Source organism: Eptesicus fuscus, chromosome 11 (genome assembly GCF_027574615.1).
Source record: "Eptesicus fuscus isolate TK198812 chromosome 11, DD_ASM_mEF_20220401, whole genome shotgun sequence".
Taxonomy (NCBI): Eukaryota; Metazoa; Chordata; class Mammalia; order Chiroptera; family Vespertilionidae; genus Eptesicus; species Eptesicus fuscus.
The window spans coordinates 17,460,144-17,946,026 of NC_072483.1; the positions used below are offsets into that span (position 1 = coordinate 17,460,144).

At 40.6% G+C, this 485,883-nt stretch overlaps 3 protein-coding genes, 1 non-coding gene and 3 pseudogenes across 7 annotated transcripts; 6 read left to right on the plus strand and 1 right to left on the minus strand.

The window, feature by feature from the left end:
* Positions 1-276: 276 nt before the first annotated feature.
* On the plus strand, positions 277-608 carry LOC103287762 (MICOS complex subunit Mic10-like; annotated as a pseudogene).
* A 304-nt stretch (positions 609-912) lies between these two features.
* ZRANB3 (zinc finger RANBP2-type containing 3) lies at positions 913-214,077 on the minus strand. The gene is made up of 21 exons (XM_054723478.1): positions 214,068-214,077; positions 196,658-196,825; positions 136,921-136,939; positions 98,878-99,056; positions 96,728-96,959; positions 94,837-94,922; positions 78,946-79,117; positions 76,577-76,693; positions 48,413-48,532; positions 45,874-45,993; positions 42,876-43,055; positions 41,955-42,107; positions 23,648-24,035; positions 20,224-20,433; positions 18,637-18,728; positions 16,071-16,172; positions 14,786-14,928; positions 8,378-8,488; positions 6,978-7,380; positions 3,509-3,640; positions 913-1,635 (listed from the first exon to the last, which is right to left on the minus strand). The coding sequence occupies exons 2-21, from the start codon at positions 196,816-196,818 to the stop codon at positions 1,537-1,539; spliced, it is 3,219 nt and encodes a 1,072-aa protein (XP_054579453.1). The 5' UTR covers positions 196,819-196,825; positions 214,068-214,077; the 3' UTR covers positions 913-1,536.
* A 241-nt stretch (positions 214,078-214,318) lies between these two features.
* Positions 214,319-410,907, plus strand: R3HDM1 (R3H domain containing 1). 4 transcript variants are annotated; one of them, XM_054722824.1, is made up of 26 exons: positions 214,319-214,474; positions 286,524-286,732; positions 288,282-288,492; positions 302,850-302,891; positions 303,354-303,443; positions 308,106-308,220; positions 310,297-310,375; positions 320,757-320,816; positions 320,905-321,045; positions 324,710-324,818; positions 324,910-325,005; positions 330,918-330,955; positions 331,040-331,090; positions 331,192-331,418; positions 333,449-333,703; positions 336,359-336,510; positions 342,968-343,276; positions 352,874-352,997; positions 374,700-374,854; positions 380,409-380,560; positions 390,886-390,989; positions 395,852-396,024; positions 402,262-402,406; positions 408,262-408,344; positions 408,753-408,837; positions 409,588-410,907. In XM_054722824.1, exons 3-26 carry the CDS (start codon positions 288,322-288,324, stop codon positions 409,947-409,949), a joined length of 3,318 nt encoding a protein of 1,105 aa, XP_054578799.1. In that variant the 5' UTR covers positions 214,319-214,474; positions 286,524-286,732; positions 288,282-288,321; the 3' UTR covers positions 409,950-410,907. The 4 variants fall into 4 exon arrangements, with proteins under 4 accessions (XP_054578799.1, XP_054578796.1, XP_054578797.1 ...); XM_054722821.1 differs by lacking the exons at positions 302,850-302,891; positions 303,354-303,443; XM_054722822.1 differs by lacking the exons at positions 302,850-302,891; positions 303,354-303,443; positions 333,449-333,703.
* Positions 249,897-250,065, plus strand: LOC114232202 (U2 spliceosomal RNA; annotated as a pseudogene).
* On the plus strand, positions 356,909-356,988 carry MIR128B (microRNA mir-128b). The gene has a single exon (NR_129075.2). It is a non-coding gene; the product is annotated as a microRNA mir-128b (primary transcript).
* A 26,080-nt stretch (positions 410,908-436,987) lies between the features above and the next one.
* UBXN4 (UBX domain protein 4) lies at positions 436,988-474,343 on the plus strand. Its single transcript, XM_008143479.3, has 13 exons — positions 436,988-437,151; positions 445,875-445,977; positions 448,454-448,482; positions 449,140-449,258; positions 449,885-450,059; positions 456,199-456,292; positions 462,830-462,884; positions 463,629-463,793; positions 465,892-466,019; positions 467,931-468,033; positions 469,769-469,900; positions 472,112-472,311; positions 474,075-474,343. Exons 1-13 carry the CDS (start codon positions 437,070-437,072, stop codon positions 474,211-474,213), a joined length of 1,524 nt encoding a protein of 507 aa, XP_008141701.2. The 5' UTR covers positions 436,988-437,069; the 3' UTR covers positions 474,214-474,343.
* On the plus strand, positions 471,183-471,661 carry LOC103287764 (40S ribosomal protein S23-like; annotated as a pseudogene).
* Positions 474,344-485,883: the final 11,540 nt, after the last annotated feature.

Below are 485,883 nucleotides of genomic sequence, written 5' to 3' on the forward strand. Positions count from 1 at the left end.
GACTATGCTCTGCTTTTGTTTCATTACCACCCTTTTACTTTTTTATATCAATTACATTTTATTTTTTAACACATATCTCAATCAGATCATGCTTTAATATAAGGTGTTTTATCATCACCACTCCTTTTAAAATAGTTGCCTTTTAATAAGACAGGATTTTAAAAACAAGAAGTGGTAACTGGGGGACTAAGGTGCTTTGACAGTAAGCCTAGCTTTAATGCCTGGAGGCAAACCAGCCTCGCCTGGAGTCGGAGCGCGGGGCCAGGCTGGGGAGAGCCGAGCTCCGGTGGGAAACATGTCGGATTCAGAGCTCGGCAGGAAGTGGGACAGGTGTGTGGCCGATACGGTCGTCAAGACAGGTACTGGTTTGGATTAAGACTTGTTTTCTCACTTACCTTCTTTAAAGGGAGAATGTGGCCACTAGCCTTTGGTTCTGGCATGGGATTGGGAATGGCCTACTCAACTGCCCGCATGATGTCCAGGCTCCATGTCTTCTACATGGAAAATATGTCTAAGAGCAGAGCAGTGACTCACACCTGAGAACATCTCAGTGGGCGGAGAAGAGAAGTCATGTTTATTCCTCAGGAACACTCAAGTGCCCGGAGTAAGCTGACATTCTTCTGTGTCAATGTTACCAGCAGTGCTTTAAATGCCAGCACACTGGTTATGTATTTGAAGCCAAGTCTGTTTACTGTTTTGTAGTTTCTATCTGGAAATTGCAAGGAGGTGGTCTTAAAAGAAATAAATTAAACAAAAATAGGCAAAAAAAACAAAACAAAACAAAACAAAACACACCAAACACAAACAAACCCCCAAAACAAAAAACGGCTAACTGAAAATTGAAGTTTAAGTGGCATTTTATATTTTATTTTTTCAGTTTTTTAATATATTTAACAATTACTTTACCCAGAACCCCTGATTTGTCCACAAACACTATAGGTCCAATTAGTTTTTTTAAAACATCATTTTAATAAAGACAATTGGCTAAGAAATAAAAAAGAAAACACTCAAAATGTGTACCCCAAGCCATTTTGGAGGCATTTAGTGAACACGAGTCTCTCTTACATACTAAGCAGGCTGGTCACGCTTTGCCCAGGATTCCTGAATAATGAGGATTTGCTCCCAAAACTTCCCTTATGGTCTTGCCATACCCCATTCTATACGCTCAGCAGTCCTGAAACAATCCCAATCCAGCAGCATTTTGCAAGTAATTGAGAATATATTTTTTAAGTACAACCCATGCCTAACACCATGATTAAGGTAGTAGTAGGAAATTAGAGCTTAACAAAACCTTACTGAAACACAATTGAGAGTCTGCATGAAATCAAGGTCACAGAAATAGTACTGCATCTCAGGATTTCTGTTAGGTACTTTAAAAAGGTATTGAACGCTAAAAGCATTTAATATGAAAAGGGAAGTTGAATTCTTGACTTTCTGAAAAATTTCACTCTTAATATATTAGACAAACATGAAAAAAAATGAGTTAAATTCCTCTACATGTAAGCCATCTGTCATCCATTCCAAGTTTGTTAAACTTCATTTCTTCACCAAGAACCGCGTGATGTCGGATCCATGCTTTGCCGCCAGAGACTGTCTCCTCGCCTGGCTTCTTTCCTTGGCTTGCCTGGCAGTTCTCTAAAAGTTAAAGACATGAATGTGTTCACATGTGGGGAGAAAAGTACTGGCTACAGAAACTCAAAAACTCTTCGTATTCTGTTAGTCTGGAAACACCTACATGACCGCCACACCCACTCCCAGTGTTCAGCCGTTAGGGGCATCACCAAACTACAAGCAGCGAACCCGAGCAGCTCTGCTGAGGGCCAAGGTCCGAGGTTCACTTAGGACCAGGTGCTGAGGAGAAAACACAGAGTTTGGGGGGATGCTACCCAGTGAGATCCGGGCATCCCTCCTTTAAGTCTTGGGGAGGAGCCATGATTCTCCTTGTCCAAGTGGGAGTTTTAGGCCATCTCGGGATTTCCCAGAGTGCAGTGTGCACAAGGCCTGCCCCTTCGTCATTCCCAACCCAGCAGCCAAACCAATGCAGAAAACAAAATGGGACAGACAAGAAATGGGTTCTTTTGCCAGTCCCGCAAATAAGACTTTTCATGAGAACCCGAAAAAGTGACCACAGAAGGGGCAGCATTTTGCTTTGCTGTGTCTTAATTCTCTTATTAGTCTTAAGTATGCTACTAATGTGCATGTTGGAGAAATCGGATGACTTCCCCCCATCTCCATTGGAGTCCATGCACGTGTGAAGTGACCCAGGTGGAAGGGTGTGGAAAGCAAAGAGGGTTCAAATGAAGAACAAATAGAACAATCCCCATTTATGTAAAGTTATGTTTCTGAAGAGAGGACTCTAAAACATTAAAAGGCTAAGAAAATGCTCATATAATAGGAACATTGTCAAAGGATCGGAACAGATCTCAAAGCTGTAAATACAATTGATTAGCATTTTAAAAACCATTAGGGTTTTTAGCAAACAAACTGGGGCAGGCCACTTCCCCCACCGCCCGGGCACAATCCATGCAGTCAGATGGGCACTCTCTTCCCTGACGGGCTGGGAGGGGCCTAACAGTATAACCTTTGGGAAAACAGCTTGGAGATAAAAACAGCAGCCTCAAAAATATCCAAACACATGACTCAGTGATATTTTAGATCTGAGAATCTATCTTAAGGAATGACCTCAAAACATAAAACAATAAAGTGCGTGGCAACAATATGTATAAGAACAAAAAAGAATGTAAATAACTTCAATGTGCATTAGAATAGGAATGCTAAATGCACTAAGGTAGAGATCTATTCAACAGAATCACGTGTAGCCATTTTAGACAATAACATTGTGAATGCTTATGGGAATGTGAGAAAATGCTTAAATCTGCCAAAGGGAAAAAATAAGTCAGATGCAAAGTTTCATACTGAATAAATGTGTCTTTCTAAGTTTATCTCAACAGGTAGGCCTGACTTCCTTTTGCTGACGGCCTGTTAAAAATTCATCCTAGCTGATAAACAAATACTGTGTCATTTTCCCCCTCTCGTTTTAAGCAACAAGTAATTAATTGTGCCAAGGTTAACAGGTTTTACACTTTGGCCAAGAGTGCAATGTTTGCACATTGAACTGAGTTGGTCCTAGAGATAATTTACTAAAGTTCTTAGACATTTCAGGACATCCTTAGCTGCACATGCAAACATGTGTCACTGCCCCAATTCACCAAACTTCTAGTTTGAAGGTCTGGGTCTCTTCAAGACTAGGCAAACTACATTGTGTTTCTTTTCTGCTAGGCGGTGGGGAAATTTCCGGGTCCTGGGATGAATCAGAAGGCAAGCAGCTTCTCTCCCATCTGTGACTGAGACCTAGGCCTCGAGAGGAAACACAAGTGTTAGGTGATGAAAGAAATAAAATGTATCTTGGATCCCAGCCCAGGACGTAGATGCACCAGTCCTCTTCCACGCCTGCATGCACGATGTCACTGATGCCTGGGACGGGTGGGATGAGCGGGAGCGCACTGACCTCTCTGTGACAGACGGTGCAGAGAGTCTGCAGGTTGTCCAGGGAGCACTGTCCTCCTCCTCCGAACACCGGCCGGATGTGGTCCACCTGCCAGAAGTGCCCTTCCCCGGGGGCTCTGACCATCTCGTTAAGCTGCAACCAGAACCCAGGATCAGCACTTCTGTACATACACTGCGGGGACTGTGGGCTTTGCATTGTGCGATCATGTTTACACAGCAGAATCAGGGAAAAAATACATTAGGATGGCTCTTTATAGCGTTTGTGAATAGGAAAAAGCCTCTAGGTTAGCAATTTGAAAACAATAAAATGTTTCTGAAAAAGTTCTTTTTCCCTTACCTAACCCATTTTGAGAAAAAATTATAAGCAAGTAGAAAATACCAAGACTCCTGACAGACTGGGAAAAACTAGTTGTTTTTTCACTTTTGAGCTAGTTTATACAGTCACTAAAACAAAACAGAAAAGAATAAGAATGAATTAAAAACTTAAAACTTCTGAATATTACTACTGACTTAGATAATCTTTAATTGTTGACCTAAATGCATTTATTACTATACCAATGACAGTTTAATATTAATAGCTATAACCTGGAACTCCCATGCTAGTCACTTGGGAATCTGACTGGTATATTTCTAGAACAACCTCTATAAGTTGCATATTTTGAATAAACAAAGATGTCCACTTAGAGCAGGGATGATTTAGGCTAGTCCACATACACACACTTAATATTTAAACAATGATGACCTACATTCAAACGGGATGTATTGTAACATTTCACCTAAGGTAGTAAAACCAGCTCACAGCACAGCTGTGCAGTTGTTTAAATATCACAAAGATCAGTGTGAAGGTTGTTTTTATTTTCTCGGTCTTGAACAAGGAAGAAGTTGTAATCAACTTCCTGGCTGCCAGCCGTGGGAACCTGTGATGCAGTTCTAAAGCACTTTCAAGAAAAGCTGCAGACCTGTGTGGGCACAGGGCCCGGTCAGCAGTGCCCAGCCTCAGAGGCACCCCAAGTGGCAGCGAGCGGAAGCTTTGTCCAGCTGTGGCTGGCACTGTGAAAGCAACTACAAATAGAAGTCTGATGCATCGAGCAAATGGCGCATTCTTAGGAAAAAGATCCATTTTGGTTCTGCCTTTTGTAACCAATTCTTTTGCTCTGAACAGTCTCTACTCTGACAGACTCCATGGTCTAGAAGGTGTTTATTCTCCCTAGTAATTGGCAAATCACGTGGGGACATCTTCAACATCCTAAATTCACCTGTCCAAAGAGTCACCCCTCTCTGAGTGGTCCTCCCAGAACCGAGCCTGTGGTGCTCCCTGTCCTCTGAGCACTTTAGTTTTGGGAGTCACTACGGGGAGTCACCACGCTACTTCGTGGACAGGCCGCTTCCAGGATGTCCGCAAGTCCGGCCACGTGTGTCTCCTGGCAGCCTGCTCACGGAGGCGGCAGGCAGCAACGAGTCCGGTGACACCGGGGATGGGTGCTATATGTCCCTCACCCATTGACCAAAGGATATTTCAGGAGCTCAGGACACCATTTAAAAAACAGTGTATCTCCCTAGTTCTCAAAGTTATGCGAATTCATCTTTGCAGAAATGCTTATTAATGAATTCTGACATAATTCAGCAATAATAGGTAAATAAAAATATATGATTTGACAATATTTTAGTGGGCAGAGAGTGACTCAGGAGTGATTTTTTAAAAAATAAGCTCACTGCCCTGGCTGGGGTGGCTCAGTGATCAGAGCATCAGCCTGCACACTGAAGGGTCATGGGTTCAATTCCCGGTCAAGGGCACGTACCTGGGTTGCAGGTTCAATCCCTGGCCCTGAAGGGCGTGTGCAGGAGGCAACCAATCGATGTGTGTTTCTCACATCGATAGTTGTCTCTCTCTCCCCCTCCCTCCCTCCTTTTCACTCTCTCTAAAAATTAATGAAAAAGATATCCTCAGTTGAGGATTAACAACAAAAAACTCAGCTCAATATAAAATTATACATTTTGCTGTAGTTTGAAGTTTAGAACTGATTAGATCACAGCATTAGAAATCCAACTGAGTTTTGGGAATCAAAGCAAATATTGAAAAGTCTAAAGATAACATTTTGTCATAAATTGCTCTCCTAAAATCGTATTTTACAACAGATGAACATGTTTCCTTCTCATTGCAATGAACTGCATTTTACCTGTTTGCCCTTTGTCATTCAATATTAACATCATGAAAAGTAGAGCAACTGGACCATAGTTGTTTTTATGTAATTTATTGGGGATGTGAAGAAAAAGGACACCTTGTACACTGCTGGTGGGACTGTAAATTGGTACAGCCACTGTGGAAAACAGTATGAGGTTTCCCCATAGGTGCTTCTATTTTTTTATTTTTTTTTAATTGGACCCGGGATCCTTCGGTCTATAGGCTGACACTCCATCCACTGAGCCAAACCGGCTAGGGCCCTCATAAGTGTTTCTTGATGCAATGTACCATCTGTTAAGATCTCTTCCCCAAATAATTTAATAAGAATCTAATTAAGCCTCTATATCTTATAACCATTATTCTGGAAATCAGGGGGGTAGAGAAACATGTCAGATAATACCATGAGAATATAGGGAGACACATCCAGAATGTGGAAAATCCTATAGGCAAATGATTCAGTTTCCTCAGCAATCAATGGTGTAAAAAAAAAAGGGGGGGGGGCAATACAGATTAAAGAGACCATAAAAGGCATGACTAACTGCCATGTGTGGGCCATATTTTGATCTAATCTGAACAAGGCAACCGCAAAAAGATATTTTTGAGACAATCTGGGTGGGAAACCAAACATAGACTTATTATAATCAAGAAATTACCATTGTTTTGTGTGTGATAATGGTTATTGGGGGGATGGGATTAAATTTCCAAGACAGACAGAAAAAAAGAGGGAGGGAAGGAGGATGGGAAAGAGGGAAGTCTTTGTCTATGAGAGATACATAACAAAAATATTTAAGGATGAAATGAAGTGCTGTCTGGAATTTGCTTTAAAATAATTCCAAGAGAGCCAAAACCGGTTTGGCTCAGTGGATAGAGCGTCGGTCTGCGGACTGAAAGGTCCCGGGTTCGATTCCAGTCAAGGGCATGTACATTGGTTGCGGGCACATCCCCAGTAGGGGGTGTGCAAGAGGCAGCTGATTGATGTTTCTCTCTCATCGATGTTTCTAGCTCTCTGTCCCTCTCCTTTCCTCTCTGTAAAAAATCAATAAAACATATTTTTAAAAAAATAATAATAATTCCAAGAGAAAAAAAGAACTGAGGTAAGGGACAGATGAAAATTAAGGCAAAAATGTCGATAACTGTTAAAGTTGGGTGATGGGTTATGGGCTCATCGTTCTCTCTACTTTTGTGTTTATATTCAAGATTTCCCATATAAAAAGTTAAAAGGAGAGCAAGTCAGTCTCCATCCCTCAGCACAACGCTGCCTTCTGTCTGCCACACAATGATGACTCACCTGTTCTAGAGGGAGCTTGGAGGTCCAGGTAACATCCAGAAGACTCTTCCGCTGACTTTTAGGAGCGTCTCTCAGACGTAAAAAGAGTTCTTGTGCGTTCAGATGACACAGCTGACACACGCCATGTTCAATTTCAAATACTTTGGCTCGCAGGTAATTGTTATTAGAACGAATCCAAAACTCCTCCTGACAGTTCAGAGAGCAAAACCGTGAGTCCCAAGCGTTCACTTTGCACTCTTGCTTAGTTTGGCCTGCGGGCTGCTGACAGCGGAGGCAGAGCGGATTTCCTTCATTATCCACAGCTTGTAAGTAGCCTTTGGATGCAGGAGGCGTCACAGTGAGACCAGCTTGCGCTAGGCAGGGAGTCAGCGATGGGCCGGAGGCTCCATCTTCAAGACACTTCCTAGAACGGAACAGAACATAGCTAATAAATACACCAGTCTAAATAAGCATAACTTCATATAATGGGCTTCAGGATTTCTATGCTGATAAACAGTAAACATAGAACCCACAGATTCTGTGATTCTATGTGTAATGAAACTACAGTCAGTACTCTTGACTCCATGCCAAATACAGGAAAGAAGGGTGTGTTTAAAAAAGTTAATTTGAATACCAACTTGAGAAGTTAGGTATCATCAAGTTAAGCAATCAGACTTGGAAACATCTGGAGAAGTTAGAAATGCTCTTGAGGCTGGGACAGGACTGGCTGATGTGAAATCCCAGCTGCAGCTCTCCCAACGCTGCACACCTCGCTGGGACACAGCCCATTCCCAAGCCTCCACGGACCTGTCCTCCGGCTCCGCTGGAAACAGTCACATCCGTAAAGTGACTGAGCCAAGTAGCTAACAGCATCCACAGGGTGAGAACCGAAGACTTGCTAAGCATGTGCCTCCTCCAGGCAAACTCAGAGTCTGACTGAATTAAAATTAGAAATGAAACGTAATAGGACATGTGCTCCATTTGTTAGCATAAAAGGAAAAGGTGCATTACTCAATTATGTTGAAAAGTCCTACATGGGAATTACACCCGCTGTTTGCCTATTTTCTACGCTGCTTATTAGAAGCATTAGAAGAAAACTTCTTAGGAAAGAAAGAGCTCAGCATCAGGGGGCAGAGTCCAATTTGACCTCAGGTCTCCTAGCATCTTAGTGGCCTGGGGCAGTTCACTTGGTCTACCTGGTCCCAGGGTCCTCAAAATAACCTTCCTGCCTCTAATTTCCAAGATGAGGCCATCATGTGCCTCACAGGGTTGCTATGAGACTGAAGGATTACTGTATTGTGAAAGCTCTTTGGAACGTGTAAGGTGGCCACACAAAGGAAAAGCACAATTACAAAAATGAATGCGAAAGTGGAAAGGAGTGGTCTCAGCACTGCTGTGCCCGACTAGTAAACAGGCCTTACTGTGTGGAAGTGTCCTGCGGCCCAGCCTCCTTGGTGATCAGACGGACGTGGCCCCCGGCATTCTTCACCTTGGCCATCGAGGCTGCAGCAACATCTTCTTTAGTTATGTATCTAAAACAGTGACATGTTAGGTAGATGTTCTCTCCCTGGTAGGACGTTTCCTGTTCATGTTGCTCCTTGCACAGGCAACAGGAGAGAAAAAGCGAGACCCCAGTCTATTGGTTGTGTGATGCCAAAGTTCGGGGATGACGTTTTCTCCCTTTATATTGGTCACCACGGGTGGGAAACACTTCTCTTTCTTCCACATTAGACTTATTTTTCTAAGAAATTCAAGAGTCATTCAGTGTTCTACGGGCCCATTTTCACTTAGAGGAGAAAAGGAGTGGGCGCAGGGATAGGAAGTGATGGAGCGCAGGCGCACGGACAGCCTTAGGTATAGTGCAGGGACTCTCTGACAGCGTTTCCCCTCTCCTGGCCTCCTCTTCTAGGTTCCATATCACCTTGATAAGTTATAATAGTGAATCAGCCAGCATTTCAGATAAAGTGGTTCTCTTTCTAGCTAAACAGGTTCAATCACATCTTCCCTAATCTCAAGGTTGTTCCCGTTATTATCCGCCCATCTAGGTTTACGGAACTGCCACTGAAGTGAAGCCACTCTTGCTGTGGGATTCACAGCACCCTCACTCCCACACCACGGTGTAGGGGCTGGCAGTGAGGAGGAAGTTATTCCAATTAAAGGTGATGGGGGAATGTAAGAAGGTGAAATGCAATTACCCAATTAAGTCCTTCTAATTAGCATGGCCCAGTTTCTCTGGTAGTTAACACCTATTATAGTTTTGGTTTTTTTTTTTAAATCAGTTCAAACATAAATTTCTTCATTTTTTGAGTACTTCATTTGGGAGCTTGACAAAAATCAAACTTAAATCACAATGGAATAGTTCTGCAATTGTAGGTAAATTTTAGAAATTTGCTTTTATGTTGTAAAGCATATTTAACAATTAATAGATTTCCTTCTTATAAAGTATTTTATTCATTTTCAATTAGGTAATACATACTGCACATATATCAAAATTCAAAAGACAGGCAATAGTGTATTTCTCATTCTTTTCACCTCCCCCAAAGCTACCTCTGCTGCTAGTTTTTTTGTTTTTTTAAAATATATTTTATTTTTTACAGAGAGGGATAGAGAGTTAGAAACATCGATCAGCTGCCTCCTGCACACCCCCTACTGGGGATGTGCCCGCAACCAAGGTACATGCCCTTGACCGGAATCGAACCTGGGACCCTTCAGTCCTCAGGCCGACGCTCTATCCACTGAGCCAAACCAGTAAGGGCTCTGCTGCTAGTTTTTAACAAATCCTTTTAGAAATAGTTTTTTTTTTTTTTCTGTATACAGGTTATATATTTTATTTATTTATCTCAGTATTTTTACAGACATATAACTCATAGCACTAAATTTAACATTTTAAATTTTACAATCCAATGCATTTTGCTATATTCACCAGATGTACAGCCATCACCACTACCTGAGTCCAGAACATTTTTATCACCTCAAAAAGAAACCTGAACTCACTAGCAGACACTCCCCATTACACTTTTTCCCTTTAAAAACAAATGGTAGCATCATATACACAGTAGCCTTCACCTTGCTGTTTACCTAACCATACATCTCAGGATCTCTCTCAGTACACACAGAATTGCTCTATGTTTTAAATGGCTGCAATATTCCATTATTTGGATAAACCATGTATTGAACCAGCCTCTGAATAATGGGCATTTTGGTTGTTCCAGTCTCTGCTATCACAAACAATGCTGTCATAAGTATCCCTATACATGATATTTGATATTTCCTACACATTAAATAGATATAAAATAAATTCCCAGAAGTAGAATTGCCAGGTCAAAGTCTTAGTGCTTTAAATTTGAGTAGCTTCTGACACATTGCTCTCATTTGAGTTTGTTCCAAATACAGACCCACCAGCAATGAATGAGAGTGCCTCTTTCCTCACACTTCCACTAGCATCGGTATGTCATTTGAAAACTTCTTGCACCAAAAGGTTGCTGGTTCGGTTCCAGGTCAGGACACATGCCTGGGTTGCAGGCTCAATCCCCGGTCCCCAGTAGGGGGAGTGTAGGAGGCAGCCCATAGATGTTTTATTCTCACATCGATGTTTCTCTCTCTCCCTCTCCCTAAAAATCAATAAAAATATTTAAAAAAATAAACCTCTCTGTTAATGGTGATAAGTATCTCATTACAGCTTTAAGTTTGCATTTCTCCAAGCGTAAGGGTGATTATCTTTTCATACATTTGCATTTCTACTGTGTGTCTGTCTTAAAGCAATAAAGAATTTTAGTGAATTCCTTTAAAATTCTCTAATTTTAGTTCGTAAACTCCTCCCACCCCCCATTTCTTCAACCATTTTATTCCCTTGACAAAAACACTTCACTAAAGTATTTCAGTGGATTCTAAATGAACTAAAAAGCTTCATAGCTTTGAGGGTCGAGGGAATATTAAGTCTTGCCTTAGGTATTATTCAATATTTAAAGGCTTAGAAACCTAATTCAGTAACTTTAAAAGATGCTGAGAAATCTATTCAGAGATTTAGGAACTAAAAATAACCTTTCCTACAAGAGTTTTTAGCATAGATTTTTGGAAACCATGGAACAGATCAATCAACTCCAAATGGAGGGGGTAGGGGATAACTTTTCAAACATAGCTGTGAGTTACCAATATTTAATTTTCCACTGAGGTTTGCTATGAAGTTCATGTAAATATCAACTCTCCAAAGGATTATGGTAAATCCCAATTCTGACAAATAGGGAAGGAAGAATGTTGTCTCCTGGATGGGGCTGCGGCAGAGGATGGCAAGTTTTGTAAGGAGAGAGGAGTGAGTGTGCTGAAAGCGGTCCACCCCGATGAAAACACTGCTGGCTCCAGGGTGCCCACCTGCGTTGGGGATCAGCTGTGGCTGGAGGATAACTAGTTGGCAGCCTAAACTCAACAGGGCTCCGACTGAACCAGGCCTGCCTCTGCCGAACGGGAATCACTTAGGAACTGAAACAATGGCTGGTGACCTTGGCTTCTATTCACACTGAAGAGTGAGCTGCTCAAAAGCTGACTGCAGGCCCTGAGCTTGGATGAGCCTGAAAACTGGTGGACAGCACTGGAGGGTAATCTAATTGGGGATTTAGCCATTGCTTTTGGGGGGAACTCCTAAAAATCAGTACCTATTTGTCTTTATTCTAAGGCCATTCCATTTTTTTCAGAGACGAATCTTATTGCCTAGGAAATAAAACGTGGCTGCTTGTGATCTGGAAGTTGAGTGAAGAATGTGGAAACACACTGAGCCTGATGCCAACCTTGGTTCCATTTCTCTAGAAAGGAAACTGGGAGGACAGTGGGGGAAAGGCGTCCAGTGTCTAACCGTCCGCACACAGACTTCCACTCAGCGCTGCTGCGCAGCCCTGCCCTTCACACCTGCTTTCAGAGAGACATGGTCACTCCACTTTACTGGGACTTAGTGGGGTTCCACGGGGAGATGGGCATGCTTCCTCAAAGTACCGCCCCTCTAAGGGGACACAATTCATTGTCATGCTCTGCTAAGCCAGTTTCCCTGGAGCCCTCCCTCTCTAATCAATGACTGCTCTTCATTTTCTTTTCTCCATTCCCATTGCTAATGACTTCATAAAAAGTCCTCATCTTTTGTTCTTTCCAAGTCTACTACAATAGTCTTTTTAATTCGTGTGGTAGGTAGAGTTTTAAAGACATCTCCCTAGGATTCCTGTACCCAGTATCTAATCAATATCGCATGTAGGTGATGCTGTAAAGGGACTTTGCAGATGAAATTAAATTTACTAATCAGCTGACTTTAAGATAGGGAACAATTCCAAGCACAAGGAGTTCACACAAATTTGCTTGTCCTAAGATGTAGGGATCCTTGTGCTAGAACTAGGAAGAAGCCTCTAGAAGCTAAGAGCGACGCCCCCACCCCCTGCCCCCCCAGCTGAGAGCCAACAAGGAAACCTAAGTCCTACAACCACAAGGAACTGAATGCTGTCAACCACCTGAATAAGCAATGGATCCTTTCCAGACTATCAGTAGAGCCCAGCTGGCCCACATCTTGACCTCAGCTTTATAAAATGCAGAGCAGAGAAACCAGCAGAGAAACTCAGGCTTTGACTTATAAAACCCCAAGATGATAAACCACTGTTGCTTTAAGCCACTGAGTTTGTGATAATTTGTCATGGTAGCAACAGAAAACTAACTCAACTCGTCTCCCCAACTCGAGTATCACCCTTTCAATCTACCCTTCCAACTGCTGCCAGAGTGAGCTCTTAAAAACACAAGTCCAACGACTTACTCTGCTGCTTGTTAACACACGTGATATCTATAAGATATCACTGCACATCCTATATAATAAAAGGGTAATATGCAAATGGAACAAATGGCGGAACGACTGGTTGCTATGACCCACACTGACCACCAGGGGGCAGACACTCAACGCAGGAGCTGCCCCAGCCCACAGGCCCCAATCGCCTGATGGGGAACAGGGAACCAGGGGTGGGTGGCGGCAGGGGGCCGGGCCGGCTGCTGGTAGCCGGAAAAGATGGCCTTGATCACAGGCCGTGCATGAATTTTGAGCGCCAGGCCTCTAGTAATTTTATAAGTAACTTTGGTTTGTATCAATTTTATGACTTGCTTTTAGCCTGACCAGTTATTTTTCTCAGGAGGTTCTTTGAGAGGTCATCCATGTCTGATGGAGAAGAAACTAGAAATGGCTGTGGTTAACTCTGACTGTGGTTATAAAAATGAGAAAATGGAGAGGACTGGAAGAAGTATTGAGAACAATAAAATAGGCATCATGCTTTTTGTTATATGTGTGTGCATATATGTATGTGTAGGTGTGCGTATGTATAAACACACACATATTTTAAATCTATTTTTTATATAAAGTAATATATGCTCCTGAGAAAAATTCAGTACAGAAGACATTAGGCAAGAGTCCAAAACTGGCAGCTCATAAATAAACCAACTCAGCAGTCATGCAGTATTTTATTTTTAAATCTGAATTTAAATGATGTTAGATGGGTTATGCACTTCACAATTTGCCATAGTTCCATCTCCTGCCCCATCTTTTTCTAGTTTTACACCTGACCTCATTCGCTCATTTACAGTTCCTGCTTTGTTTTCATCATTAGTTTGTGATCCTGGAGTAAAGTACAAAGTCCCTGCCATCTCCACAAGTCCCCTAATCTGTGGTCTACAGCAGGATCGCTCAGTGGTGGCACTCCTGGCACTTTGAAACAGGAACCTCGTTGCTGGGGAGTGCAGTGCTGCTCACTGCAGGATTGTTATTGACACCCCAGGCCTCTGGCCGCTAGGTGTTCCCCTGCGGTGTCCCCTGATTTTGACAAACTAAAAGTTGTCACCCTGGGGGTAAAACTGGCCCCAGCTGGAACCACTGTCCTAGAGAAACCTCTGGGAAGATTTTCTGAGGTATCCTTCCAGACACTTTCTATGTCAATAACAGCAGTTACATATATTTGTGTCTCCATCCTTTTTATATACTTATTTTTATCCTTAATGAATTATCACAAGTGTCATTCCTTGTTCTCCCATATGAATGATTATACCACATGCCATATGCTGAAACAGCTGAAGAGATTTTCACTGTGTGGGGATATAATTTATTTAATCAACCACATCCTCTCCTAAACCATTGGTGAATTTTTTCACCTGTGTGCACAGGAAAGGCCAGAGATCACAAAACGATGGAATGTGGGGGTGAAGGGGTTACAGGTGTATGGAGACAGCAAGGGCCATGGGGTTTTTCTGCCATGGGGCCGTTGGTGCTTTGCGATCTCTTCAGAGCACGAGAGGGCAGCAATAGCCGCCTGCCCTTCCCGGAACCTGCTTCGTGCTGAGGAAAGACTACAGAGAGCGGGATCACACAAGGGGACACGAGCCCTAAGTGAGGCAGAGATGATTATGATGCCAAGAAAGGAAAGTACACGTACAGAGATTATCATCGGTGATGACAGAGGCAAACGGCTGCAAACACGAGACGCCTAACCTTTCATTTCGTTTCCAACCACAGGCGTAACCGTTACCTCCACCACCTGGGTGGTGGTGCGGCCACCAGAACCAGCTCCCTGTGCATGGCACCGAGACCCACGGCCGGGATGCAGGGCAGATGGGCCCAGAGGCGTGTCCTGCTGTCCTCGCAGGGAAATGCCTTCCTGGGAGCAAGGGTCCCGGGCTGGGTGAGTGCGACTCATGTTGAGAACGGACAACCGAATCTTGGATTTCTTTAGTGGTTACATAAATGCCTCAAACCACCCCTCCCCCTAAGAACTAACCATGCCAAGTCATAAAATACAAAATAGAAAGAGAAGGTCCGCCCATACCTTTTTGTGCTATTTGGTTTGGTCTGTTGCTTTGTGGCCTCTTCGAATGCCAGAGCTGGGCTGCAGAACAGCTGCCCGCTCCTCCTGACCACCCTCTGCTTCATGGCCGTGAGGCCGCTCCATTCGCGCACGAACCGCAAAATCTGCCGGGAGATGAGAGGTGAAAGCAGAGCCCGCAGCGCACCGCACGCCTTCTTTTGAAGTGGGGCTACTTACAGCGCCGGGCCACTGAGGGGTGTTATACCCCAAACAGGCTTCTAATGAAGGTTTTCTTCAGTTTGATGGTTCACCTCTTTCTTGTGAACCACCTACGGCCAGTTCTGCAGGCGTCTCCTGGTCCAGAGACTCGGCAGGCACGTTTCAGGGCACCCAGCACACGTCCCTGGCACGCAGGGGCCAGCTGCAGCAATGTGCTCAGTGAGGCCGACAGAGGCCCGGGTGGAAGCCACGACCAAGGCAAAGCTGGTCTTGGGGACAGCAGGTGTGGCAGTCGTGACCGACCGACACTGCTACACCTGAGAATCGCTTTGAACCCCACGACTTAAGTCATCGCAGGAAGGCAGGCATCAATAAACCTGGGCATTTTTATTAGAGTAACATTCATCTCACTTATTGGTCAAATATACGTAGCTGGCTATCTTCTGGGAACCTGCGAATCACGATTAGTGACACTGAAGAAAATAAGTCAGTGCTACCTTTCCCTTTAAGACAGGTGCAGCCCACCCATGGGCAATGTTTGATTTCCACTCCAAGGGCAAAACATCATCGCTGTTTCATGTAGAAAGCAGCACACTGCATGCTGGGTCCGCCCTGCACACGTGGACCCTCCTTTGCAGGGAAGGGAAACGGCCACAGGTGAGCACCGAGGCCTCCCTGGCAGGCGCGTGGCCTGCACTGCAGGCTGGTGCTCTCACACGGAATCGAGAGTCACCCAGCATGGCCTCATCTCCGCTCTCAGAGCCTGCCAGGTTAGAACTGAGTCTTCACAGATAAAGTGTGACCTGACAGATACAACTATCACGTTGCTACTCCTGTGAATGAAGCATTAAATGTGAGGATGACTCAATCCACAGAAGCAGCAACCTGGGTGTGCTCACTCACCAAGGGAACGGAGCTCATATATAGTCTGAGCAGCGGGGTAACTTGCAGGCACGGCACCTGGCACACGTCCCTGGTGATGGGAATTCTGCAACAGGCCACGAGTGCTCCGCTTTTATTATACTCCAAATGGTCATTAACATTACTCAGATTTTAATTTACAACAAATTCACAGAACTATTCTTACCAGGGAGCGATTTTGTTTCAGCTCAAAGCTTGCTGGTAAATCTTCCCAAAGGTCTAATTTTATATCCAAAGGAATGAAATTGCAGTTCATCTGGTTTCCATCCTGATTATAGATTAAGAAGGCATTGTTAATCCATTTTGTCTGTAGGCACCATAATTATTTTAAAAGTAAAGAACTGTATTATGACAGAATAGCTCAGTCTCCCAAGATCCACCCACACAGCCCCCCAGAAAGGACGCTGAGAGGAGGAGGGAGGAAGGCTCCCCGGGACCCTCTGAATGCCACGGTGCGTTCACTGCTGAGGGAAAATACCACGCAGAGGGGTAGTCAGCTAAACACGAGGCTGGAGCAGGAAGTACTTCTTTATAAAGGGGGAGAAGAACCTCTGCATGTGAAAATGGAGCAACAAGAGTCGAATCATATTCGAACTCTCTCTGCTAAAAGAAAGCGCTCCAGCTCCCACAATTGCTTTGGGAAAAAACACAAAAAGAAATTACCTGCGGATTCAAAGTTTAGATACATAATTGTTATTCTAAACTCAATCGGACTTGGGATTCTGGCTGCAAGGACAGTTCTTTAGAGTTACATGTTAACGACATAAATGGCTAAATAGCTGTTACTGCTCTTCCTTTTAAGCGGTGTTCTTTTAGGCAGCGAGCTGAGTTTTTATCCAGATTCTACTTTGGCTCTTCGAAGGTCAAAAGGAAAGATTTCATCTCAACTCTGCTGTAGCTGTGAAAAGACCTGTTAGCATTTCATCTGCTTTGGGTCTCGTGTGTAGAAAATAACTGAATAACGTTTTATGGTAAAGGGGCACGTATTTAGAGTAGTCGTACAAATGCACTGGAAACTGCTAAGAGAGATGTCAAGAACAGGAGGTGGCCACGCTGCCAGGCTGGTGGCCGAGCCAGGAGGGATGGCGAGGCCGTGGCTGCACCTGGCCTGGCAGCCGGCCCCGCTGTGCCTCTGCCAGGAGCTGGCAGCTTCTCCCCGGCCTCCACCCGAAGGGGAGAACCACTAATCAGATGATTCAGGAAGCACAGCTTCCACTGCAGAGAGTAAGACGGCTTCTTGACCCTCAAGCCCACCTGGGGTCAGTTCCCTGTTGCTCCCATGTGATGGTCAGAGAAGCGAGGCCTGGCGCTCGCTCCCGAGGGGGCGAGGGTGGTTCAGGCTCAGGTCTGCCTGGGTGAGCACAGGCCCCGTGGCGCTCCTCCCAGATCTAGGCCTGGGGTCCAGCCGTCAGAGGAGCGCTGCTGACTGCCTGGCTTTGTCTCGGTCCCTCTCCCGGTGTGGCCCCAGGACAGAGGTTGTGGGCCGATGAGGAGGCTGCTTGGCGATTTTGTATTCACGATCCTCCCCACCTCCTGCTCCTCTATCCAGCTTTTCTAATCTTCAGTTAGAACTGAAAGTTATTACATGGAGCGCCATCTGTCTATATCTATATTTGGTGTAGTAGATAACATGGCAGTGAGTTTGCGCAGCTCCAACATAACTTATCTTTAAAAAGGCATTCTTCCGGTAGAATGGCCCATGAGTTTAAAAAGTTATAAATACCATTTTCTTATACTTATACAGATTAGAAATTTGAAACTGTAGTCCAAACAAAATTATTCATAATTTCAGCAATTTTTTCTCAAATATTCAGACCAGTTAACCTAGGCCAAGGGTTCTCACATGGCCCCCAGCTCTTTTCCGGGGATCCACATGTCAAAGAGTTGATATAAAAACAGTAAAACACGATTTGCCTTTTTCATTCTCGTTCTGTCACAACTGTACAGTGGCTTTCCATGCACAGGCAGATCTGGGAATCCCACTGTCTTCTATTAAGACTTTAGAGAAAATTGCTACAAATGTAAATGTTCATTAAATATTATTTTTGTTTTGGAAAAGGTAATTATTTTTCATGAAAATATGCTACTGATATAAATATGTATATTTACATTATGGATACTCTTAAATAAAACAATAAATAAATATTTTAAGTGTTTCCATTTTAATTTTAGATATAGTAGATATCAATAGATACAAGCCACATAAAGAGATAAAAGTTTGAGCCCCACCAGCCTAGGCTCTGGCAGGAACCCGAGCAATCCTTTCATGACATCGCCATGGAGTTCAGTGAACAGATGGGCAGGCGGAGGCTCGGTAGAGACGCTACTGTCGCTGCTGCTACAAGTGGTCAGGGCAGGAGCGGGTATTTCATGAGAGGGCACTGTGGCTGGCACTGTGCCGAGTGCTTTTCAGGAATCAGCTCCTTTTATCCTTGTACTGCTCCTCTCCACATATCACAGTGGAGGAAACTGAGGCACAGAGCAATGAAGTAAGGTGTCCAAGACGCCACAGCCAGTCACAGGTCTGAGCTGAGGCTCTGGTGCTGACGTCTGGGCCCCTGACTACTATGCTGGTTGCCTCTCTGACTTACCATTGGGATTTGAGGACTAGCTTTAAGGAGAAAAGGGACGAGGTGCCAATCTCTTTGTTAATAAAATTAAATATCTCATTGAAACATGAAAAAGGGAAGCCTTTTGCATGATGCAAGCCACATAACCGGCATGATGCTTACCTTGGTGTAGAGGTGAATCCGGTCGGTGTTCCGACTTGCACGAAACATTAGGGTGCTGTACACCGGCTGAGGGTCTGCGCGCTTCGACTGTTCTAATCAAGGAGATGAAAGAGAACCTGAAGGCTCATCTACCCTCAATCCAAAATAGTTCATTCCAGTCTTCTGTGGGCTGGCATGATGAACCAGTTTACCAAGTATATCAACCTCTGTGACGGAGAGCATGTGCCTGGGCCTGAACAGGACGCAGGGAGGCAGCTCAGAGCATGGCCTCCACGGCACCAGCGGCTCTGCACTTTCGCTAGTGACCCAGGAAGAAAGAAACACCTTCAGAAAGAGCTGGGCAGCTACAAGTCAGGCCTAAGGGAGCATTTCCTGCCACCACGAGTGAAGGAGTCTGGCATCTAGACTTCTGCTAGAGCTGATTGAAGTGGAGGCTGAAAGGGCACCGTCTTGATCAGCAGCAACAATACCACCAGTGAGGGCCCCGTGAGGGCCTGACTCCCTGTGGCTTCGCCTCCCGTTCACAAAGGGAAACGAGTGGACGCCTTCTCTCCTCATAATCTCTTTGCATTTATTCCTTCCTCAGGAAAGACAGGCTTATCAACGCTGACCTAAATAATGATTATAGTTAACACTTACCAAGTACTTACCATGTTCCATGCACTGGTCTAAACACATATATTAATACCTCTCAGAAATAAGTAGTGGATTATTTAGAGGGGGAAACTGAGGCACAGTCACTTGCCCAAGCCCACGCCATTAGCAAGAGGATTTAGCCCAGTGAGTTACTATGGTCACAAACTGAATAACAAAGAAAATAACTCCAAGGCACTCACAATCTCTTGCCAGCTGGCCCATAAAGATAGTGAAGCATGACATATAGACTAGTATTTGCCAACTAATACAGCTATAAATAATAAGTGGAATCAACCCAAAAGCAAATGAATCTGAAACACTATGTGGTTGGCTCCAAGTGCAGTCATGATTCATATAGTCTTTTATAAAAAATTAAACTATAGTTAATATACATTATATTAGTCTCCGGTATACAACATAGTTATTCAACATTTACATCCTTAACAAAGTGATCACTTGATTCGTGCAGTCTTGAAATTATGTTCTTCAGAAAAATTTTCTTTACCAAAAACACACAAAACCCCAAACCCTAAATTTAAAATATGCCAATTAGTTGTAGGCTTTTAAAAGAAATTCCTATGTAAAGAATTAATTATCTGCTAATGGCTGTTAATAACCTGTCAACCTTACCATTTGGCCCCAAAGAAACTCCCAAATATCCACACCACCCAGTTGCTGGGCGTGGGCCGCTGCGTGAAGGGGTCCGGGCCGCTGTGTGAAGGGGCGGGGCTGAGGCGGGCAGCCAGGTGCTGGTTCTGCTCTCTGGTGATGTCTGGGTGCCAGCAGCTCTGCTCTCCCCACTACCTGGTGTTTAAGTGTGTGGCTTATATTTTTAATATAAATGAGAATACGAGGAACCCGGAACCAGGTGGTGATCACAAATCTACTAACAGCATCATGTGTCTAAGCACCTGGGTATTATTTGGACAATGGAAATTGGAGCAAACTTACCATCACCTGGCGGGGGTGTGAGTCCATCATCTCTCCCGATTTTCGATATTTCTTCCTTGCTCTCAGCCAACGGTTCCGGTTCTGTCTGTACAAGCACTCGTTTTTCATCGTCAGAATTAGTGCAAATGTTTTTGGACGTGTCTTTCTGAGAATCATCTTTCTCATTTTTGTTTTTATCCTGGGTATAATGTAGGCTATCTATTTGTAGAATTATAAAAATCAGACAAATAATTTACACATACATTAGATAAAGTCATTATTTACTCTAAGCCCAGTTTGAAAAGGAAAATTTAAAAAAGTCACAGTGGTTCTTATAGAAAGAAACAAAGTCAAACAAAGTCATCCTCTGGAAACATGTATTGGAGACACTCTAGGTGCTGGAGAAGAAGCAAGGACAAGACAGATGCGTCCCCGCTCCCTGGAGATTCCATTCTAAGTGGCAGAGGTGACAATAGGCAGGTAAACAAGTAAATAGGGCCTTTCAGGTAAAACAGGGTTTTGTGAGTAAGGGGATGGTCAGCAGGGCCAAGCTCTAGGAAGAGTCCCATTTGAGCTGAGAGCTGTCCATGCGTCTAGGAAGCCTGGCCCCGGGTCTTCATTCTTGGGTTAGATTCTACCTGTAGCTAGAAGGTATTAGAGGGTTTTAGGCAAAGGAAGACATTGCCCTAAGTCTTTAAAGGCTCCTCTGGCTGCTGTATAGAGAAGAGCCAAAGGGAGAATAGTAGACAGGCCACTGAGGTATGAGAGAGAGAAAACGGTGATTCCAGTGGGTGATAGCAATAAGATAAAGTGGCCGGAATCAGGATATACTTTAGAGGCCACACCAGGAGAATTTGACGGATCAAGTGTGGGAGGAGAGAAAGGAATCAAGAATGCTGCCTAGGTCTTTGACACGATATAGGGAAGATAGAGGAAGAGAAGATTTGGGTGTTGGTGGTGAATCAACAATTACACTTTGGACATGCTAAGCTTGAGGTACTCATTAGACCAAGCATGTCAAACTCGCGGCCCTCGGGCTGCATGCTGCCCACGAGGAATATTTTTGTGGCCCAGCCAATATAATGGTATGTAAGAAATGTTTTAATAAAAATTTCGTAACTTAACTTTTACAATATCCTGTTACACATAATTATTAATAACGAACTACAATGTTCGCTAATGACTGATTACTATAATCGTGTTGCATCCATTTCCCTTACGCACCTTATGCGCAGGCGCACCATTTCTCTCCACTAATACTAGCAGCAGATATTTTAGCAGCTGATTGCCACGTCATTAGTCTTGGACTGACTTGTTTGGTGTGCACAACAGGAAGTATTTTGCTTTCGGAGAACAAGAAAAATAGGTTTATTTGCATTATGCTTATTAATTTGTGCAGTTATTCAGTGTCTGGTAAGTAAATGTTCAAGAAAAAATATTAATTTTTATTAAAATGTTCTATTATTTTATGTTAACGATTGCTCATTTATTTCAGCCCTTTGTGTTCACACGTCTCTATCGAAATAAACCTATGTTTCTATGAAAATTGAAGCTTTTGTTTTTTTGCGGCCCACATAAACTTAAACCTTGTTTATTTGGCCTGTGTTAGTCTTTGAGTTTGACATGCTTGCATTAGACGTCCAGGTGGAGATAGATATTAGAGGCCACTGGATACATCCAATCTGAATTCAGTGAGAGAGAAATCTGGGCGTATACAGTAAAATACCAAGTATAAACTATCGATTTTAAGAACAAAGCACAAGAGAAGTGTTACACATTGGCAAATATTAGTGCTCATTAGTATACTGTACCAAATCTCATCTAATGTGCTAGAATCTGCATGAGCAACCTCCATAGGAATGTAATATCCTAACACGGCTCCTTTGATTTTTGGATTCCACCATTTCCTCAAAGTGTTTTATGGCAGGCAAGGACTTAAAAATTTAGATGGATTAGAAATAATTCTGTGGTTCAATACTTTTGGGGTATATCCAAATTAAGATTGGAAATCACTATGACAAATTACAGTAACATAAATCTAATAATAACTTTTATGTACAGTAATACCATTGTTATGTAGAATATATGTTTCTCTTTGAACAGACAGTTGCTTGCTAACAAAAGGCATTTTGTTTTTGTTTGGACTGCTTGGGAGTTTGCTTATTAAATCATGGGTCTAGAAACGTTCGTTGTTGCTCTTGGTATCATCACAAAGAAAAATCAGAACTATAAAACCCTGTTAAACTATAATTTTTGTTGCTAAATCGCTCAACTTACGTACTTAAAGTGAACTGACATAACCTCGTAGTCACAAGATACTTTATTTTTATTGCCTGTAGCAGTTGGAAATTGAATGAGATAATGCAAATTGTGAGAGAGATGATATGGGATAAGCTTGTGGTTCCAATTTAGTTCACAGACAACAGGTGTCCACGTTACAAATATACCCATCCAGATGGCAGCCTTGTCAGTTTGGGTAGGAACACCCAGGATTGAAAGAGGAAAGACTCAGCTACTGATTACACTTCCTCTCAAATCAAAGCTAAGACGGAGGGAAGCATGGCATGCAAGAAGGAACGGCAGTTTCAGCTTCAACTTAGCTGCGTCTTTGTTAATGTTAATACTCTGAAGAATTCACATGTGATGGAAAAGGAGATGTGGACAATTATTACACTTGATAAAACAAAATGACTTCTTCCAGGTTCCAAAACTGTCAACTTGGTACTTTGAGTTACCATAAAAAATGACCTCTCACACAGGAGAATTGGCAACAAAAGACATACGAATGATCTTTTTCTTAAGAAAACCAGGTATTAATAATCATTCCAAAAGCAAAGCATCAGGAAATGGCATCTTATGCTATAAAAACATACTCTGAGGTATGTTTATCATTTCTACTTTTAAAATAGCATGCTTTAAAAAAGAATAAACTCATAAAACATATCAAATCGGTTCTTTAAAAAGATCTAGAGAGGAATTTCTATGATTGTCATGCAAGAAACATGGCCCAGTGTATATTTTACTAGACAAAGAAGCGACACTGGGTTATTTTGTTATTTGAATAAAAATAATGTATAATTTCTTTAAAATCAAGTATTATCCTCTGAGTAAAGAAAACAGCAGGTCTATGACTACCAGGCATATTTGCTGCCATAGCAACAGAGCTTCTATTCCTGCCCACTGAATTCACATCCTGCTGGCATTAATCACAAATGTCCATTTGTGCCAAACTAATGCCAGGCCACGGACGCTGGGGGTCCACATTCTTGACGGAGCCAGGAGCTTTCCACATTCCACAAGGGGATACATTCCCTTCACATGTGCAGCTGTTCCTCCAGCTTAAAAGCTGAAGGCAGTGCCGAGTCTCACTGCCCTACGAAGCAGCCATGGTCTCGAAAACCACAGGCTACCTGGAAACACCCCTGCCGGGGCCCCGTGTACTCACCAGCACTGCCGTGAGGATTCCCACACACTTCACAGTAAGGCAGCAATGCATTGTTAATGTAGGTGCAGAATCCACACTGCCAGTCCTCTTGGGGAGGGGCCGGGGCGGTGGCCTGGGCTAGAGCTGTGGTTTTCCGGGGCCGGGCCGGCTGCGCCTGTGGGGGGCTGCAGCGGTCATCGGGGGTGACTGACTTCCGTCTTTTAGCTTCAGGTTCAAAACTGTTTTCAAAATCAGTGGTATCTCTTGTAGGTATTTTTCCAGGGCCTAGTGGCAGTACAGTATTTTTCTCATGGAATAGCTTTGATTCATCACAGGAGGTCACCAAGTTCGTTTTTTTAGGTTTTGGTAAAAAGAAAGATCGAATATCGTGCTGTTTTTCTTTTTCAAACTAGGAAAAACCAACAGTTACCAAATTAACAAGCAACCTAGCGTGTGCTTCCCAATGAAACAGCTTGACAAACTGCTTTCGTGAGCCATGTCTTTTCTCTTTTGAGTACCTTGTTGGGAATGATTTCCGTTTTGCTGGGACTCTTCATATATTTGTAGATGCAGAATATCATTCACACATCCATACACTTCCTGAGTGTGATTTTTATTTTATTTTAGCATTTACAACGTGCCAAGCACTTTACATCTATTCACTCCTGTGATCCTCACACCTGCTCTGTGAGGCAGGTACTATGAGTCTTTCCATATTCCAGAGGACACCCCAGCTTTGGAGAGGTTAGGTGAACGGGCTACAGGACTTATATAACTAAAATGTACTTCATAAACGATCTGTTCCACATGTAAAACAGGGAAAGAAGGTGCTGTATGTTTAAATATTTCAGGTCAATCAAAAGAACCTAGAGAAATGTATCACACCCAAACTATAAACACAATGATCATAAAAAATATGTTTTTCATATTAAACTGTTTTTCTTGACCAAAGAGAATTAGAACAGCTATTTTAACAGACACATTTTAATAATTATCTTCTTTTCTAACAACAGCGACATCTCACGTTTTTTATCACCTTTTCAAAGTGTAAATCGCAACCTCCTGATAGAGGAAGCAGGGTTCCTGCCTTCACAACTGATGAGCTAGCAACTAAGGTTCATTAAAGGAATTAATTTCAGAGAAGTCCTACTGGGGTTGAATTGGATACCACTGTGAACACACACACACACACACACACACACACACACACACACACCACACACACCCCCCACACACACACACACCCCACACACACCCCCACACACACACACACACACACACACACACACACACACACACACACACACTGCAGCAGTCTGCATTTCCAAAGATGGTCACACCAATTTTTACCCCATTTCACATGCTCTTCTCACAGTGTGGCCCTGACACACTACATTTAGAGGTAGGACCTGTGTTCCTCCTACCTGAGCCTTGGTGGACCTTTGTAATTGTCTCAACCAACAGAATGCAGTGCAGGGATGCTGTATGACCTCTGAGGCTGGTCACTGAAGGTTGTGTGGCCTCCATTTGGCCGATCTCTCTCTCTCTCTCTCTCTCTCTCTCTCTCTCTCTCTCTCTCTCTCCCCACCCCCACCCCTCCCCTCCTTTATGTCTTGAGATGCTTTGAAGTCCAACCACCATGTTGTGGGAAAGCCCAGGCCACATGGAGAAACAACATGAGGAAGTCAAAGTTGATAACCCAGATAGGCCCCCAGGTTACAGCCGGCATCAACTGCCAGACAAGTGAGGGAAGGAGACTTGAGCAGTTTCCAGACCCCAGCCTTGGGGGCTTCCCACAAAGGCCCCAGGCATCGCAGAGCAGGGACAGGTAATCTCCGCCATCCCCTGGCTGAATTCCTCGCCCACAAAAACCATCAGAAATAACATATGACTATTACTGTTTGAAGAAACTAAGTTTTGGGGTCCTTTGTTATGGAGCAATAAATAACAAGGACAGTTACTACAGATAATGACAGCACCATATAATAAACTGTAAAGACATTATTTCAAAATCTACTCTGTAATTCTTAGTAGTGCTGCATAAAATATAAAGGTTTAGCAAATTCATAGAGACAGAGCATTAAATGGTGCCTGGGGCTGTGGGGAAGGGAAATGGGGAGTTATTGCTAACTGGTTCCAGAGTCTCTGTTCAGATAAGGAAAGAATTTGAAAACAGTAGTGATAGTTGCACAATATTGTTAATGTAATATTAGGAGGCATTGCCACTGAATTCTATACCTAAAAATGGTTAAAATTACAAATTTTATTATTATACCATATATATATTCATACTTTTTTTTTTAAACATCAATCTCCTCCCCCTATCCCTCCAAAAAAATGGAAGGTAGGAAGGTTTAGGCTGTTCCCATATTAGTAAAATTAAAACACATATTATAGGAAAAAAGTTCCTCCCCCAATAATGTACTACTTTTATTTTATGAGGCTGTTATTTATACATTTTCACATACTATAAAAAATTCTCTAATTACTTGTGGAAGGTACATATTTTAGATAAAAATATAAAGAATGAAATAATTAATGATGAGACAAATTTTTAAAACAATGCACAAAGGAAATTATAAGAAAAGGATGGAGAAAAGCAGAGAAATTAGCAGACTTAACAGAGTTTGGGGTTTAAAAAAGAAATGAGGAAACAAAGATTAAAAAAAAATTAAAGAAAATGTTCTATCCATAGAATAGGACTGCAAAGAGGCCTTGCAGGATTTTGAAAATATTAGCAAATGTTCAGCAAACATGAACAGATTCCATCAGCTATTGCTAGTGGAATTATGAGGATTTTAAGGCGGAGGTCAGCTCTCTGAGGCTCTGCATGTCTGGAATTAGCTGGTTTAGCTCTAACCCTTAGTCAGTAGTTTCGTTGGGCAAACGATTGTTAAATGTTTTTCCAACATTCGAAGAGGGTGAGGCTGTTTCCTTATAGATGAAAGCTTTTTGCTTGTTTTAGACGCTTTCCGGGCCTTTTAATCCCTGGTGTTCTACAATGTCAATGGTCTGCACTTACTCATCCATATCTGTTTCATCCATATCTACATGCCTTCTGCTCAGCACTCAGGATACCTTAAATTTGAATAGTATTATCTTTAGCTCGTGGACATTTCTGCTGTTCTTTGATAATTTCTTCCATTCCTTTTCTCTTTTTTCTGGAATTCCTATTAGCAAAATGGAGGACCGAGACATCTATGTCTTTTATTCTCATATTTCCTTTTTTGGTGTTTTTACTTTCTAAACTCTTGGAGTTTTCATCCAAGAGTTTAGAAAGTAAAAACACCAAAAAAGGAAATATGAGAATAAAAATATATATATATATATATTTTTTAAGTCCTGACCTAAGGATGTTTTGATTGATTTTTGAGAGAGGAAGGGAAAAGGAGGGAGGAGGAGGGGGGGGAGGAGGGAGAGAGGGAGAGAGAGAGAGAGCATCAGTTGGTTGCCTTCTATACATGCCCCAAACCAGGGATCAAACCCTTGACCTTTTGGTGTACCGGACGATGCTCCAACCCACTGAGGCACCCAGCCAGGACAGAGTTTTCCTCTATTTTACCTTTAGAACCTTCTAGAGAATTTTTTATTTTGGCAGTCATATTTTTAATTTCTAAAAGTTAAATTAAACTCTTCTTCCCTGTTCCTTTTTCATATTATTGATTTTACTCATATTGGCAATATTATTTCAAATCTGAGGCTACTAATTGGAGTTTTTAAAAAGTTATCCTTAGGATGAATTTTTGTATTATTTTTTCCCCTTTTTTAGCTACAGGTTTTCTCCTCAGATGTCCAATGACCTTTGCTGTCCCTTCCTACATAAGAATGAAGGAATAGAAGGGCTGCCTGGGAACTCGGGACACGGGGGCTTATCACCAGAAGGTCGGATAGGACACAGTGATTAAAGGGGAGGGATGAGGTAGATGAAAGGGCCCAGAGTGACCCCAGCCTCCTCATTTACGATGTGTAACACTGTAGTGATGACATTCTCAGTTACATAATAGGGAACACAGAAAGGAACTGGGCTCATTAAAAGGCACAAAGAGAAAAGGAAATAAGCCCACGTTTTGACATGTGTGAGGACTGGGGGTACTGGGGTATGGAGTGTGGGGAGGGGATGTGTCAGGAAACAGATCTGGAGTTCAAGAGGAGGAGCCAGCTGGGTTTACCCATCGGGAACACTGGCATAGAGAGGTCGCTAAAGTCACAGACTGGAAGTCACCACACGTGGAGGGGGCAGGAAGTGAGGAGAGGGGAAAGGGGAAAGCCACAGACAGAAAGCAGAGGAACAGCAAGAAGGCTGGAATGAGGAAGAGATACTGAGAAGGGAACAGAAAGGGAACAGTAAAAAAGGTAGGAAATCAGGAGAGTAGTGGCTTTAGTGTGTGTGTACTCTGGTTTTCCATTCATTCTACTAGGTGCTCAGTGGGTGCTTTCAATCAGAAAATCTCATGTCCTTCAGCTCTGGGAAATTTTCTTAGAGTTTTTTTTCTTCCTCTATGTCCTCTGTAATCCTACTAGGCAAAAAGCTTCTGAACCAATCATATGATTTTCTTCACCTTTTCTCACATTTTACCATTTCTATTTGTTCTACTCTGTATGATTTCCTCATTATTTTCCTTTCCATCCTTGCTGAATTATTCCTTTCTAAGATATAGGTTCAATTTCTAAGAGCTTTTCCTTGTTCTCTGGTTTTTCCTTCCTTGCTCTTGTTTCATGGGTACCAGACATTCTTTTACTTCTCTGTGAATATCAATGGTAGTTGTGGTGTTTTTTAAAGTTTCCTTCAGCTCATTGCATTGTCTGTTTCTTTCCTACCCCTTTCTGGGCTCACATGCTTGTTTTGGTTTCTCTTTCATCTGAGTGGCTTCGCCCGGTAGCCCTGCTGTCCATTCAAATTGAAAAATAAGACACCAAAATGCTGCTGTTGGAAGTTCCACGTGGGAAACTTCACTGGGGTCAACAGAGACTGCCTGGGGATCCCGTTCAGTCTCCACTGCTGCTTCTTAGTCCAGTCAGTTTCTCCAGAAAGGGGTCCTCCAGTCCTCTGCCCGGAGGATGCAGTGCTGGCTACCAGGGACCAGGGACCCGACCAAAGGGTGCTGATGCCTGCAGCCATATCACCCCGAACGTCCCCATCTCATCTGATCTTGGGAGCTAAGCAGGGCCGGGCCTGGTTAGTACTTGGATGGGAGAAGATGGCACCAAGCACTTCACCATTATTAAGGAGTCTTTCACCTAACGTGCTTGCTTTCAATATACTGTCTTAACCCCCTCCCTCAACTGGTTCTCTTCCTAGATATAATTTTAAAGACATTTTTAAAGAAGAGCAAATAAAACAGCTAAATAAATAAATATGAAATACCAAAAAAATAAAACAAAACATACAATAGGCTATTGTCGCTTATACTGAATGTTTAAATAAAAACAAAACTTTTGTCTCATTCTACATTTTAAATAATTTGTTTCTATAAAAACATTTTAATTTCTCCATCTCCCCACTAAAATATAAAATGAAACAAAATTGTTTCAGATTTATTTTTTAAAAAGCAACCCTCTCTTCACAAAACAAAAACCTAAGAAATCTTTCACACAAAAAAATGCTCAGGACCTTAAAAAATCAGCTTTTATAGTTGATCTCTTCAATTAAGCTATTTAATTAAGCTATTTTTAAACAAACTTCTTTTACTAGTTAAGTAATGACTAATTTTGAAAATTAGCATTTGAAAAATTCTCATTCTCTGCTAGAGGCTGGTTGGAAGTCAAGGTTAGCAGTGACTGGGGGTGATCAGAAATTGACGTCGCCCTCTGCACTGCTCAGGTGTACTCACAGCGCCTGGGAGCAATCGGTATAGGTGCTATTTTGAAACTACAGCCACTTGGGTAATAATAAATTGAGACTGTAGCGTGTAAATTTCAGAAAAGGAGTGGGTGGGCGGAAAGGGAATCATTTTATATTAAAATATATTTTATTGATTCTTTAGAGAGGAAGGGAGAGGGATAGAGAGTCAGAAACATCGATGAGAGAGAAACATCTATCAGCTGCCTCCTGCACACTCCCCACTGGGGATGTGCCCGCAACCAAGGTACATGCCCTTGACCGGAATCGAACCCGGGACCCTTGAGGCCACAGACTGGCGCTCTATCCACTGAGCCACACCAGCCAGGGAAAGGGAATCATTTTATATCACCTGAGGAACACAAGGATACACAGAACATAATTTTAGAAAAGGAGAGGATGAGATTAATCTGTGACAATGACTTCAGCTGATGTTCTGATGGCTAAATTGGACAATGATGAATGTAGTTACAGGTAGTGAACGTTACAAGTTAGGGCCCTGGCCATGGGGCTGCCAGAAGCTGTGAGGCATAACAGAATAAAAACTTCTGAGATCCTCAATTATAATGAACAACATAAACTGATGAACAAAAACAGATCCAGAGATAGAGAAGCATCGATCAGACTGTCAAACCTCAGAGGGAAGGTAGGGGAGGGTGGGAGTAAGGGGGAGAGATCAACCAAAGGACTTGTATGCATGCATATAAGCCTAACCAATGGACACAGACACCAGGGGGGTTAGGGCGTAAGTAGGGGGGTGGGGGGGCAATAGGGGGGATAAGGACACATATGTAATACCTTAATCAATAAAGAAAAAATTAATAAGTTAATTAAAAGTTCAAAAAAAAAAAAAAGAAAAGAAAAAAGAAACTGATCCATATCACCAGTTGTTTTCTGATTGTAGCCTCTGAGCAATCAGGCAGGAAGCTGGCTGACGAGGTTTCTTTGACACTTAGCTATGACTGAGAAACACAGGTGAGAAAATCTCTGACAAGTCCTAATGATGACTGTCCATGTTGGATGGGAACAGGAAGAGTCACAGGTTTACTGAATACAAGTTCTTATTTTGAGGTTCATGGGCCTCTCACTAGACCTTGAACAGCCTTCAGTGAGCCTGAGAAAGCCCTGGGTTGCCTAGAAAAGGTTGTATTGTATGTGCATTTTCAGAGAGCAGTTCTTTATTCTCTCCATAGTCTCAAAGGGATTCGGGTCCCAACAGAGGCTAAAAGCCACTGTATTATGCCCGGCTGGTGTGGTTCAGTGCTTGAGCACTGACCTATGAACCAAGTGGTCATGGTTTGATTCCCAGTCAGGGCACATGCCCAGGTTGCAGGCTCAATCCCCAGTAGGGGGTATTTAGGAGGCAGCCAATCAATGATTCTCTCTCTCATTGATGTTTCTATCTCTCTCTCCCTCTCCCTTCCTCTCTGAAATCAATAAAATATACATATTTTAAAAGCCACTGGATTAGAATAAAATACCTGAAGATGCACATATGGTTCAAGTAGCTCCATTTCTTTCCTTAATTTTCTAGAGATAACGAGAAATTGAAGGCTGATACATGAGTGTACACATGGGCGGTGAACTCTTTTTAAGAGGAAACAAATGCATACATTCTCTTAAATAATGAGGATCCCTCTAGCTGATCTCAAATGATTAAAAACAAAACTGAATAATGCCAAGACACAGTAACTTCTGTGCAGGCATGAAAGATGCTCGCTTAGCTCACTTGCCTATCGCTGTAACTGGGCTCTGAACAGCTTCCCATAAGAGCAAATGACAGGGGAGTACTCATGCAGTCCCAAAGGGAAACTGCTGATGAGGTGAGTAGAAGAAAGTGCCTGGGCTGCAATGGCTAGGGGACTCAGGAGTCATTACTGTGCTGGCAGGACTCAGAGGTGTCATGTACATCAGCCTAAAACAACACCCTCTCCTGGATGACTGGCGGCAGGGACAGATCACCAACAGCTCCTCCTGGAGATTCCACTGGGGACATGTCTGCTTAATACAAGAAGGAAATGACCTTGTAGGCACAGATACTAAATATGAATGCAAAATTCCTGTATCTGTTAAGCTGCTTCTAATAACTTTTCTTTTAAAATTTAAATTAATTTTTAAAAAGTGATCATGGATCCACGGAAGACTACATCTGAGAAAAAAGTATTAAAACAATAATTGTAAACAAAACGCTCCCCAAATAAACAGGTTTTTCAGAGATATTAGGTTTAACAACAACATGACCCCCTGCAGCAGCAAGCTTTCTCGGTCTCACCACAATACTGAGAGTTACATGTTCAGCACCCACACTGCGGCGGCAGGTCGACATTTAAAAATTACTGACTTATTAATATTATAGCACTTCTCAGTGGTAAAGAAAAGCAGGAGCACAGAAAGGCAAAATATTTTTATGGCCTAGGAAAGCTTTGTTACTTAATAGCAAGAGTAAGCTAAAATGTCTTTCTTTTATAACTACATTCTTGCCTTAATAAGAGACAGTATAGTAACAAATTACTCACAAATGTCCTAACTCATCATGACTGTCCTTGTAAAGAAATAATGATTTTAAGTGACCCTTTTAATGTGATAAGTAAGAAACTTACATGTAGGTGTTTCTAAATAGGAGGAGTGATCTGAGTTTACAGTAATTTTTATCAAAAGGCTTTGGGGAAATATAGTTAAGTCAACACGCCCGTATCATAAGCAATGTGGAAAATGGAAGGACATATTCCTCTCTTCAGTTATATTGCTGACACCCAGTTATTGTGTTTCTGTCTTTTGTCCAATAGTTTTTGAAAAACAAAAGAAAAAATATTGCTTTTGGTGGGGAGTGCTGAGCATTAAAACTGCAAAATGCTTAACGTGACAAAGTGCATGTTTTTCTCTGAAAGGTGCAGGGACATAATATATTTGCTCTGTTTTACAGACAAATCCCCTGGCCATGATGATAGGATTAAGTCAGTTGCTGGAACTGAAGGAGAGGAAAAGAAAATCAAGTAAAACTCATAAAAAAGCAATAAAGCACTTCAAAGCCTGGTGCGAGCCCAGCTCAGCACACACCACCAGCAGAGACAGAGGGCGGGTTTAGCAGGCTGTGATCCAAGGACAGCTCTGCTCCTGTTCCTAAAAGAATTGACGAATCAATTCAGTTACGAAGGAGGGACCTGGACCTTTGCTGGTCTCCTGAATGGCCGATGACTGTTGGCTGGGGCTGGCACTAAGACGGCTTCTCTACCATTTATAATCAAGTCAGGGGATACAAAGTGACAAAAGTAGTTTCATCATCAAACAGAAAATACATTTTTTAATTCTCCTAAAAATAATGACTGAATTTTTCAGATTTTGCAAAATGTTCATTCCCATGTAGTTAAAATTGTGACAGTGATCAACTCTTAGGCACAAGTTTTTCTCTGTGGGCATAGAGAAAACAAAATAAAACACTCTGATTTAAAAAATGGTAAAAGTGAAAAACGTTATTACTTATTTTTAAAGATGACATCCAGAGCAGTGCAGGCAAATGTCTTTGGGGGTGGCTCTCTTCCAAGGACAATTAGAATTTACAGCAAAATGTTATCTAATATCATGCACAGGTCGCTGGAATGGGACTCTGGGTAAGTTATTCAGAGCCCACGGGCCACAGTCTCTCCCTTAAGGTCCAGGCCTGACGTCCATATGCCTCTTGGACATCAGCTGAGTGGTTCAGAGGCTCCTCAAACTCAAGGTCGCAATGGACTCTTCACTCCACCTGTCAGCCAGCTCCTCTCCTACCCTCAGTCTCCTGGCTCTACTGCTGACCAGGTGGACCGTGAAGTCCTCTGCTAGGGACCCTCCCTTTGTAGACTGAACTGGGTCACTTCCTTCCACTTCAGCTGGTCCTCCCCTCACCTACTTACATGCCTCTGCTCATGGCACGTCCCTGACGTGCCTGTTTCAATCCCCTCTTCTCTCCCTGAACATGATGCTATTAACCAGGGCGCCACACAGGCCTCACTGTATTGATTCTACCCCTGGTAGGAGTGAAATTTTTCTCTTTCACTCCATTACCACTACCACTGTCAGGATGTTTAGTACCCCAAATCCCATTTGGGAATCCCTGACAAGGAGACTTCTATTTAGTAATAACCTTACTAGTAAAAAAAGAACTGGCTTTATCAATAGACCTGTGCGTACCTGAGAGCACCACAGTAAAGTTTCAGTACAAGATGTATACCATCTGAAGGCCACAGCGAGAATTCCCGCATTCCCCCCACATCCAGCAGTGGAGAAGGCTGTGGCGCCTGACAGGGCCGGTGGACACACACGTGCGGGGGACGGGAGCCCATGAGCTTTGAGCTGTGGCCCAGCCAAGTTCCCAGGCTCTGAAAAACCAGACCACCAGCTCCTCCTCCAGGGGCAGGGGAGAAAGCCGAGGGGGAGCGGCGGGGCTGGAAGTGGATGGGAGGGAGGGCAGGGAAAGAATCGGTTCCCCAAACACCACTGCCTCCAAGAACTTCTTAGGATTCATTTCCCACACTGCCACTTTTGGAAATGGAAATCTGATCACGACACTCATCTGCTTAAAAGCCTCTGATGAGCCCTGGCCGGTGTGGCTCAGTTGGTTGGGTGGCGTCCTATGGGCTGAGAAGTTGCTGGTTAGATTCCCAGTCAGGGCACATGCCTGGGTTGTGGGCTTGATCCCCAGTAGGGGGCACGCAGGAGGCAGCCAATCCATGATTCCCTCTTCTCCCTTTCTCACTCTTGCTCTAAAAATCAATGAACTATCCTTAAAAAAAAAAAAAAAATCAGTGGGGAAAAAAAATAAAAACCTCTGACACTGGTGTTTCTGGGATAATATCCAACTGCCGGGCATGGCTGTGCGGCTCCTTCCGCCTGACTGCAGTTTCGGGCTTCCTCTCCTGTGACTCACTCCTCGGGTGCCCTCTGCCCGCACGTTCACACGGAACCGCGTTCCCTGAAACATGACGTCTGTTCATGTCACGGTGCTTTAGGAGCTCCCTCTGCCTGAGCTAGAACCCCTCTCTGAGCTCATCCTCAGACTCCACTTCCGAAGGAAAGCTTCCCACTGCCCCGGGCAGCCACTTGTTCCGTCCTGGGTGCCCAGAGCCCGCCTCACACATCTGTTCCCACATCTGTCACATTACATTAAATGACGTGCTTACACTACTCTCTCTCAATTAGAGGAAGCTCCAACGGAAAGCTAGCAGTTTTCCTTACCTTTGCACCTAGCATACATCCTTTTACAAATAACAGCTTTAATGAGATAGTTTATTTATAAAATTCACTCTTTTAAAGTGTCCATTCAGTGATTTTTTTTTAGTACATTCAGAATTATGCAACTATCACAACTGTTTAATTAGAAAACATTTTCATCACCCTCACAAAGAAACCCCATGCCACTGAAGCAGTCAGTCCCTCCCCCGGCCCCCCAGGTCTGCCTCCCAGTAATCTACTCTTTCTCTGTGCGTCTGCCTATCTGGCCAATTCATATAAACAGAACCAGACAATATGGGCCTTTCCTTTGCATAATGTTTTCAGGGGTTCCTCTATACTGTAGCCATGTGTCAGTACCTCATTTCTCTTCATGGCCGAGTAATAGTCCATCACGTGGATATACAACACTATTCTTTCATCAATTGATGAACACTGAACTGGTCTAACTATTTGGCTATTATGAATCATGCTGCTATAATATTCAGGTACAAGCTTTTGTGTGGACATTTTTTAATTTCACTGGAAGTGGAACTGCTGGGTTTACTAGTTTAAGGAACCGCTATATTGCTTTTCAAAATGGCTGCATTTTACATTCCTACCAGCAATGGATGGGTACTCCAATTTCTCTACATTTTTGCCAATACTTATTGTCTGTCTTTTTAATTTTCGTCATCTTACTGGGTGTGAAGTGGTATCTCACTGTGGTTTTGATTTGCATTTCATATAACCTTAATAAATATTTATATATAAACATTTTATATATAACGAATTATCTCTGAATGCATTATGCGTAGTACACGTTCCATATACACTGGCTAAGCCAAAATGAAGTGTTTCATGTCCTTTGCATTCCACAAGTAATCGAGAGTCTATAGTACACTGGTTCTAAAGCCTCTAGTATAGTTTGGCAAGGTTATGAAGGTAGGGTTTAGAGCAGAGAGACATTGCTCAATCCAGCTCTGCATTTACTGACTGTGGCAGCTAACTTAACCTTTCGGAGCGTTAGTGGGACGTGGTAACATATATGCCTCACGGTGTAGTTGGGAAGATTAAACAAGATCGTGAGTGTTAAAGGCTTAGCACAGTGACTGCATGAAATAACCACTCGGCTAATTATTATTATTACTACTACATGTTAATTATTACTACTGAGTGACTTGAAGTCACAGAGGCAAACAAGACAAATGCCTAATAATAGCACTATGTGATGTAAGCGATGACAGTGATATCTGAATGTCTCCATGACAACGAGGCTGCCTCTGATCTTTATCATTATGCTATTATGCAGACTAGTTAATAATGTTTACAGAGTGGTTTGAATTCTGAAATATATATTAAATAAATACCAAATGTGAGGTGTGTTCGCTTCAAGAAACCAGCGCTCACCCAGGCTGGTTTAGCTCAGTGGATAGAGCATCAGCCTGCGGACTGAAGGGTCCCGGGTTCAATTCCGGTCAAGGGCACATGCCCGGGTTGCGGGCTCGATCCCCAGTGGGGGACGTGTAGGAGGTAGCCAATCAATGATTCCCTGTCATCATTGATGTTTCTATCTCTCCCTCTCCCTTCCTCTCTGAAATCAATAAAAATATATTTTCCTTAAAAAAGAAAAGAAACCAGAGCTTTAGCATATTCAGAAACAAGAGGCTTGGATGAGACAAATTTAGACTTCACCAACGCCACAGTTCCTGTGGTCAACTTACTTCCTGCTGTTACCATTTTTTCAACTAGACACTATGTGGGAAACAAGGCTATTATTTCTTATATATTTATGACAGATTCTTATTTGTACTTTTTAGCCCACAACAAAACAAATATTTCATACAATGTTGGAATTTAATAAATATGCAGTTTATGAATTTTGTGGGCATACTTTGAAATTTCAGTTGTGCTGGAGAGCTCTCCTTTCCAACTACATACACTATTTTTGCAGCAAACCAGCAACCATACTATTTTTTAAAAAATATATATTTTTTATTGATTTCAGAGAAGAAGGGAGAGGAAAAGAGAGATAGAAACATCAATAATGAGAGAAAATCATTGATCAGCTGCCTCCTGCATGCCCCCCATTGGGGACCGAGCCCACAACCCAGGCAGGTGCCCTTGACCGGAATCGAACAAGGATCTTTCAGTCCGCAGGCCGATGCTCTATGCACTGAGCCAAACCAGCTAGGGCAACCATCCTATGTTCTCAATGACAATGTGGTGTCTGAGAGGTAAATCTGCTTTGGGTGAAGGATGCCCTAAGGCCCAGAGGACAAAGGCCAGGGACTGGAGCTTGGTTATGACAGAGAAAAGGCAGTGGTATGAGCCAGGTCAGAGACATGAGCACTGGGGAGGTAAGGAAGGCTAGACAGCCAGGAAGAGGCCAATGAGAGAGGAAACCTGGGAAACACTGAACTAAGAGCCCACTAAGTGAAAACAATTGGCAAGGAACGCAGAGAGTGCAGGAGTGGGGAATTGGGGAGCTCTCTGGAAATCTGTCCCCACATGGAAGAGAACTGCTGTCTGAAGGCCCAGAAGGGAAGGGAAGCAGCTCTGGCTCACTGAGATCTGAGGAGAGAAATCAAGCAGAAGGAAACTTGTCCTAAGCGGGAGCTGGACTTGCTAGATCAGTCCTTTCTTTTGCTCAACTGTGAATCACTTATGCATCAAGTTTCTCTTTGCATACTTTGTAATACTATAAAGTATTTGTTATATACTTAGAAAGGACTGTGGAAGCCATCTAGTGAGCTAGGAGCTCAATGGCTGAATAAATGATGATGCTGTTACCCATTAAGGGCCAAAAGAGGATGGGAAAAGTCCCTAAAGAGGTTAGGGGAAGGGCCCCGTTTACCACAGCTATAGCCAAAGGAAGGAATAGCCCTCAGATGATGATGGCAAAAATGATGCAGCCTTTAATTAATTGGAAATGACAACATACACTAATATAGTCCATATTTCTCTCTTTCCATCTAGAGACAACCTACTTTATCATTCAGTGGAAACCCATGTAGAAAAATTAAAGCATCTCAAAGCCAAAAGAGAAATAGGAGCCATGCGCATTCAGACGAGAAGCAATGAACAAGCTCGAGAAAACAGACCACGGCTGAGGCCGTGACCCTGGTGGAAGGACGACTCCTCAGGAGACAGCCACCTGGGCTGTGCAAAGGTGCCCTTCCTCGTGGTCATGGGATGTTTGCTCTCATCTGAGTTGGACTTAAATTCGAGTTTCATTCGGGTTAATAAATAATGTCCTTTAAAATGTAAAAATATCTAGGATGGGTGAAGAATTGTGACTCATACATTTGTGTGGATTAATGCCATGCAGGTGATTATTTAGATGTTTAACAACAGCTGTAGTAGAGGCAGTGACCAGCACTGGGTCAAAGCAGAGCCCGAGGGGCCCCGTGCTGCCAGGTCACAGAGGTCCCTGAGACCTGCAGTGAGGTGAGGGCCTACACACAGGAGGGGACAGAGGAAGTGGCTATTTACCAACCATCACCCAAATATTTGGTATTTAACAACCAGCACACGTCTCCTGGTATATACTAGTAGAACACCATCCTGACTCCACAGATTCTTTTCATCTAACAGTTGGGTTAGGTAACACAAAGAGGATTCTGAAGACAGGAGGGAGATAGAGATGATACCATTCTGAAGGGCAGTGCACACCAGGGGAGAAAGAAGGCAGGAAATATAAAAATGAATAGAAAAATTTTATCCACAAAAGGTTTCTCTCCTTTCCCTCCTCCTCTTCTTCTGAACCACAGGCCTCCCTGTCCCCAGGGCCCATCATCATACTAAAGTTGGGCTCTAGGTCAATTCACTGAAGACCAATCTGTCGCACTGACCAAATTTATCGCTTTTCTAAAAATCATTCATAGACTTCACATCTTTTGAATGTGTCGGGCTGGCAGGGGTGAGAAGACTGGGAGCTGGGGACCCGGGGGACTTGAGCCTCCTCGCTCTCTTCCTGCCCGGTTTGTCCTCTTTGCCCCTCAGGCTCACCCTCTGCTCCTGGTCTTCTCCCGGGGAGCCCCTCAGCCTCCCCTTCTCCGGGCTGAGGCCTGGGCCGAGCTGTGCGCTGACACACACAGTCTGTCCTTGGCAGGGGAAGGCCCCTGTGCTCTGCCCCAGCTCCGACCTCCTGCCTCAGCCTCGGAGCACTGGCACGGAGGTAAAGCGAACATGCCTTAAAATGCTGACACCGCCAAAACAGTCACACGCTGTTCAAAGCCATCTAATTAGAACTGTTACAAACTTTCCAGTTAAACACGTGTTTGTTTGTTTTATGACAATAGACAAATTTAGTTAATTTGGCGAAGTTTAATTAACAAAATTAGAAATAGCCTAAAATGCCAAATGTAGGAAATAATTTTTAAAGGATTTTTTAAAGGATCAGAAAGAAATCCGTATAAATAGAAAAATTCCCATAGGAAATGCTGATTTTGGCAACATTCAGAAGAAAAATATATTTGTCAGTAGACTAAATTTTTTTAGGACCTTTCAAAAAATTGAACATTTCTTAAAAATGCATGAAGCGGGAGGATGTAAAGAGAAAGTGCTATGTGGCATTCCCACCTAAAGTCATTCAAGCACATTTCACATGCTGGCCAAAAAAACAAACAAATACAAAGCAAGACAAATGGTCTGTTATAAGATTCCGATTTACACACATCCTCCCTTATCCACGGGGACACGTTCCAAGACCGCCAGTGGATGCCTGGAACCAAGGATAGCACCAAGCCCTCTACGCACTGTATGTTTTTCCACACACACCTTTTCACGTAAAGGAAGCACTTTCTGGCTCCTCTTTGGCATATGTGAATGGCCGGCATCACTACTCTTGTGCTCTGGGGCCAGTATTAAGTAAAATAAGGGTGACTTGAACACAAGCACTGCAGTACTGGGACAGTCAATCTGATAATCCTGACGGCTACTAAGTGACTAATGGGCAGGGCATATACAACGTGGAGACAAAGGGATGACTGATGTCCTGGGTGGACTGGAGCAGAATGGCATGAGATTTCATCACGCTACTCAGAATGGTGGCACAATTTTACACGTATGAATTGTTTACTTTTGGAATTTTCCATTTAATGTTTTTGGACCACTCTTGACCATGGGTAACTGAAACAGTGGAAAGCAAACCGCAGGTACATGGGCAGAACTCTCTGTGATACCACATGTGCATAAAGCCACGCACTGGAAAACCTGTGCAAGGTAACAGTAACCTACGAGAGACAAGCACCTAACTCAGGAAAGCGAGCTTCAGTCAGGGTGACTGGGTGACCTTCAACTTTATACAAAGATATATGTTTTTCTTCAGATACACATGAACACAATAAACATGTACATATGTGTGTCAAATGTCAAATTCTTAATACTTGTCATAGAAATGAACTTTTAAACATAGTTCAATAGTTAGGAAATTTTAGAGAAAGGAAAACTACAAATAATAGTTATATTTTTATAGTTTGAATTATATATATTTTTAAATACCTAGAATACCTGGTTTTTAAGTGACCAAAGTATCCTATATAATAAAGAGGTAATATGCAAATTGACCTCACACCCTCGCATCACAAGATGGCCGTCCCATGTCATCACAAGATGGCCACCCCACATCGTCACAAGATGGCCACCATAAGATGGCTTCCCCCACATTGTCACAAGATGGCTGGCAGGGGAGGGCAGTTGGGGGCAACCAGGCCTGCAGGGGAGGGCAGTTGGGGTGATCGGGCCAGCAGGGGATCAGTTAGGTGTCAATCAGGCCAGGAGGGGAGTGGTTAGGGGATGATCAAACTGGCAGGTAGAGTGGTTAGGGGCAATCAGGCAACCAGGCAGGCGAGTGGTTAGGAGCCAGCAGTCCCAAATTGTGAGAGGGATGTCTGACTGTCAATTTAGGCCCTATCCCTGTGGATCGGGCCTAAACTGGCAGTCGGACACCCCCTGAGATGTCCCATATTGGAGAGGGTACAGGCTGGGCTGAGGGACAAACCCCACTGCCCCATGCACGAATTTCATGCACCAGGCCTCTAGTAATGTAATAAACACTACTAAAAGGAGTTGTTTAATTAAAAAAATTCTTACAGCCCTAGCTGGTTTGGCTCAGTGGATAAAGCGTCAACCTGTGGACCAAAGGGTCCCAGGTTCAATTCCAGTCAAGGGCACATGCCCGGGTTGTGGGCTCAATCTCCAGAGGGGAGCATGCAGGAGGCAGCCAAACAATGATTCTCTCTCATCATTGATGTTTTTATCTCTTTCTCCCTCTCCCTTCCTCTCTGAAATTTTTACAAACAATCCTTCTATTTTTTTTAGCAATATTTGACAAAATGGCATTCTAGCATCCTAGAAAAACAAAACAAAACTAATCCTGCAAATAAGATACATAAAAATTTAGTAAGATTCCACATAAAAATATTATGTTTTTATGGAACTAAACTTTATATTAAATTTTTAAATTTATATTACGAAAAAACATGTATAGACTTTAATTTTATTCTTATAATTTCTGATCAATTCTTTCAAAAATTAAACTCCCCATAATTCTCATACCATATTGCCCCAAAAGGGGTCTGAAACTTGCTTATGTTACATTTTGTGGCAAATTTAATACATGTTTCCCAACCCTCAGGGTCATAAAGATAGCCTCCTGTATTTTTCTCTGAAGTTGGATTCTACTTAGCTTGTTTTTCTAAGGAACTGAACAGTGAGGCACTGATATTAACTGTTGGAAGATACAAGCCACAGCTGCAGCCTCCTTCCATCTGTTATTTTTTGGTTCTAAGCAGTTTTTCAGCTTTATGTAGAGGCTAGCTTTCAATAGCACGAATAAGTAAAGATTGCTATTTAAAACAATCCTATATAATAAAAGGTTAATATGTAAATCGACCGAACAGAGGAACGACCGGTTGTTATGACACGCACTGACCACCAGGGGCACACTCAAAGCAGGAGCTTCCCCCTGGTGGTCAGTGCGCTCCCACAGGGGGAGTGCTGCTCAGCCAGAAGCCGGGCTCACGGCTGGCAAGCGCAGTGGCAGTGGCAGGAGCCTCTCCCACCTCCGCAGCAGCGCTAAGGAGGTCTGACTGCCGGCTTAGGCCTGCTCCCCACCTTCAGTTGGACATCCCCCGAGGTCTCCCAGACTGCAAGAGGGCGCAGGCTGGGCTGAGGGATTCCCCCCTCTCCACCCCCCTCCCCCAGTGTATGAATTTCATGCACCGGGCCTCTAGTATACAATAAAGTTATAGTTTCAGGCTATTAAAAAATAGAAAAGGATAAGTCATATAATCGTCTTACATGAGTGAACAAAACTTCATCCCTGAGCTCCTCCGAACTCTCATTGGGAGTCCAAGCTTCAGCAAACTGCAGGAAATCCCATTTTTCCTTCTCCCCTTCCTCAGCCTGAAGTCGCTCCTTCCTACCGTTCAACGTGCTCCCGGTAACCTGCGCCTGTAGGAGGGAGAAGCATGTGACCTTCGTAACGTTCGCCTCACTGCTGACATTTGCTAAGCAATATCTTGATTTTGCATTTGAATCACAAACAATCCATTAAAGAAAATCATATTGCTTCAACATATCATGTGCTGTAGTAATATAGTTATTCAAAATCACAACCAAATGACCAGTTTTCACTAGACAAATTATCCCATTGGCTTTTCTCATAAAAACTTTTATTGTAATATTTATAAACTTTTGAACCTACATATGAATGGCCATTTTGAATATCTATACTCAGTGCTTGAAAACTATCTTCTAATCGTTAGTCAAATCCTTTCTATAAACATTCCGCAAGGCTGAGAGAAGAGACAGCTCCGGGGACAGAGCAAGCAATGTCCCTCCTACCTTTTCTAGAGTCTGGGTGCAGGGTGTCCTCTCTCCAATATTAGCTCTGGATTCAAGAATCCTTCAGAGAAAGGGTTTATTCTTTACTTCCGAAAAAGACTTGGTGCTTGAAAGCATTATGGTTCCTTGCTAGCTATCCCTCTCCTCTAGCCTCTAAAGTGGTAGAAGAAGGGCGTGAATACAATAGGAATACACGTAAATTCATGCCTGTCTCTATTACAAAGGATAGCAGGTACGGTACTACCTTTTCTATTATCACCAATATCTTAGTGTACTTAGGTATCCTTTGCCTGAAAACACTAAAACCCATCCTCTTAACTCATGTAGACTATGGATAACAGTAAGGTGGTAACCTGGTTTAAACTCAAGCCTTACCTTGCGATTCAACATTCCCCACATGAGGGTGTCTAGAGTCCCATTTGCAATGAGGTAGTGAATATTCACAGAATTGCACTGTCCAATTCGGTGAGCACGGTCTTCTGCTTGCTTTATATGCCCAGGGTCCCAGTACAACTCAGCAAATACAACATGAGTTGCAGCAGTAAATGTCAAACCCTTAGCAAAATAAAGTGAAGAAACCAAGATGTAACTAAACTGAGAATATAAAATAGAGCCATGTGTAATAGTCTTTCTGAACACATTAAATGGAGAAGAGAACGCTGAAGGACTTAAAAACAGATCAATTTTTCATACTAAGCCAAATTAAGAAAATATAATTCACGAAAGGCAGATGAAGACTGCAAGACAGCCAGGTGAACTACAAAACACACATTCAAAATGTATTTCAATATTTCAAAAGTCAGCTTGATGGACACACACACACAGAATTACTTTATTGTCTGATGAGGACTGGATTCACATTACCACTGGAAAATCTAATAAAATAGATTATAAATGAGAGTATAATTTCTAACACATGGTATCCATAGCAACTAGGAGAAAGAAATGACATCCTCTGTTCATTTAATTCATACTGCTGTTCTATAAAGCAAGAAAATCATGTCTCCAGTCATACTGTTCTCTTCCTATGAAATTTCTTATGTTACATTCCAAAGGCTCTGAAGTCTACTAGCTTGTATCTCAATATATATAACACAATTTCATTTTCTATACAATTGCACTTTACATCAGTTTGAAATAGTGCAACATTAAAACTATTAACTGTCTTGTTTTATAAATAATATATGAAATAAACAAATCTCCTCAAACTAAAAGTGAGTAAAAAGTGCAGGCTGAGTGAGCTGCGAACCCTGCTTATGCTATTGCCACATGCAGGTGGTCGACAGAAACACCTGCCATCCTTCGAGAGTGTCATCCAATCCATGCTGATGCTCACATGCACTAGAACTTGAAGGGAGGGACTCTTATGACTGCTGTATTGTTATTTTGACATGTGATTCTAACTTAAACTATTTTTATATCTCATAACAACATCATGCTAACCTTCATTCAATGGTGGCATTAGTTCTCTAGCTGAAAAATTCAGAGGATCGATCACTATGGAACAGAAGTTAGAAGTAATAAAAACATGGAGAGAGCCAAACCACCACCATGCTAAACTGTGCTGCTGTTTAAGACAGGGAATGCCACAAAATGTTAGAGATGATGTCGAAAATTAAGAAGTCGTACACCTTTAAGCATGTACAAAGTGTCATGTGACCATATGACAATGAAGGGGGAGTATGCTGGCAGGCTCAGCATCCTTCTAAGACACTTCTAAACTACAACGGAGATTCACACCCCCAGAGAGCAACGCTCTTTCTACTTTCCTTTCTTCCTATGAAGATACCATGTCCGCGTATGTGAGTTTTGAATGATGCAAGGTCTTCAGGAATACAGCCTAGAATAAAATGTGAGTGCCCTGTCAATCTTAACTTCAAAATCTTTTCTCAGGCCACTCCTAAGCTCTCCTGCCTGGCTCCGCCTACATTGCTTCTCCCATACTATGAGCATTCCATTTCTAATTTTAAGCTTTTTGGTGATATTTTCTATGTCTGGAATATTCTAACATATAAAACTCAGATTACTGGAAGTTTAATCCAACATGAGCATGGGAGTGTTGAGACAATCATCCTTTGGGTTAGAATTCCTATGAGTTCTAGAACCATGTAAAATTGTATATATATGTGGGTAAATCCTCATGGAGTTTCTCTGTACATACAATCTTATATACACACATTCGTTTGCTGGGTAAAAGCAGATCTTTGGCTCTGGTTCAGATTCAAGTCTACGGAAGATGCCAGATATGGCATACACCAGGTTGGATGCACAGCTATATATTCAATTACTTTTCCAGATGTTAAATATCATGGCTCAGACATTTACATTGAAGTATTTCAGAATATTAGTAGAAAAGAAAATACAGAAGGCTCCTCTCTTCTACAGTGTGGCAGAGACTGCTACTGCCTTCCCCAGTACCTATTCTTATCTTATTCCTTTGCAAAGTAACACCTGCCTTTTAGCATAACTACCTGGAAAAAGGGCTACTTTTCCCAGCCTGCCTTGCAGCGGCTAGTTGTGGCCATGGGACTGACCACAGGCCGGTGAGAGGTAGCATGCCTCTCTCCAGCCAGCTGTCTGGATGGCAGCTCTGCAGAAGCTCGAGCAGCCCTCTTGGGAAAGAGAGACCTGCTAGGAGTGGTGAAGCAGAAAGCCATGCTAGCCTTGGACTGTCTACATGAGAGAACTAAGTATTTAAGTCTTTCTTAATAAGGGTTTCTATTTATTTGCAGGCAAACATAATTCTTAAATATATATATTTCAGAGAGGAAGGGAGAGGGAGAGAGATAGAAACATCAATGAGGAGAGAAAAATCATTGATCAGCTGCCTCCTGCATGCCCTCCTTACCCCCACTGGGGATTGAGCCAACAACCCGGGCATGTGACCTGACTGGAAATCAAACCTTGACCTCCTGGTTCATAGGTCGACGCTCAACCACTGAGCCATGCCAGCCGGGTGCCAAATGTAATTCTAAGGACCAAACCAGGGGCACCCCATACAAAGTTCTCAGAAACAGAGTGCTTATTCCTCAGGCCATCTTACCTTAGGAACTCTGAGGAAAATAACCAAGTAAGAGAAATTCTATAAGAAAGGGATGGGAAAATTCCAGACAAATTCAAAGGAAGGAAAAACAGTCATGAAACAGTATTACAATCAAATGCACTATATACTTCTAGAAAATTCTTTCCTTGAAAATTTAGGAAGATATCAGTCAGCAGTGTTGAGGTCTCCTATTATACTTTCCAGCACTCTCCAACACAGAATGAATATTGATCACACTAGATACCAGATATAAAGTTATCACTATAGTTAATGGCCTTTTTATGATTTCAAAGATATTTTATTATCAAGTTGAGGCCTGAAATTTCTTACCTGACCAGCAGCCTGAATGCTTAGGATAGCCACACGAGTCTCAGGATCCTTTTGAAACTGATTAACCAGATGTATTCTTTCTGAAGACGGAACACTTCCATCTATCCTAACATATCGAGTCTAGCATTAACAAAGGAAACGGCAAAGTTAGGACAAGCCCGTATGTACCCATCTTATTTTATATACTTTACAGCTTATTTTTATGTTCACATAATAAAATAGAAACTGGTTAAGATGACAGGTTGGAAAATATCATACAAGAAGTATCTTAACCAAATTACTTAATAGCTTCTGATAACAATTTTATGTTTTTTATTATTTGAGTTTTATTTTCAAGATTAAAAACAATTTATTCATTTTTAGAGAGAGAAAAAGAGAGAGAGAGAGAAAGAGAGAGAGAGAGAGAGAGATCAATTGGTGGCCTCCCACACAGGGATGGAACCCAAAACCTGGGTATGTGTCCTGACCAGGAATCGAACCCACCACCTTTTGGTGTATGGGACGATGCTCCAACCAACTGAGCCACACCAGCTAGGGCCTAGCAATTTTATATTTTTTAATCTTTTAAGCTACTTGAGGGTAGGAGCTATGCCTAATTCATCTTTATACCATCATTGCCAAGCGCAATGCCTTGTACGTAACAGGAGTTCCATAAATCATGACTGAATTAAGCTAATGTTGTCTCAGTAAAATTCCATGTAAATTAATATGCCAATTTTCAATTTAATGATGTATCAGAATAACTTTCTAGTTATAGGACCACTAACTCCAGAGTAAAAGTAAAATCAGACATGCAAGAAAGGAAAAAGGGCATTCTGCCCAGGTATTAGAAATTCATGAAAAGCAGTACATCTATTTCTGAAATATCTCAATAGTAACTGGGAAAATATCTTTTTTAATGTTCCATTTGAGTTCCCTTTTTTCACATTATTAAACTTAAAAGAAATATGTATCTCCATTGAGGTGGGGGACAAGACCTGCACCCATGATTTTAAGAAGTAGGGAAGCATTAAATGTCTAACTGAACAGTTCTGAGTTTTAAGAATGATGTGAGTTGAGAAAAGGAAGCAATCAGTATGTGTTAGAACAGCTAAAAATAACTTATTTCTCAACTTTGTAAAACAAGTATAAGCCTTGAATTTCAAATAACCTCATTTATATGTGCACTTTTATGGAAAATATAGTCTTAAATAGTTGAGACAGAAATATTCACTTATATAAGAAGACAGTCAAGTTAATCACTAAATAGAATGTCCCTTAGTAACTTTCTCTGTCTTCACAAAACAGATATAAAATGACCAGTGATCCATTTACTATCCATTAGGGAGATTATAAACTCTTCAGAGAGTCTTTCTAAAGAAAACACATTGCTTTGAGCAGTTCACCTCCAACCCCAGGATACCTACATTTTTTATTCTTAGTGATATAAATGGGATTATCCACCAGGAAAGCAGAAGTGGGGAAAAGAAGCAGACTGCTCCTCCTGGAATAGATTCCAGGATTTTAAGGGATAATGGAATCCGAATAAGAAAATAGTGTGAGTCTAATAGTAAGGCCCAATCATTTCAAAGTTATTTGTAAGGTTAACTCTCCCTCAGAAGGTGTTTTACAGTCACTATGAGGTAATCAATGAGAAAGTACCTTTCAATGTACAGCACTTTATTATCATCAATCTTTCAATAAAGGAAACACTGACATTACTTTTTGGGTAATAATGAATTTATCAGCTAGTGCTTGATAAATCTATACTGTACAAAGTAATAAAAATATGGCTTTATTCCTCCATTTTAAAAAATCTACCTACACAGGCAAGAAGTTCTGCTGTTATGCATATATCAAGCTCACAGTTTGTCAGGAGATATTATCTGGCTGCTTCTGAGCATCTCTAGAAGCCCTCGCACATAAAGGGATGGCAGGTTTCAACTTTGGAAGAAAAAATGGAAGATGCTGACACTGACAGAACAGTTGGGAAACAAGGTGGGCCTAAGAACCCATGCAGGAAGGCCAGCGGGCTTGCTGGAGCTGACCTGATGGACTACCTGGCCCTAAGCTATAGATTCACTTACACTACTAGTAAGTCTTCGTAATCATATTCTATAGTGTGCTGCCTGGAGTTTGAAAGGTCTGACTATAGCTGGGCACAAAAATCAGCGGAATTCATCCTTCCTTTCCCCCTCGACGTCTCCCCCATTCCAGGGGTGCCTTTTGGGTAAACAAAAAATTTAACTTTTAACTGCCTATACCAATCTCAAATGGTATATCCATGAACAAAAACTAAATTCACAACATAGACTATTAAAGCAGCATATTTTAATCAATTCAGACCATTTGATTAGTGGAAAATTATGAGACTGGTATAAAAGGCAAATTTTAATAGGATACCATCAACACAATAGTAATATAATATTAGGATAATTTTCAAGAAAAATATCTAATATTAATTTATATACCATCATGCAAAATAGGCAAAAAAAAAACAACTCCATTATAAGACAACTGATGCATCCTGAAAGTACTTTATAGACAAATGGTAACATACCTTGTTTTCTATGACTGCTTCTGTGCAAGCCTGGAGCATGAGTAAGTGGTGAGCGAAAACCAGAAATTTAAGCGAGTCGTTCTGAAGCATCATCTTAATATAATCCTTTACAGCACCTGCCTAAATATTAAAGTTAAACCTTATTCTTATTAACATCATAAAAATGTTTATTAAAAGTCATTTTACTTTCTTTCAATAAATCAAGAAAAACTCAAACACTGATACATTTCTATGAATTTCTAACTGTTTTGTGTTCTAAGTAGCCCAAGGAAATAGAAGCTCACATATAATAGAGAGTGGGAGAAAAGGGACAAAAGAGGAAAAAGAATATATTCTTGTTGAAAAAACAAGAATATAAGAATTAGCAGGAAGAAAAAGATGACAAAAGAGTTTAGGTGGAAAGTAGACTCTGGCCAAGAAGAGATTGGTGGTTTTTTTTCTGAAGGTAATTTCAAAAAAGTTCATATAGAAGACTAAGTGGAATAGAATTAAGAAGAAAATGAAAGGTAAAAAATTAGATGAATAGCATTATTTTTAAAAAAAAGGAAGACTAGAAAAGAATGAGAAAGCTGGGACTAAAGCTTAACGATTAAGAAAAGTAGGTTTATTCATTTTTTAAGCTAAAAATTTAAGTAAATTTACAAATAGGGCACTTTGGGGAGAAATGGATAATGAGAAGGTCACAGAAGAGGCTGGAGGAATGAGATTAAGAGTACAGAAGGGAGGTCTGAGAGAGCAGAGAAATACAAAGAAATTGTTGGGTAGAAAAGGAAAAAATTTTAAAAAGTGCAAATTGAATAGGCTTTTCTTACTTAATGGGAGGCCAAATTACCTATTAAGAATAAGAAATCAATCTGAGATGAATCAAATAAGACTTAAATTTAAAGTGGATAGCATGACTTAAATCTAAAACACAAATAGAGCCTCTTAACTGTTAAAAACTAGTTACTTTGACATTTTGGGGGAAAACAGTAGGCGGAACACATTTAACCTCCATCCCTCTCGGAGCTCTATTTAAATAATAGAAAGTATATAGGAGAAAGCATTGGAGAGGGATCAATAGCAATAAAACTTTGGAAGCTAAAAAGTAGACAGATGCCTGGTAACTGATCAGCCACCTAACAACAGTTCCTAAGCTGTCAGTATGAAAAACCCAGAAGAGAAGCACCTGGTTTGCAATGTTGTAATCTTAAAAAGTTCGGGAAATGGCCCCTCTGGAAGGAGGAAGGGGATGTGGCTAAAACAGGAAGATTGGTTGAAAGAATGTTTAGTAGTTGATTATGCGCAACACTCATCCATATGCTGTCTCTACCCATTCCATACAATAAGTGACTTCCTATCCCATCCTGGCAGAAAACTAGAGATTTATTTTCTAGAGCAGGTAAAGCAAGGTATCTGATGGAGGAATCCCACATCGACGGTAGGCTATCCTATAAAAATCCTAGGGATTAAATGAAAGTTACATAATAAATGCTGAGATCTGCTCTTCTCTCTCAATCTTCTTACCCCTCACAGGCCCATACTCTCTAGGAAGAGAACAGAATCATATAAAATTATTATTTTCTGAGGAATCTGACCACCCAAAGAGAAAAGACTAAAGATATTGATTTTGGGGGTTTCTCAGCACAACATCCCACTCAGATCACCTTTTATTGAAATCCATAGTTTACAAGCCATAGCCACAAATAGAGTTTCCAGTCATCATTTAATGTCTTACTTGTAAATAAAAGCAAAGAACTAAGGATCAGCAGGCATTTGTAGAAAGCAACCTATATGAACAGATCAACTGTACAGAGAGAAGAAAATTAGAAGGGATTACATTTGTAAAACAAGAATAGCATGCTACAAAAAAAGAAATAAAGAGGAAGGAAAGTATTCTTGGTAAAAAAAATATATTAACAGAAATAAAAAATTCATTGGTTATTAAAATAATAAAGTCTTACAGAAAAAAATCAGTTAAAATATCTAAAATATAAGAAAATTAGAGGACCAGGCCATTAGGGCAATATATGAATAAAAAATTCTAGAAAACAGAGGCAAGAAAATAATCAAAGAAATAAAAATGTTTTACAGAACTTAAGGACTTAAATTTCCAAAATGGAATGTGGCAAAGGCCTAAGAAGATTCTGCACAGTGGATGAAAATGGACCCAGAGTAATATGCATCATGAAACTTTATAATATTGGGGACAAAGAAATGATTCTATGAGCTACCAGAAAGGAGAGGAAAAGATTTCACAAAATCAAAATCGAATAAAAATTTTGAACTGCATTGGATACTTCAATATCAATACTAAAAATTCTAAGAGAAAATGATTTCCAACTAAGAATTTATATCTAGCCAAATTAAAAATCAGATATAAAAATAGAATAAAAGCATTTTCAAATATGCAGGGATTAAAATAATTTACCTATAATATACACTTTTATAGAAGGCTACTGAAGAATGTGGTCCAGCAAAATAAGGGAGTAGACAAATGAAGAAAATAATCCTATATAATAAACGGCTAATATGCAAATAGACCGAAAGACAGAACAACTGAAAAACCGAACAACTGGTCGCTATGATGTGCGCTGACCACCAGGGGGTGCGTGCAGAACATGGCAGGAGTTGGCAGCAGGCGGCAGTAATGAGATTAAGAGTACAGAAGGGAGGTGTGAGATACAAAGAAATTGTATGTCAGAACATGGCGGGTGTCAGCTGTGGCGGGATGGTGGAGCAGGTGAGCGAGGGCGCCAGACCAAGGCGGGGCGCTGGTTACTGTCATCGGGGTGAGCCTCTGGTGGTTACTGAAAATTCTTTGCTCCTGCGAGCCACAGTCCCACTCAGTGCTCGCACCTGCTGCCGGTGCCGGCCCCCTTGCACCCGCTGCTGGCACCCAACGCTGGCCCCGATCGCTCAGCGCTGTCAGCAGGTGCGAGCAGCAGCTGCAGGCCCCAATCGCCCCTCAGGGCTTTTCCACCTCCCCTGCTCCTGAGGGGCGATTGGGGCAGCAGCCACCGCTCACATCTGCTGAGGGCGCCGGCCCGTGCAGAGGATGGGCCGAGACCCACCCCTGTGCCCACCACAACCTCACGACCCACAGTTCCCTTCAAGGTGCACTAATTCATGCACTGGGCCCCTAGTCCTATCTAATAAAGAGGGAATATGCTAATTGACCATCACTCCGTCACAAAGATGGCTGTACCCACAGCTGAGGCCAAGTTCCCTTAAGGAGCCTTAATGAGCAATCAGCAGGGACCTGAGGCTACGCCCGCCCCTGTCCCCATGGGGCTTGACAGGGGACCTCAGGTTGCGCCCCCCACCCAGCAGGGCTTGACAAGGGACGTCAGGCCGTGCCCCCGCCCTGGAGTCAGGCTGGGGGACCTCAGGCCGTGCCTTTTGCCTTGGCACCAGGCCAGGGGACCTGAGGCGATGCCCCCCACCCAGGAGGGCTTGACGGGGGACCTCAAGGTGTGCTTCCTGTCCTGGTTCTGGGCTAGGGGACCTCAGGCTGCTCCCCCAGCCCCAGCGCCAGGCCGGGGGACCTCAGGCCACACCCCCCCACCAGGTGGGGCTTGACAGGGGACTTCAGGCCATGGCCCCCACCCTGGCACCAGGTCAGGGGACCTCAGGCCGCACCCCCTGCCACAGCACCGGGCCAGGGGACCTGAGGCTGCGCCCCCCTGCTTGGCAGGGCTTGACAGGGGACCTCAGGCTGTGCTCCCCACCCAGCAGGGCATGACAGGGGACCTCAAGGTGCACGCCCAGTGCTGGGTTTGGGGAACTCAGGCCATGTCCCCCGCCCAACGGGGTTTGACAGGGGACCTGAGGCTGTGCCCATCCCACCTGGCGGGGCATGACGGGGGACCTCAGACCATGCTCCCCACCTGGTGGGGCTTGACGAGGGACTTCAAGGCATGCCCCCCACCCCATCTGGGGGATCTCAGGCCATGCCCCCGTCCTGGCGCCGTGCCAGGGGACCTGAGGCTATGCCCCCTGCCCGGCAGAGCTTGACAAAGGTGGGACTGGCCGGGTCTGGATCTAGCCCAATGGGGGGGGGAGGGGCGGCCGGGTCTGGGTCTAATGCGATTTTGAGGCGCATGTGGGTGGGCAAGGACTTGACTCTGGATCCCCCTTTTAATGTGCATGAATTTCGTGCACCGGGCCACTAGTATCAAATAAAGAGGTAATTCAGCACAAGGAATAAATAGAGAAAATCTCCAGGATGAGAGCTCTGCAGCAGACTGGATGAGCAACAGTCCCGACTGGGGTGGACCAAAGGCTACAGGGCAATTTTTTTACATAGATTAAAGTTAATAGAATACTAATGTTTAAAGATATTGAAAGGAGCCCTGGCTGCTGTGGCTCAGTTGGTTGGGTGTCGCTCCATGCACTGAAAGGTCGCTGGTTCAATTCCCCACCATGACACATGCCTGGGTTTCATGCTCAATCCCCAGTTATGGGGTGCAGGAGTCAGTTAATCCATGTTTCTCTCTCACATTGATATATCTCTCTTTCTTTCTCCCTCTCCCTTCCTCTTTCCCTAAAATCAATAAAAATAAAAATAAAATGAAAAAATAAATAAAAATATTTTTTAAAAATATTGAGAGAAAATTAAACCACCAGAAAAAGTCTAAAGATAAATTATTGAAAATGATTTATAGAAGAAAGAAAACATACCCATAGTATATTGCACAGTTCTCCTGTAAATATTACAAACACTAGAGGCCCGGTGCATGAAATTCATGCACGGGGGGAGGGGGGGTGTGTGTCCCTCAGCCCAGCCTGCACCTTCTCCAATCTGGGATCCCTCTCACAATCCAGGACTGCTGGCTCCCAACTGCTCACCTGCCTGCCTTCCTGATTGCCCCTAACCGCTTCTGCCTGCCAGCATGATCACCCCTTAACCACTCCCCTGCCAGCTTGATTGATGCCTAACTGCTCCCCTGCCAGCCTGTTTGCCCCTAACTGCCATCCACTGCAGGCCTGGTCACCCCTAACTGCCCTCCCCTGCAGGCCTGGTCACCCCCAACTGCTCTCCCCTACAGGCCTGGGTCCCCCCTAACTGCCCTTCCCTGCAGGCCCGGTCGCCCCCAACTTCCCTCCTCTGCTGGCCTGGTCACCCCTAACTGCCCTCCTCTGCAGGCTTGATCACCCCCAACTGCCCTCCCTTGCAAGTCTGGTCCTTCCTAACTGCCCTCTCCTGCTGGCCATCTTGTGGCGGCCATCTTGTGTCCACATAGGGGCAGTCATCTTTGACCACATGGGGGCAGCCATCTTGTGTGTTGGAGTGACAGTCAATTTGCATATTATTCTTTTATTAGATAGGATTAGATAGGATAGAGGCCTGATGCATGGGTGGGGGCTGGCTGGTTTGTCCTGAAGGGTGTTCCAGATCAGGGTGGGGATTCCCTTGGGGTGTGGGGTGGCCTAGGTGAGGGGCCTGTGGTGGTTTGCAGGCTGGCCACGTCCCCTGGCGACCCAAGCAGAGGCTCTGGTATTTGGGATTTATTTATCTTCTATAATTGAAACTTTGTAGCCTTGAGCAGAGGCCAAGGCAGGCCAGGGCAGGCGGAAAGCTTGGCTTCCTCCATTGCCAGGGAAACCCAAGCCTCCTTCTCTCTCCTTGGCCGCAGCCTTCTTGGTTGGTTAATTTGCATACTCACTCCTGATTTGCTGGTAGGCATGGCTTTTGAGTGTAGTAGAGGTACCATCAATTTGCATATTACTCTTTTATTAGATAGGATGGTTCTAATAATATACATGGTGAATATCGATCAAGCCAAAATTAGTTTAAGTTACTATAAAATTAATAAAGTATAACTATATCCATCCATCCATGCATCCATCCATCCATGTACCTACCTATCTAACTACCTATCACTTTGTTGGGAGAAGGAGAATTCAGAAAAGATCTAGGTGTGTGGGAGGGGTGAGGGGTGAAGGAGCTAAAATTTTATCTTCCACATTGGGAAGGCAAATGGTGACAGCTAAAATTATAATCAAACAGTAATACAAACCAAGAAGCAAGATAAACTTGTAGCTGAGGGATTTGAGATAAATACTAAAAAGATCAGCTACAAGAATAGGAAGCGGTTTCCTTTAGAGAATAAGTTTAGGGAACTGTTATATTTTGAAATGGTGATTTCTCCTCATTCAACTATGACCATATATGGCTTTGGTAGTCGTGAAAAAAAAAAATTAAAATGGGCATTTCAAAATTGAAAAATACCTATTGAAAGCTGATTTGAAAGCCCATTTTTGTATGTCTAAATTTTCTAAACAATAGTTATTCATCACACAATGAGACTGGAAGCTGTTAGGAACTTTAGCCTTGGATTTCAGTGTCTCAGAAAGTGGAAATGAAGCCCTCTCAAAATAAGGAGCTATAAATTCCAGATATGTTGCCATGGTAACTGAACCACTTTAATAAACTTCATGTTTGCCTAAAGAGCTATATTTACCATGATAAGCCTTTCAAAAAGTACATGGCAAGTTGGAGTATTTTTAAGGTACATTCATTTCCCATCCATTGCAGACTAATCACTGTACCCCAGCATCAGACGCATTCCGTGCCTCTTCATAAGAAAGCCATTTCTACTAGAATCCTCCACTCATGTCACCCTTCCTTATTCAACCAGAAACTGCTGATGCCAAAGCACAAGCTCCCTACTCCTGACTCCTTCCAATCCACTGGTTCAGAATAATTTATGGTGACTATTAATTTTATAAAGTTCAATCATATTATGGGCTAAACAGTCTCTTGGGACTAAATTTAGTAACTTAATCATCTTTGTGATATTGCTTCCTAGGAAAAAATGCATTTGAAGAACCAAAATAACTATAAACAAACACACTTTAGGATTATTTTAGGGTCATAGGTAGGGATTACATAGATTTGCATCCTAAAACATACATACATGCATTTTAACTATTCTGATTTTATTCTTTTTTTTTTTTTATCCTCACCTGAGGATATTTTTTCCATTGACTTTTAGAGTGGAAGGGAGAGGGAGAGACAGAGAGAAACACCTATGTGAGAGAGACACATCGACTGGTTGCCTCCCGCATGCCCCCGACCAGGGCTGGGAGCCTGCAACTGAGACACGTGCCCTTGAGTGGAATTGAACCCGGGACCCTTCAGTCCGCAGGCCAATGCTCTGTCCACTGAACCAAACCAGCGAGGGCCTGATTTTATTCAGATTAAAACTATCACTGCATTGTCATGTTTTAAGTCATCTGAGCAGAAACTTGCTTTCAAACTATCTTAAGTGCACATTAAATGGAATGGCAGGTTCTATTAATGACAGGTTATGCTGGTTCAGTTTTATAGAAGTAACAGAAAATGCATGTACTGACTATTCTATTTTATTTTATTGAAACTGGCCTGTTAGCAATGTGTTTGTTAGTCAAAGACCTCATTTAAATAATTAAGACTACCCACTACATCTCATTTAAAGAAATGTAGAAATGAAGAAAATATGTTGTAAAATTTGTTTCTTAATTTTTTTTTTCAGTGACTAGGTGTGCATCATGCTTTCTGAAGTAAGCGAACATAAAGACTGCATTAAAGACCTGTTGAAAATTACTTAATTTTTTAAATTGTCAGTTTTTAATCAAATAACAAGAAGGAGAAAGAAAAAATGAAAAAGACATTAAACCTGAGCTATGACAAAGATTCTCTCCTTGACCAAACATTAGTCTTCTTGACTAGGCCTTACCCTTGGCCTTGAATCTGACCAGTCCTTGCCAGGTCCACATAGTCCATTCTCACCAAACATTTTGCTAAGTCAGTTATTGAGAACCCCCACTTTTTAAAAAATATATATTTTTAATTGATTATTTTACAGAAAGGAAGGGAGAGGGATAGAGAGTTAGAAACGATGAGAGAGAAACATTGATCAGCTGCCTCCTGCATACCCCCTACTGGGGATGTGCCCGCAACCAAGGTACATGCCCTTGACCGGAATCGAACCTGGAACCCTTCAGTCTGCAGGCTGATGCTCTATCCACTGAGCCAAACCGGTTAGGGAGAGAACCCCCACTTTTGATAAATGATCAACTCTTAATATCTGATCAAGTTTTTATTGCCTACTTTTGATGTCTAAGTTTTTTACCTTCCTTTAGCAAGAATCCTATTTGGTCAATTTAGCAAGAATCCCCCTGTGCTGGATGTCTCCTCTTAGTAATATTCCATCCACCAACCCCCTTATCCTGCTGGTTGGCTACCAATCCCCACCTGTCCTTGTTGTATTCAGAGTTGAGCAAGCTCTCTCCTCAACTTCAACAGAGTTCACTCCCACTGCAATGATCTTGAATAAAGTCTTTCTTACCATTTTAACAAGTGTCAGAATAATTTTTTCTTCAACTGCTATAAATTCTAGCTAAGGGAATATGAGTCCAAACGAAGCTCCTCTAAGTTCTGAAGTCCTCAGACCCCAGGCCAAATGGAAGCTTTGTTTAGATACTTGTGGCCACATACTTTCAGAAAAGCTCTTCACATTCTTCTCAATCAATAAGAGGTGAATTGTGACTGTCTCAGCAAGCCTAGCACTTTCATTCCCCCTACAAGTGATTCTGACAATAAGAAATGTGGAAAGTGTGCTGCAGGCTTCAAAAAATCCTCACTGACAAAGGGACTATGGGGAAAGCTTTTCATTGCCTTAGACATTGTGGCCTGAGCATGGTACAGGAAATGAGCAGTCATCTTGGGGTTATGATGGAAGCCACTGAGGACAAGTGGTAAACTGGGTCAACCAAAGGACAAAGACAGAAAAACCTGGATTCTAAAAAAAACCCACAAAAAACAGCTTTACTGAATATAATTCACAAGGCATAATTCATCCATTTAAAGTGTATGATTCAATTTGGCTGTCACCGAATTGTGCATCCATCAATGGTTCTTTTTTTAATCCTCACCTGAGGATATGTTTTTACTGATTTGAGAGAGAGAGAGGGAGAGAGAGAGAGAGGGAAAGGAAGAGAGAGAGAGAGATCAGTTTTCTTCCTGTACATGCCCCATGGGGGATAGAAGCCCAAACCTAGGCATGTGCCCTGACAGGGAATCAAACGCCAACTTTTTGGTGTGCGGGACGACACTCCAACCAATTGAGCCATCTGAACGGGCTGTTCATGGTTCTTAATTTAGAAACCATTTCACCAACCTGAAAAAATATTTTCAAATCTGGCAGAAGACAACCTTCAGGGAAAGACTAGTGTTTTGGAAATTTTCACATGCCCAAATTTTCCCATAGAAAACAAGAGCTTCACTTTCAAAGGTGTTTGGGTGAACTACTGTGAATGTTATTTCACCTTTAGGCAGGTTTATGCCTAGATCGGTAAATAGGAATCTAACACTTCGAATACATCTAATCTTTTGACATTAACCAAGTTCAACATGCAGCCCACTTTGCACTGAGAAGCGGAAAGGCTACAAAACAGTGCACAGTGAACAACTCCAATTTAATACCTTAACCAACATGAGTTTACAGAAGAACCTTAGATATTTAACCTTCCCATAAAACTTTTTGGAACAAGATATAATAAAGCAATCACTCTATCTAATCATTCTGCCTAATATAGAATAGATGAGCAAGGCTATTCCCATTAATGACATACTCCACTGGGTTTACTCAAATTTATAGAGAAAGTTAGAAAGTGAAGCCAATAGTACATGGACTTCTAAAAAATTGTTTTCATAAGAGTTGATTTCCTGGAAGTTTGGTGATAAAAGTCACTAATCACAACAGTGAATCTAAGTCTTTTAAAATTGAATTCAATTTTAAAACATTCTCAATTTCTCTCCTGACTCCACCCATTGGTAATCAACTTTGTACTACTAAAGTATACATGAATAAACTTTATTGGGTGTTAAAAAGTATAACACATAGAACATGCAGGCTTTAAAATTCTGCATCTTCTCCATGCCTGTGCAAGGATGCTGAAAAATCACTAATAGGGAAATGGGCACCACTTTAAACCCATGGTCATTAACAACTATTATATGTATTCAGCTATCTTATGGGAACAGTAGCTAAGTGCATGTACTCTTGAGCAACACCCTTAAACTGTTTTAGTTTCTCCAACCATAAAAGGGGATAAAAAGTACCTATTCCCCAAAGAGTGGTGGTGAGAAGTAAATGAGTTAGTGCATAATATGAACTTGGAATAGTGCTTAGGACGTTGTAAACATTGTAAAAGTGTTAGATATTATTATTACTATATTTCTCCAGTAAATTGCAGAAACAACTTCAACCTTTATCACTCTCTTTGACATCAGAACCTCTGCCCCCTTGGCTCTCAAACTTCCCACTGTCCAGAGAAAACAGAATTTGTTATCCGAAAATTCCATTGCCTTTTCTTACTTTTACTCATCATAACTTCCTTCCCTTTTCTAACAAGAGATGTTTCTTCTCTTCTCTAAGGCAAATCCCTCTACCTGTGGTTCCAAACTTAACCATTCCTGACACCTCAAAATCCTTACACTGCTTTCCTTCTTAAGGGGATATTGAAGTTTAACAGATCCTTCCTCCATTCCACATTCCACTATCTTTTTTCCTCCTCTAACACGAGAACATTATTGTTTTATTCACACTTTATTATCACCGACCATCTTACTAATGAACAGGAAGGAGGTAGACTGTGCCTGGTTCGGAGCCAGAGACCCGTTCCTGAACAGCAGTGGCCCAGGAAGAGGCGCGCTCCAGTCTCACAGTATCCCTGTCCCTGTGTGGCAGAGACGATTGCGGTGGCCTCATTACATCTCACTGCAGATTATAAATAGCATTCTACCTGTGTTAAGCTGCTGAGGCAAAACAGCAAAGAGGAAACACACTTGGTGCATAATGGAACTGTGTTTAAAGCAGTCTACCTTCTGGAAAATTTTTAAGGCACAAAGGAATGCTGCCATTCCCCAAATAACAGAAATTTAAATTATGGGATGGTTTAATCATAGAAAAATAACTGGCATTTCTCTTAAAATGGCCTTCTCTAAAAATGAGATGTTGTTGTAACGTACCAGAAAATAGCTAAAAGTTGGCTAAGCCATACTACCACTTATATCTGTTTTCTTTTTCCCTAGGAGAGTATTACACTGATCGTAAATCTAAAAAATCTGTGCATTTGTATCCAGTGTATTCTCAATAAGTATTAAAAGGAATAAGAATAATAATATAAAGGAAAATTAATTTTAATAACCTGAGATCCTTCACTAATTGACTTTTTACCAGTAACACTGATTATTTTATCTTCATTTCCTTTTAGTGTTTATCATAATTATTTACTGTTTATTACCATTATTAAACTTCTTATCACTAAGAGATATCTAAAAAAGAGATCTCAATAATGTAATAACAAAACTAAGAAGATAATAACAAACATACTTAAAACTTATACAGCCTCTATCCTCCTACGTACAAGTTCAGAATCTCAAAAGACAGACCAGCATAAATGTTTTTACAGCACATGGAGGATATACATCAGTACCATAATTGTACGGTACTTTAGCACTGCATATTATAAAAATGGATCATATCAATATAACCTAATTTGCTGACATGACCTAGTTTGAAGTGCTGTATTCCTGTCTGCCTAGAAGACACTGTATGACACGAGAAAAAGAAGAGAAGATCAGAGCAGAGCAGGCAACGTATCCGGGAGCTCTATGAAACCTGAATAGATGGAGACACATTTGTCGCGAAGGCTTCAGACATAACTCTGCCTGGAGCAAAGGAAGAGGATCGATGACCCTCAGAGGTTCTTTCTAGCGCACTGTTCTCTAATCACAGTTAATGAACAGTGTTAAAATAGTCATTTAAATGGATGTGGGAAGGATTCGCTTCCTCAGAAGAGCTGACAAGAAAAATACTTTACAAAAAAAAAATACTTTACACATTGTTTATTATCCTATATAATGAAGAGGTAATATGCAAATTAACCCTCACACTGTCACACCATCACAAGATGGCTGTGCCCACAGCAGAGGCGGGGTTCCCGTAATGAGCCATAATGAGCGATCAGAAGGGACCTGAGGCTGCCTGGCACTGCCGGGCTGGGGCAGGGGACCTGAGGCTGCGCCCCCCACCTGGTGGGGCTTGACGGGGGACCTGAGGCCGTGCCCCCCACCACGGCACTGGGCCAGGGGACCTGAGGGTGTGCTGGGGGACCTGAGGCTATGCCCCCCACCCGGCGGGGCTTGACAGGGGACCTGAGGCTGCGCCCCCCCGCATGGTGGGGCTTGACGGGCGTGGAGCTGGCCAGGTCTGGATCATGCCCAATGCGGGGGGGGGGGGGCAGCTGGGTCTGGGTCTCACACGATTTCGAAGCGTGCGTGGGTAGGTGGCTACTTGACTCTGGGCCACACCCCAGACTCTGACAGAAGGAAGATTTTCATATACATTTTATTAATTTTCTTTCATCTCTGACATTTCTATTATAGAGAAAGGGCAAAAAGCAATATTAAAATATTTCCTCTAATTAATTCCCTTTTAATGTACATGAATTTTGTGCCCCGGGCCACTAGTATAGTGATAATCTTTTAAAAATTAAATACCACAAATATTGGCTGGGTAGTTCAGTTGGTTGGAGCATTGTCCCATATATCAAAAGGTTGCGGGCTCAAGTCCCAGTCAGGGCACATACGTAGGATGCAAGTTGCATCCCCAGTCAGGGTGCATAAGGAAGCCAACAGATCAATGTTTCTCTCTCCTCTCTTCCTTTCTTCTTCTCTCTCTAAAATCAATACACATATCCTCAGGTGAGGATTAAAAAAATTAAATACCACAAATAATAAAGATATGTGTCTCCAAATAGCATCCTATTTAATAAAAGGGTAATATGCAAATTGACCGTACCTCTGCTAAACCCACAAGACATGCCCACAAGGCACGCCCACCAGCCAGTCAGGAGCGAATATGCAAATAAACCCAACCAAGATGGCTGTGGCCACAGAGAGCAGGAGGGAGGCTTGAGTTTCCCTGGCAATGAAGGAAGCCAAGTTTTCCACATGCCCTTGCCGGCCCAGGCCTCCACTCAATGCTACAAAGTTTCAATGATAGAAGATAAATAAATCCCAACAAAAATGACAGAAGCCACAGAGCTAGAGAGAGCAGGAGGCTTGAGTTGCCCTCAGAGATGGAGGAAGCCAAGCTTTCCACCTGCCCTGGCCAGCCCAGGCCTGCAAACCAGGCTACAAAGTTTCAATTATAGAAGATAAATAAATCCCAACAAAAATGACAACAGCCACGGAGCTGGAGAGAGCAGGAGGCTTGAGTTGCCCCTGGAGATAGAGGAAGCCAAGCTTTCCGCCTGCTCTGGCCAGCCCAGGCCTCCACTCCAGGCTACAAAGTTTCAATTATAGAAGATAAATAAATCCCAACAAAAATGGCTGCAGCCACGGAGCGAGCAGGAGGCTTGGCTCCACTCAAGGCTACAAAGTTTCAATTATAGAAGATAAATAAATCCCAGATGCCAGGGACTCCGCTTGGGTTGCCGGGGGGTGTGGCCAGCCTGCAAACCACCACAGGCCCCTCGCCCAGGCCACACCACGCCCCAAGGGAACCCCCACCCTGATCCGGGACACCCTTCAGGGCAAACCAGCCAGCCCCCACCAGTGCACCAGGCCTCTATCCTATATAATAAAAGAGTAATATGCAGATTGACCATCACTCCAACACACAATATGGCTGCCCCCATGTGGTCAAAGATGACTGCCCCCATGTGGACACAAGATGGCCGCCACAAGATGGCCAGCAGGGAAGGGCAGTTGGGAGGGACCAGGCCTGCAAGGGAGGGCAGTTGGGGGCGATCAAGCCTGCAAGGGAGGGCAGTTAGGGGTGACCAGGCCAGCAGAGGAGGGAAGTTGGGGGCGACTGGGCCTGCAGGGAAGGGCAGTTGGGGGGGACCCAGACCTGCAGGGGAGAGCAGTTATGGGGGACCAGGCCTGCAGGGGAGGGCATTAGGGGTGACCAGGCCTGTAGGGGAGGGCAGTTAGGGGCAAACAGGCTGGCAGGGGAGCAGTGAAGCTACAATCAGGCTGGCAGGGGAGTGGTTAGGGGGTGATCAGGCTGACAGGCAGAAGCGGTTAGGGGCAATGAGGAAGGCAGGCAGGCAAGCAGTTGGAAGCCAGCAGTCCTGGATTGTGAGAGGGATGTCCAACTGCCTGTTTAGGCCCGATCCCGGTAGGACATCCCTCGAGGGGTCCCAGATTGGAGAGGGTGCAGGCTGGGCTGAGGCACACCCCCCGCCCCCTGTGCACGAATTATGTGCACCGGGCCTCTAGTATTTTATAAGTAACTATATACTCACACAAATGCATTTACTTGAATACTCATTATTTTCTTCAAAAATCTTCTTACTCTTATCAAGATTTTCAAATTTAGATAAACTATCATTAGATTTTTATCTTTAAACTAGAGGCCTGGTGCACGGAATTTGTTCTCTGGAGGGGGGTCCCTCAGCCTGGCCTGTGCCCTCTTGCAGTCTGGGAGCCCTCGCTCCTTACCACCTGCCTGCTTGCTGCTCCTTACTGCTTGTCTCGCTGCTGCTTAGCGCTGCTGCAGAGACGGGAAAGGCTCCTGCAACCACCACTGTGCTTGCCAGCCATAAGCCCTGCTTCTGGCTGAGCAGTGCTCCCCCTGTGGGAGTGCACTGACCAGCAGGGGCAGCTCCTGCATTGAGCATCTGCACCCTGGTGGTCAGTGCACATCATAGTGACTGGTTGTTCTACCATAATGGTTGCTTAGGCTTTTATTAGATAGACTAGAGGCCCAGTGCATGAAATTCGTGCATGGGAGGTGTGTGTGTGTGTCCCTCAGCCCAGCCTGCACCCTCTCCAATCTGGGACCCCTCGAGGGATGTCTGACTGCCCGTTTAGGCCTGATCACGGTAGGATTGGGCCTAAACGGGCAGTTGGACATCCCTCTCACAATCCAGGACTGCTGGCTCCCAACTGCTCACCTGCCTGTCTTCCTGATTGCCCCTAACTGCTTCTTCCTGCCAGCCTGATCACCCCCTAACCACTCCCCTGCTAGCCTGATTGATGCCTAACTGCTCCCCTGCCAGCCTGATTGCCCCTAATTGCCCTCCCCTGCCAGCCTGGTCACCCCTAACTGCCCTCCCCTGCAGGCCTGGTCCCCCACAAACTGCCCTTCCCTGCAGGCCTGGTTGCCCACAACTGCTCTCCCCTGCAGGTCTGGGTCCCCCCCCCCCCCCAAACTGCCCTTCCCTGCAGGCCCGGTCACCCCAAACTTCCCTCCTCTGCTGGCCTGGTCACCCCTAACTGCCCTCCCCTGCAGGCTTGATCGCCCCCAACTGCCCTCCCTTGCAGGCCTGGTGCCTCCCAACTGCCCTCCCCTGCTGGCCATCTTGTGGCGGCTATCTTGTGTCCACATGGGGGCAGTCATCTTTGACAACATGGGGGCAGCCGTCTTGTGTGTTGGAGTAATGGTCAATTTGCATATTACTCTTTTATTAGATAGGATAGAGGCCTGGTGCATGAGTGGGGGCCAGCTGGTTTGCCCTGAAGGATGTCCCGGATCAGGGTGGTGGTTCCCTTGGGGCGTGGGGCAGCCTGGGTGAGGGGCCTGTGGTGGTTTGCAGGCCGGCCACGCCCCCTGGCAACCCAAGCAGAGGCCCTGGTATCTGGGATTTATTTATCTTCTATTATTGAAACTTTGTAGGCTTGAGCAGAGGCCAGGACCAGCCAGGGCAGGTGGGAAGGTTGGCTTCCTCCATCGCCCGGGCAACCCAAGCCTCCTGTTCTCTCCAGCTCTGTGGCTGCTGCCATTTTTGTTGGGATTTTTTTATCTTCTATAATTGAAACTTCGTAGCCTTGAGCAGAGGCCAAGGCTGGCCAGGAAGCTTGGCTTCCTCCATCGCCGGGGCAACCCAAGCCTCCTGCTTGCTCCAGCTCCGTGGCTGCCGCCATATTTGTTGGGTTAATTTGCATACTCGCTCCTGATTGGCTGGTGGGGTTGGCTTGTGGGCGTAGCAGAGGTACGGTCAATTTGCATGTTTCTCTTTTATTAGATAGGATTCCTCAACATAATTGTTCAAATGATCCAATAAAGAGAAAAGTATTTAATATTATGCTGCACAGTACAAAGAAATCTATCATCTAACAGCTTATGCCTTGCTGAGTTTGGCACAGATTATATTTAATGGGGGACTGGGCTTATACCACATCTCATGTTTTTCCCAGTTTCACTGAATGGCACAAACATCAACCCAGTTGACCAAGCAAGAAATCTACATTTTACTTTTTTCCTCCCTTCCATATTCAGTAAATCACTAATGTCCATTGATTTGCCATCGTAATAATTCTTGAATTATTCCTTTCCAGTGCACACATGGCACAGCCACTGCCCTGGGTTAGACCACCCACTGTGCACTGGGTTACCAGTGCGCATCCCAGCTGGATCCCCTGCCTTCAGGCTTGTTTCTTCCAGTGCATTCTCCACACAACTACAGTTCTTTCCCTGAGGCTTAAATCTGATCCTTTTACTCTACTCCACTATATCAGATTCCTCAGAGCCCTGTGGAAAATTACAATTACAAACTATGAACTGCGAGTTTCATGACACAGTTACTGCTCTCTATGGTCTCCAGCCTAGTCCCTCTCAGAATTCCTCCCTGACATTCTATGTTTTAGCTGTGACGACCTACTTTTGGTTCCCTAAATATGCCACTTCTAGATAATTTTTGTGAGTTTGCAAAAACTATTCATCTGTCTGAAATATACTCCACCAGCCTCATCCCCTTCCTATTTCACTCCCCTCGTTTTTTGGTTGGCTCACCCTCCCTATCCTTTCCCCGCCACCCTCAAGGTAGGCCAGCTGTCTTTTCCCATGTGCTTCCACAGTTTGAAGCACTAAATATACTCTACTATAGTTAAATGTTTATTTTACTGTCTTTTCCAACATACTCCAGTTCTTTGAGAGGTAGATGCTGGTATCTTGTTCACTGTTCCTCCCTGGCACCAAGCAATACCCTTGCTATATAGTGGGCCCTCAATAAGGGACTGCTGAATTCGTCAAGAAAATAGCTAAAGAAAGGAATCTTCAACACTCATTTGCATATAACATAGTAGTCAATTTATAATCTGTGGTAGTTCAAAAGTTCATTTACAAATAGGCTTGTGAGAACTCTGAATACATTTTCTCATAAAAACAATATTAAATGTAGTAGATAATTAGCTACCTTCCCAAAATGTATTTCATCTATAATGTAACTAACCTGTATCATTTACAGTTACTATAGACTCTAACTACTGAATAACAATAATGGTTCTGGGGGAAAATGTATGAAGAATTCCAATTTAGTAATGACATGAACTACTAATTTATGTAACTGGTTGAGGACAGAAGTTCTAATAGGGAGGGAATGAAAAATGACTAAAAACTAGGGATTTAGGGTGGCAAGGATTGGTCGTTTGCTGCCATTAATCTTTGGGAACATGTTCTAATCCGGATTAACTGACATTTCATCTCTCTTCTATTCCTTTAAGAATCCTAGGAATTAGGTACCAACTTCCTACTGACTGTCAACACTTCAGACTTCCAACAAGGGTTTCCTATATCACAGATAGGAAGTTAAAAACAAGGTTCTCATATATATTCTTTTTCCTTAAACAAGCATTCTGTACTCACTATTAAATGCAAAAAAAGCTAAGCAAGCAAGTAAACAAAACAGCTATTAACTCTATGAAAAACAACAGTTGTCAAAAGAAGCAATGTAATTATAGTCAACTGTGAAATGCTTAACTGAGTCATTACACGGTAAACAATGAACACTAATCAAACCAAAAATTATGATAAAAATTATGATATGGAAAAACAAAGCTGGGTGAATGTATTGCAAATACTTTCTCCTAATCTGTATTTTGCATTTGCATTTTTGTAAGTGTCTTTCATATTTCATACTTTTTTAAGCACTGAAAATTTTAGTTGTGAGTCCCATTTTTTCCCTTTAAAGCATGTGCTTTTACAGATGTTGAATTAAAATGTTGTACACATGAAATTTATATAATGTTATTAAATAATGTTATCTCATTAAGGTTAATAATAAAAAAGCATGTATTTTTGTATCCTATCTAAAAAAATCGCTACCCAAAGTTTGGGAATATTTTTATGTATGTTTGCTATTAAAATTTTTATAAACTAGCTTATATTTATGTCTTCGACCCACTTCAGGTTAATTTTTATGTATGATGTGAAATAATGGTCAAAGCTCATTGTTTTCTTTAAGAACATCCAATTGTCCTAATACTGTTTGTTGAAAAACTTATCATTTCCCATTGATGTACTACTACAAGTAAAAATCTAAGTTTTTACTTCTCTAGGATGAATATCCAGGACACACACACACACACACACACACACACACACACACACACACATTTTTTTAAAGAGAATTTTCATAAGTTTATTTCAGCCAAACTGACAACATTGCTGGGAAGCAAGCTCTCAAATGCTTCCCATATTTTTTATGAACATATTTTATCTCCACTACTGGCTTATAAACTGATTGAAAGAATTTTCTTTTCTCCAGATACTGTTGTTGTTTTTTTATTTCTAGCATTTCCATTTTACTGTGTTTATAGTTTTCCTATTTCTTCTGAAATTCTCCTTTTCATGTTTTTTTTTTTTTTTTTTTTTTTTTTACTACATCCTTTAACATATTATTCACAGCTTTAGAAAAATTCCTTGTGTAATAGTTCTACTATCTGGGTCATTTCTTCAATTGATATTATTGATTATCTTATCTTTTAACAACTTTTTAAAAATTTTCATAAACTCTATTTAATGCTAGAAATTATATCTAGAAGAACAAGACTGACTGAGATAAATGATGCTTACACCCAGAAATGGGCATACTTCTCTTCCTGCCAGGGTGACAGTATGGGAGGCACTAAGACAATCTGGTCAGTATTAAGTTGTATTTAGGTTCTCCTATGACATTTATCTTCAGTAAACCAAAAATTTTGAATTTCCCTATTTTGTGATAGTATGAACACAGGGTTTTTCTAAATGTTTCAGCTGTATTCTTAGCTTTCATCAGTCCCTCATGTCTACACTATAAATAGGTGTCTCTCACCCCCCGTAGATTGACCTTGATGATTTCTCAGTGTTAATGCTAGGGGACAGAGAATCTCTTGGGTTTCTTGGTACCAATCCTATATAATAAAAGGCTAATATGCAAATTGACCGAACAGCGGAATGACCAGTCGCTATGACACACACTGACCACCAGGGGGAAGACACTCAATGCAGGAGCTGCCCTCTGGTTGTCAGTGCGCTCCCACAGGTGGAGCTCATGGCTGGCGAGCACAGCGGCGGTGGCAGGAGCCTCTCCCGCCTCCGCAGCAGCACTAAGGACCCCTCAGGGGATGTCCGACTGCTGGCTTAGGCCCGCTCCCCAATCCTGGACTGTGAGGGGTGCAGGCTGGGCTGAGGGATCCCCCCTCGGTGCACAAATGTGCACCAAGCCTCTAGTTCAGTATAAGGCAACTTTGCTCCAGCTGAGTCTCAAAGATGGGACTTTCCAGATGTTTCTATCCCTTTTCCCTGTGGCAACTAAACTTTATCTCATAACTGTGAGTGCTCCAGGGCAGTAAAGATGTTCTCGCCCCTCCTCCTGCAGTAACAGATCTCTGCCAAGTGCAAGGTCTTGATTTCAACAGGGTTTCCTGCCCAGTCTCCAGAAGTAGACAGCTTTTGTTTCTACCCAGCCCCCAGAAGCAGCTGATCCTGGACTGGGTTTTGGAGGCTGGGAGAGGGGTTTTGCCTCTCCCACAATGGCTTAAGGCTTTTGCTTAATATGAGAAGAGAGTCCTGGAAATAAGCATGGGATTATGCTCCACCAATGGGATGCTTTCTGATCTCCTGGTCAGCACCAGGTAGTGGCCAGTGGAAGTAAAGCTTGTGTGTGCGGGTGAACTGCCTATGCCAGGACCCCCAACATTTTGAACTGTCATGACAATACATGCTCAGCCTTTATAATTTTGTTAAGTTTTGGCTTTCTTCTTATCCACTTTTATGGAAGCTAACTTCTTCCTAACTCAATCTGCCAAAGGAAAGAATTTTATATGTCTCATCTCTCCTCTCAACAAACAAGGAAAGGGAAGACATTTTCTCAATCTAAGAAAGGGCATCTATGAAAAACATAAAGATAACATTATAATTAATAGTGAAAGACAGAATGCTTTCTACCTAAGATTGGCAACAGGCAAAGCTGTTCAATCCTATCACTTCTATTAAAAATTATATTGTGTGCCTTCAGTGCAACAGGCAAGGCAAAGAAAAGACATATGGATTACTGGAAGGAATAGAAGTGTCTTTATGTGTAGACAAAATGATACTCTATGTAGAAAATCGCAAAGAATTTACAAAAAGCATAGGAATTAATAAGTGAGTTCAGGAAAGGTCAATATACAAAAATCAATAATTCTATATTTAAAAATAAAAATGTAAAAATTTAAATTTAAGAAATACTATTTACAAGAGCATAAAAGGACATAAAATACCTAAAAATAAATCTAACAAAATGTATTCAAGAAAACTGAAAACAGCCCAGCCAGTAGTGCTCAGGGGTTGAGCATCAACCTATAAACCAGTATGTCTCAGTTCGATTTCCAGTCAGGGCACATGTCCAGGTGTGGGCTCAATCCCCAGTTGCAGGAGGCAACTAATCAATGATTCTCTCTCATCACTGACATTTCCACTATCTCTCCCTCTCTCTTCCTCTCTGAAATCAATATATATATAAAACTGGAAAAAAAAAACATTGCTGGGAGAAATTAAAGAAGACCTCAATTAAAGCAGATACTCTCTTCATGGATCAGGAGATTCAATGCTTAAGAAGTCAGTTCTCAGTACCACCTCCCACTTGTTAGAAAGGCTATTATAAAAAAAGACAGAGCCCTAACCGGTTTGGCTCAGTGGATAGAGCGTCGGCCTGCGAACTGAAAGGTCCCAGGTTCGATTCTGGTCAAGGGCATGTACCTGGGTTGCGGGCACATCCCCAGTAGGAGGTGTGCAGGAGGCAGCTGATCGATGTTTCTCACTCATCGATGTTTCTAACTCTCTATCTCTTTCCCTTCCTCTCTGTAAAAAATCAATAAAATATATTAAAAAAAAATAACAAGTGTTCATGAGGATGCACAGAAAGGGTAACTTTGTGCACTGTTGATGGGGATAAAAATTGGTACAGTCACTATGGAAAATAGTATGGAGGTTCCTAAAAAAATTAGAACTAGAATTATCACATGATACTGAAATGTCGCATTGAGTATTTATCAAAAGAAAAATTTTAAAAATAACTAAAAAACGATATATGCACCCCAAGTTTATTGCACTATTATTTACAGTAGCCAATACCTGGAAACAACATAAGTGGCCATCAATGGATGAATGGGTAAAGAAAATATGGTATAAAGTCTGAGGTGGGGCAGGAGCCCAATGAAGGGTAAAAAATGGCAGGTATCTGTAATACTCTCAAAAATAAAAATACATTTAAAAAATTATAAAAGAAAAAAGAAAACGTTATATATACACACAGTGGAATACTATTTAGCAATAAAAGAAAGAAATCTTGCTATTTACAACAACATGGATAGACCTTGAGGGCATTATGCTAAGTGAAATAAGTCAGACAGAGAAAGACATATGATCTCACTTATATGTGGAGTCTAAAAAAAAAAATAAACAGAACAGATTGGTCATTGCCAGAGGTGGTGGTGTTGGTGGTGAGAGAAATGGGTGAAGGGGGTCAAAATGTACAAACTTCCGTTATAAAGTAAATGGGTCATGAGGATGTAAGATATAACATGGTGACTATCTATAATAATAAAAGCGCAATATGCTAATTAGACCGGACAGCCAAATGACCTTCCAGATGTCCTTCCGGACGACCGTCTGGATAAAGCCGCAGGAGCCGAGGCAGAGGCGGCTGCCGTGGCGGGCAGGGGGCCGAGGCAGAGGTGGTTAGGAGTGATCAGGCAGGCGAGCAGTTAAGAGCCAGCGGTCCCAGATTGCAAGAGGGATGTCTGACTGCTGGTTCGGCCAAAGGGTCCCGGATTGCGAGAGGGTGCAGGATAGGCTGAGGGACCCCCGCCCCCATGCACAAATTTTGTACACCAGTCCTATCTAATAAAGAGGTAATATGCAAATTGACCATCACTCCAACACACAAGATGGCCGCCCCCATGTGGACACAAGATGGCCGCCACAAGATGGCTGGCAGGGGAGGGGAGTTAGGTCTGACCAAGCCAGCAGAGAAGGGCAATTGGGGGTGACCAGGCTGGCAGGGGAGGGCAGTTGGGGGCGACCAGGCCTGCAAGGGAGGGCAGTTGGGGGCAATCAGGCCTGCTGGGGAGGGCAGTTAGGGGTGACTGGGCTGGCAAGGGAGGGCAGTTAGGGGTGACCAGGCCAACAGGGGAGGGCAGTTGGGGGCAACCATGCCTGCCAGGGAGGGCAGTTCGGGGGGGACCAGGCTGGCAGGGGAGGGCAGTTAGGTGCAACCAGGTTGGCAAGGGAGGGCAGTTAGGAGTGACCGGGCCAGCAGGGGAAGGCAGTTGGGGGCAACCAGGCCTGCAGGGGAGGGCAGTTAGGGGTGACCAGGCCAGCAGGGGTTGGCAGTTAGGGGCAATCGGGCTGGCAGGGGATCAATTAGGCATCAATCAGGCTGGCAGGGGAGTGGTTAGGGGGTGATCAGGCTGGCAGGAAGAAGCAGTTAGGGGCAGTCAGGCAGGCAGGCAGGTGAGCGGTTGGGAGCCAGCAGTCCTGGATTGTGAGAAGGATGTCTGACTGCCCGGTGGGATCGGGCCTAAACAGGCAGTCGGACATCCCTCGAGGGGTCCCAGATTGGAGAGGGTGCAGGCTGGGCTGAGGGACCCGCCCCCCTGTGCACGAATTTCATGCACAGGGCCTCTAGAATATTTTAAAAGGCTAATATGCAAAGCGCCCCCACGGGAGTTCGACTGGGAATGTTTAGGGGTAATCAGGCCAGCAGGGGAGAGCTGTTAGGGGAGATCAGGCCAGCAGGGGGGAGAGGTTAGGGGTGATCAGGCCGCAGGGGAGCAGTTAGGGGCATCAGGCAGGCAGGCAGAGGTGGTTAGGGGCAATCATACAGGCAGGCAGAGGGTTTAGGGGTGATCAGGCAGGCAGGCAGGCAGAGGCGGTTAGAGGCGATCAGGCAGGCAGGCAGAGGTTGTTAGGGGCAATCAGGCAGGCAGGCAGAAGGTTTAGGGGCGATGAGGCAGGCAGGCAGAATGGTTAGAGGCGATGAGGCCGGCAGCCAGAGTGGTTAGGGGCGATGAGGCCGGCAGCCAGAGTGGTTAGGGGTGATGAGGCAGGTAGGCGAGTGGTTAGGGGTGATGAGGCAGGCAGGCAGAGTTGTTAGGGGCGATGAGGCAGGCAGGCGAGTAGTTAGGGGCGATGAGGCAGGCAGGCCGGCGAGCAGTTAGGAGCCAGCAGTCCCAGATTGAGAGAGGGTGCAGGCCGGTTTTAGGGACACCCCCCCCCACCCACACCCCATGCACGAATTTCATGCACAGGGCCTCTAGTCCTATACAATAAAAGCCCAGTGACCCAATGGTGGAACGACCAGAACAACCAGTCGACCAGTCACTATGACACACACTGACCACCAGGGGACAGACACTCAACGCAGGAGCTGCCCCCTGGTGGTCAGTGCGCTCCCACAGTGGGATGGCTGACTGGGATGAGCAGCCGCTCAGAGGGCAGGTCCATAGCCGCTCTACTGACCGGGATGAGCAGTGCTCCCACAGCGGGCCAATCCCCACAGGTCACGTCCCTCCACCAGTGCACGAATCCCGTGCATCGGGCCTCTAGTATTTAATAATACTGTATTCTAAGTGTGAAAGTTTCTAAGAAAGTGAATCTTAAGGGTCCTCATTATAAGAAAAAATATTTTGTGAGTATATATAGTGATGGATGTTAACTATATTTATTGTGGTGATCATTTTGCCATATATACAAATATCAAATCATTATGTTGTACACTTGAAACTAAGAAAATGTGTTCCAATTATACCTCAATTTAAAAGAAGTTAATTCGAGGAGAAACCAAGATGGCGGCACAGGTAAACACCTAAACTGTTGCCTCGCACAACAATTTCAAAACTACAACTAAAAGACAAAACGGACATCATCCAGAACCACAGGAAGGCTGGCTAAGTGGAAATTCTACAACTACAAGGAAAGAGAAAAGCACACTGAGACTCAGAGGAGCTGCAGAAAGCAGAGGTACTGAGACGTGTGTGCATGCAGAGAGGACTGGCAACTGAGTGCACGGCTGGCTTTCTCAAGCGGGAGGGAGACAAAAGCTAAAAGTGCCCTCTGGCTATTTTCAAATAAAAGATTTCAACAAAATAGAAACATTTTTTTTTAAAAGCATTGGCTGAGATTCTCAGTTTGAACAAAGAATGTTAGTTAAAAGAGGAACGAAAATTCCAATAAAGCAATAGGTTTAGTTAGTATGTGGTTAAAGAACCCAGGAAGAGGAGAAACCAAGATGGTGGCACAGGTAAACACCTGAACTTGCTGTCTCACACAACAACTTCAAAACTACAACTAAAAGACAAAATGGACATCATCCAGAACCACAGGAAGGCTGGCTAAGTGGAAATTCTACAACTAGAAGGAAAGAGAAAGCACACTGAGACTCAGAGGAGCTGTGGAAGTAAAGTGCAGAGGTACGGAGGCATGTGGAGAGGGCTGGCAACTGAGTATGTGGCTATCTTTTTCAACCCGCAGGGAGACACAAGCTTCCGAATGCACTGAACTCCAGTTCCAGGAAAGACTCTGGGAACCCAGACTCATACGGGGAGAAACTGGACTGTCTGGCAGCGGATGGAACTCAAGGGCGGCTTTCTCTCAGAGGTGCTTGCAGCGATTACCACGGGACACTGAGACACAGGGGCCTATTAGGGCAGGGCTGACAGGAAACCAATGCTGTGTGCTCTGCCCTGAGACTCCACCCCATCCAAGCTGAGCACAGAGGCTTTTTGCAAGTCTTGTCTCATAAGGGTGTCACCAACACAGAAGTTCTCCCAGCATAGACACAGCTGAGCCTCACAGCCAATTGGACTGGAGGTCAATTCCTCTCACTGATACCAACAACAATCAAGGCTTAACTATAACAAGACTGTGCACAGAGCCTACAAAGGGGTGCACCAAGAGTGTCCACCTCAGGTAACTGGGGAGGCTGAGCCACTGGGCCCTATAGGACACCTACCACACAAAGCCACTCAATCAACTCAGGGAAGCAGAGACAAAGAAACAGACCACAAATGAAAGAAATGGAGGAAAGCAAACTACTGGATATAGAGTTCAAAACCATGGTTATAAGGTTTTTCAAGAATTTTCTAGAAAAGGCCGATAAATTTAGTGAGACCCTCGAGGATTTGAAAAAGGACCAACTAGAAATTAAGCATACACTGACTGAAATAAAAAATATTATACAGAGATCTAACAGCAGACTAGAGGATCACAAAATCAAGTCAAAGATTTGAAATACAAAGAAGCAAAAAACACTCAACCAGAAAAGCAAAAAGAAAAAAAAGAATCCAAAAATATCAAGATAGTGTAAGGAGCCTCTGGGAGAACTTCAAGCGTAACACCATCCAAATTATGGGGGTGCCAGAAGAAGAGAGAGAGCAAGATACTGAAAACCTATTTGAAGAAATAATGAACGAAAACGTCCCCCACCTGGTGAAAGAAATAGACTTACAAGTCCAGGAAGCGCACAGAACCCCAAACAAGAGGAATCCAAAGAGGACCACATCAAGACACATCATAATTAAAATGCCAAGGGCAAAAGACAGAGAGAGAATATTAAAAGCAACAAGAGAAAAACAGCTAGTTACTTACAAGGGAGCACCCATGCGATTGTCAGCTGATTTCTCAACAGAAACTATGCAGGCCATATGGGAGTGGCAAGAAATATTCAAAGTGATGAATATCAAGAACCTACAACCAAGATTACTCTACCCAGCAAAGCTATCATTCAGAATTAAAGGTCAGATAAAGAGCTTCACAGATAAGAAAAGGCTAAAGGAGTTCATCACCGCCAAACCAGTATTATATGAAATGCTGAAGGGTATTCTTTAAGAAGAGGAAGAAGAATAAAAAGGTAAAGATAAAAATTATGAACAACAAATACATATCTATCAACAAGGGAATCTAAAAATCAAGTGAATAAAAAAATCTGATGAACAGAATAAACTGGTGAATATAATAGAATCAGGGGCATAGAAAGGGAGTGGACTGACTTCTTGTGGGGAAAGGGGTGTGGAAGGGAGTGGACTGACTTCTTGGGGGGAAAGGGGTGTGGGGGGTGTGGGAAGAGACTGGACAAAAATCGTACACCTATGGATGAGGACAGTGGGGGAGTTAAGGGCAGAGGGTGGGGTGGGAACCGGGTGGAGGGGAGCTACGGGGGGGGGGAAAAGAGGAACAATTGTAATAATCTGAACAATAAAGATTTATTAAAAAAATTAAAAATAAATAAAAGAAGTTAATTCTTCCAAATTAACCTACAGGTTCAAAACAACACCAATCATAATTGTACATACTTAACAAGCTAATTTTTTTTTTTTAATCCTTATCGAGGATATGCTTTTATTGACTTTTTTATAGAGAGAGGATGGGTGAGAGAGAGAGATACATCAACTGATTGCCTCCCATATGCTCTCCAATTGGAGATCTAATCTGCAACTTAGGTATGTGCCCTGACCAGGAAGTGAACCTGCAACCTTTTGGTGTACAGGACGACGTTCCAACCAACTAAGCCACACAGCCAGGGCTTAACAAGCTAATTTTTAAACTCATATAGGAAAGCAAAGGGCCTATAATAGACAAAACAATTTTGCAAAAGAATAAAATAGGGATGAACACAATGTGATTTCAGGACTTATTATAGAGATAATCAAGCCACTTTAGTGTTCTATACGGTTATATGTACAGTACAATCAATGGAACAGAATAGGAAGCCCAGAAACAGACCCAGACATGTATAACCAACTGATTTTTTTATGAAAATGCCAAGGTAATTTAATGATCGAAAAACAATCTTTCCAACAAAGAATGCTGGAACAACTGAAAATTCATATGCAAAAAACCCCAAAGCAAAAACAAGTCACCCTCCACCCTTACTCTGTACAACATAAAAAAATTAACTCAAAATAGTGCATAGACCTACATATATACCCTAAAGCTATAGTACATTTAGAAGAAAACATAGGAGAAAATCTTTGTAAAATTGGATTAAGCAAAAATTAATTAGGGTTCTAAAAGCATAAAACATAAAAGAAAAACTTGATAAATTTTGGACTGTTTCAAAATTTAAAATTTCTATTCTTTCATAAACAATGTTAAGAAAATAAAAATAAAATTCACAGACTTGAAAAAAAATATTTGGAAATGACATGTATGTTAAAGGACTTGTTTCTAAAATATATTAAGAGCTCTAATTCATGGGCACACTGCGATTTAAAAACTAACACTTTAAAAATGTTTTTTAATCCTCACCTGAGGATAAGTTTGTATTGATTTTAGAGAGAGAGAAAGGAGGGGAAAGAGAAACATCAATATGAGAAAGAAACATTGATCGGGTGCGCACCCCGAATGTGCCCCGACCAGGGATCGAACCGGCAACCTAAGTATGTGCCCTGACCAGGAATTGAACCTGCAATCTTTTGGGGTACGGGACAATGCTCCAACCAACTGAGCCACCTGGCCAGGACCAAAACTCTAACACTTTTTAGACAAACGGAACATGAGCACATTTATGTCTACAGGGAACTAAAAACATAATACCAATAAAAAATAATTGAGAAATTAAAAAGATTAGTTGTAGCAATTATGCAGTAGAACCATACAAAAAGCTGATAATGAAGATGAATATATGTATGTCCTTTAACGTATAAAATACCATCAAAGTGTACCCTTATATTGGAAAGGGTCAATATATGGATAGTAGTATAACCGTGTTCAATATACTATTGTTTACTTTGAATATGTCTAAATGTTTTTCATTATAAAGAGTTAAAAAATAAAATGGCAGACATGTTACAATATGCAAATAAGCTGCTTAAGTAAAACCATTAATGTACATTAAATAATTTGTATGAAGACACACACATGATGGCCCAGCAATGAGTACCTTGGCAATAGCAGTCTGTTTAAACATGCGAGTAATCAACCCCATAGAAGTCTCAGTGGACACGGAATTTGGAGCTCTCATTAATTTTTCCCACTCTTCAAAGCTGGCATTCAGTTCCTGTGTGGGAGAAAGCAACAGTGTTTAGACATGAAGCATAAAGAACAGAACAATTAATGCAGCAATGAATCATGTCCTACCTTCTTTTATCCTATCTAATAAAAGAGTAATATGCAAATTAACCATTACTCTGCTACACCCACAAGCCACACCCACCAGCCAATGATGAGCAAGTATGCAAATTAACCCAACCAAGATGGCTGTGGCCATGGAGCAAACAGGAGGCTTGGGTTGCCCCCGGTGATGGAGGAAGCCAAGCTTTCCGCATACCCTGGCCAGCCCAGGCCTCCACTCAAGGCTACAAAGTTTCAATTATAGAAGATAAATTCCAGATACCAGGACCTCTGCTTGGGTGGCCGGGGGGCGTGGCGGGCCTGCAAACCACCACAGGCCCCTCGCCCAGGCCACCCCACGCTCCAAGGGAACCCCCACCCTTATCTGGGACACCCTTCAGGGCAAACCAGCTGGCCCCCACCCGTGCACCAGGCCTCTATCCTATCTAATAAAAATGTAATATGCAAATTGACCATCACTCCAACACACAAGATGGCTGCCCCCATGTGGTCAAAGGTGGCTGCCCCCATGTGGACACAAGATGGCCACCACAAGATAGCCAGCAGGGGAGGGCAGTTGGGAGGGACCAGGCCTGCAAGGGAGGGCAGTTGGGGGCAATGAAGCCTGCAGGGGAGGGCAGTTGGGAGGGACCAGACCTGCAAGACAGGGCAGTTGGGGGTGATCAAGCCTGCAGGGGAGGGCAGTTAGGGGTGACCAGGCTGGCAGAGGAGGGAAGTTGGGGGTGACCGGGCCTGCAGGGAAGGGCAGTTGGGGGGACCCAGGCCTGCAGGGGAGAGCAGTTGGAGGGACCAGGCCTGCGGAGGGGGGCAGTTAGGGGTGACCAGGCCTGCAGGGGAGGGCAGTTAGGGGCAAACAGGCTGGCAGGGGAGCAGTTAGGCATCAATCAGGGTGGCAGGGGAGTGGTTAGGGGGTGATCAGGCTGGCAGGCAGAAGTGGTTAGGGGCAATCAGGAAGGCAGGCAGGCGAACAGTTGGGAGCCAGCAGTCCTGGATTGTGAGAGGGATGTCCGACTGCCCGTTTAGGCCCGATCCCAGGAGGATCGGGCCTAAACAGGCAGTCGGACATCCCTCGAGGGGTCCCAGATTGGAGAGGGTGCAGGCTGGGTTGAGGGACACACACCCCCATGCATGAATTTCGTGCACCGGGCCTCTAGTATATATATAAAGATATAAAAGAAAATTCCCTAAGATGCCAATGTGTTCATTTAAAGACATGGAGGCTGCTCAGTCATATGTTCACACCAATAACAGAAACTAACGATAAGCTGTAGGTGAAAACATTGCTAACATCATAAACCAAACAATTGCAGCTTCCTCTTAAGGGAAAACATTTTGTAAAGTAAACATAAAAATTTAAATACATAAGAAAGAAGCGCAGTGAAAATGTATATGGTAGCAAAGTATTTTTATAAAAAGATATGATATTACTTAAATAAAATCAAACAAAAGACTTGGGGGATATTAGTTAAATAAAAATATAATATAATCATACATTCTCTTATTTTTCTTTCAAATGCTAAAATAGTGGATAAAGGAAATTACATTATTCTTATTTTTCCAATAACATATTGCTCAATGTTTACAGAATGCTTACTCTAAGATTTCAAAATAAAACAATGCAATAAATAATGTTTGTCAACAAAGTTATGCCCAGATTTGAAGAAATTTCAGAGAATATATAAGCATTGCACTACCAAAAATGTATATAAAGATTTGCTAAATACAATTTGGCTTTCTGATATGTTTAACTTCACATCTTACATGATCACCGAGTTTTAAGATTGCAAGAACAGGGCTGTATCTAAGTTATTCTAGAGGGCAGCTACTTATACTTAAAAATAAAAAAATCCTAGAAGAAGAAACACACCTTCTCTTGCTTCACACCCTACAGATACTCAGAATTCTTAATACTAAATCTTTGTTGTAATTGAATTACTTTTTTTCTATATTCAGCAGAAATATATTTTTTAATCACTAGGATACTGAATCTTTTCAAATTATATGACTAAAGTTAAATTCTTCCTTCTCGGCTCTCGAAATAATACAAAGCCAATACATATGCTCTATTAATTAAACCTATTTTAAGAAAGCAGACTTTTTCTTCTGTAAAATATGAAATACGTACAATCTTTCTTAGTATAATTTAAAATAAGACTTTCAATCAAAAAGGGTTCTCACCTTGGCTGCTGCTGCTGGAAGGTCGAAAGGAATACGCTGTCTGATTTTAGGGGGCAGCTGGGTTAAAACGTCAGTCTTTAGCCTTCTAATCATTATGTCACTTAATAACTGATGAAGTTCATTAAGATTTGACGCCCCTCTACAATCCCACTGAGGCCTTTTACCAAAATATCTGTTAATATGAAGAAAAGAACATGCAGTAAGAAAACAATTTATGCAATGTGTTCTTTTTTTAAATGATAGAAGCCATGGCACTGCTTTTACTGTAATTTTTAAATGCAAATTAGTTTCAAAAAGCTCAGCTTGAGAACTAGTAATGAATAAGATTACACATAACTTTCAGCTGTAGAAAATACTAGTGTCTAAATGTACTGTTTACACTGAGTTCATGCAAGGCTGGGTGAACTGGTCACTCTGAAGACCACTGGCAATTCTGGGTGGGCTCACACAGGGCAGGCAGAATGTTTATCAGATGTAGCCCTAACTAGGCACTAACTGCCAGTACACCAGCCAGTCAGCAACCAAACCACCTAAAACATCTCCGCACCATCTAGAAGGAGGTATTATCTGGCACTGACAGCAAAGGAAACAAAAAAACAACAACCCACTGTGAAAGAGAGAATGGGAGGATACCATGTTTACTGGTAGAAGTCAATGCAGACAGACGCTGACTTGGTAAAGAAAGGAAGCTACAACTTAAAATACTTGCAAAAGGTAACTTTTCCACTAGACTTCCACAAAAATCAGGAGTTGGAAGCACCAAGGACTGTGGACAGGTGTTAAGGCAAGAGTTGAAATATAAATATTTCGATCTGGTGGATCTACTAAACTTAGGCATCAGGACAGCTGGCCTAAAAACATCACTCTATCACTGTGACAACTCAAACATTTCCCCACAAAATTCCCAGTCGTCTTCAAAGGGACCATACTATTAAAAATGAGCTGTCAGACAATAATTAACAAAGGAAAAATTCTTATTAGGCTGTATTATCATTACTAATATTAATAATTAAATAATGATAATTTTAATAGGATTTTGGTGGTATTTTAGCACAAATTGGTGTCAATTTGGGAAAGTTAAAACTTGTTGACATGAATTTTGATAGCAAACATAAGAGTAGTAAGACAACATTAAAGACATGTACCATACTTACATGTAAAATCAATTAGAAAAGTACAGTGAATGAATGGAGCTACAGTATGATAAAATGAAAGACACCATTCAGTTGTCATCAATAAGAAATTTACTTGTTTAAAAAGAAACTGATAGCATTATAAGAAAATTCAATCAGTTTATTTATAACTAGAGGCCCAGGACACAGATTCATGCACTGGTGGGGTCCCTCGACCTGGCCTGCAGCTCTCCAACATACCCTCAGGGGTCCCGGATTGCGAGAGGGTGCAGGCTTGGCCGAGAGACCCCACTGGTGGACCATCAGGGTCGGGGAGGCACCACGGGAGGCCTCCAGGGCATGTCCAGCCCATCTCACCCAGTCCCGATCGGCCGGACCCCAGCAGCAAAGTAACCTACAGGTTGGAGCATCTGCCCCCTAGTGGTCAGTGCGCAGTCATAGCTACCAGTCGAATGGTCAAACGGTCGCTTAGGCTTTTATATATACAAATTGTTATAAATTAAATCATTGATACTTGTTCACTGAAATGTCTTTACTTACTTTAATGTTTTATAGCCCCATTTTGCATTAAAAATACACACACTAATGAAAATGAAAAAAATATTTGCCAATACTCAATTCTGCCACCTAGTTTACTATTCACAATCATATACTTAGGTACATTTTGACCTCATGGTAAAAATATGTAATGTTCAGAACTACCAATGATGGGAAAAGAGATTGGATTTGGTGGGGGAAGGTGGTTGAGAATGAAATGTTTGCAATGAAAATGGATTCTTAAGCACACTCTCCATCTATGTTACACATTCTGCAGCTGTACAACATGCTTGGCAAAGTCTTATGTCACAACTGTTCTACACAGGCACTGACAGCACACAGGTACCCTCAAACAGGCCACCATAGGCCTCACTTGCCTCCTGCAGGGCACCAATAGCTGTGCTCCAGAAACAGGTAAGAAGTCAGAGCATCTAATCTCACAGGCCAGCCCCAGGCCTGGAAGGATGAGGTCTCTTAGTTTTAATTTTTTAAATTTCCTTTGCTCTCAGTCTCTTTACCCCTCTCAGTAGTACAGTAGCCGGTATGAACCATGGTTTAGACTCGGAAATCCTTTCTCCAACCCCAGCCTCTTTTCTTTCCCACTAGAGGTGGCAAGGACTCTACAGAGTGTTGGCAGGACCAAGTGCTACTAATGCCCCCTCCCCCAAGTTTGGAATGCAAAAGGGAAATGAGATGGGGAGGGGACTGGAAGAGGTGCCACCTGTAAACACTGGTCTCTTGCCATTCAATTTGATGCTTATTATATTATGGAATATCCTAATCTGTTTTATTTAACAGCTTTAGTAAGATACTAGAGGCCTGGTGCAAGAATTTGTGCACAAGTGGGGTCCGGCCGGCCTGGCTCCCAATTGGGGTAGGGGGGCCGATCAGGGGCGGGGCCAGCCAGGGGAGGGGCCGTGGGAGGTTGAGGGGGCCGATCAGGGCCTGGATTGGGCCGGTTGGCTGACACAGTGGGCATAATAGCGACTGGTCACTCCAGTCATTCCAGTCATTCTGCTGTTTGGTCGCTGGGCTTTTATATATATAAATAATTCATAATGCCAAATAATTCACCCATTTATAGTGTACAATTCAGTGTACAATTTAAAGTGTACAAATCTAATATATTCACAGATAGTGCAACTATCACCATGGTAAATACTTGAATGTTTTCATCATTTCATGTATCCTTTAGCTATCATTCTTAACTGCTGTCCTGCCTTCCCATCCCTAAGCAACCACGAATCTATTCAAGATTTCCCTATTCTGAACTTCCATAAGGAGCCTCTGGGATGGCTTTAAGCGTACCAATATCTGAATTTTTGGGGTGCCAGAAGAGAGAGAGCAAGATACTGGAAACCTATTTGAAGAAATAGTGACAGAAAACGTCCCCCACCTGGTGAAAGAAATAGACTTACAAGTCCAGGAAGCGCACAGAACCCCAAACAAGAGGAATCCAAAGAGGACCACACCAAGACACATCATAATTAAAATGCCAAGGGCAAAAGACAAAGAGAGAATCTTGAAAGCAGCAAGAGAAAAACAGTTAGTTACCTACAAGGGAGTACCCATACGACTGTCAGCTGATTTCTCAACAGAAACTATGAAGGCCAGATGGGAGTGCCAAGAAATATTCAAAGTGATGAACAGCAAGAACCTACAACCAAGATTACTCTACCCAGCAAAGCTATCATTCAGAATTGAAGGTCAGACGAAGAGCTTCACAGATAAGAAAAAGCTAAAGGAGTTCATCACCACCAAACCAGGATTACATGAAATGCTGAAGGGTATTCTTTAAGAAAAGGAAGAAGAAAAAAAAGGTAAAGGTAAAAATTATGAACAATAAAAAGACATCAAATACATACCTACCAACAAGTGAATCTAAAAATCAAGTGAATAAAAAAATCTGAAGAACAGAATAGACTGGTGAATATAATAGAATCAGGGACATAGAAAGGGAGGCGACAGACAATTCTCAGGGGGAAGAGGGTCTGAGGGGTGCAGGAAGAGATTGGACAAAAATCTTACACCTATGGATAAAGACAGGGTGGCGGGGTAAGTGTATGGGGTGGGGGTGGGGAATCAGGTGGAGGGGAGCTATGGGGGGGTGGGGAAAGAGGAACACCTGTAATAATCTGAACAATAAAGATTTATAAAAAAATAATAAATAAATAAATACCCAAAGTGGGATTGCTAGTTTGTATGGTAAGTGTATGTGTAACTTCATAAGAAATTGGCTTACTGTTTTCCAAAGTTCCTATATCATTCTGCATTCCACCAGCAATGTAAATGAGTTCCAATTGTTCAGCACTGTTGCCATGATGTGATATTATCAGTTTGTAAAAATTTTATCTATTCTAATGCATATGTACTAGTATTTCATTGTGATTTTAACTAGCATTTCTCTAATGACTAATGACATTGTGCATTTTTTAAAGTGCTTATTTGACCTCCACATATCTTCTTAGATGATGTCTCTAACTCTTTCAACCATTAAAAAGTCTTTTGTTCTATTTTTGAGTTTTTTTTTTGTTGTTTTTTTTTAAAATATATTTTATTGATTTTTTACAGAGAGGAAGAGAGAGGGATAGAGAGCCAGAAACATCGATGAGAGAGAAACATTGATCAGCTGCCTCTTGCACACCCCCTACTGGGGATGTGCCCGCAACCAAGGTACATGCCTTGACCGGAATCGAACCCGGGACCCTTGAGTCCGCAGACCGATGCTCTATCCACTGAGCCAAACCGGTTTCGGCTATTTTTGAGTTTTGAAAGATTACATATCCTCTCTAATAAAATGGTAATATGTAAATTAACCATCACTCCGCTACATAAGCCACACCCACCAGCCAAGCCACGCCCACCAGCCAATCAGGGCGAGTATGCAAATTAACCCCAATCCAAGATGGCTACAGCCACAGAGAGCAAGGTTTCCCAGGTAACAGAGGAAGCCAAGCTTTCCATAGCCGTTGCAGTCCTAAGCCTCCACGCAAGCTACAAAGTTTCAATTATAGAAGGTAAACAAATTCAAAGAAATGGCGGCAGAATGGAGCTTGAGAGAGCAGGCCAGGGTTGCCGCCGGCAACAGGGGAAGCAAAGCTTTCCGCACACCCTGGCCGGGCTCACCCGCTTAAGGCTACAAAGTTTCAATTGTAGAAGGTGAATTAACTGACACAGAAATGGCTGCCGCCCCTGAGGGAGCAGCAGGTTTGGCTCCGCTCCAGGCTACAAAGTTTCAATTGTAGAAGGAAAATAAATTCCAGATACCAGGGTCTCTGCTTGGGTTACCAGGGGGCGTGGCCGGCCTGCAAACCACCACAGGCCCCTCGCTCAGGCCGCCCCACACCCCATGGGAACCCCCACCTGATCCGGGACACCCTTCAGGGCAAACCAGCTGGCCCCCACCCGTGCACCAGGCCTCTATCCTATCTAATAAAAGAGTAATATACAGATTGATCATCACTGCAACACACAATATAGCTGCCCCTATGTGGTCAAAGATCCTGTCCCCATGTGGACACAAGATGGCCACTACAAGATGGCCAGCAGGAGAGGGCAGTTGGGAGGCACCCGGCCTGCAAGGGAGGGCAGTTGTGAGGGAACAGGCCTGCAAGGGAGGGCAGTTGAGGGACCAGGCTTGCAAGGGAGGGCAGTTGGGGGTGATCAACCCTGCAGGAGAGGGCAGTTAGGGGTGACCAGGCTGGCAGAGGAGGGAAGTTGGGGGCAAACAGACTGGCAGGGGAGCAGTTAAGCATCAACCATGCTGGCAGTGGAGTGGTTAGGGGGTGATCAGGCTGGCAGGCAGAAGCAGTTAGGAGCAATCAGGAAGGCAGGCAGGCAAGCAGTTGGGAGCCAGCAGTCCTGGATTGTGAGAGGGATGTCCGACTGCCTGTTTAGGCCCGATCCCACTAGGATCGGGCCTAAACGGGCAGTCAGACATCCCTCCAGGAGTCTCAGATTGGAGAGGGTACAGGCTGGGCTGAGGGACAACCCCCTGCTGTGCACGAATTTTGTGCACCAGGCTTCTAGTATATATATGATCCTCACCTGAAGACATGCTTATTGATTGGGGAGAGCGAGATAGAGAGAGAGAAAGAGAAACATTGATCAATTACCTTCCCGTACACGCCCTGACTAGGGATCAAACCTGCAACCTAGGTATGTGCTCTGATTAGGAATCAAACCCCAAACCTTTCAGTGTATGGGATGATGCTCTAACTAACTGAGCCACACTGGCCAGGGCTTCATATTTTATATAATAAAAGGCTAATATACAAATTGTCCCCATGGGTGGGAGTTCGATCGACCAGGAGTTAGACATGTGCTGACCACCAGGGGGCGGCGCAGAACATGGTGGGCATCAGTGATGTGATGCTGGCAGCGGGCGGCAGTGGAGGCACTGCCAGCCCCAATGGGCCCCGAGGAGAGTGGGACCGCAGCGGGATGGTGGAGCAGGTGAGCAGGTGGCACCAGGTCAAGGCAGGTGTGAAGGGAGGCCTGGGCCAGCAGTCGGCAGCTGGCAGCCGCTATGGACCCCACCCATGCACGAATTTCGTGCACCGGGCCTCTAGTATTTGTAATAAATTCCTTTTATATATTTTAAAATTTATATATTTGTGAATATATATATATATGAATTTTATATACCTTTTTAAGGCTCAAAAATATTCGTGTGAATATACCACATTTTGTTTATCTATTTATCTGTTGACAGATATTTCATCATGTAAAGCCCATATCTGATCAAATACTAGTATGTGCTTTACAAAATTTTATCGTAGTCTGTGGCTTGTACATTCATTCTCTTAACAGTGTCTTTGGAAGAGACCTTTTCAGTTTTGAAGTAAAAGCACTTTTGTCTTTTATGGTTCATGGTGTGTTTTTTTTTGTTTGTTTTTTGTATTCTATATAAAACATCTGCCTAACCCAAGGTCACAAAGATTTTCTCCTTTATTTGCTTTAAAATTTTTTATAGTTTTATGTTTTGTATTTACAAGTCATATTTAATTGATTTTTCAATTTTTAAATTTTGATGTATAGACATAACATAAAATTTATCATCTTAAGCATTTTAAGTGTACATTTCAGCAGTATTAAATACATTCATAAAGTTGTACAACCATCACCACCATTCATCTCCATAACTCTTTTCACCTTTTAAACTGAAATGCCATACCCATTAAACAATAACTCCTCATTGTTCCATACCCCCAATCCTGGCAACTACCATTCTACTTTCTGTCTCTATGATTTTGAATACTCTAAGTACCTCATATAAATGGAAGCATACAGCGTTTGTCTTTTGTAGACTGGCTTATTGCATTTAGCGTAATGTCCTTAAGGTTCATTCATGTTGCAGCATATGTCAGAATTTCCTTCCTTTTTAAGGCTGAATAATATTCCATTGTATGTATAAACTAAAATTTGCTTATCTGTTTTGATGAACATTTAAGTTGCTTCCACAATTTAGCTATTGTGAATTATGCTGCTATGAACATAGGTGCACAAATATTTCTTCAAGTCCGTGTTTTCAATTCTTTTGGGTATAAACCCAGAATTGAAGTTGCTGGATCCTATCAGCCTTCTGGACTCCACAGTTTCTGATAAGAGACCTGCTGCTAATCTTTGTGAGTGTCCCTGGTTTGTGATGAGCTTCTCTCTTGTTGCTTTCAAGATTCTTTTTGTCTTTTGAAGACTTGATTTTAATATCTCAGTGTGGGTCACTTTGAGTTCATCTTATTTAGAGCTCATTGAGCTTCTTGGATGTTATAAATATGTCTTTGACAAATTTGGGAATCTTTCAGAACTTATTTCTTCAACTATTCTCTCTGCCCCTTTCCCTCTTCTCCTAAGACTCCCATCAGGCATGTGTTGATTGGTTTGATGATTTATTCAGGTCCCTTAGGTTGTCACTTCTCATACTTTTTTCATTCTGTCCCATAGACTGGAAAATTTCTATGGTCCTATCTTTGAGTTCTCTGATTCTTACTTCTGTTTGCCTTTGATTCCTTTTATTTCTTCTAGTGCATTTTTTCATTTCAATTACTGTACTTTTCATCTTCAGAATTACATTTTAAAATTTGGTTTCTATCTCTTTATTATTATTTCCATTATGTTTACACATCTTTTTTTTTTTTTAACTTTCTCCACATCTTCCTTCAGTTCTTTGAGCATCTTTAAGACAACTGTTTTAGTCTTTTCCTATGAGATCTGTCATCAGATCTTTTTCAAGAGTTTCTGTTGACTTATTTTTTCCTTTGAATAGATCAAGTGGGATTGCAAGGCTAGTACAATATTCATAAATCAATAAATGTGATACATCACATAAATTAAATGAAGGATAAAATCACATGCTCATATCAAAAGATGCAGGAAAAAGCATTTGATAAAATCTAGCACCCATTTATGAGAAAAACTCTTAGCAAAGTGGGAATAGAGGGAAAGATAACAACAAAAAAGGAGCATGTTAAACAGCACCACACAAACTGCAAAATCCAGATTACAGTAACTTAGCTTATTCAGAAAATTAAAATAAATGAATAAAGCAAGGAAATAGAAAAGATTAAGGGACTAAATCCAGAGATTAAGAGAGACCTAAGAGATATTTATCACTTATAATGCATGAGTCTTATTTTAGGTATTGATTCAAACAAACTATGGGAAAAAAATTTTTAAAAAGAATTACAAATTTATGACATTCACAAGATAACTGGAAATTTGAACATTTACTATATTCTTAAAATATTAAGAAATTATTATTAATTTTAATTGTTTAAGCATGATAAAGGTATTATAACTTTTTAAATGAGTCCTTACTATTTAGAGATATGTACTGAAATATTTTATGCACAAAATGTGATATCTAGGCTTTTTTTTCCAAACAACACAGGGTAGTGAGGGTAGATGGGAGTATAGGTAAACCAAGAGTGGTCATGTGTTGATAAATGTCAAAGCTGATGAAGAAGATTACATTGGGGTGAGGGTGGGGGGTCATTATACTATTCTGTCTACTTCGAACATATTGAAGTTTTTCCATAATAAAGTATTAAAAAGAAGACCAGAAAATAAATTAAGAAAAAAAGTGATGGAATTCAGGAATTTGGGAATCTAATAGAGTAAATGGCAACAGAAAACACAGGATGATGGCTCTTCACCATCTATATATATAAAAAGCTAATATGCAAAGTGTCCCCGCAGGAGTTCGCCAGGAGACCAGGAGTTCTATCGCTCGCTATGACGTGCGCTGACCACCAGGGGGCGGTGGGAACGAAGGAAGGCCCCAGCAGGCAGCAGGCAGCCTGGGAAGGGAGGCCCCTGCTGGCAGCCAGAAGGCCCTGATTGGCCCTGATCTCCGGCCAGGCCTAGGAACCCCACCCATGCACTAATTTCATGTACCAGGCCTCTAGTACCTAAAGAAAAACCATCCAGACTGGAGTAGAACAGAAGGCTATGGGACGGGAGGCCTCTAGGAAAAAGATAAAAGATTATTTATGTGCTTGTAAGACCTTTTGGAAGTTGACAGAACTGTTGGCTATATAGAAAACCAAAAGATTGGGGCAGGGGGGGGGGCAGTGGGAGAAGTAATTATAAGATTAAAAGTCAACCAAGAAAGAAACAGTCAACTACTTGATTCATTAGAGAATGTTAACTTATTTAATCCATTTATTCTATTTATTCGGTCAATATAAACATGGACACTGAACTACCAAATAATTCAAACACTGGAAAGAGAATGGAAGGAAGGTGGTGTCAGGGGGGAGTTAATTACTGCTCTTTTACCTTTTAGTTTTGTGATCTGGACAAGTTACTTAACCTTTCCAAATCTCAGTTTATTCTAGATAATACATCTAAAATACATGGCACAGTATCTTATATATAAAAGGTAATACCATGTAGCCCATGAAAATGATATATTTTAGTTACTGATATAGAAGATATCCTAAAAGTAGTGCTACATGAAAAAAGTAGTGCTACATAGAAGAATATGTATAATATGGCTCTATTTAGATAAAATTGTCTATCTATCTACCTGTCTATCTATCATCTATCTTTATGTACCTCAGAAGAGAAGCTACCTAGAGGGAAAGTTATCAAAACACATTAGTAATGGTTATCTCTGGACAGTGCAATTCTAGTTGATTTTTTTCTAATTAAAATTTTTCTCTTTGATTTATTAAAGTAAATATAAATGATTTCCCCAAAAGCAGTAAACTATCTTATAAATTAGTAAAGACAAAGGAAATCCTATCTAATAATAGAGTAACATGTAAATTACCATCACTCCGCTACGCCCACGATTGGGCGGTGGGAGGCTGGGGGGCGGGACTCGGGGTGGCCTCTCCGGCCATTGAGAGGCACGGATCCGCTGCCACTGAGGGGGGCTACCCTGCTGTTGGGAGGCGCAGGGGGCGGGACTCCCGCCCCCTGCGCCTCTCAACTGCCAGATCCGCGGCCACTGAGGGGGCCTGCCGCGGACACCCAGCTGCGCCTCTCAACAGCAGGGTAGCCAGGTGTCCGCGGCAGCCCCCCTCAGCGGCCGTTGAGAGGCGCAGGGGGCGGGAGCCCCGCCCCCTGCGCCTCTCAACAGCAGGGTAGACCCCCTCAGCGGCCGTGGACCATCAAAAGCGTGGGAGCTGGGTGCCTGTCTGCTCCAGCACCAGCGGACAGGCACCCAGCTCCACCGCGAAAAGCGAAAGCGTGTAGGGGACCCTACACGTGCATGATTCAATCATGCACTGGGCCTCTAGTAAACTTATAAAGATGATTTTAACCTTTTGCACTCAGACGTCGAGTGTGACTCGACATGGTTAGCATTGGTAGCAGCTCGTATGTCGAGCCACACTTGACACGTAGTTTCACCGCGGCGGGGAAGGGGAATTTTTGTCTATTTTTCCAGTATCTTTTCTTGTTTTCATTAGCATGAAAGGACAAGTAAAATGTAAATGCCGTCTCAACCAATGCCAAAAAAGAAAAAATGAAAAACCGATAACGCATGTGAAATTTATTAGGAAACTAGTACATGATCTTGTTGGAGAATTCAGAGATGGTACACTAACTTCCAGGGGTAGATTATTATCCACTAACTTAGAGCAACGTTTAGATGGAAAGCTCCATATAATCACACCTCACCCTAACAAAAAACACGAAGATTGTGTTGTTTGTTCTAACAGAAAAATCAAAGGAGGAAGAAGAGAGACGATTTATATTTGCGAAACATGTGAATGTAAACCAGGTCTTCATGTGGGTGAATGTTTCAAAAAATATCACACCATGAAAAATTATAGAGATTAAAATTACTCTTTGAATGTATCAATAATTTGAAATATAAAAAAATCCAAATAAATAAGTTTGTATGAAAAGAAACTCCAGTTTTTTATTCTACTGCTGCGCTTTGTAAAATCTGGGGTATTTAAAAAATTAAATCCAGAGTAGAATAAAGGAATCGAGAAAAAAGCAAACGAGTGCAAAGGGTTAAAGCATGGGACAAGGTGATGCTAAGTGAAATTAGCAGATGATAGCATTACAATCAGGCTCTATTAAAACTATGTAAAAATTATTAGATCTACAGACAAGGTAGACATAAAGAAAAAATGAAAACAATTTACTGGTTACTATAGTTAGATTATGGTATTTTTCCTTTCCAGTTTTATTGTTACAGTGTCATATTATTTTTATTTTCAAAAGTACATATATATAAGTATGTATATTTTATAAGTTCTTACTCATATTAATAAAATCTACTTGCCTATTAAGTTTCAAATAATAGCTTTGCCCTCTGAGGCCACAAAGACAAAAGTCTAATTCCTTCAAAATGACAGATCTTTAAATATTTAAAGACAGGCTCCCTCTAGGTCTTTTTTTTTTTTAATTCCTATAGGCTTTCTAAGATCAGGCACTATGTCTTTCTCATCTTTCTATTGCCAGCATCTCTGAAATAATGTCTTAAATATAGCAGGCAATCAATAATATTAGGTATTTGTTCAGCTGAATATGAAATCCTCTCATTATTCTGGTCACCCTCTCCCACATATGTTTTCACCTGTTAACATGCTTCTTAAAATAGGACTTATAGTTCCCTCTCAATTCCTTGTATTCCTTGCCTCCAATGACCTTCTAAAATTTACTCCAACCATTCATTCCACTCCCACAGCTATAAACAGTGCTGAAAAGTAGCTCTACTTGATAAATTCAAATTAGTCCACCTTTACATTTATACCCACTATCTCTCCTTTTAAAAAAAAATATATTTTCTTGATTTTTTTACAGAGAGGAAGGAGAGGGATAGAGAGTTAAAAACATCGATCAGCTGCCTCCTGCACAACTCCTACTGGGGATGTGCATGCAACCAAGGTACATGCCCTTCACCGGAATCGAACCTGGAACCTTTCAGTCCGCAGGCCAATGCTCTATCCACTGAGCCAAACCAGTTAGGGCATACCCACTATCTCTTTACTATTTCATCAGGACTTACGGTCAACTGACTGCTCCACTTTCATCATATCCACAAATTCCTTCCTGTCTTCACACCCAACCTCACCTTGTTTTGATATCTGAGTCCATACATTAGCATTGTTATGATCAATATAACATAATTTCACAGTCTATGCATCAGAAGCACATGGGGGGAAAAATCTTCAATGGCTCCTTCTCCAAGCCTGTACCTAGGCTGCTGGGTGTGGCTGGGGAAATTGTACCTTAGAAAATACTTCTTCCTCTATAAATCTAGAATTACTAATCTCAAGTGGTTACTCAGTGCTGTTACCAATTCTAAAACACTAGCCGTGTTACCTCATTCTCCCATTAAGCAAAATTTCAAACCACGTCAACATTCATCAAACTTTTAACCCTCTATTTTTTCCATTTCTCTGAACACATGACTGTCCTTCCCATTTCACAGAGAAGATAAAAATCACCATATTCAAATTCCCTAAATTTCCCACCACCTCAGAAACTATTATATATTCTCAATAATACCATGCAGCCATAAAAAGGATGAAGATATATATATATATATATATGAACAAATAAAGACAGTACTATAGTTAGATTATGGTATTTTTATGTCTTTATGTCTTTAATATACTACCACTTATGTACATTTGCTTGAAAATGCACACAATTTCTGTGGGAAGATTAAAAACTAAATATAGAAAATAAAAAACTACATATAGTTGCTTAAAAGGAGGGAAAATGGGGTGAAAGAGATTTTTCAAAGTAAATACTCAGTACTATTGGTTTGGAATTTTGAACCATGCGAAATATTGCCCCCAAAAATAACAAACAAAACTAGTAAATATAATCATGTACGTCCTTTTCATGCTTTAAAATCCCACAGTGCGTGGGCTAGGTGGGGGTAGCTAAAGAGTTATTATTTCATGGGCACAGAGTTTCAGTTTGGAATGATGAAAGAGTTCTGGAGATGGTGGTGTTTGCACAACAACGTGAATGTACTTTATGTCACTGAACTCTACACTTAAAAATAGTTAAAACAGTAAATTTTCTTATGCATATTTTATTACAATTAAAATCACCACAATACTGTAAATTAAAACACAAAACAAAACACTCTCCAATGCTTCTTACTGCTATTATGACCAAGGACAAGACTCTGACCAAGACACCATCAGCTCAAGAATATTCAACTGAACCATATTTCTTTTAGTTCCTCAAGGCATCTTCCTGGAATGCAAACATGGATCTATCACTGGCAAGATGCTTCCTTCTGTCCTTTGTACTTGATCAGTTCTCTCTGCTAAACTCTGCCAGAGTATCCTTCACTTCCCTTTTATGACTTATCACAACTATAATTTCCTACTTAGCTGAATTAAAAACTCAGTGAAGGTTAGGACCATTGAATCTTGATACTGAATGCATATTTGATGCCCAGCATATGGCATCATATATAACAGATAACCTATAAATATTTTTTGGATGAATGGATTAATTTAAAATTAAATCCAGATGTACACTAATCAATGAGTGGAGTAGAGCCAGGCCTTACTCTGTTTCTTTAATTAATGTGTCTTAATATTACTTTATTTTTATCAGTTATGACAGACAGTTGACTTCCATTTAGTGTAGGGTTATTCAAAACCATAAATCTTTTTGAACTGAACTACTAATAATAGGTGGGAATTTCTCAAATCCCTTCCACACAAAACAGACTTTTTAAGCATAAGTGCAGAATTTATGCTATTAATTTTTATCTGATTATTTTTCAAACTTGTCTCTGCCATATAGGATATTAACTATTTCTCCTAGATTTGAACCATTTGCAAAAGAATAGACCTGACCTCTATTTAGCCATGGATGAGAATTAAATGTGACAGTGCTGAGGACAAAGAACTGTGCAATTTCATAAGAGACATTTCTTGAAGCTGACAATGACCTATTAATTAACACTTTTGGGGAAAGGCTATAAATATATTTAATATGTATTACTACCCAGAATTTTCCCTCTCATAAAAATTTAAACAACTATTTCTCCTATGAGGTGAATCTAGCACAAAATAACAGTGATAAAGAAAGTTTAGGAAAATTTGATAAATGGCTATAAAGATATTCTGGGATATTCTTAACCTTCAAGCATGTCATCAGGGAGGACAAGTATGTCCTCCCACAGTGTGGCTCTTGAAGGTGACTGCTGATAACAGAGTGCTTGGCTGGATTAGCTAAGTGACCTCTTTTCTATGTAAAGGGACATTGATTGAAGTTACCATTTCCTAAGACTTTCTTACTTTCTCAGGGAAAAAGTAAGAGGAAGTCAGATCCAGGGCAAGCCATTAAGCTCAGCAGATGTCTGCAAAATGACAGAGGGGGCTGGGTGATCTAAGTGCTAATGGCTGACAACTGAATGCGCTGCCTTTTCCAAGTCATATTTGTATTTATAGCTTCCTCTAAATATAACCTAGTAGAGTGAATGATGTAAGGGATCTTTGGATGTGGGATGTTCTGGTTGAGTAATACTCTCTCTGTGCCTCTCAAATCAAAGGTGGTTACCTATACCTAGACTTCTCCAAACCACATTCACATTAGCATATTTGTTTGTTATCACTCTTTTTTTAAAAATAAACTTTATAATGGCAAAGTTATATTTTTGCCCAAGCTTCACTTAACTTTATTTTGAATGCAGTCGTGACATTTCAAATATGAAATGAGTCTAGAACTGAATAACTAACCATAATTTGCTTTCTGCAAAATTATAGTGTGAAAATGACACCTTCATAGAATCAAAACATTATGGGGGGAAATTAACATTTCACAGACTAACTTAGAATGCCAGGAAGTGACTTGATTTGAATCAGAGTCTATGAAGTCATAGTGCTTTCAAAGTAAAGAAGTAAAGGAATAACATAAAACTTTTGAAATGGAATCTGGAAGAAAATGTCATTTGAGAAGCACAATAATAATCTTGAAATGGCTCTCTCTAGTAAACAGGAAATAGCCCACAATCTCCCAATCATAAAGCACTTCATAAAGATAATCTTTTCTTTGAAACAACTTTGGTATTAATAACCAAGAAAGGAACAGGCATACACTTCTGTTGTTGTATGACAAGTCCTAATCCAGTTAGTGTTTGCTTATGTAGGCAAACTTTGACATTTATAGTCTGCAGGAATTGAGTAAGGGCTTGCCAACAATATCTGGTATTATGCCTATTTGGCATTGTATCTTAAAACTATTTATTATTTATGTGGAACACAAGCACTATTTAAAAAGAATGCCAAAGCTCTTTCAGTAGTAGCTGATTGGAAGAATCTCCAATACATTAGATGAAGATAGCAAACTGCAGAACAGTGTGTAGATTATACTACTATATATGTAGAAATAAAATGAACTACTATTGTGTATATATATATAATCATGTGTGCTTTTTCATGCATAGAGTACCTCCAGAAGAATACACAAGAAACTGCCAACACTGGTTACCTGGAAAGGGAAATGGCTGTCTGTCACTTTCCCATAATGTGCATGCTCAGCTAAGTCAATACAAAAAAAATCATTCCAAAAATAAAGTAAGTGGAAGGTTAAAAATAAAGAAAAATTGCCATTATTTATTCCTTTTTTTAATTTCATACATAGGTCATCACATACATAAGATTTTACTTGTAGAAATTATTCCACAAGTTTGAAAAACACTGGAACAAGGAATGACTAATCAAGCTGCATGTGCACAGTAAATATGTGAGGATTAAAGTTTATAGAAAATAGTTTGTCTTACCTGACATGTGCATTACAGTATCTTTTGGCATATTCAGTCCATGTTCCAAATTTTTGTGGAAAGAGAGCTTCAATCTGCATAAATAGCTGTAACAATGCAAGTGTTCTCAATATGTTGAAATATTATTAGTCAATTATTATTACAATGACAAATCCAGTTAATAAAAAGTAAAAAAGGAAATCTACCTCTCCTTCCTCAAGGTCCCTCCTTCCTCACCACCCCCCATTCCTGCCAACCTGTTCTTCAGGGATAACTGCCATCCTTTTGTTAAACATACATCTATGCATTTTCTATGTCTACATAAGTATATGTACATATTCTCTTTAATTCACATGAATAGGATCATATTATACATACACAACTAGAATTTGTCCCCCCCAAAACATGTCTTAGACATTAATGCACATATATATTGTTTTTTTTACTTAGTTTTTAAAATTCTGAGCAATGTATTATAATAATAAAGCACTGTTTAAAGTTACATAGCAACCCATTATGTAGATGTACTGTAAAATGTTTATTTTAAAAAATATATTTTTAATTGATTTTAGAGAGGAAGGGAGAGGGAGAGGGAGATAGAAACATCAATGATGAGTGAGAATCATTGATTGGCTGCCTCCTGCATGCCCTTCACTGGGATGGAGCCCACAACCCAGGCAAGTGCCCTGACCAGGAATGGAACCGTGACCTCCTGCCACTGAGCCATGCCACCTATTAATGGATATATAGTCTCCTATTAAATGGATATATAGGCTGTTTCTAGCTTTTATGTAATTACAAAAATTAATGACAATGTAGGTCTGCATGTGTATGTGTGTATATATAAAATATATTAGTATATGTAGGTGAAGGTATATGTACTACATCTACATTTATCAATCATCTATCCATCCATCTATTTGTATTTCTTTTGGATGGAATTGTAGGGTATATTTTAAAAATTGAAATATGTGGGTTTAAGATAAATGCTTTAATAGACAGGGCTTCCCTGGGTTACAATAATCCTTAGACTCATAAGAGTTCTACCCATTATTTCTTCTTCCCAACCCTTTACTCCAGGGGTCCTCAAACTACGGCCCGCGGGCCACATGCGGCCCGCCGAGGACATTTATCCAGCCCGCCGGGTGTTTTTGCCACTGCTGCCTGTCCTGCTTAGCAGCCGACTTAGCAGTGTGCATAGGAATTTGTTCATAGTTGTTTTTTTTAAACTATAGTCCAGCCCTCCAACAGTCTGAGGGACAGTGAACTGGCCCCCTGTTTAAAAAGTTTGAGGACCCCTGCTTTAATCACTCCATACCCCAACTGCCTCTCACAATAGTAAAAGCTAAATCGGCCATCACACAAATGCCCGATTCCTCCATTCTAATTAGATACTCTATTTGGTCTACACCTAAATTCTCTACCTTCCCAAACATGGATCTTAAAGTGAAAAAGAAATAGAAAGAGGTTATGCAATACTGTATAAAATATATAAAGATATATCTTTATAAAAGATACAAAGTTGATTCAACTCCAGTCCTAAGGAGCTTATAATGTAAAATAGACTGGATAAAATGAAGATTAAGGCCACAGAACAACCAGAATAACACAAGTGTTATTTACAAATTTGTACTAAACATGAAAACCTTATAATAAAGGTAAAAACTGTATGTGTGCTTTATAGCAGATACTCACAAGCATGGCTAAGGATCACATGTAACTAGATAAAAGTCACAGTAAAAGATATATTTAATCATTAAGAGCAGTCTAGAAATTCCCAAAGTGCTCTTTTGGCATCTGAGGCATCTAATTTAACATTTCACAGGTGACTGATTCTGTTTTCTAGGTTGTTTTAGTTTGTTTGTTTGTTTGTTTGTTTGTTTGTTAAGCCCAAGTATAAGGATTTTAATACCTCTTCAGGCCTTCCCAAAGCGGGAGTTCCCGTCAGAAGAATGGCTCGTTTGGCTTTCTGTACTATTGGCAATAAAACCTTGCTGCGAGTTGCGTTTCTGGACTTCATGTAGTGTGATTCATCCACTATCACTACGCTGAAGTTCTGAGTGTTCAGCGCATCTATCAAAGTCTCTGCATCTGTCGTTAAGAGACCATAACCCAGAACCGTCACTTTGCTGGTCGATATTCTCCTAGAAAAGAAATCCATGTACTTTAAAAATACTATTTCAGTAACCAATTTATCATAAACAATACAACTCTTGGGAAGAAACACAAGGAAAAATAAGAGCAGATGGTACCACCACTGAAACCCAATTTCTCTTAAGACTTTATAGTCTTTAAATATAATAAACCCCAACCCAAAATTTAAAATTTGGTTAATCAAATCTAACTTTATTTTGTTAAATGCTCTTTGGAAGAGTTGACATCCAGCATGCCATATTTTACTAGGATAAGAAGATAACTTTGTGAGAACATTTGCTTTCATGCACCTGTGATCATGAAGAAAGTGGATACTTAAATATTAGTCAGCTATTCCAGGAAGCCTTTCCACAAACAAGATAGCAGTTTCTTAAGCCAGGTGCTCCTGAGATTTTGAGCAGGACAATACTTAGTACTCAGGGCTGTCCAGCACCCTGAAGGGCATCTCACATTCCTGGACCCTCCCATTAAAGGCCAGTAGATTCCCTGTCACAATGACAATGAAAATGCCCCCGGCCCTAGGTCGACGAAGTATAGGGAAAAGATGGGGTACCACCTCATGTGGAGAAACAATGGGACTAAAGTGATCTCTGATCTTTTGAACTATCTCTATAATTCATACGTCTATAATATTCTTTATTATACTATAATAAAATTATTCATTTACATATTTATCCCCCTTATTATATCACTAGAGTCCCAGTGCATGGATTCGTGCACCGGTGGGGTGCCTCAGCCTGGCCTGCGGGGATCGGGCCGAAACCAGCTCTCCGACATCCCCCGACGGGTCCTGGATTGCGAGAGGGTGGTTCTCGGGTGACGCACCCAGGAATCGGGCTCCCTCCTCTCTGGTTCCAGGTGTGTCACCCAAGAACTGCAGCTGCCAAGTCACTGAAGCTCGGCAGCTCCTGTGTTGAGTGTCTGCCCCTTGGTGGTCATGTGCATCATAGCTATCGGTGGGACGGTCGCTTAGGCTTTTATATATATAAATAAGATAGGTGAGGGCAGGGGATGTGTCTCATTCATTTTTGTATGTACAGTGCTATGATACTAAGGAATTTGTAAAATTAAATAATTAGACAAATAAATGCATTGAAAATAAAACATGTCACTTTGCACTTTCTATGTATCACCAGTGATGATACAGGAGAGAGTCAATCTTCTGCAGTTCTCCACCCTCTAATTAAGAGTGGTTCTCAACCTTTCTAATGCCGTGACCCTTTAATACAGTTCCTCATGTTGTGGTGACCCCCAACCATAAAATTACTTTCGTTGCTACTTCATAACTGCAATTTTGCTACTGTTAATGAATCGTAATGTAAATATCTGTGTTTTCCGAAGACACAGATATTTACATTACGATTCATTAACAGGATGTGAGGGCGATCTGGCTGCGACATCTGTCACCCCATTGATCGCCAGGGTTGATTCGGCTGATCTGGCTGGCTAGGCGGGTGTCCCCCTCCTCCCTCACCGATCCATGTGCATCCCTCCCGAAGCTGCGCGCTCGGTCGAAGAGGACGACCTTCCCCCCAGAGGAGAGGACCGGTCTTCGGTCAAGGGTATACAAGTAGCTGTGCTCCCCTGCTAGAACCTCCAAACAAGCTCTCATTAACAGTAGCAAAATTACAGTTACAAAGGAGCAACGAAAATAATTTTATGGTTGGGGGTCACCACAACATGAGGAACTGTATGAAAGGGTCGCGGCATTAGGAAGGTTGAGAACCACTGCTCTAATAGAAAAGGAAGGGCTCCTAAACAGCCAGTACCAACACAGAAATCACTTTTTTTTTTTCATAGTGACAACAGCATTTTCAGCCCTGCATAAATCTACTTAATATACAGACTTAATTAATATATACCAATTTTGGCACTTTCCCCCCATAAATATTAGAAAGTTGTTCTTACCCAACATCAGTTTTATTCTGAATAACACTGATTTCTTCTGGATCTAGCTCTGGGATCCATTTCTCTATTTCTTCTGTCCAAGGGTACCTCAGAGATGAAGGGACCACTATTAAAAGAGGCCATTCCTCCTTATAGAAGTAAGCGATGGCAATTGCCTGGATTGTCTTTCCTAGACCCATCTAAATTGAAAATAAATAAATAGATAGGCAGATAAACAAATATGAAGGCTAAAATATTTTGAAAGAAAATATAAACTATTTTATTTAAGAGTATTATTATCAAAATAATTTTCAAATGTAAATTCAATTATATTACAGTTAATTAAATGTTCAAGATTATGATGACACTTAAAAGCCATTAGAAAAATTATACTGTTTTCAAACCATTTGTGATTGAACTTAGAGACAAAATGATCCCTACTTAAAAATATTAGTATACTGGTTTCATATAACTTAATTTTATAAAGATTTATGTTACCATTTATAATTTCTCCTCTACAAAATCATGTTATTTCAAAGCTAAAATAAGCTCTAAATCCTGTAATTTTACAGGGGAAGTAAGCACAGGGTAGTTAAATTATCTGTTCATCTTAACACTTAACTGGTTGCAAAACTAGCATGATGTCTGGGGCCCAGGTGTCTGGTGTCCTCCCACTTGATGGTTTCACTCTTATAGCACACTGCCCCATCTCTAAGCTGTACCACTTAAAAATTAGTTACTAGATGAATGTGTATAAAGGCCTCATCCTGTGCATTGCAGTTTAAGAGATGGCCGAGGACTTGAGGATAATAAATGTGCAGGATTTTTGGGTCTTTTACAAGTTTTTTTCCTTTCTGATATTTTTCTCTTCATGTCCCAATGGCACAATATACATAGTTTGGGAGCTAGACAGAGCAGCTGTCTCTGATAGGACCAGGTATAAGCAGCCTATTTCAACTCTGCAGCTTATGGCGTTAAGAATAGAAAGAACTGCCGAAACCGGTTTGGCTCAGTGGATAGAGCGTCGGCCTGCGGAATGAAGGGTCCCGGGTTTGATTCCGGTCAAGAGCATGTACCTTGGTTGCGGGCACATCCCCAGTGGGAGGTGTGCAGGAGGCAGCTGATCGATGTTTCTCTCTCATCAATGTTTCTAACTCTCTATCTCTCTCCCTTCCTCTCTGTAAAAAAATCAATAAAATATATTTTTAAAAAAAGAATAGAAAGAACTGAACAATCAGTGATGCATCTAGGCAGCTGAGGAAGAAGGGAAAGCCAATTCTGTAAGCTATGAATGTATTACTTTATTAGTTTTGGAAAGTTATCTTATCACATACTTTCCTAATAACATAAAAATTATGATTGCCTTTTAAGAACTAAACTATTAAACTTAAAATATTAAGTATCAATTACAAAATAAGGAGACATCTTAAAAAGAAAAAATAGTTCCCAAGCCAAGAAGTCTTGAGTTTAACCAATGGAAGGGTTAATTTAAGGAGATAATGTGTTGAATACAAGAATAGACAATGGAAGCAAAGAAAAGCGTATAGTAAAGAGTCTGACTCCATTTTTAATGTTTGAATGCTGACAGCTTTTAAACATCATCAGTCCCCTTTACCACTCTACCCCAAATTTTGGGAAGGTGATAAGAAAACATGGGTGCTGTCCTAGCTGGGTTGGCTCAGTGGATAGAGTGTCGGCCTGCATACTGATGGGCCGCAGGTTCAATTCCAGTCAAGGGCATATGCCTGGGTTGCGGGCTCGATCCCCAGTGGGGGGTGTGCAGGGGCATCCAATCAATGATTCTCTCTCATCATTGATGTTTCTATCTCTCTCTCCCTCTCCCTTGCTCTCTAAATTCAATACACACACACACACACACACACACACACACATAAAACATGGGTGCTACTTCCTTTGTCACCTGAGGGCAATTCAAGCACACAAGCCTGGCCCACATAAGGAGAACCCTCACCCTAGACCCACCTGGTAAATCCAATAAAAATCCAAGTTAGTCTACATTTCTTGTTCTTCTAGCCGCTTTCATCTGCTTACGATCCTACTCTCCCCAGAAAGCTTTATTATCTGAGTAATAAACTTTTCCATATCCCATGGTCATCTGTGTGGCATCATCATTCCTGACACGTGAACCAAATTTTGGCGGAAGAGTCCACCTACCTCTTCTAAGATGACCACAGCAAAGGAAACGCCATTCCTCAGTACATGCTAACAAGCAGGCATTGTGATTTATATGAGAAGTTTTCCTTGAGCTTTATTAGCTTGAGTGAAAAAAACCTCAGAATCTGACCAACTTAAAATCACTGAAAATAATGATTTTTCTGGCCCTAGCCGGTTTGGCTCAGTGGATAGAGTGTTGGACCGCAGACTGAAGGGTCCCAGGTTCGATTCCAGTCAAGGGCATGTACCTTGGTTGCAGGCTCGAACCCCAGCCCTGGTCGGGGCCAATGAGGGAGGCAACCAATGGATGTGTCTCTCTCATATCCATGTTTCTCTCTCTCTCTCTCTCTCTCTCTCTCTCTCTCTCTCTCTCTCTCTCCCTCTCTCCCTCCCTTCCACTCTCTCTAAAAATCAATGGAAAAGTGTACTGGATTGAGGATTAACAACAATAAAAAAGAGAAGGATTTTCTGAATCTGCGTACCTGAAGATAATACCCTATTCTGGTTAGGGAATTCACCTAACAAATGAGATTCTAATTTATCTATTATCTTTCCAGGTAACCCCCAACCTTCTATTCAGCATCTCTTCACTTAAAAGATCATGTAGATAAATGACTAACAGTATTTTATGGAAATTAGTAAGATACTTAACAACACAAAGTAAAGCAGTCCGTTACTTTCTTATGTATTTGTTGATGACTGCTCCTTTTGAAGGCATCACCCAGTAAAAGATAAAGTTTGATGGGACAAACTGAAACAAAACATGATTCCAAATCAGAAAGTAAAAGTATATGAGTGTAATCTCATGCTCCCATTAAGGAAAGAAATTACGCATAGCATAGGATAGCTGAGTTCCATATACAATTTGTAAATAGGAAAATATGTCTGGAATTATTTTTTCCTTAGAAACAAACTTTTAAAACATGTACTTAGATTTCAGTATTTTGCAATGAATTTTAAATAGCATAACATCCAATTACAAAAGCAATAACACATGTCAAATAATTTGGGTATAAAGAAATAACTACACTCAATAGGTGGTTCAAAGCTCTTGGCTCTAACTGCACTAGAATTTGTTAAAGTGGAACCATCCAGTGTTTCATCACAATTAAGGCTAAATCACCTATTAAGAACCAAAGCCTTGACTCTACAGTAGTACAACTGTCTAGATAATTACATGAGAAGAATTAAATAGAATACATTAACTTCAGGGGGTACATTTTATCAATGTTTTCAAAATAATAAATCACTGTCACTTATGAGAATAATTTTAGGTTTTCTTAATGACTTATTCTATAAAATTATTAAGGGCAATTAAATAACAATGATCTTAAATGACATACATAATTTCAGTTTTAATTTATTATTTTGTGATTGCTTTTATATACCAATTATATACAGAGGATGCCTGCTGATTAAAGACAAGTATCACATGATCTCATTTATATGTGGAATCTAATAAACAAAATAAACTGATGAACAAAATACACCCAGAGACAGAATCATGGAACAGACTCTGGAATCTCAGAGGGAAGGTGGGGGAAGGTGGGTGGGTGGGTGGGAAGAGATCAACCAAAGAACTTGTATGCATATATGCTTAACCCATGGACACAGACAATAGGGTGGTGAAGGCTTGGGGTGGGGGGTGAGCTAGAAGAGGTCAAGGGGGAGGGGAAATATGTAATACTTTCAACAATAAAGATTTAAGAAATAATTTTTTTAAAGCTATAGCAGCTTGTAACTCTTAGGACAGAGAGGTGGGATTGCCTCTTGGTTCTAGAGGAGGCTCCTTTGGAAGACCATTTTAGGTATACAGTTTTAAAATCTTAATGAAGAACTAAATTTTTTGCCTGACACCTGACAGTGCAGAGCCCTCCTTTCACGTGGCCAAATCTTGGTCTGTTTAAGCATGATAAACTCTGCTAGTCTCCTCCTGACTATAGCAGATCTACCTAATACATGAAAAAATGAAACAAAACAACAACAACAACACAAAAAGGCAGTCAAAATGACACAAAGAATCATGCCCCAAATGAAAGAACAGGAGAAATCTCCAGAAAAATAGCAAAATGAAATGGAGCCAAGCAACTTATCAGATACAGTGTTCAGAAAAACGGTTATAAATATAACATATAGACACAGAGAACAGTGTGGTGATAGCAATCAGACAAGAAGAAATAAAAGGCATCTAAATTAAGAAAGGAAGAAGTAAAGCTGTCATTATTGCCAGAATGCATAATACTGTATACAGAGAACCCTAAAGACTCCACCAAAAAAACTATTAGAACTGAGAATTCAGTAAATTAGAATACAAAATTAATATTTAGAAATTGATGGCATTTTTATACACCAAGAGAACAATCCAATTTACAATTGCAATAACAACAACAACAAAAAGATATCTAGGAATAAACTTAACCAAGGAGGTAAAAGACTTGTACTCAGAAAATTATAAGATAATAAAGAAAGAAACAGAAAGATACAAATAAGTGGGAACATATACTGTGTTCATGAATAGGAAGAATTAACCATTAAAATGTCCATATCACCCAAGCAATCTATAGATTTCAATGCTGTTCTTATCAAGATACCAATAGTGTATTTCACAGAATTTGAACAAATGTTCTAAAAATTTGTATGGAACAATAAAAGACCCTGAAGAGCCTCAGCAATTTTGAGAAAAAACAACAAAGTTGGAAGAATCATGCTACCTGATATCAAACTACACTACAAGGCCATAGTGATCAAAATAGCCTGGTACTGGCATAAAAACAGACATATAGATCAACGGAACAGAACAGACAGCCCAGAAATAAATCCATGCCTTTATGATCAACTAACATTTGACAAAGGAGTAAAGAACAAACAATGGGCTAAAGATAGTCTATTCAATAAATGGTGCTGAGGAAATTAGACAGATACATGCACCATATACAAGAATAAACTAAAATTGGATTAAAGACAAATGTTGAACTCGCAATCATAAAAATCCTAGAAGAAAATATAGGCAGTAAAATCTCAGACATTTCTCATAGCAATATTTTTTCATCTCTCTCCTCGGACTAGTGAAACAAAAGAAAAAATAAGCAAATGGAAGTACATAAAATTAAAATGTCCTTGAACAGCAAAGGAAATCATAACAAAATAAAAGATAACCCACTGAATGGGAGAACATGTTTGCTGGTGATACGTCTGACAAATGGTTAATAACCAAAATTTATAAAGAACTTATAAAACTCAACACACACACACACACACACACACACAAAAGCAAACAATCCAATTAAAAAATATGGAAAGAGCCTAAATAGACACTTCTCCAAGAGGATACAGAGATGGCCAATAGCATATGAAAAGATGCTCAATGTCACTAATCATCAGAGAAAGCAAATTAAAACCACAATGAGATATCACCTCACACCTGTCAGAATGGCTATCATCAATAAATCAACAAACAAGTGTTGGCAAGGAGAGGGAGAAAAGGGAATCCTCATGCACTGTTGGTGGGAATGCAGATTGGTGCAGCCACTATGGAAAACAGTATGGAGTTACCTCAAAAAATTAAAAATGGAACTGCCTTATGACCTAGTGATTCTACTTCTGGAAATATATCCCAAACCTCCGAAACACATATGCTCCTATTTTCATTGTAGCGTTGTTTAAAATAGCTAAGATTTTGAAGCAGCCCAAGTGTCCATCAGTAGATGAGTGGATAAAAAAGCTGTGGTACATTTACACAATGGAATACTACTCAGCTGTAAAAAATAAGGAACTCTTACTCTTTGTGACAGCATGGATGGACCTGGCGAGTATTATGCTAAGTGAAATAAGCCAGTCAGGGAAAGACAAGTACCATATGATTTCACTTACATTTGGAATCTAATGAACAAAATAAACTAACAAAATAGAAACAGACTGACAGCTATCAGAGCGTAAGGGCACTGGGGGGCTGAATGAAAAAGATGAAGGGATTAAGCAAAAAAATAAAAAAGCCTCATAGACATAAACAACAGTATGGTCTGGGGAAGTGGAAGAGGATAAAGGGGAATAAATGGTGATGGAAGAAGACTTAACTTTGGGTGGTGAACACACAATACAATATCAGATGATTTCAGGAATTGTACACCTGAAACCTACATAATATTATTAACCAATGTCACACCAATAAATTTAATAAATTTTTTAAAATGACTATATCCCACACTTTGGGAAATATGCTTTCACACTTCCCTGATGGCCTGGCTCTTCTTCATGGGCATAAGCAAGCTTTCTCCTGAAGAGAAAACACTGGATAAGGTGAGGTTTGAAAGGAGGTTGGCTGTAGAAGGCAGCAGGATGAGACAAGGTATCTCTAAGGACAAGGTACAGAGTTGAGGATGTTAGCCAAACTTAAGTAGGACTGTGCTCCAAGCACAGCTTACTGATGCCCATGTAGGGGCGAGCAAAAGTAAAGCCGTGAAAAGGCTCTGAAATGGACAGAGAGGCTGGACCTGAGAAAATGTACTTAAACAACAGCCATTTCTCATATTAGCAGTTAAATGTTACACTTTTAATATTATAGTTTTATTCTTCCCAAGTCTCTGGGAAAGTTTTATTAAAAGTCACATCTTTATAAATGGGATAAAATCTTCAACAGATATATCTGAGTAAGGGTACCAAAAAATGGATGTTTTTTGTACTATTCATATTTTTGCAATTCTTCTATAAGGATGAAATAACTTTCAAATAAAAAGCTGGAAAAAGAAAGTTACAGGTCTACAGCACAACGTAGTATCAGTTGTGCTAGGAAGGACAAAAAGGCTGTCCTATTTCAAAGGCAGTGGCCAAGAGAAAATGACACTAAATTATTTCAGATAGTGCTGAAAGAAGAAAAACTTCTAAATTATTTGAAAATTATTTTTAAAAGTCAACATTACACTGATACTAAAACATGAAAGGCAGCCCTAGCCAGTTTGGCTCAGTGGATAGAGCGTCGGCCTGCGGACTGAAGGGTTCCAGGTTTGATTCCGGTAAGGGGCACATGCCTGGGTTGTGGGCTCGATCCCCATTGTGGGGGCGCAGGAGGCAGCCGATCAATGATTCTCTTTCAGCATTGATGTTTATATCTCTCTCTCCCTCTCTCTTCCTCTCTGAAATCAATAAAAAATAAAAATACAACATGAAAGGCAATACAAAAGATAATCAAAGATCAATTTCACATGTGAGTATTGGTGCAAACATTTTAAGTAGACTATTAGAATATAGAATTCAGGAGACCATTAAAAGAATAACTTGACCATGAGAAGTTCAAGTCCAGGAATGAAAAGAGTGTTCAACATAAGAAAGTCTGATACTATAATTCATAATGTTAATAGATCAAAAAGGAAAGTATCATATGATCTTTAAATGTCAAAAAGGCAACTAAAAACATTCAATTTTCATTCTTGATAAAAGCCCTTTATTACTAAAGGGATAATCTCCCCACATGAGGGGGGAAAATATATATATATATATCCCATTAATGGAGAAGAATACATTCCTATTAGCATCAGAAACAGGAGAAAGAAATGTGAGATAGAAATATTAGAATAGGCAATAAATGTATTGGCTACAGATAATGTGACCAAATACTTAAAAACCAAAAGAATCAACCGAAAAATGATTACTACTATTGGTAGTAATACCTAATACCACTTATAGAATTTAGGTAAACGGCTAGTTACAGGTTATGATGAAAAAAAGTTTGATACCTCAAAGGAATAATGAAAACAGAGCAATAAAACAAAAGAGAATACAGAACAGGCCAAATACATATGGGAATTGAGTATATGATAAAGGTGGCATTTTAAGTCCATGTGGAAAAATGGTTTATTCAATTAATGCTATTAGAAAAATTGGCTCACGATGGAAAACAGAATATGTTAACCCCAAATATTCCTGTTGGACATAAAAATTATTTTGAGGTGAAGGCACTTAAGAAACCGTAAATGCAGAAAAAGCTCACCCTTTTCTGCCTAAAAGCAGGAAATAAATTCTCCTTTTACCAGAGGCAGACTTATCAGCACCAGAGAAATTTGTAAATAAACCTTGTTGAAACTAGGCTTATGTTCCTAGTTACTTCTCTACCACTTAATACTCCTAACCCAAATCCCTTTGTCTTGTCAATTATTTGTTTAAAGGCATAAAAACTTCCTGATCTGGTCACTTCTTTGAGTCTTCATTCTCTTGTGAAACAGTAACATTTGTGGGCCTTTCTCCTGGTAAGATATCTTTGTCATTTAATTTTCAGACCCAGACAGGGACTCTAAAAAGGTCAAGGAAAATTTTTTCCTCCCCTACAGTAACCATTTCAAAAGTAATAAAGCTGTGTCTTTGCCTCACTATAAGACCATTTACAGATAAAACAAAAATTTACATATTAAAAAGGAATACATAAAAGTGATAGAAAAAAAAGATGCATAAAAATAAAAACTCAGAGTAGATATTTATATTCATTACATCAAATCCAGAAAGCATAAAAAATACAAATAGCCCTAACCGGTTTGGCTCAGTGGATAGAGCATCGGCCTGCGGATGAAGGGTCCCAGGTTCGATTCCGATCAAGGGCATGTACCTTGGTTGCGGGCACATCCCCAGTAGCAGGTGTGTAGGAGGCAGCTGATTGATGTTTCTCTCTCACTGATGTTTCTAACTCTCTATCCCTCTCCCTTCCTTTCTGTAAAAAATCAATAAAATATATTTAAAAAATACAAATAGAATCAAATGAAAAAATTAAATTTATATATCACAAAGATAATAAAACAAATAGAAACCAAAAAAAATTATAACACAAATGACAAAGGCTAATTCCTTCAATTTATAAAATGCTCCTACCAAAAAGAAAAAAAAGACAATCCAATAGAAAAATGTAGAAAAGAAATGAATAAGCAGAGGAGGAACCAAGATGGCGGCATAGTTAAACAACTAATCTGCTGCCTCACACAACAATTTCAAAAATACAACTAAAAGACAAAACGTCTACCACCCAGAACCATGGGAAAGCTGGCTGAGTGGAAGATTTACAACTAAGAAGAGAAAGGAGCACAAACGCTGAAAAGCTGAGGTACGGAGGCGCGCGAATCGGGCTGGCGGCGGGCGACTGGGTGCGTGGTTTTTCTTCAACCCGCAGGGAGACAAGCTCCCGATCGCTCTGAAATCCAGTTTCTGGGGACCCTCGGGGGACCCAGACACCTACGGGGAGAAGCTGGACTCTCGGCCATCGGGTCGGAAAGTGAGAGTGACTTTTTTGCAGAGGTGTGCCCAGCAATCATTGTTTACTGCGCTGGAGTGTGGGACGCAGGGAATTGGAAACGTAGAAAGGCAGAGACGGCTGACGCCAGCCATCGCCATTGGCCACGCCCCAGCCTAGTGACGGCCTGAGACCCCGCCCAGCCCTGAGACCCCGCCCCGCACATTCTACAAACCCGCCCAGGCTCCACACAGCGGCTTTTGCATATAAATGGCCTGTTCTGTGGCAGCTCAACCAAATTAACTGCAGCTCCAGTCAGACTGCTCCAAAACCGCCCAAGCAAAGGAGGAGAAAACTAGTTCTTGCTATAGCTCCTGCTGGGGGACACACAGTACACAAGGGTACACCAAGAGTGTCCACCTCAGGTAACTGGGAGGCTGACCCGTTGAACCAATAGGACATCTAGTACACAAAGCTACCCAACCAACTCAGGGAAGCAGAGAATATGAGGAGGCAAGGAAACAGATCACAAACCAAAGAAATGGAGGAGAACAAGCGACTGGACATAGAGTTCAAAACCACGGTTATAAGGTTTTTCAAGAATTTCATGGAAAAGGCCGATAAATTCAATGAGACCCTCGAGGATATGAAAAAGGACCAACTAGAAATTAAACATACACTGACTGAGATAAAAAAATATTATACAGAGACCCAAAAGCAGACTAGAGGATTGCAAGAATCAACTCAAAGATTTGGAATACAAAGAGGCCAAGGACACTCCTCCAGAGAAGCATGAAGAGAAGAGAATTCAGAAAGTTGAAGATAGTGTAAGAAGCCTCTGGGACAACTTCAAGCGAACCAACATCAGAATTATGGGGGTCCCAGAAGAAGAGAGAGAGCAAGATGCTGAAAACCTATTTGAAGAAATAATGACAGAAAACTTCCCCCACCTGATGAAAGACATAGACTTACAAGTCCAGGAAGCGCACAGATCCCCAAACAAAAGGAATCCAAAGAGGACCACACCAAGACACATCATAATTAAAATGCCAAGAGCAAAAGACAAAGAGAGAATCTTACAAGCAGCAAGAGAAAAACAGTTCATTACCTACAAGGGAGCTCCCATACGATTATCAGCTAATTTCTCAACAGAAACCATGCAGGCCAGACGGGAGTGGCAAGAAATATTCAAAGTGATGAATAGCAGGAACCTACAACCAAGACTACTCTACCCAGCAAAGTTATCATTCAGAATTGAAGGGCAGATAAAGAGCTTCACGGATAATAAAAAGCTAAAGGAGTTCATCACCACCAAACCAGTATTATATGAAATGCTGAAAGGTATTCTTTAAAAAGAGGAAAAAGAAGAAGAAAGATAAAAATTATTAACAACAAATACATATCTATCAACAAGTGAATCTAAAAGTCAAGTGAATTAAAAATCTGAGGAACAGAATAAACTGGTGAACTTAATAGAATCAGAGGCATAGAATGGAAGTGGATTGATAATTCTCAGGGGGAAGGGGTGTCTGTGTGGAGAGTATGGGAAGAGACTGGACAAAAATCATACACCTATGGATAAGGACAGCGGGGGGAAGGTAGGGGCAGAGGGGGGGTGGGAACTGGGTGGTGGGGAGATATGTGGGGAAAAAGGAGAAACAATTGTAATCTGAACAATAAAGATTCATTAAAAATAAAAAAAATAAAAAAATATAAAAAAGAAAGAAAAAAAAAAGAAATGAATAAGCAACTCAAAGAAATAAATATGTTCAACAAACATAAAAAGATGCTCAACCTTACTCATAATTACAGATGAACAAATCAAAACTATGAGAAATGATTTTTTGTCATTTATAGGATAAGAATGAAAACGAAAGATTTGATAATATAGTACTAGAGAACGTTTGGGGAAATAGGCACTTATACACTGTCCTAGGAATAAATATTGATTTGACTATCCAGCAAGTCCAAGACTTTGAATTTATTCAGGGACATAATTGCACAGTACACTAAGCTGATAAAGAGGAGAAATTATGGTACATTTTTTTAAAAAATGAGTAAATAGAAACCTTATTTACAATGAAGTAAGGAGGCCCTACATTGATCCTGAAACAGAACAGGAAGAACTCTTTGTTGGTAGCAGCCCTCCCAGCTTCCACTTCCCTTCGATAAAAGAGTTTCCTAGCCTTTGTTTTAGCAGACATGCTCATGGACTGCCATGGGTCCTTTTCCAGATTGCAATTCTTTGTTGTTCCCCAATAAACCCATTTGCTGGAGAAATATCTGGCTGACTTCTTGTTTAAGGTCAACAACATCCATACCATTATGTAATCATCTTTTTAAAATGAACATATATCTATACGCTGCTATGGGAAGATTTATTAATCACTAGCTGCACAATAGTCTATTGATAAGAAAAATAATATGGTGATTATGAATAGTATCATGAGTATTTAGAGGAAGAAAGTGATAGAAAAGAAGAGAGAAGGGGAGGAAGGAATCAGGGAAGGAACTGTTAATAGTGTTACCACTGGAAGGTTGGACTGCAGGGATAGAGAGGAAAGGAAAATACAGACTTTGAACTTATATTATGTCTTCCATGTGTACATATTCCCTCTGAATAAATATTATTTGTAGGGGGGTCCAGTAAAGAACAGAGAGAGAAACTTCTTGTAAAAATATCCAAGAGACTCTGAAACATAGCTCATTTCTGCCAAAATCAGGACATCAGCTGTGACTTTTTTTATAAAGTCACAGTCTACTGATCTATTCTGATATGTGATGGAGGGTTTGGAGGAGGGAGAGGGAAGAAAAGCAGGGAGACAGGAATGAAGACAGGGAGAGAGACAAACTCAACACATATATGTATTCGCAGAATGAAAAAAAAAAAAGGGCTTTAAAAAAATTGGTCAAACCTACACTGGAAGATAAGTAAAGAAGCAAAATATGAAGAAACCTTGGGTTGCACAATTCTGTCTCCTGTTTCTGCTAGGTCAAGACTCAGTGTAAGTCACTTTTCCTTAATATGCTTGAATTTTCTATCTATACCAATGTGGAGACTTTGTATTTTATTACGCATTTCAAGGGAATAAGTGGGAAGATGTACAAGGCATAATTTATATGTTTCCTGGGGAAAAACAATTTCACTCAGTAAAAGAAAGAACAACCCCATTATTTTGAGTTTCAAAACACTGAAAACAGAACGATGAGCAGACTATAATGTTTTAGAAGAGTTTTAAGATATATCTCTAATGTGGACAGCAATCTGTTCTTACCAAACTGAAAATCTTTAGTGATGTTTACTAAAGGGTAACTTAATATGTCACCCCAAAACATGCCGCCTTAGGATAGGATTACTTTGAGCTGATTATCTTTGAGAAACAGCAGATACAGGAAGAACTCGGAAAACCGAGTAGAAGTTACCCTTTTGTAAGGAAAACTTACATTTATGAAGAACATCTCTATTTTATAAGAGTGTCTCTTTCTTTGTACCTGGAAGGGAGGGATGACTCAAAACCACAAAGAACTCTTAGCAATGGAGAAGGCCCTGACTTAAATCAGCACAACAAAACTTACTCTTGTTTACCTGGTAAATTCTGGCAACTGCCCCCTAATGGATCTTTCTCTTCTGTTTACTAGTAGCTGAAGATGGTATTTAAGGTGGTGGCTTGGGCCAGCTCAGGGAGTTTACTCATCGTTCCTGGGTATCACTCCATGTACATAAAATATACATGTTAATAAACTTGTTTCTTTCTCTTATTCATCTGTCTTTTATTACAAGGAGTCTCAGCCAAGAACTCAGAAGGGTAAAGGGAAAATTACTTTTCCTCCTCTACATTCATATTTAATTTTAAGGAGTCACAAGGCATAGTAAAAATGAGATACTTAACTATAATGTGAAATGTTCAGATGAATATGTATTATTCATTCAAACAGTACCACTCCTCAGATGGAAGGTGAATAAATAAGAGATAATGACAGAATAATGTGGATTAGTAATGCTCAAGGTCAGGAGTAGATTTTCCTTATATGTTTGCATTTTTTAAAATCTGCTTTATGAAATAAAAATCAGGTGAACAAACTATATTAAGACTCCATTCATTTTTTCATATGTATTATGGGATTAGTGCCTAGGGAATTTCTTGAAAATAAGAGCCCAATACAACATAGAGAACACTATTATAGGTGCTGAAGGGAAGAAGGAAAAGGAAAAAAAAGTGGCCCAATCTTTTGGTTATGTTCTAGGTTCTGAACTATTGGAATACGAGTTAAGAATTCAGACTTCAGGACACCAACACCCCAAATTCTGACTCAATAAAATTGGACTTTTAAAATAAAAATGTTTAAAGTGCTCCTCATGTGGATGGTTCTCAGGCTGTACTTGCGAATAACTATTCTGAAGGTTAAACCTCAGGGAAAAAAACCTCAATGCTTTGCCTAATTTTTGGCCATTTTCTCCTCAAGAGAAAAAGAAAGATGAAAGCAGAATGAACACATTTAGGATTTTATTGTTGAATTTTTTATTAATTCCTGGGGGATCTTGTTCCTTGATTAATCTTCAATTACAACTCCCAGGCTGGATAAACACAGTGCTTTCTACTTTGTTATATAGTATACAGAATAACGTTTATAAGTCTCAACTGCCATCATGTTTTGTAATTTGGAGTCTTGATTTCACCATTGCAAGAAAATTTTCAATTCCATAGCAATAAATAAAGATCATAATTTTTGTAAAAAATTATGTAAGAAAAGAAAAGAAATTTTTAAATAAATATGCATTACCTGTACCAAGCTGAAGAGAAAATAGCATTAGTTTGGCTTGAACTTAATCTATTTAGATGAATTAACAATTTCATAGAAAAAGGCTATATTTTTTTCTTTATTAAGATATTACATATGTGTCCTTATCCCCTTGCCCCCCCATCCCACTCCCGTTCATGCCCTCACCCCCCTGGTATCTGTGTCCACTGGTTAGGCTTATATGCATGCATACAAGTCCTCTGGTTGATCTCTCCCCCTTACCCCTCCCCTCCCCTACCTTCCCTCTGAGGTTTGACTGTCTGATCGATGCTTCTCTGTCTGGATCTGTTTTTATTCATCAGTTTATATTGTTCATTATATTCCATAAATGAGTGAGATGATGTGATATTTATCTTTCTCTGACTGGCTTAATTCACTTAGCATAATGCTCTCCAGTTCCATCCATGCTGTTGCAAATGGTAAGAATTCCTTCTTTTTTACCACAGTGTAGTATTCCATTGTGTAGATGTACCAGTTTTTTAATCCACTCATCTGCTAATGGGCACTTAAGCTGTTCCCAAATCTTAGCTATTGTAAATTGTGCTGCTATGAACATAGGAGTGCATATATCCTTTCTGATTGGTGTTTCTAGTTTCCTGGGATATATTCCTAGAAGTGGGATCACTGGGTCAAATGGGAGTTCCATCTTTAGTTTTTTGAGGAAACTCCATACTGTTCTCCACAGTGGCTGCACCAGTCTGCATTCCCACCAGCAGTGCACGAGGGTTCCTTTTTCTCCGCATCCTCACCAGTATTTGTCATTTGTTGATTTGTTGATGATAGCCATTCTGACAGGTGTGAGATGGTACCTCATTGTCGTTTTGATTTGCATCTCTCGGATGATTAGTGACTTTGAGCATGTTTTCATATGTCTCTTGGCCTTATGTCCTCTTTCAAAAAGTACCTATTTAGGTCCCTTGCCCATTTTTTGATTGGGTTGTCTATCTTCCTTTTGTTAAGTTGTATGAGTTCCCTGTAAATGTTGGAGATTAAACCCTTATTGGAGATAACATTGGCAAATAAGTTCTCCCATGCAGTGGGTTTTCTTGTTGTTTAGTGGATGGTTTCTTTTGCTGTGCAGAAGCTTTTTATTTTGATGTAGTCCCATTTGTTTATTTTCTCCTTAGTGTCCATTGCCCTAGAAGCTATATCGGTGAAGATATTGCTTTAGCATATGCCTGAGATTTTGCTGCCTGTGGATTCCTCTAAGATTTTTATGGTTTCCCGTCTTACGTTTAAGTCCTTTATCCATTTTGAGTTTATTTTTGTGTATGGTGTAAGTTGGTGGTCTAGTTTCATTTTTTTTGCATATATCTGTCCAATTTTCCCAACACCATTTATTGAAGAGACTGTCTTGACTCCATTGTATATTCTTGTCTCCTTTGTCAAATATTAATTGAGCATGGTGGTTTGGGTTGATTTCTGGGTTCTCTATTCTATTCCATTGATCTATATGTCTGTTCTTGTGCCAGTACCAAGCAGTTTTGAGAACAGTGGCTTTGTAATACAGCTTGATATCTGGTATTGAGATCCCTCCTACTTTGTTCTTCTTTCTTAGGATTGCTGCAGCTATTCGGGGTCTTTTTTTATTCCAGATGAATTTTTGGAGAGTTTGTTCTAGCTGATTCTTTGAAAGGATAAACAAGATTGATGAACTTCTAGCCAGGCTCACCAAGAAGCAAAGAGAGAGGATCCAAATAAACAAAATCAGAAATGAAAGAGGTGAAGTAACAACTGACCCCATAGATATACAAAGGATTGTAAAAAAATACTACAAACAACTCTATTCCAACAAACTGGACAACCATGACTAAATGGACACATTCCTAGAAAAATACAAGCTTCCAAAACTCAATCAGGAAGATTCAAAAAACCTGAATAGGCCGATAACTACTGATGAAATTGAAACAGTATCAAAAAGCTTCCAGCAAACAAAAGCCCCGATCCAGATGGCTTCACAGGGGAGTTTTACCAAACATTCAAAGAAAAACTAAAACCAATCCTTCTCCGACTATTCCAAAAAATTCAAGAGGAAGGCACACTTCTAAGCTCTTTCTATGAGGCCAGCATCACCCTAATACCAAAACCAGATAAAGTCACCACAAAAAAAGAGAACTATAGGCCAATATCCTTGATGAACATAGATGTTAAAATCCTCAATAAAATTCTAGCAAACTAGATCCAGCATTACATTAGAAAGATCATACACCATGACCAAGTGGGATTTATTCCAGGAATGCAAGGCTGGTACAATATCTGCAAATCAATAAACGGTAATATATCACATAAACAAATTGAGAGACAAAAATCACATAATCATATCAATTAATGCAGAAAAGGCATTTGACCCTTTTCTGATAAAAATGCTCAGCAAAGTGAAAATAGAAGGATCATACCTCAACATAATAAAAGCCTTATATGACAAACCTACAGCCAACATCATACTCAATGGGCAAAAATTAAAACCATTTCCCCTAAGAACAGGAACAAGACAGGGATGCCCGCTTTCACCACTCCTCTTCAACATAGTACTGGAAGTGCTAGCCACAGAGATCAGACAAGAAGAAGAAATAAATGGCATCCAAATTGGAAAAGAAGAAGTAAAATTGTCATTATTCGCAGGTGACATGATACTGTACATAGAAAATCCTAAAGACTCCATCAAAAAATTATTAAGACTTAATAAATGAATTCAGTAATGTAGCAGGATACAAAATTAATGCCAAGAAATCTATGGCATTTTTATACACCAATAGTGAACTTACAGAAAGAGAGATTAAAAAAACAATCCCATTTACTATTGCACCAAAAAAATGAAGATACCTAGGAATAAACTTAACTAAGGAGGTAAAAGACCTGTACTCAGAAATCTATAGGACGTTGAAAAAAGAGATAGACGAAGACATAAACTGATGGAAGAACATACCGTGTTCATGAATTGGTAGAATCAACGTCATTAAAATGTCCATACTACCCAAAGCAATCTATAGATTCAAAGCACTTTCCATTAAAATACCAATGGCATATTTCACAGACCTAGAACGAACTCTCCAAAAATTCATCTGGAATAAAAAAAAAATACCCTGAATAGCTGCAGCAATCCTGAAAAAGCCTAATTTTTAAAAAAGATTTCTGATTGATTTTTAGAGAGCGAGAGGAAGGGAGTGTGTGTGAGAGAGAAACATCTATTGGCTGCCTCCTGCATGCCCCAGACCGAGGATCAAGCCCGAAACCTCAGCATGTGCCCTGACAGGGAATCGAACTGGCAACACTTCAGTGCACTGGAGGATGCCAAACCAACTGAGCTACAACGGCCAGGCAGAAAAGATTGACTTTAAAAGTTTAATAAAAAGGGAATCTAACTGGTACTTTGCTTTGATTGCCTATTGTGATAGGTAATCAATTAAAGTACTATATTTAAGCAGCTATGAGCAAAACTTAATTGTTTAACAGTTGGAAGAATAAATAACTGCCATCACTAAAATTTCTAATAATGTACACAGAGAAATAAAATATAATGCATTCCCAAAGGAAAGAAAAATATATGAAAAATATAAACTATTTCATGTAGTATGATAATACTGTAAAATATGCTGATCACAACTGTAAACAAAGCAGTCTTTGAGAAGTACATGAAAACAAGGAGTGTGGTGCTTTATATTCTTTTTTTTAATGTGGCAAAACTATAATTAATTTGAAGACATAAGAATTGAGAATAAAGAATCTTATGTTAAAACCCATACCAGTATATATAAATAATATTTTCTTCAATTCTATAACACAAAAAATTGTGCTGGAAGTGAAGTAAATAAATAATGCCACCACTTATTTGTGACAAGGGGAAAATTACTTCTTTTAAAATAAGGGATCAAATGCAAATCAACCAAAAGCAAATCAATCAATAGCTTCAGAGGCAAAGTTTTTGCAAGATTATTAGAATGCTCTCAGTTGAACAAGTACTTGTATTAATCAGTCAATTCATGTGTTGATACATAGCAACTTGAAATCTCAACCCAGTAATTTTTTAAAATGTTTATTATGCAACTAGCATTCCCGTTGCAGGAAAAATCCTGCAATAGGATTTCCTGCTGCACTCTACCCCGCCTCCGCCCCTCCCTTGCCGCCGGCCCCGCCTTCTCCTCCAGCCCGCCTTCGTTTCCCTTCGCCCCCGGCCCTGCCTTCACTCCTCCCTTCTCCTCCCCCCGCCCCCCTGGCTTGCTTGCTTCTTCGAAGCTTTACTCCCCTTTGCAGCTCTTGGCTTCTTTCAACACTGTCTTGATATGCAAATTAGCCGCCATCTTTGTTGGGGTAATTTGCATACTCGTCCTGATTGGTTGGTGGGCGTGGCTTGGCTGGTGGGCGTGGCTTATGTGTAGCGAAGGTGCGGTCAATTTGCATATTTGTCTATTATTAGATTAGATTTCAGAGATTCACTACTCAGATTCAGAACTGAGACCGTTTTAAGATAGATCTCATATATATTACAAAGAAAGTAAAAAGGAAGTCTCATAAAAAAAGTTATTTTAAAAAATAAGAATTAACTTATTTAAATGATTACATAAAATGAAAAGGAAACAGCAAGAAACAAAATGCTGATCACAACTTCTACCAGTTGCCAATATGCCGCTATTGACTAAAAATGGAGCCCTAATAAGTTGGGTAGATAGTTTCAAAGATTAAAAAGTACAGGATGGCCACCAAAGCTAATAGGTTGGAGCATTATTACTGAAACTGAAGCAAGAACATGATCACATAAGTCTGAGAAGTCAACACATCATTCTATGAAAAAGATATGGAATGTTAACAAAAAATTAACATTGCTGTTTAAATTTCCTTAGGTCTGATAAAGAAAATGGCTCAAAATGGCATCACTCATATAAAAGCCAATGATACCAAACCTAGAGATAATACCTGATTTAATTGCAGTTTTGACTTCTCCCAGAAACAAACTTTTTTTCTTTTTCAAAAATATATTTTTATTGATTTCAGAGAGAAAGGAAAAGGGAGAGAGATAGAAACTTCAATGATGAGAAAGGATCATTGATCAGCTGCCTCCTGCATGTCCCCCCACTGGGGATGGAGCCTGCAACCCAGGCATGTGCCCTGACCAGGAATTGAACACGTGACCTCCTGGTTCATAGGTCGAGCCAAGCACCAGTAAGGTAGTCTGTCACTGTGGGCTCTCTCCATCCTTCATAGAAAAAGAGTCAGTCTACATGATAAAAACCCTTTCAGTTCTTTTCCCCCAAAGAAAAGATGTCCAGGCCCCAAAATAAACCTTTCTTTTGTTAATATCTCCCTTGCCCTATCCTTCCTCCTATAAAAACCTTCCATTTTGGCCCCTCCATTGTGGCTCAGTAGTTGAGCATTGACCTATGAACCAGGAGGTCACGATTCAATTCCCGGTCAGGGCACAGGACTGGGTTATGGGCTGGATCCTCAGCGTGGGGCATGTAGGAGGCAGCTGATTAATGATTCTCTCTCATCAGTGACATTTCTATCTCTTTCTCCCTCTCCCTTCCTCTCTGAATTCAATAAAATAAAAATAAATACATAAATAAAAAACCTTCCATTTTGTACAACCTTTGAGAGTGTCCTTCTAATTGCTAGATAGGACTACTGCCAGATTCATGAATCACTTAATAAAGCCAATTAGAGCTTCACATTCACATTGGTTGCATTTTGTTTTTTAACAGGTATAAAGAAAAAAAACACAAACAAGACTACTAAAGAATAAGAAGGATAAAACCATAGATTTTTAAAAAGTATTTATTACTTAAAAAATTAAGTTTTATGTTTAGAGAATATTTACAGAGATGATTTTTTTTTTTGGGGGGGGGGGGTGGGTGGGTCTGGAAACAACCACAAGGTAGATTTTCCTAGGTTCAAATTATATAGTTCACTTCTCTAGAGTAGAAGTTATATAGACAAAGTCACAGATACTTTCTCCTACAACACAATGTTACGTGAACCACAGGGAATTACTATAGCAAGATGAAATATGTATTTGGTTTCTGACATTTTTATTGGCTAGGGATGCCCCTTGTTTTCTCAATATAACTATGTTATTGATAATTTTTCTGTTATTGCCCTTCATTTGTCTTCTGCTAGCACTAATACTGGTTCTAAAGTTTTTCTAAAGAATCCATGTGCAGAAAAGTCTCAAAAGTATGTAGCCCATCAATTTTAATCTACAAAAATAAATAAGATATGTCAAAATTATGATAATGGCATCATATGTTAGTAACGTTCCTCATTTGTTAAATATTACCCATATCAAAATGACTGGTTTTGTGGAAACAGTAGACTAGAGAAAAAAATGTAATATATCTCAATTTCAGAAAATTTAATGAAAATGGCATCTAAGAAAATCTTCCTAAGAAATAAATTCAAATTTGGTTTAGAATCAAAATAAATGGTTACTTGCAAAGTATTAATGACTATAACCATATATAAATAATAAAAGGGTAAATTTTATGAGGAAGATGCAATGTTAAGATTAAACCTGGGCTTCATTTTATTTTACTGAAGTATTAATGACATCAAAAGTAGAGAAAATAGTTCATTTAATTCATAGTTAACACTATTTCATATACTAATAAGGTAAAGAAAATAAAAAATATTATGAACATTTTAGAATAAAAAAGTAATCAATATTAGGAATTAATGTTAGAATTTATAAATTAAAATAACAATTAATGACATATTATAAAATAACCTAAAAAACTGATTTTAATAAAAATGTACTGAAAAGTCACAAGAGTATTCAGTCAATAGTATTTATTCATTTATCCTTTCTAATATCACTTATTATTAATAGCCTCATTACTAATGTTAATAAAAATAGAGTCATTTTTGAAAATTCACTTAGGGAAGAAAAAGGCCTTGGGGTAGCAAAAATCTATACTAATAAAAGGGTAATATGCTAATTAGACCAGGTCAACCAGACATCTTTCAGTCGTCCTGCCTTCCTTCTGGACAAAGCCACAGTGGCGGGGGCCAAGGCAGAGGCAGTTAGGGGTGATCAGGCCAGCAGGGGAGGGCAGTTAGGAGTGATCAGGCCAGCAGGGGAGGGCAGTTAGGGGCGATCTGGCCGGCAGAGGAAGGCACTTAGGGGCGATCAGGCAGGTGGGGGAGGGCAGTTAGGGGCGATCAGGCAGGCAGGCAGGTGAGCAGTTAGGAGCAAGTAGTCTCAGATTATGAGAGGGATGTCCAACTGCTGGTTTAGGCCCGATCCTTGCATCTAAACCGGCAGTTGGACATCCCCTGAGAGGTCCCGGATTGGAGAGGGTGCAGGCTGGGCAGAGGGACCCCTACCCCATGCACAAATTTTGTGCACCAGGCCTCTAGTGAAGAATAAGAAGCAGACACAATTTGAAATTAAGAGATTTAAGGAAGGGGCCTAACTTGTTTCAGTAGTTGATAACTTTGATTAACTGAAAAAATGTTATATTATGGGTAGTGTATAATGTTTAAAGAAGCAAGAATATAGAGAGAATATTTGAAAAATCTTCCATTAAAAATTGTGATGGTAAAAAAATTTGGATGCTTGGTGGTCCTAATTACTTTGACTCTAGAAACTTTTCATTTCCTATAGGCTTAAATACATAAAAGCTCAAACAGGGAAATATCATCATCGTTAAAAAAATAAATTTCTAATTAAATTGATTTTAGAATTTGAAAGAAGAAAATGATATTAAACCTTGCAGAAAATGAGAAAGATTGCATCATTTCACTAAAAATTTTGGATCACTTATGACTAAAATTAGACAAAGGTTAAGAAAGATACTACTTCACATCACTGTAACATAAAAAGAAGACACTAAAAATCTAGAAAAGCAGTCTTAAACTTTTAAAAAGCAGTGTAATCCTTTTTCAAAGAAAACATTCCACAGAAATTCAACATTTATAAAGCTGCAAAAGTGAGGCAGCAGCTGTGGCTGAAGTCAAGCAGGGACCTCACAGCCCCATATCCTGCATCTAACCTCAGTTCCATGAAACAGAGTTCTGTGAAATGAGCTCACAAACCATGAAAGGTTCCCCAGTCTATAACCTCAGGGTTTTTTGTGGGGGGTTTTCAGTGCTGGTTTTCTACTTACTTCTTCCTGAAGGCCCACCTCAAATTTACCTCCTTCACAAAGCCTCTGACTTAAGCTGGAATTAATGGTTACTTCTACAAAAGTAGCATAGAATTTATATTGTAAACTTCATTTCCAGCATTCCTAGTACCCTTACCTTTTACACTGACCACACAGAGGCATACACCACCCTCTCCCCTTCCATTCCTGACTGAAAGCTTCTCGGAAGGTGGGCATGTTTTTTAATCTATATTCCCAAGACTCTCGATAATATTTATTGTTGAATATAGGAGTAAAAGGTACGTTAATCAATACCTAAAGGAAAAAATGGCTTTAAAATGTTCTAATGTATAAAAATAAGACCTGGACTGATAACAGTCCCTAGCAGCTCTCTGAAAAGTCTGGAGCCTTTATACATATTCATAGTTGTTGCCCAATTCCCAGTGCAGCTGTGGTCCCTTTGGGATTTTAAGTTTTGTGGAAACATAAGCCCATTACCAAAAAAGGAAAAGCAGTTATAGGCTGATATTTAATTTTAAATCATTTCTATTCATTAAGAACAATCCATTTAATAAAAACTGGTGAGGCAGAAATGTTTGCAGCATCCTCCTTTGTACTATACTTGGAAGTGTTAATGTATAATAACAGTGATTCACAGTGAGATAATGGCAGTAGTGCTTTGTGCCTTAAGATGCTTATGTGAATAGTAAACATGATATTCCAGGAAGTTGCTTTGTGTCTGGCTCTATCTGGGTAGGGTTTAACTCACTATGGCTGTCACCTCTGCTTTTCATTTTGAATTTTGTCCAAGACTATTGAGAGGACATTGTAATAACACAGCTGTGCAAAACAGCAGGAGTCCTAAACAAAATTACATCTGCCACCAAAGAAATTAGGGTAAACTTCTTTAAAATTGAAAATGTAATCAGTTGCATTTGTATGTTGCTGTTGTTCAAGATAAAAAATTTCAGACTGAAGAATGACTTGAAGGACAGCAAGAGGACTCTATGCTAGACATTTTAATAACTTTTTTTTAAAAAAAGATCCCTATGCACCAAAACTCACGTTACAGAATGTTTTCTCCATTACCTTGACAGCCTAGGCTAACTGGAGGTGGGCAGCAGTGGGTTGTAGATCTGATTTAAAGTTCTGGTGACAAGTAGACAAGATGTCCCTGTTGTTCAGATGAAGAGGTATCTCTTGATAAGCTCACACGGTCTCAAGTCAACAACAAAAACTTAATAAAACAGCAGACATTCTTTTTGTTTCTCTCTCTTATTCATTTATTCAGAAGAAATTAATTGGAAATCTACTATTCCCAGGCACTGCTAGGTGGATATGGCTTGATTCCTAGGCGCTCCAATCTATAAGAGAGAACCAGATAAGCACAGCAGAACATAATTTAAACCAGAGAATTGGGAGCAGAGAGCAACCAAAAGGCATCAAGGATGGTGATACTAAAGAGGAAGTGATAACTAAAGAGGATTTTGAATGATGATTTCATTAGGTGGACTTGGGAAAGGACTAAATACAAATGGAAAGGAATCAGGAAAAAATCCCAGCCTATATAGAGATATCAAAGCATAGAAAATCATGGTGTTTGGGGATAGGAGAAAAGGGGAAATGAATAGCTGAGAAATATCTGTCCTGTTCCTTACATAAGTAATCTCATGAGAAAAGTATCATTATTCCCTACTTTACACAAGGAAAGTGAGGCTCAGAAAACTTAATTAACCTGTCCAACGCAGCAATGATAATAAGTTGTGAGTATTAACCATAAGTAGAGAGATGGAAATGTTACTAAATCTATGCTGAAGAAGAGCAGGAGAAAACGTAAGAAATAGGTAGTGGCTAGCTACAGGCAACAGAAAAAATGGAGAATTTTGGAAATATAACTCTAGTGCAATAAACAATAGCTGTTTTCATTTGATTCAGCTTTGACCTTTGGAATACAAAAGAAACACTTTCTAACTCATTCTCTGAGGTCAGCAATACCCTAACACCAAAAACCGACAAAGGTATTACAAGAAAGGAAAACTATAGACCAATAATACCTCTCATGAACATAGATATAAAAATCCTCAACAAAATATTAGCAAATGAAATCCAACAACGTATAAGAAGAACTCTATTTCATGACCAAGTGGAATGTATCCTAAGCATGTAAGACTGTTTCAGCACTTGAATATTAATAAATGTAATCTACCACATTAATGGACTAAAGAAGAAATAAAAACACATGATCATATCAATTGATTCAGAAAAAGCATTTGATAAAATCCAATACCCATTCACCACAAAAGCTTTCAGGAAACTAGGAACACCAGGGTATTTCCTCAATTTGGTAAAGAGCATCTACAAAAAAATCTACAGCTAACATCATACTTAATGGTGAGAAAGTGGTCTTCTCTGACCATTCCTATTTGATGTTGTACTAGAAGACCTATATACACAAGAAAATAAAAGAAAAGAAAAGATATATAGATTGTAGATATGATATTATATTTAGAAAACTCAAAATACTCCACCAAAAACAAACAGAAAGAAACCACAAAACTTAAAACTAATAAATGAGTTCAGGAAAGTTGCAGGACATAAAAACAGTGTTTTAAAAAAAAATCTGTTGTGCTTCTATATACTAATAATAAACTATCAGGAAGAGATATTAAGAAAACAATCCCATTTATAATTGCATCAAAAACAACAAAATACCTAGAAATAAATTTAACCAAGAAGGTGAAAGATTTGTACACTGAAAAGTAGAAAGTATTAATGAAAGAAATTGAAGATGCAAATGAATGAAAAGATATTCTGTACTAATGAATTGGAAGAATTAATATTGTTAAAATATCCATACTACTCAAAGCTAATCTACAGAATCAGTGCAATCCCTATCAAAATTCCAGTGACATTTTTCATGGAAATAGAAACATTTCTAAACATTGAATGGAACCACAAAAGGCCCCACATAGCCAGAGAAATATTGAGAAAGAACAAAGTTGGAAGCATCATGCTCCCTAATTCTAAACTATATTACAAAGTTATAGTGATTAAAGCAGCATGGTACTGGCATAAAAATTGACACATAGATCAAAGGAACAGAGTAGCAAACCCAGAAATAAACCAACATATATCTGGTCAATTATTTTATGATAAAGGAAACAAGAATATAAAATGTGGAAAGAACAGGTTTTTTCAGTAAATGGTGTTGGGAACACTGGACAGCCACATGCAAAATAATAAAATTGGACCCCTATTTTACACCATCAACAAAAATTAACTCAAAATGGATTAAGGACTTGAATGTAAGGCCTGAAACCATAAAGCCAAAAGTAAACATGGAATATTATTCAACCATAAAAAGAATGAAGCCTTGCTATTTGTTACAACATGGATGGACCTTGAGGGCATTGTGCTAAGTAAAACAAGTCAAACAGAGAAATACAATTACCATATGATCTCACTTATATGTAAAATTAAAATAAACAAAACAAAACTGGCGTGGCTCAGTGGTTGAGCATAGACCTATGAATCAGGAGGTGACAGTTGGATTCCTGGTCAGGGCACATGCCCAGGTTATGGGCTCGATCCCCACTGTGAGGCGTGCAAGAGGCAGCCAGTCAATGATTCTCTCCCATCATTGATGTTTATATCTCTCTCTCCCTTTCCCTTTCTCTCTGAAATCAATAAAAATATATTTCAAAAAACAAAACAAGACAAAACTGAGTTCATATACAGAGAACAGATTTGTGGTCACCAGAGGTAGGGTGTTGTGAGTGGGTGAAATGGGTGAAAGCAGTCAAAGTTACAAACTTCCAGTTATAAAATAAATAAGTTATATGGATGTAATGTATAACATGGTAAGCACAGTCAATATACTATACTACATATTTAAAAGTTGCTAAAAGAATGGATCCTAAAAGTTCTCAATTAAATGTAGTTAACTGTATGGTGACAAATGATAACTAACTTAATGTGGTGATCATTTCAAAAGTCAAACTGTATACCTGAAACTAATTTAATGTTATATGTCAATTATACCTCACACACAAAAAAAAACACAGAAAATTTCTGATGAAAATATTCAAAGACAGTCCTAGACTGTTTAGCCCACAGGATAGAGCACTGGCCTATGCACTGAAGGATTCTGGGTTTGATTCTGGTCAAGAGCACATACCTTGGTTGTAGGCTCAATTCCTGGCCCTGGTCTGGATGCATATAGGAGGCAACCAATTGATGTTTCTCACATCAATGTTTCTCTCTCTGTCTCTTGCTCTCCCTTCCACTCTCTCTAAAAACAAACAAACAAAAAAACAACAACAAAACAATGGGAAAAATATTCTCTGGTGAGTATTAACAAAAAAATAAAAATATATATCAAAGACATTCTAAATAAATGGAGACATATTTTGTATTCATGGACCAAAGACTCACATTGTTAAGGTTTCTTTCCAACTAGACCTATTATTTCAGTGCAATCCCAATCAAAATTCCAGCAAGCTGTTTTGTACATGAGAAGCTGATTCTAAAATGTATATGGAAAAGGTGAAGAGATTAAGAACTATAAAAAAGTTTGGTAGTTACAAAACAGTCACAGGGATGCAGAGTACAGCATAGGGAATATAGTCAATAATATTGTAATAACTAAGTATGTTGCCAGATGGGTATTTGAAATATTGGGAGATCACTTTGTAAATTATATGATTGTCTAACCACTATGCTATACACCTGAAATTAATATATATATAGATATATATATATAGATATATATATATATATATATATAAAATAGAGAAATATGCTAATTAACCGGGACGCCATAACGGGTTCACCAGACAGGAGGAGGTTGCATGTGCAGCATTGGGGGCAGGGCGGCAGGGGCCTCTACATGCCTGCGCTGGGGGAGGGCCTGATCAGCTGCGGCCACGGCCGCTTCAAGGGCCAGAGAGTGAGGCAGGACCGGTGACTCAAGGGTGGGAGGCACCGCGTGATTTCGAATCGCGCACTGGACTCCTAGTATAAAATAATACTGAATGTCAACTATAATTGAAAAAAATATTTAGAAAAAATATATATAGAAAGACAAAGAACTTAGAAAAGCTAACATAGTACTGAAGAAGATGAACAAAGTTGGACAACTCACACTACCCAGCTTCAAGAATCACTATCAGGCTACAGTAATTAAGACAGTGTGGTACTCCTGAGATAATAGACACAGATCAATGGAACACAAGAGAGACCCCAGAAACAGACCCATACAAATAGTCAACTGACCTTTGACAAAGAAGAAAAGGTAATTCAGTGGAAAAAGAATAGTCTTTTCAACAAATGGTGCTGGAACAACTAGGCTACCATATATAAATGTATTATAAATATATGAAACAACCTCACTGAAGGTTGTAGAGGAATAAGGTGCTAACCTATGTAGTTTCAGGAGTGGAATTTGTAAGAATAAACATAAAAGGAACTGTTCGTAAGCACTGCACCCTAGTTAATAATTTTCTTTTCCATGAGGATACAGGTGAACAATGCTGAAACTATCATACATGTATACTGGAATTTAACAATTAAATAAATGGATGGCAGATGGTAGGAGCCAGGGAGGTTACAGATAAGTGAGGGGGAGGAGCTACAATGATCCATGAGTAATTGATTAGTTAGAGACATCAGTATGAAGTCACGTTTAGCTTAATTACAGATACAGATAGTTAAATATGTACTTATAAATATGTGTATATACACATATTAGTATACACACATTTATCTCCTTGCTCTGTCAGCTGAGGGAAGCGAGAAGAAATAATACTCCAGTAAAAATGAGTACACCTGGCACCTAGCTCCTGGTTCTAATATTCCCCAATAAAAGGAACAGGGATTCTTGGAGAAATGACTGATTCTGGTACTGGCTCAGGAAATATACAATATGAGCATGGAACATCTTGTACTGCCAGAAAGAAGATATGCTAAAAAACAAAAACAAATAAAAACAACAAAAAAACACCCCAAATCCCAAACAAAACAGCCCACAATGCAGAGGTTATGTCAAAGGGACACAGGAGTGAATTTAAAGAGCTCCCAATGAACAAAATTGGAACAATTTGAGCAAAAAGATAAAAAGTAGTATTGGATAATAACCCAAAATATAAAATGAATATCCATGAGTCTACACTGATATACATAATAAAGTAAATGAATGAATTCCAAATAATTTATGTATTTACTCAGCCTTTAAGGAAGTGGTCTGTAACTCCCCATTCCTTAAACATGGACTGCATATAGCTACTTTCTTTCAAAAAATACAGTATGGAAAAGGAGAAAAAAAAAACCCTAGTAAGTTTACAGTGGAGAAACCTGACAAGCAGGTGATCAAGGTCAATATCAACAGTGATAAATCATGTTAATTGTATGTGCTTGATATGACATGACGACAATAACACTACTTCTGTGGTCCTCCTCCCCAAACTACATTACCCTAGTCTGTTGAAAACATCAGACAAATCCTGATTAAGGGATATTCTATAAAATACTGAACCATTAATTCTCAAAACTGTAAAGATTTTCAAAAACAAGGGAAGTCTGAGAAACTGTCGTATCCAACAGCAGCCTAAGTGGAAATGACTACTAAATTAATGTGTATCCTGAATGGAATCCTGGAATGGAAAAAGGACATGCGAAAAAAGGTGAGAAACTCTAAAGTATGGTCTTTAGCTAAAAACAATATATGAATATTGGTTCTTTAATTGAGGCACATAGACCATACTAATCTAGGATATTAACAATAGGGGACTGGTTATAGGGTATAAGAGAACTGTGTACAATCTTCAAGATAATTCTGTAAAATCATTATAAAATTTTAAAATTTATTTTTAAGAAAGGACACCCAAAAACTAATAAAGCTGGCCTTAGAAATAAGGAAAGGAAGGAAGCAGGCAAATGATACTGATTTAAAGGGGTACAGATAGTCTCACCAGCACAAAATTTTAATGCTATCACCTTCATTCTAACATTCAGCTTCATTCATTTGTACACTGTGTCCTGCAGATTCTTCTGTGCCCAAAAATCCTGCTTCAAAATATAGCAAGTCTGGTACCTGGAGACCTTGTATAGAACAGTAATAGATAGACTTGGGAACTGGATTGTTTCAGGTTAATATTAGCTTCTAGCATATTCTTGCTGTATATTCTTGGGCAATTTACTTGACCTCTCTGTGCCTCAGCTTTCTCACATGCAACATAATAATAATAATAATAATCCATAGAATTGTGAGCATGAGATAAATTAATACATGTAAAGAACTAGACTAGAACTTGATATGTATGTGTTAATTGTTAACAATTTAATCAGTTCATTCATTCAACAAAATGTACTAACAACCAAGAAGGGTTATGAATTCTAAAGAGTAAGAGCTCAAAGGAGGATATGTTAAATTCAACTTGGCCTGGTAAAGGAAAAGTAGGATTTGTAAAAGCAAATGGAATAAAAATTTCCATCTCAGCTTACTTTGTCAAACCCGACTAGGCTTATATAAAATGAAAACTAAAATTATTCACGTCTAGTTTAATTTCTTAGTCCTCAAAGCTGTAAATTAATGTTGGCAAAGTCTGTATCACAATATCAATCCTAAGGTCTGCTGTGTAGAAATAACCTTCCCAAGGGTTCTCCAGTGTTTCCAGACACCTACACATTTCTGCCTGCAGAGAAACTGACAAGGTTTTTCAAAGTTGACTTCAGCCTGCAGACATGCTCTGCCAGCACTGCGCAGGTCCCACCACCTCTCCCATCCAAACTCCTCTTCCAGAAAAGCACTCTGACCAAAGCAAAGCATCCATAATGATGAGTATAGGGCCTTTCTCCCAAATATTTACCTATTTATATGGCAAAAATAGCCACAAAAGAAGCCAAGCCAAGTAGCTTGGCCTTGACAAAAGGTTTCCTTTTCTTTTGAAAAAGGAAGGAAAACAATGCTCTATTTGGTATCCCATTCTGCCCAACCCCCAAATGTTTTCTTAAGTATCAGGGGAAAAAAATTTTAAAAAATTTCTTTTTGTGTGTGTATGTGTATTTTGGGAGGGGGGCTAAAGTAAAGCACTAGCAAAAAATGTTACATAAAAGAAAAGTAGGAATTTTCTGACTTTGATAATAGATACTATAGACAAGAGAATACAGAATCCATGTACTGATGAAGTTTTGTCCGTTATGACACATTATTAGACTATTGATGTAAATACAAGATGGTAACCCTATTTTGTTAAGTAAAAACTAACATCATAAAATTTTCTAAATACTAAGTTTCTATAAAGAATAATAGCCTTCCAACACTTGACAAATAAGGTAGGAAGTGTGTAGGTTTAATATTTTCCCCCATGTATATCCAACTAAATTACCTGGTTTGTGTTAATATTAAATTATTATTTTTAAAAATATATTTTATTGATTTTTTACAGAGAGGAAGGAAGAGGGATAGAGAGTTAAAAACATCGATGAGAGAGAAACATCCATCAGCTGCCGCCTGCACACCCCCTACTGGGGCTGTGCCTGCAACCAAGGTACATGCCCTTAACCGGAATCGAAACTGGGACCCTTCAGTCTGCAGGCCGACGCTCTATACACTGAGCCAAACAGGTCAGGGCAATATGAAATTATTTTTCACATTTAAAATCATTTATGAATAAACATTTTCAATAATTTTCAACTGGGGAACAACAAAACAAGCACACAGTGATTGAAAAGTAATTATTGAAAGCAATTAAGATAATAGTGCAACAGCCTGACTACAGACTATGGTCTGAAGTCCATCATTTAGGAATATGAATTCACAAGTTTCTGTACATTCACTACATAGCCCTTGAAACAATTGCATTAAACCAAGAGGGGGAGAAAAGAAGTAATTAAAGCAGTTTAAGCTAGACCTGGCCAGGAACTCATTTGGTTGAAGTGTCATCCCCTACACCAAAAAGGTTGCCTGTTCGATTCAAGTCAGGGTTCCATACCTCCGTAGGGGCATGTATGGGAGGCAACCGATCAATGTTTCTCTCTCACATCGATGTTTTTCTCTCTCTCTTTCTCTAAAATCAACAAACATATCCTTCAGTGAGGCTTAAAAAAAACAAAAACCAACAGATTAACCTATGTTGCAAAGTTAATTTTATTAAAAGTTATAGCTCTGTTGGTTATTTGAAGTATTGTTTTATAACTGATCACACACTTAGACAATTAAACAGCACTTAAATCATCATTCTAATTAAAGTTAATGATTACCTTATACACAGTAGATTATATAATTCCACAAAGATTGGATACATTAAAAAGAGATAATAGTGGAAAAATACTAGAAGAAGGGGGAGTAATACCAGTGAAGGAAGCCATTTGTTTTCAAAGCTAGGAGGAAACATCACAGCAGACAGCTAAATTACACAATTCTCCAAGTGGGTATTCAAGCATCTAAAAAAAGGAAGTTCAATAACAGAGAGGTAAAATTGCTCTCCTAAGGCTTTTAGCTACTTGATGAGTCAAATAGTCATCATATCAAACTATATTTTTTAATATGAAAATCAAAAGGTGGTTGACCTCCAAATTATAAACAGCATTTCCTTCTCTGACTTCACCACAATTTTATGATAAGAGCAAGAGAAACAGAACAGAATTAGGAAACAGAATGAAGGTCAAACCAGAGTTCATATAATTTACATACATACAAGTTCTTTCCACTTCAATACTTTTAATTTACTAAGTAACTTTTATCCACACTAGCTCAGTAAAGATTTCATAAAAATGGCATTTTAACTCTACCACTACCAGAAGATATCAGTGATTGTGGATGGGGATCTTAGACTTGTACATGACACTGTTTATTTCTGTAGCCTGTTTTTGTATTCATTTGTAAAGTTGAGGATTTTGTTCTTTATTAACAGGATTTCATATAATAAGCCGCATAAATTCAAATAGGTGTAAAAGAATGAGTCTTTAAAATGCTGGTGAAAAGAGAGAAGTAATTATGATGGACACAAACGTGGAGAATTGTTTTTTAAGTATTAAGGAAATATTAAGTGGTTCTTTTAAGTTTATTAAATTAAAAAATAAGAAAGGCTTTGAAAGGAAGATCACAAATCACTCAAATGTGACAAGTACTATGTGATTGTAAATAATAGAAACTGAAGAAAAGCAATTGGTATAATGAAAAAACTCTTGCTAGCTAATGGTTCATAATGAACTCTCCATAATCCTTATTCTAATGTTAACTGAGGAGAAGATACAAGTTTGTTAGAAAATAGAAGAGTTAAGGTACTGATTAAGTGTTTATTTCAATCCATGAAAGATTCCATAGATTTAAGGCCTATTCACATCTCTAAGACAGGAGTGGGGAACCTTTTTTTTGCCAAGGGCCAGTGGTTAGTTATAACATCATTCGAGGGCCATACAAAATTATTAACTTAAAAATTAGCCTGCTATATTTGGTCAAACATTTAACTCGCCCCTACTAATGCCTTGGCAGGGCCAGACCAAATGATTTCTCAGGCCTTATATGGCCTGCAGACCAGATGTTCCCTACCCCTGCTCTAAGATATCAAAATGAAGAACAAAGTAGCAATGATATGCCATAATTTCTGACTTTCCCCAAAAGTTGATTGTGGAGACTATTAAGATGGTGTTACCTTTTATAGTATACTAGAGGCCTGGTGCACAATATTTGTGCACTGAGGGGTGAGGGGGTGGAATCCCCTCAGCCTGGCCTGTGCCGTTTAGCAGTCCAGAAGCCCTCGGAGGGTGACCGACTGATACGGAGGTGGGAGAGGCTCCCACCACCGCCACTGTGCTCGCCAGCCTTCAGCCCGGCTTGTGGCTGAGTGGTGCTCCCACTGTGGGAGCTCACTGACCTCCAGGGGTAGCTCCTGTGTTGAACGTCTGCCCCCTGGTGGTCAGTGTGCATCATAGTGACCGGTGATTCTGCCATTCAGTCAATTTGCATATTACCCTTTTATTATATAGGATTTATTATATAGGATTTTCTGTAAATATAAAACTGATCTGTTACAAAAATTATAAATATACACATCTATAAATTACCACAAATATATTTTTACTAGAGGCCTGGTGCACGAAATTCGTGCACAGGGAGAGGGGTGTCTCTCAGCCCAACCTGCACCCTCTCCAATCTGGGACCCCTTGGGGGATGTCTGACTGCCTGTTTAGGCCCTATCCAATGGATCGGGCCTAAACAGGCAGTCGGACATCCTTTTCACAATCTAGGACTGCTGGTTCCCAACTACTCGCCTGCCTGCCTTCCTGATTGCCCCTAACTGCTCTGCCTGCCAGCCTGATCACCCCCTAACCACTCCCCTGCCAGCCTAATTGACGCCTAACTGCCCTCCCCTGACACCCCGGTCACCCCCAAATGCCCTCCCTTGCATATTCCCTCTTTATTAGATAGGGTTTTTTCCTTTAGCATATTGGACAATCCTAACTGGTTTGGCTCAGTGGATGGAGCATTGGCCTGCAGAATCAAGGGACCCAGGTTCGATTCTGGTCAAGGGCATGTACCTTGGTTGGGGGCACATACCCAGTGGGGAGTGTGCAGGAGGCAGCTGATCGATGTTTCTCTCTCATAGATGTTTCTAGCTCTCTATCCCTTTCCCTTCCTCTCTGTAAAAAATCAATAAAATATATATTATAAAAAAAGAAACATTTAAGATTCCTTCATATCTGCCTGGCTGGTGTGACTCAATGGTTGAGACCCCAGGCTGCCACCGCTGGAAGGGGTTCGGGCCCTGGCCAGCTGAGACCCCAGCCCAGAATGCCATCTCAGCCCAGCCAGGCTGAGACCCCTGCCCAGGCTGCCATCTCAGCCTGGCTGGGGATAGCCCGGTGGGGGTAGCCCGGTGGGGGTGCGCAGCTCCAGCCCAGGCTGCCTTCGCTGGCCTGAAGATCGCGCATTGGGGTTGCACTGCCCTGCTGGCCTGAGACCCCTGGCCCCCGAGCCCTAGGCCACTTTGCCCCGGATCGCGCACCGGGCCTCGGGGGCGGGGCGCTGTCGGCCGGCCTGAGACCTCCAGCCCCGAGCCCGCGGCCGCTTTGCCCCGGATCGCACACTTTGCGCCGGGGCTCGGGGCGGGGCGCTGTCGGCCGGCCTGAGACCCCCAGCCCCCCAGCCCGTGGCCATTTTGCCCCAGATCGCGCACTTTGCGCCAGGGCTCGGGGCGGGGCGCTGTCGACCGGCCTGAGGCCCCCGAGCCCGCCCGCGGCCGCTTTGCCCGGGATCGCGTGCTGGGGCTCGGAGCTAAGAGGACTGGGCACCGCCATCTTGTGGCCATGGGCGCCGCCATTTTTGTCGTGGAGTGATGGCTAATTTGCATATTACTCTATTATTAGATAGATAGATGTTATATAGAATGGTTATGCCTAATTTTGAGATTTTGGGTGATGAGTTTACATTCCTATTGGGTGCAAACATATTCAGGGAGTAAAACATATGCCTCTTTCAGTTATTTTAGGTTCTCAAATTTATTATTTTATTAAGAGCCTTTTGGAATTCATCCTGTTCCAAAATGGGAATTTCAGTCATTTCCCAAATGTCTGTTCTATCTCTTCAATTGTATTGTCAAAGTCCTTCAAGGGCAATGACTATGTTTCTAACTATAACATCTAGTCTCAATGAATAAATATAGAATAACAAGTTCAAACTAAAACCTTAGGTAAATATCAGCATGAACCAAGACACCCTTTCACATCTTAATCTTTTTTTTTTCCCTAAAGAAGAGACTACGAAGACAAACCATTGGTGAGTCTATATGTAACCAAAACCAAGAGACAGTTAATTGATAGAATCTTTTATGGTTCCACCTATATTTTTAAAAATTCAGTAGTCATTTTCTCCTTTTGTATTGTTTTTAAGTGATATTGTTTTGCTGTCATATGCTTTAAAGGTATCATGAAAAGAGCAGCACATTTCTCAAACTGATGGTAAAATTAGAACTTTATTGATTTACTCGTGTTCTGGTGCACGGATCCATGCACATTGAAAGAAAATTAATTAGAAGAAATATTTTAATATCGCTATTCACATCTTGCTAATCAAAAGAAAATAGGATTCTACCAAGTCTCCTATCTACCTACTCCAGGACTTCTGTGAGGATCAAATGAGATAAGGCATGGGAAAACACTTCACAAACATTTGGTTAAATTGTAAAATGTTTGCACCTGGCTATAAAGCAAGTTGTGTTCCTGGGTTGAAGAAACTCCAAGGAGGCTAGTGGCTAGGGAGAGGAAGCTGAGGTTGCTACCTGAAATTACTACCCGGCACCCACAGCCACCGTTTCCAGGCTGGGCTGGGCTGTGGGCTGCATTTTGTGCCATAGGGTCTTGGCAGCGTTGGCTGCAATTTGGTGGGCTGTTGCTCCGAGGTGGTTGTAGGGAGCGGCTATAGGGTTAAGCCTTGGACTGACCTGTTGGCAAAGCCAAAACAAGTCCCAGCTTAGAGGGCACAGCCCTTATGACGTTCCCTAGATCATTCCTGGGTAGCTAATGGGCTGTGGGAGGTGCAGCAAGTGCTGCCAAAACAAGTGAAACTCACAAGAACATTGTAACTATGGTGACCACTACCTTGTTTACCTCTGGCTATAAAATAAAGGCTCAGCTTGCTGTCTGGATCTTTCTCTGTGGTCTTAGCCAGACACAGGTGATCCACCTAGACCCAGCTTATTCTCTTTGTCTGTCTTTTCTTCAATCCTTCACTGCCCTCCCTCGGGCTCGCTGAACCCTGGGCTGAGCTGGCCCTGCACAGGTGGTGGTGGGGCCTGTGTCACATATGGGGGAAGCCGAGTGTTGGTTTGTTGGCGCCAGGTCCATGGTGCCATTTACTTATAGATGGCCAGTGCGTGTCATTATAGCTCCTGCATTGAGAGTCTGCCCCCTGGTGGTCAGTGCGCGTCATAGCTACTGGTCAGACAGAGGGACACTAAGCCTTTTCTATATAAAGACTAGAAGCCCGGTGCACGAAATTTGTGCATGGGGGGGGGGGTGTCCCTCAGCCCAGTCTGCACCCTCTCCAATCTGGGACATCCCTCTCACAATCCAGGACTGCTGGCTCCCAACTGCTCACCTGCCTGCCTTCCTGATTGCCCCTAACTGCTTCTGCCTGTCAGCCTGATCACCCCCTAACCACTCCCCTGCCAGCCTGATCGATACCTAACTGCTCCCCTGCCAGCCTGATTGCCCCTAACTGCCCTTCCCTGCCAGCCTGGTCACCCCCAACTGCCCTCCCCTGCCAGCCTGGTCGCCCCTAACTGTCCTCCCCTGCAGGCCTGGTCGCCTCCAACTACCCTCCCCTCCTGCCCAGTAACCCCTAACTGCCCTCCTTTGCTAGCCTGGTTGCCCCCAACTGCCCTCCCCTGCAGGCCTGGTCACCCCTGTCCTCCCCTGCAGTCCTGGTCCCCACCAACTGCCCTCCCCTGCTGGCATGGTTACCCCTAACAGCCCTCCCCTGCCAACCTGGTCGCCCCTAACTACTCTACCCTGCAGGCCTGGTCTCCCCAAACTGCCCTCCCCTGCTGGCCTAGTTCCCCCCAACTGCCCTCTCCTGCCGGCCCAGTCACCCCTAACAGCCCTCCCCTGCCGGCCTGGTTGCCCCTAACTACTCTCCGCTGTAGGCCTGGTACCCCCCAATTGCCCTCCCCTGCAGGCCTGGTCCCCCCCAACTGCCCTCCTCTGCCCACCTGGTCACCCACAACTGCCCTCGTCTGCTGCCCTGGTCACCTCTAACTGCCCTCCCCTGCTGGCCTGATCGCCACAACTGCCCTCCCCTGCTGGCCATATTATGGTGGCCATCTTGTGTCCACATGGGGGCAGCCATCTTTGACCACATGGGGGCGGCCATGTTGTATGTTGGATTGATGGTCAATTTGCATATTATTCTTTTATTAGATAGGATATTACTCTGAGAATGAAGGTAAAGAATATCATAGTGTATATAACAAGAATTTTCATTTCAATGAGACAACATGAGTATAAATATATACAAGTGCATGCCACTTAAATGTATCATATTGTTTAGTGATAATAAGTACTATTTTAACATTAAGTTTTATACGAAACAATTAATCTTTAGAGCAAAATCTTCCAAGTTTAGCTTCTAAGTAAGCAGTATTATGACAAGTAGAAAAGAGTTGTTTCATTTGGTACTGCATTTCAAAGCACATTCAAGTTTCTTTGGATAACCATTTGAATTTTGGATCACTAATATTAACCCTTTGCACTCGGATGTCGAGTGTGACTCAACACGGTTAGCAGTAGAATAAAGGAATCGAGAAAAGCAAGCAAGTGCAAAGAGTTAATAACATGTTCCAACTGCACACCTTGCATACACTTGCACACACACATTTATTCTCATTCTTTTTTTAAAATCCTCACCCAAGGATATGCTTATTGATTTTACAGCGAGGGGGAAAAAGGGTGGTCGGGGGGAGAGAGAGAGAGAGAAACATCAATGTGAGAGAGAACACTGATGAGCTGTCTTCTGTACATGCCCCAACTGGGAATGGAACCTGCAACCTAGGTATGTGCCCAACCCCAGAATATAACCTGCAACCTTTAGGTATATGTATGAGGCTCCAACCAAGTTACACTGGCCAGGGATATTATTGTTATTCTCCTGGCTGCACCCCTCCCCACCCTCCTCTGTCTCCCCCTCTCCTTTTCTCCATCTATAGAAATATAGTCATATGGAGAGACAGAGAGTATATGGTAAATAGTAGACACTAAAAATTGGTTGTGAAATTTAATGAAAGACATAAAAGTCATGAAAACACTTACCTCATCAGCCACCATGCACCTGGAAAAAAAGAAAAATAAAACGAAATTAATTTCTTAATTATCAAAGTCAACCATTTAAAAGTTCTGATTAAGTAGCTTGCCACAAAATAATATATAGATGATAAAGTGCTATGCCGGAAACAGGTGCCTGTATGTGTGCATGAGAACAGGGGCCAGCGTTGACTTGATGAGATTCTCCGGCTGCCAACGGCATATGGCTATGTGGGCGTGTCACAGCCTCAGCCGCGCTGTTTGCCACTGCCCACCATGGAAACAGCTACAGTGACCCTTCAGAAATGTGAGCAAAATGGCAAGTGACTGTACCAATGAGTTCCGTCATCCTTACTATCAAACCTCAAAATGATCTTCCCTAGACATAAGAATACTGTATTAAAGTACAAGAAAATAAAAGTCAACCATATCTCAGTAGACATATAATTATATATATTATACTAGTGGCCCGGTGCATGAAATTCGTCCATACTAAAAGGGATTAGAGGAAATATTTTAATATTGTTATTTGCCCTTTCTCTATAATAGAAGTGTCAGAGATGAAAGAAAATTAGTAAAATGTATATGAAAATCTCCCTCCTGTCAGAGTCTGGGGCGCGCCGCGGGACCCAGAGTCAAGTCCCCGCCCACCCGTGCCTCAAAATCACACAAGACCCAGACCCGGCCGGTCCCACCCCTGTCAAGCCCTGCAGGGTGAGGGGGCGCAGCCTCAGGTCTCCCGGCCCGGCACCAGGGTGGGGGGGCGTGGCCTCAGGCCCCTTAGCCCCAGAGTGAGGATGCAAGGGCGTGATGACCACTTGCATATTAGATCTTTATTATATAGGATAGGAGTAAATTCTGTCCACTAAAAATTGAGGTTAGGGTTATAAACGGAGGTCCTGAGTAAAAGAAAAAGCAAAGAGTAAAAATCAAGAATAACAGGTATGGTCAGGATCACGAGGAGTCCCGTAGAGATAGTATGTATGCACAGTATTGGAAAAAACAACAACAATCTCTTAACTGAAGGGATTTCCAGGCAACCTAAAAAACACTGATATGTTATACAGTTTGAAAAGAATAAAGTCCCTATTTCTATTAGTTTCTTCCTTTTTCACCAATGGTCTTGACATTATATAATTTTATAAGGTTTATTTTAACATAAAACACAAATTAAGAATTTGATAATAAATATATTATCAAGGAATAAGTTACAGGTAAAATGGAATTTCGTTCTTAAAAAGAAAAAACATGTCAGGTTACCTAATAAGTATTTTTATGAGAAAATAAGATAAAAATATTTTAACTGAAATTTAAAGCATATGCAAGAATATAAAGTTTATTACATTTTTTACACACAAGCCTAAAAAGTAGAAATGAAAAAAGCAATACTTTGAGAATCATGATTATTTCCAGGAAAATTCATGAGTTTGCCTACTTTTTCATTTTAAAATCCAACTCAAATTTGGTGAAGATGTCATTTTAAGTATATATTATTTGTTGAGCATCTACTATGTACCCTGCACTGTTCTAAGTGCTAGAGATGTAGCAGTGAATTAAAGTTGTTCCCTCATAGAGGTTGCCTGGAAGAAGATAATACACAAGCATACGATTCCAGTGGTGATAAGTTATATTAAAAAAATACTAAAACAAGGTAAGGCAGAATAAGGAATATAGGGGAAAATATATTTCATAGAATGGTCAGGAAGAGTCTTTATGTTAGGCAAGTTGGACAGATTTGAGCAAGTCATAAATTTAATGAGAAAGGGAATTATGAGAAAATCTGGAAGATTCTTCTCAACAAAGTGATCAGCAAAACCAAAGATCCTGAGATAGGATAATTATAATATAGTTTAAAAGGATAAGGAAGCTAATGTGAGTGAAGTGCAGTGAGATGAAAACAGTACTACTACTACTACTACTACTACTAATAATAATAATGTTGGAAGGCAGCTAGGCTCCTGACCCTGAAGAACCTTATAAGCAATGGTATAGAATTTGGATTTTCTTTGAATCCTTTGGAAAGAAGAAACATATTACCTTTTTAAAAAGACTGCTGTGGCTTATCTATATACTAGTAAATAAAAGCCAAGCGACCGGAACAGTAGAATGACCAGAACAACCGGCATGATCGGTCGCTATGAGGCATACTGCAGCAGCCAACTGGCCCGATGTGGGCCCCGAATGCCCCCCCCCAACTGCCCGCAGCCCCTCCCCCTGGCCAGCCCCACCCCCGATCGGCCCCTCCACCCCGATTGGGGGTGGTGCTGGTGGCCAACCTCCCGCATCCTCTCCCCCCAACTGGCCCGGCCCCAATTGGCCCCCATCGGGGTGGGCCAGCCGGACCCCACCCATACACTATTCCTTTACCAACCTATGGGATTCCTGCTGTTAAGGATAGTTCAGCAACCAGACCTGATTTCCAATGTGCCATCATAGAAAAATAACTGCCCATGTGAGAGGCACCAACATTTGAAACAGCAAAATAAGAGTGAATTATCAGAATACCTATCTCGTGAACAAGAAGTGCTAGAAAAGAAAAACATGGGCACAAAAACTGTTTGAGCACTTTTGGAAATTCTGATGCAACCACACACACACACACACACACACACACACACACACACACACACACATCCTAAAACTCGAAGCCATGATTATCAAACTAAAAGGAGTAGATGAATTTTTTTTAAAGAATGATCATTACTGACATCTAATAAGTAGACTGGAAGATGAAGCACAAGGATTATCTCTCAAAGCACAGGGCAGAAGGGATAGAGTAGGATGGCATGAGATTTCATCACACTACTCAGAACAGCACACAACTTAAAACATGAATTGTTTACTTCTGGAATTTTCTATTTAATATTTTCGAACTGCAGTTGACTGTCAGTGACTAAAACTATGGAAAGCAGAGCCTCAGATAAAGGGTGTGGACTAATGTATTTACAAAAATAAATGACAGGCTGGGCTTGGCCCATGGTGAGTAATCTGCAGACTCTTGTTTTAAGGGAGTCAGAATACTCTTTAAATGCTGAGTTTTCATTTAGATTACAATCCCAAAAAATAGGAATATTCTGGATTATCTGAATAACTACTTTAAAATTAGGTGTGTGTATATTTGGTACTCTCTTTTGCATTTAGGATTGTATGAGGCATATGTTCTCCCCTACAGACCCACACCAGATACTTCTTACTGTGAAATACCCAATGGATACAGATTTTTACAAGTTATAAGAGAGAACTGTAGAAAGATCTTGAGGGAGCTAATTTTTTTTAGCTCCAAACGTTAAACTTCATTATCAGTAACCATGATAGTCAATATGAAATAAAGAATTTTTTAACCATTGTTATAGACCTGTTACAGTTTAACTCACGGATGAATTGGTCTTTATGTGATAGAGGTTGCTATTGTGTTTCTAAATTGCTCCTCCTTAAAATTGGCCTTGGAATTTGCGCAGAGCCTGATGTTGCTTTCCCAAATCTTTTCTTCCCTTTTCCCTCAATAATATAACCCTGAGGATGGGATCTATTTTCCAAGTTCCATTTCAGTCAGGTGTGGATGTGACACAGTATGTGGCCAATAAGACAGTAGAGGTCACTGGAACAGTAGAATGACCAGTAGGGTGGTGACTCTGAAAAAAACTTGTTAAAATAGAGTCAACTCAGTTGGCAAGTGCCCTTTTGTCCTCTTCCTCTCTTCCTGCATAAAACGATGATGCCAAACCTGGAACTGGAACAGCTACTTTTGACCTACCAGAAAGGAAAGGACACCAGGATTGCAGAGGTGTGGCTCGGACATCTTGGACTACCTAACTCCCAACTTCCTGTTGGGGGAACAAGGGCAGAATAGTCCTATCTATTTTAGCCATTACTATTTGATTTTTTATTCTGTGTAGCTGGACTCAATTCCTTATCATTAAAAGGTAAATACAGAATAAATGATAAATAGACATGAGGCTATTTCTTTTCACCATAAAACCCAACAGCATCAATTTAGTTTCCATAAAATAACATCATCCATCATATTAAATTAATATTGTTAAATTGAATTGTCTTCATTTTTTTGGTTTACTCTTAATTTTATAAATGTGTTTTCATCTAAAAAAATTTCCTAAAACCAATATGTATAAGGGAGTTGGACCTAGTTTGGGGTTTGTATTTAATATAAAACATTTTAAATAAACAATAGGGGTTAGAGGGAATTTCTTCCTTTGAAATGAGTGTCATGATTACTCGGGTATGAGGACCTGCTTGAAGGTGAGGAGGAGGCATTTTGAATCCAGGTAATAGTTTAATGTTCACCATGTCTTTCTCCCTGTAACCTTTATTACACATTTGGATAGAAGTGACTACTTTCCTCTTCTGCCTTACAGCATTTGCCCTGAAAGGACTTCTACCATAACATCAGTAACGTTTAGTACACTTACTTATTTAAATGTTTGTCTCTTGCTCAGACTAAGAGTCTAGCACTATGCCTGGTGCTCAAAGTTATATTTTGTGATTGACTAAATGTACCTGGAGGTTGTTGAAATTAAAAGACCAATTTTATTTTTTTTATTTTATTTTTTTAAAATATATTTGTATTGATTTTTTACAGAGAGGAAGGGAGAGGGATAGAGAGCTAGAAACATCGATGAGAGAGAAACATCGATCAGCTGCCTCCTGCACACTCCCTACTGGGGATGTGCCCGCAACCAAGGTACATGCTCTTGACCGGAATCGAATCTGGGACCCTTGAGTCCACAGGCCGACGCTTTATCCACTGAGCCAAACTGGTTAGGATGACCTGACTTACTTCTTAGTTGCTTTTCATATAAACTACATTTTTGTAACTCCAAAATATTATAATGAATGTTACTGTCTAATTAAGCCCTAAAAATTCTCTACTAATTGTTGTAGGAATAATCAATGTTTTTGACCTACAGCTTTATAAACAAGAATAAATAATTGCATAAAAGCTAATGTGATATAATGGTCCAATGGGAATTATTATATATCCTGAAAATAATAATTCCCTCAAAACAGCTGAAATAGACCTTTTTTTTTTAAAAAGCTATCTAGGAGGATGCAGAGGATACTTTCTATTTTTTTTCTTTATTAGTAACAGTTATAGGTAATTTTGTGCTACTGCGGTTGGTCAGACTAATGAAGCATAATATTTTCAAGATATAATCTAGCAATTAGAGACTAGTTTAATTTTTTGTAAAGCTCATGAACGGAAAAAGCAATTCTTTTAAAAACTTCATCTGGATTTTGGCATTCACAGGATTTGTTTGTAAAACCCGCATCTCTTAACATACTTGGAAATTATCATAGACTTTCATGTCCTTCCTGTATGTGACTGTTGTCTCATAATGGTTAAAAGAACTAAAATAAAACACTGAATGTTATTGTAACTTGTTTTCCAAAGTCATAATATATGCAGCAAACGTGGGTTGCTATACCAAAGTCTTTCTACTCTTATTTCTCTATTACAGACTTTGGAATTTTCTAGGTATACCTTCCATGTGCTTCTGAACATTGCTGAGTAAGGATATGTTGTCCAGAACTATTTATGATGACAGAGTAGAAAGAGGACATGAGGAGGCTACTGAATGAGCCACCTTGGAACCATCCACTCCTGGATTCTTGTTACATAGAATGTGATACATTAATTCTCTTTAGTAATTAAGCCATTTTGAGTTGAATTTCTATTCCTGCACTGCATCCTAATGAAAATAGTGTTTATAAAATCAGTTTTTAATGTCAATCACATTTCCTTTTGTTTATAACTGCTAAATTTAAGCTACCATCCTCTGTAACTCCCCCACATCCATTGCCAGTATTTACTTACTGACAGTGAACATAGATATTCGTATTTTATTGAACAGAATGTATCTTCAGCATCATAACAACAATAAAGTTTTTATGGTATATTTGCATTTATAATGTACTCTCTTACCTCATTTGGTCACAGCTCAGCTTACTTGGCTTAGCTTAGTCAACTCATACTAGTAAATCAGATGAGACTAAGAAGCTGGATATAGACGTCTACGATATTTTAAATTATATGCTGGCAAATAAGAGCAGCACGTTAAAATTTTAGAGAAATGCAGCAGACTGAATTGATAAGCAACCAAAATAAACAGTGTTGTTTTGTAGATTTTATTTAAACATAATTTCTGACCCAAGGGTAAGAATCACATACTCAAATCAATTGTTTAATTAACCCCTTTAGAGATTTTTTTTTTTAAATCTAGGTCTTAATTAGCTTTAGTTTCAAATATCAACATGCAACGTATAGCATAATAACTTCAGGATATTCAGAAAAAACAATATCCAAAAAGAGGTTTTAAATGTGGAGCTGGAGCATATGCTAAAAGCTTTAGGACTTGTATGTGAATGGTACTTAAAACTATGAGAATGGACAAGAGCTTTAGAAATTTAGGTGGAGCCCTGGCCGGTGTGTCTAAGTGACTATAGCTTCGACCTGCCTGTGCCCTGAAGGGTCTCAGGTTCAATTCCTGGTCAAGGGCATGTACCTAGGTTGCAGATTCAATTCGGCCACATGCAGGAGGCAACCAATCGATGTATCAATGTTTCTCTCTCTCTCTCTCTCCTCTCCCTCCCTCCCTTCCACTCTCTCTTAAAAAAGAAAAAAAATATATCCTTGGGTGAGGATTAACCACAACAAAAGTCTTAAAAAAAAAATTTGGGTGGAATATGAAGAGAAAATGACTGAAGACAATACTGAAAAGGATGGGCAGAGGAGTATGCATCAGGAAAAGTGGCAGAGATAGAGCTAGGAGAACTGGAAGCCGCTGGGAGTCCAGGACGGCTTTTCCAGGAGGTGGCTGTTCTACCCGAGCCCTATGCAGAAGCCAAGCTAGACAAGAGCTGAAGCTGAAGGCTTCCTGATTACATATACTTGTCATTTGTCAAAGCAATGAGAAACAAAGATTTTTTTTCCTAATTTTCAACCTCCATTTTTTCCTTTTATTTTTCATGTTATATGTTAGTATCATGTTACAATGCTATAAAGTGCATTTTGGGAATTTTACACAAGATCACAAAAGGTATAAATCTTATGTTATTATTTGTAACATATATAGTAGTAACTTGTACTTACAGAGAATATTTCTGGAAGGCTACACACAAGGAATTGGTAATTTTATTGCCTCCAGAACAGCCAATGTCTGGGACACAGTTGAGGAATAGAGATTGGAGACTTCACACTTTTGTACCTTCTAAATCATATACATCTGAATGTATCCCCAATTGCAAAAACAAATAATATTAAACCTAAATAAAGGCCATTTTATCATGTTGACTTTTTACAATTACAGGGGAAATACTTTAAGAGGTTTTGTCAGGAAAATATATTATAACTTAGTCCTCTGAAACCATGGTGTTTGTGGCTTGGTCTGTAGGGGAGAGTGGGTGGAGTTTATTAAAGTAACATTAAGTTAGCATAGCATACTAATGAGTGGTGTGGTATATAATATGATATGGTAAGTCATGAACCATTTAATATGTCAAATGGTTGATTAGTGCTAATGATCAAATTACATATAAATATCGAAAAGGTATTATTCCTGCGGTACTTAACCCTCCTCGGAGGCTGAAACATGCATGTTATAGGTTAAGCAAACCCTGTTTTCAGGTACAATATCCTAAATCCTGTGCTTATGATTCAAAACACAAATAGAGTGTTCGTATTATACATGTCACCTCATTAAATTATCAGTGTAATAAAAATATTCTCTTGGAGAGTTTTGCTGTTTTCTTTTTACAGACATTATTTATTCAAAAGAGATATGGGTGTTAATTATAGAAAAGTTGGTCTAGTTAATATAAAGAAATTGAAAAGCTTCAGGTTAAATACAAATTGTTTAGTTCTGAGAATCTTGGATTTAAAATTTAGCTGGTGTGTAAAATGGTTCTCAGAAATGTATTCAGTTTTCTCTTTTCTATCTGTATGACAATTTGGGTTAAAAATAGCAAACACTGAGCGTGTGCATCCAAAGATATGGCTATGTACACACTGGAGTATGTATGTCTTGATATTCTAATGGATGATTAATGTAAGGTGCCTCAAGGTTTTGGAAATAATTCAGAGAAATGAAAAGCTGCTTTTTGATGTCTGCAGCCATACTGGATAAATTATGATTCAAGCAATTAATGAATTTGGAACAAATAACATTTATTTTTGTAACAATTGAAAATGGAACTGGTTGTCCAAGCCAGGTGAATTGCATAGCTGTTGACACACCAAACCAGGTTTGGCAAATAAAATGGATGTTCTGTAATGAATGAAGTTTTCTTTTTAGCTGTAGGTTAAAGTCTCTATAATGTAGACTATATTTGCCATTTCTCAGTAGGAGAAAAAGACTTTTTATTCTCATGGATAACTGTGATTATGGGCAGTCCTTCATCTACAAAGTAAACTTTAGTTTCATTCAAATGTGGTGTAAAATTTCTATGAAGTGAGAAACTGTATTAGTCATATTTTCCCTTACTATATTATAGAAGCACATTAAGGTCTCCATTAGTCATCTTTCTTATTTTTCTTTCTCATTGTTGACTCATGCCCACTATTGAGATTTCCAACATGTTCTATAGCTACTGCCCTATTTTAATCTCTTTTTTTTTTCTCTTTGCTCCAAATTCCTGATTACTCTATATCTGTTGCTAAATTTTAAAAAATGATAACAACCAACACAACAATAGACATCTGGTGTGAATGAATCAAAATTATACCTATTTCTTTTGTCAAATTCTTGTGTGCTGCAGAATTTTAGTAATTAGTGTAGGTGTGCCATGAAATAAAAATAGGTTAAAAATCACTGGCCTATAGGAAGAATTCAACAAGGGATCCCCCGAGACAAGTGACACCAAGCCATTCACTGCAAGTTACAATAAGATATTTTGAGAAAGACCAAATTCACATAACTTTGTGAATTGTTATAATTATGACAGTATATTATTATAATTATTCTATTTATTATTTGTTATTAATCTTTTACTGTGCTTAATTTATAAATTTAATATTACCATAGATATGTATGTATAGGAAAAAACATAGTGTATATAGGATTTGGTACTACCCATTGTTTCAAGCATCCACTTGAACATATTTCCCATAGGTAAGGGGGAAACTACTGTAATGTTTTATTGGAACACAGTCCTGCTCATTCATTTGCATATTGTTTAATGGCTGTTTTTGTGCAACAAGAACAGCGGTGTAGTGACAGAGATGGTATAGCATGCAAAGTCTAAAATATTTACCATCTGGAAAAAGTTTGCCAACCTCTGTTTTGGAATATATTCAAGAACTACCAGTTAAATGACAAAGAGGTATCACCTCACACCTGTCAGAATGGCTACCATCAACAAATGACAAGTGCTGGCTAGAATGTGGAGAAAATGGAACCCTCACACTGCTGGTAGAAATGCAGAATGGTGCAGCCACTATGAAAAACAGTATGGAATTGCCTCAAAAAATTAAAAATGGAACTGCCATTTGACCCAATGATCCAACTTCTAGGAATATATCCTAAGAAACCTGAAACACCAATCAGAAAGAATATATGCACCCCTATGTTCATAGTAGCTCAATTTACAATAGCTAAGATCTGGAAACAGCTCAAGTGCCCATCAGTAGATAAGTGGATTAAAAAGCAGTAGTACATTTACACCATGGAATACTATGCAGCTGTGAAAAAGAGGGATATCTTACCTATTGAGACAGCATGGATGGAACAGGAGAGCATTATGCTAAGTGAAATAAGCCAGTCAGAGAAAGATAAATATCACATGATCTCACTCATTTGTGGAATATAATGAACAACATAAACTGATGAACAAAAACAAATCCAGAGACAGAGAAGCATCCATCAGACTGGCAAACCTCAGAGGAAAGGTAGGGGAGGATGGGGGTATGGGGGAGAGATCAACCAAAGGACTTGTATGCATGCATATAAGCCTAACCAGTGGACACAGACACCAGGGGAATGAGGGCATGAGTGGGGGCGGGGGAGGGCAATGGGGGGATAAGGACACATATGTAATACCTTAATCAATAAAGAAAAAAAAATCAGAAGCTTAAAATAAAAAAATAAATAGGCTATGTTCCCTGCCCCACGTGTATTCCTGTACAATGGGTGCCTGCTCTCAAGAGTGTTACTAAAAGTCTCTCATTTTTGCCATGTTTCTGTTTCCTAGTCTGTCATTTAAAATTCAGACAGGTGAGCCATTTCTCACACAACCAACCAAATATTTTAAAATTCCCCAACTAAAGGGAACAAGTTTCTATATTGAATTAGGCCAACCAGTACCTAGCACAAAGTATGAAAATAACACAATAGATGTCTAAAACTGGGGGGAAAAAAAGTTGTGTCATCAGCACATTATTTAGATATATGGTGTGAAAAGTTAGAGTTGAAAGTGATATCTCTGAGGAATTAGAAACTGTAGAGAAGAAGGTTGGGGGATACCAGGAGATGGCTATGGCTATTTTTTATAGTAGCCTTAAGAGCCACTGACTCTAAACTATATAATAACTAGAGGCTCGGTGCATGAAAATTTGTGCACTCAGGGGATCCCTCAGCCCGGCCTGTGCCCTCTCACAGTCCGGTACCCCTCGGGGGATGTCCACCTGCCGGCTTAGGCCCGCTCCCTGGGGTATCGGGCCTAAGCTGGCAGTCAGACATCCCTCTGGCAGCCAGGGAGCCCTTGGGGGATGTCCGACTGTGGCTTAGGCCCACTCCCCAAGCCGCAGTCGGACATCCTTAGTGCTGCAGAGGAGGTGAAAGAGGCTCCCACCACCACCACTGTGCTCGTAGCCGTTAGCCTGGCTTGTGGCTGAGCGGAGCTGCCCCTGTGGGAGGGAACTGATTACCAGGGGGCAGCTCCTGCATTGAGTGTCTGCCCCCTGGTGGTCAGTGCATGTCATAGTGACCAGTCATTCCACCATTAGGGTCAATTTGCATATTACTCTTTTATTATATAGGATATTTTAATAAAATAAAAAGTAAAATTAAAAATAAAAGACTTTTCCAATAGTTCAAAACAAACCAGTTACAATGCAATTGTCCAGAAGTATTCATTTTTTGATTAAGAGAACATTGGTTTTTGAAAGACTTGAATCTCACAGGAAATATGTTCTTGCTCTGTTGAATTCAAGTAACCTGCTTTAAGGACATTAATGAACAATTATTTTAGAGAGTTCAATTCAGTTCAACAACTGAATTGAACTCTCTAAAATAGAGAGTTCAATTTACTGAGCTCCTAATATGTGATAAGCTCTGAAGATAAAAAGACAAAAAAACATCTTAAGACGAAAAGGTCTAAAGCATTAGTCCAAATAAAAATGTGTAAACATTTACTCAAATAGATGTAGGACTGTCATATAAAATATGAGGTAATCTTATTCTAAAGGGCATACATATGACCAATGGAAAGAAGTGATAAATAGGAAAATCCTAGCTCAATACTTGTTTTCCCATAATAAGAATTAAACCAAATTTTAAGATTTACTATAGAGCTACAATAATCAAATCAATGTGGCATTTACATAAGGATAAACATATGGATCAATAGAACAGAACAGAGTTAAGAAATAAACCCACATATGCAAAGTCAATTGATTTTAGACAAAGCCGGCAAGGTAATTAGATGCAAAAACAAAACAAAACAAAACTCTTCACCATAAACAAATATTAAATTCAAATGGATTATAGAACCCCCGAGTGACATTACAGAAATGTCAGTGAGGTTCAAATTACTGAGATCATGTAAAAAAACTAATAAAAGTCAACATATTCTATGTACTGTATGTAAAAAATAAATCCAATAAATCTGTGCATTAAAAAATAGGGAAAAACATTAGTGCCTTGGATTAAGCTTTTTCTTAGATAAGACACCAAAAGCACAAACTACTGGGGGGAAAAAAGATAAATTGGATTTCATCAAAATGAACATCTGTTCTTCAAAAGATACCCCTAAGACAAGGCACATGCTAGGAGACTATGTAAAAGATGAGAAAAGGACTTGTATCTAGACTATATAAATAACTCTTATATTTGAACTACAGGCCCAGTGCACGAAACTCATGCACGGGGTGGGGGTGTCTCTCAGCTTGGTCTGCACCCTCTCCAATCTCAGACCCCTCAGGATTAGGCCTAAACCGGCAGTCAGACATCCCTCTCACAACTTGGGACTGCAGGCTCCTAACCACTCGCCTGCCTGCCAGCCTGATCGCCCACTAACCGCTCCCCTGCTGGCCTGATTGACGCCTAACCGCTCCCCTGCTGGCCTGATCGCCCCCCAACTGCCCTCCCCTGTCGGCCCAATCGCCCCCAACTGCCCTCCCCTGCAGGCCCGATTGCCTACAACTGCCCTTCCCTGCTGGCCCAATCGCCCACAACTGTCCTCCCTTGCCGGCCCGATTGCCCACAACTGCCCTCCCCTGCTGGCCTGGTCGCCCCCAACTGCCCTCCCCTGCAGGCCTGGTCACCCCCAACTGCCTTCCCCTGAAGGCCTGGCCCCCCCAACTGCCCTCCCCTACAAGCTTGGTTGCCCCCAACTGCTCTCCCGTGCTGGCCTCATCGCCCCAAACTGCCCTCCCCTGCCGGCCCGATCGTCCACAACTGCCCTCCCCTGCTGGCCTGTTTGCCCCCAACTGCCCTCCCCTGCTGGCCTGATTGCCTACAACTGCCCTCCCCTACCGGCCATCTTGTGGTGGCCATCGTGTGGCGGCCATCTTGTGATGACATGGGGCAGCCATCTTGTGATGACGTGAGGGCGTCACGCAAGGGTGCGAGGGCCACCTTTTATTAGTATAGATAAGAAGAAGATAATCTAATTTTTAAATGAGCAAAAGATTTGAGTAGATACCTCAATAAAAATGTAGAGATGGCCAGTAAGCACCAAAAAGTGTTCAGCATCATTAGTCATCTGAGAACTGCATATTAAAGCCACAATAAAATGCCATTGCACACCTACTAGGATGCCTAAAATTAAAAATGATTTATAATCCCAAATGTTGGCAAGTATCAGAGTGACTGTAACCCTCATATATTTGCTGGTGGGAATGAAAAATATATACCCATTTTAAAAAACAGCACAGTAGTCTCGTATACAGTTAAACATACATTTACCATATGTTCCAGCAATCCCACTCTTAAGTATTTACCCGATAAATAAAAACATGTCCACACAAAGACCTGCATGTGAATGTTTATAGTAATCTAATTCATAATCATGAAAAACTGTAAATAATCAAAATGTCCCTCACCAAGTGAATGGCTAGACAAATTTTGACACATCTACCCAAGGAATATTACTCATCAATAAATAGGGATGATATATTCAACAAATGGGTCAATCTTAAAAGTATTATGTTAGAGAAAGAAGCCAGACACAAAATGCTACATTCTGTATGATTCCATTTATATGGGAGTCTAGAAAAAACAAAGCTATCAGGGGAGAAATCAGATCAGTGTTGCCCAGAGTCAGAAGTTAAGGGAGGGACTGATTACAAAGGGGCACAAAGGAATTCCCAGATCTTGCTTTTGATGGTGGTTACACAATTGTGTTAATTTGTCCAAACACATCAAACTGTACACTTTCAAAGGGTGAATTTTACTATATGTAAATTATACTTCAGTAAACCTGTCTTTAAAAAGTGTTTTAATAAATAACCAAGATGGCGACATAGGTTAAACACCTAACCTGCAGCCGGGCACAACAATTTCAAAAATACAACTAGAGGTCAGAACGGACATCGTCCAGAACCACAGGAGAGCTGGCGGACTGAAATGCCCACAGCTGGGGGGAAGGAGAAGGCCACGGGGACAGTCGGGGAAGCCGTAAAAGCCTGAGGTATGGAGAAACGGGCGGAGACACGAGCACACGCGCCTGCGGGGAGGATGGAACCGGAGAGGAGGGGGCGGCTGATGACCTGGCCGGAGTTCACTGGCAGGAAGGAGATAAAGGCTCCGGAGTGCGCTGAGCACCGGCTCCGATTGCACTGAACCCCATTCCTGGCGAAACCCTGGGAAACTCACTCACTTTCGCAACTCCGCCGCCCCCGCAGGCCGCCCGGCCCGGGACGCTGGGGACGCAGCCGCAGCGGCGGCGCCCGGAGCCCGGCGGCCTCCCAGCACCCGTCCCCGCCGCGCAGCCCCCGCGCGCCTGGTCCCGCGGGCCGCGCGCCCCGCACACCGGACGGAGGCCCGGGCGCCCTCTCCGTGCACCTCCCGGCGGCGCTAGACTTCAGTAGAGTTGACTGAATTCAAGGGATTAAAAAGTATAAATTGGGGGGGACGCCGCGGCGGCGACGTCCGGAACACGGTGATGGCGGTGCCTGGAGCTCGGTGGCCGCCCAGCGCCCGTCCCAGCCGCGCAGCCCTCGCGCGCCTGGTTCCGCGGGACGCGCGCACCGCGCACCGGACGGAGGCCCGGGCGCCCTTTCCGTGCACCTCCCGGCAGCGCTAGACTTCAGTAGAGTTGACTGAATTCAAGGGATTAAAAAGTATAAATTGGGGGGACGCCGCGGCGGCGACGTCCGGAACACGGTGATGGCGGTGCCTGGAGCTCGGCGGCCGCCCAGCGCCCGTCCCAGCCGCGCAGCCCTCGCGCGCCTGGTTCCGCGGGACGCGCGCACCGCGCACCGGACGGAGGCCCGGGCGCCCTTTCCCTGCACCTCCCGGCGGCGCTAGACTTCAGTAGAGTTGACTGAAATGAAGGGATTAAGAAGTACAAATTGAGAAGTTTGAAAAAGATGGCGGCGGAGGTTAAAGGCTGTTCTGTTGCCTCGCACCCAGCGAAATCGGAGGGGATGAGGTGTGGAGGTGCGTGGGTCTGGCTGGTGGCGGGGGAAAGGGGCTTTTGTTCCAAACCTAAGGGAGATTAGCTCTCCATCACCCTGAAACCCATCTTCTGGCGAACCCCAGGAGACCCAGATGCCTGCGGGGAGAGGCGGGACTCTTGCAGAGGTGCGCCCAGCAATCAGTGTTTGCTGCGCTGGAGTGCGGAACGAGGGGACTTAGATACATGGAAGGCAGAAGGACCAGACTCACAGCCATCGAGGCTCGCCGCACCATGGCCTGTTGGCGCCCTGAGACCCCGCCCCGCCCTGGGACCCGCCCCGCATGTTTTGAAGACCTGCCCCGCAAGTCTTGCAGGCACACCTGCGCCCCAAGCAACGGCTTATGCATGTGGGTGGCCTGCCCTCTGGCAGCGGACCAGATGATCTGCTGTTCTAGTCGGACTGCTCCAGGGCCACTCAGACAGGAGGAAGAAACTACAGTTTTTGCTGTAATCCTTGCTGAGTGCCTAAGGCAGTAGCTGATCTACACCCCATTGGAGACCCAGAAACGAGGGCATCTAGTGGTCTGTGGGAGATGACACCAGATTTCAACCACGTGCATAAGGGACACATTCAACGGGAATATTCAGTGAGCGCCAAAGCTTTGCTGCACCAAGACCCGGCCCATAAACGTGTCTCCTGCACAGCAACTCTTCCTTTATAGACAAAGAGAGCCCCCCCAGTGACACCAACAACAATCAAGACTTAACTATACAAAGGAGGACCAAGATGGAGGCATAGGGCGGAAGCCTGAGTGTTGCCTACCACAACAACTTTGAGACTACGACAAGAGAGCAGAGCAGACACCATCCAAGACCACCATAGGGCTGGCTGAGTAGATGCTCTACAACTAGAATAAAAGAGGGGTATGTGGGATGATGCTGATGCCGGTGACCCAAAGACCACACTTTAAGAACTACAGCTCAGGCGACACAAAAGAACTATGGCTCAGGCGATACAACAGCGGCCTGGAACGTGCTCGGCGCAGTTCCCCCGGCGGTCTCCGGCTGAGGGGACGGCTCCACTGGCAGCCAAGCACGGACAGACGAGCCCCTATGAGACATGGGGTGGGAGACTCCGCGCTTGCTGACCTCTGAGTCCGTCAAGAATCTCAACGCCCTGGAAGCGGCCAGGTGCGCATGCTCGGCGACCGGCCACCTATGCAGACCCAAGGGCCGACGCAGCGACGCCAGACTGGCCCACCGCCATGCACCGGGTGCACCGGAACTTCGCCGAGCCGCCGCCCGACGAGTTCTGCAGCAGCCATACTGGAGCTCTGGAAGGATGGCCAGGGGAATTGCTGAGGGGGGATTGACCGGCAGGAATTGGGATCGGGAAGACGGGGCCCCGCTGAGACCCGGGTGCGGGCGGGGTTGCGCGCCTCTGGACTCGGGTGTGGTCACACGCCTCTGGGTATAAGTGAGGCCTCACGTCCCTGGGTCTAGGTGAGGCCACATGCCCCTGGGTCCAGGTGAGGCCGGACTCCGGGTCCGGGTGAGGCCAAGTGCCCCTGGGTCTGGGAGAGGCCAAGCGTCCCTGGGTCCGGGCGAGACCATGCGTCCCTGGATCCGGATGAGGCCTCGTGCACCTAGGCCCGGGTGAGCCCAAGTGGCCCTGGGTCTGGGAGAGGCCAAGCGTCCCTGGGTGCGGGTGAGACCATGCGTCCCTGGATCCGGATGAGGCCTCGTGCACCTAGGCCCGGGTGAGCCCAAGAGGCCCTGGGTCTGGGAGAGGCCAAGCGTCCCTGGGTCCGGGTGAGACCATGTGTCCCTGGATCCGGATGAGGCCTCGTGCACCTAGGCCCGGGTGAGCCCAAGTGGCCCTGGGTCTGGGAGAGGCCAAGCGTCCCTGGGTCCGGGTGAGACCATGCGTCCCTGGATCCGGATGAGGCCTCGTGCGCCTAGGCCCGGGTGAGCCCAAGAGGCCCTGGGTCTGGGAGAGGCCAAGCGTCCCTGGGTCCGGGTGAGACCATGTGTCCCTGGATCCGGATGAGGCCTCGTGCACCTAGGCCCGGGTGAGCCCAAGTGGCCCTGGGTCGGGGAGAGGCCAAGCGTCCCTGGGTCCGGGTGAGACCATGTGTCCCTGGATCCGGGTGAGGCCTCGTGCACCTAGGCCCGGGTGAGCCCAAGTGGCCCTGGGTCTGGGAGAGGCCAAGCGTCCCTGGGTGCGGGTGAGACCATGTGTCCCTGGATCCGGGTGAGGCCTCGTGCACCTAGGCCCGGGTGAGCCCAAGTGGCCCTGGGTCTGGGAGAGGCCAAGCGTCCCTGGGTCCGGGTGAGACCATGTGTCCCTGGATCCGGGTGAGGCCTCGTGCACCTAGGCCCGGGTGAGCCCAAGTGGCCCTGGGTCTGGGAGAGGCCAAGCGTCCCTGGGTCCGGGTGAGACCATGTGTCCCTGGATCCGGGTGAGGCCTCGTGCACCTAGTCCCGGGTGAGCCCAAGTGGCCCTGGGTCTGGGAGAGGCCAAGCATCCCTTGGTCCGGGTGAGACCATGTGTCCCAGGATCCGGGTGAGGCCTCGTGCACCTAGGCCCGGGTGAGCCCAAGAGGCCCTGGGTCTGGGAGAGGCCAAGCGTCCCTGGGTCCGGGTGAGACCATGCGTCCCTGGATCCGGATGAGGCCTCGTGCACCTAGGCCCGGGTGAGCCCAAGTGGCCCTGGGTCTGGGAGTGGCCAAACGTTCCTGGGTCTGGGTGTGACCATGTGTCCCTGGATCCGAGTGAGGCCTCGTGAACCTAGGCCCGGGTGAGGCCACGTGCCCCTGGGTCTGGGAGAGGCCAAGCGTCCCTGGGTCCGGGTGAGACCATGCGTCCCTGGATCCGGATGAGGCCTCGTGCACCTAGGCCCGGGTGAGCCCCAGTGGCCCTGGGTCTGGGAGAGGCCAAGCGTCCCTGGGTCCGGGAGAGACCATGTGTCCCTGGGTCCAGGTGAGGCCTTGTGCAACTAAGCCCGGGTGAGGCCACGTGCCCCTGGGTCTGGGAGAGGCCAAGTGTCCTTGGGTACGGGTGAAGCCAGATCCTGGGTCCGGGTGAGGCCGTGCGCCCCTGGATCCATCCGGGTGAGGCTGGGTCCCAGGCCCGGGTGAGACCACGCGCCCCTTGGATATGGGTGAGGCCACGTGCCCCTTAGTCCAGGTGACGCCGTGCCCCTGGGATCGGCCGAGACCAAACCAGAGGGAGTCAGACCTCCATTACCACCATTTGTCCACCATCCAGAGCTGAGGGGTCAGTGCTGACATGTACACATAAGGAACTACTGGACATCGAAATTGGGTCTCAAAAGAACTGTTGGTCCAGGGGGAAGCTCGCTACAGATTGATTCATTTGCCTGTCAGCATAAATATTATTGCTCGTCTCACATTCAGTTCTTATTAGTATATATCTAGTGACATTTGATCTCGTTCATCTAGAGGAAATGATGAACAACATAGACTGAGGAACAAGAACAGAACCAGAAGCAAGGAGGCATCGATCGGACTATCGGGCCTCAGAGGGAGGATACGGGAGGGTAGGGGGAGGGTGGGGGGAGGGGGAGAGTTCAACCAAAGGACCTGTATGCATGCATATAAGCCTATCCAACGGTTAAGTTCAACAGGGGATTGGGGCATGCGTGGGGAGAGGGGTGGGATGGGAATGGGGGGATGAGGACAAATATGTGACACCTTAATCAATAAAGAAATTAAAAAAAAAATAGTGTTTTAATAAATAACCATTATTGTACTAGCAATAAAAATGTCAGTGAGGTTCAAATTATTGAGATCATGTATAAAGCTAATAAAAGCCAACATGTTCTATGTACTCAAGTAATTTTTAAGATAAGGTAGTCTTCTTGACTTAAGATTTTAAAAGTAACAGGAGGATGTTAGAATGAATAATTATGAAGCAATCAAAATGAACTAACAAGCAAAATAGAGACAGACTCAGAGAACACTCTGACAGCTGTGTGTGTTGCGGGGGGGAGGGGGGAGCGCGTTTAGGGGACTTGGTGGATGGGGATAGAGGGATTGAGCAAAAAATAAAAAAGACTCATGAACACGGACAATAGTGTGGTGACTGTTGGGAGGAGGAGGGAGATGGAGGAGGGAATAGGGCAGATAAATGGTGATGAACAGAGACTTGACTTGGGGTGGTGAAAACATAAAACAGTGGAACTGTGGAACTGTGCACCTGAAACCTGTATAATTTTTTTAAAAATATATTTTATTGATTTTTTATAGACAGGAAGAGAGAGGGATAGAGAGTTAGAAACATCGATGAGTGAGAAACATCGATCAGCTGCCTCTTGCACACCCCCCACTGGGGATGCGCCCGCAACCAAGGTACATGCCCTTGACCGGAATCGAACCCGGGACCCTTGAGTCCACAGGCCGACGCTCTATCCACTGAGCCAAACCGGTTTCGGCTGAAACCTGTATAATTTTGTTAACCAATGTCACCTCAATAAATTCAATAAAAAGAAAGAAAAAAGAAGTAATCAGGAAGTCAAGGATACAAAAATAACACCTTTGAGCATCTTTTAAAAAATATATCTTTTTATTGATTTTAGAGAGGAAGAGAGACAGAGAGACAGAAACATCAATGATGAGAGAGAATCATGGATCAGCTGCCTCCTGCACGCCTCCCTCTGGGGATCAAGCCCACAACCCAGGCAAGTGCCCTGACCTGGAATCGAACCATGACCTCCTGGTTCATAGGTGGACGCTCAACCACTGAACCACACTGGCCAGGTACCTTTGAGTATCTCCTGATTAGACAATTAGAATTTTTTTTTAGCTATTCAAATTTTTCAAATAGACCATAATAAAAAAATTAGAATTTAAGTATTTCTAGAGAAAATTTTTAAATAAACATTCATTCAAATAAATAAAACATGTATATAAAAATAGGGATTTTTTTTGTGCTGTCAACGAGTTGTAAAAATAATACTTTTCTTTCTAAAATTTTAAGTCAAAATTAGCAATCAACATAAAGACAAAATCTACAAATGAGAGTAAAAGGAGACTATAAGAATGATTTTCTGTCAATACTAAGCATGGCTCTAAAGTTTGGGAAGCTTTGCAGTTTTAAGAGATAAAGGTAGCTGACAAGCTGAACTGATAACATGTATGGATGCCTGGTATTTCACAGGTGGGCACTGAGGTAGATCTTAGCCTTTAAACCAACTATTCTTCTATCTCTTTCCCTCCTCCAGGTTCCAGTTAACACAAAGAGGAACATGTGAAAAACAGGAAAGTCTTATGAGAAACGCCTTACCCAAGGCCAGAAAGGAACAAATGAAAAAGTACCAAGTCAGGCCAAGCTGGACTAAAGTGCTTACTTCTTCCCTGCTCCAAGGAGGAATCCTTGGATGAAACAGTGGACTTTGCATATTTTACTGTTGGGGAAACCATATCAAGTGCCAAGGTTGGGGGTCTAACCCATGTAACCTGACTGAAATTCTGGCAGGTCTAGGTAAACTGAGGCAGATCACAGGATATTCTTTGTGGATAAGGAAGAAATGAATCCCCTGCAATAGATTTTTGATATAAATCAGTTACATGAGCAGATGATCAAAGATGGGGCACACAGACTTTTTTCTCCTTTCAGGGAGCATCATGTGGTGGAAATTTAAAATTCTCAGGTTCAAACTAAAAATACTAGATTTGCCCTGGCCTGGTAATGCAGTTGGTTAGAGCATTTTCCTGATACCCCAAGGTAGTGGGTTCCATCCCCAGTTAGAGCACATACAAGAATCAACCAATGAATGCATAAATAAGTGGAACAAGTTGATCTCTCTCTCTCTCTCTCTCTCTCTCTCTCTCTCTCTCTCTCTCTCTCTCTCCCTTCTCTCTCTCTCTCTCTCAATCTCTCTCTCTCTCACCAATCAATAAAATTAAAAACAACAACAAAACTCCACTAGGTGAATTTGGCAAGCAAAGCCAATTTTGGGTGGAAAGCTGATTGAGGGCAACCTCAGTCAGGATTGGCCATGAGGAAACATATGTTAATGTCTAAACATTGACAAGGGAATGGAAATCCCATGTCTGTTTATTAATCTGTGGAGATACTCTGGCAAGGGGAACAATAGTTGCCCCCAAAATAAAATAGGTTATGAGTAAAGAGAAGATTGAAGGGTGCAAAGGCTGAAGAGGTAAATTAGAATAGAACTAGGATTAGAGAGCGAAGCCAGAATTTGATGGCATGTCCTGAAATATGGCTTGCAGGCAAGTGGAGGGGTAGTTAAGGAGCTACCTACAGGAACACAGTCCACCTACTAAAATGGTGCTGTAGCACACCTCAAACATAGGGCTAGCAGTGAAGATTTCCAAGAAGGGAGTTTGTCTTACAGTTTGGATATCAGAACCAAGGCCTGTTATTCTTTATCCTTTGATTATTATCCCCCAGGGTTCTGGGAAACCCAAGGAGACATAGGTTAACTTTTATATACCCAGAGCTTTACTATCACTAATTCTGTTTTACCATTTAATATCAAGTGTACCACACAGACGCAGTTATGTATTGTAGAATACAAATTAGTTCAAACCTCAATACTCAGAAAGAAGCCAATGATACAGGAAAATGCTACAAATGCATTCTTAAAACCACACACAAGACTTTTATAAATGAAAAAGCTAATTTTATATTTATTTTTATAATCATTTAATATCTGATTGCAATTTCCTTGACAATAGCTCCTAAACTCATTTTAGGCAATTCTACTAACAGAAAAGCTATGCACAAAATGTTAATAGCAGTACTCTTCATAATAGATTAAAACTGGAAACAACATAAATGTCTATCCATAGTAGAATGGAACATCCTTAAAACAGAATTCTACACAGCAATGAGAATGAGCAAACTATAACTATGCATTATGAGAGGATAAATTTCACAAACATGTTCAGTAAAGGAAGGCAAAGAATAATAAGTGAGTAATATATGATTCCACTTATATAACGTTCAGAAACAAAAGTATCCAAAGGTTTTCAAAGTCAGAATTGTGGTTGGAGGAGGAGGACAGTGACTGGAGGCAGCACACCCTGGACTTTTGAGTTTGGACAATATGTAATTCTTGGCCTGGATGCTGGTTATACTAAAGTGTTCTCTTTGTGAAAAATTCACAGCACTGTTCACTTATAATGAGGGCACGTTCTGTACATGTGATATACTTTAGTAGATAATCTACTTTGAAAATTCGGTAAGAAACTTCCTAAAGAGATCTTTTGAGTTTAGAATTATTTTTTAATACAAAACAAAATCCTAATTTATTGATTTTATAAAGTTTGGTTTTCATTAAGAATATTTTATTATTTCAAAATATAAGGGAATGATACTTTTCTATCCATTAATTTTTAATCAATGTAGTTCATGGACATAGTTTTTATTTTTAAAAAGCAGTACAGAAGAGCGTACAATGAAGAGTAGTCCCCACTTTCATCCGTTCTCACCCCTAGTCCAAATACTACTCCTGAAAGGCAACCTTGATAATCTTAAGTAACAGAAAATCATAAATTCATATTCTTTAATTCTACCCTGACTACATAGTATCTCTGAGGTCTGAGCATGAGGCTCCAGTTAACAGTTGTTAATGAAGAATTTTTAAAAACAGAATACTAATTTTGAAAGTATTCCAGGGGATCCCAATGCATATCCAAGGATGATAAAGGGTAAAGCAATTGGAGAAGGAAAAGGTTGGAATACATTTACATTCCTGTTACTATAAAATTTTCAATAAAACCATAATTATCTTGTACCTTGCATTCAAAAAGTTCAGGTTCTGCCTAAGTAATTTGCTAAGAAAGACAAATGACTTTATTTAAATACTGAAAATTTTATTTTGATATTTCTAAGGACTATAACACTTAACTTTGTGCTTAAAATAATTGCAAGAGGGCTCTAGCCGTTTGCTCAATGGTTAGAGCACCAGCCCATGGATATTTGCAAGCGGAAACTATATTTATTGAAGTGTCTTTTATAGAAAACTGTCTATTCACTAAGAAATGTAAAGTATGTTTGCCATAGGAAATTGATTTTAACATCCAGATAATTTATTCATAATAAATTCATTGATCTAGCTCTAATGAACTCAATCTATATAAAAAGTCAATACAGATTCTCACAAACTTCAGAACACGACTAAAGAGTATTTCCTCTTTGAAATTAAAATAAAATGACTAACAGACTAACTTTGAAACAAAATGTAGGATTTGATTTGTCACATCGTATTACTAAAATAGATTTGGCTTCCCACTAAGGAAAATTTGACTCACAACTAGCACCCTCCTACCTCTTTTTACCAATGAGATAGTTATAAGAATGATTATACTACTCATCACTTTTGAAACTTTACAGAATAAATTTCAGCTTTTAGCTTTAGTTTCATAAACTTTAGACCACTGGTCCCCAAATTTGACTACACGCTGAAATCAACCGGCAAACCTAAAACAACGAATAGACAAACTGACACCTACATCACACTGTCAAGGATCTTCATTTAACTGGGATGATGCAGTTTGGGATTCAAGATTTTGAAAGCTTCCAAAGTGATTTTAATATGCAACAAAGTTTGAGAATGGCTATATTGCACGAAGTTTTTAGTAGTAGCAGTCATGCCTGTCCTTCCCAACTTCTATCACGTTTATTTTTAAAATATTTTTAAGGATAAGATATAGGTTATATTCTATAATCATAATTAAGACTTTCATACTTTGGATAGAAAGTTAATTCTTTTTTTAAATTTAAAATCAACACAGAGCATGTACAGTATTAATGTATATATGAATATTGTTCCTGGCAGGACCAAGAAGTGCACTCAGGTTATATTCCCTTCCCTATGCTACTTCAATGTCAGAAATACTTATACTCTATTTCTCAAAACCATATTACTTTGGATCTACCTAATATCTGGACGTTAACATTCCTACCTAGTTATTTTGTTTTTCCTCAACTTTATTGAAATAAGAAAGCATGTCTATTTAACTAGTCCCAATATTATCCTGCCTGTTATTTACTCTAATTTATCCATTTTCATTCCAGTCTTCCTAGACACAACTGAATTCCTACCTTCATATGATCTGATTGCTTCTCTTGCCTGATACACAAATGCCATCTGGAGCTTGTACTCATTGAACTTTTGGATCAGTTTTGGTGGTTGTTGAATCCTCTCTTGGTTTTCTTTTTATTATTCTGCTTGTTCATTTATTTTGTTTTTTTAAAATTCAATTGTTAATAGATATGTGTTTATTGCATTTTATTGTTCATATTTTTTATCTTTTTTTTTCTTTTCTCCTTCTTCTTCTTAAAGAAAATCCATTAAAATTTCATGTAATATTGGTTTGTTGGTGATGAACTCCTTTAGCTTTTTCTTGTCTAGGAAACTGTATGTCCTTTTATTCTAAATGTTGGCTTTGTTGGGTAGAGTAATTTTGGTTGTAGGTCCTTGCTTTTCATCACTGAATATTTTTTGCCACTCCTGGCCTGAAAAGTTTCCTTTGAGAAATCACCTGACAGTCTTATGAGTGCTCCCTTGTAGATAACTGCTTTTCTTTTTCTTTCAAGATTTTCTCTTTGTCTTTAACCGTTTGCATTTTAATTATGATGTGTCTTGGTGTGGGCTGCTTTGGGTTCATCTCGTTTGGAACTCTCTGTGCTTCCTGGACTTGTATGTCTATTTCCTTCACCAGGTTAGGGAACCTTCCCATCATTATTTTTTTAAATAGATTTTCAATTTTTTGCTCGCTTTCTGCTTTTCTGGCACCTCCATGATGCAAATGTTGATACAGCTAAAGTTGTCCCAGAAGTTCCTTACACTCTCCTCATTTTTTTTGGATTCTTTTTGCTCTTCTGATTGGGTGACTTTTTGCTTCCTTATATTCCAAATCGTGGTTTTGATTCTCGGCTCCATCTACTTTATTGTTGATTTCTTATACTTCTTCATTTCAGTTAGTGTATCCTTCATTTCTGACTGGCTCTTTTTTATGGTTTCCATATAATTTTTCACGCTGTTGAAGTTCTAAGTTCATCTACTCTTACCCTAAGTTCATTGAGCATCCTAGTAACAAGTTTTGAATTCTGCATCTAGTAGATTGCTTATCTTCACTTTGTTGAGTTCTTTTTCAGTTCTATTCTGTTCTTTCATTTAAGACTTTTCTTTGTCTCCTCATTTTGGCCCCCTCCCTGGATTTGTTTCTATGTATTAGGTAGACCTGCTACATCTCCTGAGCTTGGTAGAGTGGGCTAATGTAGTACATGTCCTACAGGGTCCAGTGGCACAGCCTCTTGATTCACCGGAGCTAGGCCCTCCAGGTGCACCCCTTGTATGAACTGTGTACACTCTCCTGTTGTAGTTGAGCCTTGGTTGCTGTTGGCACAGAGGTATTTACCCCCAGCTGATCAGCTACAACTGATTGAATCATGGTGGATGATCAATTGTGCAGGGGCCCACCCCACAGAGCAGGACTTACTTTAGCAGGGCTCTGGTGCCTACTGAGTCTGCTTGTAGAGGTGGTTGGGTGGTGCTTCGACATGTGTATAGCTGTCCACTGGGTGCACTGGCTCTGGAGGCTCCTAGGCTCAGGGTCAGTCACCACCTGTGTTCTGCATGGTGCCACCTGTCATGAACTACAAAGCAATCTGCAGTTGGCTACTATTTGTACCAAGCGTGGAGGTTCCCAGGAGAGGCCAAGCTGTGAACCACGGCGGGCTGCCACTAGTGCCGGGCCTGGAGCCACTTAGCTAGAGGTACAGAGCATGCTGAGGCCAGTTGCTGCTTGTTTGGGAGATTTTAAGAAAATCTGAAGCATAAGCCAAGACAGGCCATTCAGATGGAAAAGCCACTGGAATCAGCTTAGGTTGGCCCAAAAGTTGGTGGGGCGAGGTCTTAGGGGCAGGGTAAACAGTGATAGCCAGGTTGATGGAGACTCTGATATGGTGCCTGCTTACTGCCTCTGTTGGGGAAGGACTTACAAAAGGAACAATGGTCTCTGCCAGCACTTCTGTCTGGGAGAAAGCTGCCTCTCCAGCTCTCACCCTGATGCCAGATACTTCAGTTCTTCCTTGTATGTCCCTGTTGCCTTTTGAGCTGCTGCCCCAACACTGGCGCTCAGGAGTGAGTCTGAATAAGTCTGTGCTTGGGTCCTTTAAGAGAAACTGCCTGGGACTCCAGCAGTCCTCTGTCTTACTCAGGTTTCTCTTCCCAGCACTGGAACCTCTGGGTGGGGGGCCTGGTGTATGTTTGGGAACACTTGCTCCTCAGGGGAAACCTCCACAGCCAAGATATCCCTCCTGACTTTTATTTACCACACGAGGGTGTGGAACCACACTGTTCCATGTGTCTACCCTTCTTAGCAGTCTCGATGTGGCTTGTTCTTCATATCCTTAGCTGTAGGACTTTGGTTTAGCTAGATTTCAGGTGGTTCTGAATGATGGTTGTTCTGTAGTTTAATTGTATTTCTGATGTGTTTGTGGGAGAATACGAGTACCACATTTACCTATGCCACCATCTTAACTGCTCCTCTGTTTAGTTTTCCTCCTTTAAAAAAAAACACACTTTTTTATTTTTATTTTAGAGAGAGAAACATTGATGAGAGAGAGAAACATTGATCGGTTGCCCCCCACATACACCTTGACTGGGATCAAACCAGAAACCTTTTGGTGCACAGGATGCTCAACCAACTGAGCCACACTGGCCAGTGCCATCCTAGGTTTGACAAATAAATCCTCAACTATCTCTGTGATAAATGTCATTTATCTCTGCATTTATCTTCACATACTTTCATGTATGAAAATGACTTTATTTTTACGTCACATTTTCTAGTTTGCTTGGGTATTGAATTCTAATTTATAATTCATGTTTCTTCAAAACTGTGATGAAATTGTCCCACTATCCATGCTCCACTGCCTTATAGAAACCATATTTGCTAATTTGTAGACTTTTGTTTCTTTTCTTTAGAAGTTTTTTAGGATCTTCTTTATAATCTTGATATTTTGAAATTTCACGAGAATATGTTTCCTTCATTCTATGTAGCATTCAGGAAGAACTTTAAATTTAGAAATTCATGTCTTTCTTCACCTTTCACTATAAATATACCAAATTTATTGCAAGCTTAAGTGCTAAGAACTGTTTTTAGGTTCTAGGATGGTAGTAAAGTACAAAAATAAAAAATCCGCACTCATGGGGCTAACATTTTAGTGAGAAAAATAAAGAATGAACAAAATAAGAAAAAATAATATATTAGATAGTGATTAGTACTAAGGTTAAAAATTGAAGTAATAAAGTGGAATATAAAATAATGAGTAGGAAGTCATGGAAATTTGGATTGAGTGGCCAAGGAAGACATCACACAGAAATGAATTTTGGATAAAGATCTGAAGCAACTAAAACAGCTAAGGTATGAGGATAAGTATTGGGGGTAAGAGGGGGGGGGTGGAAGGAGGCCATTCCAGGCAAAGTAAAAAAATAAGTACAAAGGTTCTGAGGTCTGAAGGACCAAAGAGAACTGAATGAGGGAGAGTAGACGGTTATGAGGTTAGACAGGTAATGGGAGCAAGATTCTATGGGATCGCGTAACTCTTGGGACTCTAGCTTTTACTCTGAATATGATAAGATACCATCCATTAGGAGAACCTGAGCAGAGGGATGACAAGATCCCATTAATGTTAAACAGGATATTATGACAGTTCTACTGAGAACACATATAGAAGGAAAGCACAGTTAGAATAAAATAGTTAGAAGCCTACTTAATAATATCAGGTAGAGATGATGGTGGCTTGAAAGTAGTGGTAGCAGTAAGGATGGTATGAAGAGGATCAAATTTTATGTATATTTTGGAAGTAAAATTAACAAGATATTCTGATGTAGTGGACCTACAGCTGGAAAGAAAGGAGTCAAGGAACAACCCAAAGTTACTGGCCTGAAGAAATAAAAGAATGAAGAAATCAATAGTTGAGATGAGGTAGACTGAGAGAGAAGCCAGTTTCTGACAGCACATATCAGGAGTTTGGGTTCAGCCTTATTGAGTTTGAGATGTCTATTAAACTTCTAAGTGGGATGTCAAATAGGCAGGTAGATGCACAAATCTGTAGAACTCCAGGGAAGAAGTCTGGCCTGGAGTTACGTTTTAGGAGCCATCAGCATATAGATAACATTTTTAATGCATATTTTTTATTGTTGATAGTATTACAGATGTCTCCCATGTTGAGAGTTGATGAAATCTCCTAGGGAAGACATAGAAAGAAAAGAGGGAAGGCCCAAGGACTGTGCTCTAAGGATACTCTATCATTTAGAAGGAACCATGAGCCAATTGGCATGGCTCAGTGGTTGAGCATCGACCTATGAATCAGGAGGTCCCAGTTCAATCCTGGTCAGGGCACATGCCTGGGTTGCCGGCTCAATCCCCAGTGGGGGGCGTGCAGAAGGCAGCTGATCAATGATTTCCTCTCATCATTGATGTTTCCAACTCTCTCTTCCTCTCCCTTCCTCTCTGAAACCAATAAAAATATACAAATCGGTGTCAATTAAAAAATAGAAATAAAAGGAACCATGAGTAACAACCTGCAGAAGCTACTAAGAAGTAGCCAAGAAAGTGACATCCAGTTACAGTGGTGTGAAGAGGTCACTAATTCCTTGCCACAAAAAAAAAACAATTATTAAACTGTACATAATTTTAAAAACAACTATTTCAGGGCTTTAGAGTGATGCAGAAAACAAATTTAAAGCATCATTCTTGAAATCAAAGTAAGGCTTCAGATAAGAATAGCAGAAGACTGTGGCCTTTGCCTGAGGTTGATCACATCTGCATTACCCTCTACACACCTCAGTTCAGTTGGCAAGAACAGTAATCCCTTTGTTTTTAAATTGTGGTAAAATACACATAACATAAAATTTACCAATTTAAGTGTACCAGTTTAAGTGTATAGTTCAGTATTGTTAAGTGTATTCTCACTGTTGTGTAACCAACTTCTAAAACTCTTCATCTTACAAAACTGAAACCATATACCAATTAAACAACAACTGTCCATTTCCCCTCTCCCCCAGCCCTGGCAACCACCATTCTATTTTATTTTATTTTTTTATTTTTTTGTCTCTATGAATGTGACTACTCTAAGAACAGTAGTTTTTATCACCATGGGGCTGGCAGGGAAAAACAGCAGCTTTGTTGCCAAAAGGGTTGGGCTCCGAGGTGGAGGACAAAAACTCATGGCATTGCCCTTTAAAAGTGGTAGACTTAACACTTAAAAGTTTGTCAAGTAACAGAGGGGAATATATAAAATAATATACCAGAATAACATTTTTAAGTTTTCATTGTATAACAAATATATTGAATTAGCTTTAGATGTCAGCTTTAGTAATACTTATGTAAAACCATGTTGGCTTTCTGCCTTGCAAGTGTATTACCCTATTAATAAAAAATACAAGTGAAAATAAAAGTGGTGGACTTAAATGAAAATGAACAGAGAAAATCTGCAGCTATACTACATCCAAGGTTGTGATCCCAGCTAGGATAAGCAGTAGACAAAACAAATTAAATGGGGTATCTTAGAAACAAGAGAGTCATGGAAGAGCTGAGATAAGTTCTCCACACAGTCCCTGGCTGACTTGGAAACTACAAACAGGAGAGATTTCAGAGAGCCTGGTGAAAAGTGAAACTGAGGCCGAGAAATGACTGCAATTTTGAATGAGAACCTCAACCCACATACAAATTATTAAGCAGTATGTGGAAGCATTAAGTGCTCAAGACTTTTAAGCATAATCTCCACCCAAATCATTGGCTAATACACTATGTAGGCAGAGGGACAACCATAGGAATGTAGGCTAAAAAAATAAAAATAAAAACATTGAGCAGAGATATTATTGTCTGCATACTGTAGGGAACAAAGAATATAAAACAGAATCCAGATCTCCTATAATGTATTATGTAAAATGTAGTTTTCAAACAAAAAGCACTAGACATACAAATAAACAAGCAGGAAAAAAAAAATCAGTTCACCAGATGGTGAATTTAGCAGATAAAGAAGTCAATATAGCTATTACAAATATGTTCAAAGAGTTAAAGGAAAATATGATGACCATTACCCTATTTGGATATCTTAATAAAAATATAAAAATTATAAAAAATAACCAATGGAAAATTCTAGAATTGAAAAGTACAGTAACTAAAGTAAAAAATTCCTCAAGGGGCTGGTGGAAAGCAGAATTCTAAGATGGTCTGCCAAGACCTCCACTTCATTCTCATGTACACACCATGCATAAACTCAGAGGAGTGATCAATGTGTTCATAAATGACAGCAATGAGAAAGAATTGATGGCATTGGCCTCAAAGGATAGAGTTTGCATTCTGATGAAAGATTAATGATTTATAGGTCTCAACTGGAAGCTAGAAGAATGCCAACACCACCTGCTGGCCACGAGGTACTTTAGATATGGACAATAGAGCTTGCAAAAAGTACAGGTAAAATTATAAAGTGTGTATATTGGGGGGACCAAAAATTTATGTAAAATGTTTGCACATATCTAAACATGCACATGAATAATAGCTAACTATGGCAGGCTGTATTGTCTAAAAATGACTGCATCAATATCTCCCATTACACAATGTTCTTGTAAAGTAATGTTGACACTCCTCTTAAAATTAGATGGGTCTATAACTACAGCCAAAGTAACACTAGGTGACTTCAAGGTTCTGCCTAATCCTTTAGAGATGCTTGCTCTTGGAATTCAGTCACCACGCAGTGAGGAAGTGAGCTCGCAACCCGGGCATGTACCCTGACTAGGAATCAAACCGAGACCTCCTGGTTCATAGGTCCACGCTCAGCCACTGAGCCACACTGGCCAGAAAGACACTGTTCTCTTTAGAGCAGAGGTTGCAAACTGGTCGTTTGGCTTATAAGAGGGTCTGCTTTGACCAAAGAGTGCTTTTTTAGAAATTCACATTAGTTGTTAACATTAACAGGAGAGCATAACAGAATGGAAGAAGGTTAGAAGTGGAATGGTCCTCCCCAGTTCCTGGTGAGTAGTAGGGCTGTTGTAATGATTCCTGCATGCATGCATGGATAAACTTCTTTATTCTTCTGTTAAAGAAAATGAACCCTAAGCAGACCTATTAAAGGACACCCATGCAAAATACCTTAGATTCAGAAATCCTTAGTTCTTATTGTGTTTTAAAGTTCAAGTAAACATTCCCCCCTAAACTGGCAGTTACCTAATTTTGTCCTCATCCTACCCATCTGTTCCTATGAAAACTTAATAAAAATCTATACCCAGGAGTATAAGTCTAAGTTATTAAACATTTATTTTCAACTTTGATATATTCAGTTTCATGTTCTGCAAATTGATTCAATCCACCAAAAGCAAAAAACAGAAATTCAGAAAAGTATGAAATGTTATTGCTGCATTTGTTTACCAAATTCCCTCTGGAACAGCCAGTCTGTTTACATTCTGAGAATAATGATGAACTATCACTTGACCTAAATCTTTAGACTGTAAAAGGTTTTCTTGAAAGTATTCCCAAATGAAGAAAAAATTAAAGTTAAAATTGAAATTTAAAAATGATATCCTGGTATAAATTTAAATTAGGTAATTAAAATATTAATAAGAAAATGGCGTATCCACTGAGAATGTTTATTCCACCACGTCTAAATATTTACTGAGTAGCAAATTAAAGTTGATGGTTTCATCCAACAGATATTTTGCAGATCAAGTAGCTGACAATCTAGCTTAGGTACTTAAAGAGAAATGTCAATTAAATGCTGACAACTCAAAAGAGAGTCACTAGGATAGTGAAGAATCTAAAAAATACAAAATAGGAAGAATAGATAAATGTTTGGAGAACAGGAAAAACGTTTGGAGAGGCAAGGGCCAGGCATGATGGCAATCTTCAAATACACGTAAGAATCTTGCAAGAACAGGTTTAATAAGTTGCTGAAATGGGAGGCAGCATGGTGTGGTGGAAAAACTGTGACTTAAGAACCTGTAGTTTGAGTTTGGACCTTGCCAATAAAAGCTGTTTCAGATTTTGGATGAATCACTTAACCTCTCCATTAAATGGACAATAACAGTATGTAAAGATTTTTCAGTTTTAGAATTCTATATGATTTAGTGATCTGAAAAGTTCTTACATTTAAAAGCTCTCAGAAAAAGTTTATATTCTTTAAGTGTGATGCATTCACTATTATCGTGGATATCAGGTTTTAATTTCCTTTAAGGTAGTTGAGTTGTAGGAATTATGTCTCAGTTCAATTCCTCTTCCAATGGCTTAGTTTGCATTTCTTTTTTCTTTCTTTCTTTTTTTTTTGTTTTGTTTTGTTAATACTCACCTGAGAATATTTTTTTTTTCATGGCTTTTCAGAGAATAGAAGGGAGGAAGGGGGAGGGGGATGAGAAAGAGAAAGAGAGAAACATCGATGTGAGAGAGACATATAGACTGCCTCCTGCACGCACCCCAACTGGGTGCAGAGAGGGAACCCACAACCAAGGTATTTGCCCTTGACCGGGAATTGAACCCAAGACCCTTCCGTGTGCAAGCTGGCACTCTAACCACTGAGCACAATGGCCAGGACAGTTTGTGCTTCTTGCTACACCTTTTCCTAGACCCAGGTTTGAGACTGTGCTAAGTGGCTTCCATTCTCTGCTTCCCTTTAAACAACTGAACAGAGTGTTATTTCACTTCCCTCTTGTACTATGCAGTCTCAACTTTCTCCCGTAAGACTCCCAAATACCAACCTATCCCATACTCTTCAGTTGGGATGAATTACATGAGCACTTCTAAACTACTATACGTGGTTGTTCTTCTCAGGTATATAACACAGAGATAGTGAAAGCACAAGCAAAGCAGCCCAACAGACTGATATACATGCTATAGTAACCACCTCTAACTTCCCAACACCAGCCTTAACCACCTGCATCTGCACTTCACACATCTTTCCTTCTTGGAAGTTGTCCCATCCTGTCTTACATTCTCAGAACCTTCACTATAGATTATTCCATCTGTCACTTCTATCTTCTAATTGCCTGCCTTTGCTCAATTGTTTACATTAGAATTTACACATGCTAAGTATTACCCATCTTAAAAACAAAGAAGAATGCCTCCCTGGTCCTTACTTTGCCTCTCTAGCATCACTCTCTCCCACCTCTTCAGTCAAACTTCCAGCCTCCTTTAGTGCCTGTCTCTCCCCTCCTCCCCTCACCCCGTACCCATTAACCTTTTTACAATTTCTTTAAGCACTGGCTCTGGAATCAAAACGTATGCTGGCTCCTACATTTACTCTAGTAAGGGTAGGGAATTACTTCACCTCTATACCTTAGTTTTCTGCCTTAAAAAGGGAGGATCATCATTTTTAAAGTGAGGATACAGGCTCAATATAAATGTGTTGCATAAATAAATCTTCCACAGAATTTATACTTTGCAAGTATAAATACATATAGCTAAACTTTCAGTTAGTTATAATAAAGTTATATATAAAAAGTTGGCAGATAATCCAAGCATCTTATCCTTCAATTTCCCTATTATTGCCTGCTGTTTAGTTATTTTATCATTCACTAGTGGCCCGGTGCATGAAATTTGTGCATGGAGGGGCCGGTTCCCTCAGCCCAGCCTGCAACCTCTCCAATCAGACATCCCTCTCGCAATCTGGGACAGCTGGCTCCTAACTGCTCACCTGCCTGCCTGCCTGATCACCTAACTGCCCTCCCTTGCTGGCCGGATCTTGCCCCCAACTGCCCTCCCCTGCCAGCCTGGTTGCCCCCAACTGCCCTCCCCTGCCAGCCTGATCTCACCCCCAATGGCCCTCCCTTGCTGGCCTGGTTGCCCGCAACTGCCCTCCCCTGCTGGCCTGATCTCGCCCCCAACTGCCCTCCTCTGCTGGCCAATTTGGTTCTAATTGGTCAGTTTCTATGCCAATCAGCGTCAAAAGCTCTGTCTCCTAGGCAGTCACTGCCTCCTCACAGTTGACCCAGATTTGGTTCTGATTGGCCAGTTTCTATGCCAGTCAGCGTCTCTGGGCCTATCAACAGGGCCTGATCAGAAAGGCAGGGCTGATCAGCAGCCCCGGTGGAGGCTCTAAGAGAAATGGAGGCTGGGCTGCTGGCCAGGCTAGGAGGGAAAGAGAGAGGCAAGTGCTGGTCAAAAGCTGCCTCAGACGCTACAGATCAGCCCCTGCTTCTCTCTTCAGGTCTCTTTCCCGGCCTGATTCAAAGCCCCCTCAGCAGTCACTGCTGGGGATCCGGGCCTGCAGCCGCAGTAGTCAGAGCTGGGTAGCCATGGCAACCCAGAGCTGACTTCCTGCTGGTCAGCCTTTGGTTGTGATTGTAGTTACACCCTGGCTCTCTATTATAGAGATTAGTAGCACCATTAATGCTTAGGAATAATCAAAGGTGGTTGGAAACTTAGATCACTGCAAGTACTACTTGGTAAATGTTTTAATTACTATAATGTTTTACTTAAGAAGTAAGAAGAACTGTGTTTAAAATTACCTTCTGTAATAATATGTGGATTCTTCTTCTATATGGAAGTTCCCTAAACACTGTGTTTGCTTTGCCAGGAGTCCAGGAAAACTCCCACCTATATTCTATTGTTATTGAATGCACATTTGTCCTTTAAAACCCACCTTACACATTAGTTTCCTGAGAAGCATTCTCAGGCCACCTCAAGCTTCCTCTTCAATCAGTATACTCTCTGCACCTGGAATACCTTTCTACTGTGATCTATCACACTGTAATAAAATTCTTTATGTATGTTCTGCTACTAGGCAGTGTATTTCTTCTTGAAGTTAAGACAATGTTTTATTCATCCTGTATGCCAAGGGCCTCTCTGTGCCCCAAACCAGTGAATATTTATTTGAAATGACCTGGGTGAGGGGAATGCATTTTGAACCTGCTTTAAGGAACACTGGTTTAAGAAACCAAGTCCAATTCTATGAAAAGGTCATTCCAATGGGGCATTATTACTTGACATTAGTTTTACCTATAGGACTTACTTTTTACCATTAATATAAAAAGACAAAATAAAAATTCTCATAGATCTGACACACATATTTGCAAACAATGATTTACTAGAGAGAACTAAGGATCCGTTATCATCAACAACTTAAATTCTACTTCTGATTCCATGCAGCACCTCAACATATCTTTCTCTATACCGTAGGAGTAGCATCTAAGATGAGATCATAGAAATTAAAGTGTAAATAAAAAATAAAGATTCTACTGAATCCCAGCAGTGATTACCATAGATACAAGTATGGTTGAATATAATTTAAAATGAACTCTGATGTCCCACTGATCAAATTAACTCTTCACTGACTAAGAAAATACTCAGGGATAATGGCAAATCAATAGTTTTCTACATGTGCAACACAGTCTAATTAAAATTTAATCTGACACACCCACAGATAAACATACATATATGATATATATCTACCTCACAGAAATTAAAATGTACTTAAAATGTTTTCATGCTTCCACATGACTAAGGCAAGTAAGCAACTCATAAAAATAATTTTGGTTATTTGATCACAGCTTTAGTTACATGATATGGTATAAAATTCTAAAATAAGTAACTCTTTGGTCATAAAGAGAGGTATTTATATCATTAACATATTAAAACATGATTAATACTTTAAATTTATTTTTAAACTATAACCATAATAATCACAATAGATGTCAGTTTGAATAGAATCTCATTTGGAGAAGACAAAAGATACAAATTGCTTGTCCACTGTTTTTTTTTTTTAATGACATCAGAGACAGGTATGCCATGTTATAGAAATCACATATACTATATATACTACTACTTGTAATAGCAACCCCTCAAAAAGAAATTTATGTACAGATACAAATATATTATTGTTATAGCACAAAAAAATTGAAGAGCAGAAGTTTTGTCTAGCTTGAAATCCCACCACTGCCATTAGGTGAGCAAGTTTCTTTACCTCTCAAAGCTACCGCTTTCTCTTCCAAAAATTTGGGATAACACCAATACCTTTGGAGAGATCTTATAATAATTAAATAACATAAATGAAAGTGCTATTTAGAGGGCCTGTTTCACAGCTAGAAGTGCCCTCTGGCTATTTTCAAATAAAAGATTTCAACAAAATAGAAACATTTTTTTAAAAGCATTCGCTGAGATTCTCAGTTTGAACAAAGAATGTTAGTTAAAAGAGGAATGAGCCGAGACCGGTTTGGCTCAGTGGATAGAGCGTAGGCCTGCGGACTGAAAGGTCCCAGGTTCGATTCCACTCAAGGGCATGTACCTTGGTTGTGGGCACATCCCCAGTGGGGGGTGTGCAGGAGGCAGCTGATCAATGTTTCTCTCTCATCGATGTTTCTAACTCTCTATCCCTCTCCCTTCCTCTCTGTGAAAAATCAATAAAATATATTTTTTTAAAAAAGAGGAATGAAAATTCCAATAAAGCAATAGGTTTAGTTAGTATATGGTTAAAGAACCTAGGAAGTATTTTTTAAAATGTATTTTCTTTTAATTCCATACAAACAAAATCTAATTTGTGAAATCCAACCAAAACAACATTTTGGATACTATAACAAACATATTTAAGATTATATAATGTTACCATGAAAAAGAATACAAGGATTAAAATTTAATATCAAATAGACTGAATCTGAGATAACATTCCTATATACAATACTAGAGAGCTGATGCACAAAATCCATGCAAGGGGCTTGGCCCTTGCAGCCCTGGCTTTGTCCAGAAGGACATCCAGAAGGTCATCCAGAAGGACATCCAGAAGGTCGTTCAGCTGTCTGGTCTAATTAGCATATTATGCTTTTATTATTATATATACTGTTTTTATCAGTAAAACAGCATGAGCTGCTTATCAAGACTAGAATACTACTTGTTAAAAGATCATGTAATTGTATTTATACAGGATTTAACAAATATTCTAAAATACTCCAAAAGCAGGTATATTTTAATCTCTTGGCATTAACTAATTTAAAAACCTGAGGTACAGGGAAGTGAATTACTTCAAATTCTGAATCAAACTTTTTATCTTCTAAACAATGATTTTTTTTAATGGTAAAAAATGTTATTTCACTTTTTTTAAACAGGAAGATATTCACCAAAGCAATGAAAGAAATTATAAAGACTTTTTAAATGAATACAGCTCCATTAAGCAGCCTGCTGGAACATGGTATAAAGAGAACCGGCACATATTGGCTTTTTCAAGTGTGGGTGTCCTGGTATTCTTGGGATTTTTCACCTACTCATATGAGTCAGTTTTATATAACATTGTAACATATAATTTGCCTCCTACTCACAAGCCAACACTTCAGAGATAACATCTCACCATTAGTTATTTAAGGAACATGGTTACTTGGAACTTTTAAAAATATTTTATAAAATTGCAAACAACAAAATTATTACGATGTCAGCAACAAGTACATTGGCTTCCAAAAAAGCATTCCAGTTTATTCCAGTAAGTTTTGGGGAACATGTTAAGGAAGTATGTAAATTGTTTCACTGTACCCAAATATCAAAACTTTATTTAAAAATCTGTATGTTTTAACAAGTATTAATCATTGTTGTACATAGAGAATATCAAGTAATTAGCAGTTACAGTCTTACTGAGGAATTATTTCCATGGCTACTAAAGATAGTTTAAGGGTTCAAGAAAAGTAGAATCAATTTTGTTTTCTCCACAGTATAGCAAATATTCCATTTCTGAAGGGTAATGTGTAAAATCAAATAACCACAAATATAAAAGGAATGTCCATATCTTTATGTTTATGCTAAAATTCTTTCACTTATGGCATTACTAGAAAATAGTGGTTCCATAAGTAGTTTGAAAATTGTTACTATACTGAGAAATTTTCTATTAAATTATTTATTACTAGAGGCCAGATGCACGAAATTTGTGCAAAGTAGGCCTCCCTTCCCCTGGCTGCCATCACCAGCTTTCCTCTAGCACCCAGGACCCGGGATTTCCTCCGGCCACCGGCAGGCACCGAGGACCCAGGCTTCCCTCACAGCTCCAGCTTCGTCCAGAAGGACATCCGGTCTAATTAGCATATTACACTTTTATTATTATAGACTTGAGGCCCGATGCACAAAATTTGTGCACGGGAGGGAGGGGGAGTCCTTCAGCCAGGCCTGCACCCTCTCGCAATCCTAACCGCTCGCCTGCCTACCTGCCTGATCGCCCCTACCACTCGCCTGCCTGCCTGATCGCCCCAACTGCTCGCCTGCCTGCCTGATCACCCCTAACCGCCTCTGCCTGCCTGCCTGATTGCCCTTAACCACTCTGCCTGGCTGCCTGATGCCCCTAACTGCTTGCCTGCCTGACTGATGGCCCCTAACCATTCGCCTGCCTGCCTGATTGCCCTTAACCACTCTGCCTGCCTATCTGATTGCCCCTAACCACTCACCTGCCTGCCTGATTACCCCTAACCACTCACCTACCTGCCTGATTACCCCTAACCGCCTCTGCCTCAGCCCCTGCCACAGCAGCTTTGTCCGGAATGACGTCCAGAAGGTTGTTCAGCTGTCTGGTCTAATTAGCATATTATGCTTTTATTATTATAGACTAGAGGCCCGGTTCACAAAATTTATGCATGGGTAGGGTCCCTGCGCCTGGCCAACAATCAGGGCCGATCGAGGCCTTCCTTCCCTTGGCTGCCGGCTGCCAGCTGGGGCCTTCCTTCATTCTGCGCCACCCCCTGGTGTTCAGCGTACGGCATAGCGAGCGGTTGAACAATTTGCATATTAGCCTTTTATTATATAGGATGATGAGATAACTTTAGTGTTCTTTCATTAAAAAGGAGTCTCCAAAGGAAGCAAGAAAAGCAGATAGGAATGAAGGATGCAATTTAAGCATTGAACAGACCGTCAAACTTTAGAGGGAAGGCAGGGGAGGGTGTGAAGGGGGGGGGGGGTAAGAGATCAACCAAAGGACTTGTATGCATGCATATAAACATAACCAATGGACACAGACAATAGCGGGGTGAGGGTATGTGCTGGAGGGGGGCGGGGGGGAGGAGTGGCCAGGAAGAGGTCAATGGGGGAAAAAGGAGACATATGTAATACTTTGAACAATAAAGAATTTAAATTAGAATAAATTAATAAATTAGCAAATAGATTACAAAAATGAATCTCCTCTCTTAGAGACTCATAGTATTATGAAGAGAAGCTCCAACTGTATATCTGATGGTAAACTAATTTAAAGTGAAAAATGCAGTAGATGACCTCACGGAACATGAGTCATTCCCACCTTACACAGTCTACTCAAATTAGACATGACCTGTTTAAAGGCCACAGATGTTACACACAGCTTGGGGTTATCTTAGGATGCTCAGAATGCTGCTGTATGACTTTTTTTTTCCTGGTCTTGAATCACGACATGTCAGAATCTATACTAAAACAGAATGCCATGTCAACATTTCACTATAACATGAAGCTGCAATATTCACATGGAAGGCTGGGTGGTAAAACAGAAAGAGCACTTGCCTTAGAGTCAAGCAGAAATGGGTCCAAATCTCAACATCTTTTATTAACTAATAGGTCTTATACATCAGACAAATTATTGTGAGAGTTAAGCACACGGTAAGCTGTTTGGTAAATTAGCTGTAAATGAAACTTTATGACCTTTAGTTTTTCAATGGGTAAAAGAAAGCTAATAAGTACATACCTCAGAGGGTTGTACCCTAATACATGTAAAGCTTCTAGCACATTTTATGATCTTTTTAAAATTAAATTTACATTCTTGTTCATTCAATACTTCTAGTAGTTATACATTACTATTGTAGTTATATATAATATAAAATATACCACTAAAATAATTTTGAAGTGTACAATTTCAGTGGTATTAGAACTCCCCCATTGTTGTATAACCACTATCCAGCTTCTGAACTTCCTTCTCAAACTTAAACAATACGAATTAAACAGTAACTCCACATTACCTCTCTCCTACCCTCAGCCCCTGGCAATTATTATTTTACTTTTATTATCTCTATGAATTTGACTTATTCTAGGTACCTCATATAAGTGGAATCATAAAATTGTTGTTTTGCAGTTATATATGTTAAGGTATTTGAGAACATACGCCCCAGCATATGTCATCAATTTAGCTCAAATAAATTCTTAGCAAAAAAAAATTATATATATATATATATATTCAAACAATCCAATGGCATTATACTTACTAACACAAACAAACTAAAATAAGTGCATGTGTATGAACAGTATAAAAATGTTTATATATGTTCAAAGTATTTGGGCTAGGAAAAAGACATTCATTTACTAATCAATATTATGATGTAAATAGGAAACTATTACTAGTAACTACATAATACCTTTTTTTTTAATACTCACCTAAGGATATGTTTTTTATATTGATTTTTAGAGATAGAGGGGTTAGAGAGAGAGAGAGAAAAGAGAGGAAAAGAAACATCAATGTGTGGACATTTTAATGAGTTTCATTCTTCCTAATCATGAGCATAGTATATGCTTCAATTTATTTGTATCTTCTTCAATTTCTTTCTTCAGTGTCTAATAATTTTCCCAGAAAAGGTCTTTTATATCCTTGATTAAATTTATTCCTAAGTATTTTATTTTATTTCTTTCATGCAATTGTAAATAGGAGGGTTTTCTTTGTTTCCCTTTCCGATAGGTCAATTTTGGTGTATAGAAACGTAACTGATTTCTTCTTCTTGTCTAATTGCTATGGCTAGCACTTCCAGAACTATGTCGAACAGGAGTGGTGAAAATGGGCATCCCTGTCTTGTTCCTGTTCTTAGGTTAAATGCTTTTAGTTTTTGTCCATTGAGTATGGTGTTGGCTATAGGTTTGTCATATAAGGCTCTTGTTGAGGTGGGATCATTCTATTCCCATTTTGCTGAGGGTTTTTATCAAGAAATGATGTTGGATTTTGTCAAATGCTTTTTTTTTGCATCAATTGATAAGACTGTGATTTTTATCTCTCAATTTGTTTATGTGATGTATCATGTTTATTGATTTGCAGATAGTGTACAATCCTTGCATCCCCGGGATAAATCCTACTTGGTCATGGTGTATGATCTTTCTGATGTAATGCTGGATCTGATTTGTTAGAATTTTGTTGAGGATCTTGGCATCTATGTTCATGAGGGATATTGGCCTGTAATTCTCTTTCTTTGTGTTGTTTTTATCTGGTTTTGGTATTAGGGTAATGTTGGCTTCATAGAATGAGCTTGGAAGTGTTGCTTCCTCTTGAATTTTATGGAATAGTCTGAGGAGTAGAGGCTTTAGTTCTTCTATGAATGTTTGGTAAAACTCCCCTTTGAAGCTGTCTGGCCCCAGGGTTTTGTTTGCTGGAAGCTTTTTGATAACTGCTTCAATTTCTTCCATAGTTATTGGCCTATTAAGATTTTTAGATTCTTCCTGATTGAGTTTTGGAAGGTTGTATTTTTCTAGGAATATGTCCATTTCCTCTAGGTTGTCTAGTTGGTTGGAATAGAGTTGTTCATAGTGTTTTTTTTTTTAACAATCCTTTGTATTTCTGTGGGGTCTGTTGTTATTTTGCCTCTTTCATTTCTGGTTTTATTTGGGTCCTCTCTCTTTGCTTCCTGGTGAGCCTGGCTAGAGGTTCATCAATCTTGTTTATGCTTTCAAAGAACAAGCTAGAACGAACTCTCCAAAAATTCATCTGGAATAAAAAAAGACCCCGAATAGCTGCAGCAATCCTGAGAAAGAAGAACAAAGTAGGAGGGATCTCAATACCAGATATCAAGCTGTATTACAAAGCCACTGTTCTCAAAACTGCCTGGTACTGGCACAAGAACAAACATATAGACCAATGGAATAGAATAGAGAACCCAGAAATCGACCCAAACCACTATGCTCAATTAATATTTGACAAAGGAGGCAAGAACATACAATGGAGTCAAGACAGTCTCTTCAATAAATGGTGTTGGGAAAATTGGACAGATTCACACAAAAAATGAAACTAGACCAGCAACTTACACCATACACAAAAATAAACTCAAAATGGATAAAGGACTTAAATGTAAGATGGGAAACCATAAAAATCTTAGAGGAATTCACAGGTAGCAAAATCTCAGGCATATGCTAAAGCAATATCTTCATCGATACAGCTCCTAGAGCAATCGAAACTAAAGAGAAAATAAACAAATGGGACTACATCAAAATAAAAAGCTTCTGCACAGCAAAAGAAACCATCAACAAAACAACAAGAAAACCCACTGCATGGGAGAACATATTTGCCAATGTTATCACTGATAAGGGTTTAATCTCCAACATTTACAGGGATCTCATACAACTTAACAAAAGGAAGATAAACAACCCAATCAAAAAATGGGCAAGGAACCTAAATAGGTACTTTTTGAAAGAGGACATAAGGAAGGCCAAGAGACATATGAAAACATGCTCAAAGTCACTAATCATCCAAGAGATGCAAATCAAAACGACAATGCAGTACCATCTCACACCTGTCAGAATGGCTATCATCAACAAATCAACAAACGACAAGTGCTGGTGAGGATGCAGAGAAAAAGGAACCCTCGTGCACTGCTGGTGGGAATGCAGACTGGTGCAGCCACTGTGGAGAACAGTATGGAGTTTCCTCAAAAAACTAAAGATGGAACTCCCATTTGACCCAGTGATCCCACTTCTAGGAATATATCCCAAGAAACTAGAAACACCAATCATAAAGGATATATGCACCCCTATGTTCATAGCAGCACAATTTATCATAGCTAAGATTTGGGAACAGCCTAAATGCCCATCAGCAGATGAGTGGATTAAAAAACTGTGGTACATCTACACAATGGAATCCAATGCTGCTGTAATAAAATAAGGAATTCTTACCATTTGCAACAGCATGGATGGAACAGGAGAGCATTATGCTAAGCAAAATAAGCCAGTCAGAGAAAGATAAACATCACATGATCTCACTCATTTTCTGAAACAATACGGCTTATTGGTGGCATTCCAAATAAAACCGAGTACAAGCCTCCCTGATTTACATGGCAGTTGTGTGCCGAGCAAATTCAGTGTACTCGGTGTACCGGTTAATAATGGTGGATTTTGTAATCAAAGAAAACATGATAATTTCAAGAGAAACATCAAAAGTGCTTTATTCAAAGTAATGTCCATCGCTAGCTATACATTTCCCCCATCTTTCAGGAAATTTGTGGATACTGTCCCAATAGAACTTTTCTTGTTTTGAGGCAAACCATTCAGAGACCCAATTTTCCACTTCTTCGTACGTTTTGAAGTGCTGCTCAGAAAGTGCATGTGCCATCGATCAGAACAAGTGGTAATCTGAAGGAGCAAGGTCTGGCGAATACAGCGGGTGGGTTAATACTTCCCAGGCAAGATCTTTTAACGTATCTTTAACTGGTTTTGAAGTTTGTGATGGTGCATCATCATGAAGCAAAATTACTTTACCGTGTCTTCTGGAACATTCTGGTCGTTTCATGATCAAGGTGTGGTTTAAATTGATTATTTGATGTCAGTAGCGATCAGTATTAACGGTTTCACCTGGTTTTAGAAGCTCACAATACACCACACCTTCCTGATCCCACCAAACGCAGAGCATTGTCTTCTTTCCAAAGCGATTTGGCCTAGCAGTTGATGTTGATTTTTGACCCATGATTTTGTGCATTTGGGATTCTCAAATAAATCCACTTTTCATCACCAGTCACAATTCGATGTAAAAAAGATTTCCTTTCGTGCTGTTGAAGCAACATTTTACTGATGACTTTTCGGTTTTCCATTTGTCTTTTGTTCAGTTGATGTGGCACCCATTTTCCTTCCTTTAAAATCTTTCCCATTGCTTGTAAATGATTGGAAATTGTTTGCTGAGCAATGTTTAACAATGAAAGATTTTAGGTTTCCTCAAGTGATACGTTTAAAGAAGACAAATTACTACAAAATAATCTCTTATATTTTTTTGTAAAAGCCCTTAAATAACAAAAAAATCTCCTCTTCCATCATGCAAACAGATAATTAAAACAAACTATTCCACCAAGATTTCCAGAATAAATGAAATAGAATTTATTTTAAATAACACCATCTATACAATGAGTATTAACTAATGATGAATATAACGACAGTGTGCAATGCTAAGCCTAATAATTCATTCAATGATAGTCATCTTACATCTCATCAGATGTGAATAAGTAAATGACATATAGCAAATCTTCTCATTCAACTGTATACTAAAATTTTCATATGTTTATAATTTTTCCAATTATTTTTACCATGTATATTCAGACATAAATACATATATGTAAATAATCTCTATATATAAAAGCCTAAGCAACCATTAGGACCAAACGACCAGAACGACCAGTTGACCAGTCGCTATGATGTGCACTGACCACTGGGGGGCAGATGCTCAATACAGGAGCTGCCCCCTGGTGGTCAGTGTGCTCCCACAGCCAACCTCCCACGGCCCCTCCCCCTCCCACTGGCCGGCCCCCCTGATAGGCCCCGCCAGGTGGGCTGGCTGGCCGGCCAACCTCCTGCAGCCTCTCCCCTCTGGCCGGCCTACCTCCCATGGCCCCTTAGTAAAAACAGTAACAACAATAACAACAACTGAAGGAGTATAACCAGAAAGAGCACTTTGGCTACACATTTCAGGGGGGAGAACAAAACAGCAGAACACAGTTACAAAGTGAAAGGGATATTTGCATTGCAAAGTCAAAAATCCCTTCTTTGCATCAACAAGAGGATAGGTGGACAGACAGGGTATTGCAGAGTCCAGTCTGGCTACAAGGAGAAGAAAAGGAGGCAAAGCTCAATGACAAACCCCAAACGACTGGGAAGCAGAGAGAGGCCCAGGAGGAGTGTGAGATTTTGCACCATTAGCTATCCTGCTATGTTAATTTCAAAAGAAATAAATTACACACAAAAATAGTGTCATAAAAAGAATAGGTGTTAGTTGTGACACAAGATGATCTTTTGTATATAGGCTCAGGAAAAGCATTCCTCATGGAATGATGAGTAGAGATTTTTTAAAAAACTAATGCTACAAATAGAAGAAGGTATGGCAAGAAAAATGAAGAAATTAAATGTGAACTGACAAGTCAAAGAAGTAAAAGAAAAATAAACACCACTGAAACAAAGACCAATGGAAGCAGAAGAGAGAACGGCACTGCTAAAAACATGGAAAAGTACACACAGGACAGTATTGAAAGGAAATTTTCAAAGGAAACGAAGAAAGGCCAAGCCAGATTTAGAGAAAAAGAAAGAAATAGATAGTAAATACAAATAATATAGATGACAGGCCAAATGAAGCAATAAACATAAGCATACCTGGTGTCTTCAATGAAGAAAACCAAAATAAAGGAACTGAAAAACTATTCTCAATGTAATTCAATAAAAGTTTCCAGAAACAAAAGAAAAATGTAAACTCCAGGTTATAATAATATAGCACATTCAGGAACAAGACATATAAGCATCACACCAAGATACATTCTAGTACTGGATTGCCAAAATGCATAAAGAGACAAAAAAAATTAATCTCTAAGGAGAGAAAAACAAGGCAGCCCTCAGACTTGTCTGCAGCAATCAGTTGAGTCCAAGCAACAGCAACAAGAAAAGAAAGTGGGACTGAGGAATTTATTACCCAGCTAACTTGTCATCTATATATATAAAAGCCTAAGCAACCAAACAACCGAACAATCATGTAACCGGTCGACCGGTTGCTATGACACGCACTGACCACCAGGGGGAAGACGTTCAACACAGGAACCGCCCCCTGCTGGTCAGTGCGCTCTGACAGCGTTTGCGCCACTCAGCTGACTGACGGGTGCCAGACACCGGGTGAATGGCTGGCAAGCGCAGCTGCGGCAGGGCAAGCCTCTCCCGCCTCCGCAGCAGCGCTATCTAGCAGGAGTGGTGACAGGCGCAGCAGGGCAGAGATGAGCAGAAGTGGCGCGGTGCCTGGCCTGGGCATGGGCTCCTCCCTGGCCACCTGCCACTTCATGCACTACTACATCCCACAGGGGATGTCAGACTGCCGGTTTCAGCCCGATCCCAGTCCGACATCCCCCAAGGGGTGCCGGATTGCGAGAGGGCACAGGCCAGGCTGAGGGACCCCACCAGTGCACAAATCAATGCAATGGAGCTTTAGTATATTATAAACTCAGCCAAAAGACATATATAAAATGCAAGATATTGGGGAACTGATTTTCCATTAGTCTGTCTAAAAAAACTTCGAGAAGATAACTTCAACCAAAGAACACTGTGCAGAAACAAAATGAACTGGAGGGAAGCAGTGAAATGATTTAGCTGTTGAAATAATTTATGTACAGAAAAGAATGTAAAGTTACAGACAGTGACACAGAAATTACATACCTAACAAGAGTAAAGAGACAAAAAAGGCAAAGATCATTTAAAGTTGGTAAAGAAAATAATATAAATATTTATAGAAACAAATTATAAGTACTTTTAAAGATACAAAGGTTAACTTCAAGAAAAATAATTTAACCAATTTATATGATGTGCTGAGAGAGACAGAAAGGGAGAAAACGGAAATATACCAAATGACACTGCTTATAGTTGGGAATAAGAAAACACTGCCTAATAAAATAGAGAACCGAGTATATTATATAAAGCTATAAGTTATAAAGATGGTCAATGGATCCAAACTACAAACCTTTCAAATTACTAAAAGTGCATATTAAACATGAAGAACATTTGAATTGCAGTCATCTAAAGGGTGGGGCAAAAGTAGGTTTACAGTTGTGAGTACACAAAACAGAGTTTATTCTTGCATTATTATTTATTAATTATTGTATTATTTCCCATAAGAACAACTTCAAACATACTTTTGCCCCACCCTGTATTGAGTGGATCATCTAGTGATTATATAGTAACAGTTTTAGAAACAGAAACCATAACAACTATTATGATGAAAGAATTAAAACCAAATATAGCTCTAATATCAATAAATAAAAGTGAGATAAATACTACTTAAGAGAAAAGACAAACTGAGTCACAAAGTGAAATCTAACTTTGAAACTTAACAACTCATCTAAAGGAAATATCTCAGAAACATTGAAAATATAAAGATGGTTAAGGCATCCTAGGAAAATATGGTCAGAAAGAAATAGTTGCTGGAATAGTAATTACACAAGATTAAATTCAGAGAATAAAAGGAAGGAAGGAAGGAATTTTATAAGGTTACTAGAGGCCCGGTGCACGAAATTCGTGCACAGGTGGGGGGGTGTCCCTCAGCCCAGCCTGCACCCTCTCCAATCTGGGACCCCTCGAGGGATGTCCAACTGCCCACAGGGATCGGGCCTAAACAGGCAGTCGGACATCCCTCTCACAATCCAGGACTACTGGCTCCCAACTGCTCGCCTGCCTGCCTTCCTGATTGCCCCTAAACCCTTCTGCCTGCCAGCCTGATCACCCCCTAACCACTCCCCTGCCAGCCTGATTGATGCCTAACTGCTCCCCTGCCAGCCTGGTCGCCCCCAACTTCCCTCCTCTGCCGGCTTGGTTACCCCTAACTGCCCTCCCCTGCAGACTTGATTGCCCCCAACTGCCCTCCCTTGCAGGCCTGCTCCCTCCCAACTGCTCTCCCCTGCTGGCCATCTTGTGGCAGCCATCTTGTGTCCACATGGGGGCAGGATCTTTGACCACATGGGGGCAACCATCTTGTGTTGGAGTGATGGTCAATCTGCATATTACTCTTTTATTAGATAGGACTAGCATTCCCGTTGCAGGAAAAATCTTGCAATAGGATTTCCTGCTGCACTCTAACCCGCCTCCATTCCTCCCTTGTCGCCCGCCCCGCCTTCTCGGCCAGCCCGCCTGCTTTTCCCTTCACCCCCGGCCCCGCCTCCGCTCCTCCGTTGTCGCCCGCCCCGCCTTCTCCTCCAGCCTGCCTGCTTTTCCCTTCTCCCCCGGCCCCGCCTCCGCTCCTCCCTTGTCGCCCGCCCCCCCTTCTCTGCCAGCCCGCCTGCTTTTCCCTTCTCCCTTGGCCCCGCCTCCGCTCCGCCCTTGTCACCCGCCCTGCCTTCTCCACCAGCCTGCCTGCTTTTCCCTTCGCCCCCGGCCCTGACTTCGCTCCTCCCTTCTCCTCCTCCCCTGGCTTGCTTGCTTCTTTGAAGCTTTACTCCCTTCAGCAGCTCTTGGCTTCTTTCGACGCTGTCTTGATATGCAAATTAGCCGCCATCTTTGTTGGGGTAATTTGCATACTCATCCTGATTGGTTGGTGGGCATGGCTTGGCTGGTGGGCATGGCTTAGGTGTAGCGAAGGTGCGGTCTATTTGCATATTTGTCTATTATTAGATTAGATAGAGGCCTGGTGCACGGGTGGGGGCTGGCTGGTTTGTCCTGAAGGGTGTCCCGGATCAGGGTGGGGGTTCCCTTGGGGCGTGGGGCAGCCTGGGAGAGGGGCCTGTGGTGGTTTGCAGGCCAGCCACGCCCCCTGGTGACCCAAGTGGAGGCCCTGGTATCTGGGGTTTATTTATCTTCTACAATTAAAACTTTGTAGCCTGGAGCGGAGCCAAGCCTTCTGCTTGCTCCGTGGCGGCAGCCATTTCTGTTGGGACTTATGTATCTTCTATAATTGAAATTTTGTAGCCTTAAGCGGAGGCCTGGGCCAGCCAGGGTGTACGGAAAGCTTGGCTTCCTCCATTGCCGGGGACAACCCTATCCTCCTGCTCTTTCCAGCTCCGTGGCTGCCGCCATTTCTGTTTGGATTTATGTATCTCCTATCATTGAAACTTTGTAGCCTTGAGCGGAGGCCTAGGCGGCAAAGGCAGGTGGAAAGCTTGGCTTCCTCCATTGCCGGGAAAACCCAAGCCTCCCTCCTGCTCTCTGTGGCCATAGCCATCTTGGTTGGGTTTATTTGCATACTAGAGGCCCGGTGCACGAAATTCGTGCACGTAGGGGGGTTGTCCCTCAGCCCAGCCTGTACCCTCTCCAATCTGGGACCCCTCAAGGGATGTCCGACTGCCCATTTAGGCCCGATCCCAGGGATCGGGCCTAAACGGGCAGTCGGACATCCCTCTCACAATCCAGGACTGCTGGCTCCCAACTGCTTGCCTGCCTGCCTTCCTGATTGCCCCTAACCGCTTCTGCCTGCCAGCCTGATCACCCCCTAACCACTCTGCTGCCAGCCTGTTTGCCCCCAACTTCCCTCCTCTGCTGGCCTGGTTACCCCAACTGCCCTCTCCTGCAGGGTTGATCACCTCCAACTGCCCTCCCTTGCAGGCCTGTTCCTTCTCAACTGCCCTCCCTTGCAGGCCGGGTGCCTCCCAACTGCCCTCTCCTGCTGGCCATCTTGTGGTGGCCATCTTGTGTCCACATGGGGGCAGGATCTTTGACCACATGGGGCAGCTATATTGTGTGTTGCAGTGATGATCAATCTGCATAGTACTCTTTTATTAGATAGGATAGAGGCCTGGTACAGGGGTGGGGGCCAGCTGGTTTGCTCTGAAGGGCATCCCGGATCAGGTGGGGGTTCCCCTGGGGTGTGGGGCGGCCTGAGTGAGGGGCCTGTGGTGGTTTGCAGGCGGGCCACGCCCCCTGGCAACCCAAGCGGAGGCCCTGGTATCTGGAATTTATTTCCCTTCTACAATTGAAACTTTGTAGCCTGGAGCAGAGCCAAGCCTGGGGCTCCCTCCGAGGCCCGCAGCCATTTGTGTTGGGGTTATAATTGAAACTTTGTTGCCTTAAGCGGGTGGGCCTGGCCAGGGTGTGCAGAAAGCTTTGCTTCCCCTGTTGCCGCCAGCAACCCTGGCCTGCTCTCTCAAGCTCCATTCTGCCGCCATTTGTTTGAATTTGTTTACCTTCTATAATTGAAACTTTGTAGCTTGAGTGGAGGCTTAGGCCTGCAATGGCTGGCAGAAAGCTTGGCTTCCTTTGTTACCTAGGAAACCTTGCTCTCTGTGGCTGTAGCCATCTTGTTTGGGTTAATTTGCATACTTGCTCTGATTGGATGGTGGGCGTGGCTTGTGGGTGTGTCGGAGGTATGGTCAATTTGCATATTTGTCTATTATTAGATAGGATTCACTCCTGATTGGCTGGTGGGCATGGCTTGTGGGTGTGGTGGAGTGATTGTTAATTTGCATATTACTCTTTTATTAGATAGGATTTTATAATGATAGATCATAATCCCAAATAAATGAAAATTTAACAGTAAGATTTGTGCTATCAGTACTGTAGTGGTTTAGATATTCTAAAAACCCTTTCCTTTGCCCGGCTGGTGTGGCTCAGTGGTTGAGTGTCTATTAGGGGGTCAGGATTCGAGTCCCGGTCAGGGCATGCAACCAGTTGTGGGCTGAGTCCCAGTGGGGGGCGTGCAGGAGGTAGCTGATCAATTATCTCTCTCATCATTGATATTTCTCTCTCCATCTCCTTTCCTCTCTGAAATCAATAAAAGTATATTTAAACAAAATTTAAAGGAGCACCATCTCCACCTTTGGGGGAAAAAAAACACCCTTTCCTTTGCAAATACCTAGAAATGCTAACTGAGATAAAATATTATCTTTTAAAATGCAGAGAGATCTGAAGAAAATTAAGAAAAGTTTATAATAGACAGAAACAAAAGTGAAAGTCAAGCCCACAGGACACAATGAAGGTGTCTGTAGACAGCATCAACAGGGAAACTTAAGACTTAGCCAATCAGAGCAATAGGAATACATCTTAAATATACACAAAGTATATAGTAGAAAAGAGACTCCTAAAGAAAACTTGAGCCTAAGAATGCTACAAAAAAGTGAAAATGGAAAAGGGATGACTGACAATAGAAAAAGGAGACCTATAGCAGAAAGAAACCACTGGGAAATAGGTTTATACATATATTTATACATATGCTTTCTCACAAGGCTGCCAAAGTAATTTATGAAAAGAATAGACTTTTCCACATATGCTGTGGAATAAATAGGTATCAGTATTAAAGAAAACTGAACATAGAACTCTTACGTCACCCCATACACAAAAATTAATTTGAGATAAATCTTCTACCAAAAAATAAAGGCTAAAACTATAGTTTCCCATACAAAACAAGAAGACCATATTGGGGTAGAAAAACACTTCTGATGACAATATGAAAAGTACTAACCATATAAGGAAAACTTAACAAATTAGATTCTGTCAAAATTAAATATTTCTGTTCATCAAAAAATACCATAAGGAGAATTAAAAGACAAGCTATAGACTGGTAGAAAATATTTATAATATATAGAACAGGCAAAGGTTTTGTATGCAGAATATAAAAATAACTCCTATAAATGAATAATAAAAAGAAAACAAAACATGGGCAAACATTAATACACATTATTTATAATATATGCAAATATATAAATAATATATATCCTATCTAATAAAAACAGAATATACAAATTGACCATAACTCTGCGACAAAGATGGCGGCGCCCACAGCCAATAAGGAGGGAATACGCAAATTGTCGCAACAAGGTGAGAGGCGGAAGGCGGGTCTGGCTGGAGCCAAGGCGGAAAGGCGGTTCTGGGCCGGAGCGAAGGTGGAAAGGCGGCTCCCAGCTGGAGCGAAGGCGGTGCTGGCAGCCAGGGGAAGGAAGGCCTATTCTTGCACCAATCTTCGTGCATCAGGCCTCTAGTTATATATATAAGAATAACACCAGTGGAAGTCCTTCCCCTTGCGTTGGACTTTCCGCCTGGCCCCCAATATTTCCAAATTAAAAAAAAAAAAAAAAAGAATAGCCAAGAAGTGCAGGGAAAGACACCAACATCATTAGTCATTAGGGAAATACAAATTGTAATATAATGAGCTACCACTTGAAGATGCATTCACTTTGAATGACTAGGATGAAAAAGCTGACAATAAAAAATACTCACAAAGAGGTGGAGCATCTAGATCTCTCATACTGTATATTGCTAACGGATGAAAAAAGTTGGGCAGTGTTGTTACAGTTAAACAGACACCTAACATAAAACCTAGCAGGAGAATTAAAAATATGTCCATAAAATACTTTTCCAAGAATGTTAAAACCATATTTGTCCATTAGATTCCTAAACTAGAACCACCCCAAATGTCCATTTGCAAGTGAATGAACAAAATAACTGTCCTATATTCAGAGATAAAAACATGTATGAATGTCAAAAAATGTTGAGTAAGAGAAGTCAGACTCATATAAACCATCATGATTCTGTCTGTCAAGTTCCAAAATAGAAAAAAGTAAGATATGGCACAGTATAGAATTATAACCCAATGAATATAATAGGAATCCATGAGTCCATCCTAAGGATAGATGGATGATGGATGGATGGATGGATGGATGGATGGATGGATGGATGGATAAAGACAGGAGTGGGTGAAGGACAGGTTGACTGTAGGAGCACAGGGAAGGCTGTTCCTTACAGTAGAATGCCAATTAATAAATCATCATTTTACAACTGTCATAGAAAAAATTATTTTAAACAAGAATCTATGAATGCTAAATCCAAGAGGGAAAATTGGATAAGAAGCAGCATATTTGCATGGTCTCAATCTCTCGTGTTAGCTGATTGTTAAGTAAGCAACAATTTTACCATAGCAAAAAGTAACTATATGGTAGAGAAACCATAACACTTTGACAAGTAATCAAAAATTAACATTAATAGTAAGAGGCTGAAAGATACAGTGTGCCTTCAAAAGCAATGTCCTGAGAAGAACACAACCTAGCTCTCAGTTATGTACTAATCCAGAAAGGACTGCATAATCTAAATACTATATTGATAAAACTTAAAAATTTGAGACACATTCTATAAAATAAACTGGACTATATTCTTTTTTATTTTTTTTAAATATATTTGATTGATTTTTTTACAGAGAGGAAGGAAGAGGGATAGAGAGTTAGAAACATCAATGAGAGAAACATCGATCAGCTGCCTCCTGCACACCTCCCACTGGGGATGTGCCCGCAACCAAGGTACATGCCCTTGACCAGAATTGTACCTGGGACCCTTCAGTCCGCAGGCCAACGCTCTATCCACTGAGCCAAACCGGTCAGGGCACTATATTCTTTTTTAAATATTTTTATTGATTTCAGAGAGAAAGGGAGAGGGAGAGAGACAGAAACATCAATGATGAGAGAATCATCAATCAGCTGCCTACTACACGCCCCACACTGGGGATCGAGCCTACAACCTGGGCATGTGCCGTGATGAAGAATCAAACCATGACCTCCTGGTTCATAGGTTGACGCTCAACCACTGAGCCACACTGGCCAGGCAAACTGGCCTATATTCTTTTTAAAAATGCCAGTGTCATAAAAGGCTAAGGATCTGTCCCTACATTAAAGGAAACAAAGAGATGTCATCCTATCTAATAAAAGAGTAATATGAAAATTGACCATCACTCCAACACACAAGATGGCCACCCCCATGTGGTCAAAGATGGCCACCGCCGAAACCAGTTTGGCTCAGTGGATAGAGCGTCGGTCTGCGGAGTGAAAGGTCCCAGGTTCGATTCCGGTCAAGGGCATGTACATTGGTTGCGGGCACATCCCCGGTGGGGAGTGTGCAGGAGGCAGCTGGTCGATGTATCTATCTCATCGATGTTTCTAGCTCTCTATCCCTCTCCCTTTCTCTCTGTGAAAAATCAATAAAATATATTAAAAAAAAAAAAAAGATGGCCACCACCATGTGGACACAAGATGGCCACCACAAGATGGCCAGCAGGGGAGGACAGTTGTGGGTGATCAGGCCTGCAGGGGAGGGCGGTTGGGGGCGACCAGGCCTGCAGGGGAGGGCAGTTGGGGGTGACCAGGCCTGCAGGGGAGCGCAGTTTGGTGGGGGGGGGGGAAGGCCTGCAGGAGAAGGCAGTTGAGGGGGACCAGGCCTGCAGGGGAGGGTAGTTAGGGGCAACCAGGCTGTCAAGGGAGGGCAGTTAGGAGAGACCGGGACAGCAGAGGAGGGCAGTTGGCAGTAACCAGGCCTGCAGGGGAGAACAGTTAGGGGCAACCAGGCTGGCAGGGGAGGGCAGTTAGGGGCAATCGGGGCGGCAGGGGAGCAGTTAGGTGTCAATCAGGCTGGCAGGGGAGTGGTTAGGGGGTGACCAGGCTGGCAGGCAGAAGCAGTTAGTGGCAATCAGGCAGAGGTAGGTGAGCAGTTGGGAGCCAGCAATCCTGGATTGTGAGAGGGATATCCAATTACCCGTTTAGGCCCGATCCTATTAGTTGACATTAATCAACTAATCCCTAAACTATACTCTGACATTCAGCAAATCCTTAAACTCTCCAGTTTTTTAAAAGTATCCAGACTTCCCCAAAGCCTGATACAGTACCAACTCTCTCCTACTGGGATCGGGCCTAAACGGGCAGTCGGAATCCCTTGAGGGGTCCCAGATTGAAGAGGGTGCAGGCTGGGCTGAGGGACACACACCCCCCATGCACAAATTTTGTGTACCGGGCCTCTAGTTAAATATAATAAGTGATCCTGGACTGGATCTTGGGCTAAAAAAAATGCTTAAAAAGGATATTACTGGTACAATTGACAACATATATGTAGATTAAAGTATTATATGGAAGTTAAATTTCCTGAATGTGATAAGTATGGCTATATTTTATAAAATAACTTTTTCTAAAAGTTTATTTCCAAATAAAAGTGATAGATGTCAGATCAGTGGTTGTCTAATTTAGGGGGATGGGGTTGATTAGAAAGAGGCCTATTCTGGGTAATGAAAGTGTACTTTATCTTGACTGAGGTTTTGAAAACACAAGTATATACATATGTATTAGAATCCACTGAACTGTACACCTAAACCTGTGCATTTCATTAAATTTAATTACACCTAATTTTTTTAAAGCCACTAAGGAAACACAAAGTTTATCATGAGGGGAAAATTAATCATCACAAATCATAAGCCTATCTGTAAATGAATTTGGGGTTTTGAATTTTAAACTGCCTATCTGACCTGGGAAACCGTAAACTAGGAACTTACTTTACAAATCCTTCCTAAAACAATTTACCCAACTCTTTAGGTCTCTTCAAGATTTCCAGAGATTAAGATTATCTAATTACTAAAACGAAATTTTTTAAAAATTAGAAAACACATTGGGAAATAAACCATCATCATGAACAACAAAAAGCAAAATTAGCTTCCAAAGGACTTTAGATATGTAAAATAAGTATGTTGTTAATATTACACAAATAAGAAAATTAAAGCAAGGCGAGAAACAGGATACTATCAACATAAACAGGCAGACAGGAACTGGATATTCTAGGACTTAAAAATACACTATATGACATCAAGAACAGAAAATAAAATGTTCCTATTCTCCAATTACAAGAAAGGAAAGGACTGACTGTTCTTTGACATTAGTCAACTAATCCCTAAACTATACTCTGACATTCAGCAAATCCTTAAACTCTCCAGCTTTTTAAAAGTCTCCAGACTTCCCCAAAGCCTGATACAGTACCAACTCTTTGCTTTGTTTAAAGAGCCTGTTTAATAAGCACAGTTCTCTCTTGCTTGGCAAGTAAAAAATTCAGCTACTTTCTTTCAGACATATTGAACAGGTTTTGGTTTCAGGTATTGTGAGTGGTGGTCTCATCCTTAAGAGAATGTAATAGATTTATTTAACAGCAAATGATAGGATTGGTAAATAAGAACATGGGTAAACAAAAAATATCCAACTGAGCCACAAAAATTTTAAAAATTAAAAAATTATGAAAAAGAAGGTAAGAGATACTGGGACACCAAAAAAGGTCTAATCCTGTAATAAAGAGGTAATATGCAAATTGACCATCATGCCCTCACAAGATGGCTGCCTACGACCAGGCCGGCAGGGGGGTTAGTGAGGGACAACCAAACGACTGAACAAGCAGGCTGCGTGGGGCGACCAGGCAGGCAGGGGGGTTAGTGAGGGACAACCAAAGGACTGAACAGCAGGCTGCATGGGGTGACCAGGCCGGCAGGGGTGTTAGTGAGGGACGACCAAACAACTGAACAGTAGGCTGCGTGGGGCGACCAGGCCAGCAGCCGGGGGCAGTTGGGGGTGACCAGTCCAGCAGGGGGGACAGTTGGAGGCGACCAGGCTGGCAGGGGGGGCAGTAATAGGCAACCAGGCTGGCTGTGGGGGGCAGTTAGGGGCAAATAGGCTGGCAGGGATGCAGTTGGGGGTGATTAAGCTGGCAGGGGGGGCAGTGAGGGGTGACTAGGTCAGCGGTGGGGGTGGGGGGAGTTGGGGCAACCAGGCCAGCAGCGGGGGGGGCAGTAAGGGGTCACCAGGTAGGCAGGCAGGTGAGTGATTAGGAGCCAGCGGTCCAGGATTGTGAGAGGGATGTCTGACTGCCGGTTTAGGCCCAATTTCAGGGATTAGGCCTAAACCGGCAGTCGGACATCCACCACAGGGTCCTGGATTGATTGGAGAGGGTGCAGGCTGGGTTGAGGGGACCCTCCCCGCCCCCCCCCCCCGCCCCCGTGCATGAATTTTGTGCACCGAGCCTCTAGTATAATTATAACTGGAGATTAAGAAGCAGGAAAAAATGGGGCAAAATAATATTTGAAGATAAATCAACTAAGAATTTTCCTGAATTAATGAATGCCATATACCCACAGATTAAGCTATAAATGCAACAAAAACCACATGTAGGCATATTATAATAAAATTTTTGGATAGCCAAACAAAGAGAAAACCAAAAATTAAAATATAAATAAAAGGCCAGGGGTTGGGGGACATATTGTAATAGCATCAAATATATTAAATACCTAAGAATAAATTTAATGATATATGTAAAAGAACTATACACTAAAAACTATAAAACCTTATTAAAGTTAAATAAAAGGAGGAATCATTGAGATGAAAATAAATGGCGAGCAATGGAAGAATTCACCTTCATGGATTAAAATACTTTTAAAATACTCTATATTATAAATATATCAATTCTCCCCAAACTGAACTGTAGATGCTAAACAATCCCATGCACAATCCCAGCAATATTTTTGTGTGAAAATTGATAATTATTTCTATAATTTACAGGCAATGCAAAGAGCCAACTTCTAGCCTCAAGAACTGTGAGACAATAAATTTCTCTTGCATAAGCCATCCAGTTGTGGTATGTACTTTATTAAGACAGACCTGGCAAACTAATACAGACAGTAGCTACTTAGTGGAATATATGCACATTTTTTTTACCCAAAAATTTATCTTCTTGGTATATGCACAAGAGAAATGTATCCATATTTAACAAACGATTTACTTAAGAATGTTCATAGTATTGTTTTTCTAAGAGCCCCACACTAGAAACAACCTAAATGCTCACCAACAGTAGAATCAATAAATAAGTCATGGTATATTTACACAGTGAAATTTTATATAGCAATGGGGATAAACCAAGTACAAACACATGCAACAATATAAAAGGATCTCACAATGATGTTGAGTGAAAGAAACCAGACACAAAAAAGCATACGTATACATGCATGATTACAATTATATAGTTGAACATGTGAAAGTAATTTATAGTGTTAGAGGTCAGGACTGTGGTGACCCTTGGAGAGGAGGGAGGTAATAGTGATTGTGAGGGGCAAGAGGAAGATTTTGGGGATGCTAGTAATGTAATTCCCTTTCTTGATCTTGGTGATGGCTGTACTGTGAAAATTCTTCAAGTTGTACACTTATGATCTGCACACTTTTCTAAGTTTTTTACAAGCTAAGTAGGTGAGTTAAACAGCAGATTAGAACAACTGAATAATGAACAATAAGGGAGATCTTTAAAAACATATATAATGTAGCACAGACAGAAAATATAAGAAAAATTAATAAAAGTATACAATAGAGTAAAAAGGTCAGGTATAAGTCTAATTGAAATTGCAGAAGATAATAAAGAGAATGGATAAGAATCAATATTTGAAGAGATAATAGCTGAGAATTTTCCAGAATTAACATGATACAAATCCCAGATTAAAAATGCACTATAATTCGCCCTAGCCGGTTTGGCTCAATAGATAGAGCATCAGCCTGTGGACTGAACAGTCCCAGTTTCCATTCCAGTCAAGGGCACATGCGCAGGTTCTGGGCTCGATCCCCAGTGGGTGGCGTGCAGGAGGCAGCCAAGAAATTATTCTCTCTCCCATTGATGTTTCTCTCTCTCTCTCTCCCTTCCTCTCTGAAATTAATAAAAATATATATATTTTTTAAAATGCACTATAATTCCAGGCAGGATTATTAAAAAAAAATACTGAGTAAATTATAGTAAAACTACAGAACTCCAAAGACAAAAATAAAATCTTAAAATCAGATACAGATAAAAACAAATGATTTACAAAGGAATGAAAATTAGACTGATTCCTTTGTGTGTGTCGGGGGGGTTGTTTTGGTTTGGTTTGGAAATTTTTAAACTCACAGAAAAGTCAAAGAATAATACACACTTATCCCACTCACCAGATTCACTCTGTTAACATTTTAGCTGACACACTCAAAGTTTTTCAAAACATACACATGTCCTTCCCTTTTGGAAAAATGTAGAAAGTAGGCTGCAAATAGCAGAATTCTTTACCCCAAAATTCTTTATCATCCCAGCAATTAGAACATTCTATTCATCTACAACACCATTACCTCAGCCTATATAATAAAGAGCTAATATGCAAATGGTCGTCACACCCTCACACCGACACACCATAACGGCTCAGACACTCAACACTGGGGAGAGAGGGATAGGGACCAACCAAGCACAAATGAGCTTGTGAGAGAGGAATGGGGACCAGCCAGGCTGCGGCCTGGGAGAGGGATAAGCCGCCCAACCCGTGGTCCTGGGTATCAGCGCCTGCGGCTGCAGCTCAGGAGAGGGACAAGCCGCCCGCCCTGCAGTCCCGGGTGCCAGTGCCTGCGGCTGTGACCTGGGCGAAGCCACCTGCCCACAGTCCCCTGCGGCTGTGGCTGGCCCAGGCCCCTGGGTGCCTGCGGCCGGCCACAGGGAGGGAAGCCCGCATTCCAGGTGCAGGGCGAGGCAGAGGCGGTTAGGGGCAATTAGGCTAGCAGGGGAGCAGTTAGGGGCAATCAGGCCAGTAGGGGAGCAGTTAGCGGCAATCAGACAGGTAGACAGAGGTGTTAGGGGCGATCAGGCAGGCAGGCAGGTTAGGAGCCAGCAGTCCCGGACTACGAGAGGCAGTCGGACATCCCCTGAGGGGGTCCCAGATTAGAGAGGATGTAGGCTGGGCTAAGGGATCCGCCCCCCCCCCCCCCCCCCGTGCACAAATTTCGTGCAACGGGCCTCTAGTCTAAGATAATCAACATTAATTCAATAACATCACTCTAATAGAGTCCAGATAAAAGTTTCTCAGTTATCTGAAAAATGTCCTCTAAAGTTTACCTTTGTACTTATCCAGGACCTAATCAAAATGTATGATTTACTTTCAGATATTGTAGCTCTTAATTATCTCTCAGTTTAGAACATTCTCACTCATGACACTGAATCATATGAAGGGTTCAGGTCAGTTGTCCTGAAAAAATGTTGCACATTCTGAACTGGTTTGACTGCCTCCTTATGACCATAAGGTCAAGTATTTCCAGGAAGAACACCACTAAGGAATGCTATACACCTTCAGTGCACCATATTATGCCTGTCTAACATTATCCATTTTGTAATTTTTCCCTTTGTAATTAATAAGTCACCTGTAGGATAATATTTTGAGACTTGGGAGCGTACTTTTAGCAGTCCATCGCCTTAACCACTCGGCCACCACGTCCCACAGGGGAGCGTACTTTTAATGGCAACTGTGGAAACCAGAAAACAGCAGACTACAACTTTCAAAGTGCTAAGAAAAAAAACTACTATCAATGTAGAGTTGCATGCCAACGAAAATATCATTCACAAATGAAGAAAAAATAAGACATATCTCAAAATTATTATTTCATGATCCAGTAAAATAAATTAACAAAAGACTATGTATACAACACACACACACACAGCTTTGCACAGAGCTTTGATTTTTATAAAACTTGCCAGGGACTTAACCTTTTTAGCATGTCTTGAAAAAAGTACCTTACCTGCCATCTCTTTTAAGGGCAAAAGCGATGCCCTCTTTCTGAAAAGGAAGCAGCTTTGCTCTTAGTTTATCAGGCAAAAAATCCAGCTGTTCATAAGATTCACTTGTCAAACAAGAAATCTGAGATGTAAGGGGCTTTTTTATGTTATGAACTCTGGGCATGATGATCCTAAAATCAAAGAAAAAGCAAAAGGGAAGGGGTTAGGGAAATAAATATTAACTAAGTGTATCACAGAGTTAAACATAAATAATAATGTAAGCATACTTACCAGTAGCCTTGATAAACTATCCACATAGATATAAATTAAATCATGTTCCCAGAATTAGCTATTAAGAAAATTCAAACCACTAAGTTCAAAAGCAACTACTTATTTCCTATCTAAAAACTCAGCATCACCCACCTGGCTTGGCTCAGTGGTTGAACATTGATCTATGAACCAGGTGGTCATGGTTCGATTCCCAGTCAGGGCACAAGCCCGGGTTGTGGGCTGGATCCCCAGTCTGGGGCATGCAGGAGGCAGCCGATCAATGATTCCCTCTCATCATTGATGTTTCTATCTCTCTCTCCCTCTCTGAAATCAATAATATATATATATACATATATATATATTATATATTTTATTTATATTTTATTGATTTTTTACAGAGAGGAAGGGAGAGGGATAGAAAGCTAGAAACATCGATGCATCGACCAGCTGCCTCCTGCACACCCACTACCGGGGATGTGCCCGCAACCAAGGTACATGCCCTTGACCAGAATCGAACCTGGGACCCTTCAGCCCACAGGCCGACGCTCTATCCACTGAGCCAAACCGGTTTGGGCAATAAAAATATATTTTAAAAAATAAAAATAAAAACTCAGCATCCTCTATTTCATTTGTATTTCTAATTGAGCCATAATATAGCCATAACCCTGTTTTAAGCAATAATATATTACTGAAAAGTTATGTCAACTACATTTTTACCAACTGAATAATTCTCTCTATATAAAAACCTAATATGCAAATAGACCAAACAGTGGAACAACTGAACAACCAGTCGCTATGATATGTGCTGACCACCAGGGAGCGCGTGGAGGACATCACAGGCATTAGCCCGGGCAGGATGGTGGAGCAGGTGAGCGGAGGTGCCAGACCAAGGCCGGGCACTGGGCACTGTCATTGGAGTGAGCCTCTGCTGGTTACTGAAAATTCTTTGCTTCTGTGCGCCATGGTCCCAGCTGGTGCTCACACCTGCTGCCTGCACCAGCCCCACTGATACCTGCTGTCAGCACCAGAGACGCCGTTTGCACCCACTGCCAACACCCGGCGCCAGTCCAATCATCAGCACCATCAGCGGGTGCAAGTGGCGGCTGCCGGCCCTGATTGCCCCTGAGGGCTTCTCCACCTCCCCCTGCTCCTGAGGGGCCAAGTGGGGCAGCAGCCGCTGCTCGCACCCGCTGATGGTGCCAGCCCTGCTCACACCCGCTGTTGGCGATGGTCCCATTTGCTCCTTGCCGTCAGTGGGTGCGAGTGGGACCGGAGCTGTCAGAGTGTGGGAGCCGTGGCAGTGGGAGTGGGGCTGCTGGCAGACAGGGGACTGAGGGCCACGGTGGGAAGGGCCGGGCGGGGCGCAGAGGATGGGCCGAGACACCCCCCTCTCCCCCCGTGCCCACTGCAACCTCGCGGCCCACAGTTCCTTTCAAGGTTCACGAATTCATGCACTGGGCCCCTAGTTTTGAAATAAAGAATAAATTTGCTATAGAAAGATGAATCCTTTCATAATTTATAGATGTACATTTTTATATCACACCATATTTTCTAAGAATGGGATAAAACTGCATTTAAAAAATAAAATGGCCTGGCTAGTGTGGCTCAGTGGTTGAACATCAACCTATGAACCTAGAGGTCAATGGTTTGATTCCTGGTCAGGGCATATGCCCGAGTCATGGGTGTGATCCCCAGTAGGGGGCATGCAGGAAACAGCCAATTAATGATTCTCTGTCATCATTGATGTTTCTATCCCTTTCTCTCTCTTCCTTCCACTCTCTGAAATCAATAAAAACGAAGAAGAAGAGTAATCCAGGTAGACAGCATCAGCAAAGGCCCTGAGTTTAAAAAGGGCTTGGTGTTTTCTAGCAGCAGAAAGGAAGCCAATGTGGCTGAACCAAGAGAAAGAATGGTATGAGATGAAGCTATTGAGATAAGCAAGAGCCAAATCATAGAAGGTCTTAATTAGGACTTTGGATTCTATTTTAAGAATGAAGGGATGCCAATGGAGCTGTGCTGTCCAATACACTATTAGCCAGGCTATTTGAGTTTATTAAAAATTAAAAATTCAGCTCTTCAGTTACATCAACCATGTTTCAAGTGCTCAATGTCCACATATGGCTATTGGCTATCATACTGAACCTTGCATATATAAAACATTTCTATCTACACTGAAAGTTATACTGGGCAGCACTTACTGGCGAATTTTAAGCAGCAGGGTGACAAAATATGACTTACATTTCAAATGCTATCAGTGAAGGACAAAGCTATCAATAGAAGGGCAGGGGTTAAATGTTCCTAAAGGACATGTCAAGTCCACAAAGCCACCACTGCCTCAAGTAGCCAACTGGATTTAGAAATGACTTATGACTCAGACCTGTATGTTAAGGTCCTCATAAACACCAATGAGTGGGCATCCCTAGTACCATCTCAACAACAAAAACAAAACTCTGAGTAAAGAATAGAGAATGGTTCAAAAAGGGAAAAGCATAAAAGCAAGAAACTTTATCAGGCTGCAATAGACAAAGCAAGAATCATCTTTGGCAGTGGAACTGGAGAGACTGGGACAAAGTATCAGAGGTAAAGCAAATGTGACTTGCTGATGGAGTGTTTGTGGAAGATGAGGGTAATGTGAAATCAAGATGTACATTTACAGCAATGAGATAATGCAAGTTACTGAGATATTAGAGACTAAGGAAGAAATGGATTTGGGAGAACAAAAATTAATAGATCTTTAGAAATATAAAAAGTTAAAAAGGCTATAAAATATGAAATGTAAATGCGAAATAGGTTTGGAAATAAATACATCTGAAGAACAAAGAGAGAACAAAGCGGATGTCTGTTATTTGGGAGTAGACATGAGATAGTAATAAGGCCACTCAACATCTGGGTCCCCTGCTATGTTTAGTAATATCCTCACATTTCAAATCTGATGGGAATCAGATATCACCTCCCAATAAAAAAATCAGGCAATACCAGATTATTGCATTCCCAGCCTGCCTTATAGCTATTAGGTTTTCTAATCAGATATACCCATTCTGGACTTTAATCCAGAAAGTCAAAACTCAAAGGAGCAGGGTCAGTGGTACTCAACCTTTCTAATGCTGCGACCCTTTAATACAGTTCCTCATATTGTGGTGACCCCCAACCATAAAATTATTTTCGTTGCTACTTCATAACTGTAATTTTGCTACTGTTATGAATCATAATGTAAATATCTGTGTTTTCTAATGGTCTTAGGTGACCCTGCTAGGGGTTCTCAACCTGTGTGTCATGACCCACAGGTTGAGAATCACTGCTGTAGAGCCTAAGACCAAAAAAAAAAGCTGCTACATTGAGGTCACATTACAACTTACATGATTTATTCTATGAGGACTGAATTAGACACTATATTTATAAAGATAAACAATGAAACTAAAGCCACTTTAATAAAAAAATTGTTTTAATAGAATGGGGGACAGTGGAGAATAGAGAGCAACTGCTAATGAATACTGGGTTTCTTTTTAGAGTGATGAAAAATTTCTAAAATTAGATCATGATGATGATCCCACAACTCTGAGCCTATAAAAACCAACAGAATTTTAAAATGACTAAATTCTATGGTATGTGAATTATATCTCAAGCTGGTAAGAAATACATTGTGGAAAAACTCAATCGATGTAATTCTCAACAATAACAAAGTAATTTGTATGGTTATTGGAATGGGACGGGGGGCATTTGATAAAATTCAAAATCCATTCACAGCAAAAGTTCTCTGACACAGAAAAAATAGAAAATTTCCTTCAGGAGAAACCAAGATGGCGGCATAGGTAAACACATGAACTTGCTGCCTCGCACAACAACTTCAAAACTACAACTAAAAGACAAAACGGACATCATCCAGAACCACAGAAAGGCTGGCTAAGTGGAAATTCTACAAATAGAAGGGAAGAGAAAAGCACACTGAAACTCAGAGGAGCTGCAGAAGTAAAGTGCACAGGTATGGAGGCGCGCGCGCAGAGAGGGCTGGCAACTGAGTACGCCGCTGGCTTTTCCAAGCCGGAGGGAGACACAGCTCCCGACTGCTCTGAACTCCAGTTCCGGGCGAGACTCTGGAGACCCAGACTCATACGGGGAGAAACTGGACTGTCTGGCAGCGGGCAGAACTCAAGGGCAGCTTTCTCTCAGAGGTGCTTGCAGCGATTACCGTGGGACACTGAGACCCGGGGGTCTCTTAGGGCAGGGCTGACAGGAAGCCATTGCTGTTTGCTCTGCCCTATCCAAGCTGTGCGCAGAGGCTTTTGCATATGAATGGCCTGGTCCTTTGAATTCTAAACTTACCTAACAAACTGCAGCTGAGTCAGAGAGACCCAGAACATCCAAAAGAAGGCCCAAGGCCCCACAGCAGCTTGCATTCTTCAGGGCCTCATTTGGGCACCTCCAAAACACAAACAAAGAAAAGGAATCTGCAGATCTCCCCATAGCTCCTGCTGGGTGGCCTCAGGCAGAGGCTAAATTAGCACCTCCTTGGAGATCCAAAAGCCAGTGTACCCAGGAGTCAGAGTAGGAACATCCAGATTACAACTCCTCAGATTCATAACTGACACACTCAGGGGCAGACTCAGTGAGCACCAAAGCCCCACTGAAGCAAGTCTTGCCTCATAAGGGTGTCTCCTGCACAGAAGTTCTCCCATTGTAGACACAGCTGATCCTCACAGCCAACTGGCCTGGAGGTCAATTCCTCCCAGTGATACCAACAACAATCAAGGCTTAACTACAACAAGACTGTGCACACAGCCCACAAAGGGGTGCACCAAGAGTGTCCACCTCAGGTAACTGGGGAGGCTGAGCCACTGGGCCCTATAGGACACATAGCACACAAAGCCACTCTATCAACACAGGGAAGCAGCCAAAATGCGGAGACAAAGAAACAGGTCACAAATGAAAGAAATAGAGGAAAGCAAACAACTGGATATAGAGTTCAAAACCACAGTTATAAGGTTTTTTAAGAATTTTCTAGAAAAGGCTGATAAATTTAGTGAGACCCTCGAGGATATGAAAAAGGACCAACTAGAAATTAAGCATACACTGACTGAAATAAAAAATAACATACAGAGATCCAACAGCAGACTAGAGGATCGCAAGAATCAAGTCAAAGATTTGAAATACAAAGAAGCAAAAAACACCCAACTGGAAAAGAAAAAAGAATCCAAAAATATGAAGATAGTGTAAGGAGCCTCTGGGACAACTTCAAGCGTACCAACATCCGAATTATAGGGGTGCCAGAAGAAGAGAGAGAGCAAGATACTGAAAACCTATTTGAAGAAATAATGACAGAAAACTTCCCCCACCTGGTGAAAGAAATAGACTTACAAGTCAGGAAGCGCAGAGAACCCCAAACAAAAGGAATCCAAAGAGGACCACACCAAGACACATCATAATTAAAATGCCAAGGGTAAAAGACAAAGAGAGAATATTAACCCTTTGCACTCGCTTGCTTTTTTCTCGATTCCTTTATTCTAATGCTAACCGTGTCGAGTCACACTCGACATCTGAGTGCAAAAGGTTAAAAGCAGCAATAGAAAAACAGTTAGCTACCTACAAGGGAGCACCCATATGACTGTCAGCTGATTTCTCAACAGAAACTATGCAGGCCAGACGGGAGTGGCAAGAAATATTCAAAGTGATGAATAGCAAGAACCTACAACCAAGATTACTCTACCCAGCAAATCTATCATTCAGAATTGAAGGTCAGATAAAGAGCTTCACAGATAAGAAAAAGCTAAAGGAGTTCATCACCGCCAAACCAGTATTATATTAAATGCTGAAAGGTATTCTTTAAGAAGAGGAAGAAGAAGAAAAAGGTAAAGATAAAAATTATGAACAACAAATACATATCTATCAACAAGTGAATCTAAAAATCAAGTGAATAAAAAATCTGATGAACAGAATAAGCTGGTTAATATAATAGAATCAGGGGCATAGAAAGGGAGTGGACTGACAATTCTTGGGGGGGGTAAGGGGTTTGGAGGGTGCGGGAAGAGAATGGACAAAAATCGTACACCTATGGATAAGGACAGTGGGGGGGTTAAAGGAAGGGGGGTGGGAACTGGGTGGAGGGGAGCTATGGGGGGGAAAGAGGAACAACTGTAATAATCTGAACAATAAAGATTTATTAACAAATAAAAAAGTTTAAAAAAAAGAAAAAGAAAATTTCCTTCATATTATGAAAGATTTTTACCAATCCCCTCCCCTACCGATCATCATACTTAAAGTAAACTGTCGAAAGCTTTCCATGCAAGATCAGACAAGACACAAAAACGTCTACTACCTCATATTTTATTTAAAAGTGGAATCAGAGCTGTTGAATAAGGCAAAAGGAAAAGGAGAAAGAAAAGATGTATATAACTAACAGATGACATAACAGAATCATTTATATAGAATAAAAACAATCTATAGAAAACTAGTCCTATATAATAAAACCCTAATATGTAAATCGACTGAACAGTGGAACGACCGGCAGAATGACCAGTTGCTATGATGCGCACTGACTACCAGGGGGCAGACACACAATGCAGGAGCATCTGCATTGAGTGTCTGCTCCGCGAGAGGGAGGCAACTGGCAGAGGCGATGGGGGGGGGGGGGGGCTGGCCAACAAGCGCCCCATTGGTCACCTCAACCAGTGGTAGGTGACCAGCAGCGGTGATCGAGGGGTGGGGCCAGCCAGCAGTCAGCGCCAGGTCGCCAGCCAAGGCGGGTGCCAGCTGGGGCCCCCCAATCACCCCACCTGCCGGTCACCCCAAAGATGGCCCTGATCGCCGGCCAGGCCTAGGGACCCTACCCTATACATTGAGAACAGTCTCTTAGATTTAAAAATTAAAACCTGGCAAAGCTACTCTCACACTGAAAAAAACAGGATGATGCAGTGATGACATGCATGGACTCTGGCTTGCATATTTTATGGTCAGCCCTGATTCTGACACTTACTAGTATAACTGTGTGACAAAGCCAATTACTTAACTTCTCTCTGCTTCAGTTTTTCCACCCATAAGTTGGGGAAAATGGTACTACTGCCTCAGAAGGATCATGCTATGTACTACTTTTTATAATTACAGCAAAAACAATGTAGCTGCCCCTACAACAGCAAGATGCCTTTCACCTGTATGAAAAGTATGGTCACTGATGCATGCAATGTCCCAGATTGTGAGAGGGATGTTTGACTGCTGGTTTAGGCCCGACATCCCCCCAAGAGGTCCTGGATTGCGAGAGGATGCAGGCCGAGCTGAGGGACCCCGTCTCTCCCGTGCATGAATTTCGTGCACAGGCCTCTAGTAGATTTATAAGCCAATTTAGTAAGGTTTATAAATACATGATTACTATGCATAATCAGTTATGTTACTCTATATAGGCAAAAATCAGAAAATAAAATTAAAATTGATACCATTCTCAAAAACTTCAAATATATGAAATAAATCTAATAAAACATGTGAAAACTTTGTATTATGAAATCTATAGAGATTTTTGAGGAAAATTAACAAAATCTAAAACAATGACATAACCCTGTGAAAAACTGAAACATTATAAACAAAATTTTTATTGATTTTTTCTCTTTTTTTAGGGCGTAACTGAAAAACTAAAACTGATTATAAGATAAACAAACATTTTTTCATTGATTTTTTTTATCTTTTTTTAAGGAGACAGTGAGAAACATCTATCAGCTGCATTCTGCATGTCCCCTAGCAGGGAATGGAGCCCACAAGCTGGTCATATGTCCTAACCAGGAACTGAACCAGCTACCTTTTGGTACATAGGACAATGCCCAACCAACTGAGCCACACTGGCCAAGGCATAAACAAACTTTTGAGATGATTTTGAGATGATGTTACATGCCACTGAAACAATATGAATAGGGCTTGGGAATGTATCTATTCTATATTTGAACATACTTCATGCTTATACCACAGTATACACTCAATTTACATGTTTATATCTGATACAGCTATATTTATAGATTGTTAGTAAGTTACAACCTAAATTTAACAATTGAAATCATTTGTTATTTTGTCAGTGAAACTGAATATTCTACAATGATAAGAGATTAGCCCAGCCAATGTGGCTCAAGGGTTGAGTGTCAACTTATGAATCAGAAGGTCATGGTTCAATTCCCAGGTTGCAGGCTCGATCACCATTAGGGGGTATGCAGGAGGCAGCCGATGGATGATTCTCTCATCACTGATGTTTCTATCCCTCTCTTTCTCCCTTCCTCTCTGAAGTCAATAAAAACATTTTTAAAAAATAAAATAATAAAAGAGCAATTCCAATACATTATATAATTATATAATACTTTAAATGTCACATATGGGGTTTTAAAAACTGCCATATCTGCCCTAGCTGGTTTGGCTCAGTGGATAGAGTACTGGCCTGCAGCCCAAAAGGTCCCAGGTTCAATTCGGGTCAAGGGCACATACTGTGGTTGTAGGCTCCTCCCTGGCCTGGGCCCAGGTTGAGGCACATGCAGGAGGCAACCAATACATGTGTTTCTCTCACATCAATGTTTCTCTCTGTCTTTCCTTCTCTCTTCCACTCTCCATAAAAGTCAATAGAAAAATGTCCTCAGGTGAGGATTAACAAAAATAAAATAAAATAAAATAAAAATTGCCATATCTAATATCTAACTACTTTAAAAGAAAGGACACTAGACTCGCTCATTGTATAGGCAACTGTTTTCAGAATAATGATAAAATAACTCCCACTTATTAAGTGACCTCTTTCTGTTATATACTACACTAGGAAATTTTAGAAAATCTGTAATTCTCAAAAAAAACTCACAAAAATAAGTATTATTATTGTCATGTTAGGGACATAAAAATATTGGTGATATTTAGCCTGGAACTTAGATTGGCCTAATTTAAAAGTCTGATTTTTTTTTCCCATTATGCAACAGTGCCTCTTAAAATCGCTCATTCAACAAATAATTATTGAGTGCCTATTATGTACCACACATTGCAGAAGGTACCAGATATACAAAGATAAATTTATGTTATTGTATCCTCACCTCCCAGCCCACTCTAGGACAGAAATAAGAATTGTTAACAAATAACTGCAACACAGTGTAATAAATGTTATGAAAGGAGTATATATAAAAATAGCATACATAAGTGGGAGAGTTGACTCTGTGTAACATAGCAAACAATCAAAGAAGGCTTCATTTAGCAGAAAAAAATGCTTAGTACTTAGTACAGCTTGTTTAAATATTTGATGTAATTCTTAAATTGAAGCTACAGGAAGAGTAGAATTTGCAGATGGAGAATCAAGATAAAATATTGCCTGGCTGGTGTGACTCAGTGGTTGAGCATCGACCTATGAACCAGGAGGTCCACGATTCAATTCCCAGTGAGGGCACAAGCCTGGGTTACAGGCTCAACCCCCAGTCAGGGTCGTGCAGGAGGCAGCTGATCAATGATTTTCTCTCATCATTGATGTTTCTCTCTCTCTCTCTCTCTCTCTCTCTCTCTCTCTCTCTCTCTCTCTCCCTCTCTCTCTCTCCTCTCTGAAATCAATTTTTAATTTTTTAAAATATTCTAGAGAGAAAGAAGCCTTATTTACAAAAGCACAAAGTTTCAGAAAATCCTTAGCAGTTTAATATAACTAAAAAATAAGATGCTTGTGATAAGTTGTAAACAGGCCAGATCAGGGAGGCTCTCATATGTGACACTGAAACTGAACTTTATTCTGCAAGAAATTGGGAGCTATTCTTGGAGTTTAATCAGGCCACTATTTTACAAAGATTACCTTGTCAAATCTGGAAGAATGGATCTGGAGACAGGGACAACCTTTAGAAGGCTACCACAAATAGTCCAGTTAATATAATTCATAATCTCTTAGCTTCAGACTCCTATATCTAATTATTTACCTGACATTTTCGGTATCTCATAAATATTTCTAGCCTAAATGTCCAAAAACAATATCTTGATTTCTCCATCAAATTTGTGTGCCCCCTGCCCAATCTCTCAGTAATAATACAATCAAGCAAGCTACTCAGACCAGCAACCTGTATTCATTCTTGATTTCTCCCTATCCCTTAACCGCCATATTAAATCTAATTATTATTGATTATTCCCCAAATATATCTCAAATAAATTCATTTGTTTCCAGTTCCATTGCATCACCTATCCCAAAGCATCACTGCTCAACTGGAATACTGCAATATCACCCAAATGGACACCCTGATATTTTCCTTAATATTAGCTGACTAGAGGCCCGGTGCAATGAAAATCATGCGCTCTAAGGGGGGCGAGGGGATCCCTCAGTCCGGCATGCACCCTCTCGCAGTCTGGGAGCCATCAGGGGATGTCAGACATCCTTAGCACTGCTGCGGAGGCGGGAGAGGCTCCTGCTACTGTCCCTGTGGCTTCGGCTGAGCGGTGCTCCCCCTGTGGGAGCACACTAACCATCAGGGGGCAGCACCTGTGTTGAGCGTCTGCCCCCTGGTGGTCAGTGCGCATCAGAGCGACCGGACATTCTGCCATTTGGTCAATTTGCATATTAGCCTTTTATTATATAGGATTTCCTTAATCTTTTGCACTTGGATGTCGAGTGTGACTTGACATGGTTAGCATCGGTAGCCGCTCTTTTTATACTCTTTGAATGTATCAATAATTTGAAATATAAAAAAATCCACCCTAACGGGTTTGGCTCAGTGGATAGAGCGTCGGCCTGCGGACTGAAGGGTCCCAGGTTCGATTCCGGTCAAGGGCATGTACCTTGGTTGCGGGCACATCCCCGGTGGGGGTTGTGCTGGAGGCAGCTGATGGATGTTTCTCTCTCATCGATGTTTCTAACTCTCTATCCCTCTCCCTTCCTCTCTGTAAAAAATCAATAAAATATATTTTAAAAAATAAATAAATAAATAAATATAAAAAAATCCAAATAAATAAGTTTGTATGAAAAGAAATTCCAGTTTTTTATTCTACTGCCGCGCTTTGTAAAATCTGGGGTATTTAAAAAATTAAATCCCAAGTAGAATAAAGGAATCGAGAAAAAAGCAAGCGAGTGCAAAGGGTTAAAGCACTTATAACTGGCAATTTTTAAAAATCCGTTTGCTAGAAAATTGTCTCACTCTCCTATTAGAATGCTTTCATAAAGTCAAGAACCATCAACTGTCTTGTTTATTGTTGTTTTACTTCAGTACTCTAGCATCAGCCAGGTCAATAAAAATTATATTAACAAAGCTCAGCACACATTTACTATGTACCAGGCACTACTTTATGTGTTTTACATATATTAAGTCCTTTAATCCTCACACAGCCTGTGACATAGGTACTCTCTATTATCTCAATTTTACAGAAAAAAACTAAGGTACAAATAGTTAACTAATCTGCCCAAGGTCACCCAAGGAGTAACTGGCAGAACCAAGAAGCAAACCTAGGCAACCTGGACCTCCTCTTGACTATTAGTCAGTACCTCTTTTGGTAGAAGCTCAATAAATACTTCTTGACCAAATAAGCAAGTGAGATAAAAGAGGAACAGATTTAGGGGACATGTTGAATTTGAAGTACTTGGAGAAGGCTGTAAAGTACAGTGTGATAAATAGTTAGAGATAAGCATTCAAAGAAGTTATCAGGTTCTACCAGAATCCATTTATCATATGCAAGCTGCTGTATAAAAAGTAATTATATAATTTTAAAAGTTAGATGTGCTCTTAAATGCAACCATTTTGATCCAACTCTGTAATAAAAACATGTTTTAAAAGAGCACAGAATGACCCATGAGCCTTGATTGTACCTATGAACAATTCTGATTGCTAACACTAATTGAAATACTTTCCTTCCTTTATGTAGTATTCAATATCTATATAAATGTCAAACTTGTATTTTGTTAAAATACAAAAGTAGAGAGATTTATTTTTAATTTGAAAAATGATACCAAAAATCCATCTAATAAACCATGAGAATGACAAGAAAATATCTAAAAAAGAAGAAGGGAAGCACACTTTTCCTACTAGCTATCAAAACAAAGTTACCGAAATTAAGATAACGGGTATGGTACAAGTAAAAAAAAAAAAAAAAGACAGACCAATGAAAGAGAACAGAGTTCAAACAAAACCAAGTATATGTAAATTGAAAAATTAAATGTAAAAACAAATGAAAATTTATATATACATATTTTTTATTACCTAATTTCTAAGGATCACAAATAAATTAGAAATTATAAAGAGAAAGATAGATTTCAACATTAAAATAATTGAAACTATACCATGGGAAAATATCATCAAAAAGTAAAAGGACACATTTCAAAGTGGGAGTAAAAACTTGCAAAATATGTGACAAAGATTTAAAAACCTAAGAAACAATTTCTTTAAAATTATTAAGAGACTGTGATAGATAACAACAAGCTACTCACACGAGATTAAACAATAATGGACAACGTAGATATAAAAGATGCTTAGCATCAACAGAATTCAATTAAATACAAATTAAATTAATGAGAGATCACTTTTTACAATCTCATTGGATAGAATAAAAGATGGGAAATGGGTGCTCTCAAACACTGTAAGTAGGAAAGAAAATGGGCACAACCTTTTGAAAAGAGTAATTTAGGAATTGGAGTATTTGTGGCTAAATAATCCTATTTCTAAAAAGTTAGATTTAAGGGAGAATCAGATAAGCATATTAACATGGAGCTCATAACAGTATTGCTTTTAAAAGCTAATAAATGATCCAACCATCCAACTTTTGGGTATATATCCAAAAGAATTAAAAATCTTAAAGAGATATTTGCACACCCATGCTCACTGAAGTATCCCCGTGGGGAGCAGGCCTAAGCAAGCCATTAGTTGGACATCTCCTGAGGGCTCCCGGGCTACCAGAGGGATGTCTGACTACCAGCTTAGGCCCAATCCCCTGAGGACAAACATACAGTGGACATCCCCCAAGGGCTCCCGAACTATGAGAGGATGCAGGCCAAGCTGAGGGACCCACCCCCCAAGTGCATGAATTTTCATGCACCAGGCCTCTAGTTATTCATAATAACAAGTGGTGGAAAAAATCTAAATGTCCATTGGCAGATGAATGGATAAATAAAATACAATGGACTATTATTCAGTCTTAAAAAAAAATCTGTCATATGTTACAACATGGATGAACCTTGAGTACATGATGCTAAGTAAAATAAGCCAGTTACAGGACAAATAATGCATGGTTCCATTTATATGAGGTATCTAAAGTAATCAAACTCTTAGAAATAAAGTAGAATAGTGGTTGCCAGGAGCTGTAGGAGAGTAAGAGGGGAGCTGTTGTTCAATAAGCACAGAGTTTCAGTTTTATAAGATGAAAAAGTTCCAGAAATCTGTTGCCTGACAGGTGCATACACTTAACACAACTGTATTATATACACTGGGGAGGGAGGAGTTGCGGGGGGCAAAGTGGAGATTAGGGGGAAGAGGGGGACATCTGTAATAGTGTTAACAATAAAACATGGTTAAGATGGTAAATTTTATGTTTTTTTACAATGAAAAAAAAGTCCATCCTACCTAATAAAATAGTAATATGCAAATTGACCTCACCTTTGCTATGCCCAAACCACGCCCAACAGCCAAGCCACGCCCAACAGCCAATCAGGGCAAGTATGCAAATTACCCAACAAAGATGGTGGTTAATTTGCATATGATGAGGGAGGGAGGAGTGAAGACTGAAGACAACTTAGAAGGAAGAGGGAGGAAAAGCGGAAAGCAAGGTGGCTGCTAGAGGGAAAGCCCGGGTGGGGTGGGGCGGGACGGGCGGCAGCGGCCCGCGGGTGCAGGCGCAGAGGCCGCAACAGCGGCGGCAACGAACGCTGCAGCGGCCGCTTGCAGGATTCTTCCTGCAAATGGGCTACTAGTAAAAATATAAATATCCATCACCTGGGAACTGATCACATTAGAAACATACAGTGAAATACCAGATAGCCATCAAAAATTATAATATCAATATTTATTCAATCATATCCACAGCCTATTGTAAATTAAATAAAGTTTACAAGACAGCATTTGAGATCTTGCTTTCTAGCATATGTTGTCAGTTTGGCTCAAATAAACTCTTACAAAGTTTAAAGAAATTTTTTTACAAAAAAGCAAAGTAGTATGATACCATTCATACATGTCTGCACCTATAAGAGGGAGATATCTGTAAAGATATTCACCAAAATATAATAGTGATATCTCTGGGTGACAAGATCACAGATTACCTTTATTTTCCTTTGTTTTTAAATACAATGAATATGTATTTTATGAGTGGCAAAGGATAGTTCAAAAGAAGAAGGGACTGCCACCATTGGTTCTAGAATCCTGGGGTGGAATTTTACATTTCTCTCATGATGTGTCTGGCATATATTGGGAGATTAATAAATATTTGAGGGGCTGGATGAGTAGTGGTCAAGAGCTCAGGAATAAGACAGACCTGGATTTAAATGTCAGCTCCAAAATTTATTAATCAAGGACTAAAAGTCTTATTGAACTTCACTGTGCCCCAATTTCTTCAACTATAAAATATCACATAACAATACTTACAGAATTGCAGGGAAATTTTACATAAAGTACTTTAACATCATTCCCAGCTCAGAGGAAACTCTCAATAAAATGCTGGCTGTCATTACCACTTATTAACTTGATTTATACCGGAAGAGATCACAAAATAAGAACTAATCATCTATAGAAGTCTATACTGCTAAATTATACTGAAAATTCCAACTGCATTAAAACAAAAGACAGGGTTTCATCTGTTGGACTCAACAACACTGTCTGGCTGAAAGGTATGGTTATAGCCCTATATCTAGAAGCCCTATATCTAGAATTTGCATCATATATATATATATATATATATATATATATATATATATATGAGATGCAAATTAGGCCGGGACTCTGTAACGGGTCACAACCAGACAGGAGGAGGTTGCGCGCATAGGTGAGGCCCGGAACAGAGACAGAGACAGAGGTAGGGGGGCCTGCCCGAGCCAGCGCGGCAGCTTGAGCGGTCCGGGAGCGGACATAGGCAGGGGGGCCAGGGGACGCTGCAAGTCAGGTGCAGGTACCGACTTCCGCGGCGGCCAGTGCTGCGTGAGTCAGGCACGGGTCCCGGCCCCCCACGGGGTGCCTCCTCGCATGGCAGGAGGTGGGGCGCCTCCTCGCGCAATTTCAATCGTGCGCTGGGCCTCTAGTTAACTATAAAATTTACCATCTAGTTGGTGCATAAAAACTCATGAGCATTAGACAAGGACGATTTAGTGCTTCAGTTAAAAAAAAAAAAGGGAGAAAATATGCTTAATCCACAAGTAGGATGGAAAGAGGTGACAGAATAAATACACAAAACCTGACTAATGAAATCTTGATTTAATTTAGAGATTTAAAAAATTAGCAGCCTTGCCAGTGTGGCTCAGTGGTTGAGCACTGACCCATGAACCAAGAGGTCATGGTTGGATTCCTGGTCAGGGCACATGCCTGGGTTGTTGGCTCCATCACCAGTAGGAGGCAGCCTACTCATAATTTTATCTCATCATGGATGTTTCTATCTCTCCTACCTTCCTCTCTGAAATAAAATTTTAAAAATATTAAACAAAAAATATTAGCTCTAATTTTCTTTGGCCTTTGTCTTCCTCACTACTTTTGGACAAAGAAGAAGCCTGTCTTTTTGGCACTGCTTTATCCCCAAAGACTGGTATACTGGCTAATACAGTATAAGTGCTAAATAAATATCTACAAGATTATTTATAAAAGTAAGTCTCAATGAGACCCTGGGGAAAACTTAGAATTTATCTGAGAAAGTCTTAGTCAAAATGATAGGGAAATTAGTTTAGTCTTGGGGAGGAAAGACCTTCTACTTCCTCCTGCGTCTTCTTAATTCAATGAATTTCCCAAGGTAACTCAAAGGAAATGTCAAACAGCAAAAAAAAATACACTCACTTTTGCATCTGGAGTGGGGGCATAAGCCAGAGCCTAATGTGCTAAAATTAGGCTATGGGCTCCAAGGTACATAAATATCTTTATTCATCAGTGTATTATAGCTAGTACCTGTCGCCACTTGTTGTATGCTTTAGTCAACGATAAAAAGGTAAAGTCACCATTTTTTAGTATCAATCCTGAGCCCTTCTGGAACATTTTTCCTTTGAACTAGTCTTCAGAAGTTTGTGAAAGTGGGAGGAGTTAGCTCAGAACTTCAGAGCCGGTTTTTTAGTCAAACTGATGCCATGAAGCCGTGGGTACCCACAGCGGCTAAAGGCATTAGAGGTACCCACAACAAATAAATGGGTGCAATAGTGAGCAAGTCAAAAAACAAGACAAATGGGACTCTGGGGTTGAAGGCTGGGTGGAGAACGGCACTATGGACTTAGGAACGACCCCTGCCCCATTTCACCCACGCTTTCTTAAAATGCAATTAAATTACGTTCAATTTCCTATCGCTCATGCAAAAAACTATCGACTTGCCCGCCATCCCACTCCCAGACGGCCACACCTGGTGTATTCGCTGAAGAATCTCCAACTCCCGCCACACGTTTGGCTTGCATCCGCCCAAAGCGGAAGTGACTTCAAAGGGACAAACTGAAAGTAACAGTTCAAACACCAGGAATCTACACCACCTATGGTGTTCTGAGAAAACTCTGCTCTACCTCGCTCTTCTATCCCTCATCTCTTCCGTTACGGCGGCGAAGGAGAGTCACTGCAGCCTCAAGACAACTAGCTCTCCTCCCCAAACTCCCAATTATTCAAAAGTTTGTCCCTTCTTATTGGTCAAGGAGGCGGCATGGATCCCTCCCCAAAACTACAATTCCCGTCAGGCTGCCGAGGGAAGTAAACGGAGAAAAGGATGTGAGCAGGAGCAAAGCATGTTGGGAAATGTAGTTCGCTCCTCAGATAGAAAAGGGCAATCACCCCTCCTTCCCTAGAGAAACCAGGTGTTCGGCTTAGAACCCGTTACCGCTAATGGGAGGAGTCAAGCTTTTAAGCAGCGTTCCTCTCATCTCCCCACATGGAGAATGAAAATTTTCTTTTTCTCCTATAAAGCAGTATAAATACTCCTCGAAAAAATGGTCGTCTTTCCAATATCTTCAGGTCAGTGAAAACTCCCGGAACTCCCCCACCTCAGGTTCCAACTCGTGGGAAAAGGTGGCTCTTTTTCAAGTGGGCAAAATGGCTGTCCTCCTAGTTTTACCATTGGTTACCCTTTGCGTCCTTCAAGGGCGGATACTAATCCCCGATTGGTCCTTTGTCCCTTGAGGGTGGAGGAAGACTTGGCACCGTTCTCCCGCGGCCCAGGAGGAGATAAAGGGGTGGAGAGAAGGCCGTTTGTCTAGGCGTGATTGGATGAGCCTCATATCACTCCGAGGGTATACAGCCTATGATTTGTCGACTGCCCTCAAAGAGAACAAATAGGCGGAGCTAGTACGTGGTGGGAAGGGGCGGGATTCTGCCAGCCGCGGCTGCCGCTGGAGCCGGTGTCCGGGCTGGTGATGGGGTTAATTCCCTTTCGTAAGACTCTGACTTGCACCCACCCAGCCCCGCCGCCGCCCCGCCGCGCCGCGCCGCGCTCCAACCGCCTCCTCCTCCTCAGTAACGCGGGTAAGTGATGCCGTCCCCTCCCCCTTCCAGTTCCCCGGGAATAACGCGCCTCGCTCCCCTCCCCCGCTGGCCAACCGGTAGCGCTAACGGAGAAGGAGGCAGCCTGGGGAGAGATGTGGTGTGTGAGAGAGAAGGTGGCCTTCCCCGCCGAGCCGTCGGCCTCCAGCCAGGCCCCGCCGAGGTGCCTGCTACCAGCCCACCAGCAGGTCGGGTTCCGAGGGAGCCCGGCTCTCCCGGCCCGCCGCTGCGGGTGCAGCTGCATCCACTACCTTGTGCCCACCGCCCCCAACCGGGGGCCATGTGAAAAGCAAACCCCTCGAGGCCTAGCGGGGGAGGCAGGGGAAAGGTTCCCTAGCCCCTGCCATGGCTGCTGCCGCGGCCCTTGCAGCCCCGGAGAGTCGGGACCCAGCCGCCGCAGGCCTGCCGGGAACGGGTGCCGCGCGTGTTTCTCTCCGGCGCGGCCGCCGCTGCCCCCGGCTCCCCGGCCCGCCCCGTGGCCGCGGACCCCGGCCTTGCGCCGCGAGAATTTTTAGAAAGCAAAGAGGGCATTTGGTGAAATGTAGGTACATCTTGCCTGTAGAACCAGGAAAAGCACAATGGGGAAATTAAAAAGAGAGTTGAATGGCTGTCAGTGCCCCGGACTCCAGGGATCAGATTTACACACGTTATGGTTGAGCCATAGGATGTCCCCCAAATCCCGGTGTGTGTGAAGTTTTTTGTCGTTCTCTTTTTTATGTTCCGAGGTGCAGAGGTGCCTCTGTTCTTTGACCTTGCTTTTTATAGAGAAACTTCGATTGTTGAGGCTATCATGCCCCGTGTATAATTGACCCGAGATAGCAAGTCAACTAAGTAAAAGGTGAAGAGGTGCTTTGTAAAATAGTAAGGCGTAGTAAATAACATGATTTTTTTCTAATAAGATTGTCCAGAAAAGTGTGTGATTTTATATATATATATATATATATATATATATATATATATATAGTTTTGCCTAATTGTAATACTGAAGAAACCCTTTGCTTTTAGCTTAAATGTCATTGATTAAAAGAACTTTTAAGAAATGAAAGGATAAAGTCAAACTGGAAGCCCACTTATGTATAATACTTGAAACAGTAAGACCTATGTCATATTTAATACAGTAGGATACTGGTGTGATTAGAATAATTTGACACACCTAAGTTTAACAAAAGTTGGCATATTTGGCCATATTTGAGACCAAATAGCTTCTTCTCACATGTTGAGTACTCATCTTTTCACTCCTTGCTTTTTTGCCTGGGTAAATATGTCTTCAAACAATGGATTCTTTAATTTATAGTAGACATGTCTGTAATGAGTGATAAAATTCTAGGCCTACTTCTGAGGCTTGTTACCAGAATAAACTTGGGTTCTGAAGAAATACCTGAGTTTTGACTAACTGTTACACAATATTTTCAGTGTTTGAGGAAATTATACTGGTTTAATGATCTTCCATATTCCATAATTAATACACCTAGATACAGAATTGGCATAGATCCATAGATTCAGGGCCTGGAAGAAATTTGGATATGTTACAATTTAAAAAATGGAATGCATAAACCCTGAAAGGTAAGTCCCCTCAGTTCCCCACGAAGTAGCCACAGCATACATAGCTCAGCCTAGCATTTTCTAAAACTTGTTGGTTAACTAATAAATTCTATAATTGATGCTTTCAGATCTCATGTGCCTTATGTACAAAGAAGAGCTGATAAAAATATAGGAGGCTTCTGCATTCTCTTGCTAGCGGTGGGACCCTTCTATGAGACTCCGTTCAGTTTCCTCATCTGCAAAATGGGGTGATAATTCTTAACTCATGGGGTTGTGAAGCTTAGAGATAAAGTAGCATGGTGCCTAACACATAGTATGTATGATTAAATATTAACTATAGCTATTTTCATGCATATTAAGAGAATAAAAAATTTTTTCACTCACACTAGGTGTTGCAGCCTCAGAAATGTTCTGTTAGTGAGGAGTACTATGGGGGTTTTTATTTATACAGTGACTTAAATGGCAGTTTGCAGCTCGCCATTTTCTTTTATATAGCATATATTTTATTGATTTCAGAGAAGAAGGGAGAGGGAGAGAGAGATAGAAACATCAATGATGAGAGAGACGCATTGATTGTTTGCCTCCTGCGTGCCCCACACTAGGGATCAAGCCCACAATCTAGGCCTCCGGTTCATAAGTCAATGCTCAACCACTGAGCCACACCAGCCGGGCTGCAGCTAGCCCTTTTCTAAGTTAAAGATATGTGAGAAATTGATTATCCCATACAGTGTTCTTGGAGTTTGTACAGTTGGACAGATTTAAGGTTAGCATGAAAACAATTTTATTATGAAGTCTTCTGACAGTAATGTCTGGCCAGGGTTCAAGGCAGCTGCACCTTATGCTGAATAGCGAGCTGAGGGACATAATGTTATGGCAGACTTCCCAACCTATTGAACCCAGTACAGTTGGATGCTTCTTCAAGAGACTTACATGACAATAGCAGTAGAAAATTTTATGAAATTGAAATAAGCTTTTTCAAGTTACTATGCAGAAGATAAGCATTATCATGCCTTGCCAAGTAATAAAAGAGATTTTCTTGTACTTGCCCTTTAGAATAGCTGATTATACCCATTTGAGTTAATGTTAATTCCTCAAAATAAAGAAGCACTGAAAGTTGATAAGTTTTATTTTTTCCATTCTTGAAAATGTTACAATCATAAACATTGTTGCTACTTGATTTAGAAAATTTCACTTTCATGATATTTTGTAAATATGTTGGGCAGTCTCTGTCAAAGAGGTGTGGTTGCAAATGGCAGTTAACTTTTCAAATAGGTTTTACATCTCGAAACCACAGAATCAGTACTCTTACTCTTGTCTTTATAGTGACACCTGCATACAGTGATAACTTATTTTTTATAACTTAAGATAACTAAACTAAGATGGTTATCTTAAAGAGAAAGGAATGTGTCTGTTTCTTAATATAATAGTAACGTTTTTTTAAAAAAGGTACAATAATCTCTCAATCTCTGAATTCTGATGTTTACTAATAGTACAGACATGTGCAAAAATCAAACAAAATTTTAAGTTAACTTTGCTTCCTCACTAAGGATATGTTATATAATTAAGCAAATTTGCTTGTACCTGATTAAAGGTGTGAGTATGTGTATTTTTCCAGAATTCAATTCAATTAGTCATTGGCTGATGGTTGAAATGAGATGTTATTTAATCTGGGCTCAAAGTTAGTTTTCTACCTAATTTTTATTTTATTCTCAGTTTTTATCCTTTAATATTTTCCCTTTTCTTACCTTCTTAGTCTCCACTCATGCCTATTAACTTAATTTTTTTTCCATTGAAAGCCTACACTTTATTATTGGTGTTATTCTTTCTGTGCCTTCTGAAATGTAAATTTGTGACTTTAAAAAAAATTTGGTTATAAGCTCACTGCTAGGCAAGTTGCAAGGTTTTAAGCCTTATTTCTAAATACTAGACCACATAGTATGTTTAAATTATTGTTTTTATTGCCTGCTTGACTAATGTTTTCATCTACAACTCCTTGACACTACTTCCTCTCCAAAAGAAATTAATCATGGGAAATAAACTACATTTGTTTTTATTTTTAACCTTTCTTCTTGAAAGACAATAATTTGATATTGTCTTGTTTAAGAGTTTAAAGTACTATAATTTGATTTCTTCCAACTTTAGTTTGATCAGTGATGGATATAAATTATTTTTGTGAGGTAGTTGTACAATTAACTTTACTAACCTATCTTCTACATGAAAGAAGTCTCATAACTGGTACAAAATATCACCTTACAGTATAAGATGGAAGTTTAACTAACTGCAAATTTACCTTGCTACATTGGCTCTCACTGGGAAGGGAAGCTGTGGGATTTAATTTCAATGTGGGAAGAAAAAAAATCTCTGTATATGTATGCAAAGCTATGGCTTCAATGAACATAAATCCCTCATTTTAAAATTCCTCTTGGAAAGAAGCTTGCTTATTACAGATTAACTATGTTTAAAATAAATATCTTTTTATTGGAAACAACCCAAATGCCCTTCAGTCAGTGAATGGTTAAACAAAGTGCTTTGTTCATGATATGGAATACTATGCAGCAATAAAAAGGAACAAACCACTGCTACATGTAGCAACCATGTGGTTCTATTTATATAACGTTCTTAAAATGAGGAAATTATAGAGATGGAGAACAGATTAGTGGTTGCCAGGCGTTAGAATGGTGTTGGGGGAGCAGGATGGTTATGACTATAAAGCAGTAGCATGAGGGATCTTTGTGATAATAGAATAGCTCTGTATCTTGATTGTGATGATGATATATAAATCTATACAGGTGATAAAATTGCATAGAGACAAACACACAAATGAGTGCATTTAAAACTGGTAAAATCTGAATAAGGTTGTATAGATATCAATGTCAATCCTGGTTTTGATATTACACTATACCTAAGTAATGTTATTGGGGGAAACTGGATGAGTAGTACATAGGACTTGCTGTACTATTTTTTTCAACTTCCTATCAATATGATTATTTAAAAATTAGAAAGTCAAGTACAAAAAATAGCCATTACTTATATGTATGTTCCTGTATGGTATTCAAAAAAAAAAAAGGGTCTGTTATAACAGATATTCTTTGCAAAACACTGTTCATAAGTTTCTTATTGTTCCTTTGTGTTATTTTTACTGTCATGTTCCCATGTATCTGAGCACAATGGAAATACCCCTACATCAAACATGTCCAAGATGCAATTTCCATTTTCATTTTATATGCTTTGTTTGCCCTAAATGCCAATTCTTTTTTCATTCTTCTTTTAGGCCTTGTTGCCCTTTCACTTTCCAATCACTCATCATTTAAGCTAAAAAGAATCTGATATCAATCATCTATATTGTTCATTTATCATTTGCTATAAGGCTTGTGCTTTTTGAGCAAGCTCTTGTTGGGAGAGAAATCAGGCAGATAATTTAGCCTTTGCCTGAACTATTCTAGTGACAGAGCTGCATTCCTAAAGGACTTGGTTACATTTCCTTGTTTCGAGGTCTTCATTTAACAGAAACACACACACAAACATTTGATGTAGGAAGGGAGGGCATACAGAAGAGGAGATCCAGCTGATCCTAGACACAATTAAAGTCTATCTATATATATAAAAGCCTAAGCGACCACACAACCTGTTGACCGGTCGCTATGATGTGCACTGACCACCAGGGGGCAGATGCGCAACACAGGAGCTGTCCCCTGGTGGTCAGTGTGTTCTCACAGTAGTAGCGCCACTCAGCTGACCAATGGGTGCCAGACACAGGGCGTTGCAGCGGAGTGAGCCTCTCCTGAGGGACTGACTGGGTGACAGCTCGCGGCAGGCGGCTTTAGACTGCCAGTTTGTTTTCTCTTACTCAGGGATGGTGGTATAACCCAAAGGGAAGAAATGTTTTGAAGGACAGTTTTAAAACCTGTTTTCAAATCATTTGGATAATAAGATGATTTGAGAGAAATGATGCTCAGATTTAACTGATTTTACTCTAGTAATTTCACCAACTTCTGTGGCTTACTATTCAATATGCTGAAAAGACTGTAAACATTTTCTTTACTGGGATAGAAAACGGAGCCAGTGTGGAACCTAATACATTTCTAAAATTAACTTTTTGGAAAGTCTGCATTTATAAAAAGATTTTTTTAAAAAAAATCAGTTGATTCACATAAAAAACAGTGCAGTGGATCTGTAACTGATTATCACTCCCTTATCTACTGTTTTATTACCAGGATTCATGAGTCTCTTAAGACAGCTAGAATGTTCTTAGCACCAGAAGTCAAATGGAGTCTTTTCTGTGCTTTCACCAATTTTACAAAATCATGTCACATTGTTTTGTTATATGTTAGAGCATAGATATCCTGTAATTTTTTTCACTTTTCCTGGAAATTTTTCTTTTTTTCTGATTAACAAACAATAATGTATCATTGACATATCCTCAGAGTTATTCAGTCTGTTTCATAGAGGCCTCTTTCCCTAAAAAGATTTCGCTTGGATTCTTGTGTCCTGCTCTCATCCTGGGACTTCCCTTCACAACCTTCCTACCTTGAATCACCTGTTTGCTGAATACTGTGGATACTTCCTCTTTCTTGGTTTTAATACTCTTGCTAGTAGAGAATAGCCTGAGATATTTTCCCAAGAAAGGTTGTGTAGGAAGTAAACCTTTTGAAACCTTCTATGTCTGAAGTCTTTATTCTGCCATCATACTTGACTGATAGTATAGAACAGTGATTTTCAACCTTTTTCATCTCATGGCACACATAAAGTAATTGCTAGATTTCTGTGGCACACCAAAAAAATAGGTTTTTACCCTTCTGACAAAAAATAAGTGTAATTTTGATTGATTTACAAAAAATTAATAATAATAGTAATTACTTAACCTTTTCGCTCCAAAGTGATTAAAAAATCAGGTGCCTGTACTTCTACATAGATTTCTGGTACCAAGAATTAACCAATCAGACACAACCTTGCTATGCGACGCGACTGATAAGGTGTAACTCTATTATATGACATGTATTTATAGACAGAGCATTCACATCTCACAGCCATTGTTGTGTTGGCCTTTTACTTGACAGTCTAAGAGAAAAGAGGTCAGTGCTCCTGACTAAATAGTCAGGTATTGCATGTCGTAAAAATTCTTACTGCACACTCATTGAAAATCACTGGTATAGAATGCTAAGTTCAAAATCATTTTCCCATTCTACTTAGACATATCACTGGTATTTTCTAGAATTTGGGTTGCTTTTGTGAGATCTGAAATTTTCCAAGCATACACAAAATTTTATCTATTACTAAATTCTGTGTTTATTAACATTTTGCTCTTTTTGCTTTATCCCATATCTATCAATCCACTTTTTATGCATTTCAAAATAAATGTCAGGGGTCATTATACTTCATTCTTGAACACTTTGGCGCATATAATTGACTAGAGTTCAATATTTAGTTACTTTTTTATAGGTAGATAGGCATACAGAAAATGCACAAATCACAAACTTAACCATTTAATGAGTTTTTGGCAAATTGTATACATCCCCAAAACGTACCCTTGTGTCTATTAAAATATAGAACTTTACTATCACCCCAAGAAACAACAACCAAAAGTTCTGATTATTTTCTACCATATATTTTCCTGTCCTAGGACTTATGTAAATAGAATCATTCAGTACAGGGTAGGCAAAAGTGGGTTTATAGTTGTGAGTATGCAAAACACCGTTTATTCTTGTATTATTTTTTATTGTATTATTTTCCATACAAACAACTGTAAACCTACTTTTGCTCCACCTTTTTTGTACTCTTGAAGTCCTTTCACTCAACATGTATTACGGATTTATGCATGTATTGCCTGTATCAATAGATCATTTTTATTACCCAGTAATATTCTGTGCAAATATGCAATTCTTTTTTTGTTCTGATGGTGGCTACCTGTGTGCTGTTTCTGTTTTTTACTTATTGTAAATAAAGCGGTGAGACTCACAAGCGTATTTAAGAATATGTTTTAAATGCTTAATATGCAGTATTCTACACAAAAAGCCATTTGTTTTTTTTATTCCATTCTTTTTCTGTTCTTAAATTTTGATTAATACATAGTTAAGTCATAACAGCTGAGAATACTGTCATACTTCTGCTCCCCCCACCCCAGTGCCAGGCCAGGGGACTTCAGGCTGCACCCCCCACCAGGTGGGGCTTGACAGGGGACTTCAGGCCGCGCCCCCCACCTCAGCACCAGGTTGGGGGACCTCAGACTGCACCCCCCCGTCTGACGGGGCTTGACAGGACCTTAGGCCGCACCCCCTGCCCCAGCACCGGGCCATGGGACCTGAGGCTGTGCCCCCCTGCCTGGCTGGGCTTGACAGGGGACCTCAGGCCGTGCCCCCCACCCAGCGGGGCTTGACAGGGCACCTCAAGGTGCACCCCCAGTGCTGGGTCGGGGGAACCTCAGGCCACGCCCCCCATCCTGGCGCCAGGGGACCTGAGGCTACGCCCCCTGCCTGGCAGAGCTTGACAAGGGTGGAACTGGCCAGGTCTGGATCTAGCCCAATGGCAGGGGGAGGGTCCGGCCGGGTCTGGGTCTCACATGATTTTGAGGTGCATGTGAGTGGGTGGGGACCTAACTCTTTGTCCCGTGGTGCGCCCCAGACTCTGACAGGAGGAAGGTTTTCATAAACATTTTACTAACTTTCTTTCATCTCTGACACTTCTATTATAGAGAAAGGGCAAATAGCAATATTAAATTATTTCCTCTAATTAATCCCCTTTTAATGTGCATGAATTTCATGCACCAGGTCATTAGTTTCATATAATACTGGTTTGGCGGTGATGAACTCCTTTAGCTTTTTTTATCTGTGAAGCTCTTTATCTGACCTTCAATTCTGAATGATAGATTTGCTGGGTAGAGTAATCTTGGTTGTAGGTTCTTGCTATTCATCACTTTGAATATTTCTTACAACTCCCATCTGGCCTGCATAGTTTCTGTTGTGAAATCAGTTGACAGTTGTATGGGCATTCCCTTATAGATAACTAACTGCTTTTCTCTTGCTTTTAAGATTCTCTCTTTGTCTTTTGCCCTTGGCATTTTAATTATTATGTGTCTTGGTGTGATCCTCTTTGGTTCATCTTGTTTGGAACTCTTTGTGCTTCCTGGACTTGTAAGTCTTTTTCTTTCACCAGGTAGGGAAAGTTTTCTGTCATTATTTCTTCAAACGAGTCCTCAATATCTTGCACTCTCTCCTCCTCTGGCACCCCCACAATGCGAATGTTGGTATGCTTGAAGTTGTCTCAAAGGCTCCTTACACCATCCTCATATTTTTGGATCCTTTTTTCTTTTTGCTCTTCTGGTTGGGTGTTTTTTGCTTCCGCATATTTCAAATCATTGATTTAATTCTCAGAATCATCCACTTTTCTGTTGAATCCCAGTATATTATTCTTTTTTTCAGTCAGTGTATGCTTAATTTCTAACTGGTCCTTTTCCAACTTTTTGGAGGTTTCTAGAAGATTCTTGAGTAACCTTATAACCGTGGTTTTGAACTCTACATCCAGTAGTCTGCTCTCTTCCATTTCTTTCATTTGCAACATGCCTCCCTGTCTCCGCATTTTAGCTGCTTCCCTGTGTTTGTTTTTATGTATTGGGTAGAGCTGCTATGTCTCCTTGAGTTGGTAGAGTGGCCTTGTGTAGTAGGTGTTCTATACGGCCCAGTGGCTCAGCCTCCACAGTCACCTGAGCTGGGAGCTCTAGGTCCACCCCTTTGTGGGCTGTGTGCACAGTCTTGTTGTAGTTGAGACTTGATTGCTGTTGGTGTCACTGGGGGGAATTGACCTCCAGGCCAAATCGGCTGTGAGGACCAGCTGCAACTATAGTGGGAGAGTTGCTGTTCAGGAGACACCCCTAAGGAGCAGGACTTGCTTCAGTGGGGCTCTGGTGCTCACTGAGTCTGCCCCTTGAGTGTGTCACTATGGATGTGTAGAGTTATAATCTGGTATGTTCTGACACTGACCACTGGGTATACTGGCTCGTGGGTCTCCAGGGATGTGCAAAGTCAGCTACTGCCTGGGGCCACCCAGCAGGAGCTACAAAGAGATCTGCACATTCCTCCTCTTTGTATCAGGTTTGGAAGTGCCCAGATGAGGCCCAGCTCTGAAGCAAGGCAGGCTGGTGCTGGTGCCGGGTCTTGGGCCTTTTATTGATAGGTTTGGGGCTCCCTGACCCAGCTGCAGCTTGTTTGAGAGATTTTACCCTGAGCAAGGAAAGACCATTCATATGCAAAAGCCACTGTGCACAGCTTGGGTGGGGTTGTAAATTGGATGAGGCATGATCTTAGGGACTCACCAGGGCGGAGCAAACAGAAATGCTGCAAGAATCAGCCCTGTGACCCCGGAGGTCCCAGCATAGGAACAATGATCCTGGCGGGCACCTCCGTCTGGGAGAAAGCCGCCCCCAAGTTCTTGCCCCGATGCCAGACAGTCCAGTTCCTTCTCATATGTGTCTGTGTTCTCCAGAGCCTTGCCCTGGTGCTGAAGCTCAGAAGAAGCAGGACCTTGTAAGTTCAGTTCATGGTGCCAGCCTTTTAAGAGGTACATCTGGGTCTCCAGCTGCCTCTGTGTCACTGAGCCCCAATCCACACTGGTTTTTACAGCCAGTAGTTCTTATTGCACGCAAGGACTTCTTTTCCCCTCTTTGGGATCTTGCGCTGGGGGGTCTGGTGTGGGGCTAGGATCCCTTGCTCCTCCAGGCGCCCTCCACAGAGGCGATCTCCCTCCCGAATAAAAAAGTGGCACACGTGGGTGCTGGACCAGCCCGTTCCATGCCTCTGCACCTCCTACTAGTCTCGGTGTGCTTTCTTCTTTACTTCTCTGGTTGTAGAATTTCTATTCAGCCAGATTTCCAGTGGTTCTGGATGATGGTTGTTCTGTATTTTAGTTGTAATTTTGATGTGGTTGTGGGGGGCAGCGAGTATAGGCGTTTACCTACACCTCCATCTTCTTGGGGGGCCAATTAGGTATTTATATTAATTAGGTGTAATTAAGAGTGTGTCTTCCTAGAACTTAGCATTTCACCATATAAAGTCATTGAATTTTGGAGGTAGAAGTTTTTAAAGAATGTTGTTAGTCTGACATTAACTTTATATATGAGTCACACGTTTCAGAGGCATGACTTTTTCTTTTATGAATGCATTTTGCTTGCTTTAAGTAAAGGTTGTCATTTCTACTTGTTAAAGTTTTAGAATGGCTGTTTAAAGACCCAAGTTTACAATATATTTATGTTCTGGAAGGTCTTTTCCAGCTCTAAAATTTTGTTAAATCTATATGATAAATTGAGAATGAAATTTTCTGGTTCCCCTGTTACATTACACAAAAGATTTTATCCTGGTATAATGTCCAATATACACATTCCACAGCTTTTTGTGAGTGTTGATTTTCATTTTAATGAATACTGATTTTAAAATTTAAAACAGAAAAGGAGTAATGTTTTTTTGTCTAGTGTTCAAACTGTATTTGTGGCGCATGAATATTACTTTATGGTTTTTCTGACAACTGCATACAGCTGCTACACAACTTTTTATTTGCATTTACCTTACTATTGAAATGGAAAACCCAATGATAAAATAGGTGACAGGTTAAGAGGATTGACTTAAATGTTAAATGCAGCTTATATCTATCTACTTATAGTTTATTGGGATTTAACACCTATTTAATTTTAGAAAAGTCTTATTCATGTTTTCTCATGTCATGTTTTTCTCAGTTTATGTGGGTTTAGTGAAAATGTTTACAGAAATGCTGTTTCTAAGATAAGGTATAGTTAAGGTTCTTGTTTGTGAAAGATACACTAAGATCATAGATATGGCTACTGATTAATTTGCTTCTGTTCTTAAAGGCATACATACCTCTGCCTTCATGATGCTCTTCATACCTGAGAATAAGAAGCAAGAATTAATGGGGAGGAGGGAGGTAGAAAAAGTACTTTCAGATCTTGAGGCCATGTTAAAAAGATAGAATAGGCTTGGGGCACGGGGGCCGGGAGGTGGGGGTCAGTGGGATTCGATATTTGCACAAATGCTTAGTTGTAAATCAGGCACTTGTAACAGATCTGTATTTTTATACAGGTGTCAGAGATACACATTTGGGTTTTCTTCTTTTTAAAAAAAATATTTTATTGATTTCAGAGAGGAAGGGAGAGGGAGAGAGATAGAAACATCAATGATGAGAGAGAATCATTGAGCGGGTGCCTCCTGCATGCTCTCCACTGAGGATCGAGCCTGCAACCTGGGCATGTGCCCTTGACCGGAATCGAATCCGGGACCCTTCAGTCCGCAGACCGACGCTCTGTCCACTGAGCCAAACCAGCCAGGGCACATTTTGGGTTTTAAGTTATATTTTTTTTGCTAGTTGTATAAACTTTGTCTTTAATTTGAGAGTGAACATATTTGACTCAAAATAAAGTAATGTGCACTAATTATTTATGGAGGGTATTAAACTGAGTCATTCACACTTGCTCATTTGATTGATTACCCTTCAGCACCAATGGCACATAAATAAGAAATGGCTGGAAAGGTTGGAATTTACCTGTATCCCAGCATAGCTGTTGGTTCATGGTATCTCCATTAGTCAGAACCTCGAGCCAGTTCTTCTATAGCTATAATACCAAGCAACCTGTCTTAAGTATAATTACCTGCACCATAATATTTCATTTGAAACTCTTTGGAGTTTGAAGTATAAACTGCATGTATTCAAATTATATATTTTGAAGAGATGCTGGCTTTTTAGATTGATACTATGGCAAGTCACCATTAAAATTTGTCTTCTAAGCATATGGGTGCAAAAATGAAATGGCCCATTAATTTAACTTGAGGAAACTGTCATGAATTAAGCACAGAAAGATGATTTACATTGGATAATTATTAAGACTTATCCGTGTTGGTGGAATAGTTCCTTTTCTCTCCAAAATTCTAGAGCTAGTGACTTTTCAATTGTGCGTATTTTACGGCGAGAATGAGAGCAAATAATTACATACCAAATGAAGGACTTGAAATAATAAATGTTTAAGAAGTTCAGAAGAATAAGGATTGGTTGGACTGGAGAGGTTAGGAAAAATTATGAGAAAGAAAGTATATCATGATGTGAGTGAAGACAGTGAGAAGAGGCCGTCCTAATGAAACTGCACAATTGCTCCTTTCTCTACCTGAGATGCTTTCCTGACATTTACACATGCCTTGTATTTGCACTTCCTTGCAATGGGAGCAACATCCTGCCTTAATTCTTACCTCACCATTTCTTAACCCTTAGAGTTAACCCTACCTGAAATCAAACAACTGATCATTCCCTGAAATCCTTTTGAAGTTTCTCACTTCCAAGTCTTTGCTCATATTCTAACTGGAATAACCATTTACCAGTCCTCCCCCCCCCCCCCAATTATGTATGTCACATGTTTCCATAACCTGTTTTTAAATGTCAGTTTCTTTTTTAAAACACCCCAGAAGTGCTCTCTCCCATATATTCTCCTGTGGCACTATATATGTGTCATTTTCATAACTTATTACTCTGTACCTTGTATCATGCATAGTTCATCATGTATACAACCCTCCCTCCACTTCAACCTGCCTCCCCTTACACTACTCCAATTTAAACTTACCTGGGGTCAAAGACTTGGTCAGCTTGATAATAATAGCTTCTACACTGTTGTTCTTAATAAATGTTTGTAAATTGGAATGTAATTATATATTTTTGTTTTGATTTGAGAATAAAGTAGAGATCAAGGTTACACCTCTAGAATATTCTATTTAGTAAAAGATTTAGAAAAAGAAATTTGCTTTTCATTAATTCAGATATTTTCAACTTGAAGCTAAAATGCTGTCAAATCATTGACTTGATTAAAAGTTTTCTCCCTTGGGTTAAGTATGACTCCAGTAAGAAATGATTACAGTCTGTTAGCAGATAGATACCCTTTTTTAAATGAGCTGATAACTCACGTCTCATTAATAACCTCATGTCCACATCCCAGTCTCAACACTGACATTAGATTAGTTTGCCCAAGAATACTGGACTGCCCTTATTCTTCTTGATAGTCTCATTTTTTCCCTCTGGCCTGAGGCGTATCTTCACGCCTGATTGGGGAACTTGTCTTCTGCCTAGTGATATTCAAAACTCTGCCTTCATTAACGTCTTGTTTTGAATTTTGCCATAGCAGGAACTGGTAATGTAATCACTAAGAATAAAGAATAGTAACCTAGAAAAAAAAGTTTATAGTATACTTTAGTTCTATGAAGCCATATTACAATAACTTCAATAAAGAACCTTTTCAGAAAGTTAGCCCCTTGCTCACCCATTTTGTTTCACAGTAACTCATTGTTCTCCTATTGTGAAACAAGGGGACACTGCGGCCCGTGTCCTGAACTTCATTTCTCCTTTCTATACCTTTTCTGATATGTGGGTGGTATTAAAAGAAGATGCACAACTATTTTTATTGTGGTGAAATACACATAACATAATATTTACTAGCTTAACTATCTTTAAGTGTACAGTTCAGAAATGTTGAGTACATCCACATCACTGTGCCACCAATCTCCAGAATTCCTTTCATCTTGCCAATCTGAAACTCTATACCCATTAACCCTTTTAGTGCCACGGGCCGATCTATCGGCCGGGTGTTTTTACACTCACGCCTTTTCTTTTCTGTGCGTCGCATAGGTTTTGTAGACATATTTTTAGTACCTGTCATGCTTCCTAATCATTATTGACTAATTTTCATTGTGAAAATTAAATATATGTTCGTTTTTTTGGCTAGAAGAACATAAGGTATTTTCTGCTTTGTAGCATACCTGCTTTTACTGCGTAGTGGATGCCATATCTACATAAGTTGACCTTGTATCATCCGTCTTTGTATGGCTATCAAGCTCGTTCCTCTTTTCGTAAACACTTCCGATGACCTCCCGTCTGAGAAAAGCCCTGTGTCTCGTTTGGATTTTACTATTGGTATTGTTGAAGGTACTGGGAATGAATGGCTCCTGGAGAAAAATAACAAATGTGGGAAATCGGAGGAACATGTGAGACAAGACAAGAAGCCGTTAAAAACATTACCTGGAAAAAAGGAGGACTGTTGTGTGTGCAGCAAAAGGTGTGAAACGGAGAGGGCAGCGAAGAAGAAGCCGTGCAGTGTGTGGTGAATGTGAACAGGTCTTCCTGGTGCATGCTGTCCTGAACATAAGTGCGCGTGTTAAATTGTGTGGGGGACATTTTAGTAAATTCAATGTTACTATTTAAAAAATAATGGCAAAAGCATAAAAATTTGTTGGTGAGCTAATAAATAGTAGTAGAAACTAATGCTAACAAATATTAAAGAACAAATTTTCTAATCTAAATGTAAAATAAATTTAATAATAAATTTTAAAATTTACTTTTTTTCATAAATTTATAGAAGAGATAACATAAATGAACTTTTTTATCATACCTGAAAGTATTAAGAGTGTATGTAAAAAAAACTAGCTTCAACAAATAAGTATTAAGCTTAATATAAATTTTAATATTTTTAAAATAATAAATTTCTTAGTACAAACGTGCAAATTCGTCAAAAAAGCCGTGGCATTTTTCACGGATACCAGGCCTAAGAGGCTGGCACTAAAAGGGTTAAACAGCTCCTCCCCATAACCCTCTTTCCCAGTTCCTGGAATCCACTATTCTACTTTCTGTCTCTGTAAATCTGACTTCTCTAAGTCCCTTAAGTGGAATCATAACAATATTTTCATTTTTTTGTGACTGGGTAATTTCACTTAGCATAATGTCCTCAAGGTTTGTTCTATTTTAGCATGTATGACAATTTCCTCCTTTTCTAAGGCTTAATATATTCCATTGTCTGTATAGACAACTTTTTAAATTTTTTTTATTTACCTGTTGATGGATATTTAGGTTGTATTTAGCTTTTGGCTATTGTGAAGAATGCTGCTGTGAACAGGGGTGAACAGACATCTCTGAGACCCCGCTTTCAGTTCTTTTGGTTGTTTTACCCAAAAGTGAAATTGCTGGGTCAAGATAGTAATTCCATATTGAGGATCACTGTACTGTTTTCCATGACGCCTGCACCATTTTCATTCATACCAACAATGCACAGAGGTGCAAGTTTCTCCACATTTGCACCAACACTTGTTATTTTTTGCTCTTTTAATAGTAGGTATCCTGATATGTGTGAGGTAGTATTTCTTTATGGTTATTTACAGGTCCCTAGTGATTTGGCCATTTGCATATCTTTGGGGAAATTCCTGTTCAGATTCTTTGCCCATTTTTTAAAATAATTCTTTATTGTTGAAAGTATTACATATGTCTCTTCCTCCCCCTATTGACCCCCTTCAACCCACCCCTACCACCCCAACCCCCAACCTCACCCCTGTCCCAGGACCTCACCAACCCATTGTATGTGCCCATGGGCCATGCATGTATGCATACAAGGTCCTTGGTTGATTACCCCCTTACCTCCCCACCCCCACCCCCCCACCCTCCATCCCACCCCCACTGTTCCATGCTTCCCTGTCTCTGAATCCACGCAGCCTGTTTTGGTTTGTGACTGTGTATTAGGTAGATCTGCTATGCCTCTCAATCTCTAGTGCAGGACAGTGTCAAATGCTGTTTCTGACTAGATCAGGTAAAGATTCAAAGCCTCCAGAGACCACAGCCTCTATCTACAAACTGATAGGATTTTGTTGTGAATTACCCTCAGGCAATGGTCCACAGGTGTGGTAAGAGTTCTACAGGATGGGGCTATTGCTTTTGTCTAAAGGCTGTTATTCTCAGTCTCTTAATGGGCCTGAGCTACTCCTCATGCACTGTGGGGCAAGGTGTTTCGCCCTCTCCCCCCATAGGGTGGATCAACGGTCTTCCCCCCAGGCAAAGCCACCTGTATAGTTAATGCCTGCATGAGGAATATGGCCTCCTCAGCAAGGGAATGACTCAGCACAGGAAACCAAGGTGTCTGCTTTCTGAGTTCTAACCCCAGAGCCCCCGATCCTGGCATCTCTCACTCATTTTGTGTGTTGGCCTTTTAAGAGGGTGCCTGAATTTTCAGCTGTCTATCCCTGGGCAACTGCAACTCTGCTGTTTTTCACAGCCAAATATTATGTGGGTATCCTTCTCAGTTCTGGTGCTTTCTGCTGGGGCGGGGAGGGGGGGGGCGCGTCGGGGCGGGGGAGGAGTTTGGGGATTAGACCCCAGAGTTCTTAGTGGCAACCCCCCACAGCTGTGATCTCTCTCCAGAACTTCAATTGCTGTCTGTCAGAGCCTGGTCAGCCCTTTCGCGCCTCCGCCCCTCCTACCAGTCTCTATGCTGTCTACACTTTCCATCCTCTGTTACCAGGGTTCTCTTCCAGCGAGTCTTCTGTTGATTATTCAGGCTCCTTACCCATTTTAAAAAATATCTTCTATAATAATAAAAGCGTAATATGCTAATTAGACTGGATGACCTTCCAGACGAAGCTGGGGCTGCGAGGGAAGCCCAGGTCATTCTGCGCTGCCCCCTGGTGATCAGCACACGTCATAGTGAGCGATCAAACTCCTGGTCGAACTCCCAAGGGCACACTTTGCATATTAGCCTTTTATATATATAGGTAGATGATGGGTAAAATGTGTTCAAATGTTCGATACCTGTAATAGAACCCTAAATATAGGATGCTTTCTAAAGTAATTATGTGATCAGGAGTATTGCTATCTTTTTTCTTACCAACAACTGAGGCTATTTATAACAGATTCTAGAGGCCTGGTGCATGAAATTCATGCACTCCGGGGTTCCCTCAGCCTAGCCTGCACCCTCTCGCAGTCCAGGAGCCCTTAGGGGATGTCCAACTGCCATGGAGGCGGGAGAGGCTCCCACCACCATCACTGCACTTGCTAGCCATAAGCTGGCTCAGGGCTTCTGGCTGAGCAGCGCTTTCCCTGTGGGAGTCCAGGGGGCAGCTCCTGTGTTGAGCATCTGCCCCCTGGTGATCAGTGCACGTCATAGCGACTGATCATTCTGCCGTTTGGTCTATTTGCATTTTAGCCTTTTACTATATAGGATAATTAGATACTGTATAGCTCCAAGCTGTTTTCAGAGGACTAAGACATGCAAAAATACTCAGTTATATAGGGTCAGTTAGTTCTTTATAACCTAATCTAAGATCCTTTTAAGTTTAAATTAGAATTCTGTCTCTCTTTTTTATTTTTTTATTTTTTTACTAGAGGCCCGATGCACAAAATTCCTGCATGAGTAGGCCTTCCTTCCGCCAGCCCCCAGGACCTGGGCTTCCCTCGGGCTGCCGGCAGGCACCTAGGAACCAGGCTTTCCTTGAAGCCCCAGCTTCATCTGGAAGGTCGTCCAGAAGGACATCCAATCTAATTAGCATATTATGCTTTTATTATTATAGATTGATTTTTCAGAGAGGAAGGGAGAGGGAAAGAGAGATAGAAACATCAATGATGAGAGAGAATCATTGATTGGCTGCCTCCTGCACGCCCCCTACTGGGGATTGAGCCTGCAACCTGGGCATGTGCCCTTGACTGTTATCGAACCCAGGGCCCTTCAGTCTGCAGGCAGATGCTCTATCCACTGAACCAAACCAGGTAGGGCTAAAATTCTGTCTTAACAAGTGGAATTATTTTTAAGAGGCATTATATAAATGTCTATATTATAATTAAAGTTTTTAAAAAAAATTTTTTTTAATTTTTTTATTTTATTTTAATGAATCTTTATTGTTCAGATTACAATTGTTTCTCCTTTTTCCCCCCATATCTCCCCAGCACCCAGTTCCCACCCCTCCTCTGCCCTTACCTCCCCCCCGCTGTCCTTATCCATAGGTGTATGATTTTTGTCCAGTCTCTTCCCATACTCCCCACACACACACCCCTTTCCCCCGGAGAATTATCAATCCACTCCCATTCTATGCCTCTGATTCTATTAAGTTCACCAGTTTATTCTGTTCCTCAGATTTTTAATTCACTTGACTTTTAGATTCACTTGTTGATAGATACGTATTTGTTGTTCATAATTTTTATCTTTCTTCTTCTTTTTCCTCTTTTTAAAGAATACCTTTCAGCATTTCATATAATACTGGTTTGGTGGTGATGAACTCCTTTAGCTTTTTCTTATCTGTGAAGCTCTTTATCTGACCTTCAATTCTGAATGATAACTTTGCTGGGTAGAGTAGTCTTGGTTGTAGGTTCCTGCTATTCATCACTTTGAATATTTCTTGCCACTCCCGTCTGGCCTGCATGGTTTCTGTTGAGAAATTAGCTGATAATCGTATGGGAGCTCCCTTGTAGGTAACTAACTGTTTTTCTCTTGCTGCTTGTAAGATTCTCTCTTTGTCTTTTGCCCTTGGCATTTTAATTATGATGTGTCTTGGTGTGGTCCTATTTGGATTCCTTTTGTTTGGGGTTCTGTGCGCTTCCTGGACTTGTAAGTCTATTTCTTTCATCAGGTGGGGGAAGTTTTCGTTCATTATTTCTTCAAATAGGTTTTCAGCATCTTGCTTTCTCTCTTCTTCTGGTACCCCCATAATTCTGATGTTGATTCGCTTGAAGTTGTCCCAGAGGCTTCTTACACTATCTTCAACTTTTTGAATTCTCTTCTCTTCATGCTTCTCTGGAGGAGTGTCCTTGGCCTCTTTGTATTCCAAATCTTTGAGTTGATTCTTGCGATCCTCTAGTCTGCTGTTGGGTCTCTGTATAATATTTTTTATCTCAGTCAGTGTATGTTTAATTTCTAGTTGGTCCTTTTTCATATCCTCGAGGGTCTCATTGAATTTATCGGCCTTTTCCATGAAATTCTTGAAAAACCTTATAACTGTGGTTTTGAACTCTATGTCCAGTCGCTTGTTCTCCTCCATTTCTTTGGTTTGTGATCTGTTTCCTTGCCTCCTCATTTTCTCTGCTTCCCTGAATTGGTAGGGTAGCTTTGTGTACTAGATGTCCTATTGGTTCAATGGGTCAGCCTCCCAGTTACTTGAGGTGGACACTCTTGGTTTACCCTTGTGTACTGTGTGTCCCCCAGCAGGAGCTACAGCAAGAACTAGTTTTCTCCTCCTTTGCTTGGGCGGTTTTGGAGCAGTCTGACTGGAGCTGTAGTTAATTTGATTGAGCTGCCACAGAACAGGCCATTTATATGCAAAAGCCACTGTGTGGAGCCTGGGCGGGTTTGTAGAATGTGCGGGGCGGGGTCTCAGGGCTGGGCGGGTCTCAGGGCGTCACTAGGCTGGGGCGTGGCCAACGGCGATGGCTGGCGTCAGCCGTCTCTGCCTTTCCATGTTTCCAAGTCCCTGCGCCCCTCGCTCCAGCGCAGTAAAACAATGATTGCTGGGCACACCTCTACAGAAAAGTCACTCTCACTTTCCGACCCGATGGCCGAGAGTCCAGCTTCTCCCCGTAGGTGTCTGGGTCCCCCTCGTGTCCCCAGAAACTGGATTTCAGAGTGATCAGGAGCTTGTCTCCCTTCGGGTTGAAGAAAAGCCGCGCACCCAGTAGCCTGCCGCCAGCCCGATTCGCGCGCCTCCCTACCTCAGCTTTTCAGCGTTTGTGCTCCTTTCTCTCCTTAGTTGTAAATCTACCACTCAGCCAGCTTTCCCGTGGTTCTGGGTGGTAGACGTTTTGTCTTTTAGTTGTATTTTTGAAATTGTTGTGTGAGGCAGCAGATTAGTTGTTTATGCCGCCATCTTGGTTCCTCTATAATTAGAGTTTTCACACTTTTAAATTTAAAGTGTGAAGTGTCTAAGGAATACTGATACCAAAATTCTGATGCCTCGTGTCAGTAGGCTATTTTATAAACAGTTTAATCTATACATCTGTAATAAATTCGGTGTTTTTTAAAGAACCGTTTGCTTTTCATTTCTAGTCTTCAAAACTTTGTAACAGCTTTGTATAAAGGACTTCCGTATTTTTTTAAAAAACTTAACATTCACTAAGGTACAATGAAAAATAAGGCACTAATGAAAAAGTTGAAATCCTATGAACTGCCAAAAGCTGAAATATAGAGGTACTGTTGTGGGGTTTTTTCAGACTAATGTTTTTTTCTTTCTTTCTTTCTTTTTTTTTTTTTATTAATGTTTCTTTCTTTAAGAGAACCTCCACTTATTATTAGCTTCCTTTAATTTCATTGACAGGAACAGTTTATAAGCCAAACCATGTGATCACAATAAAAGTCTTAGGCTTCTGTTATTGCTGGAAAATGTTCATAACAGCACCAGTAGAAATCATAGTTCATGGAAAGGCATTTTGACAGAGCAAAATCTAGTTTTAATAGAGAATCTAAGACAGGGCTATGTATTTCCTCTACGTCACCTTTTTTAAACCATAAATTTAAAAAATACTGCTGTGTGTTGAATTGCCCCTCCCCAAATTCTCATGTTGAAGTCCAACCCCCAGTACCTCAGATGTGACCTAATTTGGAAATAGGGTCATTGCAGGTATAATTAGTTAAGATGAAGTCATACTGGAGCAGGGTGAGCCCTTAATCCAATATAACTGGTATCTTTATAAAAAGGGAAATGTGGATACTGATACTTATCTAAGGAAATTGACACATAAATATGAATCCCGCCATTTACATGCCAAGGAGAGAGGCCTGGAATGTATACTTCATAAGGAACCAGCCTTGCCAGCATCTTGATTTTTTATTTCTGGCCTTCACAACTGTGAGACATTAAATTTCTGTTGTTCAGCCTACCCAATTGTAGGATTTTGTGTGGCAGCCCTTGCAAATTAGTACAAACATGAAGAAATTTGTGTTCATCCTATTCTAGCAAATATACAAACATCTTCCTTTGTGCTGGTGACATAATACCTTTGTCACATTCAAGAGTCAACTTAAAAAGTAAATAGACAGCTTCAGCCATCAAAGAAATGCAAATCAAAACTATAGTGAGATACCACTTCAAGCCCACTGTGATGTCTATACTCAAAAAGTCAAATAGTAAGTGTTGTTAAGAATGTAGAGAAATTGGAATCCTCATGTACCAGCTGTAATAACATAAAGTGGCACAGTCACTTTGGAAAAACTCCTGCAGTTCTCATAGTTAAACATTTAAATGACTTAGGAATTCTACTCTTTAGGCATATAATCAAGAGAAACAAAAATGTAAGTCTACACAAAACATGTACATGAGTGTTTATGTAGCATTATTCATAATAATGAAGTAGAAACAACCAAAATGTCCAATCAATTGATGAATGGAAAAACCAAAGGTGATATATCCATGTAGTAGAATATAATATGATAACAAAAAGGAATGACATACTGATTAATGGTACAACAGGGATGAGCCTTGAACATATGCTGAGTAAAGAAAGATACACACAGAAAACTCATATCGTATGGTCTAAATGTGTAATGTCCAGAAGAGGTACAAAGTCAGTAGTAGTTGCCATTGCCTGGAGGGATAGAGATAATTAGAGGTATGATGGCTAAGAGGGTGTAGAATTGCTTTTTGGGCTAATGTATTGGCTAAGAATGCAGACAGATCAGAACTGTACAATAAAACTGTACAGTGATGAAACTGTTCCTTATATATACTTTCCAACAGGTGGCCACTAGCCACATGTGGCTACATAGACTTGAAATGTGGCTAGTATAAAATGAATTTTTAATTTTATTTAACATTAATTAAATTTGATAGGCTTTAAGGCATTAGGCAGTTTATACAAAACCTTCCTCACCTTTCCCCCCCCCCCCATCTCTAAAATGGGGATTAATATATAGCTATTTCAGAGTTATTTTGAGGATTAAGTGACTAAAGTTATATAAATGTGTTTGGCACTCATCTTTTCAGTTTGAGCTGCCATCCTGTATGATAAAAGGCTAATATGCAAATTGTCCCTCTTACCAGGGGTTCGACCATGGGGCGGGGCCAGCTGGCCCTGCCACTGATTGCACCCCACCCCCATCCGGATGGGCTGTCCGGATCCCACCTGTACACGAATTCATGCACTGGGCCTCTAGTAACAAAATAATAAAGACTGGGTGGATTATGAACAGCAGAAATTTGTTGCTCGCTCACAGTTCTGGAGGCTGGAAGTCCAAGATAAGAGCACTAATCCCATTCATGAGGGCTCCATAAATTACGATCTCAGGACTTAGGTACCTCCCAAAGCCCTACTTTAGCATTAGTATCTCAACATATGAATTCTATTTAGGGGGACCAAACATTCAGACCAAACTATGGCACCTGGCATATGGCACTCAGGTGTTAGTCATTTATCATCTTTATTGTCATCATCATTTCACCACCTGTGAATGGGAGCTAAGGAAATGAGTAGGCCAACAATTAAATTTTTTGTGTGTGTAATCCTCACCCAAGAGTATTTTTTCCATTGATCTTTAAAGAGGGAGGGAAGGAGGCAGGGAGAGAAAGAACCATTGATGTGAGAGAGACACATTGATTGGTTACCTACCACATGCACCCCTGACCAGGGCTGGGAATTGAACCCGTGACCCTTTGGTCCATGGGCCAATTCTCTTAACTATTGAACCAAACTGATCAGGGCAACAATGAAACTTTATTAAAGGTTGTTGGAGCTGTAGCAACTGGGACATTTATTGGTAATGTGTACATTATTGTTGAATAAGTACAGAAAATTAGATAGTTGGGGGAGATTTAGGAAAGAACATTTCAACTCTTGCTATATTGTCAACTTTTGGAACTAGTTGCCAAGAAAGCTGGGAAAATTTTTATTTTTATCAAACTAAGGTCTCTATTTAGGGGGACCAAACATTCAGACCAAACTATGGCACCTGGCATATGGCACTCAGGTGTTAGTCATTTATCATCTTTGGCGATTTGGTCAATATTTTCCATTTTTAAGAAGACTAAATATATTTTTAAGTTTTTAAAATCATAATTGTGTTTTTAAAAATACTTCGAGCACTAGCCAGTTTGGCTCAGTGGATAGAGAGTGAGCCTGCAGACTGAAGGGCCCTGGTTCAATTCCTGTCAAGGGCACATGTCCGGGTTGCAGGCTCCATCCCCTGTTGGGGCATGCAGGAGGCATCCAATCAATGATTCTCTCTCATCATTGATGTTTCTATCGCTCTCTCCCTCTTCCTTCCTCTATGAAATAAATAAATACATATATACTAGAGTCCTGGTGCTTGAAAATTCATGCACTGGAGGGGGTGGCGTCCCTCAGCCCGGCCTGCCCCCTTTCACAGTCTGGGAGCCCTCGGGGGCGGGAGGCAACCCAACGATCAGGGGAAGGCGACACCCCCATCACGCCTCGGCCGGCCCTGGTTACGTGAGCCTCGGGCAGCCGCCATCCGAGGCTTGCCTGCGCCTCAAGCCCACCCTAGACAGCTGGGGGACTCCGGAGGCAGGCGCCCCGGCGGGGCTGAGGGGACTGGGTGCCGCCATCCTGTGGCTGTGGTGCAGCCATCTTTGAGGGCGTGACAGTCAATTTGCATATTCCCTCTTTATTACCTAATAAAGAGGGAATATGCAAATTGACCCTCACAGAGATGGCTGCCTATGACTAGGCCGGCAGGGCTGTTAGTGAGGGAGGACTAAATAACTGAACAAGCAGGCTGCATGGTGGGGTGGCCAGGCTGGCAGGGGGGTTAGTGAGGAACGACCAAACAACTGAACAGCAGGCTGTGTGGGGCTACCAGGCCGGCAAGGGGGGGGCAGTTGGGGGCAACCAGGCTGGCAAGGGGGGAATGTAAGAAGCGACCAGGCCAGCAGGGGGGGCAATGAGGGGCAACTGGGCCGGCGGGGGGTTTGCAGTTGGGGGTGACCAGGCCAGTAGGGGGGGCAGTTGGGGCAATTAGGCTGGCAGGGGGGGTAGTGAGGGGCGACTAGGCTGGCGGGAGGGGGCAGTTGGGGGTGACCAGGCCAGCAGAGGGGGCAGTTGGGGGCGACCAGGCCAGCAGGGGTGGGGGCAGAAAGTGGTGACCAAGCTGGCAGGGGGGAGCAGTTAGGAGTGACCAGGCTAGCAGGGAGGGGGCAGTTGGGGGCATCCTGGCCGGCAGCGGGGGGCAGTTAGGGACAATCAGGCCGGCATGCAGAGGCAGTGAGGGGCAATCAGGCTGGCGGGGGTGGCAGTTAGGGGTGACCAGCCATGCAGGTAGATAGCCAGGTGAACAATTAGGAGCCATCAGTCCAGGATTGTAAGAGGGATGTCTGACTGCCGGTTTAGGCCCGATCCCCGGGATTGGGCCTAAACCAGCAGTCGGACAATCCCCCAAGGGGTCCCAGATTGGAGAGGGTGCAGGCTGGGCTAAGGGACACACACACACACACACACACACACACACGAATTTCATGCAATGGCCTCTAGTATATATATAATACTTTGAAATAAAAAATTTTTAAGTTATTTGCCAATAATACCTGTGATCTGACTGACACCTTTGGCAGAACTTTAAGGATTGTTTTATCTGAAAGTCAAAATACAGTTAAAACATAAAGATTACTACTTTTTAATCTACTTCCACATTAAAATTGTTTGTTTAATGAAACCTTAAAACTAAGATCCCTTTATCACTGGTGTTCATCATTTCACTGGTGTTCATTTCTGAACATTAGTGTAATATTTTGTTCCCTGAAATGTTTTGAGATGTTAGAAAAATCATTGGGGCCCTAACCAGTTTGGCTCAGTGGACAGAGCGTCAGCCTGCGGACTGAAGGGTCCCAGGTTCGATTCCAATCAAGGGCATGTACCTTAGTGCGGGCACATCCCCAGTAGGGGGTGTGCAGGAGGCAGCTGATCGATGTTTCCTTCTCATTGATGTTTCTAACTCTATCCTTTTCCCTTTCTCCCTGTAAAAAAATCAATAAAATATTTTTTTAAAAAGAAAGAAAAATCATTGGGTTCATCTTGCATTTCTTCTGACTTATTTTATAACTTTTCCCATCCATCCTTGACTAAAAATAAGTTTAGTACATTAGTTGCTACATTATCATTTATTAGTTACTTAAGTAGTACCCAACTCCAAGGCCCTTGCATTTCTCTACTCTCAAACTACAATTTGCCTGTCTGCTATCTACAATTTAATATTATAGACAATTGTTTAGTAGTTGGTTGTCTCTTACCACTTGTTGGTTAAAAGATCTATTTCCATGAATGTTTGAAGTATGCCCTGACAGGCCTTAAAAATATATATATTTTTAAAAATTTATTTCAGACAGGAAGGGAGCAGGAGAGAGAGATAAGAAGGAACATCAGTGATAAGAGAGAATCATTGATTGGCTGCCTCCTGCACACCCCCAACTGGGGATAGAGTCTGCAACCCGGGCATGTGCCCTGACCAGGAATTGAATCATGACCTCCTGGTTCATAGGTCAATGCTCAACCACTGAGCCACACTGGCTGGGTGAGCCCTTTATCTTTTTGAAATGAACTAACTGTAGTTTTCTCATAGTAATATTAGTGAGCTTTGTTTAGAAGTTTAGTTATTACATGTTTTACTAGTAGTTCATTATTTAATTTCTTATACCTCCATTGTCATTTTGGATATTAGTAATTGATTATTAATACCTTATGAACTGATGATCCTACTTTTTGTGATTTGCTTATTAAATGTAGATTCTTAAAATTGATTTTTAGAAAAAGTTGTTTTTTAGTTTCCCTAATCTAATAATATTCTGAAATGATTAATTTCCCTTTATTCCTGTCATTTAATCTTCGGTGTAAGGGTTTTTTTAAATTTGTTTTTAGTTGTGTTTTTTTTAAATATATTTTTATTGATTTCAGAGAGCAAGGGAGAGGGAGAGAGAGAAACATTAATAACTAGAGAGAATCATTGATTGGCTGTTCCCTGCACGTCCCACACTGGGGATCAAACCCACAACCTGGGCATGTGCCCTGACAGGGAATGGAACCATGACTTCCTGGTTCATAGGTCAACACTCAACCACCGAGCCACACCAGCCAGGCCATTGGTGTGGGTTTTTAAAAATGTTTATCATACTTCTTTAGTTTCCTATTGTACCTGACAGATTGGAATATGGTGGGTATGTGGGCATGTTTTTTTTTTTAAAACCCATTTTGACCTATGAACTAATTTTTTAAAGCTTGATATGTTTGTGTAAGTGAAGTCTTTTTACCAAATAATGAAACATTCACTTGCTAAATGAAAGGAAATACTCTAATTTATGCCTTTTTTATTCCTCGTAGATATGGCTGAACAATCTATAAATATTTCACTATCATTGTGTATAATTCAGCTTGCAGATGCTCCGTAACTTACTAAATCAATTCAGTGAGAAGTGTTGAGATTTTGAAATGACCAAATTACCAAGTTTTCCCTGCAGTGATGGCATAGAACATAATTTATCTTTATTTACAAACTCACTATGTATACATAATTTTCTGCAAGACCTATTAATTCTATTCCAAATCGTTTCACTGTTTAAAATTTCAAGTTTTTATGATTTAATAGTAACATTGGGGCATATTAAAAATTGAAGGCTATGTAAACTGAACAATTTAATCTAGACATGCTGCAGATTATGATGAGGTTCCTTTGTCATAGTTCTAACTCTAAAGCATTTTTACTTTACCACAGCTGTGATGTTTAAAACTATTTCATTAAGATTTATACTAAAAATGAAAATTATAGTTGAAATATTCAGAATCATTTTTGGTGTAAAATCTTTGGATTAGAATAAAATACACAAGTTATAGAGACATCAATGCTTTCCCATGCCAGTAATCTGCTTCCTTAGGCAGTTGAAACAATACACTTCCCAGCCCCATTGTAGTTAGTGGAGCCAGATGACTCCTTCTATAGTGTGAGCAGAAGAAACTATCATGGAAGATATAGGTGTTGATTTGGCAGAGCCAGTTAGAGTAAGAAACAAGGAGTCAGTCACAAGATGGAAGTAGCCTGAATTTTTGAGTCATCACAAGGAAGGCAGATAGTAAATATTTTAGGCTTGCAGGCCATGTACCTTTTCTGTCATATGTTCTTTTTTGTTGTTTTATATTGTTTCCACAAATCCTTAAAAATGAAAAAGGCATTCATAGCTCAAGGGACATACAAAAACAGGCCGTAGGCCATACTTTACTAACTAGGGAGTCACCTTTACTAGGGAGTCACATTTACTAGTCACCTTTACCTTTAACAGGCCGTGGGCCATACTTTACTAACTAGGGAGTCACCTTTCTGGTATCAAATGTGTAGTGCAAGTTAGACACAAGTCTCTGTATTAACCCAGTGAACTCTAGCTGTTAATAATCACACCATAACTTGACTAATACACAGTGATCTCATCTGACTCCCTCACCCCACCAGATTCCTGAAGAATGCTTCTGATGTCAGATATCGATCTCATACCACACTCTGTGAACTGGCCTGTTCCATTGTTGGACAACTCTATAAGAAACTTTTCTCTTTTTAGTATGGCAAGTCTTGATTCCAATTTATCTGTTGGTTCCTCTTCTGCCTCTTGGAAAAGTGTATACTTGATAGCAGCTTTTTATTATCCTAAGATAGTTTTTAGGTCTCCCCTGGTCTGTTAATTTAGAAGACAGTAAAATGTTAAGTGATTTTTAAAAAATTAGACTCAAAATAAGTTATATGAACTAGAATATGATAAACTGCATTTAAGTTGAGAAAAATGAGTTGTACAAGTGGTAAGAATTTGACTCAGTTCATGAGAAAAAGACTGTCAACTCAGTATAAAACAGTCAAATGGTAGTTAAAATTAATCCAATTATAGACTTGGCTTTTTGTTTGGTGTAGGTATTTTTCTACTAGACTGAACCAGTGCAACCACATATATTAATTAAAAGCAACCAAGTTTTAAAGGGAAAATTGCCAAAGTTATTCTAGAGCAGTGGTCGGCAAACTCATTAGTCAACAGAGCCAAATATCAACAGTACAAAGATTGAAATTTCTTTTGAGAGCCAAATTTTTTAAACTTAAACTTTTTCTAATGCCACTTCTTCAAAATAGACTTGCCCAGGCTGTGGTATTTTGTGGAAGAGCCACACTCAAGGGGCCAAAGAGCTGCATGTGGCTCGCGAGCCGCAGTTTGCCAACCACGGTTCTAGAGTAATGGTCATCAGGATGCCCAGACTAAAAGTTTAGAAATCATATCACAGAGGGAATGATTAAAGTAATTAGGGATATTTAGTTTTAAGGAGAAACAAGCCATTGGACATCATATGGTGATACTCAAGTGGTTACAATGAAATATATCTTTTATTAGTTTTCTTTTTGTATCGTCACAGATGATGACTATTGGCTGTCTGTAGGAATAAGGCATATGGGCATCCAGCCTTTGGGATAGACTGAGATATCAGGTCCCTCCCTCCCTCCCTCCCTCCCTTCCTTCCTTCCTTCCTTTTTAATTTCATGAGAATTTCTCTTTTTTTTATTTTTTAATTGATGAGAGAGAGAGAGAGAGAGAGAGAGATTTGTTACTCCACCCATTTATGTATACATTGGTTGATTCTTATATGTGCCCTGGCCAAAGATCCAACCCAAAACCTTGGCATTCTGGGATGACACTCTAACCAACTGAGCTACTTGGCCAGGGCAGGATAGCAGATTTTTAAAGTTTGTAAGTTTTAAGCAGTTATTCCAAAAAGTGAATATTATCTTTGCATTTGATCCTTCTAGCCAGCATTTTCCATTTGTGTTTGAGCATCATTCCTAAAGCTTGGTCAATAACTTTTGGAAATCATATAGTATGTAGTCTATAGTATACTAACAATGTAGTAACCCTATTAAAAAATATGAAGTTTAGTATTATATGATATACTCTGTTCATGCTAGTTCTTGGTAATTAGCTATCATATATTTTTTTAAGTTGCTTTTCTTCTAATCAGTCTGGAATTTTGCTGGGGATTGACATCAAGTTTATCAGTCTGTAGATTTGTTGAAAATTGGGAGATCACTTTCCAATTTGTTGAAAATCAGAGATCATTTACTAATATCTATACTTTTTGAAAATTTTATCTTGTTAATTTTATAAAACTAGCCATTTTAACTTATTTACACCTTCAGGTTCATAAAAACCTTCAGTGGCTTGGTGCTTTCACCTTTTCACCCCTGCTTTGGTCCTGTACTTTTAGCAGGTACCTTTTTAAAGCCAAGTATGTTTAGTAAGGTAACCTTGTCTTGCTGGGACAAATTCAGCTTTAGGAATAGTACACTTGCTATTTCATCTTCAGTAAATAAGTGGTCAGTGTTCATTTCATTCTGATAGAAATAAATTAGCTATTCTTTTTACTTTGTATCTTTACCATTTGTTATTAGGTTGATAACAAGGGTGATCACATGTACCAGTTTGCACCTGTTGCCCAGCAAAAATAATATGCCCCCTTTACCCTGCCTACTTTGGATAATCATTGAGGCTAATGTTTGAGAGTAGTCCATAGTAATCATTCACTTTAAAAAATATATATTTTCATTGATTTTTTTTTGTAGAGGAACAGAAAGAGAGAAAGAGAAACATCAATGTGAGAGTGGAACATTGATCTGCTGCTTCCTGCACACCCCCTAAGGGCAATCCATCCTACAACTCAGGCACTTGCCCTGACCAGAAATGGAAACAGCAACCTTTTTGGTGCACCATATGATGCCCTACCAACTGAGCCACACTGGCCAGGGCTCTATCTTTCACTTTAGCAATGGATGGCAGAAATGTCTTATATTAATTGGCTGAGCAACATGATTTCTTCATTTATCTCTTACTAGAGGCCTGGTGCACAAAATTCATACATGGGAGGGGGGGCTCAGCCCGGCCCGCACCCTCTCCAATCTGGGACCCCTGAGGGGATGTCCGATTGCCGGCCTAGGCTAACTGCCTCTGCCTGCCGGCCCGATCAACCCTAACTTGCCCACCTGCCAGCCTGATTGCCCCTACCTTGCTCCCCTGCCAGCCTGATCGCCCCTACTTTGTCCCCCTGCCGGCCTGATCGCCTCTACCTTGCCCCCTGCCAGCATGATTGCCCCTACCTTGCCCCCCTGCTGGCCTGATTGCCCCTACCCACCTCTGTCTCAGCCCCCAGCCTAAGCCGCAGTCTGGCCTCCCTCTGCGGAAGGTGACCTGGCAGATCAGGGGAAGGCCCCGTCTGCATTACCCCGCTGCTGCTGCCACCACTGCGAGCCTGAGCCTGGGCCCTCTGCAGCCACCCGCGGCTGCCTGAGCCTGGGCCTTTCAGCCGCTGCGGCTATGTCTGGAAGGATTTCCGGAAGGTCGTCCGAAAGACATCCACCCTAATTAGCATATTGCCCTTTTATTAGTATAGATAACAGCAAGTGGTCTATGAGATGATACTTGGGCTCCCTGAAACCTTTACCATGGTTTGTAATTCATGAACATGTGTGTCATCCTTGTATAGGGGCCATATAACCTAATTTTTGTTTATGTACTGCCAAAACAAATATAAGAATTACCTTTTTAAAAAAATATTTTTTTATTGATTTCAGAGAAGAAGGGAGAGGGAGAGAGAGATAGAAACATCAATGATGAGAGAGAATCATTGATGAGCTATCTCCTGCATGCCCACCACTGAGGATTGCACCCGGAACCTGGGCATGTGCCCTGACAGGGAATTGAACCGTGACCTTCTTGTTCATAGGTTGACGCTCAACCACCCAGCCACTCTGGCTGGGCAAGAATTACCTTTTAAAGAAAGAAAAGGTCTCTCTGTTCTGAAGGATTTGGTCATTTCTTAGAATGAAAACTATGTGCCTATATTGTGTTCCTTGTGCCCTTGTTTCTATGACACTCAGACCCAAATTTGATACAGTTAAGTATTTATATTAGCTGTTTTGATGGTTAGCATCTGTCTTCCCTTTAGGTGGGAATGATTTTCTGAGAGTGATTTTATTGTATACTCTGGTTCTTTGTTAGCCATCTTAAATTTTTTGCAAGGTATTTAATATAACACTAGAGGCCCGATACACGAAATTTGTGCAAGGGTAGGCCTTCCTTCCCCCAACTCCGGCACCAACTTCCCTCTGGCACCTGGGACCTGGGCTTCTCTCTGGCCACTGGCAGGCACCCAGGACTCGGGCTTCTCTCACAGCCCTGGCTTCGTCCGGAAGAAGTCCAGTCTAATTAGCATATTACGCTTTTATTATTATAGATCATAACAAGTACCTTTTCGACACTCAATAAATTTTAACCATTACTATTTTTTAAATAACCTGGGGCTGAGTGGAATGCCTCTATAACCCTGATATATAGGGAAAAGACCAGTCACTAAAATTAAGCTAGCTATACAATACTAACTAACCTTAAAGTAATTTTTAATGCTTATTGTTTGACTCTTTATTATGTATTAGCCTGTGTATTTTGTTTCTCTATCAAAGTGTTGTGCTTGCAAAGAAAAGACAATGGAGTAAGATAGGTCTGAAAGAGTCACATTTCCTGCAAGTATAGATCCTAGCATACAGATTTTTTATATTTTTATACTACATAATATTCCTAATATATAAAAACCCAGGGTCTGTAACGACCGAAGGCTCAACTGAACACCGGAAGTCAGTCCTGCAGTCAGTGCTGGGTTGCCGTGGCAGCCCAGCATTGACTGCTGCCACTGTGGGCACGGCAACCCAGCACTGACTGCAGAGGGGGCTGCGGATCAGGCCTGGAGAGGCAGGGACTGATCCGTAGCCTCTGTGGCAGCTGTTGATCAGCCCTTGCCCCTCTCTTTCTCTCCTGGCTTCGCCAGCAGCCGGGCCATCGTGGGGGCTCTTGATCAGCCCCTCCTCTCTGATCAGGCCTGGAGATATGCCCAGAGACACTGACTGGCATAGAAACCAATCAGAACCAAATCTGGGTGAACTGTGAGGAGCCAATGGCTGCCTAAGAGGCGGAACTTTTGACACTGACTAGCATGGAAACTGACCAATCAGAACCAAATCTGGGTGAACTGCAAGGAGTCAATGGCTTCCTAGGAGGCGGAGCTTCTGATGCTGACTGGCATAGAAACCAACCAATCAGAACCTAATCTTAGTGAACTGCAAAGGCAGAACCTAAGGTGGAGGCTGAGGAGGGGTTTTAAGGGCAACAGCTATTTGGTGTAAGGTGTAAGAAAGCAGTTCCATTTTTTAATGACCAGATTGGCAGTATAGTGCATATGGATGGCTATCAGTCCAGATATAGGGATTATGTATTTTTGTCTGCCAAGAGTACCTCCTCCTGCTGAAAAAGGCTTTTTCCCCCCCATTTAAGCAATCGTATCCTATATAATCTATACTACTAAAAGGGTAATATGTTAATTAGACCGGGTCGACCAGCCATCTTCCAGATGTCCGACTTCCTTCTGGACAAAGCCATGGTGGTAGGGGCCGAGGCAAAGGCAGTTAGGGGTGATCAGGCTGGCACGGGAGGGCAGTTGAGGGCGAGTTCAGGCCTTCAGGGGAGGGCAGTTGGGGTTGAGACCAGGACAGCAGGGGAGGGCAGTTGGGGGCGAGATCAGGCCGGCAGGGGAGAGCAGTTAGGGGTGATTAAGCAGGCAGAGGCAGTTGGGGGTGAGAGTAAGCTGGCAAGGGAGGGCAGTTAGGGGCAATCAGGCAGGCAGGCAGGCAGAGGCAGTTAGGTGCGATCAGACAGGCAGGCAGGCAAGCAGTTAGAAGCCAGCAGTCCCAGATTGTGAGAGGTTGCAGGCTGGGCTGAGGGAACTCTTCCCCACCCCCACCCCCCAGTTCACGAATTTCATACACCGGTCTACTAATCCTATCTAATAAAAGGGTAATATGCAAATTGACCATCACTCTGTCACAAAGATGGCGGTGCCCGGTCCCCTCAGCCCCGCCAGAGTCCCGATCCTGTCAGCCCCGCTGCTGGAGTTCCCGGTCCTGTCAGCTCCGCCAGGCAGGGGGCGGCTGGAGTCCCCAGTCCTTTCAATTTCTGTGGCCCCTGGACTGGAAGTGGAAGCCGAGAGCGCTGGGTACACCAGGAATGCTGGGAATCATGGTTCTGGTGGTGGACACATTGTGTGATCTCCTAGACACACTAGCGAAGTGAACCTGGAGCAAGTTACTGTTGTGGGTGGGGGATGGAGGGAAAGCAATGGTTAGAGACATAAGTAAAGTCAGTGTCGAGGAAAAATTAAAAGGAAGATATCCTGCAACTTCTAGGAAATCTCCACCAATGTAGCAAAGAAAAAAAAAAAAAGCTCTATTATTCTGTGAGCACCAAACCAGACTGGGCTGGGGTCTCAAGACAATTCACTCATATGATTGCAAAGACAGACAGAAACTTCACTCTTTCATGTACCCAGGCAGATACAATACACAACATGCACGTTTTTTATGAAAGCCGACTTGCTATACACCCTTTGGCAAGTCACCTTTTTGGTGGCCATCTGTGTTAGTTAATTATAATCAAGAGTAAAAATTCAAACTTCTCTATCTCTATGACAAGCAGGTCCTTACAACTTGGAGCAAGGCAACTATCTATAATAATAAAAGTGTAATATGAGGGGCAATCAGGCAGGCAGGCAGAGGGGTTAGGGGTGATGATGCAGTCAGGCAGAGGCAGTTAGGGGTGATCAGGCAGGCAGGTGAGCAGTTGGGGCCATCAGGCAGGCAGGCAAGTGGTTAGGGGCAATCAGGCAGTCAGGCAGAGGCAGTTAGGGGTGATTAGGTAGGCAGGCGAGCAGTTGGGGCCATCAGGCAGGCAGGCAAGTGGTTAGGGGCAATCAGGCAGTCAGGCAGAGGCAGTTAGGGGTGATTAGGTAGGCAGGCGAGCGGTTAGGGGCGATGAGGCAGGCAAGGAGAGTGGTTGGGGCAATCAAGCAGGCCGGCAGGCAAGCGGTTAGGAGCCAGCAGTCCTGGATTATTAGAGGCTGCAAGCAGGGCTGAAGTGCCGTTGTCCGGGCCCCTCCCCCCCCCCCGCCCCCATGCATGAATTTTGTGCACCAGGCCTCTAGTATGTTTATAAAGAGAAATAAGAAAAGACAAACAAAATATTAAAACTAGCCACTAATAAATTACTATCACCCAGAGAAAACCAATGTTGACATTTGGTATGTATCCTTCCATATATTAAAAATGTGTTGTTCACATTCCCTGGCACATAATTATCACTAAGTAAATCCTTTATATTATTATTATTTTAACAAAAAAATCAAATTGTATTGTACATACTGTTTTGTGGTCCAGTTTGTTTTTTCTTTTACCTAAAATATCATTATCTTGCCAATAATTAATGTCTGCAGCTTATTGAGTGTATTTCCATTTACTTAGCCAATCTTACAGTGTTTACAGTTTTTCAGTCTTTTAAACAATGTTATCTATGATACACATTGTAATTTTTAAAAAAATATATTTTATTGAATTTTTACAGAGAGGAAGGGAGAGGGATAGAGAGCTAGAAACATCAATGAGAGAGAAACATCGACCAGCTGCCTCCTGCACACTCCCTACCGGGGATGTGCCCGCAACCAATGTACATGCCCTTGACCGGAATCGAACCTGGGACCTTTCAGTCCACAGGCCGACACTCTATCCACTGAGCCAAACCGGTTTCGGCTGTAATTTTTTCTTTAGAATAAAATTACTCCACATGTTCCTCCTGGATTAAAGTATATGTTGTTCACCATGAACTTTTGATAGATAGTGCTAAATTGACCTCTAAAAATTCTGGAACATTTTTCACTCCCAACAGTATATGAGAATGCCCTTTTTTTTTCTGGGCCCCACCTGCACTTGACTGAGTTCTATGTTCTTGACAGTAGGAAAAAAATGCTATTTTTTAAAAATTGCATTTCTTCAAATATCTTTAATTTCTTTTCTATGAAATAACTACTTTTTGCTGTATTTCAGAAGTATGTTCATATTTTTCTTCCTTACTTGCAAAATAAAAATTCCCTTTAATAGTAGTATTAAATTTTGTTAGTAGAAATCACTACACAGCAAAAAGAGTCTTCGAAGTTTCAACTTTAAGAATAAATTAAACTATTGCCATAGTAAAATAGAATCACTTCTTTGCCTTTTGGCTAAGATCAAGTATAGTATATGTTCTTATCAGTTTAATAAAATTGAAAACTTTCTTAAATAATTTATGATTCAGGTATTACTTTTGCATCTTATTTTATTTGACATGCTCTCCAGAATAACTGTTCTCCCTGAGCTGGACACATGCTATTTAAGTAAATAGAATACTAGATTTCTTTCTTTTTTGTAAACTTGGCCGTTGCTTTACTGATATAGGATATGATTAAACTCTTTATATTGTTCATGTTTTCCTTATTAGAAAGAGAATAAGTTAGGGGTAAGAGTGGTACTGCCAGGAGACCTCACAAAATATCATTTATGGTGGTAGATTTATACAACTTTAGTGTTTGGGTCCTCAGCTTTGAAAACTCCAAAATTTTGTTTTTGTAGACTCACATAAAGAAAATCAGTCCTGCTGGTTTTGCTCAGTGATTGTGCATCAACCTAAGAACCAGGAAGTCAAGGTTTTATTTCTGGTCAGGGTACATGCCCAGGTTGTGTGCTCAATCCCTGTTAGGGGGCATGCAGGAGGCATCCGATCAATGATTCTCTCTCATCATTAATGTTTCTTTCTCTCCCCTTCTCCCTTCCTCTCTGAAATCAAGAAAAAAATTATTTAAAAAGAAAAAGAAAGGCAAGTTTTCAGGTTATATATGTTAATGAATTTACAGAGACTGAATAAATATGGATGTCAAATTATTAATTTACTAGAGGCCTGGTGCATGAATTTGTGCACCAGTGGGGTCCCTCTGCCTGGATCGGGCCAAAACCAGCTCTCCAAGATCCCCCAAGGGGTCCTGGATTGTAAGAGGGCGCAAGCCAGGCCTAGGGACCCCACAGGTGCACGATCAGGGCTGGGGAGGAACGTGGGAGGTTGGCCAGCTGGGGAGGGATTGCGCGAGGGCTCCAGGGCATGTCCAGTCCATCTCGCTCAGTCCCAATCGGCTGGACCCCAGCAGCAAGCTAACCTACCAGTCGGAGCATCTGCCCCCTGGTGGTCAGTGCACATAATAGCAAGCAGTTGAGCCACCTTAGCATATCATTAGCATATTACACTTTGATTGGTTGAATGGATGACTGGACACTTAGCATACTAGGCTTTTATTATGTAAGAATACTGTGAGAGTTGAGTTCTCCTATCAGCATTACCAGTGCATTGTCTTTAGGTTAATCTCCATGGGCTAGTCAGATTACAATTAAAAGGTTGTTTGCTGAGCAGGAGTTCAACTTAAAGTGATTTGGTTGGTTAGATGGTCTGGTACCTGTTCTAGGAAAGGAAACAGTCAAATCCATAGGCCTGGGCAAGATGGTTTCTCCCTTGTTGGGATTGGTACTACTGTCTTTAGTACTTGTTTTCAAGGTCAGGTTCTCAAGTTTTCCCAAGTATGAAAGTTTTAAATATTTCTTTTTAATATCAAAAGGGTCAGTATTTGTGCTTGGCATATAGATGGATGTATGAATCCCTTGATGTAACACAGTGGCATCCTAGCAATCTGTAGCCTATAGTCTGGTAATCCCTGCTATAGCCTAATCTTTTTACTTCTCTTTCGAGACTTAGTCCATTTAGGGCACAATATTATTAATTAGTACTCACTTCTTTGAAATTATATACCCAGGTACTTTGCATGCTATTAAACTCGAGTCATTTTTACAAACAGTAATTTGATTTATTCCCAAAGATGGATAATTACATTGTGTGTGTGTGTGTGTGTGTGTGTGTGTGTGTGTGTGCATGCACATAACACACAAGCTTTACTTTTCACCCCCAAAGTAATCTTTTAACCACTGCACAGGAGGGAGCTAGGAGCTAACTGTTTGCCTGACATAATGCCAAAAATGATAAAGCTGATATGCACACGGGCAGAGCAGAATATCTCCCAGCATTTATCAGGATGCAGCATTATGAGTCTGGTGGTCTTTCCAGAGCAGGATGCAAGGTTGGTTTCTTTCCCGGGTTCTTGTTCAGGTGGATTCAAAGAATGAAGCCATGGACAAAAGGTAGTATATGAAAATGTGGAAATTTATTGGGAACAAGTACAGACTCCCACATAGGGCGTCCCAAAAGGGGTAGCCCACTCAGCTCCTTTTTCCTAAGGTTTATAAAAGCTTCAGTTCTTTGTTTCTTAATATTCCCTTCTGATTGGTCACTACATCAGCTTCCAAGCTCAAACCCCACGTGGTGTCCCCCTCTTTTCCTCCCACTTCAGTGGTAGAATTCTCTATCTCCTGTGAAAATCTGTTTTCCTCTTTCTCCCCATAGGCTGCAGCTTTCCCCTATCTTCTGTGAATGATGTCTCCCCTTATCCTGTGGCACCTTTTGTTCTCTGTGAATGTGAGCCTTTTGGCAGCTCCAAGCCCCCACTTATGGGCTCCAAGCCTTCCTCCCCCATGGACCCTCTAATTTCTAAAACTCCCTAAACCTGCCTATTTCATCCCTAAAGCTCCTTTCAGTTATATATTCCCTTTTAAAAAGTAGAGGTTAGCTGTTTTTATTTGTAATTAAACGTGTAAACTGCCATGGTATTCATAACAGCTCCTTTCATTGAAGGGTTAAATCCTGCCCAAGGATCATCTACTGGTCTCATTTAAGGGTATATTTCTGGATATAGCTTTTCTGTCTTTTTCTATTTTCTCTTTGAAATGGAGTTCAAATTGCTGGTGTCAGTTTAACAGTGCTTTTTAATTTTACTTTTTCTTTAAAAGAAACCTATTCAAAGGGAATATGGATGATCTATTAAAAAAAGGAGATAAGGAGTTGTCACTTGGCTACTAAGGGAACAGTACCTCATAGGAAACCAGCTCAAGTAGGTGAGAGGTCTACACATTCAGTCCTGAGATTTCTCTGCCCTGAAAGCCAAAGGATATGCTAGGGGACAGAGAGCAAAGGGAAGAAAGACTTCCTGCTCCCCTACCCCCACCCCAGGGAATCCTGATCTTAACAAACCTCACCTCTGTACACCAAATTGCTCACAAAAGAAACTTGGACATCATTTATTTTCTCTTATCCTCCCCAGTCCAGTCCAAGTCCCACAAATTTACCATGGAGGCTGGTTTTTAAATTTCTAGTGGCTTAATATTCTGGAATATATTGGCTAGACTTGCCCTACTCTGTACTGCAGAAGGGAACAAATAAGAATAGATAACCTTTTTCAATTAAAATAAGAATGTAGAAATGTTTTAAAAATTACACAGAGAAAAAGGTGATATATCAAAGTGATTAAGCACATGGATTCTAGAGAGCCTTCACGTCCTTGCTTTACCACTCATTAGTTGTGTGACCTTGGACAAGTTACTTAACCTATGTCTCATTTTTCTTACTTATCCAACATCTAACAGAGGATACTTTGTTTCCATGTCTTCGCCACTATGAATAACGCTACAGTGAACATAGGGGTGCGTATATATTTGCAAATAATTGTTGTCTAATGTTTTGGATAAATATCCAGAAGAGGGCTTGCTGAGTCATATGGTGACGGTATTCTTTCTTTTTCAAGGAGCAGGCAGGCGAGTGGTTGGGAGCCAGCAGTCCTGGATTGTGAGAGGGGTCCCAGATTGGAGAGGGTGCAGGCTGGGCTGAGGGACACACACACACACACACACACACACACACACACACACCATGCACGAATTTTGTGCATCAGGCCTCTAGTCCTATCTAATAAACGGGTAATATGCAAATAGACCCAATAGTAGAACAACTGGACAACCAATCAAAGCTTAATCTACACTAATAAAAGAGAAACATGCAAATTAACCATCACTCTGCTACACCCACTAGCCAATCAGGAGCAAGTATGCAAATTAACCCAACAAAGATGGTGGGTTAATTTGCATATGCAGGCACCATCGTCGCCATGGCAACGATGCAGGCATTCTGCACCACCCCAGCCACTCTGGGCCTCTGGGCAGCGAGGGAAGGCAGAAAGACGACTCCGGGCCGGAGTGGAAAGGCGGCTCCAGCCAGAGCAAAGACGGTGCCAGCACCCAGGGGAAGGAAGGCCCATTTTTGCATGAATCTTCGTGCTTCGGGCCTCTAGTCCTATATAATAAAAGCCTAATATGCAAATTGTCCCCTTGGAGACCAGGAGTTCGACCACTCGCTATGGTGTGTGCTGACCACCAGGGGTGACGCGGAACATGGCGGGCGTCGGCAACACGCAGCCTCTCGCTGGCTACCTGGGGGTGGGGGTGATGGGGTCGTAGGTGTGGTGAGAATGCAGGGTGTTCACTGAGCTCGCTCTCACACCCCCTGCTACCCTTCCCTGGGACACAAGGTCTCGCACGCCAGGGAAGCCCCCGCACTCTGGTGCTGGGCGCCCATGAGGAGCCCGCCTCGCACCCACGCAAACTCTTCCGGGTGAGCCGGGCCACAGCTGCTGGAACCGCAGGGGCCAGTCAGGCTCCCCATGGGTTCGTGCAGGAGCTGGTCTGTGAGGCCGGCTAGGAGAGAGCATGTTACCTGCCCGGCTTCTGTGTGGTGTCGCTGGGTGGCCCAGAGGCCCACGCTGTGCCCTGGCCTACAGCATACGGCCGCGCTCACCACATTTCCCCATGGGGATTCGGGGGCACCATGACTTAGTCAGAGGGGCGCGCGTGGGGGCCCAGGGGCCCAGGTGCTACCCAGGGCCCAGAGGTCAGCTGGCACCTGTCCTTCCATGCCAGACGCTCGCACTTCAATCGCTGGCCAGGCCTAGGAACCGCACCCGAGCACAAATTTCGTGCACGAGGCCTCTAGTACCTAATAAATCTATATATGCACTTTTGACCCAACAATCCCACTTTTAGGAAACTTCTCTAAAGACGTCCTAAATGTATTCATTTTGAGAGTGTAATATCAAAATATTGAAATGCCCATACCAGGTAATGAATAAACTATGGTACGGTCACACAACAGAGTATATGCAGCTGAAAGAAAGATTGAGGAAAATCTCAACTCTTATGGTACAATTAATTGAAACAAAGAGTGTCTAGCATGCTAGTCTTCATCTAAGAAGAGAGGTGTATACACATGTAACTGCTTATTTGTATAAATGAAATACATGAAAAATGAACCAGAAACTAATAAAATTTGTTTTCTACAGGGAATTGGTAGAAAGGGGGTAGAAAGATTGGAGATAATGAAAAGGAGATACTAGGGATGAGAGGGAGCAACACTTCTCCAACTGTGCTTTTTTGTACAACTCTGACTTTTAGAACTCTGGCAGTTGATCACATACCCTCCAAAAATAAATAAAAATCAGTCTGAATGTGTGTTTGGAGTAGGGGTGGGGAGGTATTCCAAAATGGAATAAAAAACAGTAAACAAATGAATCTATTACAAATGAATATCATAATCACACTAATTTGAGTGGGGAAGAGAGAGAACTAAGTTGCTTTGGAAAACAGTGTTTTAATTATGTACTCTAAGGCTAAAAACAAAAAGCAAATATTATACTGTGTGTAATAAATGTGTTTCTCACAGAGGTATTAGTCAGAAATTCTGAAACGATCTTTTGTGTATACTAAGATTGAACGAGTAACTGAATATATTGTAGATAATGAAAGGGTGATTTCTTGCTGTTTGGTAAGCAGTTACAGATAAAGAAAGGAATAGGCTAGAATGAACCCTGTTTTCTTTGACTGGAGTTAGAGATATCCATATGAACCCATGTTTTCTTATATATGCACATTCATAAATACAGATCTGTGAATGTGTATGTCCTACTTCTGTCCTCAGAGGGGCCAAGAGCAATGAGACCCTAGTCACAGTGAGCACATGAGGGCCAGGATCTTCTCTAAATATTCTCCAGAAAAAGGAACCATAGATCCTTAAAGAAATGGTTAAGTCTGAGGCTGGGGTAAGGAAAATACAAGATGAACCTGGAATATCATGTAGTACCAGAATGTGTTTTTTTAAATGAAAGTATTAGATGATGATACACAGAATAAAATATGTCTCCAGACACTCATGCATATAAATAAATACATAAATAAATGGGGAGTAGGGACAGCACTTTCTTCCAATGGAATTCTGATTAATATAGAAGAGGGAAATTAAAATCACCATTAGGCAAACAGCACTGTAATAATTATTGCATGAAGAACTACCAATGGATGCTAAAATTAGTGAAATTATGAGAAACAATATTTCCTCCTCACAAGATACTTATTAATTACAAAGGAAAAAATAGTAACTATAGGAAAAAACATGGTAGACACCACCTTAACCAAGTTTATCAAAGTAAAATTCAACAGTTATAAGACATATCAACATCATGTATATCCAGATATAGTACACTGAGAAGGGCACAATTTCACTTGTGTAGTATTCTTGCCAAAAATGCATATACTTAATCTACTCAGGGTCGAGCAAGCCTAAATTGATGGTTATTTTACAAAATAACCAACCAGTGTTTTACAGAGTTGTATAGATTATGAGAGACAAAGTCTGAGGAATTCACAGAATGAAGATTAAGCAGACATGACAACTAAATGCAATTTGAGATTCTAGATATTTTTCAAAAGGATATTCGTGGAAAACTAGAAAATGCATTTGATAAAGGAATTTGAATAAGGTGTGTAGATTAGTTCATAGTATTCTATCAATGTTAATTTTCTAATTTCAATAATTGCACTATAATTATGTATCATTATCATTAGGGAAAGTTGAATGAAGTGTACAGTACTCCGCTATTCTCTAAGTCTAAAATTATTTCCAAATAAGTTTTTAAAAACAGGTACAGGTTTAAGATAAGGTATCTCTTGATACCTGAACTCTTGTTACCTAAATGGAGAAACCAGATGGGTTTTGATAATACAATAATCTTTGCTATCACTAGTTGAACTAAGGATGAATATAGATTCACAAGACCCATGTATTGTTATTGATGTTTTTGTTATAGTATTATTGAAACGGTCTAAATAGAATTTTTTTATTCCCCAGGAGTCTGCCTTCAACTCCTTACTTAATCTCTGTATATCCTCTCCCTTAGAGAGCTCATCCATTTATTTGACATTAGCTGTTCCTCCCTAAGTGAAAAATCTGTTCAAGTCACTAACCAGATTATCTTTATTGTCTCCGTAATTAGTCTCAGGAAAAGTTCCAGGCCTTAAACTCCATTCACAAGGCCTTTTCTATTTTGTTTCTACTCACATCTTCAGCTTCATTTTAAAAACTTACCCTTCCTTGACTTAATGCTATCACTGCATGGACAAGTCACTTAATCTATATGTACCTTTGTTTTTCACCTTCAAAATAGGAATGACAGTGTATCTTTTAAGGTTATCATGAGGACTAGTTAAATTAATATTTTGCAAACTGCTTGCTACCTGGCATACTACATATGCTATATTTTTGTGACATAAGTAGGAAAGAAATGAGTGTATTGACATTAATCTTAGGTGATCACTACCGAACCACTGTTTTGTTTTGTTTGTTTGTTTACTCTAACTGCACATTTGTATTAATTGGGCAGGAAACACTTAAGTCATTTCCACTTCAGGGGAGGAAATACTCAGGTGCAACATGTGTGTAAAAATGCTACATGACATCTAAATATCTTTAGAAGGCCAATATGCAAAGTGTCCCCTTGGGAGTTTGACCAAGAGACCAGGAGTTCGATCGATCGGTATGACATGTGCTGACCACCAGGGGGCAGCGCGGAACGAAGGGAGGCCCCAGTTGGCAGCTGGAAGACCCTGATCGGCCCTGATTACCGGCCAGACCTGGGACCCTACCCATGCATGAATTTTGTGCACCAGGCCTCTAGTAAGTAATAAGACAGTTGGAGACTCGTTATGACAGGACACAGGAAAAAGCAGTCTAGGAATGAACTTAATGGTTCTCAAGAAGAAAGTAATCCATGCCGTGAGGGACATAATTCCTTCACATTTTTATTATACTAGTAGCCCTGGACACGAATCCGTGCACCAGTAGTTTGCCAGTAGCTCGCTGCCACCCTTCAGTAGCTCTCTGCCCACTGCCCCTCCCTCCTGTAGCTCTCCTCACTTCCCTGCCCTCCCTCATAGCTTGCTGCCCTGCCCCCTCCTGTAGCTCTCCACCTCCAGCTTGTAGCTCACTGCCCCATTCTCCTGCTGATCTGTGATCTGGTCATTACACAGTCAGTTGTTATGCTTCACGGCGTAACGACCATTTGCATATTACATCTTTATTATATAGGAAATTCGTGCACCGGGGGGGGGTCCCTCAGCCCAGCCTGCACCCTCTCCAATCTGGGACCCCTCGGTCCCTCTCACAGTCCAGGACTGCTGGCTCCCAACTGCTCACTTGCCTGCCTTCCTGATTGCCCCTAACCACTTTTGCCTGCCAGCCTGATCACCCGCTAACCACTGCCCTGCCAACCTGATTGATGCCTAACTGCTCCCCTGCCAGCCTGTTTGCCCCCAACTTCCCTCCTCTGCCAACCTGGTCACCCCTAACTGCCCTCCCCTTGCAGGCTTGATTGCCCCTAACTGCCCTCCCTTGCAGGCCTGGTCCCTCCCAGATGCCCTCCCCTGCTGGCCATCTTGTGGTGGCCATCTTCTGTCCACATGGGGGCAGGATCTTTGACCACATGGGGGCATCTATCTTGATCTTGTTTGTTGGAGTGATGGTCAATCTGCATATTACTCTTTTATTAGATAGGATAGAGGCCTGGTGCACGGGTGGGGGCCAGCTGGTTTGCCCTGAAGGGTGTCCTGGATCAGGGTGGGGGTTCCCTTGAGGCGTGGGGCAGCCTGGGCAAGGGGCCTGTAGTGGTTTGCAGGCTGGCCATGCCCCCCCCACCCCCCCCCCAGCGACCCAAGCAGAGGCTCTGGTATCTGGAGTTTATTTACCTTCTACAATTGAAACTTTGTAGGCTAGAGCAAAGCCAATCCTTCTGCTCGCTCTGTGGCTGCCACCATTTCTGTTTGGATTTGTTTACCTTCTATAATTGAAACTTTGTAGCCTTAAGCGGAGGCCTGGGCCTGCCAGGGCAGGTTGAAAGCTTGGCTTCCTCGGTTGCCGGGGGCAACCCTAGCCTGCTCTCTCCAGCTCCGTGGCTGTCGCCTTTTTTCTTGGGATTTATCTTGTATAATTGAAACTTTGTATTCTTGAGTGGAGGCCTGGGCCCGCCAGGGTGTGTGGAAAGCTTGACTTCCTCTATTGCTGGGGAAACCCAAGCCTCCCTCCTGCTCTCTGTGGCGGCAGCCATTTTGGTTGGGGTTAATTTGCATACTTGCACTGATTGGCTGGGTGGCATGGTTGGTGGGCATGGCTTGTGGGTGTAGCGGAGTGATGATTAATTTGCATATTACTCTTTTATTAGGTAGGATACCTTTGCAATTTATCAGATCTAATAAGAGCAAACAAGTCAACAGGTTAGGCCAGGTTAATGTTGGGCCATGTCAAAGTAATGTGTGATAGAAACCCGTTATAGAATCTGATGAATTAATTTATGTTAAGACTGCTGTCCAGTTTTTTGTAGGATAGTCACCATGTCATTTCACTTCTGAGCTTTACTTTATTGAACTATAAAACAAGATAAAGGGGTTTTGAGTTCCATTGAAAGTGTAAAATTACTATTGGTTATTTAATAAAAGAAAGCATTTTACTAAAGATGTATAATATCATAAGTATGTTGACCAAGCCAACTCAGGATTTTTGTACTTTTATTGTTTATTGACAGTTATTAGAAATGTGTTTTTATTCAGTGAGCTATTCTGGCTGAAGGGTAAAAATAGACCACAGGAAATGAATTACCTCCTTTTATGTTATTCTAATTTTATATTCAGTAAAAGTAGCAAAATTTCATGGGAATGAGGAAATTACCAGGGTCCAGATGCCTTGGTTATCCTGTATTCCCTGTCTATTGCCACATGTCTCTAACACAGAATACCATGTGGGGAGACTAACTTACTCAAAACAAGGAGTGGTTGAGGGTGATGGTGGAAAGAATCCTCCCTTAGCATAATAATGTCCTCTGTAGACTATTTTTTATGCTTCAAAAAGTGATATTTTTCAGACAGACTCATAGATAGTAGGCAGTCAGCTTTGGTCAGGGGGATTGTGCTGGGTGGAGGTAGGGGGTTTGAGCAAAAAAGAAAAAAGAGAACTCATGGACATGGACAACAGTGTGGTGATTGTGGGATTGGCGGGTGGAAGTGGAAAGGGGCATAGGGGATAAATGGTAATGGGAAAAATAAAATACAATTTTAAAAATGGTATTTTTACTTCACATTACTGAGTTTTCAAATGGAGAATATAAATATAGTACATTATACTAATAGAACATTATTAAAAATTCTAATAAAAGTACAGTTTTAAAAGATGTATTAAATTCCTAATATATAAAAAATGCTACAGTAAATATAAGATGAAAATTTAAGAAGAAAACTGCTAGTAAAGGTTGTACAAAAGCATTTAAAGTTAATATAATGAACATCAGCCTCTGGCTTTACCACTTCTTAACATTTTTTCTCATTTGGTCTCGGTGTCTCTCTCTCTCTCTCTCTCTCTCTCCCTCCCTCCCTCTCCCTCTCCCTCTCCCTCCCCCCTCCACCATTTCCCAGGTATTTTTATCACACCCCCAAAATTTCACATTGATGAAATATTATCATCTAATATACTGACCATATCTATATGCCTCACTTGTTCTAAATATCCTTCATAGTTTTTTGACAAAAACAGAATCTGGTCAACTATAATACTTAATATTGTTGTCGTGTCTCTCTAGTCTTTTATAATTTTGCCTATTTTTTTGTTTCATAATTTTGATACTTGAAGAGTTCGAGATAACTATCTTGTACAATGGCCCACAGTCTAATAAATTTACCAAATTGTTTTCTTATGATTAGATTCAAATTAAATATTTTTAGAGGAGTACTGCATAGGTGATCAGGAGGCATATACTGTTAGCCTGTCATATTATTGGTGGTGTTAAATTTTGTCACTTGGTTAAGGTAGAGAATATCTTGTTTAATAGCAATCTTTCATCTAATAAGGTTTTGTCATCCATTCATGATCTTTGTCAGATCTGTTATTACATTAGTAGTTACAAAATATTGATTTTCTACTTCTAAGAAAATGTTAAATTTCTTAAAAATTAGTTCCCATAATATGGCCCTTGGTAATGATAGTCATTTGCTCTTCTTATTTAGAACTAGAGGCCCGGTGCACGAAATTCGTGCACGGAGGGGGGTTATCCCTCAGCCCAGACTGCACCCTCTCCAATCTGGGACCCCTCAAGGGATGTCCGACTGCCCGTTTAGGCCCGATCCTTGGGATCGGGCCTAAACGGGCAGTCGGACATCCCTCTCACAATCCAGGACTGCTGGCTCCCAACTGCTTGCCTGCCTGCCTTCCTGATTGCCCCTAACCGCTTCTGCCTGCCAGCCTGATCACCCCCTAAACCACTCTGCTGCCAACCTGTTTTCCCCCAACTTCCCTCCTCTGCCGGCCTGGTCACCCCTAACTGCCCTCTCCTGCAGGGTTGATCACCTCCAACTGCCCTCCCTTGCAGGCTTGGTCCCTCTCAACTGCCCTCCCTTGCAGGCCAGGTGCCTCCCAACTGCCCTCTCCTGCTGGCCATCTTGTGGTGGCCATCTTGTGTCCACATGGGGGCAGGATCTTTGACCACATGGGGGCAGCTATATTGTGTGTTGCAGTGATGATCAATCTGCATAGTACTCTTTTATTAGATAGGATAGAGGCCTGGTACAGGGGTGGGGGCCAGCTGGTTTGCCCTGAAGGGTGTCCCTGATCAGGGTGGGGTACCCTTGGGGTGTGGGGCGGCCTGAGTGAGGGGCCTGTGGTGGTTTGCAGGCCGGCCACGCCCCCTGGCAACTCATGCGGAGGCCCTGGTATCTGGAATTTATTTTCCTTCTACAATTGAAACTTTGTAGCCTGGAGCGGAGCCAAGCCTGGGGCTCCCTCCGAGGCCCGAAGCCATTTGTGTTGGGGTTATAATTGAAACTTTGTTGCCTTAAGCAGGTGGGCCTGGCCAGGGTGTGTGGAAAGCTTTGCTTCCCCTGTTGCTGGCGGCAACCCTGGCCTGCTCTCTCAAGCTCCATTCTGCCGCCATTTGTTTGAATTTGTTTACCTTCTATAATTGAAACTTTGTAGCTTGAGTGGAGGCTTAGGCCTGCAACGGCTGGCAGAAAGCTTGGCTTCCTCTGTTACCTAGGAAACCTTGCTCTCTGTGGCTGTAGCCATCTTGGTTTGGGTTAATTTGCATGCTCGCTCTGATTGGATGGTGGGCGTGGCTTGTGGGCGTGGCTTGTGGGTGTGTCGGAGGTATGGTCAATTTGCATATTTGTCTATTATTAGATTAGATGACTTGGGCATTATGTGAGAGAATTAGGTTCAAATATTGTTTTCACCTTTAAAGTTCAAGTACTTAAAAAGTCATGTAAGAGCTAAGGCATCACAAAATTTAGAAAGTTTATCAACAGTCAGTAATTAGATTTAGACAATTAAATTTCTGTTTTTACTTCCATAGTTGCCCCAGTTCCTATAATTCAGTTGGGAATTACCTCTTTACCTTACAGCTATAGTTAAATACTGTGTTAATAGAGTCAGTGTGCTTCTGTTTTTGAAGATGAAGTTGCTGAGCATTCTAAGAAATACAGTATGAAATTTGAGATGCAAGCACAAAATTAATCTGTTTAATTCATATTTCTCCTTTTGAAGATTTATTCTTTGAAAGTTTTTCTTATTACCTGACGTTGGTAGCATGTTTTAAGCACAGTTCCAAGACTTCATAGGAAATCTTCTAAATCTATTTCACTATTAGCATTGAACACTTAAAACTAACTTATTAATGGTGTAGCAGCCAAAAACAATATTGACATTTCTGTGTCTTATTAGCTACTTGTAGATTATTCCTAAATTAAGCGTTGATTATCAGAGCTCATGATTAACAGTTAAGCCCTTTCCCTTCAGAATTAGATGGCTGCCTCTACTTGACAATAATGATAACTACATTTTAAAATATTTTATGATTTTTTACTAATTCAGAATTACTTGAATTTATAAGGTCTGACAATTTTTATAACTCAAAAAATAGAATCATTTGAAATATTATCATCCATGTATACAAGTTAATTTATACTGATCTTTCTAGCTGGTAGAAATATTTTAATTTTTGCCACAATGAAAGTGCATTCCTTCATTATTCTGCATTTTAGTTTATCCATCTGTTTCATAACAAGAGCTCTTATTATGGTTTTAAGGAAAGCTGCCTTGAATCTATGTTTCTCATAAATAACAAAGACTTTGAGAAAAAAAAATAATTTATACCCTTTGATAAAAGTTGAACCATTTCTGAAAAAGTCAGGGTTTTGGATATTCGTTTTTGAGGTGCTCAGACTGGTACTTGATTTTTACCTCTTGCAAGTAAGTATGTGGGTACCAAAAAGTACATGGCATTATAAAGAATTTTACACTGGAAAAATAGGTCTTTGGGGAAACTTCAATGTGAAACCTCTCAGACAAGAATCATTGATACTAGTTGTCTTACTCTCTTTGTTGTTTGAATAGTCAGGGAAGGTTTTGTGGATTTATATCTATTATTAACTGAAATCTACTTATAGGGTTGAAATAGAGCCTATTTTGAAAAAGCAATGTCATTTTCCAGTTATAAAGTCAGTGTCTTACTTTGCTGTTTGCTAAGCTAGTACATAGAGCACTGCTGATCTGTAGGGTTATATAAACCGCAAGACTTACTTAACCTTTTAGTGGCAAAGAAAAGTAGTATTTCTGGTTAGTGGCATTCATTTTTTCTTATAGTAGTACAGGTAGTGTATGAGCCTTGTCTGATAGGATCCTTATACAGCATTCCTATATACTTACAAGAAAGAGGGACCTTTGTTTCATGAAATGAGAAACACAGGCATGTGCTTTACCTAGCTATCACAGAAACCCATTAGAATTTTTTTAAAAAACCACATCTGCCTATTCAGTGTTCTGTCCATTAGACACAGTTTGTTTCTTCTTCATTTTATTTTGTCCTCATAGTTATTGAACATTGAGTTTTTTTAAATTTGGTTTCATTTGATTCCTTTTCTTATAAGTTCACCACTTGAGCTGATATAGACAAGCATCTGACACAAGCAGAATTGTCCTCTGATCACAGTTCTATTGCTGTCTCCATCTGTTGGTATAAAGAAGTAATGCTCCTGGCAGAATAAGCATGCTTGTTTTAGCAAAAACAAATTAAGAAATAAGGAATTATTCTCTTAATGCATTTCCTTTCTTTGTGACAATTAAGTCAGTTTGAAAATGCAAAACTATCATGGTATGTCAGCTTTTGTAGACAGATGGTCTTTGATTTTTTTTTTTAGAGCTTTTTGTTAGTGTTATTAAAGTGTCAGAGTTCTTAAAAAATCTGATGTATTAACTATGCCTAGATTCTATACATCTTGTTCCTTAGGGAATTAGAGGAAAATATTCTCTCAACTTTTTTCATCAGTGTGAGGTCCAGCATCAGTGTACAACAAATTTTTAATAGCGAGAAATCTCAAAAATCCTGACAGTCTTTGCACATTCACAGTTTCATGGGCTTTTGCCTCACTGCTTCTGAATTGCTGATGAAGAGCTCAATATAGCTTCTGCTGCATTTCAGATATTCTGGGTAGTGACTGGCTCGAGTGTTACTGACATCACAACATACAGCTGTTGACTTTCTATTGTCTCTGAGTCCTCCGCAAGTGCTCTCTCAGTGCTCTCCCAATGCCTGACTAATCAGCCGGCTGTGTGTGTGGTGAGCTCTGGAGGAGCAATGCAGAACATCAGTTTACAGATACTATGGAAAGTACATTTTCATTCACTCTGTGTGAGGAAGCAAATACCAATACAATGAAGGTATGTGACTCTTAATTCCTTTGATAAATGTGTGCAAAAGGTAACCAAATATATGAAGTTATTTATGTTCACGTAGTACCATAATTATTGCTAGGCACATGTGTAGGGTAAAATCCTTGCCATGTCCAAGGTTTTCGTTTATTTTTGCAATGATGTATTTGTTTAGGTTGATAGAATGAGGAATAGGAACCAATTCTAAGCTGTAGTACAAGTTTCTTCTCCCCTACCCCCAAATTTGTGATACTCCTTGTACCTTATTGATAGAATGGTTTATATGTGTGCTCATTGGTATTTGTGTATAGCAGAACAAATTGTCGGTTGGAAAAATGACTTCGCTTTCAGGTTCATCTTAAAATAGACATAGTGTACGTCTTTTTCAATCTTAAAATTTTCATTGTGGAACAAATACAGTGTGGATGAGAGCCTTCTTTTGGGAATTAAGAAACTAAGAGCCTCAACATTTGAAATTGATGTTAATTTTTTTACCCTTGTGGGGGGGATAGAATAATTTTTAAAGTGCTTATAACAGCAAAACCTAGATCTGTCATTACTATATTTAGCATAATCAAATACCACATTGCAAAAGAGAGCAAATGCTAGTCAACTGTAATTTTTCTAGAACTATCTGATTTCTAATCATATTTTCTGAAAACTTTGACATTTATTTTGATATTTTGTGATTTTTCAGACTGGAAGGTCACCATATAGGTGATACTGAATAACTATGTCCATTAATGTGTAACTGACGTGTTTGAAAGGACTTTAAAAGTTCTGCTTGCTTTTTACCTTGAATTAGCCAAAATTTTAACAGTGTTCAAAATTGCTGTGATATTTTCAGTCTTCCCCTTCCCCAAATGAAACAGTTATTCTGAGCTTGAAAAATAACTCTTCTTTTTTATAGAGGAGATAATAGGAAAATAACTAAATGGGCCTTTCATCAATGCTGAATATCATTACTCTTCCTTTTATTTTTTTCTTATTTGAAACTGTAATTTAGGATCATGAAAATATTAATAGCTATTAAATTAGAGTCTTTTATCAGATACATTATTTCAACCTAATACCAAGAAATTTCATCATCATTTCTTTTTTAAGCTTCGGGTATTCTTTTAAATTTTATGTTGAGAACTACAAAAGAAAAAAATAATAAAATAGTACACACTTTGCATTCTTACCTACAGCTGGTTTTATTCATCCTTTGTCACATTTCACTTTTTTCTTTTTTGTAACCTTTTTCATTTTTGTTCTTTAGGTTTTGCTAGTGTTTCTCTGTGTATCTCCCCTACCCCATCTCTCTCTCTCTCTCTCTCTCTCTCTCTCTCTCTCTCCTCTCTCTCTCTCTCTCTCTCTCCCCCTCCCCACTCTCTCTTGCCAGATATTTGCCTCTCGCTCTCTGCCTATCTTCTTTCCCTCTCTTTCTCTGGTCTGTCTGTGTCTGTCTGTCTCTCTCTCACTTCGTCTCCATTTCTTAGTCCATCTTTCCCTCTCCCTCTCTCTCTGTCTCCCCATCCCTTCTTTCTTCCCCTATCTCTCCTTTTATTTTTCTCTGCCTCTCTTTCTTCCTACCTCACTGTTCCTATTTTGTGTCTCTGTTTCCCTGACTGCTTGCTATTCTTTCTGTCAGTCTTTATGCCTCCATCATCCTTCTCTTGGCATTTTGCTCCCTTTTCTACCCTACCTCCACTGTCCAAGCTTTACTAACACACTCTCCAAATTCTCATTGTCATACAGATTTTCGGTTTTCATTGGAACCAAATCTGCACTTGTAATTTTTTTTCTTTATAGCAGTTACTGAATGCATTTTAATTTATGTTAAATTCTGCACTTTATAATTAAATTTATTTTGAATAGATTTTACTCTTTGCTCAATTTCTTTAATTTTTGGAAACGTGTTTTAGGCCTTACAAGTGACTTGAAATGATCATATGTTGAAATCATCATTTAATATATTTTGTCTTCCAAAGATACACGTTTTAGATTGTTAAAATGAATTAGTTTCCTCTTCAGTGATTTTTCTATTAACTTACCAGTTGTTTTGTTTTTGTTTTAGCAATTTGACTTTATATGTACCATTCTGTATTTATATGTACCATTCTGTATTTTCCAAATGTGTTATAGCGGATATATGTTTGGATATTTTTCATTAATTTTTAAATCTTTATTTTAAAATAATTGTAAATTCAAAGAAAGTAGCAAAAATAGTCCAGTGAGACCCTTGTCTGTTTTTCAAGATTTTTAATATTTTAAAAATGTTTTCCTCAATATTTTTTTATATCTCATATCTCAGTATTTAAATATGAAGAACAAAAATTTAGCACTTACCTATTTACATAATCACAAACCTAGCAATTGTCATCATATTGTTTTTATTTTATTTTGTAAAGCAGATTAATATAGCCATTTTATGAAGGCATAGTATATCTTAATAGCACTGTGGGTTTATGATAACTGGCATAGAGCTATCAGGGAAGAAAATTAAGTTTATTGTTAAATTATATATGTGTAAGAAGCAAAGAAAGATGTGTAATATGAAAATCTTTTCAGAGCTGAGTCATTTTTCCTATAACTCCCTCCTCTGAAATTATGTAGCACTTCTCATTTCTACATTCTTTTGATGCTTGTATAGTTATCTGCTATATAATTAAGCTCCTCATTGTGTGGGGCATGGGGTGGGGGTGAAATAGAACCAAAATATTATTATCTCTGTAAACTTCTTGTTCCACCTCCGTAGCTGCCTGACACTCATTCTGATTTATATATGATATCAATAGTCTTAGTACAATGATTTTTATTTTTTCAAACTAAGTTCCTCTAAGACTTAGAGTTCCATAGATGTACTTTAGGTACTAGAGGAAAGCCTGAAGCGCAGTTATTTCTCAACCCAGCCCCAGCTTCTCACTTGACTAGAGCAAGTTAGTGTAAAAAATAAAGTGTCATCCCTCAGTATCTGCAGGGGATTCGTTCTCAGCCCCACCTCAAATACCAAAATCCAAGGATGCTCAAATCCTTTTAATAAAATGGTGAGTGCTCCCGTATACTTTAAATCATCTCTCCATTACTAATACCTAATACAACATAAATGCTATGTAAATACTTTTATATTGTACTGAAGCCCGGTGCACAAAATTCATGCATGGGGGGGGGTGAGGGCGTCCCTCAGCCCAGCCTGCACCCTCTCCAATCTGGGATCCCTCTCACAATCCAGGACTGCTGGCTCCTAACCACTTGCCTGCCTGATTGACCCTAACCACTCTGCCTGCCAGCCTGATAGCCCCCTAACTGCTCCCCTGCCGGCCTGATTGATGCCTAACTGCTCCCCTGCTGGCATGATTGTCCCCAACTGCCCTCGCCTGCTGGCCTGATCACCCCCAACTGCTTTCCCCTGCCGGGATGAGGGGACTGGGGACTCCGGCTGGATGAGGCAGGGCTGAGGGAACTGGGGGACTGAGGCTGAATGAGGCAGGGCTGAGGGGACTGGGGGACTCCAGCTGGATGAAGCACGCAGCACCTGCCACCCCCCAGTGGGCTGAGGAGACTTGGGGACTCTGGCTGGGTGAGGCGGGGCTGAGGGGACTGGGGGACTCTGGCTGGATGAGGTGGGGCTGAGGAAACTGGGTAACTCTGGCTGGATGAGGCGGGGCTGAGGGGACTAGGGGACTCTGGCTGAATGAGGCACGCCTCGGTGGGTTGAGGGGACTGGGGGACTCCAGCTGGATGAGGTGGGCTGAGGAGACTGGGGAACTGAGGCTGGATGAGGCGGGGCTGAGGGGACTGGGGCACTCCGGCTGGATGAGGCGGGGCTGAGGCAACTGGGGGATTGAGGCTGCATGAGGCTGGATGCTGTGGGGACTGGGTGAGGCGGGGCTGAAGGGACTGGGCAACTCCAGCTGGATGAGGCAGGGCTGAGGGTACTGGGCGCCACTGTCTTGTGGCTGTGGGCGCCACCATCTTGTGGCTGTGGGCACTGCCATCTTGTGAGGGTATGGCAGTCAATTAGCATATTCCATCTTTATTGGCTGTGTGTGCTGCCATTTTGTGAGGGTGTGATGGCAATTAGCATATCTCCTCTTTATTAGATAGGATTGTTAGGAAGTAATGACAATAAAAAAATCTCTACGTGTTCACTACAGATGCAATCATTGTAGGACTAAATACATAGTCCAGTCAGCAAAAACATAACTTAAAAAACAAAATTTCAATCTTTGGTTTGTTGAATTCACAGATGCAGAACTCATGGATACAGAGGGCCAGCTGTACATGTGTAAACATATACACACATATATAGGGTTCTCGATTCTCCTTATATTAATCCAAGTTAACAACCCTAATTTTATATAATATGTAGTATATAAAATATAAAACAAGAGTTGCTAACTAGAATTCACATAAAGGAGTCTGAAGAACCAAGAAACTCCTACTAAATTTTCTGTGAGCATACTCAAGTATGGGTGCTACATTTACTCATTCTACTATGTCAATTTGACATCTTTCCTCTTTTCCTTTATTTTCAGTGGTTAGAAGAGTATATAATTTCCTCCTTCAACAGCAAGTACTTCCACAAAAATCATGTGCAGCTTTTTTCAAGTAGTGTGCACATACACAATTACTGATTACCACACACAACTAGAGGCCTGGTGCATGAATTCGTGCACATTGAAAGGAAATGAATTAGAAGAAATATTTTAATATTGCTATTCGCCCTTTCTCTATAATAGAAGTGTCAACCAAATTCATGACCGACAATGACAGATAGAAACAAACTCGTGTGATTGGCGCCAGTGAGAGCTTTATATATATAGATAAACTTGCTTAATTAGACCTGCTTTCTGATTTAGCTAAACTTTTTCCAGTCCAGTGAAGCACCCCAACTTCTCTTTCAGATAATTGTCAGCAGCACAGCAGTAAATATAACACGAAGCAGATTATTATTGAAGATCACGCAGGGAGAACAAAGGGTAAAATATTTAACTGCAGCAGTGTTTGACTATATTCTGCACAGTGAGAAAACCTGAAGTCATTTTCAAGGTCCACCATTCCTTCTTTTCAGTTGGGTCAAGTTTCTAAACTTTTTAAATCTCCGTTTTCCGGCTAATGAAAAGAAAATAGGATAACACCAAGTCTCCTATGTAACTACTCCAGAACTTTTGTGAGGATCAAATGACATGAGGCATGGGAAAATGCTTCACAGACATTTGGTGAAATGTTTGCACCTGGCTATAAAGCAAGTCGTGTTCCTGAGTTGAAGAAACTGCAAGGAGGCTAGTCGTCACTAGGGAGAGGAAGCCAGGCGTTGCTACATGATGTCATTACATTTCCGGATTGGGCTGGGCTGGGCTGTGGGCCACATTTTGAGCCATGGGGTCTCAGCAGCGTAGGCTGCAATTTGGTGGGCTGTCGCTCCAGGGTGGTGGCGGGGCCTGTGTCCCACTTGGGGGAAGCCAAGTGTTGTTTTGGGGGCACCAAGTCCGCGGTGCCGTTTCTCTGTAAATGGCCAGTGTGTGTCACAGGAGCTCTTGCATTGAGCTTCTGCCCCCAGTGGTCAGTGCACGTCATAGCGACTGGTCAGATGGACACTTTTCTATGTATAGATATGAGATCACCAGAAATAACAGTACGCAGTACTTTCAAAGTACTAACTAAACCACAACTTCTTTTAATAAGTGAAAAATGAATTGCAACAAAAGTTAAAGACTATATGCCCCATTGTTTCATTGAGCTCCAATGAAACAATTGTAAAGAAAACAAAAGAAATGTATTAAGTATTAACCACTAAAACAATTTGATGTGGTTGACATAGCTAGGAAGTAATGAAAGAAAGCCATTTGAAATGTATTTGAATCTGAATTTATTTATTTTGTGCAAGGAATAGGATTTGACAATTAAATTGGACAGAACCTTAGGTACTCTAAAGAGTTCTATCTGTTAACTCTATGAATACAGTGTATCGTGCAAATTTCTAGAGATCATGACGTTCTCAGTGGAGTTCACTCATTCCTAGCAGGAGTATCTTCCAACTATAAAAGAGTTTGCACACATCCGTTTATAGAGTATGAATTGAAGGTATGTGATGGCAATTGAAAGACACCTATTCTACCTCAAAGCTGTTTTTAAGCTATTTTTACTAACCATGAAATGCTCTCTGACTGAAAGAAGAAATAAAACATTTTGGAGCCAGTTTTCCTGAACATAATCCCTAGGTGCTTTCTTAAAAGTGGGCTGTGATCCTTTGTTAGAAAGAATGTAGTTTACAATTCAGGAAGTGAAGGGTGGCACATTAGTAGTTCTAAAACAGAATGTCTATCAATTGTAACCTAAATTAAAATGCTACAAAGGGAACAAATTTTTGTCATAGAAGGAAAATGGTCATGTTATACCTAATGATTCAAATGCTAAAGAATATAAAGTTTCACATGTTGATGAAACATATTAAGCCATCCAAGAACCTGTGGGTGGTTAGATAAATGTGTCCGGAGTCCAGCATGACTTCTGCTAAGAGTCTTTGATGACAGAGCTTAACACTTCCAAGGGTTTTCCTTGTCATCCTGTGATAACAATGAAATGCTAGTCATGGGTGAAAGTACACAGAGCTAAATTAGTTATATTAGTAGTACAACGAAAAAAAATCAAGTGAAATAGAATTTAAAGAAGCAAAGAGAACACTACAGCAGAATCTAAAAAGATATAAAGACTGAAGGTTTCTTATAAAATGGCCTAGCACTTGCCACTGTCTATGTAAAGCATATGCATCCTCATTATCAATATCAGGAATGACTGAATAAGGAAACTGGGATTATGCTCATGAGTATGTTCATTTTATTCATGAACTATAAACTACAGATATTATCATGCTGTGAACGTAGCACAAAATACATTAGTAAAGAATGTAATGTATTTTGCTAAGTGAAATAAGTCAGTCAGAGAAAGACAAATACTCATTTTCACTTATATGGAATCTAAATAACAAAATAAACAAATTGAAACAGACTCATAAACACAGAGTGGTGGTTGCCAGAGGGATTGGGGCTGGTATACTTGGTGAAAGAGGTGAAGGGATTAAGAAGTACACATTGGTAGTTACAAAATAGTCATGGGGATGTAAAGTACAGCAAAGGGAGTATAGTCAATAATCTATAATAATAAAAGGGTAATATCTAATTAGGCCAAAAGTCATTCCGGATGTCCTTCCTAACGAAGCCGAGGCCAGAGGAGGGAAGCCAGTGCCAGCTGCCAGGGGAAGGAAGGCCTACTCTTGCATGAATTTTCGTGCATTGAGCCTCTAGTATTGTAATAACTATGTATGGTGACAGGTGGGTACTGGAAATATCTGGGGGAACACTTTGTAAAGTATATGATTATCTAACCATTGTGCTGTACACCTGAAACTAATACAAAATAATATTGAATGTAAACTGTAATTGGAAAAAAAAGAATATATGAGACGAGACTATGCAAAATAGTGGTAACTTCAGTGACTTCTGACACCAGCTAGCCCAAAGTTAGGCCAAACTTCACAGGTTAAGGGCATAGTCCTCCACAAGTGTGCCCTTTAGACCAGGTGGCTACAAATTGAAAGGTTCCCATTACCCTCTCATAATTCACTAGAACTTACAGAACTAAAAAAGTTCTAGACTTATGACTACAGTTTTATTATAAACTAGAGACCCAGTGCACGAAATTTCTGCACTGGTAGGGTCCCTAGCAGCTGCCTGCCAGAGCCTCCCTCCCTTCCCTCTAGCTGCCAGCCGCAGCCTCCCTTTCTTCCCCCAGCTGGCACCACCCCCTGGTCAAACTCCTGGGCTAACACCCAGTCGGGGGGACAATTTGCATACTACACTTTTATTATATAGGATGATACAAATCAGATAAGTCAAAAGGACAGACATATAGGGCAAGGTCTGGGAGGCTCTCCAATGCAAAGCTTTCCTTGTCCTCTCCCTGTGGAGTTAGGATGTCTTACTCTCTTAGTATGGTGATATATGACAATATGCAGAATATTGTTGTCCAGGGAAGCTCACCCAAGCTTCAGCATTCAAAGTTTTTGTTGGGGTTTCATTAGATAGGTATGATTGGCCATGCAGTTGAACCCAATCCTCAGCCCTACATCCCTTCCCAGAGGCCATACTGATATCACATGGTTAAAGCCCCAACTTTCTAATACCATAGTTAGCGTCCCCATCCTGTGTCATCTCATTAGTATAAACTATGTCAGAGCCCACCATGAGCCACCTCAATAGCATAAACTATCAGGCCCACCATCAATAAAGATCCACAAATTCCAAAGAAAGTTCAAACTAGGTTTGGAACAAAAATCTATATTCTTACTTCTTACATGCCGATCAAGTTATCTCACGTCCTCATTATCTGTGCCTGGTTTTCCGGAATCTGAACCTTTGAATGTTCTTTAGTTCCCAAAGCATGGTCAGATGGTAAGACCATCCTTTTTTTCTTCCATATAGTCTTTAAAAGATATTTTATTATGTGCCAAGAGATCTTATTACAACCTGATTTATTTTAATCTTGCATTTAACACTTACATAGGGAGCTCCCAGTATAATTTGAGTCTATGATAGGTTTAGAATTAAGGCAAAATTCATTTACCCTTGCTAGCACTGTATTAGGAGGTACATAACTAATAAAGCCTTCAGGTATAGAATTATATTAATGGCCCCATCTTTATTGCATTTTCTCTTGCCGTCATCTGCCATTATCTGAATACCTTCAGAATCTCACTAAGTTATCCCAGGATTCTCCAAGGTCTCTCCTGTGAGCTTATGAACAGCCCTTTCATGCTCTTCCAGTTTCATTGTTTTCTGGCCCACTGCCACTTTTGCTAGTGCGTGCCATAAATTTGCTCATATCTTTGCCAAAGGTTTTGTCTCCTATTGCTACAACAGAATTAGTCTTCAGGGTATCATATCGACTAGAATCTTTTGTGCTGAACTTGATTGCCTAAACACCATGAGCTATGTGCTTTCCACTTCTCCCCTGCTTTGGTTCTCTAATGAAAATACTTTTTTTTTTTAGCTTCTGCTTTGGCTCAAACTAGGCCCCCTGCGACAAAAAGATATATGTAGAGTTCTTTTAGTACACTAGCATTCCTAATTTCCAACTTTTTACATTTTGATTTGTTGTTATTAGGCTTTTTAAATACTGTACCACACAGTGATGTAAAGTTAGATCTGGAAATGTCTGTGAAAGAACGTCCAGCCTGTTCTAAGGCCAAGTAGTACCTGAGCTGTCTCATTTAAATTACTCCCATTACACTGACTTCAGTTAAAGCATTGCAGAAACCTCCAGTTTGTAGTCTACAGACTTCTCCCCCAAAGGACTTCACGTAAACAGTCCTGTATGTTGATGTCAACCTTAACGAGCCTCCCCTCAGAGACTCACTCCAGTGTTTATCCTCATCCACTGTTCTCTCCAAATCCCACAGCCATCCCAACTGCCACACTTCTAGCAGATAGTATTCTGGGTAAAATCCTATATAATAAAAGGGTAATGTGCAAATAGACCAAACAGCAGAACAACTGAAACCAATCAAAGCGTACTATGCTAATGATATGCTAAGGCTGCTCAACTGCTTGCTATGACGTGCACTGACAACCAGGGGGCAGACAGTCGATTGGTCGACCAGTTGCTGTGATGTGCACAGACCACCAGGGGGCAGATGCTCCAACCGGTAGGTTAGCTTGCTGCTGGGGTCCAGCTGATAGGGACTGAGCGAAATGGGCCGGACATGCCCTAAAGCCCTCCTGCAGTCCCTCCCCAGCCCGATCATGCACCAGTGGGGTCCCTCAGCCTGTCCTGCACCTTCTCGCAATCCAGGACCCCTTAGGGGATGTCGGAGAGCTGATTTCATCCCGATCCGCAGACCACTGCCCTTGGGTGGACGCCAGATGCAGGGCTCATGGCTGGTGAGCGCTGCTGTGGCAGCGTGAGCTTCTCCTGATGGGGACTGATTGGACTTGAGCCCGCAACAAGCACAGTGGGGCCGGGATGAGCAGGGGCAGCAGGTAGGAGCTGCAGGCAGCATTGGACTGCGGGTTTCAGCCCGATCCCTGCAGGCCACCCAGAAGTACCCCACCTGTGCACGAATTCATGTACCAGGCCTCTAGTCCTATCTAATAACAGACAAATATGCAAATTACCATACCTCCGACACACCCACAAGCCATGCCCACAAGCCACGCCCACCATCCAATCAGAGCGAGTATGCAAATTAACCCAAACCAAGATGGCTACAGCCACAGAGAGCAAGGTTTCCTAGGTAACAGAGGAAGCCAAGCTTTCCGCCTGCCCTTGCCAGGCCTAAGCCTCCACTCAAGCTACAAAGTTTCAATTATAGAAGGTAAACAAATTCAAACAAATGGCAGCAGAATGGAGCTTGAGAGAGCAGGCCAGGGTTGCCGCCGGCAACAGGGGAAGCAAAGCTTTCCACACACCCTGGCCGGGCCCACCCGCTTAAGGCAACAAAGTTTCTATTGTAACCCCAACACAAATGGCTGCCGGCCGCGGAGGGAGCCCCAGGCTTGGCTCCACTCCAGGCTACAAAGTTTCAATTGTAGAAGGAAAATAAATTCCAGATACCAGGGCCTCCGCTTGGGTTGCCAGGGAGTGTGGCCGGCCTGCAAACCACCACAGGCCCCTCGCTCAGGCCACCCCACACCCCAAGGGAACGCCCACCTGATCCGGGACACCCTTCAGGGCAAACCAGCTGGCCCCCACCCCTGTACCAGGTCTCTGTCCTATCTAATAAAGAGTAATATGCAGATTGATCATCACTGCAACACACAATATAGCTGCCCCCATGTGGTCAAAGATCCTGCCCCCATGTGGACACAAGATGGCACCACAAGATGGCCAGCAGGAGAGGGCAGTTGGGAGGCACCTGGCCTGCAAGGGAGGGCAGTTGAGAGGGACCAAGCCTGCAAGGGAGGGCAGTTGGAGGTGATCAACCCTGCAGGAGAGGGCAGTCAGGGGTGACCAGGCCGGCAGAGGAGGGAAGTTGGGGGCAAACAGGCTGGCAGCAGAGTGGTTAGGGGGTGATCAGGCTGGCAGGCAGAAGCGGTTAGGGGCAATCAGGAAGGCAGGCAGGCAAGCAGTTGGGAGCCAGCAGTCCTGGATTGTGAGAGGGATGTCCGACTGCCCGTTTAGGGATCCGACTGCGCACCGGGATCGGGCCTAAACGGGCAGTCGGACATCCCTCAAGGGGTCCCATATTGGGGAGGGTACAAGCTGGGCTGAGGGACAACCGCCCTCCGTGCACGAATTTCGTGCACCGGGCCTCTAGTAAAATATAAAGAGTTTGTGAAATGTGAATTTCCTCCGTTTCCACATTGCATTCAATTTCCTGAGGACAATAAATATTTTAACAGAATATCCTTCCACTTCTGCTTCTGTCTCAAAACATTTTCTCATTTCTTCCCACCTCAGATATTCCTTTTCACCCTGATCCATTATACCAGTGATGGCGAACCTATGACACGCGTGTCAGCACTGACACGCGTAGCCATTTCTGATGACACGCGGCCACTGAGGCGACCGCATGCCGAGGATGAAACATTTGCTGCTCCTGAGGATGAAACATTTGCGAAATAATGTTTTTTCCTCAAAGTGACACACTACCCAAGTTATGCTCAGATTTTTGGCGAAGTTTGACACACCAAGCTCAAAAGGTTGCCCATCACTGCATTATACTCTTAAACCTCCAGCCTATCTTCCTCCTTTTTCTACTAGCTTCTTCTCTTTGGCCTATACACTTTCCATCCTGACAGACTTTCCCCAACTTTGCATCTCTTGCTGTCCTTGTTCCCAAATTTAGTAGACCTTTTTGGTCCTCCACCTCCCTACTCATCTCTCAAGGGTTTGGTTCCCTTTGGATTCTAACCCATGACACTTTTCTTACTCAGTGACTCCTGGCAACTTCATCTATGTTGATAAGTCAAAGCTTCCATCAATACAGTTATTCTACCCAAAGAATGGCATCAGCTCTCCTCCTTAGCTCCAAGTCATCCTATCCCCTGTTAGATTTCTCCAACTGGATGTCCTGAAGGCACAATAAATTATTGTGTACAAAACTGAGATTGTTCTGCGCCAAATCCTCTTTTGTCTCCTCAACTATTTCTTATGTTAGTGCGTAGCAAGCACCACCTACACCTTCATTGTGTCCTGCTATAATTTTTCCTGCTATCACCGCCCTAACCTTACTCATGACCACCCCTGGTTCTAGTTAGCTTTTCCTCCAATTAGTTACTTTCTGTTATATTAACCTCTTCATTTCAAGTAGCAAAGTAGTGGCTTAAATAGCAAGAGCTCTGGAGCCAGACTACCTGAATTCAAATCTTAACTCTGCCACTTACTATTCTTGTAATCCTGGGCAAGCTGCTTAATCTTTCTCTACCTTAGTTTCCTCGTTTATAAAATGGGAATAAGAGCACCTACCTGAAAGGGTTATTATTTGGATTAAATGAATCAATACAGTGAAAACATAGGGAATAGTGCTTTGTGAATAAGTAACTAATTAAGCATTTGCTATTAATATTGGTTTTAAAGTACGTATCATAATCAGTAATTATCTTGTTTATTTGTCTGCTTAGAATGTAAGCACATCAGTATTGGGATCCTGTCTGTTTCACTGCTATGTCCTCAGCATTTAGAGCAGTGCTTAGCACATAGTTTCTAATCAAGAGATTAGAATGAATGAAATCTCTCTCTCTTTTTGTTTTGTTTTGTTTTACCTGCTAGAACAGAGTTTATCTATGCTGAAGCTAACATAATTCTCCATGGCTTCTCTTAAAATAGTTCCCTATTATTTGGGCTTTCATATCCCTCATGAGTTCAAGAACTAAACTTCTAATCTTAACTTCAGATATAGCCACCCTTTATGCTCTTTTCCTGTTGTTTGTTTTAGAACAATAATGAAAAATATCAAGACCAGGAAAAGGAACATTATAACAAACATTCAGTACTTACTACTCAGAATTAGCAGATGCTAATAACCTTTTCTTACATTTGCTATATTTCTTTTACTTTTTAAGAAAGAAAATAATTAAGTCATAATTGAAATTCCTTGTTTATCTCATCTAAAATCCTCCCTTTTCCTCTCTAGAGATAATTACTAATATGAATGAAATAGGTGTCTACCCTTCCTATACCTTGATTGTATGGTTTTTAAATTTTTACATAAAAGTTACATTGTATTGTAGAGATCATTCTGCTTTTTCTCTAAACATTCTAACATTCTTTGGGGAACTTTTAAATATAACTTTAGTTCATTCATTTTAATTGTTTTATATTTTGCAATATGAGTATACCGCAGTTGTTAGGTTTGTTTTTTTTTTTAATCAATTTCTCTATTGATAGACATTTGGTCTTTCCCATTTGCTTTTAAATAACACAATGCAGTGAATATTTTTCTATGTTTCCTCATGCACATGAGTCTCTTTAGTGTATAGGTCCAGAAGTGGAAATAATGGGCCCTAGGACTTGAGGAATTTAAACTTCACTCGATATCATAGTTTACTTAGTGTTTGAGAGTTCCCATTCCCCATGCCTTTGCTAACTCTAGATATTATCAAAATTTTTTTTGTCTTCCTCCCTAGTTCATATGCTCTATTTCTATTAAATGGGCTTCTTTTCTATCTTCCTCATTTCTCCACTCAGGATGCAACATCTATCACTATATATAAAAAGCTAATATGCAAAGTGTCCCCTTGGGAGTTTGACTGCAAGTTCAATTGCTTGCTATGACATGCGCTGACCACCAGGGGGTGGCGTGAAACATGGTGGGCGACCAGCTGCAGCAGTGGGGTGCTGAGGGAGAGGGGGAAAGAGGAGGTGGGGAGGTGGGGAACCTGATTGCCGGCCAGGCCTAGGGGCCCTACCCATGCACAAATTTTGTGCACCAGGCCTCTAGTTTCTAAATAAAGCATGAACAGTTTTCCTTGCCTTTCACTAGAGTCCTTTGACCAATTAGTCGTGTCATTATAATCTTAGAAGATGACATGTTGGTCTTGTGCATTTGGTTTATTTTATAAAAGTGCTTAATTTTTTTTCTCTCTAAGGGAAGATGTACAGCATTGTGTCCATCTAATGAAATGACATAACCAGTAGTCATAAGAGAAAGACAATGTAGTGTTTTTGCCAAATTATATTTGGATAATTTCAATAATATGACTTTTTTCCCCACTCAGTATTCAGGTGAATTGCCTAACTTTTCAATTATTTTGTGCTGTAGAATCAAAAAGGAGGCCCTAAGCATAATAAAGTGATCCTTCAAATTAGCAGTTTCAATATTGCATTTTTGTTGCTGAAAATTCTATCTGAAATTTTCACTAGAGAAACTACTCATTCATAGACGGAGTGTACTAGTCTGCCTTTCCAAATGTTGATTCTAATTCTGCCCTGCTTTGTTACCTTGAGAAAGTTACTTAGCTGTACATATTGTTTTCATTTTTAAACTACTAGTCTTCACATTGTTTCTTAACCACAAACTGAGTCCTTATGGCCAGCCAGATTTACATAGTTTGATGCTTAAGATCACAAGACGGGAAGATTAAGAGAAACTGGTTGGTTACCTGGCAGTTCTGATAATTGAGTAGCAATTAGTCCAACTCACCATTAATATGAAGTTAAATAGTGCTGTGTTCCTCTGTACGAAGAACAGTACATAGCACCTGTCCATGTGAAAAGGATGTTTACTTTGTCTTGTAAACAGTGTTAAAGAGTTATTGCATGTTATAAGTATTTTTGAAATAAAGATTCTCTATAAACCCAAATTGCCCTGTTTGTACATATGAAAGGTGATATAGCATTATAAGTAAGAGCCTGGAGTGGAATACCTGTCTGTCCTGTTTATGTCCTGATTCCCACACTTACTAGCTGTGTGACCTAGGACAAATCACTTAACTTCTCTCTGCCTTGGATTTCCTAATCTGTAAAACAAGGGTAATAATAGGGTCTACTTTTAGAATTGTTGGCTTTAAGTAAATTCCTTATGAAAAGTATTACAGCAGTATCTGCCACATGGCAAGCTACATAAATACCTACTGTATAATTATTTATTACACTAGAGGCCCTGTGCATGAAATTCGTGCACGGGGTGTGTGTGTCCCTCAGCCCAGCCTGCACCCTATCCAATCTGGGACCCCTTGAGGGATATCCGACTGCCCTCTCACAATCCAGGACTGCTGGCTCCCAACCATTCACCTGCCTGATTGCCCCTAACCGCTTCTGCCTGCCAGCCTGATCACCCACTAACTACTCCTCTGGCAGCCTGATCGATGCCTAACTGCTCCCCTACCGGCCCGATTGCCCCTAACTGCCCTCCCCTGCCAGCCTGGTCACCCCTAACTGTACTTCCCTTCCACCCCGGTCGCCCCCAACTGCCCTCCCCTGCAGGCCTGGTTCCTCCCAACTGCCCTCCCCCGACTGGCCTGATCGCCCACAACTGCCATCTTGTGGCAGCCCTCTTTGACCACATGGGGGGTGGCTAGCTTGTGTGTTGGAGTGATAGTCAATTTGCATATTACCTCTTTACTATATAGTATTAAGGTGGTTCATTTATTTATTATTTTTTTAAGTTTTTTATTTTTATTTTTTTATCGATTTCAGACAGGAAGGGAGAAGGAAAGAGAGACAGAAACATCAATGATGAGAATCATCAACCGGCTGCCCCCGCATGCCCCACACTGGGAACCAAGCCCACAACCCAGGCACATGCCCCAACCGGGAATCGAACCCGAGACCCTTGAGTCCGCAGGCCAATGCTCTATCCACTGAGCCAAACCGGCTACGGCTAAGGTGGTACATTTAATTGATACCTGAATGTTGTAGCAAACATATGATGTGCCATGTCTATTTTTTGGCTGTTTCTATTTGATACCACACAGCCTTAAATAACCCCAAAAATGTAGTTTTTGTGCCAAGATGAAAGTTTTTTATTTAGTGGGTGCACAAAGTTGGACTATTTCTTTTACTTGAAGGTTTGGAGAGGAAAAATATTTTTTTAAAACACTAATATTTAGGAGAAGAATGCAAAGTTTGTGTGAATGTTAAAATGTTGAAATGAGAACCCCTTGGATTTGTGCTCTTAGACAAGCATCCTTCTCTCCATACATACACACATTTACACAAACTTACAGTGTTCATTCTCCTCTATTGATCTTTGTAAGGTATATACATTAAAAAAAAACAAAAAACTTATGCAAAGCCACTGTGCACCCATGGTGGGCCTCCTACCAATCTGCAGGGTGCAGCCAGAACAAAGTCAGCCTCTGCCATCTGCTGGCCTAGGGTGATTCTGACTGTGGGAGAATGCTAACATTTTTTGAGTGCACAGTCTCTGAGAGAGGCTCTAATGGGCATGTAAACCTTTCTGTCTTCCCAACAAAATTATGAGCTAAATACTCTTTTTCCCATTTTATATGCCATAAGATTATAGCTCAGACAAGTTAAATAATTTATCAAAGTCTTAACTTGCATAACTAGGATTTAAACTCAGGTCTAATGCTAGTGTACTTGATCTTTTATATCCTTGTCTCCTTCCAGGCAATATCTGGTCATTTTGTTTCAGAGTCATTCATTCAGTTTGTTGTCAAGTAATATGACATATTAGCAAGTATTGGTCATATGTATATTGCTTATACAACTTTGGACATATCATTTGACCTCTGAACATTAACAACTTGCGTGGTAAACTATAAGATTGGACTAGGTCAGCGGTTGCCAACCGGTGGTCCATGAGCCACTAGTGGTTTGTGAGGTCCGAAAGGTTGGCGACCACTAGACTAGGTGGTCTCTAAAGCGCCTTGGGGTTCCTTAGGACCTTGGGGTCCTAAGATTCTTCTGATCCTGTTAGAATTTTGAAGGTTCACCTTTTCACATTGTACCTCTTCCTCATTACCTCTTGCAGTTATTGCCTTAGCTTATACATTATTCATTTCTTAAATGGATCACTTTTTTAAAAACTGGGTTTTTTAGAATTTCAAATTTGAAGGATTCTTGGTAAGTCACTTTACAAAGAACAAAAAAAATTGGTTGTTAGTAAATGCTGCCATCTTGTTTCTACCATTTAATGAGAGAAAAAGTTAAAATGAGGAAAAGTTTGTTTTTTTATTATTTGTTTTTGGTTGTCAACCCATCACAAAATGTCCGGAGGCTTTGTCTGGAAGTAATTGGCAAAGATTTATTCAAGGGTCTTGAGATTTGCAAATCAGAAAAATTACCAGGTAACAAATACCTAGAGTGTTCTGAAGAAAACAGAAAACTTGAGAGTTCTTATAGCACATTCTTGAGAAGAAACAGTCCTGCAATCATAGAACCTGGATTGGTCTGAGATGATAATCTTCAGATGTCCGGTGGTCTGGATAATGGATGGTCAGATGACCTGAACACATGAACGTTCTTTCCTAAGTTTTTAAGGATTGGCTATAGGGTGTGTGTGTGTGTGTGTGTGTGTGTGTGTGTGTGTGTGTGTATGTGTGATCTCCAGGCATTGATACACTACTGAAAGTCAAAAGTTTAAGTTTGTAGGCTACTTAAAGCAAAAATAGAATCATTTTCTCATGCTTTAGCCTAATTGATATTATTCCATTAGCAACTTAACTATAGTGACTGCATTTTATTTCTTCACTCTTTTCTCATGGTGGAACTTTAAAAAAAATAAACACCTAGTCATTTAATTTAGTGGTCCAGTAACCTTGCACAGGTTGACATTGCTAAGTTTAAAAATGGTATTGTCCGTTTAAAAATAATTTTGACGTTTGTTTATGATACCTCCTTTTCTATTATCCTTACTCAACAAAGTTGTTAAAGGAAGATGGAAGAGCTATATAGGATTTTTACAGTTGTTTATTTGCTATGGTGTCTTCACTTGCACCAAAAAATATAAAGTGAAACTGACTTTAAAAGCAGATGACACTGGACATTTGTTGCATGGGGCAGCATACCTACTGCAAGGAATGGCATTTCACAGACAAGCTAAATTGTCATTCAAGAGCAAGGCTTCTGGCTTCAAGTTCAAGATGGTGGAAGATCCTCAGCTCCTCTCATTAACACCAAAAGAAAACTATATATAGAACTGAGAATGACCTGAAGACTATGAAGACTAGTAGAACAGGCTTTCTACAACTATGGGTATGAAGAAAAAGCCACATTGAGATGGGTAGAGACTTAAGTCTAGTCACCCACCTCTGCCCCACTCTCCATATAGGTGACTCACAAGTGGGAGGGATGTCACAACCACAGAGGTCCCCCAGGAAGAGCGAAGGGGTCCGAGTCCCAGCATGACAATCTGCTCCAGGAAGAGGAGTCCGCATTAACATCTGGCTTTGAAAACCAGCAGAGAGCCAAAGGGCTGTAGGAAACCAAGGTTGTGCTCTTTCTGAGTCGCAGAACAGAGGCAGCAGTTTGTAGAGCACCTAGGTCATACTTGAAGGTGATACAGTGACTAATTATAAGGTATGTGCTGGAAGGACAGGGACATGTTGGAATTTTCTCCTGATTTAAGTGCTGATAGGGGTTATTTTTCCTCTTTCCTTACTCCGTTCTACCTAATTGGTCCGATGTTGGCATGCACCATTTCTGACACTCCATTAATCTTGCTAACACTGTTCACCCTACCCTAGCTTATCCCTGAGGACTCACCCAGGCTAATTCCCCTGTAAAGTAGCTCCTGCCGTGCCACGTCCAGTAGGCAGCCTCAGTTGGCACCACACACATAGCAGTGTGTCTACAAGAGTCGAGGCTTGGCCTCACAGCCAGCCACACTGAAGGCCCGCTTTACATACCAGTGAGCCAACCATAGTTATGGCCAGGACTCACAACCAGATGGGCCAGGAACCAGCGTCACCTGCCAGTGTGTCCATAGAAGTTGTGGCCCAACCACAAAAGGAGACCACACTAGTTCACCAAGGGGAACACCTCTGGAGCACTTGACTTTGGTGACAAGGGAAGATTCCACCACTGGGCCCCATAGAACACCTAAATTAGGTCACTTTTCAAGACCAGGAGATGTAGCTGACCTCTACCTAATACATGGACACAAAGAGGGAAAATGAGGAGAGATAAGAATATGTTCCAAACAAAAGAAAAAAAAGATAAAACCCCAGAAGAAAAACAACTAAAGGAAACAGAGGTAAGCTGTCTACTAAAGATTTCAAAGTAATATTTATAAAGATGCTTATCAAACTCTGCAGACAAATCGATAAACTCAGTGAGAACTTCAATAGTGATAAACATTATAAGAAAGAATCTATCATAACTGAAGAATATAACAACTAAAACGAGAAGTACATGGGAGGGAATCAACAGCAGATCAGATGATGCAGAAGAATGGATCAGCAATCAGGAAGACAGGATAATAGAAGTCATGCAATTGGAAGATTAGAAAGAAAAAAGAATTAAAAATTATGAGGATTTTTTAAAAAATGAGAATAGCATAAGGGATCTCTGGGACAACATCAAGCATACTAACATTCGAATCATTTGAGTTTCAGAAGAGAGAGAAAGGGACAAAAAAACTATTTAGAGAAATAATGGCTGAAAACTTCCCTAACCTCATGAGGTAAATGGGCATCCAAGTCTAGGAAGCAGAGAGTCTCAAACAAGATTAACCAAAGAGACCCACACCAAGATACATTACATTACAATTAAATTGTTAGAAGTTAAAGGGAGAGCATCTTAAAAACAGCAAGAGAAAACCAACATACACAGGAATGCTCATAAGATTATCAGCGGATTTTTCAACAGAAATTTTGCAGGCCAGAAAGGAGTGGCATAATATAGTCAACACGATGAAAGGGGAGAATCTACAACCAAGACTATTATACACAGCAAGGTTATTAATTCAGAATTGAAGGAGACATCAAGATTTTCCCCAAAAAGCAAAAGCTAAAGGAGTTTATTAGTACTAAACCAGCATTACAAGAAACGGTAAAAGGAATTCTTTAAGTGGGAAATAAAGGTCAAAACCAGAAATAAAATATGCGAAAGAAAATCTCACTAGTGAAGGCAAACAATGGTGAAGATAGTAAACCAACCATTTATAAATCTAGTATGAAAACAACTAAAATGGCAATAAGGACATACCTATCAATAATCACTTTAAGTGCAAATGGACTGTTTCATTAAAAAAAAACAGGGTTACTGAATGTATTTTTTTTTTAAAGACTTACATATGAGACTCACTGCCTATGTGAGACTCACTTCATATCAAAGGACACACACAGATTTAAAGTAAAGAGATAGAAAAAGAGACTTCATGAAAATGAACACAAAACCAAAGAAAAGCTGGGATGGCAATAGCTACTAGTATATCGGACAAAATAGACTTTAACCAGTTAACTGCCTCACGTCCAAAACGAAAACGATCCCGCTTGCATCTATAGACACTTATGGCGTACAAAGGGTTAAAACAAAAGCTATAATAAGAGAAAGAAGGACCCAGCTATTCTATTTTTGGGTGCTTATCTGAAGAAAACAAAACACCAATTAAAAAAGATATACACACCCCTATGTTCACTGCAACATTGCATACAATAGTGAAGAAGATATGGAAGCAGCCTAGGTGTTCATCAATAATGAATGGATAAAGAAGTGGATATATATATATGTACAGGGTGAGACAAAAGTAGATTTACAGTCCATATGGAATATAATACAATAACAAATAAATAATAAACTGTTTTTGCGTATTTCCACCCTGTGTGTGTATGTACATGAATATTACTCAGCCTTGAAAAAGAATGAAATCTCGCCATTCGTGACAACATGGATAGAACTAGATGGTATTATGCTAAGTTAAATAAGTCAGAAAAAGACAAACACTGTGTCATTTCACTTACATGTGGAATCTAAAAAACTAAACAAACAAACACATAGATACAGGAAAACTGATAGTTGCCAGAGGGGGAGGGGCTGGGCAAAACGGTAAAAGGGGTTAAGAGATACAAATTTATGACCTAAATAGGCCACGGGGGTGTAAATTACAGTATGGGGAATACAGTCAATAATATCTCAGCAACTTTGTACGATGACAGATGGATATTGGCTTTTTCGTGATCACTTTGTAAGCTATATAAATGTCAAATCACTATTGTGTACCTAAAACTAATATAATACAATATGTCAACTAAACTTTAATTAAAAAGAGCTTTACATTCCAAAATATAAAGTAGACATTGGGGGATGGGAGTAGATGACACAGAGAATTTTGACATTGATTTTTCAGATGTCTTTAAAAATAGTCATTCCATCCTTTGTAAACATTTGCTTTTAACATACAGGGTAGGTTTCTCTTGAAAATGTTAAAAGATTTATTACAGCCCTACATTATTTTGAAAATCTAGAATGTGATTATTATTCAAAATTACAGTCTTCTCTTAAGTCTAAGAAGCTGTAGCTCTGGAAGAAAACTCTTAAAGTCATAGTTCTTGGAGTCAGGTAATCATGGTTGTGATCATAGGCAAACTTTTTTTTTTCCTTATCTGTATGTAAAATAATATCTTTCTTACAACACTGACCACATACTAAGTACTAAATATAAGTTAGTTACCTGCTTTCTTCTCCCTTCTGCTTTTACTAATATACTCTCTAGTGGCCTCAGTGACTTATCTGGGCTCACAAAACCAATACATGTCAAAATTAGTTGAAACTGAGTATTCTGACTCTTGTTTAGGACAAGAATATAAAATCTCCAACAAGTAATATCTTTAATTGTCAAATTGCTGTATAGTGTTCCATTTCACTTGGCTATTTTGTTAAAATGTTTTCATTGCTTTTAATTTTAGGCCACTGAAAGGTATGATATATTTGATCCACGACAGTTTATTTCAGTCCAGGAATCTACAGTGGTGACAAGGACATGGGACTCCTCCTTCCAGATTCCAGATGGTTCAATACAATTGACATCCTGGCTGACAACTGTGAAAAAGAACCTTGGATTATTTTATTTTATTTTTGTGGGACACCACAATCCAAAATCCATAGAACACATCAGGTAACCTCTCTTCTTAAGAAAAAAAGTTCCTTTCTTTTGTTCTTTTGTTTTTGTTTTTGTTTTCTAAATCTTACATATAAAAAGCAAGGTGCCAGGGTATGTTAAGTAAACCTTTCCTCCTTAGTAAGCTTATTGTTTTTAGAATGAAACAATTAACCTTGGTACTGAATATAATCAAGGAAGACATGCTCTTTATTCAATTGAGTCTACCTGTGACTTTAGAATTTATTTCTCTCTTTTTTTTCTCTCTCTCTTTTTTAAAACTTTTCAGATATATTTGCCCCCTCGGTTTTATCATGAAATTTTTGTAAATACAGGAAAGTTGAAAGAGTTTTACAGTGATTAAACATATAACCACTCCTAATTCTACCATTAACATTTTATCGTACTTACTTTAACCTGCACTTGTTCACATATATCCATTCCTCTGTCTAGCCATCAGTATATCTTAATTTTTTTATACATTTCAAAATAAGTTGTTCTTGTTCTCACCGCAAAAAAAATTGTAATTATATGAGGTGATGGATTATGTTAATCAGTTAGCAATATATACTTGTGTTATATTATCATGTTATACACTTTAAACTTATACATGATCATAAAGCTAGAAAAAAAAAGTTGTTTACATCAACTTCTGCTCTTCAAGTTTACATTTTCTAAAATGACAGCTAACTCACTAAAAACATGAAATAATTGGCATCTTATCTGCTTGCTCTCCTACGGAGTCCATATACTAGAACCTCTGGTAACGTGTTGTTTGGCATTGAATCACATAAATCAGGAGAGAGGGTTGTGTGTGTGTGTTTAAATATATTTTATTGATTTTTTAGAGAGAGAGAGTTAGAAACATCAATGAGAGAGAAACATCGATCAGCCGCCTCCTGCACACCCCCTACTGTGGATGTGCTCGCAACCAAGGTACATACCCTTGACCGGAATCAAACCTAGGGTCTTTCAGTCCACAGGCCGACGCTCTATTCACTGAGCAAACCGGCGAATCGAGAGAGTTTTAAATTCTTGATTCATAAAGCCAAACTGTTGTTAATCCAGATGTACAACTGTATTCTGTATAAAATGTTGCTGTTTATTTCTTTAATATTTCGTAATTGCAGGGTATTTTAAGAAATTTAGAATTTGAGAAATCTAGACAAAAGCTATGATAGGAAAATATTTTCTGACAGGATGATATTTATATTATTCATTTATAGAAAAAAATTTCTAATGTTATCTAAATATACATTTATCATACCCCAACCATTGCCTCCCATCTCAATATGGCTAATGTTTCTTAAGAACTTTCACAAGTGGTCTATGCATGAAAATCACCTCATGCCATTATTGTAGTTCTTATCTCATTGTATTGATTTTTTTTCTTTAATTTGAGCTGGTCTGGCACTAAACTGTTTATTTCTTGAAAAACAGGAGTTTTGCTTTTCTCTGGGTATACTCAGCATTATTTCTGGGACACAGAAAGTACTTAGTCAATATTATGTAGTAACTCAATGTAAGAAATGTTAAATTAATTTTTTTTCTTTTCTTTTTTCCTAAGGCTTCAGGTTCCCTGTAGAATTCTAAAATAACCTTTGCTGATGAGGATGTCTGATATTGTTACTGTAAAAAATGAAACTGAAACAATGAAGGATTTGGAGGCAGAAGTGAAAGATACAACCAGAGTTGAAACTCTTACCAAATCAGAGAACTATGGGAAGATTTTAGCAGAGAAGAATGAACATTGTATTGACAACAATATTGATTTTCAGGTAAACAGGATTTTTCTCTCTGGATACAAATGCTGAATATTCAATATATAATTACCTTCTTCATAGAAAACTCACTTTCAGGATAAGTTGGTCTGTTGAGATATGCTTATCAGCCAGTTTTTGAGCCATTTGGATTAATTAGCTTGTGGGATCTAATTCTTTTATTTTCTTGTATCCTGTAATAATTTTCATTTCTGTGTGGCAATACTTTTTTATTGGCTTTATACATTTTTATTCCACTCTGCCCCTAATCAGTATTGTTTGAGTTCAGAATTTAACCGAAGAGCTCTTAGAGGTTAGAAGAATAGTGAGATGGGAACTGCAGAAGTTCTTTTGGCAAAAACAGCCTTCAGGGGAAGCTATCAACCATGATTGAGAAAAAAGATTGGAGAGGACAAAAAAGCCACTTAAGGCTTTTGATGCTACACATATATGATGACTAGAACTAACCACTGTGAAGGCTTTTAATTCCAGGCATAGAAGGAAATTGAGGAGTTGGTCAAGATTCAAGATAGGTAAAAATTGTTTCAAGTAGTACTTAAAGTATTTAGTTCTAGGTGCTCCAGCAAAGGGCCAACAATTTTCAAACAGAATTTACTAAAACTCTATTGTGTTTTATTTTTTAAACATGATTTGTGAGTTGGAAAATGGAACAGGGCTCAGCTGAGTGCAGTTTCTATTTCACAGGGAGTCAAAAGAAGGCCCTCCCTAATATTTAACTGGCGATGGGCTGGCCTGGAAGTTCCAAAACTGTTTTAGACAAATGGCTGGAATGTAGGCTAGATGAAAATGGGAGCATCTACCAATAGTCCCTCCAGCATGTAGGCCCCAAGGGAGTCAGACTTATTATGGTGACTCAGGGGTCCCAGAAAGAATGTTCAAAGAGCCAAGCAAAGCTGTAAGTTTTCTTTTGACTAGACTCAGAAGTCCTAGAATGTCACTTCCACTGTTGTCTTTTGATGACACATGTCAATAAAGCCAGTCAAGATTCAAGGGATGGGGAATTGGACCCTTATTAAAGGTAGTCCCTTAGTTTACCACAAAAAGTTATCTTAAAATACTATCTTTAACACTTCTGTTTTAGTTTAACCCTATGAATATAGAATTCTACTTCTGGCAGAAATATTCTATAATTCTTTCTGTAGCCTAAAGACTTAGGGCTACATGCTAAAAATTATACCTTCATTTTTTATAAGTAAAGAAGGGTCTTTTTAAGGTTATTTTATTCATTCAGTCAGAAACTTTTTATTACCTATTATGTGTCAAAATGATAGCAACTCATATACCTATAAAAAAGCAGGCCTATTGGTAAGTATAGTCAAGTGGTAATTATCTAACAAATTGGGAGGAATACTATCTTTTTTTTCTAGTCATTCTTAGTAATAGCACTTCTTAAAACAAAAAAAATTGCCATGCCTGTAGTCAGTACACTGAGTGATGGCAGCATGTCAGGATCCTGGTTGAATCAGAATATCTGCTAAAATCTTATTGCATTTCTGATTGAAATACTAAAAGATTTTCTTTTAGTCTCTTTTCTATTCCTGATGTTCACGCTTCCAGGCTATGCTTATCAGACAAGCGATTAATTTGGATTATTGCATTTCCTCCCAGGTCTGTTGTGTTGCTCTTATCTATCAGTATAAAAACATTTTAATGACCACTATCACTAGAATATAGCCCAGTTGTTGGTACTGTAGGAAAGTTTCATGCATTCTCTGAATACTTATGGAAAACCTATTCTATGCCAAGGAAATCATTATAATAAAGAGCTAATGTGCTAATGGTCAGGACGCCGTAACGCATAAGGAACGACTGCAGGAGGCTGCCTGCTTGTGCACGGCGGGGCATTGCTCTGGAGACAGGCGGAAGCAGGGAGGCGCCCGGAGGAGGTGGGACCATCCAGTGCTGGTGAGGGCAGGTGTGAGAGCCCAAAGCACCCCCCTACCAGTCCTTTGCCACCCACTGTACTCAGAGCACCCTGCCGCCCACCTGCCAGGAGAAGGAGCACAGCGCAGCAGGTGGGAGGCTTCCATGCTTTCCTCTGGCGCCATGACGGGCATAGCCGCTACATTGCTCCGGAGATGAGGCAGAAGCGGGGAGATGCCTGGAGAAGGTGGGACCAGACTGAGGCGACTCGAGGGACTGAGGGCAGAGCTTGAAACAGTCAGAGAAGGACAGAGGGGTCGGGGGCTGGGCCAGGTGCGCTGGAGCTCTGCGTGGAGAGGTTCTGGTGTCAAGGCAGGGCAGCAGGTGGGTGGGCGGTGCCGCGCGATTTCGTACACTGGGCTCCTAGTATTATAGTAAGCAAAAATAGGCATGGTTTCTGCCATCATGTTCCATATAGCATGGTGACTGTAAAGATGTGAAAGAGAATATGATAATTCATTTTATGTTCATCCATTGAATGCAATATGCATAGTTTACTCAGATGTTTATTAAGAGTGTACATGTGAGACTATTTACTCTGCTTGGAGCTTTTGAGGTCCAAGGATGCCTCCATGTTAAGTGTCTGGCAAGGGACTTAGAGTCTAAATAACTTATACAGAAGAGATTTTAAGTAATGGATATTCAGAATAGAAGTAGATAAAACTAGAAAAAAATTTTTACCTAATGTAATGTAAAATAAAATCAACTGGTTACCTTTCAATTTACGCTGGTGTTACCTATTATAAAATGTCTTTTTTCTAACATACTACTTAGGTATTTCATCTTTCTTTGGTACCTCTAAGATACTGCCTAAAAGTTTAATTTTAAATTAGAACTATTATTTTTACTCAAATTTAGATGTGTGCACCAATTATAATGTAGGTTTCCTATTAAGAATTTTGAATAAACCAAGTATTTCTTTCCTGTCATTCCTGAAAGTCAGCTACCATGAATATAACTTATATATATTGTCTTGCTTCAACATAGTAATATTTAAAGTGACTTAGGATAATGGAAATGTTTTCCTGAACAACCGTACATTTCATCCATTTCCAAGTCTTAATTTCCTGACTGTCCCCTTAGTAGTTTATTTAGAAAAAACTCATTTTTAAATGAGTGGTTGTCATAGCTTCTTTTATACCATGAAGAAATCTTACGATTTTGTACTGTCTATTAAGGCAAGTATTTACATCCTATATAATAAAAGCCTAATATGCTAAGTGTCCGGTCGTTCGGTCATCTGTTCAACCAATCAAAGCGTCATATGCTAAGGCCGCTCAACCACTCACTATGACGTGCACTGAACACAGGGGGCAGACGCTCTGACTGGTAGGTTAGCCTGCTGCTGAGGTCTGGCCTATCAGAACTGAGCAAGATGGGCCAGACACATCCTGGAGCCCTCCCTTGGTCCCTCCCAAGCAGGTCAACATCCCAAGTTCCTCCCTGACCCTGATCATGCACAGGTGGGGTCCCTCGGCCTGGCCAGTGCCCTCTCGCAATCTGAGACCCCACTGGTGCACGAATTCGTGCACCGGGCCTCTAGTAAAAAATAATTTCTTCAAACTAGAGAGAGGCCAGCAAACATTAGACCTCACCTTGGATGGTTCCAACTAGAGATGATCTCAGAGCTCCTTGGCCTTTTCTTTTATAAATAATTCTACCATGTGATGCAGTACTCTTTAAAAAATATTAGTTGTCTTTTATATAAATTTTAGGACTACTTAAGAATTTCTTAAGACTACTTTAGAGCTAATTCAAATAGTGTGTGTTAATGTCAAGAAGATAACTTTCCCACATAATTGCCTGAAGTTGTTCTAAACTGTTGATGATGATCCCAAATAATTATGAAAAGATTTTTTGCTTAGTAACTTTTCTACTGCCATACACTATTTCTATTACAAACTTTAAGTTATATGTCAACCTTTCTATGATCATTAGGTATTTGGAACTTTGGGTTGGCAAGGTGTCAGACTTCTAAATCCAGAAAAAATTTAATATGTTAGACTACTATTAATTTTTAATACAGGATAAATGGGGTGGGGATTGCTTTGTTTCCCTTTGTATAACTTATTTGTATGGCCTTTATTGTGTGATTTTTTTTTCCTCAGAGGTAGATTTCTCAGATTAAATTTAGGTAAATTGTTGATTTTTTACTGTCATTTATTTGAAATATAAAATTATGAACCTTGTGTTCTGCTTACTGATTAAAGATTCAAACTCAACTTTCTCACTTTTTTTAAAGTTGTATCTTTGTACTTGGCAAATGCTTTGTCTGGGGGTATTCATCTGTCTATATGCGCATATAAACATGATTCAAAGCATATTTTGGAAAAGTTCAAACAAACCCTCTCCTCATAAACTATTTGTTGAACAATAGGATGGCCAGTTCAAATTGTGTTGGTAACCCTTGTTGTGGAGGAAAAAAGAGAACTGATTTTTGTTAACTAGGCTTTATATGTCAGAATGCATGAACAGCTTCATATATATATATATATATATATATAATCTATTGAAGTGGGTGTTTAATATATTCTCAGTTTCTATAATAAGACCTTTGATAATTAAGATGAGACTTTTACATCAAGTTCTTTTGCATTTATTTAAAAAGGGAAAGTAAGGGATAAGAAAGCAATGCCAATCCAATAATATTATCAGAAAAACTCAGGGTACAGGCCACACTTCTCCAAATTCAGGTAAATGGGATAAAAATGCAAAGATGTTTCTGTTTAAAGGGTTGAATAAAATCTGTCTATTTAAAATCATAAAAATCTTAACTATTTTGCTATTTGTCTAACACAGTGGTTGGCAAACTCATTAGTCAACAGAGCCAAATATCAACAGTACAACAATTGAAATTTCTTTTGAGAGCCAAATTTTTTAAACTTAAACTTCTAACGCCACTTCTTCGAAATAGACTCACCCAGGCCGTGGTATTTTATGGAAGAGCCACACTCCAGGGGCCAAAGAGCTGCATGTGGCTCACGAGCGGCAGTTTGCCGACCACGGGTCTAACAGATAAAAATGATGTATGTAATTTAACTGGTACATAGTTAGAGCCTAGCAGTGGTAGATGCTATTTGTAATATACTATTGCCGTTGCCAGGTGTCTAGTTGGTTAGAGCAGGCATCCTCAAACTACGGCCCGCGGGCCACATGCAGGTGTTTTTGCCGTTTTGTTTTTTTACTTCAAAATAAGATATGTGCAGTGTGCATAGGAATTTGTTCATAGTGTTTTTTTTTTTAACTATAGTCCGGCCCTCCAATGGTCTGAGGGACAGTGAACTGGCCCCCTGTTTAAAAAGTTTGAGGACCCCTGGGTTAGAGCATCGTCTCATACACCAAAGGTTGCAGTTTGATTACTAGTCAGGACATGTATGGTAGCCAACCAGTGGATGTTTCTCTCTCACATTGATGTTGTTCTTTCTCTCTCTCTCTCTCTCAAATCAATAAAAACATATCCTTTGGTGAAGATTAACAAATAATGATTATTATTATTATTATTATTATTATTACTATTCCAATTGTTTTATTATTAACATTAGCACAACTATATGGCTCCTCAGATTTTATTATCATGCAATATAGATTCTTTTTCCTTTGATAATAAAAAGTAAAGATTATTTCTTTACTTTCCCCCAAATTGCAATGGAGTAGTTTTTGTTCTTTGTATTAAGTTCCCTATCTTTATAGTCCTTTATTAATATTTAATAATAGCAACTTTTTAAAAAGTCCACTATTCCAACTCAAAAATTTGTTTTTTCTGTTATTCCGGTGGAAATTATCAACCTGACCTCTGTTGTTTTCACTGCTCCTTACCTTTGGCTAGATATTTAACACTTTAATCTACACTAATAAAAGAGAAACATGCAAATAAACCATCACTTCGCTACACCCACAAGCCATGCCCACCAGCCAATCAGGAGTGAGTATGCAAATTAACCCAATCAAGATGGCAGCCGGCCATGGAGCTGGAGCAAGCAGGAGGCTTGGGTTGCCCAGCAATGGAGGAAGCCCAGCTTCCCGCCCTCCCTGGCCGGCCCTGTCCTCCACTCAAGGCTACAAAGTTTCAATTATAGAAGATAAATAAATCCCAACAAAAATGGCAGCGGCCACGGAGCTGGAGCTGAGCAGGAGGCTTGGGTTGCCCTCGGTGATGGAGGAAGCCAAGCTTCCCGCCCTGGCCTCCACTCAAGGCTACAATGTTTCAAATTATAGAAGATAAATAAATCCTAGATACTTGCTTCCAGCCAGCCCTGGCCTCTGCTCAAGGAGGCACTGAAAAATAAAAGGGGGGGGGGCTGGGACCTTGGGTCACCAGTGGGTAATCGGGCCAGGATGGGGCAGCAGGGGCCATTGGGGGTAAGCAGTCCAGCAGGATGGGCAGTTGGGGGTGAGCAGGCCATCAGTGGGGGTCATTTGGAGTTGAGCAGGACAGCGGGTGGAGCAGTTTGGAGTGAGCAGGCCAGCAAGGGGGAAGTTGGGGGTGATATGGCTGATAGGGGATGCATTTGGGGGCGAGCAGGCTGGCAGTGGGGGGGTGTTGGGGGTGAGCAGGCCAGCGGGCAGAGTGGTTAGGGGCAATCAGGCAGGCAGGCAGGTGAGCGGTTGGAGCCAGCAGTCCCAGATTGTAAGAGGGATGTCCGACTGCCGGTTTAGGCTCGATACCTGTATTCCAGCAGTAGGACATCCTTCGAGGGGTCCCAGATTGGAGAGGGTGCAGGCCAGACTGAGGAACACACCCCACCTCACACCACCCCCTGTGCACAAATTTCATGCACCAGGACACTAGTTTATTATATTCTCCCACATAATTACTATTAGTCCTTACTGTTACTTTGAAAAATAGTTTGAATTAGTACACTCTTCAAGGTGTATTAAGGGCCTTACATGAAAGGCTGTTAACCATTCACTTAACCCTTTGCACTCGCTTTTTTCTCGAGCTGCTACCGATGCTAACTGTGTCGAGTCATACTCGACATCCGAGTGCAAAAGGTTAATTTTGTTCATAATTATTAAAATTGAAATTGATCCTCTTTTTGTAATAAGTTAGATATATTAATTGAGTGATATATTTGTGGTTATTTTTATGCTATCACACAATGTAACTCAAGGATTATTGTTATTTCTTAGCAATACAATAAATCTCATGGTTTATGATGTCAGTACTTTTGTTTTTCTTTCCTTTGACCATAATGAAACATTAAGTAGACCTAACTACCTTGTTTCCCTTGTTATTAGTTGTAAAGCTCTCTGGTTTGGAGTAGCAACTAAGATAAGATATTTTGAGGATTCTTTCAGATTCAGATTCTGAAGTAAATTTTAAATCTGTTTAAAGTTAAACTAAAGACCAATATACTGAAATCATTAAACAGTTTTGTTTCTCTTTGCTTTCAAATCTACAGGGCAGTAAATAAAAAAACAGTTGTATGTTTATTGTAATATTATACCTTAACCATTTATTATTCATCCTGTTTTTCTCCAAACTAGTAGCAAGTAGCTCTAATGATATATTAACATAAGGTTTATGCTGAAATTCCATTAAGGATATTTCATATTCTGTACCCAATTATTGGCCTAATTCTAGCCCTATACTTTAGTATCAAACAATGAAAATTATAAATTGAGGGCTTTGTCCCTAAGCCTTCTAAATTCTAATTAGCATCTTTCTAGAGTAGTAAATGTCTGTTAAACAAGCTGCTAAATTTTCACTTTGACAGTGAAATTCCATTTAAAGTGAAAAGCAAAACTATAGAGAAAATCAGTGAATTCAAAAGTCAATTCTTTGAAAAGATTAACAAAAGTGATAAACCTTTACCTAGTTGGAAAAAAAATATAGACTCAAATTGTTAAAGTAAAAAATAAAAGAAATAATTGGGGGCATTACTATCAATTCTACAAAATAAAAAGAATTATAAGAGGGTACTTTTGAACAGTATGCCAAAAAAGTGGATAATCTGGATGAAATGTACAAATTCCTAGAAACACAAAACCTAACAAAGACTAAATCATGAAGAAACAGATAATAGACCTTTAACTAGTAAGGAGATTAAAGCAGTAACCAAAAGTCTTTCAACAGAGGAAAACCCTAACTCTGATTTCATAGGTGAATTCTACCAAACATTTTAAAGAACTAATAACAACTTTTGTCCAACTTTTACACAAAATTTAAAGAGGAGGGAACTATTTCTAACTCATTTTGTGTGGCCAGGATTACCCAGATACCAAATCTAGCCAAAGACCTTTCAAGAAAGCTATAGACCAATATCCCTTATGATCAGTGATGCAGAGATCTTCAACAAAACACTAGCAAACCAAATTCAGCAGCATATTTAGAGGATTGTATGCCATGACCACGTGGGATTTATTCCTGGAATGTAAGGGAGATTCAACATATGAAAATTGATCAATGAAATGCATATTAGGAAAGTAAAGGGGGGGAGAAAATTGATGCAGAAAAAGCATTTCACAAAACTCAACACTCATGATTAGAAGGGAATTACCTCAGTGTAAGAAAAGCCATGTATGAAAAATCCACATTGAACATTATACTCATTGATAAAAGATTGACACCTTTTCCTCTATGACCAAGAACAAGGCAAGGATGCTTGCTTTCACGACTTCTATTTAACATAGTACTGAAAATTCTAGTCAGAAATTAAGCAAGAAAAAGAAAAAAAAAGGCATTCAAATTGGAAAGAAGTAAAATTAACTTATTTTTTTTTCTTTTTGGCAGATGACAATCTTACTTGTAGGAAAGCCTTAACCCTTTGCACTCGCTTGCTTTTTTCTCGATTTCTTTATTCTACTCGGGATTTAATTTTTTAAATACCCCAGATTTTACAAAGCGCGGCAGTAGAATAAAAAACTGGAGTTTCTTTTCATACAAACTTATTTAGTTGGATTTTTTTTATATTTCAAATTATTGATACATTCAAAGAGTATAAAAAGAGCTGCTACCGATGCTAATCGTGTCGAATCACACTCGACATCTGAGTGCAAAAGGTTAAGGTTCCACAAAATACTGTTAAAACTAATAAATTCAATAAAGTTGCAGGGTATAAGTTCAGTATGCAAAAAAACACTTGCACTTCTCTACAACAGTGAACAAATCTAAAGAGGAAAAATACAAAAGCAATAGCATTTACAATAGCATCTATAATCTATAAAATAAAAGTGTAATATGCTAATTAGACTAGACAGCCAGACGACCTTCCGGACAAAACTGTTGTTGCAAGGGCCAAGGCACCTGCCTCGGCTGCAAGGGCCAGTGCTGTGAGGGCCGAGCCCCTTGCACGAATTTCGTGCATTAGGCCTCTAGTGAAAATTATAAAACATTGCTGGAAGAAATTAAAAATGGCATAACTACATGGAAACATGTCCTATGTTCATGGATTAGAAGGCTTAATATTGTTAAAATGTCAGTACTACCCAGAGAAATCTACACATTAAATAAAATCAAACTCCAAATGACATTTTTTGCAAAAATAGAAAAACCTATTCTAAAATATGGAATCCCAAAGGACTTGGAATAGCCAAAACAGTCTTCAAAAAGACTAAAATTCACGAGTCACACTTCCTAATTTCAGAACTTACTACAAAGCTACAGTAAGCAAAATAGTGTGGTAGTAGCATAAAGATAGACATATAGACCACTGGAATAGAATAGAGAGTCCAGAAATAAACCCATGCATATATGGTCAAATGAAATTTGATAAGGGTGCCAAGACTATGGAGAAAGGGTTGTCTTTTCACAAATGGTGCTGGGAAAACTGTCTATGTGCAAGAGAATGAAGTTGAACCTTTACCTAGCACTATCCTATCCAATAAAGAGGGAATATGCTAATTGACCCTCATGTAATCACAAAGATGGTGGTGCCCACAGCCAATAAGGAGGGAATATGCTAATTGACTGCCACACCCTCAAAGATGGTGGTTCCCACAGCCACAAGATGGCAGTACCCAGTACCCTCAGCCCCACCTGGGCAGCAGGTGCGTGGCAAGGCCGGGCCCGCACCCAGTCGGGTCCGGCCGCTCCGCGCGTCGCCTTCCCCTGATCTCTGGGTCGCCTCCCGCCCCTGATGATTCCCGGACTATGAGAGGGGGCAGGCCTGGCTGAGGGACCCTCCCTCCAGTGCATGAATTTTCCAAGACCCTAAAACGAAAGAGCTCAAATAGAAGTCTTAGAAGAAAACATAAGGGAGAAATTTTATGACTTTGGATTTAGCAATGATTTTTTACATGTGACACCAAAGGAGCTAACCAGGAGGGCTTTCTCTGTCCCCAGTCCACCTCCAAGACACCCCTATCTCCCAGGAGTATCTCCTATAAACTGCACACCCACGAGGGAAGGGGACAAGGAGTTGAAGCTGCCAGAGCCATTTAAAGTTGACAACTTTAAGGAAGCAAATGGGGATGACTGCAAAACCACAAAACAGACCAAAGAAGGTTGCTGAGACATCCCCCGCCCAAAAAAATTCTGCATCTCAACAAGCTCCCATTGATAGGCCTGTGAGGATGTAAGATGCATATGCCTAAGAGAAACACAGCAGTATTTGTGAAGGAAAACAACCATTAAACTGTGGAAGCTACTCTAACCAAATGATTAGGGAAACTGGACTCCCTGCCTCTTGGCTGTCTTCCAAGTGCACAGGCCTTCTGTGACATGACAGCAGAAACATACAGCCCAGAGCAGTGCCTGGCTCGTCCTGGTCCCACAGGCAATGGGAAGAAAGCCACTGAGCCAGTTCACTTTCATCAGAGAGGGACCTTGACGTTTCTAAGAAAAGAATCAAAACAGGTCTGAGGCATGACCATCAATGGGCGCCATACCTAGTCCTTAGGAACTAACTGTGTATTTGGGTTCAGGGTGGGTGGGTTTTCATTTGAAACCCAGGGTCATCTGTGGATGTTATCTCCACTACCGTCACCCTTCATGGAAGAAGACCCTGAGGAAGAAAATGCCCCAGAGAGGAATGTCCTCTGTTGTTAACGCATCTGATGACATTTCTTCCCAAAAACATTCTGAGTTGGCAGGAAGAGCTCAAGGTAATGATCAACCATTTTGGAGTTAGATTCATAGAATTCAAAGAGTTACAGCTAAAAAGTTTTTAAAGTTGAGCTGAGCAGCCCTTCCATTTTCAGAGATCTGCACCTAGAGATCCAGTGGCACAGCCAGGACTCAATCCTAGCCTACCTCCATGTGCTTTTTCCAGACTACCCTAAAAGCATCATCTGCGTTTCAGTGTATATTACGGTAAACTCAAGCTCTTTTTGCTGAGTCTTATAGATGCTAAAACACTTGCCGAAATCTGCAAGAGATATTTATACATCCATGTTCATAGAAGCATTATTCACAATAGCTAAAACATGGAATCCATCCAGATGCATCCATCAACAAATGAAAGGATATTCCATTGTATTGAACATTATTAAATAATACCCTCAAATATGCAATATTATTTAGCCTTAAAAAGGGAAGAAATTCTGTAGCAATATGCTACAACATAGATGAACCTTGAGCTCATTATGCTAAGTTAAATAAGCCAGTCACAAGAAGACATACATTATGACTTATATCAGGTACTTAGAGTAGTCAAAATCATGGAGAGTGGTTGCAAGGGGTTGGGATCAGGGGAGAATGATAAGTATGTTTAATGAGTTCAGAGTTTAAGTTTTACAAGATGAAAATAATTATAGATATGGATTGTGGTGATGGTTGTACAACATTATGATTATATTCAGTACCACTGAACTATACACTTGAAAATGGTCAAAATGTTAAATTTTATGTTGTATAAATTTCCCACAATAAAAAAAAATGGGGAAAAGGTGAAAGGTGTGGTTTAAATAATAAAATCTATTTGAGATGGGTGGGTAGGCGGAAAGAGATCAACCAAAGAACTTGTATGCATTATACATACATGTATAACCCATGGACACAGACAGTAGGGTGGTGAAAGCTTGGGGCGAGTGATGGGAGCAGTCTAGAAGGGGTCAGTGGGGGAATAAAGACTTAATTTTTTAAAATAATTATTATTTAAAGCCAAATCTAGCTGTCAAATTGACACCAAAAATATAAAACAAAGGTTATTTTCTTTAATAAACCAAACTTGTTTTCTCTGCTTTGTTATGTGTGCATGTGTGTATGGTACGCTTTCTGGTATATATTATGTAATTTCGGTTCTTTGCTATTTGAGATGAAATAGTGACTTTTATTGAATAATGCCACTTTGGCAGTTTATACTTTACTTATGAAGTAGTGTATTAGTTTTTTATTGCTGCAGAGCATATTACCACAAACTTGGAGTGTAACACAATACCCAATTATCAACTCAGTTGTAGATATCAGATCTGTAGATTAGAAATTAGTTTGGGCTCAAGTAACCTCTCTGTTTAGGATTTCAAAGGTGTTGGCTGGACTGGGCCCTTACCTGAAGACGGGGGAAATTTGCTTCTGGGCTCCTTCCAGTTATTGGCAGAACTCAGTTGCTTGCAGTTGTGGGTCTGAGTCCACATTTCCTGACTGACTATAGTCGAAGGGCCACTGTGCTCCTAGAGGCTGCCTGCAGTCCTTCTCACAGAGCCCCTCCATCTTCAAAGCAAGCAATGGTGTGTCAGTTCCTTCTTGCCCTTTGAATCTGACTTGCCTTTCTGCTCACAACCAAAAAATGCGGCCCAACTAGCGTAGATCAGTGGTTGAACGTCGACCCATAAACCAGGAGGTCAAGGTTCGATTCCCAGGTTGCAGACTCAATCCCTAGTGGTGGGTGTGCAGGAGGCAGCTGATAAATGATTCTCTCATCATTAATATTTCTATCTCTCCCTCTCCCTTCCTCTCTGAAATCAATAAAAACATTAAAAAAAAAAAAAAACACGAGTAAATTGAAATAACTTGACTAGGGTCACCTACTAATAAGCAAAGCCAGAAATTTAAATCCAACTCTACATTTGAATACGGTTTTTACTTGACAGTTAATCATCTCTTTTATTTTAAAAATTTTTATCAGAAAGTTATGTACCCTGGATACTTAAATTGTAAGGAATTGAAGCAGAGAGCAGGAGTAAGTCACAAATTATTTTCTCTTCTGCCTTTTTGCTAGCATTCATCTATTGATTTTCTCCCAGTTTCTCTTCAAGTCCTTTCTCTATGTAGTATAACTTCTTTTAATTCTATTTTTGGATATGAGCTACAGTTAGAAATTTTCTTGAACAAATTATAGAGTAAATCGAAACAAAAGATAATACCAACATGCAGAAGCTCTTAGACCGTATGGCCATGTGTATATGTGGTGTATACAAGCTATTTTCTTCTCTGTAAGAAACGGAAATTCCTTTTTCTATTTTCCTTTTGTGTTTGTTACTGCTAATTTGTATGTAATGTGGGTAATCCAGGATCAGAATCCCAAAAATACAATGCTCTTATCTCAAGAACTTGGGGCTCAGAACGAGGGAAAGGAAACACTGGTACTGCAGATTCTCATTTCTGTTGGTTCTGCAGGGAAGGCTCTTCTGGATGTTAGAGTGACATGATGACTCTTCTTTCATATGTGAATATACTGATCTAGATATTAAGGACTTTTTATCTGTTTTATGTTTGGTACCAAACTGGCTCCCTGGCTTTAATGAATATAAATGATAGGTACCTGGATCTAGTACTGTTTGGGATTGGGGTTAGAGAGGTAGATTGGAAGGGGGTTGGAGGAAGGAAAGCATGTTTAAAAACCATCTGGCTCTGGTTTAGAGTCATTTCAGCTTCTTTCCCAAACCAAAGCCTGATATCACACACAGAACTTTTGCTCCATTGGGTTCCCCAATCATGTGATTGGTGATTTGGCAATCATGTTGGACGTGTGTATTGGAACTTTGATCTCTTTTCTTTATATCTGCTTCATTGCCTTACCCTGGACCAGGCAAACATGGTTCTGTGACCAGTAAACTGGTGATGTACTTCACATGGGGCTGAAAAGGCTCAGAATATAGGTGGTTGTACTCTGACTCAATGTGCATTTGCAACATTCTCCTTAGTATGTTTGGAACTTTGCTGAGTACAGCTACTTAAAATTCCTCAGGATTTTTGTAGGGTTTTTTCCTCCTAACTTTGCCTAAAGTGTAATATGTTATAAAATACTGAATAAATATATTTTATTTTTCTACTACCTTAGAAGTTACCTTGTAATTTCATTTAGCTCAGATAACACAGAAATTGTGGTAATTTGCTCACTTACAGAAAATGCCATTTCACAGAAGGATTTTAAAAGAATCTTCTACAGGTGCTTTTGGGAGGAATCAGTACATTTTTACTTAAAACCAACTTTGATTTCCTCATTTTCTATTCTTCGTGCAGTTAGTTTCTCTGTGGTTTAGGATTATGAATTGAGAAGAAAAGTTTGTTTCAGTATGAAATTTAATATAAATCTTTCTTGTGTATTCAGCGGCCATTGCAGTCCTTTGGACAGACAGGAAAAAGGTCTAAGGTATAGTAAATATTTTGTGCTGGCATGCCAAGGGCCGTCCTTCATGCTTGATGAATCCTTGTTTTCATATAGCGCTGCATCAGTTTAGTTTTGTCATATTTTGTTTGGGGCAGAAAGCTTATTTTGTTTTATTTGGGTTTTGTCTTGCCTAGTTGCTTTTGTGCATTGCTTTTGTACCTTTAATGGTTTTTTTATAGAGAAAATGGCTTTCTCACCATTCTTTGGGTTTTGAAATTGGAATTATTCCCATTCTTGCTATTGCTATAATTTTCCAAACTGCAATTGTTTGTTTTCCCTCTTAACAATGGATTTTAGAGGTAACTAATGATACATATAACTTGCACATTTCACCTATGCCTATATGTGGCAGAAACTATAAAGACTTAAGAAACTCTAGGGGGCTTTTGGATATACACCCCAGATTTTTTAAATGTAGTGTTAATTTTAAATACTTTTCTTTAGTCAAGCTCAAAGTTAAAGCTAGTTCGGAGCCTTGCAGTATGTGAAGAATCTCCACCACCCCCTACAGCAGAGAGATCACAGGAGAACCAGGTAAAAAAAATTATTATTTACAGACATGGTGGAATAACCTGCCTCCTGGAGAAATTTTTTCATAAGGTTAAATAAAAGTTATATATACACTCTGAAATCAGTTTTTTTAAGTTGTATGTGCATGCGTGTGTGTTATATGTGTTTTTACTAAGAGAATTCATTTGATAATACATGATACAAGATACACATGAAAAGTGGGAAAACCTTGTTACGTCACTCTAAGATTTAGTATAATGATTTCTCTCTGGGAAAACTTAGGGATAATAAAATTAAGTGGGAATATGGCTATAAGGGAGTTATAAGTTATTTTGGAAAAGTAATAGAGTAGTACCTTCACTTAGTGGAATTGTGATGAAATTTGCCCTTTTGATTTTGGCCTTTCTAAGTTTGTCAAATACTGCTTGTGTGTGAAGAGGAAACTACCCAAGACTTCTACCTGATATATTATTTTACTTAAGCTGAATGCATGGTGAAGCCAATTCTTATATTAGCTTGGCTCTAATAGTTGTCTTGAATCTTCTAATTCCTTTTCTGTCTATGCTTGTAAAATATAAAACTACTGAGATTCAAGCAGACAGTTTGGTTTGCCTTTTTGTATTTTTAATGCTATGACTACTTTTCTGTTAATCTCAGCTGTGGATTGATGTTTGCCTTCTCTTTTATGGGCATTATATATTAAATATGTTTGGACTCTTTATCAGTATTTGTCTGTGATGATAACTTTGGCTGTTAATGGCTTGTTCTACTTTTTACGAGTTTAAGCAACATAAAATCCTCCTATATCCCAACAATTAGTTTCCAAAAAACTGAGGCAACATTTTGGCTCTTTAAGAAGCATACTAAAAAAAGAAAGAAAGGAAAAGGCCATGATAAGTTGTATTTCTTTTTTTTAATAAATAGCAATTGTACATTTGTTGATTCAGGCAAAGACTTATGCTTTGCCTTTATTTAAAAGATGATATTCTTAAAAGCCTGTTCTACATATTGAAGATAGTTGTAACATATTTAGAATATGCCCTCTCCACTTCTTTGCTTCCAAAATGTAAGCAGAGGCCCAGCCAGTATTGCTCAGTGGTTGAGCGTCAACCTATGAACCAGGAGGTCACGGTTCGATTCCTGGTCAGAGCGTATTGTAGTTTGTTGGCTCAATCCTCAGTGTGGGGCATGCAGGAAGCAGTCAATCAGTGATTCTCTCTCATCATTGATGTTTCTCTCCCTCTCCCTCGCTCTCTAAAATCAATAAAAATATTTTTTTAAATGGGAGGATATTTTTAAATAGATTATTTGTCAGTAAAAAATACCAAAAAAATCAATTTCTTTTGAACTGTGATTAAGTGTCAAGAACATAGGATTCAGAATTTATTTGTGATTTATTTACAATATAAAAACAGAAGAAAGCTATATGCATTCATTCTATAAAGTAAATATTTTTTAACAATAAAATAACAATTTTCTAAGAAAAAGTAGAAATACAGTCAAAATATTTTACTAATATTTGTGTATGGATTTACTAAGAACTATTGCCTGAGAACATTTTCAAATATTAGCCTTTGGCTTTTGCATGGTTGTTGATAAGGCTGAAGAGTTATGATACACTCTGAAAGAAATTTAATAAAATTGTTTTTGAAATAGCAATTTTAAAAAGTTCTTTTGTACAAATTAGAGTAAAGACTATGCCTGTCCAGGGTAGAATAATATAATTTTTTTTAATGTATTTCTTCTTTCTGTTGTTCAAAATGTTATACCATCCTAGCCTCATGGACTAATTAGTCCAAGGAGATTGAAAAAATGAGAAGGGTCAGGCATTCATAAGACTGTTTATACAGAAAAATGCATTCTTTTTGAGAAAAACTATAATGTGATTGTTTTTGGGAGGGTTTTTGTTTGTTTGTTTTTTCAGTACATTTTACCTATCTGAAAAATATTGGAGCGAAATTCTTTTAGTGCTACATAAATTTAGCTAGTGAAAATTTATATGGGAAAAAAATAATATCAGGAGTGTCTGTTATAAATTAATGTATATACTGTTGATCTCAGTTAATAATTTTTGCATTCATAGTTCAAAGAGCTGTTATTCCACTTAATACATTTGTTCTCAATTTCTCTTGAATACAGTAATTTTTGTTTTTTGAAATAATAGCCTACTTTTACCCTTTTACTGAACTTTTTCCAAGTCTTGAATTAACTAAATTGCACCTGAATGGAAATAGGAAAATAAATTATTTCTCATGAAGTGTCCTAGTATCTAATACTTGATGGTAGAGACACTTTCCAACTAATAATGCTTGGTTAAGAATGTGATTTTTGAGGAATTAATCTGGAGTAAATCACATTAGTCAAAAGGTTGAGCAGCAATTAAAAGAGAGATGTTACTTGTGTCTAATGAGAGCTTATGAGAGGTAAGTGACCAGTAACAAATGTCAATGGCTGAGTGAAGAAGAGTAAAGAAGTTACAACTTCCTATGGAGATGTTGCTTATTTATAGTCAGAAAGTTTATGTATGAATTTCAGCATTTAAAATATGCCTTGTTTATTTGCTAATGAAAACAAGGTCTCGGTATCAACTGAAGCCAGACCTCAGTACATTAAGCCTCAAGATTTTTAAATACAATTCATCTTGATAAAATAGTTTAATATCTGTAATTATAATATACAACTTTAGTAGAAGAATTTAGAAATGAAACCTGATAGTCATTGGGAGTGCCTTTTGTTGCGGTCTAAATGTGAAATCTTTTCTTCCAACCTGGATTTCATAGATTATCCTTGAGTAACAGGAATAGAAGCTGTAAGTCAGGAACTCTTCTAATATTCTACTTCCAAAACATACTTCTGGGATTCATTTTTAAATATCTATCTTACAGTTATTTTAAAAATAAGGAAAGTAGATTAGAAAATGAGTCATAAGACAACATGGAGGGATCTTGAGAATATTATGCTAAAGAGATAAGTCAAGTGGAAAAAGACAAGAACCATATCATTTCACAAAAAAGCAACAAACAGTTCTGGCTGGTTTGGCTCAGTGGATAGAGCATTGACCTTTGAAATGAAGCATCTCAGGTTCGATTCCAGTCAAAGGCACGTACCTCAGTTGCAGGTTCGATCCCTGGCCATGGTTGTTTCACATGCAGAGGCAACCAGTCGATGTGTCTCTCTCACATTGATATTGCTATTCCTCTCTCTCTCTCTTTCTCTCCCCACCCCCCCTTCCCTTCCACTCTCTGAAAATCAATGGAAAAATATCCTCGGGTGAGGAGACTGACTAGATTTCCGGTGGTGAGCACACAATAGAGTATATGGATACATTATAAAGTTTTATACCTCAAATTTATATAATGTTATTAACCAATGTTACCCTGATAAATTTAATTTTAAAAAAGGAAAATTAGTCATAATGAGAAAAATGATTATCAGTTGATGAATGTATAAAGTTCATCAATTTTAGTGAAAATTGCCAGTACATAGCTTTTGCACTATATTCTGAACATAAATTTGAACTGAGATGGAAGGGGAAGCAGAATTGAAGAGATGAAAATAGCACTCAGCAAACCTATAGGAAAAAATACTATATTTGACCTGAAATTTTTTGCCAATTACTATTTCAAAAAAATTTTGTGGTGTGGGGGGTCAGAGATGTTTAACAGAAATCCTGATGGCTGAAAGTTTAAGAACACTGAAATTTATATTCCCTTTGATATTGACTTACTGCATTTATTACCACCACCAAACATCTCCCAAAGAAGAGCAGTAATTGATTGATGTTTTTCATCACTATGGACAACAGTGTAATTTAGTCTACAATTAAACTACACCTTTATCTTTACTAGAAATGGTCTGGAAGTTATTCTGCCTTTCTTGATAACTTTGCCTGAATAAACAGCTGTGTGACATTTACCATTTTAGGCTATATGAATTAATTTTCACTACTTCCTTTGGGTTCTGAAATTGCATGTAATGAGATTGTTTTAAAAATGAAATGTAGAATTAGTTCTCCTTTTTAGTCTTATACAATATGGTTACTTTACAGTGAATTACTACGTATCATGAAGGAAAGCAGTCTTGCTTGAAATCTTTATAAACTTTGTGGTTATTGAGGAAGAACAGTGATATATAAATCTCAAATAATGAAAAGTCATGTAAATTTGGTTTTGGATATTTTGTACTTACATTTTTTTTATATGTCAAGAGAATGAAGGAATATAAGATTTTACCTATCTCTCTCTTCCCCCACCCTCAAGAAAAGTACTTTTTACTAAGTATTGATTTGATACTTATGTCTTCCTGTTGTCATGATTGATGATAATTCTTATACCTTTGCTTGGCATCTCCATTGCAAAAAATAGGTTAAAAATACCTTGGTTCTGATTCTCCAGGAGCTTTGCAAGTAGATACATTTAAACTGTTATAGAAAACATTTATTTTCTCTAAAATAATTTCCAGGATATGTTTCAATTGATATAGTCAACATTTTAAATTTTGCTATCTGGACTTCAATAAATATGGTAAAAATATTTTTAAGTTGTATTCTACTTTAGAAGAATCTAATTAGATAAAATAATAATATTCTTTTTTTTTTCCCTCCACACACTTTTGTGTTACTACAGGTGTGTGGTATTAACTGAATTGCTCTATATTTTTATTTAAACTGATTTTACCTTCCAACAGGAGAAAATTCAGATCCAGTTAACACAATCATTTGAAAAAGAGGAGAAGCCCTCAAAAGATGAAGCAGAAAAAGAAAAAGCCAGTGATAAGTTACCCAGAAAAATGTTATCAAGAGGTTTGCAATTTATTTTTGTGTTGTTTTTTTAAAACAAAATTTTAGTGTCACTGTTGGTAATTACATTCCTTACCCCTCATCTTACCTAATAATAGACAAACATGTAAATTGACCGTACCTCCGCTACACCCACAGCCAATCAAGAGTGAGTATGCAAATTAACCCAACAAAGATGGCAGGTTAATTTGCGTATACAGGCGCGGAGCTGCTGGGTAGGGCAGGACACCTGCTATAAGGGGTAGGGGGGCGTGGAGGGAGCTACAGGAGCAGTACTGCGGCCAGGAGCGGGGACTTGCAGGCTCCTGGGCAACCAGGAGCGAAGCCAGGGGAAGAAAGGCCTATTATTGCACGAATATCATGCAACGGGCCTCTAGTATATATATGATACAGAAGAGAATGAAGGGATAATATAGTATTTGCTCATATGCGCAAAATGGAATAATACAGTTCTGAACATCAGTAAGACACATTAATTAAAAAACTGCAACACATTGCAGAGTCACTGAGGAAGATAACTGTCTTTATCTCTTATTGGTCTATCTCCTATTGAAATAATAGAATTACTATAATTTGAATACTGATTTCACTACAAATATTACTTAATTCCTTATGATACAAAGAGCTGATGCCCTGGCCAGGTGACTCAGTTTATTGGAGTCTCATCCCATATACCAGAAGGTGGTGGGTTCAATTCCTGGTCAGGGCATGTATGGGGGAACAATTGGTCTCTATCTATCTATCTATCTATCTATCTATCTATCTATCATCTATCTATCATCTATCTATCTCTCCCTCTCCTCCTCTCTCCTCATCCCTATCCCTTCCTCTCTCTAAAAAAAATCAATAAAAAAAAAATATCCCCAGGCCCTAACTGGTTTGACTCAGTGGATAGAGCGTCAGCCTGCTGACTGACTGAAGGGTCCCAGGTTCGATTCCGGTCAAGGGCATGTACCTTGGTTGTAGGCACATCCCCAGTAGAGGGTGTGCAGGAGGCAGCAGATTGATGTTTCTCTTTCATCGATGTTTCTAACTCTCTATCCCTCTTTCTTCCTCTCTGTAAAAAAAAAAATCAATAAAATATATTTTTTAAAAAACCAAAACACATATCCTCAGGTGAGGATTCAAAAAAAAAAAAAAAAAAAAAAAAGCTGATGGCTAAATATTCAGTATCCAGTAAAAATATTCTTGGAAACCAGAATGTTTATCTTTCATGATAAATTTTAAGGGGCTTCACCATCACCTATTGCACATCTATAAAAATGCTTTTTTAATTTATAAACTCAGTTATGCTGATCAGTATTATAAACAGCATAAAGGGAAGAAATAAACATAAAAAAATTTTTTTAAGTATATTGAAAGCAAGCCTTTAGTGATAGGCCTAATCATATCTAATTAAATTAGTGTTCTTTCAGAACTAAAATTTCTATCTACCTCCAAATTATTTTATCCATCTTTGTTCACAACTGAACTAAGCTGTCTTAATTTGCTACCAATGTAGTTAATTGAATAAATTGTTCTAATTTTTTTACTTAAGGAGGCATTTTAGAAAATGAGGATTGTGGTGAGTATATAAAAGGATCTTTAAAGGGTTCAGAGTAAATTAAACTGTCACGTTTGAGAGATTTTTTTTTAATCCTCACCAAGGACATGCTTAGAGACAGTAAGGGGGGAAAGGAGAAGGGAAGGACAGAAAGAGAGACATTGATCAGTTCCCTTCCAAAGGCTTCCCAACAAGATCAAACTTGCAACCTAGGCATGTGCCCTGACCCGGAATCAAACCAGTGACCTTTCAATGCACAAAGGGACACCAAAACAACTGAGCCACTCCAGCCAGGCGAGAGATAAATTTTTTTAAGAATGTGCATGTACATGCAGTTATGTAAACTTACATCTGTTCATTATATGGGAATAGGAAAATAGTAGCCATCTGACTTCATCATAAATTTCCTTTTCCTACTTCGTTAATCTTGTTCAATGTGGGGCACCTCATTTTATTTAAGGTATGTATCATGTGTAAAAAGGAATGGGATTTATTTTCAAACAACTTTATACTGTGCTTTTGTGTTGTTTTTTTAGATTCCAGTCAAGAATACACTGATTCAACTGGCATAGATCTACATGAATTTTTAGTAAATACATTAAAAAACAATCCCAGGTAAAAATTAAATTTATAAGGTTTAATATTGCTTTTAGAATACCATAATTTGCTATGTGTGTCTCCATTACTGAGTTAGAATCTATACTAATAATAGCCTAGGTGGTCGTCACACCCTAATGCATTATGCCCTAATGTCACAAGATGGCTGTCACAAGATGGCCACGCGCACAGTGGAGACAGGGCCCAGCGGAGGAGGCGGGTCACAGCAGGGGAGGGCAGTTATGGACGATCAGGCCGGCATGGGAGGACAGTTGGTGGCAATCAGGCTGGCAGGGTAGCAGTTAGGCATCAATCAGGCCGGCAGGTGAGGGCAGTTGAGGGTGATCAGGCGGGCAGTTGGGGGCCATCAAGCCGGCAGAGGAGGGCATTTGGGGGCTATCAGGCCGGCAGGGGAGTGGTTAGGGGGCAATCAGGCTGGCAAGCAGAAGCCATTAGGGTCAATCAGGCAGGCAGGCAAGTGGTTAGGAGCCAGCAGTCCTGGATTTTGGCCATCCCCCAAGGGGTCCCAGATTGGAGAGGGTACAGGCAGGGCTGAGGGCCACCTTCCCACCCCCCACCCCCATGTACTGATTTCGTGCACCAGGCCTCTAGTATTAGAATAAGATTGCAGTGTTTGAAGTACACCAGAAACATTTTAGATCCTTAGGGTTATAATGTTGGTGGTCTTCTAGATGCACATGTGTAAATATCTTTTTGCAATATGTGTTTCAGCGTGATATAAAAATAATTTATACTGTATGTAGGAATTTTGGGAAACACAGAATTACCAAGAAATTTTGACTCAATTGAAATGCAGAGTTAACATTAACCTTTTGCACTCGGATGTCGAGTGTGACTCGACACGATTAGCATCAGTAGCAGCTCTTTTTATACTCTTTGAATGTATCAATAATTTGAAATATAAAAAAATCCAAATAAATAAGTTTGTATGAAAAGAAACTCCAGTTTTTTATTCTACTGCCGCGCTTTGTAAAATCTGGGGTATTTAAAAATTAAATCCCGAGTAGAATAAAAGAATCGAGAAAAAAGCAAGCAAGTGCAAAGGGTTAATCATGAAAAGAAAAGATGGAGGAAAATATTCTCAGGATAATGCACCCAACTGAACAAGAACTTAGTGTATTCATTTATGAGTTTTTAAACTTAAAGTGAGAATATTTGTTCCTTTTTTCTTAGTTTATAAACCTTCAACCCTATGATTTTTAATGTGCTTATTTGAGTGACTAACCAATTATGAAATCCTTTGTTTACCAGGATAATGAATAAATAGATTTTCACTTTTTGGCAGGTCATTGACCCCTTTCAGGTATTTCCCACAAAAGGGCTTATCCACAAAATATTTCACCAATGCTTTCATGAGGTAGAAGACTCCCAGGTTAAGAACCCATCCTCTAAGTGTTAACTTCCCAGAGTGGGAGTTATTTTACATACATTGCAATAAAAAGAAAACAGTTTCATTGGGTATGTGCACATGGAAGAAATCATGAACAGCTAGCTCTCTTTAGTCTCACTGAGATTTATATCATACCTAAAGATAAACCTTTATTTTAATTCAGGGTTTATTGTATTCAGTGCCATCTTGATTTTCTATTTTACACTTAAAATAGACCTCCAAAGGAGAACTGCCTAAATGAAAAGGGGATTGAAGGAGCATAGGTATGACATGAGGAAGAAGATAGTCAACTTTGCCTGACTTTTTTATTTTAAGTCCCAAAATAAAGATGAAATCATTATTCTATTGGACAGGCATTATTTTTTTTCCATTGCATTTATCCCCTCTATGCCCTCTTCCACAGTCACCACTGTTTTTCATGTCCATGATTTCTCTCTCTTTTTCTTTTTTGCTCAAACCTCCACCCATCCCCCAATACCCCACCTCCCACCAAAACTGTCTACCTGCTCTCTATCTATGAATCTGTCTCTTATTTTGCTTGGTGGTTGTTTGTTTATTAAATTCTAGAAAATTTTACCCTTTACAACATCATGGATGGACCTGGAAAACATTATGCTAAGTGGAATAAGCCAATCAGAGAAAGACAAGTACCATATGATTTCATTCATGTGGAATCTAATGAACAGGCATTTCTTAAGCATCAGCCATGTGCTAAGTGTTGTGCTTAAAATCCTATATAATAAAAAGCTAATATGCAAATCGACCGAACGGCAGAACGACTGGTCACTATGATGTGCACTGACCAGCAGGGGGCAGCCGCTCAATGAAGGAGCTGCCCCCTGGTGGTCAGTGCGCTCCCACAGGGGGAGCACCGCTCAGCCAGAAGCCGGGCTCACGGCTGGCAAGTGCAGTGGCGGTAATGAGAGCCTCTCCCACCTCCGGGGCAGCACTAAGGATGTCCAACTGCCTATGCCGTCAGTCAAACTTCCCCTGAGGGCTCCCAAACTGCGAGAAGGTGCAGCCCTGGCTGAGGGACCACCCCACACACACACAGCCAGTGCACGATTTTGTGCACCAGGCCTCTAGTTATAAAGATGAGCAAGATATCATCTCTTCCCCTAAATTATCCACTGTCTCTCTGCTAGAATAAACTCATGATATATAAGCCTATATAATAAAAGGGTAATATGCAAATTGACTCTAACAGCGGAATGACCATAACAACTGCTCAACAAGTCACTGTGAGGCACACTGACCACCTCTTGGTCCCTTTCCCCAGCCGGCAGGCTCCCATCACCCGATGGTGAACCCAGAATCAGAGGTGGGTGGTCGGGGACGTGGGAGGCGCCAGGCCAAGACCCACACCCAGCCCGTCACCCCACACACAGAGGGCAACCTGCAGCAGAGTTGGGGCCGGCAAGTGGGCGGGAACAGCTTACCTCTTGGTCCCTCCCCCCAGGCTGGCAGGCTCCGATGGCCCGAACCGGGGTTGGGTGGTGGCGGAGGGTGGGGTTGGCTGCTGGCAGCTGGGGAAGATGGCCCTGATCACATTCCAGGCCCAGGGACCGTACCCACGCACGAATTTCGTGCGCCGGGGCTTTTGTCTATATATATAAAAGGCTAAGTGTCCATCCGACTGGTAGCTATGACGTGCACTGACCACCAGGGAGCAAACACTTAATGCAGGAGCTGCCATGATGCACACTGGCCATTTAAAAATAAACGGCACCGCGGGGCACCAACAAACCAATACTCAGCTTCCCCCAAGTGGGTCACAGGCCCCACCACCACCCCGGAGCAACAGTCCACCAAATCGCAGCCAATGGTTCCAAGACCCCATGGTGCAAAATGCGGCCCACAGCCCAGCCCAGCCCAGAAACGGTCCCTATGGGCGCTGGGTAATGATGTCACATAGCAACACCCAGCTTCCTCTCCCTAGTGACTAGCCTCCTTGGAGTTTCTTCAGCTCAGAAACACGACTTGCTTTATAGCCAGGTGGAAATATTTCATACTTTAACCAAATGTCTGTGAAGTGTTTTCCCATGCCTTATCTCATTCGGTCCTCACAGAAGTCCTGGAGTAGGTAGATAGGAGACTTGGTGAATCCTATTTTCTTTTTATTAGCCAGAAAACCGAGATTTAGAAAGTTTAGAAACTTGACCCAACTAAAAAGAAGTAAGGAATGGTGGACCTTGAAAATGACTTCAGGTTTTCTCACTGAGCAGAATATAGTCAAACGCTGCTGCAGTTAAATATTTTACCCTTAGTTCTCCCTGCATGACCTATAATGATAATCTGCTTCATGTTGATATTTAATGCTGTGTTGCTGACAATTACCTAAAAGAGAAGTTGGGGAGCTTCACTTGGCTGGAAAAAGTTCAGCTAAATCAGAAAGCAGGTCTAATCAAGCAACTTTATTCTATAGAGATAAAAGGCTAAGTTGACTTGTGCATACGAATCATGTAAAACTCTCGCTGGCACCAATCACACGCATGTGTTTCAGTCTGTCATTGTCGGTCATGAATTTGGTTGACACTTCTATTATAGAGAAAGGGCAGATAGTGATATTAAAATATTCTAATTAATTTCTTTTCAATGTACGTGAATCTGCACCGAGACACTAGTTAAAATAGATGTGAAATAACTTTTCAAGGGGCTATAAAAGAGAATGGAGGTCCCCAATCTTTGTTTGAAAGGATATGTGAAGGTGTCACTGAAAAGTAATGCCCAAGGTGAGTCTTGAAATCAGAGTGCTTTAAATGGGAACTATCTATACAGAGAAGCATGAGAAAGGCATTCCAGGTAGAGGTAAAGAGCACTGCCAAGGCATAGTAGTGTGTGAGGGGAAGTGATATACTCAAAGAAAGACAAGATTGTACACACTGGCTCTATCAGGGAGGTATGTGGCAAATAATTCTAGAAAGTCATGGGGAAGTAATTATTAGCTATTTTAACAAGCTGTTTCATATGAAGGAAGATTGTGGAAACTAGAACTCAGAGGTTTGAGGAATAAGGGAGAAGGTAGAATACATAAGTAGTTTGAATAAAATACGATAGGATCCTAAACAGGCAGAAATTTTCATTCTGCTGAACATATAGGCGACATCAATAAGGACCAAGACTGGAAATCTATTTTTATACATTTCAAAATATTTTTCTATTATACAGTTCTGTTTTCCTCCACATATAAATGCAAAGCTTTTTATCTGCATATGAATTTTTAAATTATAAAATTTAATGGGCTTTTAATATACTCAGAGATATGTGCAACACCCATCACTATAGTCAATTATAGAAAGTTTTCATCACCCCAAAAAGAAACCCATACCCTGTGCTATTACCTCTCTATGCCCTGAGTGCTAATCAAGCTTGTTTGTACAGATTTTCCTGTTTTGGAAATCGCATGTGAATTGTGTGTGTGTGTGTGTGTGTGTGTGTGTGTGTGTGTGTGTGTGTTCCTGTGACTAGCGTCATCCCCTTAGCATAATATTTTTATGGTTTATCCATGTTGTAGCATGTATCAGTACTTTATGCTTTCTATATATGCCTGCTGTTTAGGTCAGGTCCAGGAAACCAATTTACATTTACACTGTCTTATGAATGCTGAATAAGTTGCCTGCCTCTGATCCCTTTTTCTTTTTCACCTACAATCCTATCTAATAAAAGAGTAATATGCAAATTGACTGTCACTCTAACACAAATTGGCCACCTCCATGTGGTCAAAGATGGCTGTCCCCATGTGGACACAAGATGGCCACCATAAGATGGCCTGCCGGGGAGGGCAGTTAGGGAGGACCAGGCATGCAGGGGAGAGCAGTTGGGGATGACCGGGCCAGCAGGGGAGGGCAGTTAGGAGTGACCAGGCTGGCAAGGGAGGGCAGTTAGGGGTTACCGAGCCATCAGGGTAGGGCAGTTAGGGGCAATCGGGCCGGCAGGGGAGCAGTTAGGTGTCGATCAGGCTGGCAGGGGGTGGTTAGGGAGTGATCAGGCTGGCAGGCAGAAGTGGTTAGGGGCAATCAGGCAGGCAGGCGAGTGGTTGGGAGCCAGCAGTCCTGGATTGTGAGAGGGGTCCCAGATTGGAGAGGGTGCAGGCTGGGCTGAGGAACACACACACACACACACACACCCCAGTGCACGAGTTTCATGAATCGGGCCTCTAGTTAGTGTATAAGAGATATACTTCACATAACTATATAATGATCACTGTGATAAATGCTATTAAAGAAAAGTATTAAAGAAACTGTCTAAGAAAGAATATAAGAAGTTGTTTTAGGCAAAGGAAACAGCATGTTGAAAAAGCTAAGAAAGGAAGGAGTTGGGCATGTGCAGAGAGAAGCCAAGATGATAGGTTTTGTGAGGAAGGGTAGGAGATTAGGCTAAAGAAGTAGGCAAAGACCAAATTATGCCGGCCTGGAAGTCACATTTCTGATGTTCAATTCTAACCTAAGAGCAGTGGAAACCTGTGATAAATATTTAATCAAGGCAATGACATGTATTCACGTGTATTTGTTTTGTTTTGTTTTCTCTTTTTAATCTTTATTATTGTGATTATTACAGATGTTCCTCTTTTTCCCCCCAATAGTTCCCTTCCATCTGGTTCCCATCCCACCCCAGGCCCTCACCACTCTATTGTCTGTGTCCATGGGTAATGCATATATGCATAATTTATCTAATCTCTTCCCACACACCTCCTCTCTGAGAATTGTCAGTCTGTTCCATTTCCATGCCCCAGATTCTATTAGATTCACCAGTTTATTCTGCTCATCAGATTTTTTATTCGTTTGATTTTTAAATTCAATTGTTGATAGATATGTATTTGTTGCCACTTTGTTGTTCATATTTTTTATCTTTACCTTTTTCTTTTTCCTCTTAAAGAATACCCTTCAGCATTTCATATAATACTGGTTTGGTAGTGATGAATTCCTTTAGTTTTGGCTTGTCTCTGAAGCTCTATATCTGACCTTCAATTCTAAATGATAGCTTTGCTGGGTAGACTAATCTTGGTTGTAGGTTCTTGCTTTGAATATTTCTTGTCACCCCCTTCTGGCCTGCATAGTTTCTGTTGAGAAATCAGCTGACAGTCATATGGACATGCCCTTGTAGGTAACTAACTGCTTTTCTCTTGCTGCTTTTAAGAGTCTCTCTTTGTCTCTTTGTCTTTTGCCCTTGGCATTTTAATTATGATATGTCTTGGTGTGGTTGGTCCTTTCTGAGTTCCTCCTGTTTGGGGTTCTCTGTGCTTCCTGGATTTGTAGTCTATTTTTTTCACCAGGTAGGGGAAGTTTTCTGTCATTATTTCTTCAAATAGGTTTTCAATATCTTGCTTTCTCTCTTCTGGCACCCCCATAATTCGCATGTTGGTACACTTGAATTTGTCCCAGAGATTCCTTACACTATCTTCATATTTTTGGATTATTTTTTCTTTTTGCTCTTCTGGTTGGGTCTTTTTTGCTTCCTCATATTTTAAATCGTTGATTTGATTCTCAGGATCCTCTAGTATACTATTGAATCCCTGTATATTTCAGTCAGTGCATGCTTAATTTCTGACTGGTCCTTTTCCTTTTTTTTTTTTTTTTTTTTGGCATTCTCACTAAGATCCTTGAAAGTCTCACTAAGTCCCTTGGAGATTTCTAGAAGATTCTTGAGTAACCTTATAACTGTGGTTTTGAACTCTATACCCAGTAGTTTGCCTCCTTTCATTTCATTCGTGACCTTTTTCTTTGTCTCCACATTTTGGCTGCTTCCCTGTGTTTGTTTCTGTGTATTAGGTAGAGCTGCTAAGTCTCCTTGAGTTGATAGAGTGGCCTTTTGTAGTAGGTGTTCCATAGGGCCCAGTGGCTCAGCTTTCCCAATCACCTGAGGTGGACATTCTAGGTGCACCCCTTTGTGGGCTGTGTGCACAGTCTTGTTGTATTTAAGCCTTCCTTGATTGCTGTTAGTGTCACTGAGAGGAATTGACCTCCAGGCCAATTGGCTGTAGGGACCAGCTGGGAATACAGCTGTAGGGACCAGTGGGAGAGCTGCTGTGCAGGAAATACTCTTATGGAGCAAGACTTGCTTCAGTGGGGCTTTGGTGCTCACTGAGTCTGCCCCTTGAGGTTGTTGCTTATGGATGTGAAGAGTTGTAATCTGATGTGGTCTGACACTGACCACTGGATACACTGGCTCTTGGGTCACCAGGGAGGTCAAAGTCAGCCACTGCCTGGGGCCACCCAGCAGGAGCTACAGAGAGATCTGCAGATTCCTCCTCTTTGTATCAGGTTTGGAAGTGCCCAGATGAGGCGCAGCTCTGAAGCAAGGCAGGCTGGTGCTGGTGCTGGGTCTTGGGCTTTTTATTGATAGGTTTGGGGCTTCCTGACCCAGCTGCAGCTTGTTTGACAGGTTGTTAGCCTGAGATGCAAAAAACTAAAAGCTTCAATTTTCAATGTATAACTTTGGTACACTAATAGCATTATTACATATCAAGCAGATTATTTCATTTTTTACTTCATAACAAAAATACTCCAATTCCCACTTTTCTTGTAAATTTCGATGTTTGTCAACAATGTTTCGTTTATTTTTACTACCACTTGATTTTGATAGAGACATGCTGAGTACAAAGGGCTAAAATAAATGAGTAATCGTTAACATAAAGTAATAGAACATTTTAATAAAAATTAATATTTTTTCTTGAACATCAACTTACCAGACACTGAATTACTGCACAAATTCATAAGCCATCTTGTTCTTCGAAAGCAAAATATTTTCTATTGCTTACACCAAGCAAGTCAGTCCAAGACTAATGACATGGCAATCGGCTGCTAAAATATTCGCTGCTAGTATTAGTGGAGAGAAATGGTGTACCTGCAAGTAAGGCACATAAGGGAAATGAATGCAACACGATTTTAGTAATTAGTCACTAGTCAACGTTGTAGTTTCTTATTAATAATTATGTACAACAGGATATTGTAAAAATTAAGTTACGAAATTTTTATTAAAACGTTTCTTACATACTGTTATATTGGCAGGGCTGCAAAAATATTCATTGTGGGCCACAAGTTTGACATACTTGCTTGTCTATTAGGTAGAATAGATTTGTGGGGAACAAAGGAAGATACGGAGATATAATAAACTACTGTTGTATTGTAGTTAAGCCACAGATCCTGATTACAAGGATCCCGGGTACTGGCAGTGGAAACAGAAGAAAATAGGTAGAACGTAGATAAATTTTGCAGTTGTAATTAACTGCATGGGAATATTAGACAAAAGGACTATCATGGGCCAAAAATGCTTCTAGTATAATATTCTGGGTGAAAGATGGTGCCACTCACTGGAGCAGGGAATACTAAACGAGGACCAAATTTGGGAGCAAAATTGAATGTTGCTTGAACTTATATTAAAATGTAATCCTGTATTCAGCTTTAGATTTAAAATCACCAGGGTAGCATGTTTTTCTCTAGGTTTTTCAACTAATATTTTAAAATGTATGGTCAAATAGTATTCAGTTTTATGATACTTTATTATGTAGTGGGAGGCTGATGTATAGAATTTTAGGCAACTTAAGCAGGGAGTATCATCTCCTCTATTTGAATTTGAGAGGGATCTAAATAACTTTTATTTGGGGGCCCACCCGGTGTGGCTTAGTGGTTGAGCATCGACCCATGAACCAGGAGGTCACAGTTCCATTTCCAGTAAGGTCACATGTCTAGATTGTGGGCTCAGTCCCCAGTAGGGGCCCACCCGGTGTGGCTTAGTGGTTGAGCATCGACCCATGAACCAGGAGGTCACAGTTCCATTTCCAGTAAGGTCACATGCCTAGATTGTGGGCTCAGTCCCCAGTAGGCAGCCCATCGATGATTCTCTCATCATTGATGTTTCTGTCTCTCTCTCCCTCTCCCTTCCTCTCTTTGAAATCAATAAAAAAAAAAATTTTAAGTCAATCAATCAGTAAATAAGTGGGGAACAAAGGAAGATACATTTATTTGGGAGGAAAACAGTAACCGCTTGGCTTAGTTTTATAGATCTATAAAATTTGGGGAACACAATTAAATGATCTGTAAAGCTACTTCAAGCTTTAAGTTTCTATGAGGTTTTGTTTTGCTTTGTTTTTGTTTTGTTTTGTTTTGTTTTGTTCCCACATGCACATGAAACTTATACTGAACACAGGAATACTCTCTTGAGCCACGTTCTTGGTGAGTGAGCAAGGAGGTCCTTTAGGGAGAGGTGCCATTAATTTGCTACAGCCTAAGTGCACTAAATAAGCCCCTAGTGATCTAAACAGGAGCACATGCAGATACTTACTAGAGTCTATTTATTTTACCTGATGGAGGCTTTTGGCTCATTTTTATTTTTATGGGCAAAATTCCCAAAAGTCTTAAAAATATATAATAGCAATTTACAGAATGATTTGAAAAGTCCTCTACTTCAGGGTTAAAGTTGGTAATGTAGTTCATACTTTTCTGCTATAGCTCCATTTATATACTAGCTTAGAATTCCCATAGGAGTTATTACTGGCACTTCATGTTCTCTAGAGTATTGTTTCTGTGGTGTTCAGCATGATCACACAATCACGCATCTATGTAAAGATGTCTATTTTCTTGCTATCAGCTTTATTGAGTAATAAGGAAGTAAATACTAATATGCTCTTGTTATCAACATATATTTACAGAACAGAGTCCAATATAGTGATAGTGGAGTCAAAATCTATTGCAAGAATGACAACATGTCGATAGTTGTTGAAGTTGGGTGATGGCTATATTAAAGTTCATTACACTGTTCCCTCTACATTTGTGTAGGCATGAAATTTTCCATAATAAAAATTTAAACTAAAATAAGTCATCTTTTATTTTTTTAAAACATTACATTTTTAGAAAGCATGTAAATATTTTAGCATCAAGCTTGTGACAGTACTCAATGTACAATTATTAAGACAAATACTTAGTAGTATAAGTTCAACATTTATTATTTCAGTGTTAAATTTTACATATAAGTCTTCATATTTTGTTTCAGGGACAGAATGATGCTGTTGAAATTGGAACAAGAAATTTTAGATTTCATTGGTAATAATGAGTAAGTCCTGACATTTAACAAGAAAAAAAATCGTCATCACATTTCTCCTTGATTTACTAAATTCGTGTGTGTTTTTTTCTACTTCTAGGTCTCCACGTAAGAAATTCCCCCCCATGACATCTTACCATAGGATGCTGTTACACAGAGTAGCCGCTTACTTTGGGTTAGACCACAATGTTGATCAGAGTGGGAAGTCTGTCATAGTAAACAAAACTAGCAATACAAGAATGTAAGTATTAAGAAATGTCGGTACACATTATATGTGTGTGTGACAGTACTTTCTCTTTTTACAGCACCTTTTTACCTGAGGTTTTCCTTATGTTTTAGCAACCTAATTAAGCTCCATAATAACCCTACACGATTGGATCAAAAAATACTTTTAGATCACTGGATTTAAAATGCACCAGTCTGGGTGACTCTTTCCCCCTCCCCATGTGGGAGTGTGCTGTGCTACTCTTTCCCCCTCCCCACATGGGAATCTGTGCTTGTTCTTCCATAAATTCCACCTTTGCTATACAAAAATAAAATAAAATGCACTTCAGTCTGAACTGAAATGAGGTAGATGAATGAGGACTGGTTTTAAAAAGCAACAGCAAAAAACCCCTCAAAGGTCATAATATCAGTGATGTTTGATAACCATTCTCTTATGGATTTTTAAATTAATGTAATTTAGATAGCTATGTCCAACCTCAGGCAAATTGGGGGATGAGGGGAAGCAAATTTGGACACTATCACCTTTAATCTTCTGTCACTTTACCATCCTTTCCACTTCTGGTTTTGCTCCTTTTCTGCTATATATCTCATTGGTTAATAATGTTGAGTCCACCTTCTGGGCTATATATAATTTCCTGAGAAAAATTTGTAAGGAGTTAAGAAAAGCCATTTCCTTTATAAAGTGATAGCTGTATACTATTGGTGAAATAGATCATCAGTGCTGACATTTGGCAGCAAAAGGCCCAATGCAGAGGCACCAAAAACTATAACATCTACAAATCACCTCTTCTGCCTATTTGTAAAGTTGATCCTAAAACAACTAATTGAGTTCAGCTAAAATTCATACTTTGGTGGTGATCTGCCCATCAATAGAATTTTCTATATCAGTTTATGTGACAACAGTGAGTCTGTGGTATTGAGCAGCAGTCAACTACAGATGCCATAAATCCGTGGTCGGCAAACTGCGGCTCGCGAGCCACATGCGGCTCTTTGGCCCCTTGAGTGTGGCTCTTCCACAAAATACCACGGCCTGGGCGAGTCTATTTTGAAGAAGTGGTGTTAGAAGAAGTTTAAGTTTAAACAATTTGGCTCTCAAAAGAAATTTCAATCGTTGTACTGTTGATATTTGGCTCTGTTGACTAATGAGTTTGCCAACCACTACCATAAATAATGCAACATTCATTATTTTCCTGCCTTTGTTGAAGCTAGACTTCTCCGGGTCTGATCTATGAACCTTTTGGTTTGCATGGTTATATTTAATTCACTTATGTCCTACTAGAGGCCCAGTGCACAGGCAGGGCCCCTAGGCCTGGCCATTGATCAGGGCCAATCAGGTTCCCTTCCTCCCCACCTACTCCTTCCCTCGCCACCCGTGCACAGCCACCATGAGGTCCTGCCTCCTCCTTTCCTCACTCCCTCAGCGCCCCACCGCCGCAGCTGCCACTGGTCGCCCACCATGTTCCATGCCACCCCATGGTGGTCAGTGCACGTCATAGTGACCCATCGAACTCCTGGTCGAACCCCCGAGGGGACAGTTTGCATATTAGCCTTTTATTATATAGGATACCCTTGTAGCTGCCATTTTGTTTGTTGGAACTATGTTGGTTTTCTTCTGTTTTAAATAGAATGTTGTCAACATAATACATATATTGATGGAACTTAGTATTTTTACATGATTGTTCCTACAACTAAGATTAAATTAATGAAGATAAAGGTCTTTGAAACAGTTCTATCTTTCTTGGGGATTCAATTTTACCTGCAAGTGTGAATCTGATTTAATTTTCCTCTGCCCATCCCTTAGTCTTTTTTAAATATCCCCATCAATTAGTCTTTTCCCAATTAGTTACATCATGGCTAATGTAAGATAGTAACTATAGCTTGAGTTGGACTGCAGGTGAATAGAACTCTAATTAATCTAACCAATACCTTTCAACATTACTCAGAACTGCTGGATACCCAATCACATGCACATTAGCAGGCATTTCAACTAACATTTCGACTGGTGACTCTCTAAGGTTTTCAATACAGTGTAACTTCAGTTATTTGAATGCTATGAATGATGTCAGAAAGCTTTAGGGTTTTCTTCATCAAGGTTTTCAGAAGTTTAGCTAAACACAGATGTTTGTGATGTACTAAAAAAAGAATAGATCAGTAGCATAATTATAACTAGACATTTGAATCACTGAAGTTACACTGTATTCTTGTATCTTCTGCAATATGAAGGTTATAAATCAGAAAACCTTAGAGATCTACTCCACATTGAATAAAAACAAACTTACCTTTTCCTCATAGGCAGATTACCCGCTCCAGCCTTGAACCAGTGGTGTTGTGGATGTCAACAACCCGGTGTCCACTGGGGTGTCTCAATGGAGCGGGAAGTTGGCGATTGCAGGGCAATAAATTCAGGCATCTATATAAAAAAAAAGAGGTAAGACAGTCTTAAGGTTAGCTGAAATGCCTGCTAATGCTATTTGGTGTGGGGATCCAGCTGCTCTTAGAAAAGTTGCCAGGCCGTTGGTTAAATCTTAATAGTTCACTTTGGAATGACACTCTCTTACCCAAGTATAAACTCCTTGAATAAGAAAATGTGACTTTAATTAGCTACAAAAATAATTTATATAAGTAAACAGGGCAATCATGTGACAGAAATAACAACATACTGCCATTGTCAGAACTACATAGACAATCATTCAAACTCCTAAAAAAAGCAGTCTTTTTCTCATCAGTTTGGTCATGAAACTATTTTTACCCTGTATTTTTCTCTTTAGTTCTGAATATAATTTTATGTGGAGATCTGCTCTCTGTTTCACTTACTTAGTATATTTTTAAAAATTTGTTTTATTGATTTCAGAGGGAGAGAGAGAGAAACATCAACGATGAGAGAGAATCATGGATCAGCTGCCTCCTGCATGCCCCCTACTGGAGATTGAGCCATCAACCTCGGCATGTGCCCTGACTGGGACCTCCTGGTTCATAGGTCAACGCTCAGCCACTGAGCCACACTGGTCAGGCAACCACAAATACTTTATTACTTTCAATTATATAACACCAAACCCAGTACTATAGGGGTGTAACATGATACTGTATACTTTTATTTTGTCCTAGAACTTTTTCTTACATTTAGAGGAGGCAATGCAAAGAGGACATACAGTCTTGGGGTCTTACATAGCAGGCTCCAACTAGGGCTCAGTCATGGTCTTGCCTTTTGAACTTGGATGGTTACTTAAGTCATTTGAACCTGATTTCTGAGTAATATTTATAATAACTTCTAGTGGGTTTTTACTGTTTTAAGTGTTGTTTATTCATGTTCAGAATAACTCTGTGAAGTAGGTAGACTATAATTCCCATTTACAAATGAGGAAACTAAGGAATATAAAAGTTAAGTAACTTGTGTAAGTCCCAAAGCAACTAAATTGGTAAAGCTAAATATTTGAACCCAAGCAGTCTTATTCCAGAGCCTTCAATGTATTTCATATGGCCTTTCACAAATAACATGGGATAGTTAATATTTTCTTGAAAGATTATTATGAGGAGTTAATGAAATAACATAATTATCTATTAGTAGCACCAGTCAGTGGTAACTTTTATTACTTCTTTTGCTTTTCATTAAATGTTATATTCACCCTTTCTGTAAATATTGTATATTATCTTTTTTTGTATCCTTGTTTTTGTTTTTTTAGACCTGATCAGAAATTTAATGAACATATTAAAGATGATAAAGGTGAAGACTTTCAGAAACGATATATCCTCAAGAGAGATAACTCTAGCTTTGACAAAGATGATAACCAGGTAATTTAGCACAATTAGAGCATTTTTTATATGTGCAGGACTTATACCAGCAGATTATTTTCCCAAGAATTATTTGTTCTCTTTTCTTTAGATAAGAATACGTTTGAAAGATGACAGAAGAAGCAAATCTATAGAAGAAAGAGAAGAAGAGTACCAGAGAGCTAGAGACCGTATATTTTCCCAAGATGTATGTATTGTTCTATTTACCTCTTCATGTTAGAATATATACTAATTGTATTATAGGGGCTCACTTAACCCTTTGCACTCGCTTGCTTTTTTCTAGATTCCTTTATTCTACTTGGGATTTAATTTTTTAAATACCCCAGATTTTACAAAGCGCGGCAGTAAAATAAAAAACTGGAGTTTCTTTTCATACAAACTTATTTATTTGGATTTTTTTATATTTCAAATTATTGATACATTCAAAGAGTATAAAAAGAGCTGCTACCGATGCTAACCGTGTCGAGTCACACTCAACATCCGAGTGCAAAAGGTTAATCTGCTGATCACATTTTTAACTACATTTGTTACATACCAAGTTACCTTTTAGAAATATTCTATTTTATTCACTTTAATAACTTAATAGTATATAAAATACTATATTGCAGCAGTTACATAAGTTTTTCAAAAGTTAATAGCAGATCAACTACAGGACTAATATTCTGAACTACATATATCTATATATATAAAAGCCTAAGCGATCATTATGACCCGTCAACCGAATGACCGGTTGACTGGTTGCTATGATGCGCACTGACCACCAGGGGGCAGGTACTCGACGCAGGAGCTGTCCCCTGGTGGTCAGTGCGCTCCCACAGTGGGAGCGCTGCTCAGCTGGCCAGGTTCACGGCTGGTAGTGCAGCTGCGGCAGCGCAAGCATCTCCCATCTCCATGGCAGTGCTACTGAGCGGCGGCATCCGCAGGCGTAGTGGGACCAGGATGAGCGGGAGCGGCGCGACACCAGTCTGGGCTCAGACTCCTCCACGGCCGCCTGCCACTTCGCACACTACTACATCCCTCGGAGGATGTCAGACTGCCAGTTTCAGCCCAATCCCCACAGGCCTGTGGACATCAGGCCAAAACCTGCAGTCCGACATTTCCCTAGGGGTCCCGGATTGCAAGAGAGCGCACACCAGGCTGAGGGACCCCACTGGTGCACGGATTTGTCTATACTAATAAAAGGGTAATATGCTAATTAGACTGGATGTCTTCTGGACAAAGCCATGGTGGGGGTGGTCGAGGCAGAGGCGGTTGGGGGCAATCAGATCAGCAGGGGAGAACAGTTAGGGGTGATCAGGCTGGCAGGGGAGAGCAGTTAGGGGGTGATCAGGCCGGCAGGGGGGTAGGGGCAATTAGGGGGCAATCAGTACGGCAGGGAAGGGCAATTAGGGGGTGATCAGGATGGTAGGGGAGCAGTTAGGGGGCGATCAGACCGGCAGGGGAATGGTTAAAGGATGATCAGGCCAGCAGGGGAGTGGTTAGGGGCCATCATGCCAGCAGGCAGAGGCGGTTAGGGGCGATCAGGCAGGCAGGAGAGCAGTTAGGGGCATCAGGCAGGCAGGCAGGTGAGCGGTTAGGAGCCAGTGATCCCAAATTGCGAGAGGGATGTCCAACTGCCAGTTTAGGCCCAATAAACCAGCAGTCGGACATCCCCTGAGGGGTTCCGAATTGGAGAGGTTGCAGGCCCGGCTGAGGGGCCCCCCATGCACGAATTTCTTGGACTGGGCCTCTAGTATATGTATGTATGTGTGTGTGTGTGTGTGTGTGTGTGTGTGTGTGTGTGTGTGTGTATACATATATGCAAATAGACCAACTGGTGGAATAACTGAACAACCAGTCGCTGTGACGTGCGTTGACACCCAGAGGGCATGCACGGAACATAAAGGGCATCTGCAGCAGGCGGCAGAGCATGGAACATGGTGGGCATGGGCCGTGGTGGGATGGTGGAGAAGGTGAGTGGGGGCACCAGGCCAAGGTGGCACACCGGTCGCTGTCATCTAGGCAAGCCCCTGGTGGTTACTGAAAATTCTTTGCTCCCACTGGGGCCGGCCCTGCTCGCACCCGCTGCCAGTACCAGAGCTGCCATTCACACCCACAGCTGACACCCGGCACTGGCCACAATCGCTCAGCAGTGTCAGCAGGTGCGAGTGGTGGCTGCCGGCCCCGATTGCCCCTCAGGCCTTCTCCACCTCCCCCTGCTCTTGAGGGGCAATCGGGGCCAGCAGCTGCCTCTCAAACCACTGTGGGCGACAGCCCCATTTGCACCCACTGCCAGTGCCAGAGCCGCCACTCGCACCCACTGCCACCGTCGGTCCTGCTCACTCCCACAGCCAGCGCTGGAGCTACCGCTCCCACCTGCTGCCGGCACCTGATGATGGGCCCAGTCACTTGGTGCCGTCAGTGGGTGCGAGCAGTGGCTGCTGGCCCCGATCACCCCTGAGGGTTTCCCCCATCCCCCCCCCTGCTCCTGCAGGGCGATTGGGGCAGAGGCTCCTGCTCGCATCCACTGACGGTGACGGCCCCACTCTCACCTGCTGCTGGCGCCGGCCCCAGTTGTTCCGCACTGTCAACGGGTACGAGCGGCACCAGCGCTATCAGCTAACTTGTTCTTTTAATAAAGCTAATTGATTTTTTAAATTAATATTCATTTTCCACTTTTTAAGTGATTATATGAAAGATATCTTTTAAGTGGCTAGTTATTTTATGCAGATACTCGAGAAGAAAATCGGTTTGGTTTTACCAATATCTGTTAAGCATCTGTTTTGTGTGGTACTAGTTACTATTCAAGGATATAATGAATATGTATAGTTTGTGTTAACACTGCCAGAGATGGAAATTTCCTCTATATTCAAAAAACAAACAGTACATAACATTAACATCTAGACTAACCGTTAAGAATTTACAATATTTATTCAACAAATTTTATTGAGCACCCATAGTAGGTGCTATGCTGGGCATAGTAGAACATACCCATGGATAGTTACTACAATAATTTTTTCCCCAAAACAGCTTTTATATGGTAGATAGTATCATTACTTTTGTTTTATAGGTAAAGAAATTGAGGCTCCAGGAGACTAAGTAAAATAGCCAAAGATCATATAGCTATAAAATGACAGAATTGGGATTTCAACCAAGATCTTCTGAACTCAGAGCCTAAATGAGATATATTTCTGTCTAGTTCATAAGCGATATATGGTCTTTACCCTTGATGAGTAGCCGGACAATGGCAATGTGGTGTGTGATTTGTGTAGAGGCATAAAGGTAAAATAAGGACTCAGCAGAGAAGCACCACATACCATAGCTGAGGAATGAGAGTTAGCTTCCAAGAGAAGACCTGAAGGATTAAAATGTTCCAAGTAGAGGGTCAGTATTTGCAGAGGCCCAGTGATGAAGAACAGTTTGACAATGAGGAATTGAAATATTCAGAATACTTGGATTTTAGCTAGGTGACACAGGAAATGAGGAAAGTTTATTTTGGACAAATAAGCAGAGGGCAGATGATCCTAAAAGCTAGTTCAGGTAGGTGGGTTTTTACCTAGAGCAGAGGTCAGCAAACTTCCTATCTAATAAAAGAGTAATATGCAAATTGACCATACCTCCGCTACACCCATAAGCCATGCCCACCAGCCAATCAGGAGCGAGTATGCAAATTAACCCAACCAAGATGGCTGCGGCCACAGAGAGAGCAGGAGACTTGGGTTTCCCTGGCAATGGAGGAAGCCAAGCTTTCCGCCTGCCCTGGCCTCCCTTGGCCTCTGCTTAAGGCTACAAAGTTTAAATTATAGAAGATAAATAAATCCCAACAAAAATGGCTGCAGCCCCGGAGCGAGCAGGAGGCTTGGCTCCGCTCAAGGCTACGAAGTTTCAATTATAGAAGATATATAAATCCCAGATACCAGGGCCTCCGCTTGGGTCGCCGGGGGGCGTGGCCAGCCTGCAAACAACCACAGGCCCCTCACCCAAGCCGCCCCATCCCCCAAGGGAACCCCCACCCTGATCTGGACACCCTTCAGGGCAAACCAGCCGGCTCCCACCCATGCACCAGGCCTCTATCCTATCTGATCCTATATAATATAAAAGAATAATATGCAAATTGATTGTCACTCCAACACACAAGATGCCTGCCCCCATGTGGACACAAGATGGCCGCCACAAGATGGCCAGCAGGGGAGGGCAGTTGGGAGGAACCAGGCCTGCAAGGGAGGGCAGTTGTGGGCGATCAGGCCAGCAGGAGAGGGCAGTTGGCAGGGACCAGGCTTGCAAGGTAGGGCAGTTGGGGGCGATCAAGCCTGCAGGGGAGGGCAGTTAGGGGTGACCAGGTCGGCAGAGGAGGGAAGTTCCGGGCAACCGGGCCTGCAGGGAAGGGCAGTTGGGTGGGACCCAGGCCTGCAGGGGAGAGCGGTTGGGGGGGACCAGGCTTGCAGGGGAGGGCAGTTAGGGGTGACCAGGCCTGCAGGGGAGGGCAGTTAGGGGCAAACAGGCTGGCAGGGGAGCAGTTAGGCATCAAACAGGCTGGCAGGGGAGTGATTAGGGGTGATCAGGCTGGCAGGCAGAAGCGGTTAGGGGCAATCAGGAAGGCAGGCAGGCGAGCAGTTGGGAGCCAGCAGTCCTGGATTGTGAGAGGGATGTCCAACTGCCCATTTAGGCCTGATCCAGGTAGGGGGTTCCCAGATTGGGGGGGGGTGCAGGCTGGGCTGAGGGACACATACCCCTTGCACGAATTTCATGCACCGGGCCTCTAGTTTTCTTATAAAGGGCCAGATCATAAATATTTTAGACTTTTTTAAGCCATATAGTCTTTATTGCATCAATTCAAATCAGCCTTTTTAATGTGAAAGCAGCTATAGACAATACATAAGGAATGAGCATGGCTGTGTTTCAATAAAATTTTATTTGCAAAACAGGTCTGACCATAGTTTGATGACTTCTGGTCTGGTGGCTGAAAAACTAGTTAGAAGACTGTTGTAATAATACAAACAAAAATGATGGTTGCCTGAGCTAGATTCATAGCATGAGAAAAGCTGTGTTGAGGCATAGCTGCTCGTTCATTGCTGCAGCAACAGCCATAGCTGAGGAATGAGAGAGTTAGCTTCACCTGACAGGTAAAGTACAAATGATCAAAGTATTTGGTTAGTGAATGAGGTGGAATCTACAGACTGGTGTATACCTTGAATATCCTCCTATATAATAATCCTATATAATAAAGAGATAATATGCAAATTAACCCTCACACCATCACAAGATGGCTGCGCCCACAGCGGAGGCAGGGTTCCCGTAACAAGCGATCAGCAGGGACCTGAGGCTGCATGGTGCCAGGCTTGACGGGGGACCTTAGGCTATGCCCCTTGCCCCAGTTCCAGGCTGGGGTACCTCAGGCCGTGCCCCCTGCCCAGCAGGGCTTTATAGGGGACCTCAGGCCGCACCCCCCACCCCAGCACCGGGCCAGGGGCCTGAGGGTGCACCCTGGCCCCAGCAAGGCTTGACAGGTCACCTGAGGCTGTGCCACCCCTTTCCCCCCCCTGGCAGGGCTTTATGGAGGTGGGGCCGGCCGGGTCTGGGTCTCACCCAATGGGGGTGGGGCCAGCCGGGTCTGGGTCTCACGCGATTTCGAGGCACGAGCAGGTGGGCAGGGACTTGACTCTGGGTCCCTCGGCCAGCCCCAGACTCTGACAGGAAGAAGATATTCATATACATTTTACTAATTTTCTTTCATCTCTGACACTTGTATTATAGAGGAAGGGCAAATAGCAATATTAAAATATTTTCTCTAATTCCCTTTTAATGTGCATAAATTTCGTGCACTGGGCCACTAGAATAATAATAATAATAATGGGTTCATTTATTTGGAAGAGAATATTTTAATTTCAAATTAATTTGTACTATAAAAATGAATGGCTTCAAGCATTGTGTTACCAAGCCAAAATAAAATCCAGTATCATCTATTTGTGTACGTTTATCACCATGTGGATTTGGCGGTGGGGAGGAGGTTGGGGATACTTTTTAAATATTATTATACATGACTATTGTTGTCATCATTGGTTTAGAGATGGCATTGTATTTGGCAAAAGCTCAACTTTATATATCTATTCTTTTTTCTAGTCCCTGTGTTCCCAAGAGAATTATATTATTGACAAAAGGTGAGGAAATTTTTTAACATTTGTTTTGGTAACAATCTGACTGATGGTAATAGAAATAAAAATGTCTTATTAAAATGCCAACAGAATCCAAGATGAGGATGCCAGTAGTACCCAGCAGAGACGCCAGATATTTAGGTATTGTAAGCATGCTTTCATACAGTATTGAAAAATTAAAACATTTTTTCTTTTCGTTTTTGTCTCTATTCGCTTTACAAAGTTTTATTTCTAAATTACAGAGTTAATAAAGATGCTTCAGGGAGATCAACAAATAGCCATCAAAGCAGCACTGAGAATGAGCTAAAGTACTCTGAGCCACGGCCCTGGAGCAGCACAGATTCAGACAGCTCTCTCCGCAACTTTAAACCCGCTGTAACCAAAGCCAGCAGCTTCAGTGGAATTTCTGTCCTGACAAGGGGTGATAGTTCTGGAAGCAGCAAAAGCATAAGTAGGCTTTCAAAAGCAGGTATAAATATCTGTCTAGAACTGTGCAGTCAAAACATTCATTTCCCTAATGTTGTCTGAGTTCTTTATGTTTCATACAACTTATATAACTATCCTAAAATATAAAATTCCTATCAGCAGTGCATTGAGCACTTTCAAAGAACTTAAAAGATAATGTTTATTGACATTAAGATTCATTCTCTGTTGTGACATAAACTTAATCATGTTGGTTCAATGAAATATCATCTCTTGTTTGAGTACCCAGAGGTGGTTGGAAATTCTTCATTGCTTATAGTTGGAAGGGGATGGTTTCTCACATAATACTATCTAACAGTGATTGCATTTTCAGCTAATACTATCAATTATTTATTGGATTTTTTATGATAAAGTTCTTCATTTGACACTCAAAAATGAATAAAATTACTGAGAAGTTTTTGAGAAACAAAACTAAAGAAAAATAATACGACGTAATTGTCATGAATGAGTGGAGATTTTAATAACATCCTCATTCTTTTAGCTTCTTTGCATTTAGAGCACATAACATTTAGGCTCATAACATTTTCTCTTCAGTTTCACGAACTGGCTTCAATACGAAGAAAGCTCTCAGGATCCTTGTAGATCCTTATTTTTATCCCAAAATAAGCATGAACATCAGTAGAAGTTGCTCCCTCTCTTTAGCCTATTTGGGTTAACCTAAACAATTGGTTTTGTACTGGTAGCAATTGAAGGGAGAGGTGTGTATTGGAAAGTGACAGTATTTTTTTAATCCCTGACTCTAGTGAATGCATTAAATATTAAGGCTTGCAGATTGCACTTGTCACATTTTTAACTTCCATTGTAGCTATCACTAGTAAAAATGTCTTGGTATATTTGATAGAATATTGCTAAAAATAGTTAAGTTTTATGAATATAAGAAATATGCATATGTACCAAATATGCATTTATTTGAAAAATGCCCACAAAGTCTTCATAACAGAAAAAACTACTCGTGTATAGTGAGAACATCATTCAGACACTGGCAAACTAAAACATTTTAAGAACATGTACTATTTATTTATTACCTGTGTTATTTTTAGAGATAAAAAGAAATATTATTTAACTCAATAGGAAAAAATATATTTTAAAAAATATAGTTCTGGTCAACAGTCATTTTGGCACAACTTAAAATAGAAGTTGTCCTTCAAAGAAAGTCTGTATTGTGGACTCATATTTGTTTATTTTATTTATTAAAGATTAATTCTCCATCCCAGAGTAAACTGTTTTTTTAAAACTTGATTAACGGTATACATTATCAAAATCTTTTTTTTCTTTTTTTATTTCACCTTTAGCTATTATATACTGAAAGTCAGTGACATTTTCTATCTTATCTTAGTGTAATAAAAAATGAAACCAACTGCAGGCATAAAAGCAGTGAGAAATAAATTTTAGCTAATGCTAATATAAGTAATTGGATATTTTTCATGCTATCTTTGCCCCTTGATATGATAAAAAATTGAGAGATGACTTTACATTATAGGAAAATGCTGTAATTATGAGCTGAAAATGAAAGTCTTAATGAAACTTGACAAGTGTTTCTCTAGCTAGAGAATTTATCTTTTATTTTTAATTCATACACTATTCCTAATCTTTCTGTGTTCTTATAGATAAGGGGTTTCTGATATAAGAGGCTTTGGGCATTTGGCTGTGCTAAGTTCTTTTCCCTGTGGGAAAATTATAATCTGTATATTCCTAGATGTTAATTTGAAAGGTAAAATGTATAAAACTTTGCTGTCTTGGGTAATGTGCTTTTTGTGACTCTCTATAGCTGGTGTTATTATAAACATGCTAGTTGCATGCTTTAGCCATGTCTTTAACAACTTGAGTGATCAGTTTGCCATATTAAACTTGTTTACTGCGGGGAGGGAAAGCAAAATTGTACAGTAAATCAAAAATTACCAATGCCTTTATGTGGTAACTACATGTTATGCAATGTGAATTTTATTGTTACATATTTAAAACCTGCTTTTTTGTATGAGGTTTAAAAAATCCATATTTTTCATTACTCCTCCCTAGGTTCTGAGTCTTCTGGTAGTGTAGGGTCATCTACGGGCTCTCTTTCTCACATCCAGCAGCCTCTCCCAGGTACAGCTCTCAGCCAGTCTTCTCATGGCGCACCTGTCGTCTATCCAACTGTCAGCACTCATAGTTCTCTTTCCTTTGATGGTGGCCTAAATGGGCAAGTCGCACCTCCTAGCACTAGCTTCTTTTTGCTTCCCTTGGAAGCGGCAGGCATACCACCTGGCAGTATTCTCATCAACCCACAAACAGGTTGGTATCCCAAAAAAGGTGTTTATTTCAATTGAGATATCAGGAGTTATCTGAAAATTAAAGAATACATGTTAAATCTAATGTCTGTAAATGTGTTGTTAGCTATTTATTTCTCATACGTAATTAGCACTTTTCCTAGAATAAAATTTTTCCTTTAATAAACACACTTATGCTAGAAATATGTTAAAGGACATATTTATATCAGAAAGTATTTTTCTTGTTATGACATCATCTTTTATGCCAAATAATGGCCTAACTGTAACTAAAAACAACTCATTTCCTAGAAATGAGACAACCACCTTTGAAAGAGCTTTATTTGATTAACTTTTGATAGAAGGAGTTTTATTGGATTAAAGCTTTATTCTGGGAAAATAGTATGCATTTCATGAAGAAGAAAGTTAGAATGAGGTAGAAAGAACATGCAAGTAATTGTCCTTCGGAATATGCTCATTGTTTTCTGCTGAGGAAAAGATAAAGGAGATCTTATTAGTAAAAGAAAATAGGTAGTCACTATGAATTAATATTGACAACACACATTCTTTGCAATTAGAAAATGATTTGCATATACTGAGCATTTACTGTGTATCATATACTGTATTAAGTGCTTTAAATACATTATTTATAATTCTTATGACAACCCTGTTGGTAGGTTAAATTCTCATTTACAGATAAGGAAACAACCTCTGAGAGGTACAGTTATAATACATCTCATTATGTCCATTGTCAAAAATGGCTTATGTAGGAAAAATGTGATCTTTTAAAAGATCACAAGAAGTCTTGGTCTTTCTTCAAAACAACATAGCCCAGTTATTTGGTAAAATAATGAAAACCTACAGCATTTGATAACCTTTCTTAAAAATTGACAGACTTAGCTGATGTGGTCACATCAAGATGGTAGTAGTCGAGCAAGGTAGATACAGGTGAGAGTGTCAGGGTCGCTGAGTGTTCCTTTTGTTTGTTGTAGAGAAATCCATGGCTTTGAATTCATTGCTTTCAGATTTCATTTGTGTTTCTTTTTTTCTTTTTAAGCTAAAAGTATTCAAACATCTGTTCCTATACAAGAATTGAATTAACATAAATAACTGACTCTTTAGAAATTCAAGTTTTGCTTAATAACAGTTATCTTCTTAGCCTTCAGGTTTATTATATTATTAAATTTCCTATTTCCTGGTGCAGGATGTAAGATGATTTAATATTTCACTATTCCCTATTCTTTTTCATTCAGAACACATCAGTTAATATATTTTTGGTAACATGATTGATTCTATTGAGTAGAGAATAATAGAGTAAGGAACTAGTCAATCTGAAATTAAATTGTATTCTTCATTTTAAATGAGTTCAAAAGTGATTTCTTTGCATATTTTCAAAATGAACAATCAGCAAATATCCAGCATGACTTGTTTTTAGTTATTTATAACCAGCACATAAATTGTCAGGAAACTAACTGATAAAAATAATTTTACTTTGGACGACTTTTCCCACTTTAGCAGTGGCGCAGTGGATTCTTCTCTCCCAAATATTATTATATGTCATAGGTTTTTAAAAAATAGGGATTTATCATGGAAAAAATTATGTTTTGAAGGCAATGTAAGAAGCTATTATTCAGACTTCTCTTATTTTCTTCTGTATTACTCCCATACTAAATGGGTATCATAGTCAGTGTCAATTTATTTCACAGTCTTTTTTTTTTTAAATAATCTGTATAGTGAGGAAAAATACTAATCTTTGAATCTATATGTGTATTGAAAAAAGTCTGGAAGAAGGTATCTAAATAGTTAACGATAAGGTTATGGGGGATTTATTTTCTTTTTTATCTCTATTTGTTGGTTATTTTCCCACAATAAAAATATTAGAAAAAGTTGTTTAGAATGTGTGTAGAGAAAGAGTAAAATTTACTCAGTAACTTAAAATATCCCTCTGATAATTAGTAAACACTGAAAACAAGCCTCAGAATCCATATTAAAGCTCTCCCTAGTTTTCTCTCGGTAATGTCAATAAATTGCACTGAAATTAAAAATGATTATTTTAGAAAATAATTTAGAATTTAAAAATTATTTACCATTTTTAACAAGTTAGAAACTACAAAATAAGGATACTGCCATCAAGTCTATGTTTAAAATTCGAAGCTGTCAACCATTTAAATTTTTACTCAGTTTTAATTTTATTAGTTAAATATACACAAAGTGGCCTGTAAATTAGCTATTTCCCACCACTTAATCAAGGCTAATTAATAATGTTCTAGTATCCCAAAGTCAAGCATTTTGTTCTTGAAACTGAAATGTATTGCAGCACTAAAGCACCACAATCTTGTAACTAAACTCTAGAGCAAGGTGTATTCAGAAGCCAGAGGCTTTCAGAAAATAATGTGTATTATAAAATAAACTTGAGTAAATTTTGGAGTAGTAGCCTTACAGTAAAACACTGCAGAAACTTTGGAATATTTACTATAAGTGAGAAAAATAAAGACTATTAATAGCTTCATATCAGGTCAGACTTTGCCTCCTAAGCTAGGAAAAATCTTTTGGTTTTTAAAAACTTGAGGCTTTGAAATTGTGACTAAGGATTGTAGACATGTACTGTAAATTGTTACTAGAATGACCTATTTTCAAACTCTGTTGTAATTGAATTTTTTTTCCTTCTCTTTAAATTTTTTAGGTCAGCCCTTCATAAACCCAGATGGGAGTCCAGTTGTATATAATCCTCCTATGACTCAACAGCCCATTAGAACCCAAGTGCCTGGACCTGCACAGCCACCTCTGCCACCCCCACCACCTCAACAACAACCAGCTAATCACATTTTCTCACAGGTGCACATATCCACGATTACATAATGCTAAGTTCACCCGCCTTTGCATATTTGGGACTAAATTCACTAATTATAATTGAGATAGCCCATGTAAGTATCTCTTAGAACTTTAATATTCTCCACCAGTGATGTCCCACTCACTACTTGTAGGAAGAGAGAGGTTAACTTCAAGGGCTTTCCAGCTAAGAAATACAGGATATATATTGGGGGAAAGGGAATTTTGTATCTTATGAGCCTCTGGTGAGTATTTTATCCCTATTTCACAACAGGAAGAAAAGGATAAGAGGTATAAAAATAAAACTAGGGTTGTTCATTATCCCAGTGATGAAAGTGTGTTGTTTTAAAATTCAACAGATCAGTAGTTTGAAGAAACTGAGTTGAGTTGCTCAAGTTCTACACTAAAAATTTCACTAATGAGAAAATGCAGAGTAATTTCTTGTGAAAGAAGTATGGTGATAAACTTGAACTAGAGAATTTTCAGTAGTTTTGCTCACAAATTATATCATTTGTAATAAAGGGATGAAGAATGTACAAGCCATTTGATAAAGTTATCAAATATTTTGAAGGGCTGAAAATAATTGTTCTTCTGGCAATTAACACTCCCAATACTGGGCAAGGCAGTTTATCTAAAGTAAATGGACGTCAAGGATTTTGATGCATTCCTAAGACTATAAATCTGAATTCATATATGTAGAGGAGATTGCCTGAAACTATTTCCAAAGACTCCCATATTCACTTCCCAACCCTGTTTGATTATATATACCCAGTTACATATTAAACTACTTAAAACTCCCTCCCTATTCTTCTCTGCCTTAGCTTAATTCAACTTGATCCTAAAGTGTTTTTCTTTCATTTTGCTATCATGTGGTGGTTTTTGTAGCACTGTGTATTTTACTAGGAGCTCTATAGGACTGATTTTCATTTTATTTAATTCAGTTAAAATAATGTTAGTCTGGTAGCTTCAAAAAATTCTAAGGATTTATCTATGGTTATATACCTCTTAAAAATAACTTTGAAGACATATGTAAAACATAAGACAATAAAAAAAAGTTGTTTAAAAAATATAACTTGGATTTAGTTATGAGACTATTGTAAGGGAAGGTGTAGTAGACCATTTACTTTAGAAATAAATTCCTTAATGGACTATAATTTGAAATCTTAGGATATGCATCAAATTCCATGGCTCTTTTTCCTGGCATTCTTCATAATTCATCATCAGTTATAAAAATAGAGAATGGATGAACAGATGATACTCAGTAACTATCTTTTGCACACTGAGATATTCATCAACGGAATTTCAAATAACCACACAAAAGAATGCGGTGATTTCCAAAGCCTGCAGATGGGCTTCATTTCTTGTAACCAATCACTTTAAGTGGGTGTTGTTTTGCAGCCAGTTACATTTTAAATAGGAAAAGGGGGTGCTAAGGCTTTTTTTTTTCTAAGTGGTATCAAAATCTTACTTTAGCCCATCCGGCGTGGCTCAGTTGAGCATTGACCTAGGAACCAGGAAGTCACAGTTTGATTCGCATCAGGTCAGGGCACATGCCTGGGTTGTAAACCCAATCCCCATTGGGGAACGTGCAGGAGGCAACCAATCAATGATTCTCTCTCAGCATTAATGTTTCTATCTCTCTCGCCCTTACCATTCCTCTATGAAATCAATAAAAATATATCTAGGGGGGAAAATGCCCAGCCGGTGTGGTTCAGTGGTTGGGGGTCAACCCAGGAACCAAGAGGTCACTGGTTCAATAACTGGTCAGGGCACATGCCCGGGTTGCGGGCTCTATTCCCTTAGAGGGCAACCTGTTTCTCTCTATCCCTGTCCCTTCCTTTCTCTAAAAAAAAAAAAAAAAAAAATTAATAAAAACATTAAAAATCTTTTTTTTACTTTGATCGGCCAGTTTCCTTAACCCACATTTTTCTCATTACCACTTGACACTCTGGTAGACATTAATACATACCCTTGGTGCTCATAGTGTTCTTTCATTTATCACAGAGCAGGCTAAAGCTTGTCTTCATCTGACACCTACATAGTAGGTCAAGTTGTCTGAAAGAAAGTTATATCTTAATGATTGTCTACCTTAACAACACATTCAATACCCTGGAACTTCTAAAGCTACTACACCTCATTTAGTGTGATAGGTGCTGTCATCCATGAGGAAGCTTGCTCATTTCTAGTTGAGAAGTTAGTGAAGAAACAGTAGGTACTTCAAAGATCTTTCAGCTTTTACCTTTTTTAGTACTTTTACTTTAATTCTAGATTTTCTTGTAAGGTTCTAAGCTAATATAAGCCTTTCATATTTTTAGAAACTCTTGCGTTGATATTGTAAAAATGCAACTCGTTTTTACATCTTAATTGTCATAGGAATTTCTTCCTTTTTAGATTATCCCCTAATATTGTTGGTTTATTTTGCAATTTTAAAGTATTCTCTTTGGAAATATTCCAGAGGGAGATTCATATATATACATTTTGACCAAAAGTAAGACTTTTTATTAGGTAAAATTGCCTGGGTTCCTCCATTGCTTGCTAACATGACTGTGTACAGGTCACTTAACTCACCTTAGCCTGATTGCCCACATATAAAATGGATTATAATAATTTTTAAGCCAATATGTATATTACCCCCTTTGTAATAAACTATGTAAATATAAGATTGGAAATCTAAATCAGATGTCAATGTTAGCTTATAGATGGCCAGCTATATTCCATAAAATTTAGGAATGATTAAAATTTTTTTTTATTTTTCAAAACACCTGTTTATTGAGTGCCTTTGGGAAACTTTTTCCCCCTGAAATGCAGGCGTGTACCATTAGTGAAAAAAATTGCAAGAACTAGTTTTCTCAGCTTGTTTGTTTGTTTGTTTGTTTGTTTTGTTAATCCTCACCCGAGGATATTTTTTCCATTGATTTTTAGAGAGAGGGGTTGTGGGGAAGAGAGAGAAAGATCGATTGGTTGCCTCCCTCAAGCAACAGGTCTGGAGAACAAACCTGCCACCCAGGTACATGCCCTTGACCAGAAATCGAACCCGAGACCCTTTGGTGTGCAGGCCAACCCTCTGCCACTGAGCCACTCCAGCCAGGGCAAGTTTCTCAGATTTTAATAAAAATTTTTAGTTATAAGAAAAATATGTTTATCTTCCATATATAAAAGAGATGTGTTTGTGTGTCTGCATGTTCCTGTATGTATGTGTGTGTTGTTTCTTTAGGCTGTTGTTCTTAATGGTACCTCTAGTACATTTTTCTTTAAAATTTATGCACTTCGGTCCCAAAAGAGTACCTCATTGTGCCATATCAAATAAAGGCAGTAACTGGCATAGATGTTATGTAAGTTATTACTGTCTGATAACAAAATAAGTGAAGTTTTTATTTTATTATTTAGTGTTATATAACTAAGTAGAGCAGCCCCTTCATCAAATCAGGAAGGAAGGAAAAGTGGTTTTGTTTTGACTGACCTAAACCAGGGGTATTGGTTAGATAATAGGATTTAAAGTACCTGTTTCAGTGAATCTAATCTTTTTATGACAAAGTTATCTTTCTAATTGTGTATTAAATTTAAGCATAGGTATATTCTCAATTTTTACTATGTAGTTTCCTCATTTTGCATTGTTTTTGTTGTTTCCTACATTGTTGTGTTGAAGATGACTTTATAAATCTAGTTTAAGCTATTGCCAAAAAAATGACTCCATTTTCTGCAATTCTTCTAATATTTTATTCTGACATTAACGTTGTTTGCCAACCTGTTATTCCTTAGCCTGTTTGTCTTCTGCAGTCCTCTTCACAGCCTATTCTGTACTCTACAGCTCATTTCCCATCCCCGCTCCTGCCAATCTCACCCACCCAGCAATACTCAGTGGTACTATTTCTCTATTCACTCCTGCATTGTTTTTGTGGATGGATGTGTGATGAAGGCTCGTGAATGTGATTAAAGTCAGGGATACATATATACTGAAAAGTGTTTTTTCTATCCTGTATTAGAAATAAGTTAATTTTCTTTCATAAAATACTAGAGGCCCGGTGCACGAAATTCATGCACTGGGAGTGGGAGAGAGGGTGTCCCTCAGCCCTGCTTGTGCCCTCTCGCAATCCGGGACCCCTCAAGGGATGTAGCAGTGCGGCAGGCAGCCAGGGAAAACCCTGAATCAGTGCCAGGCACCCCACCGCTCGCACTCATCCCAGGCCCGCTGCGCCTGCTGTTGCTGAGTCAGGAGAGGCTTCCCACCGTGGCAGCTGCATTCACCAGCCATGAGCCCAGCTTCTGGCTGAGCAGTGCTCCCCATCAAGGGGCAGCTCCTGCGTTGAACGTCTGTCCCCTGGTGGTCAGTACGCATCATAGTGACCAGTCGTTCTGGTCGTCCCGTTGTAATGGTCACTTAAGCTTTTATTATATAGATTTGTTATGTTGGCTTATCACAGTGTTTGTATAATCTCTAATCTTTTCCTTTCTTTCATAATGAGATCATTTTCATGTAGACAATTCTAGTCCTAACATGTTTTCACTGCTTTTCTCATTGAGGTCAGTGCAGCTCAATGCAATCCTGGGATGGCAGCTTTCATCTGGAGATAGGCTTTCTAGTCTTTCCCCAAAGCCATAGGCCCCGTATACTTAATGCCAGTTACTAGGGTGAATTGAAACTTAAAACTACGAGAGACATCCTCCTAAGTAAATTTCTAACGAAGATCTCTAGATATGTAATCTGTGACTATAAAGTAATGGTACCTCCTTTAATCCCAAGTATGTCCCCAAGTTACACCGCACATAGGGCTCAGTTGCACCACTGCTGTATGTTTTCTGTATGACCTGTATTTAGTAATCATGTGAAACAGTGATATACAGTACTTCTTGCATAGTGCCTAACATGAAATATTCAGTAAATATCAGTTTCCTTCCCTTAAAACGAATCTCCCTAATAACATTCTTTCCCCATCACATTTTGAAAATGCTTTCCAAGTCAAATTACTAGCTATATCTTAAAATCACTCTACACTTTTTACAAATGTTTTGTTTTTTGGGAGGTAGTTTTGTTTTGAGCTGGAGGCAACCTTATTTACCAGCTTTGGCTCTTAATGATTTTCAAAAATCACTTCCAGGCTGAAAAAGTGAAATTTTGCCAGCATTTTAAAGATTGACAACATTAAAAGGAATAACATAAAAGCCTCAAAATGTTTTGAAAAATGGCAGATCATTGGAATAAAAAAATTGACTTTTTGCCAAGATGACACTAATGGTGGTGTGCACTTATGGTATCTCTTTTTAAAATATTGGTAATTACAACTAGTGTATTTAGATATATTTTTCCCTTTTGAAACTATGCACTGAGTTAGGAGAACAGAGCAGCTATTTGGGAGGAGTAAAACCATGTATTTTCAATCATTAAATCGGGTTCCCATTTTCATCCCTTATCTTCGCTATAGTCTTAATTTACTTTGGGGAAAAAACACACAGCAGACTATAGAAATTACAGACATGTAATTTGGATCTGACAGCTTCATTGCCCAACTTTTTTTCAGTTTTCCTCTTAGTAAAATGTGGAGGTGTGATATATATTGTTGCCAATCTGCGGCTCCTTGGGAGCAGAGAAATGCCATTTTAACCCTGTTGTTTTCATTTCAGTACAATATTATCTAGTCAGAACTGGTATTTATATTGTTGAGCCAGATAAACATTTGTCGGGTAACATAAATCACAACCCTATCTTGGCTGGGCACCATTGCCAGCTCACCAAGTAGCAAAAGCAGTAAGAAACGATTGTTTGGATTTCATTTGTCTGACATGTGACTTAAGGAACAGACTGAAACAGATTAGGGAATAGAATTAGGGCTAAATTATTTTTGAGAAATTAGAAAAAGGACAAGGTGGATAGATTTTCTATTTAATTTCTGCTAGTATATTTGTTAGGTATGATAGGAGACACAAAGATGCTTTTAGTGAATCTTGCCTTCTAGGAAGAGGGGCGATGATTGAAAGTGAAGAATAATTAGTACTGTGCCTTACTAGTTACCTGGAGTTTGAAGTCCTTTCAGTTTCACTTTCACATCCTAATGTGCTTTTTTTAATTTTTTTTTTATTAAATTTATTGGGGTGACATTGGTCAACATCAGCATATAGGTTTCAGGTGTGGGTTTCTATGCTAATGTGCTTTTAATCTTTATTTAAATAAGTGTTTTTTTATTGTTTGTCAAATGTTGTTATACCCTACTCTTCTGCATGCTATGCATTTCCATTACATGTATTTTATAAGCAGTTTGTAGTGACGGCATTATAATATTCCTCTTTCCTGCCTTAGAGTTTAATTTTCTTGAAGCTGTTCTTTTATTAAGTCATGTCTGATAAAGATATATGATTTCCATAATATACACTATTGTAACTCATCTTAAAATACAGGAAGTAGTTTTCTTTGATAAGTTTGGTCTGTATACGGAAGGCATACTGATTTGACTTTTTCCTTTTTTATCAGGACAACCTTGGGTCTCAGTTTAGCCACATGAGTCTTGCCCGCCAGCCATCTACAGATGGTTCTGACCCTCATGCTACCATGTTCCAGTCCACTGTTGTTCTTCAGTCCCCACAGCAGTCTGGTTATATCATGACAGCGGCTCCTCCACCACCACTACTGCCACCACCACCTCCTCCTCCTCCTCCCCCTCCCCCTCCCCCTCTGCCACCTGGGCAGCCAGTCCCTACTGCTGGCTATTCTGCTTCTGGTCACCCTGTCAGCCAGCCTGTGCTCCAGCAGCAGGGATATATTCAGCAGCCCTCACCACAGGTAGGTCGCTTTTTCACCTCCCCCTCTGTGGAGGCTTTTCATTTAAGATCACTTTTAACATTAGAGTCTTTTTGTTCATTTGTTTTTTGTTAATCCTCACCTGAGGATATTTTTCCATTGATTTTTAGAGAGAGTGAAAGGGAGGGGGAGGGACAGAATGAGATAGAAACATCAGTTGGTGCCCGCACTCAACTAAGGCTGGGAATCGAGCCTGCAACCCAGGTATGTGCCCTTGACCTGAGTCCCTTCAGTCCTCAGGCTGATGCTCTATCCACGGAGCAAAACCGGCTAGGACTACATTAGAGTGTTTATTTGTAATTTGACAGGGAAAGAATTTGTGCAAGCCCAGCTGGTGTGGCTCAATGGTTGAGCGTCGAGGCCACGGCTCAATTCTGGGTCAGGGCACATGCCTGGGTTGTGGGCTGGATCCCAGTAGGGGTTATGCAAGAGGCAGCCGATCAATGATTTTCATCCTTGATGTTTCTATTTCTCTCCCTCTCCCTTCCTCTCTGAAATGGATAAAAAAATTTTTTAAAAAAAGCATTTATAAGGATGTGTAAGCAAAACTTGTCATCGTTTTCTTTTCTCTGGTGATTTTCAAGTGCATGCTAGACAACAACATAACAGTTGAGTAAATTATGTGATTTTGGAGTTTTCCTTCTGACTCAGGTTTGTTTTTTATAATTTGCTTAAATGAAACACATTAAAGTAAATGCACTGTAAAAATAAAATGCAGCCCTAGTGGGTTTGGCTCATTGGATAGAGCATCGGCCTGCGGATTGAAGGGTCATAAGTTCATTTCTGGTCAAGGGCACATGCCCAGGTTGTAAGCTCAATCCCTGGTAGGGATCATGTAGGGGGGAGAGCTGATCAATGATTCTCTCTCATCATCATTGTTATTTCTATCTCTATCTCTTTCTTCCTCTCTGAATTCAATAAAAAATATATACGTGTGTGTGTGTGTGTGTGTGTGTGTGTGTGTGTGTGTATATATATATATATATATATATATATATATATATATATATATATGTGTGTGTGTATATATATATATATATATAAAGCATTTTTATAAATAAGTAAAATGCATTTTGCCCAGCTGGCATGTCTCAGTGGTTTAGCATTGACCCATGAACCAGGAGGTCACAGTTCAGTTCCCAGTCAGGGCACATGCCTGGGTTGCGGGCCAGATCCCCAGTGTGGGGCATGCAGAAGGCAGCCAATCAGTAGTGATTCTCTCATCATTGATATTTCTATCTCTCCCTATTCCTTCCTTTCTGAAATCAATAATAAAAATATATTTTGAACTAAAGTCCTATATAATAAAAGCATAGTATGCAAATTGTTCCCTCGACCAGGAGTTTGTCTGGGAGTTCGACCAGGGGGCAGGGCCGGCCAGGGGAAGGGAGAGTGGTAGCGGCAGGCGGCCGGGGGAAGGGAGGGAGTACCCAACCAGCAGCCAGCAGCTGCTAGGGACCCTACCAGTGCATGAATTTCATGCACTGGGCCTCTAGTAAATAAAAATAAAATGCATTTTAAGAATAGATCAGTTTGGGGAGAGTTAACATCTTAACACTATTGAATTTTCCAGTACAGGAACATGTTATCTCTCACCATTTACGAAGATCTTCCTTAATTTTCTCAACAATATTTTGTAGTTTTCATTATATAAGTATTACACATATTTTCTTAACTAGAGGCCCGGTGCAGGAAATTCATGCATGGGGGGGGAGGGTGTCCCTCAGCCCAGCCTGCACCCTCTCCAATCTGGGATCCCTCTCACAATCCAGGACTGCTGGCTCCCAACCACTCGCCATCTGCCTGCCTAATTGCCCCTAACCACTTCTGCCTGCCAGCCTGATCACCCCCTAACCACTCCTCTGCCAGCCTGATCAATGCCTAACTGCTCCCCTGCCAGCCCGATTGCCCCTAACTGCCTTCCCCTACTGGCCTGGTCACTCCTAACTGCCCTCCCCTGCAGGCTTGATCGCCCCCAACTGCTCGCCCTTGCAGGCCTGGTCCCTCCCAACTGCCCTCCCCTGCTGGCCTGATCGCCCATAACTGCCCTCCCCTGTCAGCCATCTTGTGGCCACACAGGGGTGGCCATCTTTGACCACATGGGGGTGGCCATCTTGTGTGTTGGAATGATGGTCAATTTGCATATTACCTCTTTATTATATAGGATTATAACCCCTAAGTATTTAATGTCTTTAAATATTCTAAAGATTTTTTTTTTTTTTCATTTTTAAAGATTACATTCAGTATTCTATTAGTTCAGGTGTACTTCATAGTGGTTAGATGTTTATTTATATAACTTATAAAGTGATCCCTCCTGATAAGTCTAGTACCCACCTGACAGAAAACATAGTTATTACATTGTTATTGACTATATTCCCTGTGTTGTACTTGCTATCCCAGGACTATTTTGTGACTGCCAATTTGTACCTTTTAATCCCTTCATCTTTTTCATCCATCCCTCTAACCTACCCCCTACTGTTTGTTGATGTATTGATGATAACCATTCTGATAGATATGAAGTGATAATCTCATTGTGGTTTTAATTTGCATTTCTCTGATGATTGGTGACATTGAACATCTTTTCATATATCTGTTGGCCATCTATATGTCCTCTTTGGAGAAATACCTCTTTAGGTCCTCTGCCCATTTTTAAATTGTAATCGAATTGTTTGTTTGTCTTTCATGCGAGGTTGTATTTTCCCATGAATGAATATTAGATCTTGTGAAATGTGAAGCTGTAACCATACAGGTTGCTTGTTATAAAAAGAAAAAGATTCTTGCCGAAACCGGTTTGGCTCAGTGGATAGAGCGTCGGCCTGCGGACTGAAAGGTCCCAGGTTCGATTCCGGTCAAGGGCATGTACCTTGGTTGCGGGCACATCCCCAGTAGGGGTTGTGCAAGAGGCAGCTGATCGATGTTTCTCTATCATTGATGTTTCTAGCTCTCTATCCCTCTCTCTTCCTCTCTGTAAAAATTCAATAAAATATATATTAAAAAAAAAAAGAAAAAGATTCTTAAATGAAACTTTCTGTAGCCTGAAAATTATTTTGAAAGAAAATAAAGTGAAAGTGAGGTTTCCTTCAAATATCATAGAGATTGTAAAAAAAAAAAAAAAAATCTTGTGAAATGTTTTTCTGTGTCTTTTAAAGTAATCATGTGATTCCCAACCACTCCCCTTTACTCTATTAACACTGAATTATGTTGACTGACTTTTTTTTAACCTTTTGCACTCGAATGTCAAGTGTGACGGTGATTGAATGTATCAATAATTTGAAATATAAAAAAAATCCAAATAAATAAGTTTGTATGAAAAGAAACTCCAGTTTTTTATTCTACTGCCGCGCCTTGTAAAATCTGGGGTATTTAAAAAATTAAATCCCGAGTAGAATAAAGGAATCTAGAAAAAAGCAAGCGAGTGCAAAGGGTTAAATATATTTTTATTTATTAGAGAGAGAGAGAGATAGAAACATCAGTGATGAGAGATAATCATTTATCAGCTGCCTCCTGCATGCCCCACACTGGGGATCGAGCCCACAACCCGGGCATGTGCCCTTACCAGTAATTGAACCATGACCTGACTCATAGGTGGACACTCAACCACTGAGCCATGCCAGCCAGGCTTGACTGACTTTTTGAATGTTAAACTAACCTTTCATTTCTCGGACGTACCCACTTAGTCATGATATAGTATCTTTTTTATATATCTCTGGATTCAATTTAAGGATTTTTGCATGTATGTTCATGAAGAATATTGGTCCATAGTTTGCTTGTCTTTTTCAGGTTGTAGTATCAAGGTAGTACTGGCTTCAAAATGAATTGGATATTGTTCCCTTCTTTATTTTCTAAAGGAGTTTGTGTAGAAACGATGTTATTACTTCTTGTTTGCTAGATTTCATTAATGAATCTATTTGGACCCAGAATTATATTTTTCAGAGACGATTTTAAAATTACAATTTCCTATTTCTTTCTGGATCCGATTTGAAAGTTGTGTCAATTTCATTTATGTTGTTGAGTTTATTGGCATAAAATTACTCATAATATCCCCTTATTATACTTTCAGTATTATTGGTAATTTCACTCTTCTCTCTTTTTCCTTTACTAATTTAACTAGAGATTTATCAGTTCTATACAATTAATGAAACTCTAAGATGCTCTTAAAAAAAACAGCTTAAGAGTTTCATTAATTGTATTATTCATTTTATATTTAAAATATTTCTTCACTCATTATTTTCTTCCTTCTGCTTATTGTGAGTTTAACATGTTCCTTAGCTTCTAGTTTCTTAAGGTAGAAGCATGGATTATTAATTTAACTTCATGTGGTCAGAGAACCTACGCTAAGATTTCAGTGTTTTAGAATCTGTTAAATCTTATTTTATGTTCCAGCATGTGTCTTGGGCGGGGGCGGTAGGGGATATATGAATTTGCATTCTATCATTTTCATGTGATTTTGGTGGGGTTTTTTTTCGTGGTTTTTTTTTTTTTTTATTGAGATAAAGTTTACATAACATAAAATTAAGCATTTTATAGTAAACAGTTCAGTGTGACATTTTGTACATTCAAAGTGTTTTACAACCACCATCTCTCTCTGGTTCCAAAACATTTCCATCACCCTAAAAGAAAACTCTGTACCATTAAACAGCTGTACTGATTTAACCCAACCTCCAGCCCTTGGCAACCACCATTCTGCATTCTGTCTTTATGGATTTACCTATCTATTCTGGATACTTCATATTAATGAAATCATGCATTGTGTTACTTCTCTGTTTGGCTTCTTTGAGGTAACAGTATTTCCAGGCTAATCCACATTGTAGCATTTATCAATACTTCATTCCTTTTTGTGTCTGAATAATATGCCGTGTGTGTGTGTGTGTGTGTTTTCATCTTTTCCACAATTTGTTCATCTTTTCCTCCATTGATGGATTTGGGATGTTTCCACCTTTGCCTTTGAATATTGCTATTAATAAACATGTAGGTACATGAATTTATTCAGGTATCTGATTTCATTTCTTTGTGTATATACGTAGGAATAGAATTGCTGGTTCATATGGTAACTCTATATTTAACTTTTTGAAGAACCACCAACTTTTCCATGATGCCTATTTTTTAATCAGATTGTTTGTCTTTTAAGTTGTAAGAGTTTTTTATATATTTCAGATATTAGACCATTATCAGATGTCTTTTTGCAGATATGTTCACTCATTCTGTAGATTGTGTTTTTACTGTCTTGATAATGTATTTAATGCACAAAAGATGTGGGTTGTTTTTTTTTTTTTTTATGAAGTCAACTTTATCCATTTTTTCATTCTGTTACTCATGCCTTTATTGTATCTAAGAATCCAGATCCAAGGTCTTGGATTCATTCCTGTTTTCTTCTAAGAGTTTTATGGTTCTAGCTCCTATATTTAGATGATTTATTAATTTTGAGTAAGTTTTATATGTGGTATGAAATAAGGATTCAACTTCATTTTTTGTATGTGTGTATTTATTTGTTCTGGGATCATTAGTTGAAGAACCTTGTTTTTTTCCCATTGAATAGTTCTGATACCCTTGTCAAATAACAGCTAACCCTAAATGTAGCTGATTTCTAGACTCCAACTCTTAAAATATTTCTATCTTTGTAAGAAGTTTTAAAATCAGGAAGTGTGAGTTCTCCAAGTTTGTTCTTTATCAAAATTATTTGGACTGATTTCTGGGCTCTGACTTTTACAATATTCTACATTTCTGTCTTTATGCTGTTTTACTACCATACCTTTGTAAGAAGTTTTAAAATCAGGAAGTATGAATTCTCCAAGTTTGTTCTTCTTTGTCAAAATTGTTTGGAATCACGGTCCCTTGTGATTCCATATAAATTGGACAATTGGCTTTATCATTTCTGCAAAAGAGTCCATTGGAATTTGATAGGAATTTCCTTGAATCTGTAGATTGTGTTGCTTGTTATTGCCATCTTAACAATATTAAGGCTTCAGTATTAATGAACATAGGATGCCTTTAATTTCCTTTTTATTTTGTTGTTTCTGCATGTAGTATTCTTTTTTTTTTTTTTTAGAGAAGTATTTCCATTTATTTATTTATTTTTTAATATTTTTATTGATTTCGGAGAGGGAGAGGGATATAAACATCAATAATGAGAGAGAACCATCGATCGGCTGCCTCCTACATGCCCCCCACCAGGGACTGAGCCCACAACCCAGGCATGTGCCCTTGACCGGAATCGAACCTGCAACCCTTCCGTCCACAGGCTGATGCTCTATCCACTGAACCAAACCAGCCAGGGCTGCATTTAGTATTCTTTAAATATCAATTGATATTGTCTTGTGGTTTATAGTGTCTCTCAGATCTTCTACATCCTTATGTAAATTTTGTACAGTTCTAGCAAAAATGATAGTTGGTTTTCTACTTCTCCCTTAAATTCTATCAGTCTTTATATAGTATTTGAATCTACATTGAACAATTCATATTTATTATACCTTCCTGATATATTGACTCATGTTGTGAAATGGTTTTCTGTTTCTATTACTATTCTTTGTCTTGAAACCTATTTTATCTGACTTTAATATAGTGACTTCAGCATCCACTTGATTCGCATTTAAATGAGTTTTTTTCACCCTCTTATTTGCAACATTTATACCTAAAGTGTCATTTACATACAGTGAGTATATAGTTGTTGTTTTAGATGTTTTACACAATCTGATTAGAGTGTCTAGTTCTTTTATCTTTTATGTAGGTATTGACATGGTTAGATGCAGGTATCCTATATTGCTATTTGTTTTCCATTTGTCCTGTCTGTATTTTATTTCTATCTGCTTCTTTTCCTGCTTTTTGTATTATTTGAACACTTTTAGTGGGATTTTTTTCACCCCCTGAGGATATGCTTTCTATTGGCTTTAGAGAGAGCCAGGGAGAGAGAGAAAAAACAACCATCATTTGCCCCCTGTACATGCCCCAACTGGGATATGTGCCCTGACCAGGAATCAAACACACCAACCACTCTTTGTTGTAAGAGAAGCATGTCAAACTCAAAGGCTAACACAGGCCAAATAAATGCTGCAAGTTTAACATGCTTGTTGTAAGGGATGTTGCTCTAATCCACTGAGCCACACTGTCCTTGTCTTTTAGTGTTTCATTGTATTTCTTCTGTTGATTTCTTATCTATAGCTATCTGAATCTTGTTTTTGTGTACTATATTTAGGGACTACTATATGTACCTTTACAGTATCACAATCTACCTGATGTTTAAATGAAACTGCAAGTATTGTGTCAAAAATGAAAGAAGAGTTAGAAAGAGGAACATCAATGATGAGAGAGAAGCACTGATCAGCTGCCTCCTGCACGTCCCCTGCTGGGGATCGAGCCCATAACCCGGGCATGTGCCCTGACTGGAATTGAACCGTGACCTCCTGGTTCATAGGTCGATGCTCAACCACAGAGCCACACCAGCGGGGCAGCAATATAATTCTTTTTACCCTCTCTCCATTGTTGTTATATATATTACATGTATACACTGAGTGGCCAAATTATTATGATCTCTGAACGCATAATAATCTGGCCACTCAGTGTGTGTGTGTGTGTGTGTGTGTGTGTGTGTGTGTGTGTGTATGAATTCATGCATGGGTGGGGTCCGGCCAGCCTGGCCAGGGGGAAGGGACATGGGTGGTTGGCCGGCCTGCCTGCTGATCGAACTCCTGGTCGAAGGGACAATTTGCATATTAGCCTTTTATTATATAGAATATACACTGAGTGGCCAGATTATTATGCGTTCAGAGATCATAATAATCTGGCCACTCAGTATATATATTATAAACAAAAATATAATGATAATTTTTGCTATAAACAGTGTGTCTTTTATTTAAGAAAAAACATTATTTATATATATACATACATACATGCTGAAAAGTTTAATAATGGATGAGACTTAAAATCAGGACATACTATTTATTGCTGATATCTCCAAAGGAAATTAAGGAATCACATCTCTATTGTGTCTAATGTTTCAAAGACAGAAGAATATTACAGTAAATATTGGGGATTCTTGGCTTATAACTGATCTAGAAATTCTTTGCTTGGCTGGTTTCCTAATGAAATGGGCACTCTTGAAGATTTTCATAGATCTCTGTCTTTTAATAGTAACCCAGTCAGAAGAGCAGAGCCTGAGAGAACCCGTGAACTGAAAAATGTTATCTATCACATGCTGCTATATCACTAGATTATTCTTCACCCCAAACTAGATAAGATTACTTAAAGAGAAATTCAAAGCAGATATAAATAGCTCTGGAAGAAAAAGTAAATCAAGTTAGTCTTACTGGCATTTTTTCCACCTTTATTAAGTTATAATCCTATCTAATAAAAGAGTAATATGCAACTTGACCGTCACTCCAACACACCAGATGGCTACCCCCATGTGGTCAAAGATGGCTGCCCCCATTTGGACACAAGATGGCCGCCACAACAAGGGGGGGGGGTGGGGGGTGGCAGGGGAGGGCAGTTGGGAGGGACCAAGCCTGCAAGGGAGGGCAGTTGGGGGCAATCAGGTCTGCAGGGAGGGCAGTTAGGGGTGACCAGGCCGCCAGAGGAGGGAAGTTGGGGGTGACCGGGCCTGATGGGAAGGGCAGTTAGGGGCAAAGAGGCTGGCAGGGGAGTGGTTAGGGGGTGATCAGGCTGGCAGGCAGAAGCGGTTAGGGGCAATCAGGAAGGCAGGCAGGCGAGCAGTTGGGAGCCAGCAGTCCTGGATTGTGAGAGGGATGTCCGACTGCCCGTTTAGGCCCGATCCTACCCGGGTCCTAGATTGGGGAGGGTGCAGGCTGGGCTGAGGAAAACACACCCCCGTGCATGAATTTTGTGCACCGGGCCTCTAATCTATACTAATAAAAGGGTAATATGCTAATTAGACCAGGTCGACCGGACATCTTCTGGTCGTCTAGTCCTCCTTCTGGACAAAGCCACGGTGGCGGGGGCCAAGGCAGGGGCAGTTAGGGGCGATCAGTCCGGCAGGCAGAGGTGGTTAAGGGCGATCAGGCCGGCAGGCAGGTAAGTGGTTAGGAGCCAGCTGTTCTGGATTGTAAGAGGGATGTCCGATTGCCGGTTTAGGCCCAATCCCTCAGGGTTCCCTGCAGGATCGGCCAAGGGGTCCCGGATTGTAAGAGGTTGCAGGCCAGGCTGGCTGAGGGACCCCACCCCACCCCCCACCACCCCGTGCATGAATTTCATGCACCAAGCCTCTAGTTGACAAGTAAAATTGTATTGGTATCTATAGGATAGTGGGTTTTTTGTGGAATGTGCAGCCAGACAATATTTGAGTGATCCTTCAACTATATCAGTAGTGTTTGGTTTTGTAAAAGAGAGGAGAATCTGAAACAAAAATGACCAAAAAAAATTAATATCTACTAAATCTGATTGGTGGAAGTATTTATATTGTATGTTTGAAATTTTTAAAAATTTTTTCAGTTAAAGCTAAGAAAAATAGTTTTCAGATGATTGGTGTTGAAAGGAATTATTACTTAATTATACTCTGATGCGCATTGCAGAAAAAGATTTGATTGCAAGTAAAATTGTTTTGTGTTTTTTTCTCAATACTTATACTAGATGCCAGCCTGTTATTGTGCTCCAGGCCACTATCACTCCAGTCAACCTCAGTATCGCCCAGTCCCTTCTGTCCATTTCAATTCACATCTAAACCAACCACTGCTACAGACTGCACAGCAGACAGGTGAGTAGTATTTCTGTCATTAATTCTTAGTGCTCAGGTACTACTTTTTTTCATCCTGCTTTATTTCAGTCTTACTATTAAGATACTGCCACACTCAGTCTATCAAGGGTCTCAGATATGTACATACATCTGAATATTCAAACCTGTGATGTAAAAGAGTGGGCACATCTTAGCACCTGTAGCAAATACCACATGGTTAGGTTTTTATGCTAAAGGGTAGGGAGCCATGATGAGCAGGTTGTACCAGGCCGAGCAGTATGGTGAACAGCTTCCTGGTGCTCACTGCCATTGTAGTTGAAGCCTTCTTTGCAGTCTGGTAACCCACCGATGGTAACAACAATAAAGAGGCAAGGCAAGTTTAAATGTCTCCTGAACCTAAATTTGATTGAGAACTCTAGCCTAGTGAAAAATTTTTATGTCTCCGTGTCAGTAGGAATGCTTCTAAAACAAATGATAGTCTTAAATATCTGTGTTTGTCTTTTGTTTTTCAGTTTGCTGGTTGTATAGTGAAAGGTATTTTAAAATCAAATGCAATCTAATACTAGGCATATCAAATATATATAAAAACTCAAAAGATTTTTTTTAAGCATTCAATGAAAACAATTGATCTCAATATATAAAACTATCTTATTTTACTGAACTCATTTCTCTACACACTTCCCACCTAGATGTATACTTCTGTCCTGGATGTTGAATAAGGGTTTTTTGTTTTGTTTTGTTTTTTTCCGCTTTTAATAACTCTAGGTATTGAAGTAGAATTTTTATTGGTTTCTTTGGAGCCTTTTTGGCTGCTTGGCTCATTGGAGGTTCTCAGATTATTTCAGTATGACTCACTGAGGCCACATAATCCCTCACCTCCCCTTAGGCAGTTTTTTGCTCTTGATATTATTTAGAGCTCTTAAGGGGAACTGCAGTTTCTTAAGGAAGACTCCTTCGCTATACAATCTGAAGAGAAGTGTTTTTGCTTCTCATCACTTGTGCAATCTTCAATGATCATTTTGACTTACCAACTTCCTTTACAAGACAAGCCTCATACTTATTATCCCTACAGAAGTTCCAGTCCTTAATCTGTTGCTCCTAGGAGTTGTCTTATACTTCGTATGTAGGTTCTTCCTTTTTGTGTGTTACTGTCCCTGAACTGTGTGTGTGACAGATACTCTTCTAAAGGATGTTGCGTACAAGTATTGGTCCTTTTAGCCAACTTCGAATTTGCCCTCTGTATCCAATATGACTCTTTAGTTCCTGAGGTTAATAATATAGTCCACTTATAATGTAAACGAATATATGCTATCATTTTTAAAGGCATCAAAAATTGTTCTTTATACATAGAAACATTGGTTGTGAAACTGCTCATTAGCTTTAATACATTATTGTTTTGTTCTTACAGAAACTAGTTTCCAAGTTTTCCTAGAAACTCAGTGACTGACTTTTCATGTTGTTTTGGTCTTAATTTTTTTTTCTCTGAAAATTATAATACTGATTATAGCTGATGCCAGGATAATACAAAAAGGAATTTACCTTCACATCCTCTATTCAAGCACCTTGTGTGTGACTAATAAATAGTTTGTTAGTACACCCTATTAATGAGGCAATCAAAGATCCTTTGTTCTGCATTTGTGTGAGCTAATTAGTTTTCTTCTTTTTCATGATTAAATTTTTGTCAAATTGCCTACAAAATTAAAACTTTTAGTCACAGATGGAACCAGTGAGCTTATACAAATGCATCCCTGCAAAAAATATTCCCACTTAATGGAAAACAACTGCAAATGACATTCCTAATTGAAGGCAAAATATGTGTATGACAGATAGCATGTGTTTATCATCAGTCATATTTTAATTTGTGGGGTTTTTTTTCTAATGCTAGTTATAGTGAGAAGGAAGAAAACAGTAAGTAAATTAGATTGCATCTGGATAATATAGGCACAGAGAGAATACACTGAGTGGCCAGATTATTATGATCTCTGAATGTATAATAATCTGGCCACTCAGTGTATATCCTATATAATAAAAGGCTAATATGCAAATTGTCCCCTCCACCAGGAGTTCGACCAACAGGCAAGCTGGTCGGCCAACCGCCCATGTCCCCTCCCCCTGGCCAGGCTGGCCGGACTCCATCTATGCACGAATTCATGCACCGGGCCTCTTATATATTATATATATACACACTGAGTGGCCAGATTATTATGCATTCAGAGATCATAATAATCTGGCCACTCAGTGTATATCTGAATAGTTTTTGACATTGTGTTTGGTCATAATATAACACTTTATAACTAGAGTTGGTCCTTCCAGTTATTTTATGTAGTATCCTCTTAATTTACAGCTTAAGTTAGTTGAATCTCATTTATTTCGAAGAAGAAAAGAGAAATAAATTCTCAAAAAATCCTTATCTGAAAGGGAAAGAAATTTTGTTATGCCAATAAGTACAATAGAAATTTCCCTTGAAAGAAAAGTTTGGTAGTGTCAGTGCCAAGTAGTGTTAGTAATTATATTGAACCTTTTTATAGAATTTGTAGGATTTTAATATTTTTAAAAGTTATAATCTAAAGACTTTTTTAGTTAGCTAATGCTTATTTTTTATGTCAAAACTTATAGAAAATATGCATTTATGTTTGTAGGTGTCCTAATAGAAAAGTAAAATGCATTGGGAAATGGACAGGCAATTTTTTGTTTCTGATTTTTTTCACAGATTTATAACAATTTATGTCTCAATAATTTACATTTTTATATGTAAGCATCAGACTTTCTTTTTCTTATTTTTTTTCCTTATATTTCCCTACATTCTGTCATCCCGAACTGATTAAAATTAAAAACTCACATCTTAACATTTTTTCTTCAAACATTTAGTTAAGCATTTTGTTTTCTTTTATTGCCTGAAAGGGTGAATTAATTATTCAACCAAATAATGAAAGCATTGATAGATTTGGAACAATTTTTCTTCACTGAGGCACAAATAAATAATTTTTAAATGTTTGTATATAACTTTAAAGAAATTTTTGCCATAAATTAACAAACCCAATTGAATCAACTATTCTTAGACAAGGTAGGGTATGGGCAATGAATTATAGGATTTTCTCTATTTTCCCTTTTGGAGACAGAGAGAAATGATGAAATGCTTTGGTCTTTTATCCTTGTGTGTGCCAGAGGACCACAGCAGTTATTGGTCTCCTTGTCAGTAAACCACCAGTCTGTTTCGGGAACTGAATTGAAATTAGTACTGACATTACAAATGAATAAACAAATCTTTTGTTATGAATGTGGAACTACTCTGGTCATTCAAAACAAGGTAGTCAACCTCAATCAACAGAAGCAGAAGAAATTCTGGCTACATAAGGCTTTTGGACAATGTAGTATATGACATGAAAGAAAACAAAATAGTCAATCCTGGCAGCCCTTATTTATTTTTAACTCCTTTTAGGTGTATCACCTAAAGCCTCTTGGTTTCAATTTACTCGTTTTCCAAGTAAGGGAGTTTTACTATGTTTTCTTTGAAGCCTCTGTGTACCCTAAAATTCCATGATTCTGTGTGTCTATCTTATGAGTCTTTTCTAGTTCAGAAAGGTAGGAATATCGAAGACTTGGTTTGCAAGTGACTTACTATGAAGAACTGAGTCATATAAGCAACAGTTTCAAAAGATCTGGTTACTTGCTAGTTAGAATAAGGATTTGTTATCCTAACTCTTTATCATAAAATTTACAGCTTGGAGACTATAAAGTATACTACATTTAAGAAGCTTGCTTTCTACTTATAAAGAAACCTTTTTCTGCAAGTAGTGATTATAGCAAAGATTTTAGGTTTGTGAGGCCCCAGCTGTTTTCTTTCTAGCTGCTTTCATTCTTATAACTCTTTTGAAAAGTTTGCAGCTTCACCATATATGTTTAATATTTTGCAATAATTGGCCTTGTTCCTGAGCTGTTGGATTCGGGGCCGTAGCACTGTCTGAGAGGTTTACATTTCTCACAGTGAACCGGTCTCTTTTTCAGCTGCTTCCTGGCTTCTTTTTACTCAGGTTTCCACTGCTTTTTTTATATTTTTCTTCTTTTTTTTTTTTTATTGCTGTATTAAGGTATTAACATTTGCTTATATTTTCCTGTAATTGTAATACCAGTTAATCATGCATCATACTCAGCAATAGGGACTTGAATTTAAATGACAACCTTGGCTTAATGTAATTTACCTTTTAAAAATTTGTGAAAGCTATTGCTTAAATTTCTTTTCCAAAGCAGATTTGAGTGGCAGATTCATTTTGGTTGGAGCTTTTCTTAAAAGTTTAATGTCTTGCCCAGCTGGTGTGGCTCAGTGGTTGAGTGTCGATGTCTGAACCAGGAGGTCACAGTTTTATTCCCAGTCAGGGTACTTCCTGGGTTGTGGGCTCAATCCCTGGTGCAGGAGGGAGCCAATTAACGATTCTCTCTCATCATTGATGTTTCTATCTCTCTTTCCCTCTTACTTTCTCTCTGAAATCAATAAAAAAAATTTTTTTAAGTTTAATTTTTTAAGTATGCCAAACTCATTAGCAAAAGTAAAATATGTCTCTTTTCCTATTGCTTTATAACTTCTTAGGATTATTATGCATTAAAGCATGCCATAAAATAGGATACCTAAAATCATTTGAAGCTACTTGGGCTCTGACCAGGGATATAATTCCATTTGTGTGTTTTTTCTAAACTGTGATATTGTATGCATATGGGAAGCAAAATGACTCTGTAAAACTAAATATCATTTTAGTTTTGCAGCCAGTTGATAAATTCAAAGAATATAAATGCATTATATCTTCAGTCTCAGCTTTTCACATAACTCAGAACCATGTGGTTCCAAACTGATTAAGTTTTATTACCTGCAGACTATAGTAGGGTCCTGATGCACTACACTGCACTGTGTAGAACAAGCATGTCAAACTCGGGGCCCACGGGCCACATGCCTTGTTTATTTATTTAGCCCTTGTTAGCCTTTGAGTTTGACATGCTTTGTGTAGAAGGAACATTTTGGGATAAACAGTCTTTAAGATGCACAGAATATTGGCAGTATTACAAGATGCAAATTTAAATTAACTAGAATGTAAGAGGCATGCAAGGAAGAAAGGGTCCTACTGGGTAAGCAGGGGAGGGGTGCTAATAATAAAGACTTGGCTATGGCATGTAGGGACTCTAGGCACAAAGTCATTTTTTTTACTGACAACTTTTGAGGGGAGTAATAGGAATAGAAATTTTGTATTTATATTATTACATTTGGTAGCCTTGGCTATTGTTTTTCCATTGGTTCTGTGAGCATTTCTTAGTATTGTATGACCAGCACAGATTCAGACATTGTATAATACCTACCAATCCACATATTTCCCTTTTCCCTTCTCCATTAACCTGCCGCCACTGAAATCTGGAGCCAAATGTATCTGGTAAGTACCCATAGATTTTCTTGAGTTGTATAGACTCTTCCATAGGACTGTCATTTAAATAGCTCTGAGCTGTAATCTCTGGCTGTTTTTATTAAATTTTTTCTTTTTTTTTTTTCTGGTGTTTGTATTTATGTTTACTTCAGGCACAGAGGTAGGAGTCCAAAGGGTGATATAGAGAAGAAAAAATAGTGAAGGTTTGCTGTCAAGTGTGTCTTCCTCCAAATTCACCTAAGGGGCTAGTTGAACTTGCCTGCTTACTAAGATAGTACCACAGACATAAGACAGATCATGAACCCTCAAAAACTTGAGGATTTGATTATTTGGAAGCAGTTCTTCTAAATTGTCCTGTAAATACCTACTTGCCAATAAATTTAAAGTTGGCAAAATGGCTCCTCAAAAAAACTACCCTCACATTGCTTCAGCTATACAAGTTTAGTTTCAAAAATATTTCATCATAAAATTTAATAAACCTTAGGTTTATGGCTATTCCGACTAAGTAGTTCTTCAATTCTTTTTATCTTTCTAATTATATTTAATCCATATTAAGAATGCTTTCCTTTAACACAAATGCTAGTTCAGGTCACCTATGTCTGCCTGTTACAGCCTAGGCCAGTGATGGCGAACCTCTGACACGCGTGTCAGTGCCATTTCTGATGACGCGCGGCTGCTGAGGCGGCCGCATGCCGAGGATGAAACATTTATGTTATTTAAACTATAAATGTCGCGAAATAATGTTTTTCCCTCAAAGGGACACACTACCCGAGTTATGCTCAGTTTTTTGACAAAGTTTGAAACACCAAGCTCAAAAGGTTGCCCATCACTGGTAGGCAGTACTTTTCTGCTGAACACGCTATTTCCTTGCTCACTTCTCTGTTGAAGTGAAAGAGAGTTAAAAATAGAATATTCTTTGAACCCTCTAGGATATGCCTGAGCCATCAATTTATATTGTCCTAGTTCTCCGAGCTTGCAGAATCAATTGTGCTTTCCTCTGAAAGTGCTAGAAGAAATAGGATAATATGGCAACATATAGTCCTTTAACAAAGAGAATGCATTGTTAAATGACACCTATATTGAGATTTGGATATTTATTCTGTTGGTACCTCTTAAATTGGCCTTGCTTGCTTTATAAAACAGATGTTTTCCCACAATATTGACAGAAATTTCTATAAAAATATTGTTTTCCTCTAACTTCTAGATTAAATCCAAATATATGACAAGGATTTTTTTTTTAATTCTGATATACTGAAACACACTTTTTATTGAAGAAAGAATAATTTAGATATAGTAGCCAAGATGGATGGTGAATGTCCTAATATTGGGAATACTCTTCTTGTAGTACATTTTAAATGTAATGGTACTTTTCATTCTCTCGGACTCTTACTTCATTCTTCCTAATCTTCCACCTTATCCTCTTTTCCAGATCATTGGATTTTTTTTCTCATACTTGACAGTCTTCAAACTATACTTTTGAAACTGTCAGGACTCTGTTCCTCCCTTTCCTGTGACTGAATAGTTACATAACAAACCCGAAGCATCGTGCCACTTCTCTGAGTGACACTGTCACAGCTGATACTCAGCAGCCTGAATGTTTAAACACCAGTTTGGAGGAATTTGAGCATCTTGAACACTTCTTTAAGATGTACATTTTATTAAGGAAGTTTGCATAAAGTGAGGCATGTCCTTAATTAGATGATCTTTTATGTGGCTGATAAGTTATTTTATTAATGATTTTGTCTTAAAAAGACAATAGTAAGGTTCTTATCTTTAATTTGATTAGTAGAATGGTGTTGTGGCTATTTTATTTGTTTTTGGTGCTTTCCAACTGAATATTTCTAGTTTTGCTACTGATTATAGTAACTTTAAGCAGTATAGAGCCCATGGTCTTAGGTCATTTGAAAAAGTTCAGTAACCTTATTGCAACTTTTAATGTCTTGCTCTTTAGAAAGTATACTCCAAAATTATATACTTCTTGACCAAGTTATTGGGTTGTTGTTTGTTGTAATTATTGGAATGAATAGTCAGACATCTCATTTCACTGCTGGAAAACGGTTTAGGTACCTGTCCTAATGGGGGTAGAATTTGCCTCCTGGGTGAGATGCCAGTTATACAAAGCATCAAATGTTAAATGATGCTTTTTTTTTTTTTTTTACTGTGACAGCCTTAGAAAGATTCCTCATTGAGCAGGTCCTGACAGCTTCCTGCTCAATGAGGGTCAAACCTGGTGCATTTTCCTGCCTTGCATGTAAAAATTATTATAAATCTACTCAGTATATAGAAAAGAGCCATTGCTTCACAAAACATCAAGACTTCACCCATGATACAAAATATACCCCCTTGTACACAAGGTGTCCAGGTTAAAAGTGGCATCGCCCCACTGGGTAAAGTCTGACTTCTTTTACATATATATATATATATATATATATATATATATATATTAACAAAACTTTTCTTTCTCACAGTTCTGGAATCTGAGAATTTCAAGATTAAGGCACCTATTCTTACCTGGCAGGGAAGATACCATGATCACGGAGATTAAGGCACCAGCAGATTCAATGTCCATGAAAACCTGTTTCCTGGTTTATAGACTGTGCCTTTTCCCTGTGTCTTCTCATGGCTAAGGGATCTCTCTGTGGTCTCTTTTATAAGAGCACTAATCCAATTCATGAGGGCTCTTCCCTCATGACCTAATCTCCTCCAGAAGACCTCACTTCCTCATACTGTTACCTTGGTAATTGTCTCCCCCTTATTCAACATAGGAATTTGGGGGAGACATAAACATTCAGTCCATTGCAGAGGTGTTTGGTGTAGGAACGGATGAGCACTTCACAGAACATATTCTAACCCCCAAAAAGATTTAATGCCACTGTTTCCGAAGCTCTCCTTCACCTTTAACCATACTTAAACAGTCTGAACTAGTTCTGGCAGAGTAGATGAGAAGGCAAAATCCTCCCCTTTTAATGACTTCTGAAGTAACTGACTCTATTGACCAATTGCTTCAGAAATTAACAGTCCAATATTAAGTATGTCAGGACCCAAATCTTCATTTTCCACATACAAATATCAGTAGCACTTAGATAGAAAATACTGTATAATTTAATATGTCAACTAATGTGATTATCTGAGGTTGTATTTTTTTTAATATATTTTTATTGATTTCAGAGAGGAAGGGAGAGGGAGAGAGAGAGATAGAAACATCAATGATGAGAGAGAATCATTGATTGGCTGCCTCCCACACACCCCTACTGGGGATCAAGCCACAACCCGGCATGTGCCCTTGACTGGAATCGAACCCGGGACCCTTCAATCCCCAGGCCGATGCTCTATCCCCTGAGCCAAACCAGCTAGGGCTGAGGTTGTATCTTTGTTTATTTGTTTGTTTGTTTGTGGGGTTGCCTTTAAAACAGATTTATTTTCTCCTTATAAAAGTAAAACATACCATAACAACTAGAAAATACAGGAAAGAAGAAATTACTTTAATCACACATAATCCTACCTCCTCAAATACAGTACATTAATTTTATGTACCATTTAAAAATTTTTTTTACAATAGTGAAGTCTGCCTTCTTGGCAGAGCAACTCAAATTGTGGAGAGAAAGGCAAACTTACGAAAATTCTACTAGATAAATCTGTCGACTCGTGGAATATGGCAACAGGATATACCTTTTGAGCAAAGGCAGCATTTCAGGTAAAATATCAAAGCTAAAGTCCAAAGAGGAACATTGGAGATTGACATGACAATAATTAGGCTGAGAGGCATAGACCAAGAGATATGGAACCTGAAATAAGTCACCATTTGACCCTCCTCCTCCCTTTCCCAGGACTGTGGGCAAAATAAGTGAAAAAGTCCCTCCTAGGGAGAGGACACTATTGGCTGATCATATAAACTCTTAGACACCTGGTCTTTTTTCAGCCCCCAAGTTCATATACCTGCCATCTGAACTGACTGTTCAACCTGGCTAGTGTGTCTCAGTGGTTGAGCATGGACCGATGAACCAGGAGGTCATGGTTCGATTCCTGGTCAGGGCACATGCCCAGGTTGCAGACTCAATCCCCAGTAGGGGGCCTGCAGGACACAGCCAATTGATGTTTCTCTCTCATCCGTGTCTCTCTCATCAATTTTTCTATTTCTCTATCCCTTTCCTTTCCTCTCTTTAAAATCAATAAAAATGTTTTTGTTTTTGTTTTTATGAACTGACTGTTCAGCATCCTTTCACTCTGATTCCTAATTTGGATAACAATGCTTATCGTCACAAGTAATCTTCAATTCAAATGAAAAAAAAAGTTTCCTAGTTGATTGATTATTGACAATAATTTTCTGTTTTCCTATAATTATATTTATCTTGAGACTTGGGTATGTTAAACTTCAGTAAAAGTCTTTATTAACCAAAATGCTCAGAAAATGGAAAGTGGCCAGTTATTTAGTGTTCTGCTTATTTGAACAGTTTACTGGAATATTCTTTCTATTTCAACATTTGTCCCTGAGAAAAGTAAACTTTAAAATCAGACTGCTGTGTAAAAATCCTAGCTACAACACTTACCAGCTGGTGACCTTAGACAAGTTACGAACCACTCCGTACTTTTGTTTCTTTACCTAAACACTGGGGATAAACTTGTACCTGTTTCATGAGCTTGTGAACATTAAATGAGTTAGCATGTGAAAGTGCTTAGAAGAGTGTCTGAAACATAATAAATGCCATGTAGTATCAAAGAAATGAAAGTTATGTAGTATTCTAAATAAAAAGACATAGGAATTTTGGGCTAAATTTTTGTTTGGGCTGAATTCCAGATTAGACATGAGAAACTGATAGTTTGTTCTAAAATATTTAGTTTTCTATTCTGTTAGCTTCTTGAAATATTCTTCTTCCTTAAAGTGCTGTAGAGTTCAGACCAGTTGAGTTCTTTTCTCATCCTCGGTTAAGTTAAACTCTAAATGTATTCTAAGAAAATTTACTTAAATACTTCCTTCCTATAGCCTTGTAAAATCCCTATTACTCACCTATTGAAGAGGCATTTTTTTCTCCATTGTGTTTCTGGCTCCTTTGTCGAAAAAGCATCTGTCCCTATACATGTGGTTTTATATCTGAGCTCTCAGTTCTGTTCCATTGATCTGTGTGTCTATTTTTCTGCCAATACCATGTTGTTTTGATTTGAAAGAAAGAGGAAGGGAAAGGGAGAAAGAGAAACATTGATGTGAGAGAAACATTCATCTCCTGCATGCCCCCCACTGGGGATCAAGCTCATAACCCAGGCATATGCCCTGACCAGGAGTCAAATCATTGTCCTTTGGTGCACAGCATGATGCCCAAACAACTGAGCCACACCAGCCAGGGCTATAGTTTTCTTTTTCTGTGTTATCCTTGCAAGGTTTTGGTATCAGGCTTATGTTGGCCTCATAAAACGTGTTAGGAAATATTACCTCTTCTTAATATTTTGGAAGTGTTTGAGAAGAACAGTTATCAAATTTTCTTTGACTACTTGGTAGAATTTACCAGTGAAGCCATCTAGTCCTGGACTTTTATTTTTGGGGAGATTTTTGATAGCTTTTATAATTTCCTCAGTACTGATGGCTCTATGTAGATTTTCCAATTCTTCATGATTCATTCTAGGGAGATCATATATTTCTAGGAACCTATCCATTTCTTTAGGTTATTGAATTTGGTGGCATATAGTCTTTCATAGTATTCTAGTATGATCTATTGTATATCTGTAGTATCTGTGGTAATTGGTCTTTCATTTCTGTTTGTTTGTTTTTTGTTTTTTTGTCTATATGAGTCTTTTCTCTTTTTCCTTTAGTGAGTCTAGCCAGAGTTTGTCAATTTTATCAGTCTTTTTTTTTTAAAAAAAAACAGCTCTTTATTGCATTAAATTTTTGTATAGTTATTTTGTTCTCTATTTCATTCAATTCTACTCTAATTTTTATTCTTTCTTCTGCTGACTTTGGGTTGTTTTTGTTCTTTTTCTAGTTCTTTGAGATATAATGTTAGGTTGTTTACTTGGGATTTCTCATGTTTCTTGAGATCGGCCTTAATATAAACTTCCCTTTTATTACTGCTTTCGCTGCATCCCAGAAGTTTTGATAAGTCTATTGTCATTCTTGTTTGTCTCTCTGTATTTTTTCATCTCACCTTTTATTTCTTCTTTGGCCCAGTCATTTTTTAGTAGTATATTGTTTATACTTATGGGTTTCTTTTTTTTTAAAATATATTTTATTGATTTTTTTTTTTTTACAGAGAGGAAGGGAGAGGGATAGAGAGAAACATCGATGAGAGTTTAGAAACATCAATCAGCTGCCTCCTGCACACCCCCTAATGGGGTACATGCCCTTGACTGGAATCGAACCTGGGACCCTTCAGGCCGCAGGCCAACGCTCTATCTATCCACTAAGCCAAACCGGTTAGGGCCTTATGGGTTTCTTTACTGCCTTTTTGCAGTTGATTTCGAATTTCAAAACATGTGGTCAGAGAATATTCTTGGTGTGATTTTAATCTGAAATTTGTTGAGGCTGGTTTTGTGACAAAACATATGGTCTATCCTTGAGAATGTTCCTCATGCACTAGAGAAGAATGTATAATCTGATGTTCTGGGACGGTGGTCGGCAAACTCATTAGTCAACAGAGCCAAATATCAACAGTACAACGATTGAAATTTCTTTTGAGAGCCAAATTTTTTAAACTTAAACTTCTTCTAACACCACTTCTTCAAAATAAACTTGCCCAGGCCATGGTATTTTGTGGAAGAGCCACACTCAAGGGGCCAAAGAGCCACATGTGGCTCGCGAGCCACAGTTTGCCGACCACTGTTCTGGGATGAGAGGCTCTGTAAATATCATTTATGTCCATTTGGTGTAGAGTTTAATTTAAAGCCAATACTTCTTTATTGATTTTCTGTTTGTATGATCTGTCTAGAGCTGTCACTGGAGTATTAAGGTCCTAACTATGATTGTGTTTTTGTCTGTTTTTCCCTTCAATTCTGTTAGTAGTTGCTTTATTTATTTTGCTGCTCCCTGATTGAGTGCATATATATTAAGAAGCATTATGTCACCCTGGCCGGCGTAGCTCAGTGGTTGAGCATCACCCTATAAATCAGGAGGTCATGGTTTGATTCCCGGTCAAGACACATGCCTGAATTGCGGGATTGATCACCAGTATGGGGCGTGCAGGAGGCAGCCAATCAATGATTCTCTCTTATCATTGATGTTTTATCTCTCTCTCGCTCTCCCTTCCTCTCCGAAATCAATTTAAAAAAAATTTTTTTAAGTATTATGTCTTCTTGATATAGTAATCATTATTATAAAATGTCCATCTTTGTCTCTTGTTACCTTTGTTTTCTTGAAATCTGTTTTATTGGGTGTAAGTATGGCTACACCTGCTTTTCTTGAATGGTATTTACTTGGAGAATCATTTTTCACCTTTCACTTTGAGTCTTACTTTGTCTTTGCAGCTTAGATGTGTCTCCTGAAGGCAGCATATTGTTGGGTTTTGTTTTTTGATCCAGTCTGCTACTCTGCCTCTTCTTTCTGTTTCCTCTTTTTGTAAGCTACTAGTATGTGTGTCAGTTTTAAGTTTTTTTGTGTGTTGTTATCATTAGGTTTTATGAAAACTAAAGTTTCATGTTTACAGTAGTCCTTTTTCTTGTGAATGCATCTGATCTCTATCCTCCTTTGCAAATTCATACCTTTACCTCTTCATACCTTTATGTTTTTGTTGTCCTAAGTTATCCCTGTTTATGCTATTACATTTTTTAGTGGTCTTACGTACAGTTTTGTGACCTTTTGTTCTTTGTTTCAGGTAGAATAACCCACTTGATTATTGCGTGCAATGGTGGTTTTCTGGTGGTAAATTTCCTCAGCTTCTATATGTCTGGAAAAGCCTTTATTCCTCCTTCATATTTAAAGGATAATTTGGCTGACTATATTATTATTGGCTGTAATTTCTCTCTTTCAATAGTTTGAATATTTGGTTCCATTCTCTTCTGGCTTGTAGAGTTTCTGCTAAAAAGTCCAATGGTAAGATAATAGGCTTTCCTTTCTAGGTTTCTTCTCCTTTTCCCTGGCTGCCTTGAGAATTATTTCATATATATGCTTTTTTTTTTTATTGACTTCAGAGAGAAAGAGAGAGATAGAAACACCAATGATGACAGAGAATCATTGATTGGCTGCTTCCTGCATGCACCTTTCTGGGGATCAATCCCGCAGCCCAGGCATGTGCCCTTGACAGGAATCGACCCCGGGACTCTATAGTCCTAGGGCCGAGGCTTTATCCACTGAGCCAAACCGGCTAGGGCGAGGATTGTTTCTTTGTCATTAATTTTTTTTTTAATCCTTACCCTAGGACAGTGGTCGGCAAACTCATTAGTCAACAGAGCCAAATATCAATAGTACAATGATTGAAATTTCTTTTGAGAGCCAAATTTTTTAAACTTAAACTCCTTCTAGCACCACTTCTTCAAAATAGACTCGCCACACTCAAGGGGCCGCGGTTTGCCGACCACTGCCCTAGGACATGGTGGTGGTGGTTATTATTATTATTATTATTATTATTATTATTGACTTTTAGAGAGAGAAAGGGAGAGAAAGAAAGAGAAACATCAATATGAGAGAGAAACATGAATCAGTTGTCTCCCATACATGCCCCAACTGGGGATCAAACCCACAACCTTTTAGTGTATAGGATGACACTCCAACCAACTGAGCCACCTGTTGAGGGCTCTTTGTCATTAATTTTTGACAATTTTAAGACAATGTGCTTTGGAAAAGGCCTTTTTGTATTGAGGTCACTAGGTGGTCTGTGCTTCTTGGATTCGAGGATCTAGCTCTTTCCTGTTTGAATTGGCTCTCCATTTCCTCCTCCCTCTTCTTCTGGTATGCCTATTATTCTTATACTAGGGGCCCGGTGCACAAAGATTCGTGTACAGGGGTTAGGTCCCTCAGCCCAACCTGCACCTTCTCCAGTCCGGGAGTTTCTGTCTGTCTTTGCAATCATATGTGCAAATTGTTTGAGACCCCAACCCAGTTTGGTTTGGTGCTCACAGAATAATAGAGGTCCTTTTTTCCTTTGCTCCATTGGTGGAGATTTCCTGCAGGATATCTTCCCTTTAATTTTTCCTCGACATTGTGACTTTACTTATGTCTCTCACCTTTGCTTTCCTTCCATCCCCCACCTGCAACAGTAACTTGCTCCAGGCTCACTTTGCTCTTGTGTCTAGGAGATCCCACAACGCATCTGCCACCAGAAATATAATTCCCAGTATTCCAGGTGCTCCCCATGCTCTGGGCTTCCGCTTCCTGGCTTCCGGTCCAGGGGCTGCCACCAGAACTATGATTCCCAGAATTCCTGGTGCTCCCCATGCTCTTGGTTTCCACTTCCGGTCCAGGGGCTGCACAAATGAAAAGGACTGCGAACTACAGCCGCCCCCAGGCCGGGCTGACAGGACTGGACACTACAGTGGCGTCCCCGGGACCCCGGCCGCTCGGCGCTGGCACGTGCACCTGCTGGCCACAGGCTCGAAGCAGGCGGGGTCCCGGGAACACCCACCCTGCCCCCGGCTGCTCGGCGCATGTGCGCTGCCCACGGGCCCGTCATCTTTGTCAGGTTAATTTGCATATTCACTCCTCATTGGCTGTGGGCATTGTGGAGGTACAGTCAATTTACATATTTGTCTATTAGTATAGATTGCTCTTTCTAATAGAGTCAGATAGTTCTCATAGGGTTCTTTCATTTCCTTGTATGCGCAAGTCTCTCTTCACTTTGCATCACTTCTAGATTTCTATCTTCAATATCACTGATCCTTTTCTCCATCTGGTCCACTCTATTTCCTATGCTTGCTAGTTTAATCTTGATCTCTTCTCTTTCTTAAATATATTTTTATTGATTTTAAAGAGAAAGGGAGAGGGAGAGAGGCAGAAACATCAATGATGAGAGAGAATCACCGGTTGGCCTCCTCTCTCACACTCCTCACTGGGGATCAAGTCCATAACCCGGGCATGTTCCCTGACTGGTTCATAGCTCAATGCTCAACTGCTGAGCCACACCAGCAGGCTAATTTTGATCTCTTTTATAGAGTTTTTCATCTCCAGAATTTCTATTTGGTTCTTTTTAAATGTTTTAATCTCTTTGGTAAAGTACTAATTTTGTTCTTTGATTTGTTTTCTGAGCACATTAAATTGCCCCTCTACATATATTCTCCCATTTCATTGACTGTTTTCAGAACTACCAAATTGAATTCTCTGTCATTTATATCACATATTTACATGTCTTTAAGTTTGTTTTCTGGATATTTTTCTTTTCTTTTTTTCCTGAGTTGCCTTTTTACCTTGGTTTTTCACAGTATTTGACAGATTTCATCTCTGTCTTGGCATCTATGTGTGAGTGGTGCTTTTCTAGCAGATTAATACGAAAAGGTCTTCTCTTCTTCTCTGGTAGGTGACACTGAGTCAGTGTTTTTTTCATTGTTTTTATCGTTTTTATTTATTTCAGGAAGAGAGAGAGAGCGCGCTCCAGCCAAACACATCTGTTCTTTCACCCATTCATGCATTCATTGGTTGATTCTTATATGTGCCCATACTAGGGATCAAACACACAACCCTGGCGTATCACGATGACCCTCTAACCAGTGAGGCTGCCTGGCCAGGGTTGAATCACAAGATTATTTGAGCTCTGTGAAATCTCAGTGCTGTCCCCTGAAGCCCTTGGTGTAGCCTCGATGCGTGGAGGTTGGGTCTCTGGAGAAAGTGACCAGCTTATTTGTTGTTTTGCCCTCCCAGTAATGGTGACCTCAGACCTTTCCAGGGTCCCCTCTCCATGCCCCGATCCAGGACCAGTTGCAGGGAAAAAGTGAATCTGTAGTACAAGTTATTGGGTTTGCAGGTAATGTGCTCCGTATCTGGACACCAAGTGCAAAAAGAGGCTCTGGGGGGCAGCAGGGCTCTATGGATTTGTTTCTCTGCCTAGAATGCCGATGGCCTGAAAACTGCAGCTACTCTCCCATGCACCTGCACTTGCTCTCCCATGTACCTGTAGGAATGTCCACCTAATCTCTTTGCTCCTCCTGGCTGAAGGGAGTGCCATGCATAACCCCTTCAGCCTCCCTTCTCCAGGCTGAGCCCCACCATGAGCTCCTGGCTGTAGGGCTACATCCTTGGCTTGTCTCAGCCCTTCTGCCTTCTCAGCCTCCCCTTTTGTTCCCACTTGCCCACCTTTACATGTTTCAGTGCATAGATCTTTCAGGCGTGCTTTATGTTGAGCAGAAACCTTGTTGAGTTATAGCTGTTCCAATTGGAATTTCAAGTGGATCTCTCACACCACCATTCCTCTGATGTCACTCTATGTGTTTCTGTTAAAAGACACCTTTCCATATGCAACATCTTCCCACTTGTCACTGCCAATGCTGCTCTCCAAATGCAACACCTTCCCTTATGCATAAGAGCCTATTTCTATAATCATTATATATCTCTTAAGATTTTAATATATATTATTTTTATTTCATTCTCTTAAGAATATGCTTTTCTCTATTTAATCAGCAAGCATAAATATTGAGTGCTTGGCTATCTGATAACTGATATGAGTGTTTTGAGGGGTTTTGTTTGTAAATTTAACCTCACCCTTAAAAAACACATCATATTTCAGGATTTTTTAAAGGCATATGAAAACCATGAGTGATCAATTAGAACAATTTTATATTATGCTAGAGGCCCAAGGCCCAGTGCACGAATTCATGCACAGATGGGGTCCGCCCAGCCCACCCCAATGGGGGCCCATCGGGCCGGGCTGGCAGGGGGGAGGGACCACAAGCAGTTGGCAGGCCGGCCTTGACCCTGATTGGGGTGTTGGGGGCCATTTGGGGGCATGGCCAGCCGGGAGAGGGACCGCAGATGGTTAGCAGCCAGCCCTGCCCCCGATCGGGGTGTTGGGGGCCGATCGGGGCCTGGACAGACGGGGTGCGGGGGGCAATCGAGGCTCGGATCAGACTGGTTGGCTGCCGCAGTGCACATCATAGCCACCAGTCGTTCTGGTCATTCCGGTCATTCTGCCGTTCCAGTTTCTGGGCTTTTATATATAGATAGATTAACTATAGAGTTTTAAGAGATGTGAAATAAGACAATGAATAAAATTATGAGTTTAAAGAAGATATTTTCTTTTAAAGCACTTGGCATTCTTATTTTTAACAACTTCACTATTTAAGATCATGTTCCTGTGTATTTATGTTGCTTCTGAATGAAGTACTAATATTATTTTTCTATTTTCACAATCTTTAAAATCTAGAACTTCTGTTTCATTCTCACTGTTCTTTCACTTGTAAACTGTTTTGGTTCTCCACCAATATTCTTTACTACCTCATCTACTTTTCATTCCATATACCATTTCCAGCCCCTCCTGACTGTGCACTGTCCCTCAAGTATATTATTCATTTTTTTACTTTTTCCAGACTTCTTTCTTTTTCTTTTAAGTCTAAGCCCAAATGTCACCACCTCTTATCAGTCAGGATTAATTTATCCCTCATATTTTTATAAGAGCCTATTTATTCTGCTACCCTGTACAGTATCATGGCTAAGAATATCTAATCGAAAAGATAGGCACCATGTCTTACTCATCTTTATATCACCCCCCAGACACACCCTGGGCTCACAGCATTCTTTATACAACCATCTGTAACAAATGCCTAGGTGCTGGAGTCAAATGTTTTAGATGTCATGTTATGTTTTCACATTTTCAAAATGTGCATGATGTTTGTGTGGAGATGTGTGTGTATGTGTGTGTGTGTGTCTCTATCTCTATTAGTAGCCATGGATATTAATGGAGATTCAGTAGCATTCAGGAATCTGAAATACCACGGGAAATTCACTGATGCAAATTTCATAGTATAGAGTCCTAGTGACTCTACATTATACCACTATGATATGAAATCAACAGCTATTGAAAGCTTTCTGAGTCAGACTTTCTTTTAATAAGAGAATTTTAGGTAGAAGGCTTCCAAGGTGAATCTCCAAAAATTAATAAAATGTTTTTTCACTTAAAAGTATTTTATTGAGCCCTAGCCAGTTTGGCTCAGTGGATAGAGCATTGGCCTGCAGACTGAAGGGTCCCAGGTTCGATTCCGGTCAAGGGCACATGCCTGGGTTGCGGGTTCGATCCCCAGTAGGGGGGTGCAAGAGGCTGCCCATCAATGATTCTCATCATTGATAATTCTATCTCTTGCTCCCTCTTTCTTTCTCTTTGAAATCAATAAAAATATATGTTCTAAAGGGGGAAAAAGTATTTTATTGAAATACCCATAATTTTAAAAGTTTTCACATGGAATTTTTAAAATAACCAATTAACTCTTAATTATTTAGTTTTAAGTTTACAAGAAGCAGAGCTTTTGGGGGACATTAGAAAATTTAGAGAAAGGAAATCAGAAGCACATTTGCACATAAATCGGGTTTTGTTTTGTTTTGTTTTGTTTTGTTTTTTTCAAAGTTGCATCCTTAACTGAATATATTGTGAATAAACTACAAAAGTAAGTTGAAAATTACTTGAAGTTTTTTAGGGGGATTTCTTAGTCAAGGTATTTTAAGTCAGATTGTATTACACTAAATACTGCCAAGCGTCCACATTTTTCTTTTAAATTTTAGTGGGCTATAATTCTGACAAGTCCATTATAAGTAGTTAGTCTATAAAGATCTAAGCCCAAATTCTTTTTTGTCAGCAACATTTTGTGTGTGTGTGTGTGTAAAGTTTTACATATGTCTCCTTTTTCCCCCTGATTGACACCCCCCACCCCCAGCCATTTCCACCCTGGGCAAGCCCTCACCACCCCCCACCGCCCCCAGTGTCTGTGTCCATTGGTTATGCTAATATGCATGCATACGAGTCCTTTGGTTCCAAATTCTTTTTTTGTTTTGTTTTTGTTCATCCTCACCTGAGGGTGTTTTTTTCTCTTTTCTTTTTTTTTTTTTTTTTTTTTAGTATATTTTTATTGATTTCTGAGAGGACAGGAGAGGGAGAGAGAGATAAAAACATCAGTGATGAGAAAGAATCATTGATTGGTAGAGAGAGTGGAAGAGAGGAGGAGAGACAGAGAAAAACATTGATGTGAGACACATTGATTCCTTGCCTCCCACACACTCCCTGACTGGGGCTGGGGCCTGCAACCAATGTATGTGCCCTTGACCAGAATCAAACCTGCAACCCTTCAGTTCCAGGCTGAGGTTCTAACCCCTGAGCAAAACCAGTTTCAGCTAGTCCTAAATTCTAATGCTGCAATATATGCATGCCTCTGTGGGCGGGGGGGGGGGGGAGGGAAGGGGGGTCTTGTGTTTAGAGGTGGCATTTCCAACACAAGAAAACATATTCACGTCTCATTTTCACTCCTGCCCTTTATTTCCCTAGGTGTGGAAGTGTGTCAGTATATTTTTTTACAGTGTTTTGGTATTTAGGGTATTAATTTAAAATACTTGTCATTTGATAAACTGAAAATAGGGTTGAATATTAAGTATACTAAAGAACAAGAAAGAAATTTCTTCTGCTTGTCCTTTATCTGCCTACAAGTTTAAGTATTATATGATTCACAGGGGGTAAGGTTTAAGAAACAGTATATTGTCAATCACTTATTACAGATAAGGATTAGAATTTACATTTCTTTTACAAAGTTAGATTGGTGAATAGTCATTTGAATTATGGTCATAAAGCACTGTTGCCATAGAAATATGAAAGGATTCACTATAACTGGATTTTTACTTTGTTGTTCTTAATATGTTGCTTAGTTACCAGGTATACTTTATATTTTTAGGGAAGGTTACTGCTAGATTTTATTTAGTTATTTAATCATTGAGCAGAATCATCAAGGCTTCTGGGGAACTATAGTCATGCTGTTGTCTACAGTCATTACCTGAGGAGGGGTCTTTGCCATTTCTGTTGCTGTAGGGATTAACAAGGATGAAAATGTAAACTGATATTTATAAGATAGCAAAATATATTAGTGGTATCAGAGAAATATTTCAGTGACCTTCAGTTATGGAAGTGTTTATAGGCAATGTCATAGTTTGGTTCATCTTTGTAGACATTTTTAAATACCCTTAAACTAGAAGATTAGTTATTTACTTTTATCTGGTTTCTTTTTCTTTTTTTTTTTAATATATTCTTATTGATTTCAGGGAGGAAGGGAGAGGTAGAGAGAGATAGAAACATCAATGATGAGAGAGAATCATTGATTGGCTGCCGCCTGCATGCCCCACACTGGGGATCGAACCTGCAACCAGAGCATGTGCCCTGGCCAGGAATCAATCTGTGACTTCCTGGTTCATAGGTCAACGTTCAACCACTGAGCTATGCCAGCTGGGCCTTTTTTTTAAACCAGGATTTGTTGTAGCTTTTAATAATGTATATAAGCCTTAAACTAATTGGTTTACATAAGGAATCCTCTTAGGTTCAGGAGACAAAATATAATTCATATTCACTACTCAAAACTTATTTCAGATTCTTATTTAAATAACTGAAAATTTCAGTTGATAAAAGTAAATTTATAGTCTTAACTGACTACTTCAATTACCAAAAGAGCTTTCAGAATAGGGAAGAATTGTCCTTTTTTCTTTGATTTGTGACTTCTGGCAGATTAGTCTCATTGAGCATCTGTTTCTCTGTCTGGTGACCTTAATACAATAAAGAAATAATATTTTAAAAAATTGCTAAATGACTCCATTTTCCTTGTGCCCTTGACACATTCCTAATATAAAGATTTATATCTTAGTGTGATTTAAAAAACAAACAAACATATAAGCATTCTGTAAAAATGGCCCCCTTTCCCCTTTTTTTGGCCTCCAGAAATGCCAGTCTCATGGGCATGCAGCTACACGGGGCCCCATGGTTAAGGCAATGTTCTATTACCAATACAAAATCCTCAATAATTTTTTTAGCAAGGTGTCCTACATTTGTTTTTTTGGTTTTGTTTGTTGATTTTGCACTGGCCCCACAAATTATGTAGCTACTCCTGGTCCCCAGAAACTAGTTGTGATAACATTTTACTACATACTAAATAGTAATTGTCTGTGTAATCCAAGTCTATAACCCTATAAACTTCCACAACTACAAAGGGAATCTTTGTACACAAATTTTATTAGAATGTATTGTAAGGGAGAGAAAAAAATGTAGCTGACTTGGGTTACCTCATAGTAAACCTTTTCAATATTAGCTCTCATAATAGAAGGTTTTTTGAAATTTGTTGTTTAGAACAAAATTCTATCATTTTAGAACACAAATCACTTGCTTAAAGTACAAAAACACCCTACTAGATCAAATAAATTCAAAGCAGGATTTAACTAGTTGTGTCATTACAGGTTATCAAGTTATGCCCAACCAGCAGCAAAACTACCAAGGAATAGTTGGAATTCAGCAACCCCAGAGTCAGAGCCTGGTTGGTGGCCAACCCAACAGCATAGGAAATCAGATTCAAGGAGTGGTCATCCCCTACCCTTCAGTGCCATCATATCAGGTACGTTATCACTCACCTCCTTTGGGTAGAGGTGATTTTGAATAAATAAAATGCATAGCTATGATGCATTGTCTCTCTTCTTTTAATATGGGATTAAAAGGTTACCAATGTTCTATAATACATAACTTTATAGTCTTAAGAGTTTTATTAGTCATAGCAGTTTTGTTTTATCATTTTATTGCTTTATTCATTCGCTTCATTAATTTTTAGGGAAAAAATATTGAGCTACTTTGATATTGACAAGTAAGTTTTGCCTGGCATTAACTGTGTTTCTGACTACCTAAGTATATAAGCAAGTATCTTACCCTATAATTCAGCCTCTTAAGGAAAGTGGAATGGGAGGGAAAATAGCAATGGAAGTAGGTATTTGAAATAGTGAAATGGAATACAGGCTATCAGTGCTTATAGAATAGAGGAGATTGTACAGTTGCCCATGCTGGAACTGATTATTTCCCCCACCTCAATCCCAAAAGAAATTACATCTATTAAAAATGACATGGATTTTAATTTATAGTTCTAAAGTAGAAATACCGATTGTTTCATGAATAAGTCATATTTTTTATTATTGTAATGTGCCACATTTTCAGATATGTGTTTTACCTCCCTTCATCTTTTTGGAATGACTTTGCAAGTGGGTTTGTTTTATTACCTCACTAGAGGCCTGGTGCACGGATTCGTGCACTGGTGGGGTCTCTTAGCCTGTCCTGTGCCCTCCCATAATCCGGGACCCCTGGGGGGATGTCGGATTGCCAGTTTTGGCCCAGTCCGCGGATCAGGCCGAAACTGGCAGTCCGACATCCCCTGAGGCATGTAGTAGTGCGCAAAGTGGCAGATGGCCAGGCACCACACCACTCCCACTCATCCTGGCCCCACTATGCCTGCCACCACTGCCGCTCAGTAGTGCGCTGCCACAGAGGCAAGAGAGGCTTACACTGCCGCAGCGGCACTCACCAGCCATGAGCTGGTATCTGGTGCCCGTCAGTCACCTGAGCGGCACTTCCGCTGTGGGAGTGCACTGACCACCAGGGGCAGCTCCTGCATTGAGCATCTGCCCCCTGTGGTCAGAGCATGTCATAGCAACCGGTCATTCAGTCACTTAGGCTTTTATATATAGAGATGGTTTTCCGTAACTGAGTCTAATGTTAAGAAATCCAAAGATCATTTTCATTCATCTCCCCAAGGTAAAAATCTAGTTGAAAAAATAAATGTACATGTATGTTATCTAAACATAATTAAATTTGTGATAGTATTCAGACTGGTAACTGAATGAATCATGAAGATTAGGGACTTAATAAGAAGTATTCTGGGAAGATATAAACCTTAAATTATCTCTTAAAATAACAGGCATAAATTGGTTAGGAAGACATTCTGGGGATAGGGAAGTATATGAGCAAAGGTGCTAGTATATTCCATTTAATTCCAGAAAGTCAAAATTGAAATTAAAATGTAAAATGTGGAATTATCAAGGATGTCTAGTCTTGAAGCCCCCTAATTATAGAAGGCAATAAAGGAAAAAAAGAAAAAAAATACATTCTGAAACTAGATATTTTTAAAGTCTATTTTTATTGATTTTAGCGAGAGAGAGAAACATTGATGTGAGAAATATCAATCAGTTGCCTCTTGCACGTACCCCAACTGGATTCAAACCTGCAGCCTGTGCATGTATCCTGATCCAGAATCAAACAGGCAACCTTTTGGTACACAGGATGATGCTCACCCAACTGAGCCACACCAGCCAGAACATGACAGTAAATTTTGCATCTTTCTTTTCTCATGTTTTGCATGCTTTTTATTTTGTATCCTCCATGCATGAGCCTAGGTTCATCAGACTGCCCATCCCCTACTTTCTTCATAGCTAGACAGTCTACAGGATCAGTACCAAGGAACTCTCCCTTCTTAAGAACCCTGGTCATGCTACCTAATCCAGTACATTGAGCATCTATTAGACAAGATGCCCAGGCACTGCATAAATAAGATTTACTCTTGGCCTTAGTGGCTCACAGTCTAGTGTAAGAAATATAATTTTTATTTGTTTTTATTTTTTGTTAATCCTCACCCAAGGAAATTTTTTTCCATTGGTATTTAGAGAAGGTGGAAAGGAGAGGTAGAGACAGAGAGAGAGAGAAGAGAAACACTGATGTGAGAGAGACATCGATTGGTTGCCTTCCACACAATCCCAACCTAAGCCAGGGATTGAGGCTGCAACCCTTCACTCCATGGGCTGATTCTCTAACCATTGAACCAAACTGGACAGGGCAAGGAATGTAATTTTTAAATAAAATATAACCTTGTTGGTGTAGTTTTAAAAATGGAGCTAGATATTAAAAATGCTTCAAAGCTAAGACAGTTATTTCTATAGCATACATTTTTATAAGCTATAAATTATTTTCCCATGACATTTCATGTAATCCTCACACTGGGTGAATGATTATGGGAACTGTTATACTCTGATGAGCAATGAATGACAGCCTCTTTATACTTCCTCCTACATTTGGTAGATAAGCTGGATGGTGATAAACTGTTGCCTAAAAAATAAGCCAGAAAAGTCATCTGTCCTCAGTAGAGTGTATTCTGTAGCTGTACATTCTCAAGTACTGTTCCCTCTCTCTTTTAGTACTTCAATTTTCTTTGTTACCACTAGCTGTAGCAAGCATGTCAAACTCACAGCTGGCGGGCCGCACGCCTCATTTAAGTTTGCTATGCTTGAGCTATAGATTCTATAGTTTAAATCATGTAGATTGAGCTGTGTCATTCTTCCTAAATCTGCCCTGTATATGTATTAACTTAGTTACAACCAGAAATAATACTATATAATAAAGATGTAATATGCAAATGGCTGTTACACCATGAAGCGTAATGATGGACTGCGTAATGACCAGATCATGGATCAGCAGGAGGGTGGGGCAGTGAGCTACAAGTGGGCGGTGGAGAGCTACAGGAGGGGGCAGGGCAGCAAGCTATGAGGGGAGGGCGGGGGCGGAGGGAGCTACAGAAGGGCGGGGCAGCAGGCAGAGAGCTATAGGAGGGCGGCAGTGAGCTACTGGCTACAAGCGGGCAGCGGAGAGCTACAGGAGGGGGCAGGGCAGCAAGCTATGAGGGGGGATGGGGGGAACTGCAGGAGGGCCAGGCAGCAGGTGGAGAGCTACTGGAGGGTGGCAGCAAGCTACTGATGAGCTATTGGCGCACGGATTCGTGTGCAGGGCTACTAGTCTATATAATAAAAGCCTAAGCGACCTTTACAGCGGAACGACCAGAACAACCGGTCGCTATGATGCGCACTGACCACCAAGGGGCACATGCTCAATGCAGGAGCTGCCCCCTGGTGGTCAGTGTGCTCTCACAGCTGGCGAGCTCAGCTGTGATGGTGGGAGCCTCTCCCGTCTCTGCTAAGGAGCAGCGAGCCAAGCAGTAAGGAGCAGTGAGCAGGTAGGCGGTAAGGAGTGAGGAGTCCCAGACTGCGAGAGGGCGCACCACCCAAGTGCATGAATTTTGGGCACTGGGCCTCTAGTTATCTCAAAATGTTCACACTGCCTCCATAGACAAAAAGACTGAAATAATATTGTGTTACACTGACTTGGATATATCACACTAGTAACTTTCTCATTACAGTGGTTGAGCCAAATTGAAAGTAATTAAGAGATTACTGTCTATTTTGAGAGGACCATTTACGTTTCAGAAACATGCTGTATAGGCCAGACTTAGAAGTTAATCATGAACTTAAAAATCACGGGGCGCAAGTATAGAGAACAGCACAAACTGAGGCTCTGAGCCAGGGGGCATGGATTCAAATCCTGACTTCCCTACTTACTAGCTATACAATCTTGGACAAGTTACTTACCCTCTACTTCCCCATCTATAAAACAAGGATGATAAAAGTATCTTATTAGGGTTGTTAGAAAGATTTGATGTGCCCAGCCAATGTGGCTCAGTGTTTGAGTGAACCAAGAGATCACAGTTCGATTCTAGTTCAGGGCACATACCCAGGTTGCAGGCTTGATCCCCAGAAGGGGATGTGCAGGAGGGAGCCAATCAATGTTTCTCTATCAATATTGCCATCTCTATCCCTCTCCCTTCCTCTCTCTCTAAAAATCAATAAAAACAAGGGGAGACATAGTAATACTTTCAACAATAAAGAATTTAAATTTAAAAATAAAATAAGTAGAAATTTTAAAAAAGAAAGATCCACTGTTCACCAAATGCCTACTGTGCTAGAACCTGTAAATGGATATTGTAATAAAGATAATACCTCCTGTGAGATGAAGGTGGCATCCTTTTTTTTTTTTTTTTCCCCCAGATAAGTGACTGGGATCTCAGAATAGTAAAGCTGTTTGCCCAATGTCACATAGATAGCAAAGTGATGAAGCTGGTGGTATCACATCCAGATTTGTTAAGCTTCAAGGCTCATACTCCTTCTGATCCACAGGGTATCTCACTGATGCCCTGAGTTTTATTCAGTTGTACTTGAAGTGAACTGTTACTCTTTCTATTTCAAATGGTCATCCTTATTTGGAAATAGCTTATTTTTTAAAATAACTTTTACTTAGGGGCATGAGTCTTACCTTTCTTTTTTTAAAATCTAATGCATCTAGCCTACTGTACAATTGATAAATGCTACTGAAAAACAATAGCTGGGGGGAAAAAAGAAATAAAGTGGTAGTGTTATGGCTAACTTATCAGGACAGCCTGTTGACAGTTTTAGCTTATTCCTTAATTAGTCATACAGTAAAACCTCGATATAACGGATTAATTCGGGCAACGGGGTGTCCGTTAAAGCTGAAAGCCCATTATATAATAAAATAGGTTTTCCAAATGTATATGTTAAAAAATTGACAAGTTAATTTACCTGTTTTATGTAAACACATTTGTTTAATTAAAATTAAGTATGTATGAAAAGTTTAATTTCACAGAGAAGTTTTCTATTTATATTACTGTAATTTAAAATTTCTACTGAGTAGGTGTAGTAAATGTATGCATTCACCAGTCACCTTGAATGAAAAAATGCACACGGCTGGGGGTGTGACTTAGCTAAGTGTACATTGGAACATCAGCCAGCATGCATTAAAACTACTGCAGAAAGTCATGCCAGGCGACAACAGAACCAATTACCCCGAGTGATGTGGTGTGATCACATGCTAGTCATTACCTGAACATTGTTTACGAATATTGTTTACGAGCAGTGTTACTTTTGGATATAAATATGTAGACTATAGTTGTAGATATATAATGTTTATATCGGCAAAATTACTACAGTGCTTTTCCCAACATATGGCCTATTCGCTAAAATTTGTTAAAAATAATAGTGAATTAATAACACACAAAAATGTTAATTTAATTATGAGCAAATCTTGGTTAAGGCCATTTTTAAATTAACAGGGTATTAATTTCCAGATATAACATATGGATCAGAAATTTTGTTCCTTAAATTGAAGTTTATAAATCAAGGTCCACAAAATCAAGAGTTTATTGTACTTGAAAAGTTTATGAAGGCTAGAGACATTAACATTTGCAAGAGTTTGAAGAACTTGTTCCCTTTAAATTGTCTTTCAAATTTTAGGTTTCACTGCCTCAAGGTTCTCAAGGAATTGCCCATCAGACTTATCAACAGCCTGTTATTTTCCCTAATCAATCTAATCAAGGATCTATGCCCACAACAGGAATTCCAGTTTACTATAGTGTCATTCCACCTGGCCAACAAAATAATTTAAGGTGAGTATGACTAAGAAAACTAATCCTATAGCTTCTCATTTTTTATCATGATTTTAGTCTGTTGCTAATTTTAAAGTTGCCTCAGGACATTACCTGAGATCATTCTCTAATGTAGAATAAAAAAAAACTATGATACACAATGAGGGGAAAAGGAGACATATGTAATACTTTAAACAATAAAGAATTTAAAATAATAAATAAATAAATAAATAAATAAATAAATAAATAAATAAACTTTTTTTTTAAAAAGAATAACTATGATACAATCTATTTTTCTAATATTTCTTTTAGTCTCCTTTTACTTACCCATGTGGAATAAAATAGTTGGACATAGACCTTGGAGTTTAGAGCATTTGTTTGTCAATATTTAAGGGTTTTTATAGGAATTTGTTGAGAATATGTTTCTTTTACAAAACATCAGCAGCAAAATATACTGAAATTTTTCAGACTCTGGGAAGCTCATTTTTTATCAGTAAGGGGAGGGAGGTATATAAGAGAAGCAAATGATAGTAACTCTGCATTAAAGCAAGTCATGAATTATTCCATTAGCTACTTCAGCTTGGAAGAATAGAAGCTTCTCTGATAAACTTAATGTGTTAAAAATAGTAATTTTCCTTTGAATTGGGTACCTGTAGTTTTTGTTCAGAGTGTATTACAGTCCTTCAGTTATTCTCAGGACATCCCTGTGGGGTTGTCAGAGGGGCCTCAGTGCTCTTATAAGAAGGGGTCTTTAGTTATAATTGCTAATAAGAGGTTGCCACCCAGTTATGGTTACTGGTGGTATTTATGGGTAAAGAGGGGATTGACATACTTGCTTCAGTGAATCTGCTTGGGAAATGGGACTTGGCTCTCATTTTATGTGTTGTGAAACACACACACACACCCCATCCCCCGAGGAATTCGCATGGCTCTGTGGCTGCCACAGGTTAAAGAGGCCTGGCCCAGAGTAGAAGCTTAGTAAATCCATACTAAATTAAAACACTTCTTTAATGACAAAGGCCAACTTGCACATAATTAATTCTCATTTATGTACCATATTATTGGCCTTAATATTATTTTGTTTCTGTAACTCTATATACTTTTTAAATTTTTTATTAAAAATTTTTATCACTGAATTATGCTTGTTGACACAGTGAAGCAATCAATATAAAGATGTGTAAAAGGAAAGCTAACTCTCATGTTCCCACTCTGGTCACCAGTACTCACAAGCTGTTATGCATTCTGTTTGTATTGGCCTGCTCAAACATATGTGCATATAAATACATATTTATATGTATTGGAATTGGTTGATAGGTTCTAGTGAAATAGACATTATCTTGCATTTTTCCCTTATTAATATATCATGAAATCAGATAAATAAGTATTAGTCTAAAACATTCTGTTATGGTTTTGTTATAGTCTTTTTTCCCCATCCAATTTCTTTACAAACATAATTTTACATAAATGAGATCTTGTCATACAGGCAGTTTTTTGTTGTTCTACTTGGATCATTTCCCACACACACACAGTCTGGGTAACCCATGTTTCTGTTCTGGTCTGTGTCCTTTTTCACTTTTCTCTTTGCACCTAATTATATACTAACATAGATGTGGGTATGAAAACATGAGCAAAATTAATTGGCACAAGCACATGAAATGGAGTTTATAATTTTACATATAAATTAGACAAACTTTTTTTTTTTTAAACTGTTCTTTTTTTTTTTTTTTTTAAATATATTTTATTGATTTTTTACAGAGAGGAAGAGAGAGGGATAGAGAGTTAGAAACATCAATGAGAGAGAATCAGCGATCAGCTGCCTCTTGCACACCCCCTACTGGGGATGTGCCCACAACCAAGGTACATGCTCTTGACCGGAATTGAACCTGGGACCTTTCAGTCCGCAGGCCGACGCTCTATCCACTGAGCCAAACCGGTTTTGGCGACAAACTTTTTTTTTTTTTAATTGACCTGAGAGAGGAAGGAAGAGGGAGAGAGAGAGAGAAACATTAATGATGAGAGAATCACTGATCAGCCACCTCCATGCACACCCCCACTGGGGATCGAGCCCACAACCTGGGAAATGTGCCCTTGTCCGGAATCAAACATGGGATCCCTCAATCCACAGGCCAACACTCTATGCATTGAGCCAAACCGACTAGGGCTAAAACTTTTTTTAATGTGGTTGTTTGTATTTATGTATATGGTATCTATATCCTATCTAATAAAGAGGGAATATGCTAATTGACCCTCACGCCATCGCAAAGATGACGGCGCCCACAGCCAATAATGCTAATTGACTGCCATGTCCTCAAAGATGGCAGCCCCCACAGCCACAAGATGGCGGCACCCAGTCCTCTCAGCCCCACCGGGGTCCCCAGCCGCCCAGGGCCGGCCCGAGGCACAGGCAAGCCTCGGATGGCGGCTGCCCAGCCACCTGAGGCTCAGGTAACCAGGGCCACCTGAGGCTTACGCTACCAGCAGTAGCAGCAGCAGAGGTGTGATGGGGCATTGTCTTCCCCTGATCACCAGGTTGCCTAACGCCCCTGAGGGCTCCTGGACTGTGAGAGGGGGCAGGCCAGGCTGAGGGACCCCCCCTCCAGTGCATAAATTTTCATGCACCAGGCCTCTAGTCTATATATATAAAAGGCTAAGCAACAGTCCAGCCAACTGACCGGCTGGTAGGTAGGATGCGCACTGACCACCAGAGGGCAGACGCTCAACACAGGAGCTGCCGAGCGACAGCAACTTTGCAGAGTGCCCTCTTTCTTGCACTCTGGGATCCCTCGGGGGATGTCGGAGAGCCGGTTTCAGTCTGATCCCTGCAGGCCAGGCCAAGGGGTCCCACCTGCCGGAGGGACCCCCGCTCATTCCACAGACAGCGTTGGAGCCACAGCGCAGCTGGCTGGGGAGGGACTGCGGGAGGTTGGCTCCAGAGGGAGGTTGGCTCCAGGGTATGTCGGCCCTTCTCACCCAGTTCCACCCTGCCAGCCACCTTCTAATTAATTTCTTTTCAATGTGCACAAATCCATGCACCGGGCCACTAGTTTGTATATAATGAGAGAGTTTAATCCATTTATGATTAGTATTTAGTAATTTAGTATTACAACTAATACAGTAGATTTTTCTTCTGCCAGCTTATGTTTGTTTATTTTACCACACTGTACTTATAACTGCATGCCTGGTTGATTGTAGTGCCATTTTATCAGAAGCCCAAATCTATGACATATTCCTTGAGGCTCTTCATCATGGAATCTCACTCATCTGATAACATCAGGGCAAGAGATGGTCTAATTAGCTACTTTTTTTGGATCATTGAATCTTGTGCCATTAGGCATTAGTTATCATGATATGGTTATTAAGAACACAGCTTTGAAATCTAAACAAAACCTGACTTCAAGCCTGTGCAACTTTAGGCAACTTAGACTTTTTGCACTTTGGTTGTCTTGTTTATAAAATAGGGAAAATACTTCACAAGATTGGTGTGAGGGATTACATGTCTATACTTTGTGTATGGAAATTCCGTATTCTAAAATAGATACTTGCCTGTATTCTTAAGTAGAGCACACTAAAAATAGTTAAACTATTTGTTGCTGATTCGGAGCCACAGTCTTGAGCATCAGTGATTATATTGTGTCCCCGCAGTATTTTGAAGCATATAAGGAATATTTTCACTTATAGATGCTCTTTGATTTATGATGGGGTTAAGTTCTGATAAACCCATCCTAAGTAGAAAATATTTTTAATACATCTAACCTACATAATAGCTTAGCCAGCTTACCTTACATCATAGCTTAGCCAGCCTACCTTAAACATGCTCAGAATACTCACATTAATCTACAGTTGGGCAAAATCATCTAACAGTGAATACACTATAGAGTGTCAGTTATTAACCCTTGTGATCATATGCCTGACTGGAGCACAGTCACTGCTGCTGCCCAGCATCAAAGAGTGTATTGTGCCCGGCTGGTGTTGTTGCTCAGTGGTTGAGCTTCAACCCATGAGCTGGAAGGTCCCTGGTCCAATTCTGCTCAGGGCACATGCCCGGGTTGTGAGCTCAGCCCTCGGTGGGGGATGTGCAGGAGGCCCAGGCCCAGACCAGGGCTGCGTATTGAACCCGCAAAGCAGGTACTGCACTTGACCAAGAATCAATCATGTGACCCTTTGGTGCATAAGCCGATGCTCTAACTGCTTAGCCACACCGGCCAGGGCCTCTCCAGTTTTTTATTTTCCCTCTGTGTTCTTCAGCTTACATAATTACTACTAACTCAAGATAGATGATTTCTATGTCTTTATTAATATTTTCTAATTGTTTTTTTTTAATATATTTTATTGATTTTTTTACAGAGAGGAAGAGAGGGGGATAGAGAGTTAGAAACATCAATGAGAGAAAAACATCGATCAGCTGCCTCCTGCACACCCCCTACTGGGGATGTGCCCTCAACCAATGTACATGCCCTTGGCCGGAATCGAACCTGGGACCTTTCAGTCCACAGACTGGGTTATTTTAGTGACATCTATTTAATTCCCCCTTTCACTCCCCGCTCCCTCACCTCCAGGGTTCAGCCTCTGATGCTGTTCTCAAGCAGGGAAAGCTTTGGGTATTCTCATAGTAATCCTGGGGTGACAGTGGTTTTGGCAGGACTCTGTTCCTTTCTTCCTTGACAACACCCAACTGTTAAACTCCACTAACTGCCAGCTCCTTACTCTGCTGTTTTCAACAATGCCTGATAAGTTGCTCTACAAAATATTCCAATTAAAATATGGCTCCTGTGAAGGAGAAATTTCTAGGGTCAGTGTTTGATTTTTATTCTGATCTCAGGAAGGCTCTGTCCAGCTCTCTTTTTACCTGGTTTCCTCCTTCAAACCAGCAGGCCTAAGTTTAGCCTGAATCCTGAATCACCTCACAGTTGTCTACTACAATCTGTGCTATTCTTTTTTTTTTTTAGATTAGTAATTTTTTTTTAATTTATTTTAGAGAGAGGAAGGGAGAGGGATGGAGAGATGGAAACATCAATGAGAGAGAAACATCGATTGGCTGCCTCTTACATGCCCCCCACCAGGGATCAAGCCAAAACCCAGGCATGTGCCCTGACCAGGAATCGAACCAGGGACCTTTTGGTTCATGTGTCAATACTCAATCACTGAGCCACACCACCCAGGCCAGCCTGTGCTATTCTTGAAATTACCCTAAGCTTGAACTTCTTCCCTCTCTGTTTCAATTGAAGTCAGTTCTTTTGAGAAGACATTAGGTGCTATCTGTTTTATGGCCTGTTTTCTCCCCAGAAAAATTCTGGAGCTGGGGATGTGGACATTGGTAAGCTTCTCTCCAAGTGGCAATGTCCTTTATGATCTGAGCACTTGAAAAGTGAGGGACCACAGCCTAGGGTCCTAAGCTTGCCTTTCCTGACATGGAATCACCACTTCAAGAGCTGGGGCAAAAGTGATCATGCCTTGCCCTGGCTGGTGTGGCTCAGTGGCAAAGCGTTGGCCTGCACGCTGAAGGGTCTTTGGTTAGATTCCCGGTCAAGGGCACGTACCTGGGTTGCAGGTTCATTCCCCTGTTGGGACACATATATATAGGAGGCAACCAATCGATGTGTTTCTCTCTCTCTCTCTCTCTCTCTCTCTCTCTCTCTCTCTCTCTCTCTCCCTCTTCCTCTTCCTCTTCCTCTTCCCTCATTCCTCCCTTTCACTCTCTCTAAAAATCAATGGAAAAAAATATCCTCAAGTGAAGATTAACAACAACCAAAAAGTGATCAGGCCAGGGCCCCAGTATTCTCAGTATGTCATATCTCAGTATGTCAATAGACCTTCTGTTTCAAAGTGGGGGTTAGGGGGGAAGGAGTTTCCATCTATCAACTTCAACAACAGGTACCTGGAGGCAGGAGGACAAAACTGACATATTGCTTCTCCTAGGAAGAAAGCCCTTCGTGTGCTGTGGGAGAGGGAGCTCTGTGTTCCTGACTACAAGTTCTCTGGAGTAGACTTTGTACGTTAATGAATCTGGGCAAGGAACAGAGGAAGCATCTTGATTCAAATATAAGACCCACGTTTCTAATCATGTTTTTAAAGGTGTTCTTATTTGCTGTTCATCCTGTGGTCCATTTCCAGCGACTTTAAGTAGTTGCATTTTTATAGTTTTCACCAGTTTCAGTGGGGTGCAGGTTAACAGAACTCATGCTGTCATACCAGAAGTCATTTTGTAATAGCTGAATTTTTAATTTAAAAAAAATGAAATTATAGTATTGTGGCATTCTGTCTTTTGAAATTATACATAAAAGATTTGGCGAAACTGTTTGGGGAATTGGATCTCTGTTCTTAGTTGTATAAGCAGTGTCCTCATTGCCAAGGCATTTTTATGGCCTCACTCAGGAGGCAACTTAATAAGTAGCAAAATTATTTCCAAAAGAGCAGCTTAGGATCAGCTGTACTGGGGAGATGTTTTCCACCACTTCAGTGTACTACTGAAGTTATATATCCAGCAGGCCCACTGACACAACTGCTTTTGATGTTAACTGGTTCATTCTACTGTGTCGGTCAGAATATGGCCCCTCTCAAAATCCAGCATTCTCCGAGGAGCACGAGGGATAACATTGTGGTTGAATGTGTTTAATAGCTGCCCTGCCCTTGCTAGTCTGGTTAGTGGTTAGAGCATTGTCCCTCACACCAAAGGGTCCCAGGTTCTATTCCTGGTCAAGGGCATTTACCTGGGTTTCAGATTTAATCCCCTCACCCCCCGTCATGGTGCCTATGGGAGGCAACCAGTTGATGTGTCTTTCTCACATTCTCTCTTTCCCTCTCCTTCTCCCTCATTCCCTTCCCTACCTCCTTTTCATTCTCTAAAAAAAAAAAAAAAATCAATGGAAAAAAGTATCCTCAGGTAAGGATTAACCTTTTGCACTCGGATGTCGAGTGTGACTCGACACGGTTAGCATCGGTAGCAGCTCTTTTTATACTCTTTGAATGTATCAATAATTTGAAATATAAAAAAATCCAAATAAATAAGTTTGTATGAAAAGAAACTCCAGTTTTTTATTCTACTGCCGCGCTTTGTAAAATCTGGGGTATTTAAAAAATTAAATCCAGAGTAGAATAAAGGAATCGAGAAAAAAGCAAGCGAGTGCAACGGGTTAAAAAATAATAGCTGCCTTTACAGTTCTCAAGCCAAATGCATCTTTTATGTAAAATATGTAGTATAGACCCTTGGGTCTCACACAAGCACTTAACAAAGTTCATTTTTAGGGAAAATGTGAACTCTTACTGCAGGTAATTCTGCATTCTACCTATCCTCCTATATAATAAAGAGGTAATATGCAAATTGACCATCACTCCAACACACAAGCTGGCCAGCAGGGGAGGGCAGTTGGGGGCAACCAGGCCTGCAGGTATTGAACCCGAGACCCTTTGGTGTGCAGGGTGATGCTCTAACCACTGAGCAACACCAGCCAGGGCCTTAAAGTGAGAGTGGTATTTAAAAGCTGACTCCTATGCTTTTTTTTTCTCTAATGTGTTATATTTCTGCCTATGTAGAAGGCAAATTAGATCATTGAAAATAGGTATTTAAGAGATTTAAGAGGGCTGCTTATTGTCAAGTATGTGTGCCTTAAAGTGTCTTTTTCTTTATTGGGGGAGATTAGTAGTCTTAGAACTCAGTTTTGTAATTCACTTACCTAATCTAAGGGATAATCAATACCAAAACCCACTAGACTGGTAAACTGAAATAACAATTTTTAATTTAGTGATATGGGACATATCTCAGTGACTTGGGGCTTCTGGTTCCTATTCTTGGTGGCCTCCTATCACCAATGTGTCTCATAACTTGATTAGGCCATTAGAATGTGTTTAGTGAACAAAATCAGGGTGTGAAGCACTACATGGCCCCAGGGTACATTTACCCCAGTTAGAACCAAAAAATCCTTTCAGCTTTTGGCAAAATTTTCTATTTTCCTTAGTAATGCCACATTTCCTAGTACAAATTGTCAAGCTGCTGTATTATTTCCACAGGCAGCAAGTACTCCCATAAACACAATCCAATCATAATTAACATTAATTTCAGAAAGTACTATTTTTATATTTTGTCATATGGTCCAAACTTATTTTTTATGAAATCTTTCCTTTACACTTTTTTCTTTTTCCCTTTTATTGAACCATACTGAGTTACTGCCACTAAAAAACAATAAAACTTTAATTCTTACTAACTGAAGAATTGTCACCTGAATTAGAGAATCATTTCATAGCATTTTATTGTGGACATTTTTAAATATTTATAATGAGCGTGTACTCTACGTACTCATCACTTAGCTTCTACAGTTATTAACTAATGATTAATCTCTTTTCATCTAAACTTCTATTTCATCCTCCTCCCATATTCTTTTGAAAAAAATCCAGATTTCATATAATTTCATTCATGAGTATTTCAGTATAAGTATCCCTAAAATGTGTGGTTTTTAAAAATATTTATTGTTTTTAGGTAGGGGGAGCAGAGGGAGAGAAGCATCACTTTGTTTTTCCATTTATTCATGCATTCATTGGTTGATTCTTGTATGTACTCTGACCCAGATTGAAGCCCCAACCTTGGTGTATTGGGATGACGCTCTAACCAACTGAGCTACCTGGCCAGGGCTAATGAAAGGTTTTTTAAAAACTCACATAATTATAATACTGTTTCACATCTTTAAAAATTTAACAGTTGGTTACTTAATTATATCAAATACCCAGTTGATATTGATATTTCCAACTGACCCATAAATATTGCTTGTGTTTTTACACATTTGTCTTGTAGAGTGTCCCAACGTCAGGATTTTCCTAATTTTGTCATCATGGTGTGTTTTTTGTTTTGTTTTGCTTTGTTTTGTTTTAAATGTATTTTATTGATTTTTTACAGAGAGGAAGGGAGAGGGATAGAGAGTTAGAAACATCGATGAGAGAGAAACATCAATCAGCTGCCTCCTGCACACCTCCCACTGGGGATGTGCCCGCAACCAAGGTACATGCCCTTGACCGGAATCGAACCCGGGACCTTTCAGTCCGCAGGCCGACGCTCTATCCACTGAGCCAAACCGGTTAGGGCATGGTGTTTTTTAATATGTCTCCCGGTATTCTCTATAATTCAGTAGTTGGATCTAATGTGATAATTGTAATTCATTACACGAAATGTAAGTTTAAAAAGCTTGTAAAGCTAGGTTCAGAAATAATACTATGTAAAGAAAGTTTATTTAAATGAAGAAAAAAGAGTGGTAAATAATAGGGTTTATATTACAATTAAGGTTTCTGATTACTCGAGAATTCTCAGAAAGAATTAATAGTATCTATGATTTGAAACTGTTTTCCTGAAAGAATTTGCTAAAAAAAAAGAAAACTTTAAAGATTTACTATGACAAATTGCATATTAGACTCTAAAAGACTTATTGTTGACAAATATGGCAATAACTTCATAGTTTTATGCTAACCACCTTTTTTGTTTTTGTCAGTATTTAGGTTAGCGTATGTCAGAATCACGTTCTCAGATAGTACATTTTTAAACAATACAGTATTTTTTCTGAGTCTCGTCATTGTCAAACTGCATATTCTGTTTTCTGAAATACAGCTTAGTGCCGAAACCCGTTTGGCTCAGTGGATAGAGCGTCGGCCTGCGGACTCAAGGGTCCCGGGTTCGATTCCGGTCAAGGGCATGTACCTTGGTTGCGGGCACATCCCCAGTAGGGGGTGTGCAGGAGGCAGCTGATCAATGTTTCTCTCTCATCGATGTTTCTAACTCTCTATCCCTCTCTCTTCCTCTCTGTAAAAAATCAATAAAATATATTTTAAAAAATAAAAATAAAATAAATAAAATAAAATACAGCTTAGTGAGATCCAAAAAAATTACCTATTTTATGAAGTTAGTTATTTCTAAGTAATTATTAGAACAATACAAAAGGCATATTTAGAATAATTTGTAAAGGAATAAGAGCAGTGGAATTAGTTGTTTTTTCCTGGTTTCAAAAATTGGTATTATTACAATAAACATGATAATTATCTAAAAGATAATTATCCAAAAGATAATTATTTTTTTAAATTTTATTTTATTGTTTAAAGTATTACAAATAGTAGTACACATGTCTCCCTTTTTTTCCCATTGACCTTCCCCCGGCCTCCCCTACGTCCCCGGTACATGCCCTCACCACCCCCCCAAAAATAATTATTTATAACTCACAGAGAAAAGAGTTGCATTTGACTTTTACTGCTAATCAATTTGAAGAATAATTTCATTTAAGAAATTTGTAGGACTGTTTGTTCCAAGCACCTTTACAGTCATCTCCGTCTCATTGTGCTGTGCTTTTGTGTTTGTTTTATTTTTTCCCCCTTAGCTCATCAGTAGGTTACTTACAACATCCAGGATCAGAACAAGTACAGTTTCCTCGAACTACTTCACCCTGCAATTCCCAGCAGCTTCAAAACCACCAGTGTGCAGGTATGAACAGATAATTGAACAAAAGAATGATGGTTTTTCATTTGAGGAAAAATTAAGTTCCTTAGGCACTTATTTTTTTTTTTTCAATTTGATAAATCTTTATTGTTCAGATTATTACAATTGTTCCTCTTTTTTCCCCCCATAGTTCCCCTCCACCTGCTTCCCACCCCACCCTCTGCCCTTAACCCCCCCCCACTGTCCTCATTCATAGGTGTACGATTTTTGTCCAGTCTCTTCCCGCACCCCCCGCACTCCTTTCCCCCCGAGAATTGTCAGTCCACTCCCTTTCTATGCCCCTGATTCTATTATATTTACCAGTTTATTCTGTTCATCAGATTTTTTATTCACTTGATTTTTAGATTCACTTGTTGATAGATATGTATTTGTTGTTCATAATTTTTATCTACCTTTTTCTTCTTCCTCTTCTTAAAGAATACCTTTCAGCATTTCATATAATACTGGTTGGGCAGTGATGAACTCCTTTAGCTTTTTCTTATCTGTGAAGCTCTTTATCTGACCTTCAATTCTGAATGATAGATTTGCTGGGTAGAGTAATCTTGGTTGTAGGTTCTTGCTATTCATCACTTTGAATATTTCTTACAACTCCCGTCTGGCCTGCATAGTTTCTGTTGAGAAATCAGCTGACAATCGTATGGGTGCTCCCTTGTACGTAACTGTTTTTCTCTTACTGCTTTTAATATTCTCTCTTTGTCTTTTGCTCTTGGCATTTTAATTATGATGTGTCTTGGTGTGGTCCTCTTTGGATTCCTTTTTTTGGGGGGTTCTCTGTGCTTCCTGGAGTTGTAAGTCTATTTCTTTCACCAGGTGGGGGAAGTTTTCAGTCATTATTTCTTCAAATAGGTTTTCAGTATCTTGCTCTCTCTCTTCTTCTGGCACCCCCATAATTCGGATGTTGGTACGCTTAAAGTTGTCCCAGAGGCTCCTTACACTATCTTCATATTTTTGGATTCTTTTTTCTTTTTGCTTTTCCAGTTGGGTGTTTTTTGCTTCTTTGTATTTCAAATCTTTGACTTGATTCTTGCGATCCTCTAGTCTGCTGTTGGATCTCTGTATATCATTTTTTATTTCAGTCAGTGTATGCTTAATTTCTAGTTGGTCCTTTTTCATATCCTCGAGGGTCTCACTAAATTTATTGGCCTTTTCTAGAGAATTCTTGAAAAACCTTATAACCATGGTTTTGAGCTCTATATCCAGTCATTTGCTTTTCTTCATTTATTTCATTCATGACCTGTTTCTTTGTCTCTGCATTTTGGCTGCTTCCCTGAGTTATAGAGTGGCTTTGTGTGCTAGGTGTCCTATAGGGCCCAGTGGCTCAGCCTCCCCAGTTACCTGAGGTGGACACTCTTGGTGCACCCCTTTGTGGGCTGTGTGCACAGTCTTGTTGTAGTTAAGCCTGGATTGTTGTTGGTAATCACTGGGAGGAATTGACCTCCAGGCCAATTGGCTGTGAGGATCAACTGTGTCTATGCTGGGAGAACTTCTGTGCTGGAGACACCCTTATGAGACAAGACTTGCTTCAGTGGGCTTTGGTGCTCACTGAGTCTGCCCCCTGAGTGTGTCCCTTATGGGTCTGAGGAATTGTAATCTGGATGGTCCCACTCTGACCACTGGGTACACTGACTCTTGGATCTCTAAGGAAGTGCTAATTTAGCCTCTGCCTGAGGCCACCCAACAGGAGCTACAGAGAGATCTGCAGATTCCTCTTCTTTGTTTGGGTTTTGGAGGTGCCCAGATGAGGCCCAGCTGTGAAGCAATGCAAGCTGCTGCGGGGCCTTGGGCCTTCTTTTGGATGTTCTGAGTCTCACTGACTCAGCTGTAGTCTGTTAGGTAAATTTAGAATTCAAAGGACCAGGGCATTCATATGCAAAAGCCTCTGCACTCAGCTTGGATGAGCGGAGTCTCAGGGCAAAGCAAACAGCAATGGCTTCCCTTCAGCCCAACCCCTGGGTCTCAGTGTCCTGAGGTAATCGCTGCAAGCACCTCTGAGAGAAAGCTGCCCTCAAGTTTTGCCCCCTGCCAGACAGTCCAGTTTCTCCACGTATGAGTCTGGGTCTCCAGAGTCTCGCCTGGAACTGGAGTTCAGACCAGTCGGGAGCTTTTGTCTCCCTCCCGCTTGAAAAAGCCAGCCGTGTACTCAGTTGCCAGCCCTCTCCGCCCACGTGTGCCCCTTCACCTCTGCCTTCCGCAGCTCCTGTGAGTCTCAGTGTGCTTTTCTCTTTCCTTCTAGTTGTAGAATTTCCACTCAGCCAGCCTTCCTGTGGTTCTGGATGATGTCCGTTTTGGCTTTTAGTTGTAGTTTTGAAATTGTTGTGCGAGGCAGCAGTTCAGGTGTTTACCTATGCCGCCATCTTGGTTTCTCCTCTCCTTAGGCATTTCTTGAAAAAGGTTTCAGCTTGCTATGTGCTGAGGTATACCTAGGATATTTAAGGCACCATGCAAAATCAGAGTTGGCAGGTTCAGTCTACTTCTTCATTCCTGCTGCTGCCATTACCACACTGCTGTCCTGTTCTCCTCAGGCTCTTCCTTCCTTGCCTCTCAGATATTGATGTTCTCTAGGATCCTCTCCTAGGCGCACTCTGGTTCCCCTTCAAGGTCTTCCTAAGGAACCCAACGCCTTCTAGGCTTCAACTACTGCTTTTTGCCAACACTTCCCTAATCCTATTATCTGCTGAGACACGATCATATAGCCAGTTATCTACTGAACATTCCAACCCAGATGTGTCAAAGGGACTTCAGATTTACTATTTCTCCTTACCTATCTATAAACTAAAACAAAGCTCAAAGTCATAATTAACTCTCTCTGTTCTCTCTTTTCACGTTCTTGCCATCACCATTTCCACAAATCTGTTACCTTCTTTTCCTTCCCCACTGCTGCTGCTTTTGGTCACTTCTTTTCATGTTTTATTTGCAGTAATCAGGTGTTTTTGCTTATTTCATGTTTCCCCTACACCCAGCTTTTCTCTTCCTCAAGCACATATACAGACAGTTCAAAAATTATTGTCCTGAAACAGAAGTCTCTTCATGTCATTTCTCTGAATAAAACATTTGCATGAATTCTCTATCTAAACTCTAGCAAGTTTGCCTCCTATTTATACTTACATGCTCAATTTACACAGAACTTTGTTTTGAGTAAAAATTTAAGGATGAGCAGGATTTTGGCAAACAGAGAATGGTGGATAGACACTCTAGGCAGAGGGAAGAATAGACACAAAAGTACCTTTGGCATAAAAATGCATAGTGTATTCTGGAAAATTACCTCTTCTCCAAAGACTTCCCCAGTGTTTTAAACAATTCTTTATCATAATACCTTATTTTATTGTAATGATTTATTGACATGTAGTCTATGAGAAACAGAGAAACAAGAAATGATTAAATAAATGACTAATAGTGGCTGCATCTACATGGCTGCTGTGGATAACTTTGAGGTGTCCCTAAGCAGTCAGCCCTTCTGTGGTTTGCCTAGCCAGGTCAGGTTGGTTCTATTTTCAGGGAATTGGAACTACCATGGTTACTGCAGTGCAAACTATGGCCCTTTTAGGGCACAGGATCCTCCCTTACCTTACACTGAAGTGGTGAGTGGCAGGCAGAGTATATGCCTAATACCAGCAGTGCTGCAGTACTGATACACAAAAGAAATAAATCTGATAAGAAATAGATATAATAGTCCATTTATCTCTACGGTACAATTAGCAAGGTGTTTTGACATATATATAATCATCACAGCTCTTTAAAGTCAGCCAAGGTCTTTCTAGCCTCCTTTTTCAGATGGGAAAACATAATAAAAGAACTCAGATTTTCCTGGAGTCATAGGACTTTTCAGGGTACTAAAATTGTGCTTTGTTAATTAATTCCATTCCCATGTCCCAAACTTTTACACTGCATGAAATCGACTTAATAGAAAATACCTTTCTACTGTATGTCAAAGTTTCTGTAGGATATTTTTTCCCAATTTTTCTTTGTATTTATAAAAATGCCTGTTTTAAAATTAATTTTTTATTTGTTAGTGCTTTATTGATTTTTAGAGAGAGGAGAAGGAAGAGGAATAGAGAGATAGAAACATTAATGAGAGAGAAACATCATTGGTCGGCTCCCTCCTGCACACCCCTCACTGGGGATTGAGCCCACAACCTGGGCATGTGCCCTGACCAGGAATGGAACCAGTGACCTCTTGGTTCCTGGGTTGATGCTCAACCATTGAGCCACACCCCAGCCAGACAATTAATTCAGTTTTTTTTTTTAAATGTATTTTATTGATTTTTTACAGAGAGGAAGGGAGAGGGATAGAGAGCTAGAAACATCGATGAGAGAGAAACATCGACCAGCTGCCTCCTGCACACCCCCCACTGGGGATGTGCCCGCAACCAACGCACATGCCCCTGACCGGAATCGAACCTGGGACCCTTCAGTCCGCAGGCCGACGCTCTATCCACTGTGCCAAACCGGTTTCGGCTAATTCAGTTTTTTAATTGAGCACTTTTATATATCATATCTCAATTGTGCTACTCTTCACTAGTTTCTGGAAGAGATAATTGGACTTTCCTGAATAACTATAGACTTGTTGGTTTTAGGACAAGTGAGATATTTAGGTCTACAGAGTCCGTTTTAATGCCATTTTATTTTATTTTTTTAATGCCATTTTAAACAACACTTAGCAAGAAGCACTAGGGTTTCAATCTGTTACATATATTATAGTAAAATTTTGTTCAGATATGTAAAATTTTTTTTTATTTCTTTATTGATTAAGGTATCACATAGTTGTCTCAGATATGTACAATTATTGCCATTATCTTGGTCTTTGAAGATGCTGTTTGCTGATGTAGTATCCTAATTCTGATTTTCAGCTGTGCCACCTCCACCACCTAGTGGAGGAATGGTGATGATGCAGCTTAATGTACCAAACAATCCACAATCTCGGGCCCACTCACCCCCGCAGTGGAAACAAAACAAATATTACTGTGACCACCAGAGAGGACAGAAGTGTGTGGAATTTAGCAATGTAGACAATATTGTTCAGGTAAGATGCTTAATTTTAATACTTTCAATATTTTAGTCATAGAAGATTGACCTAAAAACTTTAATACTGAATTTGAAACCTCAAACAGATTAGTAAAGAAATTTGAATACTTTTTATATCCAGAACATTTTTTCAACATTTAAATATTATTTCCCAACTTTTGCATATTCAAAAAATGTTTTTAATCAGAAGATAAATTAGATCTAAAATTTGATAAAGAAAAAGAATTATGCTGTTATCCTACTTTTTTCATATAAACTGTATTTTAGTGTAACCAGAAAGTTGATGAGGGAATGCTCTTCATCACAGGAGAAATACAATTAATAAATGTAAAAGCAATGGTAGAATTTAAAATCACCATTATGGATTCCTATTAAAATAATAGATGAAGAAAAAAACCATCAGCCTGGCCAGTGTGGCTCAGTTGTTTGAGCATCTTCCCATGCACCACAGGGTCACCAATTAAGTTCATGGTCAAGACACATGCCCAAGTAGTGGGTACTCCCTCTTTCTTTCTCTCTCTCTCTCTCTCTCTCTCTCTCTCTCTCTCTCTCTCTCTCTCTCCTCCCCCCCCTTCATCTCTCTCTAAACTCAATAAAAACATATTTTAAAAAATCATCAGCAAATGCCAGAAACTTTAGGAAAAGGCTTATGGGAAACTTTAAAATGGATAGATGAGGCAGACAACACTTGAAGTAACTGATCAATTATAGCATCACTAAAAGTGGGTCAACCAAACTTACTTGCCTCCTGATGTAGTATAGAGGAAATACACATTATCACATGATGTGCTCTTATTAAAAAAAAAAATCTTGCCCTGACTGGTTTGGCCCAGTGGATAGAGCATCGGCCTGCAGACTGAAGGGTCCCAGGTTCGATTCTGGTCAAGGGCATGTACCTTGGTTGCGGGTACATACCCAGTGGGGAATGTGCAGGAGGCAGTTGATAGATGTTTCTCTCTCATCGATGTTTCCAACTCTCTATCCCTCTCCCTTCCTCTATGTAAAAAATCAATAAAATATATTTTAAAAAATAATAAATAATTAAAAAATAAAAAATAAATCTTGAACCTGAATCTTATCAAGCCTCTAAATCGAGCTAATAATTTACAGAAAATCCAGGAAGAAAAAAAAAAAACTTATATGATATCATGTCCTTATTTTACTAGACAAATTGGCCCCATTTTTTTAACAGATAAGTGGCATTTTGAAATGAAGGATGAGTCTGCTATAGATTAAAAGAGACTCGCGATATAATAATCAGATGCAACATATGGATCTTTCTTGGATACTGATACAGTCAAAAGATGTTATACTCATCTATCTACACCTCTATATATTTGAAAGTTTACCGCATTAAAAGGTTTTGAAAGATATTATTTAAAGATTACACAAAAAATATTTACAATGCACATAACAAAATCATAACAAAATAAAAAGGCAAAGATCATTTATAGGAGGCTAGCTCACAAACTGTAGCCAAAAGCCATTAAACAGATGAAATGAAAATTATTTTTTATCTATATAATTGGGAAAATTTAGAAAGACTACTAATTTGCACTGTCAGCAGAGATATGAAGTGACACACTCACTTGTACATTCTTGGTGGTACTGTAAATTACTACAACTCTTTTTGGAGTACAGTTTAGTGACATTTTTCCAAATTGTGCAAGGTACATAGCCTTTGATCCACAAATTCACTTCTTAAAATTTTGTCCAGTAAAAATTGTGGAATAAGCATACAAAAATATGTGTACACCGATATTTTTTTCTTCCCTGTTGTAACATTGAAAAACTGGAAATAGTCTTGATATTCCGCATTGGCTCCATAAAACCCTGAGAAGACCTTAAAGTTAGCTATCAGGCTGACCTTGGCACTGAAACAGCCTGCAACAATCAATAAACAAAAATAATAACAACAAAAAATCCCAGCAAACCCTGAGATTTCCATTCTTACCACATTATCAGAGTCAAATATCTACTTTTAAACAAACAAAAAAGCCCACAAAACATACAAAAAAAAAACAAGAAATTATGGCTCATTCAAAGGAAAAAAAATAAATCAACAGAAATTGTCCCTGAAAAAGACCTGATGGCAGATCTCCTAGCAAAGGCTTAAAAACAGCTGTCTGAAGGATGCTTGAAGAACTAAAGGGTGATTTGAAGAAAGAAAATGTATGAACAAAATGGAAATATCAATAAAGACAGAAAACCTAAAAAGAAGCCAAAAGTAAATTCTGGAGTTGAAAATGCTATAATTGAAATGAAAAAATTCACTAGAAGAATTCAATGACAGATTTGAGCAGGCAGAAGGAAGAATCAGAGTACTTGAAAATAGTATGGTGGAAAATACCAAGTTAGAGGAACAGACCCGAAAAAAAGAATGAAGAAAAGTAAACAGAGCCTAAGGGACCTGTGTGACATCAAGTGGACCAACATACATATTGTGGGCATCCCAGAAGGAGAAGAGAGAAAGGGTCAGAGAGGATATTTGTGGTAATAATGGCTTAAAACTTCCAAAATTTGATTTAAAAAAAAAAAAACCACATAAATATAATTGTCAAGCAACTCCACAGACTCTATAAGATGAACTCAAAGAGACTTATACTGAGACACATTATAATAAATCTTTTCAAAGACACAGAATATTAAAAGCAAGAGAGAAACTACTCATCACATAAAGGGAGCCTCAAAAAGATTATCAGCAGATTTCTCATCAGAATCTTTGGAGGCTAGCGTCAGCAGGTCAGTATATCCGAAATGCTAAATGAAGGAACTGGCCCTTGCCAGTGTTTCTCGGTTAGAGTGTTAGCCTGCGCACCAAAGGGTCTTGGTTTCAATTACCAGTCAAGGGCACGTACCTGGGTTGCAGGTTCAACCCCCAGCCCCAGTCAGGGCACAAGCAGAAGGCCATTAATTGACGTTTCTCTCTCTCCCTCCCTCCCTTTCTCTCTCTCTGAAAAAATCAATAGAAACAAATATCCTTGATAAGGATTAGCAAAAAGGAAGAAAAACTGCCAATCAAAATCCTTCACCTGGCCCAGCAGTTGAGCTTCTACCTATGAACCAGGATGTCATGGTTTGAGCCCAGTTTGCAGGCTCTATCCCCAGTAGGGGGCATGCAGGAGGCAGCCAATCAGTGATTCTCTCTCCCTTCCTCTCTGAATCAATAAAAATATATATTTTTTTAAAAAGATCCTTCATCTGACAAAACTGTCCTTCAAAAGTAAGTGGAAAATATAGAATTCCACATAAACAAAAGCTGAGCCCTACGCTGCAAGAAATTCTCAAAGGAGTCCTGCAGAGTGAAATGAAGGGACATTAGGCAGTAACACAAAGCCATATGAAGAAACAGAGCTCTCAGTTAAATTCATGGGCAATTATAAAAGCTAACAGTATTATACCAGTGGTTTGTAACTCTACTTTTTGCTTTGTACATGATTTAAGAGACTCGATTTTTTTTTTTAATTATCTAGAAGGTAGTATTTTTGTAACTTTGGTTTGTAACTCCTCATTTTGTTTTCTACATTATTTAAGAGACTAATGCACTTGAAAGAATTATTAGTGTACAGAAGGAAGACAACCAATCAATGTTTCCCTTCCTCCCTCCCTCCCTCCCTCCCTCCCTCCCTCCAAGCATGTCCTCAGATGAGGTTTAAAAAAAAAGTATTATTAGGTAGTTTGGGGGCACATAGTGTATAGAAATGTAATTTTATAACACCAGCAACCAAAAGAGGATTTTTTTGTTTTGTTTTAATATACTTTTATTGATTTCAGAGAGGAAGGGAGAGGGTGGGGGGAGAGAGAGAGAAACATCAATGATGAGAGAGAATAATTGATTGGCTGCCTCCTGCACACCCCCTGCTGGAAATTGAGCCCACAACCTGGGCATGTGCCCTTGACCGGAATCAAACCCGGGACCCTTCAGTCCACAAGCTGTTAAGTGTGATCCCCAAGGTAATCACAAAGAAAAAAATCTATGGAATATATATGAAAAGAAATGAGAAAGGAATTTAAACATTTTACTACAAAAAAAAGTCAAGTAAACGTCACTAGTGCAGAAAATGAGGAACAAAATAAGACACTAGTGCAGAAAATGAGGAACAAAAAAGAACTATAAGGCATTTAGAAAAAGTAGCAAAAATAATATTATATCAAAAGTGTTTGCAAGATACAAAGGACATTATATACTAATAAAGGTTTCAATTCAGCAATAAAATATCACAAATATAAGCATGCATCTAATAGACAATCAAAATTCATGAAGCAAAAATGTACACATTTAAAGGGGAAATAGACAATTCTACAATAATATTTGGAGACTCTAATACTCCACTCTTAATAATGGTTAGAATAACCATACAGAAGATAAGTAAGGAAATAAAGAACAGTAAACCAACTAGATCTAACAAACATATGCAGAACACTACTGGACAGTAGCACCATATACATTCTCTTAGGTGCACATGGGACATTTTCTATGATAGACCATATGTTAAGCCACATGGTAAGTCTCAATATATATTTTTTTAATATTTTATTGATTTCAGAGAGGAAGAGAGAGAGAGAAAGATCAATGCTGATCGGCTGCATCCTGCATGTACCCTGACCGGGAATCAAACCATGACCTCCTGATTCATAGGTCAGTGCTCATCCACTGAGCCATGCTGGCCGGGTTCAATAAATTTTAAAAGGTAGATATCATACAAAGTGTCTTCTCAAGTAGCATCATACTGTAAGTCCTATCCAGAGCGATTAGACAAGAAAAAGAAATAAAAGACATTCAAATTGGAAAGAAGTAAAATGATCTCTGTTCAGAGATATGATCTCCCCACAAGATACATTTATAACTAGAAAGGAAAAAATAATAACTTGACAGTGGAGAAACCTATCAGTCATCACCTTCACCAAGCTATTGAAATAAAAACATCACCAGTACTGTTATGACAGATGGACAGCATGTTCCTTCTCGTATGATGCACTAAGGACACAATATCACTTCTCTGGTATTCCCTCACCAAATGTATATCATGAACTTTTTTTTTTAATTGACTTGAGAGAGGGGGAGGAAAGGAGAAAGAGAACACTAATTTGTTGTTCCACATATTTATGCATTTGTAGGGCAATTCTTGTGTGCCCTGACTAGGGATCTAGCCCCCAACCTTAGCACATTGGGACGATCTAACCAACTGAGCTATCTAGCCAGGGTTATCATGAACATTTTGATAAGAAAACAGCAGGCATCAGTGGATAGAGCCTCAGCCTGTGGACTGAAGGGTCCCAGGTTCGATTCCGGTCAAGGGCGTGTGCCCGAGTTGCGGGCTTGATCCCCAGTGGGGGGTGTGCAGGAGGCAGCCGATCAGTGGTTCTCTCTCATCATTGATGTTTCTATATCTCTCTCCCTCTCCCTTCCTCTCTGAAATCAATTTTTAAAAAATGTTTTAAAAAAACAGCAGGCAAACCAAAATTGAGGAACATTTCACAAAATAACTGATCTTCAGAATGACCTTCAGAAATGTCAGAGTCATGAAAGAGAAATAAGACTGGGGCTCTGTTCCAGATTAAAGAAGATCAAAGAGACATGGCAACTAAATGCAACACTTCACTCAGTTCTAGATTGGATTCTGGACTAGTTCAATTTTTTTTTTTCTATAAGGTGCATTAGTGTGACAATCAGTGGTACTTTTGTGTTTTTAGGAAATAGACAAGTTATTTCAGGATAGGAGGTGTTGTGAGCAATTGATCTCAAATAGCTCAGAAAAAATAAGAGAAAATCCAGTATAATAGAATATTAACATTTGGGAAATCTGAGAATTGTACTATTTTTGCAACTCTTCTTTAGGGATGAATTGTTTTAAAATGAAATGTTAAAACAAACAGTTAATGTGAAAAAAAAGAATGAGGTTGATGTAAATATTCTCTCATCAAGAAGTATCTACAATATTATCATCTAGGTATAAAAGAAAGATTCAAAAATAGGGTGTACAGTCTATTTCCATTTTTGTAAAACATGGATGTATGGATACATATGCATAGAAACAATCTGTTACCGGTGCTTATCTTCAGGAGTTGGAAATTATAAATTTACATAATGTTTTAATTTCTGTAATGACAAGTATATGTTATTGTAGTATCATAAGTACATATTTATAATCAAAAAGAATAAAAATTTTTGTCCAAAGGAAACTTGAAAAAATCCTAACTAAAGTGCTGTTCCATTTTCTTGATGTAATTACAGCACAGCCCTCAACTCAGTAGTCCCATTATTTCACCAGCTCCATCGCCAGCACCAGCTCAGCTACCCACCCTGAAAACTGTTCGTTCTTCTGGACCACCACTTTCCATCATCCCCCCGTTTTCTAGACCTTTTATCCCTGGGCAAGGTAAGTGTGCACGCAACTAGTCACAGCCTCACAGAATTTTAAAATGTCAATCGTAGTATCTGTGCTTTATCTTGGTATTGCTACCTTCCAGTTTTCCACGGGACTACATTTCCACCTTCACCAGGCATATTTGTTTATTACCATACTAGCGTTCCCGTTTCAGGAAAAATCCTGCAATAGGATTTCCTGCTGCACTCTACCCTGCCTCCACTCCTCCCTTGTCGCCCGCCCCGCCTTCTCCTCCAGCCCGCCTGCGTTTCCCTTTGCCCGGGCCCTGACTTCACTCCTCCCCCCTCCCCCCTCCCCCCCCCTCCCCCTCTAGCCCCCTCCCCCTTCCCCCCTCCCCCCGCTTGCTTGCTTCTTCGAAGCTTTACTCCCTTCTGCAGCTCTTGGCTTCTTTTGATGCTGTCTTGATATGCAAATTAGCCATCTTTGTTGGGGTAATTTGCATATCATCCTGATTGGCTGGTGGGCGTGGCTTGGCTGGTGGGCGTGGCTTAGGTTAGCGAAGGTGCGGTCAATTTGCATATTTGTCTCTTCTGACCTTAATATTTCATTACTAATTAATAATTAATTACTAATTTAGTAATTACTTCAATGACAGAATTAAAATGGTTTTAACTTGTTATCCTTAGACCCCATTCCTCCATAAAAAAATGTTCTATATTTGTTTTATATTTCTAATTTCTATATTAGAGTAATATATCTCAAGAGTTTATTCAAAAATTTATTCAACGAACATTTATTGAGAACTTGCTATTCCCCTGATGTACAAAAATGCATAAGATGAAGTCTTCATCCTCATCAATGCTCAGTCTAGTTGGAGAAATAGACACAAAAGCAATGATTATAAAATAATATGGAAATGATTGATTTTATTTTCTGGAATTTATTGTAAGGATAAATGTATACAATCAATGCAAACAATGATTTATGTACAGAAGAGTTTATTCTATAGCAAAACATCTTTTCAAACCAACCTAAATGTCCTTTAGTAAGTATTAGATTATGGTATCCTATATAATAAAGAGAGAATATGCAAATTGACCCTCATGCCCTCATACAAGATGGCCGCCCCCATGTGGTCACAAGCTGGCCGACAGGGGAGGGCAGTTGTGGGCGATCAGGCCAGCAGGGGAGGGCAGTTAGAGGTGACCAGGCCGGCAGGGGAGGGCAGTTAGGGGTGGCCGGGCCGGCAGGGGAGGACAGTTTGGGGGGACCAGGCCTGAGGGTAAGGCAGTTGTGGGCGACCGGGTCGGCAGGGGAGGGCAGTTGGGAGTGACCGGGCCAGCAGGGGAGGGCAGTTGGGAGTGACCGGGCCGGCAGGGGAGGGCAGTTGGGAGTGACAAGGCCGGCAGGGGAGGGCAGTTGGGAGTGACGGGGCCAGCAGGGGAGGGCAGTTGGGGCAATCGGGCCTGCAGGGGAGTGGTTAGGGGGTGATCAGGCTGTCAGGCAGAAGCAGTTAGGGGCAGGCAGACAGGAAGGCAGGCGAGCGGTTGGAAGCCAGCAGTCCCAGATTGTGAGAGGGATCCCAGATTGGAGAGGGTGCAGGCTGGGCTAAGGGACTCCACACACACACACACACACACACACACACACACACACACTGCACAAATTTCATGCACCGGGCCTCTAGTATCCATATATAAGGAATACTATGCAGTTATCTAAAAATCGTATTTTAAATAATCACTTAAAGGGGAAATCATTGAAAAGTGGGTGATTTTAAAAAATAAGTTCTATGGACATTTCAAAAAAGAAGACCTTGAAAAGATGCTCAGCATCATTATTCATTAGGAAAAAGAATATTAAAATTAGTGAAATGCTACTTTGCCCCCATTAGAATGGCTATAATCAAAAAAACTAAAAACACCAAATGTTGGTGAAGATACAGACCAACTAAGATTCTCACATTGGTGTGAGAGTGTAAAATGATAAAACCACTTTGAGTAGAGATTTAATAGTGTCTTACAATGTAGCAGTTGCCCTACTAGGTATTTACCTAAGAGAAATGAAAACATGTTTATGAGGATTTGTACAAGAACATTTATAACAACCTATAATAACCCAAACTGGACAGATCCAAATATCCAACATTGGAGACTAAATAAACAAGTTGTTGCCTATCCTTACAATGGAATCCTGCTCAGTGATGAAAATGAACACAGCAAACTACTGACATGCAACAACATGGAAGAAGCTCAGAGTTACGTTAAGCAAAAAACACACCAGACACAAAAGAAGACATACTATAAGATTTCAATTATATGAACTCCAACTAAAGGTGAACTAAACCAACGTTAGAAATCAGATCATGCCCTAACTGATTTGGCTCAGTGGATAGAGCGTCTGCCTGCGGACTCAAGGGTCCCAGGTTCGATTCTGGTCAAGGGCATGTACCTTGGTTGTGGGCACATCCCCAATGGGGCGTGTGCAGGAGGCAGCTGATCGATGTTTCTCTCTCATCGATGTTTCTAGCTCTCTATCCCTCTCCCTTCCTCTCTGTAAAAAATCAATAAAAATAAAAAATAAAAAATAAAAGAAATCAGATCATGGTATGGATGGGATATGGAGTTGACTGGAAACGAGCCTGAGGGAATGTTTTAGGAAATGGAAATTGTCATTATCTTTTCTGGGGCATGGTTACATGGACTCTTAAAGTTGTTAGAAGTCTTCAAACCTAACACTAAAGATGTGCATTTTGTTTTATGTTAATTATGTCTTCATTTTTTAAAATAATTATAAAATAGCATATACACAAGTGTGAGCACACACATGTAGAACAAAGACTGGAAAGGTACACACCCCAATGTTAAAAATGAGGGAATTACTAAGGTGCTTTTTATTTTCTTCTTTGTAAACAATACTCGATATTTCCAAATTTTCTACAAAGCCAATTACTTTCATCCAGAAAAATAAAGCATGTTATGAATTGAGGCGGTTCTTCCTCCCAAGAGCACACTCACACCTTCCCCTCCCGCTCTTCTTCCCCCGGCACGTAACCCTTACCTTTCACCCAAGCTCCAGGGGCCCTTCTCTGCCTCTGTAACTTGTTTCCTGAGCTCATTTCTTCTACAGCTGACTTCTTCCACTTCTGTGACTTTCTAAAGAAGCTTTCTCTTATTAAAAATAAAAGAAAGAAATAAGCCAGTTGGAGAAAGATAAATATCACATGATCTCACTCATTTGTGGAATATAATGAACAACATAAACTGATGAACAAAAATAGAGCCAGAGACATAGAAGCATCGAACATACTGTCCAACCTATGAGGGAAGGTGGGGGGTGAGGGTGTAAGAGATCAACCAAAGGACTTGTATGCATGCATATGAGCATAACCAATGGATACAGACAGTAGGGGGGTGAGGGCATGTGCTGGGGTTGGGAGTGCTGGGGAGAGGTCACTGGGGGGGGGGGGCGGGGGAAGACGTACGTAATACTTTAAACAATAAAGAAGAAATTGAAATAGCATGTAGGTTGAAACTATATGGCAATATAGTAATATTGAGATGCCTCATCTAGTATGAATGCTCCAAGAGGAGCACAGAGCACGGTCTATAATGATGGATCTTTGGTTACTGCCGACTAAAACCTCTTCTCCGTATTTGAAAATAATACTGCTCCATAGGCCTAAACTTAACTCTGACTTCTTTGCAGCTGTTTTTTATGCATCTTCACAATTTACATGTGCATGTCTGATTTCATTGCCAAGTCTCTATGTCATATCTGCCCTTCAGCTAGTGCTTGGGAAGGAGCAAGTATGTCATGGGTGTGTTCTTCAGGGAGCTGCCCAAGTACCATCAGAAAAGTGCCCCATAGAGGGGTAGGAAGTTCACACCCTGTCTCTCTCTGCTATGAAACTGTCAAGAGAAAGGGGATGTATCATTTCCTGAACAGGCTTTCCAGCACCTGCCTATCACCCTCTTCCAAACATGGAGTGTGCTAAATGTGGGGATTTGTGGTTAAAATAAGAGAATATAGCAAATGAAAGCATTCTTCTCCAGGACAAGGTTTTTGCAGTCATCATTGATTAAGCCCTTTCCATGTGATACTTTAGGCATTCCTGAGTGAACCAAAAAATTGGAGGGTCTCCATCCTGACTAGCCCACACTCATTGATTCAGGAAGAGGATACTTGCTCATGAATAACTTAAAGAACTGTGCCACTCTTTCTAAACAAGTGAAAATTAAAAATACAAACTTTAAAGAAAGCTTACAGTGTAACTACCCCTATTGGTTAAGACTCTAACAATGTTTGTATGCATATAAATAAACTAGAGGCCCGGTGCATGAAATTTGTGCACGGAGGGGGGGTGTCCCTCAGCCCAGCCTGCACCCTCTCCAATCTGGGATCCCTCTCACAATCCAGGACTGCTGGCTCCCAACTGCTCGCCTGCCTGTCTTCCTGATTGCCCCTAACCACTTCTGCCTGCCAGCCTGATCTCCCCCTAACCACTCCGCTGCCAGCCTGATTGATGCCTAACTGCTCCCCTGCCAGCCTGTTTGCCCCCAATTTCGCTCCTCTGCTGGCCTGGTCACCCCTAACTGCCCTCCCCTGCAAGTTGATCACCTCCAACTGCCCTCCCTTGCAGGCCTGTTCCCTCTCAACTGCCCTCCCTTGCAGGCCTGGTGCCTCCCAACTGCCCTCCCCTGCTGGCCATCTTGTGGTGGCCATCTTGTGTCCACATGGGGGCAGCCATATTGTGTGTTGGAGTGATGGTCAATCTGCATATTACTCTTTTATTAGGTAGGATAGAGGCCTGGTGCACAGGTGGGGGCCAGCTGGTTTGCCCTGAAGTGTGTCCCGGATCAGGGTGGGGGGTTCCTTTGGGGCATGGGGCGGCCTGAGCAAGGGACCTGTGGTGGTTTGCAGGCCAGTCATGTCCCCTGGCGACCCAAGCAGAGGCCCTGGTATCTGGAATTTATTTACCTTCTACAATTGAAACTTTGTAGCCTGGAGCGGAGCCAAGCCTCCTGCTTGCTCCGCGGCCAGCAGCCATTTCTTTTGGGGTTTGTGTATATTCTATAATTGAAACTTTGTAGCCTCAAGCGGAGGCTTGGGCCGGCCAGGGTGTGTGGAAAGCTTTGCTTCTTCCATTGCCGGGGGCAACCCTAGCCTCCTGCTCTTTCCAGCTCCATGGCTGCCACCATTTCTGTTTGGATTTGTTTACCTTCTATAATTGAAACTTTGTAGTCTTGAGTGGAGGCTTAGGCTGGCAAGGGCAGGCGGAAAGCTTGGCTTCCTTCGTTGCCTGGGAAACCCAAGCCTGCCTCCCTCCTGCTCTCTGTGGCTGTAGCCATCTTGGTTGGGTTTATTTGCATACTCGCTCTGATTGGCTGGTGGGTGTGGCTTTGTGGGTGTAGTGTAGGTATGGTCAATTTGCATATTACTCTTTTATTAGGTAGGATACATGCATGCAAATATATATAATAGTTAATAGTGAATTTGGGGAACTAGGGAGCTTAATTTTTTTCAGGTTCTTTTCCTTCTGAAATGTAAGTTATATTCATTGTTAATCATTAGAGAAAATGTGGATTTTAGCATCTCAAGTGGTTGGAGGGGGTATTTATAGTCATTTTGGTGGGTTTCATATGGAATGTTAAGGTATAAAGAGAAGTTTCTCTTCATCCTATCCCCTGTCACCGCAGTTCCCACCACTTTCCCTCCTTCATAACCACTTTTATTAGTTTTTAGTCCTTTGAGAAGTTTACCCCAGCTTTTTAAAGGATATTTGGAACTTTTAATTCTTTTAAAACTATGTCAATACCTACTGAACTGAGACAATTTAGAAAACTCCAGGAAGTATTTTATAACTGAGTAGAGAAAAATATAAAAATGTTTCTGTTGACTTTCAGGAGATGCCAGGTATCCATTACTTGGCCAACCACTGCAGTACAACCCTCCTACTGTTCTGCATGGACACTTGCCACCCCAACAGGTGAGAGTGCCGGCCCTCAGACCTTGTAGAGCATCCTACGTCTATGGCTTAGTGCAGGCCTGGGCCTTCCTATTGGCACTGCACAGGGAGAGTTCCCTGCCTCAGCCGTGGATTTCTCAGTGTTGTCACTGCCTCATCGAGAGCAGAGCCAGGGGACAGTGGTGCTGCTTGGCTGGGCAGTATTCCCAGGTGGGCTGGGTGCAGGGCATGCTTGCTCAGGAAAGCCCAGAAAGTGACTGGTCATAGTGGGCCACTGCCACAAAGGCAGAATTCAGGAGGCCTAGGATTGAATTTTTCTGCTGAAATATAAAACCCAGACTGAGTATGGTTAGGTATTAAGTGTTAAACATTACAAACATATTTGTCATCATTATTAACCTTATTTCTCATCTGTTTGTGGGTTTTCAGGGTCAGTCTGGCAACAGGCATGGAAACCGAGGAAGGAAACAAGCTAAGAAAGCTGCATCCACTGACCTTGGCGCAGGAGAAGCAGGTGTGTCCCTGAGGCAGCTGGATGTGCTTCTACAAACTGTTGACCACTTCAACAGTCTTTTAAACTGTACCCCAGCACAGAAATGGGTTTTCCTCTCCCTATAGTCCTGCAGAGGTCATAGGGAATTATGCCGTCTATAATGTAGGGTGCTTGAATATGCTCTTTCAGAGCTATTTCATCTCAAGTTTGAGAGCATAGTAAGGTACAGGTTGGGTTTAGGAGGGGTGAAGGGGCCAACGGGAAACGATGTGTGTGACAAGTACAGGTAGAATGAGCTCTTTGCCTCTCTTCTTTGAGAAAGGAAGTAGCCCTTACATCCATATGGAGATAGTGTGAATGAACAAATAGTCACCTTCTGTGGCGAAGTGCTGTCAAATAGGTACTTTAACTTTCTACTCAGCTTCCTTGGGTGCGTAGGGCAAGTGTTGCTATCTTTGTTTTACACTGGGAACGTGAGGTGCAGGGAGCTGCCCAGCACACACCTCATTGGGAGGAGCCACTGTGCAATGCTGTGCTGTGTATGTGCAGCTGTCAGTGAAGACTGAAATGGGTAGTTGGCACCATTAGCTCTACACTCCTTGCCAGGGGGTACATAGGAATGATTTGAAAGATTATCGTAACAGTTATACTTTTGTGGATTTGAATGGTTTTAGAAAATTCTGTTTATTTTCTATGTCATATTGGGTTTAGAGTACATTTTGCCTCTCTTCAGTAACAAGGTTTGTTAATCCTACACCTTTTCCGTTCTAGTTGTTGGAAAAGTCTTGGAAATTACTGAACTACCAGATGGAATAACTCGCATGGAAGCCGAGAAGCTCTTTGGGGAACTCTTTAAAATTGGCGCCAAGATCCGGTGGCTGCGGGACCCCCAGTCCCAGTCCCAGCTGCGTCGTCACCCGCTCTGCTGTGGCAGCGGGGACAGCACTATCAATTCTGAACGCTCTAAACCCATTGACTTGGCCTCCACGTACACCGTCCTAGCCACATTCCCCTCCATCTCGGCTGCACAGAATGCATTGAAGAAACAAATTAACTCAGTTAACAAATTTAAGCTGAGAACAAGCAAGAAGCACTATGACTTTCACATTTTGGAAAGGGCGAGTTCTCAGTAACAGTCACCTTGGACCCTGGGCCTTTTTGATTCCCCTGTGCTCTCCCATCTTTAATTGGCTTGGTATTCAGAGCTCCTGTTAACATGAGAGAGACTCCTAGGGGGTGTGGTCAGGGCGAAACAGCTTTTGAAGACAGGCCAGTGTTCCAGCAAAGCGGGGAGATCCACACTGCACCCCAGTGACTAGGAATCCACATCGGAGTCACAGCTTTTTCTGAGGAAATGCTGTTCAAATGTCTCCTGACTTTTATAGTTATTTTGTTTTATATTTCTGAATTCTTGTATCAGATCCAAAGCTCTATTGTACAGCAAATTATTCTTCAAAATTATTACAATTAGTTGCAACCTGTATTTCTTTTTTGCAGCCAGCACAGTGTGATCCAACATAGAATTTGGGGGAAAAGAATACAGGAGTGGAATAACCAAGTCAGAACCATTTGCTGTCTTTCTGAGGGGCTGAAGGGTGACTAAGGAGAGCCCACAAGCAGATTACTCTTCCCCTGTATCTCTAAACACAGAAACAATTTCCAGAAAACACAGAATTCCCTCAGTGGGTTCTTTCCTTATTCATTTAGGTAGTATGACCATTAAGTGTGAAGTAAATTATGTTCTTAATGCCTCTCAATCAAACCACTTAGACTCAAAGGGGAATAGGAATCATTCTAGGCTGGAAAATACTTTTTTTTTAAGCCCTTCCAATAACTAAATGCCACTTATTTGCATTCCCCTCCTCGTGGATTTTTTGTCACCTACAGAAATGCATTTGATGAGTGCTGGAAACTTCTTAAGCAGTTTAAAGTTTGTTTTCATTGTTTGCAGCAGATCACTGGACATCAAAGATTCATTGCACTAATTACAAGGAACCTTCTTTTTCAATTCTGTGTAATTTGAAAGGCTGTACAACGTGTGCTGATGCAAGCCTTTTTCAGTTCAAGAGAATAAATGTTTACAAATATAGACCCACTTTGTCTTTTGTAAATTAAAATCACCTTTTTAAATGAGTGCCAGTAATAAAGACCTAACCTGTCCTGCAGATTTTAATTTCAGACTTAAAGATGAAAGACAGTAAACCCCTCATTTTTGCTTTTTTCCTATTCATTTATATTTAATTTATTGGGGTGACATTGATTAATAAAGTTATAGGTTGGTTTCAGGAGTACAATTCTATAATACATCATCTGTATATTGCATTGTGTAGTAAACCCCTCATCTTACAAAACGTTTTACAAAGCATCACTTTCTCTGTGGCAGTGATTCTAGTGGGTACGATTTATGTCACCTCATTCTCTCATAAAGGTAATACCAATACCTTGCTGGTGTTGCTCAGTGTTTGGAGCACCAGCTCGAGCACTGAAGGGTCACAGGTTTGATTCCCAGTCAAGAGCACATACCTCAGTTGCAGGTTCAGATCCCCAGCCCCATTTCAGGTCCCATTCCAGGTGCATACTAATTGATGTTTCTCTCTCTCTCCTTCCCTCTCCAGCCCTCCCTTCCACGCTTTCTAAGAAACAATGGGGGGAAAAAATCCTCAGGTGAAGATTAAATATATATTTAAAAAATGCCAATCAACTATAGACAATTTGAGTATGAACATGTATATATATAAAAAAGCCTAAGCAACCGTTATGACCGGTCGACTGGTTGACTGGTCACTATGACATGCACTGACCACCAGGGAGGGGGCAGACACTCAATGCAGGAGCTGCCCCTGGTGGTCATTGCACTCCCACGGCCAGCCAACCTCCCTCAGTCCCTCCCCCAGCCAGCTGGCCCCAATTAGCCCCTATCGGGACTGGGCAAGGGACCCTAACCATGCACAAATTCATGCATTGGCCTCTAGTACTTATATAAGTAAAAATAGAATATTGTTTGGTTAAAGAGTTTGTGTTCCTAGCCAATATATTGATCATCCGATTGTCCAGATTAGCTCAAATGCTGTATCAAAAGCTTTCCCTATTTGTTAGCCAAGCAAAGTGCTGGGAAACACAAAAGCTGGGAGGGTCTGTCATATACAACTTGCCTGGAGCCTGGTTCGCTTGCAGTCCAGAGTGGGCGTCGCTCAGGAGCAGCAGTTGTTATCAGACCAGCACAGATGTTCAGGCATGCCAAAGCATTTGCAAAGCCACACTTGGTTCCTGGGGGCAGAAGTTGGAGCTGCCTTTGAACCAAGTCAGATTAAGGAGCTATACATAGAGGAAAAAGTAAGGATTATGAAAATAATTTTCAAGGCCTGTTGAATATAATTTTTGACTAGAGTCGAAGATCTTGAGGAAACATAATTAGGATCAGCATTGCCGCAAGAATTATTCAACCCGTGAATTGGGATGGAGACAAAAAAATCCCACAACCCTGTGGCTTATTTCAGTTTTCTGAATATTTAACTTGTGCAGTAGGAATCCTAGTAAACCTAAGAGTAGGTTTGGGGGGCTTTTTTAAAATGGAGGTCTAATTGACATATTTGTTTTAGTTATACAGCATAATTATTTGATATTTGTATATATACTAGTATTGCAAAATAATCACCATAATAAGTCTAGTTAACATCACTTCATATAGTTACAATTTTTTCCTTGTGGTGAGAACTTTTAAGATCTTTTAGCAACTCTCAAATATACAGCACCGTATTAATTATAGTCACCATGCTGTACATTAAATCCTAAAAGATCCTTAGTTTACCCTGTAAGAGTTGACATCTGCTCAGAGGAAATAAGTAAGAAATCAGTGAGGCTATTGTTAAGTCAGCTCTTGGCCGCCACCGCCACAACTACCCCCATTCCCTGATAATCACATGGGATTTGTTAGGAAATTGCCAACCCTCCCCCATACACACATAAAAATAGTTCACCCATTCCCTGACTATTCCACTGTTCCTTTTCTAGAATCTGATTTTACCTATAGAAAAATGCTAAAGCACACACAGGAAGCATTTAAAATGTGATTTAACCCAGACTTCAAATATTCCAAAGGATAGCTTCAAATGTCCCACAGCCCTGGCTGGTTTTCCCCAGAGCACTGACCATATTTAGGAGCAGAGAGTACTTTTATGAATAAAACAGGCTACTGTTTCCTGTGCCAATACAGGGTGGGACAAAAGTAGGTTTAGCGTTGTATGTGAAACAGTTTAGTCTTGTATTTATTATTGCTATTTTCCATATGAACAAGTGTAAACCTGCCTTTGTCCCACCCCATATTAGCAACTCCAGCAGCCTCTTTGGGAATAACAGAAGTCATTTAATAAGTTTACACTTCTACTTTATTTTTTTTTAATATGTTTATTGATTTCAGAGAGGGAGAGAGAAACATCAATGATGAGAGAGAATCATTGATCAGCTGCCTCCTGCAAGTCCCACACGGGACTGAGCCGAAACCTGGGCATGTTCCCTGACCGGGAATCGAACCCATGACCTTCTGATTCATAGGTCGACACTCAACCACTGAGCCACACCGGCTGCTACTTTATAAGAGAGCTGAAAATATGGCTTATGGTTACTTCTTCAACCTTTATCCACGAAGAACATGGATATATATATTGGGTATGGGTGTATGAATCTAGAGCACAAAGTGTGTTTGCCATGATGCTAATAGTCATTAAACATAACTAGCTTAGCCTGGCCAGCATGGCTCAGTGGTTGAGCATAATTCCCAGTCAGGGCACATTCCGGATTGTGGGTTCGATCCCCAGTGTGGGGCGTGCAGGAGGCAGCCAATCCATGATTCTTTCTCATCGATGTTTCTATCTCTCCCTCTCCTTCCTCCGTGAAATCAATAAAAATATTTTAAAATAACTAGCTTGACATCTGAGCTGATGACAAAGCAAGAATCTAATCCGCACCATCCCTCTCTCCTAATGCAGACTAAAAAATTGTTTGTCTGATCCCACCAAGTAGGGACCTGTGGCCTGTGCATAGTGCTGACCAATCAGTAGAGACCACTAACCTGAAAGGACACACCTGGGAAGCTGCTGAATATTCTATTGAGATCCTCTCCTGATACTACCCCTAAAATCCCTGCCTTTTGAGAAACAGATAAAAAACCTCAAGGGGTTCGAACCAAGATGGCGGCATAGTTAAACAACTAATCTGCTGCCTCACACAACAATTTCAAAAATACAACTAAAAGACAAAAACGTCTACCACCCAGAACCACGGGAAAGCTGGCTGAGTGGAAGATTTACAACAAAGAGAAAGGAGCACAATCACTGAAAAGCTGAGGTACGGAGGCACACAAATCGGGCTGGCGGCGGGCGGCTGGGTGCGCGGCTTTTCTTCAACCCGCAGGGAGACAAGCTCCCGATCACTCTGAAAGCCAGTTTCTGGGGACACTCAGGGGACCCAGGCACCTACGGGGAAAAGCTGGACTCTCGGCCATCGGGTCGGAAAGTGAGAGTGACTTTTTTGCAGTGGTGCACCCAGCAATCATTGTGTACTGCGCTGGAGCGCGGGGCGCAGGGACTTGGAAACGTGGAAAGGCAGAGACGGCTGACGGCAGCCATCGCCGTTGGCCACGCCCCAGCCTAGTGACGCCCTGAGACCCCGCCCAGCACATTCTACAAACCCGCCCCGCACATTCTACAAACCCGCGCAGGCTCCACACAGCGGCTTTTGCATATAAATGACCTGTTCTGGAGCAGCCCAACCAAATTAACTGCAGCTCCAGTCAGACTGCTCCAAAACCGCCCAAGCAAAGGAGGAGAAAACTAGCCCTTGCTGTAGCTCCTGCTGGGGAACACACAGTACACAAGGGTACACCAAGAGTGTCCACCTCAAGTAACTGGGAGGCTGACCCGTTGAACCAATAGGACACCTAGTACACAAAACTACCCTACCAACTTAGGGAAGCAGAGAATATGAGAAGGCAAGGAAACAGATCACAAACCAAAGAAATGGAGGAGAACAAGCGACTGGACATAGAGTTCAAAACCACGGTTATAAGGTTTTTCAAGAATTTCATGGAAAAGGCCGATAAATTCCATGAGGACCAACTAGAAATTAAACATACACTGACTGAGATAAAAAATATTATACAGAGACCCAAAAGCAGACTAGAGGATTGCAAGAATCAACTCAAAGATTTGGAATACAAAGAGGCCAAGGACACTCCTCCAGAGAAGCATGAAGAGAAGAGAATTCAGAAAGTTGAAGATAGTGTAAGAAGCCTCTGGGACAACTTCAAGCGAACCAACATCAGAATTATGGGGGTACCAGAAGAAGAGAGAGAGCAAGATGCTGAAAACCTATTTGAAGAAATAATGAACGAAAACTTCCCCCACCTGATGAAAGAAATAGACTTACAAGTCCAGGAAGCGCACAGAACCCCAAACAAAAGGAATCCAAAGAGGACCACACCAAGACACATCATAATTAAAATGCCAAGAGCAAAAGACAAAGAGAGAATCTTACAAGCAGCAAGAGAAAAACAGTTAGTTACCTACAAGGGAGCTCCCATACGATTATCAGCTAATTTCTCAACAGAAACCATGCAGGCCAGACGGGAGTGGCAAGAAATATTCAAAGTGATGAATAGCAGGAACCTACAACCAAGACTACTCTACCCAGCAAAGTTATCATTCAGAATTGAAGGGCAGATAAAGAGCTTCACAGATAAGAAAAAGCTAAAGGAGTTCATCAACACCAACCCAGCATTATATGAAATGCTGAAAGGTATTCTTTAAAAAGAGGAAAAAGAAGAAGAAAGATAAAAATTATGAACAACAAATACATATCTATCAACAAGTGAATCTAAAAGTCAAGTGAATTAAAAATCTGAGGAACAGAATAAACTGGTGAACTTAATAGAATCAGGCATAGAATGGGAGTGGATTGATAATTCTCAGGGGGAAAGGGGTGTCTGTGTGGGGAGTATGGGAAGAGTCTGGACAAAAATCATACACCTATGGATAAGGACAGCAGGGGGGGTGCGGTAAGGGCAGAGGGGGGGTGGGAACTGGGTGGTGGGGAGATATGTGGGGGAAAAGAGAAACAATTGTAATCTGAACAATAAAGATTCATTAAAAAAAAAAAAAAAAAAAAAAACCTCAAGATGAAGCCCTGGCCAGGTAAGTCAGTCAGAGCAGTATTCCAATACACCAAGGTTGCAGGTTCAATCCTTAATCAAGATACACACAAGAATCAGGCAATAAATGCATAAGTAAGTGAAACAACAAATCAATGTTTCTCTAAATAAGTTTTAAAAAAAAAACTCAAGATGTGCCCTAGCTGGTTTGGCTCAGTGGATAGAGCTTCAGCCTGCGAACCAAAGGGTCCCAGGTTCGATTCCGGTCAAGGGCACCTACCTTGGTTGCAGGCTTCTACCCGTCTGGACCCTGGTCGGGCACATACAGGAGGCAACCAATCGATGTTTCTCTCACATCAATGTTTCTCTCTGTCTTCCCGTCTGGACCCTGGTCGGGCACATACAGGAGGCAACCAATCGATGTTTCTCTCACATCAATGTTTCTCTCTGTCTTTCCCTCTCTCTTCCACTCTCCCTAAAAATGAAAGGAAAAATATCCTCAGGTGAGGATTAAAAAAAAAAATCTCAAGATGAAGGATCCAGTGCTTGCTTGCTCTCTCTGGAGCATGCACTTGCCTATTCCCCTCTCCTTCCCCCAGGCCTGGTTTTGTTTTGTTTGTTTGTTTGTGTGTGTGTGTGTGTGTGTGTGTGTGTTGTGTGTGTGTGTGTGTGTTTTGTTTGTTTGTTTATTGCCTTTCTTTCTCCTAAGGTCCATGGGCCCTTCTTTTGCCTCTGTAACTTGTTTCCTGAATCCAGCAGGCTAACTTCTTCCACAGCTCACTTCTTCTACCCCTGTGACCTTCTTTTATTTTTTTAATTTTTGTTGATTTCAGAGAGGAAGAGAGAGTGAGAGAGAGAGAAACATCAATGGTGAGAGAGAATCATTGATCAGCTGCCTCCTGCCTGCCCCACACTGGGGATCAAGCCCGCAACCCAGGCATGTGCCCCGATCAGGAATTGAACTGTGACTTCTTGGTTCATAGGTTGACACTCAATCACTGAGCCACAATGGCCAGGCTACCCCTGTGACTTTCTAAATAAATTTCCCTTGTATTTGAGTTCCTTGGCTCTAAATTATTTTCTTAGCCAAACTCAAGGACCAAGGTCTAACCCAGTGATGGCGAACCTATGACGCGCGTGTCAGCACTGACACGCGTAGCCATTTCTGATGACATGCGGCCGCATGCCGAGGATGAAACATTTGCGACTAGAGTCTTGGAGTTAGTTTTTTCCTCAAAGTGACACACTACCCGAGTTATGCTCAGTTTTTCTGGCGAAGTTTGACACACCAAGCTCAAAAGGTTGCCCATCACTGGTCTAACCTCTAGTGCCATTCGCCATTAACAGGTCAACATGGTTTTTCCCTCTAACAGCATAGCCTGGGCTTATTTGTACTCACCCTGCTGTACACTGGATCCCCAGAACTTATAACTGGAAGTTTGTACTCTGATTACCTTCACCCATTTCCCCCTTCCTACTCTCCTGCTCCTCACCCTATCCCGCCACTCCTAGCAACTATTAGGGTCACCGAAGGAGGAACACACGAGGCCAAAGTGGTAAGGAATACAAATTTATTAGGTCATCTGGAAACCAGAGGGGCTGAGCCCCAAAATGGCACCAGCAGCCAGGGATGGGGAGTCAGGTTTTAAAGGACTCTAGGCGGGCTTTTTCAGCAGGGAATTCTCTGGGAGAGTCCGGATCCTGGGAAGGTTAATGGTCTTAGCAAACGGAATGTGGTCTAAGAGAAAGGGAATGTCGTTTGTGAAGTTGTCTGAAGGTCAGTTCCCAGGGGGAGGGGTATTGATTCAATTATTTTATCAGACCTAACAGAAGTGTAGTTTATTTCTTCTGCTGTGGGTTAGCCCTATAACTTTTTTTTTAACCAATAGAATGCATCAGAAATTACATTCTGGGACTCCCAACATCAGGTTTTAGGAGGCCTTTTCTTATTCAGCCATTAAAAAGACAAGGAGCCCTCGCTGGTTTGGCTCAGTGGATAGAGCGTTGGCCTGTGGACTAAAGGGTCCCGGGTTCGATTCCAGTCAAGGATACATGTCCAGGTCTCGGGCTCGATCCCCAGTGGGGGGCATGAGGGAGGCAGCCAATTGATGATTCTCTCTCATCATTGATGTTTCTATCTCTCCCTCTCCCTTTCTCTCCGAAGTCAATAAGAATATATATTTTTAAAAAGACAAGGAAATTCTGCCATTGAAGACAACAGGAATGAACCTTGAGGACATTATGCTGAGAAGTAAAATAAATCTAAGAAAAACAAAGATGGTATGATCTGATTGATCTCATGTAGAATCTTAAAAAAAGCAAACTTTTGGAAACAGAGACTTGATGGGTGGTTATTGTTAGGGTCACCGAAGGAAGAATGCACGAGGCCAAACATGGTAAAGAATTATAAATTTATTGTTACATCTATGAGCAGAAGGGCTGAGACCAAAATGGCATCAGTGAGGGAGGAGGATTTTATGTCTCTTCTAAAGGTCAATCAGAGTAACAGGTCAGATTAGGTGCAAGTGGGAGCCAGGGGTAGGTGGTCCACTGAAAACTGGGTGAGGCAGTTTACTGGAAACTAAAGGCCGTTAATTGTGAAACCTATAATGAGAATAATAGGAAAATCGCTGGGAGGGGCAAAAGCTCCAAGCGGGCATAATGGGCACAAGAATGTGCCTAACATTCCAGGGAGGGCGAGAGCCCCAAGCAAAGCATAATGGAGCACAAGAATGTGCCAAACATTCCAGCCTGCCTCTCTCTCTGTCTCTCTCTCTCTCTCTCTCCTTCTTTTTTCTTCATAAACTGGGGCTCCTATAAGCTGGGGTTCCTGCAAGCTGGGATGATGAGGGAGGCCTATCTCGTTCTTCTGTAACTTCTTCATGCTTAGGTGGGGTGTAGAGACGTCCCTAATTAGTCGGTGATTGAGGGAGGGGATGCTATCCAGTGTAGGTCTTGAAAAGCATCATTTACCCTATGGATTTATCGGTAATTGCCTGAATGCAGTTTTTTTTTTTGTTTGTTTTTTTTTTGAGGAAGGAGGAAAGGGCTCTTAGGATGCACAGGACCAAAGATGAGTGCCAAGAAGAGCATTGAGAGGGGTCCAACTAAAGGTAAACACCAGGAGTTCCAATTAAGATTCTGTAGCCAGGTGCCCCAGGATTCTTAAAGTTGTTGTCGGACTTTTGAGGCCCTATCAACCAGTTCCTTGGCCCCTCCCTTACTATGGCAGACTGGTTCTTCCCCTAGGAATAGGCATAGGCGCCTTTCTAAGCTGTGAGGAGGTCAAGTCCTCTTCGATTTTGGAGAGTAACTGCTGCCAGTGAATCTCTCTGGTCCTGTACTGTAGCAATACTTTGGGCAATTTCCTCTCAGTTGTCTGCAAGGTCTTCGGATAGGCTCTGAGAGTAGGAGAGGAAGGTTGCCAGCCCCCCTATGCCAGTGCCTACGCCTGTAGCTATTCCTAGGCCGGCAAGGAGGGCAATGCCCCTCCTGGTCCAAGAGGGAACTTAAAGGACTGATTATTAGGAGCAATGTCTATTTGGGGGTGAGCTATATTAGGGTGCAGTCCCAGTCTAGTTGGCTGGGAGACAAAGAAGGCACTGGTGCTATACAGCAAAGTTTGTGGCATTTGTCGGGGGCCAATTGAGATGTAAAATAGGTGTTCAGAATAAAGGTCCCCTCTGGAGATGGGGTCCAAGGTGGTAAATTTCTGTAAGGCCTCAGTGAGGTGGGAGAGGAAGAGAGCTGGATTTTCGTCAGGGCCTGAGTGATCTCATTAAGTTTGTCATAGTTGACTGCCTTATGGGCAGCCTTTTTGAATCTGGCAATGAAACCGATGATCCTATGACTATGGAGCCAGCGCCCTGGAGAATTAACATGATAGTCCCATCTCGGGTCAGTTCAGGGGACCGCGTCAGCACCCACGAGGTTGGCCACCACATCCTCTCTATGGAGGGCATCTGCTTGGTCCTGAGCTGCTAACCAGACACACTCCTCCTCTGGGATTAGAGAGGAGGGCAGGATGACATAGATGTTGTACCTGGTCAGGTCATAGGACTGGGTCAGGTACTTAAATTCCTTGGTAAAGGTGGTTGGGTCGATGGAAAAAGACTCAAGACATCTCTCAATCTGTGCAAGGTTGGACATGGAAAATGGGATGTGTACCTGGACAATACCCTCGGCCCCAGCCACCTCTCAGAGGGGAAGGACAGGGGCTGGAGGCTGGGGTCAGGGAACAGTAAGAGGGGGCTTGGTAAGGCGGTTGAGGGGGTAGAATCCAAAAACAGGGGGACAGTCAGAGGAGGGCCATAAGGAAGTGGGTTTAGGGGACCCAGAGGGGATCAGAGAATCGAGTGATCAGAAGGGTTGAAAGGAGAGTCTGAAGGACCTGACGGGTTGGAAAGGACATAGAAGCCTCAGGGTGTAAAGGTCTTGGGTTGGCGGAAGGGGGCTTTGAGTGGAGAATTATGATTTGATAAGTTGAGCAAGTTTGACAGAGAGACGAGATTGAGGAGTGTAAAGAAGGCCTGGACATAAGTGTAAAGAAGGCCTATCCAAAGACCATGCAGATAACTGAGAGGAAATTGCCCAAAGTACTGTTACAGTACAGGACCAGAGAGATTCACTGGCAGCAGTTACTCTCCAAAATCGAAGAGGACTTGACCTCCTCACAGCTCTGACCATTTCCCATTGCAGTGACAGAAATTGTCTCAGTCCCAGAGAATGTTAAAACCGAAAGTTCCATTCCCAAGCCAATGTGAATCATTATCTAATTTATACTGTGGCCAGGCAGTACTACAATAGAAGATAAGGCGCTTTGGCCAGACCTCTATGGAAAGGCTGGGTGTGTTCAGATTATGGAGGAGACATCCCAAAGGAGTGTTTTTTGGGGGGACAGAAAAAGGGTTCCCCATGCCCTAACTGGTTTGGCTCAGTGGATGGAGCATCGGCCTACGGACTGAAGGGTCCCAGGTTCGATTCCGGTCAGGGGCATGTGCCTTGATTGCGGGCACATCCCCAGTGAGGGGTGTGCAGGAGGCAGCTGATCAATGTTTCTCTCTCATCGATGTTTCTGGCTCTCTGTCCCTCTCCCTTCCTCTCTGTAAAAAGTCAATAAAAAATATTTTTTTAAAAAATAAAAAGAATTCCCCATAGTGTAAATTAGGAAGAGGAGGTAAGCAACAAAGGGATACCCAGGAAGCTAGACTAGTGGGAGGGTGACCCCACCTTCTAGTCAGGCTCCGGAAGTAGGAAGACAGTCTGATCCACATGGTTGCATCCCCGGGATGAGGAAGACTGTGGGAACTGATTCTGAGGCCGAGGCCGGACTGGAGAGGGTTTCTGGCCTAGCACTAGGTCTTTGAGATGGAAAACGGCAAATCAGAAATCCGGAAGAGTGATCCAATTGATACTTACAGATGAAATGAGCCAGTATTGAGTGCAGGGTCAGCAATGGGACAGAGAGGTTCCCAATCCAGCATCCTCCTTGGCTAGTGCGGGAGGGCCTGTCAGGGAGGGAGGCCTCATGGAGGCTGGTGGCGATCGTGTCACCCAAGTAGGGGGTAAGCCCAGGTTGTGCTGCCGCTGCCTACTGCCCTCCGAGTAGCAGACTGAAGCCAGGGCAATGCTCCCCTTCCCCGTGGAACCCTCCCAGGTTTTGGCACCAAATGTTAGGGTGTCCGAAGGAGGAACCCATGAAGCCAAAAGGGGTAAAGAATTACAAATTTATTGTTACATCGGTGAGTAGACGGGCTGAGACCAAAATGGCATCAACGAGGCAGAGTAGGGAGAGCGGGATATTTATGTCTCTTGTAAGAGTCAGAGTAACTGCTCAGCACAAGTACAGGAGGATCCAGGTGTAGCTGGTCCACTGGAAACTGGATGAGGCGGTTTCCTGGAAACTGAAGGCTGTTATTTGTGAAAGCTGTAATGAGAATAACAGGAAAGTCACTGGGAGGGGCAAGAGCCCCCAGCAGGGCATAACCCTTGGGGCTCTTGCTTGATGCAGGTTTGGTCTGCTGTCTCTGAAAAGAGACTCATCGTCTTGTTAAACAGGATGGGACCATGTGGAGCTGGTTCTGCGGTTACATTGGTTTACAGAGCTCACGGTGGTCTATCCCTACTCACATCTCTGATCTTGTACCGCTGCAGAATGTCTGCACTTGCTGTTTCCTCTACCTGGAATGCTCTTCCTTTGAACTTTACCTGACCAGTGCCTTTATCTTTCATACAAATGTCACTTCGACAGTGAGGCCTTTATTAACCACCACTAACGTAGCTACCCAGACACAATCTTCTACATCACTTTATCTCCATTGTTTGTATATCCTCTCTATCCACAACCAGAATGTAAATTCCATGAGATCAGGAATCTTATTTTGCTTGTGGTTGTATTCTCAAGAAGTTCATTAGTTCATTGTAGGCAGTTAGATTGAAGCATAGTAATGATCCCTCCTTTGGGGAAACTGCTGTTTGAAACTTCTGTTTTGAAGTTCTCTGCTATTTCTTGCTAGTCCCTTGTTCCATAAGTCAACTCTGTTATTTTTATACGGTCTCTTATTCTGTAAAAATAACTTTGCTTTTTAGCTTAAATGATAGAAAAGATAAACTTAACTGTCTGACCTTGCAAGATAGCCATCTAACATAAGGGGCTGATACGCTGATAGTGATCATATTCTCATGCCAGGTGTTTGTTAGATAGGATATGTACTCAAGGTTACAAGTTGTCTGTATAGATATAATATGTATTCAAGGTTACAAGTTGTCTGTATAGATATGACAGGTGTTTGTTAGATACAATATGTAATCAAGGTTACAAACAGTCTTACACAAAGAACTAGAAGGATATAAAAAGGAAATACTCCCTCCTGTGTTCGTTCAGAATTTGACAGAGGTAATCTGCTCTGAACCTGCGCACAATAAAGATGACTCCTAAGCCAGTGGTCGGCAAACTCATTAGTCAACAGAGCCAAATATCAACAGTACAACGATTGAAATTTCTTTTTGAGAGCCAAATTTTTTAAACTTAAACTTCTTCTAACACCACTTCTTCAAAATAGACTCACCCAGGCCGTGGTATTTTGTGGAAAAGCCACACTCAAGGGGCTAAAGAGCCGCATATGGCTCGCGAGCTGCAGTTTGCCAACCACGGTCCTAAGTAATTGGCTCATTAGGCATCTTGTCCAGCTCACCGATTTGCGATATAACAGTATCACTAGCTGCATTTTAATGAAGCTTGGAGAGATTAAATAACAAGCTAATAAGTTCTTTGATCAGTTTAGAACTCCAGAGACTATGCCCTAAACCAGTGGTCGGCAAACTGTGGCTCTCGAGCCACATGTGGCTCTTTGGCCCCTTGAGTGTGGCTCTTCCATAAAATGCCACAGCCTGGGTGAGTCTATTTTGAAGAAGTGGCATTAGAAGAAGTTTAAATTTAAAAAATTTGGCTCTCAAAAGAAATTTCAATTGTTGTACTGTTGATATTTGGCTCTGTTGACTAATGAGTTTGCCGACCACTGCCCTAAACTCTGTATCCCTTTCTTAATTGCATAAAACACAATGTATACTATACTATGTGGCATATTTGGTTTTGATCACGTACTGTCGAGATTGTTGGTTATGCTCTCATGTAAACATTTTACTCCCACTCCTGAAGCTGTGCTATCCAAAGTAGTAGATACCAGGCCCTGACCCAGTAGCTCAGTTGGTTAAACTGTCGTCCTAATATGCCAGGTTGTGGATTCTATCTCTGGTCAGGGCACATACAAAAAGCAACCAATGAATGCATAAAGAAGAAGAACAACAAGTCAATGTTTCTTTCTCTAAAAAAAATTTTTTTGTGTGCATATATGCATAACCCATGGACACAGACAATGGGTTAGTGAAGGCCAGGGGCAGGGGTTGGGGTGGGCTAAAAGGGGTCCATGGAGGGAAGTGGGGGTATATGTAATACTTTCAACAATAAAGATTTTAAACATTAAAAGAATAATAAAAATAAATTTAAATGGTAATACTAGCCATATATAACTAGTAAATTATTTAAATTTAGCCCCACTGGTGTGGCTCAGTGGTTGAGCATTGACCTATGAACCAGGAGGTCATGGTTCAATTCCAGATTGGGGCACATGCCCGGGTTGCAGGCTGGATCCCCATTGTAGGCCATGCAGGAGGCAGCCAATCAATGATTCTCTCTCTCATTGATGTTTCTGTCTCTCCCTCTCCCTTCCTCTCTGAAATCAATAAAAATATTTAAAAATGTTTTTAAATTTTTAAATAAATTTAAATGAATTAAATAACATGGAAATCCAGTTCCTCGGTTGCACTAGCCACATTTCAAATGCTCAGTAACCCCATATGGTGAGTGGTGATCATATGGAACAGAGCAGATACAGAACGCTTCCTTCACTGTTGGTGGGTGATGAAAGTCTTTGGAGCCACCCCAGGAGCTGGAACTATCATATCCTCTCCACAAGCAACAGAGGGTGTACTCTAAAAAAAAAAAAAAAATCATTTATCGTTGAAAGTTCTATCAGACAGCACTGTCCTAGAAAACTGAGATAAAGTCTCTTATATCTTCGATGTCCAATAGAATCTTATGTACAATAGACTCTGAATAAATGTTGATTAACAAATAGTGAAAATCAGGTATAAGTTCAAAAAGATGCAGAGAGATGGGCTAGAATGGCCAACTTGTCACCTTACCTATCTTTGGTAGCAAAGGAGAACAGTAGTGTCTAAAACCCTGTCATTTCTTATCTGGACAACTGCAGTGGGTTCTTGAACCGCGTCCAGCACCGCCAGGGGTGAACCTGAGAGGGGTGGTGAAGGATTAAAGAAGACAGACAAGAGAGACAAGAGAATAGACTTGGGACCAGGTGGATCACTGCCTGGATGAGGAAACAGTGACACAGCCTGTAAGCCAAAGCTTAATTTTATAGTCAGATCACACAAAGCAAAACAAGGTCAGTGGTCAACATGTTTACAAGGTTCTTGCGAGTTTCAAATCTATTTCCTTACTCATGCCTTGTTTTGGCAGCACTTGCTGCACCTCCCACAGCCCATTAGCTACCTAGGAACAAGGGAGGACTATAAGGTCAAGCTTAATTGTGCTAGGAGGGCTCTGCCCTCCAAGCTGGGACTTGTATGTGGCTCTGCCACTGGTCAGTCCAAGGCTTGACCCTATAGCCGCTCCCTACAGGTTCTGAATGCTTTCTTTTCTTTTCTATTTTTTAATATATTTTATTGATTTTTTACAGAGAGGAAGGGAGAAGGATAGAGAGTTAGAAACATCGATGAGAGAGAAACATCAATCAGCTGCCTCCTGCACACTCCCTACTGGGTATGTGCCCGCAACCAAGGTACATGCTCTTGACCGGAATCAAACCTGGGACCCTTGAGTCTGCAGGCCAATGCTCTATCCACTGAGCAACACCGGTTAAAGCCTGAATGCTTTCTTTACATACACATTCCCCTTGCCATCCACTCACCACTCTGCAGTCAGAATTTCTTAAAACACAAATGGAATCATGTCACTTTCATGTTTAAGGCCCTTTAATGTGTTACCACTGTCCAAAATTCTTAACAGTACCTCCCAGGTCTCCCATCCTCTGACGCTTGCCTACCTACTTACCCAGGCACTCCACCTCTCCTTTCCTAGCTTCTGGTCACACTGGACTCCCTAAGTTCCTCAAGCATGTCATGCTGCCTTGTCTCCAGGTTCTACACAGTGGCAATCTTCTGCCAGAAACTGCTGGGTTTCTTCCCACCTGTGGCAGAGATTGGTCAGTTTTCAAGCAAACTTTGGGAGGGGGTGGGTGTATCTCTTCCCTCTCCCATTGTCAGACAAGGTTTTCCAGCCTCCTGCACCTAGATGAACCATGTGTCTGAGTTTTGGGCAATGAAATGCAAGAAGAAATGATGCATGCCCCTTCGTGCCTGGCCCCTAAAACCTTCTAAGAGATTCCCCCTGCCCTTGCTAATCAGAGTGGGGGGGAAGGCTAGAAACCAGTAATTATCAGTATCACCAAGAGAGCTTGATACAAATGCAGAATCTCAGGTCCCACTCCAGACCTGTTTGAATCAGAATCTCTGTTTTTAATAAGATCTTCAGGTGATCTGTAGATATTGAAATTGGCTTGTAGGCTGCATGCAGAGAGGATCTAATGGAGATCCGCAGGGTATCAAGACAAGGAAGAGCCACTGGATGGGAAGATTCAAGAGTTCCCGACTGACTGTATGGAGCCGAGCCCCTTGTACCAACAGCCCCTTCCTCCTCTGCCTGGCATTAGACTGTAAAGTGAGTGAGAAATAAACCTTTCTTGCCACTCTGATTTGAGGACCATTTTTTTCCACATGTAACTTACCTCTGCCTGGAACTTTATTCTTTCCACCCTACCCTTCAACTTCTGGTTAATTTATCCTCACCCTTCAGATCTCACCTCATGTTACTGCCTCAGGTGGCCTGCTTTTCCTCCAGAGCTCCCTACTCAGTCCTCCAGACGAAGTCATTTCTGCCATAATAATTCTACTAATATCCTGTACTTTCTCCTCAAAGCATTAATCACGATGGTAATTACATGAGTGACTGGCCAATTAGTTGTTAATGTTTTTTATCCACCAGTATGTAATCTTTAGAGCAGGAAAAAATGCCTATTGCTTTTGTTTACTAACACATCCTCAGCTCTCACCAGTGCCTTAGTGCCTGTCTCAATAAATATTTGTCCAGTGATTAAATGAAGAAATGATCTGGCTGAGCTAAATGCTTTGAATTCTGAAAGGCATATGTATAATGATTTTAGTAGGCAGGTGGAAATAATAGCCAACATTTGTAAAGCAGTTAATAATTACAGTTGACTCGAACAACCGGGGCTTGAACTGCACGGGTCTATTTATATGCATATTTTTTTCAATAAATATTCAGTTGGCCCTCCCTATGTACATCCAGATATTCAACCAATGGCAGATCAAAGACAGTATTTTTAAAAAATATATTCTTTAATTGATTTTAGAAAAGAAGGGAGAGGGAGAGAGATAGAAGCATCAATGATGAGAATCATTCATTCTCAGACTGTATGCATTGTTCTATGCCACTTTATATAAGGGACTTGAGCATCTGTAGGTTTGGGTGTCCATGGGGGTCCTGGAACCACCCCCATGGATACTGAGGGATGTCTGTGATACGGGAAAATTGGACTGGAACACGCGGTGTTCCCCTGGGCAGGATGGCTTCCCCGGGCTCTCTGTCCGGTGCAAAGAATGAAACCACGGATGAAAGGTGGTATAGCAAAAGGTGGACATTTATTGAGAAACAAACACAGACTCCCACGTGGGGAGGGAGAAGAGTCCCACTGAATCCCTTTTTTCCATGGCTTATAGAGACTGCAGTTTTTTTGTGCCTTGATATTCCCTCTGATTGGTCACTATCCCCCTTTGATTTGGTCACTATAGCAACTCCAGAGGTACCTTCTGCTACTCCCAGCTCCCTTATCTGATGGAAATCTACCTTCTGTTACTCCCAGCTCCCTTATCTTATGGAAATGTACTCTTTGCAGCTCTGTAGACCTGTGCTTTTTCCATGGACCCCTTAATTCCTAAAATTCCCTAAACCTGCCTTTAAGTTTTGGGGGAGTCAAAAGTTATATGTGGGGCAACCGGCTTGGGTCCCCTCCCTCCTGCATCAGGGAGCTTTTCTGTAATAAAACTTTACTTTTGCTAAAAATAAATTTAAAAAATTATATGCGGGTTTTTTACTGCACAGGGAAGTGAGGGGTGGGGAGGTGGGAGGGATTGGTGCCCCTGACTCCGAATTGTTGGATGGTCATCTGTACTATGTGCCCAAGCACTTATAAAGGTCCCATTTAATCATCACAATAGCCCTAAAAGGCAAGTTATATTATTACCCCAATTTAGGAGTGAGGCAACTGAACTGTCAGAGGACAGGCACCCACAGTCACAGACCTAGTTTTGGCTGCGTACAGGAATCAGGCTGACTAAGAGTTCATGGGCTTAACTCTAAGCTACTTACTGCCTTGCTTTTTATTTGTCTTATGCACCTGGATCGATAGGAGAGGAGTGCCATCCTGTCTTTACTGATGAAAATTCAATTGTTGTGAGTGAAGCTTACAACATATTCAAATGTTCCTTCTCTCCTTTTTAAGTTTTATATGTATCCATGAGCCTTATATAGTATCTAACCTGTTCTGTCACTGGTCAATAGGTTTGTGATTATACTTTGTGTAATCAATTTACTTTTTCACACTTTTCACTCAAGAGAAAAACAAGAGCAGAGAATATTATTTTTCCTTTACAGGTATGTATGTGTGTATATATATTTGCAATATTTTAAAGTCATACAGCTCCCTCTAGTGGTAAACAGGTGCAAATTTCTATGGAACAAAAAATGGTGTTTTTTTTTAAACCATGGTGTGCTTGATTTCAAGGTGATATTACCAATCCAGCTTCAGTAAGAAATGCCCCTTTCTTTCTCTTTTAAGCAATGGTGAAGGTTTGGTGAATGTTCACTTTCTTAGGAATATTGCAATCTATTTGAGCGACCAGAGTTAAGAATTCGGGTTGTGAGGGGTTTTACCTGTGCAAATTGAAATACCGTAGAACCTTTGTGGAGGGGAAGCTTTGGCCTCAAGACACTAAGTCATTCAATTCTCAAAGGAAACAGCACATTGTGGGGAGTAGGGAGAAGTCTAAGTAGAGGTGCTGCTTTTCATCTTTTAGAGGAAAAAAGACAGAAACCCAGAAATTTAAATAACTATGTAAAATAAAGTGTTCAGCCCCAGCCAGTTTGGCTCAGTGGATAGAGCGTCAGCCCACGGACTGAAGGGTCCGGGGTTCGATTCCGGTCAAGGGCATGTACCTCGGTTGCAAGCTTGAGACAACCAATCTAGGTTTCTCTCTGTGTTTCTCCTCTCCACTCTCTCTAAAAATCAATGGAAAAATAAAAAATATTTAAAAAATAATAAAGTGCTCACAGGATACAATAACCGTGAGAAACTGCACTTCCTCCAGAGTTACCACACTCCCTGACCGTCTTTCAGGTCCTCAGGTGAGAGCGGGGACTGAGCAGATTGGTGAAACGCCAGCCAATGCTGTTTGTATACTTATGTCGGTCTGATGCCAACTAAATGTGTCCAACAGGGTTGGCAAACTCAAATACTTGATACTGCCGGAGAGTAAATAAAGGAGTGGAGCTTAGAAGTGGGAGGGGCTGTGGCAAACCAGAGTATGCGTGACTTTTCTGAAACCTCAGGCAGGCCCAAAAAGAAGAGCGGGAGACCAGCCAGGATCCATCGGCTCCAGCACAGATGCGGCCCAAACAGCCGAAGGTCCCACCGCGCTCAGTGAGGAGAGCTAGGGGTCCTGTCCTGGGCAAACAGCTGCAGCATCTCTGTTTGTCAAACCTGAAGCAGCGCGTGGTGGTGGAGAGAACTGAGAGATTTCCAGAGGCGGCAGGCCAGAGGCACATGGTCAGCCCAACGGGTGGTTCCGCGTCTCGGCCCAGAACCACTGGGAATAACCTGTTGTTTTTCTTCATTGAATTTATTGGGGTGACATTGGTTAATGAAATTACACATGCTTCAGGTATACAATTCTACACCATCTCACGTTGTATTGTGTGTTCACCACCCAAAGTCAAGTCTCCTTCCATCACCATTTATGCCCCTTCTACCTCCCTCCCCACCCCCTCACCTTTCCCTCTAGTAACCACCATACTGTTGTCTGTGTCCATGAGTCTTATTTTTTTTTCTTCAGTGACAAGAAGCCAAACTTTCTGAATGTACCATAGGGTCAAGCAGGTGGGTTAGGCTGTTGTGGTGGGGATTCTTCCGATGGTCAGAGACATGCCAGCTGAAACCCCACCGTCTTCCCTGCCTCAGACCTGGGAGCAGGCCTGATATTAAGATCCTTCAAAGAAGAGCTCCTTGCAATGAAACCTCTCTTGTATCAAAGAAGCCCATCGAGCCTTGGAGCCCAGCTGTGGGAAGTCTTTCCTCTCTAGAACTGAGTGGTGGTAGTGAGGCTGTAACTAATTTCATAGTCTGCCTGCTCCGCACCAATAAACAAAAACTTCTGTTTTAAGGCTCTGACTGTAAAATGGAGCTTAACTTTTCATCAGTGATTCAGGTCCATTTGAAAAATAGGGTTGATGCCACTTCCTCCAGGAGGCCATCCTGTCCCTTCTTTCTCTCTGCAATACTCTGTATATGGCTCTTTAAAAAAAAAAAAATCATATGTATATAATGATTTCAGAGAAGAAGGGAGAGGGAGAGAGATATAGAAACATCCATGATGAGAGATAATCATTGATCAACTGTCTCCTGCACACCCCACACTGGGGATCGAGCCTGCACCCTGGGCATGTGCCCTGACCGGGAATCAAACCGTTCATGGGTGTGTATGCTCAACCACTGAGCCACGCTGGCCAGCCTGTCCATGTCTCTCTCGTTACCCAAGCCAATTTATGTATTGGTCTTTTCCACTGACAAGACTAAGATTTTTGAGGACAAAAATAGTATCTATCATCAATCAACTAACATATAGGCTTTTCCCAGCATGTGATCTGCGGGGAGCCACCGCTTACCAACACTGTCATGATCGTGCACCAGGGAACACGGGAGGCCGATGGACCTTGAGCGTTAGCAGGGCTTACGCTAGGCCCTGATTGTTAGTGTTGAGATCGCGGTTGCTCGAATCAATTTCCTGACCTGATAGCCTCCAAGTAAACGTTAACTGGACCTTACTGACCTTTGAGACTGTCTGTCTGCTACGTGCACGCGGTGCTTTACTGAGGGCAAGAAGTGGATCTAAAACTGAATAAAAGCGGACTGGCCACGACTCGGTGTGCCTCTTCAGGAAAGAGGTTTCCACCGGCCCCCCGTGCCTTCCAAACTCATGTTTCTTGTACAGCATTTTCATTTGTGCGCCAGCCCCTCCTTCGGATCCTGAACCCTGCCGTGCAGGTGGCCGCAGTGATCTACTAAATATTTGTTGAAAGGAGAGGATTCCAGGCCGGAGGCATGGTGTGAACAAAACTAGCGATGATAAAGAATATGGCGTGGACAGTGAGTAAATTAAGCTTGGAGAGCTCAGGTGGGGAAGTAGAAGAAACGAAAAGTAGGGTTGTTGTAGGCGGCTGGAATGGCACTGGGTGTTAGACCCATGGGGTCAGACCAAACCTGGGTTCAGCAGCCTCGGTACTTGGGTTCTGGTTAGGAAAGAATTCAGAGCCAAGACCCAGACTGTAAGAGAACATTCATTTGGTCAATCACAGAGGTAGAAAGAGTAATTCCCAGGAGAAATGGGCTCAGGAAGCAAGTGATAGAGGGAAAGGAAGGGGCCTTGGGGCCTGGGAGTGGGGAAGCCAATGCTAACCTGCCTGGGGGCGGGGAGGGGCTTGGAGAGGGAAAGGCACCGGAGTGCCCCAGGGAGGGAGAGCGCTGGGTCCTCTGTCCTAAGGGTTTTAAGGGTGGGGATTTTAGGGGAGGCCCAGAAAATATTCAGCAGTTTTCTGGGTGTGTCCTTTCATGGTTGTGGTCTCCACTGATGGATTGGCCGGCACCAAAGCAGGGGGTCATTACTCAATGCAGCTGGTCCTGAGGCTGGTTTTGTTGCTTATTTGGGCCTGGAGTTGACATACAACTTGAAGCCTAGGTGTTACCTCCAGGGAGGAAAGGTCAAGGGGTCCTGGTCCGAACCCAGCGATATGCTAGTGGGGAAAAGTCACCCCGGGGGTGAGGTCCCACCCTACAATTGATTGGCTATTGCTAGGCACCGGGGTAACCTTCTGTGCCTGGCCCATCATCCTTGCTCTGCTTATGTCTGTCTTACTGCCTACAACACATTTGAGCCCAATTGTAGAGGATCTTGAATGTTGGGCTACAGAATTTTTACTTCATTTTTGAAGGCATTACAGAGCTAGTGAAGTTTTTTAAGCAGGAACTAACACGCTAAAAATAATTTTGGGGAAAGATGGATATGACATCATTTTGTGGGACGGACTGGAGAGAAGGCAGAAAGAGTAGTTAAGAAAGTTGTATGAATCTCTCGAGTGATTAGGGTTCTGTCTCATTTGGGTTCACAGAAACAGACAGAGAAGATCTGCTGCAGGAAGTTTATTAGGGAGTGAACTGCGTTGCTAACAACATTAGTAAAATGCAGTTGTAACCGAGGCCTAGGATGACCCCAGGGGGAGGGCTGGAGATAGGAGGCTCTTTGGAGGCCAGAATGAGGCAGAGGACCCAGGCCTTGGTGCCCTTGGCTGAGCGCAACTCTCAGAGAAGCATATGGCTTTGAGCCTTTAGCCACCAGCACTCCAGCAGCTGGGGGAGTGAGTGCCATGGTTCTGAAGCAGGGCTCTGGGTGGGGCACCACATATCTACTACATTGAAATTAAAAGGATTGAAAATAACACAAAAGAGCCCTGGCCAGGTAGCTCAGTTGGTTAGAGGATTCCAACTGATACCCCAGGGTTGTGGGTTCGACCCCTCGTCAGGGGACAAATCAATGTTTCTCTCTCTCTCTTATCTCTCCCTCTCCCCTTCACGTCTTGTTCCTGTTAACACGGAAAGAGTGTCTCTTCTGTCTGCCTGTGCTCTGATCCCATTCCAGCCTGTTTAGAATGGTGGTGAATACAGTAGCCTACCCAGTGAGGACAGTTATTGTCTCACAAGACAAGACTTGTAGCATCATAGACATAGCACTTTCCACATTCTATTCTGCCTTCCTCAGAGTGCTGGCGGTGTCGTTCCTGTGGCCACAAGATAGCTGCAGCAGTACCAGGCCCCATATGCCCATGACCGCATCCAGGAAAGAAGGTTTATGCTTTCCTCCATGTGACTCTCTTTATTTGGAAATCTTATCCTAGAGGTGTCAACCCCTACTTTCCACAAGGTGCTACTGGCTGCAAGGGTGGGCTGAAAACAAAAAACAAAACATGTATCTAGAAGTTCTCCTTCGCTGCCAGTAGGAAATAATGGGCGGGGGGTGGGGGGATAGGGATAGGCTATATATCTCACTTTCCCTCCCATCTTCATAGAAGCCTCCCTCCTGGTTGAGTATTCACTGTCCAAGACTGGCATTTAATTGTGTCCAAGTCTCTCCAATCTTTAAAAGGGCTGTCTTTCCCGGTCCAAATCCCTGTCCAGCAAATGCCCTTTCTTCCTCCTTCCCTTTACACTTACTGGCACCCCTACCCTCTCTCCCCTCATCCTTCAACCCATTGCCATTTGGGTTCCACACAGAAGAACCCACCAAAACCCCTCTTGCTAAGGTGTTAATCACCTCTATGCTACTAAAAACAATGGACATTTAAGATTTTTTCAAATTTGATTTTTAGAGCGAGAGGAAGGGAGAGGGAGAGAGAGAAACACTGATGTGAGAACAAAACATCAATCAGCACACAACCCTGACCGGGAACTGAAAAGAAACCCGCAACCTTCGGGTGCTCAGGATGATGCCCAACCAAGACACCCCGGCCAGGGATAAGAACAATGGACATTTAAAAATCTTATTTATTTGACCCAACAGCAGCATCAGCATAGCTACTTCTCATCCTTTCTTATCAAACTTCTCTACTCTTAGCTTCTTTGGTATCACACTCTCCCATTTTCCTCCACATACATGCCTCCCCTCCCCCCCCCCCACCCCACTACCTTTCCTGAGTCTCCTTTTCTGGTTTATACCGGTCTGTACAACTCTGTAGATGTTGGAGGTTTTAAGACCTCAGTCACATACTCTTATCTCACTGCAAACTCCTCCAGAGCCTCAATTATCCTCTGCATGGAGACAAATCTCAAATTCTTATCTCTAGGTAAGAAATGTTTTCTGAGCTCCAAATCTATTATCGCTCTGCATATTTTTTAAAGTATGTTTTCACTGATTTTTAGGGAGAGGAAGGGAAAGGGATACAGAGATAGAAACATTGATGAGAAACAGCATCGATTGGCTGCCTCCTGCACCCCCCTACTGGAGATCTGAGCCAGAAACTTGGGCATGTGCCCTGACCCAGAAATCTAACTGGTGATCTCCGGGTTCATGGGTCGATGCTCAACCACTGAGCCACACCGGCCAGGCTACCTACTTAATTTAACATCTCCACTTTAATGTCTCTCCAGCACTGTAAACACGTGTCTAATATTGAACTCACATCTTCATGAACTCCTCCCCACCAACCTGCCCTTTAATGTTCCCTACCTCACTGCCACTTCTATACAATTTCTCAAGGCAGAAACCCAATATGTCTTCCTGTCTACTCTTTTTTAAAAAAATTGTTTTTATTGATTTCAGAGAGGAAGGGAGAGGGAGAGAGAGATAGAAACATTAATGATGAGAGAGAATCCTTGATTGGTTTCCTCCTGCATGCCCCCTACTGGGGATCGAGCCCACAACTCTTGACTACTCTTTCCTCAAATTCCATGCCTAATCAATCAACAAAACCTGTTCAGTCTGCTTCCAGAATAGCAAAAGTACCAACCTCTCCATTTCCCTTATACATAGACAATAGTCTCTTAACCACTCTCTTCACATTCACCCATTCCACTTCCACTCCAATCCATTTAAATTACAGCACAGCTGCACATTGAAGACACAAGTCTTATATGGAACACCTCCGTTTAAAGCTCAATGGCTTTCTACAGATTTTAGAAAACTGTCTGCAACTCTTAACGTGACTTCCAAGGCCCTGTATGATCTAATCCTCGCTTACCTTTCCAGCCTTGTTTACACTACACTCCCCTTTCTATGTTCTAGCTGCATTGGACATTTCCCCATTTTTCAAGTGCACTGTTCTCACGTGCTCCACAGCCTTTACATTGTTGTTTCTTCCACCCGGAACAGTCTTCTCCTTCGCCTACCTATACTTCTCCTGGCAGGTCATTTTCTCAGAAGGCCTTTCCCAACCCCACTCTCCATGGTCGCATGTATTATCACGCCTCTGAAGCACTCAAAATGACCCCTCTTGTGGCTTTCATCATTATTCACAATCACTTGTCCCATGTCTGCCTTCCTCTTTAGAACAGTCTGAAGTCACAAAAGTAGGGCCTTAGATTGCCTCACTTCATTATCAGTGCCAAGTACAATGCCTACCTCATAGTAAGAGAGCAATAAACATTTGATGAATGAATGAAAGGCTATGATTCTTAAAATAGTTAAGGAGTAATTAAAACATTAGGAATAATTTAAATAATTGCTCTACTGAGAGAATTTAGAGGTTGATCGAATTTTAAGAAATCCACTTAAAAAGTTGACGTTGAAGACCAACTCTAATTCTTCTTGAGGAAAGGTGTCCTGTACAGGCAGCAGCTGTCTATAATCAGTTTATAATAATACTGTGTGAAAGACCTGATTGGAAAAAGTAAATAAAAATTGGAATGCAATCTGTTTGCTGTTTTTAGGCTATTTATTTGCAGGAAAGGGATCGTTTCAGATGTAGCACCTCCTCAATCCTGCAAAGATTATCAAATGGTTGTACTGCTAGAGCAGAAATTTAATTAATATAGAATGTATAATGTGATAGCATATGCAACTTTAAATAAACCATACAAGACTTTAGTAGCTATTAGAGACTATGCCAATTTCATTAAATTATTAAATATGGAACAATTTTCATTTTAATGGCAACCAACCACAAAATGCCATATCTTTTTTAAAAATTATTTTTATTTTTATTGATTTCAGAGAGGAAGGGGGAGAGAGAGAGATAGAAACATCAATGATGAGAGAGAATCATTGATCAGCTGCCTCCTGCACGCTGCCTGCTGGGGACTGAGCCCTCAACCTGGGCATGTTTCCTTGACCGGAATTGGAATTGAACTTGGGACCCTTCAGTCCGCAGGCCAATGCTCTATCCACTGAGCTAAATCAGCTAGGGTGCCATATCTTTTTTTAAAAAAAAAGGCAGGTTGGATTTTAGTTGATATTTATTTATTTTTAATCCTCATCCAAGGAAGGATATTTTTCCATTGATTTTTAGAGAGAGTGGAAGGGGGGGGGGGCAGAAGAGAGAGAGAGATGAGAGAGACACATCGATTGGTTGCCCCAACTAAGGTAGGTACCCTTGACAGGAATCAAACCCTTCAGTCCATGGGCCCACGCTCTAACCACTGAGCAACCGGCTAGGGCTAAAGTGCCATACCTTGATTATAAAACATTCTTACATAAAATTGTAAAAAAAAAACATTATCTATTCCTCTCTTTTGTCTTAGGATGGAAAGTAGCTGGAAACTAAATCATTACTTAGAAAGCAGCCACAGAAAGTATAGCTAGTTGTTTTTTCGGTTGTGTAATGCTCTCTAGTCAATGACTAGGAAATTGCTCAGGCTTACATTTGAGGTACATGGGCTGTATGGTATTACAGAAGGTGACTGTCGTGGTTTTTTATCCTGTCTTTTCTTCAAGGTTGGGATGGTAAAGTTCAGTAGAAATCAAAGCTTCTCACTAAGCCCCTACAAAGCCCATTTAGCTCTATACTGAGAGACACCCAACCCCATCACACAAAGGCCACTAATAGCAATAGAGAATTACATCGTCCCCTACTAAGCAGGATTCCATTCGGAGTGGGGACTATTTCCTCCATACTTCAAGTTCTCAAGGAACAAGGGCAAAGCATCAGTGACCGCCCCATTCTCTCCTCTCCTTTATAAGATTAAGAGGCTCTCACTGCTGCCCCCTTAGCCGCGCCGGGAAATCACAGAAGGAGAACAAGCCTGGGAAGACTACAATTCCCATCATGCCTCATGTAGGCGCCGCCCACAACTGTAGCAGTTTAGTCACCCTTTCCGCGGGCTTCTTCCACTTCCGGGACTGCCGGGCCTAAGGCCTAGCGGGCGCGCGCACGCGCCAACTAGCCAACCAGACGAGGCAATGGGACTCCATGCCAACAGCGACGTGTGGCATCACGTGATGCCACGCGCTCCCCGCCCGCGCGTTTGCGCGCGTCCCAGAAGACCGCTGAGTGTGCGCGTCCCTGCGGAGCCGGAGGCTGGGGGCGGGCCAGCTGGGGCTGCCGGGGCCGCGGGGTCCGGCGAAGGGGAGGGCGGGGCCAGCTCCTGGCCGCGAAGACAGCACTTCCAGCGAGCGCGGAGGCCGGAGTGGAGAGATGCTGTGGTTCCAGGGCGCCATTCCGGCCGCCATCGCGTCGGCCAAGAGGAGCGGCGCGGTCTTCGTGGTGTTCGTGGCAGGTGAAGGGGGCGGGGGCCCGAAATAGGGCCGGACACCTCTCCGGCCTACCTCCCACCCCAGGCCCTCACAGCCTCTGCTCTGGGGCTGCCCGTCCCTAGGAGTTCAGCGCCACCCCCGCCCGTTTGGGGCACAGCGGGCCTGGCCCCCACCGCCCTGGCGGGAGGCCCCGTCCCAGCCGCGCCCCCAGCGCTGAGCCCGTCGACCCCTCTCCGCCCGAGGCGAGGAGGCGCGCGAGCGGCCCAGCCCCATAGCTCCCCGCCCAGCCTCCCGCCCGCCTCCTGGGGGGCCGGCGCCACAGACACCCCCCTCCCCCGCGGCGCCCCTCTAGGGCTCTGTCCCGGAGGACCCACTTCGGATGCCTTAACGCCCGAGCGTAGTTCCTGGTGTGTATGTAGGTGGGGACACGGCCTGGCCTTTAGGCAGGCAGCTGGCTTGGCAGTTAGTTGCCGACTGTCAGGAAGAAAGCTGTGTCATCGATAACAACAAAGGGAGACCACCCGGCGGTCAGGGTTGTCGGCGTTCCCGGGTTCCTCAGACGCGAACTGTTGAGCTGTATATATAGGTTTGATTTTTAAAAAGGATAGTGGGGAAGGTCTAATGTGAATCATTGCTTTGTTGCAAGTCGATTTATTTGTTTATTTTATTTTTACCCATGTGTTTAGGAGTAGACGCTCTGTTCTTGGTTCTTTTTGTTATCTTTTTTTGTTTGTTTTTTGTTATCTTTCTGGTCTAATATCTACAATTTCCAGGATGTGTATTAACTCATTTACCCCGGGTTGCTCTGGGTTAATGTGCTCCGTATTTTATTACTCCCCTATTTTATTACTGAAATCTTCTAGATTTACAGTAAACCTATGCCTCTGTGGAATTGCCGATTCTCATTACATGAACCAAATCAGTGTTTGTGGCTACTGTTAATTTGAAGTGTATTATTTCACCTATTTGTGTTTAATAACGTTTTACTCATTATTAACTCATGACTCTTGGGGAGACTACATAATAGCTCTGTTGCTTTATGAACTGCAATGAGAACAAGTTGATGAAATGCGAGTTGCAGTTAACATTAAACTTGCAATTTATAATTGTTTTGTTATGCTAAATTTATAGGTAAATTTCTAGTGCTGTTAATTTAGAAGAGTTCAAGTAGTTCTTAACGCTGTTTCACAGTTTATATTTCACATAAAATACCAGGTGTAATCCTGTAAGGGAAAAAAGTAGATTAAAAAGGAAAGTGAAGTGATAAGATACTATGCTTATTAAGAGTACAATAATAGTTTTATGACATTTGAAGTTGTGTTTTTTCCATAAAATCTCTATTGATTCTTGTGGTAGGTAGAATCGGGTTTTATTATCTTCTTTTATAGATGAGGAAACTTATATACGCAGTGGTTTAGTACATGCACCAGGATCACAAAAAGGATTTACATGTTGTCTTGACAATTTTTTTTTTTTAGCAGCTTAAAAAGGAAGTGGTTTTTGTTGTTTGTTTCTTAAGAAAAAAACTGAACAATTGTAGACTTGATGTGATTATTGAAATTGGTGTAGAAATCAGGAAATCTAGGATTAAATGGTAGTCATGGTTTTAAGCAAAAAACACTATTGATGGTGTCTGAATGTTCCTAGAAGGTACTTTTGGGCTAATCAGTTAATTTGAAAGAAATATTGCTAGATTTAATTAACAAACTATTGATTCTTTAGGTAAGATTAGTGTCCTTTTAGGAGTTTGTAGATAATAGTGTCATGGAACTGCCTAGACCAGTGGTCGGCAAACTCATTAATCAACAGAGCCAAATATCAACAGTACAACGATTGAAATTTGAAAATCCATTTGGAAATAATAGTGCTAATTATTATAATAGTAAAATAAATTTATAGGTTTCGGGGGCTTTGTGTGTATATATTCCTTTTTCCATTAACTTTTTACTGATGAGCGTGTATTCTATGCTTTTAGAATATCAGTAACTGTGGAATATTTGCAGGAGTATGGTTAGCAATCTGTCAGAGTCTGTCCCTTGACCCTTTCACAATACTGTTGGCTTTTCTAGCATTTTAGGTAAGATTAGTGTCCTTTTAGGAGTTTGTAGATAATAGTGTCATGGAACTGCCTAGACCAGTGGTCGGCAAACTCATTAATCAACAGAGCCAAATATCAACAGTACAACGATTGAAATTTCTTTTGAGAGCCGAAAACCGACTTCTGCGCATGGGCCACGAAGTTTCAATCGCACTGTCCATGCGCGCCCGCATGTGGTATTTTGTGGAAGAGCCACACTCAAGGGGCCAAAGAGCCTCATGTGGCTCGTGAGCCGCCATTTGCCGACCACTGGCCTAGACCTTTGTTCATAACTCTGGAGCATACAGCCAGAATTCATGATTATCTTAGATCTGAGACTTCAACAATAATACATTAACTCAGTAGAAAATTTTAAAAAAGTCTTTATAGCTGGAAGGAGTGATCTTAAGGGTAACTTTGGTTCATGTAACTACTCAAGTGGGAAACATTTTAGGCAAGTTGGTTAGTGAATTTTTCATGGATGAATTAAAGAATATTAAAAGATTGATGTTAGGAGACTGGAGAGATTGCTACTAGTTCAGCCAACAAATTAACAAGGATTTTCAAAGTATTATAGCTATGTAAATTGAAAGAAGGAAAACTGGGCCTGGGCCAGGTAGCTCATTTGGTTAGAATAACCTACCCTGATATGCCAAGGTTGTGGGTTCAATCTCCTATCAGGGCATATACAAGAATCAACCAACGAATGCATAAATAAGTAGAACAACAAATCAATGTTTCTCTCTTTTTCCCTGCCTCTCTTTCCCCTTTCCTCTCTCTCTCTCAACTCAAATTAAAAAAAATATATATTTTTAATGTATTTTTATTGAATTCAGAGAGGAAGGGAGAGGGAGAGAGAGAAACATCAATGATGAGAATCATTGATTGGCTGCCTCCTGCACACCCCCTACTGGGGACTGAGCCCACAACCCGGTCATGTGCTGCTGGCCAGAATCGAACCCAGGACCGTTCAGTCCGCAGGCCAATGCTCTTATCAACTGAGCCAAAACGGCTAGGGCCTCAAATCAATATTTTTTTAAAAAGTGAAAAAGATTTTGATTCTGTTCTTGGGAAGGTAGAATAATTTGACAAGGATCCTGAAGCTGAGGTGTCAGTTCACTGACTAGTGTTGCTAGTGAGCTAAAATTTCCTTGACAGATACTGTTTACTGCCTTTTTGGGTTAAAATAGATGGAGGTTTTCTAAGTTGGAATTGCTGGCTCTACTAGGGTCTGCAATTCTTTGCTTCTGAGTTTGTACTGTTTAAGTACCTTTACTTTGGCCCAGCTGGTGTTCAGTGGTTGAGCGGTGACCCATGAACCAGGTCACGGTTTGATTCCCGGTCAGGGCACATACCCAGGTGTGTGTGCTTGGTCCCCAGTAGGGGGCATGCAGGAGGCAGCCAATTGATGATTTTCTATCATCATTGATGTTTCTCTCTCTCCTCCCTTCTCTGAAATCAATAAAAAAAATTTTTAAGTATCTTTACTTTGGATACTGCTGATACTACCAAGGAGACAGTATTCTCTTATTAAAATCGTAGGGCCATCTAACTCCTTGGCATAGTTCATAATGTAATTAAAACTAAGAAATTAAAGATTTGATGTTGGCAATTAATAATTTCATTCAGTAGCAGCTGCTGCTGCTACTAGACTGAGTCATGGGCAGATATTGTTAGTGGGGAGGTGACATCTGGTACAACATAACCTCAAGTAGCAGATCCATGCTACCTACTTAACATCCCCCTTGGATGCCTCATAAGATTCTCAAACCTAAAAGTATATTTACTGCCTGAACCTCTGTTTTCTCCCCCATTGTGCTGCTACCTCTAAGTAAATGGTACTGCCTTACATCATGTTGAATAAACCCTTACTCTTAACTCTTAAGTCTTTTTATTTATTTATTTTTATTTTAAATATATTTTATTGATTTTTTACAGAGAGGAAGAGAGAGGGATAGAGAGTTAGAAACATCGATGAGAGAGAAACATAGATCAGCTGCCTCTTGCACACCCCCTACTGGGGATGTGCCCGCAACTAAGGTACATGCCCTTGACCGGAATCGAACCTGGGACCCTTCAGTCCTGCAGGCCAACGCTCTATCCACTGAGCCATAACCGGTTTCGGCTTAACTCTTAAGTCTTACCTTGTCTTGTGCTCCCTATCATGACACTACCTATCACACAGGCCTTTCCCTACACCTAAATTCCTCCTGCTCAGTGAACTCCTCTGGCTCTTGGCATGGCTCAGCTCTTTCATCCTTTAAGTCTTTTCATTTTTGTTGTTAATCCTCACTTGAGGATAGCTGCCTTCCATTGATTTTTAGTGATAGTGGAAGGGAAGGAGGGAGGAGGGGGGAGAGAGAGAGAAACATCTATGTGAGAGAGACACATCTATGTGAGAGAGACACATCGGTTGCATCCTCCACACAGCTCAACTGGGGCTGGGGATTGAACCTACAACCCACGTACGTGCCCTTGACTGGGAATCAAACCAGACCCTTTGAAGTGTGGGCTGATGCTCTAACCACTGAGAACGCCAGCCAGGGCAAGTCTTACCTTAAATGTCACCACAGAGAGGGTTTCGCTGACCAGTCTAAGGAGGTCTCATTATCTTCTCTCACAGTTGGGTTCTTTTCCCACAGCATTTATTATATAACTGGAGGCCCAGTGCACAATTAAATCGTGCACATGTAGGGTCCCCTAGGCCTAGCCTGCCATCAGGGTCATGTCTGCCGTCCGTGATGCCTCGCATGCTCCACGGACACTGCCAGCGCCCTGCCTGCCACCAGAGCTGCTGCTCGTTTGGTCATTACGGCGTCACGACCACAGGCCTTTTATGATATAGATTACTAGAGGCTTGGTGCACGAATTTGTGCGTGGGTGGGGTCTGGCCAGCCCAGGCTGATTGGGCCAGGCTGGCTGGGGGGAGGAGCCGCAGGCTGTTGACCGGCTGGCCTTGCCCCTGATGGGGGGGGCGGTTGGGAGAGGGGCCGGCTGAGGGGAGGGGCCGAGGGCAGTTGGCTGACCAGCCCCGCTGCCTGGTCGAAGTCCTGGTCAAGGGGACAATTTGCATATTAGTCTTTTATTATATAGGATAGGATTTGTAGTTATTCTAAACAAGTACTTTTTTTCTGTACCATTAGATTTTAATCACTGAGGGCAGACAGTGTTTCATTTGTTTTATTTACTTAAATATTTTTTATTGGTTTCATAGAGAAAGGGAGAGGGAGACAGAGATAGAAATATCAATGATGAGAGAGAATCATTGATTGACTGCCTCCTGCACGACCATACTGGGGATCAAACCCTCAACCCGGGCAAGTGCCCTGACTGGAAACTGAACTTTGACCTCCTGGCTCATAGTCGACAACCACTGAGCCAAGCTGACTGGGTTTGTTTTATATTTAGTTTATAGTCCAATACCTAGCACACAATAAATATGGAATAAAACAGTGAATGTATGAAAGAATGAATGAAAAGGGTCCCTCATGCCTCACAGTCTTCTCTAAGAAGTGTTTGTACTGAGAATGTCATTGATTTGGAATTTTACATCTCTCTACAGCCCATAGTGTCTTTTTTTTTTTTTAATGCCCACAGTGTCTTAAGATGTGCTCAAAATGATGTCACAACAAATGATACTTTTCCCCATCTGCTACTTCAATCTTTTATTTTTTATTTTTTTCACACCCACATTTACTATTTATATAGTCTTCTTGCTGGGAATAAAAGGTAAAGAATTCACAAATACCACCATCTAAGCACCAGTTTCAAATTATACATCACCCTTCAGCTTGCAAAATAATTTCTTTACAAGTAAGCAATTGGCTGAAGAAACATGTCAGTTGTTCTTTCTTCCTGGAGAAGTTGGCAGGATGATGGCATCCTATGAGCTTCTCAGTGTTAAATTTTAGGGGGGGGGGGGAAGAAAAGCAGCCTTTGCAATCCAAATTATGGAGATAAAGTGTAGAGGAGGGGTATCTGCATTTCAAGATTACAGAAAGCAGTTGGATAGAAGAAGCAGGACTCCCCGCTCCAGGAGACAACAAATATTTGCCAAATCCTGAGTTCAGAATTTTTTCTTTTCGAGATGAATATAAAAGCACCTAAAAGTCAAGGAAAATGTTCTTCCTTGAATGAACCAGCAGAAGCACTGGATGGGCCGGAAGCTGGCCCACCTGGTGCAAAGGCCAGCTTGCCGCAGAATGCTTTAGTCCGCCATCTGTGCTCCTTCAGAAGTCGTGCTTCAACATTTTGGTCTTGTGTGTATCTGTGGATACATTAAAGTTCCTGTTTGTTTTTCCATGCCCAGATTTCTCAAGCCCCTATTCCTGATATTCCTGAGTTTCTTCTCACACAAAATCCTATATAATAAAAGCCTAATATGCTAAGTGTCCTATCATTTGTTCAACCATTCGACTAGTCACTATGACACACACTGATCACCAGGGGCAGATGATCTGACCAGTAGGTTAGCTTGCTGATGGGTTCCAGCCGATTGGGACAGGGCGAGATGGGCCGGACATGCCCTGGAGCCCTCCCGCACTCCCTTCTCGGTCCCAATTGTGCACCTGGTGGGGTCCCTCAGCCTGGCCTGTGCCCTCTCGCAATCCGGGACCCCTTGGGATGTGGGAGAGCCGGTTTCAGCCCGATCCCCGCGGGCCAGGCTGAGGGACCCCACCAGTGTACGAATCAGTGCACCGGGCCTCCAATATACTCATAAGTGCAGCATTAGTCAAGTATTATAAATATCCAAGATACTTTACCAAAAACTTACTTGTTTATTCTGCAAAATAGTTATTGAAAGTCTGCTATATGCCACCTACTTATCATATGCCAGGTTTTGTTGTAGGCATTTGAGTCATTACATATCATTAAGTAAAAATGAAAACTATCCTTGCCCTTCTGGAGCCTACATTCTCATGGAAGATCCAGACAATAAACAGTAAACATAAGGTATAAAAAACATACTCTATTAAAAAGTGATATATGTTACAGAAAAACACACACACATGAAATAAGGAGCCTTTGGGAATATCTGAAGGGGTGTATGGTTTTATTAAAGTGGTGATTAGGGAAGGCTTTATTGAGAAGATAGTATTTGAGCAAGGACTTATGGTAGTTGATAGTTAACTATGTAGATACTGTGGGAAGAACATTCCAGAACTAGAGGAAACATCTAGTACCAAGACCTTAAAATGAGAGTGTCTTTCATAATTTGAGGAATAGAAAGGAAAGGAATAGCAAGAAAGTAAAAGGAAATGAGGACAGAGAGATAACTGGACTTTTGTAAGGACTTTGGCTTATACTTGAGGGAAAATAGGGAGATATTGTAGGATTTTGAGCAGAGGGTTGATGTGATCTGAAAGTTTAAGGAAAGTTGCTGTGTTAAGAATAGACAGCAGGGAAACCAATTAGGAGGGTATTGCAATCATCTATGTGAGATGTGGTAGCATAAATCAGGGTGGTAGCAATGAGTGTGGTAAGAGATAATTACATTCTGGATATATAGTTGACCCTTGAACAGCATGGGTCCCTTTATACGTGGTATTTTTTCCATAAATACATAGAGTTAAAAGTTATATGCAGGTTTTTTACTGTGGGGGGTGGGAGTGGGGTTGCACCCCTAACCCTGTGTTGTTCAAGGGTCAACTATTTGGAGATGAATCAATTGAAGTCAGTGGTAACTAAAGTTTTAGCCTGAGACCTGAAAGGATGGACTTAGCATGAACAGATAACTGAGATGGGGAAGGCTAATAAATTGGGTGGTGGTGATGAAAGCAGCTTACAAAAGAGCAGGTGTAGAATGATCTCATTTTTGTAAAATGAAAAATGTAGCCTGGAAATGAGTTGTTGTTTTTTTGTTTGTTTGTTTTTTGTTAAATCTGTAAATTGGCAAAAGTTGCTCACCTTTTGAGAAAGTGTTTAGCTCTGCTAATGCCCCAAATATTTTTCAGTGACTTACTCAGGTAAGTTTCCTTCTGTCTAGCCATAAGTGGTTATGTTAACTGAAATGGAAATAATCTCTTGATAGGTATAAGTTCTAAAATTTTGTCATTGGGGTATAACATACAGTATATTAGGTGAGATATATTAAGTGAAACAGCTTGATGAAGTTTTTCATATGAGTACACTTTTGTAACTCATCCAGATAAGATAGAGACATTTTCAGCAGCCCAGAAGATTTCTTCATGTTCTTTTCCTAGCACCTCCACCATAGATTAGTTTTGGGTCAGCATAACTTAATGATTAGCATACCTATAAGAAAAAGCAAGTCCAAGACTACAAACAGACTTGTACCTGCCTCTATCTCCCTTGGAGGAATTCTGGAGAATGAATGTTGTGGAGGATATTGAACTCAACAGAAAGGTGCTACATAAAGGAGTATTGTACATTTATATCTAAAATCATGTTGAAAAGCCAAAATAGTCACTACATTTGTACCCATGGTTTGTAATTATTGTGGATACAAAATGGCAATATTGTGTTTTTTATTGCTTTTTATTAACAATGCATAGTCATACTTTTCATTTTATGGAAAAATTCAGTTTTCAAATTTGGTAGAAAACAGTATTTGTTGTATTATATTTTATTTGCAATTCCAGATTTCCAGGAAAAAAGAATCATCAGATACTGGCTTTATGTAATAAGAATCCTTGAAATGTTTTATAGGTGATGATGAGCAATCTACACAGATGGCTGCAAGTTGGGAAGATGAGAAAGTGACAGAAGCATCTTCAAACAGTTTTGTTGCTATTAAAATCGATACCAAAAGGTTTGTTTAATGTTTTAATCTTTTGGGTTTTTAAAAAAAATTCTTTTATTTTTTAGAGTGAAAGGGAGAGAGATAGAAACATTGATGAGAGAAACCTCAATTGGCTACCTCCTGCATGTCCTACTCTTTTGTTTTTAAAAAACATTTCAACTGTAGTCTTTGGTTGTGATTTATGGTGATGCTTTTAGACTATAAGAATGTTGATTTTTATCTAAGGCATATTAGGGTGTTAAATTCGGATTGCTGTTTTTCAAATTCATCATTATATCTTGCTGAAAACTTAAGTTCTCCTAGTCTACTAAGCAGCAATACAAAAATACTGTGAGCCTCAGCTTCTAAGAACTTGGAAGTAACTGTAAATCATATATTGAATATCTCTTAAAGGCTACCACTCTTTTGAATTCTGTTTTTGGGAATGGAGTTGTTTAATTTTTTAAAATATATTTTTATTGATTTCAGAGAGGAAGAGGGAGAGAGAGATAGAAACAGATAATGAAGAGGAATCATTGATGGCTGCCTCATGCATGGCCTCTCCTGGGGATTGACCCTGCAACCCGGGAATTAAACTGTGACCTCCTGGTTCATACATTGATGCTCAACCACTGAGCCACAATGGCTGGGTAGGGCCAGGCAGGAGAGGTTTAATAGGAATAAGGACATTTATAGGTCCCTCATAGTACCTGCTATCCACAAGTCTTTTATTTAATACATCCCTTCTCCCCCCTTAAAAAATTTTTTTTTAATTACAGAAAATTTCAAACATATAAGTGACTGAAGAGTGTAATAAACCCCCATATACTGTCAACCACTTCAATAATTATCAACTCTTGATCAGTCTTGTTTCATGTATACCCCTATCCATTTCCACTTATCCTATATAATTTTGAAACAAATCTCAGTCATATCACTTCATCTATAAATACTTTAGTATGTCTCTGAAAGATAAGGATTCTTAATTTTTTGATATAATTAGAATACTTCAAAAAGAAAATAATAATCCCTTAATATCACATATCCACCCAGCATTCAAATTTTCAACTATCTCATCAGTCACAGTTTTATTATTAATTTAATTTGTTGCAGTTTGGTTTAGGATCTATCAAGTTTCACACATTGTCATGTATTGATATGTCTTAAGTCTCTTTTAGTGTAGCAGCTTCCCCTCTATATCTCTTTCTTTTTCTTTGCAATTTATTTTTTGAAAATACCATAGTTTCCTCCGGTATGGATTTTGTTGATTGCAGCTCTGTTGTGTCATTTGGTTTGTTCCTCTGTCCTCTTTTCCTCTGACAGTTGGATTCAGGTTGGATTTTTTTTCCCCTTCAAGATTACTTCATAGATGGTAGTATGTCTTCCATTAGAAGCAGCTTACAAAAGAGCATAGGACCCTGTTATTTCTCTTTTATGATGATAGCAGTAGCCATCAATTACTGGAAACATTAACTCATTAGCAATTGCAATGTGGTTTTGATATTAATAATATCAGAATGAATAATGTTTGACAGTTACTGTCAAAATTAAAAAATTCAGAAATTAACCTCTAAGTTTAGAAACTTTTTAAAATTTTCAGTATTAACAAACTGCATAAAGCAAACTATAGTGTAGTCTGTTTCAAAATATTACTGAACTATATATTTATTGAGCTATAATAGTTTTTTTTAAAGAATCTATCATTTTAATGTATATTGTATCATTTATATTGTCCATTACCTTCCAGAAGCACCTTTTAGTGTCAGTAATGGCAGGGAGAAGGAAGGGCTTTATTGGGAATGTGGAAGAAGGAGGAATTTCAGAATTCTTGAGGATATATACAGGCTTATTTATCTAGCATTTAAAATGTACATATCTTTATTGATTTCAGAGAGGAAGGGAGGGGGGGGAGAGAGAGAAACATCAATGATATGAGAGAATCATCGATCGGCTGCTTCCTGCATGCCCCCCACTGGGGATCAAGCCTGCAACCCTGACCAGAATCGAACCATGATCTCATGGTTCATAGGTTGACTCTCAACCACTGAGCCATGCCACTGGGAACCATTTTTCTTTTTATGATTGCATAATTAATTAGTTTTTATTGGTTGATATTTAGGTCGTTTTCAATCCTTTGTTATTATAGGTATTGTATTGTCGCTTGCACAAGTAAGTCATAGGCATTAATATCTTGTTACAAGATACTGTGTTTGGGTATACTTGCTGCTGAGGAAGCAACATGGCAGATACTAACTTGAGTTTTAGCCACCAGATCCAGCCACCAGTTTGTGGGTAGCAAGAGTAAGTTCTTCAATCTGAAAATTATTAAACAAAAAAGAAATAAGAATTATATTTTTCTTCTTCCAGCTGTTGGCTATGAAAGAAACTAGTAGTTTTAGAAAAATGCTTGTAATTGGTATAGTAAATTTTTATAAAAGGAACTCAGTATTTGAGAAACATGTATTCATCTAGTGATTTTTCTGTTTGATTTTTTTTTTTTTTACAGTGAAGCCTGCCTACAATTTTCACAAATCTGTATCCTTTCAATGAAGAATCGGTATTACATATTTGCTTGTGGATTTACCTTTTTTTTCTTTATTTCATGAAATTTATAAGTTATTCATTTTTACTTACAAACTTATGCCTTGTTAACTAGAGGCCTGGTGCACAAATTCGGGCACAGGTGGGGTCTGTTCTGCCCCGATCGGGGGCGGGGCTGGCCTGGGGGAGAGGCCGTGGGCGGTTTGCCGGCCGGCCCCGCCCCCTGGTCAAACTCCCAGTCAAGGGGCCAATTTGCATATTAGCCTTTTATTATATAGGATGGGAACTTTATATTCCTAAGTGTCCTTTGAGACAGTACATTGTAGCAAATGGAATCATAGGGAGTTTATTGCAAGTATCTAGAAAGTAGTATGGAGCAGTATGGATGCCATGTTAGAAGTAGTTGGCAAGAGGCAATATAGATGTAAAAGTTATGATAGAGGGGAATTGTAGATGTTCTCCACTCAGATATGTAATACAAATCATAAATCAATTCCCATGTCACATGCAGTAATTGAAATTATTTTGTAAACATGTTAGCTGATTATTTTGTGGAATTCACAAAGATTTGTTTTGCTTTGTTATCAGTAGTGTTTCATAAAATTATTCCCTTGTTTTCCATGAATTGTTAAACTTAATTAAACTGTACAGATCCTGTAGTGTGTGTTCCATCCAGTTTCTTTATTGGAGACAGTGGAATTCCCTTGGAAGTAATAGCAGGAAGTGTTTCTGCAGATGAACTTGTTACCAGAATTCACAAAGTCCGGCAGGTGAGAAGGAACATAATTGCTCTTTGTATAAACATATGAAAATAACTAGCCAGGAACTTGACATTGGAGTATTTTTGCAAGTGCTCTGTATATTCAGGGACCTGCCATGCCATTAAATTGGAAAGGTAGTAAATACTCTCTTCCTGGACTGGTTTTGAAAATAGCATTATGAAGTTAGAGGTGCCTGTACCTAATACTTAAGTGACTTCTTGTTTCCCCTTCTCTTTTTCCCCCTCACCCAGTCCCATAATGCATAGCACTCTTTGTTGCAAGAGAGTTCCTGTCACATTAAGATATCTAGCAGTATGTTGCTTGACATGTTTTAAGGACCTTACTCAATATCTCATTTGTATCCACTTTGAGCAAATGACTAAGATAGCTTGTAACTTCTTCCTTTGAATTGTAATTTGAAGGAAAAGCAACATTTTACTTTTAAAATCTTTTTATGCTCTTGTCTGTTTATAGTAGAATTTTATAACATGATTATGTCATGTTTAGGATTATATATTTTAGATTTATCTACTTAGAAAGTATATGCTTTGACTCACTCTTATTTTGGTCTCATCATTCATGGTAAATTTAGATTCTTATCTGTTAAATTAAATTTCAATGTGTTTTCTCTCTAGATGCACTCATTAAAAGGTGAAACATCAGAGGCAAATGGCAGCCAGTCAGAAAGTTCACACTCTACTCCATTCACCTCATTTGATCCTAACAGTACTTCTGAAGACTCTCAGTCGAGAAATGTAGAACTTTCTGAGACACCACCCACTTCTGATACAAAGTCAGATTCCGCAACAGGTAATTTTCAGTGTACTTTTTGATACAGTAGAAGTACTCCTTCACTTCATTTTAATTTTTTTAATTGATTTCAGAGAGGAAGGGAGAGAGAGAAACATCAATTTTTGTTAATCCTCACCTGAGAATCATTGATCTGCTGCCTCCTGCATGCCCCCCAGTGGGGATTGAGCCTGCAACCTGGGCATGTGCCCTTGATGGGAATCAAACCTGGGACCCTTCAGTCCGCAGGCTGACGCTCTATCCACTGAGCCAAACCAGCTAGGGTTCCTTCACTTCATTTTAAAGGCCTTAGATTAATAGCCTTAAAAATAAAAACATTGCCTTTTCCCCTACTCACATTCATCTAACTTAAAATTTACGGGTTGTCTTAAATACGTATGTTTGTCATTTAGTGGCAGAAGAGGATAAAGTCAGTGAGTAAGCCCTTCAAACCCAAATAGACCACAGTCCAGAATAGTTGATTTGTAATTTCTGCTACTGTGCTGTGGTTCAGGGACTGTCATTATGACACTCAGCTGTTTTTGTTTGTTAGTTTGTTTTAAATATACTAGAGGCCTGGTGCACGAAATTCATGCATGTGGGGGGGAGGCGGTGTCCCTCAGCCCAGCCTTCACCCTCTCCAATCTGGGACCCCTCAAGGGATGTCCAACTGCCCTCTCACAATCCAGGACTGCTGGCTCCCAACCGCTTGCCTGCCTGCCCGATTGCCCCTAACCACTTCTGCCTGCCAGCCTGATCACCCCCTAACCACTCCTCTGCCAGCCTGATCGACGCCTAACTGCTCCCCTGCTGGCCAATTGCCCCTAACTGCCCTCCCCTGCCAGCCTGGTCACCCCTAATTGCCCTCCCCTGCAGGCCTGGTTACCGCTAACTATCCTCCCCTGCCGGCCTGGTTGCCCCTAACTGCCCTCCCCTGCTGGCCATCCTGTGGTGGCCATCTTGTGTCCACATGGGGGTGGCCATCTTGTATGTTGGAGTGATGGCCAATTTGCATATTACCTCTTATTATATAGGATATTTTTATTGATTTCAAAGAGAGGAAGAGAATGGGAGAGAGAAATAGAAACATCAATGAAGAGAGAGCATCATTGATCGGCTGCCTCCTGCAAGCTCCCTACTGGGGATCGAGCCCACAACTCGGGTATGTGCCTGACCAGGAATCGAACCATGAACTGGTTCATAGGTCGACACTAAACCATTGAGCTACACCAGCAGGCAACTCTCAGCTATTTTATAAATTTCTTTCCAGCCAGAGGATTTTGAAAGTTCCAAATGAGCTAATGTATTTGGAATTGTTTTTATAACCAATAAAATACAATACATATTTAAAAGAATAATATTTGTATTTTTTAAATTAGAATGAAAGATAACTGTAAAATAGAGCTTTCAGAAATAAGTACAGTTGAAGAGGGGTTGATAGAAAAGGCAAATAAAAAAATTGTTTATTGATTTCAGCAAGAAAGGGAGAGGGAGAGAGAGATAGAAACATCAATGGTGAGAGAGAATCATTCAGCAGCTGCCTCCTGCGTGCCCCACACTGGGGATCAAGCTCACAACCTGGTCATATGCCCTGACCGGGAATTGAACCTGTGACCTCCTGGTTCATAAGTCTATGCTGAACCACCGAGCCACACCGGCTGGGCAAGGCAAAATAAATTTTATACTGTGCATATACTGTCAGAGTTGTTTGGTGTAATAACAGCTTTGTAGTAGACAACATAGGGTTAGATAAACCAAGAAGTTAGAACATTAGTACCCCAAAAGATGATCCTGGATAATCATCTAACCTCTGTTTGAATACATTTAATGACAGGAAGCTCATTCTCTCACCTGGGAAGCCTATTCTATTGTTGAAACCCTAGTTTTTATTAATTTTAATTTTCTTCCTTTATTTTTTTGTTAATCTTCACCTGAGGATATTTTTCCATTGATTTTTAGAGAGGGTGGAAGGAAGGGGGAGAGAGAGAGAGAAACATCAATTGGTTGCCTCCCACATGTGCCCCAACCGGGGCCTGGGATCGAGCCTGCAACTGAGTACATGCCTTTGACTGGAATCGAACCCAGGACCCTTCAGTCCTAGGGCCAACTGAACCAAACTAGCTAGGGCTTATTTTAATTTTTAAAATAAAATAAAAATTTCTCACCCAAGGATATGTTGATTGATTTTAGAGAGAGGAAGGAAGAGAGAGAGGGGAAGAGAGAAATATTGATGTGAGAGAGAAACATCGATCAGTTGCCTCCCACATGCACCAGACCAGGGATGGAATCCATAACCTGGGTATGTGCCCTGACCAGGAATCGAACCCGCAACCTTTTGGTGTATGGGACTTCACCCCAACCCACTTAGCCACACCAGCCAGGGCATAGCCCTAGATTTTAGAAAAATTCTTATGTTGAGCTGAAATTTGATGCCATATAATTTTCCATTAACTTTAGTGCTACTAATGGAGTTACACATAACAGGTTTTTGAATATTTGAGAGAAAATTATCAGGTTCCTTCTTAGTAGTCTAATTTTAAGATTTTACTTGCATAGATCACTCAGATTCTGGATGCAGATAGGACTGAGGGACTCTATTATGAATGTAGTCTATTTAGGTATACAGCAGAATAGTTATCGTTCACATTTACCTGAATATCTATCATTTCCAAAAATTTTCATTCTCTTTTGGACATAACCAAAAGGGGTTATGTCCAAATAAACCCAGAAATTGAAAATATAAGTTAAAAATGCATTTAATATGCATAATCTACCAAGCAACATAGCATAGCATAGCCTACCTTGAATGTGCTCAGAACACAATATCAAAAAACACTGGCAACACAGTACACTATTGTTTACCCTTGTGATTGCATGTCTAGCTGGGAGCTGCTTCTGGAATGGGTTGCATTTAGCAGTGTGTTGGTAAATATTTAACAAAAGGCCTTTGAGGAAAAAAAGCCCTATTTGTAGTGTTTGCTAATTTTCAAGGTGTAAATACTCCTACTGTCGCTGACTTTAGCTACCTAGGTGAATACAGGGGTAGGAAGAGACATAAACCATCTGCTCTACTTAGTAATTCTAGCATTTCCACTATGGCTATAACTAAAACACTATGTTCCAGTCTTAGTAAAAGTCTAAACATTTTACTTCTATTAATGTTTCTCAAAACAACTCTACAAGGTTGAGTTGTTTTACATATGATGAGGCACAGAGAGATTAGGTAACCTACTGAAGTGCCAGGATAGGACTTGAACCCAGACTTTGTTGTTCCATAGTCCTTGCTTTTTCATCGATCAAAAATGGAAGAAGTGCCTGGCCGGCATGGCTCGGTGGTTGAGCGTCGACTTATGAACCAGGAGGTCAAGGTTTGATTCCAGGTCAGGGCACATTCCCTGGTTGTGGGCTCACTCCCCAGTGTGTGGCATGCAGGGAGCAACTGATCAATGCTTCTCTCTCATCATTGATGTTTCTATCTCGCTCTCCCTCTCCTTTCCTCTCTGAAATCAATAAAAATATATTTTTTAAAAAGTTAACAAGTTGGTGGAAATGGTAGAGGTTCTAAAAGGAAGTGCCAGACTATAACTATCCTCTACAACAGGCCAGGACAAAATTCTTCAGGAAATTCTTAAAAGAATATTAGTGTAGTTGCCCGAACTGGTTTGGCTCAGCGGACAGAGCGTCGGCCTGCAGACTGAAGGGTCCCAGGTTTGATTCCGGTCAAGGGCATGTACCTTGGTTGCGGGCACATCCCCAGTAGGGAGTGTTCAGGGGGCAGCTGATTGATGTTTCTCTCTCATCGATGTTTCTAACTCTCTATCCCTCTCCCCTCCTCTCTGTAAAAAATCAATAAAATATATATATTTTTTAAAAAAAGAATATTAGTGTAGAGACATACAAAAAGCTTCTCTGAGAAATCATTTTGGTATACATTTTGGCATTCGTTGGGCCAGTGTAAATCTAGAGCAATACCCAGGATTAAACTTGGCCTTTAGAGCATCACTGTTGAATACCATAGGCACATCCACATGTGACTATTTTATTTTTAAATATATTTTATTGATTTTTTACAGAGAGGAAGGGAGAGGGATAGAGAGTTAGAAACATCAATGAGAGAGAAACATCGATCAGCTGCCTCCTGCACATCCCCCACCGGGGATGTGCCCGCAACCAAGGTACATGCCCTTGACTGGAATCGAACCTGGGACCCTTCAGTCCGCAGGCCGACGCTCTATCCACTGAGCCAAATCGGTTTCGGCCACATGTGACTATTTTAATTAAAATGAAATACAATTAAAAATTTAGACCTTCAGTTGCATTAGCCTTATTTCAGGTGTTCATTAGCCATATGTGGCTAGTGGCTACTGTACTAGACACCACATAGATATTGGACAACATTGCTCTAGAGTGAAGCCTACCCATGTCCAGGCATGCATGCTTCATTTTTATTATATCCCCTCATGCCAGATTAATATTTCTTCATGTTTTACCTCTAACTTTTACCTTGGTAACGTCAGCTGGGTAACTGCCTTATTTCCTATTTATATACTACTAGAGGCTCGGTGCATGAAATTTGTGCATGGGAGCAGGGGGGCGGGTAGGTGTTCCTCAGCCAGCCTGCACCCTCTCCAATCTGGGACCCCTCGAGGGATGTCCAACTGCCCGTTTGGGATCGGGCCTAAACGGGCAGTCGGCCATCCCTCTCACAATTCAGGACTGCTGGCTCCCAACTGCTCGCCTGCCTGCCTTCCTGATTGCCCCTAACCTGCTTCTGCCTGCCAGCCTGATCACCCCCTAATCATTTCCCTGCCAGCCTAATTGCCCCTAACTGCTCTCTCCTGCAGGCCTGGTCACCCCTAACTGCCCTCCCCTGAAGGCCTGGTCCCCACCAACTGCTCTCCCCTGCAGGCCTGGGTCCCCCCCCAACTGCCCTTCCATACAGGCCCGGTTGCCCCCAACTTCCTTCCTCTGCTGGCCTGGTCACCCCTAACTGCCCTCCCCTGCTGGCCTGATCGCCCACAACTGCCTTCCCCTGCTGGCCATCTTGTGGCAGCCATCTTGTGTCCACATGGGGGCAGCCATTTTGTGTGTTGGAGTGACGGTCAATTTGCATATTACTTTTTTATTAGGTATGATAGAGGCCTGGTGCATGGGTAAGGGCCAGCTGGTTTGCCCTGAAGGGTGTCCCGGATCAGGGTGGGGGTTCCCTAGGGGCGTGGGGTGGCCTGGGCGAAGGGCCTGTGGTGGTTTGCAGGCTGGCCACACCCCCTGGCGACCCAAGCGGAGGCCCTGGTATCTGGGATTTATTTATCTTCTATAATTGAAACTTTGTAGCCTTGAGTGGAGGCCAAGGCAGGCCAGGAAGCTTGGCTTCCTCCATCGCCAGGGGCAACCAAAGCCTCCTGCTCTCTCCAGCTCTGTGGCTGCTGCCTTTTTTGTTGGGATTTATTTATCTTCTATAATTGAAACTTTGTAGCCTTGATTGGAGGCCTGGGCCGGCCAGGGTGTGCGGGAAGCTTGGCTTCCTCCATTGCCGGGGAAACGTAAGCCTCCTGCTTGCTTTGTGGCCACAGCTATCTTGGTTGGGTTAATTTGAATACTCACTCCTGATTGGCTGGTGGGCGTGGCTTGTGGGTGTAGCGGATGTACCGTCAATTTGCACATTACTCTTTTATTAGATAGGACTAGAGGCCTGGTGCACAAAATTTGTGCACTCGGTGTGTGTGGGGGGTTCCCTCAGCCTGGCTTGTGCCTTCTCGCAGTCTGGGAGCCCTTGGGGGATGTCCAACTGCTGCCGCTGTGCTCGCCAGCTGTGAGCCCAGCTTCTGGCTGAGCGGCGCTCCCTCTGTGGGAGTGCACTGACCACCAGCGGGCAGCTCCTGCATTGAGCATCTGTCCCCTTGTGGTCAATGCGCGTCACAGCGACCAGTCGTTCCGCTAGCCTTTTATTATATAGGATTGTATTCAGATCCATACTTCAGAATTAGTAATAGCTCATTTTTTATCTCCTGCTCCATTCTTAGCGAAAATATGTAATGTTTAAGAAACCAGATTAAGAAATGTTGTAACCAAAAAAATGTATACATTTTTAAATGTATACCATTTAAAAATTGGCATTTAAATGAAATATTTTTCTTACTTCTTTGTATTTAATAAATAGGAGGAGAAAAATCAGGCCATGCCACTTCATCTCAGGAGACTAGAGGATGTTCAAATTCAAGACCCTCGGAGGACCTCACTGTCAAAGTGGAAAGGTTTGCTTTTATTTTTGCAAATAGTAGTTTATTAAAAAGACAGTGGTTTTCAGTTATTTCCTTAATTTGAGTAAAAGCTAAAATTGTACAAATGAAGTTTAAGAATTCTGCGTTGAAAACTTTTTATTACCTGACCTACTTGTTTGTATCCGGAAAGATCAATTCTGGAAGTAAAGTTCTTCTGTGTCTCTGAAGTCATCAGTCAGCTTTAGGTCTGACCATTCAAAGAGTCTTTTTTTATTTGCATTTTGTGGGGTTTTTTGTTTTGTTTTTTATTAATCCTCACCTGAGGATATTTTTCCATTGATTTTTTTAGACAGAGTGGAGAGAGAGAGAGAGAGAGAGACAGAGAGAGAGAGAGAGAGAGAGAGATATCAATTGGTTGCCTCCCGCACATGCCCCACCCGGGGCTGGGGATCCAGCCTGCAACAGAGGTATGTGCCCTTGACTGGAATTGAACCTGGGACCCTTCAGTCCATGGGCTGACACTCTAACCACTGAGCAAAACCAGCTAGGGCTTCACTGGCATTTTGTAACGGAAGTGTTTCCATTTGTCACTTCTTCCTTTCTTTCTCTATGCCATAGGATAATAAGTTCCAGATGGGCAAGAATTTCTGCTAATTTTATGACTATATACTGAGCCTGGGTTCTGCATAAGTGGGTGTCTACTAAATGTCATATGTTATTGGTTGGTCTGATAATCAGAAACAAATGTCTGACTTTTGGTTTCTAATTTAATACTTCAATGATTTAGTAAATAGTAAATCATAGTTTTTTTTGCTATGATTCTTAAAAGTTATATGAGTTAATGGTAAACAGATAAGCAGGATTTTATTTTTTAATCTTGACTTAAAATCACTTAGTGTTATATGAACATTAAGAAAAATTCCTTAACCCTTGCCGGTTTGGCTCAGTGGATAAATCATCAGCCTTCGGACTGAAGGGTCCCAGCTTTGATTCTGGTCAAGGGCACATGCCTGGGTTGTGGGCTCAATCCCCAGTGGGGGGCATGCAGGAGGCAGCAGATCAATGATTCTCTCTCATCATTGATGGGTCTATCTCTCTCTCCCTCTCTGAAATCAATAAAGTATATTTAAAATTAAATAAATAAATGAAATATATTTTTAAAAAAATCAGCTTCATTTCAGAAAAACCTAGATTCTGATTGTTCTTTTTTTTATTTTATTGACTAGAGGCCCAGTGCACGAAATTCATGCACAGGGGGGTATGTGTTCCTCAGCCCAGCCTGCACCCTCTCCAATCTGGGACATCCCTCTCACAATCCAGGACTGCTTGCTCCCAACCGCTCACTTGCCTGCCTGCCTGAGGGAGCGGTTGGGAGCCACCACTAACCACTCCCCGTTCAGCCTGATCGATGCCTAACTGCTCCCCTGCTGGCCTGATTGCCCCTAACTTCCTTCCCCTGCCCACCCGGTTACCCCTAACTGCCCTCCCCTGCCGACCAGTTCGCCCCAACTGTCCTCCCCTGCAGGCCTGGTTGCCCCCAACTGCCCTCCCTTGCAGGCCTGGTCCCTCTCAACTGCCCTCCCCTGCTGGCCTGATCGCCCACAACTGCCCTCCCCTGCCGGCCATCTTGTGGCAGCCATCTTGTGTCCACATGGGAGCAGCCATCTTGTGTGTTGCAGTGACGGTCAATTTGCATATTACTCTTTCATTGGATAGGATTTTTTTACAGAGAGGAAGGGAGAGGGATAGAGAGTTAGAAACATCGATGAGAGAGAAACATCACTCAGCTGCCTCCTGCACACTGCCTACTGGGAATGTGCCCACAATCAAGTTACATGCTCTTGACCGGAATCAAACCTGGGACCCTTCAGTCTGTAGGGTAATGCTCTATCCACTGAGCCAAACCGGTTAGGGCTTGATTGTTCTTGAAGGAGTTGGGCATGGTCAGGATATTGATGTGAAAAGCAGGATAGATCCTCTCACAGTGGTGAGAAATGGTGGAAGGCTGGAGGAGCATCAGCAGGAAACAAGTTCCCAAGGAATCATCCTCTTTTGTTTCCTTCTCTTTGGCTAACACTAAACCCACCACTGGGCACTCTTACTTGGACTATCTTGGAGTGAAGTAGAAAATCAAAAATTAAGAAAAGGATTTGGAGACTTGGTGGGAATGAGAAGAAATAGGACAGGTGGCCCTTTATTGTGGGGTCGGGTCAAGTGCTATTTAATTCAGTGGGAAAGTGAATTTTTGTTTTTTTAAATTTATTTTTAATTATAGTTGACATACAATAACAGTTTCAGGTGTACAACAGTGATTAGACATTAGGTACCTTACAAAATGATTACTCTGATAAATTTAGTACCCATCTGGCACCATACATAGTTATTACAATATTATTGACTATATCCCTTGTGTTGTACTTTACATCCCCATGACACTTTTTGTAATTGGCAGTTTGTACTAAATCCCTTTCACCTTTTTCATCCATCCCCTCAATGCACTCCTGTTATTTCTATCATTCTGGGAAAGATAATATATAGTACCATCAGTTCTAACCTTTTATTTGGGAAGGTTTCAGCCTCAAAGAGTTTAAAGAATAGTATAATGACCACCTTTTTTGCTGATTCATTTGAATGTTTCAGATATTTCATTTCACTCTCAATGCTTGAGTGTGTATCTTCTAATAATAAAAAAATTGACTGAGTTTCTGTTGGCTCTGAGTAGGGCCCCCGCCTAGTTTGGAGACTGGGGTCTACACCCACCAATGCATGCTCTGCCCCATCCCTCAGGTCAATAAAAAAAAAAAAACAAAAAAAAAAAACGCAAAAAAACAATTGAGCCCAGTGAGTATGGTTCAGTGGTTGAGCATCAACCTCTGAATAAGGAGGTCAGTCACAGTTCGATTTCCTGGTCAGGGCACATGCCTGGTTTATGGGCTCGATCCCCAGTAGGAAGTCGTGCAAGGAAGAGGCATAGCTCTCTCTCATCATTGATGTTTCTGTCTCTCTCTCTCCCTCTCCCTTCCTCTCTGAAATCAATAGAAAAATATTTTTAAAAAACACCATCTGAGTAGTAGATTCCCAATGCAAAAGTGATTAAATAGTTGATTTGTCATTGAGTAAGATACAATAGGCTTTTCAACCAAATTAGAACAAAATTGCATCTGCAAGTGGTAATATAATGAAAGAATAAAGACATTTTCAGATTTTAGTACAATACTGTTACCTTACTTAAAGACATTGTAAATTATATTACCTAATATTCGATCATATCTATATTTCTGCAGTTATCCTAATAATGTCCTTGATAGCTTTTTTTCTCGATTCAAGATCTATTCAAGGATCATTCATTGAATTTTGTTTGATTTCTTTTTTTTTTTTAAATATACTTTTATTGATTTCAGAGAGGAAGGGATAGGAAGAGAGAGATAGAAACATCAATGATAAGAGAGAGTCTTTGATTGGCTGCCTCCTGCACGCCCCTACTGGGGATTGAGCTCGCTAACCTGAATCTGATGGAACCAACCACATGTACTCCTTTGCTCAGCATTGTATTTGTGAGGCTCTTTTGTGCTGTTGCATGTGGCAGTAGTTGGTGCACTCTCATTGCTGTATGGTATTCTATTATTTGACTACTAGAGGCTCAGTGCACAAAATTCGTGCACGGAGGGGGGTTGTCCCTCAGCCCAGCCTGTACCCTCGCCAATATGGGACCCCTCAAGGGATGTCCGACTGCCCGTTTAGGCCCGATCCCACTGGGATCGGGCCTAAACGGGCAGTCGGAGATCCCTCTCATAATCCAGGACTGCTGGCTCTCAACTGCTTGCCTGCCTGCCTTCCTGATTGCCCCTAACCACTCTGCTGCCAGCCTGTTTCCCCCAACTTCCCTCCTCTGCCGGCCTGGTCACCCCTAACTGCCCTCTCCTGCAGGGTTGATCACCTCTAACTTCCCTCCCTTGCAGGCCTGGTCCTTCTCAACTGCCCTCCCTTGCAGGCCGGGTCCTTCTCAACTGCCCTCTCCTGCTGGCCATCTTGTAGTGGCCATCTTGTGTCCACATGGGGGCAGGATCTTTGACCACATGGGGGCAGCTATATTGTGTGTTGCAGTGATGATCAATCTGCACATTACTCTTTTATTAGATAGGATAGAGGCCTGGTACAGGGGTGGGGGCCAGCTGGTTTTCCCTGAAGGGTGTCCCTGATCAGGTGGGGGTTCCCTTAGGGCATGGGGCAGCCTGAGCGAGGGGCCTGTGGTGGTTTGCAGGCTGGCCACGCCCCCTGGCGACCCAAGGGGAGGCCCTGGTATCTGGAATTTATTTTCCTTCTACAATTGAAACTTTGTAGCCTGGAGCGGAGCCAAGCCTGGGGCTCCCTTCGAGGCCGGCAGCCATTTGTGTTGGGGTTATAATTGAAACTTTGTTGCCTTAAGCGGGTGGGCCCAGCCAGGGTGTGCGGAAAGCTTTGCTTCCCCTGTTGCCGGCGGCAATCCTGGCCTGCTCTCTCCAAGCTCCATTCTGCCGCCATTTGTTTGAATTTGTTTCCCTTCTATAATTGAAACTTTGTAGCTTGAGTGGAGGCTTAGGCCTGGAAAGGGCAGGTGGAAAGCTTGGCTTCCTCTGTTACCTAGGAAACCTTGCTCTCTGTGGCTGTAGCCATCTTGGTTTGGGTTAATTTGCATGCTCGCTCTGATTGGATGGTGGGTGTGGCTTATGGGCGTGGCTTGTGGGTGTGTCAGAGGTATGGTCAATTTGCATATTTGTCTATTATTAGGTTAGATTGTATAATTTATCCATTCTACTGTTGATGGATATTTGAATTGTTTTCAGTTTGGGGCTATTATGAGTAGGTTGATGGATATTTGAATTGTTTTCAGTTTGGGGCAATTATGAGTAGGGCACTATGAACATTTTTTTAATATATTTTATTGCTTTTCACATAGAGGAAAGGAAAGGGATAGAGAGTTAGAAACATCAATGAAAGAGAAACATCGATCAGCTGCCTCCTGCACACCCCTACTGGGGATGTGCCCACAACCAAGGTACATGCCCTTGACCGGAATCGAACCTGGGACCCTTCAGTCCGCAGGCGGACGCTCTATCCACTGAGCCAAACTGGTTAGGGCACTATGAACATTCTTGTACATGCCTTGGTGAACATACCTTTTGGCTGAATTTGTAGGGAATGGGAATTTCTTGGTCATAGGTACTGGCCAGTTTTCCAAAGTGGTTATACCAATTTATAACTCCCCTCAGCAGTAAGATGTTTCATAAATCCTTTTTTTCCCCTCTAATGTATTACAGTTCATTTCTTTTATTCTTTTTGATGCACAGATTGCCCCGGATTTGGCTAGTAGAACCCCTTCATGCTGAGTCTTCTGTGCTTTGGACAAATGTCTCATCATTCTTTGAGCACTCCCTTGATTTCTGGCATAAGTTGTTCAGCTGAGTTTTAGCAACTACATATACCTGTGTAACCTAAATCCCTCTCAGAGAAAATTCCATTATTTTTTAAAATTGAAATACAATTAACATACTGTAAAATTCAAAATTTACAATTCAGTGAATTTTAATATATTCACATTCTGCAAACCATTACCACTGTCTGCTTTCAGAATCATTAGTTACTTTTTTTTTTAAAATATATTTTATTGATTTTTTACAGAGAGGAAGAGAGAGGGATAGAGAGTTAGAAACATCGATGAGAGAGAAACATTGATCAGCTGCCTCCTGCACACCCCCTACTGGGGATGTGCCCGCAACCAAGGCACATGCCCCTGACCGGAATCGAACCCGGGACCTTTCAGTCCACAGGCTGACGCTCTATCCACTGAGCCAAACCGGTTTCGGCAGAATCATTAGTTTCTTAATTGGTGAATTATTACAGTTGAGAATTAATCTTGTTATTAGTTTTTATAAATACTAGCCTTTAGTTTTTTGCTTTTATTTTTTTAACAATTTTGTACCATATTGCTGTTTACTTCTGTGTAAGGGGTAAAGCATTTGTAAGTCATTGATTTATATATTTATTTGAAGATATAGATGTGTGTATATATATATATATATACTTTTTAATATATTTTTATTGATTTCAGAGAGGAAGGAAGAGCAAGAGAGAGAGAGAGAGAGAAACATCAGTGATGAGAGAGAATCATTGATCGGCTGCTTCCTGCACTCCCCACACTGTGCCCTGACTGAGAATCGAACTGTAACCTCTGGGTTCATAGGTTGTCACTCAACCACTGAGCCACGCCGACCAGGCCTAGATGTATATATTTTAAATCAATATTAAATAAATCAGGGGGGATAAAAAGGGAACTAGTAGTAAGTAGGAGGTAAGGCACTTAGAACTAGAGTCTGCTTCCCAGTGGGCTTCCACGGACTCACTCACCATGGATTTCTCTAGCGGCCAGGGGCAAGGCAAATAATTTGTTGCTTTGTCTTCAGGAGCTTTTTTTGTTTGTTTGTTTGTTTCTATATTTCTCCAGTTGTTAGTAGGTAAAGAAATCTAAATACATTTTATATTAATATGATGTGTCTCAGTTAATGTATTTTTTTAAAAACTTTTATAATACAGACTAACCAAAAAACTTGAAGAAAGGAGAGAAGAGAAAAGGAAAGAGGAAGAACAGGTAAAGTTTGTACACTTAGCATTGTTTTATTCTTCCATTAAGTGAGGGAACATTTGACTCCCTTTTCAGTTGGCAGACCTAAGATGGCTTCGTGGTTATAGTTCATTGTTAGAGCATAGAGAAGGGAGTTATCTGTCTTCTGTAGTAGGATCATAGTATATACTTTTTTAGTATTCTTTTTGTAAATTGCTACGAGTAAATTGGCTCATTATTTCTCTCTCTGCTATGAGTCTTTTTACATTAAGAATAAAGGGACTTGAACTAAAATATTTTTGCTTTGATAACAGATAAAAAATTTAGTGCCTTTTTGTAAAAAAAAAAAAAATTATAGACATTTTGCCAAATTTTTACTGTCATGTTGCTGCATTCTATTTTTCTCGCCATGCACTCCTAATCTGCATCATCTGTTTAGGGTTTTAGTATAAGAAAGTTATCATTTAATATAGGAAAGTCAAATAAATGACTGCCTTGTTGTCCTTAAACGGTAACATATTCATCTCAGAAACCAGTGACCTGCAATTCTCTTTGTTTTCAAATTACATTGACCGCATCATACTCTTAATAGAACCATTGGCAAAGTTGTATAAATTTGACCTTTATCCCATGCTGTTAAAAGATTCTACTGACCTCTTACATTTTATGAAGTAAATGTACCTACAACCTGCTTTCCCTGTATATAGAATAATATCTAGGGCAGATTATTAAATAATGTTTTGAGCTCATAAAACTTTCTCTTTAATTCAGAGAGAGATTAAGAAAGAAATTGAGAGGAGAAAAACTGGAAAAGAAATGTTGGATTATAAAAGAAAGCAAGAAGAGGAATTAACAAAAAGAATGTTAGAGGAAAGAAACAGAGAAAAGGCAGAAGATAGGGCAGCTCGAGAGCGTATAAAACAGCAGATTGCATTGGTGAGTATTAAGTTTATTTTTACTGCTTGACTAGAACATTTGTGAAATTGTTTTTCCATGCATAATGGTTTTGGTTTATTACCAGTGTACACAAAAATAGTAGATTTTAGTGGCTCAAAAAGTACTAATTCTACCAGAAGAGGCAGAAAGGGAGAAAGGAATAGAGAAAGTGTTTGAAGAAATAATGGTAGAAAACTTCCCTAACCTGGTAAAGGAAAAAGTCACAAGTTCAGGAGGCACAGAGAACCCCAAACAAGAAGAACCCAAACAGACCTACGCCCAGACACATAATTAAAATGCCAAAAATTAAAGACAAAGAATCTTAAAAGGCAGCAAGAGAAAAGAAAACTGTTACCTACAAAGGAGTTGCCATAAGGCTGACATCTGATTTCTCATCAGAAACACTACTGGCCAGAAGGGAATGGCATGAAGTACTCAAGGTAATGGAAAGCAAGGATCTGAGACCAAGATTACTATATCCAGCAAGGCTATCATTTAAAATAGACAGATAAAGAGCTTTCCAGACAAAAAAAGGCTAAAGGAGTTCATCACCACCAAGCCAGCATTACAAGAAATGCTAGAGGGATTGCTGTAAGGGATTGCTGAGAGGAAGAAACAGAGAAATCTAGCCATATAGAATTAAAATGGCTATAAACAAGTACCTCTCAATAATAACCCTAAATGTAAATGGATTAAAGGCTCCAATCAAAAGGTGTAGGGTAGCTGAATGGATACAAAAACATGACCTAACTATATGCTGCCTACAAGAGACCCTCCTCAAAACAAAAGACACAGGATGAAAGTGAAGGGATGGAAAAAATTTTTCCATGCAAATGGAAAAGAAAAAAAAAAAGCTGGAGTAGCAATACTCATATCCGACAAAATAGACTTTAAAAGCATCATGCTAAGCAAAATAAGCCAGTCAGAGTAAGATAAATATATGATCTCACTCATTTGTGGAATATAATGAACAACATAAACTGATGAACAAAAACAGAGCCATGTTGAAGCCGGTTTGGCTAAGCGGATAGAGCGTCGGCCTGTGGACTGGAAGGTCCCAGGTTCGATTCCGGTTAGGGCATGTACCTTGGTTGCGGGCACATCCCCAGTAGGGGGTATGCAGGAGGCAGCTGATCGATGTTTCTCTCTCATCGATGTTTCTAACTCTCTATCCCTCTCCCTTCCACTCTGTAAAAAATCAATAAAGTATATTTTTTTTAAAAAACAAAAAAACAGAGCCAGAGGGAACAAAATTATTCTAGAATATAATAGAAGTAATCCTGTTATTTGCAGATTTTTAATATTTCCTACAGCTTTTGTGTTATACTATGTTAGTACAGTTTGGATAATATTATACTTAAAATCCTTTTATTCTTGAAGTATTAATGTTTATTGCATGTAATATATGTAAGACTATTTTTCTTGAATAATTGGTGTTTATTGCATGTAACATTATTTAAGATCGTTTTTCTTGAAATTAAAAAAAAACTGAAAAGTGCCAAGTCTCAGCTTCCTTTTACAGAAATTGTACAGTGAATTAAAATACAGTTAATATTAAATTTGAGATTTTTTTCAAACTAATTTTTCTTAATGGTATGAATTTTATCAGTAGTTAAAAGGTAATTTTCAAAGATTCTCTGAAAAAGAAGCTAAGAAATGCTTACCTAGCAGTTTCCTCTAGTCAAGAGCATTCTTTTTTTGGGACATTCAAAGAATTTAGAACATCAAGTAGAAGCTTAGGGTGGGTTAGCAACAATTGCTTTTAGAATTGAGCAGTTGTAACACATAAAAGTGAAAATTATGTCTACCTTTATATTGCTTATTTCTTTATTCAACAAATACTTATGTACTATATGCTAGACCTTATTCCAGGCTCTGGTGATACAGTAGTGACCAAAATCAAGTCTGTGTTTGTTTAATAACAGCTCTGGTCCCTGGCAGTTGATAAAACTAAAGAATACCAAATCCAGACTGATAAAGTTAACATGTATGGCTTTAAGGGATTTCATGCATGCGTGTGTTTGTTCCTTGTGTTTGGAAATATGTGAGTAGAATTCTGGCAGTGAAAGATACTTAGCATCTAACAACTGTTTTAAAGGATCGTGCAGAGAGAGCTGCTCGTTTCGCAAAGACAAAGGAAGAAGTAGAAGCTGCTAAAGCTGCTGCCTTGCTGGCTAAGCAAGCAGAAATGGAAGTTAAGAGGGATGCTTCTGCAAGAGAAAGAAGGTACTTTATTTTCTGCTTAAACATCTTTGTATATGTAGCAGCCGAGAAGAACAGTGGTTGTGGGCTGCTTTTTAACATTGATGTGTGTACTGTAGCTATAATAAGTAGTTCCAGAAGGACATATTGATGAGTTTGGCAGCTGCCAATGGTATTTGTTATTGAATGTGAATGTTCAATGTGATAGTACTAAATACAGACAGTCCCTGACTTATGGTTCAACTTAGGATTTTTCAGTGGCTGTACTTTCCTGTACACCGCCTGTTTCTACTGAGTCAGCACCACCCGAAGCTGCCTTTTGTACTTCCTGTTGTTCATACTTGTTCCTTCCCACCCTTGCTTTAACCCTGAGGGATATTGCCCAAGGATGGCTGTCCTGCACTGTATTAAAGTATTTTTTCTTTAAGCAAAGCAAAGAAAAAGTATAAAATCTTAGGAAAAGAAGGAAATCTTGTGATCTTGGGATAGACAATGGATTCTTAGACATGACATCAAAAGTACAAGCAACAAAAGAAAGCAATAGATAAGTTGGAATTCACCAAAATTAAAAAAAAAACTTTTTAAAATATATTTTTATTGATTTCAGAGAGAAAGGGGGAGAGAGATAGAAACATCAATGATGATGTTTTGCATCATATATATCTGATAAAGGACTTGTATCTAGAATATAGAAAGAATTCATATAACTCAACAATAAAAAGCAAACAATCCACTTTAAATATGGGGAATGGATTTGAATAGACATTTCTCCAGAGAAGATAGACAGATGGTCAATAAGCACATGAAAGGATACTCATCATCACTAGTCAGAAGGGAATACAAATCAAGACCACAGTGAGATATTATTTCATTCCCTCTAGGGTTTCTACATTTAAAGAGACAGCAACAAGTATTGGCATGGATGTAGAGAATTGGAACCTTCCTACATTGCTGAAGGGATTATAAAATGATGCAGCCATTTTGGAAAAAACAATTTGGCAGTTCCTCAAGATGTTAAACATAGAGTTACCATATAATCCAGCAGTTCTACTTTTAAATATATATTCAAGAAAATTGAAAATAGCCCAGCCTATGTGGCTCAGTGGTTGAGCGTTGACCTATGAACCAGGAGGTCATGGTTCAATTCCTGTCAGGGCACATGCCTGGGTTATGGGCTTGATCCCCAGTGTGGGGCATGCAGGAGGCAGCCGATCAAGGATTTTCATCATTGATGTTTCTCTCTCTCTTCCTCCCCCTTCTTCTCTAAAATCAATAAAAATATATTTTTTAAAAAAGAATTGAAAATAAATGTCCACACAAAAATTTGTACTTGAATATTTATAGCAGCTTTCTTCATCATAACCAAAATGTGGTAATAACCCAAATGTTCATCAACTGAAGAATGGATAAACAAAACATACAATGGAACATTATTCAGCAATAAAAAGGAATGAAGTATACATACTACAACATGAATGAACCTTGAAAACAATGGTACATGAAAGAAACCAGTCACCAAAAAGTCACATGTTGTATGATTCCATCATATCAAATGCTGAAAGTAGGCAAATCTATAGATTCAGAAAGTAGATTAGTGATTGCCAATTAGGTGAGAGAGGAATTACTAGTGGGTTTGGGGTTTCTTTTTGAGGTGGTAATTAGAAATCGATGATGATTGTTCTGGAATTAGAAATCGATGATGATTGTACAATTCTGACTGTTAAAAATGATTAAATCGTATGCATTAAGAAGGTGAATTTTACATTATGTGAATTATATTTCAGTAAAGCTTTAAAAATATAAAAGACCTGACATTGTGAAAAAAACAACACCTATTTTCATTGAACATTTTCACTTCAGTTTTTCTCTAACTTTTGGTATTGTTTGAGAATATGTAGAGTTAAAGATGCTGACTTAAATTTTCTTTCTTCACAGCACTGTTGCAAGAATTCAATTTCGTCTTCCTGATGGTTCTTCCTTTACAAATCAGTTCCCTTCTGATGCTCCTCTAGAAGAGGCAAGGCAGTTTGCTGCACAGGTAAATTTGTCCTGAGTTGTAGTAAAGATAGATAAATATGTTATTTAAATGTAGGAGGGGAACATTTTCAAGCAGGATTTGAAGAATGTGAACAAGTCATAACTTATCCCCAGGAGGGAGGCACAGGACAACTCTGGAGTGTTGTGGAGCTTCCATTGTGGATTAGTGCCACATGGGAATAGTGTATCTACTTGTCGTGCAGAAATAGGAATTTGCTGATATTGTACAAGAAGCTCTGGAAAATTTTAGTACAATCAACTGGAGGAGTGAAAATCAAATGATTTTCCAGAGGTCTAATCTTAGGGAGTTGTCCCAGTAAAAAGGATGTAGTATTTCTTGGTCCTCTCCACATTTCCTTTAGGTTGCTTAGAATGCGTTTGAGCTGGCCATTTTCCTACCATCCCACCAGTTGTCCAAGCCTAAAGACCATTAATCTTTATTTGGCAACAAGTATCTTCTTTAGGAATTTACTTCCAAAACATGGCCTTACTCTAAAATTGGCATGGGTGTGAAATTTTGTATCTTATAAAATAAGATGAGTAGCTTCCATTCGTTTTTATTTTCTGATTGATATCTTAGTGGATTATAGGCATCAGATGTCCTGTAGGATCTAGGCTCATTATATATACCGGTATTTGTCATATATATCACTTCATTGTTAAAATTAGAGTTCAGATCTTTCCACTAGATCTCTCTGCATTTAGCCTGGTGCCTCACTTATGTGTCCCAAGGGAAGCATACCTGCTAGCTGCCTTCCTCTACTGGTGAGCTGGGTTGGACAATACAAAAACTTATTTTAAGAACTCTTTTCCCTAAGTTTTATAGCAGAACCAACCCAAATAGCCACTTTCGTTCTTCTTTTGCCTTGAATCCACACCTGGGGCCTCCTAAGAGGGGGTGCCCTGGCTGGAGTCTTACTGCTTCTGCCACAAGTAAGTGAAAAGGGGGAGCACCATGAGAGGGGGGAAAAAAATCTTTGATAACATCAGTCCTATTAGAACTTCTCCCCAGCAGAATGACCTGATTTTGCATTTGTGTATGTCCTTATGTTAAAGTGAAAACAATGAGAGGTATGTATAAGACCTACAGTGAAAAATTACAAAAAAAAAAAACCCACAAAAGTGTTAGTCTTTTTCTTTGGAATCTTCTAGATAAACAGTTGGCTAAGATTTTACATCTATGGGACATCTAAAATTGTGAGGGTGGCTATGATGCTTCTCATTGTAATTTTTGGATCTAGGATTATATGTATGGTGTGGGTTGATTATGGACCATTTATATTCTTTGAGAGGAGAAGACAGAAACTTCTGATGTGATATATATGGGGGAAATTGTGATCTATTCCAATTTTTTAATTGGGAATACCTATAATCCAAATGTATTTATGAGATGTTAATATAAGTTTGTAAAGGAGAGTGAAAACTCTCATCACAAACTGCAGCTATCTTTAAGAGATGCCTAATTGTTCATTTTTATTCAGTTTGTTCATATGGTTTTAGGAACTATATTTTTGCTATTTTATGGTCATTTTTGAGTTATGAAAGCTTTTAAATGCTTTTTGGATTTGACAGCTTTCAGCTATGCCAAGGTTTTAGAAATACTTTTTGAGTTTATATTTAAAAGAACTTTTAAAATCAAGGCAATTTTGGTTAAAGCAGTCATTTTAGATGCATATGAGTATGTAATATCTTTTTAAAGGCACTGATGTAATGTTTTAAAACTTGTTATGTTACAGACTGTTGGCAACACATATGGTAATTTTTCATTAGCAACCATGTTTCCCAGGAGAGAATTTACCAAAGAAGATTATAAGAAGAAATTATTGGATTTGGAACTTGCCCCAAGTGCTTCAGTGGTACTGTTGCCAGTATGTATATACATATGTATTTATTCTATTCTTACAGACCTGTTTGTTTTACTCTTCATTGTTTCTTATAGTTACAGAAAGGGAAGGTGAATGGTGTATTATGGATAATTAAAATCCACATTACCCAAATAAGTTAGTTAGATCAGTTTATGGCTCCATTATCCTGTGCTTTATGTATTTTTATTGCTGGTGAGGCACCAGTTTAATTTTCAACTTTTTCCTCACCTATTTTCTTTTTTTTTTTTAATATATTTTTATTGATTTAAGAGAGGAAGGGAGAGGGAGAGAGAAACATCAATGATGAGAGAGAATCATTATCAGCTGCCTCATGCACGCCCCCTACTGGGGATCAAGCCCACAACCTGGGCATGTGCCCTTGACCAGAATCGAACCCCTGGAACCTTCAGTACACTGGCTGACGCTCTATCCACTGAGCCAAATAAGCCAGGGCTCCTTGCCTATTTTCATGGACAAAAAAATGACCAGTGGAAGAAGTAAATAAATGCAGAGTATCTAATTTACAGACTTAATGGGTTTTATTTGTATACTACTATACTGTTCACCAAGTTTTTAAAAGAATATTTTAATATAAAAATAACGTTAATTTTTGACATTAATTCCATTTGATCCTTACAATAATATTTTAATCTCTTATGAGGAAAAGGGGCTCAGAAGGCTTAAATGACTTTGCCATGCCAAAACTGGGGTGAGAACTGGGTCTTCTGTTTCAGGGTTAATGTAGTTTTTCCTGCTCAGAACTAGAGTACCACCCCTGAAACAGTTAGCCCTCTAATAATCAGGATTAGTTGTATTCACTGAGATTTAAAACCTTCCCACCTTCTTTTTGTAGTCGAAGGAACTGCTGAGCTAAAGCCAGCCCGCCCACCTTCTTTTTAATAATCAAGAAGACCTTTCTTATCAGAGTTGTAATTTCAATACAAAAGTTTCTTTCTCTTAAATAATTGGTTCATTTTACCAAAACTACCTTCTGGTTTCTATGTAGTGATTACCCCTTTAAAAAGTAGAGCTCAAGAGCGGCCAGTGTGGCTCAGCGGTTGAGCGTCGACCAAGGAACCACGAGGTCACTGGTTCGATTTCCAGTCAGGGTACATGCCCGTGTTACGGGCTCGATCCCCAGAGTGGGGTGTGCAGGAGGCAGCCGATCAATGATTCTCTCTCTCATTGATGTTTCTATCTCTCTATCCTTCTCCCTTCCTCTCTCTAAAAATCAATAAAAACATTTTTTAAAAATAAAAAGCACAAGGCCCATGGCACCAGCAGGATGGGCAGGTGTTATGGTCTTTGTACTGACCGGAAGCTCTGGAACCACTGAGGAGATCAGAAGTGGCATGATAAAACAGTATAAGAAAGTCCATTTGGGTGCGGCCCTGAAGGCCAACCCTTTTGGAGGCGCTTCCCGTGCAAAGGGAATTGTGCTGGAAAAAGTAGGGGTTGAAGCCAAACAGCCAAATTCTGCTATCAGGAAGTGTGTTAGGGTCTAGCTGATCAAGAATGCAAAATAATCACAGACTTTGTACCCAGTGATGGTTGTTTGAATTTTATTGAGGAAGATGACGAAGTTCTGGTTGCTGGATTTGGTCGCAAAGATCATGCTGTTGGTGACATTCCTAGAGTTCGCTTTCAGGTTGTCAAAGTAGCCAGTGTGTCTATTTTGGCCTTTTATAAAGGCAAGAAGGAAAGACCAAGATCATAAGTTTTGATGGTGAAATCACAGTAGTAATAAATTTTCATATGCCTAAATAAAATAAAAAGTACAGCTCCAGCCCTAGCCGGTTTGGCTCAGTGGATAGAGTGTTGGCCTGTTGACTGAAAGGTCACAGGTTCGATTCTGGTCAAGGGCACTGGCACGTACCTGGGTTGCAGGCTTGATATGTGTGGGAGGCAGCCAATCAGTGTCTCTCTCTCACATCGATGTTTCTCTCTCCTCCTCCCTTGCACTCTCTCTAAAAATCAATGGAAAAAAATATCCTTGGGTGAGGATTAACAACAACAAAAAAAGTAGAGCTTCAAGAGTTCCCAGAGGTTTATATATACTTAAAAAAACCCAACACAGCAAAGTTGGTAATTTTCCCATCTTGCAATAAACTAAAATTAATAGGACTTTCTTTTTCAGATAAAAGATTCACCTAGAACTTTGTGATGTGATTGGGCTTTTGTAGTCTTCATCTAGGTTTTTTTCTTAATTTTTAGGCAGGAAGACCAACTACATCTATGGTACATTCTTCCAGTGGAGACTTTTGGACATTGTTGGGGACAGTACTTTACCCATTCCTTGCCATCTGGAGATTGATTAGCAACTTCTTATTTAGTAATCCTCCTCCTGCACAGACCTCAGTGAGAGCATCTTCGGAATCCTCAAACCTTGCATCGTCTAGCAATTCAGAGAAAAGGTATCTGTTTGTGTTTTCCCCATTTGCAAAATGTTTATCTTTTTTTTTTTTTTTTGTCCTTCCCATTTGCAAAATGTTAGTAATGCCCAGTACCTTATTCAAAATGAAAAAATTTGTTAAAGGTACTTTGCCTTCTTTCTGTATATGGGGGAAAAACTAAATGTTCTGAAGATTTTATTATATCATCTCTCCTGGGAAGCTAACTTACATGAATTTCCTCAGCCATCTTTTTAAAACCTAGTCCGTGGAAAGCTACTTCACCTCTGCTGGTTTTGTTACTTCATTTATTGATTCTCTTCATCCCATAACTGTAAAAGCAGATCCCCCCCACCCCACCCCACCCAGGTCTAAATAGTAATATTTTTTCTTGCTAGCCATGTTTAATCTGACAAGATACTTCATTCCATTAATTTCTCACAGTCATCTTGCATAATTTCTTTAGAGAGATTGTGCTCTAGAGAATTGTAAGCCTAGTGGTTCTTTGATCTGCTGGCTATCTTCTCTGGGTCATTTAGAGAAGGACCAAACCAAGGAAACTGTATATTCACTTAAAATGGTGCCTCCTTCAGAGAGTTAATTGGACTAGTCCCTTAACCAAGAGACCTACCTTTTATTATAGATGGTCATGGTCAGAATGGTAATACTAATAACACTAATGATTAAGGTTTTACATATTAAGATTTAACAGAAAGTTTTTCTAGGTGAGATTATACCCTCTTCTCATAATACCACAATTTATTTTAATATATACCTACTATTGTTAAACGTTCTAATGGCTATTAATAGCCATTATAGCAAATTGTCACTCCAATCCTATATGATAAGTAATGAAAATTCTTGCTTGTCTGCTATCAGTAAGGAGATCCTTAGTCTTATTGACTCTCTAGATGAAGATTTGTGTAAATATTGTGATTGGGCTGATTTAGCTTTTATCTTATTTCTTTTTTAACTGTTAGGCAGGACGACCAATTATAGCCTTAGTACATTACTCGAAAGGGGACAAAGGAAAATTCTCTGTCTTAAAATAGCATTCAAACTAGGCCTTATTAGTGCTGAACTTTAGAACTCTTACTGAGCAGTGGGTGGGAGCATTTAATCCTGAGGTACTGTAGTATCTGATAGCTTGCTATGTGGGTTTTTAAAAACATTTTTCAAATAAGGGAACAGGACTTGTGTTGGGGAAAAGGATGGGATGAGTATATATCTGAGAGGCAAAATTTTGTGTTCCATTGTTGGTTTTCCTGTTTTCTTTTTGCTCTCTCTGTTCCCCTCTAGTGTTAGAGAATGAATTGCCTTAAATTTCACCTGTTTCCTTCCCATTTTCAGATGAAATCCTGCTTGTTCCTAATTGTATAAATAAATTATTAAACATTATAAAAGGTTTAAAATTGCTAATTACTATTTCTGGAAATTAGGCTATGATTGGAGCTTTGGATAGCTTCTAGGGTGCTATATAAGTTACAAATGTTTTAGTAAATATGTCAGCTTGCATAAATAAAAGTAAAGATTAGTTGGCAGATAGTCACACTCTTCAAAAGCTTAGTAAGTCATCAAGAAATACATGGAAATGGAAAATACATTTGAGCTGGTTTGTCTTGGAGAACAGATGAAGTTAAACTGACAAGAACATATAAAATCTAGTACTGCAATATAATTATCTCCCATGAACTTTCCTTAAAATATAGTTGCCTATACTAATAGAATTGTTACTGCTGTTTTCATTTTATGACATCTTCTCTTTTCTCCCTCTTTTGTTATATCAGGGAACCCGTCAGAAAAAGAGTGCTGGAGAAACGGGGAGAAGACTTTAAAAAAGAGGGGAAGATATATAGATTGAGGACTCAAGATGATGGTGAAGATGAAAACAACACTTGGAATGGAAATTCTACTCAACAGATGTAGTGTGACAAGTACATTATGTGCAATAATCATTGTTTCTCTTATGATTTAATTCAACTAGAATTCTACTGGAGAGGTGGGACTACTTTATGTTTTTTAACTGATCTATAAAGTGTCTCTTTATTCCTGCTTAGTGGGTTAAAGTTGTTTAACTCAGACAAGTCAAGAGATAAAATAACTCGCTGGTAGGTCCTTGCATATGGTAACCAACTGCTATGCTAGAAGCCTAAAAGAATCAAAAGGTCTGCCACAACCTCCCTTTATCAGCTTTCTTACTCAGTATTTCAGATGCCTGTTAGCCCTGTGCTTTCAGATGATACGTTTTGATTAGAACTATTTTGCTCCAGAACTCCTAAGCCCACACAGAGTAACTACATGTCACTGAGTAATTTGACTCTGAGTGAGAGCATTTTAACTAGCCAATCAGATGATGATTTATGTTTTTTTCTCTCTGCTCATCAGCTGCAAGTAAATTCTTGTAGTTTTTAATCTTAAACTCTGAATAAAAAATCTTTTCCAAAAATCAGAGTGATCTTATTTTTGCTTTAAGTTTTATTATCCTAGCATCTTTTTGTTGCACAGGGCTCTGTTGAGGTCATATGTCTGATTTCCCACCAGTATTGCTCTGGAGCTATCTCAGGAAAGTTAACTGACCACCTTACCTTAAATATCACTGCAGGAAGAAATTTTCTGACACATATTGATGCTATGATACTGTCTCTCCTACATCAGTGAGGCATCACTTTGCATAATGTGAAAGAGATTCTTATCTGACTTACATGCTACTTTATCCATGTTTTTGGTAGCAGAATCCTATTAAACGAATAATGCTTGAAAAAGGGAGTAAGCTCAATAGTTCCTTTTAACCTGCTTTTAGGTTGCAAGATACCACTCTTGAGTGAACATGTAGAAGGACTTTATTTTGTAATAGGAGGGAGAAATTTTCTCAGCAAACTTTCTGTTTTTCACCATGAAATAACAATGACTTTTTAAAATGGTAATAGTAATGTTTTAGGCAAGGAAATAGTAAGACAGGCTATGCTAGAGGTCTAAGTAAAAGCTGGTATAACCTTTTTGAAAAACATCAGTAACAAATATTTCATACTGTTTGTTCCCATAATTTTTCCTGAGGAATGATCATAAATGCAGAAAAAGTTTAGATATAAATATATTCATTAAGTATTATTTATTTTACCTAAGAACTAGAAATCAACTGAATGCCTGTGTAGAAAGAACTTTCAATAAGGATAAATGGTACAATACTAATTTAGCAATTCAATTTTTAATATATTTATTGAGTACCTGTTATATATTGGAGGGGGCAGGCTATATACCTGTAGGTACAGTATGATCTTATTGTACACATATTTTAAATATAGACACTACTGTGCATTAACATAATGCAAAGGAAAAAGAAAACACACCAAATATTAACTGTGGTAAGAGTGGTCAAATGTGATTTTAGTTCTTTTTTTTTGCACCCTTATATGTTTTCTCGATTTTCTGCAATGATCATATTACTTCCATAATTTAAAAAGTGAGCTTGAAAAAGAAAAATTCAAGCATCTCATTTTAGTAAAGGCTTGTCATCTTAAAAAATACAGCAATATGTGATTTAAAAACAAAAAACACCTGGCAAGTGGGTGTGAGCCCATCCTTATGTAATAAAAGGCTAATATGCAAATTGTCCCCTTGACTGGGAGTTCAACTAGGGGCGGGGCTGGCCGGCCAACTGCCCGCAGCCCTTCGCCTCCTCCCCCCCCCCCCCCGCCAGCCCCGATTGGCCCCCCCACCCCCACCCCAATCGGGGCGGCCTGGCCAGACCCTACCTGTGCATGAATTTGTGCACCAGGCCTCTAGTTAGATATATATTTGCAAAAACTTGGAGAACCTCGTCAGTTTGCCTTGAAAAAAATCAAATATAGATCTTAGAGAAATATAAAAGAATGGTTCACAATCCTTGAATAAGAGGATCCCTCCTCAACTTTGTATTTTAAAAAGTATACATGGTAAAGAAAACCTCAGAGTAGAATAAGAGGCTATAAAATGAAAATGAAATGTCCCTCTTTGCATCTCACCCCCAGTTTTATTCTCCAGAAGTAACCTTTAATCTATTAACAGTTTCTTTTGTAATCCTCAGAAAATTTTTATGCGTAACAAGCAAATATGTAATCTTTATATTTTAAATAAATGGGATCATATTATATATACTACTCTGCAGCTTGTTTTTTACTTTAGTCTTGAAGATCTTCCCCTATAAGTACATAGTTATGTCATCTTATTAATGCCTATATAGCATTTTACTTGATAAATGTACCCCAACTTATTATTCATGCTCTAGTGCAGCAGTCACCAACTGGTGGTCCTCAGACCACTGGTGGTCTGTGAGGTCCGAAAGGTTGGCAACCACTGCTCTAGTGCCATTGGTTATTTTTTTGCTTCTTTTTGTTTTCCTATTACAAACATTGGTACGAATATCTTTGTGAAGATATCTTCTTAGGTATGAAAATGTACCTGTAGGTTTGTATAACTTACTGAGTCAAAGGATGTTTGCAGTTTGGATTATTAAAAAATCCTACCAAATTGCCTCCTCTTATGGCTCTATGAATTTATGCCTGTACATATCCTTGCCAGCATTGTCTTATACCTTTTCATCTTTTTCAACATGATAGATAAAAAACTGTCTGCATTTTTTTATGCATTGTGTTGGACACGAAGTTTAGCATCTTTTAATATTATTGGTCATTTTGATTTCTTTTCTGAGAACTACCTGTTTGTTCTTGGCCAGTATTTACTTTGTTTTTTCCATCTTTTTCTTACTGATTTATAAGAATTCTATGTATATTAAGAAAATCAGCCCTTTGTCTAGCATATGATATCAATATCTTCTCCTGTTTATCTTTCCATGAATATATTATTGGTAATTTTTGCCACAATATTTATGTGTTCATGCTAGTATTTATCAATGTTTTTCTTTATGGCTGTTGGGTCTTAAGTCTTGCTTATAAATACCTTTCCCACTTCAAGAAATAATTCTTTTTTTTAATATATTTTATTTATTTTTTATAGAGAGGAAGGGAGAAGGATAGAGAGTGAGAAACATCGATGAGAGAGAAACATCGATCAGGTGCCTCCTGCACACTCCCTACTGGGGATGTGCCCGCAACCAAGGTACATGCCCTTGACCAGAATCGAACCTGGGACCCTTCAGTCCGCAGGCCAACACTCTATCCACTGAGCCAAACCGGTTTGGGCAAGAAATAATTCTTAAAAATTCACTCTTCTATTCTAGTATTCTCATGGCTTTGTTTTTTTACATTTACATTTGGTATCCCAGGAAGGGCTTTGGCTCCTGTCCCCATGCCTGTGGCTGACATCCTCACGATCTAATCTGTTGACCTACCATCGTTTATGGAATAATCCATCTCTCCTACTGATTTGGCATGTCACCTTTGTCACGTATTTTATTGTCATAGGCTTCCTTTTCCTTTGATAATCTATTCTCTCTCTGCTACCAAACTACTTTTTTTTTTTTTTTTTATCAGTAAACTTATTTATTCAACAAACTTTTGTTTACTGCTTGGGGGAAGGTGAAGTTGACAGCTCGTGTTCGCCCAGAGGTGGTGGAGTAGAAGCATGTGAATCAGCAGTGCCTGGTCAGAGCTGGGGCATGAGGAATGTCGGATGAGATGGAAAACCGCAGTGGCAACCGGATGGGGTTCTCGAGAAGGAGGTGGAGCTGGAGGGACTCAGGCACTGCGGGCCTTAGCGGGCGAGGACAGTGCGGCTCAGTGTGGCGCTGATGCGTACCATGGCATTACTTGCTTAGCTATCGTTTGTCCTTCATTCACTCATCCATACTGTCTTTACGTCTGCTGACTTGACTCTGCTTTCTCTTTGATAATAAGTCCCCAAAGACACGGGCCCTGAATTAGATTCTTTTTTTTTTTTTTTAATGAATCTTTATTGTTCAGATTACAATTGTTTCTCCTTTTTCCCCACATATCTCCCCACCACCCAGTTCCTACCCCCCCCTCTTCCTTTACCTTCCCCCCCCCCGCTGTCCTTATCCATAGGTGTATGATTTTTGTCCAGTCTCTTCCCATACTCCCCACACAGACACCCCTTTCCCCCTGAGCATTATCAATCCATTCCCATTCTATGCCTGATTCTATTAAGTTCACCAGTTTATTCTGTTCCTCAGAATTTTAATTCACTTGACTTTTAGATTCACTTGTTGATAGATATGTATTTGTTGTTCATAATTTTTATCTTTCTTCTTCTTTTTTCCTCTTTTTAAAGAATACCTTTCAGCATTTCATATAATGCTGGTTTGGTGGTGATGAACTCCTTTAGCTTTTTCTTATCTGTGAAGCTCTTTATCTGCCCTTCAATTCTGAATGATAACTTTGCTGGGTAGAGTAGTCTTGGTTGTAGGTTCCTGCTATTCATCACTTTGAATATTTCTTGCCACTCCCGTCTGGCCTGCATGGTTTCTGTTGAGAAATTAGCTGATAATCGTATGGGAGCTCCCTTGTAGGTAACTAACTGTTTTTCTCTTGCTGCTTGTAAGATTCTCTCTTGTCTTTTGCTCTTGGCATTTTAATTATGATGTGTCTTGGTGTGGTCCTCTTTGGATTCCTTTTGTTTGGGGTTCTGTGTGCTTCCTGGACTTGTAAGTCTATTTCTTTCATCAGGTGGGGGAAGTTTTCGTTCATTATTTCTTCAAATAGGTTTTCAGCATCTTGCTCTCTCTCTTCTTCTGGTACCCCCATAATTCTGATGTTGGTTCGCTTGAAGTTGTCCCAGAGGCTTCTTACACTATCTTCAACTTTCTGAATTCTCTTCTCTTCATGCTTCTCTGGAAGAGTGTCCTTGGCCTCTTTGTATTCCAAATCTTTGAGTTGATTCTTGCAATCCTCTAGTCTGCTTTTGGGTCTCTGTATAATATTTTTTATCTCAGTCAGTGTATGTTTAATTTCTAGTTGGTCCTCATTGAATTTATCGGCCTTTTCCATGAAATTCTTGAAAAACCTTATAACCGTGGTTTTGAACTCTATGTCCAGTCGCTTGTTCTCCTCCATTTCTTTGGTTTGTGATCTGTTTCCTTGCCTTCTCATATTCTCTGCTTCCCTAAGTTGGTAGGGTAGTTTTGTGTACTAGGTGTCCTATTGGTTCAACGGGTCAGCCTCCCAGTTACTTGAGGTGGACACTCTTGGTGTACCCTTGTGTACTGTGTGTCCCCCAGCAGGAGCTACAGCAAGGGCTACTTTTCTCCTCCTTTGCTTGGGCGGTTTTGGAGCAGTCTGACTGGAGCTGCAGTTGGTTAAGCTGCTCCAGAACAGGCCATTTATATGCAAAAGCCGCTGTGTGGAGCCTGGGAGGGTTTGTAGAATGTGCGGGGCGGGGCCTCAGGGTGGGGCCTCAGGGCTGGGCGGGGTCTCAGGGCGTCACTAGGCTGGGGCGTGGCCAACGGCGATGGCTGCCGTCAGCCGTCTCTGCCTTTCCACGTTTCCAAGTCCCTGCGCCCCGCGCTCCAGCGCAATAAACAATGATTGCTGGGCGCACCACTGCAAAAAAGTCACTCTCACTTTCCAACCCGATGGCCGAGAGTCCAGCTTCTCCCCGTAGGTGTCTGGGTCCCCCGAATGTCCCCAGAAACTGGATTTCAGAGCGATCGGGAGCTTGTCTCCCTGCGGGTTGAAGAAAAGCCGCGCACCCAGCCACCCGCCGCCGGCCCGATTCGCGTGCCTCCGTACCTCAGCTTTTCAGCGATTGTGCTTCTTTCTCTTCTTAGTTGTAAATCTTCCACTCAGCCAGCTTTCCTGTGGTTCTGGGTGGTAGACGTTTTTGTCTTTTAGTTGTATTTTTGAAATTGTTGTGTGAGGCAGCAGATTAGTTGTTTAACTATGCCGCCATCTTCAGCAGCATACTTTTTATAACTGGTTATATGATGTTTTAACAATTCTTTCCTCCCCTCCCCCAATTTGTCCTGGCTCCTCTTACAAGTTTATTTAATACTAGAGGCCCAATGCATGATTGAATCATGCACGTGTGGGGTCCCCTACACGCTTTTGCTTTTGATCACGGGGAGCTGGGTGCCTGTCTGCTAGTGCACCAGGCCTTTCAGAAGCCTCCAGCAAGGCTTCTGAAAGGCCTGGTGCCTGAGGGGACAGGCACCCAGCTCCCACGCTTTTGCTTTCGATGTGGCGGGGGGGGGGAGAGGGGGGAGCTGGGTGCCTGCCGCTGGTGCACCAGGAACCCAGCTCCCCCACTTTTGATGGTCCGTGGCCGCTGAGGGGGGCTGCCGCGGACACCTGCTACCCTGCCGTTGAGAGGCACAGCTGGGTGTCCGCGCAGGCCCCCTCAGCGGCCGTGGATCTGGCCTCCATCTGGCCGTTGAGAGGCACAGGGGGCGGGAGTCCCGCCCCCTGCGCCTCTCAACAGCAGCATAGCCCCCCTCAGTGGCAGCGGATCCGTGCCTCTCAATGGCCGGATAGTCCACCCCGAGTCCCGCCCCCCAGCCTCCCGCTGCCCAGTCGTGGGCGTAGTGGAGTGATGGTAATTTACATGTTACTCTATTATTAGATAGGATGAAACTTTATATTTTGCCCATGTCCTCATCCCCCAAATAAAAGGTTACTAAGTTTTGAAATTAATTTAGGTGTAATTGACAGCTTATAATACTGAGTCTTTCTACCTAAGAAACATCTTTAGTATCAATTTTAGGACCAACTTCACCCCATCTAATAAGCCTTTCCTATCTATTAATGGAGAAAATTGTTTGTGTACCATAGTTCCTGACTCCCAAGTTGGGGCCCACGGCAGGGGAGCATAGGAATTTCTATAGATACAACAATTTAGGTAAGGAATGCTTATGAGAAACAAAATTTTAAGGATGGGTAACTCTTTTAAAACAGTTGAAAACTTTTTTCCCAAGTGTTTTCATTTTGTTGTTGCTTTTTAGTTTCTTTTTTCTTTTTTTTTAAAATATTTTTTTATTGATTTCAGAGAGGAAGAGAGAGGGAAAGAGATAGAAACTTCAGTGATGAAACAATCATTGATCGGTTGCCTCCTGCATGCCCCACACTGAGGATCGAGCTCACAAGCTGGGCATGTGCCCTGACTAGGAATCGAACCATGATCTCCTGGTTCATAGGTCGACGCTCAACCACTGAGCCACGCCTGCCAGGCTAGTTAATTTTTTCAGTTACAGTGATATACAATATTATTAGTTTCAGGTGTACAGCATAGTTATTAGACATTTATATAATGAATCGATCACCCCAAATAAGGCTAGTACCCACCTGACATTATACATTGTTATAATATTACTAGAGGCCCAGTGCACAAATTCATGCATGGGTAGGGTCCAGCCAGCCTGGCCCCCGATCGGGGCAGATCTGGGCCGGGCCTGTCGGGAGGAGGAGATGGCGAGAGGTTGACCAGCTGTCCCGCCCTGATTGGGCCTGATCAGGGCCGGACTGGCCAGGGGGAGAGGCTGCAGGTGATTGGCCATGGGGAGGGGCTGTGAGCAGTGGGCCAGCCAGGGAGAGGGGCCATGGGAGGTTGGCTGGCCAGCTCTGCCCCCAATTGGTGGGGGGGGCAAATGGGGGGTGGGACCAGTTGTGGGGAGGGGCCGTGGGCGGGGCTGGCCAGGGGCCCTGATCAGAATAGGGGGCCAATCTGGGGCAGGGCCAGGTGGGGGGAGGGGCTGTGGGCCGATCAGGGTGGTAGGGGCCCATCGGGGGCGGGGCTGGTCAGGGGGATGGGCTGCTGGAGGTTGGCCATCCGGTCCCACCCCTGATCAAGGAAGGGGAGGCCGATCGATCAGGGGTGGGGCTGGCTGGGGGATGGGCCACAGGAGGTTGGCCGGCTGGCCCCACTCCTGATGAGGCCGGTTTGCTGGCCGCAGTGGGCGTCATAGCAACCGGTCATTCTGGTTGTTACAGTGTTCCGGTTGCTGGCTTATATATATATATTGACTGTATTTCCTTTGAAATACTTTACATACCCATGACTTTTTTAATTTTAATTTTAATTTTTTAAATTTATTGATTTTTAGAGAGAGGAAAAGAAAACATTTATTTGTTGTTCTACTTATTTATGCATTCATTGGTTGATTCTTGTATGTGCCCAGACCAGGGATTACTAGGGCCTTCCTGTGACTATTTTTATAACTGCCGAATTTTTTCATGCTCTTTATTTTTTTGTAATAAAACTTTTTTTCAATTACAGTTTATATTCAGTATTATTTTGTATTAGTTTCGGGTGTATAGCATAGTGATTAGACAATCATATACTTCACAAAATGTTCTTCCTAATACTTCTAGTGTCCAACTGGTACCATGCATAGTTATTACAGTATTAACTACTAGTATATCTCCTATGCTGTACTTTATTATTTTTTGTTGTTGTTGTTAACCCTCACCCAAGGTATTTTTCCATTGATTTAAAAAAAATTTTTTTTATTGATTTCAGACAGAGAGAGAGAGAGAGAGAGAGAGAGAGATAAAGAAACATCAATGATGAGAGAGAATCACTGATCAGCCACCTCTTACACACCCCATACTGGGAAGCCAGCCACAACCCGGGCAGGTGCCTCTACCTGAGAATCAAACCATGACCTCCTGGCTCATATGTTGACACTCAACCACTGAGTCACGCCGGCCAGGCCATTGGTTTTTTTTTTTTTTTTTTTAGAGAGAGTGGAAGGGAAGGAGAGAGACAGAGAGAAACAATGTGAGAGACACATTGACTGGTTACCTCCTGCACACTCCCTGACCACGACCAGGGATCGAGCTGCAACTGAGGTATGTGCCCTTGACCAGAATCGAACCCAGGACTCTCCAGTCTGCGGGCTGACGCTCTACCTGCCGAGCTAAACTGGCTAGGGCTCCTATGCTGGACTTTTATGTAACTGCCAGTTTGTCCTTCTTACTCCCTTGACCTTATTTACCCATCCCCCAAACCTCCCTCCCATCGGGTGACCATCATTTATTCTCTGAGTTTGTTTCTGTTTTGTTTATTGATTTTTAGGTTGCACATATAAGTAAAATTATATGGTATCTGTTTTACTCTGACTTATTTTGCTTAGCATAATATCCTTCGAAGTTCATCCAGTAGTTGTTATAGATGGCCATGATTTCATTGTTTTCTATGCTGAATCATGTTCCATTGTATAATATGTATCACCTCTTCTTTTTTTATTAATATACATATTTTTTATTTCAGAGAGGAAGGAAGAGGGAGAGAGTGATAGAAACATCAATGATGAGAGAGAATCATTGATCGGCTGCCTCCTGCACACCCCTTACTGGGGATGGAGCCTGCAACCCAGGCATGTGCCCTTGACTGGAATCGAACCTGGGACCTTTTAATCCACAGGCCGACGCTCTAACCACTGAGCCAAACCAGCTAGGGCTCACCTCTTCTTTGTCTATCAGTGGATACTTAGGTTGCTTCTATATATTGGCTTTGTAAGTAATACTGCAGTGAACATATATCTTGTCTAATTAGTGTTTTGGATTTTTTCAGATAAATATCCAGGAGTGGAATTGCTGGATCATATGGTAGTTCTATTTTAATTTTTTGAGGAGCCTCTATTGTTTTCTATAGTGGCTGGAAAACAATTTACTTATTTATTTTTATTTATTTGTTTTGTTGTTGTTGTTAAGCCTTACCTGAGGATATTTTTCCATTGATTTTTAGGGAGAGTGGAAGAGAGAGGGAAAGACAGAAACATCAATGTGAGAGAAACACATCCATTGGTTGCCTCCTGCACGTGCCCTGACCAAAGCCTAGGCTAGGGGAGGAACCTGCAACCAAGGTAGGTGCCCTTGACTGGAATCAAACCCACAACCCTTTGGTTCGCAGGCCAACGCTCTATCCACTGAGCAACCGGCCAGAGCTAGAAAACAATTTACAATCCCACCAACACTGCATAAGGGTTTCCTTTTCTCAACTTCCTCGCCAACACTTGTTTTCTGTTGATTTATTGATGATAGCCATTCTAACAGGTGTAAAGTGATAACTTACTTGGTTTTTATTTACATTTTTCTGATGGTTAGTGATGTTGAGCATTTTTTCCCCTTTTTATTGAATTTATTTGGGTGATACTGGTTAACAAAATTATACAGGCTTCAGGTGCACAATTTTACAACAGAGCATCTTTTCATATTTCTGTTGGTCTCTGTATGTCCTCTTTGGAGAAGTGTCTATTCAGGTATTCTGTCTTATTTCTTAATTAGATTGTTTGTCTTATTGGTGTTGAGTTGTCTGAGCTCTTTATATGTTATTTTGGTGGTTTTCATTGTTTTAGAGCTTTTTGTTATATTTTTATTGATTTCAGAGAAGAAGAGAGAGGGAGGGAGAGAGAGAAACATCAATGATGAGAGGAAATCATTGATTGGCTGCCTCCTGCCCCCACACGGGGAATCGAGCCTGCAACCTGGGGATGTGCCCTGACTGGGAATCGAACCGTGACCTCCTGGTTCATAGGTTGATGCTCAACCACTGAGTCACACCATCCAGGTTATGTATTTTGGATATTAACTCTTTGTCAGATGTATCATTGGCAAATATCTTATTCCATTCAGTATGTTGTCTCTTTGTTTTGTTGATGGTTTCCTCTACTTTGCAAAATCTTTTTAGTTTGAGGTAGTCCCATTTGTTTATTTTTTTTGTTTCCCTTGCCAGAGTAGACATATCCAAAAAAAATAAAATGCCAAGAGCAATGTCAGAGAATTTACTGCTATGTTTTCTTCTAAGAGTTTTATGGTTTCAGGTCCTACATTTAAGTCTTTAATCCATTTAGAGTTTTTTCTTGGATATGGTGTAAGAAAGTGGTCTAGTTTCATAATTTTTGCTTGTATGTGTCTAGTTTTCCCAGGACTGTTTATAGAAGAGACTGTCACCCATTGTATATGCTTGCCTTTTTTGTCATAGGTTAATTGACAATGTAGGTATGAGTTTATTTCTGGGCTGTTGTGTTCTATTGATCTATGTGTCTGTTTTTATGCCAGTACCATGCTTTTATTATTATTATTATTACAATAGCCTTGTATTATAGTATAGTTTGATATTGAGTAGTATGATTCCTCTAACTTTGTTCTTTTTCTCAAGATTGCTTTGGCTGTTTGGGTTTTACTGTGGTTCCATATAAATTTTAGGATTATTCTAGTTCTGCGAACATTGCCATTAGTATTTTGATATAGATTGCATTGAATGTATAGATTGCTTTGGGTAGTATGGACATTTGGCTTTACCTGTGAGATTTTTTCTTATATTAACTTCTAGTTTCATACCATTGTTATCAAAGAAGATGCTTGATATGATTTTAATCTTAAATTTATTGAGCCTTGTTTTGTGGCCTAACAGGTGGTCTGTCTTGCAAAATGTTCCCCGTGCACTTGAAAAGAATGTATATTCTGTTGCTTTCAGGTGAAATGTTCTAAAAATATTAAGTCCATCTGGTCTAATGTGTCATTTAAGGCCACTGTTTCCTTGTTGATTTTCTGCATGGATGATCTATCCATTGATGTCAATAGGATGTTAAAGTCCCCTACTATGATTGTATTACTGTTGATCTCTCCCTTTATGTCTGATAGTATTTGCTTTATATATTTAGGTGCTCTTACATTGGGTGCATACAAGAGTTATATCCTCTTATTG

Coding starts and splice junctions, on each gene's coding strand:
- UBXN4 (XM_008143479.3), top strand. CDS start 437,070: ATGCTGTGGTTCCAGGGCGCCATTCCGGCCGCCATCGCGTCGGCCAAG. Junction 456,293..462,829: donor CTCACTGTCAAAGTGGAAAG/GTTTGCTTTTAT, acceptor TTTATAATACAG/ACTAACCAAAAAACTTGAAG. Junction 472,312..474,074: donor TCTAGCAATTCAGAGAAAAG/GTATCTGTTTGT, acceptor TTGTTATATCAG/GGAACCCGTCAGAAAAAGAG.
- ZRANB3 (XM_054723478.1), bottom strand. CDS start 196,818: ATGCCCAGAGTTCATAACATAAAAAAGCCCCTTACATCTCAGATTTCT. Junction 79,118..94,836: donor TACTGTAATGCACATGTCAG/GTAAGACAAACT, acceptor TCATATTAACAG/ATATTTTGGTAAAAGGCCTC. Junction 3,641..6,977: donor CCAAGCTCCCTCTAGAACAG/GTGAGTCATCAT, acceptor TTCTGGTTGCAG/CTTAACGAGATGGTCAGAGC.
- R3HDM1 (XM_054722824.1), top strand. CDS start 288,322: ATGAGGATGTCTGATATTGTTACTGTAAAAAATGAAACTGAAACAATG. Junction 324,819..324,909: donor TTGACAAAGATGATAACCAG/GTAATTTAGCAC, acceptor TCTTTTCTTTAG/ATAAGAATACGTTTGAAAGA. Junction 396,025..402,261: donor ATGTAGACAATATTGTTCAG/GTAAGATGCTTA, acceptor ATGTAATTACAG/CACAGCCCTCAACTCAGTAG.